Source organism: Trachurus japonicus, chromosome 4 (genome assembly GCF_045865225.1).
Source record: "Trachurus japonicus isolate A0001 chromosome 4, Traja_1.0".
Taxonomy (NCBI): Eukaryota; Metazoa; Chordata; class Actinopteri; order Carangiformes; family Carangidae; genus Trachurus; species Trachurus japonicus.
Window position 1 is genome coordinate 7,496,902 of NC_140910.1, and position 423,620 is coordinate 7,920,521.

The following is a 423,620-nucleotide window of genomic DNA, read 5'->3' on the forward strand; positions in this document are numbered from 1 at the left end:
TGAGTATAATTATTTTTGTTTGGTTTCCATGGATCATATTTGTAGCTTTAATCATTTCATTATTCAGATGTCATTACTTTATATTAGCTGCAGGTGAACTCACATTGTGACGCTGAACGCTTCAAAGACGTCATTTCACAAATCATTAAAAATAATGAAGGACTTTATAAGATGTAATAATTGTGTTCACATGATGCCCTGTGCAAGTCCCATCATGTTTAAACTTTAATGGGGCTCAAACCTTCGTTTTTCTCTTTTGTTATCTGTCAGCCTTTATTTTGTAACCGTTCAGAGCATCACTTCACTTGGCTGATGTCTAGATGTGATGTGACTTGCTCTTAATGCCAGGCTGTAGTATAAATATGGGCCAGTGTGTGTGTGTGTGTGCATATGTGCATGCAGGAGGGACTGAATCAAAGCTGTGGATGGATGCACACTGTAGCCTACTGTGCTCCACAGTGAGCTGAGCAGATCCTGGCAGTTTAATATTAATAATTTATTCAGAGATGTGACCAGATTTGTTGTGACCAGGGGTTTGATCCAAGGACGCACCATTTATGTTGGGAGTTGTGAACCAGTTACAAAAACATTTTACAACAACACAGAAGTCTGAAATCTACCCCTCATTGTATTGCCATTAGAGATCGACCGATACAGGTTTTTTAGGGCCGATGCCGATACCGATTTTTCTCCATCGCTCTTAGCCGATGACCGATTATGGACTGCTGATTTTCTTGGGGCGATTTTTGGGGCCGATACTGCTTTTGCTCCCTCAATTTACATTAAAAAAATGACACAATGATAACAGGTCTCAAGTCTAAACAAAGATTTATTGAACAGTAAAATTTAAGCTTAAGCTATGACACACTTACTGTAGCCTTCCCTGAAGTGGGCTCACTAAAACATTGCCACGCTTGCGTTCAGCCATCTGTATGAAGAATAAATAAAAACACAGATTAGTATCAATCAGTATTTGCCATCATGGGAAACTACCATGTTTACTATGATGGTGATACTGTCTATAAAGACACAGTTTTGTATCATTGGAAAACAGCATGACTCAAAAGTGATACATTTGTTGTGGCATTAAAGCAGCAGTACTTGCCTTATAATGAAGTTATCAAGTTGCACATGCACATGCAGCAGATGTGGCAATATCAGCATAAAGCTGGTGTGTGTTTCAGTATAACAACTGATCAGTGCAGTTTTACAATTGATGATAAACTTTTCTCATTATACAGTACGAGGATGAGGTTTTGCAATGAAGCAAAGCATGAGAATGACGTGACTTTTTAAAATACAGAATGACTACTTAGAATTCTCCCTAATCACTGATTCGTGGCCCACTTAACCAACAGTATATTTTATGTATCATCATTATACAGGTTATGTGAGAGTGTGATGCATTTTTATTTATGAATCTGGTGTTCTTCATCACATTTTACTGCTTTGTCAAGGAGAAGCACACAAGATAAATGACTTTCAAAGCTAATGATTGCATTCCTTTCTGGAAAGGTAAGTTAGTCCCCCGGGCTAGATAATACAGCTTGTACTTCACGCCGATTATTTTCCACTGGTAGAACATCAAACTAATCAACTGGCTGCCTGCCACTCTCCACTGACGTTAGAACTCACGTTATACAGAGACTGTCTGTTTGGTTTTGGCAGGTCCAAAGAGAGGGTAGATATTATAAAATAACTCTGTTGAATCCTGTTGTTTGGTATTATTAGATTGCTCACTCTGAACACACGTGAGGCACGGTGTTTATGAAAACGGTATTAAATTAGCAATTAACAAATTAGCTAGTTTACATGAGACCAACTGTACTGGAGGGATGACACTTGAGGTGGTTTTGTTGGTGGTCAAGGTCACGTGAGGTCACAGGAAGTCTGCATGTCTGTCCTGACAGGTCCAAGTGCTTATTTTGTTTGATTGTGATGTGGGATGATTTTTTCCCCACTGCCCTGAAGTGGAATGTGATCAGGAAAGTGAGAGGTTTAAAAACTGCCCATCAGTGCCCGTGACCCTGGATGGCCCCGGCTAACAACCAGAGCTGCTTGGGATGCTTGGGGGCAAGTAACATAAGACAAATTCTGCGAGACACTCTTGCAATCCTGGTGTGGCACGCAGTCTTCTCATCTCTCTGAAATACCTTCAAAGCCCTCGTAGATATGCCAGCTTGGATACCAGGCTTCGTTTCGCAGGTCATGCAACCTCAAGTCACCATTTTCATTTCTGTGACATCCGTGTTGCTTGTTTGTTTGGTAAACATGTTACACCTGTCAGAGGAATGCTGGTTGCTAACGGGCCAAGTCCAACAGCATTTATTATGTTCTGTGGCGCTTTCCCCTTCTTCTCACCTCTCCTGATCTTCCATCTGTTGCCCTCGCAGCAGCGACTACAGTAAGTGTGAAGGAGCGAATGTGCAAGGAAAAGCGTGCGCGTGTGTTTGTTCACGCATGTCCTGTATGTGGTTGTGTTGGCCCACGCGCGTCGCGTACACAGGGGCTACTGGGTTGTTGTCTGGATTGTTGTCTTGTAATGGAGCTAGAGACACTGTTTTTATTTATCCCTGCCTCAGCTGTCACTGTTGTGTCTGGAGTGAGTTCGCTGAACTCAGGGCTATGGGACACTTGGAGATCTGTCAAATCCACTAACCCTCCCAACTATGCAGAATGTTACAGCCCAGAACACACCCCGGATTCTTGTGATGGACAACAAAGCTGAGAGGGACATTCAAGAAATGTGCAACTAAATATCCTTTCATATTTCTGTGAGCAGGGCAGCAGTACATTTCAAAAATTATTATTTTTATTACTATTTTCATTTTTGATTTGTTAAGTGTAGATTGAATCTTCTATCTCCTCCTGAAGAGAAACAATAACTGTTTTTTGTTTTTAAATAAACTTAAAAACTTTAAACTTTCTAAGACTAAGACTATCTGAAATGTCTTGGAATAATTAAATAACTAAATATTTTTATAAGAAGATATTGTAAAATGTAGGAGTTTTACGTCTTCTGCAGGCTTCTCTCTGGTGCTCTAGTAACACATCAGTGTCGGCCAATCACAAGAGAGGTTTGAGGCCTCTCTTCTGATTGGCTGACTGTTTTGTGCGCGATCCAATAAAAATAGAGCAAATTTCACACTCAGAAAACTCAACCCCTGTAAGGTTGGATGGTGTGCCCAGGTGAGCTGAGGGTGGTGACTGCTTTGTTGTGACATCACAAAGTCACAGGAAGTCCTGCTGCTTTTAAAGCTCCATTTCTGAACACAGGCTTTGTGCGATTCTTCACCTAGACCTGTTTCACAATCAAAAATCATACAGACGTCCACCTTTGTACTATATGAAGCTTTCACATACATTGACAAAACCGACACACTTGTGCTTTAAAATCTCTGAAGGAAGAGAGTGTGATATTTTTGTCGCTCTTCTCACTATTCTAGAGAATGAAGATACCTTGCTAAGACACAAATGTTTCATATGACAGGTGGTCATGCTTTTCCACTGGTGAGAGGACTAATTTGACAGCTCTTTTGCAAACATAGGGGTGTTGGTATAAGTCGGCCTGTGTTTACAGTAACTTCTCACTGGAAACCGATCAAACATGAGAGAAAACAATGTGTTTCATCCTTGTGTAAATGATGAATGCTGTCAATAGTCATATTCTTGTATGCATGCTGAGTGCGTGTTCATTCTGTTATCTTTCCATGAATAAATGTGATTATGTTATAGATGCTGAGTGCAGTGTGCTGCCTGAGCTGCAGGCCAGGTCCAGTCTGTACATGCAGCCTGTGCAACCGAAGAAAATCACCACACTGGCACGTATTCAACATCAGATGAGCGCTGTTCACCGGGTCGATGATGATTGCCTTCTCTGTCACATTCTGCGTGTCAGCCAGTATGTGAGAGTGAGGCTGTGTTGCCATGTCAGTCATCCAGCTCCTTGTTTTAGGATGCCCCCATTAGACGCAGAGCAGACGGTCAGCGGGCCGGAGACTAAGCACCGATGACAAGCTGCTGGAAAGGCTGCAGTGGAGGAGAATGAGCAGAGTCTGCATGGGGACTGGCCTGGGCCTCAGACACGTACACACACACACTGAACCCACATTCAGATCAAAATCCTAATACGCATACACATCATCGTTGTCTGCAATCTGATGCCCCGTGATAGTATTTTATGGCTGTTGTGGAAAACTCTTGATTTATGTTGTAGCGGTTTACACTGGTTGATCTTTAGCTTAAAGTTGAATTCCCTTTTGTTGTGTTTTGAGTTTAGCATTTAACATTCACCTTCTTGCCAACAGGGGGAAACAGCTGTCTGCCTTCCTCTGCACAGAGCAAGCATAGCAAAAGCACTATTGCAGCATGGCATATTAGTAGAAAGCTTTAAGCACAAATGGCCTAATCGGTATTTGTTGTCTCATGTTGTTGGCTGCCTTAGCAGTGGCTTGGTTATAAAATTTAAGTTTAATCATGTGCCATTACTCTTGATATATATATATATTTTTTTTATCAATAATTAAACCTGAGACCCATCAGATGATTTTAAGTTTTACAGCTGTGTCCCACACCCTGCCAGATCCACCAGTGGGGCCATGTTTATGACCTCCTGCTGTGCCGCCAGGCTTATTCAAACCACAAACCTTCATTTGAAGTGATGGTGGTGAAGGTTCAGACCAAGATGTCAGACACTTCAGAAAAGAAAAAGAGTCAGCAAAAGACATTTAGTATTAGGACAGAATTAAAATGCCCATGTGACTAGGACATGGAAACTCAATGTCCCCCAGTGGGAACATTGAGTTTTAATGCTCACATGAAACTGTCATGTCGTCAGAATACGTTTGTTTTGTTTTTGGTTTTTTGGTTTTTAAAATCATTTAACATCTTCAATCATACTGTAAAATATAGATAATGTAGCATCTTATCATTATATATTCTTCTGATTAAGAAAAACAGTTAAGAGACTTTAGAAAAATGTTAGGTGATTTCTGTTCATCCAAGGCCATGTAAAAAAACAAAAAAAAAACAAAGTCAGGTTGCAATGTTTTTAGTAGTGGCGCATAATTATTCACATCACTGATCCCCCCGCCCCCTTTTTTTTTGCTTTCTTAAAGTTCCACCTTCTCAAAAAAAAGCACCTATATTTTTTTTTACTTTTTTTTTTTTTACTTTGTTTGCTGAATGAATTTGGGTTTTAAACTTGCAATCTGATGGCAACACTCTGTCCTTACTCACTTTATGAAGGACTTTTTTTGAATCAATTGAGGAGGCACCAAGCATACTAACTGGTAAAGACACAATATATAGCCTAATGATCTTATAAAAAAGGCATTGTTATAGATTAAAATAGCCAGAGTTGTTAAAATTAGCCCAATCATCAAGTACTGCTCACATGTTTACACGTCAACAGTAATGATGCACTCATACAGTAGCATAGCAGCTATTTGCATAGTGACTCATTTCCTTTGAAACATTTTTACATTCTTTTTATTTTATTAACACTGCTAATTTTTTTTATGAAAAAAACAACAACAACTCAGAAATACAAATGCATGCCAATACTCAGCGCATCAGTGTGAAAACATATGAGCTGTGTGTCAGCATCATGTTATTATCCTTTAAGAATGTTAATCACACCGGTCCCAGCAGTGGCCGTTTCTGCCTCAAGGGCCTGTTTCCTCAGCAAGTGGTGCAGTTTATGAGTGAGGTTAAGATGTCAGACTGAGCCCTGGTTAGACAGCCCTCCTTTAACTGTCCCCCAGCCTGACCTCCAGCACAGGAGGGAAGAATGTGATGGCTTGACGCTAAGTGAGTGCCCCGGCTCTCCCTTCCCTCTGACCCCCTCAACCCGGCCACAGCAGCAGCAGCAGCAGCAGCAGTGGCCCCTGGGCTACTCGTGTCAGCCACTGTGTCCCCAGCAACCTCCTCACAGTTTGCAAATACAGTGCGTCCTTGATATGGCTGGCATGTCGTACGCAGATGTCCCAGTGGTGGGAGATAAATTTGAGAGCAAGGAGATGTCAGGCTGGCGACAGCTGTAGGCTACAATTTCACCAGATGTCTGCCGTTGCTAACCTTCAGTAGACATGAGCTGGCCACCCCCTGGACGTACTTTACATGCACAGTAAATATTTTCTCAACTTGGAGCTCATAGGAGGCGCAAACCAGAATTCATTTGTTACGGCTCACATGACCACGGCCTTCAGGGAGCGTGGTTTTTAAGATCTGGAGACACGTACTGATGAGATGCAGCCTGTGTTTTACATAAAGAGAATCACAGCTGGAGCTGTGACAGACACTCACAGAGGGGAATAACTGTATGCCTACGTGCTCTCAGTAATGATTGGATGGTCCTGGAGATGAAGTTCCTGCTGAAGAGGGATTCTGAGGATTTTTTTTTTTGTCCTTTTGTCCCTGAACCTGCTGGTGGCACTGTGATGCCTTCCTGCTGGTCAGAGAACCAGTGGTGGAAGAAGTCGCAACACCACAGTGAAGAAAATACTCATGAACCCAAACTGTTACTTGAGTCAAAGTAAAAACATTTTAGCCCCAAAAAAAAGAAAGAGAAAAAAAAGGTTTTACAATAACAATGTATCAGATGAAGAATGAAGGGATCTATTGGAGAGATGAACCTAGATTTGTCACCTGAATCTGCAGCTTGTCTTGGTTTTACAGTGATTTGTAGTGAGTTTCAGCTCATTGATTCATTTGTTAGAGCTCCAACCTTCACTCTCTTCTCTCCAGCTCTTTCTCAGTAGCTGATGAACATAGTGGAGCATTTAGTTAAAGAGCCAGATATTTTGGAGGTATTTTGAGTGGGTATGACCAACACAGAGCTAAAAGAGGGACCTATAGTCAGCAACATAAAACTCAGTTTGCTTCATATGGGCTGTAGACGTCAATAGGCATCTGTTTGCTAACAATTTTCTAAGGTATGATGATTATCAGTGTTGCATTCACAGGTTGTTTGTACTTTAAAATTACAGGTCTTGAATACTAAAATTAAGAGTGCTGAATATGCAGAATGGCCCATTTCAGAATAATATAAGTTAATTACAAATGCAATGTACACGTTAATGTTGCAGGTCATTCGGACCACCTCATGTTGCTCGGTAGTTTAATCTACAATGTTATATAAAAAACTTGCTTGGGAAATTTATTTTTTAATTAAAATTCTGAATATGCAGTTTGTTGTTTTATTATTATTAACTACTTTCTTATCTTTCTCATTTCTTATTGTCATGAGTTAATGAGTTATCATTACCTGGGGTCGTGAGGTCTTTTGAACACCACACCGCAGACAGTACTGACGGGTGTGATGACGCGTGTGGACAGGGTTTACATTTCAGCCGTCTTCCAACAACATGGTTGCGGAATTTCCATTTGTGCCGCAGTGTACACACTCCTGACTCTGGCACAGGGTGCAGATAGGTCACAGACGCTCCCCTGTCCTTTCAGCCTGAATTGAACCAAGCCTGAAATTACTTAGATTTCATTTCTGCACTTCCTGGCATTGCTGAAATCTATTCAACCCCTTTTAAAATTGTTTTGATAACTGGGATAGTGTGGTGTTTTGAAAGGCCTCACATGGTGAAAGATAAGCTTCTTTTCTTTGTGCGATGGTTCCCTCTGACTAATACTGACAGAAGCAGGAGAGGTGTGATGACGCCTCTGTGAGTGTGTGTGTGTGTGTGTGTGTGTGTGTGTGTGTGTGCGCGCGTGTGTGCGGCATTCTACGGCCATGCCTTCACAGAATCACCTTACAGTAAGTTTGGCACTTGAACTATTTGTCCGAGTTCACCCCACGGTTGAGCTCTCCTATCCTTCACTATCAGCACAGTCCACCTGAGGGTATTGGAGCAGCTTGTGTAAGTGTGTGTGTGTGTGCGTGCGTGTGTATTGCAACTGAGCATGATTACTTGGCTGTGTTGGCTTGGGGTGGGGCTGAAGAAGCTGTAGCTGTTCCAGAACATGGAAAAGTTGGCTGATGACATGTTCATCACATTTTCCACTCTTCCACTCTTTTCTTTCCCAAACAAAACCTGCAGGAATAAAGGAAGTTAAAACCCAACAATGCGTATCGTGCAGCACCTAGTAAGAAGCACTGGACTTTTTTTTTTTTTTTTACTTACCGTCAACATGATGTGTTTGCTTTAAGAGTGAGAGTTCAGAGATTTGTCATCGGGGAGGGTTTTTTCAGACTCGGAGCTGCTATGTGAGCATGGCATGGATCTTTTGGGATCATTTACCATAGCTGTATATGAGTGTCTGTCAGGATTACACATATTGCAGATGGGTTGTGTGCCTTATGTAGAAGTAACAGGCTGTACTGTAGGGGCAGAGTGAGGAGAGACCGAGTGCAGACGCTGAATAGGATCCACAGGCCCCTGAGGCTCAACAAACCTGTCCTGCAACCTTCTCAGCCAGCCTGCTGAAGTCTTAAAAACAGATTTGTTTTTCAGACCTGTTATTTTCCTGCTTGGTTAATACTGACTTCTTGTATTACAAAGCAAAAACAAACACAGTAAGGTAACTACAGTATATCTCATAAAGGCATAGCAACACAGTTGGAGCTTAGTACTCTCACTTAAACTTGTACACATTGATTGGTTGTGCTTGTGTAATGTGTGGTTATTATTTCTGGCAAAGAAAAATGTGATTACACACATTTTTCTGTCTTCTGCTCTGCCTGCCTTTGTGGATTGAAGAAGATTTACAGTTGTTGCTGTTGCTCCATAGGGTACAGCAGCCTTTAGCGTTTTTTCTTTCTTTTTTTCCGCTCTGTTTCACGTGGGTGCAGTAACTATCAGCAAATAAAATCACTGATTCATCAACTTGCTTTCACAGTGACTTTCATTATGGGATTTTATGGGATTTTATGAGCCATCCTTCCACAGAATCGGCCGTCAACCCAGCTGTCATCTATACGCCATGTAACTGCCTGTGTTAAAAACGTGTGGTGTGTTCATCTTACCAGTGCCTCAGTGTTGACATATATACTGTACATGGTAAAACACTGTAAAATTAAACACATACTGTGATGAGCAAAGAAAAAAAAGTTGAGGCCCCCTTCAAACATTCATCCCCACCTCTTTCGCCGGCGGATCAGAGGCATGACATGTAACACAGCGGTACCGGTGTCCGTCCCGCCATCATGCCTGCTCTCCCTTCATATGCCGATCCAGCGCTGTGGCTCCCTCCTTATGAGGTGGAACAACAATGGCTGCAGCCTTTTCTGTGTTTGAACCTTTTATACAGAACGGCGAAGCAGACTAGAGGTGCAACGTTCCCACCATCTTGAACAGGATTTGCGAAAGGTATCGCTATCAGAGCTGTGATTCCAGCGCGGTTAGTGCGGCAGAACAAAAAGGGTTAATGACTACAAGGTGTCTGAACTCGGTGCTGAGCCAGGTGTCACTCACAGGAGTCTGCCAAGTGACTCAGACTCCAATTTCGTGATGTGATGTGAAGTTAGAGGTTGTCAGTTAACACATGTCACCTACAAACTTATCGGTTGCGCTGGTCTGTTCTCCACGATCAGCATCTGTATCCTGAAAAACACCACATCAGCTGCTGAGAAGACTTTTCACAGCATTGCCATGATTTGGCAGCAGATAGAGACATCATATACGGCTATAGTAAGAGTAAGACGAGAAGAGTGGAAGTGGCCTTCATCGTGTTGCCATGTCCGTTTCACACAAGTCCCCCCCCCCCACGGCGCTTATGTACAATCACAAAACCTCTCGCTAACGGAGATTGACGTGTGATGTTATCCTGCTGGAATCTGGTCTACCTGACACTGCAAACATTCTCATCTCGCTGCCTCCCGCTGCCCGGGATCGACTTTCACATGTGGTCATAGAAATGTAAATTCTCTCAGCCTATCAATTAGCGAAAAGGATTACACAGGCCGCCACTTGTGCTATAACGCAGCCGCGGGGTCGCCACGATAAAAGAAAACTCAAGGTCACTGCCGAATGATGAGGGTCATTGTGCTGTTTTCCCGACTGTGACTCATGATAGGAATATAACAATGAAATCAGCACCAATAAAACCCAGCCCACACCAAAGGCTCTCAAGAATTGCGCCATAGGTGAAGCTGAGATGAATTCAGCATGAGACAATGTCCCAGTTTCGTGGTATTCAGACATTATTCTCTGGCATGTTGATGCACACGACGTGAAGCGTGTTGAACTTGTAATTGTTTGATGGCTTTGGTATTTTAAAGGAGGACTATATCTATCTACTCATCAAAGACTGCCTCAAAGAAATGCCACTGAAATATCCACTTTCATTCAAGCGTCCCAGAACATCTACAGCGTGTTTTATTTTTAAAGCGTATCCAGTGACAAAGGACACTTCAACCCCTCACTTAGATTACATGTGGACGGGTGTAAGCTCATGGATGGAGGGTAATGTGTCTTTGAGCTGCCCCCAGGCATCATTATGTTCTACGTGTACATGCTTTTTAATAGGTTGAGGGGCAGACCAATCACACTTGTCAACCTGTTGCCAGGATACCAGTGGTGTGGTTGCTAAACACCGGTCCACAACTTTTACATCATGGACTATATTTCTGAAAGTTAGAATATGAAAGATTATATTACCTCACAGAAGTGCTGAAGCAGGTCCCAGGAACACCTGCTCTTTCAGTGTAAAATATCATCACCCTGCTCCTGAGTCTGTGCAATTTCCTGCTCCCCACTGAGGAGATGATCCATCTAATCCTAATAAACCATCTACAAGAAATGATTAGAAAGGCAGTGGAGCATGTGTTAAGATCAGAATTAATCGCTCTTAATAATAAAAATTTAGTTTGCTATAATCTAGATTTAGCAGTGATCTGAAACACACATTCACTTGTATAAACACAGAAGGTGCTTATTGTATGTAATTATGCAGTAATAAGCTCCTGTTTCTGGTGGCACAGCCCATGTTTCAGTTCATTTCCCCAGTTGGATGTGAAACTAGTACACTGCACTGAGCTAACACACCGCCATGAGTGATGTTGACTGACATCAAAAGACAGGTTTAATATTGGATTAGCTGTGATTGATGGTCTGTGGTTCACTGATTGCCTGCTTCTCAGATGTGAGACTGGAGGAAGACTTTGAAAAATCCTCCACTCCAGCCCGTGAAGGGATTCTGACCCCTTGGCAAGAAAAACAAAGCAATCCAGTAGTACTTGTTTGAACCGGGGCAGCTTTTACCCTCCAGTTTCATGTTTTTGTTTAGTCTGGACTCCATCATGGCCTGCTGGTTATCTGAATCTATGAACTATATGGAAGCTTGTAGAGTCACAGTCTATAGTGTTGTTGTCTGATAATGCTCTATTTCACATGTTTAAAGAGCCATTTATAACATACCAACTTTCAGCTTAGGTGCCATAATAGTGACATTTTTTAACATCAAAGGTGAATTTAAAACTAATCAGGATTTTAATAGACAATAGATTATAGATTATATATGATGTATAGCCTATGGACTGAAAACTGTGATTTAATAAGATGCAAAAATGTTAAACATCCCTGGTTTCAGCTACTTTGTCATATAGGCTACTGAAGATCTGTGTAATTGGACTGTTGGTTGGATGAAACAAACAATTTGAAAACACCACCAATTTGCAGTAAAAAAAAGAAAGTCATCTGTGAGATTTTTCAGCCTGTTTTAGCTCACGGTTGCGTTTTTAAGTTGGTAATCTTTGGTGTCTTTGAGAAATCTCTAATAACTCAACTGGTTCCAACTAAAGCTAGTTCTACTGGCTGGATGATACAACTCTGGCTCACTGCCTATTTGTTGCCGCAGGCAAGATTCATTTTCCCAACGTGACAACAACCTGATCTCAGGTATAAAAGTCACTGTGACAAAAGACACACAAAAAAAGTTGAATCATGTCGTGGGAAAACATCAATAATTGCCTGGGAGTCTGAATATTACCGCAAGTAATGATTCAGTTCATTGAAATACAGGTTTTGCCAGTCGCATATGGAGAACTTATTCTGTACAGGTCTTCGCTGTCTTGGATGTGCAGGACTGGTTGTACAGAATGAGGGAGAAATATTCCATGCTCTAGGAACTGAATTTACATGTTTCAACTACTAAACCTTAAAATTCATTGTTTTATAGATGCAGTGGGTTCATGCTCTTGTTCTCTCCACTTAATGGTCCCTTGAACTTCCCCCAATAAATTGTCAGTTAAAATAGAGGTTCCCCTATAGGGCTGTTATGAACAATGCCAAGTTGCTGGGCAGTTTAGTGCATAGGCTGTAAATTATCACCTCTCAGACACTGCACCGGACACTGGTAGTTTTGACTCATCTGGATTTCCCCTGCATTAGTCACCAACTGGAATATACACACAGACGCACACAAGTATGCCCACATAACCCCCGCACAGTGTGAGAGTGATTGGCCACAGTGTGGTGTATGTGACTGACACTGATAATACATGTCTCCATAGTGCAGCAAACGCTGAAGCTACTTCATCAGCTGCTCCACCAACTGCTCTTTGGCATCTCGTATGTAAACTCTTGACATTAATAAAGTTGTGTGAATGGGGCCTCATAATGCCTTCAGGACAATGAACACACAAAAATGACTCAAGAAGATATAATTCTATACAGTCACGCATGCTGGTTTCCATCTATGTTTTTTCACTGCAGATATAATTGCAGATTAAAGCGAGCTTAACACTCCCTAATCAGGGCCTTGTGAGAATAATAACCACATAAGACGTATGTGCAGCCCCTCTGATGACAGTACCAGAGATGTCACTGACGTAGCTGCCAACTCATAAACACACACATACATCTCAAATGAAGTAATAGGGGTTCGGTGACTGGGTCCCAACTCCTGAGCCTTAGAGTAATTAATGATGTAATGGTTTCAGATGTCATTGTAAATATCAAATTTAATGACATCTTGAGGTCAGTTTGTCCTTGTTATGTTGAGAGGTGGACATGGTCAAAGCAACAGCGCATGCAAAGGCTTTATTAGAGGGAATTTGTCTTATAAATAACATAATAATCACCCAGGGCTTTTACTAGTGTTTGGTTAATTTGTTTTTACTATAGTTGTGATAAGCTGGGTGGAGTTAGATCTTTATTTTTCCACTGGAAAACTCTATCTAACTGAACCATCTGATTAACAACGACAGGTATTTACAACAGTGACCCTGGGGAATGGCTGTGACTCTACTGTTTTGATGCAGTCCCTCCACTGTCACAGTGATGTTTCCAGCCACAGCTGTCGTTAGCGAAAAAGGTCTGAAACACCGTTGCACAGTATCTTTTCAAATCGAAAGGGCAAATAGGCACAGCAGCAAAAGAGACAGATATTTCCCTCAGGAGATATAAAACAGAGCTAATTATTGGACTTAGACTCATGAGGTGTTTAGAGACAGGACTCTACATGCTCTGTAACTGCTGGATGTATGAATAAGTAAATGTTTCCTACCAAGTTCACTGTATCAACTATTATGCTGTGTTCACATCTGGTTTCTGCTGATCTAGTGTGACAAAAAAAATCAATACACTCATTTGCAGGTTTAATGTTTAGACATTCACTCAAAGCACAACGTGGCTTTGTCTTGTTCTGTACATTAAAATATAAATAGAACAATATGATTTTACCTCACAAATGAGAAATTGTATTTACCTAATCATCAAAAATAATATATAAGAAAATGTAGGCTATGTCTGATAACAAGCCTGTTTATTATGTAATTGGCTCGGTGTAGCATTTCTAATGTAAAACCCTGTCTGACAGCAAATAATTGCATTTATGTAAAGGATATGTTTAAGATAGCAGCTGTGTGACCACAGCGTCACGTCACCAGGTTGGCACACTGAATGCATGTGTGCTGTATCAGTGCTGCCTCACATAGGTACACAAGAGGCAGCCAGAGGGGGAGAGAGAGGGGCTCTATGTCTTTATCAAAAGTACAAGAGAGCAGCTTAGAGGTTTGTGTTCCCTGGATACACCACATCTATTTATTATCATTCCCCCCGCTGTGACCCCACCCTTTATTTTAGCATGCTGATTCATCTGCTGTTCATCTCTGAAAACCACACAGGACCTCTAGGTTTACAGTGTCATAGTACTTGGGTGAGAGGAAGAGTTTGATATTGAATTGGAAGTATGTGCAAGTATGGGAGTTTGTGTAAGCTACTGTAAAACTCCATTAATTTTGTATAAAAGACTGTCTTTTTTTCTTTCTTGTTTGCAGCTAATGGACACCTGACAAAACATCTGATATCTCGGCCTGAGAATGTTTCACTTCCTCAAAATCGGGTTTTGTTTCCGTGGCTGAACCCTTGTGATTTTGCTGAATCGGCGCAGGATAAACAATCGCTGCCTTTTAGAATGTATTTATGGCAGTATTAAGCATGCCTGAAGCCTCCTGGGCCCGAGTGAGAAGAGTGACGCAACGCACATGTCCTCATAACCACAAAACCACCTGGGAATCTGGGTGGAAATATCAGAAGTGGTCAGAGAAACACATGCTGGAGGGTAGGGGTTAGCTTTTCAGGACAGTGGCTAGCTCTCTCTCTATGTGTGTGTGTGTGTGTGTGTGTGTGTGTGTTGGTGGGGGCAGGGGTGCAGGGTCAAATGTAGTTGCTTGATATCTATATCCTAGCAACTGCCAGTGAGTGATATCTTGTACAACTGTAGCTGGGGATTGGTCAGAGAACTGGCACAAGCCCCGCCTATTTGTAGGGTCGCCTAAGAAAAAATACCTAAATTCAAAACATCTCTCAAACTTTCTCCACTCTGCACTGTACCCTCCGGCACTTTAATCCAGGCCTGTTTGTTTATTTATTTCTATGTATACAGTATATATATATTTTATTGTTTTTTTTTGTTTTTTTCATTGATTGTATTTATTCTGGTAGCTTATGTACAGTCACTGATACATGTGCCTTTATAACAAGCTGAGCATTTTGAAGATTTCAGCTTAAGTGAAGTTTGGCATGACATCATGAATTCACCTTACACAGCTGTGCAGTATTGCCCAGAGTTCCCCTTTCATCGGTAAGTACATACATATTGTTTAAACTGATTACTTCGTTTGCTGGTTTGCTATCAAAAATTTGACACCATGTGATTTGTTTTATTATTATACTAAACCTAAAGCAGTTCAAGTGTCATATACTGGATTGACATGTGGTTTTCATTATTACTCTTTACTAAAGGAGCTCTGAACAGCAAAAATTCAGATTATGTAAAGACCTATTGAAGTGGCTGGGAATCTCCCTACGCTTTGTTTGACCTGCACTGCCATTCAGGCTGATACTGTCTGGAGGTCCAAAGTGACCTGAGAACAGTTGTGTCTGCCTGGATCCTCAGCTGCTGCTCTGTCCTGATATATTTATAAGTGTGGCATACTTATGGCAACAATGCACGTGTAAAGGGCCATCGGAGCTGAAGGGGCAAACAGATTACATGACATCTGAGGGTCTTCTTCTTCTTCTGATCCGTACTGAGGAGAAGTTTTGGTCATTTCGGTGGAAACACATGCTGTGATTTAAATGTCCAGCGTGACAGGTGACAGAGCTCTACCAGTACTACCAGACACAGTTCCTTCAGCTGCAGTGGAACACTTTATTTTGCTGTTCTTCATCCAGAAATATCCTCGACATAAATGTTGAATCCACACCTCTGCATCACGTCCTTATCAACTTCATGCATATCAAATAATCGCTGAAATCACTACTGTCAATTAAAATGTCTTTTGTCCTGATAGCTTAGTGCCATAATAATAATAATAATAATAATAATAATTCACCATTTTAGGTAACACTTTACAATAAGGGTCCCTCAATTAATGTTAGTTAGTACATTATTAAGCATTAATTAACTGTTTACAGATATATTAACAATCATTATTATGTATTACTTAGGATTAGGAAGCACATTAATTAATGTAGCCTATTAGTAAGCAGTTAATTAATGTTTACTACTCAAAGTTAGTTAAGTAATAATAAAAGTTGAATAATGTAATTAGTTATCATTATGTATGCATTACTCAGCATTAATTAACGCATTAGTTTATATATTAATGCTTAATAATGTACTAACTAATGTTAATTAAGGGACCCTAATTGTAAAGTGTTACCCCATTTTACAATTAAATCTAAGGCTTTCAAAGAGATGTAAAATGCGACATACAAAAAGAATTAATTAGGTGTATAGACAATACCGACTAATTTTAAGAGATATAATAACACTTCAAGGTAAAGTAAAACTATGACATGTATAATCATATGTTTTAAGGAGAGACTTAAATAAGGTGACAGATTTAGTCGACCTGATTTCCTCAGGCAGATCAGTCTAGATCCTCGGGGCCTCGCAGCCGGCCGGGCCTCTGGAACAGATGTAAAACCTTTACAAGAGCAGACTGGTGTGTACAGGACTTAGTGGTCAGAGTTATAGCAGGGACACTCAGAGTTTTTGTAGTAATAAATTAAATCTTAAAATCTATTTTTAAAATGTACTTGGAGCTGATATAAAATGCTAAAACAGCAGTCATGTGATCATATCTCTTGGTTCTGGTTTAGCGCCTGGCAGCAGAGTTCTGTATAATCAGGAAGCCATCAATAGATTTTTTGTTGTAATTCTGTAACAAACTGTGGTTTGTTGACTGTGTTAATCTGGTCTGTTTGAGCAGGACTAGTATGTTCATGTTTCACAGGTTAATAAACAATAAAACATGCAGGCACTGTGTAATATGTGTGCCTAAGGACATCTGGGTGTAATCTAGTTTTTGTGTGCAGAGTCATTACATTGTGTGTTTCTTTGTGCATGTTTTATGTTCTTCTAGTTGTGTTTGACTGTGATGTATTTTTAAGTCATTAGTGTGCTTCGGGTTTGCACACAAGTGCTTTCATTAATCAGGTAATTTAGCCCCAAGTTCGTCAGAATGTGATGATACAGGTTTGAAACTTGAATGATGCTTTCCAGTAAAGCCCTGTACCAGAGTGCTTTCATCTATTTTTGATCAGGGAAGGTTTTAGTAAAATGAATTTTTTGTGGCGTTGTTAATATTTTATCCAGCTGTGAAACATCACTGTGTTTGTTTTTGGTCCTCTGATTGTCTCCCCCTTTGTTGCCTTCATTGCATTCCAAAACGTGGAAGAATTTGTGTCCTTTTGCCCCAGAGGATTTGAGTTCAGACTGTTTCACGTCTATAAAAGTAAGGGGATAAGAGGAGGAGAAACTCTGCTGCTTTCTATTGTTTTGGAGTCATGTCCCTCTTCCAGCCAGGGCTGACAGATGTGGGGGTGAAGGTCTTAGGCCTTTGAACAAGTGATTAATAAGGACACTGGAGAAGGGCCCCGATCGGCTGGGCTGTTTGTTTTGATTGCATTTTCATCGGTCGGTGTGCCCAACCTGCCAAGAGACAATGGCCATCCCTGTTTAGTGCTGACCTCTGCCCCAGTCTCGTCTGGAGGCGCTGCAGTGTCTTTAAGTGGATGCTGAACAGCCTTCGCCTCGGGCTAACTGAAAAACTCTCTGAGTAACCAGACACCCAAGAGCAGACAAACAACCACCAGAGCAGAGATAAACTCATCTATCTGAATGGCGTCGAATTTACAAATTCATGCTTTTTTAGTGCAGGTCTGATTTTTTACTTTTGCACATTTGTGTTCCTGTTTCTCAGCTACTGAACTCTCAAAATGTAGATCGAGGTGAAATTGAGGTCCAATCAAGTATTATTTAGTTGTTCTGATTTATGCTTTTATATAAAACAGTTTTAAGCGCTTTTGAGAACAATGCACAAAGGTGTGGAGGACAAGTGGTGTACACTAGTTTTAGTATAACAAAAGTGAAATGTATTTATAGGCCTAAACTGCTGTACGTGTTGAACCTGGTGTGCAACTTTTTAACAACTTTGGCAAGAGACAATGCTGCAAAGTTCAAAAGTCTTTAAGACTAATTAATACAATGACAGTTGAGCAAGTTCTGCCTTTAAGTTTGTTTTGGAGGGAAATTAAAAGCCAAAATCAAACAGAGATCAACAAAGGCAGAGCTACCAGAACCACACCTAATATCCCTCTGTCTGACACCACACCTGTTCTGCCTGCAGTCTATAAGTTACCTATAGGTAGAGCACACCATTATGATGAGCTCATCCTCTGCTCAGCTTATTTTGATTCATACTGTAGATGTGTTCCTACTGTAATCTCATCTCGAAAACGTTTGTGTCACGGCAAATCTTCAAATGATCACTGTAATTAGGCTACTATACTGTGATTAAAAAATGTCTTTTGTTTTTATATTTAGATGGTTAGCTTATATTGAAGTGTAATAATATGCTAATAATAATATTAATATTAATAATAGTAATAAGACTATATTTACATTTTGATTATCAGATTTTGGAAATTCATGGGAATACCAAAAAATTTGGTTACCATGACAACTAATAAGAGCCTTAAGGAGCAACGAACCAAACCAGTCAATTAGCAACAGTCTGTACAGTCGAGGTAATAACAAATGTTAGTTTACAGCTCTATAGGGGTTAATTATGTTAAATAAACCCCAGCAGGCTCAGCTAGCCAGCTCAGTTGAAGGCTGTGGAGTTAAAAGTACAAACTGTTGTGGTAGTTAGCTTTGTAATGAAATTAAAAGATGTAAACGCAGTAATATATGAATATATTTTTCCTTGTGGCTCAAAAATGACTCCTGACCAGCTGCTACTGTTACTACCACTACAGTGGGTAATATTGACCCTTTAACCAGCACCTGTTTGCCCTTTTCTGTCATAGTTAATAAAATTAGTGGAAATACAAACTGTTTGTGCTCTTGGGTTTGTTTGAGTATTTAGCCTGATAAGATTCTGTGTAGTTCACTCTCTTCAGTAATTACAAATTAGTACATTCACCAATGTGCTTGAGAAATTTGTCACAAATGATTTTGCTAAAAATAATTCACATGTCCAGTTCCTCCCGGTAGCTGTGAATTGCTCCTTTTGCACAGTCACAGCTTTAACAAGGTGATAATGTTACAAAAGCTACTAAATTACAGTTTAATTAGGCTCCAACATTCACATCCTTTGTGTTTTCATAGATATTGCAAAAGTCAACTCAGCACTCCCTCATGTGTAACTCCTACATAATTTAAATTATTCACTTCATTAGATATGCCTGTGTTTGTAAGTCAGGTATTAATATCATTCATCACGCAGTGTTGGGGAATTCCAAAACCTAAAATAGTGCCAGCTTCAGATTATGGACCCCCCCCTCCCCTCCCAGCCACCCCCCATCCACCCAAACCACGTCCAGCTGTACACATACCAGAAGTTGCAGCAGTGCTATCATATAGACTGTGGGGGGAATTCCGCCTGCCTCAGACTGCAGCGTGCGCCACTTCAGCAGGAACAATGGCACGCTGAGCTCTGAAGCAGGTGTAATGTTTCAGGGGAGCAGGTCAAAGTGCCTCTGTCTGAATGGTGCATAATCACCATTATGTGTAGTACAAATATTCCTGTATTATGCTGGGTGACTTCTTCACAATGGAACAGCTCTTCACGAATGGCTGCCAGCGGGACTCCTCCTCCTCCTCCTCCTCCTCCTCTTCTCCTCTGCTGGCTGGGTGGCCAAGCCTCAGCCATGCACATCAACTTTTATGTTGAATGTTTGCTGACACTACAATTTTTTAAAACTACCATTTAAAAACCGTGATGCCCTTTTAAAATGTCAACTTTAAGTATTGCTTGATGAATGTAAAATGATCTCGGCTGATTCTGTCTCTTTGCAGACTCAGGGACCCTCCGCCCCGCTTGTCCTGGAGAGAGAGCTCCTTCCTCACCACCATGTCCCAGAATCAGTCGGCTCAGACCACTGACCTCTTCAGCCAAGATGTATTCAACCAGCTGTTTGACATGCTAGACCAGTAAGTGAATGTAGGACACAAAAGCAAGCGTTACACTGTAAAACTGCCAAAACACATGCAGGCTTCAGTGTAATCATATTCATTTTGTTACAGATCTGCCATTCATTCAGTCCAACCCATTGAGCTGAACTTCACAGACAGTCCAACAGATGGGTCTGCAGGAAACACCATTCAGATCAGTATGGACTGCATCACCATGCATGAGCCAGACGAGACACTTTCTGTAAGTACATAGGTTTTCTGGGCAAGCAAACTGCCTATTTTTATATTTTATTGTTTTTAACATGTAGCTTTAAATCCCTCAGACCCACCACAACAATAGTCAAAAAAAATATATATACTTTTTTTTTTCATTTTAACCTGCAGCTATACAGCCAGTTTTAAGTTCTTAAGTTACGTTTCTGACTCTGACAACACAGAATTCCACCTGGATAGTGCTGAGTCAGTACTTCTCAAAGAAACAACATAGATGTCTTACCATTATTTCAGTTTTTCCAAGCTGTCCTCTTGTATGCATTGTGGGACCTTTTTTTACTGTAACAAGTTCATTCCAATACACAAATGATACAGTACAGAATTATTAATAAATACGAGATGACTTTCATTCTGAGTTGATGGGACTCACAGTGGTAAATTCCATTAGTTGTTGAATAGAAATGTGCAAAAAACTACTTTCTATTTCATATTAAAAGTGGAATTTCCCCACTGACAGTTGTGAAAATGTGTTGCAGTGCAGGTCTACAGCCAGTGAATAAGGCTGGTTTATCTGTCTTCGTCTGAGATGTTGTCTGTTAGGTGGTGATATTATCTCCTGTAGCCTGAGTTGTGGTGGACTAGGGTGGCCCCTCTGAGACAGCCAGCTCTTAGAGTCTGTTTAGGGTAGAATGTGCATTTAGACAGTCACATGCTTGATGATGTGTTTTAAGTGGTGAAATTTGAGTTTCCTGTGTTTTAAAAAAAACTTTGTATAGCCAAATAGAGTCAAAGCCTGGGATGTGAATTTGCCTCTTGCAAGAACACAAAACAATATTCAACAAACTTTCACTGTGCAGTTAAATAACACATAGTGAAAAGTGCATTCTGTTTTTAGATGTTTATAAATTGATGCACTGGATGACCATCCATCTGTTTGACCTGCGATGAGGATCATATCCTTGTCAGTTCTGCTACTGAGAGATGATGTGCATGTTCCCCTCCCAGTGAAGGAATGCTGTTGTCCAGCCAGCACGGAAAAAAAATAGCAAATAAAAAATTTTGTTCAAGGAGCTGAGTAATGTTACCCTGCGCATCCCCCAAGGGGGCCTGTGCTCTCTTGAACTGGTGATTAATGACCCCACCCACACCGCCCACTTTCCTCTTCACCAAAGAGGGGCGTGGTGCGGTGATTGGCACGCCAGCAACTCAGGCAGCATCCGTGTGGGGGCTGAGAGTTTGCTGCCATGGCGGCTTGCCAATCACCAAGCCCCAGTCGTTATTACCAAGTCGAGGATGAAAAGCCGTGGTGGGCAAGCCCATCTTCACCCAACCCCCACCCCTCATCCTCTCCCAGCCACGAGGAGGTGTGCCTCTTTGGTGAGTCATTAGAATGCAGCTCACTGTTTAGTGCCCTGGGGGACTTATTTGTATTGTGAAGGGTTTATGTTTAATCTGAAATTCCTTTTTCTTCTGGATTTTTTTCTGTAGCTGCAGGGCAACAATTTAACGCAGCACCTGCCTCTCTTGCAGAGGTCCCACCTCTCATCTATCAGTATGTGTCTTCTCTATGTAAAGGTGAGGGCTGGCATTTGGGGAAGGGAAGGGGGGGAGCAAGGAGAAGGTAGAATAACATGGAGGAATGTAGCAGATATAGTGGCAGGAGAAACGTTATATCCTACCCCAAACAGCTGATTTTACACCCAGATAAAGCTCTGATCAGCTGTGCGTGGAGGACGCAGCGTCGAGCGCAGGGACAGAGGTCCTTCTCTGACAGAGGTTAAACATCTTTACAGCAGAGTAGCTCCATCGACACATGGCTTCTCTGAGATCTAATTACATGTTTGTGTTTGGATTCGTACTTTTTCGCCACTCCTCCTTTGTGTGGGACGGCTGTTAGTGTTGAGGTTCTGATAGCTCCTGGTCCAGAGTCTGAGCAGCTAAACGGTTCCTCCTTCATTAGTTTATTGTGGTGCACACGACAGAGTTAGATGTTTCATCCTTGTCTGTTTTAAAGCAGCAGCACTGACTGCACAGACAGTTTAGATAGTTTCACCTTCCAATCAGTAGTTAAAGATTTTTCTATAAGATTTAAGCAACATCCAGCACAACTTTAAGCTTAACTTGGATTGGTCAAAGGTTCAGTCAGGCTCTTGCTGTATTTAATCCATTAAATACCCAACCACAATAAGCTCTTTTCTTTCATTTTGAAGTGCTCCACCAGTTTGCCTCCAGCACATTAAGAAGTGTTTTTAAGGAATAGCATCATGCTGAGTGTTTTTTATGGTCCAATAACTGTTGAGTCAGTGAGTCAGTATGAGACTCGGTCTGACTGAGAATATTAGGGTGATACAGCGTCTACTACCCATTTATCTTGTATTTCTTTTACATCTTCTTAGACGAGGCTTAACTTTACTCCGCAGTATGATGTCATGCTAGGTGCAGCGGAAAAACTAGTAAGTCACACCCTTTTATGGAGAACACATGAATAAATCCTTAACTACTAATCCTTTCAACGACTTTTGTTAAACACTTTTTTATTCCACACTATTCCACATCCAGTTGAAAATCCATTTTCCAAGTAGGACTATGAAGATTACAGGTCGTTTCTGATGAAAATCAAAGGTTTTTTTTTTTTACCTTGTTAATATCTCCATGTTCATAAGGTGTTTTTTTTATATACCACAAGACATGACTGCATATTTCCACCTTGGAGCTGCAGTGAGCCAATGGCAGTCATAAAAAAAGAGATTCAGGCAGCCAGGGATTCAGGGATTCAGGGATTCAGGGATTCATGCGTCACATAGCCTTGACAACCAGTCCCATCAACTAATAAACCTGTAACGTTGACAGCTCCGAGAGTTGGAGTGAACATTAGCACAACCTCTAACACTGTGTTGTCCGCTGCCAATTAAACACTACCAAACAACATAAACACATTAAAGATGCCAACTATGCCAACCGTTCTGATCATGAGTCACTGAAGTTTCCTTCCTCTTTTGCCAAACAAAGTAGCCTAATAATCATAGTATTTTAGTTTAGTTTAGTTTAGTTTAGTTTAGTTTTTTCACAGTTTAAAACATGGCTGGTGGAAAACCTGGGGGAAAACACTTCATTAGAATGAATGCATTTAATTGCTATCTTTATTTTATATTTGAAGTAATGCAAAGGATTAAGTATTTTCAAAATATTTCTTTCTTTCAAACAATGAAAAATCTTATAAAGTTACATAATAGATTAGATTCCGTTCAGGTATGTTTTATGTGTCAGTGTTTCCATTGTCATTGCACCTGAAGAGCCATGGCAATTTGGCAAATTTGAAGATAACACATGAAAAAAAGATTGTTTTATTCAAGATGTTATTTATATGTGTAGCAAAACAAGAGTTGCTGTCTTCTCTGAAGTTTGCTGTGGCGTGACTGTGATATTGGAAAGGAGACGTGCAGAGAGATAGAAATTGCCTTGAAGGGAAGACACCAGTTTCCTGAGAAGTAGTGATTTCATTTTTAACTTAAGGCTCTAAAACAGAAAACAAGAGGTTGTGTTTAATTTCTCTGTCTTTCTTGTATGTTAATGCTAGAACTTTCCAAAAAAGGGAAATATCAAACATCAACAAACCTTTAGTCCTGATGCTGATTCCAGCTACAACCAGTGTTTTCCTTCAGTCTTTACAAATACTGGGCTTGTCTCTGACCACTCAATCATATTTTAACACTTCAAACTTCGTGTAATTATTCGGTTATTGCACAACTGAAGCTATAACTTCAGTCACCAGAAATGTTCCTGCGGCTACGCCAGTTACTGACTAATTAAATGTATTTGACAAGAGTGGCTGTATGGAAATGGGAGTGGATTTATGAACGATTATGAAGTTGTTGTTCACTCCTGTTTTGCATGTTGATGTTGTATTACACAGCTCCTCTGCAGATGCAGTGATGATGTTATATCACGTTGCTACAGAACTCATATATTCTGCTGTTGTAGGCTGCTACACAAATATTTCTAATCCTTTCACGAGGGCAGTTCTGTGTATGTGCCACATCACCTAATTTCAGTAAAAACATCTGCTGGACCTTAATTGTAGATCAAAATGAGAGTGTGTCTGATAATTACTTATTGTTGATGTAATATATTATCAAATCTTCAGTTTTAAAAAATAGCATATAAAAGTATATCTGAGCAGCCACTTCATTTCACAGCTTGATCTGCTATATACTAAATAATCATAAAATTGTTGTTGCTACATCTCAGTTCCTCTTGTCCACCTGCATTTATTGGTTTCCCCTTTTTAATGACTCTGGTTGTTTCCCAGTGGGTACATTAAGTTGGCCAAAAGCTACTCAGGCTTGGTTCTTTTAAACAAAAGTATTTCAGGATTTGGTGACTGTGGGGGTTTTTAGGATTTGCCACCCAAGTGATGCTCTGTGTCTCTCCATTGACTTCCTGAGTCTGTCGGTGTGGACGGGAGCTCACGCTGCTTTCAGGGCAGGTGCCTGTGTCTTCCCAGCCACTGCAGCCTGACATCTGATACTAAACTAATCTAGCCGACTTAAGGAACAGACTCTTTAAAGGGAAAAACTTCAGCAAAGCCTCTTTTGTCTGAGCCCCTGGATCTGCAGTTCTTTAGCTGCTACTCTCCTCTTTTTCTCAGCACTGCAGCATTTAAGATGATGTAGTTAATAGAGATGTGCCGACACTCTGTGAGTATATAGGTCAGAGTGGTGAAACAGTATGTTATCAACAAGTTGGTTGTCAGTGTCTTAAATTTTAAACCACTTACTAAAGCCTTGGTGTCGACGGTTTTGTGTCATGTTAAGTTTAATTTTAGTATTTATTCGTTATTGTCATTTTTAATTATTTAAGAGAAGCGTGTAATTTAGAAAGCATAAAATTGGTGATGATGTACAACTAGTTCATTGCAGCCTAGATCCCAACTGTACAACACAATGAGTAATAGCGTCAGCAGTCTTTACAGCAGTCTTGCTGTAAATCCAACTTTTGAGAGGATTGTGATCGGTTTGTTTTGAAACTGTCAGTCAGGTATTGCAGTGTGTTTGTGTTGGACATATTTTGCCTTCCCTCACTGATATAAATGGGATGGAGAACATAATGGAAAGACTTATAACAAAAACACTTCTCTGTATAATACAATACAATTTTACAGCAACACCAAACTGCAGCTTCCTAAGTAACAGTTGAATCAACACTTCTCCAGACAACATGTCAACCTTCTTGAAGGAAGATGTATTGAAGGACCATGGGATAAGACTTCCTTAGTATTAGCTTGGTGTTCTTGCTGGACTGACAACTGTGTGTATGTGGCCAATATATTATTATATGTGACCCCTGCCCTCCTTTATTACAGCTACTGTTCTATAGTTTACTACAACCTCGCCCAGACATTGAGTGCTCTAACTTCTTTTCAGATGCCAATGTTGTTTTAACATAATTAGAAGTTTGTTTTGCTTGACTAATTATCACTCTCAAAAAAAGGCTGGCAAGGCCTTGACTGAAGCCGGGGGGACGTTGGGGGTGGGGGCACTGGATTGGGCCCTTTAAAGTGTTGATTTGCCTTTTGTAACAGGTTGACCTGTAGGCCTTCGGCCCTGGGGCCTGAGCAGGGTGTGGCTGGTGATTGGAGACACTGCCTTCGGTTCATAGCTGTGCTTAAGTTTTCAGACAGCTTTCAAATCACTCTGACCGCTGGCCAAGAGTTTAAGCCGTGTGGCTCTGCAGTAATAGAAATGACTTGCACCCTGCTGACCAGTGACCTCCCTTGTCATCAAGCAGTGCAGCCAGGACTGATGTTTACATTTGCATCTTTACTCCACTCCATATGCCTCTGGCTAAAGAAAATTAGATTTTTTTTATTTTCTTGATACTCAGCCATGCATGTATATTTTTACCTTTTAAGCAAATAGTTCTTTAATGCAGACCATTTAAAGTAAAAACATGTTGGTACAACATGCACTAATTTAATAGTGCTTTTTGCACAAAATTGTTGGGCCTAGATGTAATAATGTAAAAAAAAAAAAAAAATCTTTAATTCATCAGGCCATTTTTGTTGAAGCCTTTATTATGCAAAGTTCTGGTGGTCAATGCTAGCACCATTAAGATATCTGAGACACAGTGCATGTTTCCAAAACAGATCTACATCAGTCATCTCTGATCGGTACAAGCCATCTACAGGAGTCACATTGTTTTTCTGGGGGGCTCTGCATTAAGATTAGTTAACAGATGAAGAGGGAGCCATTCTTATGCTAACTAGCTACTGCAGGTATAGCCGACACTCTCCCAACAACTACTAGAGTTCTCACGCTGGGGCTCACTGGTCCTGTATTCATTCATTATAGTTTGTTCATCTCTCTTCTTAATTGATGAATTGAAAATTTTAACTTAAATTGTTATCATTTACCAGTAAGTATACACATTTAATATATTTAATGGCGTAATTCAGATTCAAAAGTAGAAAGAAAGTTTGAATTATGAAAAAAAATTGCAAGTTTAGTGTTTAGTGTAGTTTTCTCTATTTTCTGTTACCTCAGCTGGGTTATTGTATGTATGTTTGCACCGTTTGGAAACATTGAGCAAAATTTAAAAAAAAAAAAGCAAAAGTGCAAGAATATGACAAAAGCATTTCCATTTTTTAAAAATTGAGGCTTATATTAAGAATCGCTATGTCGATAACGTAATGTGCAAATTAGGTTTTACTTTTGAGGAGCTCTGCACCGCTTTAGGAAGGAAGAGTTCTTCTGGAGATGGGTGTGGACTCAGGTATTGGACAGGTAGCTCCTTAGACCCTCCCCTCTCTTCCAGGTATATATGACCTCCCCATAGATTCCTATAGAAGCTTCTTCTTGTCCACTTTGCATCTGTAGTTCACATCACTCCTTTAGAGTGAGGAAAAGAGATTTGTGGAATCCTGGAGCCAGTGGAGCAAACAGCAGCAGCTCTGCTCAATCTCAGCGCCAACATGTTGTACCTGGAGACGGGGACCACGACATCTTACAGCGAGGTAAGACTGGCAGAGGAGCTGTGAAGGGCCAGCAGAGCTCCTGGGCTGAATGACAAATCACATAGAAGAAAAAGGCCTTGTTCTTCTTGAAGATAAATATTTTATCTCAGTGTCCCACATGAATCGTGGATTCATGAGAAAAAGTTGTCATTTGACTCAGGAAACTTTGGTGGTAACCGAAGAATGTGATCCCAATGAAGTCAAAGATAATATGTAGATAAACTAAAAATACAAAAAGCCCATTTAAAGAATAACTTAAAAGTAACTGAACGCAGTGAAAAAGATTTTGCATTGTGTATGTGTGTGTGTGTGTTTGCGTGCACATTTGTGCGTGTGTCTCAGAGAGCTGGGGAATGTAAACACCTGGAAAACCTTTGAATGTGTCCTTTTTGTAAAATGGCTGCTGTCTGACTGGAAAATGAATTAGTCAGTTACTTTGAGTCTGGTTGTTGTTGATGTTTTGAAGCGTTTTCAGATAAAAGATATATACAGTATATTAAAAAAATCAGACTTCCAAAAGGTTTTGGAGGGTTTTGATTTCCGCTGTGATGAATTATTAGTTATCAGTGAGGAATGTTTTATGCAAAAGCTCTGGAAAATATAAAGAACAGAAAAGGAAACAGAAAATAGCATCATGTACTGCATGTTACCTTAAAGATAATATTCCTATGTATTCTTACTCTAATGCACATTCCCATTAACAGCTTTGAGAAAAAGATACTGCAGGATCAGTGGTGTCAACTACTGTATGTGTCTGATATTTACATGAAATGTTCTTCTAGTCTTACACAAGCAAAACAAAGAGGCATTTTTAATGCATCAATCAGCATACAAATTTCTTTAAAAAACTAAACAAAACAGCGGCCCCATTCCGTTTTTTTTTTTTACTTTGAAAGTGCAAGCATCGAGGCTGATGGATCTATGTTTGCAGAACTTGATGTCTGGACAAGAAAGTTAAATATGAAAGGAGTTTGAACTGAAATTACTTTTATATCTTAAATTGCAAACAAGAATTGCTTGACTATGGAAACTATACAGTTTTACAACATTAAAATGTAATGTTACATTTTCCAGCAGAGTAATCGGTCCTTTTAGGTTCAGACCAGAATCGTTTACTAAACAACTGAACTGTTGCTTGTCAGAAATCAAGTCTGCATGAAATGCAGCTTTAGTTTGAGACTTGTTAGTATTAGCTCTTGGCTGTGGCTCTCATTTTCCTTTGTTATTGTATGTTTCAATGAACTGCAGGACTGTGCTTTTTGTGTTACCAACCAAATCCTTTAGGAAAGCCTAATGCCGAGCAAGTGAGCGGCGACAGATTCTCAGATTGCAGGTTGCAGATAGCAGGTGTGTCAGGTCACTGTCTTTTAAGTTGTTGAGCAGGGGGTCTTTAAGTGGTGTCCAGCTCAATCCCTCCAGTGTGTGAGGTATCGGGTTCCCCCCGTCCCCAGCCTCCTGGGAGCCGCCGCGGCCATTAGAATGCGGCCGGCCAGGCGTTGCTGTTTAGTCCAGGATCGTAATTGCTTTAATGGTGTGTTGATGTAGATACAATCACCTTCTCTGCCCACCCCAGCAGGTATAAGGTGTAGATAGACCCCCACCCAGCCCCACCTCAACCCCCAACTCTGGTTAGCCTTAAATGCCTCCCTCCCCTGTGGTCACTCATCACAGTCCCCTCTTACTCTTATGTGCTGGCCCAAGGTGCTTGGGTGGGGGTGGTGGTTGTGGTGGGTGGGGGGGTCACCAGAGAGCTTGGAATGGGAGCTATTCCCCCCTCAGGCCAGGTCTGCTCTGGTTCCTGTCATCTATTGGTCGTTCAAACTTTATCTGTGCTTACATTTTGTGACCACAGGAGCAGCAACTGGAGACAGTGTTGTGTTTTCTGTTCAGATGTAAATCATTTTTGGTTTAGTTTTATCTTTTCCAGTTCCCCTGTGAAAAGTGCATTTCCAGTATATGTAACTGTTTGGTTTCCATGGTGACGTAACCCTGTTATGTCTGCAGACAGACAGTATTTTGTGGTTGCAACGTTCACAGAGAGAGAATCAGAGAATCTTTCTGATTCCTGACACTGTTGATTTAAACAACCTCAAATCATAATCAGGACTTTTTAGAGACCAATCATTCAGAAGCACAGAAAATCTAAAGCTGAAGAGATCTGTACCTTTTGTCAAATGAGAAATACACTTTAGATTACTTTCTAGGGCACTCATTTTGTCATTGCTGAAGCAATAAATACAAGACAAGGAATAAACTGAATGTGTTAATATGCCATACCAAATGCCACTGTGTTGGCATTAGCAGTAACTTTTAAATTAGCACTGCCATGTGTATTCAAAATATGTCTGATATGTGTTCTGGATAATTCAGATTCCTACATTGTAATCAACAGGCCGTCACCCTGAAGGTCAACAGGCTCCTTTTCCTATTGGTCTGAAAAGCTTAGCGCAGGATTTATCTCAAACAAAGAAATGAGCTTGAAAGCCCCGAACAGACACCACAACCTTTCAAAAAACGTTATTAAAGGCTGCTGAGGATGTCAAGGACACTGATTTATCGCGCCTCTGCTCAGCAGCCTGACCTAAAGGCCTAAACACAGTGTCGGCTATAAACAGAAGGAATTTTTAAGAGCAGCTAAAGTGATTATTAAATGGTGGCTGCATTATGGTGGAATAAGATCTGATTAAAGGAAACGGAGAGAAAGGAAACTGCTTCACACAACCTGTTTAAAAGCTTATATCTCACTTCCAGTCAATTAAACATTATAACATGATGAGTTAAGGTGAGACTCTCAGGGCCTCACTATCTGGTCAATTATGGCTTTATCCTCACTGCTTATCTTTGATCCTTATATTCATTTTAGACCATGAGACGCATTATCCAGGGCCCTGTATTTAATTTTAAGTATTCTGTGTCACGGACTCTGCTTTATGTCCCTGCTTTAATCTCCTTGGTCTCTGGCCAGCATCAACCTTTACTTTAGAATAATAATTTGACATAGATAATTGGTGCCTGTCACAATGACCTTTGCAGCTGCCAGCATCAGGTGCTGAGGGGTGTGTGTGTGGGGGGGTGGGCTTGGCTGTGTCTTCTCTGAACAACTGAATGCCTCAGTGCAACTGGGGTGAATTGCGCCATAATTCAGAAGAATCATTGATGCCATATATCATAAACACTAACTCCCTACATACGGGAAAACACTGCATTAACAGGAAATTGTGTCATCGGGTTATTTCCCATGCACCACCAGGAATATGTCCCTGCTTTTCATTCACGTTGGCTTAAAACAATAAATACAATTCTTGGGTAACTGATAAGCTTCTGTTATTGTTACTCTTAGCAATCTGCTCCATGCCCTCTTCTTCTTTTGTGATATCAGATACACAGGGCCAGTCTTCAGCCCATTGAGTTTAACCCTTTCTAATACATGTGTGTAATTAGCCCATTGTGAGGGAGCGTGTGTTGGGGGGGGAGCTTCTCCCTGCCACAGGCTGGAGGGGTTTCCACCACATAGGAGTTCTCCTTCCTTCTCAGTGCATATGTGTGTGTGTGTGTGTGTGTGTGTGTGTGTGTGTGTGTGTGTGTGTGTGTGTGTGTGTGTGTGTGCTCCATTCACAAAACACTTGTCTCCTAACACCTGCATGCCCAGCGTAATTGTTCCCCAGACAAGCTCCTATAAGCCCTGGTGTCATTGTTTGCAGGGGGTTAAGCAGCCTTGCGCCGCACACACAGCGACCCTCATTCAAACAGGCAGCTCCCCTCTGGCGCTGCTGCACAAGTATGCTGAGGTTGACTTGAATGACCCCTCTCAGGTGTGTCTGTTAGACTATATATGAGTCTGTCTGTGCCTGTGGACCTTTAGATGAAAAAGTGGTAAGATTGTTTCATACAGTCACTTTCTTGATTGATAGCGGAACAGCCTACCTTGTCTGTATTTTGTTGGTCATCTGGCGCACCAATAACACCTGGCAGTGCAATGGGTGTGAGCTGGACAGCTGTGGTGAGCCGTGCTTGAAATAAACAAGAGGCCCTGGAGAGATTAATGGCTGTCTAAAGAGTGAGAGCCATGGCACCTCGTCCAGGAATGTGCCATTTATAAATGGAAAGGAATGGGGTGAATGGCAAGCAGAGCAAGCAGGAAGGGACTGGCTTTGACCCAGGCGTACTCTCCATCCTGTTTAAAGGCAGATATTTTAATTCCATTCCTCCCGTCTGAATAGTTTTGACTGGGGAAAAGGGAATCAGGAGGCAAGGTGGTGCAGGTTGTGGCAGGACATTGATCAAAAACAAACATTGGGCTTGGTGGGTGATTTGAGTGAGTTATCAAATCAGATTTTGTCTTTTTGACATTTGACATTTCTTTGGCCAATTATGGCAGAAGTGTTAGCATGTTGGTTTAGGCAGCAGTTGGACTGTAAACACTGCAAGTGGAAAGACAGTTTATGTTACACTGCTTTATCATGAATCTTCACTTTCTTCTTTTAAAACAAGACTTCCTCTTCCTGAAGTGTCACATTTCACCAGCTTGACTCAGTGTTTATTTGATCACTTCATTGTATTCTTTACTCAACAGTTAACACACTTGCGTGTTCATGGTAATAAATTTGACCTTAAAAGGTTTCTTTTTAGAGTCAGTCATCATCTTACCTGAAAGCGTGTGCTGTTATTGGTGCGATATAACACTTGTTACTGAAAGTCCATTTCAATATCTGAAATCCTTCAAATTCACCTGTAATAACTGAAAACATGTGTTGTTTCTCCCTCGCCCCTTCCCCCCCTGTCCCCTCCACTTTCCTCCAGTCACAGTATACCAACCTGGGGCTCCTGAACAGCATGGATCAGAACATCCAGAACGGTGGCTCCACCTCCACCAGCCCCTACAACAACGACCATGCACAGAACAACGTGACGGCCCCGTCACCCTACGCCCAGCCCAGCTCCACCTTCGATGCCCTCTCCCCCTCACCGGCCATCCCATCCAACACAGACTATGCTGGACCTCACACTTTTGATGTGTCCTTCCAGCAGTCTAGCACAGCAAAGTCTGCCACCTGGACGGTAAGACGATCAATACGCACCTATCAGTCCATCAGTGATTAGACATGTAGCTGTTGTTAATGTAAAGGCTGGGAAGGCAGCCTGGCTGAACCCACCTACCATCTCAAAAGTTCATGAATTAACACGTGATAGCTTCATCTATTGGATCTGTAAAACAAATTAACTGAAGAGTAAAAGACAATTTCACTGTTGACTGCTGATAACTGTTACCAGGCAACCAGCAGACATGACAAATTGTTGTTCTTACACCTTATCTCAGCCTTTTGCCTTATTTCATGTGCCTAAAGTTTCAACATATTCCTTTAAATAAGTTTAAAAAAAAAAAATCATTTTCCATGAGTTGCTTCATTATGATTCATGTGCACACTGTCAAGCCTCTGTAGGCCAAATCCAGACAGAACCAGGTAAGTTGTCGACCACAGTGTGTTGGACTTTCACAAGTATTGACTTCTTTTGTTGAACTGAGTTCTTCATTGTATGATTTAACTCTTTAAGACTATAGGTCATAAACCAAAACGTTCTTTGGCATATGTCTAAAATGCAGTTTTTCATACATAGTAAAGTGCCCGCCGACATCATGAAGCAGTGATGTTTCAGACTAGTGGTTAAAGAGACACTCTTACTCATGAACTCCTTATCTGACGATCTGTGCCCTAGGCCTTGGGTGCACATTGTTTCAAAGTTCTGCGTTACACAACTACTGTACATCTGGCAAGCAAGAATGCCACTTGAAATGTGTAGCTTCAAATCACGACTGAACCCCAGGTATTTATTGCAAAAGACTCAGACATCAGACTTCAGTTACTGGAAGAGAAGAACTGAGCGTGCAAACTCAGTGGATAGGCTGTCACGATGAAAGAGGCACATCAAGCATCAAGTTTATCTCGTCTTATTAAGCTTTTTAATGTCATCTTTACTTAATTAATAATTAGAATGCACGTCAAAAACGACCATATATTAACTATGCCGTTATCCAGTTTGCAAACAACTTGGCCAACATTTACTGGGACGCTGCTGATGACAGAGGTAAACAGACTTCACAGTTGGTCCAGGTGTGGTGATGCCCTTTGCAGCTAGATGTCACCATGTGTAAACCCACACAACCAGCTCCTCCTGCTCTGTCATTACACATGACAAAGCTGAGGGACAGCTGTTGCAGTGGAGCCCCACCTGCTTGGTTGTTTATGTGTGTAATCTGTGTTACTCTGCAGACACTGTAGCAGCGCTGCATGTTGTATTAATGCACCCTAGCGGACAGCATAGGTGACAGGTTTTCGTCACCGTGTGTGTGACGTTTGTTGTGTGTTTCTGTCGACAGTGGGCACTGACTGAATCAGAATGACAGAGTTTAAAATATTGGGCATCTTGGACTTTTGTGTGACATTTCAATAATTGCATAACGGACACATTTGCAGGGCCTGCTAATTATTTTTAAGCGGTCGCTTTGGATGAGATGTTTCCTCATAAAAATCCTCATAAAAATGTCTGTTGATGGATATATATAAAAAATCATCATGTCAAATGTGTCCAATGGGACTATTGAAAAACCTGCTTAGCCTAACACGCTGACTTTAATGCAGCGTGTCTTCCAACAAAACCGGCTGAACACAGGGAGTGCTCGGCGATCTCACCTTCTTCCTTGGCCACGTCGAGTGTGGGATTGTGACATTTACCCAATTCCCAGACTGCCTCACTCATCCCTCTTATTTTCACAGCCCAAAAAACAAAAGTGTTTGTCTGCTGTGGAACTGCAAGGCTGTTAAGAGTGTTGTTTGCAAGAGACACGCCCCAAAGCTCTGAGCCGCACTGGTTTAGGTCACATCCCCATCACAGACACTGTTAGTGCAACAGACTGTGTGTCCCACAGTCATAATAACATGTGATGCAAGACTGGTTTGATTGGTGTGGTGTCATGTAGAAAAGTTGTGATTTGTTATCATTGCACAGGGTGAAATGAAACCGAAAAAAAGAGGAAACCTGTTTGTACTAAAATTATTTAAAAAAAAACAAACAAAAAAAAACTGAGAAAATATCTGTTAACTATGATAAATAGCGTCATTTTCCTGACTGGCTCCTGATTTCTGAGGCTATTAAATCATCTAAAGGCAGTTCATTGTCCCAACATGGTTATGAAATTAAGTTAATCCACATCTGAATACCCTGAAAACCCTGTGTTTACTGGTTTCTATATCTCCTTTGTTCATGTTTACGAAACAAGGTTAATCTAAAAACAGTGAAACAGAATCGATAGAATCATTAACGTCCACCAGTGACGCTCTACGTCACAGAGAAAGAAATGCTGTCACCAACAAGTATTTGTCAGGATTTTGCCTCGCTGGGTGTTGTTTTCTTACACCGATGATTTTCCACAATAGAGAGTCATTTTCTCTGTGGTCTGAAGCAGCTACTCTGATGAACTGTGATTACAGTCTTGGTTCCCATCATGGAGGAGGCTCCCTCATCTGATCTCAGGAGATCTTTCACAAAGCTCTCATAATCTCAGGCCGATAGCTCCACTGCTGGACTGATGGACTGATGGCAGAGAGCCACCGAAGATGTCACCACCGCAGCTTTGCTCTGTGTAAAGATCTGCTAATGCTCCCCCTTTTTGAAGGCCTGTGGGATCTTCCATGGGACTTAGTGGACTGTGTACTGTGCTTTTTGATGACTGTTCTTATGGAGACACACCTAATCCTTAACCCACACCTTAACTTCTTCCTGTCTAGGATGACTGTGACACATACACACACACAGGGGTGCAACACGTCAACATTTCCCATAACTGCTGCTCCACTGTTTCCCTGTTGGCACTCCTGCAGTCTCCATGGTGCTCCCTCCTTTATTGGTTAGTCGGAGAAAACAATCAGCCAGGTCAAATGAGCACGTAGCGGACAGATGTTTTGTCTTCTTTGCTTTACTAAATTAATGGAGTGTCGCAGATGAGGCAGCCATTGTTGGCAATTGATGCAACTATTGTGAAGCAAAAGATTGGTTGTGTTTGCCATGCGTATTAACTGCCACCCCATATAGTAGTCAAAGGAGAGGAATGTCATGGTTTGGGCTATCAGTGGGACGCTATAGAGCTCGGGGGATTACAGTAATGGATTGAGGGCCTGTAGATAATACTTGTGTAAATACTGTGTGCCTCTTTCCTGAACCCTGTGCTCTTGGAGTGGGCTCTGTCTTTTTGAGAGAGTTAAGCTTGATGGTTGCATCTCACATTGCGCCGGAGGAGGAGGAGAGCCCTTGAATGCTCAAAGAGAAGAGTGTTCTAGCGAAAGGCGGCAAGACACAGCTTGCCCCTGGAACATCTGCGGGCCCGTCCCACGCCTCACGAGATGGGGCTGAGACTTGTTTGTGTCAGGAAGCTTGTCACGACTCGCCCATCACAGAGAGACAAGCCCTGAAAGCTACAGATGGGAAAAGGTAGAAGGGAATTTTTTTTTAAAAGACAGCGTCAAAGGGTTTTTATGATATGGGCTATGGGATTTCTTCTATAATTGTTGTGGAAAAGCCCATTCTCTTAGTTTGGATCACAAGATATTTTTTTTTTTACCCCTATCAAAGAGCTTCGTACAGATACCTGCAGCAGTGATTTAACACTACAGAAAATAGGATCATACTGTTGTTACAGAAATACAAAAAAACAAGGTATTCAGTCACGACTCAGGAGATGAGCCTTCGCTCTCAGATCCAAATCCTAACTGAGTTTGCAGAAGTCATTGTTGTGTGATAACTGTACTTTAGAACAACACAAACCTGTTTGCAGCTCTAACACTTCCTTGAAGCAGATCAAACAGTGTTTGACATTATGTGAGTGACTAAGATGCCATTTTTAACAATACGACACTATTATCCTTGCCTTTTTCTGCATTTAAAATTATGGAGGGAAGAGTGAGGATTTTTTTCTTTAGATCTTTCCATCTTTTATTTTCAGTTTCAAATCCAGTGACTCAACTATAGTTATTCAGAGCTGTGGTGAAGACAAGCATTTGATTTGGTAATCCTGAGAATGACAGATTCATATTTGATGCTAGCATCATAAACATGATTCTACATGTCAGTCTAGAGGTTTTTCCTTGGGGCAGGTGTCACTGAGATTGGGTGGTCATAATTGGAGCTGATGACTACAATATAACATTTATCTTTTTTAGGGAGAGCAGATTATCGTCTAAAACTTTTAATTCACCACATATGCATTTTCCTCTGAGAAGTAGGTGTTTTACTCGTGTTCCCAGAGAAAACGGGAGGAGAGAGAAAAAAAACCTCCTTTGCATTATTGTTGAATTAAACAGGTTTGGGAGAAGCTCTAGGCATGACATGACTTGTCAGGTATGAAGAAGACAAGACCAGAGGCGCCAAACAGTGCTTGTTTAAGGCCCGATGTTTGTCAGGACTTGACTTCTGCATGCGCCCGCAGCGCCTGTCAGGGAGAAAAGAACGCCACAGCTGTGGGCCTGCCTCAACCTGCGCTGCACGGGAAGTGTGTGTTTGTGTGTTCAAGTGGTGCATGTGTTAGAAAGTAATTGCACAGATGCCCCACTGTACAAGCATCAGAACAAATTGTATGTTTTTGCAGTCAGATTATTTCAAGATCATATTTTCATTATTATTATAGCACTGCAGAAGTGATCAACCTCTGTCCGTCATTGGTGCACAGCAGCGGTTTGGGCTGGGTAGTGTTTGCAAATCCAGCTTCTGCAGGTCGTTCATTATTATTTTTTTCACGGCTCGCTGCCTCATGAGCCAGTCGAACAATGTGTCACATGCGATTCCTGCAAACTCTAAAACAAATGTTCTTTTCAAAACGATTGTGATTAAGCAGCTCCGTATTGTGCACCGTGTGTGCCCTGGCTGTGTAATACACTTTGTGACCAATGAAAAGGCTCATAATTACATGTTAACACCTGAACGCCGCGCCCTGTGTGAGACACTGAATCCCATCAGTCAACCGGTGTCCTCCACCCTGAACGCTGTTAGCATTAGCAAGGCACTGCTTTCAACAATCAGCAGCAGCTCCTGCTCTCACTGCTGCTCACTGAGCAAACACGGCACCAGCAGCACATAGTTGTGTGCTCAAAGTTTGTAGCTTCAGGGCTGGGATGGTTCTGTGTGTGTGTGTGTGCGTGCGTGAGTGTGTGTTAGACAGTAGGATATGATCTACACAAACTTTGGTTTTCTGCCTCTAACATCTCTGATTAGATCTCGGTGTTTGGAGTTTGTTGTTTTTTTTGCCTTCAGCTACACAAAACCAGCACCCTGTAATTATTCAGAAGACTACATGCTGACCCTTTACGCTGCACTTCACTCTTTCTCTTTGCCTCATAATCGTCTGCTCTCTCTTTCTCTTTTGCTCTTTCCCCACATCTCTGCTTGGCCTCTCCACCTCATTTAGCTGATTGACAGAGGCGTACGGGGAGTATCAGGTTAGGAGCAAGGGGACAACTACAAACATTCATCCTGGGCTTTTTTTTTTAAGAAGACCTTTTTGGAAGCTGCTTTGATTTTGAGGAAGACTCCCTTCAGTCGCTATGTTGACATACATGTCCCAGAGCTTGAACTGTGCTCCTCAGTCGGTTTATCAAGTCAGCTAGCCTTCCTGTATTTATGCACAAATTGTCAAAGTCAAAAAACTCTATGCAGATTTTATTTTTTACAAGTTTACCATTTGATATGATCATAACTTTCCATCAGTAGCAGCAGAGTAGCGTTGTCAGGTCATCTTGTCCATGCACAGTTTGTAATGAGGTCACTTGAGGAAAGGAACGAAGCTGAGAATTTGGGTTGTTATTATTAACCCGCCTGTATTAGCGGGTCCCATCCTTGCATAGCAGTAATGTGTGCAGTTTGCGAGCAGGTTAATAGCAAGCAGAGATGAGAAGGTGCTGTTTTGGCTTTGTCCTGATGAAAGGAAAGGTTGCGCCTGGGGAGCAGAGTAGAAATGTCGGTGCCAAGCTTGTGTAATATTTAAAGTCAGCACAGACAGGTACTGGAATGAGCGCTGCTTTTCTTTGGAACCAAACTTAATAGAGGTGGAATTTTGTCTTGCATTGTTCTCCAACACAACCCCAAGCGCTTTTCACAATATTCACTTTTCTTCTCTCAGAAATGAACCTGACAGGAAAATTTTCCCCTCCATCGTCCACCCCCACCCACTGTCTTCTGCACACAGAGGATTTAAGGCTCTGCTTACACAGCAGTGATTTGAATGGTTTGTTTACACAGTTGGGTTCTGCCTATTAGTAACAATTCAGTCTTTCTGATGGCTTACTGGTTATCAATTCGAACTGTGCCAGGGATCAACATACATCCATTATTCATGACTCTTGGCTTACAAACTTGAATGTGTGCCAGTGGGTGCAGAGCAACCATCACATTTTGGCACCAGATGGATCATCAGACTCCTGTGATTTGTCCTTCACTCCTCTACTCTAAAAGCTAAAACTGAGCCATTTCCATCCAATCCCATGAGCAGAATTGCACTCCACCTTGGGTAGCGTTAGTCTGCCATCGTCCTAAGTCCTTGTTCTGTATGATGAGTGGCCATCAGATGCTTTAGCGGAGAACTCCTCCCTTGAAGATGAAAGCCAGGCCCAGTTTAATTGCTGCTGGAGGGGTCCATTTTATGGCACTACTCGGAAGTCCCAGAGGCTGTCCATGAGACATCTTTGAGGTTGTCCAATACACACTCTTAGAACCAAAATGTGTGTGTGTGTGTGTGTGTGTGTGTGTGTGTGTGTGTGTGTTTATTTAAGTAGGTCATAATCACAGTCTTGTCTTAAACCCCCTTTGCTTCGGGGGAAACCAGAAGTGCACGGTTCAGGCAACAGGTGTTACACAGATCAATCTGTGCTTCTGAGATTCAGGCCTCATGAACAATATTTACATGCAAGTATCCTTTCCCGCTTTCAGTTTGCCCGCACAGATTTCTCTAAACGTTTTGTCCCGTTTCTTCTGTTTTCCAGTACTCGACAGACCTGAAGAAGTTATACTGCCAGATTGCCAAGACGTGTCCCATTCAGATCAAAGTCCTGACCACCCCCCCACAGGGCGCCGTTATCAGAGCCATGCCTGTTTACAAGAAGGCCGAACACGTGACCGAAGTGGTGAAACGCTGCCCCAACCACGAGCTCAGCCGCGAGTTCAATGACGGTCAGTTCAGTTTGATTTATTGAGAAAAAAAAATTCATTCTCACTCATATTTCACTTGAGGAATCATTGTATACTGTAGACATTTAATGACATGACTGACATTGTTTACAGGTCAGATCGCTCCTCCCAGCCATCTGATCCGCGTGGAGGGGAACAACCATGCCCAGTATGTGGAGGACACCATCACTGGGAGACAGAGCGTATTAGTGCCTTACGAACCTCCCCAGGTGAGCTGTCTGTCATCCCTGCCCCGTCACTGACACCTCACCACCTCGCCATGACTCTGACTGATAGTGCAGTGACAGACTCTCATGTCCAGCTGCTCAGTCCTGACACGCTGCAACTGCTGCCCCCAAAGCCCCTAAAGCCCCGTCTCCACGCTGGCCACAGTTTAACACTGTCTTATTCTACTGCTGCTATTTAATAATTGTTTTTGCTATTTTAAACCTATCCTGATCATATGGAAAGTTATGACATAAAATTACAATTCGTGTTTTATGATCCCATGTATCCTTTAAAGATGTAATTCCCCTTCAGAGGGCAGAGTAAACTGTGACAGGAAGGCCCCTGAACACCTGTAATCATATGCTTGTATTTAAGTAGGTTTTGTAGAATATATAATATACGGTTCAATAAAGGTTTTATATAATATATAAAACCTTTATATAATATATAAAACCTACTTTAATAGGTGTATTACTGTTACATATTATGTAATAGTAAGAAATGAGCCATAAAGTGAAAGATGATTTCAGCCATTTGAATGTATTCTTACTTCATTTGAGGTGTTGACCTCTGTAATTGAGAGACACTAGATTAACAAGGAGCTTTTTTTATTGAAAATCAAACCTAATGAAGCTTTCATAAGCCAGGTCTTTTCCTCTGTCTACTTGCCACTCACCTTCATCCATCCTCTTCCTCAGGTGGGGACAGAATTCACCACAATTTTGTACAACTTCATGTGCAACTCGAGCTGCGTGGGCGGAATGAACAGGCGCCCGATTCTCATCATTGTCACCCTGGAAACCAGAGAGTAAGACATGCTTTCATCATCATCTTCCTCATCCTCCTCCGGTCGAGTGGTGGTGGATTGATTGTGACTGAGGTTGTGTCTTCTCCCAGTGGTCAGGTATTAGGCCGCCGGTGCTTCGAGGCCAGGATCTGCGCCTGCCCGGGCCGAGACAGGAAGGCAGACGAGGACAGCATCCGCAAGCAGCACGTAACAGACGCCACAAAAGGCAGTGATGGTACGAAGCGCCGTAAGTAGTGCTGGGGCTGGTGACGGGCTAACGATGCTTTTGGAGGAAACCTAAACCTGCTGCACGCGCCACTAACACTCACTGCTCACTGAACGCTTCCTGCTGCTGTCCCTCGCTCATTTCCCCTCCTGCTCTGGCTTCATAGGCTCAACGTTTTCATCACATCTCACAGCTGTATTCACATCATCCTCTCCTCTCTCCAGCCTTCCGCCAGGTTTCCCACGGCATCCAGATGTCCGCTATCAAGAAGAGAAGATCTACAGATGAGGAGGTTTTTTGTTTGCCTGTAAGTGTCTGAGTTGCTTAAAAACATTGTCCTGACTGAGTGAGCCTGCCTGACCTGTTGACTGACCGCCGTCATTTATTGTTTTTCTTCACAGATTAAAGGGCGTGAAATTTATGAGATTTTGGTAAAAATCAAAGAGTCTCTGGAACTCATGCAGTTTCTTCCACAACATACCATAGAGTCATACCGGCAGCAGCAGCAAAATCTACTTCAAAAACAGTGAGTACCAGTAGATTTTTGAGAAAGCTAATGCTCTTTTGTTCTCAGGCACAACATGACAGACAGACTTCTGTTACTTGCAAGGTTCACCCTTATATTTAACTGGACTTGTTCCCCTAAGATGTGACTACATTGCTTGTTTGTTTGCACATAGGCTTTTCTTTTTTTTTTTCGAATAAAAATCGTTTATTTCTTTGGAATAGACTTTAACTGACTAACCACGACTGGCTTGTAGCTGCAAAAGTGGATTGCACTGATAAAGGCTATGCATGAGATTTTCTTGATTCTATTTATTGCTCTCACTGGGGCATCGCAGCTATCAAGTAAAAGCTGATAATAGTTGTTTTAAAATGGATGTTGTTCTGTGTTTCCCAGCAGCTGAGAATTTACTCAGTTTTTTCAGTGTTAGCGACTTTAGAGGGTGAGCCTTGCATCAAGCAGATTTGTTTTTTCCCTTTCTGCTCTCTCATGGGATATGAGCCAAAACTGATGAATCGTGACAAATGTACCTGGCTATGCTTTGTTACGGAGAAGCTTCCAAAGATTCGTGGTAACGCCTTTGGGTGCTCTGCCAGGTTTTTGCACAACAGCACCCAACAAAATCCGTACTTTAACCTCATCTATTCACTTCAGCATAATTAAAACTTTCTCAGACTCCAACTTTTTCTCGCCCACGCCCATTTCTCTATAAGCTAAAAAAAAAAAAAAAAAAAGAGTGGTTGTAAATGATAGTTTGACAGCCCTGTGATGATAATTACTGCTTATATTATAGTTTCCCATTAAGTGACTGGCAGACAGCCGCGCAGTGAGACGGTGTGAGCATTTGTTGTTGTTTTTTTGCTGTGTTACTGGCTTTATGGCACTACAGCATTAGTAGTCCGGTTAGTATTATCAATAATCAATAAACAGACGTTTTACTAAATGAAGGTTTTTTTCAGATTTTAGTGGTTTAGTGTGTAGATATTTGTTTTGGGGTATTTGGCATGTTTTCCCTGTTTGTCTTTGTAAGCTCCTCTCAGCCGACAGTGCCTGTTACTCTCTCCTGTAATTTCTAACTCCTCCGATGTTTCCCTCTCAGCTTCTGAAATAAAAGGTTCTGTCAACAGCCAATGTTTCAGACCTTTTCTTTCCTCCCACTGCTAAAATAATATCACTGCACATTCCACTACTGAACTGCCCTGATCTGTGTCTGCACACTGCCATCTTATGGACAGTGGTAATAGTGCAGAACATGTAGCGTTCACTTTCAGCTGTTAGTCACACAAAACTTTTCAGTTCCTCTTGTGTGTATCTGTCTCCAGCAAGTCTTGTTTTTTTTTCTTTTCTTGCAGTAACATTATAAAGTAGCTTTTCTCTACCTCTGGGCCTCTCTGGGGTCACTCACTCCTCTCTCCTCCTCCATCAGTGAGCCCTTATTTCTCCTCTCTCTCTTCTTTCTGGTTCCTCCCCTACAGTCTGATAAAAACCCGTCTTGGTAGCCAGCTCCTGGAACCTGCAGGAGAGCAGAGGCGGCGCTGCAGCTCCTCCTGAAACTCTGCCCCACATTCCTCCTCCTCCTCCTCCTCCTCCTCCTCCTCCCCTGATACACGGACCTCCTCTCTGTCTCCTGTTGTTCAACTTTGATTTTCCTGATCTCCTAACTTTCTGCCTTTCCTGGGATTCTGCACTGAGGATGTGACTCTGAAACTTTCTGTTTCTACGATCTTTTGCTGCTGCTGCTGCGAGATCATGGAGAAGCTCTTCTCCTTGTCAGAGACTGTGCAACTACAGACAGCGTGTAGGTTGTAGCCCTACACGCTGGTCAGTGTTATTCTTTGTCTATCTACTCTTAACCACTGGCTCTTCTGATGTTTTTCTTGAGATTCATAGAGTATCATTTTTGCATGCTTTATTTTGTTTATTAAAATGACATTTTTACGGCGGCCTATTGTTCAGGTCATCCGTGTTTATCATGTATGTGCAGCATAGAGTCTGTTTGTGAAACGTTGATCCTTATTCAGCCTTTTCTACTGGCTGACGTTGGCCAGGTACCAAGCTTAAATCTTTGTTTTTCTATCTGAGCTTGTTCAACTCAATGTGTTTTGCCTTTGCATCATCATGAGAGCTGGACTCACAAAATCTATCTTGTGGGGCTTTAGGGGGTGGGAGGGGACTTTATTACAGAGAGATCTTTTTGCTAATGCTGGTCATGTTTTATAAAGTCGCTGCAGGACAGTTTGTGTGTTTGTTTTTAACTTTCCTCAATAAAATGTCTTTTAATAGAAACTGCAGGTGTTCACTTTGTTTTGCACAGAGCGAATGTGAACATTTGACTCTGTGACCATTCTGTTTGAAACAGATCATTTTGTTATTTTTGTGGCTGCTGCACTTTTGTCTGTCAGAGTTAATAAATGGCTTCTTTCTTTTGCTTGAACTCTTTTCCTTCTTTTTACTGCTCCGTTCCCTCAATAAAGAAACACCCAGACCTGACATTTAATCACTAGTTATGTTTAGAGCCACCGACTTTTTCATGAAAGTCTCTAGTTATCGTTTCCATTTTAAGGCCAACTCAGACCAGGCCGCTTTACAGAGCTGAGCGTTGTTGAAAGATGATGATAGTAATGACCTGTAACCCCGTCTCTCTCCTGCCCCAGGACCTCCATGCCATCTCAGCCCTCCTTTGGCTCCAGCTCCCCAACTCACGGAAAAATCAACAAGCTGCCCTCTGTCAGCCAGCTCATCAACCCCCAGCAGCGTAACACACTCACCCCATCCAGCATGTCTGGAGGCCTGACTGACAGTAAGTGTGGCCCTTTGTTTCTCTTCCTGTCTGTCCCAGGCAGTTCCCCTCTTACCCCCTTCCCTGTCGTCCTGTCCCTCGTGGACATATTGTATCCGTATAAGAACAGCATGTCCGGGCAGGCAGGAGGGGATCTGAACAAACCCCTCACACACACACGCGCACATACGCACACACACACACACAGCCCATCAGAAAGCCTCCCCTCAAAAAGAATGCGATCCCTGCTAGCCTCTCCTGCAGGACCTGTTGTGATGCACTATGTGTCATGTCGACAGTAACCTCTGCATGCGCCCCCTCCCCTCCCCCCCTCCCCAAAAAACAAAACAAAACATATGTTAACGTTACATAATCTTGAAATCCCAGAGGAGTATAAGAAAGCTCACTGTAGTTCCTTTTGTCTCTGCAGTGACTCCTATGATGGGCACTCACATCCCCATGAACGACATGAGTTCACTGAGCCCCACACATGCACTGCAGCCACAGCTACCCCTGGTGCCTTCCTCCCACTGTACTCCCCCCCCTCCATACCCCATGGACTGCAGCATCTCCAGGTACTTCACCAAACCACAGTGGAAAACATCAGTTTATGTCTTTCTGTTTTGAAAATTGAAGATTTACCCTCAAATAATGCCCAATGTGTTCCATATTAAATAAATTTAGTAAAATGAGTAAAATAGTCAAATAATTTTAAAAAAGTAAAAAAAAAAAAAAAAGTTTTTATTTCATAATGGCATTTATCCTGGCAGTGGTGTTTTCAGCACCATTTCCTGTCTTTTCACCCTCTAATGCCCTCAGCCATTTTTAGCAATCTCAACAACTGCTGCCAAATTTAGCCAGTGAGCTCCAGTTAGCTCCTATTAGCTGTAGTAACAACGTCAAACAAACGAGAAGCTGCTGCTGTAAATACAAAACAGAGACATACACTGTCGCTATCCTGTCCTTTAATTTAGCTGAACGAGGCTGCATGCTACCCAAACTACCAGAGGCCCAGTCCCAGTGGAAACTTTATTCTCCACAGTCTTTAGGCCGATGTGGCCAACAGGAGCTCCACAGTGAGCCGGCAGTTGTTGAGCTTGCTGACAGAGAGGGCGCTAAAAGGAAAAATCTATCAATAAATTGGTGAAAAAATGCCATTATGAAATAAAAACAAACCCTGAAAAGGTTTAACTTATTGAAAAAACTACTACATGACATTAGTTTGAATAGTGCCATAACTTGTTCTATACTTTGACTTTTATTCAATCATGGTTGTTGCATATCTCATCCATTTCTTTAACACCGAACGTTCAAAACGTTATTAATTAATTCACCAAATATGTGTCTAATCTTTGCCTCAACTTGAAGAACACACTCAGAGTCAGCCTTAGGTCCCATGTTATACTCAAAAGTGACTTTGTTCATGACAGAAAGCTGAAATCTGTAATAACTCGTATACCAAATGTGCTGAATACTGAGAGATAAATAAGCATAGATGCTCAGTGTCAGTTTGCTGTGAAATCAATGCCATGCAGATGAATGAAGTATAAATCTTCCTCCTCCTCCTCCTCCCTCCACAGCTTCCTTATACGGCTGGGCTGCTCAGGCTGCTTGGACTACTTCACAGCACAGGGCCTAACCAACATCTACCAGATTGAGAACTATAACATGGAGGTGAGCCCTTGCCTATCCAACTCCAGTCATATGATGGGTTAGAGAGAAGAGTGGCTCCCCCTGCGCATACTAACGCTCCCCCTGTGTAATGACCAATAGGACCTGTCCAGGCTGAAGATTCCTGCAGAGTTCCAGCACATCATCTGGAAGGGCATCATGGAGCACCGACAGGCCGCGGATTTTTCCCCTCCTCCCCACATAGTGCGCACCACCAGCGGGGCCTCCACTGTCAGCGTGGGCGCCAGTGAGGCGCGAGGCGAGCGCGTCATTGACGCTGTGCGCTTCACCCTGCGCCAGACCATCTCCTTCCCACCACGCGATGAGTGGTCCGACTTTTCCTTTGACCTGGATTCTCGCCGTAACAAACAGCAGCGCATTAAGGAGGAGGGAGAGTAAAAAAAAACCCATCATCTTCCTCTCACTGTTGCCATGTCCCATTTCACGCCCGCCATAAGAACATTTCATTTGAAAAACCTGGTATTACTGTCGATACTGCTGAGAACAAAGTACATATTTACATAGAAATGCACTTATTTTCATTGTTGTCTGGTTCTCATTACTGCAGAGAAATGAATGGTGTTGGGCAAAGGTGCATTTTATTATGTTCTAATTTCTTGAGAGCACTTAAGAAATGCTGACGATTTCAAGATTGCTTTGAGGTTTTGTTATGTGTTCATGATTCATTCCCATTTTAAAGCATGACTGGAAACAAAACTTGCATTAAAGGGCTTATTAGGGCTTGTATTTCTACTATGGGCCATAGCAAAACATGTATTTTAGTTTGTAATACTTCATTAAGGTTTCATGTGTGGCGTAAGTCAGCATTGATTGTATACATTTCAAACATTTCCTGTCAGAAGTATTATGTCAGTTGATGGGCAATTTGTTTTCTGCTGTAACTTCTATATTTTTGCTTTTTCTGTCTGTTGTGAGACCAATTCATCACCTTTTTGTGTCAGGTTGTGAAGTATGTGTGCTTAAGTGACAAGTCACTCCTTCAGTGTAGCCATATATAGGCGTAATGCTCTTGACTCAGTGTTTTTCAGCACAGATTATCATGACTGATATTTTGTTTGTTCTCTTTTTACTTCTGTGCAAAAGCAGTTGATTGCATTATAAGAGCAGGCTTTAGCTCACGCAGTGGATGCCCAGCACAATTTTTTTTTTATTCATGAACCATGTTTTGGTAGAGGTTTATTACATCTGATAAGTGGTTAAAACCTTTGATATAAATGTATATAAATTTGTATAGTTGTTTTTTGTGTGTTTTTTTTAAAGTCTCCCTAAAGAAAATGCATGATTTCCATCCTGGAACAAAGCGTACTGATGTGAATATTGGCCGGTGCTTTACCAGAGGGAATGTTGTTTGTATTAATTCAGACGAGACAAACAGTATGTGTGTATCCTGCATTAGCCCGTAGCCTACTTTCAACATTGTTTTCAAGTAGACAGCATTGTTAGAAAGTTGAACATTTGCATTTTCATATTTTTGTACAATGTGTTGTAAATATGTCCTATGCAACATACCAAGGATATTTTGATATAAATTTGAAATAAATATCCATACTTGCTATATTGCATGTTAATGCTCCTTTGCGTCCAGTTATTACGAGTGTGGTTTGATTGAAACATTAACACCTCACAAACACAAAGGTCAAAGTGGTGAAGACAGCCGCAGACAACAGCTCATGTGCAGTTCATTAGAGACATGACCGTGAGACTCACCAGTGTGTGTATGAAGTTAACACAGTGTCAGTTTGAGATGACGACTCACTTGTGAGTTGATTGTGACACATTCACATTGACTCAGTCAGCAGACAGAGCTGTCATCCAGGGCGTCAACACTACAGCTCCAGTGCAGTAGTACACTGTTGTGACTAAGGCACTGGGTCATCTAGTGAAGTGAAGATAAGAACGAAGAGTGTTCTCATCAGTTTCTATTTCACATCCGAGTTGAAATAATCTAAATGTTCAATGTTCTGTTGATTTGTAAAACTTTATTATTCATGAATGCCTATCTATCTATATCAGTACCATTAAATAAATGTTCCTGCACATATAGCTCAGTGTCAACAGCTGAACACTTTTATTTGACCAGACATCCTTCAAGCCGACACCAGGGGGAGTACAAGAGCCCGCAGCCATGACGACTGAGGCTCTTTATTGACTGGAAACATGTGATGTCTTACTTCTACATTTATTTCTCCTGAGCGTCAAATCCCATTGTAACGTGTAACTCACTGATTTCATCTTGTTACGTCTTGTAGGCTCCTATATCTAGTTATTTACACACAACATACAAATGTGAGTGCGTGCACAAACACACAGTTCCGGCCCAAACAAATACTTCACTCATTCTTCACTTACATTATGTACATTATCAGAAAATAAGCATCTTTTTACATTCTGTTACATTTTATACAGACTGTGAGAAACCATTAAGATCAGTCTGTGTGGGTGAATCCGTTCCCGGCTTATTCCACTTCGGCTACGTGAGCCACCTCCACCTCCATGGTCTGGATCACCTCGGGCGCTTCCTCCAGTTTGCCCCCGGTGAGCGCCTGCTGGGCCAGGACGTAGTTCACCACCTGCATGATGCCCTGGTCCGACAGCGTGGACACGGAGCCGTCGCTGGCGGCCTGAGCGGCCTGCACGGCCTCCACCGCCTCCACCGTCTCCTCGGTGATCAGCACCGTCTCTATCTCCTCGGCGGGCTGCTGCTGGGCGGGGCGCAGCTCGGGGGGCAGGTCGGAGGCCAGGATGCTGACGGCGTGCTCCACCTGCGTGCCCTGGTTGTGGAACTGGAGCGTGTCTTTCTCCAGCATGATCTTGCCAGGGAGGTTGTCGCTGTGGTACTTGGACATGTGTTTGCGTAGCGTGCGGGCGTCGATGTGCGCCTCCTGGCACATGGGGCACACGTACGGCCGCTCTCCCGTGTGCGTGCGGACGTGGCGCTTCAGAGAGCGGGCGTCGGCCCACGCCACGCCGCAGGTCAGACATTCGAATGGCTTCACTCCTGAGGAGGAGACGGAGAAAGGATCAGCTGTGTAAAAACGAAAAACCACGCACACCGACGATGTCACGTGACGTGGGACTCACCCTGATGGTTGTTGACGTGGCGTCGGTACTCTCTGAGCTGAGTGAACTTCCTCCCACACTGCTCACACTCCCTCTCCAGGTTCTGCTTGACTCGGCCCTTCTTCCCGTGCGTGGCCTTCTTCACGTGTCTCCTGAACAGAGCCTTCTCAAAGAACTCCTTCCCACACACGTTACACCTGCACACACACAAACATGTTTTATTAAATTGCTATATTGAATGGATGCGTTTGCAAATGAGCAATAATTGTTTGTGATGTACTGATTAGGCATGTGCACAGTTATCTGCTAATCAGTCACGAATTATTACCTGGTTCCTAGGATTTAAAAAAATGGCATGTTAGAGCACAGTCTAGCGTCAGCTCAAACTACATAATCATGCCATGGTTCAGGTTTTTCGTAGTGTTTAACAGTTTTGGATCTAACAACATGGTTTTTTGCTGTGTAAAAGCATTTTTGGATCGAGCCTCGAACTTTCAAACCTTAAATCTGTGGTCGTTCCCTTGGGGTAAGCCTTATGGAGGGAGACGATAGGTATCATCAAGTCTGTCAGCCTACAGACATTCTGAAATACTTCAGAGTTATTTCCTGAGACGATGTGAGGCAGAGAGGAGCGTAGTCGCCAAAATACAGTGTGGACGAATAAATAAGCACCATTAATGACTGAAAAAAACTCTACTCTTATTAACCACCAGATATGCACTCTGTCTAACGGACAGATGCAGTTAAGAGCCATTCTATTTCTATTGAAGTAATCGGTTACTTGAGTAAGATACTCTGTTAGAAAATTACTAGAAATGCCCATGCCTAGTACTGATATGCTTACTAAATATAATATTACATTGTGTCAGATCCACTCAGTGGACCAGGCTGGATGCTTTCGGTTTCATTGCTGCATCACTGAGCTGTTACAGTATGAAACTTCAGTTTCACAGTGAACACAACTTGGAGTCAGTGGTCCTACACCTTTCATCTCATCTCTCTTTACTTATTTTCTGTCTTTTCTCAGATCGCTCCACAGAACTCTGACGATGCCGTTTGTCAGTAATAAAAGTCCACGTGTAACACAAGCGGTGTGTGCCGTATATTGCGAGTGTAATTAATTAAACAAAGCTTCCATTCAGAAAAATTGCCTCGATAATGTTTTGTAAAGGCATTATTCAAATTACTTGAGTAATTATCTGTGATACTCACTTGAAGGGCTCGGCCACGCTGTGGGACTTGACGTGGGAGTACCAGTCCTTCTTCCAGCTGTAGCACTTGCCACACACCTGGCACTGGAACGGCTTCAGGCCCATGTGCTTATTCATGTGCTGCTGCAGGTCTTTGGTTTCATAGAACCTCTTATCACAGCTGCAGGAGGAGAGAAGTGGGGTGAGGGCGACACATTTAAAACCTCGTCTCAGTTCATGCAGCTGCTAAACAGATCTGACGACCCAACGTGTGACTCACTGAGCACAAGCGTACGGACGGACGTCGGGTTTGGGCTGGTGCTTCTTCAGGTGTTTGCTCAGAGCTGAGGCTCGATGGAAGGTCGCTCCACACGTGTTGCACAGGTACTTTGACTCACCTGTGGACGTAGTTTATAAACAGGGAAACATTTGAGACATTTGGAGAGAATTTAAGGAACAGTTCATAAAAATAAAAAAAGAGTTTGTTGCAAATTCAACCTCTTGCCTTCAAAGCGCCACCAGGAGAGGGGCAGAGGACATTTAAACAAAGTAATCCTATGTCAAGGTTCATATCATCTCAGTGTTGAGAGTCATGTTCCATGAAATCAAAGTGAACTGATGCAGATGGAGAAATGCAGGGTGGTTATACGAGTCAGTAAAAGTAGGGATGCACATGATTACCCGCTTAACCGTTAACCCATAACAAGAACTTTGACCGATTAATACTATCGATTAATTTCTTTTATTTATCAGCTCCTTATGTCGTCAACTCATGGGGGCGTGTCGACACGTGCAGACTTCCACGTGTCTTCAGTCATATTTCCCAGCAAAAAGTTACACGGGAGGACTGACAGTAGCCATGCAGTCCCCGTGAAAGAAGATCAGACACCAAATGTAGCTACACAGACATAGATCACCTGTAACAACAGCGCTGCGCAAAAAAAGAGAGGACGTCGCTGCTCTCCAGCCGGTTCACCTGCAGCTCCACAGAGGAGATCTGCTGTTCCTCTCTCTTCAGCCTGGTGTTTGGCTGCACTTTGTATAAAATAGTTCAACATTGGACAATCTAACCTCCATATGAGCGCGATCAGCTGAGACAGAGCACAATGGATGTGGCGCTGATCAGCTGTTGCAGCGCACATGTGTATTTAACGACAAAAAAAAAGTGATCGCCCCCACGAGCGTTTAAATCTTATCGGTTAACTGTTAATAATCGGTTAACAAGCGCCAGTTATCGGTCAGAAACAAAATTCAAAATGTGCATCCCTAAGTAAAAGCAAAAGAAAACTGACTCCACAGCTTTGATATTTCACATCTCTTTCCAGAAGCTGTTGGTCCAGACAAACTGACAGCACAACACCAGCTGAAGACGTCATTTCATTCAGCTGATGTGCAAGTACCACAAACCTGTCCCATTCATGTTCATTGTACTGAAGCGACAGAGATCAGGTCAGACCCTCTAGAAATAAAACCAAACTATCAATATGTTACAAAAACTGAAAAAGTGTGTGGAACAGTAACACTTGGATTCAGGTCTTTCTTTGACTCTAAATCTGATGTTTAAGAGTTAATTAAATTGTAGCAACAGCATCCAAATTTCTATTAAACTTGACTCATGAGAACGGAGCCATGGCATGACCGTATTAAACCTCCGCCTGCCTGCCAATCAGGAACTAGCACCTCCACTGGCCCTGGTGTCACGCTCTGTTGATCTGGGGGAGGGAAACCTCAGCCACTGACCTGTGTGGAGGCTGGTGTGCTCCTCCATGCTCCTCTTGCTCACAAAGGCCTTCTTACAGAACTCGCACTGGAACTGTTTGGTGACGTCGTGCAGCGCTCGGTGCATCTTCAGGCTGTGCTTGTGGGCGAACGTCTTGCCGCAGACCTTGCAGGAGTGAGGCCGCACGCCCGTGTGATTCAGCATGTGGATCCTCAGAGAGTACAGCTTCGGCAACGTCTTCCCGCAGATGTCGCACACAAATTCTCTCTTGGTGTGAGGCAGCGGCGTCTTGTCGTCCAGGCTGCTGTGCACCTTCCCCTCGGGGCTGTGCTCCACCGGGGGGGGCTTGGGGATGGGCGCTCTCTGGCTGCTCTGCTGCTTGTGTCGGGCCAGGTGGGCGCGGAGCGAGGTGGCGTACTGGAACTCTTTACTACACAGCTGCAAGGACACGGGAGCATCATGGTGAGAAACTGCTGAGAGCGTTATTACTTCAAGGTCCAGTGTGTAATATTTGGCAAGGTTTATTGGCAAAATCTGAATATAATAGTACTTAAAATGATACCCTAATCAAATTCATACATTGGATTGTTTTCAAGATATGACCATTTGAATTATGGTCTTCCACTCTCTTTTTCCGATTGAAAATCTGAGATAATTGCATTTAAACAACATAAAACGTCTCTGGTTTAAAGGCCTGGCGTCTGTTCTAGGGCTGAAATGATTAATCGAGTTACTCGATTACAAAAAATAGCTTGAGGCAAAAACTCTGCCTCGAAGCTTCGTTATATTCCTATGACGCGCAGGGATATTGTTCCACACGGACCGTTGTTAAGGAAACACACCACTAGCGCGCGATGGCGGAGAGTCGGGATGTCCGTAAACGGCAGAGATAATCTAAAGTTTGGGATCATTACATACTCAAAAAGGAAGAGAACAAGGTGCAGTGTGTCTACTGCAGCGGCGCCGGCACCTGTAACCCCCCCCCCCTCCGCTTCCCCCCGCTCCATAGCGTCTCCCAGACCGTCATATGTAAACCTACCGTAACTTCTCAAAAAAAGAAGAAAAAAACTCTGGTCTTCTGTGCTGGACAGGTTCCTTTGAATACGTCTCTTAAAGCCCGTTTGAGCAGTTTCTAAGATGCTACGGTTCTCAGAAGACACGACCCGGTCCAATCCGCAGGTGTTGAAGCCTGGACCTGATGCAGCTGCACTCACAAGCATTAATTCTCGGCTGGACCACGGCAAAATAAATAAATAAATAAAGAAGCCCGTGGTCCGACCTGACCCAATTTTTAATCAGAATTTTAATAGAAAACATAATTTGTTTTTTATGCCAAGTCTTGACTTATAATTGTATTATTTACATTTATTTTATATATATATATATATATATATATATACATTTTATATTGTTAACCTGTTTGGCTTGATGTTTTATATTCTTTGGTCTCAGGTAATTTTCAGAGGGAGCAAATGTGCAATCCTTATTTATAATGTTGTATGTTTAAATTTACAGTATTAAGTGTTGTTACCTACTTATTGCACTTGCAATAAATGGGCTTTTTGGAGCCAATAAAAAAGCCAAATGCTTGATCATTCGAAGCCACATCATTTTTGTTGTTTTGGTTGTTTAAAAACGCAAAAAAAAAAAATCATCAGATTAATCGATTAATCGATTGATAAAGTGCTAGATTAATCGATTACAAAAAGAATCGATAGCTGCAGCCCTAGACTCTGTTCCTGTAGCACGTGATTACACACGCCCTACACCACACGGTCCTTGTTGTCATGGAGGCACCATTCAATGAGCCTTGGAAAGCAGAGAATCTAATGATTCAGATGCTGTTTACATTCTCTATCATAAAGGGTTCAGAAGTTATAGTGTTTTGTTGATGTTTTGTAAAACATGTGCAAGCATTACGTCTGTGCTACGCTCTGTTTACCCAAAGTCCTTATAGGCTAAATAGAACGTCTCTGGTTTAGCGTCTGTTTCCGCACTACGTGATTACATGGACACGGGGTCCTTCTTGTCATAGAGGCACCATTCAAGGACCCTTGGAAAGCGGGGAATCCCACGATTCAGATGCTGTTTACAGCTCGTCTCTATCATAAATGGTTCAGAAGTTATTTAATGTTGTGCTCGTCTTTAGAGGGTTAAAAGTTGCAACTTTAACCGTCATTTACGTGCCTTTTCTCAATTATCTGGACTATGAAACTTTGGGAGATTGCTAAAAAAAAAGTATTGGTTTTCCATGTTATCAGCTGATTATCTAAAAATAGAGTGTTGCGACTTCCGACTCATTTCGCCAGAGCAGGTATAAAAAAAATTGTTTGGTATTCGTAGCCTTATAATTATTCTTTTATATAGGAGAGTGAAATACTCCCAGTCGTCCCCATTTCACACACTGGACCTTTAAAGTGACATGCTGACCAACACTGGTACTTACACTGCACTTGTATCCACGAGCCTTCTCGTGTTTTAATGTGTGCATGATCAGAGAGTAGCGTCTCTGGAAGGACATGCCGCACTCAGAGCACGTGTGTTCTCCGTCCACGGCGCTCTCCGCTGCAGGTGTGTCCTGACTGGGTCCGGTCTCTGGCTCCACCTCCTTCACCGCCGCCTCCTCCTCTGTGTCCAGCTCTCCGGCGGTCTCTCCCTCCGCAGCTCCGGCCTCGGCTTCAGCTCCAGGTTCGGGCGCCGACGGTTCTTCGGCTTGATTCTCCACCAACTGCTTTGGCGGTCTTCCTCTCTTCCCAGGCCTCGGACCCACCTGAAAAAAGATTCAATTCAGTTCAATTAAACTTTATATATCCCCTAGGGGCAATTAAAAAACACACACGGGCAGTTATTCACCTGGACATCAGGGTTAGTGAGTGGTGGTGAGTGTGAGAAATAGAGATAAATAAATAAAAACAGTACAAACGATAGGCAACAAAAAGATGACAGACTGTGTGAGGTAGCAGATTTCAAATCAATGTATAGGTGTGTGTTTGTGTGTGTCCGTGCGTGTATGTGCATGTACTTCTGTTATTCTTTACTCTTAATAACATGCAATGCCCCCCTCCTCAATCCCCCAGCAGGGTTTCCCGCAGCGCTTTCCTGTTAAGGCGGCCACCTTAACAACAAAGAGCTGCCGCCTAAACTAACATTTAAAAAAAAAATTAAAATGTAGCGATATTTGGAACACTGCCCAGTCATGTCTTCCTTTCTTTTCTTCTCCTAGCAGTGGGTGGGAAGGGATAATGGGTAACTATGGTTCATTCCTAGAAGTTTGTTGTCACTTTTTCAACACTGTGTAAGACAAACTTCCTGCTACATTTCAACAAGATTATCTGGATACATTGTATGTGTCAAGTATTACTGTATTTCAATTTATTTAGGATAGCCCCTTGAGATGCAGCATCTCGTTCTTGAGGGGGTCATGTGAATGATGTGAATGAAGAATCGAATAAAAAGATTTATAAAAAAAAAAAAAAACATGTGATGGAAAAATATGATTCCAAAATATGGCTGTACCTTAGGGGTGGTGGTGGCACGAGGTGGGGTTAAACTCTTCTTCCCCTCCTCTTCCCCCTCCAGCCCCATATGAAGCCGAGCGTAGCCGCCCTCAGCGATGGAGCGCTGCCGGAGGCGTCTTCTGTTGGGCTCATCCGACATCATCTCCTGCCTGTCTGCTGGGCCTTCGTCAGCAGAAGGATCCTCCTCCTCCAGGGGCAGATACTCCTCCACCTCCACCTCCTTCTTCACCTTGGCTGGACGCCCTCGTTTGCGTTTCTGGGGTGTGGATACTGTTTCCATCTTCTCCTGAGGCACAGCTGCAACAGCCGCTACAGCCGCTACGGCTGCTGCTGCCGTTTCAGCCACCGCCACAGATGCCAGTTTGACGACCTCTGACGACGTCACTTTTTCGGGGTCCACGTTTATAACAAAGGCTGCTGCTTCGGCCTCCTGTGGCTGCTCCATGGCGAGGCAGGCCGACACCACGGCCAGGGACTCGCTGGCCCCGGCCTGTCCGCTGTGGGTGACCACCGTCATCGTCTCCCCGTCCATTCCCTCTGCGCTGTGCGAGATGAGAGTGACGGTCTCTCCTGGCTCGGCCTGTCCGGTGTGAGCGATCAGCGCCACCGTTTCACCCTGACCAGGCTCCCCATCGTGCACTTTGTCTCCCTCGACGGTTTCGGCAACAACCGTCATGGGCTCCTGGATGAAGGCCTCTTTGGAAGGCGCGACAAAAGCCAGAGGCTCGTCCGTCACAGCCACAGCGCTCTGGGTGACCACCGCGCTGCCGTCACTCTCTATCGTCACCATGTAGCCAGCGGAATCGTCCTTTAAACCGTCCTGAACCGTCGACTGACTTGACACCACGGTGTGCACGTCTCCTCTTTGATACACCGTCAGCTTCTGCTCCTCCACCTGCTTGTGCACCGACTCACAGATCTGCAGCACCTCCGTCATCAGCAAGTGGCGGGCGAGGTTGGCGATATCTGCCATTATGCTGAAGTTAAACGTAAGCATGGAGGTGTAGGCGAAGTCCAGCAGCGGGAGGAAGCTGGCTTTGGTGAAACCTGCAGAGTGAAGACCGAAGGTTAAAAAAACGGAGCCCACGAGCAGAACACGCAGCAGCACAGAGACGAACAGACTGAGGCTCACCAGAGAGGTCAACCACGGCCTCGTGCGTGGACACAGCCCCCTTCTCGAAGAAGAGCTCGTTGAAGTATTCGCTGCACGCTGCCAACACGGCCTTGTGCGCTCGGTACTCCTCTCCTTCGATCAGCAGCGTGATGTCACAGAAGTGATTGCTGAGACGCTGCTGGTTGAGTTTGTTCAACATGGTTTGACTGTGTTTGGGCAGGAACTGGTTCACCTCCCCCTTGCTGTCCACCTGGAAAGAGCGAACACACACACACACACACACACACACAAACCTCCGTCAACAAAAGACTCGGCTGTGGGACTGTGTCACATGGTTTTAGTAATTAGGATGGAGATATTATTTGTGAAACTCACAAAGACCAGTTCATGCTTGGGCGTCGACTTGGCCAACTTGGACCTCAGATGAGAGGCCGAGTCAGTGAACAGACCGTCGTCTCCCTCCTCCTCTTCTTCCTCCTCCTCGTCCTCATCATTCACACTGGCAGCTGCCTTGCGTCTTCCTGGCCGGGAAAGCAGTCGAGGAGAGTCATCGGCGCTGCGTCGGCTCTGGCACTGAGCACACTCTCTGATGTGGTCTTTCACGTTCTTCAGGATACCTGAGGAGACACATCACTGACAGGTGAACATCAGCTACAGTGTGTTCTCTTTATTAATTGTATTACTATAGTACTACTATACTGTTGATTTTTTATTATTATTTATTCTATATTTTTTTTAACATTATTAAATTACAACATATTATTTTTATTTAGAAAATATCAGTAGGGGTGGACTAAACCTTGGTGGGGCTTTGACTAGCAATTACTTCCTTTTTATTTATTCAACAATTATTTTCTAGTTATTTGTAACCCATAACAAGAAAAAAATATGTCTAGATAATAATAATAATAATGATCAAATAAAAAATAATTATATAATTATGTATGTATTCTTCGTGTCAATTTCTTGCCTCGTCACGACATCCTAACACCCTTACTCATGATGAATTTTGCATACTGACGGGCTTAAAAACAAACCCCACTGACAGACGCAGCACTTGAACGCAACACTAGATGGAGACAGGGAGGCTCGGTACGGTGGCGGAGACGGGTGGCGTACGTCTTAATTAATAGCGGGCTGGTGTTTACATCTGTCCCCGGCTGTTTCGCCGCCTCACGGCGCCGCCCTGCGGCCCTGCGGCCCCGAGCCCCGGTGTCTCACCTCTCCACCAGTATTTCTGAGAGATGAACTCCCAGGTGAGTTGCTGGTTGAGGTGCTCCCCTCCCTCCATGATGTGCGCCTCGCTGATGAGTTCCTTCCTGCGGCCGTCCTGCAGCACCACCTCCAGCTCCGTGAAGTTGTTCTGGCCCTTCAGCCGCCGCTGGTAAAACAACGTCCCGTTCCGGACCACGTAGCAGGTGGCCGCTTTCCGTATCTTCCTCTTGGTGTTGCCGGGCGTCCCCTTCGCGTACGGCTCCCGTTCATCGGTCAGATAGCGGATGATGGCCAAGTAGCTTTCTTCACACGACATGTCTCAGCCGAGCCGCGGGTTTTCTCTAGTGTGGCTGTGTCTGGAGGAGCAGCGTCCTCATCTGACGTTTAAAATACAGATACCGATTTTTTTACGGCGGCGGGGTGAACGATAACATGAACTAGAAATGAAAGAACAACATTTCAAAATGTTTCCAAAGGTGGAACTGCAGTTCACAGCCGTCAGGGGAGACTTGCCCGAACAGACAAAATGGCTGCTACACAACCGGATCTTACGTAGGCAGAGGCGGAAGTACACAGTGCCGCGTGCTCACCACAAGAGGGCGCGAGGCCCACACTTATAACTCCACAGTTAACTTATTGTAGTTTCATTTATTGATTTATTGAATCGTTTTTTATTTAATTATATTAAACAGTTATACTTATCGTATCTACTCTTATTAATCCAGATACTGAAATACGTTTTAGTGCCAGGTTATTGTTTTTTTTTTTTTTTTTTTTTTTATAAAAATAAACAGAGAAAAGATTGTATTGTTCCTGATACGGATCTAGCCCATACTACATTGGTTGAGTAAAAGTGCACACATATTCAGAAACATGAAATCTGTGTAACTTTTCACTTTCACTGAATTGTGCAGATCGTTTATTCCAGAAATGTGTCACTTCAGTCCAAACTACAGCAGCTGTGTTGTTTCTGAACAGTGAACAAAAATTGTTTTTGTCATTTGTCTGATGTGATATTTTGTTTGATGTTATATTGTGTTATATTTTTTAATGTTTCTTTGTTACAAGGAACAAGTGTCTTGGACGCAACAAACATTTCAGAAGTGATTCTGACAATAAAAGGTAGGCTACTCAACTCAACTCACACTAACTGCATGGACACACATGGTAGTAGTTAGGAGTCAGATGTGTTTAGCTGCTCGACATCCTGTCAATAAGTCATAAAAAATGTTGTAAGCCTACTTTGGGCTTCGCTACAATGTCAAACCCAAATTGTTCCCTCTGAGTAGAAAGGCAAGCAGAGCAAGATAGACACAACATAGCTGCTGTGCAACCTTTTAGTTCAAGTTCATGTTCTCCTGAGTTTTAAAGCAGCAGTTTACATTTCTGGCCTCCTCAGCCTGTAATCCATCACATGGACCGTCAAATCCTTCGCTCAGATTCTCCTTTTTGTTGTCCAAGTTTGAAATCCAAGGATGATGGAACATTTTCCATTGTAGGCCCCCAGCTGTGGAACAGGGTTTTCTCATTTAAATCCTGTCTCACAATCCATTCATATAGCTCCTCAGTCCTAGGTTCCCTAGTGAATAGTGAGATGAGTTTTTGTATCACTTCCAGTGACCGTACTCTCTCTTCTTTTTTTATTTTCTTTTTTTTTGCAGTTTTGTGTAATTTGTCACCATGGAAGCAGAAACACCCTTCAAATGCCCTTCAGACTTTCCACAAGTCCACGTATTGTTATGTCCTTAAACACATAAAATAAGCTTCTCGGCATGAAGGTCTGACATACTTAGACTTTTAGACTGTCTTTATTGTCATTGCACAAGAAACACAACAGTGATTTTTGGCAACAAAATGTCGTTGCTTGGCTTCCAGAAGGACACAGAAATAAACAATATTAAATAGATCTGTAAACAATGCAAACACACCAGAGATAGCCATACTTTCAGATAATCAACTTTGACAGAAATGTAGATACAGTAACTTTCTCAGCGGTAGCCTAGAGATAAGTCATTTATCTGTAGGCTACACATTTTTTCACAATAGCTCCATTTATGGGATAAGCAAGTGTCAGCTAGTAACTCATGTCATAGATAAAAGTCTTTCCAACCGGTCAGAGACAGAGATTAGAAGAGACATGAAGTTTTTAAAAGCAGGTCACAGCTGAGTAGTATTTGCATACCTACATCTGATGCAATAGTGCTGATACTTGACTTCATTGACACCTAAGGGGGAAATCTTTTTGTTTTCACCCACATTAACTTCTGCAAAGTCAGAGGGCAGAGCTGAAAACGATAGCTTTGCAGGAAACGATAGCTTTGCAGGTGGTGGGGATTTTCCAAAACAATGACATAAAATCAGGGTCTTTAATAGAGGGTCCACACATGTGAGGTGAGCACCAACAGAGCAGCATTTCTCTGAGTTGTTAGTCAATGTGACCAAGTTTTTCTTATCAATGTCTTGTTTTTTCATCCTCCACAAGGCTCTACCAGCTAATTTCATAATCTCCTGACAGTCAGCAAATCAGTGTTTTAAATCTTGATTGATTTACTGATTACTTTTTCAATTAGGTGATTAATCGTTTAATAACAGGACAGGTCTGCAGCCATGCTAGCAGCTTTGTGAGGCTCCACACAACAGTGCTTTGAGCTATAGGTGCTAACTGTAACATGCTTACATGCTCAAAATGACTGACACGCAGACGTTAAGCTGTGTGATATTGCTCACCATCTCAGTTTAGCATGAACATGCCAACATTTACTACGTATTCTCAAATATAAAGCACAGTTGTGATTAAGGAGCACAGGCATTAGGTTTGAAATCTAAGCAGAGGAGAGGTGGCCTACAATTAATATGGCACAAAGAGTTCAGAGAAAAATCCATTAATCAACTTCTTGTTTTAGTGCTGACACCCAACAATTCACCTAAACTTACTGGAAACAGGTTAGGCAGCTCAGACACCTTCATTCTTTCACATAAAAACAGTTTCAAGTTCCCTTTTCCTCCATCAACAAACCAAGGGAGGGAGCATGAATCAACGCAACACTTCTTCCATCTATTAGTCACACACAGATGCTACAGATGAGCTGAAAACGTGTATAGCATACCAACTGCACTGTTTTTACTGAAACTTACAGGAATAATGCGTCTGTGGGTGGCGCTACAGAGGTAGTTTCAAAATTGTTTGTTTTTGCAAGATGGAATGATTCATTTCACCTCCTCACCCTGGTGTCACATTTTCACAGAATTACTCTGATCTGGGGTGGGGAGGGGCGATACATAATTTGTTGCTCATCCATGTGTCACATACCAAACTAGCCATCAAATACCAGTCAGTAACCACTGCATCCCAGCTTTTAGAGCTGCACCGACTCTCTGAATAATTTATAACGCATAACACATTTGTCAGGATTGACCTCATTAATAAAAAGGCCTGATCATTTTTGGAGAGAATGAGTTCACTAACTGTTGCTGGGGATTGAGGCGAATAACCCAAATATTCAGACAGCTCTGGATTATGTGGAAGTAGCCACACTTATGCAATCGCTGCTCTGTACACTGTCTCAGTATCAGACTGATTTCCACCTGTTCTCATGTCTTGTCAGCCAAAGACTTCAAGCTGCTCGTCAGCTGCTTCAGAATCTGCCTTTTGTGGCCTGAACTAAACTCCGGACCTCAAATCTCTGACTCACTGAGTAAACCGGTGGCTCAACATAGCACTCAGCTCACCAAGAAGTCACCACAAACCTAAGTTTGAACCTCCTGCCTGCAAATGCAAAGAAAAGTGAGTTGGACTATTTGCTTATTTCAGGTCTTTGGTCATTCCTGTCTTGTTTAACTTCCCATACAGAGCTGGTTCCTCCTCCTATGAGGCAGAGATTTAATATGTTTATTCTCAGTTGCTGTTGGCAGGCACCTCAACACATGTTGCTGAGTGTTAACATGGACGTTGGGAAAGAAGTTATTTGCATTCTGTGTCAGAAGGATCCAGGATTCAGCCCATCGCTTTAACTTCACTAGCACGTCGCAAATTACTTGAAGGTTGAACCTGTGGTCCACATTTCACATTCAAACAAGCTGCCTCTGTTTAGGCCCTCAGTCACCATGCAGGCTGAAAGCTGCTCTGCACACTTTGTCACTTCCTCTTGCTGAGGTATTTAGTACAGTGTTCATTTCCCCCTCTCTTGAGGTATTGTTTGGTTTTATCCATCTGCTGGTACAAAGACAAAAGCACTCGTGACTCAAAACAGGAGGCTTTGGTGTATGTTTCAGAAAGGTGAAAAAAAAAAATCAACACTCTCTTTTGAGTCAATGGTCTCAGGCATATGCAAATAAGAGGGAAATTCAACGCCCACAGACTTCAGCTCTGCTAAAATCTTAAAGGAACAGTCTGACCTTTTTGGAAATATGCTAAATCACTTAATCATGAGAAGGTTGATCATCGTGAGCTTAGCGCTGCATCCAGACTTTGACCACGGGAGGGACTAGGTATACTCACAGGTACACATAAAACCTTTGAAATAAATGTTATGTGATTCTATGAGGGGATGAGAGGAGCGGTGGAGATGTCAGGCTGAGGAATGGAGTCTGGCAGGTGCAGGGATAGAGGGTGTTTAGAGGAGGTGTGGAAAGTGATGGCTTGTTAGGAGGAGGTAACAAGGTTTTCAGGAAAAACGAAGAAGCATTCTTGGAAAACAACTTAATGTAGTTGGTCAGAAGAGTGAAGCTACCACGCAGCAATCGAGTCGAGTTGTTTTTTGTTAACATGTTTTGTTTCTGCTCTAGAGTTGGACATCTTAACATAAAGGTCTATGGCGATTGACATGATGGGCAGTATTGGGTTGCCTCACTTTTGAATTCAGCCCATAAGTACAACATGTTAGACTTTTTACACTTACTACTGTACAAATGAAACAATAGTCAAAAAAAACCCACCAACCCCAAAGGTGCTGCTAAATGTGAATGTGTTTTGTTTTCTTTAAATCAGACTAACCATTTTCTTGCTAAGGTAGCTACTGCCTCCTGGCTAAAGCTATATAATCAACAGACAGCCACCAGTGGTTTTAATCATCTCTCCTAGGGCTGTTATGAAATTATTTTCATTATCTAGTAATGACAATGAGTCATTTCTTTGATGAATCAATTATGTGTGTGTGCATGGAGCCCAAGGTGATGTTCTCAAATTATTATTCTGCCAATTGTCCAAAATAAAATAAAAAAATATTCAAATCATTGCATGTCAAAACAGGAAATGTGTTTTCCCCAAAACTGTTCCCCAGCAGAGGGTCTCAAACACCCACAGACATGACCTGTGTTTGAAAAGATTAAATAATCACTTGTTACCCTTCACTGCACACAATCTATGAATACCTCAGGTTTCCCGCCCCCATAATGACTGTTATACTTGACCTACATCAGGTCAGTGTTGAAGTGTTTATTGTGAAAAAGTTAATATTTGCTTTTGTGATGTGTCCACTTGCTACATGATGTTATGTTGATGACGTACTGTGTCTAATGTCTCTGTTTTCATCACAGGTACATTTTGTATTGTTGGTGGCAACAGCAGTGAGGAATGGCCTGTCCTGTGTGCTCAACAGCTTTAGGTAGCTATACTAATCTCTCAGATTTTTATCGGTGTCATGCCACCTCTAAAAGTTTAAACAAGTGTGTTTGATCACTGGATCTGGAGCTGTGACAGTGTTTTGTCTATTTTATGTTGTCTTTTTTAAAATCCTATGTCCATTTGTTCTTACATAGCTGCCATTACTCTACAATTGCTTCATGTGCTGCCCTGTTTCTCTGTTTATTGTCCACTTCAGTGCCCTCACCACTCACTTCACCATATTGACTCATAAGAGACAAACTTTGGCCATAAAAACTTGTGGTTTATATAACATCTTACCACAGTTTTCCATTCTGAGGTAAAAGCCTGCAAGTGCAGTGACAGCTCCCACTATTAGGCCTATATACTATCACTTGTTTTGTGATTTGATTGCATCCACAGTAGATGTGTTGTAACAAAGATGCATGTTAATGCACTCATTCAACCATATCCATCATGTTAAGTATGTTTTTATGTGACACACAGACAAACACCAGACAGAAAGGTTCACACTTACGTTCTCCTCGTTCTCTAACCTTGAAACGAGTGAGTAAATACAGCCCCAGGCGTTTTAGAGTAGAGAAATAGCACTGATCAGTGCCCCCATTACCCGCATGGTTGGCCATTTGGCGTTTCGTCGTATATTTGCTGTTGAATCTTTTTCCACTCTCAGTTGAAGCAAGCCAGTGTTGACTGTACACAAAAGATCTTGCAAGAACAAAGGTTTAGAAAAAGAAGAGTTCCCGCACACATGGCCAACTTGCAGATAGAACAAAGGTTTCAAATTCTTTGCTGATCATCCTTATGATAAAATTTTGACCTTGCTATAAAATTATCCAGACTTGTCTGGCATTGTGAATTTGTGGTCACATTAGCTGTCCTTGAATTATTATGATCTATTTCTTCATGTATTATTTATCAGAGTTGACAATGTTTTCTCACAGACTTTCTCAAACAAATGTGGGATGATTATATTTCTCTTGTATTACATACTTCCATCTACACCAAAAATTCTAAAATGACAAACTTGTAGGCTACTGATTTCTGTATGGTCAATATGTAATCTGTTTGTAAAAAAAAAAAAAAAAAGTCAGCTCATAACTTAGTCTTTCTGGAAAAAGAAAATTCCCTTGATGGACAAAGGTACCCCACAGGGATTATTACGCTGTTGACCTTATGCTTTAGAAATGTCATTATCATATTTAAGCTGAGTACTGCAATGTCTGTTTTTATGCTGATGATACTGTCAACTGCAAACTAGGTTTTCTTTAGGTGTCAGTGTGCTTTCACTGGCCGCAAAACCCCACATTTCATATTTCATCTCCCCAATCTAAGATATTTAGGAATTTCATTAACTTAAACTTTTCTTTCCTCAAAACCTAAACAAACTGACCTTGCTCTAAAGCTAGAATGTAAGTGACCCTGACCCTTATATCAGAGGTGAGCCAATTTTTCCATTTCAGAACAGAAAAACATTGCCCCATCCACTGTAATATCTAATTAACTCATGGAGATCAGTATGCTGTAATAGATGTTAGGCCCAGCAGCTGGACTTATTTCCTCAGAGAGTGGGAGTGTGTGTGTGTGTGTGTGTGTGTGTGTGTGTGTGTGTGTGTGTGTGTGTGTGTGTGTGTGTGTGTGTGTGTGTGTGTGTGTGTGTGTGTGTGTGTGTGTGTGTGTGTGTGTGTGTGTGTGTGTGTGTGTGTGTGTGTGTGTGTGTGTGTGCTCGAGTAGGTTAAAGTGAATCCAGACTTATACCACAGTGACAGGCACACAAAGAGGGCCCATGATAAGCCCACTAGCCACTCTGACTTTGTGTTCACATACAGTCTATCTATGCATTACCACAGATGGGGTAATCACGGGCCACACTTTAATCAACAAATTCCACAAGATTCCCAGTCATTGTATTGGATGGAAACCCTATCTACATGCCCAAGTTGATGCATCTAACCTTAAACCACTGAGCACTTACCACAGCGCCACTCAATTCATTATTCGAGACAGCCATCACACTCATTGACATCCTGGAGTCTCTTCTGGTTGCTGGGTGACTGCTCAGAGCCAGGAAACAGCCAGGCACACAACAACAGTTGAACTGCACTTAACTCGTTTTTTACTTCTTTTATAATTCAGATCATGTGTGGATAAAACTAACAAAGTGATTAAAAGGTGGAAGCTATAGCCTACTTTGTTGCCGTTGACAAGAGCTAGGCTAGCTGCTATCAGTGCTTCCTGTCTTTGTGCTGAGCTTGAGCTAATGGGCTGCTAGTTGTAGCTTTAAATTTTACATGCTACCATGGCCGAGAGATATCAATGTTTTCCAAATTATTCAACCACCCTCACATAGCACATAGCTTTATCCATATGGAGGAGTGGGGGAAGCAATACGATGTTATGGGTCTGAGGTCTGCAGTAAAGCTGTGATCGTGATTTGCTACTGATTTGTAATCTACTATCTGTCCTGTAACAGTAATGGGCTCTGAGCTGGAGCTTAAAGGCAGTCAGAAAGATCTTGTGTCTTGACCCAGACTCTTCTGTGAGATAAAGGTGTCTCTGTGTGTAAGGACAAACCCAGCTGGAGAACTGAGCAAGTGGAGACTGTCTTATCTTTCATTGTCTTGCTCTTGCTGTGCCCAAGGCCAGACATAGTGATAGAAAGCTTGCTATGGCTCTTCTGGCGCTGGAGTACTTTTCCATTACACACACACTGCCTGAGGAGAATCTAGGTGCCAGCTGTAAACATGCCAGGGAAAAGCAGGGGAAGTGGCGACACACCTGTAGATTAAAATTTGGTTCAGTAATAGACGTGAGTGAAAGGTTTGTGTTTCAGTTCAATGCTCTCTCAAAAATCCTTCTCAGTGATGCTGAACATGGGGTAAAAGTCCAATGCGGAGGATGGCCACTGGCAATCTGCACAGTTTGTCAAGGAAACCAAACATGGCCACACAGAGGCCATGAATGGATGATGATGATGTAAGAGCTCACAATCACAGCTCTACTTATGTCACCACTTAAGCTTATCCTTCAGGGCTTTGTCGTCTGGCTGGCTGAGAGAAACTAACATTTTAGGGGTATTTACAGCAAATTAGCTGTAATATGGTCAGCAAACTTGCTTCTCAACAAGGCCACCAACACGCCCTGTGCTCTTTGGGTGCTGAGGGAACACAACAACTCATGATCATTGAGGTGGAGAACAGAGTTTTAGTCAAACCCCAACAGGGACATTAGCCTACATGTTACAATTTAGCTACATGTTCATCAAACATAATGTGTAACGAGTCAAAAGAACTCATTCAAGTAGATTTAAAGCTTGCTTAACAAGACAAAACAAAAGGCAAAATGCTAAAACATAGGCCTAATGAAGTGTCTACTGTTTGCCAACATTATCTGACATAATCCATATAATCTACTGGTTAAACTATACAAAGTAAGGCTGAGGCAGAGCCGCCTCAATGAAGGCCTGCAGAGGCAATACTGCATTTCATCAATTATGAAATCAACTTTTAAATCAGTATTATTAGGCTACATCTTTCGAAAATGGCTGTGAATACACTCTTGCTGAAGAGTGAAAATAAGTTTGAAAATACAAAAAATAAACATGTCTTTATTTCTGTCCAGGCAATCATCTTCCTAAAATAAAAATAAAAAATCATTATATAGTCATAATATAGGCTAGTCTTTCTGGAAAAAAAATTATGGACAAAGGTTCTCTAAGGTGTTGTGGTAAAAGAGCACATGAAACAGAAAACTGACAGTTTCCATGTCAGTTTGTATTTATTTACCAAACAAATTAGACGTGACCGAAAGCAACAACACAATGGAATTCAAGCAATAAGGTGTGAATTTCATCATGATACAATAGCATCTGTTTTAAATGAACAGTTGTGTGCATGTTTTTGCATGTCTGTTAAATATGGAGGCAACTTGTGCGAACTTAGCCGGAAACAGTCTAACAGCATCTCTAATATTTCACACATCTTGCTTATTTAGTCTATTACAAGAAATTTTTTGCTGTAACCTTTTTAACGTACAACAACTTGTCACTGCTGATCACCCAGAAATAAGATCTATTGGATTGTGTTTATTATAGTATAGATCAAACTATCAGTTTCCCCCCTGCTTTATGCTAAGCTAAGTTAATCAGCTATCATATCCTACTCTTCTCATAATGCAGCTTAATAACTTCTGTCCCTGTAAAGTTGCATGTCTCTGACCCAGTGAGCCCAGTTGGTAACACTCTCCATAACAGGGTTTTTAAATCAGTGATAGCTCGCCCTTCAAGTTTTTCGTCAGACATTAGGTCATTCAAATACCTCCTCTCATTTTCATCTTACATTGACAGACAATGTAAGTGTAAGTAACAGGAAGTTAATGGAAAAAATGCTGTCAATAGTGTCAACAGGTGTCCTGAGAGCATTGTTCTGTACCTTGTGATGTATTTTCTATATCCTGAGAAACCGCAGGAGAGTATCTAAACCCCGGATCATGGTTGGGTTCCACACAACTAAGACACAAGCACGTGCTCGATGGTGTGAGAAGGGCCTGTTTTGTGTAACACAATACTGTTAGAGTCCTGCTCTTCTCTCTGCCTGGGCTCCTGGCCAACAGACAGATTAACACGCTGACAAGACTCAGTACATCTTTTACACTCACAGCCTTGAACTTTCACCTGCAGGGACACCCTGTAATAATGCAGAACAGTGTCTGCTGTCTTTTAAAAACAAAGACTCTCTGCGTCACCACTTGTTTCATTGTCACAGCTCCCGGAAATGCAGCCACATGGCTCATCATGGCTAATGAGAGACACTGCCATTGGAAATATTGTGGTGTAACATTTCCTGTTAAGGGTCTGAATGAGTGGAAACACCCGATGCTGGCTCACTTGTCTTGGACCCATTCAACTCGCTCCATCACAGCCCATAAAGCATCTCATTTATTCTGTGCCGTTTCACTACCAAGAATTCACCAGTGAAGAATCCAAGAGCAATAATGATGCTTTTGTCTGGAGGTGCGCTGCAAGCACAGAAAGTGAGAAAGCCAAAGGGAAGGCTGGGAACCAGTAGGTCACTGAGCTCACCTTACACCTCTTGTTCCCACAATGCTTTGGCTGCCTTCCCAAATCACAAACGTTTTGCTCCATAGACCCAGAGGGGAAAAAGTGAGTAAGCTGTTATTCTTAACTTTAAATCTCAACCAGCTTCTATTATCTGACACCATAACTTTGCTATCCCAGGACGAGCACAAGTTGACTGTGTAAACACAAGGGCAGAGCTCCCTCCCGAGTCCTCAATGCAAAGAATCTTTCCCAGAACTGTAACACTCGGGAAGTGCAGGATTCCCATCAGCCTTTGGTTCATGTGTATTCCTGTGGTATCATTGTTTATAGACCATTTTGGTGGAATAATCACTCCGTTGCAGTTTGTAGTACATTGAAGTGGACTAAATGGTTTATGGAGTGAGATTAAATGTGTTTAAACTATTGGAAATCCCAGGGTACTGCTTGTCAGGGATCTCAGGTGAGCACTCCAACTCATTTGTGATTAAATGTGACCCTACATGAGCAGAATAATGGCAGAGAGGACGCACCCATGCACACTATATCAACCTGTGCCGTGCCCCACAAGCTGCAGGTTTACACACGCTTCTGTTTGTCTTTAACCCTCCCATGGACAGAAACGTTGTATTTGTTGATTCCACGGCACCAAACAAGAGGTCTATACTGTACAGAGTGTACTGTGCAGGTTACTACAAGTGGGCCATCATGTCACACTGAGATTGGCTGTCAGAGTATAGTATTCCGGATTCAGAGGAAAGTGCATGTTGGTGGTCACCGGTAACCCTGAGGGAGCAGTTACAGCGACATGATTAAAGACAGCCTCAGACGTCCCCTTACAGATGTAAAGCTTAATTAATTAGAATTAAAAAACATTCTAGCTCAGTTCAACGCACCCAGGGGTTTTGTAACAACAGAGAAATTTGGCCTGTTATGACCATTATCAGCCGTAACTGAAAAGATGGTCATTGCCTTCACACGCTAAAAGGACAAAGAGGTGGAGCATGTGAGGAGGCAACTCTTCAGTGGGTGTCGGTTTGTGTCAAACATATGCTCACCCACATGACACTTATAACCACACCCTTAATTAACCCTTAATAAAATGTAAACAGATGAGTTATATAGATATATTTACCCCATTTACAGTCATTATGAAGAAGGAGTTAAGCTGTAGAGATCAAAACGACTTGTTGTACCATGCTGTGAGCATGTTTGTTTCTGCTTTGCAGTTGGACATCTTAACATGGGAGGTTTGACTGTTGGAGCCAGATTCACATTGTCATTTGAGGAACTGCAGACTCTGACTTCATTGTTGGCCTCGTTTTTGAGATCCTGAGGTTTTGACTTGGTATTATCTCATGGTGGCCAGTGTTTGATCATTGTGAAGCTAAAATTACAACTAAGATGTAAACACACTGTAGTCTCACTGGATGACAAGTTTGATGTTTCTGTCTTGTGTTCCCACTCTATTTTCTCTCTGTCAGGTCCCTTAATAATGATGTCTGGTGTAAAACATCTGACTCAGGAGAATTTGGGGAAATGAAGGGAAATTCATTGTGCCAATATCCTGTGGCTTGTTTTTCAGAAAAACATCCACAGTCTCACTTTAATTTGAACAAAACCAATTAAATCCAATTCAGAAGACCCTTTGAGGGGTTGGTTAACCAAAAAATACAAAAAACACATGTTCCTCCATAGCTGTAGTGGTATCTAGTCATGCAGACTTAGTAGTTATGGTCAAAAGTGAATTCCACTGAAGCAGCAATCCCTATTAAAATTCCAAGGGACGGAGTCTGAGGAATATTCAGAGTAATAAAGACATTGTTTCTGGAGAGAGAGAAGTCGCTGTTAAATTCTTCAAATGTCTTTTTTTCCCCTACAAACCACACACATGAGATTTCATTCACCTCAATTGTAACAGCATGGAGGCAGATCTCTTTAAATAGCTTGCACCAGATTGCTCTACTGTGTGTGCGTATTCTATGAATTCACACTGCTTTACCCTATGTATTCTCAGAAAACCAGCACATTTCTGTCGTACCGGCTCAAACTGAGTTCTGGTGGGTCTACCCTGCACTGCGCCCCTTGTTGTCAGACATGAAAAGAGGCAGCTGTTTTTGTCCTCAAGTGAGATCAGTGAGAGCGGGCAGAGGCTCCCTAAAATAAACAGGCTATCTGTGCAGCCCTGGGGCTGGGTCAGGGTCACACTCCATGGTGCTCACTCACTTGGGTTCTCCCTGCCCGCGTCCAAACACAGGCCCTGACTTCTCCACTGACTGAGAACAGAATCTGTTCAGTTTCTCTCAGTGTGCTTCTCCATTTAAACAGTGATCAGCCCCAAAGTTAGAAAAGTTAGAAAAGTTAATGTGCCTGACTTGGCGCATTTGAGAGTGTCACAATTTGCTGGAAATAACTCAGTTACACTAATTGTATCTCACTTCACTGTCAGCTAATTGGTTCTGGAGGTAGATAATATAATATTATATCAGTATAATTTCATATATGCACTGCAGGCTATGTAACTGTCAAGAGTAATTAAAAAACATATACAATGTTATATTGAAAGCTAAAGGCTTTTTATAGCACAGTATATTCAACCATGAAGTAATGTTTTTATCTTCACCACAGAACTGTGATCTAAACAAGGTATTATCGACAGAAAAGCCACAACCAACATAAAAATGTGGCAGCACATTATTATGAGCTGATTTTAAGCTCTGTTTGAAAGACTTTTACTCTACTGTTATTACAGACACGTCTGAACAAGTGTAATGACGTGCCAGCTCACTAATGTACTCATGGGAAATAAATCCACTAAAAAGAAAAAGTATGACAATTATGTCTTTGTTGAAATATTATAATCTTATCTAAACATGTGAAGTGAACTATAATATATAGAAATAGGATTCATATTAGTTGTAATATCAATAGTTTTGAATGTTTTGTCTTGTTTCAGCAACACATGTTTCACTTTTTAGTGAAAATTGGACCAAGTTTGCTCCAAAAGTGGTGGAGGGACAATCATTGAACATTGCCGCTGCATTCCAGAGAGAGGCACAGTAATAACATTTAAATGCTCAAGGGGGGTGGATTGTCATGAACGGTCATTGTGATGGCTGGGAAAACGCACAAACAGCTAGTAACACTAACCATGGCTTTGTTTCAACTTCTAATCAATATAATTTCTGAAAGATATGTAGAAAATGCATTTCTATGAAGTAATGTGAGATACAGAAAAGATTATTATGTTAGTGTTGTACAGAAATACACATGTTGTTTTGGCCACAGAATTTTGTGTCATGCAGTGAGATCTGAGTGTTGACCAAACTTTTTTTTTTTTCAGAGTGCTAAAATAGATTACAGAAAGTGTTTTCAGTGAGAATGTCGTGGCCTCTCATTCAGAGAAGTTGTTTTTTGTCTCGTTCTTAGCCCTGACTGCACAGAAGCTTCACTGGATCACAGCTAATGAACTCAGGCATTTACTGCTCCAGCTGGCCTCAAGTTCTGAGTAGAGAGAAGGACGTACTCAGGGATTGGCTGTGAGTACAAAAGCATCACATGCTTTCTTTTTTTATTTGGTGATAATTTATGTTTGATTAAAGAGGAATTATGAAGTATTCAGAGGTTTTCTCATACCTTTCCTCTCTAAGTTCTATAATTGACAACATTACATTAACAAGAGCTGTTGTGTCTCATCAGTTATAGTGGTTCTCTCTCGTGTATTCTGTCTGATAAATACCTGAAAAGATTTTGCAATGCAGACCCGATTGTTATAAATAGAAATATTTTACTGTTACAAGAGTCTTTACTTAAGAAATATCACATCACTAAATCCCTACTTTCCCGTTGTACAATATCATTTAAGACTCAGTCTACTATTTTAGCTCAGACTGAAATATCACACAGCTACTGGATAGAATAGAAATACTTTATTGATGGATGGATTGCTAGGAATATTTTGCTGGCATTCAACATGCCAACAGGGTTTGTCCCAATGACCTCCATGACCCTCACACTCTTCCCTCAGTGCCACCACAAGGTTCATGTTTGTGGTTTTGGGTTACATGCTGCCTCAAAGTTGGATGGTTTATCAATCATGCTCCACTCAGGATGAACTGGAATAACTTTCATGATTCTCTATCCTTTAAACTAGAATTAAGCCAAAAACTGCCTGGTTTATGAGCAAATTATTTTGTGTTTGTTGCTAATTAGAAAATGTTGGTATGACATAAACAGACAAATGTTTCATGTATATAGCATAGGCTATGTTGCAATATGTAATGTATAACTCAATATCTGCATAGTAGGTCAGTCAGGTCTGGGCCCCCTATAAGAATACTGAAGTGGGCCCCTGCCGCTTTTAAACTGGGGGGTTTTGTGGGCCCTACTGGGCTGTGGGCCCCTCAAACTGTCACCACCTTTGTCCCCTATGCAACGCCCCTTGGTATAGTGATCACAAACATATCACCATATAAGACAGTTTTACAGCCTAACCAAGGTGTTACCGTTTCTGAAGACTCTGCATTGTCCCAACTCATTATCCATTGTAAGTCACAAAAATGAAAATAAGTATGCATTATCTAAATGTTATTCATTGAGGCATTGCTCAGTGCATTCTGCTAAAAACAGGAGCAGGTTTTCATCAAAACTCAAATCCCTTTTTTCTATGAGGCTTTGTTGTCATAAATGTATACTTAGCTCTTAATTATACGGTGGCTAACTGCAGATTCCAAATGTGATTGCAGTAAGGAGACTTTAATAGCTCTGTGGCTCCTCCTATAAACTCTAATTACAGCCAGTGTGAATATTGTTTTGAAAGGATCATTTTTCATCCTGCTGTAATGAAAATGTGTTGGAGGGTAAAGCGGATAGAGCAGGACAATCTATCCCCCTCTTTTCCAGCCCAGGAAGGAGGCTTCCACCACATGGACAGTAGATCTGTATGGGCTGGAGGCCTCTACAGGCGTGTGGCTCGCCACCAGCCACTGGCTCAGGGGACAGCTGTGTCACGCTGTGGTGTTTGGCCCTGTGCCCCGAGACAGCAGTTGCCGTAAACAAACAGTGCTGAAAGCTTCTGGCCCGGTCCCCAGCTCTTTTCAAGACGGCGCAGCGCGCTTGCTGACCCTCAACCAGTCCACTCCATTAACTTTCAATAGATTTTAACAGCACTTTGAAGCTGGTAAAGAAATGGTGCTTGTCCAGTAGAAAATCAGTAGAATGAAGAGAAGTGCAAAGTGGCTGCTAGACACTTTATTTTTCCGTATTTGTTTTGTGACTGCCTATCCTAAATTGACACACTCTCTGATGTAGTAGGAAAGAGACACTTATTAAATTTCTTAGGGAAACCACAGCCAATAATTTAATGAAGCTCTAAACAAAATGAGATAAAATGTTTAATGCCAGTCAAATTAAAAGAAAACCGTAAGGAAAATGTTCTACATGTTCTACAAAACATGCAGTCCTTACTTGTGCCCAGGTTGAAAATTAACAAGCTCCTATTTCCAAAATCAAAAAGAAACTTTGATGCAACAATACAAACCTGTGTTTCTCACTTGTTGTTAACCATCAAGTAACCATGAAGTCTAAAACTTCATTGGAGAAATAGTTCAACATTTTGGGAAAATCAGATCACTTTCATGTTGAAAGTTAGATGTGAAAGTTAAAACCATTATTCTGTCAGTGAAGAAAAAATCCATGAATCTATCTATCCATTATCTCCTTCTTATCCAGAGTTGGGTCTTAGTAGCAAAAGGCTAAGCAGGAGGTTCTAGACACTCCCCTCTCTGGCAATGCTTTCCAGAGCCTCCTGGGGATCCAAGGCGTTCCCAGTCCAGATGGGATATGTAATCCCTCCAGCGATTTCTGGGTCTGCCCCGGGGTCTCCTCCCAGCTGGACATGACGGCAAATCTCCAAAAAGAGGTGCCCAGGAGGCAGCCTTATCAGATGCCTGAACCACTTCAACTGGTCATTAAGGAAACGACTGAAACTATTAGATAGTTAATTTAATAGAGCATAAATACAGAACGCAGTGGAAAACAGCTCTGTGTTGAGATAAAAACAAAAAAACAAAACAGTTGCCTTATCGCTTGGTAAGTTTAAAGAGTTTAAGTTTCAAGAGATGCTAACTTGCTGCGATTCTAGCCTTGTGTTCAGCAGACAACTATTAGAGTCAGTCTTTTCCTCAACCTGTTTTCAATGTATTTAGCAGTGTATTTTTGGGGACAGTTGAACTATTCCTTTATAATAATTACTTTGACGACACAAGATTTCCCCCCTGACTGCTGTTGATATGGTAATCCCTGATTTCAGGCCCTTCTACAGCATGTGAGCATACAAACATACTCTTTCTTCCAGCTTTGTGTTGTGGCAATATACTGTAAAGTAGTGTTGATATTACCTTCAGCCAAGTTGAGCCCCAAGGAGCTGCTGATATCATGGCTGAGTTCATCCTCTCTGTGCTGTTGGAAGGCTTAAACTCTCTACAACCTTTCCCAAGAGAACGTCAGGGAAGTATTGAGTTGCTTAATACTTCAATGCTTTGCTTACATTTCATTTTAAATATCATGTAGGCCTACTCTGTTATTTGATCTTACATAATGCAAAATGCTTTTTGGCAACATGTCAACAAACTAAAACAAAAAAATCCAGAATGAATGAACACACCAAAAAAAACGTAATTTTAAATCACCTGAAGTTCACTTCAGTATACTGCTGTAGTTGCCGGACTGAACAAGACACTTTAAGAAAGGAGAGTTGTGAAGTCAAGTGAAAGCAGGTGGAGTACATTACATTTCCTGCTAAAGCTCCTGTTGCCATTGATTCTCAAAGAGCCTCTCATCTCTTCCAACACATACGCAATTGTTCCAAGTGTTTTTTCCAACACATCGTCATAATCAGTCACACCCTGCAACTCACTGAAGCACAAAGCGATGTGAACCTTGTTTTTTGGCAATCAAAGTCATGTGACCCCAAAGAAATTGTGGTCGCGTGTTGCCAAAGGACTTCCAGTTCCTCTTTCTACTATGAAAACACTTGAGCCGTCTGGTGGAGCCCAGATCCCCTGTGGACTTTGTGTGTTGATGTTTAGTTTGACAGTTTCCTTTACATGATGCTATACTTAAAAAATTAAAAATTAAAAACAGCGATGCTTGTGGTTTATTCATTTATTAAAAGAAAATACATGAATGAAAATAGTCACCATGTCAGTTCTGTATAATGTCAGTGTCGTGTTTTTGTTTAAATGTAAGAGTAAATGTGTATTTCAGTTAGAACTGTTTATGAATTGGTTAAAAAAAATGCTGCGTGCATATCTATAAATTCTCAAAGTCACAGTCAAAGTCTGTCATTCTGCACAGGATGTACTTCCACTGCCGATCTCTGAAACAGAGACAAAGTCTTGTCAGTTCATACAATTATAAATGACCAAATTCTACTGATTCTTTGTTCTTCGTATGGTCTGCCTATAAATTCTGGTCCCATTGGCCTCACTTGAAAGACCTTTTCTCCCAACTTGGCCATGAGAAAATCCCAACATTTATGGTTTGATTTTTAGATCCAAACCACTGCCACATGGGATCAGAACTTATTCAGAAAAGAAAAAAGAAAAAAAAAACACAGATATTTTGAACAAACCTTAGCACCCCACTGAAGGTGGTCTGGGCCCCCCGGATGAAGTAGCCATAACTAGGGATCACCAGCTCTGCCTCTTCTCTGTGGTGTTCAGGAATGTCATTGGTCTTCCTGTAAGAAGTAACAAGAGTTTGAGGAAAAACGTTTTTGGCAAGTCTCCTAAAGAGTATTTTGAGCTTTTAGGAAGCAGACTTAGAGAATTAGATGAAAAGATTGATAGCACCCTCATTACATGTCTGTATGCTGAACATGAAGCTACAGTCAGGAAAAGGATAGCTCAGCTCATCTTAGCACAAAAAGATGAACACAGCTAACTGCCTGTTTACCAACACCTCTTGTAATGTCATCACTACAGAAAGTGAAGTGTTTTACAGGTGTTGGATTATTTGATTAGGTGGTCATGTTTATGTTCTCTTGCTGGCTCTTTTCTGTGTCACCAAGCTAAGTCAACAGTCTCCTGATCCCCACAGATCGATCAATCTTTTCATCCAACTCTGAGTGAGTAAATGTATCTCCCACTATGTCAAACTGTTGATGATTGAACATATTTATGTTTCTGTGAGAACATACATGCAGGAGTAGGGACAGCGGCGTTTGTAGTAGCAGCAGTAGAACTGCCATTCCCGGTCAAGGACAGACTCAAAGTACTTGCTTTGCACACCTGCCACCAAACCGTTGCGGGTACAAGTTGAAGTCCTGCAAAGACACAAGAAGCATTATGTTACAATCACTGATAATTCATGATGAAGGAAACATGTAAAATGAAATCATTTATGCTTCCATTCCAATCCTCTGCCTAAGTATAAACAAAAGTATAAAAATAAAGTTTGAAGGGTTTTTGGGAGGTTAAATGTTTGAAAAAACCTTTTTAGACAAGGAGAAAATGTTGACCATTTGAAGTAAATACTGGCGTGTTGACTGCGCAGGTTGTTTACGGCCCATACACTTTGCTGTCACCACAACACATTCAAGAATACCAGGTCCAAGCAGCAGGGGCTGCAGCATGCATAGACATCTGTCATGGCAACACGGGCACAGCCTTCAGCCATTCAGCCAATGGTGGTAGTTACCCTGCAGAGTAATGTCCTAGCCGGTATAATTCAAACAGACAGCTGTGTTAAAGGGAGGCAGGCGTGGCAGCGGCATAGTGTTGACAGTGTTTGTCTTTGAATCAGTGAGCAGGGTGCAGCCAAGCTCAACTAGGAATAAATCTGGAGAGCTCAAACGTGTTCTGCTCTCCAACCTGGAGAAAGTCATCTGAAGCAGAAAATACACAGAGTGAGCTGAGTTAGTCGTATGATTCAAGCTGTTGTATACTTAAAGATGGCAGGCCGCTATTCTCCCTCTAAACAGGATCTCTAAAGGTTGATCCCAGTCCTTTAATTAGATCAACATTTCAGTTAGTCAAACATATTATATGTGAGGTTGTGGTGTAAAATGAAAAGATTACCTGGCAGTGTAAGGGAAGCTGATCATAAGAAGGAAGTAAAAGATAACCTTGACAACATTCCTCATTTTTTCCTCTTCTCTTGCGTAATCTGAGTGACGTGTTGCAACACTTCAGGAAATGCTGTAGTTTATGTGGCCTGTAAAGTACAATGTGATAACTGTAGGACCACTGACACAACCTGTTCGATTCATCTTGTGAAAGTTTGCTGGAGGAAAACCTGTTTCATATATTGTCAGTGAAATGATTCATACAGGCTCACCCAGGGCCTGGCACTGTTCCTGAATGAGAAAACAGGGGTCACAATTCATTTTTTACATCTGGAAAATCTGAGCAAAAAAAAAAAAACCTTGTTTAAGTGCATTAGCATGAACAAACTAGTACGTAGCTTATTTTACTATCTAGTCTCACACTCATTGTTTGCAGGTTTGCAGGTTAAATTTTAGGAATTATTTTTGGATGCATCCATGGACAATTATTTGTTTCAGAACTCGGGTCATTCATATAGGGAGGGGAGGGAGCATGCTAAGATGTAGGCCTAATCGCCATGTTCTTGGCTCAAACTGTGTTCAAAAAATCATATGGTCATAACATATTACCTTACCTCGAAGTAGCTACACAGATCATGTTAGCAAGCTCGTCAGTTAAGCTAGGTAGCGTTAACACATGGAAGTTGCTGGATGCCATATGGTAGCCTACTGTAGCTATAAGCTACTCTGCATAAATCTCCACTTCATAAGGCCTTTTACACAACAGAGATGCAGCATCCTTCAAAAGATTTGGTTTACAAAGCAGGAAGGTTAAATCAAAATGAGACAGAGGATTTATAATTATCCTATCGGCTGCTGTTTTATTTGTTGAGTTTGACCTATTCTTGTTTTAAAAGGGGATCCCATAGTGATTCACCATGAGCGAGCCGAGACACAACAGGCAATAACAGCTTGGGGCCCCAGTTATGATGAGGGGTGGCCCCAAGGGCTGACAAACGTGAAGACACTGCAATATCTCAAACTGCCGCTGTCTCCCCCTTACAATACCAATGGACAATTTGCAATGACACCTCAGTGGGAAGCCTATCTTAAGGGGCCCCATTAACAATGTGAATCAGTGATTGGATATAAGTTCGCCCATTCTTTGTCTAGATGATGCTGGTTGACTTAACACTGTCAGACAGGAGAGCCACATCTAAGCTTATCACTGACAATTTGTTTCCAGCTGCTTAGATGATGAAGGATTTCAAAAACGCCGCTCAATAGGAAGCCCTTTACCTACATTACATTTACAATGTGAATTGTTTAGTAATATAGGTTTATGCTCTCCTTCATAATCTACATTTTGAAAATTGACAAGGTTATCAAGTTCTTTATATTCATCACCATTATACATGATGATGATAAACCCGGATTGGATTTTAATGGAACAGTTTTGTTGCACTTGCACCACAGTGATGTAAATGTTCTTCAGATGCATATTAAAAATGCATACATGTGCCATGTTTATTTATTATTTTTTTTTACGTCTGTATAGTATTTGACATTTTGTAGACCAAATGGATTTTCAAATAGGCTTTGGCAATCTTGCAGAAAATAAGACAAACAAAACTTACTGCAATACTTGTTCGTTTTTGTTCAGGGGTTGTAACTATAGTGCTGTTTGTGGGTAATGTGGTCTTCAACTGACCGATTACATCCACTGGTTCCAGCTGTATTTATGTTTATGTGTTCTGCATGAGGTCAGGAGGTCACCCAGTCACCTCGGTGTGTTGTTCATACAACAATTTCCACAGAAAAAGCCACACAGACCTTGTATGTTGTCAGTCGATGTTGACCTTTATGAGCCTGTGTTGTTGGACAAAGTATGTACCAGAGTGATGGAATAAGTTAAAGGCATTTTGTCTGTCATCTACTTCTTCCTATTGGTTGGAACAGGAAATAGTCTAAGTGTGCGTCATTAGGATGTGTCTGTCATAAATGTCCTCCCTAAATGTAGTTTTGCATCCTTAATAAGACAATCAACAATCAACACATGCTCACAGCTACTGTGCAGAGTAAAAAAAGTCTGAGTGTTATTTCTGGCCCTACTGCACACGAGTAATATGACTCAGACATTCCCAGATGACTGATTTATTGATCTCTTTTGTTTGAACTGTTGTTTATCATTCTGTGTCATTCATTGGCATCTTCAGCGGTTAAATCCTAATTGGCCGTGACAGGCTGTAATGCTATAAGTCGTGGGACCATTAACTGAAGAAAAAAACAACAGTCACAAATTACAGTCCATCAAAGAGGGTTGTTTGCATCCATCCCACAATGCCCCACCCTGTCTCATGCTGACAGCTCCTGAGATTGGACCTGCTTGGCCCGTTAAAAATTGAATTAATTGAGCTTAAAGGTTGCATAAAACCCTTGTACTGTCTGGTTAATGTAAATGCAGGCCACACTCCCTGGTTTCACTCTAAACCCTGAACAGATGTGCCTCCTGCAGCGAACGCCGGCTCACAGCTGTAAATGTCAGATAAAGTAGACAACAGGTGCTGACATAAGCCAGAAGACCCACCACTCCAATCCAGCGCGGCTGATGTCGTCCCACCAGCAGTCGCTGGGCTCCCCCATGTTCTCAGGTGTGGGCTGGCACTCAAACGACCACAGTCGGTCCGAGCCCTCCGCCTCGCTGAAGTAGCTCCTGATGGCCACGAGGACCTCTCCATGGGGACACTGGAAGTTGAAGCTCTGGCGGTAGCCGTTGACCCATCCCATGTCGTGATGGTCGTGAGACTGAGCTGCCACCGTGGCCAGCAGCGCCAACACCAGCAGAGCAGGATTCATGTTGAAGGAATCAGTCTGTCTGCTGCACTCCCTCACAGCTGCCTCACTTTAAACTCCTCTGAGCCTGTTGTTGTCCAGATGTTTTGTATCCAGGAGAGATGTGTAATTTCTCACAGGACAAATCCAAAATGACTGGACATTTTAAGGTGGACTCTGAGACAGAGCGTTGTCAAAGTCTCATCGGAGAGAAGGGTGTACCTTAAAAGACAGCACTTACAGAGCACATGCAGTTCTGATATTTACTTTACGCCTTATTTGACTCTAGAGAATGCAGTCATCTGTTATACATCTAATTGTTCAGCTTGTAAACTTTGCATTGTGATCATCTGATTTATCGCTTTTTCAGGACAAATGATCATGAGTCAACACACCACGGGACCCTTAAGATTTTTACCAGACTGATAAACAATAATAATACAACATAAAAAATGACTGTTTTGTTGTATTTGTTGGGAAAGTGCATGGGTGAATCTGACACAACTGAATCAAGATTTTATTTAGCAATGTTTCTTTGGGGTTTGAGTATTTGTTGTCTCAGGCAAATGTTATCGACATGAAGATGAGTAGACAGCCATAACATAAGCTGCAGCTAAGAGCAAAAAGGCTTAATGCGCTCAGAAAAGAGTCTAAAGCTTAGTTAATAAGGCTGAAAATCCTATTTCATGAGAGGTAGGGAATTCAAAATGCTCTTATGTTTGAGTCAAGAGTAAAATGAGTAACCAAAGCAGCTGAATTCTATCAAATTACCCATAATTAAAATACAGTGTGTTTTCAGTTTTCTCAACACTGTCATCTGCAGCTCTCTCCCATGTGACAGATTTTAACCACAGGGATTGGATGTCTCTTGCTGAAATGCATGATGGGAATTGTAGTTGATGCACTTCACACACATTTACCTGTGACTTTTTTTTTATTATCAAAAAACAGAGTTTGGTGGTGATCTAAATGGTAGAAATGCTATTACAATGTCCAATCCAGATGAGGCACATGCCAGCATGTCTGGCTGACCAGTCTATAGTAATTCTTGGATGGCTTATTTTATTTTATTTTAGCACATAAAAAGCCCTGTTCTTGATTAGCACATCTACTTACCTGTCGGTGCTTTAGGTTAACATTAGCAACTCTGTCCTTGTGTGGAAATTTGCACCATCAACCTCAGCCAAATGTGTGATTACAAAAAAATGACAAGACATGACATGAAAACACCATCAAGCATCATTTTTTACTCTCTTACATCATCTCTTACATCATCTTACAACATCTCTTACTTGTTTAAGTGTTAGCTAAGCTGAGCAGTAAACAGCAAAGTAACAGTCAGATCTTACATTTTTCCTGTTCAATAATTCATCCACACCACAATACAAAAAAACCTTGTGGAAACTCATGGAGCTAACATTTAGAGAAAAAAAAAGGAGTGGTAATTTTCCATCATTGTACAGTGTGCAGTCAGACGACATTGTAAAGCAACAGTCAAGAAACTTAAAATGGGCATCAGTGACCTGCAGTGCTGCACTGGTGATGTATTCACTCATTATACAATAAACATGGGACTCTGTTGTTTCTCAAGTCACATACTCCCTCCTGTGCTGTAAATACTGCCAAAATGTCAAACGTCTGTTAAACCACAAAGGAAAATAGACCAAAACCTGCTGTGCTCAGCTGAGGGAAATTGCTGTTTTTGTAGTAGGTTAGTGTATATTTGCCACCTGATTTCCATCGTAGGAAATTACATAACAACAGCCATATCCTCCAAAAAGAAAGGGCCTTGCTACTTCCAGCATCCATTACTAAAAATAATTCTCATAGCTTGTACTTAATGCATACGATACAGATCACTGAGTGCTAAATTGATTCAGTGAAACACAAACTTGATCAGTGCAGACTCATTGATCCATTTTCTTCCCTGCATCAGAAAATAACAGCCTCCCCTGTTCTTGTAAGTGTTCTTGTGAAAGCTGGCGAGCAGGCAATTAGGCTCTGTCAGATGAGCTCATATTATTAATAGGGTGTGGTGGTGAATAATTTGTGCAGGTGTTGCTTTTGGTCATGCTTGCATGTTTTATGTCCAATTAAAATATTGAGCTTGACCAGAGTTTAGAAAGGTCCAGTGGAACATTTTAACATTGAAGTTTAAATTGTTCAGGACTTATGTGTCATGTGAAGTGAACAATTCAGCTGAGGCCAAGATGTGAGACTGAAAGAAACAACAATGATGTCACATTGATGGTTTGAGTATTCAAATGTTTTATTTGTCACATGTCAATATCAGTGCAGTGTAGCGTAGAAGCCTCTCCCTAAATAGAATAAAAGGTTGGGCGCCAGACAGCAGAATAGTAAATTCAAACTGTTACTTTTATATTATGATTTCTATGTTACGTAAAAGATTAATTCATAAGGGAGAGAAAACCCAGCAGCTCGCTTCCCTGCTACACAAGTCACATCACATAATCAACCAAAATCAAACACATCAAACTCAAGGAGGTTAAGGATGGTAAAGTAAAGATTCTTATTTTCAATCAGAAAGCCATCAATATCATCATCATCATCATCATCATCATCATCATCATCATCATCATCATCATCATCATCATCATCATCATCATCATCATCAAAACAGCATCAACGAATTAATCAGATCAAGCAGGATAAATCAGGAGGTAAAACAGTCAATTCACAGAACTTAAATTAAACGTAAATATGCAGATTGTTTCCTTAAATAAAGTCTCTGCTTAAAGTGTGGGAGTGAATGCAATTCAGTTCAGTTGAGTTCATAGGAGTGTGCATGTAGGTGTGTGGGGGAGGGAGAGGGGAAGAGAATCCAGTTCTGGGCAGGTAGGAGATGGGGTATGGGGTATGTGTGTTTCAGGAAGGGGAGAGAGAGGGAGAGAGGTAGGTCGCTACAGCAGGGTGGCATACTGTAGTTTTATGATGACGATATTTGTGCAACACATCAGGCACTGTGTATTAGCACTACGTTAAGTTGAATAACACTGTCGATCCCCCCGTTGTCCACTTTGGAAATGGAAATGAAAAAAGATTGCTATGGGAAGGGAATTATCTCCAAACTATATAACATGTTAGCAGAGGGATCCTCTGAGTCTTCTTTAAGGAAACTTGATGCCTGGAGGGAAGATTTAAAGGAGGACTTGCCCTCCGAGGACTGGGAAAAAGTGTGTGCTGAAGCACAAACACAAACTACCAATACTCGTCTCAAAGTACTCCAATATAATTGGCTAATGAGGACATATGTGACACCAGAAAAGCTTAGTAAGTATAACGATACTATCCCAGACCCGTGTATCAGGTGTGGAGAGGAGAAGGGGACGTTCTTTCACAGTTTTGAGATGGAGACTATAGGTATAAAATTAGTTCTTGACCCTAAACTATTTATTCTAGGGTTATATCCTGATAGACATCACATGTCTAGAAAAATAATCACTTTCCTGGATTTATGTTTACTGCTTGCAAAAAGAGTCATAGCACTCTCATGGAGGAGTACCAGTAAACCAAAACTCATCAACTGGGTTAAGGAAATATCCACAACTTTACCTATGGAGAAGATAACTTACATTATAAAAGGAAAACTACCACTATTTCAAAACATTTGGGGTCATCTTATGGAATATATGGGGAGTGTGGATTTAAGTAATGTGGGGAATCAAGCTGACGAGGCGTAGGTGTCGGTAGTCCTTTGCAGTGATCCAAAATAATTTATTTTCTTTTGATATTTGATTTCTTTATTCTGTGTGAATTGTACATCTAAATTGTATTTTTGATCCACGCACAATAGTGAAATAACCTGGGCTAACTCCTGATAAGGCAGAGAAACCTTTATTGTTCAGGTTTTTTTTTTCTTTTTTTTCTTTTTAATACTTATACTCTCACCTAAGTGTTGCTCTATGTTATCTCATAAATACCTGACTTGCAAGGAAGAACAATTTAAATGCTGGACAATAATTTAGTTATCCCTGATGTCTTCCTTGATGTGAGAGCACTCTTATTTCTGTACATTTATGTATTTTGGAAACATTGTGAAAACTCAATAAAGATAATGTTGGGGAAAAAGTTGAATAACACAAACTATAAGTATGTTATCAGTACAATGCAAAAGTGTAGACTGTTGTAGGTTCAGGTATATCTGTCAAATAACAATAAATATTGGTATAATCTGTCAGAATGTCCGCATTTATGTTTTTGTATATAAAATAATGTTTTTATACCTGCGCCACCAGAAAAACCTTCTGAATAAACCTAGAGAAGGTCTTGTTTAACTTAATGTAGTTAGACCATGTATGTATTCAGTCAGACCACATCTACATGATGCACCTTGAGTGTTGTAAAATGTGTTCAGACGACTAAAACAACCCAACGGGATCTTTTCTGTGGGTTTGTTTATCGAGACGAGAATGTGATCACTGTGTGCCTGAGAATCTGATCCCATGCGAGAGATCATCCTCAAAGCATCTAAAAATAAATAACAGCACATGTTCAGGAATGGTGTGTGAGTCACTGCATGAGGAGTTCCACAAGAGTCAAAATGGAGCAGAACTAGGAAGTATTTATAGACACTATTGTCTATTTAAAAATCTCTATTTAGAGCAGCGGTGCTGTTGGCACTTAGGGAATGTAGAGCTTCATTCACAATGCGTCGACCTGTCTGTGACATACACGCTGCGCTGTGCCGAACATCACACCCTGGAGGCAGACGGGCTCACACTCCGTCCAGATCAACCAGCCAAGATCTGAACTGCTCATGTATCATCTGGATTCAGATGCTGATCTTGAAAAGGAAATGTGAATCTCTTGAACCTTTAATCACTGACCAATAACAATGATTTTCTTAATCATGTTTGAAGCAACTGGTGTGAATGCACAAATCCCAGTTAAACGGAAACTTGCGATGTTGTTATTTATTTACAGTGATGAGTGGGTAACTAAAAGCCATCATAATAACGCCTGTATGTCACGTTTGCACAAATTAATACCAGTCTATTCTAAAGTAAATATTTGGGAACTACAGTGCACATCTGCTTTTCATTGCATGCAACTGAGGTTTTCATACACTCCACTCTAATGCTTGGAGGACATCACTGCTTCTACAGTCTTCTTTTAAAGCCACTCGGTGCTTGTTGCAACTGTTGCTGTGTGCTTTCCTGCAGCAAATTGCGGGTTTGCAATGATAATATAAATTATTCACCAGAGAGAGCAGAGAATCAGAATTGCAAATGTTTTGCAAACTTTGATACAGCACCACTTGAACAAAAGGGCAAGAAAGAGGGCAGCAAGCATCACTCTCACCAAAGTTGTCAATGAACATGCTGGATGATGTTATCTATTCTACTGGACACTCCTGTAAAACTGATGATTAATTGCTGCTACAACGGTAAAATGCCGGTTATGTTCAGAGCATGGTTGTGATCTGATAACACAACAGGAGTGTAGTGATACATCAGTTTTTATATTCCTGTTTGCTGTGTGCCATTGTTTGTACTGACAACTATCATTATTCTCTGGTTTCTAATCAGATTGTGTGTACGTGCGTTCAGGTTTAACTGAATCATGACATGGCTGATGTGAGTTTCAGACAACAGTGTTCCTGTAGGATATGAGGCAAGGAGGTGACGGCAGGATTGACAGCTTGAGCGGCAATGGCCACATCCATTCTTCCAGCCTCCTGGGTCAGACCACCACACCCATAAAAACGGCCACACCAGTTAAAGCAGAAGTAAGCGGAATAAAGTCTTAAATAGTTATATCTTCCGACAGCAATCACTTACATAGAGTGTTTGGTCTGAAACACGGGTCTGTCAGTCACTCTGCTCTGCTGTAAGCCCAGGAGAAAACTTTCCTTGTATCCTACAACCTTTATCCAATGAGGAGAGAGAACAGCATAAAGGGGCGGTCCTCTCTGTGTGTGCAGCCAAGGGATGCGCGTGCATGTGGTGACGTAGGGACGAGGGCGGGGACTGCTAACTCCATCTGCTGACAGGAAGTTAGCCAAAACGACCGGATCACTTACTTCTGCTTTAAGTTTCATAGCTGCGAAAAAAAAGTCTGTCAACAAAACCAAGATGGATCTTCTAATAGCCACACTGTTGCAGCTGGTATAAAAAGCCATTAGGATTTACTGTCAGGGCAACATGACTGCAAAGTAATATTCTATTAGTTGGTGGGTATTTCATTCTGGAGAAAACCAACTGATCAATATCTCTAAACCACATCATTACCATATGCTTCCCGAAACAGTGACAGAAATTATGAGGGCAGATTAACACTGTAGTTGACATGCAGTGGTAGAAATGGGCATAGGGGAGAGTGGGGTAAAATGAGCCAGTGGGTAAGTTGACCCACCCCTTGTTTCTAGGAAACTATAGGAAAAAGTTAGCATGTGACCAAATATTTGGGAGGCAGGCATCATTTCATGGAGTCTGTGAAGATTAGAACCACGTGAGTAAAGTGGTTTAACATTTATGACCAAAAAAATCATTTTTCACTCTCAAGAGTGAATTTTGTCGATCATAAGTTTCATGAGAATTGTGTTTAGACCAAAAGAGATGATTGCAAATGTGTTTTATACATGGGTTGTGGTATCTACTGTATGAGCTACAACATGAGGTAGTAAACCTAGCATGAAACTGCACCATTTTAGCTGTGAGAGCAATAAACCCAAGCTAAGGTAGCTGTGGGGTAAGTTGATCCATTTGGCCAGGGGTAAGTTGAGCCACCTATCCTATACACTTAATGAATGTATTTTGGCTGTATGTGTCCAAATGATTAAATCAAGATTCTGTATGTTTGTGATTACAGTAAGTATGTTCCTATAAACAGGACAAGTTGTTTATAGTGTGCCAAACTTTACTTTCAAAGAAAAATCTCTGGGATTCTTCCCAAGATGCCACGTAATTGCAAAACTCCCCAAATCTCAGTGAGTTGGTGGCTCAGCAGGAAGTCCCTGCAGTTTGTGTTCACCTGTAACCTGGACGGGTGAAATATTAAGTAAAGGGGGAGGTAGGAGATGGATGGAAGGAAAGAAGGTGGTTGATCAATTTACCCCACTCCTATGGTCAACTTACCCCATTCATGGGGTAAGTTGAGTCACAAGACCACTTTTTTTTAACATGCTATATTTTAAAAACAGTTATATTTACACTCATTCTGTTAATTTGTAGAGATGCAAAACATCCTGAAATATATGCAGATGTGTTAGTTAGCAACAAAACTATAATTGTCTTGATGTAGTGATCCTCAATACAAAAAGTGGCTCAACTTACCCCACTCTCCCCTACTGTATGTCACAAGTAAAGCTAAAGTTACATGTATGGATGGTTTGAGTCCGTTTAAAAGTGATTTTACTCTTTAAATACAGGGACATCTGTTAATATTAATGTCATTAGCTGTTGTCGAGATTAAACTGGTCTTTCACTGTCAGGTGACAGTCTCCTAACTACAGTTCAATAAGGACAGACTAATAAGGAAGAAGAGAGTCAGACTGGAAAGTGAAATGACATTTATTGTGCACAAAAATAGACTTTGGCACTTAGACGCCGGGGAGTAGATCAGCGTGGTGTCATGATCTATGGGTGAGAGCTTGCATCTGAAGAAGATACCCCCCCCCCCCCCCCCCGGGCCTAGACACTGGTGGTGGTAGAGAGCAAGAGAGCATGGGGCCGCCCATCGAGGAGACTTCTGGTTGAAGAGTCCGATGAAGATGGTCAGCGTCTAGGTGGAGGTGATGGAGGGGTGGAGGTGGGCTGAGAGTTCAAATTTGACGCTAGTGGCTGATTGGTAAGAGAGAGAGGAGATGGCAGGCTGTGATTGGATGAATTAGGTGAAGAGGGCGGAGCGAGAAGATAGTGGGAGAATAGGGAGGCATGGAGGTGTGCTTAAGAGATAGTCTTCCTGTCTGAACTTTCGCTTAGCTCCATTTAAATACAGCCAATAATGGGACGTCTATGATAAAGGAGTTCCACTGCCGCATTGTCCATTGACTGTCACAACGAAAACGCCCTCTGTTAATAATGAAGGTCCAATACAAACATCCAGATTATTACACAGCAGCAAACACAGAGATGCTGATTGTCACTCTTCTCTCTCACACAGAGCTTGTTAGAACAGCTCTGGGCATTTGTGTTGAAACCAGGCATCATGAGCAGCTGTCAAGTAGATAGTAACCCATTCAGAAATGTTTTGACAAAGATGACATCTTGAGACTGTCTGTGCATGAGCAGAACAACCTGTCATGTTTCCTATTGTGTGCATGTTTAAAGCAAACAAAAGACGTTATGCACAAGTTACAGATTATACTACCATTTTTTAGAAAAGGAAATAATCATACCCTGACCCTCATTATTAATTTGGTGGGTGAAAAGGTCCTCTCTTATCAATTATTTGTATTATAATGGAGTGCAATGTTTTGCACCAACAAAGAGAGAAGCATGGGAATTTGATACCTGTTGGACAAACTCAAAATATAAGTCCACTTCTGTCAACATTCAATCAAACATAACAACACATGTGGAGTCAGTGTGCCTTTTGTGTATTACATAGTAACGGGAGAATATTATGTTGATTATGATCCATGTTCTGATCAGACACATGACCTTTAAGACCAATTAATATCCCTTTGTTTCCTGCAGGGCTAGCCCTCCTACTTGAGCTGCATGAAACTTCATGAGCTCTGTCATTGGCTGGAGAGAAAACACGACTCTCCACCCAGAAGCGTCCCCATGCACAACAAAACAAACTGAACACCGCCCCGTCCAGCATTTATTTTTTTAGCAAAAACCTCCAGACTCTACCTTTAAGACTTGTTCTTATTTTGACCATTATACTAGTTATACACATGGGGATCAGTTTTCTAACAGACAAAGCTGTTTCGTTCACTCTAACCATGTTGTTACCATTCCATCTACGAAAACAAAGTAGTTGCTTTAAATCTAACCACAATGTCCCCACAGTTTTGGCTCATAGGGGCATTGGCTCAGAAACACCTGCGTGTGTTGTTCTGCAGGGCAGCGACAAAACAGCATATTTTGTCGTTGGAGAACTTGTCACAACAGGTTTGCAATCTCAGCGTTGCCTTGATTTTGTAGCCTGTATTTGAAACTGGGGGTGTGGTGTTTGAATGACATTGGCATTTGCCCGGCAAGGAGGGTCCCATAAGAGATACTATCAGGCATCTTGTGAGCCAGGGGGGGGTTTAAGTTGCCCAACCTGAACCACATCAGCCCAGATGATCTTTCTCTTCCCTCATTTCCTGGCATCTCCCTTCTGTTGATTTCAAATAAAGGTATGAACCAACCGTGCAGAATCAAACTGTTTAGGAACTTGAGCCAGACCAGAAACGCAGTCGCTGGTGTAACCCTGAACATTTTAACGACCAAAACAGTTGACTGTCAACTTAGCATCAAAAAGCCAAGGACTTGACTCGGAGTTGGAGGAGTGTCAAAGGTCATGCAGATATCAACCATGTAGGTTCAAACACTAAGAAAATGGATCTGATGATACAATATAATATTTCTTTTTTTTTTTCATTTAACCTTTATTTAGATCTCAAAAGCCATTGAGGTTTATAAAATGATAAAGTGATTATGGTAAGCGATTGGTTCTGTTTTCAGAAACCAACCTTTGTTAAACACTGTCTTGTATTTTAAAGAGGAACTATGCAATTTTTTTTTACCTTTATTAAACAGCCTCAGAGTAATTGTGATGGTTAAATTACTTGTTACAGTGAGAATGGAGGCTCTCTACCTTCCCCTAGGGGCTCTGGGCCGAAAAACCAACCTTGCAAGATCAGCTCCTCCGATCCGGTGTCCCAGCCCTGTCTCTCAACTTTCTGAAGTGAGCCACGGCATGAAACTCCAGGGCTGAAAATGACTCCCTCCGGCTCTGCTTCTCGTCAGCTTACTTGAAAACAAATGCACATGGAGGAAGGAAGGAGGGTGAGCAAAACAGCAAATTGACTATGGGCTGTCCGGGATTTTAAGTCTGTGTTTTTCTATATTAAAGTTATTAAAAATTTTAAATATATTATTAAACTATATATATTCAGTGTCACTCTCAAGATGAATTAAACATCACACAAACGACACACACATGAGACTTGTTTGGACAGTGCAAGATTTGGACTTTTGGACTTGTTTGTGCATGTGTTTGTGTGTATGTTCTCGGGAATGTTTTGTGTAGCTATCTAAACTTTGCTACAAACAAAACTTAGGCAATAGTTTCATTCCTTTTCTGACCAACAGCTGTCCTCGGAGGTGGAAATGCGTATATCCATATAATGCGAGTCTATCGGGCACCGGAATGCAGCCTCCAAATAACACATTATCTGCCACAAAACTCGTTCATTTCATCAATTTTTTGCTATGATACACTAGTGCCATTCCCCTCTGAGTCCGGGGTTATCTGTTATCAACATCGGGGGTCTGTAGGTTGACCTATACTGACCTCTGACCTGGATGATGTCATCTCTGAGCGCAGCGCGGCTTGTTTACCTGAAAGTTGCTACTGTTAAAACTATGGTTAGTTTCTGCGTGTTTCCGACTTATCAGAACAAAATGAGCAGCTGGATGAAGTTCAGCTTCCACAGGCTTCCTCTCCGCAACCTGGACTTACTAAAGCTCTGGCTAGTTGCACTAAAAACGGACCCGAATGCTGAAGTGGAATTATTATTATCAGAATAAGCCGGGCAGCACTCAGAGATGATATCATCCAGGTTAGTCAACCCAGGTAGGATAACAGGTAACCCCAGACTCAGCACTAATATTGGTGAAATGACCGAGTTTTGCGGCAGATGTGTTATTTAGAGGCTGCATTCCGGTGCCCGATAGACTCGCATTATATGGATATACTTGGCTCTCGGCTGGATCTAATTTCGTCGGAATTACTTGTAATGACACCAAAGTTATCTGGGTGAGTAAATGAAGACGCTAGAAATAAGGTCCAGATTGTAAAAAACGGCAATTCCCCTTTAACATTGGCAATTGACTTTATTATAATTAACAAAGGTAGAGCTTATTTCACTAATTGCGATCTTCAATGTTTCTGCTTCATGAGTTCCTTGTACAGCTTGTAGCACTTCGAGGCATTGAAGAATCGTCGAGGTAATCATTTTTGAAATTATGAATGAAAAACACCTGTTTTATCAAAACACACCATCAAAACTAATTCAATCTCAACATCTGACGCTCTAATTATAAATGAATAGCGCGATACTTCACTTCTAAAAACACAACTATCTCTGGTATGCAGGGTTATGCAACTACCACTGTGAGCATGTCAAAAGGTCCCTCAGCATGGTCCGTTCTCCTATAAGACCTTTGCTGTTTAATAGTGCTTCAATGATGAAATTAAGGGGCCAGCCAAAAGGCCACCATAATAATGTCTACAAAACAAATCACTTTGCTTCAGGCTGTAACCTCATTAGAACAATGCGTCGTAGTTGCTTAGAGGATGTGTCTGAGCCATGACTGGTGAAGCAGGCAGCCAGAGATAAGCCTCACTGACAGTAGTGATAATGGGAGAGCAGGAATGATTGCCTGGAAAATAATCACGCCCCAAGTATTTCAGGCGCATGATGCCTTGTTCCCATTTATTTGGCTATATCAATGCCTCAACTATCCCCCTTGGGCTTCAAGGTTATCTTAGAGATGCAACGGTCAAAATAATATAAAAATCGGACTCGGGCAAGGCACAATACAATATTCCAGTGTCATTAAATCAACAGAAATGTTGCACAAACACCACAGACCGACCTTGTTTTGCTATCATGTTGCTGCAATGTATAACTCTACATATCTGTGTCTCCTATTTTGACAATGTCACACAAATTTAGTGAATGTATTAGTTCTGCTTGGAAAACCAGTGCAGTTCAATAACTCTAATATCACATTTCATCTCCTCTGACGGATCCTGGGAAGGCGGGCGCCCAGACCAAGAGCAAACTAATTTCTAGGGGCTCAACGCTACTCCAGTGATCTCAGTGATTATTGTTCAGGTCAAACTGCTCAAACTGAAATTGAAGAGTTCATTTGCAAAAGCAGATAACTCCGTTTTAAAAAAATTCTAGAATCTTCATTTTTTATTTCTCATTTACATAAGGTGATATCAGTCAAACCAAAGTTGAGTGACTTTGAGATGTAACAAAACAGACATATCTCAAAAAAAATAAAGTGTTATTGAAAACAACAGTATGCAAAGAATAATTACAAAGCCTCAGCTCATTTTTTTCCAAAATGGCACTTATCTGCTTTTGCAAATTAACTCTTCACTTTTTGTATAGGGAATTATAAACCATAATATGTTCTGCAGCTAACAGACAGTTTCTTGGCATATTATACCACACAGACGCTTAGATGTAGGCCGCTGGGATTTGTTTCCCTAACTGACATCTGACTGACATCTGAAAGCCAGTTATGTCAGTAGACAGACACACTGCTAATTATAGTGTAAGTATTGCTGTGTTGTACATCACTCTTAACTCTGTTTCAGTGACATAAATTACAGTTATTCATGAGGTGTGCTACTGACTAGAAAAAGTCATAGCCCTGCACATCCAGACAACAAGGTGGCAAATTCAGTATTGTGTTTTGCATTCTGTCTTTTCTCTGAACTCTCATCAAGAATAAAAGTGAGTCATGATTTAGACTTTACACTTTATGAAGCTTAACCCTTGTCTGGTCCTTTGCTCTACTCTCTCTTCCTCCAACAGCATCTCTTTTGGTCTCTTCAGTGCCTCTGCTATGAAGAACTGAGAATAGTGCGTTACCTAGGCTCTTATACCAATGGTGCTGGGCAGGCAACAAAAGTTACATAGTGCAATCCCAGGCCAACCAGGCATTAAGTATTACTGGCAGGGGGCATTCTATCTGTTACAGGTCAATGAAATATCAAACATAATTTTGAACTAAGGTGAAATTATGTTGCCTTGAGGGAACACACTGTTAACTTGCCCAAGGACATCATGCTGTGGAGACACTTTCCTCGTTCCACTTTTTAACCAGCCCACACAGTGCTGGTCTGTGTGGTTGGTGATTTTAAAAGTCAGGGAGGAGCTGGGGCGGTGTTTAGCTCAGTTGGTAGAGCACCCGCCCCATGTGTTGAGGCTGTAGTCCTCGCTGCAAGCGGCCCCGGTTCGAGTCCCGCGTCGGACGGCCCTGTCCTGCGTGTCGTTCCCCCGCTCTCTGCCTCCCATTTCCTGTCACACTCTCAACTGTCCTATCTAATAAAGGCATGAAAAGCCAAAAAATATACTTAAAAAAAAAAAAAAAAAAAGTCAGGGAGGACCAACATGCTGTGACCTCTGTTTTTCACTCAAAGTCAAAGCTAGAAAAGCCATGCTATATACCTCACAAAGTCAGAACTGACTCACGGTGCGTTCCATTAACTTTGGAAGTTAGAGCTCAGAATGACCTCACTTCTGAGTTGAGCACTGAAAAACAAACATAGAAGTCGTAAAAATTGATTATTTTGATAACACTCTTGGCGGTTTTTATACAGTGTAGGAAAATGTCCAGGGATAAGAATTGAACAGTTCTATGACTACGTATATGACTCACTTTGATTGTAAAACAATTACGAGATAAATAAAAGAAACAGTAAAACAGTAAAAGTGTTCACTGTTTACACAAGTAGCAGACATCTCTACTTTCCAAGGGGGATATCCAACTTCAGTGGATGTTCCAGTTTAAAACTCAAACTCAGAGTTTGGATATTCAGACTTCCGAGTACAACTGGAATGCACCATCACTCTGACTGCTACTTGCACTGTATTAACTTGTGCTCAGTGCTGTGTTCGTCCTTCATTGTATGTTGGGGTTTAGCTTGTGTCTCCTGTATAAGCTCAGTTACAAGGATGGCGGCATGGCAAGAATCATAGATCCCCAGCTTGTTGGACTCTATTTATAGTGCCTGTCCTCACATATCAAGCCAATCAAGTTACACTGCTGACATCATCAGTGTGGTACAATATGGCCAGTAGCCTAGTATACAATTTGACTTACTTGATAAACTTTTTTTGAAATGGCTTAAAAAGTTCACTTTTATTACGTAATGTCTTTTTGTTGAGTATTCTGTTCAGTGTTTGCTAAAATTAAATCATCTTCCTTTCATTTAATGGAATATCCACAAACAGGCATGACATTTGTAATCTAATCCACAGCAGAGAGCAGTGGGTTGTGAGAGATGATGAATTAAACAGTGGGCTGGAAATTGCACAAAGTGGCACTAAGTCTGCTAATGGTGCATTGTTTTTCAGGTTCTGATCACTGAGGAAATTAGAAGGCAGAAGCTACTCTACTAATCAGCGTATACTTTCTCTCCACGGCAGAACTTATATTTGAAATTCTAAACTCAAAAACACTGTGATGTTGGGTGTCAGAGGCTACAGTCCTCGCTGCAGTTGGCCCCGGTTCAAATCCCGCATTGGGTGGCCATTTACTGCAAGTCATTCCCCCTCTCTCTGCCTCCGCATTTCCTATCTCTCTCAATTGTGCTATTGATTAAAGGCAAAAGCGCAAAAAATGTACTTAGAAAAACCCACTGTGATGTTAGCTTCAAAGGTGAACTATGCCCAAGGTCAGTTTCCATCCACGTTAATTACTGTCTGGTATGCCCATGGTGGGTAAGACTTGTGTACCATCTCACTTTTGAAAAAATTAAATGTCTTTGCTCAAAATTCTGCACAATTTCTTCAGAGCTGGTTTCTAGTTCTCTGGTTCTCCATCGATTTAAATTGGGGGGTATTTCCATTTCCAAATTACACACCTATGCTGCACATTATATCTCCACAGGGTTTGGAAAACTGGGTCATGCAGAACTGACAGAGGCTGGGATATGGAGCTGCATGTCAACACAGCCACTACATTCTACTTCTGAAGAAAAATACCATCAAATCACCACTGTTTTGATAAAATTGTGCCTTATATAGTCACAAGATAGTGATTTATTCTATTTATTTATTTAGGATCATTTCAGTAATAATTCTCATATGAGTTATTCCTTCCAGTGGTTTTTCAAGAGATGATCGTAAACAGTATGGGAGGATATGTGAATGTTCAATGTTGGGACAGAACAGCAATACCGCCAGTTTGGAATAATCAAATCAAATAATCAGATGCATGTAGAATCAATAGCTATTTAGACATATTGTCAAGTCTAGACTTCACAGTGACAGACAAAATTGGTGGACTGTTCTTTTTTACAGTTTATATCTCATAAATTGGGTGGTAACAATTTAAGATGCAGTTTATCTTTTTGGGAAAATACAACTATTCACTGATAACTATTCTGCTTTGTTTGTCAGTTTGAATCCATAAAACGGAAGCAGCAGCATTTCCTATGATCTATAAAGGTTGTTGACATATTTGTAGTAATAAAAACAGAATTGTTGCACTTAACCCATTATAAGCGTTACAGTGTATGTTGTAGATCAGCTTTTGCTGTGGTCACAGTATGGAAAATAATGTGACGTGCTGTTTATTGATTTAGCCATGTAACTCAGACAATCGCTTCCACATTCACCCTGCAGGGCGTACTCTCCATCAGCACACATCCCCTACTTCCTACTCTGCCTCTGTCTCTCTGTAATTGAATAGTGAGAGTCTCTGTAGAAAATGCTCAGGTCCCTGCTGATCAAATGACAAGTGCTTTTCAGAAATAAGGCACACATTTTTTTTTTGACTGTACTATAACAAGCAGCAGCAAATATCCCCCAAGATTCATACTGTAGAATTTGTGTTTATTCCTAATCATCCAGTGGATTAAGCTACACCAGCTATTTAAAGCAGAAGTAAGCGATGTTTTTGTGTTAATATAAGTCTTAAATAGTTATATCTTCCGACAGCAATCACTTACATAGAGTGTTTGGACCGAAACACGGGTCTGTCAGTCACTCTGCTCTGCTCTGAGCCGAGGAGAAAACTTTTCTCCTACAAGTTTTATCCAATGAGGAGAGAGAACGGCATAAAGGGGCGGTCCTCTCTGTGTGTGCAGCCAAGGGATGCGCCTGAATGTGGTGACGTAGGGACGAGGACCAATAGATCCATGACGAGGGCGGGGGCTGCTAACTCCATCGGCTGACAAGAAGGGTCGGAAGTTACGAGTGGCCGTAATAGTGCAATTTCACAGGCAACAGGTCGGAAAAACACGAGTTACAGGTTGCCTGGAACGCTACAAAGTCGTAAGTCGTGACTTGAAGCCGTAACTTACGGTTTCAAAAGCCTGCCTGGAACGCAGCATTAGCCAAAACGACCCGATCGCTTCCTTCTGCTTTAACTTCTAGCCACTCACATCTGTAGAATATGACTGGAATCTTCAGTATTTTGCTGATCATCTTGTGCACAGTGTGGTAGCTCGGTGGGGCCTGCTTATTCACATGTGCCCCGGCATCACGGGCAGGACAGCCCACAGGGAGAGGGCGGCCCCACATATGTAAAGGTCACACCATGTGGCCACAGAAGGCCCATGCTCTGTTTAGGAAGTTAAAGAAAGGGTGTGCATGCTCCTCCTGGAATAACGGTTGGAATTAGAAGTTCACATCAACTTTTCCAACACGACCACAAGCTATTAGGTTTGTGACAAAGACACGTTTGTAATACGACACAGGAACAGGGACATCATCACCAACCCAAGTTAAGAAGCACAAAGCCACTTTTCTTCTACAAACTTGTTGAAAACTGTTCAAACCCCCTCCGTATATTTCAGGGAAGACTGTGTTGAATACACTACTCTGCCTTTAATAGGAATTGTTGTCACATTAAAATCAACATTTGTCATATTATTGTTATTCAATATCTTGATGGCACTGTGTGAGCAGTGAGTGAGTGAACAAGGACAATAATTGTACAGTGTGGAGTAGCTATCTTAAGTACAGCTGCCACAGCTGATGGTACAGTCAGTTAAGTGCTGTGAATCCTGCATACCAACACTCATAACATTAGCATTGACATGACAACATTTTTTTAAGGTCACCATCTTGCACACCTGCTGTGTATGAGCACTGCTATCGTTTTCAGTCAGGTCTCTTTGAGGTGTGGAGAGTGTAATAAACACCAGCGCTGCAGCTCCTTAGACAAAATCACAGCCCAATCTAAAAACGACTTTTCTTTCACACCTTCAACATCTGAAAGCCTATTTATTTTCTCTCTTCAAACTAATGTAGCAAATCTAAGAAATTATAGAGGAGGACAGAGAGGATGATGTAAGCTGGGTGATGGATTTACATTTTGACTTGGTAAATGTGCACTGAAGAAGTCGTTCGTTCTAGTGTGACCAATTCTTTCATATTGGAAAGGAGAATAACTATTATGAAGATGAATCTGAATCTGTTTTAGTGAACGAACGACTGAAAAGAGTTCAGTATTTAAAGTCCATCCTCAGGCCTCTACTGTCTCAGATGACTGTAGAAGATTATTAACTGAGGTGTCTGGCTCTAGGTTGGTGTGTATCCATTGCACTGCACAGAGAGAGCCAGTCCACCAGGCCATGGTCCCGCCAGCCTGCTGCATAGACACGCTTTTGTAGAGGAGCTCAAGTGTAGCTCACACGTCGCATACCAGATTCCATCCACAACCTATCTCAGAATGCTGCACCTACTGGTAATCTTGGCAAACCCTTGATCTGTGTAAACTGTGGGCTGCTCAATAGTCTGAAAAAGGAATGTACTACATTGTTTTAATGCTGTGAAAACCAGCAGAGACCTGTTTTGCACATCCAAACAGAATTTTCTAGCTACTCAATTGGAATAAGTTGTGGTTGACACAATTTTGATTTGCATCCTATTTGAGGAATTTAGGGGCGTTCTCTTTACGTAGTAGACAGAGAAGTCTGGTTTATATCAGTTAATTTTAGCTTGCTCTCAATATCTGTCTTCTAATTTCCTAAACACAATTTCCTGAAACTTTCTGTCTTGTGTTAAAACGTCTCTTTACTTGTCATTGAAAGGGCTATAACAGTAAATTCTCTGGCATTTGCTTCCCGGAATCAACATGCAGTCATCAGTGTTGTCACACCTTTCTGATGACTTTCTACTTCTGGAATTGGTAAATTTGTAAGTGTTGTTTTTGTCTCGCAGTGGCAATGGGTGCTCTGATGACAGCTGGTACTTTTAGATAAGCAAGCAAAGTACTGTAGCTTTCATTTCTGTAGCTTACAGAAACATAAGTGACTTCCTGAGAGCCAGAGCATGCATAGGTTAGTCTTTGTGACAAATATAGAAGCCTCTACAAGATATATGTTCAGTGAAAGCTGTGCTGTGTATTAACAAATGAAATTACAGCATAACAAAGCATTCATACATGCATAACTTAAAAGACTGACAGTTGTTTATAGTTTGATGGCAGAGAGCAGGCTCAGTGCTAGAGATAGGCTATGTGCTTACAATGCAAAACAATGTTTTTCAGCTACATTATTTATAGCCTACCTGTAAGTTTAGGACTAGCAGACCATTATCACAGTGAATGGTTAGCACAGAAGCATTCTTGTTCCAGTTCTTCTGTGCTTCATTTGAGGCAACTTCCCCCTCCCTCCATTCCTCTGATAAAGTTACAGGATAGACTTGTTTGTTTGACTGACTGTCTATGTGAGTTTGTTTGTGAAAATATTGAATAGCTATAACTGAGATAAGTCTTATTTAATTCGATTCAATCCTCTGTGATTCGTTTAATCTTACACAAGTATTCCCTAATGAACACAGTCTGGAGAGGTAAAAAACAAAACAAAAACACACGCACACACACACAAAAAACAAAAACAAAACACACACAGACAGCCACACAATAATGAAGTCATCCTCTGATTTCTCAGCACAGTATCCTCATTGTGACTCATGACCAAGTGACACTGAGTCTGAGCACATGGGTGGGTTTTAAATCATCAAATTTTTGTATTCAGCTAAAATAATCTATCTACCAAAAATAAATGGTAGGCTATTTTTAAAATAAATATGTTTTTCCATCCATCGGAGAACATATAGCCTAGCCTAACTAGAAAAAACCCTTGAAAGTCAAAGTTTAAACTTGAGATGAGTTGGCTAATGTTTAGGCTACACTACACACTACTATTTTTCCTGTTCCAGTAGCCTACCTGTCTACTCATTGTTCTTCATAACACTCAACCCAACAAGATGACTCTCCTGTAGTAGCCTAGTCTTCAAACTACTATACAACTTTATAGCTAAAGAGTTCTGGCCATGGCTCTGGTTCTGGTTCTGGTTCTGGTTCTAGCGTTATCAGCCGCCATATTGGATGTGAACGACACATCGGTTGCTCGGTTACTATGACACCTGCATCATTTGAAACGACCGTGTGTCAACTGGAGGAGGGTCTGGCAGGCGAGACTAACTGTTAGTAGACATTTTCTGTGAAGCCTTTCACGCTCTCCGTACGTTGACTACAGTGTTGTGTGTGCCGCCCTCGCCCCCGCCCCCAGCCCTTCAGCCGACGTCCTCCGCCCTTTTCTTTTGCCTCTTACGCAAAAAGCAGCGGAAGATTGTGATTTGCTGGAGTCCCCCCCTCCCACTCGGGGGGTAACTTATTACGGGAGTTAGCAGGCGGAGCCGGTTTCCCTGAGAGATAAATTGTGAGTGGTACAATTGGAGGAGTCGGGTACGAAACTGTCCTTTTGCATTTCCTGTGAGGGACGGGTAACAGTCAGTCAGGGCTGAAAGTAAACCCGGGCATCACGGTTAAATCAGACAAACCGTCAGGAAAAAAGAGGAGGATACTACCGGGGAAGCAACATGTCGGGAAATAAAGACAGCGACGGTGGATGGAAAAATTTTTTGTGGAATTCAGAGAAGGGGGAGTTTCTTGGACGTACAGGGATCAGCTGGTGTAAGTATTTTTTTTTAAATTTCACTGAACTAACGAGCACAGCTGTTGTTCATACACGACGACGGAGAGTCAAATAACCAGTGATGTACTGGAGTGGAGAGTGACTGTTGGAGATGGGCTTTTTTCTTCTCTTTTTCCCTCTCCGTGTCCTGGTCGTGTAGACAGACAGACACACAGACACAGACAGACAGACAGCACCTGTTAGAGCCCAGTGACTGTGACATGCTGCGTCGTGACTTCGGTTTTTTAATGGAGGCTGTAGGTAGAAGTTGGCCCCGAAAAATCTGAATAAACTCCTCTGTGAAACGGCTGACCTCTCAAAGTTAGCCTGCTAGACATGCTACAGGTTGGATATAGTCGCAATTAAGACCAATTAATACATATGTGTTTTATAAATCTGGAAACTCGCACTTAAAATGAATGACCCCCCCCTCCCTCCCCCTATCACACGCGTTTGCACTGACTGTGTGGTGTCATAAATTATGTAGACAAGATTTAGGCTACAATGGTCAAATGGTTTTCTGGTGAATAACGTTACATTGTAATAGGAAATGGTCGCCCGAGGCGTTGACCCCATCGGGCCATTCATTAATAAACGTCCTTTATGAAAAGGTCATCTTGAAGGACAGTGTGGTGGTGGGCCAGGACTTTTTTTTCACTGAGCCAAATGGTGAAAGTTGGGGCCGCTCGTTGTCTGCTTGAGTGGACCACCCTTTTTGAATTCAGTCTTTTTGAAGAAAAAACAGAGGGCATTTTATTTCCACCATTAATAAGCTTGGATAGCTAATCTCTGGCTGCTGTGCACAGGCCTGGTTGTTCTTCCCTCCCTTTCACTCAAACCCGAGCTTAATGGATTCAGCTCTAATCGTTTTACCAATGTTTCCAATACTTTTAAGACGAGAGCAGGCTCGCCTAATACTCCCAGCAGCGCTTGTTGATTTGATAGGATGACTGCTCTCTGTTAAATAGTGCTCTTTAAGCTCACTAAGGCGGTTTTTACGAATTCTTCAGTCTTCTTCCTTGGCTGAAACAGCCAGATTCGTCCAGACACCACTTGGTAACATGGTGCCGGGGAGCAGATCACGACTCACATGTCTCAAGGGCCGCCCCTCTCCTTCAACCACTTATTTATTTATTTTTATTTATTTCCTGGAAGATAGGAGCTGTTGCTCGGCATGTTTTCTCCAGTTTCCTCTCACTCAAACCCTCACGTTGTTTTTTCTTAGCGAAAAAGAAAAAGGGGGAAAAAAACACGGTAATCCAGCTGTAACATCGCCCTCATGGCTGCTCTGTAGTCTATAGCGAGTTTATAACGAATTTGCCGAAGCCGCTCCAGAGATGACGTTTTAAATCACCACTCGCTAACATGGTAGTCATGTTTCAGTCAGGTAGTCACGGTGTCGGCGGCATCAGTCACAGGCTCAGCGCTGCGGTGCTGTTTGTTGTCAGGCAGAGTAATGTCGCACCATGAAAGTCAGCGGTGTTGCTCTAAAAGCAACAGGTATGTCTGTGCCCTTGAGTTGCTGAACCGACCACAGCCCCTTTTTGTGGGAAAATGTCCATTACTTGGGTTAACACGACATTTGGAGCCAGTCGTTAGCGTTCGTGTTGTTTTTCTTTTAATGTGTGGAAATATGTTGAGGAAACGACGAGTAGTCAGCAGCGTGAGACAGGAGGGCGCTCATTTCTTCACCGCCCAGTGCTTCTGTGTGCTCGTGTCGTCGTGTTGCTCAGCTCTGAGCTCGTGAAGCGTGGAGGGAGGGGGGGCTCACCAGAAACCAACAGTAAAGTCTGTAGACATCAGTGTGGTGTGAATGTGCCGATGGCCCCCTTCACAAGACGCTGCAGCAGTCTGGTGGGGGAGGCGCTCTCCATTCAAACTCTTCTTGCCTTTCAACACTACCAGGCCCAGTTTCTGAGCGCAGTTCAGTGTGAATATCTGGCCTTTCTGACGACAAAATGGTGTTCACAATCACACACACATGTTCTGACACACAATTGATCTCCTGGTAGTAAAAAGCCTAATGCAGGGCCTGTGTTGATTTTAATGGGTTTAGCAACAGTCAACTGAAATGAATAGTAACTGGGGGCAAAAACACCGTCCTGTAGCCTGGCAGGCCGGTTCACCTGATTTTCACATGCACTCACGAGACGACGTGTAATTTGTTTTGCAAATACAACTTGACCATAGAACAGGTGATGATTCTTAACAAATAGCCTGTAATTCAACAGAGGGGACAAAAGACAATTAGTTTTACACACAGAAATCTTGCCACCATAGCTGCAAAAAAAAAAGCAAACCATGCTTAAACATTGGAAGCAGGTGCTGTCTGGTAGTCATGTCAACGCAAAATCAAGGGTGTCTGTCTTCGCTGTAGACATTTTGATATTGACTCTTTGCTGTTTTGCTGTCTGACACATTTCCCTGTGTCTACTGGGAGCTTTTTTTTTGGTAGTTGTGGTACGGGTCAGCATTTGACCATCGGGGACTTGTTCCTGATCTCGTGTGCTGAAACACATCGGCTCACATCTCACGTGTCTAGGAGGCGAGAGTGAGACAAATGAATCAACTCTCCATTGACAACAGTCTGTGGCAGCTGATCAAGTTGTGGCGGGGAAACCTCCGAACAAACCCGCCAAACTGGTTTCACCGTGGCTGCTACGCAAATCTAACAACAGGCAAAAGTCAGTTTGTCGAGGTGCAACTAAACAGAAAACATATCAGTCTCTGGATCCATGGTGAACTAGCAAAACCTCGTCTGTGGATGTTCTGTGATCAAATGTTGAATGAAGTTTTTGTTGAACGATTTGAGATAGGAAGGCAGGTTAAAGAGTTCATTATTAGGAGCTTTGAATGGCCACATTCCTTTTACAGAAACTAAATTAATGAACGCAACAGCCAAACCCAATACAAGAGACGCATGTGCAGTCAGGTAAACCTGTCATTGCAGTATAAGGAAATAAAAGTGAATTGCTTTAAAATGATGCTCTAGGATCAGACTAGAAAGTAACAAAGCCCGAGTCATACACTGTTCTGGAGATTCTCAGATCTGTGATAATCTCAAATAACATTTTTACCACCCCATCATTACATCACAGAGTTTTAGCATAGATGTTGTATTTTATAGTTGGAGATCAAGGACAAAATGTGATCAAAACCTAATTACTGACACACAACACAAAGGCCACAGAGAGTACAAACTCAAGTTTTCCTCCACCACCGAAATTCACTTGAAGTAGCCAAACGAGAAATGCCAAATTCAAGTTTCCCTCTCCAACAATGGCAGGAATTAAAAACCAGAGAAAGAAACAATGGGCTTGTTTTGTTCACGTAAAAGTGAGGACAGTGTTTTTCTCTGCCCAACCTGTAGTAAGTGGCGACACAGCGGGGGAAGGGGTCGGCTGTGACAGGAACCACCAGTGACTCATCTTGTTCTACTGGTATTGCAGCCCTCCCGCTGTTGCATAATTGGGTGAAATTTTGAATTGGGTAGGAAAAAGAAAACCTGTCTTTGTTCTAAAAAGGGCTTCAGTGATGGGGAAAGAAAGGGGTCACACTGAGCGGACACAGTTTTTGGGAGGATCTATTTAACACGATTCTCGAGGTTTTTGCTTTTTCGCCAGGAGGTTTTGTCCAAATGTTGATCTTTAATGCTTACAGTTCCCTTGACAATAAACTAAGTTGTTCTCCATGAAAATAAAAGCCTCCCTTGTTAAATTTAACGTCATCCGGTTCAGTTCATTAAAAAGCTGGTCTCATGATGTTTAGTAAAAGATCATAAAATAGTTATAAAGCATTGTTTTTAGTGACCAACAACAGACATTTATTTACAATGAAATAAAACAGCAAATTATCAGGTTGACATCAGACTGTTGTACTTTTGAATCTGCTTCTCATTTGGTTTATTTTTGCATTGATATTGATGATATCTCCTCTTCCCCCTACAGTTAAGATCTTCCTGTTCTACGTGATATTCTATGGATGCTTGGCTGGGATTTTCATTGGGACCATTCAGGCCATGCTGCTTACATTAAGCAACTACAAACCCACCTATCAGGACAGAGTTGCTCCCCCGGGTAAATATGTTCTTTATGTTTACTTGAACCTTACTCGGTGATCTGCTGGATGTGTCATCAGCTCAAAAAACGAAACAGATGAAGAAGGAAAGCAGTGATCAGAAAAGTTTTTGGCTGAGTGTGTGAGATAATGTGGCCGTGTGCCTGTCTCGTGTGATTATAAATAACTGTTGGGGTGTGCCTGTGAGCCGTTACTCTATCAGGAGTCTTTCTGACCTTAGATAGGTTCAGCCATTTTGTCCTTCACTCCTCTCAGCCAGTCAATGTTTCTCCCCTCAGGCTACAGGGGAACTGGTGAAGCTTACACCCATTGTGGCTGAAACAATTCATGTATGCCACGGTTTTGCGTCACAGCCTCGCGTGTTTGTATATGTATCAGTGGCCGCCAGAGTCTCCAGTTTATTCTTAATAACAGAAAAAGATTTAGTTGTGTCTCAGCTCAGAGGCCTCTAAGCCTGTTTTGCTGCAGAAAAAATTCTAATCTGTAATCTTTCGGGAACAACACCATTGAACACTGCCACACTCTCACTATGAGCGTTTCGAAATTTCCTGTAAGCTTGGAGTCAGTGTAGGTTTTTTTTTTTTTTCAAGTGCCCAACCTCGACTTGTTTGCACAGCACATGCTCTCTCTACCCTTGGCGGTATTTTTAGCAGCCAGTGTAAATGAGTGGCTGCATGCACACGGGTTAGTTCTGCCGTTTTGTCCGTCAGCCGTCCACGGCTGTTGACAATGACAGAGAAGCCCGGCAAAGCAACAAAGTGAGTGTGTGGAGCCGAGCGCTCTGAGCTCAAGTGAGTTTCCAGTAGTGGCACGATAAAGGAAGCAGAGAGTGGTTAGGTTTTTTTTGTTTTTTTTCTCTCTCTCTCTTTTTAGAGCCCGCCTCTCACTCTGAGGCTAAAAGTTTCCATTGTGAGAGAGACACACGTGAGAGTGGATGGGTGGGGACGAGGGATTGGTGAACTTTCACAAGGCACCACTGAAATTCTAATGACTAAACGCTGGTTCCCTCTCTCCCCGCTGCACGCACGACTCCGGGCTCGCTCATAACTACGGCAACAAATAAACAAATCCACCAGTGAACCTGGAAAAAAGGTTCACAAACGTCTCCTTTCCTCACGCTCCCTTGCCCATCTCATTCTCCTCATGCCACGCCTCACTGAGGCCTTGTGCACAAGGTCTGTGGAAAATTACTGCTATAAAGAGCTGACAGAGACCATCTGAGGAAATCCCCAAGACCCTACATTGTGTTGTCCTAAGATAATAGACAGGGACTCTCTGGGGCCCACAAAGAATAGCTTGCACGAGACACAGTGTGGCTTCTGTCAGGAAATTCACTTCTTTCCACAAACAAAAGGAGTTTTATACTGGTTCAAACTGTTGTATTTAATTCTCTTTAAAGTCAATACATTGCCCTTAAAGTTTGTAGTATTTTAATCAAACAACTTTCTGTTTTTCAGGTCTGTCACACACCCCACGCTCAGAAAAACATGAGATTGTTTACAACAGGACTGATGCAAGTTCATATAAGAAGTACACCGACAGCATGGATAAGTTGCTTGAAAATTATGAAGAAGCTAACCAGACTGATCAAAAGAAATATGAAAACTGTGGAGGCAAGTATAAGCCAATCATCAATCAGGGACTGTCATACTCTCTGGCTGATCCCTGATGGGTATGTAACAATCACCAATCAAGATTTGTTACTCATACGTACAGCCCATTAACTTGATTCTCATAAAAAACAGCACCTTCATGTTTGGGAAATGTCATCTTAATTTCTTTATACAAATAAGCGTGTGTTTGATCGTCTTGAATGTTTCTAATGTGTCTTTTTTTAAAAAAAAAATTTTTTTAACCTTTGTAGAGGTACCCAAGACTTACATTGATCGTGGACCTCTGGAAAGTGGCGAGGGACAGAGGTCAGCCTGTCGTTTCAAGAGGACCTTGCTTGGGGACTGCTCAGGATTGGTTGATAAATCGTACGGCTTTGCGGCTGGAAAGCCCTGCCTCATTGTCAAGCTCAACAAGATCGTCAACTTCAGACCACGGGTAGGTGATTTCAGCATTCACACTGATAAATTTGACACTTCACAAACTGCACATATTGGTAAAAATACACATACAACAACAACAGAGATACACATTATATGTCATATGCTAATTGTAATTTTTTTAAAGAACATTTCTTTCTGAATATCAGTCAGATGTTGAATTTCTCTTTGAGCCTGCCTATTTTCAACTCATTTTACACACAAAGTGCAATGCCTCTACTGTTATATCAAATTATATAGAACCTTTGGTGGCCCGGTCTGGGGTCGAATGCTAAGGGATCTTAAGCTGTGGCATCAGGAGCATCTGGACTTTCATGTCAACCTCCTATTTAAACAAGATCCTTCTCACTTACTTACCTAGTGAAAAAAAGCAACAGACACGTCAACAAACCACTGGCAGAATGCTCCAACACCGGCGATAGTACACTGTTCAGCTAATTTTACAGGATCTTATTTCACTCGCTCGTGAACCTGGCCTGACACTATGAAAGCTGGTCGTCTGACCTCGCTGGAGTAGAGCATGAACGCTCCAAAGTTGTAAGACGGGATAGGCGACTAAACTGTCAGCAGGTAGAGCTGCACAATGAGATTTTTTAAGAGAAACGTTCAGAACAAAGAAGAGTCCTCGTTACGCCGCCTTTGCTTGTTTACACTGACCCAAACAAAGTGATTTTTAGATAGCTGGTCCAGGATCAGCAACCAGAGGTGTCACGTGTAACACGACGGTGCTGGCATCCCACCCGCCCACTCACCCTCTCATAGAGATGTTGGTCCGGCTCTGCAACCCCCCACCCCAACACACGCACACACACACACACACTCCACGGTCCTAGTTTTTACACAGAAGGAGGAGGAATAACAACCCGCTTTAAAGTTTCACTGCTTTAAAAGTCTTTTACACGGTTTAAATAAATAAACTAAATTCATACTAATTGGTGTGAACCACTTTTAGCAGCATCAGGTTGTGTTGGTGATCAAACCTAACTTTACAGCCCACTCATCAACCATTCTCTTTTGTCAGGCTCCCGCTAGCAACGATTCACTCCCAGAGGCTCTGCAGGGCAAAAGCCTGGATAACCTGATCCCCATCCACTGCAAAAATAAGGTATGTTCAAAGATGACAGCATCCGCCCACCATGTACTGGCACTTATATACTGGGATGGAAAGGTTTAGATTTTCAATCTAATGTCATCTTATCATGTTTGCAGAGAGAAGAGGATGAAGGCATGGTCGGAGAGGTCAAGTACTTTGGCATCGGCGGCGGTTTCCCCCTCCAGTATTACCCATACTACGGCAAGCAGCTGCAGCCTCAGTACCTGCAGCCTCTGGTGGCCATTCAGTTCGCCAACCTCACCGTGACCAAGGAGATCCGCATCGAGTGCAGAGCATACGGAGCAAACATCAACTACAGCGAGAAAGACCGCTATCAAGGACGTTTCGATGTTAAGATCACCATCAGCTCATGACCTCAGCCATGACACGCACTCTCATTTTAAAAACAAATAAAATGTAGAGAAAATTAAAGAGTTCAGATAAAACACCACTAGTCTTTGAACATTCATAATATACAGGACCTACGCTTAATCCGTGTGCTTTACACTAGCTTTTCTGTGTGTTTGTCGAGGGTTAGTATGTAAAATACAAGAGTAGCAATAGCAAATATTTATTCTACTGTAAATGAAAATATTCCTTGAGCCATGGGATGTGTTCATCTATTACTGTAAAACCGCAATTCCACTACTGATGTGTTTCTGTCCCCAAAGTATTTCATCCTAATGTGGTTTCTATATATTTTTGGAGTGTCCAGTGCTGTAGTCTAGTCCTGTTGTAATCTCTTCGTCTTATGTCAGCTTTAGTGGTCCAAGGTGTGTGCGTGTGCGCGTGCGCTCGTGTCTGTGTGCAGGTGTCTTAGTTTATGTGAGTGTGTGAAGTGCGTGTTAATGTGCTCTGATTAACTGAAATACTAGCATGGTACTCTGAACCTTTAAGGCCCATGTATGAGTAAATGACTGCGCTCCATGGAATCTCTTCTTTCTTCTTTTTTTGATTGTTTCTTTATTCAAGTTGTTAAAAGTTGACTGTGGAAGGATACATTTGTACACCTTTTCTTTGTTGCTCACCTTAGCTGTAGGATATGGTTTGATGACATTTCTGTTTGATATTCTTACATCTTGTTCATTCTTAATTCATAGTGTAGAGCTTTGTGGGTCCAGCCTAGAAGACTGTCACCTCCATGGAAACAGTGGCAACTCAGTGCTTTGAAATCTGTTTTGCTGGAGACATCACATGACGTGATGCTACTTACTATTGAATGTTTTAGCCATTTTCATGGTGGAAGAATTTTATATTTATGCAGTTGTACATTTTTTTCAAAGTGTAATGTATGAATCCAATACCAAAGTCGCTGGTCATAAAGTTAGAGAATATCAGAGGCAATGCAGTATCCCGTGTAATAAGATGTTTAGTTGGTGTGAAATACTTAATTCAGTGTTGAAGATCAAAACACTTGTCAGGAGTCTGCTCTTGTCACTTTATTTAATCTGCATAAGGCTGAAACAATAAAGAGAAAAATGAGACAACTGTGAAGTCTTTGAGTCCGGAGTAAACATGTTTTTCTTGTTCGCATTCACCCATCCAAGATCTTGAAGAAATACTGCACCTGGAAGAGGAAATGAAAATTAATTACCCGGCCTTCAGAATCAAAACAAAACATCAAAGTATCAGCCTCTGTTCTCTCTGTCATAACACAACAGTCGGAGTGAACTCGCCTCCGTACAAGCCTTTCTTGGTCACTATGTCCCCGTCTTGGGAAAATGGCTGCTCAGTCAGTCACAGGCTAATGTTTAACAAGGAGGCATTTGTCCAGGCCACAGATCAGGAGTTTTTCCTGAACAATGACGCTCAATGGGTCAGACCCACTCCCTGTTAAACAATGGTTTTGTTTCAAATTCCTCTTGCCATTCTTGTTCTCCTCAAAACCAGTGTGATCTAAGGTTGCCCCGAGCCCACAGAGCAGAGTCATGAGACTCGGCTTCACACTGTCGAGGGGGTTTTGTTCTTGGCTAAACACAAGGTAGTTATGCATGGACTGGAAGACAATGAGGAAACCATTTGCGGGATCAGAGGCACTTCACAGATGAAATAACGTGGGTGCTCTCTCTAGTACATGGACAGCACAAGCATGTGTGTGTGTGTATGTCACTGAAATGCCACCCACCTCCAGAACACCATCCTCAGGGAGGTCTGTGCAGTGGACTGCGTTTTTCACTTTGTCTTTACCGTAGAGAGCACGCAATGTGGTTGGACGAAGATGTCGTGCAATTTCCTGTTGGGTAAAATAAAAAACATCTGGATTGTGATTCCTTTACTAATAAAACACTGAAAAAATCATTTTTTTTAGGAGCGTTCAGCTTGAAGAGCACAGACGACACAGATGAAGACAAGGGCAACATGTTTCATTGCAAATATCAAATTAACACAATAGTGACTTCTGAGACAGAACATCCTGTACTGTGGTGTGTGAGCAGAGTGATTACTCAGCGGCTCAACATGTGATACTGGACAGGAAATGACAAAACTCTGACACTCAGCAAACTTCTCACACACTGACAGTCAGGAGACAGATTAGCACAACCTCCACTTTACAACTCATGATGTAAGAAATGTTGGGCCGAGCCCGAGCACTGTCTGAGGAAATAATACTACAACAGGTAGTGATGTATTACCTACGGTCCTACTAGGATTACTAGATCATTACCATGTTGTTATTATACCACATTTCAGATTAGATTTTTATTAGTACATAATGATTAAGTTCAAACGACACCTCTACAGCTCCATATAACTCCACTCCGCCTTGGGTGACAGTCATCATTTCCATACATTTTCAGATGCACTCATAACGACACACCCAAAATAAGGTGTCTTACATCTCAGCACGCCTCTGAACTTCTGCTTTCCGTTGCTCATGAAGAGTTAGTTAGTTAGTTAGCACTTCTTCTTCGGGCGGCAGCTTGGTCTGGAGCGCCTGTCTATTTCCTTTCAACATCAGACACTCCCAAGGTCAAAGCTGGGCTCTCTTGCCCTTTGCTACTCTGTGCCGGGAAACACAACCCTCCCACAGGGTCCACCATCAGGGGAGGAACACTATGGGAATAATTCATTCTCTGAAATGACTATTAACTCAGAAAGGAGTGCAAAGGTTATGTAACATATAGTACTTGTTTAATGTTTGATACATTGGGAAAAATGAGTCATGTGAGATTTTGCTGTTTTGAAAAAAAAGTTTTATCTTTAATGAGCAGTAAGGCCAACATCAAAGAAAATACTCTCCCACTGCCCCGCTTTGATTTAAAAATACATTTGTATATCCCCCCCACCCAAAAGAAAAAAAAAGGTTGGTTTTGTCTTTGTTTCGTGAACTATAGAAAGTGGCAGTGGTGTTGCGGCACTGGGATATTTCCTGTGACAAGTTCTTTATCCTGCGGTGGTTTATGGAGGACGCATACAAAAGGCAGGAGTGAGTTTCAAGGTCGTAAATCAACTTGGCCTTCCCCTCAACGCGACTCAAAGCTAAAAACTCATGAACAGCAAGCCTCCTGCTTTAAATGACTATAATATGCAACACTTAACTGACTGTGAAAGAAAAATATTCCACAGTTCAAGGATCATGGGAACTGTAGATCACCAGGGAACTGTGGCTCAACTCGGTTCTATTACAGCGTTTTTCCAAAGCATGTAGCATTGTGTATATGCTATCTTATGATGTTCAATTAGGAAAATCATTATGGAGCATTTGACTATTACAGTGCCAAGAATGTACAAAACCCGACACTTACATCGGATTTAATGTTTGTTTTTTTTCCCCCAAATATGTGCAACTCTGAAAATGTCTGACTGACTCTGTGTGAGTGTTGAAAAAGAAAAAAATCTTAGTAAAACTTTCAGTAATAGCTGCTTCTGATTGGATAGACAATAATCAGGAAACAATAAAACAAACTGTGAAAAAGGAAAATATCATGCACAAGCATTTTTGATTGGTAAATGGCAGCCATGTTTTCAACTGGTCAGACTGTCATGATCTTCAGAAGATGAATCCTGCTCACTGACTTGTCATCAGTGCAGCGTTTTTATGACTTCACTTCATAGTTTATGACTCCTTTGGTAATTGGCAACTGTTCTATTCTATCTAAGATGGTTATCGTAGTAAACACAGTAGCTTCTTGGCATGAGCATTTTAGCACTGTCACTGTCAGCTCACTGAAGATGGCTTTTAACTCAAAAGGACGACTGTGTCTTCATACATCCTCTGTGAGCTGATAGCATGGCTGTTGGTGTTGTTCTATCAGTTGAGCGTCATTATCAACGGTGAAGGGCGGAGACCAAACAATGTGGTATTTCAAATATCTTGCTAAATAAATAAATCTTGGTATTGCCGTCCTATGGTGTTAGTAATCCAAGCAGTTACAGCAGCAGAACTCCTGTTGTGGCTGCTCATCTCAGAATCTCAGAATAAAGGATACAATCCTGTACGACCTCAGTGTGTGTCCCTGGAGGCTAAATACAGCATCCTGTGCGGAACTATCTACAAAATGGATCTGACCAGGTAGCTGCATGTCATTTATGTGCCACATGACACATCAGACTTAAGCCAAGGATGGCAAAGGGGAAATTAAGGGGGGGATCTACCTAGAGATAAAAGAATTCTTTGCAAAGCACTGTTCTCGGTAATTGCATTAGTTACCCATGAGTGACCTGCTGTCAGTGTTTAATTTGATTTTAATGGATCCCATAGTGTGCCGGACTGATGATCACGTAACAACTTCAGCCTTTTGTGGACAGAAACGGCCATGGAGGAGTGACCTGCTGGTTACATGACTGTCCCAGAAATCAAAAAGTCTCACGTCTTGATCCTTCATGCACTGCTGACTATGCAACTTTTCTTTTTTTTTTTCCAAACCCACACTTCACTCCGGACCGTGCATCCACACATACATACAGAGCTTCTAGTTAGAGTGACCAACTGCTGGGGGGGATTTAAGAACGACTTACAACTTTGACACAATGAAAGAGACAAAGATTTCTGTACACAACAGACACAAAACTGTGTATATGTAGATATGAATACATGTAAAACGGTAACACTTTATAATAAGTACACACTATTAAGCATTAGATAAGCATTAATAAATACTGAATTCTTCATTTATAACTAATAACGCATGGATACTCATTAGAATGTAGTTTATAAATGCAGTTAGAGCTTATCAGTGATGAGTAAAACACTTTTAACTGTGTTTATAAACTACATACATATGAGTATTCATGTGTTACAAATGATGAATTCAGTATTTAATGGAGGATTATTATTCATAAGTCTTCTTTTTATTTGACCATAAATGTTTAATGTGGCTCTGATGACCATCTTCTATTCCTCTTGCCTTAATTACCTCGTACTGTTTTTATCCTTTTACGACCATCACTACAACAGCTAAGACTACTGTCACACCTCTTGATTTTTATTGCACATAATGACCGACCAGATAAAGAATCTACGCCTTTGAACAAAATGTCACATGTACACACACACACACACATGCAACATACTCTTAAAGGGACAACGAGGAGTTTCTATTCGGTTATAAAAAAGTCTCACGTTAATGTGGATGAATCTCCACTACCCACACTTGTTAATGGCTCCATTTTCGATAAATATATCGTTTTGTCTCTATCGTTATTTTGTTATTATTAGTGGTGGCGGAAATGCTGGTCGAGCCAAGCAGCGTTTCCTTCGTGGCGAGTCATGAGAATAACGCAGCCGAATCGCCGTTTATGGTCGAAACTACGACGGTATGTGAACCTCTTTGAACCTCTGACTTTAATTCTTGATGAATGAAAACATGAGTCCGTCTTGCGCCGGTCAAAGAATTTTACGGTGCGCGCATAGGCTCATAAATGTAGTGTGAAAACGCTTCACTTTTCCAAAACTCCTCGTTGTCCCTTTAAATCTCAGTGGAAGCTTTTCACAGTTCCTTCTACAGTAGTTGTATTTTCTCTTAAACAGCAACATGCTTTTGTTTTAATCTGAGTCAGTCAAGGTACATTTGAGTTCTTCTTAGATGCATCTCATGACAGTAATGTAGTGCGCTAAATTTAGCACAGTGGCCACCAGCGGTAGCTAATATCCTTTTTCCACAAACGCATTACATAGATACGTTGAAAATCAATACGTAAAGCATGTTTTGTCTAAGCCTCGTGTAACAGGAAACTCAGGCCTATTTGATCAAATCTTACATTCATCATCTGCTGTGAGACAAAGTGAAGCAACACTGCACTACCTGCCTGTAGTTACGGTTTTATTACATTTAGAGTAAACTTAAATAAATAGATGAACAAATAAGTAAAGAAAACAGTACACAAGAGGGTAGAGAGTCCAGGCTGGGCCAGGGCTGGCTCACAGAGGACCGTTGTGTCTGTCCACTCTGATATCAGGACACATCACAAGACAGAGCGCAATCTCATGACCGGGTGAATGAAAGGCAAGGCAGCTCAGGGTGTGGAGGTGTGAATACATTAGGGTCCTTGTGAGATATAAACGGTCTAGTTGAAGACTTAACATATCTACAGTCTTATACTTTGATGTTTCTGGTCTCTTCACAATTAAAATCGACTCAGACACGATAAACTGTGGGGTTTGAGGTTCATTAATCCAGCCATCCAGCTGCACAGTCACGTGCTCATTCACACAAGACCTGTGTTGTTTATAGATTAGTCTTTAGTCAACTGGAATTAATCAATAGCCTATTCTTATCACAAACAACTGACCCTTAACTATTAATACACAGTCTGACCTGTACATACAGACTGAGAGTGCAGTGATTGTCCTGTCCAATCTGTCGGCCTGATAATGATGGGTGGAATGTATCTGAAAAGAAAATGTGCTGTACTTTGGTACTATCTTGTCAGAACAATGTAACATGGAGCCACACATGCCCTGTTGGTGACCTCATCAGATGGCCTCCAACACACTGGTCTAGTTTACGATTTCTCTCCTCTGAGATTTCAGGGTGCTGCTGTGACTCTCCACTTATCTCATGTATGAAATGTCTGAGCTCCACTGAACAGGGAGGAGTGCTAATGTTTAGATTCTTTGTCAGATACCACTGAGGTGAGTCTGAGGTCACAGAGTGATGAAACTCCTCAACCTCCCACTAAGTCAGTAAAGTCTGAGGCAATCAAAGAGGTCACAGAAGATGAAAACAAGATAAAGCAGCTGAGAGAGAAAACAAACAGTTCCAATTTCAACATTAAAATGTTTAGAGCTGCAATTATAATGCCACAACCCAAATCTTGTGCTTCACTGTGTTTTTGATGGACAGAAATGTATTCAGTCATAAAGCTACATGAAGTCAAAGGGCCTTCCAGTAAGTATTAACTGGTAAGGAACCAAACCACAGCCAGCACTGAAGAGGGTAGCTAATAAAATAACAGAGGGCGGTAGCAAAGGTTTAATTATTTTGGCATCAGTGAGCTGTGGTGTAGTGTCATGTGACCTGGAAATCATTAGCTAATTAACAAAGGCTTCTCCTGCTCTGTGGCTGCAATGCCAGTAACATTTTGACTGTGGCCCGGGAGGAGTGATGATTAAGCACAGAACATATAATAAACACAGTACTTGATTAAAAAAAAAACACAAACAGAGGAAAGGCTGAGTCACGGACAAATGCTGAACTTGTGGAGGAATTGTGCCTGTGTGTGTGTGTTGTACCTCTTTTTCATGGTAACAACCCAGTGATTGGAGGCAAAGCCTCTTATCATTAGATTTCACATCACGCACTAACGCAGCCCTACAGCGCTGGTTACACTGTGCCCAGGAACATGCACGCACGTGTTCACACACAAACACCAGCAAATCTTCAAAATGTAGACTAAACAGGGACCTATGGGTCTGACTGGGGTGGATGACTGTATCCCAGATTCTACAATGAAATCTGAGCTCTGAAGATGTGACTGGGCTTAAACAGGGCTACAAGACAGAGGGACTGCCACATAATAACCTGTACTGGCTCCTTCTACACTCACAAATGAAAATATTCTCTGAAAGACTAAAACAAGACAGTAAAAAACAATGACTCCTAATTGCTTGAGCTTCCACAGGAAAAGAAATAGCTTCTTTTTTTAGGAGAACTTGACTACAAGATTGTTTCATTAGTTTTAGCAACATACTGTATATATATGCACCAAATAAACTAGCATTTAATGAGAACATGTTTTCTGCTGCCTCTCTCTGACTCTGGCATTTGGAAAACTCCAACAGGATGATGGGTGAATAATCAGTTGCAAATGATACATTGATTTTGACCAATTTTAACACATGACCTTTTACTTGTAGTGCAGAATCTAGAGAGGAAATAGGAGAGGATGTTTTGACTCACTGGATCGGCGGGCCCACAGAATTGCCTGAATGTCTGTGGCGCGTCTGTGCCGTTGATCTCTAGGACCATGCAGGGGCCAGAACACAGCTCGGTCACCATGCTCTGCAGGGAAGTGAAATACAGTCAAATGTGTTGAAACTTTAATAAATGAAGATTAACTGAATACTGATAATGATAATATGCAATGACAATACTCGATTTGGCTATATTACAAACTCTCACACTCATCTGATCCTGTCAAAGGATTACGTATTGTATGTATTTCTATTGTTATCTAAAGTAACAATTTACAGAACCATAATGCAGGTACTTAACATGATGGCACAACAACGCAGTGTTTATACTCACGGGATAATCTGCAACAACACCTTTGTAGACTTCAAAGAACTCCTCAGCATTTGCCTGGTCCACATTGAACTGTGAAAAAAGAAGATATTTATCTAATTGAATTTTTTTTTTAAAAAAGGGCACTTTGAGGGATTTTTTCTTGTAATTTCATTATAGACCTTTTGTAATTTTACATTGAATAAATCCAAACTAATATATCAAAAATACGAGCTCATATTCTTTTATTTTATTCCTTTTAGTGCCCAACACGCTCTGCATGATAAATCCCTGATTGATTTATTTTTGTCCTACGGCCCAGACTGTGCATCACATCTGATTTGGCGAAACAAATGGACTGTGAGAGGTCACTGTTTGCAGCAGTGACGCTGACTTCAATTATGAGGTCAGGCTGGAGCAGAGTAAATCAATGGAGTACACATATTGGTTACATGAGTATAGTTAAGATATATGAGTGTAGGAGCAAATTACATTTACTTTAAAAACTGATTTACATGAACACCGTCAAATGATGTAATGCTTAGAAAATGCATGATGGGTCTGCAAGAGCAAAACACAAGAACATGAGAATTATGTGTTAAACATTTACCATCTGAAGGGCTGAGATTTCAAACCCAGCTGCAGATATGGAGTTGAGGATCTTGCCAGTCAGACCTGTGAACACATCAAAGCTGTAACTATTTATGGTCTTTTATGAGTTTACATAAACCGTCAATTCAGGTGCTTAGTGCTGCAATAAACAGTTCGATGCGGTGCTTTGGCAATAATCCAAGTTATTATTTCATTTTTGTCAAGGAGCTACTGCAATCCTACTGTTCAAATAAAAACCTTATCATATGTTGCAATGACCTAAGACCACAGTGTCTCCTTTGCGCAAAAGCACAGTGAGATTGTCTTACGGATGTCCTGACTGTTAGAGGACGAGATATATTATTTTTGTCCCCACTTCACAGAGACAGCGTCGCACATCTTGTCGCTGTGGCTGTGCATTAATGTAAAAAATGGTGCGGTGGCAGGGACAGAGGAGCAGCGGTGACAGTGAAGGTCAGACGGCTGCAGACGCACATAAATGACAGAGGGCGCCAGTCTCATAATCTCAGTCTAACATCCTGATAAAAAGGTGGCCTGTGCACTCGTCAGCCAAGTGTCTACATTTTTTCCATTAATATTAAAGGCTGGCGTGTGGAGTCACGCCTCTCTGTTTGGGACCGGGTGTAGACTAGTTTGTCTCATTGGGGTAATTAGTTGGTCCGGTTACATGTTTATCAGGTGAGTAACCACCTCCTGAGTCCTCCGTGCCCTCTCCAGACAGACTAGGATAGGCACACTCTCAACGCAGCTCCCAAAAGCAGCTGGTGCTGTTGCTAGGTGATCCTATTCTGGGTGCCTGGCAACAGAAGCTTCTCTATTCCAGTCATGTCTGATTGCATTTTCAGTCACAACTTCCTTTGTCGCGGCTGTGATTGGCTGCAGCCCCCGTACACATAGTGTATGTTAACCTCTTAAATGATCCTCCAGGGAAATCAAAGCAAGCTTTTTTGTTTCTATTCGTCTTTGAACCGACTTAAAGCCTCAGCTTGAGGTCAGCTCGCTTAAACCCCACAGACTGAGTTTCTATTTTTGTCTCAGACCGCAGGTGTCAGATCATGACTGATGGTAAACACACTGCATGGTCACATTAAAATTTATGGCCTTCCAGTGATGTAACTCCGACCCAAGAATCAGATAATGTGAATGTAACCTCTCGCAAAGCCGAAATGTTTACATGGGCTTAGTTTGTGCGTGGTGCTGTGATACCTGGAGACTCTGCAAAAGCTGAGTGTGGAAGACAGAAGCCAGATCAAGCAATACATTATGTAAATTCAGTGTACAACACCTTTTTCATCTCAGGAATTGTGTCTGGATGTTTTTTTTTGGTAGTACAGCAGGACTTTAATTACTGTTTCATCCACAATGTTTTTGCAACATGAATGTCAAAAGACAAATGGCAATGCAGCAAGTGTGTGTGTGTGTGTGTGTGTGTGTGTATGAATGGGTCATAACCATGTCGTTGTAAAAGAGGGACTGTCAGTTATAGTGTAAACAGTACAGCCCACTTGAGGTGATGCAATCCAAATACCTACCAGGCTGGCAGCACAAAGGAAGATTGTGTTTACTTTGTAAGCTTACATAAATGCCTCCTATGACAAAAGCCTACAGTGGAAATATTCAAATAAAATGTACTTGAATGTTAAAAAATAAAACATGTCTTTAACAGCAAACTGCTGAAAGCATCGGGCTGAATGAACAGCTGTTAATATTTTCTAAAACAAAACTGAATGACTAGGGAAGGGAACTTTTGACAGTTACAGCACCGATACTAATAAATGGGAGTTATCATTTATAACCACTAGCACACCTGTGTACTCCCCGTTTTGTAGGAATTTAAAACTGTTGCTGGTTTTGAGTTTAGCAGTTGCTCAATTATAACCTGCAAAAACAAGCCTGTCCATACTTGTGTGGGTCTTTAATAGGTCTATTCTCATCGAGCTTTCTCACAGCAGACTCTTTAACTTGCCATAGCAGGAAAGTGAACAACAGCAATAAGATCAATTATGACACCATTCCATGTAGGTGCGGCAGAGAGCGGTGCCAGTGAGCAGCATGCAGAGAACCACGGTGTTGGCAAACCTAGTTATCATGCTGGCACAATGAGGATTAAAGATTGAAATTAAAAATTGAGAGCTCTTAACTCAGCAACATTAATATGGTGTCAATTCTGCTTGGTCCCTTTTATCATAGTTTTCCGCTCAGATGTTCCTATTGAATAAATATTAAAAAATAATAAAGGCCTCTCCAAACAGCATGTCCTTTCATCTTACAATGTTAATTGATTTTTCAAAAGAAGGGTTCACATAGTGTAGACAAGTGTTTTTGGAACACAGAGAAGCACAAAGAGGAAGCACAATGCCTGTATATACTTTTGAGACTAAATGTAAAGCTAGTTCAAATCACATGCCATAATATTACCACTAAGAATAGGTACTGGAGTTCAAATCAGGAGGACCATAGATCAGATTATGTTACATGGCAGCATGGTTCATTTTAATGCACTGCGTTCGGTCTTATATGTCCTGAACCAGTCCAGTCAACAATTTTTTGTGTGCATACTTCGGCTCCGTGCAGAGAATTGCAAATTTCACAGGTCAGAGCTCTAGTGGCATGCTCCATGAACAGGGATCAAGGCAGGGATTTGGAAAAATCCAAAGCCAAATTTGGTCACCATGTAGTGCCTTTGTGGGACCGAAAACACGTTAACAGCCATAGGTGGAAGGGCTTATACAAGCCAGTACTTTTCACACTGCAGCTGGTTGAATTACAGATCAACAGACAGATAGAAGTAAATGCATGTGTACTATGGATGTAAATAATCTTGAGATGCAGATACCGTTGAGTAGACTTGTGCTCCTTACCTTCTGATATGGCATGAGGTTTGATGATGCAGCATGTGCAGTCTGTATAGATAGCTGTATTTGAGGGACCGTGCCCAATTGTGGATGGGAAAAAATATTCAAGCTCCTAATAAAACAAAGAAACAGGAAAAAAAAACTCATAAGGTCACAATATGTGGCATTCGTTGGAGCATGGGCTACGACGGCCATGTGAACATGAATAGAGGCTTAATGTCATTACTCTTGCTGCTGCGGTAAGTGAGTCAGAGCCATGTCCAACATTTTTGATGCCATCTGTTCCAAACTGGGCACGGACACTCTGCGGGGCCTCCCTCCGTGCCACAGCAGAGTCTGCAGGTCCCAGGAGCCTCCTCCAGACAGACACAGCCTCATCACCCATCAGCTCCATGGCAACCACAGGCCCAGAGGACAAAAACTGCACAAGGTTACTGTAAAATGGAGCATTCGTTTAACCGCAGTACTTACCAGCTGTACCAGGTCAGCTGCATTAAATGTGTCTACATGTCACTACAGGATCACTGTCACAGGTTCAGTTTATCACACTGACCAGTCACTGAAAAACCCTCATGTATGTTCATCTCTGCTCAAAACTGAAAAAATCATTTACACAGACACTCACTTGAAGAAAGGCTTTGACTGATGCTCCACATAAAAGTCTGTCGCTTGGCTCCTATAAGAAAACCATAAACCATGCAGTTATTGGCTGTCCAAGGTAGCTTATGGTATCGACTGTGTACCAAACCAACAAAAACATTTACACAGGTCAGTAATATTTTACAATTACATTAACAGAACTGGTTCCTACTTAGTGTGTGAGATCTTACCTTCTTAACCATTTGGTAAAAGACAATGATTCTGAGATGATATTAAAATAAATCCCCGCCAATGATAACTTCAGATTTATGAGGGAAAATTACGGGGCTTCAGCAGCCTTGGGGGATAGGTCTCGTATTTTTAGACCCACTGTTTTTCCCACCAGAATTTAATTCCTGACAGTGTGGAGAGGGCTTAGAGACTATTATGTTAGCTGACAGAAACGGCAGCACAATTTCCTAGTAATTCTGCATTAAGTTTTTGTTTCATAGCAAAAACACACAATAAACTTACCGGTAGTTGGTTGTATTATGGTCACAAAAGTTAGTAATTTAAGAGAAATAAAAATAAAAAACTCTATTTAGACGCAGGTTGATTTTTTAGTACAATGTTGCACAGTTATGTGAATAAATAAAATATAAAATGAAATAGGGCCTGGGCACGTTTTTTTTTTTGTGTGTGTGTGTAATTATATTCTAGTCTGACTTGTTTGATAATTATTATTATTACAGCATGAATGAACACCTAATAAAACAGTCAGCAAGTAATTAAAAGCAAACCTTGTCTGGGCTGTGGAATACCATATGTTCCTAATGTGTGTGTGACAGCAGAGCCATCCATCTGTTTGTGTGAGGATACCCACACCAAACAGCCTGTCTGCTTCTTTGACAAGAGGTTCTCTGATATATTACCAGACTGCGACTTGGAGTATTATTAGACGGTGGCCAGTGAGGTGTTTGACCTTACCATGTAAGCTTTGTCATTTTGGCTTTGGTCACAATCAAGTTGGAGGAGTATATCAGTTCAAGGGCATCTCCGATCTTGGTAACAACATCTGGCTTTATCAAAGCAAGAGTTCTTGAACAATGAAGAGAGGACAAAACAAAGAACATAAAGAGGAGAAATGCATCAGTATCTGAGAGAACAATATCTGACATTACAGACAACAGGAGACATGACATCTCACACCATAGAGAAACACTTCTGCATTACAGGAAAGTAAATTTATGTAAATTCGCAAAGTGTTTTAGATAGGGTCCTGTATTATAGCTGAATATGCATTAGATAAAAGGGAAATTGTGGTTTACCAAATGCTGACAACTAGTTCTAAGTTGTTGGCCAGTTCTGCAGTTTTTTTTATCAAACAAGCAAAAAGGAATGTATTATGAATTATAGTAAAAAGTAAATCTTATATTATATTGTGTGTTTGATCAGAACAGATCTGTTATTTGGCAGATGGAGGTTGATGAGGATGAAGCATACTCATAATACTGTATCTAACGACAGAAAATAACTTTTCATCAAATGATGAAAATAAATGTAGTTAATTGCAGCTTACACAAAACATGTTACAGGAAATCAAGAAATACAATGACTTTTATTTAATCAATTTAATTAACAATTTAACCACCATCTTCACCGCTCTGGAGACTGAGTTTTTTTTTGTGGCAGCGAATATGGTTTATGAGTATTTTTTGCATAAAGATGGATTTAGGTTAAAATATATAGATACATAAATAAAGATCACATTTGGATTTAAATTACAAACAAACCTGTGAGGCATATAACTGGTGAGGATAATACAAATTTATAACAGCCAAAACAATCATACCTTTCATTTTTGCTGCCAAGTTTGTTTGCCGTGTACTGGTCCCCATATTCAATCAAACTAAGCTGCCGTGAGAAAACATTCACTCGATTCCCAACAAACAGGTCCTCTTGGTGGACGTCCTCACATTTGGTCCTTCTCAAAAATATCCGCTGGTTCTTAACATCAAACTGCAAATAAAAATAAACATTTCAGTTATTTTTCTTAAATGAATGTGATAAATACTATACCATATTCTGGCATTTATACAAATGTCAAGTACTCACAAACTCAGCAATTAAATCACATACACTCCAAGGCTGTCAATGTCGTGTACATTTTTTTGATGGAAAGAATAAATCTGCATCTTACCCTACCAGTCTCTTTAAATCAAACATTCTGATTTAAATGCTAAAAGGCTTTATACAACTGTCTTGTTTTTCTAAGTAGTAGTAGTAGTTTTCTAAATGAATTATTTATCAATTGAAATATTAAATGTCTACCATTTCCACTGAGCTATCTTTGGGGTAGTAGAACAGTTGGTAGCGACGCTGGAGAGCTGCAATAGGGTCATACCACTCAGCAAGAAAGGCGTAGCGTTCCTCCTGAAAAAGACAAAGGATGGCTCAAATCAGATGAATATGGAGGCACAAATTAACTCATCAGACTGGTTTGTAAACATGAAAGAGGTATCAAAATGCTGATTGAAACCATGAGGCTCAGATACTAAATTAAAACTTTTATGTGAAATTGATTTGTTTAGTCCTCAGTCTAAATTACTGTCACCCAAAAGGTTTCATAATTACTCTCCCTAGGAACAAGGAAAAACAGAGTCCAAACAATTTAACTTTGCACCAGAAACTATAGTCTGTGTCAGTGGGCCTTTTTCTTTTGCCATGTTTTAGTCAATGTACTACAACTCATGTACTTTACATTATAGGTAATTATTTTCAATGAGTGCTTTTATGTTTCAGGTTTTTCAGTGTATCTTTACAAACTTCTAGCTTACTTCCAGCTCATTTGTTAGCACTGTCACATCGCAGCAACAGAGGTCTGTGTTTGGCTTCCTGCACCCTCTGTGCAGACAATCACCATGGCAGCTCTAATTTCCTCCCACAGTCCAAAGTCATGCGGACAAGGTGAACAGAAGACTTTATTCTGACTCTGGTCTGAGTGGGTTTGAATGTGTTAAAGGACAGCATGTTCAAGATGCTTTCTAGTCTTCAGCTTATTGTTATATGAGAATGTTTTAGCTCCTGGAGTTGGTAAATAAAATAAGCAATCCTCTCATCTGCTCTACAAAATAGTAGGGTTGATGTAAACTCCATAAACATGTTTTCATTGATGGATGAAAGTGTTTTATCAGACCAATCATCCAGGAATCAGCTACTGTGTCAGATTCACAACATATGGAATACATAATGTATGGTCCCTTTTAGCTTACCCACTGCCACAGGAAAGTCAAAGTTCATAAACACTGACCAGTAGGGCTATAACGTTAGTACCTTTGAGTGCTGCTGGTCACCCCTTCACAGTTACAACCAACCTACTGACCCCCCAAATTAGATGATCTTTACACGCATTAGTGTATATTTTAGCTGAATTAAAAACCCCTTTCCCCAACTTTATGTTCTTTAGTTAAAGTAAGGCACCAACATGCTGAATTAAAGTTAGCGAGATTTTAGCTACCGGATAACTTAAACATCTTCTTAATTTAGTAGTAGCTGATAACATTAGCTCGTTTGTTGTTATTTATTGTAACAAATGTGCATATAAATAATCGGTTGCTTCATTTGGTTTCACAGAAGTGCCTACATAACTTAAACAACACGCCAAGGAGTAACGTTAGTTTAGTAAGAAGAGTTAACATGCTAACAAACTGATAACATTAGCGTAAATGCTACGGTTGTTATGCTAACGCTAGCAAACAATTGTCGGCTTGGTGCGTTCAGGGGTACCGAGGTTCGCTACTGTTGTCGGTACTTAACTCATAACTGAACAGGACACATTAATAACTTACCATATCTACAAACTAATAAATATACACACGACCCACTACTGTCGGTGGGTTGTAGACGTTAGCTGCCCGGGCTAAGCTTCGTTTCTATAGTAACTGTAGTGACAAGCCAAGGTGCATTCATGGAACGCTGTGACGGTAACTTCTTACAAGTTTTGAAAATGCAACTTGCGGAATTTAACCAGTCATTAGGAGGTTGATGTTGGTGTTCATTCATGTATGAGGAGGGGTAATATGTACTAAAAAAAGAAACCATTTGGGTAGTTCACATGGCTAAATCACATCTGGAAAATGTCACATCTGCATGGTGGTGCTGCAGGGTGAAATGACGTTCAACCTGCCCACTGCTGGAACCAGAGGTCTCAATGGAGATCAAATCTGCACAAATTGGATTAAAAAAAGATGTTCAATGTTTTCTTTTTTCTTTTGTTTTGTTGCTTCTTTTATTATTAGTACACATGTTCAGGACATTGAAATAACATGGTCTAGCCCTGAGTCATTGTAGTCATGTTTGTAGCCATTGTGTAATGCGCCATCTAGTGGCGGCATATTAATTCTGAAGATGAGAATCACTGTGTTTTTAAAGTTTCGAGCGGCATTAAACGCAACATTTGCGCCGTCCCCATTACCCGGAACAACAACAACAGTCTGAAGTATTCCGTGTAGGCTACCATTCACAGGTACTGTCGTACTTTATTGGAAATAACGTCAGTGCTTCTTAATTAAAGTCTTCCTCCATGGGTTCTCGTCTAAGACCTTACATGAGAGATGATGGGCCTTTAATCCTGGATGGTGGACTTGCTACTGAACTAGAAGCACAAGGAGCTAAATTACAGGTGAAGCACAAGAAATGAATTAAGTGTTATCATGCAATTATAGAGATTCTTAGTTTACACATGCGATTCAAATGCAGACACTTAAATACTGGGCTCGTAACTTTATCTAAATTTACTTGGTGGACTCTCACTGAAACTACTTTAAACTAACTGACCACAATTAGACAGCTGTTAAATTTGAAAGTGTGGTATTAGTTTAGTCTGTAGACTGTGCTTCCAGCCAAACCTGAGTTGGGATTTGTGCTAATATGAAAAACAATGAGAATGGAAGTGGTGCATCTATTCAACTCGCCTTTCAGTGTCAGTCTTGTAGTCTTGTTCAAATAAAACTGATATAACTCAACTTATATTCAGTTGGGTGCTTTGATGTACCAAAACTACAGCTGTCATGTGGAGAAAATGTATCATGATAATGAAAATACTCAAGTACAATTCTAAACTAGGGTAATTACAGTACTTTGGGAAGAGTTGTATCCCTCTGCTGCTGGTGCAGTTTGGAGGCTCTGGGTGGAGCCAGAGGCCATGACTGTGAATGTCAGTTTGTACCTGTTATTCCTCAGTGTTAGGGTTGAAATGCCTCATGCAGCGTACACACCATCTGGTATGTGAGCATCGAATACTCTAGTTTTATATGAGTAAACTTACTGCCATCATTATATGAATACACAACATATGTTCTATGTGAACATATTGAGAAGTAATCTACATATTGTTTACACACAAAACTTAATCAACATGCTTGTGCCTTGTGGTGAACTGTTAACTGATTATTTTTAAGACATTTAATGAGTGTTCGATAGAGACAAATAGGATAAATATTTTCATATCAAATACATTATTTTGAAAAGTAGAGTGAAATGTCTGTGTTTGTTTTGTGTGTCTCACACAACCAGGGAGATCCACTGTGGAGTGCCAGGCTTTTGCACACTTCTCCCCAGGCCATAGGCGATGCTCATTACAGGTCAGCCCATGTAGATATGTACATATCACAGTCTGGTTGTGGAGAAATTATAATCAAATGTAGGAGCCAAAATCTGAATATCTGCCGCAGGTTCCTCCTCAGTGGAGCTGATGTTGTCACTACGGCTACATACCAGGCAAGTATCCCAGGATTCATCTCTCACCTGGACATGAGTCCTGACGGCGCCAGAGAGCTGCTGATGTCTGGAGTTCAACTGGCCAAAGAGTCAGTGAAGAGATTTGTGTCTGACAGTCATCCAACAGGTACAGAGCTGCTCACTGATGTTTTCTGAGCTGAGCCGTCTCTGTGCACTGTGAAGCTGTTTCACTGTGTTTTGATTTTGATTATTTCAGGGCAGAGACATCCTCTGGTGGCCGGCTCTGTTGGTCCGTACGGTGCTTTTCTGCACAACGGCTCAGAGTACACTGGGGCTTATGCAGAGGAGATGAGTATACAGGTGAGTGGCTCTCAACATTATAATAATAATAATAATAGAGACGCCTTTCATGACACTCAAGGTCACCTGACAGAAACAATTTAAAAAAGACAATGTAAAAGGACACTTCAACAATAAAACTAATCTGAAATAAGACAATCTAATGAAGCAACTAGTTTTGCAGTAGACAAGGACATAGAAATGACGCAAACCCTGTAACAGACACATACAATAGCACAAACCACAGTATCATCAACACAGGAATGGTAATCCATCATGCACAACCACAAATCAACAATAGAAAGATAAATGACAGTAGTACAGTAGAATCAATACCTATATACTGTAAATATAAAGTGCAAAAACACGGCATATGTAAAAGTAAGGTAGTAAGCAGAACTGAAGTAAAACAAAATCAGAAATCTGCAGCAGCAAAGGTCAACAATGAGAATGAGAATGCAGAGGGTGAACAATGAGAGTTAGAGAGAGGCCTGTTTTAAAAGGTTAGGTTTCAGACGGGATTTCAAAGCAGAAAATGAGTCCGTGTTCCTGGTGTTGGGGGGAGGGAGTTCCAGAGACGGGGGGCAGAGCGGCTTAAGGCTCTGGCCCCCATGGTGGACAGACGGGCAGGAGGCACTATGAGGCTGATAGGTTCCACACCGAAGTCACTATGTATTGTCAGTCACCAGACTGTCGATCTGTTTTTGACATGTTTGTTGATGTGTTAGACTTTGATCTGTAATCACATGATTACCAAGGTCTCGGGTGTCTTTGTTTTTCTTTTCTAAGGAGTTTAAAGTTTGGCATCGGCCTCAGGTTGATTGCCTAACAGCAGCAGGAGCCGATCTTATTGCTTTTGAGACAATCCCAAGTCTCAAAGAGGCGGAGGCCCTGGTGGAGCTGCTGCGAGAGTTCCCCAGCTCTAAAGCCTGGCTCTCCTTCTCCTGTAAGGTAACCACTGAATACAAAGGGTGCAATTAGTGAAGATGCACTATAGTGTATCAATGTAACTCTACTCAACTTTGTCAGGATGGGAGGTGCATATCAGACGGCAGCCCCCTCACAGATGCGGTGCAGATGGCCAACAGATGCACACAGCTGGTGGCTGTAGGAGTGAACTGCTGTTCTCCGGCCGTGGTGGAGCCGCTGCTGGACTCTGCTGCGTCCCTGCTGAGCCCAGACCTGAGCTGGGTGGTGTACCCCAACAGTGGAGAGGACTGGGACACTGAGAGAGGGTGAGTGGATGCTCGGGAATAAAGTCACAACTTCAATAGCTGCTGTGCTCACTTCCTCTCCGTCGCCATGCCAACGTAACCTCTTAAAGAGATGTTGCTTAACACTTTGCAAATCTGCTGTGTAACAGGACAGTGTGAGCCCTTGAATTCAGCATCCAGATCTTGTGTTTGGTATTGTTATGTTATGGTATAACTTAAAGGGATAGTTCAACATTTTGGCAAATTGGCCCATTGCCATAATCCCTATAGCTTTAGCAGTAGGTTCATTACCTTTAATTGTCAGTGCAAGCTATTTTTAGAACGGTGGAGCAGAGCCGCGAGCTGCTCAGAGCTACGCTACGGCGGCTCATGGGATTTCTTGGTTTCCCTCATCAAACTCATCAAATACACGCTATGAGATAATAACGGAACGTTATGAGGCCGAGTTGTTTTCAAGGCAAATACAGAGACTGCTTGCCCAAAACCCCCCCCGACGGGAACGTGCATCAGCTGTTTTGCATGAATTTACCTCAAAACAACTCTGACTCGTATCGTTCTGTTATTATCTCATAGCGTGGTGAATGTGCAGGTCACAACTTGTCCACCAGAGCGTTTTGGAGTTGTTGGATTGTGTATTTGATGAGTTTGATGTGGGAAACCAAGAAATCCCATTAGCCTCCATAGCGTAGCTCTGAGCAGCTTGCGGCTCTGCTCCGCCGTTCTAAAAATAGCTTGCACAGGCAATTAAAGGTAACAAACCTACTCCTAAAACTATAGGGATTATGGCAATGGGCTAATTTGCCAAAATGGTAAACTATCCCTTTAATTGCTGAAGGAACATTTTACTTCCACATCTACTGTGCATTTTCAGTTATTGAGGTCCTGTTACAAAGATCCAGTGTGACAAATTAACAATGAGGTTGAGCTGTGATTTCTTCTCCAAAAATGACGATGTGAAAAAAAAGATTTATGAATTTTTTTTTTACATCAGGAGCAATGTGGGGAATTAGCTTCTTCTCACTTCTAACTCAAGTGATACATGATTTGTAAGAGACTTAACACAACTAACTCTTCCTGTTTTCATACAAAGGTGGTTAACATCAGGCAAAACATCAGCGTCAATACCTGAACTCAGTCGTACGTGGATGAAGCAAGGTGCTGCTTTGATAGGTAAAAATGAACTCCTCTCCCTTCTGTCTTCATTTGTTGGTCATCACTCTCTGTGACGAGTCTCTGTGTCCATCAGGAGGTTGCTGCCGCGTTGGTCCTGCAGACATAACCGAGCTACGACAGCAGCTGAAAGGAAGCAGCGCGTCTCCAGGCTCCGCAGTGTGACCGGACTGAAGATGTAACTGTGACTGTTGTAAAGAAAGACGCCTGTTCCATCATCAGCTTATAAAAATCTTAATTTATTGTAAAATAAATAAATAAAACCACTACATCAAATCCACATGGGTACACAATGACATCTGTGTCGGATCAGAGACAAATGGCAGCACAAAGGTGCAAACAAAAGTGTGAGAACGAGTCACGTTTGTACCTAAAACATGAAACTAAACCATGCAGTCTTCACTTTCTGTGGTTCACATTTTGTTTTCTGGGTGAATGGGGGGGTTCCATGGTCACTTCTGTACAGCTGCTGTCTTTGTTAAAAAACTGGGATCATCTAGACAACGGTCTCACTGTAGGTTTCACGAAGCACAACAAAAAGTCAGCTGCTTTCACAACACTTTGGACTGGACGGTTATTTCCACTGAACTAACCACTGTACGTCAGGTGCAAACACAAGCCCACTTACTGTACCTGTACAATGAAGTATGGAGGTTGAATGTCGTCGAACACGATTTACAGCAAATGTGTCATTGTCGTGTGTTTCCTAGTAGACAGCAGTAGGTGAAGGTAATGAGCAGCACTCGCACACACTGTCACCGCAGTGACCTAAAGACAATGTGACAGAGACGTAATGAAATTCAGAGAGACATGTTTGTGATGAGTATTACAATGACATGGAATTAATCCTGCGGTATTCTGGGACATGTAGGAACACCTAATCGCCCACTTTTGGTTTAAATACATGGGTGGACAAAATAAAATTAACACCTTATAGTGCGGTGGCCCTTTGAAGCTCATGTCGCCAAAAGCTGTGTAAGTTTTGATTCGCGCAACGTCACGTCTTGAGGCCACGGCTGGACGTCCGCTGTTCCTCTTTGTGAGTGAAGTTTTCTTCCGTCCTCCAATATGTCATCATGATTTTTAACACTTAACTGTTTGAAACTGATGCTCAAGCAAATCCAGGCAGCAACCGTCTGCCCTCTGTGGTTTGTCAACATCGCTGCCTCGGAGGCGGACTCACAAAATCAGTAATGGTCGGATGACTAATAAATCTGTCGCTCGCTGCTAAATTATAACCAATCTTGATATGGCTCACTTGCGTAGCTGCCGCTGTGTGTTTGTGCTGGTGCATCAGTCGCAGTCTATAGGCTTCGTCCAGTGACATAAACGTGGCAAAACTGAAATCTTTCAAATGTGATGAGGACAAAGGGGAACAGCGGACGGACCCTCGCCGCAAGCCTCTCAGTGACGGATGGGTTGAATCTAAATCTGGCGTTAATTCAGCAACATTAAAGGAGAAGTCTGGTGATATTCTATATTTTTCTTGTCATTAACAAATCCCATGAAAATGCCACAACCAGCGATGAATGCATCTTAAAAGCATTACATGTGAGTCCAGAGCCTGGTGTTTCTACGTCTAATGCCCTAATATATTAAACACAGATCAGTGAGCCATACTGTCGCACACTGTTTTTGAGATAATCCCACTAATATCATTATTATGTTGCAGGAAATCCTTGCTATAGCACTACTGTAACTGTGTATTTATCCACCGTAGAAAATAGTCCCAAACAAATAGTTCACCATTTACTCCTCTTTCAATATTGTTTTACTAAAAGCTACAGCAGCTTGTGTTAGGACTTTATTTAGCATAGTTTTAAATTAAACTACATATGTAATGTACTTTTTAAGATTTACGTGGTCAGTAGGAACTAGTGGGTCTGGAGTTAGGTGTAACAGACAGGGTGGAGGTGTCAGAGTACTGACTGGTTTGACGTTTGTTTAGAGTAAAATACAGAACAATACCAGACTTGTTCTTTAAATGTATCTTAAGGCTACTGTACTGAGTTATTTTGTCCTCCCACTGTATGTGCTGATGAAGCTCCTCAGTCTGTGATGTCTTCTTCCAGGTCGCTGTCCGGGGAGCTCTTCTGTCTGTACTCCGCGGTGTTGGACAGGCGTTTCCAGCTGGTGTCTTTCTGGCTTCCCATACTGTGTGAGCGTCCCAGGTGGGCCAGGCGCTTGCTCGACGTCCTCTCCTCCGTGTCCTCCGAGACGCGTCCGTGGGCCCGCTCGGCGCCGGAGTGGTGGAAGTCGTGGCGCAAGTTCTCCAGATTCAGAGCCCAGGGCCCGAGCTTCTGCCAGTTCACCCTCTGGAAGGCCATGATGCAGTGCAGATTGCCGCCCACCTGTGAACCAAGGGGACGTGTTTTTAGTGTTTTAGTACTGTCCTGTGTCTTCAAACACCAACTTTTAAATGGTCGGATGTGAGAGGAGGAAACCTTTTTGGTTTTGCGGCGTTGAATCCCTCTCTCTGTGTGTCGGATGTCCAGGTATTCTGGATTTTGCGTGTTGAGGTCAGTCACTATGTCCAGCCATCTAAAAAGAGGCTTCATGTTATTCAACTGAACAAACAGTGCTGATTAAAGAAAGAGACCGCACAGAAACTGAACTTACTTTTTACAGTGAATAGCTGGGTGTTTCCTGCTGGGCTCCCCGATGAGGATCCAATGCTCCATTTCATTTGTAGGTAGAGGGCCCCTTTGAAAGAACAACACTCATCACTTTACAAGCTCCCAAACAAGTCCATTAACCAATTTTTTTTATCAACAGAAAATTATTCAGCAGCAGCTACAGTATTTTGTTAAGAGGTTAATCCCGTTTCCCATTTTCAAGCAAATACGGGTGGCAAACGTGTTCCTGTGTCTCTTATGTCATGAATGAATGAACGAATTTATTTTCGAACATGTATAAAAAAATATATGTAACTATTTGTACATACAAAAGAAAGAAAAGAAATTTAAAAAAATAAAAATAGAGCCAAGACATAACAAAACACTGCACATTGCTCGAAAAGGAGTAGGAAGAAGTTTTAATTAATTTCCCACCCCTTTTTAACTATTCTTCAGTTGTAACTACTACATAATACATAATACCTATATAAATATATAACTCCAAAAATAAAAATATACTACATACATATCCTTATAAATATGAATATATATATATATATATATATATATATATATATAAACTATCCCCATAATTAAATATATACCATATATACCCTACACTAAGTTAGTTACAATATAACAATCAACACTATTCTATTTATAGATTTATCCCTCATCATCCTCCGTTAACATACTTCCTCTTCCATATACTTGTTTAGAAATAATTTTTTGTACCTTTTTTTTAAAACAGATTTATATTTGTACTTTGTTTTATCAAATGACAATTCTCCTTTCAAATCATTGTAAATTGAATATCTGTGAATTTTAAAGTGATAGTTGAACAAAACAACAACAAGAGTGATCACGATGTCCCTCGCTGCACATAAACACTGCTTAGAAATCTCAATAGAGTCTGATGTCATGTAATTCTAATAATATCTTTCCTTCAGTGTGGTAAAGCCTTGTGTGTGTAAAATGTTCAGCTAATTTACAAAGCCCAATGTGATGATACAGGAAGTTATTCTGTTCCACAGTAAACACTGTTCCCTGAAGGGAGTGTGTAATATACATCACTTTGTAACACATTCACAGATATTATACCATCCTACAGGCTGGTCTCGCTCGCACACCCTCAAACTAAGCTGGCTTGAGCAGAGAATAGGAGTGTGGTTAGTTTTAACACTTTGCAACTGTGTCAAATGTGCTGAAATATGAACAGAAAGAAGCAAAATAAAAAAAAATAAAAAAACAACAGGAATCAATCAGAAAAAATGACTGGAACTAAAAATTGGAGCATGATTACCTAACAAATACAACGTAAGAAAGGTGTTTTGAGGGTGGAGTTATCTCGAATAACCCATTGTTAACAATAATAAAAACTGCAGTGATGTGACCTACCTATAAGCCTTTGCTGCTTTGAGCGGGGTGGCTTCAAAGCCCACTGGGCAGAAGTAGTGATTCTGGCAGTGGTAGATGTAGGCCATGGACTCATCCTTCAGCCCTTGTGTCAGCTTCATCAGCGCTCCTTCAGCTAAATAGATCAGAGCAGACATCACTTTTAAGCCTGGGCTCTTACGGAGCAGGCGAACAGGCGAGGGCCGACAGCTGAGGGACTCACCTGTTTCTCCTGCTGTCTTGTGTTTTCCATGTGGTTTGTAGAGGATGTAGGAGCAGCCTCGCACTCTGAAGTTGTCATTGATTTGTCTGAACCACCTGTAAGAGAGATGTACTGATTGCACTCAGCTGCATAAACCTCCTGAAGCAGAGGGATCATTCACGCAGGGCTAAGGGAGCAGTTTGTTTTACCGCATCAGAGTGGCGTTCCCAGTGAAAGGACCGAACTTGATTTCTTCAAACGGCGGCTGAAACCCCAGAATATGCAGAGCCTCCTCCTGAGAGATGGGTGGAAGACTAGCAACACAAATAAATGCAGACTTACTAGAAAGTGATAGCAGATGGAGAAGAGCTCGCTCACAGATCATCCACTTTTATATTTCTTGCCTGACAGACTGCAGAGCGTTTATCTAGAGCTGTAACGGGGACAGTCTAACCTCCAGGGTGCATCTCATCGCCTTTATTTTTTATCACGCTGACTGACGGCTGCAGAGTCTGTGAGGACAGAAGCTACCTTGTCAAATCCTGAGATGACACTGCTGCCTCTCATCCAGAATCCAGACCAGCACCATGGTGGCTGGGCTCTTCCCACTTTTGTAAAGTGGTGCAATGGCAATTATTTAAACTGTGCGTATCAAGAACAAAGATGTATTTATGATTAAACTTAATAACTTGCTGGTCTGACAATGAAAGACAGAAACCACCTCCACACGAATGTTCACGTGTGAAAACTGCTTAAAGATGTAACAGCAGGTGAGTTCTCACTGCTGCTTCCAACACCTCACACCCACTGGGACTGGGCCGACTTCAACTGAGTGGCCATGTCGTCACTGTCTCATGAGCGTGCACATGAAATCTGACAGCAGACACCATGAGCTGCTCACCTTCCTGCACCCAGAGTGCTGTACAAGAAGTTCCAGCAGGACACCAGAGATGAGATCCCACAGGAAGTCTTGTACTGAGGCCGACTGATGCAATACCTGAGACATGATGAAATACACAAATTCACAGATTTAAATATATTGACATTCATTATGTCATGTTGTCATTTCCAGTATTTTAAAGTGTACACTGATTACACACAACATACATAATGTAACACCTCTTATTTTTACCCAAGAGTGCCAGAAAATCACACTCTCTTTTCTAACTTAAAAAACAAAACAAAAGTATGAGCATTTTCATGTAAAGCCCCTGTACGGAGCTTTTAACTGGATACGCAAAAGTCTCTGGTTTCTGCTGATGTGTCTCTGTTACCTAAAACAGCAAATGAGCCCATCAGTGTGAAGATACGCTATTTCTAAGTAGTCTAATTCTATACCTCTGGAAGGCATGGTCGGGTCGGACCACTGACGAAACGATTATGCTGCTAAAAAAAAGCAAGTCCCATCTTCTTTCCGACGTTTCCAAAACAAATCTACACGCGCCGGCCAGACAAACGTCTTCATGACAGTGGGAAATGCAGTCTTCATTCTGCCGCTTTCATCCACAGGGGCCGCCAAAATCAACACTAAATGAAAAGTCTGTACAGGGGCTTTAACGGAATGGTTCAACATTTTGGCAAACTGGCCCATTGGCATAATCCCTATAGTTTCAGGAGTAGGTTTGTTACCTTTAATTGTCGGTGCAAGCTATTTTTAGAACGGCGGAGCAGAGCTGCAAGCTGCTCAGAGCTACACTATGGAGGCTGATGGGATTTCTTGGTTTCCCTCATCAAACTCATAAAATACACAATCCAACAACTCCAAAACGCTCTGGTGAACAAGTTGTGACCTGCACATTCACCACGCTATGAGATAATAATGGAACGTTACGAGACGGAGTTGTTTTCAAGGCAAATGCAGAGACTGCTTGCCGAAAAACTGCCCTCGACAGGAACGCACATCAGCGGTTTTGCATGAATTTACTCGCACCGACAATTAAAGGTAACAAACCTGCTCCTACAACTATAGGGATTATGGCAATGGGCCAATTTGCCAAAATGTTGAACTATCCCTTTAAGATTTCCTACTCCCACTATGTGCCACAGTGAGCCTCTTCATTTATCTATGCATTATTATTGTGTAGTGAAAATGTTAGAGAGCAAAGAGCACTGCCACAGGTGCAGGTAAGATGCTGCGTATGTTCTTTAAAACTGCTGAGGGACTAAATGTGACATTACCATCTCCTGAGGTCCAGCACTTTTCTCTGCTTGATCTCCTCCAGTGAGGCATGAGGGGGCACATCTTGCAGATTTCTGCTTGGTCTGTCTGATGACTTCATCTTCTTGGTGCTGCATTTCTTCACATTGCCTGAAACACAGTGTTAGTCACTATGGGATACGCCAGGATTTAAAGTGACCAGCAATAAAAAAGGCATACACTACTCACAAAAAGGTAGGGATGTTTGGCTTTTGGATTAAATTTCAGAATGCACCTAAAATGCACTATAACCTTTACAGTTGAAGTTAATTTAACCTTCTCTAAACTTTTGAATGCACACATCCAATTGTTCAATGTTTCAGTACTTATTGAATAACATGCTGTTCTCTAACAAGGTGATTAACCACAAAAATCACAAGCAACGTCTGATTTAGTGGTTCAATTGTCATTTGAGACATTGAGATTTTTGTTGTGCTATAGCCACTACTGTTATAAGCTTTTGTTTGAGTTAAAGAAATGACCATTGCATCTTTCTACTTAAAAGGCTTTCATGATAGAATATCACTGTAGCAAGAACTTTTTATAGGAATATTCTTGTCAAATATCCCTAACTTTTTGTGAGTAGTGTATGGTCCAATGCTTTCATATTTTAAAGCTAAATTATTGCTCATGACCAAACCATCAGCATAATTTTCTGACAATAAATGTTTAAGTCCACACCAAAGGCTGACTGACTGTTTACTCACTTGTTCTTGTTTTTCTAGTCAACACAGCATCAAAGTCTGCTGTATCAATCTCCCAGGCCAGAATGGGCTTAGTGTTTGCAGAGGACACCTCCTCCATGTCACAGTCCCCGTCCGATCCCACATGGGCCCCTCCAGTTTGACCGATGCTGAAGTCAGCTGAAGATTTGGGCTTCACCAGCGGGTGCCCATCGTCCTGCTTCCTCTGGCCCACGTCCCTGGCCGTGTTGGGGGGACAGTACACCGAAGCAGCCTGGTTCAGGAGAGCGTAGTCAGAGCAGACGGTGTAGAACTTCTCCCGGGAGTGTGTGACGGGGCAGGTCCAGGGCAGGTGCAGCTCGGCGCTGGAAGCCCTCCTCACCCTGGCAGCATCCCGGGCCAGGGAGCTGAGCAGACCGTGGTCCTCCTCCCCATCGGTGGTCCTCTGAAGCCCTGATGGCTCTGCTGGCCCTGACTGCTTTGTTGCACCTTGACCCTCTGATGTGTTAGGCATTGAACAGCCAATTGTATCTGACGGGTGAGAGAACTGGCTGGGTGTGCAGGTGATGGCCGTCTCTTCTGGGACTGAAAGGACAGACATTTTTAGAAACAGAACAGGAAGATGTTTGGGGGGTTGGGGGGAAGGGGGGGGGGACTGAGAGTCCCAACACTGTGGACTCACATAAACAATCTTTGGACAAGGGTTTTCAAAGTCACAGCCCTCAGTGTTGTTGGTTAAACCACCCACGACATTAAAGAGCACCAGACAACATTACTTTTGACCTGTGGTGAGTCACCCATTACAAGTGTACTCTTATTTCTGAACATTAACTATCATTTCACCTGTGAAGCCGCTCTGGTCCAGATGAACACAGCTACATCAGGGCTGCACTGTAGTTAGCCGATGTCAACACGCCCCGCTGTTACGTTAATATTCCCATCATACCGTGCGCAATGTCGCGGGACAAAACGGCGGAGAGGGTTGGCGAAACCTAACACTACTAAAACACCATTACACCTCGGTGTTCATTAGCCTGGGACCTGTTAAAAATGAACCACAAAGGTCCCGTTACGTCGTCCTCCTGACCCGTATCTTCTTCCTGTGTGCGGGTTAGACGCCGGACTGTACCACGCTGAGTAGCACACGGGGGTGGCCACTAAATAATAATAATAATAATAAAAACCTTGATAATTTCATAGAAAACAGTCAAATAAACAGCAGTATCAAAACTAACATTATCGGATATGTTCAAAATGGATTTTACAGGATTATTTTTATAAACAGATTTCACTTTCTTAGTGGCTGCACACCCCTCTAGGAAACAGAATCCAGTTTCCATTCAAACCAACCAGAGCAGTCGCTGCTGTTGCGTCCTGGGTAAGTGTGGCCACTTCACTCATTTCGAAACTAAAAACCATAACTTGTCTAATGTATATCATTATACCCCGACTATTTAAAGATATGCCAACGATTCGGAAATGTTGATTCAGACTGACCTGAAGTAATGTTACCCTCGAAATGGTCAGGTGACGTACTTTTTGTGTTTGTTTTTGCGGTCAGTGCAGTGTTGCAGTTGTGCAAGGTTGTTTTGTCCAGTGGGTTTTCTCACCTGACCAAGAGGACTTGGTTCGATTGGGCAGCTGAAAGTTGTAACATTGTTGCATTTATCACTTTATCACGGTTTTGCTTTCAAATTTTCTGAATAACGTCACACAGCGTTTCACGATGAAATAGCCATCTCAATAAAGGTTTCCCCAGTCTTTTTTTGCATGAGGAAAGCCTTGCTCCTTTTCTTCCTGCCTGTTAACCCAACAGGCCAAATTTTATATGTGTGTTTTGTTTTTTGTTTTTTTACAGCAGACCATGGCAAAGAAACTGGTGATCATCGACACAGACTGCGGCATCGATGATGCTCAGGCCATCATGATGGCGCTGGCAGCGCCTCACCTTCACATCCTGGCTGTCACCTGTGTGTTTGGTAACGCGGCCGTCGAGAGTGTGTGTCAGAACGTTTTGAGGGTGCTCTCTGTCTGTGAGCGTGAGGGGGTGAGTTCACTACACTGTGCTCAATGCAGATGATCCTGTGCCTAAAAAGAATAAAAATCTTACAGCTTAATTATCTTGTTTTAAAGTTATCTACTAGTTTCCATCTTTGAATCAGGGTGCATTCTCAAATTGATCATGAATGCATCTTTTACACTCATTTATTCAGGAATAGATTTTCTAAATTTGACCTTTTTGCACCTTCTATTGTTATAACAGGGCTTTGACCATTTCCTTACACAGGGTCTGCCTGTGTTTTCTGATGACGGTTCTAGAAATGCACCACATCTGTATTTCATTTAGGCACAAATGTGGCTGTAGTCAACGATAGTGTTCACTGTTTGAACCAGTGTTGACAGGATAGGTAATAATCAACAGTCTTCACTTTGCTGACCTCTGACCCTGAGGATGCTTAGGTGTGAGGCCGGTGTTTAATCACATATTATCTTAACAAGGTTGTCAGAGTCAGATTTCTGCTCAATCATTAACAACTCACTGCATCTGTGGTAGATTTACAGCCATGGGAATACACAACCACTTAGAGAAGTGGAAGCAGCCCAGTGCCCACAGTTCAGCCTTCTGCTTTACTGTTTCTGGCCTTTTTGTCGTTCTGTTGCCATCTGCTGGTCTGGATCAGTGGATCAGCAGTTGATGCTAATAACACTAAGGAAGTGATCATGGAGAGTGTGTCCTATGTTAACAGGAAGAATTACATGACTGCCCTTTTTTTTTTTTTTTACAACACAAATATTAGATCCATTATATGAAGTCTTGTTTGACTTATGTATCCTATTGTTTTATTGGTCATTCACTCACACATCAGTCAGTTCAAGAGGAAGCTAATTTTCAATATTGCATGCTTGGAACATGGCCTATAGGAAAGAAAATGCAAAATACACACTTATTGTTATTATTATTATTAGCTATACAGATTATTTTATACTGTACAGCTCTATTTAAAGTTATATTGATGTGTCATTTTCTCATTTCAATAATGTCATTCTGATATAAACAATTTTTTAAGCTGTAAAGCCAGTGAGTGGCTTTACAGTGCCCTCTATGAACGCCCACTACTGATCCCATGCTACTGGTATTAGCAAGATGATGCTTACAGAAACTGTAAACATAGATTTTTATTTAAAGAAACCCCTAATGACAATCCAACAATAACACAACTGCACAGTCACACACACAGTACCACAGCTCCATACTAAACATAACAGCTTGGGAACAGGAAGTCAAATTTAAGGCACAGTGACGTTGTGGGTCACTTCTGTGAGATAGCAGAGTGGTTTTCCAGATCTACCATGTTTGGCATTATTATATTTGCTCATTTTCCTAACGTTAGACGTTGGGGTCATGATGAGAGTTTATGGTGGAGTAATATTGACTGAAATGACCCAGGGCGTCCAAAAACTAAAATGTGACAGAAAACTAATTGTTTATACAACATGGACCATGTTACATATTAAATTAAACTTATTAAAAGATAAATTAAATTCGTAACAAAGTAAATATATAACCTATAAAGCAATAAATGGTTATATTTAGTAATAAGGATAGATGAGCAGTAGGGTTTATACTTTGGTATTCTGCAGCAGAGGGTGAGTTAATTATACTTAACTGTCAACAAATCCCACTGACTTTTTTTTTTTTTTTTCCAGATTCCAGTTTTTCGAGGTTGTGCTGGTCCTCTGGTTGGAGACTGTACAGACTCATGTAGTGACCACTTTGGAGGAGATGGGCTTGGAGATGTGATTAAAGACAAAGATCCACAGTGGCAGGAGAAAATCCAGAGGGAGCATGCGGCCAATGCGATGATTAGACTGGTGTCTGAAAACCAGAACCAGGTGAGAAAGAAACCTGTCTGTGGTCTGTCTCTGCTCCCTCTGCTGCTGCTGTGCTACTAAAACGTGCCTCCTCCTCCCGCAGGTCTCCCTGGTGGCCCTCGGCCCGCTTACTAATCTGGCGCTGGCGGTCAGATTGGATCCACACTTTCCCCAAAAGCTCAAAGATCTGTACATCATGGGTGGAAACATGGAAGGTAAACCACGGCATGACTGCAGAGTGTGTGTTATGTGAGACACTGAGGTGTGTGTAACTATAACTTGTTCTGTCTTTGTAGGAAAAGGGAACTTGACGCCATGTGCAGAGTTTAACTTTGCAATGGACCCAGAAGCTGCCTACGTTGTTCTTGAGGAGTTCCTGTGCACCACACACATTGCATCGTGGGAATACGCGTGCAGAAACCCACTGACATGGGTAAGATGAATAGAGCTGCAGAGCTGCATCATGACCCTGCCTCTCTTTGCTCTGATCTCATTGATCCCACCTGTACAGGAGTTCTTTGAGGAGCTGATGAATCAGGATGCGCCTGCTGCACGCTTCATGAAGACCATAACGTCTAACTGCTGGGCCTACTCCAAAGAGGCCATGAAGACCAGGAGGGATGTGTACTTTGGGCCCGGCTTCGTCTCTTATGACGCCTATGCGATGGCGGCCTGCATCGACGGCAGCGTGGTGACGGAGAGCATCGAGTGTCCCGTTCGCGTGGAGCTGCAGGGTTCCATGTGTCGCGGCATGATGGTGCTGGATCGCACAAAGAAGTTGAACAAGAGTCACAATGTGTTTGTTATGTCTAAATGTGATGTTGCCAAGTTTAGTCAGCTGCTGATGGAGTCTCTAAGACAACCACGTCATAAATAACTTTTGGTGTTTTCATGGAAAATACATGTCGGGAGAAACAACAGGTGAAGACACAATGTTCACTACACTACTTTTATGATGTGAATCACACTGTGGCCTTCAGCCACCAGGGCCCAGCTGTTCAAAAGGTGTAATCTGGATCAAAATGATCCAGATTTTGAAATCCCTTGTTTTGCAATCCAGGATCATGTATCCGTCCTACTTTTATCATAGTTGTTCAAAGCAAAGTTGGATTGGATCAGTCTGATCTAGGTACAAACTTTTCAAGATTACCAAATCCGGATAATAAAACGCATGTCACACTGAAGGCTGATAGGTCTGTAAAAGAAAACCAGGCAGAACAGCAGCATGTATTGTTTTCTGTGGTGTTTTTCGTTTCTTCAGTGTCTTTTAAATGGCCAGACCCCATCTGGTCTGGCCATTTAAATAATAATGAAAATAAGCAAATATACAGTACATTAGTCAAATACATGGTGAAGATTTTCCATGTGATTCAAATTCAAACTTCAGATTTAATTTAATTATCCAGTAGTTGGAGAAAAGTTCTTAATTTGTGGAATAATCAAACGTTTACTTTATTAACTTATCAATGTAATGATTTGAAAATCAGGTGCGAAATGTAGATCAAATGTAGTATAAATGTTTGTTTATTTGACCAGATTGAATTTAATTTAAATCAAGTTTTGTTCCTGAAACCCATCAAACTGCTGGGATCAGAATAATCCAGATTTTTTTGGCTCAAAGTTATCCCAATCCTACTAAAAAGTTTTGAACACAAACTGAGGGTTTGATCCAGATTAAAACCAAGACTGGATAACGTGATCTAATCTGAGCTCGGAATCCGTTTTTAGTTTTGAACAAGAACAACCCATTTTCAAGATTTCATCCAATCCATTATCCAAAATCTGATCAGATTACTTTTGAACAACTGGGCCCAGGTATCAACTCAAACTACTGAATCATGCTCTTTAAGGAACAAATGAGGGAATAATTATCAGTGTCCATCCTCCTCCAGTGGAAACTCCAGACTAAGGAGCAGAGGCTTTTATTAATGTTTTCTCTTTTCTTCCTGTGATCCTTCGTAAAAAATATACTCCAGTTTTTTTTGTTGCCAAATCAGTGTTTCAATATTAAACAGAATAAGTTCAAAGATTTAGCTGTATTGGCTTAAGTCTGTTGACAAATTACATCAATACAAACCTCAGACTTAAAGCAGAAGTAAGTGATATATTTGTGTTAATATAAGTCTTAAATAGTTATATCTTCCGACAGCAATCACTTACATAGAGTGTTTGGACCGAAACACGGGTCTCTCAGTCACTCTGCTCTGCTCTGAGCCGAGGAGAAAACATTTATCGTATCCTACAGTTTTTATCCAATGAGGAAAGAGAACGGCATGCAGGGCTGTGTGTGCAGCCAAGGGACGCCGTGAATGTGGCGACGTAGGGACGAGGACTGTTATGGTGCGTTCAAGGAAACTCGTATTTTTCCAACCGTGAAGTGGTACCAGTTCGATCTGGTACGAGTTCACGGGTCAGAAGTTACGAGTGGCCGTTATAGTGACTTTCACCGGTAAAACAGGTCGGAAAAACACGAGTGGGTTGCCTGGAACGCTACAAAGTCGTAAGTTGTGACTTGAAGCTGTAATTTACGATTTCAAAAGCCTGCCTGGAATGCAGCATTAGCGAAAACGACCGGACCACTTACTTCTGCTTTAAGTTTTCCTGCACAAATGTATCCTCACACAAGGTTTTCATGTACATCTTGTCTACCAGCCTGTCATCAACAGGACAGATCCATTCATCCTCGGAACAACTATGTCAACAGTGTTGATTGTTCAAATGGAGTAAAAGAACAACGATGAGATCGATGAGATGTTTTGCAGAAATCCTTTATTTAAATTTGCTGACAAAAAAGGGATACCATACAAACCTCAAACTTAAGTATTTCTTAATTACTTGACCAATTTTTACTCACAGAAGGCTTTGATAGTTTCAGGGCAGAGCCCACATTTAATATGGGGAACACAACTGTTCATGAAGCTTTCTGGGCCAATGGTGTTGTCAAGAATCACGTGTCAAGATTACGAAAGATCTCTGCTGCCAAATAAAAGTGTAGCGCAATAATTTAAATCCAAATTCATCTAAATTTGACTTTTCAAACCAAGTTTATAAGAAACCAATACGATGCAAAATGATTGTGAACACAGGATATGGCTTAAAACAAGATGTCTGTTTCAACATTAATACTGATCTGATTCTGCGCCATGTCAATCTTTGAGAGGGAATGCAGCATCACCAGCCTTTCTATATCAGCAAAATGTCTGCAATGGCATTAGCATACCATGCTATCAACATTTTTTAAAGTAGGGGCACATGTTAAAACAAATCCAAATAAAAGTTAGCATTTCTGGCCCCATGAATAAAAAGCTGCAGAGAACTATATTGCAGGGTTGGTAACCTACAGCACTGGGCTACCAAACGTCTCCGGTGACGTCGCTTTCTGTTGGGATTCTCTGATTTTAAAAAAAGAATTTGATTCAGCGCACAGATTACATCAAATCCTTGACATGTCTCTGTTAAGTGCCATCGGGTGCCGTTTTAACTGCCGTTGTCGGGGGAGCTCGGCCAGGGCTCGGAGCTACGCCTGCTCAGGGTGGGGCGCCACATGTTCCACGGGTTGTAGGTCCGACTCATCTCGGTGGAAGCCGGTGGCGTCGGGGCGGAGCTGCTTACCAGGTCGGTCAGAGTCGTCGCGCTGGTCGTCGGGGCAAAAGGGTGTAAGGCTGAATCAGCGCTTGTCGACCAAATGGAGCTGCCGAAGGGTGTGGCTGTAGACCAGGGGTTGCGGGTGTTTCCCAGGAGTGACTGAAAATTAAAAAACAAACAGAAGAGAAGCGTCACAATAGTGTCGTGAACGGGACGGGAGCTGCATCGACAGCAGAGCAGAGATCTTACTGCAGTGGGGGCGGTGGGCGAGCCGGAGCTGCTGGGCCACGGGCGCAGAGAGTCACTGTTGGGTATGTCCCAGATGGAGGAGGGGGGGACAGTGGTGAACTCGGGCCAGCTCTGCTGAGGCTCGGACGACTTCATTCCGCTGAAAACTAAAACCAACACAAACGCACTTTAGCCAGTCAACCATTAACTGTCCCACCAGTTGCTCTACATTCCTGTGTGTGTGTGTTTGTTTGTGACCAGCCAGTTTACCTCCTGTCAGGTTGAAGGAGTTGTTGGGCCCAAAAGCAGAGAAGGAGTTGTCGTTGTGGTAGTTTGGACTGGTCGTGTCGATGGGACTCCACAATCCAGAGCTGTGTGAGGAGGAAAAAAAAAAGACATTAAACTGGATCACGTCTTGATGTCCAGTCTGGATGGACGTTCAGTCTTTCTCTCACGTTACCTGTCTGAGCTGTCACTCTCCACTGATGTCATGTGTGCCAGAATCTTCCCTTGGCTGTCAGTTTTACCTGGACCAGAGCCGCCTGGTGAGACATACGCAACATTAGTGTAAACAAATCACCATGACGACAGTGTGCACAGTTTGAGGGTTGGGGGGGGTCAGTGTTGGTGGTTTCATGTTTACCTGGGCTTTTGTCATAACCTGCAGCTACAGCAGCAAAAGTGGGGTTTCCATTTTTGCCTGGAAGTGGAGTGGCTGCAGACAGTTTATTCCCCGGGGCCTTCTTCTGGTGTCCCTCGCTGCAGGACACGTGACAACAACACAAAGAGTCTGGATTAGGTTCAGGTGGGGTTAAAGTACAGTTTAACAAAACTGGTGGTCTGTATAACGGTGGTATTGAACCCTGCGTTTGCAGATAATGTGACCTCGAATGTGGCATGGGAATGGGAGAACAGTGGGTCCTGGTCTGAGCACAGCAGGTGTCACCAGGGATTTCAACCAGTCGACAGCAGCAGCAGCAGCTCGCAAGAGGAATCCAATAAAATTACAGGATCAGTTTGTCCTTTTTTTTTTTTAATGACAACTTTTCTGTTCACTGATTTAAAGACAAAACCTGGACGTGTGAAAGTGTCACTCATTTCATTACACACTGGTCCAAACACCTTGTACAAACGATTGAAGCATTTAACTGCTGTCGGACCTTTTTTTCCCTCTAAATATCGTTGTGCATGAAAGGACCCGACACGAATACTGTCAGCAGTCTGCTGGATTGCTATTACCTTATTATTTACACAACATTTGTACTGGATTGATTCTATCCCAAACTTATACTTTGTTGTTGAAAAAGCCTACAATTCTGGAGAGGGTTTTAATTTACTGTTGTGCGAAGGATTGATAACAGAATTTATAGTTTTAAAAGGAACTTTGTGTTGTGACAGTTTCTGACAATGATGCTGGAGAACTGGAGCTGAGCTCTTTGATCGCATTCTGGTTAAGTGGACAATGTGCAAAATGTTTCATCAGCCCCAAAAAGTAATTAGTGATAAGGGCACTTTCCCCAAAACGTAACTGAATTCAAAGGAACTAATTACCAGGAAAAGTAATTACTGCGCTACTTTTTAGTTCCAGATTAACAGCTTTTTTCTGACTAGTTGATGGACTGGAAAAAAAAGTGTCTTTACCACGTAACCGTTAACGGGTGTATTATTTCGTGACAGGACTTCTTGAGTCAAGTAACTTTTTTGATTTCTCATTACTGAACAAAGTAGATCCATTAGTGACGTCGTTATTTTATAAGTGACACGAATTTGTGCACTGGAGCAGGTGAGTACCTGTTACTGTTGAGCACGCTGCTGTAGGTGCCTCGGGACAGTAAGCTGGGGGAGGTGGGTGGAGGGGAGCCGGTCCCGGCTGTGGCAGATCTCTTCAGGAAGGGGTCTGCGTTTATGGTCTGGAGGGAGATCTGCTGGAGACTATCTGCCTCTGCTTGAAGAGAGGAGGAGAGAGCAGAGTGAACATCTAAAACAGGCGCGAGGGGGACAGTCTCCAGACAGGATGGGACGGTGTCGGGTCTCCACTTACGTATGCTGTTTTTGGAAAGAGGGACGTCCCACTCTGGAGAAGCAAAGTCCTTCTCTCCCTCAGAGCTGCTGCTGTGTCCCGGCTCAGGCACCGAGCTGCTGGGCAAGAGCTTGAAGAGAGAGGGACGCCCGTCCTCCAGAGTCCCATCTACTGCCAAAACAAATGCGTCAAACACACCTGCTATTGAAAACCAGAGGCAAAGTGACAGAGTGAAGGAGAACAAAACTCACATCTTTGCTTCTGCAGGGGTTTTGTCTTTGGGATGGTGGCGAGAGGGTGGAGATTTTTGGATGTGAAGCTCTTGCGCTGTTTGTTCTCCAGTGGCGTCACATACGGCAGCTCCAAGGAACTGAGGACAAGAGATGTTTGTCAAAGGGAGGATCGCTGCACACCAGTCAGAAAAAAGGATGAGCTGTGATTTTTAATTCAGAACTAACCTGGACTTTTCTACTTGAGTCTCTTTTTTTGTGGTTCCTTGTTTCTTGGTTTTGGGTTTGATTGAGAAATTTGAGGTTTCTTCTTTCACATTTCCAGAGGCCACTGTCCTTCCTTTCTTTTTCACTGGTTCCTGGAGGTCATGGAGGAAACACATGGTAAGAAAATTCACATTTTTCACAGACGCAAACATAAAGAGAGTTGATGTGAGACGGATGACATGACGACGGTGTTATTTACCTCTCTGATGTTTGTCTCCACATCTGGGTTGGAGGTCTCTGTCGTGGTGGAGGAGCTGTCGTCGTTGTCGGCCAGGTTATCTTTCAGCTCGTCTCCCTGAGTCTTTCCTGTTGATTTTTTCTCTTTCTCTTCCTTCTTCCTCTGAGCTTTTGTTTTACCGCGCAGCTTCCCTTTGGATTCCAACACTGTAAACAATACAGACATAAGGGTTTATTAATTTATTTATTTTTGTTTGTTTGTGAATACAATACTATAAAGTACAGAAATGAGAATAAAAATGACCTCTGAAGACAAGAACTATGATATAATGTGTTGTATTATTAATACAGGTTTGCAACGTTTGATTCTTGACCCTACTATCATCTCTACAGGCTCCTGCTTGGTTCAGTTACAGCGAAGCATAATATGTCATTCCACTGCTTTATTTGCCAGTGGGCCCAACAGGAAGTGAGGCACATAGAGGTGTAATTAATGCTATTGCCGACATTAAGCAGTAGTTGTAATCCAACTTTTTACATCTTAATGAAGACAAGACAGAATGTATTATATTTGGGAATACAGAAATGTCTGGTATCACTACAATAAAGCTCAGTCCAATGGTCATAAAGCGATTTAAAATTTCACTAACAAACTGACACGGTGGTTAAAGCGAGCTTCTTTCAGTTGCGTCTTCTAACCAAGGTGAAGCCCTTTTCTTAATCCTGCTGACCTAGAAAAAGCTTTTCATGCTTTTATCAGTTAAAGGGGAATTGCCGTTTTAGACTAGATTGATAAAAACTGAATGACCATAGGAAAGGTCAGGTGGCCATGTTTTAATGCTAAATGTTCATCAGCAACCAACCTGAGTGACAGCGCACACGTAAAAATTTGAACAGGAAAATGTGACTAAAACAATTCAGGTTTTTGTTAGAAGATGGGTGTGAGTACTGTACGTTCAGAGAGGCCCTCAGTGCTGTGAGAAGCGGTGTGTGTGAGTGTGTGTGTACCTTTGTTTTGAATGGACTGAGAGCTCTGCTCCTGTAGAGTCTCGGCGCTGAGCGAGTCTGGACGGTCGAGGTCGTTGTCCATGGCTCCTATCAGGTTGGCGTATTCTGCATCGTCAGGGCAGAGGCCTCTGTGAGGCAGCGTCGCCCCGGCTAAAGTGGGACTCTGGAGGTCCAGCTGTTTGCTGCTCCGAGCCTTGCGGTTGGTTAGCTGGCAGCCGGCTGGAGGACCGTCTTGGCCTGAGGTTGCACTTCCCTTGTTCAGCTGGGAGGAAGTAGCTTGCATAGGTGCACGGCTGAAGCCCATCCTGGACCTCTTATCTTGACTGTCTGAGTCTGACAGGGTGCGGCCGGCCTGGCGGCCTCCGGCCCGCGCTGCTCCGTTGCTGGACGCATATAATCCTCTGGAGCTCTGGGGTGAGTCGCTGTAACGATGACAGAAAAGTCTGTTAAAGCTGGGGTAGGCAGGTACAGCTCCCGGTATCTTTGATCAGTTAAATCTATTCTGGTCCTGATTGGTTGAAGGACCGGCCCTACTCTGTCTAAAACATAGATTTGATTGTTCAAAGATACTGGGAGCTGTAGGCATTTCAGGCTGCTGCATACAGAGACGCCCCAAACACACAGACATTTCCTTGTTGATAGCTGAATGGGAAACACAATTTTCTTTAAAAAAGTTAATATTTTGTTTTCAAAACAAATCCTGCCCCAGCTTTAAATTTTACTGCACGTTTTGACACTTGGATGAATTTTATTTGAATCCATTCACTACTATATCATATGCTATTCACATTTTTCTGTCCTCCATTTCCTCTCTATCTCCTAGAAGTGATTGAATTTAATCTGTACCGAAGTGTATTGTGACATGAGTGAAATTAAACACTTGTAGTAAATGCTAAAACATCCATGATGATGCCCTGACACACTGAGCCTGACCTCACAATATCTTGTATTACTTGTCACAGTCTCGTGTAAATGTAAAAAAAAACAAAAAACAAACTTGTATCCAGACACTGAATTCATGATCCAAGCTACAAAGACACATAGAGTTGCAATGAAGTTGATTCATTGATTTAATTGACTGAAAATAAGTAGTTACGTCAATAATTGATTAATCAATGAAGTCAGTCTTTTAAGCTAAGACTCTAAACATGTGATGACTGCTGCTTTTCCTCATCTTATTACATTAAACTGAAGATCTTTGTGCTGTGATCACTTCAGACAAATACCTCTGTGAACATCACCTTGGGCTCTCTGAATACAAACTGAGAACGTCTGTTAAAAGGCTTTAAACTGCAGTTTTACCCAGAAGCACACCACCCTATTCAGATGTAGGGAGAGGCTGCTCCTAATGGGTGAAATCACTAATTTGCCTGTCAGATGGCTCTCTCCCTGCCGGTGACACATTAAACTAACAAAGCAGCTGATGGGGGGTAATTAGTGGTTTGCAGCACAGGACATGGAAACAACTGTGGCCTGTGGTTACCCACACACACTTCACTATTGGCATGTTTCCTTAGTGACCCCATCACAAACGGTCAGCTGAGAGCGCGTCAGTCGACACCCGTTTTAAAATGCGTCTCACCACATGTGGGCCAGAGCGGCTCTGAGAGAGTGGATCTCAGATGCGTCTCTGGTGGACTCACACGCACGTGAACTCAGAGCTGACCACTTGTGATCCTGCGGCCCCTCCAAAGTGTAAATTAAATGTTCACGTGGTGCTCCAAAATCCAAGTGTCACTGACCTGACCTAATCTATTTAACAATGTGTGACTCTTCGTTGTAAGAAAGATTCGACTCACCCTTTTCCATGTTTCACTTACTTTGAATCACTGTGGATTTGCACAATGTCCCTGAGATTAAATGGTCTTCCAGTCTCCAAGGTGGAGTTGGACTCTACAGACACACGTCTCTTGAACGGCTCCCAGATGCTCTGAGCCTCCAGGTAGGCCGTGGCAATCACCAACAGAAACATGGAACTGCAGAGACACACACAAAAAAAACACAATCAACGACTGTTAGTTTGTTTTTTTTCCACAATGTAACATGATCATGTTTTAGTGCTGCAGTGCTGCATAGGCCAACACTTACCTCATAATGAGAGATACTATGATGTAGAGCTCCACCTCCCAGCTCGGTCTGGGCAGAGTCTCTGCACATGAAGCTAACATGTGGTAGGGCAGGGAGGCGTTCAGGACAAACACAAACTCAGAGCCTCCACATGTCACTAATTTCAGCTCCCGGATCACTCGAGATGAAGTGAAGTCGGGTGTAAACCTGTGAGGGAGAGGAGACGCATGTCTGTTTAATCAGAAACCTGAGACCGACCTGTTGTCTGTTCATGTAGCCATAAAAAGATGAGGGAATCACAACCAGAGGTCAGAGGACACAAGTGAAGGTTGACTGGGAGACCTGGGAGGAGTCTGTGAACCTACATCTACATCTACATCTACATCTCTTTTTGTCCAGTCACTCTGCTGTTGAAACGAGGCGAGGCGTGCAGCAATACCAGTTCGAGGAAGCTGCTTCACTCTCCCATGGAAAACACTGCATGTTTTACCGTATGCGGCAGTAAGCACCAACTCACAACTTTTATTTTCTAACCAAGGGATTCTGATGCTGAGCAGAGTTAAGTTCAAGCAGGTGTCTGAACACCGTTTTACACTTGTTTTATCTGGAAGAAACAGATATCCTCTATCTGCTAACAGACAGGCAGCTGTGGCAGTGGAGGTAATGAAAAAGCACAGGTCGATATCATTGGTGATCGCTGCATTCCACTTCTGTTAAGTCAGTATCAGGCTCTGCTATTGTGCTTATTATCCAACAGGCATGCTTGGATATCTGGGTCACTCGAATAGAACAAAGCATCAGAAGCAGGTGTCATTATTGGCTCCACCTGTGCTTTTCCTGCTATGATGACTCACAGTATCTGCTGTGAGAAAAAAGTCTGTGGCACAATGCAACTCGGTGGAAAAGCTGAGTCCACCACCTTGTTTGCAGATGTCAGTATCAATCACTGTATTGGTGCTACAGTAGGGTTTTTAATTCAGTGCAATGTTGAATGTTGAGCTGCCATCAGATTCAAAACGCATCTAGTGACTTGTGTTTACAAGGAGGCGGGACAGGAAAGAGCCTGGGAGGGTTGTAAAGAGAGCACACAGCTATAAATTATATTATACAGTGTTTTATCAGACATTTTAATGTCATTTAAGCAGTCATATCATTACTCTTACTACACACTAACAACATATCGCTTTTTTGCTGCAGTCATAAAACAGGAATGTCGAGAAACAATATTCACTGAATAGGTGGAGTCCTACCCTGTCTTTCTGATTGGCTGATGATTAGACTGATGATTAAGTGATTTGTCCAAGAAGTGGTCTGACTGCAGCAGTACTTACACGACACGCCTCTAACCAGCTGTTTCCTCTTAAACTACCTGGATCGCTGGTAGTTTTATACAAAAATACTGAGTACGGCATGAAGCTGTTGCACAATCCACCGAGGAGGCAGAAGTGCTGCTTTGATAAATCTGATTATCAAAACCTGCTGCCGTCATGTGGCTTTTGCAAAGCGACAAGCAAAAAAAAAAAAAAAAAAAAAAAAGAGGGCAAGCTGCCAGCATGTCCTAAGTTTATAATAGGTAGTGAGTCCAAGTGTGCAGAGCTATCAGAGCAGTTGGCGTGGCTTTATGTTTGATACATTGTACGGTCTGCGAACAAAAATGCACTTCATATCGGCACACGTGTACAATGGCGCTGGCTGATTATCTGCTCAGGTTGAAGATGAGCAGAGCTCCGTTTGGGGTCGGCTTCATCGCAGCTGACTTTATGCATTTGACTAACTCGGCTTAGTGTGGCACTAAGCTCTGATAGTGAACCAACATTCACAAAGCCGGGACCCAGAGGCTGAGGCCGTTATGAGGAACTCAGATTCGTCATTTGATTATGTACACTAGAGCTTTTCCTGCTGCCAGATGTCAGACAGTCTTCTGTGGAAAAGCCCTGTTCTCCATCAGTAAGAAAGATAAAGATGGAAATTGTGACAGTTGCAAGTTAATTATGTTTTCATACCCACAGAGGTGACATTTAACCTAGTTGCACTCAATGTGCAAATACCTACAGATGGGTTGTGGTCTTGTATTTTTTTTTTTTTTTAAATGATGCCGTTGACACCAGCTCTTATAGGAAGTGAGCAGGCAACAGTTTTAACACCAGTGGCAGGGGACAAAGGGCAGGGGAAGTTCTTACTACGCAGATGTCAGACATTAACTTAGTTTTTACAGTGCCTCCTATTCATCATGACACTATTCCTCATAATGAAAGAGGAACTTGGGGCAAACTTTTTTTGGACAAATAACATCTGAAACCAAGCCAGTGCACGCCCCCGCCCCCTGAGCTGCTGCCACTGACTTCTTCAGTAACATGTCCCGACCTGAATATCTGTGGAAAACAGGAAAGTGTTTCCTATTTAACATAAATGGATAACAAGTGATGATAAAAAAAATAAGAGCTGAGGAGAGCAAGCAGCGGCAGCAGAGAGACAGAGAGCCAATTCATCCTCTTACTGAAGGCTTACTCAGCCAGAGAGGCTGAGGACAAGTATTAATAGAGCTTGTGGTTGATGAGGAGAGCACACACACAAACACACACGGAGGAAATACTCATGGTCTGAGGGAACATGCAGCAGTTTGTTCACTTACAGTATGATGAGGTCTTTTGAAGCATTTGGCTTAAGTGCAAATTCTTGACAATTGAGAACTTTGAATCCGTATCCTTCACAGGCATGTCCGTTGATTTCTGCTGATCTGATGGTGATGGGGAGCAGGCCCGTGTTCTCCACTCTGAACGTTCTTTTGAGGGTGAAGTTTGGCTCTTTGACTTTTGTCTCTGAAATAATTAAAGGGATAGTAATTAGTGGAATAATGGTTTCTCCTTTGAGATGGTGAGTTGATGCAAAATGTAAAGAACCAAACAGAAGTAAATCACATTAATGTTGGACACTCAGCACTGATCCTGTGTCTTCAGTCAATGGATCTGTACCAGACTTGTCACATGCACAAGTCCTTTTAATTACATGAGATTCCAGCAGTGAAGAGACTGATTTTATTTTCTCACTCTGACTATGCAGTAGTGTGCATCCTGTTGTGCAAGCCACTCAGACTTCCTGTACGATTTTTATATTTCATCATTGTGGATAGAATATATTTTTAAAAGTAAATATGCACCTATACAGAACTGACAGGGTTTCTATATGAGGGAATGTGCTGTGGTCTAACAGTCAGGAAGTATACTATATCTATTCTATTTTTGTTTTTCTTCGTTCTGTATGTTTCACACTTATGATTGGTTTCCTGTTTTTTTTCTGTCAGTGCTCACAGTTGTCTTTAAGAAAATGGAGACATCACAGGGAGGCAGAATTTGCCCTGAAAAGGAGAATCATTGCTGTAATGTCTCACAGATGCTCATGCAGTATAAACACACAACCACCACAACCACCCAACTGGAGGGGGGATGGACGTCGAATTACAATGTCAGAGGGACTTTCAGTTTACATGATGTGGCTTCTGGATGTACAAAGTGTTCAGGTTATTAAATAGGCTGATCCTGATTACAGATAAAAGGCATCAGAATGCTATCTGTTGAGGTTATGAAAAAAAAAATCATCAAGATAGCAAGAAGTCACGATGTGCAATGAACATATTCTGAGAATGCACCGATACTGTACATGTGCTGTATCTGCTTAGACTCCGTGGCACTGATAGATTCTGTCCCAAGTCAAACAGACTCCATATATCCACATTGACCTGGGCCTCAGCAACACACACTCACTCTCTGTGCAGTCTTTGAGAAGGGCCTCAGTCATCTTAAACCTCAGCGAGCTGCCTTGTCCTGGAGGCTTCCCTGCAACTTTCAGGCTCTCTGTCGTCCCTCGTCCGTGGAGCACGATTGTGTCGATCACGGTCAGATTGTTCCTGAACAGATTCCCAGTGAAGGACACAATGTAAGACCAGGACGTGAAAACACTAAAAGGGGGCCGTTGTTTTGTAGTGTAGATGAAAACCTGACATTACCTGACAATGAGGAGGGAGGAGACACTGTGGTTGCTGACGGGAGTGAACCTCACGCTGAATGACTTGACTTCACCAGGCAGCAGGAGGAGGTTGTACACAAAGGGTCTGGTTGAGCCCTCTACAAACCCAGTACTGGTCTTCATTAGGGATGTCTGCCAAACAAACAGAGAGCCTGTTAGAGTCAAACAGCTTCCACATGCTGCCTCAGGACCAGAGGAATGTGATTATTTCAACCAGCTGATTCTCTAAATTCTTTGACTGACGCTGGAGTCGGTCGTCACTCCTGCAGCACTTACTTGATTTCTGTGAACCTGGAACTCAAAGGTGTTCGTGTCGATGTTGATGTTGGACAAATTTCCCAATGGAAACCTGGGACATGAGGTTTGACAAGATTACTGTTAGTGGTACGATATGGGAATGAGGAACAATAACGTGCAGGGTTTTGTGGAGACTCTTTCACCTGTCGGCCAGTTTCCCGGAGAACACCGAGGGGTTTGGTAACAGGGCCAAAGGGAGAACCTGGACATAGACGGGGACGTCGGCAGGATTCTGCAAAATCACCTCCTCTTCCTACAGAGAAAACAAAAAGATTTCTCACCCGAATCTCCAAAACACAACTTTGAAACCGCCTTAAAACATCCCGCATGTGTTATTGGACATGTAGGAAAACAAGAGGGGATTGTTTCTACTCACAGAGGAGCTGTTTGTGTTGGTCAGAGGGAACGTAATTCGTTGTGACGAGTTGACCAGTGAGGGCCAGGTCAAGTGCGCTGTTATTTTAGCTTGCACGTTTTTCTGCAGGTCTGTGTTCACTTCAAACACGGCCTCAATCCTTTAACAAGGAAAGAACCATTGTTAGTTATACTCTTTAAATAGTTCGCCAATGAGGACAAAGTAATTAGTAAAATTTGATAACCAAAGCCCAAGATCACTGAATCCCTAAGTGTTTACTTGTGTCCTGCACGCTCTTTCAGCTCTTTCCATCGCCTGAGAAGTTTCTGATGAAGATCCACATCAGCATCCCAGATATCCTCCTGCAACGCCAGCCCATGAGGCTTGGATTCAGCTGTGGAAGAAAAAACATTAACCACTTAAATTTTGAACCGGGATCCCATTCAGATGGGATCAGCGTTACAGAGGGAGGTGGGGAATAAAATATTCACTGCGCTCCTCAGTAATTTAACTCAAAAGTTCTAGGCAGCATTTAAAACTCTGCAGAATGGGCACTTAGGTCTGGAGGGAGGGGGCTCTGTCAGATGAATTTGAGTCAAAAATTGTAAAAATGTCCAGAATGTGCTGCCTCAACAATTTTAGTTACACTGAAAATAGGATCTGTCAATAGCTAATTGAGTGTGCTTTTATGCAGTAATCATTTGCTAAATAGTGAATAAAAGCTAAAACTCAGGGCTTGCAGCTGAATACCACTGCCTGTAGCTAACTTTACAAGAGCAAATATGATCCCTCTTAACAGGCATTTTTCCACTTCTCATAGTTTTATTTATTTTTTAATTAGTTAGTGTTGGCTTGTTTCCATCTCTCTGATCGTCAAAAACGTTTTGGTTTCCTTCAATTTCACATAGGGCTGATGAAAAAAAAAACAAAAAGGAGAAGCTGCTCTTCTCCAGAATAGAAACTCAATGATCCACTGTAAGTTGCTCCAGACAGGAACCTACTCACATGGGGAAAAGTCATTTTTCCAAAACACTGTATTGGCTGTATTTATTACCAGGTTGTGAACAAAAGAAATCCTACAACTTAACACTGACCAGGACAGGTGATGGTAAACCACCCTGTCCTCCTAAAGCACTAAATCCAGTCTGACTGGAGCTTTCATTTGCATTTTGAGATTAAAAATGTCACACACACACATACTCCACAAAAACAAACCAAAACATAACAAAAACAGAAAAAAAAACTTACATTTAAGCACAAATGGCAGCCCCACATAACAGTGATCACCACACTGCAAGCTGGCATCAAAATAAATATTTGCCACCTGAAAAAGATGGAGAAAATAAATAAGTTCATGTCTATAAGGGGGAATGTGTCTCACTGAGTTAGCCGCTTTAGGCGATTCTCTACCTTCGATTTACGTCTGGGCTCCAGCTCGTCTTTGTTGCTGCGGAGCCGTTTGTAATAAAAACGGATATCTTCTGTCAGGGAGCGGATCTGCTGCAGCCTCACTTTCTGTGTGAAAGAGCTCTGTATGCTGAAGCTTTGATGAACAACTTTCCCCTATAGGGAAAAAAAAACATATATATACACAGGTCAGGACTTGCAACACCTTGAGCGTTCAACAGGAAGGTATGTTGACACTTTATCTCAGCTTCAGTCTGTTGTCAGCGCAGGGCAGTGAAGTCTTACTTACCGGAAATGAGGGTTGTAAAACGATGTGTTTGGGAGAACTGTTTAACGTGCCCACTGCGATGAGGGCTTTCACTGGGATAGTTAATATCTGAGGGAAGAGAAGAGTTCTCATCAGCTTCAGACTGAGAACTGGTGGCGTTTTCCTTGAAAACAACAGCATTAAAATCACGTTGACTGACGTCCTCCTACCTCATAATCTGTGGTTATGTGAACGGCTCCATCGTACATGCCCTCCAGTGCCTTGGTCACCAGTGTCACTCTGAATGCTGCGTAATAGCCAGATGCCAATATCACCTTTGCAGAGAGGAAAAAAAATAGCATTAGATTAGAGTCTCGACATCAGAAAGTTGTTTTTTCCATTCCTCTTTAATTTCGTGACTTTGGAATAAGAACACCGTATCTACAATCTGATCGGGTTTCAGATACTGTGGGTTAAAGATTTCATATCTGAAATGAAGAAACCACCTCGCACGACAGGGAAGTGAGTCAAAGTAGCAGGTGTCCTTATAATACTCTAAATATGTTAACTACACTTCTTTAAAAGAAAGTCACTGTTGTATCTGAAAATAACTGAAAAAGGTTTTTTAATCAAACTCCCCCATCACTCCTGTTCTGCCATTTGTTTTTCTTTTGATTCCCACCTCATTTCTACTATTTTGTCTGATCAAGATGGACACTGACATCACTGTGTGCTTATCTGCTGCAGTGCTTGAGTCGCAAACAGACTAGAAGCCCTAGTTTAACATTAGTTTAACTAGTCTAGCACAATAGCTGGTAGTCAGTCAAAAAGCAGCTTAGGAGAGACATTGAGGGTCTTACTGTTTTGTGATGGGAGGCTGAGGTGTTCTGCAGCTCTCTGTGGCGACTCAGGGCCACTGTTGTGTTTCCTTTCTCGGTCTTAAGCAGCTCCATGGAAAGACTGTCCCCTGTGACCAGCCAGGACTTGATCTCCAGCTAAAGGACAGAGCGGATAGATATTGGTATGAAAAGACCAGGACATAATATCATGTCTATTGTACTGTGACTTCTTTTGTCCTTTTGGACAATGTGTGACTGAACTCTAGACTCTAGAAACACTATCGACTACCAAATAATTATATTATCATAAACTATGTTGCAACGTGATAAAGTTTTAGTCAGCGTATTGTAAAGATTGTGCAAACATGCCTTACCCAACTGGCAGGAGGGTATATTAGTCAATGAACAGGAAATACAGTTACTAAGCTGTGGTTCAGACTAAGGAAGCTCTGCCCTTCATGCTGCCTAGAAAACCTCTGAGAATCATTTCACAATCAGCTGCTGCAGGTTTTTACCTCTATAGGATTACTGTTGACCACCACGAATATGATGCTGCTGGTGTCTGTTGCGCTGCGGACGCCAAAGTCCAGGAGGTTCTCCGTCAGACTGGGAGGGAGCACCAGGGGCTGTTCACACAACAAGGCCACAAAGAACAAACACCACGTTATACAGACACATGTCGTCCCCAAAGATCATGATGCAAAAGCAAAACGACATGTTGACTTCTCCTTTTTTGAATTTGCAGTTACGACAAAACAGCAAGTTATGCCAGCTCCACAGCTAAATCAATAGTGCTACATCAAGTAAGGGTTAGCTTGGGAGAACGTCAGTCATATATAAAGCCAAGACTTATTTCACCTATTAACTTTAGTTTGTAATAATATTTAGAAGATGGTCATTTCTATAAGATATGGACAGGCAGAACAGCAAGGCAGAGAGCAGTATCTGTTTTTGATTTGGTATCATGTAGTTGGCAGGGTAACAATTTTTGAAGGAAAATAAATCCATTAAATGACGTTAACACAACTTTTCTGCTATCTGCTTTGGAGTTTGTCCGTTGACCTGCAAACTGAGAAGCCATTTCTGTGAATACTACTGCTTCAGCGGGTTGTGTGTTGTTGCGTACCTCCAAGAAGCCTGTGTAGGCGCGGACCGGCAGGTGGAACTTGGATGCATTTGTAACCAGCAGGATGTTGCTGTCTATGTGAATGGATGGTCGGACTGGCCGGAACAGGAGTGAGAAGATGTAACGTGACGAGTGTGGGGGGATGAGAATAGGTGCACTGAAGTTCTGCACCTAAAATAGAAAGAGAAGAAAAAAGTGATGAAAGTGATCCTGCATGTGTATAGCACATATCTTTCTTCACAATCAGAATGACTGGAGGCACTCACATTAAACATGGTTTTGGCCTCTTCAGGCAGGGACACGTTATGTATCCGGATTGCAAAGTTAAAGGCATTTGTGAGGAAGATGGGTCGGTCCACTGGGTCTACAGGACTGTCCCTGATGTGAAACAATGTAGCTGTGTGGTCAAAGCCCAAGTAGCTGAAAGAACAAATGACAAACCAGTCAAGCCACGGCAGAGTTTTTTTCCCCCTTTATCTAGTACATAAAGCCGCCCACTCGCCCACTCGCCCACATGCACCGACAGGATAACTCACCCTTCTAAAACCTCTGCCTGGTATGGGATTTCAAGCTTGGAGTAGCTCTTTTCTTTTGCTTTAACAGTTATTTTACCAGTGAATTGATATGGTCTTCTCGCTTTTGAGGCTGCAATGAGAAAACAAGATAAAGAGTGTAGATAAGTGCACTGCAAAAGGATACAAGGCCCCTGCAAGAGGAAATTGTGTAACATTTCAACCAAGACGTGTTAAAAAAAACAAAACTGCTGGAGTGAGAACATGATGTAAAATTTTTAAAGCTGAAGATGACTGCCTCGACCATGAACAAAAATTGGTCTATTACTGCACTTCCTCAAGACATTTTTAAATAATATGTGTCATTGATATGCATCATATTCCATAGAAGTGGGTGATGATGGAGCAAGCGTTTGGTGGTAGCACATGCAAACAAATAAGTTATAAAACTGGTTGTTTAATCTATATTAAAGCAACACTATGTAGTTTTTCAACCTTGAAATATTTTTTTCCAAACTCACTGAAGTGGTAGAAAAATGGTTAATAGGATGAATGGTGCCGCCGCTGCAGCCTGAGAAGGGTTGCGTCGGCTGAAACCGCCCTATTTAACTTCCCTGCGCGGGTAGGAACACCGCGGTGAGCCTGGTCTCCCTGCTCCTCTCACATACACACCAGCGCCCTGTGCCTGTGCTGGGCCAATCGGCCGACCAGCCTCCTTCGGGCCCTGGCAACAGCAGCGACACCGGCAACAAATTCACATAGGCTACTGTGCTTCTCTGGGAAAGACACAGTAGGTAGCAGACAGTTGTTCTTCTCAACCAGTGTACCAGTAGCTACCACAAATCCTACATAGTGTTGCTTTAAGAAATCTGGCCATTATTAAAAATGTCTATTATTACGATACTGAAAAGAACAACTTACGATCAAAAGTAATTCTTGCAACATTGGTATATCTGCTCTCTCCAGCTTTTAGCGTGACTGCTTTGAAATCTACTGTGACGGCTTCATTTGATGGGGTTGTGCGTACACTCTGTAAATCATAAATAAAAGAGAAGGTTACATAAGATGCAGGATAACCATTTAAGTATATAGATTAAAGAGGGCTACTCAAGATACTCACTGTAATCGGAACGTCTTTTGTTCCTGAATTTAAAAGGTGTACGTTCAGCAGTTTTGGACGATCTGCGAGACAAAGTAGTTGGGAAACACAGAATGAAAATGAGCAACGGAGAATAACAGTATGTGATTAAAGTAGTTTTGTTTGTGGGATGAATTACCTTGTGAACGCAGCGTACCAAAATCAAGCATCTCTGTGGAGGAGTAAATACCAGGGGCTGTGCAGAGAAAACAAAAAATGTGAAATCTGAAAACACTGTGTACAACTGAATTGTCACAGCGGAGGTCTTGTGGGAAATAAACGGCACCTGATGTGACCTCCACCTCTACAGGGAGGATGATGAACTGGTCCTCATTGGGGGCGTTGGTTTTGATTCTGATGAAAGCCGTGTGGTTGTCCACATCTCTGGACGAGAAGCTGGCTCTCATCACCCCCTTTGTCTCAAACGGAGGAATCTCCTGTAGTGACGATGCAACGGTTGAGGGACTGGGACTCAACTCTCACTGCCATCATCATTGGTTTTCAAATTAAAATCAGAGTCGATACAGAAAAGAAAGGAATATAAAACTCACCCATAATTTCCCAGTGCCTCCTTGTTGACCTGTGGGAAGCTCTAGATGTAGATCCCCACCACTGGAGTACATCTCAACAACCTGAGGAGGAGGAACAAGAGGAACAGCAACACTTGAATATCATGACAGAAATTGACCAGTGTATAGAAATAAGTCAGTCACAGGCACTTTTTGCCATCATGGAGTCTCACGTCTCTGATTACCTGCAGTGGTTCACTGTATGGGTTGTGGATGTTTATTAGTGGTGAGAAGCTGCTGTTTACTGGGACTCGAGCCCCTATGAAGGGTCGCAGTCTGTAGGGGTTTGGGATGCCGACCCCAAAAACCTTCAGGACAAAGAGAAAGAAATATTGGTGAAACCTCTGAAAGCATAAAACCAAGTTTGAAAAGAGGTTTTGTTTATTCAAGTCTGTACCTGGTATGTAAACACTCCATGATGTGAGGTGTTAATAAATAAAGTGTTTTCTACATTCCCAACTACTCGTGCAAGAAACACCACATCAAATGATGTGTTCCCTCCTGGTGGAATAATCTGAAGAAAGAACAGATGACATATGACTTAAACAGAGCAGATGACGGCCTCCCACAGTTATTTACACATGTGCTGACAAGTGGGACAGCCTGGCTGATAACCGCAAAGATGTTACCACCGGCGACCACCACATCTGACCTGAAAAGTCCACTGCTATGAAAACATAACAGCTAAACTCAACTTCTGTGCAGATGAGCCTGAATTCTGTTTCCTGCCAGTTTATAGTAACAATGTTGTTTGAATGTGATTTTTAATTTATCAAAACACATGCAGATGCTCTTATTAAGGTGTAGGTATTTCCTTATTGGACCCGTCCTACGTCAACAACCTGCACCAACAAGGTGGGGCAACTATGACAGTTGAGACCCAGGGCAAAAAGATAAAGTAAAAGTACCCGCTGCCCCACTTTCTGCTGTTCCTTAAGACTCGTGTTTGCATTGCAGGGTAATAACCAAAGGCAAATCAGATAAACAGTGTTTTTATTACCTCCTCTCTGGTCTGGGCTGCTGAGAGTGGTGAGTTATACAAAAATACATTTCTCTAATTATGAAAGTCAGGGGGACTAACATAGGATTTTGAAAAAGAGGGGTAGATGCCCCCCTCATGATTAGTGGAAATTATACCCTTGCCCTTTACTGCTGGTAATCCTTAAAGGCAGAGACTTGAAGTAATGACACATGATATAGACGTGTTTTAGTCCAAAGGCCAAGTTTAGTTCATCCATTCTTTTATTCTATAGTATGAAATACTGTATATATTTTCGAGTATTTGCACATAGGATTTATTGGAACACAGATAATAAATCACTGGGAAAGTACTGACACAAAACATGTGCTACAGATCATGTGACCACAGCAAAGTGAGATTGTAGTCTGAAACTGTATTTGGGACTGAAAGAATGCTGGTATATATAATCACATTATACCAGTCAGTGAATAACACAAACAGTCATATCACCAGGTATATCTGGTAAATGTAGTCATGAATTAACTCCGGATGTAGCTTCAGGCACTCAAATTCACGTCCCTCCATACATCTATAGCCCTACCTGTAGCTGTTAGTAATTAGCCTGTGTAAGTAAATGTATTGACCAATCTCGCAAAAACTCATCTTAATGGATCCTAAATTGGTGTGATCATAAACCTTTTATAATCAAGCTCAACCCTAACCCAGATGCCATTAATCTGCTGCCCCAAGAGACACACTGTGAAACACTCCCACATAGTGTAGATAATAGAGGCCTGAGGCTGGTGAAGGACCTTGGCAGATAGAAAATACAGGACACCCTGCTCTCCAAACTAAAAACCATGTTTTCCCTCTTTATTTGTAGTGAGCCAATAAGATTCCCACACATCCCTTTGAGCACAGGGCCGAACAAGGAGAAAGTTCAACTCTGCAAATGTGTGAAAATGTACAGTATTATATATCACATTATGCAAGATACATACACAAATGATTCCCCTGTTCTTCTAAAGTGACTGGGCTTCAATAAAAGACATCCTGAGGCTCCACAGATCTATTCACTAAGACTTCAAACCTTGAGGATACTTAATTTATTCAGGAAAAGTACCAATGGATAAAATATCCCCCGTGGATGAGACCAAAATAAAGCTCTTTGACATGTTTGTTTATGAAGTTAAACTGTCTGAACACGCTGGAGCAAGAAGAAATTTAGCCCTTGCAGAATAGGAATGGATACCAAACATGATGACACTATGAAGTACAACCAACTTGTAAACTAATAAAAGAATTTATCCAAAACTGCCCATCGTACATTCCGTCATCACTCAAACAATCTCTAAAAAGGATTCCCCTAAAGATGTTAAGTTGTCTACTCTAATGTGCAAAGCCTTTATACAAACACACCCCATGACAGAAGACCAGAGGCCTTTGGTTGTTATCTTCACAACCACACAGACCTCCCTCCCAGTGAACTTCTTTGTGAGCCAGACTCTCGTGTCCTGCAGATGAATTTATTTTTACACTTACTGCATTACCACATTAATGCACCAGACCTTCATGATCTCTTTATGGACACTCTGCACTAAACTGTAGCTTCACAAGAAGATATGACAGAAAACACTTGCAAAAGTGAAAACATTGAACTGATTTTCCCTAGTGTACGATCTGCTCTCTCTTTAGTCCAAACTGAGCAAAACGCATTTCACTGCCTGTTGACAAAAACTGCAGAAGTCCTATTTTTATCCAAATGAAAACTATGAGAAGCAACTGTGAAAAAAGAAAGCCCTTTACCTAGAGTCCTGTCTAACCACAACTCAGACACACGCTAAAACACGCAAACAACAAACATCCTTGTTAGACAACCTAACTTACAGTGTATAATCAATGTCTCAGGACAGCGTATTGGTCAAAACATTCTTCAAGCACTTGTTTAATACTTGTTAAGCCACACTTTAACAAATATATGTCTGTTGCAGCTGTGGTTGGAGTAACAGAACAGGTCTTTCCTGTAAAGGGCGTCTCTGCATGCAGCACAAAAACATGAGTTATGGCCATGTAAGAAAATATATGTATGTTAGAAAACATTTCCAGGACAATACGGATTGACTGCAGTCATCTGTTACGAAGCGCAGAATGTGTTTATCGCCCTCTTGGAGTTATTTTGGACTCATGCTCTTGGGAAACTGCATCCTGTGGTTGAATGGCAACTTTTAGTGCTTTTTCTTTATTAAAACACCACTAACAAGATGTGTCATTTTTAGACTGTGTACACCAGATAACTTGATACTGTGGCATTTCTTTCCCAGTTTTATTTGCTGTTGGGTTCTGTTGTTGACTGGCCCTTTGTTCACTGCAACTCATCTATATCTCTAAACAGTTAGAGACTTCAGTGCCCAGAGTGGTCACATGTTCAAGCTGCACATGTGACTTGCATCAGGACTTCCCACATTATTGTTGCCGTCTGAATGTTGCTGTTTACTCGTTTGACGCGCTTGTCGACGGCTCGTGTTTGAGTTTAAAGCAAAAACAATCATCTGTGTCTTGATAGTGTCCGAGTGTCACACTTAATTAATTACACCAGTTAAAAACTGCCTCATGATGAGCATGATGATGAAATGATGAAACGCGGTGCAATCAGCAAAGCCATGGGACTACAGATCAGGGGACTCTTTAAAAAAAAACAAAAAACAAGACAGTTCTACATTTTCAGAAACAAATGAACAAAGCGATGCGTACTTACCCTATTCTGGAAAAAGGATGCGTGAAAATGTGCTGTTGTTGCTGATATTGATATCAAACTAATTTCTTCTGAGCTAGGATTATGTAAATAAACTTTCTCCATTTTTGGCATTCCCACAGGCCTGAGGAGGAAGAGGAAAAAAACATTTGTACAAGTAAGTAAACAACCACATATTTAAAAGACATTAGAGGGTAATTATAAAAAGCACCACACTGGGGATATGAACAAAAACTCCAATAGAGATGTCATGATAACACAAAATTAACACCAAAGTCTGAACTGATTGAGATCAGTTAAACGTGAGTAGTAGTTCACCTGTTAAACAGAAAAACAAAGACAAAGAAAAGTAATGGAAAAAAGGAAGAAAAGAAGAAAGAAAAGAAACATGAAGAAGGTTTGGAGAGTAATAAAACCTCTTTTTCGAGGCATAATGACAGACATAACCTCACTGTGGAGCCACCCACTAAAGTGATTCATGATGGACTTGACATTCCTTTGGGCTACCATCTTCAGATTTGATTTGAAGGGCCACACCAGTGGTTTTGCATGTTATAGCCCATTAACTACACACACTGTACTTCAACCTCCGAGGCCCTGCATATATCTTTGATTTCCTACAGCCTGTGGTTTCTTTCATTTCAATGTGGTATGAAAATCAACTTGTGCAGACTTGAGACTTGGGAGAGGTTTTTTTGATTTCACCTGCCGCAAATGCGCAGTCAGGCACGATGGCAGGGTCGATTGGAAGTGCTTATCAGCTTTTATTCTTTTCAATCGTTTTGAATGAAGCCGCTCATTCAAATCCTGCCATTGTTCCACATGTGTCAGAGACAGAGAGAGTAAGAACCTCTCAAGGTCTCATTTTCATGCCCTCCGAAAACATTCACAGCCGATAAGTGGATTATTTGTTGTTGTAGTGGGGGGGGGGCTGAGGCAGCTGGGCTCCTTACTGGGGTCCAAGCTTTTTTTACAGCGCTACTGAATGATTTGCACTCTGTACCCTGTGAGTGCGCTGTTGGCTGCACTTGGAGCTGGGTCATACCGCATGGGTGTGCACCTACTGTCAGACTGGAATGTGACAGAATATGTCAGGCCCTGGGTGAAGCTAGGTGCTGGACTTTAAAAAATGTGTGGTTTTGTTAAGTGCATTCCACAGATATGTCATCAGCCCATTTACTGTGGACAGGTTGAGGTCGGTCGTGTAGGTTTGTAAGTAACATGCACAAAAAACAATACTTGTAAGGAAAAGTAACAAGATGAGAGATGTAGTAAAAGCATGGAGCGCACAGTAACAAAACAGTAGAACATATGAGACACTCACTGTTCATGGAAGTCCAACATTGGAGGTTCAAATCGTATAGGTCGGCAGTTCCCACGGTGCGGGGATGTGCTGTGAGAGAGAGGGACACGTGACAACAGCAGCAGCAGGCTGGGAAAAATAGTATCCATGTTGGTGTGCATTTCAAACAAATGAGCACAGACACTGTAGTCCGTGTTTAGGTGCTTAACAATGCATCACGCTCCCACTCCCATCTGCACTATTTTCATATGTAAAATATCTATGAAAATCCATAGCTGGAAACCCCCCCCCCACCCTCCCAAAAATATAATTAAAAGTGGAAGAAAAGAAGAAAAGAAGCGAAGAGAGTGGTGGTTACTCTCTCACATGACGGAAACAGCTTGCACTTTGCCTCGTTGTAGAACACGGGCATAACTCACCAAACCTGTTCAACAACAGGTGTAGCCAACAATGGCCAAGGCCGTCCCTAAAGAGAGACACCTCTTCCTTGGTAGAGCACAACTATGTGCTGGGAGGCGTTATGAAAATCTCATGGAAAAGAGAAGTTCAGCAGTGCTGCAGCCAGGTGTGGTTCAGGCCTCAAGTCACTTAAAGGAATAGTTCGCCTTCATCATTGACTCACACTCATGCTGTACTATGACCGACACAAAAATGTCCATAAAACTACACAAAACACATTTAATATTCTTCCTTACTGCTCGTCCACTGCAATCCAACTGCCCTGAAGGGATATAGTCCAGAGTTTACTCGAAACAACGTCATTTAGGACATTTTTACAGCCTAAACAGTCCTGTATTGAATTTGCCTGGGGCGCGCTCTCTCTGGACTATATCCCTTCAGGACACTTGGATTGCAGTTAACGAGCAGTAAGGAGGAATATTAAATGTTTTTGTGTAGTTTTATGGACGTTTTTGTGTTGGGCGCTATTGACTCTCATATAAAGTTTTCGTTGGACTACGAACCGCCGGCCTCCTGGGTCTCCAGATGCACTAATGACTGAATTTCATTTTTTGGTGAACTATTCCTTTAATGGCTGGAAGGCAAACACCTAGAAGTTATATTCTCTACTCAGAATATACAGACTAGCCAATCATGGAAAAGATGCAAAAAGGTTTGTTCACCGATTCTTTTGCATCGGACATAACACTTTTTCCTGATACTTCACTCTAATGTAATTACTCTAACATCACCCTAGAGTCGTACAATTTACCAGAGATCAATTTCGCCCATTTACTACCAGGCCAGCGTGTACAGGAGCAGACAATGGTCCGAGCTCCCTACAGACGGGATGGATTTCCATCCCTTGAGACCCACAGCGATCCACGCAGACACGCAAACCGTGCAGTCTTCCACTGGGATGATCTGTCATCTACAGCCTGTCCCTCACTCCACTCATTAATATACGGTAACAACTACTGACAAAATTCTTGCGGGATTAAGGATTCACATGTATCCTGGCTGTGAATTCTCTGCGGCCTTTCGCTCGCTGCTTCAGAGCCAATGTGTTGAATGCCAGTGTGTAATTGGAGGAGCTGGGGAGATCATGGGGAGGGGCTGGGTATGTCCAGTGTCAGACTAACCTGTACATAAAAATTTTAAAAAATAAAAACTGTGAAAAGCAGAGACTAGCATATTCAAAGCTTTCTTCATAAAAAATGAGCAGTCTGAGTGATACAAAAGAGATAATTATCAGCAAAGTCAAAGAGATTCACCCAAACTGCCCAAACAATACTAGAAAGAGGAAGCTCTGCTTTTAAAAAACTCTTAAACAACATAGTCAAACGTCAAAATACCTTCCCCCCTGGTTGAGGGAGTGGTCACGCTATGCCAGAACAAGATAACCTTTTTATGGATTAGAACGTACTGTACAAATAGTAAAGGCTCTCTGTATGTTTTCCCCAGACAAAACACGAATGCCAAAACTGAGCACAGGGGACTGATGTTATGTGGAGAATTAAATACAAAAGCACGATGTTGAAAAAGTGACTTTTATACGTTTCCTGACTTTTAAAACAGTGTTTACTCTCTCTAAGCACTCGATTTCACACAGCAGATTTCAGCCACTGAGCGGTATCCAAACATTTTTAGAGGACTCGCTATACAGTTCTCAGACAGACACTATGGTTCTCACGGTGCTGGGATTTAATAGTCTGATGTTTATCCGAGATTGACACAAGAAAGCCAACTGGAACATCCCCCAAAGCAGTGTGCAGTCACTTTTCTGTTTGTGTCTGCGCTCGGAGCGTTTGAGCAATCCTGACTCTGAGGCAACGTGACCCAACCATGGACACTTGTTTAGTATCAGAGGTGAGGCAGTACTCCAAAAAACACAACCATCTGCCTGCCCGCCTGCCTGCCCCGCTCCGCCTCATCGGCGCGGGCACAAACTCTCCGACTCGCCTCGTTGCGCCTTCGCTCTTTGACTCAACTCTTCCGAGCAGCTACGGCAGGACAGAGGCCGGCCGGGCCCAACAACAGGTGCCACAGGCCGAGCAGTTTCCCTGACGACTGATGTCACCAACAGCACATGTTTCAGAGAGATGAGGGGGGTGGTGGGGCAATGAATGCATATGGGTGTAACCTCAGGGAAGAAAAAAAAAGCTGCTCTTTCTTCCTGTAACGGACTTCATGCTTATTACCAAGTGTGTGTTGGCTTCAAGTGGCTGTCTTGCCTCAAGGCATTGGCAGCTTGTGATTATGCTTCTCCAGCTTTTTATTTTGGGGAGTTAACTGACACTACATAACCGGCCGAGAGGTAATAAAAGTCCTCTGCAGGTTTGTTAGCCTTGACAAAACAACCTTTTGTATCTGCTTGTTCTCATGTTCACGGAAACTGATAAACACATTAGTACAATTTCAGCTCATCTTTGTTGCGTGCTACTTCTCTTTGGGAATGTTGGTTGTGTTGAATGAGGGAGAACAATAATTTGTGCGTGCCACTGTCGGCCCAGTCCGACAGCTCTCTTCCTACACTTGCACTTTCCACTATACAGTGGCGCTTTACAATAGCATGCAAATGAGGAACAGCATAGATGTAAATGTGCCTGACTAGTCTAGCACATCACCAATGTGGTGGCATTTAAATGCATAAATATCTTTAGATCACAAGAGGGGGAGAATATTTTGAAAGTGAATAAATAAAAACGTACCTTTGTTGATGATATAAACTAAAATCAATGTCAGATTCCGCCTGCAGGAAAACAGAGATACAGTAAGTCATCATTAAAAAGGTGACTCTGACTGTGACTGTGACTGTGAGGGTGGAGGGGCAGGGGGATCAAATTGCAAGTTGTAAACCAAGTAGCCAACATGCATTTGTGTTTGTTTGTAAATGTTAGTCATCATAATGAAAAGGCAACAAATTATATTAAAAAACAAAAAAAAAGGGTAAAACGTACCTGTAAGAGGCTTCCTTCGCCAAAATGTAGAACCTCTAGAATTGTGTCTGACTGAATGAATGCTGTAAAAAAGTAAGAGGAAGACAATGTGAGTGTTATCACAACCACTACTGTTTCTAATTTTAGTTTTCAACACTTTACATGGCAAACTCATAAAGCCTGGCAGGTGAAAGACGTAAAAGAAATGACACAACGCACAGAGACATTCTAAGTGTTGATACGTTTCACCCGTTTTGCATGGCAAAGCACCGTATACAGAGGCCTCGCGAAGGCACAGCTGATTTTACATGATGCAGCATCGGAGCTGTTGGGTAGCAGCAGCAGCCAATGTTACACCATTTCAGAGGAAGTGTGGTGAAATCATAAGAAAAGCTATAGCCAGAGAGAGATAATTAAAAATAGCTCTCTGCTGGACCCCCCCTCCCCCCCAAATGTCCAATGCAAAAGTCATCTGTAAGCAGTCATATCTTCCTGAACCACAAAGCAGTATACTGGTAAAGATAACTTCTCTCTACTTGAACTTTAATCTCTTGAACAAGTCTAGAAGCTGCTTCACTTGGTGTTGAAGTTTGGTGTCCAACCCCCCCCCCCCATCGTGCCGAGAAGAAACACTTACATGTGCCACTGTCAAGACACAACACACGCACACACACACATCTATTTCCGGAGGTTACAAGGTGTCAGGCCACTGGGCCGTTTGGTGTAAAACAACTTTGCTCATATTCTGTCCTAGACAAAAAGGAACTTCAGTCAGCAGCACAGCCTGTCTGATATACTTGAGCTGTGTGTTTGTAATCACATTACTATCAACTGGATTCACACGGGACGTCTCTCCTATTCCCTGGCATATGACTCACTCAAAGTATGAATCTACGAGCTTAGAGAGTCTAAAACTCAACTCACTACTCAGCATTTTTTATGCGTTCACTCTACTGAGAAGCGTTTCACCTGACACCATCTACATCCCACAGCTTGTGCTGTCAGACCAACCTTTCCAGATCATATTCACAGCACACTTCATTAGGTTTTAGACAGAAAAAAAAAAGCCAACTAGATTGAGGTGATCTAATCACTTGGTGCAACAATTGACAGTTTTAGTTCCTCCTTAGGTTTCACTTCCGCCATGACACAAGTACATCTTGCAGATCAAACTTAGCCAGCCGTCTGTGGATGAGCATCTGCTCAGAGTTTTTCCAAGTTCATGATTTACCTTTTATATAAAAGTATCTAGAGGTACAAAACAATGTGTCTTGCTATACCATAGTTGTATAAGCAGGCAAAAATATGACTAGACCTAGTGAAAGTGAGAGCAGCGAGGCACTGAATGAAAAGTGAAACATATTCAAATTCAAAATGTCCCATAACAAATACAGTCTTCGGTGCCTCAGTTTGTCTTTTACATGCTTCAGCTTTGGGCCTAATGGTCACAGCTGTTGGCCAAGTACAACTGTAGGTTTCTGGGCAAATGCCAAAATGAAAGGGAGCAGTTTCTCTTAATTAAACATCATATTACCTCTCCTGGCATAGACCTGTGTAAATCTGTACAGGTAGATAAAATAGTGCAGCCTGACTATTGTCGATCTAGATAAAGTGACCAAGTTTGCTGCGCCTTGGCGTTGGTAACAGCATGACAAAGTGAATTCACAGTATTTGCCAAATAAGCCATGTATTGCTGCTTTATCAGTCACTGGCGTGTGTCTCCATTGTTTGAGCTGCACATGTCAGGGAACCAATGTAAACGATTTAAAGGCACCAGGCACGTTTCAGAGTTGGCACAGCTCGTCTGGTACATGAACTGCAGCTGTCCACTTACGACCGGTGGGACTTATCGCTGTGTCCTGACATGATCAGTAGATCTGACAGCCGGACACTTCAGTCCGCTGGATAAACAACATGCGGCTGTCATTTCATTTGGCCCCGCACACTGGTCGGTGCCAAGCAGGAGCCCACCGAGGGGTCAAATCAAAACGCTCAGCCACGTTTACAAATAACTTGTCATCTGACTGACACCCGCATTTCCTCTGCCTGGGCCCCAGTATGAGGAAGTAGAGCTCGGTAACCTGCCCGAGACAGAGGGCTGCCAATAATGTCGCTGCTCTGTCATCTCTTCACTAAGATCACTCAAAGTGGCCGATGCGAGCTAACATTTGGACTAGCCACGGTGCTAACACGGGGCTGCTAACTGTTACCCCCGTTTCTGCTGCCGTGTAACAGTTTTCAGTGTTTGCTGAGTACAGTGTTGGCCCAACTCAGCCTTATAAGGCAGCAGGGATGACAACATGACAACAAGCTACAGACGGAGCTAACCTGCACTGAGGCCACACACAGCTAACTAACTCACAACTCACTGACTAACGGCCACCCGTTGTGAGCTGGGCTCAGCGAGTCAAACACTGCGGCTCCTCGGAAATGTTCGTTGGTGTCAAAGAAGAACCGACAACAGTTTGTGTCGCTGTCGGAGAAGTAACTGTGTTAGCGCTGTAGCGGGCTAGCCGAGATAAAGTTGGCCCGCAGAGGTAACCTCCTCCACCGACACTTGGTGGAAATGCCTGCGGAAGTTAGCGCGGGCTAACGCGGACGTCGCCAGCTCAGTTACAAACCTTGTTTATTCGCCCGCGTCGTGTGAATAAAAGCAATAAATAATATCCTCAGGAATCCGATACACGGCGCTCTTGTTCTTGTGTTAGAGTGGCGACAACTCTTGACTCTTTCTTGACTCGCCATGCTGCAAATCTCGCTGTTACGATAACAACCGAGCGGGTTCGCGGACGTGCCCGTGTAAACCTCCGCTGACTCTGTCAATCATCGCCGTGAAAACACTGGAGCTCCACCGAGCAGCGGCAGCAGCAGCTAACTACTGAGCAGCGGCGGCGGCAGCAGGAGGCTGGACGGACGGCCTACTTCTTCTGCTCAGCTTCCTCTTCCGCTCCACGTGTGACGCGGCACGGCGGAGGCGGCTGCTGCTGCTGCTGCGGCGGAGTGAGAGAGAGGGGCCCCTGCTGCCAGAGGGGCCCTGGCACATCCAGGGGCCCTGCACACACATAGACATGATATAGGCTACTGTCATGATATGGATTATATCTCTGCACACATACAGGGGTCCCTGAGAGCCCGGCGCACCTCAAACCTATGCCTCAAACTAAGAAAACAGCTGCAAATTCAGACTACATCTTTGAGGACTGATGTGATTACCGGTATGAGGGCCAAATCAGGCCCCAGAGTGTTAGAAACACCCAGAACATGTGCTGCTGAAAATTTCAACAGAAAACTGTTAAAAAAAAAAAAGAAAGAAAAAAAAAAAGTATTTACACTGCAAAAACTCTCAACATGATTATGCTGTAAATTCAGAAAACATCTCCATCACTCTGACAACACATGCACTGCAAGAACTCCCAACATCTGCCTAAAAACTCACAACAAAAAGGTTGTGTTTCTTTGGACTCAAAAAAGTGACGGACTGTACGGGCGCACATTCATTCAACTTTTATACATGTTACTAATAGGCTACCTTGCTGGTGTAAGTGAAGTTTACACCAGCTCTAAGAATAATAATCTGCTGACACATAAAACATAAATATTCAGGAATTAGCCTAACTAGCCATTTTAAAACTTTATTGTATTTTTAAGGAAATACTCGAATACTTCAGTGGAGAATGTGTTACTTTTAAGTGAAATCTATACCCACAATTAGCTTTGATGTTTTGTTTATTTAATTGGATCTTCATGCCTTTGATCCAGATACTAAGATAACATGAAGCTGATGACTACATCAACAAATCTGTAGAATGTATTTAGCTATAAAGGTGGGAGAGATAATCTTAATGATACAACACGTGGCTGCTGTAGGATAATGAAGTAATGGTTAAAGGTTGCCAGTGATAAAGCCTGATGATTGTTGACAAGTGAAGTTTAGGGACGAAAGTGGGAATAAACCAAGGTAAGAGGAGATCAGCCTGTAGCACATAAGCAGCTGCTTTTCTGGATGTGTGGAGCAGCTGCCTCTGAAAGCTGAATCTATGGTGCTTGTCAGGTACAGTTAGATTGTCTTGCTCCTTTACATGGACCCATCTTGGGTGAGAGGAAATTTTTTTGTAAACCATGACCAGTAGACCATATAACTAAAGAGCACTCACAGCAAGATAACACTATTAAACACATGACTTGTTTTATTATTGCAAGGGAAACAAAGGTTAGCTATTTTCTGCTGTGTGCAACATCTCATCTTATTACTAACCCCTTCTAGGAAACGTGATTCCTATAGTTATCTTCTGTGGTTTGAGGAATTGATACAATGACTGTCCCAATTTATGATCACAGTTTGGGCGTTTTGGGTGCACAACACAATATTGTAAATCATGCTGCCTTGCTCACTTTGTATTCACATATTTATGAGTCAAATGAGTAGAGCTGAATAAATAATATATCACTGAAATCTTAATGTCACTATCACCATTTGGTTTCGCTTTTCTGCAACATTTTCTTCTTGATTTTATTATTGCAATAAATAGCAATAGGGTTTTTTGAATACCCTTCAGGTAATAAAAACTGGATATTTTTCATGTACGTACTGTATGTTTGGATTAGGCAAATCCCTTTTAAAGCATAAAAAAGTATAACTCCCTGTGTGGCATGTCAATCCCTTACAAATACATTATTTATAATCAAAAGCATAACTTGGGCTCAGACCAAGGAAAGTAATCAGTGGAAAATGTTATGTTTTAATCACATTGTAGTATACGAGAGAAATATGAGTCACTTAAAAGGATCAGCCCAGCCGTCAGTCATTAGTAGTAGTTCATATCTATGTCAGATAATGAGATCACAGTATTGACATGGTTGTAGTGGAAAGTCACTGACTGGACTGGACAACTGTCAAGTCTCAAGGGAGTTTGAGGAAACGACTGATGCAATAGCCTCTCATCTCTTGTTTATATGATTACATTTTGTTAATCATTTTCCAGGCACAATGCAGTGGTAGAGGATTACTAATCAGTATTAAATGTAAACAGAGAAAAATGCCTGTCAACTTTTAGTCCAAGCTAATATGTTATCCTCAAAACCTGAGGATGTTAAGTTGATTTGTCATAAGGACCGATGGTAGTTCTTATGAGTCTAGGAGAATGATGAAATATATATTTATAGTGAGACACTCATCAACATCAACATGTTTTTGCCCTTTGACCCCTGTAATGTTAGCACAGCAGTAAGACAGTGCTTGGACTTTAGGTCTGTTGCTGTTGTCTGTAACATACAACACGGTGAAACAAGAAACTGGAGAGCAAGATTTCTTAGCCAGAGGGCTGTAAACCAGAGAGATACACACATAACCCCCATGTAAAGGTTGACATTAAAGCCAGCACATATCGCATGTCAATGTTCACATTCAAGTTTAGGTGAAGCGAACAGCGAGACGTGCAAGCTCATCAGGTTAAACCACATCTAAAAGACCTATTAGAAATGAGAAGAACATATGTCCCGTCACGTCAACACTACTGTATGTTTTTGTGTGTCAAGAATTACACAACATGACATGGCATGACAATATGACAGTTCTAGGGTAATGCTGTTTTGCATTCTAGGTTACTGACACACTAACATAAAGTCAAAGAGTCATTGTTAAGGTCCAGTGTTTGCTGTTTACCTTTCCTACTGTGAGTGGCTCAAATGTCTGCTGTGAAAAAGGCCCAAAGACAGTCACTGAACCAGCTCCAGGGCCTTGTTGCTGAACTGATGAGTGTCATTTCTGAAACTTCCTGCAGATGGCAGAGATGTGATAACGTGCATCATCTGGGAGCAGCTCACACAGTTGGTCCACATTTCCATCATTGGCGGTAATCATTTGGGACATGACTCTTTGCCATGTCTAGAACAATAAAAGTCATCAGCAAAGCCTCATAAGTAGTCTTATTATGCAATTCAGGTTAGACACATGAGTGCGTGGCAATATACCTGGGTCAAAACAGCACATAATTTAGTGTTACATTGGTAGTATGTTAATGCAGCCCGAGTTCAGTAGGATACATGGATTTTTTAGTGCATGGTTTTTAGCTCTAGTAAGTGGTCAAAGACGTATTTTAGGCCTTTACCATGAGTAAGTAAAGATATAGATAGATAGATAGATAGATAGATAGATAGATAGATAGATAGATAGATAGATAGATAGATAGATAGATAGATAGATAGATAGATAGATAGATAGATAGATAGATAGATAGATAGATCTAGGTCAACAGAGGAGCCAATCAGTAAATCACAAACTGGAAAATGTATGTAATACACATGTGATTGTAAAGGAGAAGGGGTAATTGAAAGGTAAGCACGCACAAAAACACTCATGCAGTGAACTGATTGTGAGGAGGACCAGCAGAAGTGATTACAGCTGAAATGATGGCACTATTAGAGGATTATGAAACAAACAAAAATCAAGTCAACACACAGCCTCATAACATAGTGACTACAGACAATAGCCTAGTTTCAGATTTTTCTTCATATTGTGTTGACCTGGCAAAGAGCCACATCAATGGCCCTTGAGGTTGTTATGGCAACCCAGTAAAAGTGTTTGGCGAAGGATAACTCATTCTCGATGTCTGGGATAAAACAATGACAAGGTACAGCTAATCATCCTCAGCATCTGATGAGCACGGTCCAATCATCAGACAAGAGGACTCACAGCACTGCCACAGCCACTCACCCTGGCTGCCAAGACACATCTGAGGACCTGCTTATTATGCATCTTATCCCTTCACTTAACATTACAGATATGTATAGAAGAGCTTGTTCGCTTCCTATATGTAGGGAAAAATATAGAATCATGATGTGCTTTTTCTGGTTTAATGCTCTTTAGTCTATATATCAGTTGTTTTTATTATTTGTGACTGACTCAGTTCTGTGGTAACAGAATTACAAAGAAAAAAGATCTGCACCAAGAAACAAACACTACCAACACATTTCAATCTGCTTAGCAACAGAGGAAAGTTTGTTCCCAGCTTCATGGGACACACCCAGACAGTCTGATTTGCTGGTGTGGTGAAGCAAAAATGTACCACACAATTTGATGGCATGTTCCTACCCGTCAAAAGTTTTAAAACACTGTTTTTTTAAGTATATTTCTTGGGCATTTTTTTTGCCTTTATTCAATAGCACAGTTGAGAGAGACAGGAGATGGAGGCAGAAGGGGGAATGAAATGCAGTAAAAGGCCGCCTGGTGCGGGATTTGAACCAGGGCTGACTGCAGTGAGGACTATAGCCTCTGCATATGGGTGCTTGCTCAATCCACTGTGCCACACGGTGCCCCAATTTTTTTCCCTTTTTAACTGAAAATTTGAGCGGTTCAATCACCTTGAATAGTCCAAAGGTAAGTGGTAAACTGACAAGGTTTAAGAAAATAACAAAACAAAATAAATCATGAAAAATAATTTATAGAAGACATGGTGAAGGAGGGGAAAAAAAAGCAACAAAAGAGGAGGACAGACTGGTTGATAATGATCCAAAACATTAGGAGAACAGAGCCAAAGTCTACATGATTCAAACTTATCATGTCCAACATCCTCCTCAGAGCCTCATCTATTGGATCGGACTCATCACTTGCATGGCTGAGTGTTACTTGTGAAGAGGATGCAGAGTCTGACTGACTTGGAAATTGCACAGAGAAGCCATCATGTATAGACAATGTTGCACGGTGTCATGGTGCTCTCTGGAATAAACCAGGGTTTAGGATGCAGTAATTACCCTGTGCCTTCTGGCAGAGATGTAAAGAGGCTTTCAATAGATCTCTGTGCACCTGGACACAGTCCTAAACCTAATGAGGTTTGGAGAAAGGGAGAGTGATTGGTCAACCGCTGCGTGATTTTCTCCCACAACAGCATTCAATAAAATCATGTTAGTGCTTTTAATGCCTCGTGGCTAAGAGCAGTGTATATGCCAAGTCTGTTACAACTAGCATCGACCCCACAACTAAAAGGTGCATTAGATCCAACAATAGCTCTGACAGGTCGTACTGTCATTTGAACTTGTATTTAAAGCAGACGCAGTATTTAGAGAAGCGTAAAGAAATGTTATTTCTGGCTGTTAGTGTCCATTGACTCTCAGTATACAGTGTAAGCCCCTTCTCCGTATATCCACTACAGTTTCTATTAATGGATTGCTCTAAAGCCATTCTCAGTGAGGACAATCCCAAAGTCTATTATACTGCTAATTCCCTTCAGTTTGAAGTGACCACAGACACACAAACATAAAAACAAATGTAACCGTGTCTCACAGCAGCATCGCTCTCATATGAATCACAAGGAAGATTTTTGGATCATATGTATAGTTTGTCACTTATAAGCAGTTCAACAGCATATTATAAGGTAATGAGCATGGACCATATAAGTGAAGGCAGCTAATGTCCAACTGTTTATGACTTTATGGAAATATTCACTCATAATATGAAATGTTGCACAAACATTGCTTCAAGCGAAGGGCCATTAAGTGGCTGAAATAGGTACTGAAGTCTAAGCTGGGATTAGCAGTGCAGCTCCATATACTGCCAAAGGATTTCTCTTTTAACCTTATGCCATAGGGTGATGTCAAGGGGGTGGGGGTGGGGCAGGTGCGGGGGCGGGGTGATGTTGTGGTAGTGGGCTGACAGGAGAGACACTGTGATGGAGGACCTCGGCCTGACGACGCCGAGTCATTTGCTTCCAGTTCATTCTGCACTTCACACAGTTTATCCAAAAGCATCATGATGGGAGGATGTGTGTTTCCACAGAGCTGATGCTGCTGATGGACAGCAGGATCCAGTTTTGCAAGCGCACCAGACCTCATGAAAGTGTGGTTACATTTGTACAATAACACAACATCCTGTTTTTCTACTCAAAAGAGCAGAACGTGATGCCTTTAGGTAAATCAGTGCAATTCGACATAACACAGATCTGCAACCGTCAGAACTGTTAATTTTGCACACGTTTATCAATGAAGTTAGTGGTGTTGTTGCAATGGGCTACATCATGTTTAAATGGTTTTTTTAAAATGTGCTTCCCCCTCATGTTGTACTGGACCCACGTCATCAAAGAGTTGCTTTCATCTTGAAGAAGCTCTTAAGTTATAGATGCATGACAGTGGTGGGAGAAGTAGACAAACTACAATACGTTTAGAAATGTAGGTGAAAGCAAGAAAACACACCAAAAAAACACCCAACAACAACAAAAAAGAGAAACAGAATCAGTGTTGTGTTATTGTATTGTCTACATATCACTTTTGATTTATAATTAGGCTATTGGTTTACAACATGCAAGTGTCAAGCAGCATTTGAATGTTGTAGCTAAGCTGGTGGAGGTGAAGCTACCTTATGTAGCTTTTCTGTTATTGGTGAGTTGATTTTGTAAACATGAATCATAGGCCTATATTATGAGCTATTTGCACAGTTTAGATGCACAGTGTGAATGTGAATAAAAACTGCCGTCCACTCAACAGAAAATGTACTTTGACATGTAGTTGCAAGTGCAGTAATTTATTACGTTCTCTCAACTCTGTCCCTTTTTGGCCTTACTGAAATAAATAAATAACTTGCTTCCTCATTGTGTTTTTATTCTGTCAATGCATTAAATGTCTCCAAATGAATAACCCCGGTCAGATTAGTCCAGATTGTGATATAAGTAGTATGTAGTTTTTAATTGTACAGATAAATTAATGAAGAAGATAAACTAATGAATAATGAAGACAGCCTGTTATCCCTTCATTAATATGCGCGCGCGTGTGTGTCTTGTGAGTGTGTGCCACAGTGATGGCAGCCACAGTGATGGACAGGGCTCCTCCCCTTGTCTGATCTGGGACCTGTCAGCTCAGTCTCTCCTCTCCTCATCCCACAGAGCCGCTCGTACTAACCATGGACAGCCAACATCGATATTTTCGGTCACATTGAGCTCGGGCGAAGCGATCTTGGATTAATTCACTGGAAGAAACATTATCAGCTGTTTGTTCTGAAGATGGAAATATCAAGAAACGACCAGAGAGGAGCTGCTTGCTCAGAAAACTCAGCGTGAAAAAGCTTCAGACAGGTGAGTGCAGGTGATCTGCCTGCAAGTTCCTGTTGTTTCACCTCAAGTTTGCTATACGACCACTATCGTTGTCCATGTTGGCCATGTTGAAAGCTGCATTTCTCTGTCGCCACTATAAGTAAACATAAGAGGATGCTAAATGAAATTCCCACAAAATATGTTAAAGCTTTACGATTTTTCATTTTATCTCAACTTATGATTCATTCAAAAGCCTGGAAAATGAGGAGTTGTAGCGAGCACGCGCCGACAGGGAAGGTCAATCAATGCTGATAAATAGCCTATAATCAGATGCCACACGGTGCATGGCTGAGCTTGTTGATCACGTGTAGCCTTGTAGTTTTTGTAAGTGATTATGAAGGCAACTGGACTAGAGGTTTCTGAAGAAATTAGCCTCGAGTCTCCATCATCTCCATGTCCGGCAGGTTTCAGTTAGTGAGGAAAACACATAGTCCTATACATCAGGGAAGGAAATGTCCTGCTGAATACACAACCTTGCCACAAACCACAAGCTTCTTAGTGGGTCTTGACCCATGGGTGCTGCAGGACAACTAATCTCCAGAGCAAAAACAGCAGAAGAGTTAAATATTGATTTTCATGAGAAAGAGTCCTTTATAAGTTAACACAAGTAGAGAGGACACACAGTCTAACAATTACTAAGGACATCACAGACCCAGTGTACCAATTCTCTATATATTGATTTATTTTAGATATAATTATTGACAGTATTATTATTGACAGTCTCATCAGAAACAAATAATTAAGAGACTATTTGGAAATATTGGCATCAGCCTTTCCATGTTCTGTTTTTCTACACTATAACCAAAAATACTAAGAAAATCTCTGAAATAGCAGATGTTTCTCCAACAGTATATGAGCAGGCATGAATTTCAGCTCTCAAAACAACACCACTGTCCTCTGCTCTGTAACTGGATTCAGATGGTGGTGTTACCATGATTAAAAGCAACACAATATAGGTCCTATGTAAAATGTAAAAAACAACAACAAAAAAACAAAAAAAGAAAACACTGACGTAAATCAAATATCACATATGATTTCTAATAGGTTTCACTTGCAGTGTGTTATAGGAGTGTGTTTTATGGATCATAAAAGTGCTGTGTGGTTCGGTGATGACAATGATGTAACCAACTCATGTTCAGTGTGCAGACACACATGGGCTTTACCTTTCATCACCCTTTCAGCACAGCTTTTCAGTGACTGTCCGTGTGATTTAATTTAGTGGGGGTTGGTTAACTCCTTGGTATTAGCACTAATCTACATGTGCGCACGTGTTACAACAATTGATGTTCCCCAGAGATCAGTGACTCATTATTTACCAGCAAACAGAAAGTCTGTTTTTGACAAAAAAACAAAAAACAAAAGAAAACAGACAACACAATTATACCTTACTTAGCATGTTACACTTTCAGAGGTATTAAAGCAGTGGTTCCCAACCTTTTTTGACTTGTGACCCCATTTAGGCATCACAAATTTCTGGCGAACCCACGATCACGTGGCAGTCGTCAATCAAGATGCGCCAACTCAGATATTTTTATATGCTGCATTTTATTTGAACTCGAAAAATATTCAAGAAAGTGAAAGTATATAATACAGTTGTTTAAGATTGTGTGTGGTATTTTTAATCATCATTTTAAAAAGAATAATAATTAGTTTAAAAAATATATTTTTATCAGTATTTTTTTTTTTTTTAAATCAATTACTCGATATTTCAGGTGACCCCATTTGAATTCCAGGCGACCTCACGTGGGGTCCCAACCCCAAGGTTGAAAAACACTGTATTAAAGAATCTGAAATCAAGCTGAAACTTATGAAAAGATGAAAAATGTATTTGTCTTGAATGCAGTTATTGGGGATATTACAGCAGGTGACATTGCTGATCTGGATGTTTCTCCTGGCTGTATCCAGTAGTAAATAGTTGCTGCCCTCCACCACACACAGTTGTACCTGGTCTTTAAGTGGTGCCCTAATAGACTTAACCTGCTGTATACACGACCCAACATAGCAACGCCAGTCCACCTGTAAGCCATAGCTTAGTTATTTTAAAAAGCAGCTGATCGTTCACACAGAGAGAGAGAGAGAGAGCACTGATCCTGTTTAGTGTTAAGGACATAATGACCATGTATTTTTAGGTGCTAGTCTCAGACGGACAGTGAAGAGTGGTATTCAGCAGCATCAACAGCAGCTGTCACGGTGGTGATGGGTCATTTCTGGCATGTACAGTCTTACGTGTGAGCAACGTTAGTGTGTCAGTCTTACAATGTGTTTTTCTGTGTGTCTGTGTTCTGCAGGTTAGCACAGCCAGACACGACAACATGGCAGAGAAGACCTTTTCAGCCAGACAGCGGTTGTCCACCAACACACAGGATGATGAGCTGGCAGTCATTGAAAATGGCGACAGCAGGTCAGATGTCATCCCAAAAATTGTTAAGATTCAATCAACATTCATTAAGGCTCATTTTCAGGTCATATCGAAGAAGAAGAACTAACCCATAAACTGCTTTTGTATTGTTGTCCATGCTCTTTAACCTTTCTTGCAACTGACAACAAATGTCAGACTATAATTACGCACTTAGAAGTTGCTTCATGTGGTTTGCACAGCATGAGCTTTTCTCCAACCTGTTGTCTTCCAGAGCTCACTCTCTTCGTGAAGACCACTCTGAAACGGCGCTGTCTTCACACTCCCACAGGGACTCATTCACAGGTGCTGGGGCAATGGCCAGGTAAAGATCTGTAGTTGTGTACTAATCCTCTAGTATGGATTCAAAGTTAGTTATATTGCTGAATATATTTAGATACCATTCCTGAACTGTATTTTGTTTCCCTAGATTTTAGAAGTATTTCAAATTTTTTACAAAAATCCCTTTTGCCTCTCACCCATTACAAAAAACTGCTGAGCTTGTTTCATTTAGTAATTAATTTTTCAAAGTACAAAGAGGTAAAATCTGTTGTATCTGCAGAAAAGTCCAAAGTAAAATGAATCAATAAAAACATAAGAAATTGACCTCCAAGATTTATATTTTGACCTTCTGGACAGAACTGACCCCTCAGTTGGGAACCCACTGGAACAAACTAGGCCTATCTAACCATATAACCTTGAGCAAATATTATTATTACTAGCAGTACTCTTATCAATTTATCACATCAGAAGTACATTTTAGTTTTTATGTTATGCTACTTTTACCTTTCCTCGAGTACAGGATCTGAAGACTGTGTCCATACTCTGGGAGATGGGATAATGTAGGTAGTTCCTAGCCTAGTTCCTAGTCACTTTGTCCCCTCTTACCTCCTGCTGACCCTCTAGGCTCTCTTACTTCTTCTTCATGCTGCGAAACTGGGCATCTCACAGAATGAAGCCTGAAACAGAGAGGCATGACTCTTTCCTGGAGCGCTTCAGAGGCCCTGAGCTCAAAGACGTTCCCAGTCGAGAGAGCAATGCCCAGTCTGTGGGCCCCAACGACACACTCCGTAAGAGAAGGTAAGTAGCCTACTGAGCTTAGGAACAGCACTGGTGAAAGTCAGTGTGAAAGTTTACATTTCTGGACTCATGATAAAAACGCATCTACATTACATGAGAAACAATTTAATGCTTTAGGTGCAAACTGGGCAGAATGGAACTAGAAAGTGACAATGAAACAGAAATTAGCAGTAATGTAACCGGTATTTCACCTCCACACACCTCCCTCTCCAGTGTTACTAGATGATGATGAGGAGGATATGGGTGAAACAAATGAGTTAGTCGTCAACAGCATTCTTTGGAAATGCATGTTTTTTTCCAACTAAGATCATTGTCACTCCCTCTGTGATATTTCCCTGCTGAGCTGACCACAAGCTAATGGTCAAACGCAGTAAAATGATAGGGTTTATATTACATTTGATTGCTAATGTCCCATGAGTCATCGAAGATATGTTAGAGGTTGAGAAAATTGTTGATTTTAATTTCTACATTTAGCACATGACACAAGAGAGACCTGAGAGTTCGCGGTTCAAAGATTGTGTCCTTTATTTCTTTCCAGTAAGTGGCCACTAGCTACTTACAACATGAATAACTGCAACAACACAGATGAGTAAGTGTTTCCAAGTCTCAGTCCGACAGTAGAGGTAGAACCTCAGAAAAATGAGTCATAAATCCTGCTGGACAGTAGTGGTAGTGTTTTGTTTTGTAGCTATCTTGCAGTAGCACAACTGATAGCATAGAAATCCTTGAAACCATGTCCTCCTGTACTATATCGACATCATTTTGACTTCTTCCTGCTTTAGACAGAAAAAAACCCTGTCCTTTTGCTGGGTTGAGTGATTTTGTTGTTAAGTCACAAGTTATGATTGGTTATAAAGAAAAATACTAAAAGTAAATAACTTTATACCTGAAAACACATTAAGATATGATGTGTCCTGGCATTTTAGTCAATTATTAGCACAATAGGATCCGAAACAAGATGTTGAAACTTGCCTGTGTTATGCTGCCATCTGCTGGAAAAGTCTATGACCTGCACCAGATCTTCCAACAAAGTCCTGAACCCAAAACCGTGGAACCTCCAGTAGCGTCCCTTCCTGTTAGTCTGGTAGACGGTCCCTCAGAGAGATCCTGTGTCCCCTTTTTTCACATGAAAATCAAACTTGTGATCCATAGCAAAAAAGAGGACAAAAAAGACGAGATTAAAAAAGAGGAGAAAAAAGAGGAGGAGAAAAAAGATGAGAAGAAAGACGGTGACAAAAAGGAGGAGGAAAAGAAGGACGAGAAGAAAGATGAGAAAAAAGATGAGAAGAAAGACGAGAAGAAGGATGATAAGAAGGATGATAAAAAGAAAGAGGAGCCCCCGTAAGTAGACCAGTAGAACGTGGACGTCTCTTTAGACTGGAAAAATTAACTACCGGAAACACCACTGTTTGATATTTTTTGCAAAAATATATGTTCTTTTGACATCAGTTAATTCTGATTTGTTTTGTAGGAAAGAAATCTGGATTATGGATCCAGCAGCAGACCAATACTACAAATGGCTGACCGTCATCGCAGGCCCAGTATTTTATAACCTGATGATGATTGTAACAAGGTATTGTTCTTTTAACAGACATTAACATTCCTACTCAACAAACAAAAAAGACTTGACAACCACTCTTCTTGTCTTCTAGAGCCTGTTTTAATGAACTCCAGGACACGTATACAAAGCTCTGGATATTATTGGACTACACCGCAGACGCCATCTACTTTGCTGACACATTTGTCAGGGCAAGAACAGGTTGGATTCTTGAAAGACGGAACATATGTTTATAAATGATTAGTGTCCATGAGTTTGTAAATTTGGCTCCTAATTTCACATTTGTCCCACAGGTTACTTGGAGCAAGGACTGCTGGTGAAAGATTCCAAGAAACTGAGAGATAATTATAAAAAAACACCTCAGTTCAAATATGATATGATTTCAATGATCCCCACTGATCTGCTGTTTTTAAGGTTTGGATTCAACAACCCAGAGTTTAGATTCAACCGCCTTTGCAAAATGCCAAGGCTTTTTGAGTTCTTTGAGCGGACTGAAACCAGAACCAGCTTCCCGAACATGTTTCGAATCAGCAATCTCGTACTTTATATCCTCGTTATTATCCACTGGAATGCCTGTGTATTCTTTGCCATTTCGAAAACCATTGGTTTTGGAAGCGACACTTGGGTTTATCCCAATATCAGCCACCCAGAGCACGGCCGCTTGGCCAGAAAGTACATCTACTCCCTCTACTGGTCCACACTGACCCTCACCACCATCGGAGAGACCCCTCCGCCTGTCAAGGATGTTGAATACGTCTTTGTCATCGCTGACTTCCTCACTGGTGTCTTGATTTTTGCTAGTATCGTCGGTAACGTTGGTGCCATGATCTCGAACATGAACGCCTCTCGTGCTGAGTTCCAGGCGAAGATCGACTCTATAAAGCAGTACATGCAGTTCCGAAAGGTCACCAAAGACCTGGAGGCCAGGGTCATCAAGTGGTTTGACTACCTCTGGACTGAGAAAAAGACCTGCGACGAGAAGGAAGTGTTGAAGAACCTCCCCGACAAACTCAAGGCTGAGATTGCCATCAATGTCCATTTGGATACACTGAAAAAAGTGCGTATTTTCCAGGATTGTGAAGCCGGTCTCCTGATCGAATTGGTGCTGAAACTGCAGCCACAGGTGTTCAGCCCTGGAGATTACATCTGTAAAAAGGGAGATATCGGCAGGGAGATGTACATCATCAAGGAAGGGAAGTTAGCTGTGGTGGCTGATGATGGAGTAACTCAGTTTGTGGTGCTCAGCGATGGGGCATACTTTGGGGAAATTAGTATCTTGGGAATCAAAGGCAGTAAGGCAGGCAACAGGAGAACGGCCAACATTCGAAGTGTAGGTTATTCAGATCTCTTTGCCCTATCCAAAGATGACTTGATGGAAGCGCTCACTGAGTATCCAGAGGCCAAGAAGGCGCTGGAGGAGAAGGGGAAAGCCATTCTGATGAAAGACAACCTGATCGATGAGGCGATTGCCAACGCCGGTGCTGACCCCAAAGACTTGGAGGAAAAGGTTGAGAAACTGCAGGGCAACCTGGACACAATGCAGACCAAGTTTGCCCAGTTGATGGCACAGTTCACCTCCAGCCAGACAAGGATGAAGCAGAGAGTCACCGACATGGAGGCTAAAGTGAAATCCATACAACCAGAGGACTTGTCTGAAGTGATGGCCGACAAAGACAAAAAAGTCCAGTAATGTGAGAGACACCCGAGGACTTTACTGTAAATGAAAGGACTTTTCATTTAGAGCAGTACAGCGACACTTTTTAACGGCCCATGTTTCTATCTATTTATACATCACGTTCATTATCATCCTTGTGTCAAATTGTGTACAGTGTATGCAGCAAATATATATTTTGTGTGCATGCTATGCTTGACAGCTAATTTCATGTTGTCATGAAACTACTTGAGTATGTTGATTACTTGTGTATGCAAAACATGACTTTTTATAGCCTTAGATTAATGAGGAAGGTCAGAACAATATTGACATTCCCCCCAGACTCAAACTCATGTTGCACTGTTGCAGTTAAAATGTACATTTGATTGACTGTATATAAATGTACAAAAGAACTCATATCCCAGTTATGTTTTTAAGTTATTGTCAGCATACACTATCAGTTGTAAATCTGAAATGTTAAATGTGAATAAACATTAAAATAATAATGTGACCTGTCCGACTTACAGTAGGCTTTTATGTTGTCACTTTGCAGGTTAAAGAAAATGCTATTTTCCGAAGATGTGAGAGCATTAAGACATTTTGTTTTCCAGTAAGAAAAAATAAATATACAGGATAAAGCAACAAAGCAAGCAACCAACAAGTAAAGCTGAATTATGATTAGTTTTAAAATGTTTATTTGGTGCTTTGTTTGCTTCATCAGGGTTGTGTGGTTGTGGTTTGATCAGATTTGATTGACAGCGGCAGCAGCAAATGAGGCCTATGAACCTGCAATCACTGATTTTTGGGGGGCTACAGCAGAAACAAGCTGGAAACAACTCTGACGGATTATTGCCTTCATGGTAAACTTATATTATTTATACATTCAGCAGACGTGAAGCATCAGAGACATGTTTCTGGTCACCTGCTGAATACAAGTGATATTCTGAGGGAACTTTTAGGCTCTTTCATGCTCCACTGTGTTCACTAGGTAGCTGAGCAGGAAGTCTACACTGGGTTTGAATGAATCTCACTGTTAAGTGTTGAGCCAGAAAATAATATTAAAGGTTTAAAAGCTCTGTAGAGTGAGGGGGAACTGAGGAACGGAGTCCAGGATCAGTTCTCTGAGGGTTTGTCAATATGATCAAACCCTCTCTCATTACATGTCATCATGTGATGCATGCAAAAACACTGACTGCAGAAGCTTTGAGTCGCCCATATTAGATGTTGTTTGTAGGATTTCCTTGAAATCTCAGACAAAAACTGGATATTTTTCACCTTTATTCACTTTGCATAATTGTTGCTTTACAGAGGAGTTTCACATTATCTGCACATTCTGAATGTACCTGAGATATTTGGCCAAATAAAACATTTCATGTGACTCTTTTCCTCTCACAGGCATTGCACATATGGGGACCACACTTACTAATGTGCAGTCAGCAACACTTTACAGCAAACAAAACCAAGAAAAGAAAAGAAAACGTTTTTCAGGATGTGAAAATCTGAACCGAGCAGTCAGTAAACACATTCTGAGACACCGCAAGCTATCGAAAACCACGCCATGTGCTCAGGGGTCACCGTTTCACAACAACACACAGTATTCATTTTAAATGTAACACAAGAGGCACGACACAGAAACACTTTAAAATAACCTTTAGGTTAGAGGTGAGTTTGTTCTTGCACCGACAGGAGAGTTCAAATATAAGCTTGTCGGCGAGGCTGTGTGGATTAGTATAGGTTGCACCTCATTACGTCACGATGACAATCATAACCAAGAAGCACCGTTAGGCCCAGTCCACACAGTTGTAAAAAGTTGGCCTGAGGACTGATGACTGCTACTTTATGAAGAACTGCAAATATAAGTCAAACTAAAACAACAAAACTAATGCATGTGCTGGCGTTCACTAAAATCCTGTGTATAAGTACACTTTCACAGTTTCACAAATTAAATCTTTTTTTTGTTCGCTCAGAAACAAAACACACGTGAAAAAAAATACAAACTTAGTGTAGTGCCATGTTAAACTCTTTGGGAAAGCTAACGTATATGAAGCTGACTCTCAGAGGAAGTGAGGCCTCGGTGAAAGGCTGACAGTGGAGTCTGACTGGTAGAGGCTGGTTAGGCACCGGGTTACTGCAGCATTTTGTTTCATGGCATTTCCCTCTGCATTTTATGCCGTACTCCCTTTTTGTTGTTGTTAAAAGTCAGAAAACTTTTCCTCGTGGATCTGTCACAGCATCCCAAATCCTTTGGCGTAAGTGATGGCCTTGAGGAGTCTCTCTTTCAGCTTCTCTTTGGAGGAGTACTCTGGGAGCAGCAGAGCATTAAAGCAGGTGTGAGAGGTTGGCAGCCTGGAAGAAAGGATCAAAGTGAAAAACCTGCTCTGCTTGATGGTAAATGGCAGCAATTATGAAATGCTTTCATCCAAAGTTCTTTACAGTTTGTCCCTCATACACCAGCTTGATATTTGATAATACTCAGTGAACAGAGCTGTATTTCCCCCATGTGGGATACTTTCTATGATATTCATTTTTTCCATTCTTGCAGTCTGCTCTGCTGCCAAGTCCGACTCTCATTCTGCTTTTTTTTTAGAGGAGTACAAACCAAGGTTTTGAATTCACAGTTCTGTATATTTACAGTGGAAATAAAGATGTGAATACTGAATAACATGACACTGCTTTTCATTTTATATGAATTAAAGATTTTTAACACATTACTTGTGAACCTTTAAAGGGACTACGAGGAGTTTCGGAAAGCGAAGTGTTTTAACACTACATTTCCCATGAGCCTCCGCGCGCGTGGTGAAATTCTTGGACCGGTGCAAGATGGACGAAAGCGAAAACGTTTGTCAAGACTGTTTTCATTCATCAAGAATGATGATCCGGCGGCGTTATTCCCATGATCCACCAGGCAGCGTCCGGGAAACCAAAACTAGGAAATGCTGGGCGAGTCAACCACTAAAAAATAATATCCAAATAACTATAAAGACAAAAAGATATATTTATCGAAAATGAACCCATTAACAAGTGTAGGTAATGTAGATTCATCCACATTAATATGAGGCTCTTCTTTAACCAAAAGCAAACTCCTCAGGGTCTCTTTAACCCAGAGATAAACTGGCTAAGTAGAGGACTTTGTGTTTCTTAACCACAAGAGTCAAATCTACTAACAACACTTTGTGTTTCAAAAAGTTCTCAATAAGAAGTAGATAAATCATATAACAACAAAATAAAGTTATATTAAATGCAGCATTCAGAAAATTATTGATACAATAGTTCTCTTGAAAGTATCAATGATCTATAAAGGCCTCACTGATGCGTGGACTGACTACAGCTTTATGTTGTACTGAATGGCACGACACACATACATGTACGGTTACATCTCTGATGTGTATTGTTACACTGGACTGAACTATATTGTGATATTAAATGTGTGTTGCTGGCCAAATTGATGTCAGCAACTTGTAATTATGCAGTTAATTTATTGTGTTATGGTCAGATGGTGAATTGTAGTACTGCAATGTAAACAGGAAGAACAATAGATGAGAGTTTCAGATGATGAGGGATGTGTTATCAGTCTGTTCCTCTGTGCTGCTCTGTTCTTTGCCAGAGCACCATGCTTTGTATAAACTTTACTATCAAGACACGAACACAAAGGTGTAGCAAACACAACACAGGTCTGTTTTCAGATGAGTTGGATGATACAAATGTCAAACTAAAGCTGACCGTCCCCTACTTTTATATTTTTAGAACCAAAAGAATAAATCAAAAAAAGGAAGACAAACTGGTACCTGTCTGTGTCTGATCCGTTCTTGGCGATGATCATTTTTAATTTCCCTAACCCGCCCACAGGTGCTCTGTCTGTGCCGGTGGTGAACTGAAGAAACAGCCTCTTCTGCTCCTCTCCAAAGGAGTGAATTGTTTCCCAGAAATCTCTGCGAGAAGAAAATAAAACAAACTTTACGCTGCACTGATCCGACTGATTTTTACAGATGAGCTGCTGCTTTAAACAACCCGCTGTCAGATTCTAATCAGATAAAGACAATGAGCAATGTATGTATGTGGAAGAAAATGGAATTACCAAACTTACTTAATAATTTGACTGTCTTTGCTGTAGCCTCCATCGTACTCTGTCGTCTTTTCAAGTGCTTCAAAGTCAAGTTTCTGTGAAATTACCAGATATTTATCTTTAGGTCATAAAAACACTGGTTCCAATAAAAGCAACAAAAATCAAAATGAGTGTTGGCTTCCTCACCCTGCTTCCGCAGATAAGCAGCTCCACTTCCTCTGGTCTAAACAAGTATTTCAGTGGGGACTCATTTGTGACCATCAGGAAACCTTTCTTGAAGGCTCTGAACTGTCTGTCCACACTCTTGTTCAGGATGTACTCAGCGTACACATCCACAAACTCCTGTGAATCACAGATGTATGGAAAAACACTTTAAATGCACAGACGCATTTGGTCATCATTGATTTTTTTGTTTTTGTTTACAGTGTCAGTCTATTCTACCTGTTCTTAGGTGAGAAAAGAAGATTTAAAGGTTCATCCAATGAAATGACAGTTGTAAAACATGAATTTCAGCTCTTATATAATTAAAAGTTGTTTCCATCAGCAACAGAAAGAAAAAATAAAGATACATGCTGGTGTTGCTGCTCAGCCTTAGTTAAACCAATAGCTTGTGTTTAACTTGGTTGATATCTTTAGCCAGACATAGCTCTAATATGCACTTTATTTATTACTGCCATGTGCTACTGTTATCACAGGAACAGCTGTGTTGCTGCTGCTGCCAGCTCTTCTTTCCATTGTCGATTAATTTCTGAATTTGCAGAGAAAGTCACTAAAGTACCCCTGTCACCACATGAAAAATTAGATTCAGTCTAAATACTTAAAGTAAAAACTGCCAGTTCTATGTAATGTTGCTGGTATGTTGCCAATGTGACATGAATAGGTCTGTTCTCTGTCTGTTTTTGCTGAGAATTGTGCATCACGTGATAAATAGGCAAGACAGTGAAAGCTGTGCCACACTAAATTATTAATTTATTCCAATAACTTGTAACTGTCACCTTTGCTGAGACCTGGCTGTGTCATCAAAAACAGACTAACTTTAAACACAACAATGGATTCACCTGTCTGTTCTCCTTGGTAACAGGGATCTGCTCCCCCTCCTCCTTCAGGTCATGTGACATCGGGTTTCCAAACAGGTCTCTGTGTGATATCTGGAAGGTGAGCGACATGTCCTCCTCCACGTTGCCCGTATATTCAAGCAATCCCTTCAGACTTTGGTAGAGGGCCTGCAATGGGGCAAAGACTTGCTGTCAAGTGACAATACAGGAATGGAAGATTTATGATTGTAATTTCCTTCCACTAAACATTGCTGTCATTGTACCCTCAAAATAAAAAAATGGAAATACAGGACTGGTGTGTATTATAGTCTTTCACTGTGTATTAACTTGGGAGAAAGTTACTATACTGGATGAGAGTCTGACAGGTCCAAGTAGGTCCCTTTCTTCCCCAGGAGTTTCCTGTAGACAACCATGGGGAAGTGGACGTCCAGGATGCAGTTGTTGTAAATGGCGAGGCCGAGGACGATTCCAATGAGGGTGTACTGAGCTTCGTTCTCCAGTGAGGACGAATTAAACCAGAATAGTTTTGTGTCGTCGTCGTATGTGAACATTCCTGTTCGGAAAATCAAAGAGAAAGAGAAAAAATTTACAGTTTAATGTTATGTGAAGTACAGCTTGTGAGCAGACCGAGGCTACTCCTAGATCTGAACGCTGCACCTGGAGATGGAGCAAGAAGACAGTTAGTATTAAAACAGGAAATGTGGAAAGAGATGAACATGTTATATCCAGACCTCTCTCCTCGGCTTCATGAGGATGAAAACTGTCAATGTTTCTAAAACTGCATCTTTATTTGTTAATGGTTTAAAGGTCAATGGGAGTGTTGACAAAACCTTGAAACCCCTCAATTTAAAAGTGCGTAATTCAACATCTGAACAGGTTACAATACTCTTGTATTTGGATTTTCTGACATGTGTCACATAAATGGAAAAGCAGTTGGTTATGAGTAGAAGTCAGTTGTCTGGTTGTGAAAAAGAAAAAAAAAGGGTGCCACAACAATAAATCTAATTAACTTTTCACAGGAGCTGTTTGGAAACTAAGGATGAGTTTCAGAGGTAATCCTCATCACCTCACGTACAGCTGGTCTGAGCTGCCGTCTGTGTTGTTGAATTAAAACGATGATCATGAAACACTTAATCTGCTTATTCTGCATTTAACTCAACAAACATCTGTCTGCTAAACCGCAAAACTCTGAATATCCCTAGGTGCACTGGGTTGGTGCAAACTGCAAGTCGGATGGCAACACGGACAGTTCAGGAGCAATTCTGTAAAATAAATGAATAAGGAGACTGCACTGTTTAAGATGACAATCTTTTAGTGGCACACTGCAGTGGACTGTACCAGTCTACTGTTACTGTACTGATTATATCTTGTGATGATGCAGAAAATACTAGTACCTCCTGAAACCAGGAACTGTCGTTATTTAGTTGTACAGACATTAGGTGATGGTAGGTAGATTCTGATACGATCAAAAATAGCCTTGTAGGCCATTTCCACCAGTTTTAGTATTTGGGATGAGCTGAGTTAAAGGGATAGTTCAACAATTTGGCAAATTGGCCCATTGCCATAATCCCTATAGTCATAGCAGTAGGTTCATTACCTTTATTTGTTGGTGCAAGCTATTTGTAGAATTGCGGAGCAGAGCTGCAAGCTGCTCAGAGCTACGATTTGGAGGCTAATGGGATTTCTTGGTTTCCCTCATCAAATTCATCAAATACAGAATCCAACAACTCTCAAACGCTCTAATGGACAAGTTGTGACCTGCACATTCACCACGCTATGAGATAATAACGGAACGTTATGAGACAGAGTTGTTTTCGAGGCAAATGCAGAGAATTTACATCTAAACGATCCGAGAGCATTTGGGAGTTGTTTGATTGTGTATTTGATGAGTTTGATGAGGGAAACCAAGAAATCCCATTAGCCTCTGTAGCGTACAGTAACTGCGTAACTCTGAGCAGCTTGCGGCTCTGCTCCCCCGTTTTAAAAATAGCTCGTACCGACAATTAAAGGTAATGAACCTACTCCTAACACAATAGGAATTATGGCAATGGGCCAATTTGCCAAAATGTTGAACTATCTCTTTAACTGTCTCCAGGCACTTATAATATTAAAAGGTACAAATCTTTCCTGAATGTTAAACTGCCTCTTGAATATATATTTCATGTAAAGACTAAAACCGTCTCACCTATGTCGAGGTTGAAAATTTCCTCCAGCACCAGCTGAAAAAACTCCTTGGACACCCCTCCTTCGTCCACGCCTTGTTCCCCCTCGAACTCAACAAACAGCTGCTTCTTCAGGTCAGACGGGTTCTCCATGGAGATCATCTCCAGCTGCAACACACAGGGGGGCGAAATTAACTGACAAACGCACAAGGTCTGAATGACTTCAAGTCAATGCAATGCACTCTGCCACCACTCACCCTGACGAGGGCGTCATCGATGATGTGATCTCTCCGAACTTTGAGCTTGAGGTACGGGTTGGGCTGCTGGCCCTGCACCATGCTGTACAGCGCGGTGAGGCGTCGCTCGCTGTACATCCGGATCCTGTTGTCGTAGTAAAGTCCTTGGTTCTTGGTGATGACGCTGAGGATGAAGGGGCAGCTTTGAAAAGAAAACTTTGTTTCGGCGTTGACCTTGAAGAAGGTGAAGTCTTTGTCCATCTCCACCACGTCGTTCAGCGACTCGTTTATAAAGTCCTCGAAGGGGATGAGGGGTTTCCTGCAATCTAAGGGCCGAACTCCCAGTTCTTTCTCCAGGGGGTCGACGCGGGGACCCTTCTTATACAGGCGCTCCTCGCCCAGCAGCTCGTGCAGGGTGAGCTCTTCAGAATCGGAGTCATCGTCGTCTTCCTCGTTGTGCTCCACGTCCACCTCGCCACCCTGGATGCTCGCGTAGAAGACGACTTTCAAACACTGGGTCGCGGCCACCACCGTCTCGTCATCGTTTACCAGATTTTCTCCGTCGTATTCGTTGCTGATGACGGTGAAGGTGATGAGCTGCTGGAACGTCTCCATCATGCGGCGGACGTGCCGGAGTTCGTACGACGACCAGAGCTTCGACAGTCGTGCGAGCGCGCTCACCGGCAGTTTGCTCATGGCCTTGCAGAACTGCGGCATCGCCACCTCGAGGTACTCCGGACTGTGAAGGTTACTGTTCTCCATCACGATGATGAAAATGTTCAGGTAATCTGGGTTCGTTTCGTACACGTCAAGGTAGTCCAAGTCCAGCTCCATGTTCGGGGTGAGGTACACCAGCGCGTTGACAAGAGCCGCCTCCACCTCGTCGATGGCTAGAAGTTTGTCGTAGACTCTCCTCACAGCGTCGACGTCCACGCTGACCTCGCACGAGTCGGCGGGAGACTCGTCCGGCGAAGAAGCCGCAGAGGAAGCGCCCGACTTCTCCGAGGGTTTTTCGCTGTGCTTGTCATGTTTGTTCGCATCTGGGGGTGCGTGAGAGTCTGGGTTTTCTGTACCGTTTGGTTCATCTTTCCTAAAACTCTTCACCAGGGCTTCCGCGTTGGAGAATATCCGGCCGATGACACGGATGAGAGCGGAGTAGTCGCCTTCCTCCTCGCAGAAACTCAGGATCATACACACAGAGTTCTCTGTGAGGTAATGAACATCTGCAACAAAACAGTGAATGGAGACCCGAATTAAGAGAGAGGACTAAACCACAGCCAGTGAGCATAGGAATGAATGAGTTTTACAGTACCTGAGAAGTTCTCCTTGTTGGCACCCAGGTCCGTATCACTCATCTTACTGTCCAGGTGAGTGTTTTCCTCAGCGCTGGTGCCTGGATGGGAAGTGTCAGATTCTTTCTTGGAGGGGTGAGGACAGAGTTTGGCGTTAATCTTAAACAGCTCAAGCGCTTTGGCAGCCGCCGAATTGTTATCCAAAGGTTGAAAATCACAGCATGATGCGCAAAACTCATTCGTGCAGTTGCCATTTCCACAGCCTTCAGTTAACTGCTGAAAGTAGCGCTCAATTAGATGCTTTGCAGTCGCCCTGTTCCTGCATGAGACATTCAAACAGGAAGTGAGATTGATGATTCTGTGTCATCAAAGTTTGGCAAAAAAGCATAAACAGACATTTGCAATGCAAGTAATACAAAGTGTCTTGTACGTTTAAAAAAAAAAAAAACCTGAACAACCCTGAACACTGAACAAGCACATGTGTGTATTCTGCTACTGTACATAATGACAGAGACAAGAATGACAGATTAACAACATCAAAGGCTGCCACTCCTCAGAATAAAATATTAGTTTAACTAAATTAGTTTAGCCACTAGCCTAACTATGGAGTGCAAGTCCTAAGAGAGTGGCTTACATTCGGATGGATTCAGGGGTCCTCCTGTAGGCCCAAAGGACGGTCCTCTGAAAGGAGAAAAAGAAACTCTTAACTCGTGTCCTGCCTTTAGAGTCTCAGAAACAAAGACAGTTTCAGAGTAACATTGGTGATGAACTATCGAATTGATTACAACTGGAGGCTGGGCCTGAAATTTAAGTCATCTCATATATATACAACAAAAACAAACGTTTAACTTTTTTTACACTCTGACCAAGATGTGAACTGAGTTTGATGCTTTAGTTATATTTAACTAAATAGTATATGGATTATGGAGTATAATTAACAACATCCTTGTTAACTAATACTCCAAGTACACTGAGATGATTTGCTGCTGGTTTATTGAAGCCTTTGTCAGTTGCAGCCTAAAGCTGTGTAACACACTACAGAGAAAGTGTTTTTTTATTTTTATTAAAGTAGCTCTTAAAGTTTGCACTTTGCTCTTCAAATACTCAGTTTATCTTTGAAATGCTGTTATATGGGATTTTGGGAACATGTTTTTATGTTTATTATGTTATATAATTTATTGCTGTGAGGCACTTACTGAAAGTAACCTTTGTAATTTATCTTACTTCCTGGGTGACACACACAGTCAATAATCATACTGTACTATGCTATAATAACAGCCAGTGCTGTAACAGTCCCAGCTGGTTTCTCTGCTCTGGGGCTGTGTGGTTGTAATAAGCTCTGTATCCTCCTCTATGAGGATTTTCATCCACAGAGGGACAGAGAAACTATTTAACAGATGTTTCACTACCACAACACATCTGTTAGTCCATGAGGTGAAGGTAAACACATCTGTCACTCTGCAGACATGACGGAGCACATGAGAGGAGGTAACTCTGCACAGTCAGTAGTCACTAAAAACACACACACACAAACAAAGCATGGACTCGTTTAACAAAACATTAGCAGGCATGGTGCAGACAGCAGGTAATGATCAGTGTATTAGCCCTGGTTACATTACACCAAATAGCACACAGAGATTTCACCACCACCAACATGAATGATACAGCAGAAAGCAGTCAGCTGACCACGACCTGTCACACTCGCTACTGGTTTTAATGGTTTCAGCTTCTCCAGCTACTTTAACCGCCTCTAGCTGCTTTATTAAAACACAAGCTGAGGGACATGAAGCGGTGCAGGCCGACGGTAACTCCAGCCACCTCGTGTAGCTACTGACCTGTGATTTGAAGGATAGTCCCGTGTCTGTGTCTGTCTGTCAGTGACTGTGCAAAAATCTCCTCGGTCAGCGCGACAGCGGCGGTTTGAGCGTCCTGCGGTCCACCGAGCCTCCGTAGCTGCTTCCCGAGCCGCCAGCTGCTGCTTCACACAGAAATAAACACGACGTGACGCGACGTTAGCGGCTCATGCGACTTTATGTTGTGACTCTGAGAGAAATCTGTTCTTCTACCATCTTGTAAACAAGAGCGCCATGTATCCCGGCATGCAGCGCGCCGCGAGAATGTCAAACATCACTTCGCCCCTCCGCGAGCCACCGAGACACAGGCACGCGCCACTGACAGTAGGCTACAACACAATGGTTTCAGCAGGACGTTGTTTTGTATCACTTAATGATTTTGATCATTGGGATACTGAACGTAAAGCCATATATTGCGATGTTTTTATTCTCCAAAAGGCACAAAGTTGAAAACACAAAAAAATGAAATGTATTTTTATGCATTCAGACTTAGCTGTTTGTATTCACACTTCTAAACATAAATAGGCTACTTTTTGTGTATGAAAAAAGGCTCAAATACAACAGAAAACCTAATTCACCATGTAAACTATAACTATTATAAAATAGCCTATAATATAAATAATATCAATACAGAGATACAGAGAATCAATAGCCTTCAGTATCACATCATGAAATATCAGGATATATTTGTATAATTTCTTACACCCCTCATTTGGTCAAAGAACTGACAGATATAATCCCCATATTTCATAAGTAATATTACTTTTTGTATTTAACCCTTTCAGGTGCACCTTTTAGTTTAACAGATGTCTTATTTGCTCTGCTTTTTGAATAATACTGTGATGGCCACAGCTGTGGCCACACAGCCATGACAACGGTAGCCCACTGCACCTGCATTCACATTATACACTATACTATTTTGTTTCTATATTTATGTTAACCATATTTTGTTTATACATTCTATAAGTTGGTTTAGCACTTAAGTATTGAAATAACTCACACAGGTTTGGTTGCATGCAACATACTTTATTATTTGGCAATACATTAGTTTTATTTGAGCACATATATTTAGTTAGCTTTTGTTGTTTCTAATCTCTCTCTGTTCTTTGAGTTACCGGTGCTGTTGGTGCTGCTGGTGCTGTTGGTGTTGCTGGGATCCTCCTGATAAAAGGATCCGCCCCCACACGCTCGGCCATTTTATAGGAGGCGGCACTAATTGGGCCAACCCAAGGGCTGGTGCACCATGGGGGGAAGTTTAGTGTTTTAGTTATGTTTATTATTTTCCTTAGACCATTAGTAATTTCAGTTTGTTTGGTTATGCATAGATTGTGTTTATTTTAATACGTTACCTTTCCTAAGTTGTTTGTTTGTGAATTAGCTGTGGTCTTTTGTGTTTAGGGTTTAAGTTAACCCCTCTTTTGTTAGTATGGGCTGACCACCCAGTATATAAGTTCTCCCTTGTGTTCATTAGTGAGGTCTGTTTAATTCTGTTCTGTTTTGTCTTCTGTTAGTTTATTCAGTTGACTTTTGCACAGGTTTGTTAATTTGACCTCTTTTATGGGCCCAGACCTTATGTTCATTTGAGTAATTTTGTTTCTGTATATTTTGGGTAAATAAAACCCCTTTTTTTGAAGTTACTATCTGTTGTCCTCATTGCAACCGACTCGGTCCCTCACAAATACCAAGAATACAAATTTCTATGGGGCACATTGATGATTTAGTGGATGATGTTGGAAATACCTGACCTTAGCAAGGTCATAATTAAATGGCATCAAATTGTGTATTTAAGGAGAAATTACAGTAATACCTGAACCCACATCTGGCTACTGGGGTAAATTGTTATTGGTGCTACTGACTGACTGACTGACTGACTGACTGATCAAGTGTTCAAGTTGCATGGATGTGACTCACATCCATGCAACTTGAACACTTTAACACTTGATCACTCACATCATGTGAGATCAACAGTTCGAAGTACTGAGCAATATTGCTCAACACTTCTCAGCATTTCTCTCTCTATATATAGAGAAATGTAGGCCAGCAACAGTAAAATTTGTGAAGCTGTCACATCCCAGCCTACAATATTTCACAAAAACAGAGGAGATAAATCCACCACAACGCAAAAACAAATAAGGAAGAAGACAACAGATCTTAACGCAGTTAGTTGTATTAAGTCAGGTGCTCATTTTGTGAATATAGGCTACAATATTAGTCTGTGTGTAGCTACTGAGGTGAATTTAGTTACACTGCACCACTAATTATGTGCACGTGTACCAGGAATACACACACTGACTATCATCTAATCAGATTATTTCGTTATATATTGTATATAATGTATTGCCAAATCCCCTCTGTTACAGCAAATCCCTGCTGTAATAAATAGCTTTGTTAAATAAGTTTCATGCACACAAGTCTCAAAGGTCAAAGCACAGCATGAAAACCACAAATCATGTATGCTGGCTGCGCTGATGGAGGCCAACACAGTGCAATCTCATTCATAAGCTCTAAATCATATTCATAAACCATAAATCAAAACTGGCGGATGTAGCAGGTAGTCAAACCTCTGCCATCTCATTCTGAAATAGGGTCTTGTAAATTATGCATTATCTAATCCACGTGCATTACTCTCATGGTGCTGTCAGCGTTCCAGCCCGACACACAGTGTTACACTCAGTGTGACATTTAGTTTCTCCAACAATCAGTGTGTCACACTGCAGACTGACAAGGCTTCATGTTTAACCATGAGGTGTAGCACAGGGGAAAGTAAACACAGTGGAGTAATGAGAATGACTGAGCAGAAGCAAAAATGGAAATGGATTCATATCCTTAGAATAACTGGGTGCCTCATGTTATTAGCAACATGCTTCTTAAAGCTGTCAAGTTTCTTATCAGTAATCTACAGTTAGATGTGTTGCTAAAATTAGTTCACTTTATGAATAAAGGAGAGTCCAAATGAATAAGTCATGTTTAATAAAAGTGATGCACAGTGTTAATTACAATCGTTTTGTCTCTGGTGTTACTGCAGAGCATGGCTGCAGTAACACACATGGACACTGGGAGACACTGTAAGTACACAAAGCATCAGGAATCAGTCTTTCTTTCTTTCTTTCTTTCTTTCTTTCTTTCTTTCTCTTTGACCCATTGTTCTGTGGGAGAAAAAAAAAAAAAAAGCAGTCGTAGGGTTAAAATAAGCAGTTTCACATGGTTTTGGACAGAGCCGTGTCTCATGACACCTCATCACAGGTTGTATTAGATTGTGAGCAGTTCAACCTTGGACCTTGGCTTTTCAGGTACTTGCCCTTAAATGCTCCAGTAATACAACAGTAACAACTAATATACAGTTAATGAAAATCAAAGCAGTTGCTCTCATCCTGCTCTTTCCGGCTTGTGACTCAACTTAAATCATTTCTGGGGACCTCTACGCCTCAAATGGTTTTGTTTGAAAAAAATGTTTGATGCCCAAAGAGGGTAAATAATTCAATATTTCCTTTTCAAATTAATATTTATACTGTGTAGGTGGTCAAGAGATCTAATATACATATTTATGCATTTGGAAATCAATTGTACAATTATGTAACACTACTGTAGATACAACATTCCCTGTGCTCAGAAGACCTTTGTCTATAATGAGAAAAAATCACAGGATAGGCATTTGAGAAAATACTTATATTGAAGAATTCATCACAATTTAATTATACCAATGGTGAAACACACAATGCCTCTGTCCATGTGAATTGTAGATGATGATTGTCTTTGCCCTTTTTTTTACTCAATGAATTGACACTATAACCTGATCTTTACACTGCAGCAACACCCAGAAACTATATACGTAACCTTTGTGATGAGGTTATGATGTAAATTGTTTCAGATGGAGGAAATTAAAGGTTTATTATCATGTGATTAAGGTAAAGATCCAACACTGAACATTAGCTGATTCTAGTGGTCATTGCTTTCTACTGTATCTGTAATAATCTGTGGATAGATCATTGTCCTCCCAGCCATTTGATATGGATTAAGAGTGTCTAAAATTGACATCATCACCATCATCATCGCACGTCTCTTTTCCTGGAACATATCAATTTGAGCTTAATTGAACTGGTGGCAGTCTGGGAATGTGACTGCAGGGTGGTAGAGAGTTCAGGAGAGGACGCTGAAGGTTGCATGTAGGACAGCTCTGTGGTGAGGAGTGTGGGATTATTTCATCATGGTTGTTAAGTGTTTCCTGGAAGTGTGCCATGCAAGTGAGAGAGACAGGGGTCGCCGAGGCAATCAAGACAGAGCCGATGTCTTCTGTGGTCAGGACACGTGTCTTACAGAGATATGGAGGCCACATCTCTGATCAGCCTTCACACCTCGGCCTCATAATCCAAACTCATAAACCTGGGCTGGGGATTTTCATCACTTCAGCAGAATGTGAGTGTTGACGTCATCACAACACGGGGGCAAATGGTCATCGCCAATGTTTATGAGGCAGAAATGAGGATTTTGCTTGTATTGTGATTTATACCTCACACAGTTTTTACAGCTTGAAGGTCACTGGTTAAAAACACTGTCCTGCTCTTTTTCTATATGTAGCTGTAGCTGTAGTGGGTGTGTGGCTCCTACAGGACAGTGGGCTTAGGGCATTTTGTACAGACATTTGTGGTCCCCAGAGGATGTTTCCTGGTGACTTTGGTGATTTATTGACTTGACAACACGATTTGATTAAAGGTCATGGACAGGACAGCTATGGATTGCTGTGAACTTCTGAAGTTGGTACCCAGTTGATCAACCTAGTGAATCCCATGTCTTTTCACTCAGGGTCCCCAGCATTTGATCAGATACTGTCTAATCATACTGACTTTAATTATCCCTGTGGTCCACATTTATGATTTTTTGTTATCGACATCTGTAGGGTTGGGGTTCTCTAACTGGTCTCTAACTCTTCTTTGGTGACTCAGATCTGGATTTGAGCACTGGGCACTGGGAACCTACAATAGACTCAGACATGAGGTTTAGGTACTCACTGCCAACACCAACCAGAGGAAATCAGGAATGGTTTTGATCATTTAAATAACTTCATTCCGTTCGGTTCCCAGATTTGTTGGTGAGTGTGTGGTATATTGATGTGTTGATGAAAAGAAGGGATCACGGCCGACACGTCTTCACTTGCATTCAAAAAGGAGTTTATTACAAGAAGAAGAACAGTGTCAAAAGAATGCTGAATCGTGGAGCATCTCTGGTGCCAATGTGAGATCTCTCTCTCTTGGCCCCAAGTTCTAACCTTATATACGTTTTCTAATTCTCCAACTTCTCCCAATATAAGGATATGTCTGACCAAGATGGTCAGACAAAGACAGGATCTAAAAACAGAATCTAACCTATACCTTCTGACATTTAACCTCTTGACCAGGCTAACTTAAACATAGATACAGTGTCAAGTATCCCCAAAAACTATGACCCACAGAAATGGGTAGATGACAAGAAACACATTTCTCAGGGTACATTCCATACTACTACTAGACACCTAATCTAAACATATGCTGTAAATGTATGCGTGTGCCTTTCTCTCTTATATGATCTACATTTATTTATATTTATTCTATTTGAATATAAACTGTTACTCATCACAAATAAAGTTCCTATCCAAATGGTGAATAACCTCTGACCTATACCCATAGTGCGAAATACGGGGGGGTTTGGGGGGGTCGGACCCCCCTGATTAACCCCTTGAGACCCCCTGAAAGACTCAAAAGCAAAATCTGAGGGGGGTCTCAATCTTGTCAAAAAATAAATAATATAATATAATATAATAATTTTATTGTGGTCAATTAAATGTGTTTAAGATCACCATGTCCAGTATTCATAATTCAAAACATTTATTCGTTTAACGTTAAACTGAACCGTGTCACCTGCGCATTATGCAAATTAGCCATGTGCGCCAGCCCAGCGCAGGAGTCGAGCCCACTCGCTATCAGAACAGAGGATCCCGTTCCTCTCCCACCCTCTGCCGAAGAAAGTGAAGTTGAGGCCGAGTGCTCTGAAGACGTAGCCGCAGCCCCTGCTGCTAGCACTGGTGATTGGCCGCTTTTCTTTTTCTTTTTTTTTTTTTTACACCTAAGCAGGTGAGGTAATGGAAATACCGCAACCCTTGGTTTGACATTAAGGCAGGAAAATAACTTAAGGTAAGAGGCTAGCCTGCTTCAGCATACTATGGCCTGAACCCCCAGTGGTGTTGTTTGGCCAGGCGCCTGTTGTGAGCTATTTGTCTGTGCTTTTTCAATTTTCATGATGGCCCGTTATACGAATGTGATTTGTGGATGTGTTCAATGCTGTGTTTAAACGTATTTGCTAGATGGATGGTTAGATAAGGCTACATGATGGTCATAGTTGCAGGCTGAGGATCTCGTGCACATAATTGCACGTCAGTCTCCGATCTCCAGATTTATACAGTTGGTTGTTATTCGAGTGCACGAGTTTGGTGTCTTTCATTCATTTTAATTATTGTATTTTATTTATTGTCTATTCGTTTCTGCATTGCCCTGATCGCGCGCCAGTCTCCTATACCTGGCATTTATTCATTGTTCAAGTGCGCCAGTGTGGTGCCAATTATTGTCTTTTATTTATTGAATTATCGTCTATTTATTGTCAATTACTTTCTGCATTGTAGTGCACAACTTTGCCTCTCCTTTTTAGGCTATATGCTAATTTTCTTGGCTTATTGTAATGTTATAGTCCTACTTTATAAAAAGAAAAAAAAAATAACGGTATTGCGCAACAATCGCGAGTTAGGGACCCCCCCGAATATTGATGGGTATTTCGCACACTGCCTATACCCCTTAACTTTTAGGTTAAGAAAACACCATGAAAAACACAAGATAATTCAAGATATTCGAACAAAAAAGTTCAGGTGGATATTACACTACAAGTGTGTTGTTAGCTTACAGCACTCAGTGAGGACTGTCTTGTGGTTGTAGGGTCAGTAAAATAGTGTTTTTAAAGAACAAACTGCAGACCTCATGTGTTTATAAAGAGGAACTTGCTTTTGCTGACTCCCTTTGGTTTGACTTTTCATCTTCATGATGCTCAGGTGTGTCTCAGGACATCAGGAGTGATAGTGCTGGTTATGGTTGCAACATTTGTGAAAGGAGGATATACTATAATTACATGAGAGAGGGCAGCAAAACACTGCTTGAGTTCCTCTTAAAATGATCATATGCATAATGAGTATAATTCATATCATTAGTCTTGTTTTTTTTCTTCCTGGGAAACAGGAGCCCTCTCCACCCACAGAGAGACAGGTCAGAGGAAGTGGAAATGCTAAATTACTGTAGGTGTTTGTCTGTCTCTGTGTGTCCCTGCCATTTGTGTTGGATGAAGTCCCATATCAGTGGGAAGTTTTACTGAAAAAGAGCAATAATGCTTTGGCTAAGCCGCTCCTACGTGATGGTGGAAAATGAAGCCTTACAATTCTTCCACCAACTGGAAGACAGATGGCCCTGGTTCACAGAGAGCCTCCATTTGTTATTTGGAAGCAGAAGCGATGCAGTGCATAACTGTACTGGTGTAAATGAACAAGTCTTCATGTCCTCTCAGCAAAACTCTCTACTTGGAAGAGAGGAGGGAGGAGAGAGAGGGGAGGCTGTGAGGCCTTTAAAACATAAATGATTCCCATAATCCAGTTCTCTGACGGCTTCATTGGACCAAGTTATTTACAAGGCAGCTTCGGAAATTGAAAATGTTCTGATTTAAGCTTGTTAAAACAATGGGTCATGAAGCGGGTCGAGGCCACAATAAAGACCAGAATGAATGAAGCTGCTATGATAAAATGCAAATCAAACTCCATTAGCCTCTGCAGAATTAGTCCCCTGTCTGTCTGCACACTCCAGGTCATCAAAAAAAGTAATTAGAGAAAATGAAAGAAGACTGTGAGGAATCCATTTCAAAGAGGAGCCTGTTTAATTACATTATCAATCTTTCACACGAGTTCTCATAACACGATACGGCACGTGTGACAAAAATCCATTTCACTGCATGTGCAGCCTACTTGTATTTAACGCTAATGGCAGCAGATGAACCACAAATATTGTCGTGTGAACATAAAAGCTTTGCACAGTGGCACAAAAGTTTCACTGTTACACACACAGCACGCAGAAAAAAACAGCTGATCAGTTTGACCGCTTTACACTCGGGCTTTGAAAGAGATGGAGAGAGCAACGCTGCGAGGCTGGAGGAGTCATCATTATCTCCGTGTTTAGACCAGGAACCTGCTCTTGTAAGGTGCAGCGGCGGTCAGTAATTGCAGAGCCTCAGTAAAGGCAGCATCAGCAGAGCCCCCCTCTGTCCCTTTCCCCCCCATCGTGCCTTAAAAGAAACATTAATAACATCCACCACAGCACAGATGTTATGCGCACCAGGCAAAGGCAAACCGCTGCAACACCAGGCCAAAGATCATCCATCTTCTGAAGGACTCTCATCTCACACCGGAGATGTGTAGATGAGAACAGAGGGAGACCCAGGACAGAATATACACCACACATGCACATACAGTGCACTGTAGGCTATATTATTAAGACACACAACTAACAGCTCCTTCAGAAACTGGAGCCTCTTTGAAAAGCAAGTGGGGTCAAAGGTCAAGCTATGAGTCAGCATGTCAAATAAGTCAATAGTTGAGTCAATTTGCATTTGCAGACTGGTGTTTGTTGGAGGCACACTGAAACATTAGGAGGTAAACTCTTCAGCCCCCAGCCTGGGCTTCACTGAACTGCAACACTGACTTTCATACTAATCTGAAGGTGTCATTTTCTGTTATTCTATTGACAAAGCCTTTAATATTCAATACTGTACAGACTCAAAAACGTATGTTGACAGGGTCAAACACTTAGGAGATAAGCAATAACCTGTCAATCTCTGTCTCTCAGAGGCTGCTCCATTGACCTTAAATGGAAACTTTGAAATAAGAACAACTCAACCGTCAACAGTGAGCACTCACTGCAGCTTTATGCGGCAGTTACAATGTAATATGACATTGCCTACATTTCCCAAGGTTCCTCTTAAAGTAGTTGCTTTACAGCTGCTTCAGTCGGCTCTTATTTCTTATCAAGAAAATTAAAAAAGACAATGTGTAATACAAAAGGAAGTACTGTATTAACAGTGACACACTTGGAGAACTATCATCTGACCCTGTTGTTCCCTTCATATCAACATTGCAGCATTGATTTAGCCACAAGTTGAAATATGCTTATCTGAGGAACTTATAAGAAGCATTTAGCAGTTCATGTCCACAGGAGCTGGAGGAGACAGAAAGGAGGAAATATTGTGTTTTAGTTATGTGGCCAGAAACATGATGCATCTGTAGCAACAGAAAGGTAACACATGAACCTTTTATTTACTGCCCCCAAGTGGCCAAAAAATAAGATAAGCAGCTCATTAAGATAAGATAAGATGTGTATGTTTTGGAAAAAGATCTGTTTGTTTTGACATAATGTAGCAGAAGCACAAGTTGACAAGAGCCAGGAAATCGCACACTATCAAACTTGGTCACAATAGTTAATGTACAATCAGCCACTGCTCATACTGGACCATGGAGCTGTAGCAAAAAAAAAAAGAAAAAAGACCTCTTTGAAATAAATAGTCCATAGATTATGGATATCCATAATTTCTCATGAATTCATTGTTGGGATGTTGTTCTTTCAAAAGTTATTGGTTATTTATAGACATCATTCCTTCTTTTTCAGTTATTAAACAAACAAGAGCGAAGCCCTCTGAATGTTATTAGTGACACCTGCGCTTTCACAACAATGACAGATCAAAAAAAAAAAAAAAATTAAATTAACAACACCACAATAAATAATTTTTCGATGACCATCCTTCAAGATGGCCCTTTATCTGAATCTTGTTGAACTTATTTTTATCTTTCCTGCATGTGATCTCAGCTGCACAGGCACATTGACGGAGCTGACCTCAGCAACTGCAAGTTTACTGTGATAAGATTTATTTTCACTCTTGAGCCAAAAGGTCTTAAGTCAAATTCACTCATCTATTCATATTGTTGTTAAACTAATAAACAATATAAAAATAATTGAGGAGATTTTCCTGAAACGACACATGGGGAGCAAAGATTTAATACTTTATTATTGTTTTTATTTTGTTCACAAGTAGCCATGAAACAAGTAATTTCCAATTACTCAAAGGACAGGGTAGAAAAAAAAACAAAAAAAACAACAACTTTTATCTGAACAGAACTTGACTGTAGTTGACGTGTGAGGTGATGAAGTGTAGGCTGCTGCTGAGGCTGAAACTCTGCAGCTTTTCCAGTTCAGTACAAACAATTACTCTATTAATGTAGGGAGACTAAACCGAACCAGAACTGTAACGATCTCATGTCTAATGAGATATACTGTACAGATTAATACCTTGAATGATGAACGAAAGAATCAACAGCAGAAAATCCCTCCCTCACCCCGCCCCTCAAATGTGAAACTTAGACCTACCATGTAACCAAAATACAAATAAAAAGCAAGAGTTCAGATATGTCCACGGCCGTGTGCACTGAGAGCGAACGTTCCTGTGAGGAATCTGTGGATAATGCAGCGGGGGAACATGCTTGAGCTTCCTTCTGGCTTGAATGCGTCAACAAAACTGATGCCAAAAGCACAGAACAGACAGAACCTATACAACAAAGTGGACAGACTGCAGAGTCAGAAATCTGAACGACATGCCAGAGGAAGGCACCGTGTGCAAAAAAAAAAGAAAAAAGACAGCTCGAGGGAGAGAAGCCACATGGCAAGTGGCCTCATAAATATCATTTACATAAATGACATAAATGCTCCTCATTAAACCAAGATGCACCGTCATATTCAGACCAATACAACTTCAGCATCATAAGCAAAGTCTTCGATTTGTAATTTCTTATCCAGTGTTAATGCACATTATTATTGCTTAGAAAATAAAGAAATATAAATGATATTTGGTAAATGATACACTTAACAAAAATGTACTGCAATGAGATACAACAATCATAAAATATTAAAGGTGCTGCTGCTTTAAATGCTAAACAATTAAACAAACTGTAGCATCTTTGAAATTTTCCATAATTTTATAGTTTGTTAACGATGACAAACACATCATGATATTTATAGCTATTTATGAGCAAGTAAACCTCGTCATCCTCGTCTTACTTTATCTGAGCACTGGACATGTCAACAGCACCAACAACACTCATTGGTACTTTGGAAAAAAATGTTTTCAAAGTGCAATTTTAAATCTTAAAGCCACGTGTTTTGCATTTGGAAAGATCATCTTTCACCATTGAACTTTTGGTTTACAGCTGACCACCAGTAAAAAAAAAAAAAAAAAGATTACACCGGGTTAGAATAAAGTCAACACATTGAAACAAATTAAAAAACAAGGACCTTCAAGTAAACGGCTTTGCAAAAATGTGATGGTAGCTTGTTGTTAACCTACTGTACAGTGCTTAAAGGAATAACTTGACATTTTGGGAATACGCTTATTTTCTTTCATACTGAATTAGATGAGAAGATTGATACCACTATCACACCTGTAGATACGAAGGTGCAGCTGGCTACACAGTTGCTTTAGCTTAGCTTTAAGACTAGATTTAGTTAGCTTTGAACTGAGCTGCTGCCCAAGCTAGCAGTTTCCATTGTTTCTAGTCTTTATCCAAAGCTAAGATAACCACAAGGTTAATGCAGCTTTGTGGCTTAAGCCCATTTTCATGTTTGTATGTTAAATATCAAGTTAAGGCCAGAAAATAGCTAGCTTAGCCTAGCAGGAGGACTGAAAGTAGGAGAAACAGTTAGCCTGGCTAACGGACAGAGATTAGATAGTTGTGAGCTGCTGGTATTGATCTTCTCATCCAACTCTGCATTTTTCCAAGTTGTCAAGCTTTTCTTTTAAAGTGAAACTGGCTGGCACTGTTAAAACAGATCCAAAGAGTCAATGGACACACACACACAGACACACACACAGACACACAGAACCACACACACACAAAAAGAGAGCATCATTTCTGGTAGCGTTTCTCTGTATACTGGAGACATAAGACTGAATTTCTTGGTGTATGCTCCAGACATCGTGATTATGGTCAAAGCCTACAGCCCTCAATGTTTCAGTGGAATGTAAATGTACGACACAAAGTTATAAACAAACTTTTCAGCATTTTAAAATTTAGCAAAAAATCCAGCAACAAGATAAATATGAACTGAACAAATGCCACTCTTTGCTGATGTATGTAAAAATATATCTCTTATTTGCATGGAAACTGTCATATCCAACATTAAAATGTGTTTCTGTTGGGACTTAAAACCTATAAAACTTCTCAGCTCAATAATACCAACACTGATTTAAGGCCACACTGGTGACTGACCCGGGTCTTAAAGCATTTACAGGCCGAAGAGGGTACCATATCAGAGACAACAACAAACTCCCAAATAACTCCAGAGTGGAAAGTCTCTACTCGGCTCCTCTTTGAATTAAAACCTGATCAAGTACTGAGATGCGTCTTTGTGAAAACATAGTTTCCCAGGATAAAAGAAAAAAAACAAACAAACCAAAAAGCAACTGAAAACACAAGAACAGGAGATATTCCAGTTCTTCCAACTCCCAAACCTCTGAAATATCTTTAGCATTAAACATCCAAAATATAAAGTACCTATTTCTATCTCTTATAAAAGGATCTCCTTGAAAAATACAATAAAATTAGATTTCAAAAAACTATCGTGCAAACTGGAGTCTGAGTTGACATACTTAAGACTAGAAGACATCACAAGATGGTGTGCAGCGACTGCTCTGCCACCTGCTCCGTCCTGTGTGCTGGATGATGAAGACTGTGGTCAGACTTGAGTCTTTCCTCTGAGTTCCTCATGTATTTGACGCACCGCGAGTCTCCGTCAGGGGGCAGGGTCAGCTGGACGCTGTCAGTCTGTGGGAGCAGAGGCGTGGAGGTGATCCAGCTGGACAGACTCTGATCCGACACCTCGAAAGTCTGATCCAGGAGCTCCGAGTCTTTGGTGGGCGGAGCCAGCTGCTGTTCCCCCGAGGGCGGAGGAGCATCTTTGGTGTAAGGAAGAGTGTCTATTTCTGTAGGAGCTATTGTGTAGGGACCCGAGAGGCCCTTCTCACTGTCTGTGGGCCCCGGCGGCCTTCTGTGGCCCCTCTCTTCATCCGCCTGTAAGACGGGCCCCTTTTTGGTCTTGGAGCTGGGGAAGCTCCTCTGGTCCTTTTTATTGCAACCTTCAGGGGAGGGCTTGGTGAGGGACAGGAAGGGAGGCCTGGGGCTGAGCGGCGACCCCACCTTGACCCTGCTCAGACTGAGGATGTTCTTGCGGGTTTCAGCGGGGAGTTTATCCAACTGCCTTCCAACTTGGACCGGGCTGGGAAACAGTGTGCCTTGACACGCCCTGTACAAATATCTGGAAAGAAAAGCAAAAGCAGATATCAGGACATTTTCTGCGCTATTCCAGACGCTCTTGGACTAAACATGAAAGGCATCTGGAATTAATAACTGATATAATTCATGGCACAGGATGGAAGAATGTGAAAAATGGGCCTGTGCGTTCACTCATCCACAAATAGCAGCAGCGTACCGAGGCAGCAGCGCCGCTACGGGGGTGATGACACAGAGCAGGTAGAAGAGGGGGTCCTGCAGCAGCCTCTGCATGGTCCAGTAGGGGTTGGAGGGGGAGTAGCAGGTGGGACAGGAGGCGTTGTAGCACAGAGCCACGGTGAAGAACAGGGCTATGCTGAAGGCGATAGACAGCCAGTTCATCCAGGTCTACACAGGAAGCAGACAAGGAGAAACATTTTATAACAGTTTGTTTTGTTTAGTTTTCTAAAACCTGAACATTCAAATCCCAAAATACATACATAGAAAGTTTTTTCCATGTGGCATTATCTACAAACTTACTTTATAGTTATTAAGAATACCATAATAGTTATTACTGTAATAAAAACATGATACATACTACATGAACCTGATATCCAACAGTCTTGACAACCTGTCCACCCTCATCAAACCCCATATCAAGAACCTCGGTGTCACCTTCTATTCAGCACTCAAACTTGATCAACAGGTCAACTCAGTAGTCAAAGCTTTTTCCAACTTTGCACCATTTCAAAAATCAAACCATTCCTCACTCGCCTGGACTACTGCAACTCTCTCTACACTGGGATCTATCAATCATCTCTCTCCTGTCTACAATTAATACACAACGCTGCAGCCAGACTCCTGACAGGGTCTGGACAGAGGGACCACATCACCCCTGTCCGAGCCTCTCTCCACTGGCTGCCAGTTAAATACTGCATTGATTTTAAACTTCTTTTATTTGTATATACAGTAAAGCCCTGAACGGAGCGGCCCCCTCCTACCTGTCAGTACTTTTAACCCCTTACTCCCCCTCCACACCCCTCAGGTCGGCTGATGGGGGGTATTAACAGTTCCACGGTCTCATCACAAACTCAGGGGAGACCGTGCCTTCGCGGTCGCTGCCCCCAGACTCTGGAACCCCCGCCTCCCCCTGTCGGACCCACTCCATCGAAATCCAGGCTAAAAACATAACTTTTAGCTTTTAAAGTCCTCTTGATCTTTGTTTTGTTGCTTTGATCTTTTGTTGGTTGCTGTTTTTGTTCTGTTTATCACTTCTTTGTATTATTTCTTTCATTTTTAACTGTACAGCACTTTGGTCAACTTGGGTTTAAACTTGATTGATTGATACAAAGTGGTGAGGACCAATATAAGGAAGGAAAAGGAATCCTTAATCAATTCAAGGCTTCAATCAAAAACAAAAAAAACGAACAACTTAACACTGCACACACTGAACCAGTCACCACCAAATGCATTGTGGGTAAATCACATGCACACCACAGGTCAACCAACCAGAGAAAACACTGGTCAAGACGTGTTTTTAAGCATATTTTAAAAATCAGAAACAGTGAAACATGAAAATGCAGAGTCAGAGACGAGGACCAGAGGTAAAGCTGAACTCAACGTGTCAGGAAGAGGTGGCAGAGCTGCCAGGTACAATAAATAAAAGGTTTGTTTCATCACGTTGGCACAGCTCAGCCAAGAGACAGGAGAGAGCGAGAGAGAGAGAGAGAGACAGCACGCGAGGGCGGGACAGACAGATGCCGATAATGGAGATGAGTGGGGAGAGGATACAGGAAATGAGCCAGGTCCAGGAGACAGGTCCCTTTTTACGCAGCCTGTTCAAGGCGGGAACGTTGTGACCTGCAGACAGACGATGACGCTGGTATGTCACACGCCACGCCTCTGATTCCTGGACGCTGGCGTGACGTTCTCTCTCAAGAATCACAAAGCAGCATCACGCCAGCTTTGTCTTTGTCTTCTGACTGGTAAGAGAAGCAGCTACAGACAGAGCAGGCGCTCGGGCAGGACTCCTGATCTGAAAACCAGTGAGTGAAGAGCTATCAAACCACCATGACTTTTTCTTTTGTTTTTCTTTGTGTTTTTGTCCTACTTTTTGTTTATTTTGCATGTACAATAGTTGCATGTTTGTTTACACAATTATGAATTTGTATCTTTGATTTAGATTTTTGTGAAATAAATAAGTTAAAAAAAGAGACAAACAAACAAAAAAAAGAGGAAGGAAAAGAACAAGGTCAAATGTCTGTGTATCAGAAAGGTCAGGGAGAGAGACTTCCTGTCACAAATCACAACTTCCCTCATCAACTGACAAAAATGACAAAACCTGAGCACCACCGAGTACCTACTCACCACACGCAGTGATAGTTTGAGTTTGCAAAGATTTATTTTTTGAAAACACTTGATATCACATGATAAATTTGCAAAGGTCTGCAGCGGTTGATCAGTCCAGTAATCTAGGATTTGTCCCCAACAAGCCGTTCAGAGGAAACATCCGCCCGGGAGAACTAATCCCAGAGGACAACACACACTGGATCAGAGATCACACTCAGTCTTAAATCCCACTACTGCAGGGAAGACACAGCGAGGCGGCACACTGAGGATAATCTGAATGTAACAAAGACATAAAGTATATTCAACACCAAATTCAGTTTAGATGGATCAAAGCAGCGTGAGCATGTGGAACAAAGAAATCCACCCGTCGCCACGAATCAGAAAGACGCCAGACACCAGAACATAAAGAACATGACAGAGCCGAGAAGAGCACATGGGAGAGAGGCCTCGTACAAAACAAAACAAAGTCTCTTTTGATCTTGAAAGTATCTGTTCTCTCCTTCGCACATGTTGGTGCTGGACTCTGACACATGTGGAGGGCAGAGCAGGAATGCTGCTTTTAGAGCCACGTGTCTCCGAGCAGTAAAAAAACTTGCCAATTTCCATTATTGACCATAAATTTGTGGAGTCTGGACTCCACCCAGCCGGGAGGAACGTGACAGTGTCCGGAGGGAAACTGAACACCACGCAACTGGAAAGGTGGCAAAGGAAGAACACAACACGCCATCCAAGGTGACTGAGCTCAGTTCCAGCGAGCTCCTGGACCTGGAGTCGGTCCTTCTCACAACACGTGCTCCAAGACAAAAGCAAAGACGGTGGGTGGAATGCGACGATCGAACGGCTGCACGACATGAACGAGGATCCAAAAGGAGCTCGATTTAAATACGGACTGTCCAACCAAACATTTAGAAAGCTTCAAGCAGGAGACCAGAGGTTCATAAGGAGCTGACTGAACTGTGGACTCACAATGTGCTTGTTTCATAGGATATCGGTTGATTAATCAGCAATTCTTTCTTTTTTCTTTTTTTGATGTATTTTTGTTTGTTTGTTTTATATGTATATACTTAACGATTTTAGACATGTGTTTTTTTTAGGTAGTATTGGGTAAATTGTATATTAAGTAATACTGTTGTGTTGTTTTATAGGCTGGCAATTAAAGAGATAGTAGCATTTTTTTAAAGTACAAATAGCCCCTAAGTACTTTAATTGAAGTAGAAGACTCTCTGCACTCCTCCCGTTAGCAATGCCAGCCCATAGCCCTGCCCAGAGATTTACAACATACAGTGTTGTGAACAGACCCAAAGAAACGGCCTATTTTCACGGCCTAAAAGAGGTTTTACCAGAGCGATAGATATAACATATGATATATATATATTTATATCTATCGCTCTGGGTTTTACCTGAAAAAAAAATACACAGTTCCATTGTTCACTATAATATAATTTTTTCCAGCCCTTCAAAGTGCAGGAAAAACACAGTTTTTAATTGGACCTAACCAACTCACGTATCCCTCTCCGCCCAGGGTTAGCGCCCGCCGATCAGCAGTTGGTTAGGTCCAAATAAAAACTGTGTTTTTCCTGCACTTTGAGGGGCTGGAAAAAATTATATTATAGCGAATAATGGAACTGTGTATTTTTTTTCAGGTAAAACCTCTTTTAGGCCACGAAAATAGGCCGTTTCTTTGGGTCTGTTCACAACAATGTATGTTGTAAATCTCTGGGCAGGGCTATAGGCTGGCGTTGCTAAAGGGAGGAGTGTAGAGAGTCTTCTACTGCAATTAAAGTACTTAGGGGCTATTTGTAGATCATACAACCCCACTTTTAAAAAATGCTACTATCCCTTTAACATCTTGTGCAGGGAATGCAGTTGAAAATTAACCACTTCGCTAACAACGGCACATTTACAGTAGTGTCGATTAATGTGCACTGTCCATGTAAAAAAAAAAAAAAAAATCAGCAATTGGCTTAAAAACCATCATCAATTTAACGGCTTTAAAAAATCCACTGTGGGTCGACCTCTGAGTGAACCCTGAAAACACACGTCCTGCAGACAATGATGAAATGTGAAAACATAAAGAATCCTTCACTCCTCTGTGGATGTCCACCAGGCTTTACAAGCAGCCAGTCGGGGCAGCCTACCATCTCATTTCCAAATGCAACAGACCCTCTCGTGGTCTCTGTGAAATGCATGTTTTGTTATGTAGCAACAAATTGAAGATTAATCTACAACAAACAAAACCACAGTTGGCAGCAGTGTGAGCTCCGGCCCCCGACGATCCCCATATACGGTCCTTTCGTTATAGCTGAACTGGTCAAACATTTCCTTATTGGTTTTCATCTTGGCTAAAACATTACATTGGAGTAATTGAACAGCATTTGTTAATGCTTCACACTGGAGCACACTGTCTACTGTTTTGTTCTTCATATCATGTCCTCTTGTGTTTTTCTTGTCAGGGAAAATGTTTCTGGCTGAAAGACATTTGACAGAGTGAATGCTACACAATGGTTCACTGTGGTGTTGTCCTCCCTGCCACGCTCACAAGTACATAATTAATTACAGTCTTACAGCTACTGTATGGGGTGTAGGAGAACGAGAGCTGCCCGCCGTCACCCCCGGTACCTTTAATTAGCTTTCTCTGTCGTTTACCAATCATGAAAGCATTATGTCCCCGTGCAGCCGCAGGATGAAGTACCTGCCAGCTGAGCACTTGGAGATGTTTACCTAGGGTTCGATGCTGAACACCACTGTACAAACGCTCCCCTGCACGAGGGGGCCGTCATGTCCAGGAAAGGTAGTTAGCGGAAAGGACATTTCTCATGTACAAAACTTGTCAGGCCAAATTTACAGCCTGGGCATAATGGAAAAGACTCTGATTCAACGCAGGGTCGTAAATTTAAAATGGCTTGTGACCAAGAACACCGGGCCGTTTACGAGAAGCGTGTGGGATACCTGCGAAAAAACATCCAGGAGGGGGAAGGGGGAGGAAATACACAGGTGTTCTGGAGTGGAGGGGCAGTGTGAGGAGGTGGGGTGCTGTTTCTGTGGTTTAGACAGTTTGCAGTTTTCCTGGACGGAGACAGACACTCTGTCAAGCTGATATATAGGCCTCCGATGCTGCAGAGCCTTCTGGTTCAATGTAATCAGCCAGAGTTAAGTATCCATGTGCCTGTCGGCCTCCACACCAGCGCTCTCACAAAGCCAACATGCTGATACTAGAGAGGAGAAATCAGCACTGAGGGAGAGAGGAAGTCTGCCGTCAATGAGTTTAAAATGTATTTATTTACCCAGGTTTTGGTCTCAATGCCCAAGTGCAGCAGAATGGTGAATAAAGCGATGCTGGTGATGGGAGTTCCCCATGTAAACAGGTCCACATCAGAGTCAGCGTAGGCCTGGGGAGGAGAGGAGGGAGAGTGGGAGGAGTCAGGGAGGAAAGAGGAGAAAAGATGATCAGTGAGTAAGACGAACAAACTGAATAATGAACAGTTGATGGAAATGAAAACCAGACTCACGAAGTAAGGAATGAAGAAGCAGACCAGACTTTGGTAGAAAGCGTCGATCATGTTCATCCAGAACATATATGGCTTATATTCCTGCAAGACAAAAACCAGAGAGTTACAGTCACTGAGCAGAGGAAGACACTGAGGAGCAGCTTAAAGGAATAGTTCAACGTGTTGGCAAATTGGCCCATTGCCATAATCCCTATAGTTTTAGGAGTAGGTTCGTTACCTTTAATTGTCGGCTCAGAGGCTCACTATGGAGACTAATGGGATTTCTTGGTTTCCCTCATCAAACTCATCAAATACACAATCCAACAACTCCAAAACGCTCACGTGGACAAGTTGTGACCTGCACATTCACCACGCTATGAGATAATAACGGAACGTTACGAGACAGAGTTGTTGTTGTTTTTGAGGTAAATTCGTGCAAAACTGGGGGCAGTTTTTCGGCAAGCAGTCTCTGCATTTGCCTCGAAAACAACTCTGTCTCATAACGTTCCGTTATTATTGAATGTGCAGGTCACAACTTGTCCACCAGAGCGTTTTGGAGTTGTTGGATTGTGTATTTGATGAGTTTGATGAGGGAAACCGAGAAATCCCATTAGCCTCTGTAGTGTAGCTCTGAGCAGCTCGCGGCTCTGCTCTGCTGTTCTAGAAACAGTTTGCACTGACAATTAAAGGTAACGAACCTACTCCTAAACTATAGGGATTATGGCAATGGGCCAATTTGTCAAAATGTTGAACTATCCCTTTAATGTAAAAAAAATATTGTCAGCCATCATCAAGATAGAGCTGAGCTATTTCTCCTCTATATACATTAGTAAACTAGGTGCAAACTTTAATCCATCTACATGCACTAAACTGTACTGCACTGTACAAACATGGTCCATTTGCTGATTTTCACCAGCATGTGGTGAAAAAAAAAAAGAGTTATGCCTTAAATTCCTGTGAAAAAAAGTATGTCTTCAAATTGCTTAACCTATCCAATGTACAGACCTCCAGTCGGTTTGTTGGATATGTCTGTACAGGTCTCTGTAGAGCAGGTTTGAAGCTCAGAACTAATTATTCTGGGGAAAGACGTGGGGCCCGTGTGGAGCACAGACTTCGAGCCTCATCAAACTTTAAACAGATAAGTTATATGAACATTCAGTTGTCATGAAGTCATACAGCCATACGGACCAAAAGCATTTTTGTACCAGGGTGTAAACATGTAAACATGTAAACTCTCTAGTGGTCTTCCCAGTGACTGCAGTTATGAAAGAAGCAAGACTGATAATGATAACCACACAATTTAGCACTGGTTTTTCTGTAATGTGAAGCGTCAGTTTAGTTTCCAGCCGAGGGCAGATGTGGCTTCTCTAAACATATCTATTAACATCTCAAATTTTCCAGGCTCATATTCTCACTCCGTTGTTGGTTAGAGACAGAAAATGTGACTGGACCTCTGAGTTCTGGCCGGTCACGTAGAGCTGAGGTAGTTGCTGGAGAGTCTCTGCTGACACGTCTTTGTCCAGAGTGCCAATGATGAGTTGTGGGAAGGCAGAGAACATCAGGTTGAAGAAGATAAGATACCACTGGTCAATCATGGCTGAACCTGAGAATCCACAGTAGAACTGATACCAGAAGATGAGTGCTACAAACATCTGTGGGAACAACAACAACAACATAGAGTGTGGATCAACATGAGGAGGCAGAACAGAGGACAAGAGGACACACACACTACTTTGTAGAAGACATTTCACATTCTTTAAAGGGGACCTATTATGCTAATTTCAGGGGCCACTATTGAAAGTTTGGATCGATAAAAAACTCCATACTTATCACATACAAGCTGTCTGTGTACTCTTCCATTCTGGCTCTTTCCTGTTTCGCTCTCAAGCGCTCAGATTAAACATATTTATAAGTCCAAAAAGCCAGAAAAGCATAATAGGTCCCCTTTAAATAATCCAAATGATTTAAGTGACTGGTACACACAGTATGGTAAAAGATGCTTACAGCATTTTTGTAGAAGAAGTAGAGAATCATGTTCGCCAGTCGGGAGTAGCACCAGTGTCCGTGGACCAGCAGAAGTTTCTGGAGATACCGGAAACGTGGGAGAGCAAAGTCACTCGCCATCACCGCCTGCAAAACAGCAGGAGGACCAGACAGTCAATCTCATCCATCCTCTGTGCTCTCGCCCTCCCTCACACCATCCACACACAGACAAACGACCTGTGCAGCTATTAGGGAAAATAACTGTTGGAAGTGTTTGGCCCGCTTCACTCGCCTGCCTCGCTTTAATGAATCTTTAGCGGGTGTAATCTTTCTAAAGCAATAAGCCTTAAACGAGTTGTCCACCTTTTGGGATTCATTGTTACAGCGGCGAGAATCTGCCAGTCTCATCTATCAACATCTGAAACAAAACCCTCCCTGTGGTCGGAGCCTGGTTCATAACTTACGTTTTAAACAACGGCGCTAACTCTTTATGACACCCCTCAACTGTCAACAGCATCAGTCAACAAGAAAAATAACAGCAGATGCCTCATTGTGCAGCAATTTACTTTCTGCTGCGCTCTAATAACAGCCTCGTAACGAGCGTGTGGGGAGTGCGCTCCTGGTAGAAGAAAGGTGTGTTAATCATAATGCAGCGTGCGTGCTGGCCCGGGTGCAGAAATGTGCGTCTCAGCACACCATGGAATCCCAAGGAGTGACTGCTGTGTCATTAAAAGCAAATTTGATTAACAATGATTAATCTAGCGGCTCAGTTAAGGACAGGATACCAAGACTTTAACAGATGTGCTACACAGCAGCGTGTCTGTGAAGCCTCCCCTGGAAGTTAATTGGGAATCTCCATCATTGCTATGCAAGATCACCTTCCTGGAACAGGGTGCTACAATAAAATCTGCGAGAGGTGGGGGTGTGGGTCATCTGTTTTTTTTTTTCTCTTCCTCCTGCAGCAGTTATTCACCGATGCCGCCTTCGCTGTGGCATTGGCTATGACCTTAGAAGACGAAGAGGAGCTGGTGTGGATGGAGCCGAGACTGAAGCACCCATTAAGTGCGCTGATTCTCTGCAGGAAGCGGGAGAAGCTACCTGAGTCAGCAACAAACAGGCAATCCCATTTACAGGAAGGGTATGGATGTGGGCTAAAACACACACTTAAGAGTAATGAAAAACCATCAACTATGCTAAAGAAGTGTCTGCGCATGTTCGACGAGCTTCTCCCCCCCCCCCCGTGCATTCTCTTGTTTATTTTTCATTTTTCGAAAACCCCCACAGCTTCATCACCTCCCTCTCCTCTCCATCACTCCCTTCATTCATCTCCTCCCTTTCTCCAAACGGTTGGTTGGGCCCGGGTTTCTCGTTACCTGCATTCCCTCCTGTCCTGAGATTCCCACGCCCACATCTGCCACCTGGATCATGCTGACATCATTGGCGCCATCACCTGTAAATGTAAAGAACAAACATTAAAGCAGAAGTAAGCGATCCGGTCGTTCTTGTCAGCCGATAGAGTTAGCAGCGCCCGCCCTCGTCATGGATCTATTGGTCCTCGTCCCTACGTCACCATATTCACACACAGCCCTTCATGCCGTTCTCTCCTCATTGGATAAAACTTGTAGGATACAAGGAAATATACAAGACGTTTTCTCCTCGGCTTACAGCAGAGCAGAGTGACTGACAGACCCGTGTTTCAGACCAAACACTCTACGTAAGTGATTGCTGTCGGAAGATATAACTATTTAAGACTTATATTAACACAAATATTGCGCTTACTTCTGCTTTAAAGGGACAACGAGGAGTTTCTATTTGGTTATAAAAAAGTCTCACATTAATGTGGATGAATCTCCGCTACCCACACTTGTTAATGGGCCCATTTTCGATAAATATATCGTTTTGTCTCTATGGTTATTTTGTTATTATTAGTGGTGGTAGAAATGCTGGGCGAGCCGACCAGGGTTTCCTTACTTTCGGTTTCGTGGCGAGTCATGAGAATAACGTCGCTGAATCGCCGTTTATGGTCGGAACTACGACGGTATGTGATCATCTTCAAACCTCTGACTTTAATTACTGATGAATGAAAACATGAGTCCGTCTTGCGCCGGTCAAAGAATTTTACGGTGCGCGCAGAGGGTCATAAATGTAGTGTGAAAACGCTTCGCTTTTTCAAAACTCCTCGTTGTCCCTTTAACTGTGATCACAAAATCAACAGGCTGTCAGTTTGCCAGTCGCCCGGAAGCTGAATTAAGTTTCTGTAGCGAGGTGTTTTATAGGTGGGGGGAACATCAAGCTTTCACAGACCTGTCATCTCCTTCAGCTGTTATATTAAAGTAGCTGCGTGTGTGTGTGTGTGTCCTTCACCAGCTCCAGTGGCACCCTGCTGTGAGGTATTGTTTTTTTACTCCACTTTGAGGGCTGCAGATATTTTTTGACACCACAGGTGGGTGAGTGGGAGATGAAGTGTCGTGGGCAGGTGGGCAGTTATTGTCACAGTAATAAACAACGCTCGAGTGGCAGCACAGGCTGAATATGAAAGCTGTGGTGCTGATTGCTCACACAGAGGTTACCAGTGTCAGTCAGCTAGCAGAGCACGTCAACACTAATGATTTCAAACTAGACTCACATGTCGGCAGAGCTACACGACAACATCCACCATGTCCCTCGATTTGTCACAGACGGTTTCATAAAACTCCCTCTGGATGAAAACTGATTACTGATAACAGTGATTGTAATGCTGAGTTGATCAGCTGACATTGCAGTCTGCTCATGCTAAAGGAGATATTTGTTTGTTCAGCTGCTGACTGAGGTTACCTGAGGAGAGCAGGTGGTGGTGACAGTGGGTTGTCTTTATAATGCTAGAGATGTTAAAGCCCCTACAAAGAACTTTTAACTGGAAAAAAGTCACAAAAGTCTCTTGTTTCTGCTGATGTCTCTGTATAACCTACAACAGCAAATGAGGCCATCAGTGGGAAGATGAATTTCTTAAGTGTACTCTATACCTTTAGGAGGCAGTGGTCAGGTTGGTCCACGGGACGAATCGATTTACGGCACTCGGACCGGAGACGGCATGGAAGTCAGATAAGCGTCTTTATGACAACACGCGCGAGAGCTTATGGGAAATCTTCATTATGGCAAAACACTACCGCTTTTGTCCACAGGGGTCGCCAAAATCAACACAAAATGAAAGTTCTTTGCAGATGCTTTAATACGCCCTCTGAGTGGTGCTGAGTTATGAGAAGGTAAAAAAGACAGGCTGATATGTGCTGGAGCTAGCTGGTTAGCATGCTAATGTCAGTAGTTAGACGACACGCTAGAAGCAAAATATGACTTTGGCGTTGCTTTCCAACTCTGGAGACAGCTGTTGGTGAGTAATGTAATGAAGTTTGACAGTGAACTAACAACATCTCCTCCAGACTGACGAGTAAACAGACAGTTCATCCTAACATTGGTCATGTAGCATAGCATACTCTTACAAACAGCTCATTTAATGCTCTGTCAAGCTCAAAATCAAGCTGGTTAGCCTTGTTAAGCTAAGGAGAAGTTAGTTATTGTAGAACTGTGTATTTACAGCAGCTTGAGACTGGCTGATGTCAAATTGCTATTTATTTTCACTCTTTCGAACAACAGGTAATTAGCAGTGGAGGTTAATGTTGACAACTTATACAGCAAAAGAGTGAGTGTGAAAAAGAAATTATACTTTTTAAAAGGACATTTCGAATTTAAAAGTAATCACGTTTATATTACGGTTATAAAAATCTTTCTTTCTTTCTTCTCTTTTCTTTCCAGGGTGTTGGTGATCTTATAGGACCATTTATTTCACATCTTTTTTTTCATGTATTTAATATTGAACACTTTAATGTTCCATATTGGACTAAAACTTCGGATCTATAATCAGCCCAGCCTAGGGGATTGATTCATTTTGAATTTAGCTGTTGGTAAATAAAAGTTTTAACATTAACATCAAATTATTATTCTATTCCCTCAAGACTCAAGACCCAGCTAACATTTTACAGCAGTGTGCAAGGTGTGTCTAAATCAAATTCAGTTTTTGCGTCCTTTTTTTTTGCTTACTGTTGGCAATTTAAATTGCTGTACCAGCAGGAAAACAAATGACACACCGAGATGTTATGTGAGGTAAAATATAATTAACATATAGATGACAGTAGGCGGAGGCTCCGTTCTTGTTAGTGTCTGAAAGGTCTGAAAACGATGAAAATAATAAGATCAGAGTGCTGATAGATGTTAGAGGTGCACCATCATCTGCTGTTCGCAGCTGCAGTGTTTTCCTCCACATTACTGCAAACATAGCAGTGACAGAAAAGAGCTTGTCTGGCAAAGTCAGGATCCTGAGTGCAGCAGAAACAAATAAAATGGAAACAGGGGAAAGACGGTCATAAGTCACACTGACATCTTTGTGTCACCTCTATTATGCTATAATTGTATAATTACTAGAGGTTTCTTAAAATAACATTGTGTCAACGCAGTAGTTGCAGCAGTGCTGCAGAAAGTGTGTATGCATGATGAGTGAGCACTTCTCCCCGACATAAACTTTAGCTTTAGCTCATACTGACGCCACAGCAGGAAGAAGACGGTCACAGCTAGTCTGCCACACTGATAGTCATCACACAAAGTCATTTTTTCATTTAATAAGAAAAGATGTTTTACTCTATTTACATGATGCTTAAAGAAAAACCTTTCCTCGTATATAAGTGATACACTGCTACACTATTATCTGACAGTAAGGGGCAGTAGAAACTATTTGAATCACAAATATTTAGTTTGCTGAACTGGCCAAAAATAATTTACACTTTTGCCTCGGCCAACAACTCACCTAAAAGTACCTGAGTGCATTTCCTAAGTTTCAGTTTCTGTGAAGGTATATACAGTAAATATTTTTGTTTGTGTCTCTCGGACCTCATGTGAAATTGTGAGTTTTTACACAGTGGCTACAGGTCAGACCAGACTTCACTCAGGTTTGCCAGTTTCGTAGTGTGAGCTTTCATTGCGTCCTTGTTAAATATTTCTAAACCTTATCTGTAAAATAATCTGTAATGATCCCTCCAGAGCCACAAAGACATTATACAACTGTTTTCACAGGAAAAACAAGACAATGTTGTTTCATTGGTCCAAATCCCACTCACATCGCAGTGGTTTCATTAAATTCTTATTAGGATCAGATGCAGGTCCTTTCTACTCCTCATAGACCTGGGAAATAACCTGGAACAAGGACTGGACAGAGAACATGCTTCACCAGATTCAGAAACACTTAGCGTTAGTTTGATTTGTGGTCTGACCCTCGAGTTACTATTTTGGAGAGGCAGCACACTTTTCAAGAAGTCACAGGTTTTGGGTTCACAGATCAACATATAGTATTGGAAACAATGTGAAGGTACAGTAGGATGAGGGTAAGGTCATATTTAATAACTTATTAGTATTTTACTCTTTCAGCAGCCGTGTTCAGGGGCTCTGGTGTGTTTTAATCTGTCTGAACGCTGCTGGATTGCACAACCTCATGAGAACATGAAGGGTCAAGACTCCTTACTCATAATTTAATCAGTGTAGAGATAAGGAATGTTTATGTCCCCAAAGAAGCCCCACCAATGTAAGTATGTTATTAAATATTCAATTTAACCAGGATAGGAAATGATTTCAATTTTTGGAGAGGTTTTTTCTTCTTTTTCTTTTTTTGGAGCCACTGCTATCAGTATTCATATCAACTGCGGGGACTGTGATCTTACGAGAAAGGGTATATTACACTGTATGAATGTTTGTAATAGTGTCTTGTTGACCTGGTACTTACCTATGGCCAGAGTCATGACCTTCAGCTTGTTCCGCACCAGTTTGACCACCATGCTCTTCTGCAGCGGCGTTGAGCGGCAGCAGAGAACTGAACGACAGCTCCGAGCTACCGCCAGAAACTTATCCTCCAAACTCTTATCCAAGGCGTAGGCCAGGGTCCGCCCATCAATTACCAGGCCCAACCGGTGCACCATGAAGGGAACGGTGTGGGAGGATGAGGAGGATGGAGACGAAGGGGGATAGATGTCAAAGGCTGGAATGTTAGTGTGGAAGGCCTTGGCGGCTTGGTCTGCAGAGCTGCAGAGGAATTTGGCCTGGATGTAGTGTAAACTCTCCTCCAGCAACAACGCACATGCCTCCTGGTTCAGAGACGGGCAGAGAGTGGGCCGGGCTTTAGGATCAGGACACTGAATTGTTTAATATCAACCTGCCTGCCCTGCTTCACATCTGGCGACCAAATGCTTCAACAGCACAGAGTTAAACATCATGATGACTGTCAGACCAGATTTTCGATACTGGAAGTTGCACAACAGATAAAAAAAAAAGACAAACAGATCTATTACATAAAAAAAACATCATGGAAAATATGCTCATTCACTTTCCTCTACATTGCTACCACTGTATACGATCAACGATAAATCACAGGCAGCAGACAGTTGGCTTGGTTTAGCCTGAAGACTGAAACATGATGAGGATGTAGGAGGAGCACTGAGCGGAGAAAAACAGCACTTGGTTTCATGAACTTGCTTATAGTAGCTTCTATCAGCCAATTAATTGGTCTCTTGATTAATCATTTATCAATCATTAATAAATTGCAAACCCTGGAAATAGTTGATTAAATTACTCCTTTAGTCCAAACCTAAATGTGTTCAGGCTACAGTCATAAGATTTCCAAAACCAGCAAAAATCTGACAAAAAAATGAATCTTGTAAATAATTAATTTTACCGGTTGATTGAGTAACTCATTGTTTCAACTTTACACTTTCCATCTGTTTTATCAAATTTAATTTCATTAAATCATGAACTTGAATTTGAATATGTCGACTCTTTGATGTGGTGAGGTGGGGTTAATGAAATCCCGGCTGGTGTCGCTCACCTGAGAATCAGCATTCAGTGTCAGGATCTCCTCCTCTGGGTCCAGCAGCTTGCAGGCATACGCTATGTTCACTGCCGTTTCCTGTTTGTCGCCCGTCAACACCCATATCTGCAGGCCAGCCTTCCGCAGAGAAGCTATAGTTTCGGGCACACCGTCCTGCAGACGGTCCTCGATGCCCGTCGCTCCTGCGGGTGAAGACGCACGACTGTGACAAACTCCAACGACGACATTACATACTATACTATTATGTACTTAAAGGTAAAGTTCAACATTTTGGCAAAATTCTCCTATTGCCTTAATCCCTCTAGTCATAGGGGTTCATTACCTTTAATTATCGGTGCATGTTGTTTTGAGATCCGCGGAGGAGATGCGAGCTGCTCAGCGAACACAATGGAGGTGAATGGTACAGGTCCCCTGTCCCTCAAAACTCATCAAATACACAATCCAAAAACTCCAAAACACAGAAGTTGTGACCTGCAGATTCACCACGCTATGAAATAATCATGTATAATTATGTAACAATACGACACATGAAGCAAATACTCAAAACTACTTTCTTGAGTAAACGGGAGGAGCCGCACTAAACGTGCGCTTTTGAAATCACTCCGCCAGCAGCCGTGTCTGGAATGTAGTTCCGGCTGCATTTGCCTCGAAAAACAACTCTCGTCTCATAATGTTACATGATTATTTCATAGTGTGGTGAATCTGCAGGTCACAACTTTGGAGTTGTTGGATTGTGCATTTGATGAATTTTGAGGGACTGGGGAAAATGTACCGTTCACCTCCATTGTGTTCACTGAGCAGCTTGCGTCTCTGCCCCGCAGATCTCAAAACAACATGCACCGATAAAAGGTAATGAACCTACTCCTGTGACTATAAGGATTATGGCAATAGGCGAATTTGCCAAAATGTTGTTGAACTATTTCTTTAAAATGAGAATTGTGAACATGACTTTGTTTGAGGAGCATCAATTACCCAACAGCTGGAGGTTTGTCTCCAGTCGCAGGGCCGACTCAAAAAGCAGCTCCTCTCTTCCCTGAATGGCCGTCTCAGCCTCCAGGTGACGCTGCAGCCAGCAGGCATACTCTTCCTTGCTCATGGTCTGTCACATAAACATAGACATTAATACACACACACATACACACACCATTATCTGTAAAAAAGTAGCCAAGGAAAATTTAACAGTGGAGCAGCTTCTCTTCCTTTGCCTACATAGCAGAGGAGGATCCACAGGAAAATGTGAGACCTTGAGAGGGTGTTTTATCACATCGCTCTGGTGACGGGCTTTGCACAAGCAGGGATATAATGAGCCCAGCTTGTGAGAGCATAAATTAACAGCCTGGGAAAGTGGCACAGATTGCAGCTGAGTCACGAAGAATGTCACTTTAGGAAGCGCCGGTCTATGTGATCATCTGTGCTGGGCTACAAACACAACCTGCCGAACAGCCTCCGAGACACATCATCTGCACCTTCTAAGGCAGTTTAATTAGAGAGGGCCTTTGTTCAGCACTTCTTTAGAGGTTTGTGAATCCCTGTTACCTTTTTTGCAATGCACAGTGTGCGAAGGCCATCTGCGGCGTACAGATTCAGGTAGTTCTGCGTCCTGTAGATGATCTTTTTTTGTCGTTTCCCTTTGGAGTTACCTTTAAAACAAAACACAAACACAAAAATGACACGAGAACCGAGATGGAACATTTGTGTTTTTTGGGGAATTTGTGTAAGTGGTTGAGCGCTTTGGATCGAGACTGCCAAGGGCTTCTTCCAAGAGGCACATGAAAGCCATCTGCCTTCACACCTAAACTAACCATCTCCACTGCGCCTCAGTACATTTCACATTTTCAAGTCTTCACATCCCTCATCAAGCAAAACGTGATAACAGCATACAGACATAATTTATCCGCTTCAATTAATTCACTGAATGATTATCAATGCGACTGAATATCACATGTCATTCTAGGTGTTTTGAAGTATCAGGTTTTGTACTTGAGTCTTGCTAAAGTGTCTCTGTGGCACAGCGTGCTGGCCGTCTTTCTGGCACAGGGACGGCGTACAAACAGATTGGCTTCATCAGACACAGATGCACCAGCCAACCCTCTGACTGCCAGCCATGTAAGCTCACTAATAACACAACAGCTTTGCTACACATGCACTGCCACACAAAATTATTTTTACCGAGAGGAATAAATCAACACACAACTTTCAGCGACTCCAAACACAAAATGGACTATTTTTTTGCCATGATAAAAGACACAATCAAGACGTTTTCATTCCCAACTAAAGCAGACTGATGCTTGTAAAAGTAATGTAGCAGTTTCATCACTTCACTTATATTCTTGTTATTTGTCACAAAAACTCTTTTCTGTCTTATGGGGAGAAAAAAAAACATTTCCAAGGACAGCAGGAGTGTTTTGTTTTTGACAAATAGCTGCTAGGCCCAGACTGCAGGTGGAACTGCACATAATGTTTATTTTTCTTTCTCCTGAAGATGGGAAAATCCACCTAAAACAGGATGTGCTGTTCGTGTTAAAGGCTGACGAATGTGGGTGCAGCATTCGCTCTCTGTCAGCTCTTCACTCTGGTCTCTGGTTCTTTCGCTGCTCAATGCCCCACTGTGTTCACCAGTCAGGTGCTAACTTCGTCTGTCTGACATTTGGTGCTTGGCAGCCAGGTTACATACAGCGGGGCTGCGGCTTTTTCACCTTTTTGAGAGCAGTGAGTGTGAATCAAAACATCGAGGTTGTGGCCCATCAAACCAAAACAATGAGCTGAAAGATGCTCTGGAAGACTCTGCAGAGCTGAGAAAACCCACTTAGCAACTAAAAACACAAAGTGTGAGTAGGAAATTATAGGCCCCCTCTGATGACAATCTGGTCTTTAAAGGGATAGTTGGCCCATTGCCATAATCCCTATAGTTCCCTTTCCCTTTAATTGTCCGTGCAAGCTATTTTTAGAATGGCAGAGCAGAGCCGCAAGCTGCTCAGAGGTACGCTACGGAGGCTAATGGGATTTTGCGCATCAGCGCTTTTGCAAGAATTTACCTCTAAAACAACTCTGTCTCGTAACGTTCCGTTATTATCTCATAGCGTGGTGAATGTGCAGGTCACAACTTGCACCGACAATTAACACTATAGGGATTATGGCAATGGGCCAATTTGCCCCTTTAACCTTTAACCTTATTAACACGTGAGTATGATGTTTTTATATAATACAAAGAAATATGATGAGTAATATCATCAGTCAACACCATGACTGAGTTTTTACACCTTGAACTTCACTGAACCAATCAGGGTTTCATATGTGACCTCTTGTGAACTAAGGACAGTGGGCGGGGCTAAACAACCCTGAAAACCTTGTCATTACAGAGAATGAGAGATAGCATTAGCAATAACACAGTGTCAACCAGTTACAAATTAATAAATGACAAAGGATGTTAAGTATGCAAACTGTTCTCATCCATCTGTGGTTCTGGTCTCGACCTCCTCCTCCCTCCTCCCTCCTCCTCCTCCTCCTCCTCCTCCGGTTCTGACCGAGGCTCAAACATGTGGCCAAGTCTCTCTGATGTTTCCTCCTCTCAACATCTTGATGCTCTCTGCTCTTTCACCTGGTGAGCCGGACCAGGTGGGTGGTCCCAGTTCTTGATTCATTTTTTGTTTCTTGTGCGGGAAATCCATGTGAAACAAAATGTTATTTATAGCAGAGTACACAGTGTAAAACGTGTCTGGAGAGGAACTCTAAGAAAAATACTAATTCTGTTTTGAGGTGGAATTTGCAGCAGGAGGAGGAACAACGCCAGAGTGACTTCATCGCACTCACACACACACACACACACCAGCCTTTAAGCCCCAGGGTGTAGAGTCTACCTCCAGCACCTCCACATACACTGTTATTAGAGTGACACTGAACAACTCCCTCACTGCCTGAATGGAGCCATTATGGAAGTCTGTGTTATGAGGAGGCTCAACTCACGCTGTGCTCTAATTGGCTGCTTTGACCCAATGGTAAAACAAAGAAGTGAGTTGTCCGAGTAAGGACACACCCTGTCGGCCATTAAAGGTGCTGAACTGAGACACGTGGTGGAGGAGTGTGTGTGTGTGTGTGTGTGTGTGTGTGTGTGTGTGTGTGTGTGTGTGGACTGTCCCAAGTCTCCTCTAGTGAGCAGCAGCGCTCTGTGAATTTTAAGTAAGTGAAAAACTTGTTTGGCAGCTCAGACGTTGTTCTATGGAGGGCATTAGAAATGATGACCAATCAGCACGCACAGCCCTGTAGCTAAACGCAAAGGGACCAGCGTGGCCCTTTTAATGGAAAATCAATACAATAAATCATAATGGAATTCAGAATTCCTCCACAGGAGTGCGCTGACTCCACCTCCGCTGGAAAACATGCCAAAACAAGATGGGAGTGCTTTCCTCCACTGACGTGCCACAGTTAACAAGTCTCCATTCGGCTTAGGAGGATCATTTAGTTGGAGAGCATTTCTCTGAACAACTGAGATGAACTGCCCTCCTCTAATGAACAGGAGGGAGCCACTAACCAGCCATGTGAAATAAATGAATTACCCACGAACATGACGGTATGCTTTTACTGAAGGCAGAGCCCAGACAGATTGCTGCAGAGGTCGATCCAGTTCAACCCATCAAAATATAAATCTGTGGAATATATACAGCTCATTGGGCTTTTACACGCAACATCACATCCTGAGGAGAAAACCACAACTTAATAAATCACGGCGAAGAAAAGACAAACACACATATATCTCAAAGAGGAGATCAACTTCCATTAAGTTCATCTTGTTTTTGGTCTTTTCTGCCGTAACATTACGGGGAGTCCTGGTGGGGGTCCCTCGAGAAAGAGTAAGAATGAAGATAAAGTATTTTTATTTTGGTCACATCTAAATGAAAAAAAAAAAAACATCAGATGAAGGAGCACGCGACAAAATCGTATCAAATCGAGGGTATGTGGTCTAACTTCCTTGACATGAAAAAGTTAGAAATTCACTGGTTTAGTCCACACATTAAGGTCAAGTGAGCCCTTTCACACCAGACTGAACAAACCACAACTCAAAAAGGTGAATGCAGAGACTGCTCACCGAAAAACTGCCCCCGACGGCAACGCGCATCAGCGCTTTTGCATGAATTTACCTAGAAAACAACTCTGTCTCGTAACGTTCTGTTATTATCTCATAGCATGGTGAATGTGCAGGTCACAACTTGTCCACCAGAGCGTTTTGGAGTTGTTTGATTGTGTATTTGATGAGTTTGATGAGGGAAACCAAGAAATCCCATTAGCCTCCGTAGCGTAGCTCTGAGCAGCTCCGTCGTTCTAAAAACAGCTTGCACTGACAGTTAAAGGTAACGAACCTACTCCTAAAACTATAGGGATTATGGCAGTGGGCCAATTTGCCAAAATGTTGAACTATCCCTTTAAGATAACCTTGATGGGATCTAGAGAGTTGGGGCACAGACTGTTCAGAGCTCCAGAGCCAAAGATGAGATAACACTATATTGTATTGCTCATCACATGTAAACTGATCACAAACTGCTGCTTAAACGTGTGAGTATCATTGCTGTCAGACTGTTCTGGATGATAAAAATTAGCCAACATAAAGTTATTTATCAAACAAAAGTGCTCAACATTTACTTGTTTCACCTTCTCGGATGCCAGTATTTGTGAATATTTTTCTGTCTACGGTAATATCATTTCAACAAACAAATATTTTGAGCTGTGTGAGAAAAATAGGAATCCCAAAGATATGAACTTGGCCCCTGGAGAATTATTATAATAAGAATTTTTCACTGTTTTCTGACATTTTACAGCCTATAAATCATAAATTCATTAAAACATAACATACAAGTAAAATAATCCTCAACTGCAGCCTGAAAAACTGTGTTGTGTGAAGCCTTCAATCTGTGGGCTGAAACAGTCCTTGCTAAGCACTCTGAGACAGATGTCTGGTGACTGTGTACGAAGCATTAGTGAAAAGTGCCTGTGTGGCTCTTTGTGTGCCTGGAATATTAACAACCTGCTACACCTCTGCCATTAGGATGTTAAAGAAGGTGTAGAGTAGCAGGGAACAGAGGAAAAAAACACACAAAGCAGCCCGGAAGTGTTGTTTTTTTTCGGGGGGGGGAAAGGGGAAACCAATCAACGCAAGTGTTGAGTTTTGCAGCAGCGACTTGCTCCAAAAATACAAGTTCTTACATAACATGTCACCTTATACGTTTACATCAGGTTTGGGGCAGAGGGGGTGAAACCATGAGGGCTGTGTGAAGAAGACAAAGACCACCACCCTCAGCAGGCATGTTAGTCCACAGACAGCGCTCAGTGTAAGTACTATTTTTTCAAATTGTTTTTATATCAAACCTGAAGCAGCTACAACTGAAAACAATCCATCACTCTGGACAGAGCAGAGTTCAAAGAAAATATCCTGGAGAACCAGGTGAAGACCCACACAGGGTTGCGGAAGGGGATCGGAGCTAATCCCAGCTAACAGGGTGAGGATGGGGTATGAGTGAATGAATGAATCTTATTTCAAACATGCAAAATAGGTAATCAAGTAAACAGGAAATGAAAACAGTGAGCAAGTAGCTGCACTTTGCAAACTCTTTTTTTTGTTTTCTCATGTCCGAAAAGGAGTGGGCTGAAGTTAAAAACGTATGTGGTCCCACCCTTCTCCATAACTCTCCCACAATTAATTAATCGTCTGGCTTCGTTCAAATGCTCTGTCATTAATTCATAATACACCCGGGTACACCCCTGACAGGTCACCAGTCAATCACATGTAGAGACAAACAATTCACACACACTCACCTTCACATCTATGGGCAATTTAGAGTCACCAATCAACCTACTGTGAATGTGTTTGGACTGTGGGAAGAAGAATAGTGTTGAATCGAACCCCGTTCAACACTATTCTGTCCTCACCAAGGGTGTAGAGCGCAAGTGTAGCCATAGTGACGAGTGCTTTCCTACCTGTGTTGGGAGGAGTGATGAGGTCCATGATGACAGAGTCGGCACCTTTGGTGTACACGGTGATCTGGTCCGTCAGAGGATGTCTCACCACCACAGACATGCGCTTCCTGGTGGAGTCGAAGCCCAGCGTGTGCAGCAGCTCAAAGCTCAGCTTGCCCAGGTGCGGCAGCTCCACGGTCACCTGATCAGGGAGGCGTCCAACGAGGGAGCACTTGTAGGCCCGGGCGGCGTAGACGAGAGCGGCCTCGTCGGGCGACTCCGCCTCGTAGCGCAGCTCGCCCTCCTCCGCGCCCCGCGCCTTCCCGTCGTAGCTGGGCGGGACGGGGCTGAAGGCCTGGTCCAGGCCCCGGTGCGGCTGCTCCTCATCCAGCTTGGTCAGCGTGCTCTCTGCCGAGGGGGACGACAGCATGCTGGAGCATCCCTTGTTGGAGGAGCGGTTTGTGATGAGGCTGGAGGAGCTGCTGCTGTTGGAGCCGGAGGTCAGCCTGCTGGGGGTGAAGCGCTTGATGAAGTCCTCGATGGTCTTGACCGGAGACTTGAGCTCAAACCTCATGCGGACCTGGAGGACAAGGAAACTTGAGTCAAACACCTGAAGCAGCAAGAAACAGAGCCTGTTCTGAAAAATATACACCTGTGGAGCTTAATGTTCAGTCAGTTTAAGAAGGTCACTCCTCTATGCTCCAGTCAGACATTAAAGGGATAGTTCAACATTTTGGCAAATTGGCCCATTGCCATAATACCTATAGTTTTAGCAGTAGGTTTGTTACCTTTAATTGTCGGTGCAAGCTGTTTTTAGAACGGCAGAGCAGAGCCGCGAGCTGCTCAAAACTATGCTACAGAGGCTAATGGGAACAAACCCGTACAATAGCTCTGAGTAGCTCGCAGCTCTGCTCCGCCCTTCTAAAAATAGCTTGCACCAACAATTAAAGGTAACAAACCTACTCCTAAAACTATAGGGATTATGACAATGGGGCAATTTGCCAAAATGTTGAACTATCCCTTTAAGGTCCCTGATGATCCAACGTTCGCTCCGACCTCATGCGGTGACTAATCAGCTGTGTGGATGAGAGAGTTCATAGTGCATTTCAGACACATCAAGCTGCAGTTAAAAATCCTTTCCTGTAAAACTGGTACAAATAAGAATAAGAAACATTTTTAAAATATCCACTAAGCTTCACCTCTCTCCATCAAAGTACAAACAGCCATCACTGTGATTATTTGTTGAGTTCACTGCTCATTTCTTGGATGTTAGTCTTATTTCCTTATCTCATTTTACATTACCATCACTTATATGAGAGCAGGATCATGAGGATCAACTTTGACTAAACTTCAGTTCCAGTCGCTCCTGGCTGCTCATTAATCTCTGACCATTTCTAATGTTATTTATCTGATCTAGTAAAGTCACTCTCCCATTAAAATAATACAGATTATTGCACTGTTGATTGTTTTTTTCCCTGCACCTGTGTTTCTTTATATCATTGTTATTTTTCTGATATGTGTAGTTTGCCTTACAAGGGTATGTTCTTTATTGTGCTTTTGTGTGTGTGTGTGTTTTTTATGTCCCCTTTGAATTTCCCCCTGGGGACAAATTAGGTTTATTGAATTGCATTGAACTCAATTCAACTGAAAGGAATGTTTTCCTTCTAGTGTCCAGAGTTACAGTGCTTTCAGGAAACACATCTAAAGCTTATGAGGTTTGTAGGTTGGGGGTTGACGGTCGTCATAACAATAATAATAACTTTATTTAGAAAAAAATACACATAAAAAGGGTCAAAGAGCTTGAGCGTAGTGAAGAAAATAAAAGCAGAGTGAGTAAAAACTGTAAAGACTGAAAGAAAAGAGATGTGTTTAAGATGAAGAAGTTAAATGAGTGAGTGGCGCTAACTTTGAAGTTGAGGATGCTATCGCAGACAATGCCACAGTTCTTTGGTGGGTTCAGGCTGCATCTATGCCTAAAACTGTTGCAGGTGATTGTATTTGTGAAGCCATGCTCAGCTATGGTGGCACATGCAGAAGACTTGATGAACATGCAGACTCTAGCCATAATCCTTTGGCCAATGCTTTATCCCAAGGTGGTGCAGTACAACAGCAGAGTGCGAGTGACTCACTGAGGTCTCCTGGCAGCAGGAGCCACAGTTCTCACATTTATAAATATAAATCATTCAGGTGCTGAGTGAGCCATGAGGGCATCATAATAAAATGTGAACAATTACACTAAAACAAAGGACAAAAAAAAAAAAGTACAAACAATAAAAAAAGAATGAAGGAAAACCGGAAGGCTATTATATCCAAGTGTTTCTGTGCAGATTACCATTTCCTTCCATCTTATCAGATAACCTCCAAACAGAAACACGGGGTACATAAATAATGTATCACGTTGTAAAGCTTAATCTCCACAGATTTGTACCTCTGAGCAGCAGGACAGCGCGTCGGGGCACAGAGCGAGCGGCGTGCGGAGGATATCACCTCTGAACAGGACGACCACACCCAGGCTCGCACCAAAACAAAACAAAACACGGATACACAACCGCGACTGGACTCAGCACATCAAAGATACAGGCAGCAAAACAGCCAATGTTACGTGCAACAGGACACTTTGAGCACTTTGGACGGTTTTTGTGCTTTTGTTTTTATAGTTAAAGCAGAGCAGAATAACGTGCAACGATTTGTCAAATGATGGAAGCTACTCCCACGTTGTTCAAAAAAAGAAAAACAAAATAATTAGACATTAGAGAGCCTCTTGTGTTCAGGCTTTGGAAGCATATCAGTAGAACTAGTCCCTGCTGGAGCTCCTGCTGACGCTTTAAATACTCCCCAGCTTTCTAGATATTAATCTTGCTTACAGCTTCTCTCCGGAGCGTGCGGACCAGGCGAGAGTGGTTCAAAGCTTAAAAAACAAACAGGAGACATTGCTGTGGCTTTTGGTGATGGTGCATCAAGACAATGCCTCTGTGGGGATCTTCATTTTCAAAACTGCCTACTCCCTCTAATCCCAATAGTTCATCCATCCGTTTAGCCACCTGTATTTGTATGTTCTGCTTGTTTGCTATTTGCATATTTATTATTTGTATATTTTGCTACTGTTATAATGTTTTCTGTTATCTATTTGTAAGGCGAGTCGACTTTGAGTGTCTTGAAAGGCGCCAACAAATAAAATGTATTATTTTATTATTTTAATCATTCATTTTCCCTACAAAATCTCATAGTCAGTCCATCCAATGGTTTTTGAGCAGACCAGTTGACAGTGTCATGCAGCAAGCATGGCTCCAGTGATGGCACTCGCAACACTCCTGACAGGCTAACTAAAGTTATTGCCTTCAGCAGGCAAGGAAAAGGCACTTATAAATGAAATGTGAGAGTTGTTATACCTTCTATGGCTTGAACTCAATGCTTTTGTAACCTACAGGTTTCCAGATACATTCTTATTTGCCATGTCTCTATTAGGGCTGAACTATTAATCTACTGAAATCACAATAAGCGTGATATATCTAAGTCTGCAATAGAGGTGTAGTGTCTCAACATAATACTATATATGAAGCATTGTGGTGCTATAGACTTGCATCAGTCTATTAACAATATTGTACACACATAAAGCGGACAAGGAGAAATGGGAACTCATTTGGTACAGATCCTCAGCAAAAACCTCATCATAATCTTTATTCTTTTTTAGTCAAAATTAAATTCCAATATTTACTATTCCTATTGAAATCGTGACTCATGTCACTACTGAATATGTCTGATATATATATATATTTTGCATATCTTTCAGCCCTAGTCCCTCATGACATGTCACCCCCTACGTCTCCTATTATCCTGTCACATTCCTTCTGTCTACAATCCAATAAATTGGTCCAAAAATACTTCAGAAAGATTGGGTATATTTTCAGAAGAGGGCTGTCTGACACCTTTTCTAGGACAGGATGAAGAGGAAAAAAACTGCTCCTTCTAAATTAATTATTTCCCAGTAAAGTCAGGATGCGATTTGCAGTCGTAACTTTTAACTAGAGTAAACTCTGGACGGGCGGATGAGGAGAGCGAGTTTCATCCTGTTGACTCTGGCAAGAGAAACTCATTCTAATAATATCTACATGTGCACTATGTTACATTTTTAGTTTAGTTAGTTAGTTAGTTAGATAGTTGTAGAGACCAGTCACAAAGTCTGTTTTACCTGCTGGTTAGGACACTTACATACACATACACACCCTGCAGATATGGTAACACGGACATCAATGTGATGAAGACAAACTGTCTGGGCGAGTCAAAAGGTAATCCTTCATTAACCGGCTGAAGACCTGTGACAGCAGAGGTGAGTTTTACCTTCTGTCTGGGCTGGTTGGGGGAGGACACCACCACCGTGTTGCAGATGGTGAGAGCGATGAAGAAATCGATGATGTCAGAGAGGTCGGAGGGCAGCTGGGACATGGGCTGGCTGTGGAAGCGCATGAAGTCCATCTGACTGCTGCATTCGTTGACCTTGTCTAGGAGCTGAGGGTCGGGGGTGATATCTTTCTCCTGCAGGACAGAGTTGGAAGAGGGAGGGAGGGAGAGGGGGGAGAGAGAGGGGGGGTGTTATCAGTGGAGAGTAGACAGCACAGAGGACGAGGACGGCGACGACTGCGATGCGGACTGACCATGGGGCTGCTGAAGGCCGTGTGCTTGGAGAGGATGCTGGCGCGCTTGGCCTCGGCTCTGCTCCCCGTCCTGCGGTGGGACTTGGTGCTCTGCGAGCGCAGCACCACCACCGGGGCGCTCTGGTGGCTGGACACGCTGTCCCGCCTGGGCAGGGTGCCACCATGAGACGTACAGTCCTCTTCCTCTGAATCCATCTCCTGGTACATAGCAAGTCTTCTAGCTGAATAACACACACACACACACAACATTTAGAGCAGGTGTGTCAACCTCATTTTAGTTCAGGGGCCACATACATCGTAATTTGATCTCCAGTGGGCCGAACCAGTAAAATGACAGCATTATAACCTATAAATAACAATAACTCTAAACTTTCCCTTTGTTTTGGTGCAAAGAAGTACATTATGAAGATGTTTACATTTAATTAACTATCCTTTTACAAAACATTTTAAACAACCTGAAATTTCTCAAGAAAAATACATGCAATTTCAAAATATTATGCCTCTTCTATGTCATTTTCACACTTGGCAAATTCATCTCACGGGCCGGAGTGGACCATCTGGTGGACCGGTTTTGGCCCACGGGCCGTACATTTGACACCCTTGATTTAGAGTGACTCAAGAAAGTGAGCTCTGCTTACTGTTTCTGTAATGGAGAGTGTGTGTGTGTGTTTACTGGCTTGTCTTACCATTGGCATCATGGGAGTACTCCACCCCTGCCACAGTGCAGCGGCGAAACACCATCTTGTTCTCCGTCAGAGTGCCTGTCTTGTCAGAGAAGATGTATTGCATCTGGCCGAGATCCTCAGTGATATTAAGAGCTCTGCACTGCAGGTGAGTGTCTGTCTCCTCGTCGTACAGATCCAGGTCCTGATGGATGAAGTACACTTGGCAGATCTTGACAATCTCAATCGACACAAAGAGGGAGATGGGTATCAGCACCTAGGGGAGCAGAGAGAGAGAGAGATAGAGGGTTTATTACAAAGAGGCAGAGCTGGTACTCTGCTTTTTCCTGGCACCTTTTACAACACATTTACAGCATATATATATATATATATATATATATATATATATATATATGATTTAGAGCGCTGATTCCCAACCAGCGGTCCTTGCACCCAGCGGGGTGCTTCTGCAGATCGCTTTAATTGTGTAAAAAATGTTGGTGTGACGTTTCCAGGCGCCACCTTTGGAGCGTAGTTCTGGAGAAATGAGTCACAGCTTTTTGGGAATGAGGGCAGCGCAGCCTGCACACTGTGTGGACGCCAACAGAGTCATGTGTTTATTTAAGTGTATCACGCAGTGTCTGGTGATACTGGTAGCAGGTCTCTAACCTCAAACTGTTGCCGTGCACGGAGCGTAGCCAAACCTGCTATCTCCACTGACCTCTCATTCAGTTTGAAACCTATCTGCAACATCTGACATGGGACAAGGTGACTTTTTTTTTCATGAGAGCAAAAAAAAAAAGGGGGGAAAAAAATCAATAGCTGTCGGGTGGCACTTTTTCCTATTTTGCTCCTGTATCACAAAGATTATTTGGCTGCATGGACCGTGTGCTCTCTCACTGCTTTTCCAGACTTAATGTGGAGATAGAGATCTAGAGGTTACACACATCTTAGGGGGCTGAAATAGCCAATACTTTGATTTATGTGCAGAGGCATTAAACATTTCAAACTTGTATGTCTTGTTTTGTTTCTATCTTTATCTGTGCCTCTGTTTCAGTGTTTCCTACCTGAAAGACGATGATCATGGTGAGGAAGAGATAAATGGCCGACATGATGGGTGATAAGTCTGTCCCCTCTGGACTGAGAACGTCAAACACAGGCCTCTTATCTCTGTACTGAAACATCCAGAGCCCGTGACCTGGAACGGCAACATTACAAGGTCAACTCATACAAACACAGGAATGAAAAGATATATATAATATACTGTATAAAAGCACAGTAAACACTGTCTTATAAAACAAGTCTTTCTTTATCAATCTTTTTTTTATTATAAATCCAAATAAATGAAGCTTTTTAACAGACATCTCTGAACCAGACTAGGTGTTAAAGCACTACACACCCACAGCAGCAAACAGGCACATGACCAGCAGGATGATGACACACCAGAACACATCTACATTCATCTGTCTCTCCAGTTTACTGCGCTTGTAGCGCGGGCCGTTGTTGTTCAGCATGGCTTTGGTCTCGTGACCTGAGGAGACACATACCATGTTAGCAGCAGCTGGTCCCAAGTCAGATATGGAGCGTGACAGCTTGCAGCATCATTATTTTTTTGGGGCGGCTAACCTGCGTATATGACTATTCCCACAGCCTCCTCTGTGTTACGGATGGTGCAGCCGCGCAGCAGCAGGTTTTCTTTGTAAAGTGCATCTCTTCTGCCACTTCGATGGATTCTGTGGAGGCAGAAAATGATTTTAAGTATCCGTCTAAGGTTTTATCCAACAAAAGGTGACCAAAAATGACCAAAATAATGTCTTTACACTCAGGGAAAAAAAACAGCGTAAGGAGAGGTGGAGTATCTCTCTATAGCAGAACCCCTCAAGACAACATCAGTTTATTCTGCTGAGCACCTCAATCGATCATGCTCCGAAGCATCGTGGTCTTTCCTCAGCCCAGAGCCCTTATCTCAGCACAAAATCCCTCTGATATAGAAGCACTGGCCGTGCCGCCGCTCCACAGAAACCCCCCCGGGCTTAGACTCAATCAGGCAATTCACTGCTTCATCGCTGACCCTAAGATCTCACTTCAGACGCTTCCGTTTAAAGCTCGTCAGGCTCATTGAGAACCTCGGCGGCACAGAAATAGTGAAGTCGGCTCTCGGCCGTCCCACCAAAGGAGTTTTTTTTTTTTCGCTTAAAGAAATATGGATGTATTAAACAGGGGGGGCAAATGCGCTTGTAGAGGGGGAGAGCAGAGTTTTTGATGTCAGCTTTAATCCCATTACTAAATCAAAGGATTACAATGGTTTTAGTTAAACAACCTTTAACTGGGGGCAGCGTTTAATCGTCTCTGTTGTAGCTTCTTTCGAAGTCATGCAACTGTCAGCATGTTTACCAACAGGAATGCTCATCCTTTGGCCTCTGACAGCCGGCCGCCTGACACGTCACCACCGTTATGGATTGATAGCAGCGTCCCTGAGCTCCGAGCAGCCGTAGTTCACACACACACTCGTCCCCAGTTCATAGCTCACACTGTTGGAGAATTGATAACACTTTGAGACGCAGAGTGCTTTCTCTCCCAGAAAGGTAGCAAGATTAGACTCAGTGCCAGTGGCCGTAATGTAATAAAACAGTGCTGAGACAAGACCCCCCCCCCGCTCCCTCCCCACCTTAGCTCTTCCGCTGCCGTGCCCTGTTCTCCACTGTAGCCTGGCAACTGAATACCTCCAGCATCTGGTCTCCTTTTGAGCAAAGCATACATGTCATAATCATGTGAGTCCACCGCCGGTTTACTGTCAACTCAGAGGATGTTTCTCATCTCCTCTGCCTCCAACACGTCTCAGGGTGGAGGCAACATGAAACGACCACCTGGGTACACCCGGCATGAATTCTCTGAAAATCATGTAAACAAGCTCCATCTCAATGATAAACATGGCTTTGACTTTTAAAGGAGTGGCTCAGTAAATAAAGTTCAGCCAGCAGCTGCAGTGGCGAGACTGGTAGAGAACAGCTGCTAATAAACACCAGGCTACCAGCACCTCAGCTCACTGATTAAGACTTTATGTATTGTTTGTTTAGTCTGTGCAACAACTGAAAATTGGGCTTTAATGGGGGTTACAGCCTACGCTTAACTTTGATGCCGGGGACCGACTTACTTCCTGGAGTCTAGTTGTCATAGTGTGGTATCCAGGCAACCAGTTGACACTTTTAATGGTTAGTATTAATTAAATAATGCTACTGTAAACCAATAAAGATCGAAGTAATATTGTTTTCTATTGAAAGTAAATCTTGAATGCATAAATTACATTGAAGACTGAACACACGTCACACATCAATTATGGATAGTAACATTAGTGACACTGCTCACGCACCAGTTTTAAAGGGGAACTCCACAAACTCCTGAGATAATGTAACTGTCCTGTCCTTACATGTAGATAAAAAAAAACCCTGGATACATTTTTTCCCTTCATGCAACTTGATGATCTTTTATCACTCTGATTGTCCCTCACTGCTCAAATAAAAAGAAGATATCTTTCTCCCTCTGACTCCCTCTCACTAATACCAAGATAACCCTGATGACATCATTACATCTTACTTTAAGACCTCAATCATGGGACTCGGCTCTTTGACGTCATCTGTTGCTACTGCAGCTGCTGTTTCATGGTTGTTATCGACTCCTGTCTATCATCAAGTCTTCAGATATGATAAAGTATCATTTTGTAGTAATATATACATTGATGAAAGGCTCCACATCTTGAATACTTTCATCCATCAGAGCCAGTTTTGCAGGATATTAGCAGAGAGTAGAGCACTGCTCGATGCGCTGTCAGCCTCTCTTCTTCAGGAATCTGCAGCACATATTGCCTTCCCTCTCTTGGTATTTCCAATGGCCCAAACAATCATGAAAAGACATCCTGAGAATTAATAACACCTTGAAACCTTGAGAATTTCTAGAGAAAGGAAGTAAGGTGTAACACAGGAAACCAGCTGAGTGAGAGCAATATTGTTGCTGCTACATCATGTTGCAGGGAGCAGCTGATGATTCATTTTACTGTAGTTATTATGAAGGAAGCACACGCGGCTTCAAATGTGCACGGTCAAACAGGCAAAACCCTACAACCACATCCCAGGAGGCAAACTCTAATCTTGACTTGGAAAAACTGTTTAAGTCATAATTCTAAGTTGGAAACTCCGGGCTTGTCAACAAACCACACTTTCACATTATTTCCATTTTAAAGCACAATGTTACTCAGAATGTCGCTGCATTAATTTACAGTGAGATGAAAATGAAACTTGAAACCTGAATGTGAGCTCACAAATTAGAAAGCTGAGCATCCTGGGTTAGAGGATAGTTTACAAAGTGAGCACCACACAGTGGGCAGCCAGCAGCCACACACAGACTCAACAGGGACACACTCACATGTAGCCTCGGAATCTGTTCAGGTCGTTGTTGGGCTTTTCACATTCAATTACGCTGTTGTACTTCAATGGGTCGAAATCACAATCCTGCAAACAGAAGACAACAGACAAAGCATACTTTTAATTGCCTTATTATTACAGACGATGTGCATACAATACTACAAACACACTTGAATATCACGACTTTGCTAAATGTATGATTAATTGCAGTCGTGCTGCAGATAAACCTTTGTGTGGCTAAGTATATTTTGTCACATACATGCAACAATGGTAAAAAGGTGCAGCTTGTGTCTGTGACTGACTGGTGTGTTTCATTATGTTGATGACCTAAGGTACAGTTAGCCACAGGTGCTTGTTTTTGTCGGGGCGTTTACAGCGTTAAAGGCTGAGAAGCATTTTAAAAATGCTCTTTAACGTATTATTAAAATATTTTCCCTGGCTTTTCTCAAAACCATCAGTTATCGCCTTTGATGTTTTCCCCAAATGTAATTTTGACATTTTAAATGACCTTTCTGGGTTTCCTTATGACTGTACGGACCCTGCATTTTCTGTATAAAACATCCAAACATTCTGATTAATTGTTATAAACAACTGATTATCAACTAATCATTTCACTGATACCTATGATGAATAAGGGGAAACACAAAAACTGAGAGCAACAACAACAACAACAGGTAACAACACAACTTTAAAATCTAAAATTTTAAAACTCAAACTGATGCTTAAAGGGATAGTTCAACATTTCGGCAAATTGGCCCATTGCCTTTATCCCTATAGTTTTAGGAGTAAGTTTGTTACCTTTAATTGTTAGTGCAAGCTATTTGTAGAACGGCGGAGCAGAGCCACGAGCTGCTCAGAGCTACACTACGGAGGCTCATGGGATTTCTTGATTTCCCTCATCAAACTCATCAAATACACAATCCAACAACTCCAAAACGCTCTCGTGGTCAAGTTGTGACCTGCACATTCACCATGCTATGAGATTATATCCGAACGTTACGAGACAGCATTGTTTTCAAGGCAAATGCCCCAGACGGGAATGTGCATCAGCGGTTTTGCATGAATTTACCTCAAAAACAACTCTGTCTCGTAACGTTCTGTTATTATCTCATAGCGTGGTGAATGTGCAGGTCACAACTTGTCCACGAGAGCATTTTGGAGTTGTTGGATTGTGTATTTGATGAGTTTGATGAGGGAAACCAAGAAATCCAATGAGCCTCCGTAGCGTAGCTCTGAGCAGCTTGCGGCTCTGCTCCGCCGTTCTAAAAATAGCTTGCACCGACAACTCAAGGAAATGAACCTACTCCTAAAACTATAGGGATTATGGCAATGGGCCAATTTGTCAAAATGTTAAACTATCCCTTTAAGCTTCTTCCTGTTGATGAATTCTCATTTCTGATTTGGCTGGAGGGTACCAGCTAAAAACTCCAGCAGTTTGACTCAGATTATAACACTTTCTGAATTCATAACCAACCCAGGAAACTTTCCAACAAACCAGAATAAACTAAGCAATGGCAAACACATGAAACCTTCAAAGTGTTAAGAACAGTGAACCTTTGCTTCCACCAGGGCGTCTAACACAAGACCCACTGTGTGTGTCTTGTCTCACGGAAACAAGAAGTGATGTGCCGTCCGTCTCACCAGGTCAAAGAAGCTGCGGACGACCTGCCTCTGCTTGAGGTTGGTCTCTCCGTCCAGTGTGGCGGTCTCGATGTGGCACAGGCGGTCCGGGTCACTGGAGCTCAGCAGCAGGACGTCGGCCGGGAGGATCTCGTTACATCGCAGCCTGATGAAGTCTCCCACGCGCACCTCCTTCCAGTACTTCTCCACATAGCGTCTCTCCGCTCTGCCAGAACATCCAGAGAGGGCGAATGGTTGGATGAGAGATGTAGAGCTATTGTTTTCTATAATTGGTGGTTCTATAAACAGAAACTTCAGCTCCACTTTCATAAATCTGTGCGGGACAGCAAATATGTCATGCATGACAGAGGACAGCCTGTTTGTTGACGTTGCCACCAGCTTTTCAAATTCCTCTTTGCCTCTCAGCTACTTCTCCAATATGTCCATCAAAACACACAATGTAGCTTAGCATGAATACAACCGTGCATCTTCAAAAGGGCTGTGAACATACTTAAGATGCAGGTGGACGAGTAAAAACTTTCTTTGATGTTTCAACAAACACTTTTCCCCTATTGAAGAGGAAGGATCCACTCATGTGACACAATGTTGTCAAAAAGTGACAGCAAATATGTTAAATAAATGCACATCTTCGAGCTTTAAACAAGAGCACAGAAAATAAAGGAGAGAAACACTCAGTTAATGACTCACATCCGAGAATATAAAAACATTGTGTTCCTTTACTTTGTCGCTGCAGCGCACGTGGCGGTGGCATGGAAATCGGACTTGTTGCATGCACAGACAGATGGTGAAAGGAACAATAACAAAGCGGAACAAATGGAGAACATTGGACATTATACAATGATTGCCATGACTGTTAGTAACATGTGCTGCTTTTAGATCAATATCCTGAGAGCAAATAATAGTTTCAGGCCCAGACTTGTTCAAAAAGCAACGTATGTTGGTGACACAGTGATGTTTAATAATCAGTCAACAGATGCCCTCAAGTAGTTGATCTTATCTGACTGGGATTTTGTTTTCCATGCACAACAGAGCTAATGATAGCTGATTGGCTGAAATTTTGTCAATACATTATCCTTATGACTGATTGATCCAAGTTAAAAAGCCACACATTCACCGGCTACAGCCTCTCCAACGTGACAATATCTTGTTTTACCAATCCACAACAATGCTAAGACACATTTTACCTTTACCAAAAAGAATTTGCAGCTGATTCCTATATTACACCCACAAACACATCATGATGTGGATCATATTTTGTTTAACTCTGCAGCACTAGTTGATGCCCATAAGACAATGTATTTGTAGACGGGAGGACCTGGGCCACTCTTCTGACTTTTTCAGTGATCTTAAATGAACTCAGAAACCAAAACCCTGTGAGACTGGATTGTTGGTCCAGGTGAGCAGGGCTTGGGCTGAGAGCAGCGAATGCTTTGTTTAATATAGTATTAATATAGAACCTCGACCTGCTTTATAGTGAAAAAGTCACTGTAATACAGTATGTGTACACAATATCCTGACCTTAAAGAAAACACTTCATATACAGAAGGAACACAACCATAAAACTGTTGCAGAAACGTATATTAACCTAAACATGCTGACTCCTTTCTGGATAAACTGTCGTTTTATGTGCATGGATACAGTGAGCACATGGTTTGTGTTATCTTTCACTTCACACCGTATTAAACATACACAACCAACTGTAGCCATAACATACCAAGAAAGCACATCAATGAATGAATACTATGTTTGTTGGAAATACCCCTGAGCCATCTTCTACTGCTGATCTTTGTTTTAAAAAGGTCTCTTCTATTGCTAACATGTTACTGTTCAGTTCAATGGAAGAAAGTGACAGCGATCCTGCTCTTATTCTGGTATTGGAGATTTCTACGTAAGCATTTCATTATTTTAGATTTAGCTTAAAAGCTACCTTCAAAATTGTTCTCCACATCCACAACAAACAGTAAAACAAAGACAGTCTGTCTGATGAAAATCCATTATTTCTGCAGTCTGGTGGTTGTCAAACAGTCTGTTCTGCAGTGTTGATTAAATGTGAAATTTATCTTTTATTATTTGTGCATGACCACAGAATAATTGCTAGCCACATGCCACTAATTAATTATCAAGTTATGAAAGAATATTTCAGCTCAGTTAGTCAACTGTGGTGACCTGACGTCCAGAAAGTTTCTGGACAGCATCAGCGGCAGATGTTGTTGGTTTTCTGGAAAAACAGATTAAGAGCAAACTATTTACACTCCAGCGAACTGCATTTATTAGCACAAATGTGTGGTTTCAGTGAGCATGTCTTTGTAGTTGTTCCAAAATCTACATTTCGGGAGGAATCTCCTGTCAATGGTTGTTTCTATCATTCAGACTTTGTAAATATTAGGATTTTAGATAAAACTGGAATTTCCTTCCTCATAAATAACAGACTCCCTCCGCTTTGCCACGGGAAAGATGGCATTTATCTAGGTCTGAGTTCACCTGCAGGTACAAGTTCTTCAGCTCGGGGAGAGTCAAACTCAGTGTGAGCGACTTTGTGTGCAACCTTGGGGGAAAATGACATGCGGCTGCCGTGAAGGTTTAGTCCAGTCAGCTGTTGTCAGGTTGAGAAAGGAGATGTTTTGCACAATATCGCCACAGCAAAAGAAAATTCAATTATGTCCAACCTTGACAGAACAACTCGGGTCAAGACTTAGCTAAAACTGTGGAGCTACTAAACACTGAGCCTTTTGATTACCATGAATTATGCTCTGTACATGGACGACAGTGCCGCTTTTCATTAGCAAAAGACACTGCACACAGGGACTCGGGGAGGGAAATAGTAGTCAAGGAAGCCGAGAGGTGAAACAGGTTGTCAGGTTGCATGTTGACTCAACATCTGTATTATCAGGAAAAGAATAAAAAATACTTTGACCCCTCTGTGACAGATAGGTAAGCGGGAAACTGGGAGGGGGGCTAGACACTTTGGGTTACATGTGTGATATGTTCCTGTTGTGTTGGCCTGGTTTTAGCTCTGATGCCATCTGACTGACAGCTGGGCTCAGTGTGCAGGAAGGCCAGTGTGACAGGAGAGTGGAGAAGATGTGTTTTGGTTGTGTGTGTGCTTTTTTCAATCAGGAGCAATGTGCCTACATTAGCTGCAGCAGGGAAGGACAGTTTGTGCTGGCAAAGTGAACAAACACACACACAGGGGTTAGAGAGCTGCAACAGCTGGACACAGCTGGCTTTCCTGGCTTTTTAGGCCCAGACTTACCTGCTGTAGACCAGACAGTCCATGTGGTTGATTTCTTTATCCGACCTGTGCCTCCTGTAGTCCTCCCACAGGTCTTTGATGGCAGTGACAGACAAAATGAAAACTACTGGAGCCAGAGCGAGTTCTGGCTGAAACGCATTGACAACTGGGACAAAATTGAGCAAAGCGATGAACACAAAGTAAACATTGGCGAACCTATGAAACTGCTCAAAAAGATTCTTTGGCAGGAAAGACAGCACAGTGTACTTGGTCGTCTTAATCTTGTTGTTTGCATAGTGTCGGTTTGGGTTTTCCTCCCCTTTGGCGTAGTCATAGAGTATGTTAGCGTGGACAGTCCTGGTTTTGTTCTCCTTGGTCTTCTTCTTCCTCTGCCTCTTCACTTTTGAAGCTTTTGAGGCCATCCCGGCGTCTTCGCCCTCCCGCGCCATAGCCAGCAGTCTGTGCCTCAAACTTTCCCACAGTTTAGGTTTTCGTGTCCTCCTCTACATACAAACGCAAACAAAGTGCCTCCTATGTTATCATTCTCCCACCGTGCCGAGTTGGTTTTCGTCAAGTCTTTCTCGTCCCGTCACACAAACTGCTCCTTTTCATCCATGTCGACTCCTCTTTTCGCGACTCAGAGGAAAACTTTTGCTTGTTTGGCTTCTCCTTTTTTTCCTACTGCTGGGAAGGATGCTCAGATAGTAGGGAGGCACAACTCGGGACTTCCCCCGGCTCAGCGCCTGCTTTCTACATCATGTGGATGGGCCTCTGCCTGTGCTCGCGCGCCGCCGGAGCGTGTGCAGAGCGGCGAACGAGCGCAGGCCGCGCACAGTTAGGACGTTCGTCAGCGGCTCAGAGGTCTCACTCCGCTGGAAATCTGACCCGCAGGCCCCTCCTCGATCCATCCTGAGTTTTTTTTTGTTTCTCCAAGTGCCACGCGGTATTATTGGAGTTTATGCTGGCCCACAGGAAGGAGCCAAATATCCCAACTCTACAGGCTGCTGTTTCTTATACATGTAAAACAACTGGTAAAATATGGGTTAATAAAATAAAAATAAAATAATATTTAAAAAAAAAAAACGTTTTAAAGCATTGTCTGTCCGTGATGTAGACTCCATTGCAGAATTGAGTATTACTGCTACACTAATAATAACGACAATATTAATAATCATAACACTGGATTGATAACCTGTGGGTGAAGTTCAACAGCCAAATAACAATTGGCAAAATAATACTAAGAAGCAGATAAAAGTGAATAATAAAAATATAAAGCAAGGACTAGAATGTCTATACAAAAAAAGCAATCATTTAAACGAATTTGATTTTTTTTTTTTTTTTTTTTTTACCATACATTATATTAATTAATTAACTTTTTTTTTTTAAGTAACGAATTGTAGGTTTGCATTTAATTGTAAATGTGTGCTATCCAAGCAAAAAAATTATCAGATGTGTTTTTCTTGGTGGTAAATATCAGAAAGTCTTGTGTGCTTGTTGTTTGTTGTTTCTTTACTGCAACTTTCTCTAGACCTTGAAATCAATTATGTTTCCCATGACCTTTAGCTTGGTATTAGTATGTAACTGAACATAACAGCCGCAATCAACAACATATGAAAGCGAAAAAACATGAGACATGGCGGATCTGTTTTACCATTTTGTGCGTGGTGGCTAGCAGCTCACTCTCTACCCACTACTCTTTCAAAAGTTGGATTTGTTTTTTTCTTTGAGAGGCAGGCAACCTCAGTCTGAAAAAGGAAGCCACCACAGAAGTGCCAAAAACACTTGTAGCTACCTGAATCTGCAGGCTATGATCACTTGCACAAGGTGGTAGTGCGTATTTAGTATGTTGGTCAAAAAATCTTAAAAACACAAAGACTCTCATGACTCGATGAAGTTATCAACAAAAAGCAACTGGTGTGAGTTAATATTCCTGCTTTCTTTGCATAATTTAGCCTACATCCTTGCACACTTTTATTGCACTGTATTCAATCAAGACTTTTGTCATGAACAATTTAAACCCATTGTTGAAAAAAATTTTGTTTCTAGACAGTCTGACACGCCTTCTTAGATAACAGCACTGGTAAAAATCTCCCACTTGGGGGCTTTAAAGTTTGTTGCAGGGAGCCAGTGAAACGTGCTGGACAGTATTGTGAGAAGATATTCCTAAAGCAAACGTGGACTCATGAGCCCTGTAGCACACTGAGCAAACATGAGACTAAGAGCTCTGAAATATTAGTACCTCCTGAGACTGTCTGTTCACTCGGCCTGCAGGTTTCCCAGAGGAGATAAATCAAAGACCTTTCTCGGAGCAGTCTGCAACAATTTGCTATGGGAGCATCCAGCTGTTGGGCAAAAAAAACCCCAAAAACTAATGGCTGATTCCACAGTCTGGCATCTTGGCATGGAGAACAATTCAATTTCCAAATGATGAATGACCAGAGTGAGGTGAACCTGAGACAACAGTCCCACTCTGGCCTCAAAAAGCTACATATTACACTGGAGAAACAATAACAGCAAAACTAAATCAGGTTGTGCGGCTCAGCGGAAAATAAAATCATCCCATGGTTTTGATTCTATTTGGGAAATAAGGTTTTTGCTTTCCAGAGGGTCAAACATGACAACGTCTCCTGACTGTGGTTAGCTGGTGTTAGGACAGTGGCAGTGACAGAGGAAGAGCTGTCCTGGAGACATGGATCCACCACAGAGGCAGTTTTCAATACTTCAGCAGCTGTTTATATCTGTGGAAAAATTTCAGCGTCACAGCTGTGGAAGATACAGTCTCCAAACCTCACAGGTGTAGCTGAGATCAAAATCTATTGTAGTATGTAGTATGACCAATACTTGCCGAGTACCTGGAGTAATAAAGTAGTAATAGTGTAGTAATAACTACTGTGGGTGAGAAAGCATCAAACAATGATGGGTATTGCTGTTGAAATGATCTTATCACAATATGGTCTTGGTTCTTTTCTCTTCTCCACCCACACGTGCAGCTAATGAGTTAAAACAGCTTGTAAAGTGTTGGTTATGTGACGTGTTGGTCACTCTGTCACTGCTGATCTTAGATTCATATTGTCTGCTGGATTTGGCCTTGGATCACAGATTCAAAGCTGTAAAAATGCTCTAAAATACTAAAGCTGACTGGGAACATGGAGTCAAAATATTCAACAAATGCAAGTGACAGCCTATTTAAACAAAATTGTTGGTACACAGAATTCAAGGCCCCGTGGATTTGAAATTTCACTTCTTCTTCCTCTGTGTCTCCATGGCAACATGAGATGAAGTGATGAAACACTGTCACTCTTCTTTTTCTGTATCAATACCGGCTCACTCTCCTTCTGTGTTATTTCAATCATTGTAACATCTGAGACAACACCACCTGGACTCAAAGTGAAGTCACATTCTGCCGCTAAACATGAACTCACTGCACGATCCTGCCACGCTCATACCTCACAGATGTTTGAACCTTAACAAGACTTTTTTGTGTGGCCAAAAATGTAATGTATTCTACTATTGTATAAACATAGGGGGGGAAGTGTGTGATTTCTCTTTGAAACGTGGATTAGCTGTATACAGTAGATCTAAACAGTAGAATGAGATGCTTTAGTAAAGTACAAATACGTCAATTTTATAGTTTCACACAATGGTTTGGAAAATGTACTTTTCTTGTTCTGAGTGGTGCTGCAGCGTTTGGAGGTGGTCTGTCAAATAATAGATGAACAACCCCCCCCCCCCACACACACACAGAGGAATTAAAAACACTCACAGGACTGAAAAATGAAACATGAAGTGTGTAAGAGATAACATGAGAGAGCAGAATGGAGGTGAACAGAGACACAGCTGCAGTTCATCCTGTCACCAACGGCAAGCAACCTGCCAGAAGAGGGCATGATACTCCAGTCAGTACAGTGCCTCGCTGCTCCCAGTGTAATGTGCAAACTATAGTGTGTGTGTGTGTGTGTGTGTGTGTGCTTCACGAGTGGGTGCAGACAAGGGAATGTTATAAACGGGCACACTGTAGGTGTTTTATGACAAATGTAATGTCTTCCATCAGTTTTTCTTTGGTTGTCTGTCTTCTCTCTCCCAGATTGCATCACATCAGACCTGGACAGACACACGGTCAGTGAGAAGAGGTTGTTGTGGCGGCCGTACTGCCATGATCAACTAATGCCTGACTGTGGATTGGAATAAGTTGGGTTGTTTCCTCGAACGGTTGACCTTGACAGATGAATCATGTGACAGGGAGGTGTGTGAAAATCAGACAATGTCTAAATTGAACCGCAAACTTCTGTTGCCTGGAGACAGTGAGATGTTTGGCACCTCTGAAATGATATGTAGGTGTTGAGAAAATCACAAGGAAGCCATAAATGTAAATCACAAGACAGAAACAGGATTAGTTCCAACTTCTTTTATGTCTGATGATAACGGAGTATACAAGAATATTGGAGTAAATGTGCAAACAAAATCTCATCTCCATAGTTAGGAGGAAATGCTCCCTGGTCACCAAATATACCTTCCATTTTTATTTCGGCCTTTTTAAAAATGCATCTGAAAATATTAAGTCCAGCTAAAAATATAGGTCACTGTAACTGATGAGGACGGACACTGGTGTGACAAGGTGTGAATAATCCGTCTCACTGACTCTAAATCGCCTCATTCACCTTTTTTAATGAATCTGCGGGATGGATATTACGTTTGTCACACAGATAAGCAATAAGTGCCGAGCCCACTGATTCCCTGGTGAGCCGGGGAGTAAACCTGCTGATTCGGTTGAAGTTACAGATCAATCTGTTGGAATGATGTAAAGTGGCTTCAAGCTGTTTTAACAAAGGTATTGAGTTACTGCAGATGGCATCTATAACCAAGAAAAGATACACTCCTGCTGCAGCAGAGGAATGATTAAAATCCTGCACCTCTTTAACTTCCTCATGCCTTAAAACATCAACGGGGTAATGATGTACAGTAAGTAAGTAAGTAAGTACATTTTTATTTATACAGCACCCTTTGTAGTATGAGCACATATACAGAGTGCTTCACAGTAGCTATACCAATAATTCAATCAACACGAACATTAAACGACAATAGAAAGCATAAAGGAACTTATGCATAGATAAAATGCAATAACAACCACGTAACAGAAGAGTAATGTACTCTTACGTAAGTGTAAATTCATGGTGGTTAATATATGATGCAGATTTAGATTTTACTCCATCTGCCTCAGGAAGATGTTCTATACTTTTTTTCCAAGAAATGTAGACTTGGTCCAACAGTCATCACACAAGGATGAGAGGTGGTCAGAGTACAGAGAGGCCTGAGGCCTGTGGGTTCAGTGGCAATCCCTCAGTCAGTCAAAGTCTGGATGATAATGGGGAGACTGACCGACATTGATGTCCACAGAGCCGTGCTGCTACCATGACTAAAAATAAAACACACTCACCATTGTTATTCATTTATTACATAGTGTATACAGATGTAAATATAGGTGATACAGGTGAAGACAGAATATCAATACAAAGTCAAGTGTTTGATGTTCTCTGGAATCTGTTTGACGTGTTTATGAGTTGCAATGAAGTCTCATTTGAATAGTGATTAAATCTGGAAAGAGAGGACAATGTCACCTCGTATAAGGACATGAATTTGGACAGAAAATTCTAATTTTAGTCACTTGTCAGAGTCCCTCATCTGGACACCAGATCAACACTGGCAGCGCCGGCGGAGAGACATCATAAACCTGTAGCAGAGGTCAGCACCCTTCCTGACCATCACCTTTACCAGCTCCAACTCCAGTCTCTCATCACCATCAGCAAACTATATATCAATAGGAAGCTGTGAAAGTGAAAGAACAGATTTGACAGTGTGGCGCTGGGACATGATGAGAGTGTCCGGACATGTCCTCCACATGACCGCTGACTGAGAGCAACAAGACAGCGAGCAGCGACCTACAACCACGGTTGGCTGGGTGCAAAGTGAATTTAAAGGTGAATGATTTTATTCAATGCAAATATTTAGACAGGAGAGGTGCCAATGCCTCTCATATGCACAACACAGGAACTGGTATCAGTGTCCACATAAATGATCAGGTGCATTTGGCAGATGTCCACATTTGGTAAGGACTTCATTTTTAAAAAAAATATTTTTTTATGAGAACTCCAAAAGTCAGAGGTGTTCATACCACTTTAAATTGTGTTCAGCTCCTCTAACCTAAATGCTTAGACCCCGTTTAGAGAGTTTAAATTAGGCCAACACTAAGCAATCTAGTTCACACGAGCTGCTTGTCCTCCTGTTCCACAGACAACATGACTTCCACACCAGGATCTCATCTGTATCTGCTTGTGTTTGACACAGTGATCACTGACATGGACTTGTAGGTTTACTGTAGCTGTATATTATGTTGAATGAAATTCAGAAACATTTTCCTCTAATGTTTTTGCTGCGATAGCTACAAATACAAAACGACACCAAGCACCTTGTTTCACATGTTTGTTTCATTTCCTGTTTTATTTTGATACTCACCTCTCCTCTTGTGTCAGTTCCCACTTCCTGTCTGCTGGTGCCCTCGTGCACTCTTGTGATTGTCTGCCTCCCTGATTTCTTCCACCCGTGTCCTGTCATTCCTGTCTTCCTTGTGTATATAGTCTGTGTACTCCCAGTCTCCTCTCCCAGTTGGTGTTTGTACTCTGTGTCTAGTGTTCCAGCTGTTTTCCTAGTGTGTTGTTGGTGTTTCTGGTTTTGATCTCTGCTCGGCCTTTTGGACCCTGGACCCTGTCTTTGTCTGCTCCCTGTTGGATTTGTTTGTTTGTTGCACTTTGGATTGATTACCTGTACCCAGCTTTTGCCAGTAAAGACATTTTACCTCACTACTGTCTCTGAGTTGTGCTGTTGAGTCCATCCACTGTGAACCAGCTTTGTCACAACTAACACAGTTCACTATATCGTGGTGGTAAAATATATGAAATACTCACAGTCAGTCATAATATATATATAAATTCAGATGTATTAAAACAACATATTCTCATTTCTGGGAAAGTTGTCAGGCTTTAGGATGGGTACATACGTAGTACCATGCATATTTGTATGAGCTATATATGTCAAAATATGAAATGCCTTGATTTCTAATGGTTTCTTTTTTCATACATGTCATTGTTTTGTATATCCACGTAACTGGAAAATCAAGATATAAAATATGTATTATGTTTGTATGATGATCCTCTAGTTGGCTATCAAGATTCCCACAAAACTGGGAGACAGGTAGATCACTTCATCAGCTCTTATTGGTTTCATTTGTTCATTTGGATCACATGAGTATCAACAAAACCGATTCCAAAATGTTAACAGTTTGTTTATGTATTTAGTTAATACAATTTAAGCATCATATGGCCTATGCTGTAACATATAGGGATAGGGACATACAGCATGTGCAGTGACTGCACAGACTAGTTCTGGTCCTGTCCCACACATGAAATTAAGGTTTTTTCTGTCTTATTACCCATGACCACAACCTTACAGTACCTTAACCCTAACCCACTATTTAGTTGGCTAACCAAAAGTATGATCTAATACTAACCTTAACCACACTGAAGTTGCTGTAAGATTTTTAAAACTGTTATGTTCAATGAGAGAAAACAAATGTCTGTCAGTGGTGTTGCAGCCCTTTACTTTCATGCTGCCTACTCTAGAAGTTTTCCTCTGAGCTTGTCAGGGCGGGGCTGACCAAGCTGGAGAATATATTCTCTTAAGTCCTGGTTTGCTTAGGGTTTCCTCTTAGCTGGTGGTTTGAGAGCAAAGTGGTGGTCTATGCACATCAATGAAAATATACCCCACAGATCCTTTTTGTTTCTCAGCCTGGTTACATGGCCACTCTGTATCCTCTATTATATCGTCAGCCTCTCTCATTCATTGAGTCACTGTGTTTCACCACTTTAACTTAAAGTTGGTGCACTAAAAGACAGTATTGTCACACAAATACTGTATTTCTATACTTTACATGCTTATCAATTAGGAAACCGTTATTTCCAACCATTCATTATTTTTAACCTTTTATTGTGAAAAAGATTCCAGGCAATGGAGAAGCCCACATGACATCCCTGAGCCTTTGGCCTTCGATCCATGCCTGGTATGACAAAATAACATAATGGCTGCAAAGACATGGTGGCTCTGGATTGGTGGATTCATTTGTGGATACACATCAGTTTAGCTATCAGGTTTGTCTGAACCCCCATCTCCACTTCAGGTTCATCACGTATAGAACGTTTTTCTCCATCAAGAGTAGAGTCAGGCTGAGATAGAGACCAGGACAAATACCTGAACATTATTATCTTGGTCTGGATTATATTCTGTGTCCTCCTCCTCTTCTTCTGACTCTTCCTCATCTATTTTACCTGCACTGTCGGTCCCATCCTGTCGTCCTCATCTTCCCAAACTCTAATTTTGACTGAAGAATCATCCATTAATTAATAACCTGCGTAGTTGTTTTGACTATGAACACCACAGGTTCAGTTGAGTATTTGTAAAACTGTCAAATGACCAGAAGACAACAGAAAGCGTTGGCAAGAAGGTGCTGGTGGAAAAGCCTGATTACCAGGGCGACATTAACCACAATGAAGCCAAACAGCTGTAGTAGCACTCTTCTATTAGTGAAGTGCAACAGCATTAAATGAAAGCCTGTGTGCAAAGAACTCAGGGTCTGATTGGTGTTTAATGAGAATGCTCATTAAATGAACATTTCTCCTGAGAGTTCATGAAGAGGATGCTGGTCCGCTTAATTAAAGAAACATGTTGCCATTTTGATGAAGCTGAGTTTAAAATTAGTGTCTTCCTCCGCTGCGACTGGGAATCGTAATTTTGAGTTGTGCATCTTGGAGAACGTGGGCTGCTGTGACACAAACAGGGCAGCAGAGCTGGGAATGGGCAGCAACAATTTTCTCAGATGAAATTAAGCAAGGAGAAGATGACTAATGGAGGAGAGACTGACTGAGGATGGAGATTAATGAATCAAACAACAAACTATTATGATGTAGTTACTAAAACTAGGCTACTAATGCTATAAGTAAACACTTGCGAGTGGAGGATTTCTGCATCGTTGACATTTAGTAGCTACAGCCTCACAGTAGCAGCTCTGTGAGGCTCATGACTGAAGAATCTTAGTTTTGTTCTCACAAATGTTTGCTAATTAATCACAGCGTTTCTGTGTGGTTGTTTCTATTGATCCATATAGCATTCGAAAAAACACCCATCACTCTCCCCTGTGCGTCCATGATTTGGTTATCAAAGGGTTTATAGCTGGCTGCCTCTTGAACGTGTAATGCATTCAGAAGTTCACTGTGCAGAGTCCCAAATAAATCAAAGTAATTAACTCAATAATTGATTTGATGAATGGAGACATTTGCAAAATGGAGACATTTTTGCTATATCGGCAGAAATGTGCAGCTGGTGGGGCTTGGGGAAATCACAGAGCGCGCGAGAGAGAAAGGTAGAGATAGATCCTGCATAAACAATCGGCAAATTGTGCCAGAGGGTAAAGCACTTTTAATTACAGGACACTGGAATCAACAGCCACAATATGACTTTTTAATCAGTGACTGAGTGGTGGATACCTGCCAGTCAGGTGTGAAATGTAGAGCAGCGAATGAACAGTGCCTCATGCCAGGCTGATAACAGTCTTTCTCACTCATCACTGTACATCACTGTACATAATAAAGTTTCAATATTTCAAGTGCATCTTAAAAAACACTTAAAATAACCACTAGAATCCATCTGTTTAGGTTTTTTTTCCTTTTGATTTCTCAAGTCTAACTCATTTTAGACCGGGCAAGTGACTGTTTTTGGACACTTCCGCACATGTTATATTTCCGCCCCGTGCTCCCCGTCAGTAAGAGCAAGAAACATGTGGTCTTCACCAAGCCAATCAGCAAAGACCAGGCTACATTACGGTATACGTCATCATAGCCTTTGACCAATCAGCAGAGACCAGGAATGCCGCTAACTTTCTCTTTTTTTCGACCGCGGAAAAAGACGCTCAGTCGGCTCGGCGCGCGGTAGTAATTAGATCGATACATCACAACTAATCAAGCTAAGTTGATGACACTCACACATTTTACAGTTGATTAGTTGTGCTAAGTCATGACATAAGTATTATTTGTGGAGATGTTAGTGAAATGAGTGAAAATACACCATGAAAAATGCAGTGACCTTATTTGATCATACGCCCGTTTATGGTAAACACTGAAGTGTCCGTTTTTGGACATATGCCCTATTCAGGTAACAAACCATATAAGTGCATTTCCCTCACAAATAAGGCAATAAAACTTAGGAAATTGTGTTTTAATGTTGCCTAATGTTTTTATATAACTTAACAGTGATTTAGAGATAATTTTAGACATTTTGAAGCTATAAATAGTGAATATGAGTGATTTTTCTCAGTTTATGACTTATAAGCAGTCGTGTAAAATTCTTTAGATTAATTAATGTTGTCTAAGGTTTTTATATAGCCATACAGTAATTCAGAGAGAATTTTAACTAATTTCAAGACATTTTGAAGCTATAAATAGTGAATATGAGTGACTTTATAATCGTATAAAATACGATATACATATTATATATACAAATGCCTATATACATAGGCCTATATATTATTATTATTACAATAATATTATAATAATTGCAATTTATAAGCCATACATGTTCTAAAACTTAATAATTTTTGCACTTTATGTGTTTTCCTTATATTTTCTACACATACACTTATTGGAATTTTTCTTTACCACAAACGGGCAAGGAACCAAAAATGGTCACTTCGTTGACCTTCAATTTCTACATGAAAATGAAAAATTTTGAAAAATGTCAAAATTGTAATTAAGTCTTGTTATGTCCTAGAATAACAATCTAAGGTTGGAATTTTGAATTTCAAAGTATTTCAATGAGTGCCCTATAAAGGGTTGACTTATACTGTAGAGCCAGGAAGTGTTGTGAAGCTGATAAAGGGCAGAGAGAAGTAAAGTGCTGTTTGAAAAGGTATATCAGGTATAGATGGGTCACTGTGTTCTGTATCTCTTCACTGACTTGAGCACTCAGTCACATCCACAAACATGAAGCTCATAGCGGCAGGAGAGGAAAAACCACTGGCTTCCTCTCCTCACAGACTCTGGAGATGAGGAATGCTTCTGCAAAATGTCATTGATATCCACCCAGTATGTTTCAGTCTGTACCACAGTGGTTGAGCAGCAGACTGACACTGCCGTACCCTGAGCCACTCATGAGGCGAAAAACCACCCGGCGAACAGCGGCCCTTTACGCCGTATACTACACGTAATGAATAAACATAGCACAGTGATGAATTGAGACGTTACTTTAAAGCAAATTACTGTTTTCAGATGAAAAATAGCAGAGGCACTGTTGATTCCCATGACTTTGTTGAGTGATTTAAATCAATATTTAATTCCAAATTAACAGCAGTTTATTCATGGACAGGTATTGATCCCACAGACCTGAGGAAGAGTTATTGTGCACAAATCATTAAAAAATTATTCTGAAATTCCTACTGTGCTGAGCCACTGGGGAGGGTAATTAAGACAGTGGATTTTAGTATGTGTTTCAAGACAGCGAGGGACCAGAACAGGAATATTCGACCCTGAGAGTAGAAACAACTGAGGCATTTATAACCAACAATATGGTGACAAAATTCATCGCTCATAATGATTTTTTGTTTGTTTTAAATTTTAAAGGTCCCATATTATGCTGTTTTTCGACCATTTCACATGGGTCTAGGTTGTCCAACCACATTGTATTCCTAGTCAAGTGTATTGTCCTCAAATCAATCTGCAGCTCTAAATCTCAGCAATCTAAAAGTGGCTCTCCAGAGCTCTCCTGAGAATGAGCCGTTTCTGTGTCTGCACCTTGAAATGCAAATAAGATGTGTAAACCACGTCCACTCCACAGCCGTCATGGGGATACTGTGTGGTCTTCGCTACATGTGCCAATGTTGACATTGGGGATAGGGTCGGCATTGATTGGGAGTGAGTGAGTGAGTGAGTGACTGACGCTGTTCCGGAAAAGTGTCAGTGGGTGGAGCTCACGTTTATCTAGACTGGCCCAGGGGGAGTATGAGGAAGCACCGGGAGGAGTTTGCTGCTCCTGACGTACAACAGCACTTCCAATTTGTTTGGAGACACGATCTCAAAAAAGTGTAGCAATCAATTAAGGGAGTGAACAGACCTTTTTCACCTCCAGGAGTCATAGAAAGGCCACAGGAACACATAGGACCACTGCAAAACCAGTATATAGTGGATTTTGCATAATATGAGCCCTTTAAATCTTTAGTTGTTCATGTACAAATAGAATTTCATCATCATCATCATCATCATCATCATCATCATCATCATCATCATCATCATCATCATCATCATAACTCAGAGATATATTGAAGAGTAACCTCATTTACAATATAGCCGAGATGAAACACAAAACATATAAAGACAGAACACAAAAGCACAAGTTTGAAACAGAATACTGGAAGTTAAAGGTGACAAGGATAAATTGAAACATAAGTGTAGTTAAAAGCAGGAGCAGTTAGAGGTAAAATAAGAATTGTCCTATTGATAAAAGTGAGGTAATTTTCAGATGATGATTTTTGCAGTGTTCCAGGTTGTAGGTGCACAGTAAGAGAAACTGGTCTTTCCAAGTTTGGTGTTAACAGAGGGAACCTGCAGTGTGAGCCAGTCTTTTGAGCGTGTGCGATAGAGACCTGCATTAAAAGATACTTTGCGATAATTTGCACCACTTAAAGCAGCTACTGTAAAGTCATTAGTTAGTTAGTTAGTTAGTTAGTTTCATTTCTTGTCCACAATGTGGAAATATGTGCTGTAAGAATGAAAACAACATCAGTCAGTAGAAAATCTAAAGTATGTGGTGTGTCCCATGTAATAATCAGTGTTATATAAAGTGGGGAGCATTTGCAGACTAATGTAAGGCTCAGTAATTACTTTGTCTTTCTGGTCATCAGTCTTTGGCCTTAATGTCATTCTCACTTAATGACATTTTATATGTCATTATGGTTAATCTAACATAAAATTGCAGAGTCTCCCTATAAGTCACACGGATGATGGAAGCTTTCCATTTTGAATGTCGGTGTAATGAGTGGAAAATCCATGCTTGTGGTCAGGGATAGCAGCTATGACAGGGGACTGAGGCCATAAATCATTGGCCTCGTGCACAACATGGTAATAACACATACATCCCTGCACTCCGTCAAAGTCTCTATAAAACCTGCAGTAGCTGCAGTGTGCTTGACTGTCATAGTTTTTATCATGCATTAGGCCTATAGTGGGAAATCACAAGGATTCATAGTTTTTGGTGGGGGATGTTATAGAGGTGCGTATCTGTGATGTTAAGGTGCATATCATTTATCTTGAAAGTTATGCCCCCAAAACTATTAATTAATAAACAATATGCCAACTCAGAGTAACAGAATCTGGTTTCATCACTGGTACAACCAGCATTTTACTGTAATTAGGCTTCTGCCAAATCTGCAGTTACTAGAACCACCAGACGTGGTAGATCAGTAATAAATCATGGTGTCATACAGTTCACTTGTGTGTTCCCTATCCACCGTCAGCACATCTCTAACACCACTGATCTGCTCTCCATCTGCCGTCCCTGAACTACAGTATAGCAGCTACAGTCTTAGGCTTTTTACTGTAACACATCACAGATAGATAGATAGATAGATAGATAGATAGATAGATAGATAGATAGATAGATAGATAGATAGATAGATAGATAGATAGATAGATAGATAGATAGATAGATAGATAGATAGATAGATAGATAGATAGATAGATAGATAGATAGATAGATAGATGGATCACCCTGGTTGCCTTGAAAAACACCAAAATGTAATCAGGCTCTGAATTTACTGCGCATACGACCTCAACTTTAGTTTAACACTAGCATCTTCTACAAAAAAGAACCTAAGAAGTTAAAGATTGTAAAAAGTGTATAAACACAAGGATGTCATCACTGACTGAGTTTTGTCTTTGGTGTGATGACTTTCAATGTCCCCGACAACATCTGGAGCTCCTTTAGCCACTTGTTAGCAACTAACTTTTTTTTTACGAGACTTAACAATGGCTGGGAATTTTAATGACATTTTTGATGTTATGCATGATGATGATGTTATAGAATAAAACATCTGAAAAAAAGTATCTTGAGCTTGAAAGTTAATGCTGATATACTGGCTTTCAGGACATTGTTCATCGCTAAAAATATAACAACATGAAGCAAATTCCATTCATAGCAAAACTCCCTTAAAGTGTAAAGTGTCCATTGTTCCAGTGATTCAATCAGATAGTCTTCACCTGGGGCTAATGTTAATGCTCTCTTTGAACATCCTCTTTGCAGGGACACTCTCTGAATAACAATCACTGAAAGTACAAAAGACAACCATAGATTCAGAATACTGTTCAGAAGTAAGCACACAGAGGCCTACGTGATCTAGTAAAATTATAATAAAACTCATTTTACATGACATTTATTGGCACAAAATCATTAATTAACGTTTCATTTATTAGCCAAGGGGCATATCCTGCATTAGTTCTCCTATTCCCCATGTGCTCTCCTTTCCTTGATCGCTCTCCTCTCTTCTATCAACTTATTTAATGTTCGGTGAGGTGAGGTGGCAAAGACACTATTTTACTTTTTGGTATTATTAGTGGGAAAAATGAATTGTGAATGAATTTCTCTGTGCCGCGTTGTGTCTTGTTATGTGGAGCGCTCGCACACACTAAAGCATGGCTGACTGAGTAAGGATATTGAGGGTAAAATGTCACACTGTCATCCCCTCAGGGAGTCTGGTTAGAGTGCGTTCCAGGAGGCCGACTCACATGCAGTGATTGGAGACAGTTAAACATGTTTCAACATGCTCAGCACAAAGGATTCCAGCATATTTCTGTAGTGTATCAATGTTTTATCCTCAGATAATAAATAGAATAATATTTAGAAAAACGTTTTTTTTTTTTAGATTCACATATCATTTCTGGACAGGGATGCTGATGGTTTATTTATGAAAGTCTGCTGAGGTTCTCCTCTGGAGGGGTCACAGAGACAGAGGGTTTTGCCTCAGGGGGATGCCGCTGAGTACTACTGCAACTCCTTAGGGTCACAGTCACAGTACATGTGATGCAGAATGAGGGAAATATGTTGAAAAACAGCATTGATGACTTTCTTTTTATCCCCGTTAGAGACCTGAGTGAGAGCTCCCTCACACCTCTTTCATCTCCGTCTGACTCCGAGTTTGTGCCGCCTCAGAGGGAGCGCTGCTGTCTAACCTCTGTGAGGAGTGGGTTCGACTTGGACACATCTCAAAGGAGAAGGGAAGGAGAAGAGAAGCTCTGCCAGTACCAGACCTCTCTGCTTACAATAAGTTCTCATAAACAAGTGGTAATTTCATCAAAAGCTTTTGTCTTTGTCAAATTCAGCTGATCAGGCGCCTTTTCAGCTCTGGTGGCACCAATGTCCTTCCAAAAACCAGAAGGACCTGTGTATGAACTGGAGTCTTGAGTTGGGATGTAGGTCTACAGCGGTAATTCTCAACCTTTTGTTCTTGTGACCCTCTAAAATTAAGTTATAAGCACTTACACCCTTCATGTTGCATATGTATGTAGGTCATGAACAGTTCAACCACTTACTGTGTCTTACTCCTAAAATGCATATACTCAAATAACTTGAAAAGGTTATGTGGCTATTATTTAGTAGTAGATGTAGCAGATTTTTTTTTTGCAAAAGAGTGTTTCAAATTTAATTTTATGCCTTTTGGAGATCATTTAATCTTCCCCTTGCTTAACTGTTCGCATTAACAGAAGTTTTGACCAGGGGGGCCCAAACGTTTGCATGCCACTGTACAGGTATTTACATCCAAGATTTTCTGTCCAGGTTCCTTTGCATTCAAAATCTGTGAGTGGTGCCACATTATTGGGTGGTAGTGCAGAAGAAACAAAGAAACAAACAAGAAATGTAGTTGATATTAGCAAACAGTTGCTATAGGTTTATCAGATAAGGCATAACTGTTGATTAATATGGATTTGTGACAAATTCAAATCCATCATTCATTCACATCTTTTTAGCTCAGCATTGGTCTCCACCATCTGCTTAAAGGATGTATGTGTCTTGAATGTCTAATGATCCACCTCATGATGCTAACATCTGAAACATCTGCATCTGGAAACAAGGCTGACAAGAGCAGAGAGAGGTAAACGGTAAAGTTGTGAGCTGCAAAACCAAAATCACTGAGGCCTTGAAACTCTCTGTAGAACTGAGGAGAACTGAACTGGGTGATAATTTACCTTGGGTTTTGACAATGAGCAATACCTTACACATTATTCAGAGTTTTTTTTGATCTATTGTTAATATGAACAGTTTGATTACAGCAGCTTCAAACTTACACTTTATCTCTCAGTTATCAGACAGTCAGTCTCATTGCTGGTTTACTTTATGGTCAGGTGTTTTGCTGTAAAAAGACACACTCACCCCTGTGTAATTACATAAATCAGGTGTCGACAAAATGACAGAAAACATATCTCTATAGAAGTATCATATTATCCAACTCCTTCCATCCCTGTTCTACATGCAGGTCTCAACCTGATAACTGTCGTGTAAATTCTCATTTTAGATTTCTGCAAACACAGCATACAGTATGCACAGTTATCTCGTTAATTTAAAGGGTTTCTGGGCAACCTGCCAGCTCCACTGGAGTATGCCAAGGTAGTAGAGCATCACAGAGCTAATATTATTTAGAGATATTACAATGATCTACAATATGCTTCATTACATGCAGGGTTAAGGGTGGGTGTTGTACAGGGATGACTTTGCTCAGCTGGTTGATTTTTGAACGCTGACACTGGACAGTATAGGATACTTACAAGGGTTTAAAATCATCCTGTTACCTGGTGTTGTAGGACAACAACCCTTTGATCTGTGATGGTCTGAGGAGTGTTTGTTTTCTGTATCAGACGGGGTAAAGATGGAAAGTCCTATCCCAGGGTAGGTCCAAGCCTCAGCTGAGCATTCATTTAAAGCAGAAGTAAGTGATATATTTGTGTTAATATAAGTCTTAAATAGTTATATCTTCCGACAGCAATCACTTACATAGAGTGTTTGGACTGAAACACGGGTCTGTCAGTCCCTCTGCTCTGCTCTGAGCCGAAGAGAAAACATTTATCGTATCCTACAGTTTTTATCCAATGAGGAGAGAGAACGGCATGCAGGGCTGTGTGTGCAGCCAAGGGACGCCGTGAATGTGGTGACGTAGGGACGAGGACTGTTATGGTGCGTTCAAGAAAACTCGTATTTTTCCGACCGTGAAGTGGTACCAGTTCGATCTGGTACGAGTTCACGGGTCGGAAGTTACGAGTGGCCGTTATAGTGACTTTCAACGGTAAAACAGGTCGGAAAAACACGAGTGGGTTGCCTGGAACGCTACAAAGTCGTAAGTTGTGACTTGAAGCTGTAATTTACGATTTCAAAAGCCTGCCTGGAACGCAGCATTAGCGAAAACGACCGGACCACTTACTTCTGCTTTAAGTGGAGTCTGATTTCTGTTGAATCAAATACTTATTAAAGGGACAACGAGGACTTTCTATTTGGTTATAAAAAAGTCTCACATTAATGTGGATGAATCTACGCTACCCACACTTGTTAATGGGCCCTTTTTCGATAAATATATCGTTTTGTCTCTATCGTTATTTTGTTATTATTAGTGGTGGTGGAAATGCTGGGCGAGCCGACCAGCGTTTCCTTACTTTCGGTTTTGTGGCGAGTCATGGGAATAACGCAGCCGAATCGCCGTTTATGGTCGGGACTACGACGGTATGTGATCGTCTTCGAACCTGTGACTTTAATTATTGATGAATGAAAACATGAGTCCGTCTTGCGCCGGTCAAAGAATTTCACGGTGCACGCGGAGGCTCATAAATGTAGCATGAAAACGCTTCGCTTTTCCAAAATCTAAAAATCTATTTTTATTATCTTTTATTTTATTTCTTATTATCATGACCCATCTGGTCTTCCATAGAGAGCCATGTCTTTAGTGGATTAAGGCTCTTACTCTGACAGTGACTCAGCAGCCTTTGCCTCTTCCGTCTCTGTTTGAACACCACCCACACCACAGCCTCAGATCATAGAGAGCAGGACATACACAGGGCACACAGGTAAAGTAACATTTATTTACATCTATCCACCAGATTATTTTTCATATATAAAGGTATTTTCAGATTTCACAGCATTTTCACGATGTTACATTCGTTATGACATCCTGTACAGTATATTCTGCTGCTAATAGTGGTGCTAAAATGCAGAACCGTTCACTCATAAAAGTATATTTTCATTTAGGTGTCTCTAGTTTGACCATCACTTGCACTGTTACAGCTGTTCCTCCCAAATGTAAAGCTTTTCATTCGAGAAGGCAGAAAATAATGATGTCACTGTTTGGGCGTGTTCACAGTTTCACTTTAGGAAAAGCCACATATCTATCGAATAGCCGGATTATATATTTTAATCAATCTACCCAGTCAATCTCATTAACACTATTTTTTACCTTTTATTCTCTCACTCCAATATGGTGAATACCATATTTAATAATCAGTTATTCTTCTGTCGTTCTGGTAAAATGCATATAACCAAAGGGCAAAAACTAACAAAAATGAAATTAAGAATTTAATGGCAGGGACAATTCGGCAAAGAGCACTGGCGCATTAGTAAAAGGGAAGCATGAAGGCCATCAGGAAAAACTACAGATCCACAGGATAACATGATGACAACAGAGCAAAGACAGACTTAATTACACTTGGGAGGAAAGGGTCATTGAACACAGATGGAACACATAAAGCCATGGCGGCACATGCCAAAGACAGTAACACAAGAAATAACAGAAAATAAAATCCAAAACAAACATCAAGTACAAACATAATAAAAAAAGTCCAAACACAAAGAGTGCTTAATGCAAACCATGACAGCATCCATCTCCCAGTTGTGTTGTTGTGTGTACAGTACAATATGAGAAACAGCAGACCTTACAGCTCTCACCTCAACTACACAGCAATATCTTTGGGAATATGGCAGTGCATCTTGTCTTTGCAGACTAAAAAGGCACAACTGATAAACTGGCTGTTTATCAAAGCCTGAGAATAAATTAACTGATCAAATATTTAATGTTGTTTATATGATGTTTTTCTAACCAGGTGAACATGTCTTCAGATACGATGGAAGTGTCTGCCCTGGGTCGACCTTTCACCTTAGGAATGCTTTATGATGCTTTTCATCATAAACTAATCCCAGGTAAGTATTTGTGTCAGTTCTGTGAAAGTAACACAACACCATTAACTTTATTAACTCATTGACTGAGAATGATTCATTTGAAATCTATTTCATACAGGCACAGTGATCATACAGTATAAGGCATTAGATGGTCAGTTGCTTGGTTTACAAACCTTATGACGTCACCAATGTCAAGTTTGAATGAGTTGCTGCATTTTACTTTGTTAAGAAAGTATATCAATATGACTTTGTTGGAACTATTTCTTTGATTATGAATTTATTGGTTTACAACCGATGTCAAGAGTGTTATAAATGAGGTGAGAACACAGCCTTTCACATTATATAATAAAAGTGACACATTTTGGGAGATTAAAAAATTCATTCGCATAAAGTTATATCTAAACCACCTTTATGTCTGTATGGTAAATTTGAAGCCAGCAGGAGCACAGGGAGCAGCATCAGACAGTTAGCATGGCCTTGCCTAAAGGTAAGAAAATCAGCCTGACAGTAATTGGCAGTCACTTCATATCTAGTGTAGGAATATGAAAGTGGTGTCCGTCCTGTCAGTTAATTTTTTGCAAGAAAGTGAATAAGCAAATTCTCCACATTGGGTTTGCAATATTGCATAATCTGGAATCGATCCAATACCAAGGGCCAGTATCCCAACACTAATGCTAATACTTTTTTCTTTGTGTAGTGAAAGAGTAGTGTGTCATGATTCTTGAGGTGAATGATATAGGCCTGACCTCTGTAATTAGGACATGGACCCCTCCAAAAGGGATTGACATACTCATATTATCATTATGTTATTGTAAATGTACAGTAATATAGTATTCCCCTTGCCAGTAACAATCTAATGTCAGAAATGCAGTTACGATACTGCATAATTATAGTCATGTACTTTTCTATGAAATTAACACTAAAGTAACATTTTGCAAATAGTTAAAGTAAATTTCACAGAGTTATGAATAGTTTTTTTTAGTGCAGATGACTGGGTCACCTATCTATTGCAGCCAGAGTCAGAGCAAGTTGCCTGAACCAATATGGCCGCCTGTGAGTTACGTCTGCACGTATAGTCAGATCCAGCCCTTTGGCTAACGACACAGAAACTGAAACTGACACTAGTTTGTCTGCCTGAAGGATTGTTCAATTGTATTAGGCTGTTGCTTCACTGTCGATAACAACAGAAAGAACAAAAACAAAAACATGCTACTGTGTGCAGTCTGAGGCCAGGTCTTTTAAGTCTCTCTTGCTTTTACATAAGCACATTGAAGGGGTGACAAGCTGTTTTCCCATTTCATCTATTCCTCCCATGGGAATGTGCCTGTAGGATACACCTCTGATTAAGTGAAATAAATTACTGGATGTTGTGTCCATAGTAGAAGCTTGAGTGGAGTGGAATGAACTCCCTTGTTTTGCTGCCATCTGTGAGCTCTTTATTTGCCTACCATTTTAACAAAATTAGTAAAATAACTTTTTCCCCTATCCGCAGGTGTTACATTTTGGGATGAAAGCACTCTTACAAAGCACACAGTCGAGAACCCTAAACACAGCAGTGGATTTAAAATTCTGACCTCAGATACGATTGAGGACAAGTCCAAAGTGTTGGATGTTAGTGCGTCTCTGAAGCTCAGTTTCCTGAGCGGAGCGGTCGAGGTCGAGGGGTCAGCAAAGTTTTTGAGTGATAAGAAGAAATTCCACCGTCAGAGCAGAGTGACACTGCAGTACAAGGCTACCACTGCTTTCAAACAGCTCTCAATGGCTAATCTTGGAAACATCGATATACAACAAACGGAAGTCGTTGAGATGGGCTTGGCGACACATGTGGTCACAGGCATCCTTTATGGGGCCAACGCTTTCTTTGTGTTTGACAGTGAAAAAGTAGAGGACAACAGCTCTCTGGACATCCAGGGTGACATGAAAGCTGTGATCGAGAAGATTCCTGACTTCGATATCGGCGGTGATGGGAAAATCGATATCAAGTTGAACAACAAAGAAAAATCCCTTGCAGATAAATTTTCCTGCAAGTTCTTCGGAGACTTCCTTCTAGAAAGCAACCCTGCAACATTCGAGAAGGTAGTGGAGACTTGCATGAAACTTCCCACGCTACTGGGAGAGAAGAAGGAAAACGTAGTTCCACTGAAGGTCTGGCTGTTGCCGTTGAGGTATCTGAACTTCAAATCTCCTCAGCTGAGGTTCGAGATCAGTGTTGGCCTGGTAAGAAAGGTCCAGAACACTCTGGAAGACTTACACCAACTGGAAAAAAGATGCAATGACCTACTGGAATATGAAGCCGTGAAACATTTTCCGAAGATTTATGAGAAGTTGAGCAGTTTCCAGAATCTCTGTTCCTTTTACGCAACCACACTCCAGGAAACGGCTGCAAAGAAGCTGCCCCTCATCAGGAAGGGAGAAGATGACGAGAGCGAGCTAGAAAAAGTCTTTAAAAACAGAGACAAGTCGCCGTTCAATCAAGACAGATTGAGTAAGTGGTTAGACGACAAAGAGAGAGAAATCAACGTCATTGGCTCGTGTGTAGATATGATGAAGGGAATAGGCACTAAGATTGTCCCGGGTCAGTCAGAGGTGGACAGAGAAGCTCTCGCTCCAGGTGTGGATCACGCTCTGTGCTTCGTCTTCACCTCACTGGAAACTGCTGAGCCCTTCCTTCAGGAGTTGGCTGACTACGTGGATTCACTGAAGTTACAGGGCAATGTGGGAGTCACAACACCTGCACAAGACAGCTGGTGTTTCTCAGACGAAGTGATAGCCAACATGCGGGAAAAAGCCAAAGATTTCCGTGACCTTGCCGAAGCCTTAAAGAACGGTGGAAAACTCAGGTTCCTCACAGCAGCTATAGCAAATAAGAAATATATAGGTGCAACCATCTACCACTACCAAAATGGCATTCTGATCAGTGAAGACTTTTCAAGGCCCGTCCTTCCTCCGGTGGATGTGATCAAAGACAGGAATGCTCTAATTTGGTGTGAGTCATTTTTCCTACATTTTTCCCACTTCTATTTGAGGAATGACAATGATTTCTCCACTGCAGAAACTGTGCCTTTAAAACAAGTTTTCATTTGACTTGAGTTTACAGTCTGTAAATTTGTAGAACTATGCAGAGTACAGAGAGAAGTGATTTAAAAGTCACCATCATAATACTACTAATAAAAAGATATGTAGGATAAAGGTTAGGAAATAAGTTAACGTCCAATATGGAATTCAAATAAATGGAAGAGTTCTCCATTACAGAGCAATAACACAACATTTAATCCATTCTGGCCCGATAAAAGTAATCAAACATGTTATATACCACACTCAGGCTTACTATGCTATGTTCAGGGACACAATTGCCAAACTAAAGCCTTTATTATCTATTCTAGATGTTGTCCTTGCCAGATCCATGAAGTCTGTCCCACAGTTTTATCTTGTACTAGAAATAGCTGTGTTCCCTCCAGTCCAAAGGGCCTCTCAAAAAACAAGCATCTTTTGAATGTAATGATTTCAGATCCATTAGCATACATGTTTGTTTGTTTTTTATCAAAACATGCCCCCCCATTTTTTTTTTTTACAATAGTGTTTATCTAATTCCACTCATATCATTATACAGCAACAGCGGTCATAATAGTTAGCACTGATCCTTCACTTTGATTTTACTGTTTCTTGATCACAGTTCAACCTTTGACACTAGTGATCATCACCATCGACGACCACCTTGAAAATGAGGTTTGGATGAGTGATACTAGACTCTAAACCCCCTACTGTTCCCTCAGACTCCATCTCTGGCCTCCTACTTTTCTACAAAGATACACAAGAACATATCAATCATAAACCCCAAGTTGTCCACTTGTTTTGCAGATGACATGAACATAGTCTGATAAGTGAAGTGGCCAAACACGGGTCTGTCAGTCACTCTGCTCTGCTCTGAGCCGAGGAGAAAACTTTTCTCGTATCCTACAAGTTTTATCCAATGAGGAGAGAGAACGGCATGAAGGGCTGTGTGTGCAGCCAAGGGATGCGCCTGAATGTGGTGACGTAGGGACGAGGACCAATAGATCCATGACGAGGGCGGGGGCTGCTAACTCCATCGGCTGACAAGACGTTATGGTGCGTTCAAGGCAACCCGTAACTCGTGTTTTTCCGACCTGTGAAGTTGTACCAGTTCGATCTGGTACGAGTTCACGGGTCGGAAGTTACGAGTGGCCGTTATAGTGACTTTCACAGGTAAAACAGGTCGGAAAAACACGAGTGGGTTGCCTGGAACGCTACAAAGTCGTAAGTCGTGACTTGAAGCTGTAATTTACGGTTTCAAAAGCCTGCCTCGAACGCAGCATTAGCCAAAACGTCCGGATCGCTTACTTCTGCTTTAAGAAGGTCATACACACTTTTGTGTTGACTTTGTTTTAGAGTAATGTTTCAGGGCTGTGTTGTATAAATGATCACATGCCTTCAGCTTGTCTAAAAGGCTGATGCTTGGCTTTTAACAAATACTACAAGGTGAGATCATATCAGCCCTGTGGAAGTCTCTCCTCACTGGTCACCAATCTGTTTTAGAAATGGTTGCTATTAAGATTTTACAGAATGCCTTTAAAGCACTTCATGGTTTATCTCGCAGCTGCATTGCTGAGTTATTGCTCCCTTACAAGCCACAGTGCAGCCTCAGATCCTCAGACAGGATGTTTGTGGTTGTTCAAAGTCAAGACTGAGGTAGACCGGGCTTTTGCAGTCAGGTCCTCTCAGTGATGGAGCTTCAGGCTTCACGATCAGAGACTTAAAGGATCAGTGACATCTGTTCGATCGCTTCTCAAAACAGAGTTCTATAAAGAAAGACACTAATTTCATCAACAAATGTATAGTTCTTAATTCTACAAACCATTTAAAGCACCTTTTACCTTTGTTTTGAAATGTGCCATTTTAGACACATTTTAGTATCAGTGAATTGATAACTAAATGTCATGTGTTCTGTGTATTCAGTAAATACTGGTTTATTTAAAAACGACTTACTGTGATATGAAGTCAACCATCTCCAAACACAGGCTTGTTGCACCCTTGTTTACCTTCTACATACACTGTAGGTCCCACTGAGTATTTCCATCATGTTTTGTGCTTTGTGGTAATATTGACACTCTAACATGCAGGCTGTAATCCAAAGTGTTCACAGAAATACTGCTTACTCACTTCCAATGTCTCCATGATTTGTGAAATCAGCCAATTGCTATGATTTAAAGGGATAGTTCAACATTTGGGCAAATTGGCCCATTGCCATAATCGCTATAGTCATAGCAGTAGGTTCGGTACCTTTATTTGTCGGTGTAAGCTATTTTTAGAATGGCGGAGCGAAGCAGCAGGCTGCTCAGAGCTACGCTATGGAGGCTAAGGGAATTTCTTGGTTTCCCCCATCAAACTCATCAAATACAAAATCCCAAAACTCCAAACGGAGCCGTTTTCAAGTTAAATACGGGGTAAATACAGAGTCTGCTTGCTGAAAAACTGTCCCTGAACGCAACGTGCATCAGCGGTTTTGCACGAATTTACCTCTAAAATGGCTCCGTCTCGTAACGTTCTGTTATTATCTCATAGCGTGGTGAATGTGCAGCTCACAACTTGTCCACGACAGCGTTTTGGAGTTGTTGGATTGTGTATTTGATGAGTTTGATGAGGGAAACCAAGAAATTCCCTTAGCCTCCATAGCGTAGCTCTGAGCAGCCTGCTGCTTCGCTCCGCCGTTCTAAAAATAGCTTACACTGACAATTAAAGGTAACGAACCTACTGCTATGACTATAACGATTATGGCAATGGGCCAATTTGCCAAAATGTTGAACTATCCCTTTAAGTATGAACAGTAGTTCTGATGAGTGCTAACACATCGTTGTGATTTCTCCATCAGATGCCTGCGTTCTCAGCCTGGATCCAGACACAGCAAACAGCAAACTGACTCTCTCTGAGGGGAACACAAAGGCGACACATGGAGTGCAGCAGTCGTGTCCTGATCTACCAGAGAGATTTGATGTTTTTTCTCAGGTTCTGTGCAGAGAGGGGCTGACAGGGCGCTGTTACTGGGAAGTCGAGTGGAGCACCGGTCACAGTGAGGATGTTGGTCTAGGTGTCAGCTACAAGGGAATATCTAGGAAGGGGAAAAGTGAGTTGTGTAGAATCGGGTGGAACGCCATGTCCTGGTGTTTCGGCCACAGGTGGTCTCCACCTGCAGCTACACTCTACGTAGAGCACAGTAATGACAGAGAGTTTTACCCTTGTCCAGCGACTGGGTGCACCAGGCTTGGAGTGTTTCTGGACTGGGCTGGTGGCACCCTGTCCTACTACAAAGTCTCATCCAACACACTGAGTCACCTCCACACCTTCTACACTAAGTTCATGGAGCCCGTTCACCCAGCTTTCATCATTTGGCGTGAAGGCAACTATGTGCAACTGAAAATGGTCATGGCTGTAAAATGATGCGCCCCATGGACCCGGTGGGATGTAGGAGTGTTGCTTGGTATCACATGATTCAAGTTCAGTTCACCACCATTGAAGTGATAGTTTGAGTTATTTGACATTGGGTTGTGTGATGTACTTGTGTTACCTGCAGTAGGTTCAGATCAGCCAGTAGCCTACGTTTACATGACAGTTAAAAAAACAAAACAAATTATTGCCTTAATCCAACTATAACTGGACAACTGAAGTGCATGTAAACGCGTTAGTCCCCAAATCCAACTAAAACACCCAGATAATGCAATTGGAAATCGATTTATAAGCCTTAATCGGACTGAAACTGGACAATGCATGTGCATGACCAGCACAAAAGCTGAGGAACAAGCTGCTGAGGACAGAGCCTCTTTTAATGCCCAGTGAAAAATTTAATAAAATCACTTCATTTTGAATGTTTTTGCCACTTACCTGCTGTCAAACAGATTGGAACCACAGTTTGAGAACCACTGAACAAATATATCACTCAACACACAGCTTCTGTGCTGGTGCTCCTGCTGCTGAAGGCAACACACTTCTGCTTCACACAACCCCACACAAAATAACACAAGCACAATCACTTTAAGATACATTTATATTCAGTATTTTATGTCAGATCTTACTTTTCGATTTCCCAACATTCTACTACTATATAACCACATTCACATTAATTAATATAGTAATATTCATGGCCTTTGGCCTGATGAGTTTACTGCTGTTTTGATTTATCATTAACATATATGCCACCTACATGCATGCTATGGATATATTAACAAATCAATGTTTCTCAAAAATATCAACATTCAAAAACTTTCCTTAAAGGAATAGTTCACCAAAAAATGAAAGGTAAATAAAGGACCTGTATTTTAAAATGTTGGGATTGTTTCATTGTCTGTTAAAGGATGATCTGTTAAGGCATGTTGTAACCTGTGTCTGTATTAGGTAGGATGACTCATTAAGATTATACAGAACAATCTGAAAAAGTTGATATCACTTACCGTTCCATAAAGACAAATTAATGTTTTTTTTTCTCAATATGCAGAGTCACATGTCAAGTCGGCGTGATCTGCAGTGAACTTGTCGCAAACAATACACATAGATGTCTTTCATATTTATTTAATTCTTGCATTATTCCCCTGTAATGTGTCTATAAATGTTCAGAGAGGAGCAAACTTTGTCTGTCTTTCAGCATATATTCAGTAAACTGTAATACACTACAGGCCCCAGTATAACATTAATTGCCCCATTGATGAAATATGTATCTGTACTTACACTAAAACTCTAAACATCTGGACCAACATCTGGGAGGAGAATAAACGCTGCTTAGTCAACCCATTTACAGATGTTTCCTGTAGGCTTCTGAATATTGTCCTGTCAACTTCATCATAAAAAAATGATTAATGTATAGCGTAAGCATTACATTTATAGCATATTTATTTATATAGCACTAGGTATGGTGTTGCAGTGGTTAGCACTGGGGCCTGAGGCCTTTCTGGGTGGAGTTTGAATGTTCTCGCGGGTTCCTCCCACAGTCCAAAAATATGCACACTAGGTTGATTGGCTACTCCGAATTGCCTGTTGTGTATGAATGTGAGTGTGTGTGAGTTGTTAGTCTAAATATGTGATCCTGTGATAGACTGACAACCTGTCCAGGGTGTATCCCACCCTAACCCTGTATCAGCTGGGATTAGCTCCAGCCCCCATGCGACCCTGAATGGATGAGCACTATGAATGTACAGCAATACAGAAGTCACATGTAGAATTTAAATATCCTAAAATTAGCATGATTGATTCATTGTGGTCTGGCTGTATGTACTGTAAGACGTGTTAATTTGTTATCAGCTCATACTGTACACAACCACACATAACTGAAGTCGGTGCAGACCGTAGGTGTGTGTCTGGCTGCATGATTTATTCAACTCATCACATTCACTTTACCTCCTGCCAGAATCAAATGCACCATCACAAACACAAACGTCTTGGCAAAGCAGAGTCAAAGACCAGGACATTACTGCTGATTGTAAAAATGACTTTACGTGAGAGAGAGACAAAGGCAATAGACAGAGTGCAGAGAAAAGCTGAGACGTTGTGTTCTCCGGAGACTGCTGACAAGTCCAAGAGGGTTGCACTGTGAGATATCTAATCAATTGTAAAAGGAAAAGGGGGGAATACATCACAGTGGTTGTCTGTTTGGGATTTAATGGCTCTTATAGAAACATTATCTCACATGTACCTCTTTGAAACTTCACAAGAACACCACACTACTTTCTTCTTATGTATTATAAACCAATTTAGATTCTACAATGAATGATCATCACTCATGTTTCCCCATCACTGACTTGTGCGAAATTCATTTAAAATATCTGCTATCATAGTCCACTCTAGGTTGGCCACTGACCTTGAACTAATGGTGAGTTTTCTGGAGCGCACCAACTGCTTACCAAGCTTTTTCCAACTCCATGCTTATAACTGACGGGAACCATGGATATTTTTTTGTGCCCACAAACACACACACACACACACACGACAAAAAACACTTTTGCTGCATTGCACAGTTGCTTTTTAATTCCACATGATTTCTCTTCAGCTTCAATTTTTCAGTATAATGAGCATGTTTTTCACTGTGGGCTGATAAAACAACTGCCGCAGCACGCGACAGTCCCAATCTTAGGAACAACAAACAAACAGCATCACACTGTGAAAGAACCAAGAACCACAACTCAAGGAACATAAAAGGGAAAATTATCAGACACACATAGAGTCAAACTAAACAACTGGTCCTTGAACACTACAGACAAATATCCATCCATCCAACCATCATCAATACCACTTATCCATACAGGGTCGCGGGGGGTTGCTGGAGCCAATTCAGCTGACATACTGTAGGACGAGGGCAGTATACACTCTGGACAGGTCACCACTCAATCACAGGGCTGATATTTAGAGATAAACAACACAACACGCAACATAGCAACAACGGAAAATGCACAACAAGAAGTACGGGCAATTTAAGGTTGTCAGTCAACCTAAACTGGAGAACCTGGAGAGAACCCAAACTTCTCCCAAAAAAGGCCCCAAGCAAAAATCGAATGAAATTGAACAGGGAACCATCTTGATGCCCAGTGATAAAGATCTGACTCTACATCTGCATCGATGCAGTGATGTGTATGTGAAGGCCACAAAGCTACGATTCTACGTAAGTCCTCTGTAATTATTTCCAAAGGATAAGTCGTGAATGACCTCACCTCAAACAGACTCTCGACTGTTTTAATGCAGACAAAATTGCATTTTGGATTGAACTACCTGAGAAAATGGGACTGTTCTTTGTGTGTTTTTTCATTTGTGTTTCACCTGAGAGTTCCTTATTTTTTCCCATAGTTCTTGAACTTACCAAGTTGAAAACAAAACAACAACTAAAAAACACACCACACTTCCCATTTTATCAGGTAGCCTACTGTGTGAAGAGTGAGAGAGTCCCATAGCAACAGTAATAGTGGTTTTACTGTGTTCCCTACCCCTTCCACTGAGACTCATGGTGTCATTGCATCTCTGAGTGTGCGTGTGAGTCGGACTGGAATTGGGGCCATGTTCAGTAGTTGTTGAGGTGGTTTAGTTTGGCCCAGTATCATTCCACTTAACTTGTGTGTTTGCTGTACTTGTACTTCTTTTCAGATTGGGCTTTTATTTATTAATTATTGCTGAAGTGATTTAGATTCTTCTGCTCTGAACAGCATTCACTATTTATAGACACAGAGATGTTTTAAGTGCAGGTGATTGTGAGTACTTAGAACCCCCCAACTAATAATTAACAAGTGAACATATCCGCCCCACTCAGGATGGATTCTCAACTGTACGTACTGTGTTTAAACAATTTCAAGCTTCTTCTGAAACCAAAGCAGCTGCAGGCCTGGGCTGAGACTTCAAACCTTTACGAATCATGGTGAGGGATAAGCTGTTTGATCATGTTTTATCAGTGACATTGCTAAGGTGTGCCCTTTGACCCCATCAATTATCCGGCTCATTGATTGTTCAGATTCCAGCCATCTTCCATTTCCACCTGATGTCCACTGCAGGTCGGCTGCTAGGTCAGTCTCCTGCTTTCACTGACAACATACACATTTTTACTGTAATAAAGATCTGTTATTTGATTGTTTGTTTTTTTTTGTTTTTTTGAGAATTAGAGAAACATCAGCACTTCAAGAGGCCAAGAACCCTTTTTCAGTAATTAAAGTTAATTTCTAAGATAACGGTGTTTGCGAAAACAGCAATGGAAGAGAATCTCCTGCAGATCTGTCATCGTAACTTGATTGGTTTAATACATGAGCAGTGAGCAATTAACCAATAACAGCAATTATGTTGTATTCATAAAGCATTTTGGGTAATTTAGAGAAAAACAAAAAATGTTTTGCATTGTATCATTGTGCAAACTGATGACAGATTGATCAGAATAATGTCTCATGATTATAAAGTACTACTGTATCTGAGTGCAAATGTAGCAGAACCATCTGGACACAGTACGTATAACCCAGCTGGTGAGCAGCTGCGCTCCAACAGCCGGCTGAGGTGTGCTAATAGAAGTGATGAGTTCAGGGGGTTAGCTGTAACCACTGACACTGATGCTGGGAATCTTCTGCACATTTGTCTGAATTGTTTATTGTCATGTCACCTTGATGGTGGCCATGGTAATGAGAGGGCAGGAATGCATCATGGGTGTGTGTTTTTTTGTTTTTTTTTTAGCATATTGGACCTTGTTTGAATAGTTTTTCTCTTCACTACTACACATTACAGGACATGTTGTGTATCGTTCTCAGTATACAATCATGATATGAATTTTGATTATTTGAGCAAGTTAGAAAGTATCTAATATTAAAGCAAATATTCTGTAAAAACATCAAATGACCAAAAATAGAGTTTAAGTTGCTTCAAACAGTTTCATTCATGGAGCTGCTGTGAGCGGTGTGTGTTTGAAGCACAGCGCTCTGGGCTGCCACTGAGCGTTATCTATGTATGTCTGATGTCTGTCCTGTGTCTGTGTTGGACAGGAGACACAGACTCTGGATGAAGTCAACATTGTGAATGATCTGTTTCTGCTCTGATGGCAATTACCACAACTGTTGCACATTGACATATGTAAAAAAAAAAAAAAAAGAGTAAGGTCATAGGATTTGTGTTATTACATTATCCTTACTGTTTCCAACAATTCTCAAACCTTTAAATCTGTGATTTTGACCACAGTTATAGTTTGTTTACCTGTCCTTGATGTCACAGGCAACTGAGCTTCCAGCAGAGACCCCCTGTCCTCCGTCTGTTGCGGAGCATCAATGAATTGCTGATTTTAAAACTGAAAGGACTTTATTCATTCACCACTTTTCTTCCTACAGCTAAATTGTCCACTCCTCTGTGGACAATTCAGTTGCCAGTGAAAACCTCCTGCTTCATAAGTTATCAGAGCAACAATCAGAAAAAAGGAATCTCAACTCCCTGCGCTCCTCTCTCAGACAGCATCGGTGAAACACTGACTTTAAATGTGAAAGTTCTTTCATACGTTATAATCACTGGGTCCGTTTGATGTCCTGAACCACTGAAGAGGCTTGCATTGATGGTGGACAACAACTCTCAGGACGCAGTTGGGTTTCTGACACTGTGGCGTCACAAATCTCTAAGGAACAGTAGATAGTCTAATATATCTAATGATTTTTGGGACAGTTGGAGTGTGTGCACAACACTGTTTCAACAGGAAACAGCCATGCATAAAAGGAACCATCAAAGCCGCTCCCTTTGGATATAAATGTCCTTTCCCCATGATGGAGGAGTTTCAGCTTCCTCCTGAGATAAACAGAACGGTGGGTTTGAACTATTGGGAAGCATTTTCCACCATGTGCTTGGAGTTTCACACAGGGCAGATTTTCTGAAAACGCTCCCCAATGTATCACGGGACGTGCAGGATGAGGCTGCCTGTGATGATATCAGCATCATACATCTTCTTTGTGGAGAGCTCACACTCTGCTGGTGATGAAGAGCTTCCTTGATGAACCTCGAGATCCAATTTGTGTCGGCAACCTTGGCTCCTGGTTATTGGTCCACCTGCTCTGGGATTACTCACACTGCAGCTGCTGTTGTTGCTCCTGCCTCCAGTTTTAATATCACTCGTTTGGATTAATTATCTCTCCTGAACCTACAGATATTCAAACCGTCTCATCACATCTAGAAATGTATTATTGCCTCAGTCTAATTATCTTCCTCTAAGTTTCCCAAAGAAGCCCAATTTAGTCCCTGATTTGTTTCCTATATTGCTCTCATTGCACTTGCGCACACACACTGAGGATCATTGTCTGAAGACATGAAGAATCATAACTTCTTTTCATACCAAGAGTATAATTAACTTATTCCATAGTGTGATGTTCTTATTTGAAAACATCATCTCATTTGCTTCACCATCCTCCTTTAAGATTCCCTTAAGGGAGCACTCTCTTTTACTAGTCTTGTACCATCTGATCCCTGATTTACATGCCAATTACTGAACAAATCTGTAATGCCTGATGATTTTTTTTTTATGAGTGACACTCTCTCACCCACCCATCTGTCAGTTTCCCTGTAAAAACCCTAATTATACAGTCAAATCCTCAAAGCAGCATTTTTCGAGGAAGGTTTACTGTCCAGCATCCTCAGGGGGTTTCATCAGACAGGAAGCCTTTTGTTTCTCTGAAACTTGTCATGTCTGAATATACTGCACGCCTGCTTTGATGTGGCAACTTTATTGCAGTTTCATTGTCATCCTGCTGTAATTGGTTGACATTTTTCAAGGCTTGTTTTTATGCTTAAATCATAGTTTGCACCAAGAGGTTTGATGATGTGTTTGGCAGCATCTCTTTGGTAATGATGCACACTACATTTTGGAAATGAGAGAGTGGCCTCTTTTTGGACATTATCTCCTCTCCATCAGCTCATGATGTTTGTTTGTCGAGGCTGTGCAAGAGTCCTGGAAATAACCATTTAACTCTGTACTATAGACAAAATAGAGCAGCGGTTCCCAGTCGTCTGGCCCACATTAAATAAATAATGCCTTCTTATGCCAGGATCAGACTACATGAATTCAGGCCAATTTTCACACGATTTTGTCGTGGCCGACACATTTCCAATGTTAGCCCGGTTATGAACGTTGGGAACAACGAATGGATGTGTAGTGTTACATAACTGAAGACCATTTCGCATCTAGGACGCTCTACAATGCCCCGACGGAAGGTCTAAGCTTTTGTATTTATTATTAACATATCAAAAATAAAACAGGAACTAAACAGGTGACGTGAGACACAAACCAAGACACCAACAACTGATCAGTCCCCAAACAAAGCCAGGCATGGGGGAAGAGGTCGTATAAGAGAGTAAAACCAAAAACTATAGGATAGAGAAGAGGGAGTGGGGTGGGTGAGGCCAGGGGCAAGTGGAAGACGGGGAAGGCAAACAGGACAGGAGACGATAGTGGATTTACAATGAACCAGTGGAGAGTGGAGGGAGAGAGTCTTTAAACTGCAGGTGGTGGGAGTGGCAAGTAGCGATGATCAGCTGCAGGTGTGTCAGGACTCGGAGGAGCTGGTGGGGGATGAACAGTGAACAGCTGTACCCAGCAATACAATAAGCATAACACATTATAGAGAATTTTATAATGGCTTATAAGGTCAAGTATTATAATAGAGTTATAATGCTTTATAATGTGTTATTATGCTTATAAGCCAATTATATATACTATATTATACAATTATAACATATCATAATATCTGACCTTATAAGTCATGATAAAATGCTTTATAGTGTGTTATGATTATTGTTATTATGGCATTATGATCATTTACAGTGCTATTGTAGCAGTTGTGAAATGGTTGCTTATAGGCTGAAGGATGACAACACCATGGATCGGAGTTTGTTCATTTATTCTGCAAAGGCAGCACAGGGGCAGAGTCAGGAAACATACAGTTGCAGGTAGGAACAGTCTGCCTCCACAACAAGAGCAGCCATAGTTTTGCCAGGAGTTTGATCCGACGTCACCCACGTACCCCTTTGTGTGTTACCCCAATATCGCTCCCCCTTGCTACATAATACATAACAGGTGAACCCGGAACTTAGAAATAGAACTGATATAAAACAATGCAGGAAATTCAAACTTTTTCTTAGATAGCATTAGCATTGACCAGGTTTTGAGAATGTTCACCATAATTAATTAGGAAAATAAATAATGACAATAATGGATGATCAGATAAATAAAACAAAGTAAACATTGACCCAGCTACACTATAACTGCATTATAACTCATTATAAGTATGGTTATAATGCGTTATAGAGATAGGCGTCAAATAAAGCGTTACCTGTTATTTTAATTATTGTCTGTCTATTGCTGCTGTGATGTCATAATGTCCCCCATATATCATATGATGATAATAATAATTATTTTTTGACCCATTGTGAGCAGTGCTGTGTGTGGGCTACAGCACTGCTCACAAAGCAGCGTTTCTGTATAGCCCTCAATCAGGCTAGACAAAGAGTTAAAACAAAACAAAAGATGCAACAGTGAAGTGACTAAGTAGTTGTTTTTTATATCATAATTGCCTTTCTTCCTCTTGCAGGCTGTCAGGAGGAGAAATCCGACTACTCTGATGTTATTGTTCTGTTACTTCTCTTTTCTGTGTTGGAGTTCTTACATTACTTGAATCGTGTCTCTTTGTTATACTGTATACACACACACACACACGAAAGTAGGTATAGCTATTTTTGAATATCAGTATAGTTTTTCACATTGGATCAAATATTTGCAGTCTGAAAGGTCCAACCTGAATAAATAAAGACTGTAGTCAACAAAGCCTTTCTGCGGAATGGCCAGGCGCTACACCTTTGATTCATTCAAACACTGCCTTGTGGGCATTTTCGATTGAATGCCGATGTCTCTGCGATATATTGCCGAGCGGCCAAGCAAATGCTCTCCATGCTACATTTTGCCGATGCAACTTTATATATGGAGTAGACACAGGCGAGACGTATGTGTGCTGTCTGTAGCAAGCCGTTTGATTAATTTCATCTGTCACCAGAACAAAGACATTTAATCAGAGCACAGAGGACTGGAGGTTGGAGGATTCAGATTTCGTGCTAATGGCAGAGAAAGAGAAGGGTCCTAGAATGTGGCGCTCGTGTGGCGCTGTTCATTTATCTGGAGTGCAGCGCTATAAATCAGCTGTAATTTGCAGATTGAATTATTGCAGCTCCTACATATCACGCCGCTAAATTCTCTGATCCATTCATCCCGCACCACACCAAACACAACATTAACACGAGAGCGAACAAACAGGCGCAGTGACAGAAATGAGATTGGGGTTGTGATGTCACTTCATTTCTGCTCAGTTGATTGAGGAGAACAGAGGAATCATTGATACATATGTCATATTGGTCATAAGACTTAAGGCATGCATTTATCAATACAGACTTGTTTACAGCTACATCTGGCACTTGTTTACAGCTTCATCCGGAGGAATGGATATATGGAGGATTACAAAACTCCATCGCAATCTGCTCTTATTGATCAAATGAGATCAATAGTAAAACACCTCTCATATACTCAGTTAAACAGGGACTGTCCTGGACTTGACTGAACTGCACTTCATGCATTTACAGTTATAGACTTTACAATGAATTAAAATATTGGTGAGGATTCTAGGAAAATATACTGTATAGTGTATGTAAAACAAATGTTATCACACACACTGGCTTATAATGAGAAGCACATTTCATGAGATGAACATCATCTCTCTATACAGTATTCACCATTATGATCCACAAGTTCCAGCTTAGAGGCAAACCCTATGAGGAAATAAGAAACACCTGAAACAGCACTGTAGTGCTAAAGGAGTTCACAATGGAGTTCACAAATCACATGCACCACTTCCACAAGTCAAAAACCTCACTCCTGCAGATGAAAGGTAAAAAAAAAACAAAAAAAAAACAAGATACCTGTACTAACTAAAGTTAAAGCAGAAGTAAGTGATATATTTGTGTTAATATAAGTCTTAAATAGTTATATCTTCCGACAGCAATCACTTACATAGAGTGTTTGGTCTGAAACACGGGTCTGTCAGTCCCTCTGCTCTGCTCTGAGCCGAAGAGAAAACATTTATCGTATCCTACAGTTTTTATCCAATGAGGAGAGAGAACGGCATGAAGGGCTGTGTGTGCAGCCAAGGAACGCCGTGAATGTGGCGACGTAGGGACGAGGACTGTTATGGTGCGTTCAATGAAACTCGTATTTTTCCGACCGTGAAGTGGTACCAGTTCGATCTGGTACGAGTTCACCGGTCGGAAGTTACGAGTGGCCGTTATAGTGACTTTCACCGGTAAAACAGGTCGGAAAAACATGAGTGGGTTGCCTGAAACGCTACAAAGTCGTAAGTTGTGACTTGAAGCTGTAATTTACGATTTCAAAAGCCTGCCTGGAAGCAGCATTAGCGAAAACGACCGGACCACTTACTTCTGCTTTAAAGTTATCCCTGTACTAACGTTTCATGCACTCCCCACTAGCCTGGATGTTAACAATCCGTCAACCCCAAAATACAAAGTAAAGAAATAATTTCAGAGGAAATAGTTGGTCAGAATTCCCAGTAAACAAGCACATGTAATCACTACCGATCACTTCTCAGCACACATCAGGCCTGTTTCTTACATTCAGAGTTGCATCAGGATGATGACTCAGCAGAAGACCTTCCCAGAGGACCTTCCCTCTTGGTGAATCCAGGGCTTCTGATGCTCCAATGTCCCGAAAAGCTGCTGTTTGTGACGCAATTATTTTTTTTATCCCCAGCCTCCCTATTAGTGTTCACAAGTGGCTGTGTGTGTGGTTTTACATCCTGTGTTTCTACAGCTATCATTTGACTTAATCCTTTCACTCCATTATTTGCATCCTACACTCATGCGAAGCACTGAATGAACTCAGGAAGTGTCTCCTTGTGTTCCTGAATGGAGTGAACCACCATTAAAAAAAATCAGAAGCACCCCAGCCTGCACACTTCCAGCATAGTTCACCCACCATTATTTTTGCAGGACTTAAAGCAGAAGTAAGCAGAATGTTTGTGTTACAGTAATATAAGTCTTAAATAGTTATAGCCTATCTTCCGACAGCAATCACTTACATAGAGTGTTTGGTCCGAAACACGGGTCTGTCAGTCACTCTGCTCTGCTCTGAGCCGAGGAGAAAACTTTCCTTGTATCCTACAACCTTTATCCAATGAGGAGAGAGAACGGCATAAAGGGGCGGTCCTCTCTGTGTGAGCAGCCAAGGGATGCACGTGAATGTGGTGACGTAGGGACGAGGGCGGGGACTGCTAACTCCATCTGCTGACAGGAAGTTAGCCAAAACGACCGGATCGCTTACTTCTGCTTGAAGAATGTCTCGTCAGTGTGTAATGACATGGATGCAATACCACATCCACACCTAATAAACAAGGACTGAATGCTTCGGTGCAAGTGTGTGTGTGTATGTGTGTGTGTTCACCTTCACCATCTACTGAGATGGTCTGTCTGTGTGAGACCCCTCCCCTCTGAATCTGGTCCGTCTCGTCAGCGTCAGTCAGTCCTGTCTGCTGGTTCAGTGTCATGCTGCCTCTCTGTCATTGCTATAACTAACCCTAGTGCTATCTGCATGTTTATCTTTGGTCTTTCCCTTGTCTACTCACTCTCTGATCCTCCCACTGCTTCTCACTTGACTAATGGCTGCAGCCGCTCATAGGAAAAAATTGTCACTGGTCTATCTCACATGTTGTGGAGCTTTGTCAGTCACATTAGTAGCTTGTAATTAAAGTACAGTTTGGAACAGCCTTATTGTTCCCAAATGTACTGACATCGACATGTCAACCAGCTAACAACATTGCTTTCACAGCTCCTGTAATGTTCAAGCTCTAGTTTTCAGCTGACACACACATCCACACTTGCATGCATTCTCTCATGTATCCAAAGTCCCAAGTCACATTCCCATCACTGGGATAAACATGGCTAACATCTCTGCTTCAAGTGACCCCTCATGCGCCGCATGCCTTCATCATGCAAAAGAGAAGAAAGAGGAAACACATATTTCCATCTTCTCACTCTACCAGCCGGCACTTGTGGGGAAAATATCACTTGTGCATATGTGGCGGGTAGGACTATGTGAGAGAGGAGGGGCTGTGTGAGCATGTGTGGGTAGTTTTGACAACATGATCATAAGAGCCAGGTTGACCTTTATTTTGGTGAATACTCAATTTGATTTAAATTCCCCCTTTAATTGTCACTCTGGACGGGTTGATACCAATTAGAAAGTGAGGATGACATGCAGCGAGGGGCCACGAGTCAGACTTGGAACCGTCTGTATGGTATGTGTTTCATGGCGTGAGCCACCGGAGTGCATCAAAGTCTCCACACTTTGTTTCACATCAGTGATTGGTTTGAAGCCTGAGACTTCCAGGAGGTATTTTTACCTTGTGTCCACACTCTTTCTATCCATCGGCACCCAAGCCTCCAGGAACCAAAGATCCAACAGAGCCTTTATTGTTCCCACTGGAAACAGAGCAGGTGATCCCCTATCTTGTTTTAAATGGAGTAGGTCTGTTTACTGCTCCACTGTACTCTGGGCTTGGGGGTAATGTGCACGAGCTTGGGTAGGGTCGGGCTGGATTTTGGGGGCCTGACCTGAGCTCTGATGATCATTTTGAGTTGTAAAGTGTCACAGTTTCATCATGCTGACAATGATGGTCCATCTACCATTTTTCTACACCCTAACCCTTAATATGGTGTCTTAAGTCAAAGTTAAACAGTCAACCCTCAGAAATTCATGGTGCTTAACTGATGAAACCTGATGGGTTTACTGGCCTGTAAAAGCCATAAAATTCCTGTCAGCCTCAATCTATCTAATTAAGACACAACTGGTTCGGATGGTCTTGGTTTAGTTGAGATGTTAGTTTTACTGTCACTGTTTCACTGTTTATTGTTTCACTGTTATATCACCATTAGATTTGTGATCTGTTCTTTAAAGGTTCATTGTGTCCCTTCAAGGGAAATAGGATTTTATTTGTGAATGCGCAGGCTGGTTGTAACCTTTCTGAGTCAGAGGTTTGCTGAGCGGGAAACAGCTGAGCTCTTCCATTTTTGTGGTCACTGAGCAGGTTAATACCATATTCAGTATTATTCATTATTATTTAACAAGACTGTTTTTGTCCTGTGCATTTCATTTCCTAAACCAGCAAAGCTTTGGCCCAAATGCACATTTAATTTTCTATGTATGAAATCCTGTATATTGTAGGCCACATATTATATTTGTGTATGGGATGTCACACACACACACACACACATACTGTAAGACTGTATATTGCTGTGTTTTTTTGATTTGACAACAACTGTAATTCTTGTGAAGGAACCACCAGGACTGATGTGTCATGAATTAATCGATAGGTTAATTAGTGATTGATAGACTGACATTATGGGATGCTCTGGGAGCTCAACTCACAGCAACTTATGAAAACATATGAAAATACACAAACAGAATTCAGAAAACATCATTTTCAATTTGACAACACGTGGGTTTTGGGGGTGGGGAGTTACCTTGAAGGTATAACTGGAATGGCCTCAGTTCAAGTCCAACCCATGACCCTTTGTGTGATATCACTCCTCCTCTGTCTCTCCCTCTCTTTGTCTCCATCAGAATGAAAAATAAATAAATAACTGAAAAAGAAAAAAAGTGATGAACTGGTGAGGCACAGTTGTTATTTAATCATTTTAACTCCAGAAGTCACAATTGTGCAGTGAACTATACAACCTAACCAGCACTTTTAAATGTCCCCAAGAAACACTGCCGTTGTGTTGTGTGAAACTGTAGCATGTGATGAAAATGTTTTCTGAGTTTGCATGTTTTTTCTTAAGCTGCAGTGTGCTGAGCTCTCAGAGCCGCCATACGTATACTGTATCATAATATATGATTAGAACAATGCTATTGTGACATGAGCCTCCGTGATCTCTGGCTAATCTAGACGCATTTCTCTAACAAAAGACATCTTAAAACTTAAATGGATAGTTTAACATTTTGGCAAACTGCCCCATTGCCATAATTCCTTTTAGGAGTAGATTCATTACCTTTAATTGTCGGTGCAAGCTATTTTTAGAACGGCGGAGCAGAGCCGCGAGCTGCTCATACGCTATGGAGGCTCATGGGATTTCTTGGTTTCCCTCATCAAACTCATCAAATACACAATCCAACAACTTGTTGTTGAGTTGTTTTGGAGGTAAATTAATGCAAAACTGCTGATGCGCGCTCTCGTCGGAGTCAGTTTTTCGGCAAGCAGTCTCTGCATTTGCCTCGAAAACAACTCTGTCTCATAATGTTACGTTATTATCTCATAGTGTGGTGAATGTGCAGGTCACAACTTGTCCACAACAGCGTTTTGGAGTTGTTGGATTGTGTATTTGATAAGTTTGATGAGGGAAACCAAGCTATCCCATTAGCCTCCATAGTGTAGCTCTGAAGAGCTCGCGGCTCTGCTCCGCCGTTCTAAAAATAGCTTGCACGAACAATTAAAGGTAATGAACCTACTCCTAAAACTATAGGGATTATGGCAATGGACCAATTTGCCAAAATGTTGAACTATCCCTTTAAAAATGTGAAAAACTACAATGTCTACAAATAGTGAATAGAGGGAGTTTAAGACTAACTAACTTAGCTTGTCAAGTCAGTATTTGTTATACATGCAGTAATATGTACCTGCAGAGTCATTAAGCCAAATAAAAATAGCATAAGTCAAAACAAATACCTACTGGTAAAAAAATAAAGTCACATGAGAAGTGGTTGCTTTTGATGACAAACTGAACAACAAATTCAAAGGAACATGGTGTCGATTCAAGTGTAGTTAATATTTCAAGCCTTCACACTCGTTCGGAGGCTGAGTAGCGCTGGTACATTAATAGTGTGTTTTTTTTGTTTGATTTGTTACGGGATGTTGGGCTCTGTCAGGCGGCTGCGTGCGTGTGTCTCTAAGCTGACTGGACTCCTGACAGGTGGTGTCACTCCTACGCGCTGCAAGTCGCTCAACCAAGTGGTGCAGATGGTTCACTGTGAGCCGCGTGTGCCAACACACCATACATAGACACCCCCATTCCCCCCCATTCTCTCTTCACTTGTGGTATTTCACTTGATCTACTTTCTCCTTCAGGAAAGAATGGAAATGATCACAAGCTGTGACATTGTGTTTTATATTCACAACACAAATAGGAAATGATAATGTTGTGTAAAGACTAACAAAACAAAACAGCAAGGCCGGAAATCACTGAGCAAAAACATTGTTGACAACAAAGCCATGTAATTAATGTGAGCTGAAAGAAAAAGTGCAGTTACAGTATGTACATCAGATTTCAGGAAGGTTCAAGAACGAGAAAAAACTGACATGAGATTTGCAACAGTGTTTCTGCGCTCATTCCCAAATACAACATGCAGTCCGGACGCAAAAAACAAGTCGCCATGTGAATTATGCTGTATCGAATAAATCCATAAAATATCATTACAGCAGTCTTGAAAAAATAATGACCAAAATAAACAAATAAATAAATGTTTACTACAAAACCCTGGGAAGCTTTTTTTCCCTACTGTCATGTGATATAATGTCTAGTTGTTTCTTATTGAATACTGAAAAACAATAGCAAACTGATAAATGTTGAAGAAGTGGTTTGATATGGAAAAACTCAGTCACGCTGTTACTGAGATAAGATGAGAAGATTGACACCATACACATTATTGTACATTAAATATGAAGTCATAGTCAGCAGCCGGGTTAGCCTAGCTTAGCATTGTCGGCTAGCCTGTCCAAGAGTAACAAAATCCAGCAACAAGATCACCCTAAAGTTCAATAATTAACACATACAATCAAATAGGTTTAATCCACACATATTGAAAACTGCAAAGATGACCAGTTAGTCCCACTGCCAACTGTAAAAACAAAGCAAACTTCTGTTTCTCACATCTGTTTGTCTACTAAATAAATAAATGTAAAACTAGGCACCTTTTGCAATGGATTTATACCAGCTGCAGTGTGTTTCAACATACTGACATTCATGGGTACTCTGGCCTTTATTTTGATGTAAACTGTAAAACAACTATAAAAAGTATTGTGAATGTATCGTCCACAGCTGTGCTGCTAGTGAACAGACAGACAGACATGTAAACACCTGCCAATGTCCTCCAAAACACCTACAGAAGTTCTTGCCACACACGCACACACACCCATACACACACACACGCACACACACACACACAGCCCTGCCGTTGTCTCCTGCCTTTAGCTTCATATTGAGCAGACAGATGTGTGATTGGTGTCAGTTTTCTCTCAGCGCTCAACATCAAAATGAATGTTTCCCAAAGTGTTCAAATACTCCTTGACGAGAGGCAGTGAATGGCAGAATAATGGTTTTTACAAAATGCTGGTACTGTATGGATCCATCAGCCTGTCTTTTGTTAATCAAAACTGGGCTCTGAAACCAGTGACTTTTGACATCCTGACACAGTGTTTTAGACGATGTTAATCACAGGGCAAAGGTCACAGCAGCCCCACAGCAGGATCAACTCCAAGGCAAATTAAAAACATTTTTGGAAATATTCTTGGCTGTTTCCGTCTGCTTCCTATTCCTGCCTGCTTGTATCTGCTGTACAGACATGAGTGTGGTGTCTATCATCTCATCTCACTTCTGGCAAAAAAATAAAAAATCATTTAACAAAATGTTGAACTACTCCTTCATCTTTCTTCATCTAGTGCCAGTACAAATTGTTTCCAGATCAAAAACTGAGTTTCCTGTGTCATATCTGTCCACAGTAACTTGGGAATAATGGAATGTAATAATACTGGTAACATCTGTCAGTCGTCAAATGTAATACATTATAACAACCACATTTTATATTCAAATCATGGGTACAGTTGTAATAACTGACCTACAGCAGTGTAAATAATCGTTCAGTCTGCGCTTCAACCCATGAGGTTCTGTCCAGGGCCCCAGGTCTCCACATGAGTCAGCACCGAGTCATCAAAGTCTCTGTAAAACATGTGTTCTGTAGATAAACCCTTGTGAGTGTGCACGTACGGACGCACGCTGTCTGAGAGACAGGTCTCTCATCAGTCTGCATCTGCTACAATAAAAAAAAAGTTTATTATGGTTGTGCCATCTTGTCTCCTCTCACTCAAAAACAAGAATGAGACAGACACAGGTTTAAAAAAAACATCAGTGCATCAGTTGACATAATAAAGCCAGTAGACGAGGTTGAAGAAGGAGAAGGTGCAGGGGAATATTATCCGTGACCATCTGTCGATGGCGTTCACATCGGTGAGGTCCGGGATTTTTATTTTGAGCTGCGAGGACCGTCTCCTCAGACGTGTCTTCTTTGGATGTGCGTTCCTGTCCAGGCTGAGGCGGCCCGGCTCCTGCGGTACGCTCGGCTTCCTGTACTGGATGCCCGAGTTGTCGAACACCATGGAGGAAGAGTTGTGGCTCTCGCTCACGGTGGTTGTGATCTCGTTCCCTCCCACTTCGTTGTGGATCTCCAAGGTTGTCAGCAAAATGTTCCCCTGGGAGTCGACCTAGGCACAACAGACAGGGGTGGTGTTAAAAATGGGGCTGTGAGCTGAGGCTTCGGTGACTGATGACACATGTGCGGCACGCGTCAGGCCCCGGGGCCGACATCGTCTTGCAGGCTGACGGATTACAGCCCGGGAAATGGAGAGCGGCCTTCAAAAGCAGGTTTCCTGTCCCAAAGTTAAATCACTTCTCACAAATCAGCTCAAGGTTGAACTGGATGGCTCTAATACTAATGTCATGACAGCTGTTTCTTCCCACACAAAAACAAATAAATCATTCAGGCCCGTGTGGCAAAAACCAGAGGTACAGGATGTACACAGTAATATAACAACGAGGAACTGACAAGGTGAATATTTGTTTTCCTGCTCTATCGACTTTGCTGCATTTTGCCGTAAACTATCTCTCATGTAAACATGTGACCTTTTATCATCGAGACAACTGACCTTCCCTGTTCTCAATTATTTAGGTATTTTCCAAATAAGACACCTGATTCACTTCAATTTATGTCTTGGTCTAATTGTTGCCTGAAACAAGGTGGAACATAAAAGGAATAATTTGATGGACACTGCAGGGTTGTAACAAGCCACAAATTGGACATACCTCTGTCTGTTACCCTGCACTCAGCTTATAAACTCCTAATGGAGAAGTCTGTGTCACTCCAGCAAATTTTGTATTGATCTTAATGCTTGACAAGACTTATTATCACATGATATGACATACAAATGGCGTTTCTTTTAATGAAATTTACCTGTGACTTTTTAATTTTTAGTGAATGAATGACGTTAAATCTTGACATTTTTTTGCTCAATGTCATTGTCATTGTCATTATATGTTTATGTGTGTGTGTGAATAAGTTTGAATTCAGTGGAGATGTTATTACTAGGGCCGGGACTCGATTAAAAAAATTAATCGAATTAATTAGAGGCTTTGTAATTAATTAATCGCAATTAATCGCATTTTAATCGCATATAAATATTTGACCTGAGAACAGTGAGAAGCATTTTTTTTTCACATGGATTTTAGTATAGTTGAATGACTGAATACATAACCTTAAGCATTCAAGGTACTTAACCAAGACCAAAAGACTAGGGATGCAAATTATCGATTAATTCATTAATGGATATTTGATACATACAGATTAAATGGTCTTTCCTTCCAATACACTATGATGATTACTGTAGTATTTAACTAGGCTACTTAAATCACAGTAGCATAAACTGATTTGTTGAACTCAGCCTGATGTAAACATTAATAAAACTCAGTAACCAATCACACAGGCAGCTCCATGTTGTCCCTGTGTGATGTTCAGGGACAGGTCAGGACAGTCTGAAGACAGAGCTCTGAGGGTGAAGTCCTATCATAATGAGATGAGATGCACCTGTGACAGTGACAGGTCATAGATATAGCGCTGCAGCTGAGCAGTTAGCGCTATATAGCGCATTTAGCGTGCGCCCGTGTCTGTGTATCTATGTGCAGGCAGAGATCAGAGATGGTGTTTTAAATAACCATACTAGCGTTTCACCAGCTCTCATCTCTGCCAGTCAGCCTCTCAAACTGCCGCCTCTCTCGCGTGCAGGCGCACCGCACGTAGACACACGTGAGAAAAAAATTGAAAAAAAAAAAAAAAAAATTGAATTTTTTTTTTTAAATACGTGCGATTAAAATGCGTTAATTTTTTTTAACGCGTTAATTTTTGTGTAATTAATTAATCGTAATTAATGCGTTAAAGTCCCGGCCCTAGTTATTACCTAATATGCTACACTAGGATAAAAAAAAAAAATTAAAAAATCAAATCCCTCAGTGTTTTTTTTTTCACTGGTATAAATTGGATTGTGTAGATTAGTTATATGGGGTGTGAAATACTACACATTCTTCACAACTTCACATTTCAGAGAAAATGGTTAGTAAGTCAGCAAGTAGATGCATTGATCCAACAGGCATGTTGGTCTGAGTGATTAAAACCCACAAACATATACTTTACAGTAGAGACAGTAAAACACCACAGAGGGAAAGGTGATGTCAAGAGGAAAATGCTGCTAGTGCATGTGATGGTGATGCTGGTAGAAATGGGATAGAGATGCTGCGATGAAGCATGTTTCTTTGTTAAATGAGGAAGTCAAACTTTGCCCTGCAGCAGCAAAGTTTCAGTCAAGGTTTCACAGATGTGACACAACAGGTAGTGACAGACACTCACCCGTCGTGAGTGACGACGCCCGTGTACCTGATTGGACTGTTTAAGAGACGAAGACTTGCAATTGCCTCCTTCCAGAATGGACTAGCCAGGAGAGACACACAAACACAAACCCCTTTGTCTGAGCTTCATTCAGGAGTTAGACACGTTCAGGAGGAGGAGGAGGAGGAGGAGGAGAAACAGTGGCAGGTGTGTCTCAGGAAGGAAGCACCAAGGACAATCACTTTGAAATTACCTCATCAAATTTACATTCCTTTATGCCCGAGCTGTGCATGAAAAAGCTAAAATATCTTCATTTTCATTTCCATGTTCAACCATCATTCATTTTTGTTGACATCATCATCAAAACTTACTGCACTGGTTGACAGTATAAGTTTCAATATATTACGTATAATCCTGCCATCTTCAAAAATAAAAATACATGTGTATTAGCTTTTTGAAAGGTAAAACGTGGCTTTGTTTAAATAGGAATGGCAATTGTCATTGCAACATTATTGATCGATGTGCACATTTGTATTGTATTATATTTACTGTAGGCTATATTTTCCATTATTGTGTTTAGTTTTCACTAAAATCACAATATGTCAAAATCACAACAAATATATCCTATTTTTAGGAGCTCTAGTCTGGCTGTTTCATGACGGAGCACATTGCAAATGTACCACTAGAGCCTTAACAACATCATGCACATCACACAAATGAGAAACATCAGTCTAATTCATGTTTGCAGCTGCGAAAAATACTCATCAATTAGTATTTAATAGAGTTGATAAAAGAAGTGCCAACACATTTCAAATTAAAAGGAGGATTGAGCCAAAACATTAATGACCAAGACTCGCCTGCTGTTTATATGTATTTGTTGTTTGTTAAGCTGCTGTGTTACAGTAGAAAACAGTTTCTTAAAATATTAAGAAGCTGAAAAAAAGCTTAAATTCATCTAACACTGTTGTCATCATCATCATCATCATCATCACCATCATCATCATCATCATCATCATCATCATCATCATCATCATCATCATCATCATCATCATCATCATCATCATCATCATCATCATCTTATGAATTTCAGCCTTGAAATCCGGCCCTGTGAGTATTAATTACATTTTCCTGACGTTGCCCATAGACCTTAACAAGACCTCTGTTCCTCCCTGCTGACCTGTGTGAATTGATGAGTGTAACTGGATTCACATGTCGGTGGTGGGTGGCAGTAATTCTCACCTTGGGCCTGTCAAATTTCTCCCGCTCATTATTTGCCTTCAGTGCCTTCTCAGCCAGCTTCTTCTGCATCTGAGGACCTCTTCCAAAGAAGATGTAGTTGACGAAGGCATATTCCAGCAGAGCCAGGAAGACAAACACGAAGCATCCCATCAGGTACATGTCAATAGCTTTGACATAGGGGATTTTAGGCAGAGTCTCTCTCAAATGGGTATTAATGGTTGTCATGGTCAGGACAGTGGTGATCCCTGAAAGCAGAAAATGCATTAGAGTCATCATGTTGAACATTATGAAAGCACAAGTAACCTGAATATGAACTACAGAGTCATGAGGCACAGATAATGTCTTCCAGTTTGACCTTAGAGCGGTTAATGGCATTACATTTTGCTCGAGGTTTTTTCTTCTGTTTTAGGCATAAATCACGAACATGAATCAGTTTTTTCAACATGTAATGTCAAACTATTATTTCTGCTAGAGTTTGTAACATGAAGTTCTCTGGAACCTGTGCTTCATCAGTCCACTGACCTTTTCTGTATCAGCCACCTTTACATGCAAAAAGGATTTTGCCCTTAGCTGACGTTGCTGACGTAACACTCTGTGGGTAAATTTATGTAAATGTCATAACATAAATTTAAAAAAAGAATGACCTGGTTAAACTTTGTTACCACCATTTTCAAAAGTTGTTCTCCCATGTTTAGTTTTAGCTTTTTGCTGAGTATTGTCCTGCAGTTCAAGCTAAGCTTAAAGGACAAACTGTAAAAAAAAAAAAAAAAAAATTATAATAATAATAATAATGAAAGGTTATAACAGGGTCAATTTTCCTCCCAGAATCTCTAGAGCCAGTAGATGACATAAGCAACTGATAAATATAATATAAATGACATATATACATCTGATCTCCACTGTATGCCCCTTTAGTACTGGAATCACGATCATATGTGAAAGACAAACTAGCATCAATAAAGTAGACTTGTAGTATTATTCCAGTTGTATGACAAATTTGAATCAGTTTTATATCAATACCATGTCAGTCAGAGTGAAGTGGACTCCATTCACCCCAGCAGCTATGGTGTGAATTCTAATTATTTGCTGAAACCAGTCAGTAATACCACTGACTCAAGGTCTGCAATGAGTGGATGTGGATGAATAAAAAGGTCACATAACAAGTTCTGGTTGCTAGACTAACAAAACAAGCTCTTTTCAGTTTCTGTAATTGCATCTTTAAATAAAATTTATTTGCAAAACAATCTAAATTATAGGGGTAGAATAGTTCATCATGACCCAAAATGTGATCTCCAAAATGAAGGTATACACTTAATAAGAATGGTATTAGCTCATGAAGAGAAAACACTGCATCTTTCTGTCAAGGTCTAAACATGAGTCATCTTCATCAGCTGCAGATCCATTTCCCCCCAAATCTGATTATAATATTATAATAAATTATGTGATACAGCTCACGAAGCAAACAAAGCAAATGCAGCAGTTAAATAAACTACAGTGCCTTAATCCTCTTGATAATAGATCATCAACAATATATGTGTCTGTGTTGTTTTTGTGTCTCCTGCATGGCTCACCAGCCTGGACAGTGTGTCTATTTCTGTCCATTCAGCCTTACATAATTAAAGCAAAAATGTTCCACTGTACAGTACGTGTGAGGGTGTCAAGAGCGCTGTGGGTACATGGCATTGATTTCTGCATAACAAAGGGAGGAACAAGAATCTAAACTCTCTCCGAGCCCAGAAGAGAGGGTTATTCAACAAACCGCAGAAATATTTTCGCTGCAGTGCTGCGGGCTCAAAGTTGTCTCTGACATCAGTAAAACATATTGACAGACAGATTAAGAAGTGATTACGATGGCCTTTTAGCAGTTGAGCTAAAATGTCAAAGTGCTGCAAGAGGGTGCTGTGCATTTACTGTTGTAAGAGTGTTGTGTTAGCCTTCCCACGCCAAAAAACATTAGGCCAAAAGAGGAACGTATACTTCAAAATGGCCACTTGAAAAGCAAACCTCATTCATTGGAGGTGTTCGAGCGAGGTTATATTTAAAAAAAAAAGGGCACTTTCACAGCTAGCATCTAGGCTTCAGTAATTCCACCGAGCTGGCTGCGATGCTAGTGCCCGTCCAGCTTTTATTGTGAAATAGTTTCACAATAAAAGCAGGACGAGCTATGAAAATAAATGAAATACCAACAAGAATTTAACATGAAGAGCCACAACAGGGCTGCGTTGGAGCACAATAACTGACTGTTTTATCAGATAAGTGAACAGATCATCATGAGCTCATGAGGGTGCTAACTTTTTAGCCTGGATGCAGCTTCAGTGTTTTATCATCATGTGCATACTTAAGTATATTTACAGGTTCTTAATTTAAAATAAAGGAGACTGAAACATTATACAATGCTTCTTTCAGAAAGTGTTTTCAACAAGCTGATGTTAGCTGATGTTAATTAGCTAGCTGCAATAAATCTGCCAGTGGTTGTTCTAGTCAGCAACATAAATATTTAATGAGAGGGTGTTTACCAAATAGTCAATTACTTGATATAAAACTGTGCAATAGCGAGATTTATTTTGGGGCATTTTGCTTTCGTTCACTTGGACAGTGGAGATAGACAGGGGGAGAGTGGGTGAGGGTGTTCCCAGCCAGGCCACTGCAGCGAGGAAACACTTAACCCTTATGTGGTGTTCGGGTCAAATTGACCCGTTTCAAATTTTTACTGAAAGAAAAAATATACAAGGATACGACTTTTCGACCTGAAAATCCATGGCCTTGGCTTATTTTATGTGAAGAACGTGTGAAAGAAAAAAAAAATATTGACATGATATGCTACAATACCCCTACGCATTTATGTCCTTCATAGGATGTTCGGGTCAATTTGACCCGGATGAAATACATTGACTGACAGACAGGCAGATACACACACACACACACACTTACATGGACGCAGACACACACAAACACACACACATATACAAACACACACACGCACACACAAACACACAGAGACACACACACACTTACATGGACGCAGACACACACAAACACACACACATATACAAACACACACACGCACACACAAACACACAGAGACACACACACACTTACATGGACACAGACACACAAACACATGCAAGCACACACAGAGACACACACACACTTACATGGACACAGACACACACAAACACATGGACACACACGCACAGACACACAGAGACACACACACACTTACATGGACACAGACACACAAACACACACAGAGACACACACACACACACACACACACATGGACACACACACATGCACAGAGACACACACACACTTACATGGACACAGACACACACGCACGCACACACAAACGCACGCACACACACTTACATGGACACAGACACACACAAACACGCACACACAAACACACAGAGACACACACACACGCACACACAGAGACATGGACACAGACACACAAACACGCACACACAGAGACACACACATGGACACAGACACACACACACTTATATGGACACAGACACACACACAGACACACAAACACACACACACAGAGACACACACATGGACAGTGGACACAGACACACACACGCACAGACACATTATTTTTCATAGATAAACATGATTTATGCTATCCAAGGCTTTACTATAGTGGATTTTTTACATACATTATAACTTTATCACAAAAAACGAATGACACTTCCATTGTTAAATGTGATCTAGCAGAGATTAATTGCAAACATGATTCATGTATGTTATCTATATTGTTTGGAACTGAGATAAAGAAAATATATGTTGGAGTTTTTTTATGTAAATATTTAGTTCTATATTTATTTTAAAACCAACAATAATGTTCCGGGTCAATTTGACCCGAACAGTTCCAAAGGGTCCAAAATGTGAACATAACACAAGGGTTAACCAGGTGAGATACAGTACCACTGCACCTTAGTGATATTTTAAGTAAACACACAGAATGATCTCATGATGTCCCCCTTCAAACGTAATTTTTCCACTGCTTATATAAGAGGCTTGGCAGATAAGCTATCCCTTCAAATTTAGTTTTGCTCAGGATATTCACCATAATGGCAGACCGAATGGAAACCTAGAGTGAATCATCACGTAACTGAATTTGAATAAGTGTAAATGGTTCCTAAATTGCATCGATCCTCTCGTGTCTCAGACAGTGGTCTTCTGAGGATAGTGTTCCCTGAACAGGTCTGAACCCGGGGAGATGCCTCCAGATCCAGCTGATGACCCAGGCCCAGCTGAGATGCACCACATCCATCTCATCACTGTCCATTCACTACTGGTGTCTAATGAATGCTGCAGGACGGCACGCCTTCTTACACAATGCTTGAGTGCACTGATGCTGAATGAGGATTTCCATTAAGGCAAATATTCTAGCAGAGATCAATGCAATTAGGGGAGGTGGGGTGTTTTTCAGTGATGAACTGAAGCTGGTGTTTGTTTCAGTCCCAGAGGCCGGTGGAAAGTGTGAGTCGCAGATCTAATTCAGTCTCCTATTGCAGCACAGAGCAGCTGCCTCAACAGACTTAACGGGACACACAGATGTGATAATACGTTTCTGCCATGTCCACAAACCTAAAGCTGAAACACAACCTTGGCTTTAGCAACAATAGGTGACACTTTTTGGTTTTTTTTTTTTCTACCTTTAAACAGACAGGTGCAGTGAGCCACCAGGGTGCAAACTACTTACATTAACAACTTTCTACGTTCCCCCCTCAATGAAATAAACCAAACTTTTAATATCTCGAGCTGTAGGAATGAACCAGAGCAAAAACAGCTACTATAGATCCTGTGACACCAAAACAAAGAGCTGAAGGAGGCTAAAAATCACCACACAGGAGACCGCAAACTCAGCTGATGATTCCCTGTGGATTTCACTTCTGCTGCACCTACTTTCACATTATGCATAATCATGATATACCCTGTTTCACCTCCCTCTTTCTAAATGTTTTAACAACCGAGGAACATATTGGAGAGATTACAGCCTGTTTATGTCCTGTGCTGGCCAACAGTACCCAACCTTCTCATCTTCTCAGGTCACAGTGTGGTAAATTTCATGATCTTGACATAATCTCACAGCGAACACTTTCTCTACAGTATAACGACTCTGTGTGGGAAGAGTGGCCATCAATCATAAACATATCCTGTATAACAACACACTCACATTTTCTACTGCGAAGCCATCAATTCAGAACATCCTCATTACCTCCCTCTTCAGTGCCATTTCTTGCTTTTCTTTCCTGTTTTTTATACTACCTGAGTGAGTAAGAGAGTTTACAACTGCAGCAAAGCACCATCATACTGGTGCTTAGCAAATGACCGAGAGGAAAGTGAAAGGAGAGATTTGCAAATCGCATTCTGAGGAGAAATGTGGAGTTGGAGCAGTGAAAATGAGCCTCCTTTGGGGGGAAAGAGTTATTTTTCATCTACATAACACAAAAGTTGCGAAGTGTTGTTGTCAATGTTTATATCAAAGCAATCTTTCACTGTTGTCTCTGTTTGGTGTAATGGTTCTTCGTTTGACACTTGATGGTAAGTATTCACCTTTTCCCTGCTCCATGTGCCTTATTTCTATCACAGCATTAGATTTGATTTACTTCTAACTTGATTCTACCCATTAGTTGGAAACAGACAGGACAGAGGCAATCAGTGAAGCTGCACACAGGGGAAGGTGTTCACTGAAACCTTTGTGGACAGAGCACATACCCTGGTATGTCATGGAAAAAGGGCAAGTAGTATAAGACCCCAGGAAGTGACAACTGCCATTTTAGCAATAGTTCTATCTCACCTTGTGCATGTCCACAGTGTTTCATATTTAATGCTACATGACTGTGGTGTGCAATTTGCTTTTTACACTATGTTTGCACCATACATTTAACTTGACATAATGTTGAACTGCCTGAAGGAAGTTATTTAACATACAAACATAACAACTTAAATAAAGCTACAATAATATGGAACTAGTTCATGCTGAGTCATACTGGATAGTCTGTGTTTATACTGATATAAACTGCTGCTTTTCTGGGTTTGTGGTTGGAGAATATGTAGGAAGCCAAATATGTGTGCAGTCGCAGGATGTGCACACTCAGGTATATCCACATGCACATGTCAGACATGTAATCTACAGGTACTTGAATTGAAGTTATAAATACTAGTGAGATGTCATCTAACAATGTATTTTCGACTAATAAATATGTCTGATGGAGTCATTTGCTTAAAGAAGATCATTTTGTGTGTGGCGATATCCTGGTTCCTGTCAGGATCGTGGCTTTGGGATGGAAGTTGTTCACAACCTTACAGGCTCAACCCATAAAACACAAAAGACATCTATCTGAAGGTGAAACTACAGACCTGAGGTCAATCTATTGCATGGGACACATCATACCTAATGCAACTCTGGCAGCTGAGGCATCATAATTTATCCAGAATGACACCCAAGATAGGATGGTGATGAGGATGGAGGGCATGTATGTCTGCAGGATGAAGTATCCGATGTTTCTCTTCAGCTTGAAGCTCAGAGACAGTCGAGGATAGGCACCTGCAGCAACAAGAAGAAGGAAAAAAGAAAGAGAAAGGGAAATAGTCCTCTTTAATTCAAGAGGAACACTGGGATGTCTTGCATTTTGTTTTGGTTCCTATGGCAATGGGCTCATGAACTGGTTTCATCACCATGGAAACAGGCAAGTGTGGTTTAAATTGCAAATCATCTGATAAAATTTAGCCTTGAGATTATCTGTGAGCAAGCAACCGCGATGCAGAGCAAATAGAAAACATAATGAAATAGACACACACACACACACACAGACACACACACACAATGATAATAATAAATGGACAGTTTGATATTTTGGGAAATTATTTTCTTACCAGACTGAGGTTCACTCTTTGCCCCTGTGCCAAGTCTAAGCTAAACCGCTAAGTATATAGCTGTAAAATAATTAGAGTATTTCTAAAACAACTCAGACTATTTCTTTAACAATTTCTTTAGATAAATATTAACAGTTTGACAGCTCTAACTGGGGCTGCTCTGAGTGCTATGTGAGTTTTATGTGGGTAATATCATATTGCAAGGGTCTTCAACATTTTTCAGGCCAAGGACCCCAAACTGATGGAGAAATGGAGCAGGGACCCCTACTATATTGAAAAAAATGTTTATTACATTAAACTGGGCCCAGTGCCATGTATAAACATAACTTGTTATTGTGCATTCAATACTAAGCTATTCAAATAATATCCAGGTTCATATATTCATGTTTTTTTTATTTTAAACGTGCAAGGTACAGTGAGTAGTGGGTGACCATGACTCTGCCATTTATAAACACACCTTGTTAACTGATACCAATGCTGATCAACTATGCTTGTCAATTGCATGATAATCATGCAGAGGAGCTTCAAAGTAACCTTTTTGAAACTAAAAGATATAAAACATTGTCTACTCAACCAAAAAATCCACGACCCCCCCTGCAGACCCCCTGTTGAAGACCTCTGTCATATTGTGTTATATTATCTAAAATTTGTGTTGAGAGTTCTTAAACTGTCAGACTGTCTATGTGTGTTTTCTATATGTGCACACAAATAAGTGCAATTTAAAAAATATATATATATACTGTATGACATTAGCTAACAAATTTAGGTTTATGTGTCTGTGCTGAAATGAACAAAAGTCACATCTAAAACTTTTAACAAACAGTGGTCTGTGATCTGGTTTGTGTCAGTCCTGGGGTTCTTAATGTGAAAACATTTTAGTACCACTGGTCTAGCCAGAAAACCAACACAGCTTATTGACTGTTAATTATTGCAGCCTTGTTGGACTGATAAAGTTTTATTTTCTTGCTTTACACCTGAACAGGGACGAGACCGAGAGTGTTGAGAGTCTCTGGTGACATCAAGTCTATGCAAACACTAAATGGCCTTGTTGCCCTATAATGGCTATTTCTGCCATCTGAATGAGTGACTATATACACCTTGTGTATGCCAGACATTACTGTATGTGAGACATAAACAGTAGCTGCAGATGCACCTGGGAGCCTATTTGTATCAAGATTTGAACCTGACTGTAATTAGCTCTAATACCCCTCACGGTATTATCTCTCAGAGATGTTCGGACAGTCTCCATCCTACTTGACACTGATTCAGCAGTGGAAATAATCATTTTGGTGCCTCTGAGGTTTTGTATCATAAGAGAATAATTCATGCTCTTGGCGCTCTGCCTCATGAATACATTATTGTGCTGTAAGCACAGGCATCATTCTTTTATCAAGAGCTTGAAGAAATGAAGGGATAATTGTCTTTCTATTATTATTCCTGGTTCTGGTGTTCTGCTGAGAGAGGTCATGGTTATTGTAAGTAATTGTAATTAAGAGTCTTATGTGAACCATTTAAGGCCCTAAAACTGATCTTTTCAATCAGCTCTTTATGATGAGTGATGGCAATATTAAAAAGAAAACAGTAGTTTCTGTCCACATTGGAACTGTTTTTATTTATTTTGCCTCTGTGCCAGCGACAGCCAGGGCTGGAGGCCTTGTGTTTAAGATTTTGTGAACCTTTAATCTCACTGATTAGACTTCAGTGCTCAAAGGTCAAAGGTCATGGTCATGTTACTACACATAACACTTTTAAGCCATGGCTAAAATTACTTACACAGTATAATTACTTTGCACAGCAATTATAACAAAAATCTGACAGGAATGTAACCTGAAACTAGTAATCAAGGTAGTAATTCTAGTTTCACATGGAAAATAAATGAATAAATAAAAATAGAAAATAAAAACTTCTTTGCACCAATCAGGATTAAAGCAGAAGTAAGTGATATATTTGTGTTAATATAAGTCTTAAATAGTTATATCTTCCGACAGCAATCACTTACATAGAGTGTTTGGTCTGAAACACGGGTCTGTCAGTCCCTCTGCTCTGCTCTGAGCCGAGGAGAAAACATTTATCGTATCCTACAGTTTTTATCCAATGAGGAGAGAGAACGGCATGCAGGGCTGTGTGTGCAGCCAAGGGACGCCGTGAATGTGGTGACGTAGGGACGAGGACTGTTATGGTGCGTTCAAGGCAGCTCGTAACTCGTGTTTTTCCGACCTGTGAAGTCATACCGGTTCGATCTGGTACGAGTTCACGGGTCGGAAGTTACGAGTGGCCGTTATAGTGACTTTCACAGGTAAAACAGGTCGGAAAAACACGAGTGGGTTGCCTGGAACGCCCCAAAGTCGTAAGTTGTGACTTGAAGCTGTAATTTACGGTTTCAAAAGCCTGCCTGGAACGCAGCATTAGCCAAAACGACCGGATCGCTTACTTCTGCTTTAAGTAAGTTTCCGTTCCAATTCTGGGTGGTTTGATCACTGTCAATCAAATCTGATAAACCTGATTTCAGTCAGTCAGTTTTGGAGTGTTAAACTCTGATAAATAATACCTTTTATGTGTAATGAGGTGGTTAAAGGACTCTTTGGGAGGTTATTTAAGTGGATCCAATAAGAAATCTAAGTACTTATGAATTGCTTGAACAGCATTACTGTGACTGCCACTCACCTGTGGAAAAGACCACGTTCCTGGAGACCAGTTTGTAGTCGACTATGGAGAACTGAGGGAGCTCGATGCGTGTCACCCCTGTCACTGCAGTGTCTCCTCCTTTCCAGTAGAACTCTATATCATCTGTTGTGTAACCATCTGCGAAAGGAGACGTAGAAAAGAAGGAAAGGTGTGATTTCTTATGAGTGGAACTGCACCGAAAATGCAGTCGTCTCATTTTGTTGCAGGGCCAAACTCAATCATGCCTTTTTATTTGTTTCACAAGTGAAATCTGTGTGTCTAAAAGCCACAGTTGATTTACAGTAAATGCTATGAATCACATAGACTCGTCTGGCTGCAAGGTGCTGATTGCGTGAGATGTAAATCTTCACAGGGATGTGTGTCACTGCAGGCGCACACACACTTACACCACACGCATGGGCTCCATGACTGTCAGTATTTTACGGCAGCACAGATAGCCAAATACATCATCAAGATGTATGACTCTGAACTAATTATCACCATGCTCTACCGTGGAAATCACTGCCTGCTTAAAACCTTTCTGCACCGGTGAAGTAGGTCTAACTGGAGAAGTTGAAGCAAGCAATCCCGTTGAGATACGACAGCGTCATAAATCGAAAGAGATTCAGCAGTCAGTGCAGTTTCTGTCTTCATGAGATGAGGGGTGTGAGAACTTTTTTTATGAGAATTACAGTGCTGTTCATAAAAGTGACGAGAAAGTAGAGCTGTCCACTGTATTTCTTTCCTCCAGGACGTAAAGCTTAAACTTACAACTCTCAATTTCCAGAGTGCAGTTCTGCTCGTCCAGGGGGTATCTCCTCAGATCCATCATACAGGCTGCTGTTGTTGTGATTCTGAGTTAAAACAAAAACAAGAGAGAAATGTACATCACTTAGGGGGGCCTTGCTTTCAATGGTGTGGTTCATTTGTAAAGACGCATTATCGAAACACAGTAGTAGAAGATGCAGTTGCAAATGCATGGAGATGTGCTTGCTTTCTAGAAACAAGATACAACTACTTTCAAATTGCACAAATGATTAGTGAGACACACACATCCTGGTAATGCAATGACGTTCATTATTATTTGGTTGGGAGTAAAATGTGCTGCTAATGGCACTTCCAGGCTTTTGAGGTGCAGTTCAAATAAACATGAGCTGAGTCACAAGATATGAGTTGATATTAAGACCTGCTGTGCAACCATTTCGTTGGAATTGCAGTTTAAATGGCTGCAAGAAAACAAATAAAACATTTAGCAACTCCAAGCGCCTTGTGTAGATTAAATAGATATGTGATAGTGTATGAGCCAAGATTAAATATGACCAATGAGCATTAGAGATGCAATGCTAGCTAATCACTGAAACCATCTTGAGAGGTGGTGTGGAGTGCTAAAATGTATAAATACATTGGTTTCTCTAAGATGCATACTTAATCTTTATTGCTGCCAATGCTTTCTGACGTGAGTGTGTCAAGCCAGAGGAAAGCTGTTATCTGGCTAATGGAGATGCATGTACACAATCTGTAAGTGTTAATAAAAGCTGATCATGTGCGGATATCCTAATGAAATCCAGATTTTTGTGGATGTGCCTTTAATCAGTGCTTAAACAATGTGTGTTCAAATGGTTTCTCAGTGGTTTCTGCCCAGTAGAAATGGGTATCAATTGTAAATTCTCAAGTTAGTTAAAGGTCCCATGTGTTATAAACGGAGTCTTCAATTTCTTCTCTGTTTATAGATCAGGTCTAGGTTCTATATTACAGTTTTTCTACAAAATTGTTACACTTCTCTTTGACCACAGAAACATGGAAGTGTCTCTTTTGATTGGCTGACTGTTTTCACTGACGTTATAGAGCTCCAGAGAAGAAGCTCCAGAGAGATGTAAAACTACACTGAGATGGATTTTGGTTCTTAAAACTACAAATATGTCTACTTATGGACCAACGCTTCAAATAAGAGATGGGAAAAGTGTAAAATATGGGACCTGTAAAGTATTCAGACAATTACAGTAATGGCACCCAACTGGAAAATTAGCAGCAGCAGCCATTTATCAACTTCACATGTTGGTAGGGGGACCGGGTTATACTTTGCCTGACATGTGGATGGAAACCTACTCTCGCTATTGTTGTTTCCTCTCTGTTTCCTCTTTGTCATACTTCTCGATGTGAAGCTGCTGTCAACAAAACTCAACATTTCCTGACATTATTTTTCAAACTAAAAGCCTAGATATAAAAGAACGGAGGGAAAACTCATGTTAAAATCTACGGAGGATTACAGAGGCAAGGAAGCTTTTCATCACAGTAAACAGGAAACAGGGGGCCTGTCTCAGATAAAGGCCACGATCTGTTTGCTACTGGGGTTACAGTAAAACAATACGAAAAGAAACAGCCAATATTTGAGAATTTATTTTAACAATGTGGCTTACCTGAGGCCATAAAGGACAGTGCCGTCTGGGTGGAGTCGAATCATACGGTTCTTGACGGTGACACCGTGCACAAAGGACTTCTTGTCATTGAGGAAATAGGTGTCAGGGACCCAGAGCTGGTCTGCTACTCTGTTGTCCAGTGTCAGGTTGAGAGGGATTCCTGCATAGGCCAGCCTCTTATCTCTCCAATACTGCTGGAAGTACATAGTCAGCGTGTAGTCCTGTGGGAAGTCAAAACAGTACGGTCATGTCGCTGTACGTGACAATAGAAATTAGTCAGAGAGGTGCAAGGGCAAGGTATGAATAATGTAATTTAGTTTCAGTCATTTGCAATTTCTTGAGGCCAGTGAAGGCACCACGGCCTAAACTGAAGTCAGAGTCTCCTCTCCTACAAGGTTACCAAGTTGATAGACAGATGGACAGACGGATAGATAGATACATAGATAGATTCCTTGATATATTAGCAGCAATACATGCTTTGACACGAAGCTATTTCAATTATTTACAAGTGGATCCATCAAACACAAAAGCTTTTCCGGGCCTTTAATGGAGCTCTTTACTAGCTCACTTGGCTTTGTTCTGCTGACTAATGTTCTCTTAAATAAATAAGAAGGTCTCAGGAAATAAACAAAAACTGGGCTGTGCTGAAAATGCCTACATTTCAATCCTCTGGTGCGACGGCATATTCATAATAAAGTGTTAGGAAACGCCTGGATTTTTCTTTGGTCATAAAGGTCCATAGTCTCTTTTCAACACGGAGCTGATTCACCAATGAACTAATGGTCGCTCTGTGCGGTTCTTTACCTTTACCTCAGAAACTGCTGACCTGATTCTGACAGGGGAAAAAAAGAAAGAAAGAAAGAAAAAACAAGAATTGCACTGCTTTTGTTGATTCCCTCATTACTCTATACACAACACACGCTGGTGCAAAGGGACAGCTGCATCATGCATGGCTGACAAACAGTGGGTTTGTTTTATGTTTGGAATGAATTACACAGATATGACAGTGTAATATAAAATAATATTGACTCCTATGAATAATTCAGTGTGTTTGTAGCCTCAGCATCTGTATTTGTTCTCTTAGCCTGTATTAAAAAAATTACCTCTGAGCTGTGTGGGTTTCATCTTTCTGCTGTAGAAACTATTCCATCAATTCAAAAAAAAAAAAAAAAAATGGAATGATGAAAAAATTATACTCCTGACTCATTTCTCCAGAAGGCCACAGACACACTGTCAGTTCTTCAGAGTAGGTTCAGCTTGTGTAGTAACTAATATACTGAGTATCTTTCCAGAAAATCCCTGGCTTGAGACTGGGCTGTTTTATTCTCTGTGTCTCTATTGAAATGCCTTCACTCTCCCAGTTCTCTTTCACCCCCTGTGAACAGAAGATGCCCTCATTACGCTCCCTCCCACATACAGCAGAGGTGTGGGCCGCTTGAATCAGCTTTACACAACATCTCTTATACTACAGAGATGGAGCCCATCCAGAGAACCAGCCCTCTCACTCGGTGTCTGGACCGCAACTATTTTAGTCAGTTTCAGATCTTCAGATCCCGCCTCAGCAGTTGTCCTTGACTGCCTTAAACACAGCTTTAGCATCTCACAAACAATGCTTTGCTCAGTGTACACGCTGTACAGTACGCCCTCCTGTTCCCAGGACCATGTGCTACCTGCAGGGTCCCACAGGGCTCAGGCCTGTAGCTTATTCCCCACGGAGGGCTTTGTCTTTGTGTTGCTGTGCAGGGAAATTCCCTCTGACAGACACAAGGGAGGTCACTTTTATTGAAAGACACAAACATAGCTCAAGTGTCTGTGTCACACACCAATTTATTTGTGTAAAACAAAAGACAAAAAGAAAAGAAATTTAAATTTGAAAACAACCTCCAGTCAGATGACCATTTTAGCTCAACATCAGAAATAATCTCCATCCACACTTACAAACAAGAACAACAGCAATGCTGAGAGCTGCAATGCTAGAGACACAAAGGGCTTTGACCAATAAATGCTATGCCAGTGTGTTCATAAGCTCACAGTGACAAAGCTAAAATGACATTGTTTAGGATATACTATATTATTATACCATTCACTATCATAAGTAAAGTGTCATAAATTGTCAAATTTTCCCTCTATCTTTGAGAGCTTGAAATTAGCCTTCAACTTTCCACATTATCTGGATGAACAGGTCAAACTAAACTTGTTTGGAAATGGTTGTTTGGTGAAACAGCTGAGATTTATATTTTGAAATGCAAAATCACTTAAAGTAATTTGCCACCCATCCGTGTGAAGGAATGCAGAAAAACACAGGAACTTGGAAGATGGTAACATTTGATTATGTTGTATGTTGAAATATGACCCAAATGATCCTTTGATACAAAGGGCATTATGTCAGTTACGTTACTAATAGCTACATCTGATAACAACTGCTGTCACACCCCATATGTTGGTATCATACCTTTAAATTTGACAGTTTTTGGTGCTCTGTGTCTGGCACTCAGGAGTGCTGTTGTTTGTTGTCAGATATTTAAACCACAAGAGACAGAAAGAGGTTTGTTCTGAGCACCAGTGAGTAAATGAGGCCCAGTGGGAGGATGACACTGTCGTGTCATCTTCAGCTCGGAGAGTTCACAGTCTCATACATGGTTACTGTGTGCCAGTCAAATATCGTCTACGTCAAGTTAACACCATGATATCTGCTGGGAATACAGGAATAGCACTAAGAGATGTCTACCCCCTGCAGGAGGGGGTTTTTATCACTCCAGAAGACAGCTGAGTGTTCCCAGTAGGATTGCAAAGTGTATGTATGTATTTTAAAAACAATGCATTTAATAGTTTCAGTCTCTGCATCCTCCCACATGGCATTTAACAAAGCTTTCATTAAATGATTTTATTCCCTTAAAGCAGGCTACAAGTGAGAGGCAGGTGAGCTATTTTTGTGGAGTAGAGAGATCAAGAGAAAACTTTCTTCTCTCTGTTTCATTGTTAGAACTTTTCAGTCTGAAATGATTCTCTACGCAGACATCCTGAGTTCTGTGACAAAACTAAACAGCAGAATCTGACAGAGATCACGCCGGACCGTGGATGAGCTGAGAGACGATGTGGCTATCTGTATTCAGTTCCTCAAGTTCCACCAGGAAAAACAGAATTGCATGCCATTGTTTGAAATCCATCCAACCAGTCTTGTGTGATTGATGTATTTATGGTGCATGGTTACCTACACTGAAAACTAAAAGCTATGACAGAAACCTCATGATAAATCAGGAACTGAGAAGTATTTATCAGCGAGAGACAACAGAAGACAACACACAACACCAACATCCTGTGTCTCCAAACTGACTATGGAAAATCACAACGCTGGAATGAATAATGATGTTTTTTTTTTACACGTATATTGATTTAATTAGCTCCATTTAAATTTACACAGTTTGGCTTTTTATAATTTGCATTGTCCAGAGTGTATCCCGTCTCTCGCCAGCTGCAGGCTCCAGCTCACCCATGACCCTAGTGTAGGATAAGCAGAATAGAAAATGAATGAATGAGGATTTGAAAATACGGAGCAGTGATCAAATAACAGTTTGCCCAGTAGTCTAGCCCGAGCACTAGATAAAGCTGCAGGGCTCATCTTAAGGCCACACTGTTTACTGGCACCAGGTATGCAATGGGACTGGCAACAAATCTGATGAGAGTGGTGACACTAAACCATAATACTATACTGTACAACCAAAACAACAGTGGGCTGACAAATGCAGAAATGTTTACTAGAGCAAAGTAGAGTCTGGTGCTAATCTTAAAGTCACTTTTCACATTATATGTGGTAAATTGATGTTTTGGAAAAGAAAAGAACAAGATTATCTGGCTGATATTGAAATTGCACAATGAGTCACAGTTTAATCTGCAATGATTTTCAATTATTCATGAAAAGAATATAAAAATGATGATGATGATGTGAATTTTGCTCCGGCACATCTTTTTGGACATCAGTGCTAACAATGCTATGGATATATCACATATATTAATAGTGCAACCAATTACATTAACTGGTGAGTGAAGCGTTTACATAAACAGTACAAACTGCGATGGATGAAAAATGTTTGATGTCCTCAAACCATGGATGAGCTGTTTGCTAGCTAGGCATCGTGTCCATTTATCCAAGACACTCATAGCATTTCCTCTCAATGCACTAAAACTAAAATGCGACTAAATAGATGGAGAGTCCATCCACCATAATTAGTCTCAATTGGTCCTGCCAAATAACGGTCCATTTTTATTTGAAGCACCCTGTTAGAGTGATGAGTACAATGGTGCTGCTGCTCAGAGGATTTATACTCCTGAAGGGTCACACTACAAGGGTTACTGCTATTGTGTAACAGTAAATGCAGCATTGTTCCGGCCCAGTGTTTAACTCAGCATGCTGTATTTATGGAACAACATAAGCATTTCTAGCTGAGCTCTCCTTACCTTTAGAGGACCTGCAGCCTAAGACTTCCTTTATGTGGCTCACAAGCCCCTCCATATAAATCTGAGCGAACATCTGCACTATGAGATTTTTAAGGGTTCCTTCTTCCGGGCAGAAGGAGGATAATGTTAAAGTGTCAAAAGGGATGGGTCTTAAAGGACATGATGGATTTGTCTTCCAGCTGACTCATAGTGTGGCTGCTGAATAAATGTGTAACAACAACACGGGGAGGATCTGCTTTACAGCTTAAGGTACTTCAAAATGCCTGAACAGGTGCATCTCTGCAAGCTATACAAACTACAGGGTCACGCCTCAGGGAGTGATTCCTCATAAATACACAAATATTGCATTTTGTTCCCTGAGTGCACTTGTGCAGCATGAACGCCTGGTTACCGAGGATTATTAAAAATAACAACAGAATGGAGAAAGACATAGAGCAGTCTTAATATTCAAGCTAAAAATAAAGGAGTGGAGCGAGTAAAGTCAGAAATATATTAATAATCTCATCTCCTAGACAACAAGCTCTGCAGCTCGCCCACACAGGCTATAATGGGCCAATACCTTGTGTGACTCTGGCTCCTTAAACGGATGCCACCAACACCTTTACGCTCTCCAAGTCTCTGAGGGAGAAAACAAGTTCTTCTTTGGTCTGCACAGTAAAACTGCGATGACCGAGGAGCCATTAACCTCATTTACACATGACCTTTCACTCAAATAGCTCTTAATCCTACAGTTACCTACTATGTGTTACTATTTTTGAACATTAGGCTGCAACTGTTCATGTTAGGGCTGTCACAATCAGGACATTTTAGTTGATGATTAATTGCCATACCAATAATTGCGATTTACAATTTTTTTATTCCACTATTAGTGTATAAGCCTAAACTTTAGACTTTTTTTTTGTTTTTTTAGACTTTATTTATTTGCATATAAAAAATAAAACAAAACATTTACTTATGTCTCTTACTTTTAAGAAAGATACAAAAAAGAAATGTGCAGGTGAGGTCTGAAACCCGAAAGGCTTATAATATGACCTCACCTTGATCTAACAAATAATTGAAGCACAGTCAAGAAATAATAATCACATACCTTGTGCAAGGTATAGAAATAACAAAATTTTAAAAAAAGAAAGGAAAAAAATGAAAAAAACGGGGAAGATCTTGGTAGTAAAAATAAAAGTAGCAGTAATGATAACAACACTAAATAAATAAATAAACGAAAAGAGGTGAGAAAAGAAAGCGAGACAAAGGAAGAGAACTGGTACAGATGAATTAAGTTCAAGTAAACACTAAAAAGGGAAAAGAAAAGTAGTTTAAAGCAGAAGTAAGTGATATATTTGTGTTAATATAAGTCTTAAATAGTTATATCTTCCGACAGCAATCACTTACATAGAGTGTTTGGTCTGAAACACGGGTCTGTCAGTCACTCTGCTCTGCTCTGAGCCGAAGAGAAAACATTTATCGTATCCTACAGTTTTTATCCAATGAGGAGAGAGAACGGCATGCAGGGCTGTGTGTGCAACCAAGGAACGCCGTGAATGTGGCGACGTAGGGACGAGGACTGTTATGGTGCGTTCAAGGAAACTCGTATTTTTCCGACCGTGAAGTCGTACCAGTTCAATCTGGTACGAGTTCACCGGTCGGAAGTTACGAGTGGCCGTTATAGTGACTTTCACCGGTAAAACAGGTCGGAAAAACACGAGTGGGTTGCCTGGAACGCTACAAAGTCGTAAGTTGTGACTTGAAGCTGTAATTTACGATTTCAAAAGCCTGCCTGGAACACAGCATTAGCGAAAACGACCGGACCACTTACTTCTGCTTTAATAAAACACATACATTCTTCATTAAGAAGAAGAGCCATTTGTTGGCATTGAACATTGGAAATAAAAACTACATATCTGTTTGACTTTAGGCTTTGCAACCAAATCCATGATGCTAATGTCAATAGATGCTCATCAAATGTGGTTGTTGAATTTTCGAAATTAAGCTCCTCAAGGTAAACAGTTTATGATGCTCCACTCATGTGCCATTAAACCGCAGCAGAAGAAAGGGGGCACATGACATGACCATGTAAAATAATTGTGCTCAGCCCAAATAATTGTGATCAGGCGATTATGTAATAATTGTGACAGACCTATGTCAACATTAGACCTGATAGAGGCAGATATGTCCACTGATATTATCTTACTGCAGACACACATATTTGAGTTATTAATGTCAACCACAAAGTTACAAGAAATTGCAAATACAAAAGCCAGAACTGGTGTCTGCAAAATTTTACTCAACCAATATACTGGAATCCGAGATTTAACTGTGTCGAATATCTGGCTATTCTCAGCATTTGTAAACACACTTTAGAGGATTGATGCCGCCGCTCTGAGTCGTTAGCTTAGCTAAACATAGATGGAGAGAGTGGATATGAGTGAGATCAGCTAACACCTCTGCAGCCAAGTGAAGCTCAGCAGAGGTTCAGTCATCATGCTCTCCTCGTTCATGCCTTTTCAGTCACAATCACTGTTTCCCATCAACTGAGTCATCCAATCACAACCTCTCGTCTTCCATCCTCAGTCAAACCCTCTGTTACTTCTATTTACAATAAATTCAACTTTACTTCATGTTTCTCACACACTTTTGTTCCTCTCATTAGACTCTCCTGATCAAACTAATTCACATCTGTCCAGTGTCCTATCTTATATCAGTGTCTGTTCTTCCTTCTAAGTCAGGCATGGGCAACTCATTCTACAAAGGGCCAGTGTGGCTGCAGGTTTTTGTTCCAAAAGCACACAGTTTGACCAATCAACCATCTGAAGACTGAGATCGGTTGATTAAATGAGTCAAGTCTGGTGAGCTGCTGCTTGGTTGGAAATAAAAACCTGCAGCCACACCGGATCTTTGTGGAATAGGTTGCACATGCCTGATCTAAGTCAAGGAAAGTACAGTAACATGTTTCACCAAAATGATGAACTAGTCTTCCAAATTCATTTATTAAAAAAACATAGAAATTACCTCAAGAAGTCTGACAGGTAGAGGAAGCTCTTAATATGGAGGTCTAAGGGACTAAAAAAATGACTTCCTCTTAAATCGACTTCTGGTAATGTCAAACAATCCCCAAGGGGAGAAAACTTCAGATGAGTAAAAGATGGTCTTGTTCAGTGTGGGTTATTTGGAACAGAGCTGAAAAGCATCCAGCTATTTCTAAAAGTAAGGGAGATGAACTTGATCTTGGGCCAACTTTGCTCCTTTCTTCTCTGACTTTACAACCTGCCTGTGTCGGTGAATAACACGGGGTTAACGTTGTTTGAGACTGCAGCATGACAACACAGATCTTCACATGGTGATTTTCTCGTTTTGTAAATTTTGCAAAAAGACTATTTTTATAAAAATCCTTTCTATGAAACACCTTTCTGTCCTTTTCATTGATCTGTCGTTTAAATGAGATTGTCTTGACGTTGTTGTGACAGTGTCAGTGAGTGACTGTCTACAGCTGTAATGTCACATTTTGAGAAGAAGAGAGGAGCTAGTCGAATGGCTACGACCCAAGAAACACTGGTGATCATCAGTTAATAATCGCAGCTAAGGGCGGGAAAAGTGCGACTGAACTGCAGATAATTTGGAAAGACGTGACACTGTTTTTCTTCTGGACTCCAGGTGAAGAAAGAAAAGACATACAAGCAACAGAAGAGCTTAATGATGAAGCAATGAAAACAGACAGACACACACTGCATTGCAGATCTAATCTGTCTGTTTCCCTCTTCTCTTCTCTTACAGCACGACTCTAAACTCAGCACCAACAACTGACACTGATTTACTAAATGTGGTCTTCCATCCTATTAACAGATTAAAAGTTACTGCAAATAACACACATGCACTCACACACTGTAAAAACAGCCAGTCAACTCAATTATAGCTAAAGACGTTGAAGTGAGATGACATATTTTCTTTTCTTTTTTTTCTCCTTCTCAACAACATTAACCAATAAACAAGGGATAATTTTAACATTCAGACAGATGACATTGTACTTAGTTTATCTTTGTGTTTTTGAATGTCGGCGCAAAGTTGTGTGCCCTCTCGCTGTCATCTGGCGAGTAGAGGCTCAATAAAGACATGCACAGGGCAGAGCTCTCTGTCTCTTCAGTCAGGCTGCACAATACATGACTGACAGATCTCATTTTCACTCAGACATCATTGTGAAGGTTTCCATGATCTGACTGGACACCATCCGTGATCTCACTGGGCTGTCATTAGTGTTTGCTTCAGATCTTTAAACTGGAAAGATACGGCAGCTATTCTGGAAATGTCAAACTTCTACCACCAACCAGCCTTCTGAATAAATCTTTAAAAAAGAAAAAATGGCATACAGCTGTAGAATCATAGAAATATTTGACCAAAGATTTCAAAACATCTGAAGCGTTTTGAGTTCAAACATTTTCCACACATTTTTCATTTGAATTAGCCGAGTACAGAGATTTGAATAAAGCCCTGCTCAGTTTTTTTTTTTTTTATCAGCTATGAACTATTGACTTGTAAAGAGAACAACAAACATGTTTTTGGCATTTAACATCATTTCAGTGCTTCTGCCTATGTGATTCTCAAAGTCTCCTAATACATTTGAATATTAAAGGATTACACTGCATTTATGATGAGGTATGTTATGTTAGATATTATGTGGGAGGTTAACCTACTGTACAGCTGTGTAAGTGCTTTTTTTTTTTTTTTTTACATATCTGTAGGTGTGAAATACGAAATAATGTGAGGTAACTTAGACTGACCAGTAGATACCAGAGGAGAATATTCAGTGCAGCCATAAACAGTAGTAGTTAACACTGTATTACTCACTGCATTTGTATATACTATACAGTAACTTCCACAGTGATATGTTTGGAAGAGATTGATCAATAAAGTTTTGAGAGGATATAGGCCTACACTTTATCTGTCAAGAATAAATCACATTGTTACAATCATTTCATGAGAATAGGTAAAAAAAAAAAATCCAACTTTATGGGCAACTGTGTAGATAGTATTAGTATTAGTATTAGTTTTTAACCGGGTGTTTCTCAAACTGTGAGCTAGTCACCTCAAAGCCTGTCTTGTTTTCAATATTGAATTAACACAACTCACACGCAAGTGAAGAGACAGCCCATCGTATTCTCTGTCAGATACGTCTCCATTTGTATAGATCTTGCTATAGTGCAGACATTTCATGTGCAGAGTCTTTTTCAACCCATGTCATTTTGGATATCTTAGATCTCCCTTAGTTCAGCTAGCCTATACGCCTCTTATTGGACATATCACAGCAGTGATGGGTCATCTGCAGATGTTGAATTAATAGATAGGAATGATTTGATCCCTCCCTGTGAAGTAGGATGTGCATTTCTGATCTGTCAGGATGGAAGTGTTAAACCTCCACTGTCTAGTCCGAGTTTCAAGTTTCCTGCAGGTTACATTGGATGAAGACAGCAGGATGGGCTGACACACCTCGGTTTCCAATGGAGCTGGAAGTAACTGATTATAGCAAAATGTTTGGCACAAAGAAGTAGTGTATCCTTGTACAGTATTATAGAGAAAACAGATACTCCTTATACCAAACACTGAGACCTCCATACAACCACACAATAATTAACTCATAGGTGAATTTAAACATTATTATTGTTGAGTAGGAGTTCAGTGGGCTGGACACGTCTGAGAAACACTGCTTTAAAGAGGAACTATGCAAGCCCGGTCGCTTTTCCGCTGTTTTGCTAACCCTCCTCTCGGCCATGTGCATTTGTTTACAATGAAGCCGGCGAGAAATCAATCAATAGAGCGGTGGATAACGTTATATGTACATCATATATGTTTCAGGACGTGTATATTTGTGTAGTTTAATTTGTCATAAGCAAGAGATTACTTAGCCTACTGGTTTTCAGCAAAGAGGCGCAATAAGTGACACGCATGTGAAAGGCAGATAGCCTCCATGCTCCTTCTTAACAAGTTAAGCCATACGTATTACTAAACCTTCACAATTACTCCAAAGCTGTTTATTTAAGGTAAAAATGTATCATATTAAGCTACTAATCCTGTTTGATATAGTAGGATCTTTACATCCTCTTCTTCTGCTGAGATATTATGTAGAAATATCCCTTGAGTAACTTAGTAAAGAACACAGGAGTGGACATTACATCTGAATCACACACTGTTGTAAATTCACTTCAGCAGCCTGCCCAGATATAATCAATACATGGAAATCCTGTAGTGACATCAGAGTAAATGCTTCAAGTAACATCACAGAACATGATCCTTTAAAAGATTCAAATGCTGGTTTGAATGTGGTGACAGGAATACAGCTAAGACGGAGGAGACAGGAACAAATTAATGTTGTTCAGCCACTGCTCCCACAATAAACATGAAAACTTGTGATATATGGCTCCTGGCATTAAAAATACATGGAAGAAATGATTTGAGGTCATTTTGGTTCCTGGGTTTGGCAAGTGATCCTATTGGTTCTCATGTGTTTGATACAAAGCTGGATATTTCTGGGTATCTGACAAAACGAAACAAGTGACTTTTTATAGTGCCTGGTGGACGGGATGCAATCAGCTCTGGGTGCCCTGTCATTCGTATTGTGAGTAAATCATTTTTAGAGGTCCTATTCCTGCAGCATGCGGAGCAGCTGTATTTCCTCTGTCCCATCTGCATGCCTCCAACCATTAACACAGTCTGATACTATCGCCACCGAGGAGGCCAAATGCTTTCACATACTGTAGCATGGTTACGCAGACATCAACTCTCAAGTTAAAAGCAGGTGTGGTCTCTAATCCGGAAATTAAGTTTGGCCCATTAAGTGCTGATATTTGCTTAACTGATGATAGATTTCCATGTGTATTTCCTGCAATTATGTGTTGGTTTCTCCATTTAACTAGCAGTGGAATTTGAAGTTATGACAAAAATAGCTGCGGCTTGTATGATTAAATTGGTGCATTGTTCATGTGCTGTGTGAGATGCTGGTTAACAGACACTATTCATCCTACAAGTAAGTAAATTTGGGGATTTTTAAAGACACAGTAGACAAACAAAGTTTAGAAAAATCTAAATAGGCAGCTCCTCCTCGACAGCTCTCTTTTATACTCTTTAAGCTCTGGAGGTTTGAGGAGCATCTTTTACTCTATTGTATGACTTCAGAGTGGAGTTGTGAATGTTTGTGTGCAAAGAACAGTGGAGGTGTAGGTGTAAATCACACTGAATCTAGAAATATGTGTTGCGTTGTGTGTTTGTGTCTCTTCAACTGAGTTATGACTTTGAGAACCAAAATGTACTTTAATGCGAGCTCCGTCCTCTGCTGAATTGTGTTTTTTACAACCTTCAGATTTTTGTCGTTTAAGAAATTTACTTACAACAGTTAAACTGTACAGAAAATGAAAAGCTCTTAACTTTCATCTGTCTGCAACAATGATCATTTTTTAATACAACCACAATATTGAACCTGACAATTAAACTAACTCAACGGTCTATCTCACTTTCAAATCTCAGTTGTCACCAGAGGCAAGTGCTTAGCTTCTCTGTGGTTCTCACTGTCCCTGCCGTTGTGTAGAGACGCATTAAAATGCACCATGGGTACATTTCATCACACACACTTGTCAGGACAGCATGTCAGGGGCTATTTCCTCTTGCACCACGTGATCAAGTATCAAGCTCTGTCAGCAGTTCACACCAATGATAGATGGCATACAGGCATTAAACTGTAGAACGAATAGTGTGCCAAGCCCACTACACACACACATGGCACACACACACACACACCTCCCTCTGAAGGTCTGGCTTGTTTTTTTATGGTGAGACAACATGACAACAGGACTAAGTGACCTTATCTTCTCACAGGACCATTAGGGCATCACTGCTGGTCTCACAGCCAGTGAACCAGGATGTAAAATAATACAAGTCTCATACAGCAGAAACTGAAAGTACAAACCACTCTAACAGAGCCTCTAAACTGATTTTATGTCGGGAGGTTGTGTAGATAGATGTTATTTTAGGTCCAGATTAGTTTCTTGTGTTTACATGTAAATGAAAATGGCTTTATAAAAATGCAATACATCATTTACTACTGATTTACAGATCAGTAGTAATTCACAAGATTCGCAAGAAAAGCTTTTGGCAAATGCTTATTTTCTAACAAAGCACAATTTATAGAGGGTTTTTTTTTTAGATGTAACAGATTTATTAATACCTAATTAATAACTTAAATGAGAACAATTAAAGTGATATGCTACCATATAACTGCTGATGTTAGAAACCCATGCTTTATTTCTGGGTTGCTGTCATTTTGCCAAATAAGATAAGAGGACACTAAAAAAAGGTTCTTAGCAATGCAAATAACTTAAGTACGGAGAAATATTAATCAATCACCAATATAGTAAAAACACAAAGTATAAACTAACCACACTTAATTTGTTAACAGCAGTATAGAAGTCCATCAATACATCACGTTACAGGACAAATTATAAATGAATGAATGATAACTTACCATGTTGACTTCTGACACCATGTCTATACTGGCCACATCTATACTCATGCCAACAGCAACCGGTGGACCTTGAAATACACACAATAAAGTTAGACACGGAGTGGTAGGGCAGCTACGGGGATGTGTAAGTGCAGCACCTGACATGAGGGGCCCCAGACATTAGACATACCTCCAAAGTCTGGCCGGAGACGAATATCATATCCTTTCAACAGTTTATCCACAGTCTCTTTGACAAAAGACATGTTCCCCGGCTCGTTGACGCTGAAACAGAGACAAACAAGGATGGTAACTCTGTGTGAAGGCGGACACGCACACTCGTGTCCGGCTCAGTCCCCCGGACACTGACTCACCTCTGAGCACAGCACATCACTGCCACGACCAGCGGCAGAGACAGGATGTCAAAGAGCCCTGTTCCCTGGGATCCCCACATCCCAGCGGTGCGTGCTGTCCAGCGGCCAACAAATGACTAAATGAAGCCGCCACGGTGCTCACACTGGCGCTCCCACGGAATCAGGTGAGACTACTTCCACATTGTGTGTGTACTGTCTCTACCCCCCCCATGCTATAACATGCTTCATGAGGCAGAGGCAGAGGCGCGCTGACTTGACTGTCAGTTGTGTTCATCCTGTGGTGCGGCAGCGGAGCCGTAAAGACTCAGCCAGGCTGCTCCACGTCTCCATCCTCCCAGTCCCTTCACTGGATATCTACAGTACCACAACAATAGATCCACAGGTCCGCGGTCCACGCGTGAGGATCAGAGTAAGCTGCCGCCCGGCTTCACAGTAAACTGTCCCTATGACAAACTCCGAGTTTGGAAATGACTCCTACTGTAGGTGTTGTGCGCGAGGCTGCCCTGGTAATGATGAGAGGGCACGTGACAGTCTACATATAGGAGCTTATTTAAACGGCTGCCCTGACCTGAGACACGTTGAGCAAGAGTTCAGTGTAGAGGTGAGAGGCAGAGGCAGAGCCACAGGGGGAGGGGGGGAGGGGGTACAGACTGACTGGCTCTGTGAATTTCTTAAAGCAAGACTTTTTAACTGTTGAACGGAAAATAAAACACTTTCTTCCAACCAAAGTTACAGTAAAGCTGTAGTGCGTAACTTTTACATGCCCATTAAAGGGATAGTTCAACATTTTTGGCAAATTCGCCAACTGCCATAATACATGAAGTCATAGGGGTAGGTTTATTACCTTTAATTTTCAGTGCATGTTGTTTTGAGATCCGCGGGGCAGAGATGTGAGCTGCTCAGTGAACACAATGGAGGTGAATGGTAGGAAGGTCCTCTGTCCCTCAAAACTCATCATATACACAATCCAACAACAATTATTTCAAAGCGTGGCGAATGTGCAGGTCACAACTTCTCCACGAGAGTGTTTTGGCATTGTTGGATTGTGTATTTGATGGGCTTTGAGGGACAGGGGACCTGTACCGTTCACCTCCACTGTGTTCGCTGAGCAGAAGTTAGTTACACACTACAGCTTTAAATCCAAGAGCAAGAACATACGCAGTTCTCTGAATCAGTACATCTGCTCCTACAGCCTGACCATGGTGATCTTTAGGATATTATGGTGTAAGCTAGCCTCTTTATAGGTGACATTACTGAGCTATAGTTTGTTGACTGACTCTCGTCTGTGACTGTCTGCAAATATTATCTGTGCTTTAGCATTAATCAATGGCCTAATTGATTTTATAATTTGCTACTTCCTTGTTTTTATTCAAGTATCCAGATGAAGACACACTGTAGTTTTAACTATGTCAAAGTAATGTTACTGATTGGCTGACTGTTTCCTGGGTGACAGGTAACACACTGTAGCATATACTGTAGCTTCCTACAACTATGGCAATAATCAAAGAACATTGATAAAACATGTATTTCAGACAAATTAAAGTTTAGCCCCTAATCTTTCATAACACTGTTGTTAAGGAGGCTCTGTAATGACTTATCAGTTGGTGTGGTGTTATACATATAGTTTAAAAAAATACAATAAACGAAAGGGTTAGCTGTTGGGTCAGGCGTGGCTAAGGTAATAGTATAATTTTGACATCACAAAGTTATAGAGGTCCTGACAAATCAAGGCAACATTTCTGTAAACAGGTTGAGGGTATTTCTATTTGGATGTGTGATGCTTCCACAGTATCAGTAATGCAAGAAATGGAGACTGGTCTGCAGCTGTATTTCAGAATTAACCGGCTTCTACTATTCACTCGGCTGCTTTGACAAGTTTTCATTTTTAATATCTTCCAGAAAACAACATTTAGTGAGTGAATCTTACCTTGTATCATAGATGGCGTACAACTTCTTGTTCCCATCAACAGCATTCCTGTAAATAGAAAAAAGCAAGGCATTACTTTCTGTGTCATTACAGTGTTGACTTTGACTGTCTGACCCTGACTTTCCCTGCGTCCCTGCTGGGGATTTGTTCCAGTTTTAAGTACCCAAATAACATGAATGTTACAGTTTCACAAACACCTTATGTTTCATATCCACCTCTATTAGAGTCAATTATAAACAAGTTGACCAAAGACAGAATGATGAAATACACTCTAGAGTTATACAGTATGTGTGCTCCTGGTAGAGGTGTGCAAGATATTGTCTCCTCCTGTGATCTGGACCATTAACCACAAAAAAACAGGGCTGTATTTTTTTTCAGGTTTGTGTCCCACTTAAGTCAGGGCTACACTCGGTTGACCTATCAAGAGAAAAAAGTGCATGTGACAGAAAAATAAAACAGGTGACTAGTGATATTCAGCTTTCTCCTCTGATATTACATTTAAATATATTTAGGCAACAAATACACAGTTTTTTTCACAGTTAAACCACCTTTTTTTATTTTTATTTTCTGCAAATCATGGACAGTTTAGGAAATTGTATTGTTACATTGTGAACTTACAGAGGAGCTCTATCTTTACCATATCACGATCTCAACCTGATAACACCTTCAACTCTAATAGATCCCTAATGGATGTACATTAACGAACAGTTTGTGTAAATACAAGATAAGACCTTTATTAGTTCTACAGTGGGGAAATTTGCAGTATTGGAGTAGCAAAGTGGATAACAAAAAAACACAAAATTGAAAATCTAAAACACTGAAAAGAATAAATAAATAAATTAGTAAAAGTAGAATATTTAAAACAAGATACTATATTTCAAATAGCAGCATAGGCATGAGGAATGTTTACAGTTGATTATTGTAGATGGTGAGTTTGCCAGTTTGAGGTGTGTGTGGTCCACTGAGTGAAGTATTTGTTATACAGTGAGGGGTCCCTACTACAATAAATAATGTAGAGCACAACGGAACACTATTCAGCATAACAGGGATCGGTCACACACCCAGTCTGGACATATTGGTCTGAACCCGATCCAACCAGATGAGATCAGTGATCCCAACTCTCCACACAATGGCAGTGAATGATGTAAAATGGCCCAGTTTTAACCAGCTGACACAGCAAATTGTATGGCATCCAAAGCAGTACTGATATTTAAAAAATGATTTATCACTATAACATTTCTGTTGTTGGGTTGTTGTCTACCCACCACCAAGTTTGTTGCTACACAACACCCACACGCTGCTATTTCTGCAGAGATACTGAGTCTGATCACAAACCATCTCTCGAGGTTTTAAGAGGTTTATGTGGACGTGAAGATCCCTCTAATGGTTATCACTGTTACTACTGATACTTTATCATTTTTTCCTCCTCTCCCCTCTTCTTCCTCCCTGCTCTGTCTCGCCATCTCTCCTCCTCATCTCTCCTCCACTCACTGGCCAGATATCCTCCTGCTCCTCTGCTGGCCACACTCGCACGCTCGTCTCTTCAATTCACATCAACGTTGCATTTGCATTGCACTTTGCCTTTGGATACAGTATTGGATTTTTTGCAGCGCTTGCTGTGTGCTCGCGGTTCCTCGGAGACCAAAGTAAAGGATGGTCAGTCAGCAGAAGTATTGGGAAGCCTTTATTTTTTCGCTGCCAACCTTTTAATCGCTCTGGGGCGAAATAAACCTCGCTGACACTGAAATTAGTCCACGTCTCTCTCTCTCCTTTTTCCTCCTTTTTCCTTCCCTCATTTTCTTTTTCCAATATGCAATTATTGTGCGCGGATGGAGGCGACTTCCTTCAGAATTGATGCCAATTACTGAAAAGTGCAATCTGCGTGTGAGGTTATCTGCGGAGCGGGAAGAAGTTTGACTGCGCAGCGTCTTGTGTGGTAAGCTTTGGCAACTGCGGCTCAGCGCCTGTGCAGCAGAGCGTTGTTATAGGCCAGTGTAATGTGTGAGATGTAGTAGGACGTGTGGGCATTGGTGGAGAATAGGCTAGTGTGTGTGCCCGAGGTCTGCTGCTGCTGCTGCCGCTGCCGCTGCTGCCGCTGCTGCTGCTGTTGTGTGGAGAAGACCTGCACCGGCTAGAGAGTCTCAGAGAACCGCGGGCGGTGGTGATGAAAGTCAGAGGAACAGAGGTATTCACACTCTCCATCCCACTGGAGGAGATCAGGCGGCTTGTGTAGGGATGAGAGTGAGAGCACGAGTGAGTCGTGAATGAGGGGGATGCAGTGCGGGGTTGCGTTCAGATTTTTTTTTTACTGTATGTTAAGAGTCCAGCTGCGGTGCAGAAAGGATTGCGGGTTTACAGTTGTGCTGTAGATGATGTACAGTAGGCGATATAGGCACAGCACAGGTATACTATGTCACGTTCAGCCTATTCAGTGGTGGGGAAATGGAGCAGAGCTCAGCTTTGTGTCGGTGTCAGAAGTGATCAACTTACTGGGGAGGTTCATTAGTGAAATTGAAGAGAGGGGGTCTTGCAGTGAGATGGGTGGGCTATAGGAGGGAGTCCAACAAAGAGAGGGGGGACATACTGCGAGTGTGATCAAAGAGGTGGGAACTTAGCACTTTGCATCATCAGCTCTTTTTTCCCCCAACATCTGCAGATCCCATACAGATGTTGCTCAGTTATTGTGATTAAGCAAGGAAATTGCAACTCTGCACACATTTGTGTCCATGGCTGCATTTTTGTGACTGAGACAGTCCCCTTTTTTTGATTTAGTAAGAAAAAACATTTATGTACCTGATCCAAATGTATTGCTTTCAGCTGATTACATTATCCCTATACAATACTGTGTTATGATGACAAATAGCCTACAGCATGTGTTACTTGATATTTAGTTTGCACATTGTGACTGCTGGGACAGTAAGAAATAATTCTAAAAACAAAAGTGCTTTCTTTTGAGTCAGCAGTGCTTGTGTGACAGTTAATGTAGTTTTAAGAGCGAGGGTATTGTGTTTCAGGAATGGGCGATGGAATGTGCTACAGCTTTGCAATGAGACGTCTGTGGGTCTGTATCTTGCTTGTGAGCATCACCTGCCGTCTGAGGTAAGGAACTGACTCCTGTGACTTTCCAGTCCATTATTATAGAGACACATTTTGAATAATTCACCTCTTAGTGAATAGATTTTTTGCTGGAATGATCAGAATTTAAACTCTGAATAAGATATGATGGAAATAAGCCAGGTTGACCTTGGTGGTGTTAGGTCAACACTTATTTTTGAGAGTTTTGTCTGTTTCTAATTTCTTTAAAATGCTTCTATATCCAGTCTCTCTCAGGACGTAACTGGAACTCCCAAAGAGGCCGAATTAAATGACAACATCACCATCTTCACACGCATCCTGGATGGACTGCTGGATGGTTATGACAACAGACTCCGCCCTGGACTGGGAGGTAAGCCCACTGAGTATAGAAACTTCAACACTCCTGTCACTGAGGTAATTAATGCAGTTACACATATGCAAGGTGAGAACTGATTATGCCGTTATGAAATGTCTTGGGGGATTTCTCTTTGCTAACTGATACAGAACGCTCTGCCCTTAAACGAAAGAAAAATGTATTGTTTAGCGTCTGTATTGATATCTCTGCGTGAACGATTACAACCTCTCGGTCCACACTGAGAACAAAGCTCTGCACTGCAACATTCATTCCCCACAATGTGTCTGTGTTCATGTGTTCATGGTTTTCAGACCTCCACTAAATATGATTTAATGGAACTATGAACACACGCTGAAGCTCATAGGTGTGACCTTGAGAAAGCCTTTATTGCTTTCATCTAACAGCAGCTCCATTGTTCTCAGTGGACAAAGGCCAATGTAGACGAGAACTGAAAACTTCACAGCATAAAAAAGAAATGTAAAGATATGAATCTGCTCAATACAATAAGAGAATAAAATGTACATTTTACATTATGCTCTGTAATTTTGGTCTTACGTGTGAAAAAGACATGGGTAGATAAACATTTTTTTGAATTATGCTGCATATCTTTCAGATACATATGCATAATTCAACATTACAAACTCAATTTATACATATATATGTGTGTGTAATGCAACCTTTAGTTAGGTTGTAGGCAGGTACTTAGTACAAAGTAAGTACTTCATGTATTGAGTATCATTAACTAATATTCAATACTCCTTTGACGGACCACTAGAGGTCACCACAGTCAATTCTTTACAAATTATATACAGCACAGGGGTTTCAATATTATACTGAATAATTTCACTGCTTGACCAGAATTAGTGATTTGTTTTCTTCATCCATCCATATCTGTCATGGCTGGATGAGAAACACGCTGTGGGAAGTAAACTGTGGTCAGAAATTAGAGCAGGAATGTTTATTAACAGAATTTCTCTGTTTTATATCTGGATATATATCAACCCAGCAGTTACTCTAACTGAGATTTTCACTTTTAAAATCTGAATGAGGAGAATGCTTCTTATCTTCTTGATAGTTTCAGATACCTCATTATTTCTTTGTATTTTTTAAAAAGCTGATTCATCTGTAAACATTTGAATATTTAAATGTTAAATTCTTGAAATACAATTTTATTTTTTTAAATAAACTTAATCAAAGACTAATAATACAGAAGTAGCAGTAGTAGTACAATAATATGGAGCTTCAACAAAGGAAAGACTGCATCAGCAGCGTGTACCATGAGGCTGATGCAGTGTCAGTGGTAACAAAGTGCAGAGCTTGGTGCGGCTTCCAGATAGTGTTTAATGAAAGGATTAAAGTATTGAAATCTGAACCTGGAAGTCGTATTGTGTTAAACATTGCAGCTTTCACATTTCTAACAATCAGGTTCTTAAAGGTAGGGGAGGAGATCTTTTTCTGGAGCATTTTTTTAATGTATAACTTGAAGTCCTCTTCACACCCCGATTGCATCCAATTAATTAAATGCTTTCTCACAAAAATTAAAAATGTCAGTCACCTGTGTGGTACGGACAATCCTGTAACTGCCATCTGCCCCTCCCTCTGAGCATACCCCTCTTTGTGCTCTAATTCTCTGTATTTTTTTTTCTTTCCCCTTGTTCTTCTTTCTGTATGAAAAGCGTCTTTGGGTCTTTGAAAAGCGCTATATAAAATAAATGAATTATTATTATTAATTGCGTGCTTGCTCAGAGTCTCCAATAATTTACAATATGGAAAAGATGACGCCTGAGCGACGCCTAGCTTGCTAAATTCAGCAAGACAGTTGTAGCAACGTTATGGCAGAAAAGAACAAGCATTGCTTGACGTGATACATGGATTATGTCAGTGTGGTACAATGTGTGTGTAACCCCCTTCAGTGGTCTGTGTTGTAATTTTGTGTGATGTCATAGGAAGCATGAGACCTGCAAGTCAAAATAAAAAGCTATGATAAAGGCTCACTGTGCTTCCTCTCTCACTTTGTCTTCACAGAAAAGGTGACAGAGATTAAAACCAACATCTTTGTCACAAGTTTTGGTCCAGTGTCTGACACTGAAATGGTGAGAAAAGTCTTCTGTTCTTTCTTTTTTTTTCAATATATACTAAAATAGATCAAATCATTTGATATCATTTTAAATATTTCATCAAAATCCCCCTGCTGACGTTGTGTGATTTTACGCTACAGGAATACACCATTGATGTGTTCTTCCGCCAAAGTTGGAAAGATGAGCGACTTTGCTTCAAAGGCCCGATGGAGATGCTTCCCCTGAATAATCTCCTGGCCAGTAACATCTGGACCCCCGACACCTTCTTCCTCAACGGGAAGAAATCCATTGCCCACAATATGACTACACCTAACAAGCTGCTGCGGCTAAAAGATGATGGGACTCTTCTCTATACCATGAGGTAAGCTCCCCTAAAGTTGACCTTTAATCCTGCCTCAGCCTACAGTAGGCTAAACGCTTCTGCTCCAATCAGCTTTTCAGATAAAACATTGAGTCATCAGACCTGGCCACTGCTGTTTATAAATGTTGTATAATCCAATTAGAGCTGGAGAGATGACTAAGACCTCCATCAGTCTGTAATAGTTCTTTTTGAAAAGACCCCTACTGCACTAATACAGCCCACACACTCATACTACAGTACATGTCTCAGTGGTGCATTGATGCGTCATCATGTTGTCCTCACACTGTATACTGGAGGTCAGCGGAACTTGAAATGTTTGCTTTGACCCAGCGCTCTGACACAGGGAACTGAAGGTTTCACTCCTCCTCCTCCTCCTCACGCTGCAATCCTCTGCCATTGACCATGTCACCACAATCGCAGAAACCTTTGCTTTGACAGGAAAACAGCGTAACCTAACAGTATTCTGCTCACCGCCGCTCCAGCACTCAGTCACAGTCCCATTTCACATTTTGTGACCTTTTTAAATGAAATATAATCATATGAGCTGCTATGGACCAATGTAAAGTGCATATTGTCTGCAGGATCTGTAACTTGAAGTCATTTATTTTCTTGCAGTTAAAGCGTCATTGTTAGTGTTTGTATGGTTTATGGATGCTTCAATACTATAGAGAAAAATATGATATTCTAGATAGAATCATCATCTCATTTACATCCACTCAGTTCAGTGCTGTGTCATCATCTTATGAGGAGAATAAATCCCCCAAATCAAATATTAACAAAGGAAGTCAGAGGAAATGGGCATGGCTGCATGTCAAAGAATGACTATTGATCCACTGACTTTACAACTGCTACAGATCTACAGTACATTTGTGAACACTACAAGCCATTACAAATGGCTCCACGATGGGCTGCGTTAATGCGTTTGTGTTCTGGGAACGAGGTTATTAGAGAAACATTTTATGCATGCATTACTCCTCTACATTGTTGGTTGTTCACAGAACGAGTAGAGCGCCGTGCCCGAGTTAGTGTACCATGAAAATATCTCTCTGAGGAAACTCTGAGTTTTGAGCCAAGCAGTGCAGGCCTCATACAGTAGTATATGTTAGACTCTTAGAGCGCTGCACAACAGATGACAGTCATGTCCTCTTCATCTGAAGCATTTACATGGACGGTTGTGATTTGCTTTGTTTGTGCCATAGGGTAATTCATTTGCCTGCATTGCCTGCACTTATTGGTCATTATTATTAAAGGGATAGTTCAACATTTTGGCAAATTGGCCCATTGCCATAATCGCTATAGTCATAGCAGTAGGTTCATTACCTTTAATTGTCGGTGCAAGCTATTTTTAGAACGGCAGAGCAGAGCTGCAAGCTGCTCAGGGCTATGCTACGGAGGCTAAGGGAATTTCTTGGTTTCCCTCATCAAACTCATCAAATTACACAACCCAACAACTCAAAAACGCTCTCATGGACAAGTTGTGAGCTGCACAATCACCACGCTATGAGATAATAACGGAACATTACGAGACAGAGTTGTTTTAGAGGTAAATTCATGCAAAACCACTGATGCGCGTTGCGTTCAGGGACAGTTTTTCAGCAAGCAGACTCTGTATTTACCCTGTATTTACCTCGAAAATGGCTCAGTTTCATAATGTTCCATTATTATCTCATAGCGTGGTGATTGTGCAGGTCACAACTCCAACTCCAAAACAAGAGCGTTTTGGAGTTTTGGGATTTTGGGATTTTGTATTTGATGAGTTTGATGAGGGAAACCAAGAAATTCCCTTAGCCTCCATACCGTAGCTCTGAGCAGCCTGTTGCTGCACTCCGCCGTTCTAAAAACAGCTTACACCGACAAATGAAACGAACCTACTGCTATGACGAGCGATTATGGCAATAGGCCAATTTGCCAAAATGTTGAACTATCCCTTTAAGAATTAGTGAACTGTAATGATAATACATTTTGTAATCTTATCCCAAACTTTGATAAATAGATATTTTTTTCTGCATAAGATGACAGAAAGTGAAAACCTCCTGTAATTTCCCATGGCTAAACAGATTTAGTTCAGATTGCTCATTTTGTTTAATCAGCAATTCAAAACATAATTGCTCTTAGTTGACAATGATGTGAAGCTGAGAAAAGCAGCAAATTCTTACTGTACATTTAGGGACAAATGAACTGATCAATAGTCAAGTAGTTTTTGCAGCTCTAATGCAGGCGAGACATCAATCATGTTCATGTTTAAAGAATCTGGATAAATATCAGCAGGACACCTGGTTTGCAGTAAAGAGTAGAAAGACAGTGCATTTTCCCTTTTAAGCTTTATAAAATAGTCCACAAGGGGGCGATGTGTGACATAAAACAGACCCATCACATCAGCCAGCCAGCAAAGACTGTAATGTCTTGTACTAACACATTCAGTCGAGACTCATGAGTCTATTCTATTCTAGTTTGTACTCCCAAATGAATCTCACTTGTGTGGTTGTGGCGTAGTTGATGACCAAAGCAGCTGAATGTATTTGCATTGTATCACTATAATGTAGTTGTATAAGTTCTTAAAAGCACAAGATCTAAGTAAGTGATCATTGAGAAGCCTTTTTAGCTTCTTTGTTCACACTTCGTTCACATATAAGCTAGTTCTAGTTCCTTGTTGAAACTCTTTGATATTTATTCTGAGTAAGATATTGAAACCAAATAGTTTTTTATGGTAGCACTATTTTAATAAAGCAACATTTCATTCCATTTTCTCTCATAATGAAACAATGAGTATTCTCTGATCCAAGCTCCTCAAATGATGACAATTACCTGCTGTTCTTTCTTACACATCACCAGACACAAAATAATTTTTAGTATTTGTTTGAAAACAAGATACTGATTACACTAAGTGATGGGCATTTTTCTTTTACAGGTTTTCAACATTTAAAAAACAAAGGACTCATTGAGAAAAACAATCAGTATATTAATCAATAATAGAAACATGAATCAGTTGCAGCCCTGATCCTGGATTCAGCCTGACATGTTTGGTACCCTGGGACCCTGAATAAAATCTGAAATAAAGATCCATTGTTTTGAATTTGAACTTGAATTTGGCTGAACAGCTTGAACTTAGAATAACTGAGCCATGCGCCGGCTTGTGCTGATGCCAAGGTGTTTGTAATCTCCAACAATGCACCATGCACCATTCTGTATGACAATCAACAGCATATACTTTCTCTCCCCATCTGCCTTTGTCTACACATTCATCTGTTATGTGCCGTGAGATAACATGTGGTATAATTCGATGCCAAACTAATAAAATGCAAGTGAATTGAACTTGTGTGCTGAATACAAATCTGCATATTACTTGGAAATAAGATGTCAGATAAATACAGTGGACTAAAATGTAGAATGTTTGTAGTGGGAGTACAATTAGACAATAGCAGAATATTGAAACGATCAATAACAGTCAACATACTGAGTTAGTATTACTTAGTGTTTTGATGTGATATTGTGGAGTAGACAATGTCATGTTCCCATTTTGCAGTGGATAATTGTGTTGATTTTCATGGCAATTATGACAGCACTAACTATTACAAGTGTGGCCAGCAGAGGGCAGCATTAGATCAGGTTCACTGTCTCAGTAGGCAGTGGCTCACACTTAAACCCAAAACATGGGTATATATTTTCCGTTTAATTTCCAATAGAGCTTCATTCATTCTTCATTGTAACTCCAAATGCAGGTGTCAGCCACGCTGCACAGAATTATCTTCAGTTTTCTCTTCTTCTTTTTTTTTACACGAAATGACATCATTTCTTCCCAGATAGGCACCATCATAGGTCCCTCTGGTGGCTCAATTGATTATTGCTATGTGCTGGGAAAAGATACATTTCACTGAGCGATCAATAATCTTAAGAGTCACTAATGAAGACAAACTGTGATTTTCATTGGTTAATGGTTTTATACAGAATTTAGCAGCGCCAAAGTGAAACATATTATTTATCATTAAGGATTGTGTTAATTTGCAAAAATGGTGATGATGATGATGATGATCACACAGTCAATTTATTTCCTGACTCTGGATTCTTTCAGACTGACTATATCAGCAGAGTGCCCGATGCAACTGGAGGATTTCCCCATGGACGCCCATGCTTGTCCCCTTAAATTTGGAAGCTGTGAGTAAAAGTGCCTCTAAGCAAAATGCACACAGTGAATAATGAGATTAAATAATGCAGGAAAAGTTATAGTGTAAATATTTAATGTCTGCAACCTTGACATCAGTGACATATGAACGAAACCTGAACATGTCTGAGGTCACCAGTGAGGAAAGCAGCATGCGGGTTTGACACAGCTGCAGTCTCAGTGTCTTTCTAAATGCTGGGGACACAGGGATGGATGTACCTCAGTGTGTTTGACAGCGCATGTCCCTCAGGTGCAAAGCTATTGTTGTGGCAGTGCAGGAGATAGCCATGTAGACACTGACACACTGCTCCTGATTAAGCCATTAATCATCATGTCAGGGCTGCTCCCCTGCATCCTTCACTGCCTCTGCTACATTTAATGGGAAATATTTGAAACAGCTACAGTATGAACACACACATACACACACAGAGACACTCCAACCTTGCATGAACCACCAAGGTAAATCCAGCAACTCACACAGCTAAACCACTGCGCCCAGCCTTCCCCGTGCCTTACTTACTTATTTACTTACTTACTGTGTAAGCTAGTTAGGCTGCCTCACACAGCTTCAGTGGTACACAAATATCTTGGGAGCTCCTGTCTTGTAATCTTAAGATTAGCGTTTGAGGTCTTCCCTGCTGCTGACGTATGAAGGGTTAGCTCAGGCCGGTCTCAGAGGCAGAGCAGGCTGCGTGCCCTGTGTCATGGCATTTAGCCGCTCCCACACCTGCTTCGGTCACCTCAACCCCCAAGCTGAGACTTGTGTGGATGGGGATAATCAGAACAACCACCCATGGCAACATTGTACTTGACACCACGCTAACTGTGTCAATTGACTTGTCTGGGAGCCCAGAAAGTCAAAACCTGCTTGAAATAATTAAATAAGCAAAGTTTAGTTACAGAAGTCTTTTCCTGGTATCCTGTAGATTCAGGGACTACAGACTACAGCCGGCTGAGATACTTGAATTCAATGCAACGTGATTTATTCCTACAAAGGCAATTGTATGCAACAAAACATCCCGGGGAGGAAACAAAAAACTCTGAATGTATTTTCATCTATCAAGTTTTCAGTTTATAAAACAACCAAAGCATCGAAATGCATCCCTTAAAACATAACATCCTCTCTCGCTCTTTCTCTCTTTCACTTGTTATTTGATGCTTTTAACTTCAATTGGGCATTGAACAACAAGTCTCAGTCAGGTTCATCACTTTTTTGTTTCTCCTGGAAGCACATCTGTCATGCTGTGTGAATTTGCAGCACAAGTGAAATTGTTGAAGATGTTTTCTGACTTCCCTGCACGTTTGTGTTTTTGCACGTGTCTTCTTAAGGTGCAGTGCATTGAGCTGTCATGGTCACTGTAAAATCCTGTTCAAATTCATTCAGCACGTGAATAGAAACATCATCCTGCAAGTTTTAGAACACCTCATTATTTCCCATTGTCATTCACATGTCCATGACTCAATGTCTCTGCGTCTCTGAGTAAAAAGGGATCATTGAATCTTTTGAACCAAATTTAAACTAAATGTTTGACTCATGCTGCAGCCAAACACACTTGTGAAAGGGAACCAAATTTTGTTCAGAAAGTTCCTCCTACACTGTTGCAGACATTCACACAAATGCGATGCATGCGCAGCTTGTTTTGCTTTCACCTTCTGTCCACTTTAATTCCAGAGCAGCTCCTCAGGGTTTAAACCAGGAGACTGTGCTGCTATTCATCATGTGAAGTCAGTGTCGGGTTCTGTTCCTCTAATGTTTTGGCTTATTATCTTGCTGTAGCCTTTTTCTCACCACACTGACAACAAAATCGAGTGCTACTTACTGCATCATCGTATGTCCTAATGCGAAATGCAACCTTTTTCTTTCTTACAGTGGCCAAATTAATTTTCACTTTTCATTTCATTTCTTTTTTTAATTTTTGATTTTTGAATATTGTAGTGTTATTTGGTACATTTGATGATATAATATAGAAATGTAAATATCAAAAATATAATATCAACAATTAAAAACAATAATAATCTAGCCGCAGAAAAAGCAAGAATATGACTAGAATATTATATTCATGTATCTCATACAAAAGGGAGCCGATAAACTGTGTGAGAAGATTATCTTATATTTCCATTGAAAATGGAGGTGATATGTTGGTCAATGTAGAATAAAAAGTACTTTAAAACAACTTTGAAAACCATATATGACAGTAAACATACCGCCCATGGATGGTTATAAGCTGTAAAAGTTACAGTGGTACAGTATATCCTGTTTTCCCCGACTCCATTAACCCTAGATAATCCTTTGACCTAATGGACAGCACTCACCCTGGGGCTCAAGGCTTTCAAAGCTCCAGCAGACCTGCCCTTTGCCATTGTGTTAATCACCTCTCAAGGACTGAAACCCACTATCTGTCTCGCTCTTTGCCTTATGATTCTTCTACTGCAGCTCAAAACAGGCTGTAATATAATTGCCCTACAATTCAAACATGACATGACATAGTTATGGGCTGCTACTGTCACGACACATATTTAGGTCTGAGTAGGTCTTGAGATTGGAGGATTTTCAAATTTCAACTTTTTTAGATTTTAAAAATGTGGAAAATTACAAACTGTGACTGATTTACTGAGTCAAGATACAAAAGCACACAGTTGGCGTTCATGATAAATGATTTCAGATTGGGGGTTCTACAGACTTAAAGTGGTGAGTCTGATCAAAAGCCTGTTCAGTTACCCTATGGGACCAGCACTGTGCAGGTGTTTCATGTAGTCGTACTTTGACGTGACATTTTGGTTGACACTGTACATGTTTGTTCACTTAATGGTTTTCATCAACTGTCTCTTTAGTTGTGCATGCTGTTTCCAACCTTGCAGCCACTTAATCCCTATAAGCCTCTTCATTTTGATTGCCTATACATTTTTTCTCATTACCAAATTCACTTTATCAATTATTTTCTTTCTTGCCAAGTATTACACGAAAAGGTCAATCTCATGTCCCAGGACACTTAGCTTAGCAGAGGGAAGTTAGCTTGGCTCTGTTCAAAGGTAACTGAATCTGCCTATTAGTGTCTGTAAAGTTCATTAATTAACTGATAGGTTGTTAAATCCACTCAAAAGCAGATGTTTAGCCAACTGTTTCCCCTGCCTCCACTCTTTCACCTGTAGCTAACATTACCCTTCTGTTGGAGTGTCATACTATACTGTATGGGCCATTTGTAGGAAGGTTTCTTTTGCTGTTCTGTTCTTGCTTTTGTTTCAAACAAAACTACAACAACAAATCCTGATGCTGCATTCCTGCAGGGCTCAATTCCTAGCTGAAAATAATAGCTTGCATCTCACAAATGGAGAGCAGAAGCCCGCCCCACACATCTGCAAATGACCTGAAATACAAACAGACAGCAGAATGAGACCGACGATTGTCTCCCTTTCAACCAGTCTGTTGACTTCTTTTTTTTTTGCCAATCACAGCTTGGTGCTTATTAAAGTGTGTCCCATGTTCACATTTGTGCAAGTAACCCACTGTTTTTGTTCTCTTATGCCAAAGTCTTATTTTTCACTTATTGATGGACAGAAAAAATGGGCAGGGATGTAAGGCATGTGTCATCATTCTCAACAGCTGGAGTAAAGGCAGCTTTAACTACAATATAGTCACTGAGAAGTAGGCTATTGTTAAATGTCCTGTGGTGGAAAAGGAGAAAGGGCACACAGCAGGAGAAACACTTGAAATAAAACTGAGAGCTGACAAACGTCTGTGTCTGCAAATTCACAAGTGCCCGTAAATCACTAGGATCGGATATTTTAACACCCTTCATCCTCCTGAATATCAAGAAGTGATATCTGTATTTATCAACATAGACATCACCAACCCCCTCATTTTCACATTTACATTTGCTTTGAATTAGCATCAACTTATAGCAATCAATACACTAACTACACACCAAGTAAAAGGTCACATGAATATAAACTTATTTGTCTGAAAACTATTGTATCCTCATTTTTTGTTTACTTTAGGAGTTTTGAAAAAGTTACAATGGACATTGATAGTGAGTTAGTGACTACAAGAACTGATCAAATATTCATTCAACTGTAACATAAATTGAAGCTGTCTATAAAAATTGTTCAAGTTTACTGTAAAAATCAAAGAGAGGTCTCATAAACAAAGGCATTTCTCAGAAAGTGATGATACTAGAGAGATTAATGACTCCATTTGCATTAACAACATTCATTTCCCTGTACATATTCATCTACTACCATAAATAATTGTTAAAAGTAACACAAGATTCATATCATTCTCATGCCTGTGCTCTAATCATGAAGTGAGAGCCATCATCTTAGCTGCTCAGAAATTACAGTATGTCACCTATAAGCATAAAGACTACAAATGGGGCTTTAATTAATGTACTTGATTTCCTTTACTTAGGTAATCATTATTTTATATTGATAATTTGACTTAAGTTAAAAACACAAAATTGCAAAATGTCCAGAATGCAGCATTTACACATACTATAACATGGAAACCTCAGTGTTCGATTACATGAGCTTAAAGTTCATTTTTTAATATGTTACTTTTAAAGCAATGAATAGCTAAGCCATTACATAATGTGTCTTTTATCTTCCTATGTACAAAGTGCAGCTTTCTGAAGCATCCAATGTACACAAAATCAGTGAATTAATTTCAAGTGAAGGAATAAATTATAAGTGATATTTACTATTCTGTGTATTCTGTGCTCCATAACAAATTGAACTGCTCTTGTAACACCGTTGTACAAAGACATGTTTGAGACAATGTGGAGTGTCTTTGAGACGATAATCCATAGACTGGTTGACTGGGTCAATCTAAATTGCTTTGAAGTCTTCTAACACCACAGTTGCTGGATTAATGCAATACTGTCAGATTGGACGCTGCACTGCAGTACAATTGACAGAGAGAAATGCACACACACACACACACACACACATACACAGATTTAGTTCAGTAGAGTGAGTGAGTGAGTGAGTGAGTGAGTGAGTGAGTGAGTGAGTGAGTGAGTGAGTGAGTGAGTGTATTTGGATTTTGCAGGACCTTCTGGTTTCCTATTGAGCGTGTTTGTAATACATCGGCACATGACAAACAGAATCACAGCTGTGAACTGGCAGCTAGAATACGACCTATACAAAGCTAACTAGCTAAACCCTGTGAGCAAACATAGGATGTGTCAAACTGTGCCAACCTTCACACATAAAATCATACCATTAGTAACATCTGTGTATTGTGATACACTCAAACTGATTACATCAGTTCCAAACACGAGCTCTTAACAGTGACACCAAGTTAATCTCTGTGTAATGAAGCAAAGTGGGTGAAAGGTCAAGTGTTGTATTACAGCCTGTCCACATTTCTTAGCTAGCAACATCTGAAAACATGTGGAAGAGGATGAATAACAACAACATGGAAACAGTATCTGTGTCGCTTGGCAAATTCTGCTGTAATGGGACAATTTCTAATCAAATTGAGTGATTTGGTTTCTGAGAAGACATTTACTGTAATGTCCATCTGAGTGGAGTTTAACATCTCCTCTCTCAGATGCTCTCTGGAGCTCTGACAACATGTCAGTAAGTCAGATTCAAGCAGATTTCAGATAAACACTCAGAGAAACCAAATTCTTGAAGACTTGGTGTGGGTGGGCGGAGCTTAAGACATGGCTGAGAGCAATGACTGCTTTGTTGTGACATCACAAAGTTACAGAAGTCCTGACTGCTGGTTTTAGGGCTCAGTTTCTGAATACAGACTGTGTGCATTTCTCTATGGACTGAGGCTTTGATGCTTTTGCAGTACTAATATTGAACCAAGATATGATCTCTGATCAAATAATACATGGACATCTACTTACCAACTGTAATGACCTTTAATATATATTGTGTTGGCAAGGCTGAAAGTACTGTACATATATCAGTTACAGAATAGAGGTTGTAGCTATCAGCTTCAGTACCTTCTACTGTTTGGTCAACAAATGAACTGACCATACATACAAATGTTGCAACATCTGATACAGCTGATAATGCCATATAGTGTAGTTTATGTTGAACCCATGCTGGGCTGCATTTCTGGTCTCTGTGTCAGTTCTGTGTGGCCAGTGAGCTCTCTCAGCTTTACAGGTTCTCTTTTATATTTTTCCAATGTGGGCAAAGAAGAACACAGTGCCATGATAATTGATTTTGAATCTTTTATGATATCAAAGTTTAGAGGGGGAGACAACCTTCACCTGTAAACTAATCACTAATCACAGCAAATGCAACTCTGACATGATTGCATTCACATAACATGATTTTTTATCAAACTCATCTTTGTCTGAGAGGAAGCGGCAACAAAAGCTCACAGTGAACATGAAAATAATACACTGAACATGCACTAAGGCTGCAGGGCATTAACTTTGACATCCAATATTCCCCTCAAATCAGAAGCAATCTGTATTTTACTTTAGTTGATGCAAAACACAGATAAAGGAAAAAATGTAAATATTAATTTCCTGCCCCTCAATTAATCATCAAATTGATTCATCAGTCTGGTAAATCAGTAAAACATGGCTAATTTTATATATTTATCTATGGGATTGGTGCATCCCTCATCTTATTTTAAATCTGTATTTTGTACTTTTTAACACCTGCTTTGCCCAAAAATTTTGATCTTTAAATCTGTATCTGGTTCTCTCGCTGTCAAACCCATTGTGTCTGACTGTAGCCTAAATCAGATGTTAACATAGGATTAACAAAGGTGTAACTCTGCACCCCTTTCAGACACCCCCTGAGGTCATGAGATAAATTAAAGACTGAAATCAAAATGTAAACAAATTGTGTTATTGTCTGATTTTATCTTCTCTCGTATCTCTCTGTCTTGTTTACTTAGATGCGTATCCAGTCTCAGAAGTTGTCTACACGTGGACTCAGGGAGCAGCCAAGTCAGTGGTGGTGGCAGAGGAAGGCTCCCGGCTAAACCAATACCATCTGATTGGTCAGACTGCAGGAACAGAGGACATCTACACCAGCCGAGGTACGGTGAAGAGGGAGTGAACTGCCTTCAGACTCCGGATGACCAGGCCTGGGATTACAGATGACTTATCTCTCCGTATCATACGCACGGCCATTTACATCTCAGCAGGAGTTTATGTTCCTGTGCCCTGACATCCTCCTACACTACAACACCGGTCACATAGGCTACAGTACAGTAGCTCCAGGCGCCATCGCGGATGTTAAGCCCCGGCCTCCACCCTATTGTTCAGCCTGGTGTTATTACAGCGTGCACCATCAAAAGATGTTGTGAGAAGAAAATGTTTTCAAATCAAGCTGGATAGAGACAATGAATGAATCACAAGGATTTGAGAATGCCTCCCACACATAGCCAGCTGTCTCTGGGGCTGCCAAGAGAGGATAGCTGGGGGTGGGGGGGAGAAAGGGGGGCAAAAAAAAATCACTTATCCATGGTCTGAGCCATTGGGTCTGTAGGGTTAATCCGTGCGCAGGCCCATCAGTTGTGCTTTTACTGAGTGACGTCACAGATCAGGGATTGGCTGCTGCAGCGACGACACGTGGTGGGGTGTATGTGGGGGGGCGCAAGTGGCATCTGCTTAATTCTGTTATGTAAAGAAGTATGATAATACATTTCTATGCTTGAGTTTTAGGGAAGGTATTCCTATAGCTGCACTGTATGGATGCCGACAGTGGCTTTAGCTGGATAATGTATTGTTTACTGTTCAGTCGATGCAGCTGGAGAAAAGCCAACCATGCCCATGCTGGTGGGACACTGACTCCAAACGCTTAACAAGTTCAGATTAACACACAGGTTGCTGCGTTTTTTTTTCTGTAACTCTTTCCCCACCCCGCAGCGCTCAGACCAGTTGAAGAGGGACGGCACACAGAGCCGGCATGGCTTTAATTAGCATTGCTAATCTGAGGTACAAACCCTCTTTAACAAGCCAAGAATAGCTCAGCAAAGTGCTCACACTGGTAGGAGGTGACCTTTGACCTGACAGGTTAAGCCGAAGAGGATGAAAATATAGACACGCAAATTGAATTGATGAAAGGCAAACCTTGTAATTTCATTGCACTACACGCGCCAGCGCTTTCAGATCAAAATAGAAAGAGGCGAAGCTCAACAGATGGTTTCAATCTGTACTTACCAGTTGACCAACATAGCTGCATTGTTGTCCGCTATGAATGGCAGTTCCCCATAGGCACTCCAAAAACCAATCAATAAAATCCACCACAACCGCATTTTTTTACACCTTGGAGATTCCCATCCACTTCCAAGTTCCGGCAGGCGGTCAGATCAGAGTGAGGTTCGCCCGGTCGTGCCACCACAGAGCAGGGCTGCTGGCTGCTAGTCCTCGGAGCAAAGGCAACACAGGTGTCCTTTTCTTTAAGGACATGTTGCTTGTCGCCACATCGCACAGACAGTCCAAACTTTTCCTCCGGTCCCTCTCAACCGCCCTCCGCTTCAGTCATCTGTGCACCTGCTGTAATCACCACTGATCCAGGTCTGTGTTAGTGCTGGAGCTCAGGCAAGTCAAGGATGTATGTCCCCAATCAAGTGTGGCCCGGCCTGGCAGAATGGGATGGACTGTCTATTGCAAACACACACACACACGCACATACAGATACACACACACACACACTCTCACACACATAGAAAGAGAGAGAGGGAGAGACAGTGGGAGAGTGAGGGAGAGCGAGAGAGATATACAGGATGCAGATTGTGACAAGGGATTAGTGAGACAGAAAAATCCGATTTTGCCAGGAGAAAGCAGCAGTCATCTGTGGATTTTCTATAGTTTATCAGACTCCATGGCTCGACAGGATTTTTGAGAAAAAAAAAAAATCCTTCAAATGCAATCTTCAGTTGGTTAGTAGGATATGATGATTTCCCCACCAGCCTGTTTTTCAATAATTTAGCTCACACTTTCACATTTTGAGCCCCAGTCTGGCCCGGAGGTTGTCGAGCTAAGTTTATTTGTAGAACCTTTAATCACAGCTACAGTCTGGAAGGACCATGCACACCACAACACACCCGCTGACTGATGGAAAAGAAAATAACATGTTCATAAAAAGAGATTTTGAATGGCGACAAGCACAAGACACATTATTAAAAAAAGGATTGTGACGACTGTGAGACGTCTCAGAGAGGAATCCCTCTGTTAAAATGCCAAGAAGATAACTGGGTTACTATCAAGTCATGTCAGTGTTGGTCATAGAGAGGGATACTGCCATCAGTCGCACCCCAACATGAGAAAACATTCAAGAAACTGTGACGTTAGGTGTTGTTTTGTAAGTGATGAGTTATGTCTGAATATTACACAGGTGAATTAGAGATACCAGTACCAAACTGAGAACTTTAGGTTGTTTTTCTAACTTTTTTTTAATCTTAGATAAATATCTAGCTTTGTCTTCTTTCTTTCTTTTTGAGGATTTTTCAGCTCAGAAACACAGAAAAATTAAAGAAAGAAAGAAAACTAAAACCTACTATCTGGCCAACATCAACCAGACTCTGCTGGTGAACACAGTGGAGCATTTATCTGCTGAGGAGTCAGGTGTTGTCCTCAGAGCCTGGCACAGAGCTGAAACAAGAGTGAATATTAGATTTGGATTTATTATCAGGACAGAAATATATCTCCAAATGAACACTAATATTTCTCTGTATCTGCTGGATGTGTAAATAAGCAGCTGTCTGCTAACATGTTATCCATGCCTGAATAAAGGTGATGTTGGTGTGGTGTTCACAGTGTGTTGCGCTGCCCCAAGTGGCCAAGATTTAATGCAGGTTCAAGTAGAAGCATGTTATTCAAGCAGGAGTTAGTTAGCCCTGGGTCAACACGAGTGTGATGCTGTGTGGTTGATATGATTTCAGGATTCAATTTGTTTAAATTTATTGAAAAACCTTTTTTTTATATATTCACTACATTATAATTACTTTTCCTATAGATTACTGAGTTGACAGCTGAGTAAAATCAAATCTATCAGTGATTGTTTGATTGTATTTGCTATGGCAATATTGTTTCTAAATGAAAATGTTTTTCATCAGATAATTTTTCTTCTAGTTTTACTGTATATTACAATTTAGGAAAATTAAATCTAAGACACCCCTCGTTCCCTCTGCTCTGCTGCTTTCTCCAGGTCAATACACCGTGATGATGGCTCACTTTTACCTGAAGAGGAAGATCGGCTACTTTGTCATCCAGACCTACATGCCATGCTTCATGACTGTGATTCTGTCCCAGGTTTCTTTTTGGCTCAACAGGGAGTCTGTGCCAGCGCGGACTGTGTTTGGTGAGTTTGGAAAGACACAGCGACCAGTGAAAGTACTTCAGATTTGGTGTATGATTTTACATCTCATTGGTACAGCAGTATTTGTGAGTCTGTGTAAGAATATGCCTGATTTCTTAAACATATTTAAACATCAGTTAGCCCACTTGTATGCATGCATAAAACAGAGAAGCCAAGAAGCCACTGCAGCAGGCATGCATAACCTGATGTGCTTTGAAACGTGCCCTACTTTTACTACAATTTAATCGATCAGAATAACAACAGATTCCTGAGTCTGGTTAGTATAACTGACCCAGTTTGCTCAACCCCCAGGTGTGACCACAGTGCTCACCATGACCACTCTCAGCATCAGTGCCCGAAACTCGTTGCCTAAGGTGGCTTATGCTACGGCCATGGACTGGTTCATCGCAGTCTGCTACGCCTTCGTCTTCTCTGCCCTCATTGAATTTGCTACAGTCAATTATTTCACCAAGAGGAGCTGGGCCTGGGATGGAAAAAAAGCAATGGAGGCCCAACAACCCAAGGTATGTACTGTATATGTACCGAAAGGCAGGTCTCTTCATTCTCTTGAGGTCATCACATTGATGGTTGGCAATTGCATTTGTGTAGCTGCATTTTCACAGTTTGCACTAAACATCCCTCATTAAAGTTAGAAAGCATCAGCCGTAGTCGTCTTAGGGAGTGCCAAACTGTGGTTTTAAAATGTGTCTACTATTTACAGTATCTTTGGAGCAGGCCAGAAATTAAACCACTTTCATTTCAACCACAGTTGACATATTATGGCCCTTTAAGGATGATATGACTCACACGTTTGCAAAGTTATTTATACATAACATTGATGTTTTATTTTGGAGTTGTGTGGCATGATCTAGAGATTGCATTGCAAAGCAGAAATAGACGGATGAAAAACCTGTTGATGTCATATTCACATCATACCAACAACATTATGTAACACTGACACCTGGATCTCAATATAATTCATATAGGCTATGAATTTGTTTTTTAAATCATTTTAGCATATGCATATGGAGACAAAGGCATAAAACAGAACTTGATAAGTCTATGATAGAGATAGAGTACTTACACAGAGTACATCGCAGTGCTTGTGCAATAGAGTGGGGGTATCTGGCAAAACTTCACCACCAAACTTGAAAGACTTGCAAGTAAGAAAAACAACTTCACCGACGTCAGGGCCTCACTCACGCCACACATCCAGGCTGTTACCTGCATAAGAACCATATCACCCTCCTTTTGGCTCCTGGTATGCCCCACTATAATAACCAGCTGCTCTTGTCTCTGAACTGCTGCAGACATGTGAATAGTGAGTTTACCATCCTGATGAGAACCATCAGAGTAAAGAAAACAAAAAAAGTTGAAATGTTTCACTACTGTATGTTCATGAGCTGGTTACTGCTGAGGAGCTAGAGATTCTTTGTGGACCCTAACCCTAACCCTAACCTTGAGGCACTCCGAAGTGTAAAGGAGAAGCCAAGGAGGAGTAGCTGGACTGAGAAACTTCGGTTTGAGAGATAAGAGTGAAACCATTTCAGAACAGCTTCCCACACAATATTCTAAGCATGCCAATAGGATACTGTGGTCCGCCGTAACAAATGCTGCGGTCAGCCACAAAGTCTGTAAATTCCTGGTTAAATTCCTGGTTAAATTCCTTGTTAAATTGTGGGGGGTAATAGATCAATGTGCACAGGATGGCGTATTAAAGTTAACCTTGAAACTCTGCAATTCAAAGCTGGAGAAGGATGACAGGGAACACAAACAACATTGGTAGATGGACTTAAAAACAGATGCTATTCCACCATCGCGGCCAGAGAGCTAAAATACATACAATCAGGAGGGAGCAGCTCACAGAACTGGAATGACTCACCAGCTCGAACCCACGTCTCTGTCAGAAATAAAAAGTCCAATTCCCATGACCTAAAGTCATTTAGTATAAAAGTTTTGTTCGCTAAGGATCTACAGTTTAAAAGAGCCAAGCGAAAGGTCATCTTCTCAGGAGTCTGTATGGAGTGGGGACGAAGCTGCCGGAGATTCCCAAGCTCTACCCCGAGGTTGAAATGTTAATATCAACCGTCAGGACTTCCTGTACCTTTGTGATGTCACAACAAAGCAGTTACCACCTGCACCAACCATTCAACATTGCAGGATTTTATTTCTCTGAGTGTTTTACCCGAAATCTGCTCTTTTATTGGATCACAGAAAACAGTAAGCCAATCAGGAGACCCTCCGTTAACAGCCTGATAACAAATCCACTCCACATGCCTGTTTTTCCTCCTCCACTCTATCACTCTCTCCTCTGTGCTGCTTTGTTCTAATGAAAGAGTGGTGGTGTGGGAAGTAAGGGAAAGAGTAATGGAGTGAAAAAGTCCATGTAACACATAACAATGAAGTAAGACACAAATTAGTCGAGACGTAGAAGTTAAAAAATGGTGGATCAATAAATTCATGGCTCAGGCTGCCAGTGCTGTGGCACAGTGCCAGTTCATTATTTCCCAAGGACATTGATCCTCGTTTTCAACCTTCAATGACCATCTCGTTTTGTTCTCTTTGTGTTTTTATGTGTGGTGTGTGTGTTAACGAATGTTCAGTGAATATTCAGCCCCATTTTTTGGCCAGAGTTGTGTATACGCATGCCTAATCGATGCATTCTTTTTCTTCTCTGCAGAAAAAAGACCCTTTGGCTCTGTCTAAAAAGCCAAACAACACCTGTTCAGCCGGTGTCAATTACACAACCAACCTTACAAAGGACACATCTATCTCCACCATTTCAAATAGCACAGCTGTTCAGCTCAAACCATCTGAAACCAAGGCCCCAGACCCCAAAAAGACTTACAACAGCGTGAGCAAGATTGATAAGATGTCCCGGATAGTGTTCCCAGTGCTGTTTGGGACCTTCAACCTGGTGTACTGGGCCACGTATCTCAATAGGGAACCAGTGATCAAAGGAGCTGTGTAAAGCTCTGTGATGAGGGTTCATCCTCCTGGCAACAACTTCAGGATTTGATAACTGGAACGCAATCAAAAACAATGCCAAGCACTTAGTCCTTGTATCATAAATGTGTTTTTTTAGGTCACTGGGTTACATTGCATGTCTATCGCTTCAGGAAAATGTTGCCATGTTTGCCTTGAGTTTGTACAGTACATGTAGGATTAACAACTTTAGGTTACAATTTAACCTAAACTTCAACTAGTCCTTTAACCAGAACTTCACCAGAACTTAGCCACTTATTCATTTCTTTTTTGAAATTTTGAAATGTTAGCATTTGGCATTCACATTTTCTCCTTGGGTTCCACAGTAGGTGATGGTAAAACAAGGCCAAATGCTATGCAAAAACAACATTTTTACTGTGTTACTACTCAAAACCGGCTTTTATCTTTGTATTACTTTGTACAAAATGGGCTGGAAGTCCAGGTATGTGAAGCTGGGCCCTGGCACATGGAACTTTGCTTCCTTGTTAAAAGCAGATGAATAGCCATGCTTAATGTGTTGCCTTCAGAGTGTGATAACTCATTATGAATGCACTGATATCTCATGCAATTACTTTTTCAGAGGCCAGTGTGAACTTTCATTCAACTGTCAACTCTTGTTGTTCACTGTTTGCTATTTTTCTGGATTCAGAACAGCCAGTTTCCCATTAATGCTGTTTTTTTTCTGTTTGTGAAGAGATTAAACAGGGACAGATTTCAAGTGAAAGTGACAGCGGCAGCTTCTGTTCACCATGTTAAGGAATCCTGTATGTATGTATGTATGGCCATAGTTGAAAAAACATGTATATATGCCCTGCTTTTAGAAAAGCACCACTAAGCCAGTAAGGTTAGCTTCTATGTTATGCAGCAACACAGTGTTACTCTAGTCTAGTGCTTCATTGACTGGATATTGAAAAAAATGAGCAGAATAGCTTGAGCTTTGGCATTTTTCAATATAGTATAATGCTTTTTAAAAACATTTTCTTTTTTAAGATATGTTTGTTGTTTTCATGAGCTTTGATGATAACTTGATAAATATGTGGATGTTTTTGATCAGGATCACTATTTTTTATCATATTTAACTTAGTTAATAAACTGACTTGATCTTATTGGGTTATCAGGCGTATCAGAGACAGAGTCACAAGGCCGTTGAGCATTTTGGGCATCATCATTTTAAATCTTGTCACATTTGCTATTTCTAGATTTTCAGGCAAAAGTGTCAGATCAGGTATTGATATGAATTTGTTATTAAATAGTGGAGTCCTACCTTAAAATAATAGTTTGACATTATGAGAAAAATGCTTATTATGCCACTGAAGAAGATTGATACCACTCACATGTCTGTTTAGTATGTATGAAGCTATTAATTAGCTTATAGCTAAGCCTAAAGAGGGGTAGTCATCAATTAAAGGAATGCTGCTACTGTTTGGGAAATATGCTTATTTGCTTGTCTTAGAAGATCGCTAACACTATTAAAAATAAGAGGCTATATAGCAAGACAACAGTTAGCTTAGCTTTGACTATGGAAGAGAAAACAGCTGACCTGACTACTCACAAACTGTGCAAGGTTCAAAACAAAGGTGTAGAGAAGTTACAAAATCATTTGATCTTGGATTCAACTAAGAAAATGATGCATCTTTAATCATAACATCCATTTTGTGTGAATTGGGGTTATTTTTTTTACAGGTTAGCTTTTGATGATTGAGTCGTAATCATGTTGTTAGGTGTTTTAAGAGAGCCAGCTGTTTTCTCCTGCTAACTACATAAGAAGCTAACTGTTGTTGGACTATAGCTTCCTACTTGCTTCATACATGTACAAACATGAGAATGGAGAGCATTTCTTTAATGGATCCCACTTTAAAATACTTTGAAGGTCACCATAAGACCACACAAAGTCAAGCTTTTTGCATGATTTCCACTGCAAAAGGCTGCATGCATTACTGTACGTCCAGGTGAGCAGAGCCACATCTGCAGTCTTGTGGGATCACCCAGAATTACACTTTAAGTCTCTCTGAACAGTTTAAATATGAGCGCGATCTACTCATGTGACTTCATGCCTTCTGTGTGGCCTGCCATTATTTATTATGTTTATGGAGCACACCAGTTGTATTGCATTATTACTACATTTAAGTGAATTTTAGGTACAGGCTGTTCTTTAAATGCAAATATCTGAAGCAATAAATTATGCTCATATGAATAATATTTATGGTAATATGGTTGAATCATTTGACCTTAATTTTGTTGATGTCTTTTTATCCAGATATTATCCTTTGGGCAATAGTCTTTTTCTAATTGCTTATACTCTGGTTCATTTTAGCTCCGCCCTCCTCTCTTTGGAAGCACAGTGCTCTCTGACTACATTTAATTATTTATGCATTTTATCCTATTTAATTTTGTCTTTCTATGTAATAGGCCTGCAACTGACCAATGTAAGGGTCTAGGCCACTACACCTTTTTTTTTCTTTCTTAATTGTTATGCATACCTGATTCCAAATAAAACTTCACTGACTCCATCTGTCGACTGTTGATGATCAAAAAGCTCAGTGATGCTGAAACATGAAAAGCCCTCATCATGCCAGTTGTAGCATGACCTGAATGACATGAACTTGCAGGGTATAAACTTCAGGTCACAATTGACACCGATCAGGGATTTTCATGTTTCATCACGCCAGATAGATATACAAGGAGAGCCAGAATGGGATTCAGTGGATACGTATAGCGCATGAATTCATACTTAGATACATTTACGCAGGCGATGTGATAAAACCACTGGCTTAATCTTGCTTGATGGAACAACGGTCTGCACGTGCTGTTTCTCCTTTGATTATACACATGCACATCCAGATCATACTGCCTGTACAGTTGGTGGACTGTTAAATCCATCTTGGGAGTCTCTGTAGCGGTAACATCTGGCTCACATCTGTTTGTCAAGGATTTAGCTCCATTTAAGTTGCTTTTTCCATTCAGCATGCCTATACTCTATGCCAAATTAAGCTGTCACTGATGGCACCAAATGACATCAATCATAGTATATACTGTAGCTTGAGAAGTAAAGATGGGCTGCAGTATGTGCTGGTGCAGCGGACCATCTCCTCTGGTCCGGCACCACACCAGGATGCCCCCCTCCTCCCTTTTGTTGACCTTTGTACACACACTGTACACAACACATTGATCCAGCCAAGAAAAAAGTGTCCACTGTGTTATTTTTTGAGACAGGTTGATGTTGTAATGGGTTAAAAAGACTAGAAGCATACATATATATATATTGTTTTTAATGTTTGTTTTCGAATCCACCACTGTATGTGTAGATTTTTTTATTATCAAATCATTTTGAGTAATTGACTTCTAATAAAGTTTTGGAAATGAGTCCAAAAAGCACAATATCATTATTGTGTTACAGTAATGTGTTGACATGGAAGCTTAACTTATTCTGATCCATCATCTATTTTGCAGACAGGATGACTTTTCCATGGTATTAGGGGACTCTTTTAATCATTTAAATGGTAAAGAAAAAAACTTGGACATGTTATCAGTGCCATGAAAGAATAGCTTCTAAGGGAAATATCCTTGTAAGCTTTTCTGCCAAGGATTATCAGAAGGCACTCTCGTGTCAGATAGCCTATCCTTCTGTAACAAGCAGACTGGAAACAGAGGGAAACTGCTGCCTTGCTCTGTCCAAATGTAACAAAACACAACAAGCTGTATGTGTCATACTCATAGATAGATTGATTTTAATTAATAATAGATCTGGATGTGATGGTGAGCTGGGTCTGACTGGACAACACCACTGGAGATGAAATATAGGGGAGTTACAGCAAATGCAATGAAATGACAGCAGATAATAGGAGAGGAGAGAGGAGAACAGATTGTATGACAGGGACAGTGTGATTGGCTGGTTAAGATTGGGGTGAGATCTGATTGGTCGCTGACATCAGCTGATTACAACAGGAGGGAGAAAAGCAGAGAATTGTGAATGAAAGCAGAATCGATAGTCTTCCTGACTTAACTTGGGCTACACAAAGCTTCATGAGAATAATATCAGCTTTATTATGTAACCCTCAGCAAAGTGTTTCCCCAAAAGGCTGCTCCTGCAGTAAGGGCTTCTAATGTTTTCAGGGGAGAGAGATGGTTGTGGAGCAAATGCACCACAGAGAGAAGAGCTATCACAAGAGGTGTGTGATGTCTGTGGCTCAGGTTCAGCTGGGAAAGTTTCCAGAATCAAAAAATAAAATAAAAAACTTGTGGGATAGGAAAATCTAATATAGGGCTCTATTCATTATGGGACTATCTATGAAATGTCTTTGAAACTGCTTAGTCAGGGGGGATGTAAGGACGCTCACTGTACCTTATGTTCACACACACACACACACACACACACACACACACACACACACACACACACAACTGCAGCTGCTTTATCAGCGAACAAAATGTCTGTAGCCCATGCATGTGCTGTATAGCTCACTGATGTAATTTGATTTCTGGGTTGCTGAACAAGCACTTCCAGAAACAGATTCAAGTGTGAGTTTTCCCTTCCTCTGCAGTGGCACAGGGACTGTACCACTCTAAAGTTGTTTTTGTATTGAGCTGACCTTTTCTTTTCATTAGCCGCTTGCAAAATACTGCACTACTTCAACATACAAGGATTGTATAATTGCATTGACTGTATTGAGACACCCTCTTATTTTCATGGAACATCCTCGTGTCATTTGTTCAGAAAATCAGAAAAAGATTGAAGAGGATTTCAATTTAAAAAAGAAAACATTAGTGACCTTGATTTCCAGCCTGCAGTTGTGTGCAGACCTTTCAAAAGCCTTTCAAAGCTTAAACAGCACATTGGAAGCACAAGATGCAAAGTGACAGACAAAGGATCAAAACAAAAACTTGGCAGCAAAGTAATAAGACCAGTAAGAGATACAAAAATATTTAACAAAGGAGAGCATGAGGTCAAGAAAAATAAGACACATATCACAAAAACAAGACAATGAAAAAGAAGTTGAAACAAATCAGTCAGTGTCATCTTCTTCAGCAAAAGCAAAGTCATCTTCACTTCCTGTTTTTGAATGTGCAAAACACTGAAAACCTCACATGGAGGGAAAAATGTGCACGTGTTGGACTGCTGAAAAACAGTGTATTTGAAGTTGATGGTTGGATCATGTAAGCACAGTGTTGTAGTATATGTTTATAGGCAATAACTTTAAAAAAGTAAAACTGTAAATTATTCATGAAACATGTAGAGTGCAGGTTTGTAATCTTAGTGCACTGATGCATAGTCCATAAAGAACAACCTGACGCACTGAAAGGTCAAAAGAAAATATGCATACTGTAGGCTAAGTTAAACATTTTAGTTGATAAAGTCTATAAATTTTAAATGGTGCTTTGACAACAAATGTTATACAGCTTGAAAAGACCAATAATGTACAGTATTTCACATTTATAATAAATCTCACATGGAATGAAAACATCTGCAGTGGAGCTTAACAACATTGTGGAGTTTTATGAATTCCAATCATTCAAATATGAAATTACAGACACTGTTAATTAAAAATAACCACAAAATCATTTTTATATTTTATAGTTCCATCTTACTGTGCCCACTGCATCAACAGAACTGATATGTATATTTGTAATGTAAAGTTAAAGTAATGGAATATGATTAATGATTTGTGGTGAAATAATATAAACACCTTTTTTATTCAACTTTAATTGGGGTTTTTTAATATTATAAAATATAATTTTTATTTTGTTTTTGTTTTTTACAATAGGCAGTACATGACTCGGTATCTGTTAGAGCATGTAGGTCCCTCCAATTCATGTGGATGACACATGACACAGCCATGTTTGTATCAGCCCCTGTGGCTCTGTTCCCTCACTATATGGTTAACATCCTGATGACACAGTAGCATCACCGGCCACTCTCTACAGGCTGCATTTCTCTTTTTAACCAGCAGAGAATGATAGTAGTCAGCTCCAGCAGCAGCACTGCAGACGGGATCGATGTCCGCTTCACCACACTGTCTGTTAAACACCACACCGGAGCTGCTGCCTGTAGCTGTGTGCAGACAGAAAAGTGTCTTGCTGCTGCTGCTGCTGCTGCTGCTGCCACTCTGGCTGTGCCCTCTCTCTCCAGGTCTGCTCTTGTGTCAGGAGAAACTGCTATTAGTCTCACTTTGATGCCGTAAAGACACACATTGTCTGGTGCTATCAGTACAAGATGAAACTTATATTGTTGAGATGTGCTGTTATCTAAGTCTTCAAAGGATTATTTATCTCAGTGGTTAATTTCCACCCTTCAAGAATCCCCTGCACTTGGCAGTGAGTGAACACAAGGTGTCGACAGAGGGAGAAATAGCTGTTTTTCATTCTTGTTGCGCAAGTGCTCCACTCACACTCAGCCACAGTCCATTCATTTCAAATGCTGGCCAAGAGTAGGTCAGGGGGCAGTCGTATTACTGTGTGGAGAGAAGTCTCTGATTGTCCCTTCACAGCGACTGCTGAGAGAAACCATCTCCTAACACTGACAGATACACCATGTGGTCAGCTGTGTGGTTTGCTCTGAAGGACATTGTGACGTTTAGTCAAGAGGACAAACCTGTCAAATAACCCTGGTGATGTCATTAAGGTTAACTAATGATGTAATGTTTTGTTTTAAAAGATATTTTTGGGCATTTTTGCCATTAATTGACAAGACAGTGGAGAGAGACAGGAAACAGGAAAGTGGGAAGAGAGACTAGGGGATTGCCATGCAGTACAGATCGGCACAGTAGGGAATCGATCTGGCGATCACAGCTTTGGGCTACGCCAACATTGGGCGTGCTCTTAACCACTCGATGACCTAGCACCCCTGATGATGTCATCTTAACTTTAAAAAAGTCTGTGACAAACTCATGGTGTGAGGGTTTACAGGAAATGGGGATTTGGGTGGCAAGCAAGGTGCAATGACAGATATTGCCCAGTTGCATTGTGGGAAATGTACGCCTCAGTTTACAGTGGCCAAAAGTCATCATACCCCAGCTTGTACTGCTAAGATTTTGATTTGTTTGTTTTAATAAATCTGTATCTCTCGAGTCTCTCAATCTTTATTAAAATGTGATACTAAATGACTGTGGTGTTATAACTATTGATTATACACAAAGCAAGGGCCCTCGATTACAATTACACACACTGCTACAGAGATGGCTTTATAATGTGTTAGGCTGCATGCCAATGAGTCGCATTTGGCAGCTGGAGAGGAGGCTCTTGCAGCACATTGTTATTCAAGCTTTCACATAAGTATAATGAGGCAGCCACATCACCTGTACTCTCATTGCAGGTGCAACGGAAATACAAATATGAGTAATAATATTTATAAAAAGAAGGGGGAAACAAATACTTCTTTCGTTTGCAATGTAACTGTAATGTAGATAATTAACATATATCGAATCTGTTTTATGGTTAAAGCTTATCACATTTATATTAAAATATTCTCCCAAAGTCTTTCTTTCTTTCTTTCTTTCTTTCTTTCTTTCTTTCTTCAGGTTGAGTCAGGTCAAGTATCAAAGACATAATCAAGTGGACAGAAATTTAAATGTCTGGACTTCAGTCATACCTCCAGTACATATGATGATCTTCCTAGATGAACCTGTTTACTCAATCCAATCATGTCACTCATGGATTTTCCTTTTGTTCACATTGATAATGCTGAGCCAAACATTTTGTTTGACCAATAGAAAAAGCCAAAGGTCAAGCCAAACAGTATAGTCACCCTTGATCCTGCTGAAGTTACTGTCAGAGGTAACTCACCCTCAAGGAATGTAGCAATGACCCTGATGTGAATTGTTTATTGGACATAAAAAAAAAACCATTCTGTCTGATTGCAGCTGTCTCTTAGAAGAGGACTTTAATTATATCAGTGATCAACTTATTCCTGCATAATGAATGCTCGTAGAAGCAGAAAAAAGAAACTTATTTCTTTCTTTCTTTCTTTCTTGCTCTCTTTCTTTCTTTCAAACCCAGTTAATTGGAGCTATACAGTGTTTTGTCACTGATGCAAGATGCACCACACACAGAGAGAGAAAATGGGAAAATTGTTTGGTAAAAAGTGTTTTCCTGCTGGGGTAAGAGCTCCAAGGGGAGCTTTAAAGTAGTCCAGCATAAAGTGGAGTGACGCACACTTACCCATAGAGGAGTTTTTGATGAATTACAGGCTTTCAGTGGATGCACTGGGAGAGTGCGCACCTGCGTACGTACCAGCAGTGTCCGCAATCGAAGATCCAACTGCAACCTCTCCAAGTGAGAAGCTGCTGCCTCGTCCGAAAGCGACCGTGAGGAGGGTTGGGTGAAAATATTGGAAACGCCTGAATTGAACAATGAGTGAAATTTGTGCTGGATTACAAACTATGAGGCGCTTCTCCCTCGCTCTCTCCTCCCAGCAGCTGTGACCATCGTGTCCAGACACCGATACGCACCGTCCTCCGCTCTGACACCGCTCCACTTGTTGTCACCCCGCGAGAAACATGCCACCCAAATTTCTGTCCTGTGTCTTACTTCTGTCAGTCATCAGCACCTGGTAAGTGGCGCACTTTTCAGTTGAACACATGTGCACATTGTGGATGGAATGAATGGAGGTTGGTGTTGCACTGTAGTCGTGTTTGCCTAGAAACTTTATGCCTGGCCCCAAGTTTTTTTAATCCATACCAGTGGCACATGCTTGTTATTTACATGCACGCATCAGTCTGCACAATCCGCCGCTTGTTTGAACCCTGTGTCAGTGACTGTGCTGTTTTCACTTTACCTCCAAAGCTCTCTCGCACTGGAGTACGAAGGTGACTACGAGGATGTCACTGTCAACCAAATGCTGGCTCCCAGATCCCATGAAACCGACGCCACGGAAATACTCAACAATTTACTGAAAGAATATGATAGGAAGCTGCGGCCAGATATTGGAGGTGAGTGTCACCTTTGTCCCTGTCAATATGTCTTCACCTAAGTGGCTGCTGACTTTAAAGCCACAACAGTTACTGAGATATTGATCAAAGAGTGAATTTGCACTGATAACTTCTTCAACGTTGAGCTCAGAATGCCTGAAAAGCTGCAGATTCATTAGGTTTGATAATCTGTTAAATGGGCAGATAAGTGGTGTCTGTCACTTATAATTAAACTAGCACTAATACCTGATTATTAACTTGGTAGAAATGCTGCTTTTATAATAAGATCTACGAGCATAAATGGTGTAGTGATGTGATAAATGAGATGCTGGAAGTCATCTGTCTCTATTGAGTTTGGTTGTGATGTGGGTGACATCATTGAGCTTATTAGAATGTGGTTTTGACAGTGTGGTCTGTAACAAAGTTAACCCATGGATGTGCGGGTCAGCAGCCATCAGTATCAGAAGGTTTTGTTCACAGTATAACTTTATTAATCTTGCAGCTTGTCTCTCATGCTGGAGCTGCTCCTTCTAGATGTGTGATGTTTTACACAGACGTTGTATTTCAGACTGGCTCCAGTCAGCCCCGCTGCACTGCTACAGTATGTTGCATGTTTCACAATTCCATCATGGTGTCTGATAAATCTGACACTCATTTCATCTGACCCCTTTGCTTCTTTTGCTTTCTTGCCTTTGGCACCTCACACCTCCCCACTGCTTCAGTGAACTGGGTTGGTGGGTTTTTGTTGTTTTTTTTTTTGGGGGGGGGGGGCCCTCAGCTCCTCATATGATCTGACGTGCTCCTTAGTAAAGCTGCAGAGGAGATACTGTAATCGCTTGGTGATGGTCTGTTGTCTTGTCTGAGATCCACCCAGCCTCTGTGAGACAGTTTCAGTTGTAGCCTCTCATGTCCTCACTGTAACTACTGACATCGATGGCACAGTCATGAACTCACATTATGCAGTAATATACTTTAGATGTATAAACCCATTTGTAACATTGAGAACATTAGGTCTTGTAGCAAGTACTAGATAACTGTATAAGGCACAATGATAGTTGATATGACAGTGAGAGTCTCTATCTAAACATGTACATATCAGTTATATTTTCAATACATCCACAAGTAGAAGGTTACTCAGCCTAGCAAAAACATCCACCAAGGCCAAACAAGATCCTACACATGAGTCCAGAATAAAACAAACATAAAGAACATAAAAGGTTTATAGGTCTTACAATTCAATAAATGGTTGACACTAAAGGCAATGTCACATATATACTATATAATTTTCAGTACATAAATCTGCTCAATAGACACACGTGGCTCTACACCACACTGTATCATAGACCTCAATACCATAAATACTGTATGGCCAAAATAGTTAAATATGACCAGAATATTTTACATCAGGATCCATTCATTAAGGTGGATCTGGCCCACAGCAGACAGCAGATGGACAATATCCACCTGATAGTAATAACTAGTAAGGAATAGTCCCATTGGTACATTTTCATAGGAAGCGATTATAAATCATTTTTAGTTAATTAGGTCAATGAGGCAGAAATGACTTCAAAAGTAAAAGAGAAGAATAAAACTAAATCAGTGGGGTGCTTCTGTATCAAAAACAATATTTTTGATTAACACAACATGATGTGGTCAGTACTGACTCACTTAGACTTTTCTGAGACTGAATGACTGCATCATTTTCCGTCTTTGATTTCTGCCTTCAATCAAAGAGGAAACGTCTCTACTTTCCAGATGTTTGTCACTTACACCGACCTACAGTAACAAAGGTCTGGATGCACATTGCTCATCAGCATAGCTCCATGAATATAAATTACATTTTGAGATTGAAACTTTGAGTGGAGGGGAGAGATGTGAGCAGCTCTTTGATATAATCTGACAACACTCGTGCTTTTTGTATTTTCATACATAAGATGATCAGACCCCATGTGTTTGGTTCTGATGAGCTCCTCTTACTAGGCTGATTCTACCCTTTAATGTCTGCCTTCCTCACTTGACCTCTGTTGTCTGCACTCATATCCTGTTACATGGTAAATGATACAAAGTGGTAGTTTGGCTTTATATCAAATATAAGATATTTCTACATCTTGTTTCTTTCCAGATAGATGTATCATCTAGCTTTGTAGACGGTACCAAGTTTTGTACTATTTTGTAAATATCTAACTGCACAAGCACAAATTGGTTTCCAGACCAAAGCAACCAGAGCTCAGTGGAGCTGGAGGTCAGGTTTTCATCCACCTGAGGAACTCAAGTGTAACAGCACACACATCGGCAGGTGATTGTGAGAATCTGTCCAGCTGATGCTTACACTGTGTAGTTATACAGTCACAGTCCTGACATGATGCAAAGCCTCAGATATGGTTGTCACCCTGTGACCATGACTCTTTGTCTCTGGCAGCTGTTGTCATGGTCGTCATGTCTGTGTTACATTTTGCAATTTTGCCGTATCCATCCACAGATGAAGTGGTAGAGTTGCCGCTATCTATCTATCTATCTATCTATCTATCTATCTATCTATCTATCTATCTATCTATCTATCTATCTATCTATCTATCTATCTATCTATCTATCTATCTATCTATCTATCTATCTATCTATCTATCTATCTATCTATCTACTAAACAGTCTAAACTCCACAGACTGTGTCTTTCTTTTGTCTTGTGTTCTGTCCTGATCACTATTCAGCATCCATAAGTATAGTTCATTTTGACTGACATGACATAAGAAAATGATAATGTTATAAAACAGCAGAGAATTGTGAGAGCAACTGATACATGTCCGGCATTTGCAAATTTATTCAAAGGAATGAGAAATTGCTACTGTGATGTGCACAAATGACTAAATGTTGTGGAGGTTGAACTTATATTTATGAAAATTTTACTTTATGTGCTACACAAACACATAGTGCACTAAATGAGACAAACTAAGGATGTGGCCCTCAATTCAGGGCCACATCCTTTGAAGGACATCAGCACAACGGTGAACCACGATGAAGCAGCAGCCTATGTTCCACAGAGCATTTGCTTTATTTTTTATTATTTGTATATTTGTATTCTCTGTATTAAACATCACCAGCACGCAATGAATCATGGGATAGGTTGGGTTGGGAGACTGTCACATTAAAGGAGTGTTTTTGGAGTCTCCTCCATTGAGCCGTCGAATGGTGCATCCTCTGACTTAGTAAGACACAGCTGGTGACTTCCTGGAGTTACCGCTCGTTGCCTGGTAACAGCAGAGTGACTCTAAAACTCCCAGTAAAACCACAATTTATCATCTTTGCATTACTGGTGTATGCATTAAATAAATAAAATATAACGGGATGATGATAAGAGAAGATTAAAGGTTCATTCACACTAAGCTAACAGACTGCCTGCTCCAGTTTCACTACTCTACACACATTCAGAGTGTATCTCTGTCCTCTCATCATTTCTATTCAGAAATGTCAGAGAGTTGGCCGGACTCTCAACTCCTGATGTAAAATGTCTGAAACAGTTGTAAGAGTAATGTTACCAGAGTGACAGAAAGTTGTGGTGGAGAGCTCTGCAACCTTCAGCATCAGATTTTATCCTGCAGGGTCGGTTCTTTTCATTTAGTGTTTTAGCATCTTTATCTGCAGCAGCTATAGGTCAGGTTGGGAACGGCTGACATAGAGTGTATTGAGACCTGGCTTATTTGGAGCAGTTGTCCCAAAACAGGGAGTTTTTAACCCCAAAATTGTTCCATTTGGGCATATGTGAACACAGCAATTGGGCTTGTATAGAACAAATGGGCCGAGATCGTTACTGTATGCAGCAGTCCCTGTGAAGGAAGGTCAGACAACATGTGCGTTACCTGTAAGGACGGTGCCGCAAAAAAAAAAAAGGGACGGTGTTGCACTCTCCATCTGATTCACCTGTAATTCACCTTGAGCTGACCAAGCTGTCAGAGGAGCTCTGCTGTTCTGCTCTTCAGCCTGGTGTTTGGCTGCACTTTGTACAAAAGAGTTCAATATGTGAAGATCTAACCTCCATCTGAGCAATGATCAGCTGAGCCAGAGCTCAATGGATGTGGCGCTGCACAGCTTCACAACGGCAAGGAAAAAAACACATTGTCGATCGTCCTCTCAGGATGGAGGAAAGGGCTGGCGATCGGCACAAGCCAAGAAAAATAATGATTGTTCACGAGTCCCAAAACACGAGTCCAAGTCAAGTCTGAGAGTCTCTGTGTGTGCAACTCCAGTCCCCATCTCTGCAACACGTGGCACGCTGCTGATGTTTCATGGTTCTAAACGGGCCTGGCCAGGCCAGTCTGACCGGACACACTGATTCGGAAAAATACAATTGACTCGGAATATGTTGGGTCCATGCTTTAACCATGGTCCAGGCCGGGTCTGGTTTTAATTTTTTGGGCCTGTTGAGACCTCTATTCCATGGTTTCTGTTTTTCTCAGGTAACCACCTCATCCCCGTCCCTCCGGGTAAGATTTTTTGACCAATGAGAGAACAGTTGGTTCGCACATGGCAGTTGTATTGTTTTAGCCCCTGAATCGGAACAAAGCAAATGAAACACGGGCCTGAATCCATCCTTAGACTCCAATAACTCCTTATGCTTCATGACACATCTGGGCCCATACTCATAAGGCTAAAGGCTGCATCGCTCCTAACCGGCTGATCGAGGAGATGAAAACAATGTGTGTGACAGTCTTACTTTAGCACTATTGTTTTTGTCTAAATGCAATTGGCAAACCCTTGTAGTGCTAATAGTAATACCTCAGTCTGGGGAAAATTTGAGTAGACAAAGGGCTGCCGTCATTGGATGTCACAGTGTTTTGGAAACTTTAAATGATGCTGCAGGGCTGCTGTGGTGAGTGAGTGGTTAGAGAGCACATCCCATATTGTCTCTGGCCCTTGTGCTGGAGATCGACAGTTGTTCATTTACCTCATTTCTGTTCCCCCCATTTCCTATCAAACCACTGTCAACTCCACTGTCCTATCTAATAAAGGCAAAAATGCCTGAAAAAAGTATGCTCTTTGGCAACAGGGAAAATGCAACTTTGCAGTGCGGACAACTTGGAGATGTCCCATGTGGTTGTTGGAACAGAGGACAAGTTGCATGAGCCGCGTTTCCACTGCAGGAGTTCCTGGTAAAAGGAGGGGGTAGGAACTTCTACAGGAACCGTCCTCTCACTCGGCCCTCTCGGTGGCCGTGTCTCCACTGCAGACAGGACCCACCGGGCTCTTATGGCGACGTGCAACAGTTTCGATCATTGCGTGGTTGTTGTGCAGCGTTTTTTTTTACTGCTCTTGTTGTTGTTTTTTTCTGTCAGTATAGACGCTTTCTTAAAAAAAAATGCCGTCTCGATCGTCACGTAATCCCGTGATCGCCTATTTACCACTCTTTTTTTTTACCAGGCCTACTGCTACTCTCGTCTTTTACTGAGTTATTCTTCTTCAGGGCTGATCTGAGTACCTACCCCCAGGCAGGGACTTCGTTCAGCCCCGTAAAAGTGGCGAGAATTTTAAACCTAATAATGGTAAAACGGTAGAGTTAGACCAAAAAACGTGATGGCACCAGGGTTTGATCATGTTTGTTGAGGATGTAAAATCGGCGATTTTAACATGGGGGTCTATGGAGAATGACACCAGCCCCCAGCCCCCAGAGGAAGCCGAGGGGATTGCACTTTTTGAACGCAGAAGTGAGCTTCACTTCTCAGACCGACAACTGCCCCCTTGGAAACAAGAGACTACGAGTTACGTGGAAGTCAGAGAGCCTCCATTCTCACTTGTAACAACTTAACCATCATAGTTATTCTGTTGAGCTGTTTAATTAAGGTAAAAAAAAAAAAAAAATAGCTCCTTCTTACTGTAATTTCTTCTCCACACCAACCTTATTATATGCATTCTGGATAATGCATTACTTTTTATAAACAGTATATCCAAATTAATTTGTATCTGTTTATTTGTCTGTGTTTTTTAATATTACTGTGGGACGTTGTACATTCATTTACAATCCAGACAAGGAAAATGCTGCGGTACCTGAAAACAAGTTCATCCATCACAGTAGACATCCGCCATAGGAACGAAGTCACTCTATTTAGGAGTTTTCACTTTCCCTCCATAAAGATTGGCCTCAGCAGCTTTTGTGAAGAGTACAAAGGAGGAAAAAGATTTTACTTAGAAACCTAGTGTGAGTCAGGGTGGTACTTGGTGAATACGAGGCCTGATGTCTTTTGGACTTCCTCTCACCCTGTGGCCTTTTATTTACCTCACTCTACGCTCTAAATCCTCTCCTGTCTCTTCTGACACAAACAAAGATAATTCAGTGTAATAAGTTAAAGATTTCCTAACAACATCTGGTGACATATGGCCAGTGCACCACCCAAGCATTTATGTTGATGAATCCATCGGTAGCCTCCTCAGAAAAGACTCCCATCCCTCCACAGCAATGGCCTCTATTGGCTAAACACACAAACAAAAAAAACAATACTCAGTCACAACCTCTACATTCACTTCTAAATAAATCATTTAGATCATGCAAATTATTTTATTTTCTCCATCTTCTGGACTTTTAACCCTGTGCTTTCCAATGAAAAAGAGCAAGTGAACACAAGGGATGTACTAATATCTTTAGAGTTGTACTAATATCTACATATCATAACACATTTCTATGTAGTTTGTAGTGTCTTAAAAATGTACTCTGTCAAAACAGTATTAACAGTTTCTCATCGATCATCGAAGTTCCCTGGAAGCAGCATCTGACAAGATAAACAGCCCTAAAAAAGAAGACACGATACTGGTATAACTTCATTTGGGAGGTAGTCAGTGTGGCAGTAACATGATGTGGCCCACGAGAAAGAAGAAGTCTCTCTGTACACTCTGTGCTTGTACAGTGTTGTTACAGAGTGAAGCTTCTTCCCTTACAAACAATCTCTGACAAGTGTGAACAAATGTTAACGGGGAGCAAACAGACACAAAGCCAAACTTAATTTAGGCCTGACATCAAGTTTCTGACTGAATTAACATTAATCGGTGACAGACATGATTTTTTATCACTGTTGACGTTTGATAACTGCAGCACCAGCTGAGATCTGAAGCTGCAGCTGAATGTTTTCCACATTGTCTCACATTGTGTTGAGATAGTGAATGTTTCTCTGGCTTAGTAACTCACTCACACGCCCATCTACACAGAAATGATTATTCTGTCGTGTATCTCAGATCAGGTTTTCTCCCTGGTTATCCTGCCAAAGTGGACTAAATTAACTAGTGTGGATCATTTCAAAGAAGCCTGACCGCAAACTACAGTTAAGTAAATTAGAAAGTCATTTGTTGGGATTCTGGCCCATTGATGGCAGATGGTGCGCTTAAGTCATTTGACCTTGTCCCACTGAACATTAATGAATGTGACTTTTTAAAGCTTGTAATGACCCATGTTGAAGCAACAAGGGGCACATCCACCATGTGGCATGAATGTAAAATGATGTTGAGAAACCGCATGTATGTCTCTCATCTTCCTGAATCAAAATGGTGTTTGACTGAATGAAAATCTAACATTATCTCAGTAACTGCAGTACCATGACTAAATGTGTAGCTCTCAAACAGACTTTGACTGAATCCCTCTGTAATTGCCATCTGTGTTGTTTTTATCTATTGTACATAATGTCAAGACACAAACAGTGTAGAGTTGACACTATCAAAGTAATATAATAGAATTTCAAAGTGGAAGAATAATGAACAACAAAAAATTACAAAAGTAGAAGGAAGTACAAAGGAACATGTTGTTTGAACCGTAACCTTTAGTTTTAACTTTTATTCAGAGCTTCTCTGACTAACTACATTATTTATAAAAGATGCTGTCAGGATGTGTCAGGATGAGCTCAGAAAACAGTGATTGATTGATGTGTGTTTAAGTTCACTCTAATTAATCAGAGCTGCATGTCAGGGAAAAACAACACAAAGCAACATGTAGGAGACAAACAGCTCCGTCTTTCACCATCAGGTGTGTAAGGACTATGTAAGGACTGAGGAACAATTCATGCTCAGCTTTGTTTACCTCTTAGCCATAGTTACAGTGATAATTTGGTTTATTTAGCATTACCTATGCATATGTGCTAGTTAAGAAAATGTTCCAAAGGACGAGGCAGATGGCAAGATACAATTATGAACATTTTCTAGGATCATATCGATTTTTATTTATTGCATTTTTATTTATTCATTTATTTTTATATTCACTAAAAGTTGTTTTGTGCCCTACATGTATCCACGGGAACACATCACTCAGCTTCTAAGGGCCCATACTCTGCTGTTGCACTGCAGGAACTAAACTACACGGTTACCCATAAAGTTGGAATAAAATATATATTTTTTTTACATCTTCTCATGAAATGATTGTGATAATGTGATCTACGCTTAATAGATAAAGTGTACATCTTCCCAAAACTTTATTTATCAGTCTCTTCCAAATATATCACTTTGAAAATTAAACCATGCTTAACCTTTATATTAGAAACAAAAAAGAGGAATGTGTTTGGAATCAAAATTATTCCACATTAAGGTGATAAATTCCTGCCTTCTCATTTGTGCTTCTCTTTGTCCACATGCTTCTGTCCCATCTTAATGTCAAATGAAGGTGAAATGTTTTTTTAATGTTTTTTTTCAACCCTTGCATACTGTTCAGGTCAAATTTGACCCATTTTAACATTTGGCAGCAGTACAAAATACATTAAATGTAATTTTTCAGACTGGAATTTAATGATTATAGTGAACCAAAAATAGTTTTAAAGTTTTTTTGTTTTTTTTCTGAGGCTGCTCCAGGTCAGATTGACATACAGTACATCTATTGAGATTAATTTTAGATCCAGCAGTGTGTCTCAAATCAAAGAAAACTGCGGTGTTAGTGGAAGGGAAACTGATATGGCAGTGAGGTACAGTAATGATTATGATTATACTGTATATTGTTATTCATGGCTATATAATAAATCCTGACATTTCCAGAATGTTCTTGCCATTTCCACTTTCAATAAAATATATTGCAGTCATTATGGCTGCCATGTTTTCAGCAGTAGATGAAAACTGACAGGACTCTGCACTGACTATGAGGGAATTCCTGGCCCAAGTCAAAATTTACTCAAACTATACTGAGAAGGCCAGAAATATGAGCAGGGGGATGGAAATCTGTGAAACATTTGGGCTCAAAGTAGAAAGCCCTCAGTGCAGATACAATGTGTTTTTTATAATAAAATGTTTGGAGAATGGTAGATCTCCACATGGTCCCAGGAATAAAACCAAAGAGTGATGAACATCACTGAGCATTGCAATAATAAGATAATAATTATAATAATAATTTAAAAAATAGTATGACACATTCTCCATTTATACTTGTAAATAGACTCACATGAAAAATACAAAATAAACACTTTGAATAACAGTCCCAGCGGACTGAACTCCTGTCTTAGTTGTAGCCATAGTGCAGTTATTTTCCCACACACTCATTTAACTAGCTCTTGGTGTCTTCCTACTCTCTAGATGACAGATGATGGTCTGTGGTAGGATTAGCCGGAGGGAGGTGATCTGTCCTGCTTTTTCAATATTTCAGAGTCCGTGGCATTTCCTGTAGTAACGAACCTGGACAGTCAGAGAAGTTAGTCTGTAATCCATCAGTCCCCATGCTGCAGCTCAGAGTGTGTAGAGCACGGTGCCACTCTCCCACATGGACCTGGGAGTTCCTGCTTATGTGATTAATGAGCAGACAAAGATGTGACAGGAAACAAGGCCTATGTCTGAGACAGTGATAAAACTGTTTTACTTTAGGAGAATAAAAGTAACATCATTGTTCTTTTATGTACAAAACTGAAGTTCTGTTCTGCCACAATAATAATAGTAATAATAATAATAATACTTTATTTGGATAGGGACAGTGCATATTGATGAACAATAGTTAAAAAAAAGAAAAAAAAAACACATATATATATATATATGCCGGATTATAACAGAGCTGCTATTTTGCATCCGCAGAAGACCTGCTGATGTAGATGTAATGTAATGTAAAGACACGACTTATGCAGTCAATATTATGACTAAGTCAGAAGACATGTATATTTCATAATAACAATCAGAAACGGTGTGTTTATTAAAAAAAACTTGGACTCAAGAGGTCCAAGAAATGTTGAATTGTAATGTTATATGATCTTGACTTGAAGGCAGTATTACTTAGACTCTTAGAGCCAGCATAGTGACATACAGTATTCCCCCCAAAATATCAGACCTTTGTGATGAGGGAGCGTTTCCCTGGACACAGACAGTGACTCTGCATCTGTAATGCTCTTCACATAGAGGTTGGATAAGATAAAGATGTGGTGAATATTTTCAGTGGGTCACATTGTTAATTTCTGTTCATTCCTTTTGCTCTAACTTGGTTCGTTGGAATAACACTGGCAGGCCAATGTGGTCTGACAAAGCCATTTCTAATTCTGTCTTAACATAAAAATGTGGTCACATGCTCTTGTTTTCCATAAATATCACCATCAGAATGTCAAACACAGAGGAGCGTCTGCAGTTTGTCTTCGCTCTTCACCAGCAGCTTATGTACATCCATTCATCAGACAGGGCCAGACTGCAGAGCAAAACCTGGAGAGAGATTAGCTAATGTCTCCGTGGACCTGTTCATCATCCTCTGCCCACCCTAATGACAAATAAATCTCACAAGAGGTTATGGCTTCCCTCTCCCCCAGCTCACCAGATGATTTTATACATGTCTCTGAGTGCTCGTTCACCACTGTGGAGCAGATCATGGCGTCCCCTGAGAGAGCTCATTCTCCGTTATTCTCTGGTCTCTGTGTTGTTATTTAAAAAATGGCCATTTTCACAAGACTCAACATACTTTTATTGTGTCTGTATCGTGAACAGTATGGTGTATTTAGTACATGGCCAGCCACAACGATGCACCAATGGGTGCACTGATAAATAACCCACACACAACTGCTAATTAATTTCTAGTTCATCTATTTCCTCAAACGTAATGAGCTGTCCCCATTTACTGAATGACTAGTCGCAGCCTAACTGCTGCTAAGTGGCACTGTAGGCAGGTGGAGAATTATAGCCTCCAACACAATTAGCATTGTATAATGAAGAAATAATGTAATGCAGCTTCATTGCCAAGGGTGCAAATCTTCAAAGGGACATAATTAACAACTGAAATACCTGTTTAGTCTTTCACAGCCTACACTTTAGGGTTTATTTTCAAAGCCTGACACGAGCAGTGGAACCTGTGACACTTAAACACAAAAGAAACGTCTCTAAGCCCCCTGTAGTTATCGCTGCTACACCTATCACACTCTCCAGTCCGCAAAATGAAGTGCGTCACGTCATCTGAGGCCGATTAAATGACAATTTGAGCATATTTCCTCCAGCTCCTGTATAGCTAAGTAACTTAAAGAAAGAAAGAAAGAAAGAAAGAAAGAAAGAAAGAAAGAAAGAAAGAAAGAAAGAAAGAAAGAAAGAAAGAAGGCAGTCGATCTTACCCGATGAATAACATGGTTAGCTAATGATACTCTCACTGGATCAGATATAATGTTATTTTACTACTGTAGGTAGGAACCTGCTTGGTGAGAAAACACATGAGCTTTGAACTCCCCTCGCCCATCTATGAGTCAGCCATTGTAATGCTGTTGAAACTTTCAGCTGTAAACTGTATCCACTATATACTGTAGTGCACAATTAAATAGTTTTGACGTATGCCAGAATTAAGTCTACAAAGGTTGTACACAATATCAATCCAGCTAGACCACGGCAGCTTTTCTGGAGAAAGTCCTGCAGAAGGATTTAAAAAATGACAGACACCTACAAAAAATACTGAAAAATGCCTGCGAGCAACCACTGAACAATGTGGATCATTAAAATCCAACCATTAGACACATCGAAAGAAAAAACAATAACATGACTGTACTTCTCACTTTGAACATACAGTAAATTCAACCTTGAAAAGTCTCCTGAATGAAAAACACATTATTTTCCTGCTTGAAGAGAGCCGCTCTACACTCTAACCCCACACTGTTATTTCATGAGGTCTCACTGATATTGGCTCAGCCTTTAAAAATATATGAGACAAATATAGCTGAATAGAGAATAAACAATAAGCAATCACCACCATTTATATTCCACCTCACCTTGGATGACCAAGGTGAATATAAATGATGGTTCCACTTGGCACACTGGGTTGATATGACTGAACTCACCACTGATTCAAATGAAGATATGAAGGCATCCTGTTGAGACTCTGTACAGTCAGCGTACAGCTTTTCCAGCTTGTGTAGAGCTGCACTCATAATGTTTGAGTGGTCTAAAAAGAGACACAGTGTAAGGACTGTACACAAAAGTCAATCTAAATGTAATCTGTGCATGAAAGAAGAAGATGAATTTGCTCCTGTTCTCTTCACCAGCCTCCATATTTTTACTTAAGAACATCACCTACTTCCGAAAATGAATATTAAAGCAACAAGTTGCGTATCAGCCCAATTCACAGTCACACTGTACTGTAGTGTATCTCTGCAGACTGAAGCCTGTGGTGAACTTGTGCTGTTATATTAAACTTTCTCACTACAGGTGATACTCTCTTTTTGAAACGTTGTAATGAACAATGAACCCGTTTATCTTTCCAATGGGATCACAGAAATATTGCATCTTATTTTTCTCTTCTTCCCTTTGTCTGTTTTTTCCTCTTTCTCTTCCCATAATGAAACTCTGACTGATTGTAAGATCTTATTAGAAGCAGAAAAGTTTTGGGTAGTGACCTGATGAAACCTCTTAGAGATTCCTGTGGCCATTATTGATCTGTGTTAATTAAAGCATGGGCTGCAGCAGCGGGCTGTCTGCATATGAACGCTCCCTGTTTGGGAGAGAGGACCAGGTCAGAGGAGGAGAGCAGCAGTGTGCTGAGGGCCAACCAGCAGGGTTGATTGTCTCCAATTAATTTCTCGTCTTGGTGGCTGCACCGCGGGTCAAAATACATTCCGCTGCAGGAGCTGACATTGTTACTCGACAGCTTACACACAAAATGAGAAGTTAACTCACTCGTTAGGAGTGTGTACGAAGTGTTTGTAGTCTCTTCCATCTGGTGGTTATAAGCGGGCACTGATTAGGGCAGGATTTACAGCATAGAGATGTACAAATGAGTTATCAAAAAAGGTTTTGGAGTGTTTCTGTCAGATCTCACTCTGTAGCTGCCTTCCTTGTTGTTTTTTCAGTGACTTAAACAGTAGATCTATTCATTTTGCTCACCAGGTGTTGTGCGCTTATGAATGCAGGGCTTTTGAGAATCAGCCTCAGCAGGGACCCTGCACAAGTGTTCTCCAGCGTGCCATCTGTCAGCACGTGAGCTGAACGCTGTGAAGGAGACTGTCAGGTGGAAAAATCCTCGCTGTGGATTTAATTGGCTGAGACGCAAACACTCCAAAGACAGGTAAAATGATGGAGGAGTTATTTGCTGCTAATGTGAACGCTCACGGCAGCAGGGTCACACCTGTCACTTACCCAGTGTCAGAGATCAAGCTTTAAATGACACTTCTACACCGAGCAGAGTTTGGGGAAGCCAGGGGTGTTCCACCATGAGTGAAGCTGCCTGGACCACACTGTCCACCACACAACCACACAGTCAAAGTGTAGCACTGATGATTAAATAGAGGGGTAAAATACTTTTTTTTTTTCTTTCTCCCAGAAGGAGAAATTTTCTTAAAAAAAAAATTAAGAAATGAAACTCAAAGTATTATGTGCTTAACTTAGGGAGAGATTTCCATTCAAAAAATAAGGTAAATAATGTAAATAAATAAGATTTTGTTAAGTGTATAAAGGGATAGTTCAACATTTTGGCAAATTGGCCCATTGCCATGATCCCTATAGTCATAGCAGTAGGTTTGTTACCTTTAATTGTTGGTGCAAGCTATTCTTAGAATGGCGAAGCAGAGCCACAAGCCGCTCTTGTGGACAAGTTGACCTGCACATTCACCACGCTATGAGATAATAACAGAACGTAACGAGAGTTGTTTTGGAGGCAAGTGCAGAGACTGCTTGCAGGAAAAACTGCCCCCGATGAGAATGTGCATCAGCGGTTTTGCATGAATTTACCTCGAAAACAACTCCAAATATGTCTGTTAGCTGTATATATACTGTATGTAATGTTATCATAAGAAAATATAACTTCACTTTTATCCATCCACACACACATTCACAACACGAGGTGGGGTACAGGTGACTATGCCCACTTAGGAGACAGGAACTGTACCATTTCATATCATTGCTGCAGCTTGTAATGAGCCATCTTGTCATAGTAGAGTATCTTTGGTTTAACTGGGTAAACAGATAGTAAGTTAGTGTCACCTGTAGTGATTGGATGAAGTTTGAGAGCAAAGGTCAGAGAGAAGGAAAGAAACCATAGGCAAAAAGTGGTGTGCGTTGTTCGCTGTGGGCCCATTAGTTATTGGTGGTGCCTAAATATTGACTGTTCAATATAAAGGTCCAATGGAGTTGTAGAGAAGTATATATTTTCAAGTCACTTCCAAAGGTCCAATAAGATATAATTCTTTATTATCACAAGAATTATAATTTGTTTGTGAGTGATAAATTACATTACTGTTTACTTTTATTAAAGGGGTAAATTTATAGAGTAAATTTATATAAAAGGATAAACAAAACTAGTAAATTCATCCTTGCCCTTTATTATGTTGTCTGGGGTCCATTGATCAAAATATAGTAATTGGATGAGTATTGATTAGTAAACCTTTGTGGTAGCTTCCTGATCATAACGTATGGTACATACTGAGTGATGGGGTGCTACACAAAATAGATACATCTCTTCTTACAACATGGTGTGTATGACCTGAGCTGTGTGTGCCGGTGTGTGTTTCTGGGGTGATGCAGCCTGTGAAATCTAGATGAAAGACTGTGAGGCAGATCGCCCTACTCTGTCTGCCATGCAGGACCTTTCTGTATTGTCTGAGTGTGGCATCATGGCTCCTCTGGCACCTCCCAACAATAGTCTTGTTAAAGGGAAAGGATTCGCTTTGAATAAACTGTTGTCTGTTGCCTCTGTAATGCTGATAGTTAGGACAGTAAATCCCTGTTTTGTTTTAAAGTTGCACTAATTAATATTATCATATAATTTGCAGCAGTTAAATTCACTCTACACTGATGATAATGGATCCTGCTGGTTCAGTCTAACACAGGGATAACTCCTAGTTTGACACTGACTGTGGCAAAAGTTAGTGAAGATGAAGTTATCAACATTAAGATGGTGTCAGTCCCAGGTCTTAGAGGAATTTTATTCAGACTGAGTGAAACCTGATCGATCTCGACAAGTCAGTTCTTTTATACATTGTATGGCAACTAACACAGACGACCCATTACAGCTAAGCTCTTCACCATCTGAGCTGATTCTGCAGCTGAGAAACTAAAACTAAAAGGCCTCTGTGTTGTTAACATAGACAATTATCTCTCACCTTCAGATTATGTGGAAGACACTGGATTTAGAGGGAGGATGTAAACCACCACAGAGCTTCATCTGGGTCCAATCAGGGATAGAGGCACCGCTGGTTTATCAGTTAATTACATTCATGCAGCCTCCCAGGTGGAGTTCAGTCCATGATTGGCTGGCTGGATAAAAAAAACCAGCAGGGAGAGGTGGGATTAAGAACCAGTGGTCTGCTCTGAGCCTCCCCCTCCTCTACATGGAGTTGTCAGACATCTTTTCTTCTGACGTGAAGTTACAACAGTGTGTTGTGCTCTGGTGTCTTGTGTGGCCTGCTGCTCGGTCTCTTTGTGAAAGCACATAGATGCAAATTGCGGCGTTCAAGAGAACACTTTCATTACTCCTGTTTATGTGATGAAGACTAATGTGTGATCATTACTAACAACTACAACTCCCCGAGGACTGCTTCCCTCTGCCGCCACTCGCTCTTCAAAGGACTCGGTACAATAAAGTGGCATTGATCCAGCTTCACTTTGTCTCTTTGATTTTTAGAAACAGCAGATGCAGTGCCTGAATCAAAAGTCCTGATCAGTAATTATGTCACTCTTTTTTTCCAGTCAAACCAACTGTCATAGATGTGGACATATTTGTGAACAGCATCGGACCAGTGTCTTCAATAAATATGGTGAGTCAGTCCATTTCACTTCTGGTGTGTTCAGTCTATTTGTGTCCACACCGTGATGTGGTCCTGTGTGGTCCTGTGATTGAACTATGTGTTGCCTGTGATTTCAACACGAGTAGCAGTCGTGGTGCAAAGGTGGGAGACAAGCTGCAACACAGTCAGAGGCAATGTGCCATGTCGGAGAAAACTGTGTCTTAGATATGTGAGAAAGACGTTTTCTTACAGAGGCATCACTCAATTGATGATTTAGTGATTTTATCAAAACAATATGTGTCATAGAAATGCACAGGTAATATAAAGTATAATGCTAATATAAAAACTTCAGATCAGTTGACTCTTTCACTAAAAGATTAAAAAAATTGTTTTATAGTAGCAAAAAATGTACAATATGTTTTCTCATTCACATTCATGTTGGCAGAGATTGTTGATGATTGAGACTATAGCTGTGTCACCATTCAGGGATGCCGCTGACTGTTAAGGCTCAAGTGAAATGAGCTGGTCTGAACCCCCAGAGGATTTTCACTCGGTGTCACACACTGTGCTTTAAGGCCTTCGGTTTAAACAGGTGAACAGTTACAGCTGAGCTGAAATACTTTCATCTAACAGTGTAATCCCTAGGCTCACTGTCAGTGTCATTTCCAGTCATTTTCATTACCAGCAGCATGCAGTGAATCTTGGAATGGGTTGGACCACACCTGCTGGAGCCTGTTTTGCTCTGAAGGAACCGTCAAAATGGGACAGTTACAACACCATCAGGCTTCAAATGTAGCGTCTGGAGAATGTAGCCCCTGAATTGGGACACTGATATCAAGTGTGGGGTTTCACCCTTACATACAATACAGGATCATCCCAGAGAATACATATTGTTTCCTTCACCTAGCTGGAGCCACATGATCATCATGAGTGGTTACTGTGCATGCAGATCCTCACTTGAAGTCCTCAGTTGTTGTTTTTTTCACTTTTATCTTAACAAATCTCTTTCACTGTACTGTACTCTGTCTGAGTTTAGGCCTACTCTATCCGTATAGCCTATTTGATGATTGAATTAACTATGTAAGGGATAATGTATAGTTCGGAGGTTGTTATGGAGAAATAAACCCCGACAGATTGTATGGTTTCATTCAACCTGAAGGGGTTTATTTCTCCATAACAACCGACCAACTATACATTATCCCGCTTAGAACACGGCCTACAACTAAATCATTCAATAATGTAACACAAAATAATGAAAAAAGAGATTTTATTCATGTAAAATTAGACCGTTGCTCGGGACGCCGCTCTGACCAGCGCAGCACAGAAAAGAGAAAGTATGCAGGATATTTACTTTATGTTTCATTTTTACCGTCATTAAACAGCTTCGGACTAATAGTGATGTTAGATAAACGACTTGTAACCTGTTACAGGGAGAGTGGAGGCTCCTAAGTTATTTCCACATCGTGGCTGAAAAGTAAACTTGCATCAGAACCTCTGACCGTGTCACAGCTCCTCTCCTCTCTGTAGCTCCGCGACACAAACGCACCCCATAATCTCTTGTTTATGACAGATAGGACTACACAAAATACATGGTAACGTGTATGGTAATCCATCGATCCACTGATTGATTATCAAAGGCTTCAAATGCACGAACGGGAGGAGGCTCAGCAAAACAGCGGCCGTGACCGGACATGCAGAGTCGGCCGTTGCTATGGAGTCCCTAGCAACGGTCCGCTCAGCGGTGGTCTATCGAGAAATAAACACCGCAGAATATTGGTGATTGACCAATCAGAATCGAGTATTCAAGAGAGCCGTGTTCTAAATATATATATATGTGTGTGTGTGTGTGTGTGTGTGTGTGTGTGGGCTATAGAGTGGGCCCAAACTCAGACTAAAGTAGTATAAGACAGAGTACAGTACAGTGAATTCTGGGTAACAGACTTGTTAAAAAAGTGAAAAAAAAAAAACTGAAGACTTCAACTGAGGATCTGCACCACTCATCTGTCTTTTCGAAGAGTAACAAGGACGTTTCAGTTGAGAAATTCAGCAAAGAGTGAAACAATATGACGAAAAATCTGTTTTGGTCAGCGCAGTTCATTGATTGTTACCATGGTAGCATCGGCCTTAGACCTGACTTAGCTTGGTGTTGAGGTGTCTAATGTTTCTGGCTTAAAAGGGGTCAGTCTTTATTTTTGAGGAACAGTCTGAGTGCCATTAGACTGCCCACTGTGCCCAAAGAATGGACCAACACCACCGACCACCCTGATATATCTGAGTGAAACTGGCCTTGGTTTGAACAACCTGTTTGAGTTCACTGAACAATGGCTCTAGGTTGTACAGTATCACTCTGACAATCTGAAACTGAGAGACATCATCCTCATGACACATGTTTAATAAGCTGTTAAAAACTCACCTGTAACGGAAGTACTACTGTACTGTACTACATATTTGCACTCTGCAGCACTTTATCTCCTAGAGGTGTGATTTCATACTCGTCTAAATGACAGCTCACAAGACTCTAGAAGTGAGGCCACAGTGGATATAGACAGAAGTGGGTTAGAGGATGGAGATTGTAGGATAGCTGGATTTGAGGATGGTTAATGTATTTGAGAAGTGATAAATGAAGGAGAAGGATTCAGAGCACATGGATGGTCAGAGGGACAGGAGGTGAAAGCCATAGTTGAAAGGAAAGCAGAAGAAACTGAGTGGACACTGGGTGGAGATTTTTTTTAATAACTAGACTCAAATCACTTGTGTCACAGTTCTGGTCTAATTATTATCTGCTGATAAGTTCTCAAGAGGCTGAGCAGGCATACGAACTAGAAGATACTACATGTTGTAAAATATTACCCTTTTAAACTGGCTAAGACTCTGAAAAACTATTTCTCATTACTAAGATACATTAAGCAATGAAACAATTAATTTTTAGTTGATCAACAGAAAATGTATTGCTTATTATATTGCCACATTGATATTCGGGCATTGTTCAAGGAAGATGTATTTGGACATTTTGTTCTGTAGCTGAAGATTCTCCAGCAAGTTCTTCTTGTGAAAAAGAAAAGCTTAAATTGGTTTGGCATTTTGGGAATTACAGTGCTTTGCTCTCTTGGTGAGTGATGGATGATAAAACGCAGGTTGCAAAACACTCGACACAACAGAAAAATAAAACATGTAAGTCATAATTAAAACAAACGATCAGAAATACAGTTAAAATTCTCTCTCACGTCTCTCAATAAAAGGAGAAATGGAAAAACTCTACAATAAAAGTGTTTTAGAGAGATTTAAGAGGTCATTGACACCCCCAACCTGAGTTCCTCAGGCAGCTCATTCCACAGTTTCATGGCTCCGATTGTAAAGGCTTTGTCACCTCTGGTTTTAGCTTTGCCTTGAGACACACACATCAGGCTATATATGCCATATGCTGTTAAACAGTCATAGCATGGAGCTTAAGAGTAGGATCTTCTACAACATACTGGTCCAGTGCAAAGAAGCTGAAACTGGAGTAATGTGGTCACTTCTCCTAGATCCTGTGGAAAGTCTTGGTTCTGCACAGGCCGGAGCCTGTTTGTAGATGTTTGTTTGACGCAGGTGAAGAAGCTGCTGCAGCAGGGAAGGAATGAGGAGGTAAAAGCACCTCTGTGTCTCTAAAAGATCTATCATTGGATGGGTCAGATTAACAAACTGATCAGTACTAAATAAGGAGGTCTGAGGTCATGATGATGGGCAGCAACGAGCACAGATGAGTATTAAGCTCTAGTGTTTTAACCATATCATTGGACTGGAGTAATAATTCCTTAATGGTGTTTGCAGAATAAAAAGTTAGAGTCTGCAGGAGTTAGAAACATCCTGGTTTTAGTGCTAATCAGTTAAAATAAGTGGACACACCTGACTGGGAGCTCTAAGCTTCTTGTAATTAATGCCACCTGAGTTATTTATGTTTTTACAGTATTTGCTTTCTGAGACTAAAGTTTTTCTACTTGAGCCAAGAAGTGAGGAGTGAGTTTTTTTTTTTTTTTACCATTTCAGAGAGATGAAACCGAGTTAAATGTCTCTCTGATCACAGGGGAGACATATTTCCTGTGTGCCATAGATAAAACAGTCCCTGCATTATTTGACATTTACATTATTTGTCACGCCAACCTTACAGTACATGAAACATGTATCCACATAGCAAAACAAAGTCCCAGGCTTTATGATGACATTTATGAAATATTTATCCTACAGTACATGCATACATAACAGCTATTGTTACTGAATCTTTCCTGCTATATTCAGTGCCCTCAAGCACCCTTTCTTTTTTTATGTGGCAAGCTAATTTAAAGCCCCTTTTTCACAGAAGAATTCATATACTGTACAGTCATATCAGTTGTCAAACTTGTATTGTTTCTAATTACAATGCAGTGTAGCCATAATTCAGGGTGTCATGGCTTCTCCAAGAGACAGACGGTAATTAATTATCTTCCCTTTGGAGGAAATGAGGCCATTTTCACATCAAAATCACAATCAAAGAGAAAACTCTTTTCCACACATATGGAGAAGAGTCCATTTAAAATCCAAAAGAAGTGAATTTAATAATGTTCATTAGTCACCTTAAGTATTCTACCAGGATCTATCACATCAGGGTGGGACTGCCTACGTACGTACAACGCATGAATGATTTTGAAAGCAGCTGCAGCTGCAGGTGACTACTTGATTCATACTGAGTCACTGATTTGTACTGCTCTTTAGCCTGAGTGGCTAAAAACAGGAAGTGAGCCATCAACCCAACAACTAATTTTTTCTTTCATGTAATCTTTCTAGTTTATTTTGGCTCTTGACCAAAGTCCTCAGTTGGCAGTGCCTTGAATATCTGCATTCCGAGTCGTCTGAAAGGCGCTGTCACACCATCAACTGGATCTGTCGGATGTCTGAGCTCCTGCATATAAACATTTTCTGTTAATAAATTAAAGTTTTTTTCGTCTTTTAGAATTTCTAAGTGCAGTATACCAATAACAAACCCATTCATTTTGAGTTATTTTCAGAATTAAGAGCTGCAGAGGAGAAAATAACTTAAGTAAATTGTGTTTTCTCCCTTTTATGGTCGTGCAAAAGATTAGATGAGGTGGTCACATATCCACATGGAATTAATAAAGATGCAAATAAAGTAATCTTCGCTGCTATTTCTAAAAAAAAGTAACAAGACATCTATTGTCTCATAAAATCGGACGCTTCACTGGATTTATGTGTTTTTTTGTGTGATTTCCTTATTGTGTTCTGTAGTGAGGTGACAGGCTAAGACAGGCATATGATAAAAAAGCTTTTAAAATGCCACGGTTGCATTCATCTTATATTGTATTTGTCTTGTCTTCCGGTCTATCTTTCCTTTTCTCTTCATTGGGCATGGTGACAGTGAAGCAAACCATAAGTGCCCCATTCAGAAGAAACAATAAGAAGAGCTGCTGTGTTTTCAATAAGCAGTTAACATTATGCTAAACTGGAGAGGAAAGCATCTTTGTAATTATGAAGAAGCTATTTTTATACTTGTGGGTCACGCAGTGTCCAAGGCAACCTCGGATAATCCAGGAATTCCTGCCAAAACAAAAGCCGGTGCCAGTGGGGTCCCTGATGCTATTCTCACCATGTGGAGAGAGCTTCCCACTCACTCACACTCTGGATGCCCAGAGAAATGCAGGATCCATGCCAGTTCATTTCCCACTGTATAAGTGAACTGCTGGTGTGACAAATGCAACATCCTTTGGTACTGTGCTTTTCTTGAGCTCCAAGCACATTATTAATTTTTAATGTCCCTGCAATTTGCAGCCCACTGTATTTGTTTGGCTCATACCTGCTGTGATTTTAAATGGCCGTGATAATTTGTTATCCACATCATAAAATCCTTTCTTCAACACACTGGTCAGATGGTTCAACTTAGCCACTGGATGACTCACATCCACAAATTGAGTTTTCACTTCATCAGCCAGTGGTGCATCTAATTTTTTCATTTTTTCTGGCTGGAAGATTTAGGTAATGAAGTCATCAGCACGAGGATCGTATAATGAGGCTCTTGGTAACGCCACAAAGAGAACAGATCTCAGTGGAATGTTAATGTGCTGCGAGTGTGGCTCCATCAGTAATAAACTGACAAAAATATCTTTCCTGTTTTACCTACAGTATGTGATGATACAGTCTATGGTGATGATACTGTACCTGTGTGGCCGCACCACAGAGCAGCCTCTGTGTCCTCAGTGGTGCAACAACACAACTCTGGACTCTGGCACTGAACTGTTGTGATTCCCATCAAGACCTGAGAGCAGAGCGGTCGGACTTCACTGCTGCTGCTGCTGCTGCTGCTGCTGCTGCTCTGCAACCTGCAATCAAAGCCCTTGGAGATTATCAGAGACAGTAATAATTTCGCCAGTACTTCACATCCTGTGCTGTATGTAGGAACAGTAAGAAAAGGAAATTCACAGGACAGAGTCAGTTGGATTCAGCAGTTTTCAATTAACTGGATGTAGGGCGACGACACCGTCAATTCAGATGTTCTTCTCAACATTAAATATCGATAACTTTTGTGCCACCTGTGTTCTTTCAATAGATTTACTGTAGACAAATGTGTGTAAGGTGTAGAGATCCTGTTCTTTGTTGGACCACTCATCTGGGAAGTAGACCTTGCAAGGCAGCTGGATCTCCATCCTGTCTGGATCCAAGCTATTGGCTGTTCTGTTGGCTTGAACAGTCTTTTGAGGGAATTTATGAGGGAGGAGCTGCTGGCAGGTTAGAAAATGTTGTTGCGGAATTTTTTAGGGCTGTGTGCAGAAAGTAGCCTCACAGGCATTTGTCCATCCATGCTGCAGGAGCCGACTACCGCTGGGTCTGCTGCAGAGTTCTGGGGTCAGGTGTCGATGATGATAATGTTGATGATTACGATGGCGAGCTACCAGATGGTCCTTGACTTAAGATTTACACCGATCCCCCAATTCATTCCACTCCTGGATGGACTATGTCGGTTTGGGACGCAGGGCTGAAATCAGAAGAATAAAGTCTTGGATATGAACTGTGAACACTGAACTGAGGGTACCGGGTATTAACCCATTGTGCCAGGGAACTTGGTGGGTTATTCTTTTGAATTATTTTCTTTCTTTTGCAAATCAAATAATTGAATAATTTACTTTTATTTATTCTTTAAATATTTTCTTTAAGTTAATTTATGCCTAAAGAAATTTAAATCAAAAGCAACTGGACTTGGTTATTTGTCCAGTTGCTTTTGATTTAAATTTCTTTAGGGATCACGATGACCTGGACAAATGAGAATATTCACAGGCTTAAGTTAATTTATGCCAACTTTGGTTGTGTAATTGGTTGTTTTTTTCAATACATGGTGCCTGCTCAAAACCCAGTCTGCCTCTGTGTGCTTGTTCCAATCCTCCATCTCCTCCCTGACTTGAGTCTAGAGTCTTCTGTCCCAATTAGCCTGGCCACTTCATATAATCCACCGCATTCATATATGCTGCAGCTGCCTGTGGAGGGTCAAAACAAGACCAATGAAATAACATGCGCAATGATTTATTCTCTATAGAGAGGGACACAACACAGAACCACACAGCAGTCCAGCAGCTCAGCTCCATCTTATGCCTCTGGTCATCTCATTCCCACTAGTAAGATGAGCTCTCCTATGCAATAAAACAATCAAGGTGCAATAATCAACGGATGTGTGTCCCATAGGTGATGTTATGGGGATCACAGTTGTTGCTTTAACTACAGGAATTTACAACAGTTTAGTCTCAAAAAGGTTACACTGAGTTCATCCTGCTGTCCTTGCTCACCCCAAGGTTTAATGCAGTCAGGGTTCAATTGGTTACCTCTAATAGACTTCAACAGGTTACTACAAGGCTAAAACTACAGAGACTTGGACTACTCCAAAGAATAATAACAATAAAATGTCCACCACAGTGTCTTAGTTGTGACTACAGAAAGAGACATGGTGGCTCTGGCAGAGTTTAGTATAGTTGCTGGTGTAGCATCAGAACTGGAGCGTACTGAAAGAACAAACTGAGAACAGAACTGAAGGATTTTCTCAAAGGAAAATATGTTTTCACACTTCTCCTGCTGGCTTCAGGAAAACCAATCTGATTGGTTGTTGAAGATGGGGATAGACAGATGGTTCATCCAATCACCTGGCAAGTTCTTTTTACAAGCATCCATCCTTCACCAAACAGTTTCCAATCTTCCAACAGAGCCTTGTTTCCAGATGGTGTTTAACAAACCATCTGCTGCACCACGTTCCTCAGAATTTAAACTAATTGCTACACAAACAAAGCAAATAAATCTTCCAATACCTCTAAGCACAACACATTCACATTGTAGTGCTGCTGGATGTAGTGCTCAGCACATGCATTGGCAGATGTTAGCTTATTATTCCAGGTATACTATGCGGACAACTAGAAATAGCAGTACAGTGTAGACATAATACATGATTGAGGTCATGCATACAACTATATCCTTTGTCTCCATTACAGAGCATCATTTTCCCAACAGAGAGCACCGAGAAGTTCATTTTACAGCTGAAAACATCTAACAAGACTTTTCTTCATATATCTTATTGCATGTTGTTGCAGCAGTTGAATCAAAATTTAATTTCTTCTCGCCAACATGAAATGCCAGCAAATTTTTCAACAAGGGCGCTGCTGTTTCCTGCAGGACAGATTGTAGAACATGGACTTTTCATCTCCGAGATGCCCATTCAGAAATGTGGATTTGGTATCTTTCTCCCTGACATATTGGCAGTTGGTAAAACTATGAAATCTGTATTAAAGCAAAAGGGTGATTGGCTCAGTAGAAAAGAGTCGGTGTTTCAGAAAAAAAACAAACTATGTTGGACAGCTCTGTTGGGGTTGATCAAATGAACTGGATTGTAAAACATGAATAATACACAACAATAAGTGTTTCATGTGTGGCATTAAACTGCCTTGAGAGCAGTGCAGCATGTTCAACAAATTCTAATCTCCATCCACTATAACCACTGCTACTCGGTTGGGTTGCAGGTGGCGAGAGCTTTTCCTTACAGCTTTTGGTGAGATGTAGGCAGCTCCTTAAGGATATTTTAGAGTTTGCAGTTTTACCAGCAATGCACGCTGTAAGACTTATCAAAGGGAGGTCATACAGAAATGTCCCTAATTTTGGATGTTGATGTTTCGACACAACGGTGGGCTACATGCATATATAAGCTATACAAGTTGTTTCTTACAAATATAATAAAGCCAAAGTGAAGCAAGTTTATGGGTGTTGTTGCATCGCAGCAAACTGCATTGGATCCCCAGTCCTAACACAGTAAATCTGTGCAGCTGAAAATGCTCTGAGCAGCAGGTCACAAGTTTTGTCCCAGTCCATGTGACCTTTAGCTTCCTCTAACGAGGACATCAGAGAGAGAGCAATGCAAGAACACTGTGTGTCTGTGGAAATCCACAAAGCTTCACAGACTACAGTACTGTACAGCTTAGTAGACTTGTGCACTTTCAACGTCTTGGTGAAGGCTGCTTATTATCCTCCATTAAGAAAGTCTGTTAGTCCGGTTTGACACAATAAACTCCAGTGTCTCTGCCAGCACCCCAAAATGGCAAATCCTCTCAAACAGTGACTGCACTGCTACCTTCTTTAAATATTTGAGATATGTTGGATCACATTATACATCCTTATCCACTCAGTGTCATATCCACCCATCCTGGATTCTTTCTGTTCTGTGTCCATGGATGATGTTTCAACCTTCATAGAATAAATAAATCATTGTTAACCAAATCAAACCTGGATTCCTCCTTGTCAACAAATTACAGGTCTGTTTCCAAATTGCAACTTCTCCAAATACTGGAATTGCACTGACTTTCTGACAGTAGTCTGGATTTTGTAAAATTGAAACATCCCTCCTAAGAGGCAGGTGATTGTAGAGCTTTGGTTTTACCTGATCTTAGCACAGCATTTGACATGGTATTTTATTCCACAGGTTCAGATCCCCTCTTAAGTTGCACAGGGAAGTTTTCTGCTGCTATGTTTAGTATAAAGCACTGGGATGTATTTATACTGCTCCTTTTTTCAGAGACACATAGCTTTGTGCAGTCCTGCAAGAAAGGAGGAAACTAGTAATGGGATGGTATTTTGCTTGGATTCTTGCACTCTGCATATACCAAATACAGTATGTTGATTAGGGCCATCCTACACAGCTCAGACAACAGAGTGGACCATGGTTCATCTATAAAATTCTTTGCATCTCAAAATGATCATTAGTGTCTTATTTGCATTAAGGGCCAGGAAGGTCAGTGGAATATGCCTCCACTCTCTCACAGAAATGAAATGCTGCACCAAACCAGGCGACACAGGGCAGTGGTGTCATCGTGGTAGGGGGCTTCTGTCACTTCATGCCACACTGAGTCATTAGTCAGCCCAGTCTCTGTCTGATTTGTATTCTGGTCATTTTAAGCACTGGGTAAACTGTGTCGGAATAATTCCTCACATATCAGTTGACATTAACCACGTGTAGGTTTCAATTATGAATAGTAATGCAATTTGTCTTCATGATTTAAAGGGTGACAGGGATTTTTTTCTTTTTCTTTTTTTTTGGCATAATCCAAAAGTACATCTGTTCAGCTTGACCCATATTAACATCTTTTAGTGAGAATTAATGGACATAATTATTAATGGTTGAATTAAATATTTCACTTTGTCTCATGTCATAAAGAGGAAATCCACACTAGACCACACCCACAGAGGGCAACAGAGACAACTTTATACTGACAATTGAGGAAAAAAACTGCTGTGAAATTAGTGAAAGTTTCAATCCAAGAAAAAACAGAACATCCATGTTCTGTTGAAACTCACAATACCTTTGACATTTGCAACAAAGCCAGTGACTAATGATTAAGTGTAATGATTAAATGGACTGCATTTACTGTATGTGGAGCTTGTCTTAACAACCACTCAATACACTTCACACCACTAGTCACATTCACACACAGTTTTATGCAGCACTTTTATCTTCATATTGCATTTTTTTCTACCACATGTTCACCGATGACACGTTGGGGGCTATTTTGGGTTTAGTATCTTGCCCATTGCCCAATGACACTTTGACATGTGGAGCGGAGGGGTCAGTGATCAAACCACCGATCTTCTACCAACCCGCTCTACCTCCTGAGAAATATGCACAGCCTATATTAAGAAACTGAGCCTTAAAATATGCTAGAACATCTGTAACTTTGTGATGTTGCAACAAACTGTGATGTAAAAACTAATTGAATAACTTAGAGCCTCCTCTCTTCTGATTGGTTTACTGTTGTTACTCCAGGTCCAGAGAGAAATCTGTTAAACTACACTGTGATTGTTTTTAGTTCTCACAAAACAAATATATCCAAAAATAAAACACTGGAAAAATGTAAAATATGCAACTTTTAAATAAGTGTTGAGTGTTGGAATTTCAATGGGCTGAGACAAATTTTCCTTAAAGGACAATAACTAATATCACCTTATGTGATGCATCAGCCCCCTTCATTCTTTTACAGTAGTTATATTAATCAAACAAATGCTGAATGAGAGACTACGCTGAGTAAAAGCAGCGGGTGGAACAGAGGTTAGCCAGTGGCGTAGATGACGTAGGGTTGGTGGGTTTTGTAAACCCATGGGCCCTCTTGTGGTGAAATCCTGCGGCCCCCCCACACACTGCCGAGGATTTTAATTTTTTTTAAATTTTTTTGGTTTAAATCAGGGGCGGGCTGGTCATAGGGAGGTTCGGGACGCGGTTGACCGCGGCTGCCTTCCGTCGCAGCGGCAGGTAGCACAGAGTGTAACATCAGACTGGGTCACTGCATTATGTTGCATATTAAGGGGGGATACGAGCGGGCGCGGCCCCTCCCAATTTGAGCTGATCCATGCGTCTATTACATCAAATTAAACAACAGAAGCTGGTCTACAACGTGTAAAAACCATGTTTTTATAACCCAAACACACAGCAAACACTACTCAAATAAACAACTAAACATCAAACTTCATGAAGCACCTGTGTGTGGACCCAGTCGCCACATTTCTGGCTCGTACACTACTGTGCATTATGCAAAACAGTACACAGCTACCGCTCATATGAAAGGGCTACAAAGATTGGAACGTTACATAGCAGCCGCGGCTGCGCAGCAGCAGGCAGAGAGAAGACAACAACCAGCAAAGTCCAGCACACACAGACACTGCTTGACCAAAACATGGTTGTACATTTCCTCTTACCTTTGCTGTTTTGCCGTGAAAAGTTTGTTTTATGGGTAAATCCCATAGACCAGGGGTGCTCATTACGATTGGGTCGATCGCGTGATGAAGAACAAAAAAAAAAGTATATTTAAAAAAACACAGTTGTCTGGACAGCAGGCATTTTTCTCACAACCGACCTCAAAAGCGAGGGCAGGCCAGGTCCGCCGAAGCATCATTCCGGGTGAATCAGCTCTCCGCCCGTTGTGTTTGTTGTTACTCCGCTCCACAGAGCGCACATGGCTACTTAATTATGCACGTGCTGACCATATGGTTGTGCTGAGGCATTCTGGGGGAGTATGAGGTGTTCATGTCTGCACCATTCTTGGGTCCGGTGTGATTTATCAATGGAATATTGCGGAGAGGTGTGCGTATGCACAGCTTGATCAGTGTTTCCCACTAACAGAAAAAAAAAAAAAAAATAAGTGTTTTTTTTTTCCTCACGTGTGTTTACGCACACGAGAGAGGCGGCAGGTTGAGAGGCTGACTGGCGGAGATGAGAGATAGTGAAACGCTAGCATGATTATTAAAAAAAACACCATCTCTCATCTCTGTCCGCACATAGACAGACACAGGTTCACATACAGACAGGGGCCACGGTAAATGCAGCTGCAGCGCTATTAACCCCCCGCATAGTCCGACAAACGACTGGATGACCAAAAATGTATGGACATTTATTGTGCCATATGGATTCATGCAGTTATGAAAGGTAGGCTACACCAACATATTGTATATTAAGTGTTATATACTAGACTATATAAATAAACGTGAATCATTAATAATGTTGGTAGATCATTTTGACTTGGTCACTTGAAAAGTAGCTCTCAGGCTGAAAAAGTGTGAGCACCCCTGCCATAGACTGTAAGGTAAATCCACAATATTTGAACAGAACTTTGACAGGTGTTAGCTACATCTAAATCGGTCCGGACGGGCTTTAGGAGCGGCCGAACCTTTGTTGTTTATTTATTTATTTATTTATTTTTTCAACTTTATTTAAAGTTGTAGCAACAACAACATTTCAGTCTTTCCAGCTCACATTCGTTACAACAGTAACAGCACACTTTATCAGAATCAACCACTGCAGAGATAATGTTCATACATTGTACAATCATTTGATAGAGGTTTTGAGCTTTAGCAGCATCATTCTGAAGGACACATCTAAAATATGATAAAAAACTTTTTTTTTTTTGGGGGGGGGGTTCTGTCCTCTATTTGTGTGTGCAATGTGGCCCGCTGCGCACGCGGGCCCCTTGGACCTCAAAACCCATGTGGAATACAGCCCAGCTACGCCACTGCATGACATCATGGTGCAGCATCTCTTTTCTGGAGCACTTAGCCCTGGACCATTCACTAAGTGTCACAGCGAGGTCCACCCACATCTTTTAACAAAGAAAGTGAAGCTTGGTGACATAATAACGACTTGCAATGGCCACAGGGAGAATTTTTTCAGAAGGCTAACTAATGGCTAGCATGCTAGCCAGCCAGAAACATGAGTAAATGGGACAACGGCGGCAACGACCGGAGGAGAACCGTAAGTTTCGCTTTTACCCACCACGTCTCTCCCTCGACGCAGAGGGGAGGGGGGAGGAGGGGGGGCAGTGTTTCGTACCCGTGCAGGGAAGTTACATAGTGCAGTTTCAGCCGACGCGACCCCGCTCAGGCTGCGGCGGCAGCACCATTCATCCTATTAACCATTTTTCTACCATTGCAATGAGTCTGGAAACATTATTTTAAGGCCGAAAAACTCCGCAATGTTACTTTAAGCAAGTGAACTGAGATTGAGTAGGTAGGACGTTGCTGCTTGGTTATGACACAACTAACAACAGTTACTCAGTTTTCAAATCTCAATCTCTCACAGGTCACTAAGTTGGTTTCACCAGTTTTTGTAATGGAATAATGTAAAGCAGCAAGATTTACTTTAAAATACTGAAATACAAAAGTCTCAAGCAATACAGTACATTCCCCATTGTTAGATACATTTTTAAGAACACTACTGTCAAAAAAATAAAAAACAAAACAAAAAACTAGGTGTAGTTTTGAAAGGATACCCAGAGCTGATTTCAAATTTCCAATCAAGACTGAACTCCGTTGCAATACCATCAGCAATACCCAGCTTCTTAAACACCAAATATGAGAAACAGTTTTCTTATTGGCCTGGCTTTGTGCATGGGGACACTGAGTAGGCAGCTAAGATTTCATCACAACCTGGTAATCGTCATACATTCACAATGGATAAGGCCAAGCTTACTACACCCTTAATAGTGTTGAGGAATTAGGCTGTACCGGTTTTGTGGCTGTTAGGGAACTCACTCAGCTGGTCCATGAGTTTTATTTTCATGGTGCAGTGGTCCTTTGTCTGAAAGTGGTTGAGAAAAATTATTCCAAAGTAGTGTAACATCCAATTTCTTCTTAAATGGAGCTATGAGGCCAAGCCTGGAAGAAACAGCCCCAGACCTTCCAGTACTAAAACAAGTTTCACTTCAACAGTGCAGGTGGTATTTCCATGCAGCACCTGTCAGATCTGCATGTCTCAAGAGGAAAAAATATTCTATACTCCACTTATATCATTTAGGGTCCATTTCTACTGAACAGCAGTATCTTTCATTTGACTGTGAGCGCATACAATACCTCTACATCAGCAGCCTTAATATAGCAGCGCCTCTCAGGCGTTTCAGGTGAAAGACCCATTTTCTTCACAGCAATGTCTGCTGGGGTGGCTCAAAGCAGCTGCAAGCAGCGGGGAGGGGGAGCGAGGTCGATACTCTTCCAGCATAGTTAAAATCATTTCTTTTTATCAAATTTAACAAGAGATCAGATGTAGAAATTTAGGTGTGTTTGTTATTTGAGGTTTGCCTCGCATCCTCCTTCTGTAGCTCTATTTATTTGATTTGCAGCTCCTGTTCCTCCACTGGTCATTAAATCTTACATTATGTTCTTTTTTTTTTTTTTCAAATCCACTGAGCTCCACACAATTAAAGGTCATGAGCACCCAGTAGTTCTCTTGATTATAGACTTCATCCTAATTGGCGAGTTATTCAAACTGGTGCAGAGACTGGGTAAAAGGTCAAATGCATTTCAGGCGGTGGCAGCAGTATGAAAAGATGTGGGTTGGAGGAGGAGGGCAGACTATTTCCAATTTCATTACACTCCACATCTTCATGTGCATTGTTGCTAAAGAGGATGCTGAGAACCCAGCTGCAGCTGCGACCCTCTGAGTGCATAACAACACCTCTGTCAGAAAAGTTAGAAAATGGGGGCTAGTCATCCTTACAGTATTTGCATAATTTTTAAAATGTTGTTGGTGCAAAATAGACATTATTTACATTACCACTTATACAACTGTAAGTATAGCCATGTACTGTATCTTCTTATTCACAATTAATGGAGCAGCTGTTCCCCTCACTGAATTGCATCTACTGTGCAATTATTGTGAAGCAGCAGTCAGTGGTTCTTTTAATCACAACCCTGGTACAAATTAAAGAGCTGCAGATGTTTTACAGGGAAACTTACTGCTCTGTGAATGTGCACAATTAGTGTGTTTTCACTATTTTTCTATTATTTACTCCTCTCGATGCTTAATCTTTTTTACATACGGTTAGTCAGGTAAGTCATTGAATGTTTGCACATGTAGCCTACTCGCGGGGAATGGTTTAAAAAACATCAAGTGATTAGTGTTTCACACCTGAAGGTGCTAAAATTGCTACAGTTACTGTGCCAGTTAGCTATACTAACACATCTGTGGGTAAAGCAGCTGTATATGGTGGATCAGTGTTTCATGTAGACAATGCACCATCAGCCTGAATATCTTAAGTCAGCAGCAGTAGGGGAAAGTATTGCTCTAGCTGTATAAATTAGATGCTGTACATTAAAACAGTGGATACACATTATATTTCTGTTATTATATTAGTTAATATTCATGCAGATTATCCATGGGTTATTCAAATGAGACAGTTCATTTTGGAGCTTTAGTGGTGCTGGTAGGCTGACTCCTCACCTTCGCTAGCTGTTTCTCACTTCCAGACTTCATGATAGGCTAAGCTAACTGACTGCTAAATTCACACATACATTTTCTTGGCAGATATTCTTATGACTTCATCTAACTAAAACTAAACTGACTAAAAAAGTCAAACTCCACCTTTAATTGAGTGTGAAACATGGTCGGTTTTCATCAAGGATTTTTACTGTCAACTGTTTATTCTCCATGGCTGCAGTGCAACTTGGCATGAAAACTCACCTCACATTAACTTGATATTTTCGGTTACATGCTGTCATTCACCACCACTCCGACATACCGCTATTCCGACGAGGCTTTCAATGTAAGGAAATGTGCGTTACTCAACAGGTGACTCCCTCCTACTTAACTGGACTCTCTACATCTGCACTCTCTCTATCTATCTGGCCTGTCTAGACTCTACCTGGTCTTTTTACTAAACTTAACCAACTCCATCATTGCCTAAACCCAACCAGTGCAAAAATCTTTTGGGGAAAAAATACGCTATTAAAGTAATTGTCGGAAAGGCAGGATGTTTAAAAAAAGAAAAAATTAGAGGCCTATGTCGGACTGGAGGGATGCCGGAATGGCGGTTGCCCCCCCCCCCCATATTTTCATATTCATGTTTTTCAATCATCATTTGAACCCTAGTAAGTTTTTGGACGAGTTATTTCTATAAAAGTTGGCGTTGAGGCACTGACAGGAGCTTAAAACACACCATGCAGCTTGGAGAGTTTGCCTGCAGCACAGTGGTGAGAGCAGCAGACCACTGAGAGGTGCCAGGTCACATCCAGTCCACACACAGCCAGTGACAAGGAAAATGCTCTTGCTGGTGAAATAGATGAATGAGAGATGGTATATTCATTGTCACTGAAAGAGAAAATCAAATGCTCTTATAAAGAGGGTGAAGTTCTCCCTTTCTTTTCAGAGCAGCATTTGTGACACCATTAGAAACTAGAAAAAGCATTTCCAAGAATGGAAATGGTGTGACTGCTGATAGCAACTGAACGCTGTTGCAGAATTAGCAAATAGTGCAAGCTGTGATCACCATACAAATGTTCGACCAAGGTCAGAATCGAACCCACATCCTCATGGTCATTAGACTTCCACTCTGCCTCTAGGCCACAGTGCACACACAGTTGCAGAGACTGTTGTCTGTTAATGATCTGCACACTGTCAACATCAAGAAAGCTTGAGAGTCAAGCTTGAATGACTTAGAATGAAAATGTCTGTGAATTTCAGGCTGAGCACTAACCATATGGCCACAGAGAACCTGAGTTACAATGAGCTTTATACTATGAGGAATCAAAGACTGTCCAATGACAGCTGAATAATTGGAATCAAAAGTCAAGCAATGAAGTGAAAAGACTGAGGCAGGAATCGAACCCATGACCATATGATCACTAAACCTTTACTCTGCCACTCGGCTACAGAGAGCACACTGCTTTCAAAACTGTTGTCATTCATTGTAATGTGATGATGTGCTGCAAACTGGTATGAGTAATCAAGGAGATAACAAACACCTGTAACCAATTGAAGGCGGGGGAGGAGAGCAGAATTCAACATAACATAACAAGAGTTCTTCCCTTGGATTCGAACCAGTGACCTTAGGGTTGGCAAGCAGTTACCCTACCCCCTACACTACAGTGGAGTTGAGAAGAAGAGAGGTTGAGACTTTTATGAATGTGAGATTTTTTGTGAAAAAGTTAAATATTTTAAAAAGTATAAATAGTTAAAAAGAGAAAAGTAATGCCGATAAAGTTCAAAAAAAGCTGCACATTTTGATATATGAATTGTTGAAATAGCACAAAGTATGAAGGACTAGAAGAAGACCGTAAAAAGGCGGAAGAAAATGGCCAAACAGAAGAACAATAGTGTGACTGCTTCAGCAGTCACACTAATGACACGGCTCCAAATGATCCTGCTGTATATCCACTGACATGTCTTGTGGTCTTCTCTTGACAGGAATACCAAATCGACATCATCTTTGCCCAGACGTGGACAGACAGCCGTCTCAGATACAACAGCACAATAAAAATACTGACTCTAAACAGCAATATGGTCGGACTTATTTGGCTACCAGACACCATCTTCAGAAACTCCAAGAGGGCCGATTCACACTGGATTACAGTGCCCAACCAGCTGCTCCGGATATGGAATGATGGGAAGATACTTTACACCCTGAGGTAAACACAGAAGTCTATCTATCTATCTATCTATCTATCTATCTATCTATCTATCTATCTATCTATCTATCTATCTATCTATCTATCTATCTATCTATCTATCTATCTATCTATCTATCATGTTTGTACATTATATTAATAGTCTAGAGTCTGCTGTTGGCACTTCTGAGTTGTAAGAACTTGACTTGAAATAATTACCATGATAAATAGGATTTGCTCTAGTATAACCATACGGAGTGATTTTAATACATGGCACTGTCTAATTTATTGGATAGTACGCAGCCTATTATCTGATAGCTGCGTTCTCAACATGTTTCTGTAATTACTTCCCCAAGTCCCTATATTTCCTGTGCAGTGTGACCACTGAAACATTCCCTTGGGAACCAATACGTTTTATCTATCAATCAATCCATTTGTATTGTCTGAGACACAAACACTGTCTTATTCACTGAGACATTTATGTAAGACAATCTATGATGTAAACACTCCTCAAAAGGAGCACCACAAAGCAATTAGCCCTTGTTATTATCAATTCTAAGTGCAAACTGCCTGCTTAAGCTTCAAGACCAATTTACCAAGGCAGCCACCCACGTGCCCTGAAGCACTCTTTGTAATTGGAGCACTCCACATTAATATAAAGTGCTCCTTCAGTAATAAGCATCTTTCCCATGTCCTTGTTAGTCCTTATGTTTAAATGTTAATATTTCCAGGTGTGATACCTATACAGTTTGTTTTGACTTTCCTGTATTTTAGGAGAATAACACTGCCGATCCATATTACACAGTCACAGTAAGGCAGTGCATTCCTGCTACAAGAAAAAAGTAAAATCATGTCTATGAGTGAGTCAGGTCACAAAGAAAGTCCAGGCAGATCCTCCCTCACACACTTCTCCTAATATTGACTAATCAGGAGCACGCAAACTTAGGAGTAATATCCGTTGATGGCATGAGAGAAAGAGAATGAAATGTCATTTGGCATTAATTTTTCATTGGCTTGGCTGGAGTAAACAGAGATGACATTTTGTGATATCTGTGCCTCACCCACGTGCATAGCATTGTCCAAATTCCATGTTTTAATGAGGTTCAAAGATCGCTCCAGAAGCCCAAAGATTTATTTCCCTCTCTTTTCTTATTCTTTTTTTTATCTGTGTCAGATCCTGAAATATTACATCATTTTTAATTTAATTTCCTCTGAGTTGTCGATGGGACTCGTGTCTTGCACTCTGTGTGGCTGGATGGACAGAGAGATGGCACATCTGTGGTGCTGCGGTGTTTTGAGCTAAATGCTAACGTTAGCAGCAGTCTAACATTCACTACAACATTTACTATACTCACCATCTTAGTTCGACATGTTACTGTAGCATCCTAATGACTGCTGACCAGCACAAAACAAAAAAGAGAAAGTCATTGATTTGTGATGCTTTTCACATATTCTTTCTCTAATGATTTCCACTGTAGCTTCACAACTGTAGAACACAAACTCTGTTCATCTGATAGGTGGAACAGTCGACTTATTTCATCACGTGTAGTGTGGTAACATTTCCCGCGGCTTCTTTTCCCCTCAGATACTTGTTTCCTTGGCTGGTTTATAACTGACAATCTGCAACACATCATTGCATCTGCAGCTTTGTGTGGTCCTGGTACCTTTTAGCTACATCACAGAACCTACATGTGATATTTACATTGATATGATATATTTTTAAAGAAGATTGTGTGAATGTTTGTGAACACATCATCAACATCACAGAAACACACACAATACTACACTTTTACAATGCTGTGATAAAAAATAATTGCAGGGTAAAGTGTCTCTGTAATGTTTATTGACTAGAAATGGCCTTGAGGGGAACCCAAGGGGTAATCCATGTATTAAGAGATAGACTTCTTCCCAACTCCTGTGTGTGAGACTAATGCATGATTAGGTGACACTTTAAAAGTCCCAAGAAAATGAAATGAACTCTTTTACAGTAAATGACTGACTGTATTATGATTATCACACTTGCTCTTCTTTGCAGACTGACGATAAATGCAGAATGTCAGCTGCAGCTGCACAACTTTCCAATGGACGAACACTCCTGTCCGCTCATCTTCTCCAGTTGTGAGTATACGCCTCCCACAACACATTGTTGCTTTACAATCTATACAATATATACCTGTGGTGCAGTGGCCAGTACTCACTGCACAAGTGCATCAAGTTTGCTCTGTTTATTTGCAGCAGGGTTGTGTATTTAATTGTCTGCACCTTACTACCTTACCTGCTATTCATTGATATAACTTCCTACATTACTCTATCACACTTAACTAACTAATGGTTATTATAACATAGCAAAAAGCAAAGCTTAAGACCCACTTGTATGTAAGATAGAGTCTTACTGTAGGTGTAGGTTTGCCTTTCTCTTCTTTTTTGCGTATTATCTTTGCTGTGTATGTTTTTAAATTGTTTTTTGTTTTTTAACTTGTACAGCACTTTCATGAAAAGAGCTCTAGAAATGAAATTATCGTTATTATTATAGCTTTTATTGCCAAGATAGATTCAGGGATTTAAATGTGAGTTTACTTATAATATAAATACACCCTACTTTTTGTGTCAACAGAGCTAAGGGAACTATAGAAACAATAAGCATGTACTGAAGTACTTCATTACATTAACACTATATTGAGGACAAAGCATAGTGCATAATACAATAACATATTATGGAGTAGTTTATTTCCATTAAACTTGTTTGGCAAATACCCCATTATCCTTTGGCCCGTGCTCACTTCATGACACCTCTAATAGGTGAATTTTGTTTAATCTAGCCAAGAGAAGCTGCACAGTATAATTCATGTTGTTGTATTTTCCCATTGTTTGGTATTTGGATGTGACATTTAAGGGGAGTCGGTCCATATGGAGGACGTTCACTTAAGCCTGGTGTCAGTCTGAGCCTCAGAGCAGTGTGGTGAAAATAAAGCTTGCAGCAGAGGTGATGTGATGTTGTGTGGATCTACAGCAGCCTCTTCAATCTATCATCAAGACCACAGTGAGATTTAATATGAGAAGACCTTGCACCTTGTGAAGCATATTACAGCTTCAAACCTGCACACTGCACTGCGCTGCCCTCCACTACCATGCCTGTGGACCCATCCTGCTGTGATCTATTACACCCATTTCCTTACCTAAGGAAACCACCAGGCATTACATTTGGTTTCCATGACAACATCTCTGTTTTCTGATTAAGTCAGATTTGTTCCTCTTTAGAGCCACCGTGCTCTAGGGGTTTGAAATAATCAGCTGAGTATAATGCAGAAATGCAGCATGATTAAACAGACAGACGTAAGGGAGCACAGTATATGCTCTGTAGATGCTACAGCATGTCAAGCTTGTCAGGTTTTATAAGATAGAAGTAATATTTATAGTTGGTTTTACAGTGGTCGGCTTCTTCTGAGGTGAATGTTTGATCACAATTCATAATTCATGCACTTACAATGTGACATACTGTAAAGGAGGGCAGACAGGTTTTTCCTGCTCTGTTATCCTTGGATTTGTTTTATAAGATTGGACATTGGGTTTTAGAAAATTCTCCATTGTATCCAACATTTGTATTAACCTGTTTAATTCAAATATTTTGAAGTCATAACTAAATGCATTATCGCATAACCAGAGCTGTTTACTTCCTGGTAGCACCATGAAATGATGGTGGATTGAGCAAAGTTCCCAGACACAGTATACGGAAGACAGACATAGGGCAAAGACTTCCAGGACACACCATCTTTAAAGTGTCTTATCCTGATATCACTTGAAGTATGTGAATGGTTTTGCTTTTACTCATGTTCTGGACAGGACTCTTGTTAACCTTTTTTCCAGCCACAGCAGGCAGCCACTGAAATGTTGTGATAAACCAACTGCATGCCACCTCCCAGGATCAAACAGCACACTGGCACAGTTATCAAAAAAACAGAGTTAAACGTTGTGAACCACACCGTGTACAACACGTGAAAGGTTTTATAGCCATGAAGCCATTGCAAACCCAAGTTACCTACAGTAGCACAGTGGACTTGGTTGGATGCACAATTCAAAAGACCATGCCAGGTAAAGGTACCTTGGTTAGCTACAACCTCGTCCTCTCACAGTCGTTCCAGAAGGACGATCTAAACATCAAACTAATCAATTCTCAGCTGTGGTTTGGATGTTGTTTATTGATAATAATAACTTTCTGGGTTCGGCCACTGTATATCTGCCTCAACTGTGTCTTTCAATAAATTTGGGAGGCGTAGCTTCTGAGGGAACATTAACCTTCCTCTTGTGTTCGGGTCACCAGTGACCCGTTTTCAGGTTTTAAATGCATAAAAGTACCACATAAATTTGTTTATAGCATCAAGGCTTTTTGACTTTGTCAGGAACCTCTATTTAAACAAAATAAAACAAAATTCTAAAATGCTCTGGTTAAAAATATGACATTTGTGGTGTTAGGGTCAATTTTTGAGTTAAAACTGAAGTCATAAGTGAAAAAACATGAATAAGGAAGCCTAACAACGTAACCAAGAGAGAAAAAAACATGGATGAAAAAAAATGTTTTTAGTTTACAGCTGTTTTAAAACACGGGTCAAAACTGACCCTAACACCTAGATGGTAGCAGAAAGCTAACACAAGACGAAGGTTAAAGTGGCAGGTGTATTTGTTTTGCTGTCTCTCTCCAGAATCACTCCACCTGTTATAGCAGTTTAGAAATTATCTCACTGCCTTTTAAGACAAAGGAAACTTTGACTGACCTTATTATTCCTGCCACAAGATGGGTGCAGGTTACTGTACCATGTTACATGTGCCATGATGAAAACACTCACCAAATGATTACCTTATTCAGCTGGTGGAGGCTGTGGTTAAGTGGAGGATGGGTTGTAAGCTGAAAGCCATCCTGGGTGACCCCCAACACCCTCTGCACAGGACTCTCACAGGTCAGAGGAGCAGCCGCAGTAACAGGCTCATCTCCCTGACCTGCAGAATAGAAAGATTCAGGAAATCCTTCATTCCTGCCCCCATCAAAATGCACAATGCCATTTGTTAGGCTATACACTTTTATTTTGTATTTATATCATTTTAGGTTATTTATGTGTTTTTTTTTTTTGCATGTGTCTTGTAAGCTGCTGGACGACTTGAATTTCCGTCCAGGGGGATGAATAAAGTATTTTCTATTCTATTCTATTCTATTCTATTCTATTCTATTCTAGACATGCAAAAAAAAAATAACAAAAAAAACAACACTTCGACATGCATCATAGTACGTTTTGAAGTGGAACATCATAACTCTCATTAACGTAAGACTGTTTACCTGTTTTTGGACAGTTGGACCTTTTCATTTCCTGGTCATTACAGAGAGCTTTTGCAATTTCCTGCTGTTGTAAATTAATCTCTCTATTGTACAGTATAGTCGTGATAATCCCTTTTCCATGGGATTCTGCTGAAATTGTCACACTGAGACACTGGCCTATTTTTCTTCAGAAACAGATGACTGACCAAACATGCAGATGATTAAAGTGCAGTTACTGAAACTACAGCACCACTGACAAAACAGATGACAAATGCATCATGTGTCAGTGCCAGATAACCACAGTCTGATATAGATCAGTTTTTCACAAGTTCAGAGTCAATCAGATGTTGAATTTCTTAAGTGTCCATATGAATGCTGTATTGCAGTTGTCCCTCGTGTCCTTATGGACATTAATAGATCCACTGCTACAGTACAGTATTTCATAGCACTGGTTAGCAGTCTGATCTCAGAAATAAGAATAAAAACTTCCACGAATCAGATATTGTGGCCTTCACAGTCACCAAATCTCAACCCAGCTGATGCAACTGTAAGATAATTTGGTCCAATACTGTATGTTAGACAGTGTGTTTTCCATTCAAATCATCAAGTGAGGGAGTATCTTTTGGAAAAATGGTGTTCGTCACTCTAGTACAGTTCAGAGACTTATTGAATCAATACCAGGGTGCGTTGAAGCTGTTCTGGCGGCACCTTACCAATTTGTCAACCCACTGTGAGTGCTTTGTAAGTTGTTTTAATAGTGCGGAAATCCCTCTTTGGGAAACTATTTTCTACTTTGGCTCAGCACCAACACACTGCATAGGGAAACACAAAACCGGAGTTTCTTCCCAACAGACTAATTTTGAAACATATTTGTTTTTTACTAACTTTGACTGTTCTCACATGAGAGAGGTATTTCCATTGAAATATTCAGGTGTTTGGGACAGGAAGGCATAAAGTAAGAATATATGTAGCAGTGCTCGTACAGTATGTGCAACTGACAGACCTGACAAATTGTGCTCTATTCTCTTAAGATGCTTAATATTAATAAATCATCTTTAAAATGTGTATTATTACTGTGGGATATCAATATATCTGTGTAATATTTTTTCTTTTCTGAAAACCAAACTGAGAAATCAGTTACACGTGATGTAATTCAAATGTTAGTTGGTAGCTAGTTTAGTTAATAATGTCTTAATGTCTTACAACAGCATTACACAACACTAGCCAAATCTGACCAGAGATATTAAGATATTGTTGATATTAGTTGGCTAATGTTTGTTACGTTTTTTTCATACTGTAATCATGAATTGTGCCATGAGCCCATCACTAATGTTTTATGCAAATGTTGTACAGAGCATTGACCATGCAACTGCTGCCATTCATAAAGGTTTGCTCAGTTAAAGAGCTTTGTTTAACAGTAAACTATTATTTTCCAAGCATTTTAAATCAGAGTAGCAAATCTGCTGCTGAATCTTTAATGACGCCATTAATGGTAAACGAGAGAATTGTGGCAAATGTTGATGAACTACATTCATCAAGCATGTTTGAAAACAATTAGTAGTTTGAGTAACATTTTCCCTCACAGTTAATGATTTTCTTAATTGAACGCCTATTACATCAAATTGCTATCAGCCAATTATCATAATTTTGTTAGCTTTTCCAATGGAAATGACTATGTGTCTCTTTAAGACAGGAAAGATTCAAGCTGGTGTGACACCAAAGCAGAAATTGAATCATTAACCCATCATTAACCTCACATGATCGATTGTAAAAGCACTCCCAGGCTCCATGCACATCATGTGAAGGTCAGACCCAACATCAAGATGGATTCAGTACATTATTGAACCAAAGCTTTCATTTAATCTACTTTCCTTTTGCCTCTGTCTTCATTCCAGACTGTCTTTTCATTAGCCAGCCTCCAGCACAAGACAAATGTTGCTCTAGGTGGCCCTAGGTCTGTCTGTACAGAGTATCCATCATTAGGATGTGCCATGCAGCGCCAGGGGTCACACTCACACATGCTCTGTGTAATTGCAGATGGATACCCACAAGATGAGATGATTTACAAGTGGAGGAAGAACTCTGTGGAGGCGGCTGACCAGAAGTCCTGGCGTCTCTACCAGTTTGACTTTATGGGTCTGAGAAACACTACAGACATAATAAAGACTACAGCAGGTAAGAAACAGAAGCATTCAAAAATAAACAGTTGCGTTGACGAGCTGGAAACTTATCGATATTTAGCGTCAGCACAGATAACACACTTGTTTGATATATTTTACAGCAGAATCAGTTTCAGTTCATTATATTTTTTTCCTCCTTCCACACTTTGTTGTTCAGTTTCAAGTTTTTTCCTTGGTGGGTCCTCCATAGAGAATTCTTTAACCAGACCGCCTGCTGTCGTATCATCACTTACACAACTACACTTGCCCAAAAAAATCTGAAGGAACAAGTTTCCGAAACAGAGCTCTATCTCTCCACTCTTCAGTCAATCACATTCATTGTTTGACACTGATTTCTTTTGTCGACTGTTTCTCAGGTGTCCAGCTGAGTAAATTGTTCTTATTAAGATATCATCGTCACCAGATCCAGCAAGTTGTTCACTAATGTCCTTTACAGACAAATGATAAGCTCTCATATTGTCAGTGACAGAATTTGAAGTTATCATCCTCAAGAGTCAGTCATGGTTGATCTGGCAACACCGCTGGTTACTGTGGTAACAAAAACAGCATTGTGATAGTCTTCCACATCAAAAGCCACCCTGTGGTTCACCAGTTGAGTGCTGTAAATGTGAAGCAGCAGCAGCAGCAAATGACCGCAAGAGTCGACTCTACAGATTCCCATTTTAAAATGTCCAACTTTACAGCCAGATGCAGAAAACCACTTATAGTTTTATAGCTTTGGTCTAAAAGCTTTGCCAAAATGTTGGTGAAGTGACATTGCTATCTTGGCAGTCAGGCACTGCCAAGAAAACCATGAATACACATCATACAGTAAGTGTGGAGTGAACTTTGTGTGGGCAGGAAAATGACCACACGAAGAACTATTGTGTGTCACCATAATGGTTCACTGTTAATTGATAATACAACAAATAATAATTTAGAATGCAGTACAATTTCCCTAAAAGTAATAACTGAAATCAGCTGAAGAAAGAAAAATGTGCTATAAAAGAGGAAGCTGGATGTGATCTGCATAGAGCTGACGATGCGCTTTTATTTTTAGAACTGTTATCCATCATTTGCATACAGGATTTCTCATGAGTCTGAATCTTAACAGGACGCCCCTGGAAACAAGTCTAAACATAATGCAAAACTGTGCTTCAACCCAGTGGGGCCATTTACCACTTTTAGTCAGTAAACACAGTTATAGGCCTACTGCAAGTTAGTGCATAACAACAATGCAACATTTTATTTAAAAAAATATACATAACTACTAACACAACTGTAATTTAAAAAAACCTCAATGTTAACTTACTTTTTTTTTTTATCTTGTGGCTAATTAACCCTACTGTATATTAATTAGTCTAGCACAATGAACAGCTGTCTCTGCTGTCTTGTGTTGTCTTTCATTTCCATAGGGGACTATGTGGTGATGACAGTGTACTTTGACCTAAGTAGGAGAATGGGCTATTTCACCATCCAGACCTACATCCCCTGCATCCTCACCGTGGTCCTCTCCTGGGTGTCGTTCTGGATCAAGAAAGACGCCACACCAGCCAGAACGGCTTTAGGTACTGTGACTTCCAGCAGCTCTGCCTCCGAACAAAGTGTGTGTATGTGTGTGAAAATCCAACATTTCCGTTCGCATTCTCACTTTTCAATTTTGTTTTGCTTTCAGTATGCTCCAGTCTTTATGTGCTGTTTTCTGTCACACATGGAAATTTGTTTGCCTCTTAACTTGAGTCAAGCCATGTGCTTCTTCTGTTTTGTTGTGCTTTTTCCCTTTCTTACACATGATTTTTGTTGTTGCAGTCCTGTGGAGCATTTTGGTGAAGGTAAATAATTTCAGTCATTTTATCCCATTTTTTCCATTTCAACATTTTATTCATTATTCACGTTTGAATGAAACTGTGATTGCCCAGGCCTTCAATTGGGGAATATGGGAAAATGCTACTCTAAGTAAGTTTTCAGCTATTTCAAAATTTTAGACCGAAAAAAAACTGAAAAAGTGTTTGACTTTTTTTTACTTTGGGATAATTTGTATGAATGCATGTTGTTCATTCGGCTTTTGATGAAAACACATGTGTGGCAGCCTCTCTCAGTGCTGAAGAACTGTCAGCTAAGTGTGACACTGTTGTATTATTGTCCACTCAATACTGTACATTCACCACTGATTAGAGGGACAAACGTACTAAATAAAGCTAGAGTGACATTAATCAGTTAACCTTTTTTAAAAACATCCAGATCAATTGCATGCAGACCTGGGGAAAGAATGCAGATAATGAATGGATCCTAGATGTGCTAATGTAATTGTAAAGGTGTAGGGATAAGAGTGGGAGTAAAGATAAAGCACTTCAGCTGTACAAAGAGACTGGGTGAGTCAACACAGGGCAGCAAAACGTTCACTTCAGGTAACAAATAGTTATAGTACTAACTTCGCCCTGTATCAAGTTATCACACAGTTTACCAGCTCCCCCCCCCCCCCCCCCCCCCCAACACTTACATTTGGTTTCAAACTCTCTGCAGTATGTTTTTCACACATTCAATGCCAAACCTCACAATTTCCTCCACATTAAGCTGTCAGTGAAGATAAATGCATTTCGAGTTTCTCCTCCACAAACCTGCTCGCTCTATTGTTGAGAGCAAAAACTACATAATCTGTGCCACAGCATCAGCAGAAGGAAGGTGAGGGTAATCACTGTGGCAAGCAGAGGCCAAAGGAAAAGTGTGTGATGTCCGCCTGAAATGAGACCAGCTTGTTACCATGGGAACCTTGGTGAAACAGTCGCAGATGTTTTGTTTTTTTCTTATCTCTATAATGCTGATGGAGGAGTGAGAGGGGGGATTAAATTATACAGGGGTGCTTGCTTTTTTCTTGTCCATCAATCTGAGTGACATCAACATCTGCTGTTAGTCAGAATCAAAACATTAGCTTAGGGATTTTGAAGTTGTCATTATCTTTTTTTTTAAGTAAACACTGTATCATATAGTTCCTCTAAAGTACAGAGGACTATGTTTGATATACACAGTAATAAAGGACTGTGGAGCATTTTAGCCTCTCTGAGCACATAGTTTTGGTTTTGTGACCTGACATTTAGTTACCTCCACTGCTCCCATCAGTGTCTCAGACACAGCACACAACTGTCTTCTGCAAAATAGCTCTGATAAAGCCAGTGCAGCCCACCTGCCAGACAGCAAACTGACAAAGTTAACGAACTGAACAGCTAGAGAGACAGATATTTCCCTCAGGAGTTGGTGGAGCCGAAAAAAGAAAGAGTGGATATTGGGCTTAAATTTGTCAGATAGCCAGGCACATAGGTCATGTGCTAATAAGAAAAAAGGGCATTTCCACCATAACAACTTAGAATGGCAACTCAATAGTTTCTATGTGGCTACAATTTAACACAGAAGCTTTTAAAGCTGAAAATTATCATGCTCACAATGACATTGCTAACTAATACCCCTTACCCACTGGTCAAAAAACCAGTTTAAACCCGCTAACAATCAGCTTTTGGTAGCAGTGGGAAAGGCGCACTGAGCCGCGTCGACCCGCGTCAAACGACTCGGCGAGCGACGCGGGTTAAAATCGCCTTTAATCGGCTCGGCTCCGATCGGCTTGCAGTGGGAACGCCAGACCCGGGTCAACCCGCTAATTTACATGATGGCGCTGAGCATTACGTGACGCCACGTCATCGTGCCGGTCGCGTCTCATATCACGTACCAAAACAAAGCTCTGCACTCATTCGAGACTGGGATCAAAAGATCAAACAACACTGACCAAAAACGATTGAGACTCGACTCGACTCTGCCTTTTTGCGTTTCCATTACTTGGAATCTGGTACCCGGTAGGCTTCTATTTTTTTTGTACCTGCTCGGCTGCGGTTCCAAAACGGGTGAAGCGGTACTAAAATGTGACATGTAAACATTGCGGACCGCTGATTGGTCAGAGAGTGGTCAGAGAGTCGTCACCAGCGGCCGCTGGTTTCATTTTATTTTGTTAAGCACCGCCCGTTGCTATGACAACCGGCTACTCTAAAGCCGGTACTATCCTGTAATGGAAACGCTCTCTAGAATAGTACCTGGTACAAGAGCCGAGTACCATGTAGTGGAAACGTGGCTTTAGATTTAGTCTTTGTCTTTATAGTCAATTTTAGTCATTTCTACTGTATATATGTGATAGTTTTAGTCGATGAAAATTCAAAAAGGTTTTAGTCAGTTTTATTAAAAAAATAGTCTTTTAAAGGGACAACAAGGAGTTTCTATTTGGTTATAAAAAAGTCTCACGTTAATGTGGATGAATCTACGCTACCCACTAGGGGTGGGTATTGCCAAGGACCTCACGATACGATACGCATCACGATACTTGAGTCACGATACGATATTGCGATATCCCAATTTTGCGATATATTGCGATATTCTACGATATTCTACATAGTTCACTGAAAAATGTAAAAGGCATTATGCATCTTAAAATCCGAGTTGTATGTACATCAGATGATAGTGATAATTTATGGGACAAACTGAGTCAAAACAATGTAATTCAAATTATCCATGCCATTTTATACAAGTGCAAGTTACAACAACATATTTGCATGTACAACACACTGTCTGAGGCAGCAGTACAGTGACACCTCGCGGAGCAGAGGTGCGGAAGTCGTACTGGATTTACGTCTGAAACATGATTTATTATTTGAAAAAAAAAATTGTTTTTTTGTTTGGAAAAAAAAATCGATATTTAAATATTGAATATCGATATCGTATCACGATATAAAGTATCGCGATATATTGCCATATCGATATTTTTGCCCACCCCTACTACCCACACTTGTTAATGGGCCCATTTTGCGAAAAAGGCAGATCTGGCGGAGGGCCGCTGTCGTAGTTACACTGTCCAATGCCACCCCAATTAAGGATGTGGTCTGAGATTGCACCAGGCAACTCTTCTCCATATTCACCCTGAGTCCGAGGCGAGCCACGTGGGACAGGAGACGCCCTGTATCTTGGGACACCTGGGCCTGGGATGGCGCACAGAGAAGCCAGTCGTCCAGGTATGGGAGAACCTTCAGGGCTGCGGCCACACACCTCGTGAACAACTTTGGGGAGAGGTAGAGCCCGAACGTTAGCACTCACGTCAGAACAGCTAGTGGCGGCCTCGACAGGCAAAGCAAAGAAACTGCCGGTGTCGCTGAGCGATGGGGACATGAAAGTAAGCATCCTTGAGGTCAATGGACGTAAACCATTCTCCATAGGTGCGTTTCCACTGCAGGAACTTTGGGGTAATTTTACGGGCTGGCCCCGTTGGTGCGTGTCTCCACTGCAGGAACCTCCCCCACAGGGCCGCTTACAGGAACCTTTACAGGGCCGAACGGAGTCCCTGGTACTCAGATCGGCCCTGGAAAAGTCCCGGTGGGACTTGAGATTTACTCTGTGCTGATTGGTCAGACTCAAAGTAGGATGTGACGCCAAGAGAAAGCGGCATTTTTAAAACCCAACGTTACTAAAGACGCAAGATGGCTGGAAAAAAGTGAGAGTAAGTCAGTAAAAGACGAGAGTAGCAGTAGGCCTGGTAAAAAAAAAAGGAGGAGAAAAAAGTGTGACAAATATGCAATCGCGGGATTGCGTGACAATCGAGACGGCAATCTTTTTCCTTTTTTCTTTTTAGAAAGCGTCTATGCTGCCGGAAAAAACAACAACAAGAGCAGAAGAAAAAAAAACCCATGTGTATGTACACAATATGTACACAATGTGTACATATAGGTTTTCCTAGGTGATTTAAAGCAGAAGTAAGCGATCCGGTCGTTTTGGCTAACTTCTTGTCAGCCGATGGAGTTAGCAGTCCCCGCCCTCGTCATGGATCTATTGGTCCTCGTCCCTACGTCACCACATTCACGCGCATCCCTTGGCTGCACACACAGAGAGGACCGCCCCTTTATGCCGTTCTCTCTCCTCATTGGATAAAGGTTGTAGGATACAAGGAAAGTTTTCTCCTCGGCTTACAGCAGAGCAGAGTGACTGACAGACCCGTGTTTCAGACCAAACACTCTATATAAGTGATTCCCGTCGGAAGATATAACTATTTAAGACTTATATTAACACAAACATTCCGCTTACTTCTGCTTTAAGTTATAGTCAAATAAAAACCACACATAATTTAAAACCAACTTCATGGAGCTTGCAAAAATTATAACCATTATAGATTATAGAACAATTTTACATTTCATGAACAGACATAAATGATTGCGTTTGATTGCTTAAAGTTTCTTTAGCATCATATCTTATTATTTATGAGGCACTTGGTAAACTGTTACTAATCTCAAGTCTGGTAACCTTGAAAGCCTCTAGTCCCAATAAATGAAGCTCAGAGTCAAACAGGACGTTATAGTGGGAGTGACTGGAATATAGTAAATTGATACATATTTGTGCCTTGAAACATGCTCTGTCTTCTTCTTTGTGCCTGACAAACACACTGTGTTTTCACACAAACTGATTAATGAGGGGATTTCTCAGTCAGTGAGATCTATAAAGTGGATCCATCCACGTAGTTTTATCATTCAGACCAAAATAATGTGTTTGCATTTCTTGTTGTGCGCACACACACACACAGTCATGAATTGTATCTTGCATCTGTTTGGTGTCTGTCTCTGTGGAGTTTTCCTGTTTTGTTTCTGACATTTGACACATTTTCTACTTTGCACATTTAAAATTAGAATGACATTCAGTAGAGGGCGTTCATCCTCCAAGGCCCAACAATCCCACAAATATTATCTATGTATTTATTGTCTTTAATAATTGCACACCACAGCTGTATGGCTGTATAACTTGTCGTGTGCCCAATGATTATGAATGACATTGAGGTAAACAGACACATATCTGTCAATGCTTGACTGTTCAGGATCTACTAAATTAATCATCATCCAGCTCATCTTCTTCAGAACAATTGCATTTTAAACACTCAGTCAAGTTTGATTATGCCTTCAAATGAGTGACAGTATTTTATTTTGTGTGTTCTTTTTGCAACATTTCTTGAGGTTTAAAGAAGTAAGCGATATTTTTGTGTTAATATAAGTCTTAAATAGTTCTATCTTCCGACAGCAATCACTTACATAGAGAGTTTGGACCGAAACACGGGTCTGTCAGTCACTCTGCTCTGCTCTGAGCCGAGGAGAAAACTTTTCTCGTATCCTACAAGTTTTATCCAATGAGGAGAGAGAACGGCATAAAGGGGCGGTCCTCTCTGTGTGTGCAGCCAAGGGATGCGCGTGAATGTGGTGACGTAGGGACGAGGAACAATAGATCCATGACGAGGGCGGGGGCTGCTAACTCCATCGGCTGACAAGACGTTATGGTGCGTTCAGGGCAACCCGTAACTCGTGTATTTCCGACCTGTGAAGTCGTACCAGTTCGATCTGGTACGAGTTCACGGGTCGGAAGTTACGAGTGGCTGTTATAGTGACTTTCACAGGTAAAACAGGTTGGAAAAACACGAGTGGGTTGCCTGCCATGTCAAAACCAAACTGAAAATAGATCCAATACAAAGCCCTCCATCACATCAGTTTGTCCTTCCTCTGACCTTCAGGTATAACCACAGTACTGACCATGACAACTCTCAGTACGGTGGCCAGGACGTCATTACCCCGCGTGTCTTACGTCACTGCCATGGACCTTTTCGTCACCGTCTGCTTCCTGTTTGTCTTCGCTGCTCTGATGGAGTATGCAACATTAAATTACTACTCCTACAGCACCAGACGACCCAGCTGCATGGAACATAAAAGACCTGTAAGTTGGCCTCAAGTCTATTCAATGCTCCCACAGCAGTGACCCCCCCCCCCAGTGATAAGACAATGATCAAATGTAGATTGAGTCGATGTCCTTATGTACAGGATTACTGTCACTTGTTACAAAGACAGATTTCTCTGTTATCATCAGACAGAAGTGAGAAAACCTTTCAGGGTTGAGATGATGTGATGTTGCCCTTTTTAAGCTCCTCTGATAAGACTGTTACTATTTTAGGGGACACTGCATCAGTCTGACACGACAAACAGGCCATCTCCACCCGTCAACAACTGAGGAAAGGGAGCAGAGACAGTCACCTCATGTTCTGTGCATAAAAACCATTGTTCATCTGTAGTTTTAGGTGCATTATAATGAATGCACTGCAGAATAAATTGTGACTAATATTCATATAAAATTTACTTGTTTAGCTTGTTTTAATTGTATTCAAAATTAAATATGGTATATAGCAGTTAGTTTTACAGTCATAAATCATCAGTGTTTGGTTCCTATTTACAGTAGTTTAATAATCAATGCAGGTTTTATGCCTGAATGACAAATCAACAGACCTACTTTGTCCTTCTGTTTGCACTTTTGGAAGAGTGTTTGCAAATGACTGTCATTTCTCAGATTGGTTTTAATATCTAAAAACACTTTATTTTCATGCAGCTGATGCATTATTATTGCAAAAAATTACACAAGATGACAAATTAGGGAAACATCTTGACCAAGACTAAGAGTTGACAGTTTAAACATTTGGTTAATCAATTTAGTTTAACATTGTTTCAATCACAGAATATCAGGTAGTGTAGTGTTTCCTATTTAGTATTACTGTGCAGGACTAGATAAGCAGATGAAACACATGACTGTTTCAGTGCAGCCATGTAGATCTGCACAGTCAAACACAAAGGTGAAGCTTGAAATGCAGATCTGCCAGAGGCAGCCCAGAGAGCACCTTGACACCGAAACAAGCTTTCTCATCACACGTCAAGGACAGGATGAAGGATGCAGATTAGATGCGAGGTAGATCATGAATATTTGCAGGACAGAAGTGAAATTTAAATGATCATTCTTTTTACAGTCTCTTTTTCGTAAGTCAGTGTTACAGAAGGGATCAGATTGCTGATGTACACATTTCATTTTTAGGTGTTGTGTATGGTGATTGAAAAATAGACAAGTAAAACCCGTTACAATTCAATTACTGCAGCTTCTATTCCAGTTCCCCCTAAAAAAAACTCATTAACCCTCTCGTCTGCACCAGGGGGAAACCCCACTCATGTGATCACCATGATTTAAACTCAGATCATTTTGCTTCTGTCTCTCCTCAGAACTACTCTGTCCTGGATGTACGACCCCCACACACCGTCATCGCTTTGAACAACTCACTGTACTGGCAGGACTTTGAAGACGCTTGTGTCTACGACTGTCTGGATGGAAAAGACTGCCAGAGCTTCTTCTGCTGCTTTGAGGAGTGTAAAGACGGCGCGTGGAGAAAAGGACGCGTCCACATAGATCTGCTCGAACTGGACGCGTACTCTCGCGTCTTTTTTCCCACCTCCTTCTTACTGTTCAACATCGTCTACTGGGTGGGCTATCTCTACCTTTAGCACACTGCAGGAGGTTTTCAAAAGGAGGACAGCACAATTACACAGAAGAAATTTAAGTCTTAATAAAAAAAAAAAAAGGTAACACCAAATAAACTCTCTCACCTGAAGCAGTTACCTGGAGATGAATTCATAGTGTGTCTGCAGGCCTGTGCAGAGCAGGGAGGACAGGATGGACTGTGTGCTATAGTGACAATACATACACAAAGATGTGTATGTGCTGTGTACTGTTACCCCTAAACTTCTAAATCAGGAGGCTGACTTGCAAGCAAGGGAACGCACAGGCACGTTATTATCCAGCCATCAGTCAAATCCAGTTGATGAAAATCCAAGGACATTCAAACCATTCATAGTGCCTTCCTCTGGAGGGGTAGATAGTATCTGCTACAATAATCAGGGAAAAATGATTTATAAAAAAAAAAAAAAAAAAGATACAAGAGCCTGGCTTTGACTGATTATGGCTGCTCTCATTTAGAGCGTTGAGTTACATTTATAAAAACAGGCATTTGTTGTTAACACCCAAATCAAGAAGCATTAGGTCCTTCACTTTACACTGACTTTCAGCCATTAGGGCACGACTCGCAACGCCAGTGCCCCTGTAAGTTTTAATAAAGAAATGGGTACCCAGGGAAGAGGAAGAGCTGATTTTCCTTAAAGCAGAAGTAATAGTTTGTGCTTTATTTGCATTTAAAATATTTTAGGGCATTAAATCATTTATTTTAGAGTTTCATTGAATTATGATGATAATGGATTTATTCATATACAAACAAATTTGGGGCTCAAGAGGGAATAAAAATATTATTTGGAAGCCCATTCAATAACTGACCAACTTTTTTTTTCATAACTTTCCTACTCTGAAAACATTATGATTAATACTGATGTGTGTTTGCTTAATACAAAAGGCTAAAGCCAGAAACTCGTTATCTTAGCTTAGCAAGACTCAAAATTTGTGTGAAAGCATTTGGGTTTTTCTAAAGGCTCCCAAGGAGTCGGCCGTACTGTGAGCGGTGCAGATCCCGCGCCCACTGTCTGTGGACGTTGGACGTTAGTCGAGTAAGTCATATCAGCTCGGTGTCACATTTAAAACAGGTCATGTGAAAACTCTATTGTGTGACACTGAGTACACATATGCGGAGTCGGTGCGGTCTAAAAAATGACGTGTCCAGCGGATGTCCGCATTGAGTCCGCGTGGACGTTCGTGGTGTCCGCTCCGCCCGACTGTGTAGGGGCCTTTAAGAAATAAGCTATATGTGTTTAGTAAGTGAACTTTACTTTTACTTGATTTGCCCTTATTCCATGGCTTTATGCTAAACTAACCAGCTTCTTATTGCAGATGTTCTTGTCTAAGTCAAAAAAGCAAATAATTGTATTTTTTTGAAATATAGTAAATTATCAAATATTACAGAGGATTCACAACAGTTTTCAACCACTGCATCTCACTTATTGAGCAGGGCCTTTGTGTACCTCACCAGCAGTGGGTAACAGGCCTTTATTTCTATTTGGCAGACTGATAGTTTAGTTTGTTGTGTCGGGTTGATCTGTTGATCTGCATCTGTTTGCCGTGTCAAAGTTCTACCGTTTAAGGGGACAGAAATCCTTTATTTTATGATGTAACAGGACTTTAATGTCTGGGTTAACATAATGCAATAAGTAGCTGTGTCTCAGTTCAGGGGCCACATCCTTGACATGTGGCCCTTTGTAGGCATCATTGACCACAAAGGCTGCGCAACAATGAGATGGTCGGATTATGGTTGCGTCACAAAGTGCAGCTCCTGTTGCCTAGCAACCTTGATGAAACTTTTTTTTTCAAAAAACTTTGTGTAAGATGTAACCCCCCGGCTCTCTGTTGGTATCATTTCCTGCCATGTTCATTACCAACATGCAATGAATCTTGCAATAGGTCGGACCACGAAGGATCCACTTGTTGCCTAAAGAAAACAAACCATTTCTCTGCCACATTCAAAGGAGCCTTTGAAATGGGACGTCCTGGTGGAACTGCTGTGACACAGTCGGTCTTCAGATGCAGCCCCTGAAGGATGTAGACACAGTCATCGTCTCATCTCCACCTACCGATGTTTCAGATTTGAACAGGATTTTGTTGTGGTGCTTTGTGCGGCCAGTCTGACTATGGAACAGTCTATCGTGCAAACAACAATAAAATAGGAATTTTTATTGTCCACGTTGACGCTGGCACAATAGCACGTGTGAAGATAAGTTGACAGCACACTGTGCTACAGTATTTGAATTTTGGGGTTATAGGTGTTTTGGGATGGCTGTGCAGGGATACTGAAAGGCTCGTAAATTGCATTTATATTTTTATTTTGTTTTTGATTTTTGATTGTATCAGCCATGTGTCTAAGCAAAGGACAAGGCACATGGTGGGTTGAGGGTCTGGACTTTACGACCTCACTGATATGATTCTGTCACAATTTGCACCCTGCACACACCAATATGGTCCAGCCACATCGCAGGTTTATCCCTAGTCTTGTTCTCTGTACAGGAATGCTTACGTTTTTAGGGGTTAAATAAAGTTGCAGACAGTAAATATAACAAAGCCGTATAGAATTACTGGTTTGTTACAGATTGGGGCCCTTAACAGAAGGTGCATATAAACGTCATTTCCTGGATGTTACACACACTCACAACATGTATCGATGTTGCACAGCAGCCACTTCTTGCCAGAGCTCTCGGCACACAACATATAAGATGAATAACAAAAGAATAGTATTTTATTTCATTAACTAATAACAACCCTGCAGTTCTTTTCCTAACACAGGTGGAGAATGTGAAGCCCACATTGAACATAATGGGCTTTATTTGTACATTACTTAAGGCACAAATATAATAATCCACTCATAGGTTCACTCTCACAATCTCTGTTTGGCCGTTGACGCTTGTTTGCATGCAATAGACAGTTAACATCACTTGAAGAAGTTATAATACATTGGGAACTAGAATTATAGTTTTAATATGAACTGTATCATAATTTGATTTCCCTGTGTTTAAACTTGGCATTAGCAACCGTTGAATTGCCTTAGTGTAGCCCTCCCAGAGCTGAGCTGAACAACAGAAACACGTATTTACCTCAGCATGGTGTATCAAAGGCGACTTCAATGCCTTGGGCAGTATACTTAAGTGGGACTTTTTATATCCCTTTTCTGAGCTGTTTTCTTTTTATTATATTTGCAATATATGTGCCAAATATTTCACATATGTGCCCAGTCATTCATGTTTTTAGGCAAGTTTTAACAACTCTAAGCTATATTAATATGTTTTGATACTGCACACACAGCATAGTATGGGGGTAGAAACCTTAAGAAGTAAAATAAATAAACTATATACTATATATATATATGTAGATAACGTTGGGTTTTGAAATGTGGAGTATTTAGTGACTGTCGGGGTTGATGCTGCATTCACACTGTGGCAGTCTGCATTTGGTGAAACTCAACAGTCATTATTTCTACTAGGAGAAAAACAGTAAACTCCGCCAGCACTGGTTTAAAGTGCCACCTACTGTGCCTGCAAATAAGACAAACAAGATGCTGAATGAAAATGGATGCAGCCACATATGTTGTGCACACACTCATCATGTCTCACGGATGGCAGCCCCCTCTGACTGTGTCTTTGGTTCCTCTGTTTGGCATTTTCACCAGTAACCATACTTGATGATAGTTAAACTGCCACATGTGATATTTTGTTCGGCCACAGTGTGAATGCAAACCTGTTGTTTTATAACATTTTTGCAGTGCTTGTTGATTCAGTACTATGTTGAGCCCAGATGTTAGTGTTGTGACTCCCTTCTGCTAACAGATGAAGGGCAATGCAATAAGGTATTCTGAGTGGTGCTATACTTTAATAACTCTTGCATTTCCATGTTGGTGTGGGAAAAAAAAGATTTAAGTTTTAAGAACACACACATTTATGTGGAGGCAAACTGGGATCTCATGCTGGATCATCACCAGCTGCATCACATTGCATTCATTTGTAAGTTTGTATTCAGCCCAGTGGGCCATGACTATTGAAATCATACTGACAACTAAACAGAGCCCAAAACACACAACAGAAACAGAGACAAAACAATGTTTTTGCAGCACTTAACTAAATGAAACAGAGGTGTAAAGGGTCAGGAGTTATTGTGAACATGGCTCCATGAAAGGTCATTATCAAATTTTCATTGTCTAATGTGGTTAAAGCTATTTGTTGTGTGATCATTACATATGTTAGCATCAATAGCTCTTTACTCACTACTTTATGAATAATATTGCGAGTTCAGCACCAAATTCCATTCTTTTACACCAAAACCTGTCCTAACTCTCTGCTCAGAGGACATATTATGACCTAATATTTTGTAATAAAATGGTTGACGCTCTTGGCAAGAGCTGTTAATGCTAACATTAGCTATAGCAACAGCAAAAATTGAGTGCAGGTGCATGTAAGGGATTTACATAGACCATTTGTAAGTAATTTGATTGTGCATTGTGTTTCATTTTGACAAAATGAAGTGGATGTGCCTGTAATGTGTTAAACTACTGACACATCAGATTTTACATTGGTTTTCACCACCATTCCCAACAGGAAGTCTAAGTTTTTAAAAAGTATAATTCCCTCCCTTTTTACTATATTTTTGTATTGCTTTTTAGAAACATGTTTTTCCAACTGGGAAATTCAAATTTTTCTGTATTACACTGGGGCATCAAAGAGGATAAAAACACAGGGAGAGATTCAGGGCTGGGATTTGATCCCAGACTAGTGTGGGCATGTGTTTGGCTCCAGACTGAACGAGTGAACCAGCTCTGGGCACCGTGTCATCTGTGCCAAGGATCAGCAGGACTTATGCTGATGGGGCATGGGGCAGATGGGTGGGGAGTTGAACATGAAACTTATCTGTCTGTCACGAATGTGCTATGTGAACCCCTCGCATTGGAAATTTTGTATTCCATGAATTTGAAAGTTTTGTCACTTAAACTAAAAGCTATCAGAGTATTAGTGCATTTTTGGTGACTTGAAGTACAATAAACCCACTTCACTGAGACTGCACAGATTCAAAGCCACATCCAGTTAATATTGTCAATAAGCCAAAGACATTCCTGTTTCAGTTTGATGTTTGAACTCATGTTTGAGGAAAATGTTGTGTTTTGTTTGTTTTTTAAAGAGTACGGCTTCAGTTTTCATGTATTCAGTGCAGTACTGTGAAGTGCCATTTAAATGGAAGAAATAATTAGACTAGAAGTGTTTAAAGATGGTAAATGTCATTTGTGCTGAAGACTGACGTGTGTCTCTGCAGCTCTACACAAAGTGTGATTCTACCACAAGCTTTCATCCTGTAGCCAGACTTCAGCAATCTGCATTGTGTTTCAGCAGTGTCTCACATTTCTGTTGACATGTATTATCTCCTATCTAACTTACTGTGTACACAATACTCAACTGTACTTTTTTCTGCTTTGTGTTTGTCATATTTTTAGCTTCAGTGTGGCATACAGTAGATATCACATGGTACAGTCAAGTGCAAGTGTTGAGATTGTACTCAACTCAACAGCATGGTGTCCTGTCAGTGAGGATGACTTGATGACATGGCTCCTTCAGCTGTAGTATACAGCCCATTTCAAGTGGCCATGTTATTTTCATACCTGTGGTTCTTTTTATATCTGAAATGTGAGTTACAACCAAGGACCAGAAAATGTCTAATAAAATAAAGTTGTTTCTTTTTTAATAAATGTACATCAGTCGAATCAATAAATCACCCATCCAAATGCAATTTCATTCATTGAAATTCAAATTTTGGTGACTGCAGTAGAGGACCAAATGATTTCATTAGAAATATGGGCCTGCTGATAGACAATATTGCCTCAGCTCCTCTTTGTACTTTGTACTGTTCTTGGGCATGTTACAGAACTACTCACTTCACCCTGCAAAACTGAAAAATTAATTTGTTTCAAGTGATTTCAGTCATGCTACAAGAGAAAAGGAACCGGATAGTTTTATTTTAAACCAAAAAATCAAAGCAAATTGAACTAGAGTCTGTTTTCAAATTCAATTGTACAAATCTCAAATTCAATGAAGCTCTTAAACCTGCAAGAGCAGACATGTAACAAGATCGGGCCCCTGAAACACTGTTCACACACACCCAAATAAATGATGGGATTTCGTTTTCGCCTTCACCACAGAGGCAAAGTATGAGGCTCTATATGAAACGTCAACAAAAGGTCCCCCAAATGGTTAAGTATTAAAAGGCCTGTTTACCTAAATCACATTTAATAAGTAAGTTGCGTGGAGGCTCAGATACTACAGTAACACACCAAATACAGCATGTCTAAATGAGGCACCAGTGATAGATCTCACCATGATGATGACAGTCAGAATCAACAACACGCCAAAGTCAGAGATGGAGCAGCTCTGGTGGAAGGTATCAGCTGTCCTCATGAATGCAAAAGCATTGCCCTCTAAACACACCACCCAAGAAATGAAGGATGGTAACTGGAACAGTGGTGTTTAACATAGACTACTGCACCAAGGTAACCAGTCTACTCAAGCCCCCATATGAGAGACTGAGGTGAGATCGTAGCAGCAGCTGTAAATGTACGTAGCCTACAACATCTGGTAAAAGGCCAGCAAAAAGTAGAGGGAAGCTGCTGAATGACCACTACAACAGTGACCAGGCCCAGAGAAAACCACCTGATGTTTTATATATGGACTCTAAAACAGACATGAAAGGAGCCCTGCTCAGACCCATCATCAGGAGCATCAACTCAATTAGCCACAACATCACCACCAACCACCTAGCCACAGTTCTTGCTATTCTGGTCTGTAACAATCATCACAACATCAAAAACTCCCCTGGATTTGGAAAACTGAAACTGGACAAAACCAGGACATCCTGTGATGTATCCTTTAATGACTCTCTCTCTCTCGCTGCACTCCAGCCAATAGAACCACAGATGTCAGAGAAAATAGTGGGACTTTCTTGGACTGTATGGTGCACATTGGAGATGAGTAAACACTAAACTATATAGCAAACCCACATACACAGATCAATATCTACCCTTTGATTCTCTCCACCCATTGGAGCACAGGCAGGAGGTTATCAGAACCCTAGGGAAGGAGGAGCAAGTCAGGGACCAAGGACCAGATGCTTTGTAGAGCCGCTGGTTATTATTTGTCCGTCTTCTTTTTTTCTGTTTGTGTGTGTGTGTTTTTTTTAAATTATATTTTAGCACTTCCATGCATCTCCTATGATAACCCCGTGTTTAACATTCACTCATATCACAGCCATGAAGAACTCTTTCAGACAAAATTTTAAGAAAGTCAAACTTGCGTATAAAGTGCATGCAAAATGTCTCACAAAATCATTGGCTCTAAAACTTTATGGGCGTGAACATGTCTGTATGTGGACACTGGGATTTGGCCCATGGCTCATATGGACTAAACACTCACAAGATGGCTCAATAACTGTCACATGTTAATGAGCTCACAGGAGATAAAAGGCCTTGGACTCCTGACCATGTAGTTAGAACAGAAGACAGCACCTTTCCCAGTAGCTCGCCAAAGGTTTAATGAATCATACTTAAATTTGAAAACTTGAGGGTGAGCGAGTGTGCATGCATGGGGCTGTTCAGAATGATATTACAGTAACATGTAGACGCGCGTCATGTGCTCACAACCAAAGCTAAGTCGTAGCGGTGCGCAGACGGTGCGTCACGCCTGTTACTTCATGCATGTCCGTGGCGCACAGAGGAAAAATCCCAACTTTTTGGGAGGCAGCAAGCACACTGCATGTCATGTGATAAGAACTACGGACCTGCTTCTCCTACCAGCGACTGCTACCCAGCTCTCAGTGCTTGGCAGTGCTGTCCAGCTGTTTCTCCACTACTGTTTCCCACAGAGCTCTGCCCCGACATGTAGGCTAGGTGGTGTATTATAGAAGTGAAACACACATTTCAGAACCACTGTCATCAGAACAGACCTGTGATTTTCCTCCTTTCATATTTAATAGAGGAGGGACAAAATAATTTCAGTTATCAGTATGATAGAGGCTATAAACATACTATTTTCATGAAGAGTGGGAAACACAGTTTTGTTTTACGAATATAAAGAATTAATGTTACAAAATATGAGTAGCGCTCAGCCATTTTCATTTTGTAAAAGTAGCTCTCAAAGGAAAAAAGGCTGGAGACCCCTGCTGTACAGTACATTATACTGTTATTACTGTATACAAATTGCAATTAGAGCATCTAAGATGTACATCTCAGACAAAAACATACATCTCAGACAAGAACTGATAAGAGTAGTGTGGGTGGAAAAGGATAGCAGGTGTTGGGGCAGCACGAGCACCTCGGAGGCACGGTCAGTGGCTCTAAGGGTCACACCTAGAGAAGAGGCCAGTCTCTGCCATCGCAGGGGTCAAGGTGAAGATCAAGCAAAAACGTCAGCAAGACGGCAGCATGTGGTGTGGTGGGAAGCACTGGCAGGAACAGAATGATCTGGAGCAGTGATCAATTCCACAGTGATTAATTCAGCACTGCATCTCTCTCTGTGTATATGACCAGGGGGCTGGGGCTAAAAGATGTTTTCGACTGACCTGTTGTGTAAGATGAGTCTTATTTCTGATTTGTTACCATGGTAATAATCAATGATTGTAGTGACCAACAGCACCCAACAAGAAAAAAAAACTGTTTCTCAACACACATTTACATTTAGATACATGTCTGATACTGAATGACCTCAAGAGACATTTGCCATGAATTTATCTCCACATCTTTACAACTGTGTGAACTTTTATTCACCTATTTGTAAATGCGGTATGAGAAGACTGATTCCAACCTGGTTTTTCTATTAAAAGAAGATGCTCCTCATAGCACATTATCTTAGGTTAGCACAGCAGTTGCCCAGCTCTGTCCACAGGTGGAAAATCCATTTACAAAAACTGCATCTCTGTTGTTTGGGGTTAGGGTGATTTACAGTATACTGGTTTCAATGTCTGTGTAATTGGCAGCCAACAGATTTTGAAATGAAAAAACAAAAATCATAAAATCAAATCAATCAGCTCAGCTGGAGAGTGACACCATAGCAGCGACATATATGATGCTGGATCTATAGTTAGCCTACTGTATGTCCATAGAAAATGGTTCATGCCACTGGATCAGTATAAAATGATATAATGCCATTTAGACAGTTCTTTGAGTCTGAATAAACCGACCATGAACAACACAGTAATGGTGGTAATGCTTGTCCTCAACATCCTCAGTGACCATCACAGTTTAAACAACCTTTCAGCACAATCAGCAGCTGTTGCTCCGAGAGGAGGAAGCTGTGTGGTTAACTAGAGTGACTGCACATCGTATCCTTGGGTTCATCCAGCTGGGAGCAGGTGTAGAGGAGGAGGGGAAAGCTGTAGGATGTAGACACTCATCCGCTGGAATAATCTTTCCCTCGCCTCACACTTTCCCAGTGTGACTGCACATAGACTGAAAGCTTTTACATGGATATTTCCAAGAAGCAGGTAGCACATACTATCTAAGTGTGAAATATTATAACTTTTCTTTCACCGACTGTGGCTGCCACAGCCAAGCTCTTATTATTTGTTAGGACAAACAACAAAGTGTCAGAATCAAGTTGAGGGCAAACAGAGGGTCCTCTAAAGTTACAGCCAGTGGGTGTTAGTAGGACTGGAATCAGCCTGGCACCGACCGGAGGCAACGAAAATTCACCAACCAGCACCCAAAATAGAAAAAATATAAATGAAAGATGAAAAAAGGAAAAAAGAACGAAACCCAAATGAGAAGAACAGAAAACCAGATTTAGCGCTCACACATTGTTCAAACATGATTACCCCCTCTACCAGCCGTGTGACACCACTTAATTAACCTACATCAGCTGCTTCTGTTTGCTGCATATTTTAGCATTAATTTGTCATTAACAAATGAAAACCAACCCAAACTGTACACAGCTCCTATTTAATTAGCTTAATTGATTATATTAGTGTGTGTCTTAATATTACAGTTTTATTCTGCTAGCAGTGCTGACTATGCATTGTACAGCTTCACTTGACTCCTATTTATGGTTTAAATGACATGACAGAAATGCAGCATACGGGATCACTTTTTGTGATGACATGGCAGTCTTACAGGGAATGCCGGTATATTTTTTTATATATATATATATCAGTCTTACAGGGAATGCCGGTATATTTTTTTATATATATATATATATATATATACACGTATATCTTAATTATTAAACCATGTCACAGTAAACAGGCAAAACTGCAACTTTAAAGGCTCTAATGTTTCCTTCCTAAGCTTAGCAAGCAGTCTCTTTGGTTCATATTCAATAGATGAGTGTGAACCTACAGCAGAGACATCTTCCCTTTAAAGGAAGTAAATATGTTTGTTTCATATATAAAAGTTTAAAATCCACTTTCACACTAACCCAGTGAAAAATAATGCTGCAAAAATACAGTAAAATGCTGCAACCTGGATTGGACAGGTGATGCCAGCAGCATCAGTGGTTTCCAGTGTGTGTGGTTGCTGGTTCAAGGAAAAAACTGAGGTTATCAAGATATGAGGCTTGGAGACTATTATACAGCCCATATTATCATAGCATTAGTTCGCAGTAGCTATAGGCAATGATTAGCAAACTGATCATACCAATATTCCATCGCTTCACAACAGATTTAGGGCTGATGGTTAAGATTGTTTTTTGGATTCATTAATATAATTGAAAGTCTAATGAATAGGAAAATGTGTAGTTTAAAACATCTACATGAATAACCTGATCTGTCTAAAATCTATGCAAAAAAAATCAAACTTTCATCTTAAATCCTTTTTTCTTCTTTCTCTTTGTGTGTGTTGTGTGTTTCTCTGTGTGTGTGTGTGTGTGTGTGTGTGTGTGTGTGTGTGTGTGTGTGTGTGTGTGTGTGTGTGTGTGTGTGTCTGTGTATTTATATTTGTCACACACTTGTAGATACAGATTTGATTGTTTGAATAAGCACAGACCACAAAGTTTGACCAGAGCAGTTGGTGGGAGTTGAACCCTGCATGGATCGTGACTTCAACACTTACACCCATCGTCTGTTTGTTCGTGCACACAATGCCCCGATAAGAAATCTAATTAAGTCGATGCTACGCAGCCCTATTCCACATTTCTGCAATTATCTCGTACAAGTCTATAAACAATAAGCCATTGAGAGCATAATGCATTTTTGCCATAGATATGCAAATGAACTATTATTAGGGAAAGGAAGAGTAACAAGGCGAGCGAGTTGTGATCACAACTGGGGGCCAACAGGAAGACACACTGCAGCTTTTACTCGGAAACCTCTTGTCTGTCAGTTTGAAAGGAAAATAACAGGCTTTAAATGACTGCTGTTTGAATGGTCTGTGCTGTGACAGATAATTATCACAACTAACTTCAACACAGTGGGAGTGGAGCAGTTGAGTCTGCATGAGGAGGATGAAGCCTTGTGCCTCAGAGGCCTGAGTGTGCTTCACCTGGTGATCTGTCTCATTGCTTCTTCCTGTCTGGCCAGACTTGCTAATCAGTGACAGCAGCTGCTTTTAACATCTGAATGGAGGAATACCTGCAGTGTCTTGACCCTCCGTTACAGTCGGCTTCACACTGTGCTCAATCACTGCGCCCAGGAAGTCTTGCCCTGTAACTGCTCCTGCAACCAAGGTCCTAACATTTTTATGTCTAACCACATTACATAAACAATGTGTCTAGACAGCTGTGCCATTTTCAATATTTAATTTCATATGGAGCTAGGCTAAAATGCACAGGCAGACAGAGAGGAATGTAAAGTCTGTCTTTTTCATTTGATTTAGATGGAAAACAAGAGCATTCAACCAAATGTCAGATGGTTTCATTAAACCGCTTTTAATGACTGAGGAGGAAACACTGGTCCAAGGTTAGGTTCCTTAAAGGACATATACCAGGACTGCGGTCCTAGATGATTCATGTGACATTAAGCTGCTCCCGCATCGCTACGGCAGCAATGAATGGGAGTGGATGGAAGTTCCACTGCTTAGCCTGTTTACATCCCTCAAAGCTGCAATGTTTTCCCACAGACAGCATCACATACTCAAACGTGCACCGAGAAGTTTATTTACTTCAAGCAAGCCAACATGTTTGTAAAACTAGATCTAATTCCAAGTGTTGCGGAGTCTCACGCGAGACCCAAGTTGACGCGTTTGTGTCATAAACACAGGAATATCAACCTTGGTGTCAGATGGCTACTCAAATATGCACCGAGAAGTATTTTTACTTATGTTAGGAAAATACAGCCCCAAATTGAATTTGCCCGAAAACAAATATTCCTACAATATTCCTGAATTTTATACACAAGTGCTTATTAGAATGTTAGAATAGACCAAGTCACTCTGAACAGATGTGAATGTTAGCATACTGTAGCTGAAAGTAACACTGCAAGTCAGTTCAACCAGACACTACCATGACTGTAGGCCGTTTAATTTAAAAACATGAACAAGCTGAGCATTTTGTTTAAAAGACCTGTTAATCCAGTTTTACATACAACCACGGAATAAGACATAAAGATCTCTTATTAACGTCACTGAACTAAAATGTTCTTTTAAAATGTTCCACTTAAGTCCTGCAACACATATATTTAAACTATTACTAATTGCTGACGCCTCCTTCAGCACAGCATCATGAATCACTGTTGTTCTAAGTATAGCTCACTGACAATCATCACACCATGTTTCAACTCTAAAGGTCTTTCTTCTGTTTTTCTCTGCAGAAAATGATATTGCACATGTCGTTTTCTCCATATGGTATTTCATTATGCACTGTGTAATTTTACCTTTCAGACTAATTAAAGACAAAGCCCCTTTATGAGACAAGTCCTCAAAGTTGCAGTGATCAAAGAAGAAAATGTTTATTTCAGCCCATATTGTAAAATAACCTTTAAAGTGAATCCTCTTAAGCTCCTTCTCTCCACTTCTTAATTACAGAGGGCAGAACACATTTAATCCCTTCTTGATGAATAAGAGCATTAGTCATGGATAGAGGAGGCTTCTTAGAGGAAATCAAATGAATTCTTATTAAAATGGTGTAATTAATTAGTTCCTATGGTCGGAGGAAGACATGTGACATTTTTTCACAAAGTCACAATTGTGGCTTTTTTTCCCTCTGAATTCTGAGAAGGAAATCGCATGTGGCTCTAATCCTCCCACAGAGGAACAACAGTGTCACAAGCAACCAAAATACATGCTCAGCTAAATACATGTCAGACACCCCTGCCTGACCTAATTCCATGCATGACCACTTCCTATTCATTATGCTAATAATTACAACCTCATCTGGAGCATTACCAGCAGTCAGTGCGAGTTGTTTTTATTGTGCACATGTCAATAAATAAAGAAACCATGTCCTAAGCACCAGAAAAATAATCCTCGCTGTTTTCTGTGTATTTTTAATACAGTAGGTTATGTCATGGTTTCATAAGATTCATGACAGACTTGTGACTATTTTTGTCACAAAGAAGTGCTGCTGCAATCATCTGTCCCATCAAAAGAAGAGTGCAGCTACATTTGCCCTGCAACTACAGTAGCCTACACAGTTTTGATGTCAATACATCCTGCAGAAGAAGCTTTCTTTGCGAAGTTAGAGTGTAGCGTATGCAAACTCTAACTGCAATTGTCTGAGAGCCGAACGTGAACTGCTGAATACTGATTATACAGATTACACTGCTTTCCTCCGATCAGATGATCAGACAGGAAAAGGCATAATTAGAGCTGTTATGATCCATATGAACAATGGATCAAATGACTTGGTGTTATCTGTGGAGAAAGTGACAAAAACAAGTCCACAGAGAATAATCACCCCATCTGCAGTCGCCCCTCTCGCTGTGCTCCGATGTTCAAACTCAGTGTGAGCTTTATTGCTCTTGTTATACAACAAAAGGTTGGAGCTTTGAGTCGTGGGTGGGTGCTCATGGTTTGTCTTTACCAGCAGGATGCAAGATCCAAGGTGACAAGCAGAACCTCTAAATGGAGTGTGGGTATAATTCCACAGGACCTTTCCCACAGAGACTTGTCATAGTAGGAAAAGCAAAGTGGGAAGTAATAGCATTAATGACGGCTCCTGAGGTGAACCTAGCAGGTTCTGCTATTAAGTCCAGGAAGTGAACCATTGTGCCAGCAGGAGCAGCGGGGCCCTGCAGCTGGCATTAATGTTGTCACTGACACCTGTGACTGACAGTCGTTAGTTCTGTGGTGAAAACAGAGGACAAAGGACAGCAGGGCCGGTTCTAGGCAGGCATATGAGGGGGCAGTCAGAAATGTGAAGGGGGCATCATGTGAACACATCATGCTCCAGCACCTTTTTTTCTCTGTGCTTACAGTAACTTCATTGAATTGGGTTGTTGGCTATGTGTCCAACGCCAACCTGGAGAAGAGGATTGCACTTTGTCAGGCCTCTACCTTCAGACCTGTCCAACTAGGGGCCGGGGTGGCCAACCAGGGTCTTAGAGCCCAAATTTTTTACTGTCGTAATGCAAAGAGCCACATTATATGGGGGAGGGGGGGGGGTGCATATACCTGAAGATGCATTGCAAACCCAGAGGGGTGAAAAAGGTGAGTAGCTGATGTGAGTGAAGCATTCTGGTGTACTCTGAGAAGAGGAGGTCACTATGGTCAAGATTTACAAAACTGAAAGGTAGTCTTATGAATACTAAAAAAAAGAAAAAGGAACAGAACATTTTAGAAAAGAACACTGTCCCAACACGTGTCGTGTGTTTGGAGCTGACGAGAGAATAAAGAGTGAGACAACGCGGCCTTGAGGAGGAACTGTGAAGGACTCAGCTGTTATGGAAAATGACCTAAACCGAGTCCAGTAGAGCTGTAACTGTGTAGTGGAAAGGCGTTCAAAGTAATGGTAACTATCATCTTGCTTTACATTGTTTTAACATAGGTAAAAGAAAAAAAAAAGATTTTCTGGGATAAAGGGGCAGATTACATAAGATTCTTTTGTTGAGATTTGGGAGGTTTTTGTTTTTATTGTAGCTTTGTTAAAATGCAAGATCATTTTTCTGACTGATTTATTGCCCGATGCCGTGTAGCTATCTCGCTTTCTTTCCCCCGCCCTCCGCCCGTTGTCACTTTGTTGTCGCTCCACAGAGCGCACATGGCTAATTAATATGCACGTGCTGACCATATATGGTTGTGTCTAGACGTTCTGGGGACGGAGGTGTGTTCACGTGCACTGGGCACCATTCTTGGATCCACTTTGATTTATCAAAGAGAAATTGCGGAGAGTTGTGCACGCACAGTTTGATAGATCTGAAAAAGGTGTAAATATTTTGGGTGTTTTTTCTCCGTAGGCCTAAGCAAAACATTTAGTAGCAGCAGTTTTACACTGCTTACTTACAGTTTTGATAAATGAGGCCCCAGGCCCTGAGCCCAGAGCCCAGAGCCCAGACGCTCACAGCTGCAGCTTCTCCGCGGCTCATCCGCCGCGCTGTCCGTGGTGCTGAAGGTGACAGGTTAACTTGACAAACAAACTGCAGCATAGTTCTCTTTGTTTATCATGTGTGTCAGTTTTGTTTGTGACTTGATAGTTTAGTTGTTGAGATTAAGAACATCACTCCCTCATCAAACCGGTGATAGGCATGCTGAAAAGAAAAGAGAGAGAGAGACGCGCCTGGGTATCGCAGCTGTAAAAAAAAAAAAGAAAAAAAGAAAAGAAAAAAAAGACGACGTGTCAGAATAGCGGTATAAAAAAGTGTCGGACTACCGGCATGTCTAGATAGAGGGATGTCTGAATAGCGGGCGGACCCCCAACTTAACTTCTTTCTCTTACACATTTTTTGAGTATATTAAAATGTGCTTTCTCAACTTCTAAAATTTGGATTTGAGGGGGCAAGACATTTATTTGAGGGGGCACTGCCCCCTCTTGCCCCTGCGTAGAGCCGGCCCCGAAGGACAGGAGGATGTCTGTGGATGCTGTGATGGACTGCTGGTGCTATCTCAGCCTTGCTAAAATTAGCTTTGCACAAATAGAAAACTATATAAAACAATCGATAACCTTAGGAGATAATAACACACCTGTCAATCACTGTAATCAAAGCACCTGCAAGTGGAGGTGTTAATTAGAGTTAATTAGACACACCTTGCTTGAGTCACAGTAGATCCACCTGGTCAGATAACAGGAGGACTTGTGAAAATAGGAGAGCTGATTCTAAAAATAAATACTTAAAGCAGAAGTAAGTGATATATTTGTGTTAATATAAGTCTTAAATAGTTATATCTTCCGACAGCAATCACTTACATAGAGTGTTTGGTCTGAAACACGGGTCTGTCAGTCACTCTGCTCTGCTCTGAGCCGAAGAGAAAACATTTATTGTATCCTACAGTTTTTATCCAATGAGGAGAGAGAACGGCATGCAGGGCTGTGTGTGCAGCCAAGGGACGCCGTGAATGTGGCGACGTAGGGACGAGGACTGTTATGGTGCGTTCAAGGAAACTCGTATTTTTCCGACCGTGAAGTCGTACCAGTTCGATCTGGTACGAGTTCACAGGTCGGAAGTTACGAGTGGGTTGCCTGGAACGCTACAAAGTCGTAAGTTGTGACTTGAAGCTGTAATTTACGATTTCAAAAGCCTGCCTGGAACGCAGCATTAGCGAAAACGACCGGACCACTTCTGCTTTAAGTATTCACATGTTGTTCCTTTAGTGGAAATGTGTTTTCTGTCAGTATACTTTGTTGTATTGTTCCAGAACCTAATGACTGTGAAACCCACTGAAGCACTGACTTTTTGCAGAATCTTTGCAGAATTTTGCAGATTTGTCCAACCACAGTATAAAGCAGCCACAACTACAAGCTATCTGTTTAAATAGTTATCTAGAATCAAACACATGTGGTAGCACCCCAGCAGTAGGCCCTACGCTACAGTTAGCCTACAAGCTTCTACATCTGTGTGAACTTTACAGTCAAACAATCCATTTTTAGGCACTCACCTTAATTAATAGGGCCCGCCCACAGACACTCATTCCTGGACACATTGACTACTCACCAACTGAGACACCGATGGAGGCAGGCCTGTGTGATGCTCGGGTGAGTCGGCGATAAAATCCTCTTCTGTGTTGAAGGACAGGTGAGACTAGACTCCGCTCCGTGAAGACAGCAGCAGCAGCTGCAGCAGCTCTCCGTCGGCAGGTGAGCCAGCTAGTCCTTTCACTTCTCACATTAACTCTTCACTAACTCATACACACAACACTCGTCCCAATAAATTCAGCGTGAAACGTGACGTTTCGTTTCGTGGTTACCTTTTTCACAATTCAGTCACTCGTTGAGCAAACCAATTTGTGCACCACTTTCTACTTCCGGTTTGTCTCCTCTCTGACCTTTACTCCAGAACTTCTGCCGACTCACTGCAGGTGACACTACAGTATGACTAAATCTGTTTACCCAATTAAACGACAGAACAAAACAAAATGGGATTATTGTCGGTATTTTCGCGACATTTAATTTTATTTAGTAAACAAAATATTTATATCCATATACATATCCATAACATATAGCCTAGGCTACATAACATAGGCTATCCATATTTTTTAATCCATAAATCTATAACTAGGCCTACTTTCAGCTTCAATTCTTATTCTTTTTTAAGAGAATATTAATATCTACAGAAAGAAAGAAAAAATCTGTTGCTGTATTATTAGGGCTTCAATTGTGTTTTCGAAATGGGCAGCAAAAAATTTTTTGAACTTTAAAATATTAAAATTGCAGTTAGCCTATAATTGCTTTTTTTAATTTCATCCACGGACTTCAGAACAGACCATGGTGTTGTCATCTCTGGTGAGGAATTTTCTGCTTCATCTTTTTCTAACAGCATCAGCAGGACACCGGCAGGTTCAAACACAACCAGTGGAAAAGTTGATAGATGGGCACACAACCAGATTCCTACAGCCACCACTACAAGTGTGCTGTTAGTGTTAATGATAATACCAAAGGCCTTAGGAGCATGCTTATTGTGGTCACTGCTCCAGATGCCTCTCTGATGACAGTTCACTGAATCTTTCATTCCAGGAATCAACAAAGACTCAGATCAACAAGAGGAACCAGTTTTTTTTCTTTTCTTTTCTTTTTTTTTCAAAAACTGGAAATAGAGTTGTTGTTTTTTCTCTCATTGAAGGTTGTAACATGAGTCATGTTATTGAGAGCTTTGGATTACTGATCCACTCAGCCGTCAGTCTTATTCCTGTCTCTTTTTCCATTTCCATTTCTTTACCATATTACTTTGTAAAATATAATATGATGCACAAACCTTCTTTTGACTGAACCCCTAACAGCGACTTACTTACTAACTTACTGACTTGATCAAGTTGCTCCAGTTTCCCAGCTGCTCTGTACCTGCAGGTAAGAGGGGTAGCACAAGACCACAGAGCCTCACCTCTGTTAAGTCTGTTTCCAAACTGTAACAGATCACCCACGGAGGCTGAGCTCTGGATGAGACCAAATAAGATATATGGCCATGTATGTCTTTGTCTACAGGGCAGGGGCCCTGGTGGCTCTCCTAGTGCAGTGCATGACATTTGGGCTTTCTCTCTGTGTGACTGTAATAAAGGCAAAAGCCAGAAACATACTCGGTCTCTTCTAACCATTGTTTAGAATATAGCCCAAATCGCAGCTCAGTCTTTGTTGACAGTGCTGTTATAAAATCAGGAGGCGACCAGGGGCAGTCAGATATATAATAAGTTTTGACCTGTATGTTGTTTTTAAACTCACTCATTGCTATTCCCTATTCACTCATTTTGTTTTTGAGCTGATATTAATCTTAATATCAGCTCAAAAACAAAACAAAACAATTTCAAACACGATTCCAGTCATCTTCTCCACACCAACTTTCTGTCTTTCAGCAGTAGCGTGATGCATTTTGTTATATTGTTTGGTTAGTGTGACACTACTTTTCACAAAGCATCATGGGATACTATATAGAGTATAATGATCTCTCACTATACATTCAGACAGCAGTACAAAATGGAAAACTTACTCAGTCTTTCTATACTGTAGAGAAGTGTCGTGTCTTTGACGTTTGACTAGACGTCTCTTCAGGCTGAGTGGGTCCAGTCATCTCTCCACCAAAACAGGTGTATTCAGTTTTTTTTCCTGATGACACCTCTTCTTCTCACTGGAGGGCATGTGGCTACATACTGGCTGACTGACAGCTTCCTCAATATTGTGTCAGGTCTGAAGCATCAGTTAGGATGCAGTCACATCAGTCTTATTATTATCTCTAGAATCTCTCCACCCAGCTCAGGACTAAAATCCCCTGTGGCTCTTCAGTGCCCACCTGGCAAACTACACAGATGAGCAGATGCACCACAAATCCCAAATAAATCAATGTGATCTTGCTGGTTGGGCAGTGTCCTCACCATGACACATGCCACTTGTGCCCTGCCAGACTAAATGAGCAGCTTGGGCAGGAAAAAATAACAAAGCAGCCTCCACCAGTCACATAGTACACACACACAGTGTCTGTGACATGGGGAAGTCAGGGAAATAAGAGTGAATCTGCCAACATTTGCAAGTTATCCAAAGATGATTTTCAAGGTCAGTCTACTACAGCTCCTGCTGCTGTTTGGTTTCACCATAACAGGATGGATTTACTTACTGCCACAAGCTGATCCTGTCTCATTCAGTCAAAGTACAACCTGCCAAAGACTCACAATCTGTCCAGACCATTTTCCACACGACAGTATTGTGTTGGTCACACAAGCTTCTTCCAGTCACAGTAGCTCACAGTTTTTGTTCTCTCCTTCTTCATGCTTTGTGTTTACATCCCCTGTGTAGTGAGGCGGGAAAATAAAGCTCCTGGTGAAGGGTTTAGGGTTGATGAACAGTTTAAACCACATATCACTGCATTTCTTACTGTATTTTATCCCTCACACCGAGTTCAGCCTCTGTTTCTGATCTACAATAGTTTTGTTTTTATTCTGGAGCAACATCCTTGGTTTGATATAGTTTTGGTTAGGACAAAGCCACATTACCAATCACTTCTCTCTCCCCTGCTCTCTCTACACGTATATCTCATGTTAAGTGATTCCTCTGGCTCCTTCAGTAATTAGGATACATGTAATAATAAAAGTAGCTTGGCTCAGTGTATTGGACGCACTCCCCTGCTTCTCTGCTTTCCTGAGCATTGACTCCATTAATGATATAGAGTTCTCTGAGGGTGTTACTGTCTTTAATTAATTAGAATCTAATTAATGCTGTGACTCACTGTGTGGCTGTGTAATAGCAACAAAGTGGACACACAAACAGATGCCAATGACTGCGACAAACTGGGGTGTTCCACTCTTCAAGCTGTGGTGCTCCCTGGGGTTTTAATGTGAAACACCATAGTCCTGGAGGAGCTATTTACATTGATCCGTGTACTTGGGTTTTAGTTGGCTTGGAGCCTGACTCATTAAAAGCAACACATAGGTCAGTCTAACTCTCAGACGATGCCAATAAACAGAGTTGGAGTAGAGCTGCGCAGGTGAACACGGTGAAACTTAAGAGAAAACACTAAAAATACAGAGAAATGAGAAATCCACCCTCAAGTTACTTTATCTTACTGTTACAGCGACCTCTGTGCAGCCTCCGTCATTGGAGGATCATTCTGAAGACGCTGAGAGCACCCATAGCTTGAGTGGGAAAGTGTGGGTGGACAGGGCAATAATGATAGTGTCTGCAAAGTAGAGGCTAGAAAATAAATTGTTCTCATGTCAAACTGAGTAAACAAGTGAGCGTCCCAGCCTTCAGTCAAAACATGCAGGCTTCTGTCAGACTAAATAAGTTTATTGTTTTTCCAGCTATTTGTCACATTATAACTCTGTGATATGAATATTTCAACCTGATAACTCATTATCCATTAGTCACTTAATCACAGCAGAAAGTGCTCCACAATGATGTAAAGATAAAAGAAAAAAACACGTGACAGCTGCTGCCTGCCAGCTTGTTTTGTTGTGCAGATACTTGGCGTTAGATGGTGAGTGGTGGTCTCCTCCACCTGCTGAGCTGGGCAGGGCCTCCACCAATCAGGACGGACAGGTCTTCCTGTCTCACTCTCTCTCCTCCAGCCTTCCTGAGTCAACACGCATCACGACATATCTCTTTTACGGTACGCTGTTTAGCGTTTTTGCATTGAATACATTCATTTGATATGTGTGTGTGTGTCCTCCCTTATTGTTGCCTGCTCGTACTCAGGTGGTAACAAGGACTCGTCCTTGAAACTGTGGAGAGTCTTTTGGGTCTTTTGTTTTGGGTTCAAGCAAGTTTGCAGCTCTACAGATTTTAGTCTGATGATTTTAATTTGAAATACCCTGAAATACAAAACCATGACACAGAAACGTATGGGTGATGTCATGGTGGCTACTGTACTGTATGTCCATCTTAGACTGAACCATTAGTCCTGACAGCTATGCCCAATGAGA

General features: G+C 41.3%; 16 protein-coding genes across 40 annotated transcripts; 8 read left to right on the forward strand and 8 right to left on the reverse strand.

Annotated features, from left to right (window-relative positions):
- The first annotated feature begins 14,770 nt into the window (after positions 1-14,770).
- tp63 (tumor protein p63) lies at positions 14,771-47,098 on the forward strand. Of its 4 annotated transcripts, none has more exons than XM_085773652.1 (14): positions 14,771-15,036; positions 19,765-19,899; positions 19,993-20,122; positions 31,907-32,164; positions 39,130-39,316; positions 39,428-39,543; positions 40,240-40,349; positions 40,439-40,575; positions 40,779-40,861; positions 40,956-41,080; positions 43,714-43,859; positions 44,269-44,413; positions 45,419-45,512; positions 45,612-47,098. In XM_085773652.1, exons 1-14 carry the CDS (start codon positions 14,984-14,986, stop codon positions 45,906-45,908), a joined length of 2,016 nt encoding a protein of 671 aa, XP_085629778.1. In that variant the 5' UTR covers positions 14,771-14,983; the 3' UTR covers positions 45,909-47,098. The 4 variants fall into 4 exon arrangements, with proteins under 4 accessions (XP_085629778.1, XP_085629779.1, XP_085629780.1 ...); XM_085773653.1 differs by having other exon boundaries at positions 40,439-40,563; XM_085773654.1 differs by lacking the exons at positions 14,771-15,036; positions 19,765-19,899; positions 19,993-20,122 and adding an exon at positions 26,938-27,106.
- Positions 47,099-47,465: 367 nt separating this feature from the next.
- zbtb11 (zinc finger and BTB domain containing 11) lies at positions 47,466-57,870 on the reverse strand. Its single transcript, XM_085773651.1, has 10 exons — positions 57,354-57,870; positions 56,508-56,749; positions 56,151-56,382; positions 55,017-56,065; positions 53,947-54,270; positions 51,521-51,938; positions 50,061-50,178; positions 49,803-49,961; positions 48,612-48,787; positions 47,466-48,528 (listed from the first exon to the last, which is right to left on the reverse strand). The coding sequence occupies exons 1-10, from the start codon at positions 57,661-57,663 to the stop codon at positions 47,987-47,989; spliced, it is 3,570 nt and encodes a 1,189-aa protein (XP_085629777.1). The 5' UTR covers positions 57,664-57,870; the 3' UTR covers positions 47,466-47,986.
- A 17,284-nt stretch (positions 57,871-75,154) lies between these two features.
- On the reverse strand, positions 75,155-80,037 carry dpt (dermatopontin). Its single transcript, XM_085773656.1, has 4 exons — positions 79,639-80,037; positions 76,206-76,331; positions 75,639-75,746; positions 75,155-75,383 (listed from the first exon to the last, which is right to left on the reverse strand). Exons 1-4 carry the CDS (start codon positions 79,905-79,907, stop codon positions 75,317-75,319), a joined length of 570 nt encoding a protein of 189 aa, XP_085629782.1. The 5' UTR covers positions 79,908-80,037; the 3' UTR covers positions 75,155-75,316.
- Positions 80,038-99,509: 19,472 nt separating this feature from the next.
- On the forward strand, positions 99,510-108,455 carry atp1b1a (ATPase Na+/K+ transporting subunit beta 1a). The gene is made up of 6 exons (XM_085773658.1): positions 99,510-99,739; positions 103,688-103,816; positions 105,275-105,430; positions 105,682-105,866; positions 106,890-106,973; positions 107,078-108,455. Exons 1-6 carry the CDS (start codon positions 99,646-99,648, stop codon positions 107,333-107,335), a joined length of 906 nt encoding a protein of 301 aa, XP_085629784.1. The 5' UTR covers positions 99,510-99,645; the 3' UTR covers positions 107,336-108,455.
- On the reverse strand, positions 107,898-123,680 carry nme7 (NME/NM23 family member 7). Its single transcript, XM_085773657.1, has 12 exons — positions 123,522-123,680; positions 122,005-122,106; positions 121,526-121,692; positions 120,661-120,771; positions 119,720-119,770; positions 119,321-119,528; positions 119,101-119,206; positions 116,238-116,302; positions 115,652-115,720; positions 115,304-115,405; positions 109,087-109,194; positions 107,898-108,528 (listed from the first exon to the last, which is right to left on the reverse strand). Exons 1-12 carry the CDS (start codon positions 123,522-123,524, stop codon positions 108,496-108,498), a joined length of 1,125 nt encoding a protein of 374 aa, XP_085629783.1. The 5' UTR covers positions 123,525-123,680; the 3' UTR covers positions 107,898-108,495.
- A 466-nt stretch (positions 123,681-124,146) lies between these two features.
- LOC146988383 (uncharacterized) lies at positions 124,147-129,073 on the forward strand. The gene is made up of 8 exons (XM_085773662.1): positions 124,147-124,354; positions 125,248-125,315; positions 125,406-125,578; positions 125,669-125,772; positions 126,541-126,702; positions 126,781-126,986; positions 128,056-128,135; positions 128,212-129,073. Exons 1-8 carry the CDS (start codon positions 124,256-124,258, stop codon positions 128,298-128,300), a joined length of 981 nt encoding a protein of 326 aa, XP_085629788.1. The 5' UTR covers positions 124,147-124,255; the 3' UTR covers positions 128,301-129,073.
- On the reverse strand, positions 128,359-136,332 carry LOC146988384 (basic immunoglobulin-like variable motif-containing protein). 2 transcript variants are annotated; one of them, XM_085773660.1, is made up of 10 exons: positions 136,071-136,332; positions 135,252-135,806; positions 134,526-134,655; positions 133,249-133,344; positions 132,557-132,661; positions 132,369-132,463; positions 132,149-132,281; positions 130,755-130,838; positions 130,580-130,676; positions 128,359-130,486 (listed from the first exon to the last, which is right to left on the reverse strand). In XM_085773660.1, exons 2-10 carry the CDS (start codon positions 135,739-135,741, stop codon positions 130,184-130,186), a joined length of 1,533 nt encoding a protein of 510 aa, XP_085629786.1. In that variant the 5' UTR covers positions 135,742-135,806; positions 136,071-136,332; the 3' UTR covers positions 128,359-130,183. The 2 variants fall into 2 exon arrangements, with proteins under 2 accessions (XP_085629786.1, XP_085629785.1); XM_085773659.1 differs by having other exon boundaries at positions 129,982-130,486; positions 135,252-135,812; positions 136,071-136,304.
- A 739-nt stretch (positions 136,333-137,071) lies between these two features.
- Positions 137,072-140,089, forward strand: LOC146988385 (inosine-uridine preferring nucleoside hydrolase). Its single transcript, XM_085773672.1, has 5 exons — positions 137,072-137,274; positions 138,936-139,121; positions 139,204-139,315; positions 139,397-139,533; positions 139,612-140,089. Exons 1-5 carry the CDS (start codon positions 137,092-137,094, stop codon positions 139,975-139,977), a joined length of 984 nt encoding a protein of 327 aa, XP_085629798.1. The 5' UTR covers positions 137,072-137,091; the 3' UTR covers positions 139,978-140,089.
- A 1,763-nt stretch (positions 140,090-141,852) lies between these two features.
- Positions 141,853-170,426, reverse strand: tmem131 (transmembrane protein 131). Of its 8 annotated transcripts, none has more exons than XM_085773670.1 (41): positions 170,210-170,426; positions 167,610-167,671; positions 167,361-167,401; positions 164,233-164,301; positions 162,912-163,032; positions 159,593-159,709; positions 159,381-159,503; positions 159,178-159,258; positions 158,913-159,063; positions 158,766-158,822; positions 158,609-158,670; positions 158,410-158,518; positions 157,513-157,621; positions 157,243-157,396; positions 156,977-157,147; positions 156,366-156,476; positions 155,872-156,006; positions 155,242-155,346; positions 155,054-155,140; positions 154,768-154,920; positions 154,606-154,681; positions 153,637-153,751; positions 153,379-153,517; positions 153,146-153,255; positions 152,982-153,054; positions 152,686-152,837; positions 152,444-152,586; positions 151,315-151,501; positions 148,704-148,889; positions 148,436-148,591; positions 146,616-147,037; positions 145,630-145,814; positions 145,392-145,522; positions 145,185-145,303; positions 144,955-145,101; positions 144,705-144,855; positions 143,557-143,672; positions 143,374-143,455; positions 143,184-143,284; positions 142,935-143,080; positions 141,853-142,844 (listed from the first exon to the last, which is right to left on the reverse strand). In XM_085773670.1, the coding sequence occupies exons 1-41, from the start codon at positions 170,331-170,333 to the stop codon at positions 142,578-142,580; spliced, it is 5,346 nt and encodes a 1,781-aa protein (XP_085629796.1). In that variant the 5' UTR covers positions 170,334-170,426; the 3' UTR covers positions 141,853-142,577. The 8 variants fall into 8 exon arrangements, with proteins under 8 accessions (XP_085629796.1, XP_085629794.1, XP_085629795.1 ...); XM_085773668.1 differs by having other exon boundaries at positions 144,705-144,858; XM_085773669.1 differs by having other exon boundaries at positions 144,955-145,104.
- Positions 170,427-177,439: 7,013 nt separating this feature from the next.
- Positions 177,440-184,706, forward strand: cnga3a (cyclic nucleotide gated channel subunit alpha 3a). 6 transcript variants are annotated; one of them, XM_085773673.1, is made up of 9 exons: positions 177,440-177,646; positions 179,953-180,065; positions 180,295-180,384; positions 180,966-181,139; positions 181,678-181,728; positions 182,292-182,480; positions 182,611-182,712; positions 182,792-182,898; positions 182,991-184,706. In XM_085773673.1, the coding sequence occupies exons 2-9, from the start codon at positions 179,977-179,979 to the stop codon at positions 184,385-184,387; spliced, it is 2,199 nt and encodes a 732-aa protein (XP_085629799.1). In that variant the 5' UTR covers positions 177,440-177,646; positions 179,953-179,976; the 3' UTR covers positions 184,388-184,706. The 6 variants fall into 6 exon arrangements, with proteins under 6 accessions (XP_085629799.1, XP_085629800.1, XP_085629801.1 ...); XM_085773674.1 differs by having other exon boundaries at positions 181,011-181,139; XM_085773675.1 differs by lacking the exon at positions 181,678-181,728.
- A 903-nt stretch (positions 184,707-185,609) lies between these two features.
- Positions 185,610-195,252, reverse strand: ube3a (ubiquitin protein ligase E3A). 2 transcript variants are annotated; one of them, XM_085773680.1, is made up of 11 exons: positions 194,992-195,252; positions 193,791-193,837; positions 193,177-193,282; positions 191,886-193,087; positions 191,652-191,796; positions 189,814-190,019; positions 189,470-189,634; positions 188,598-188,753; positions 188,433-188,506; positions 188,134-188,277; positions 185,610-186,694 (listed from the first exon to the last, which is right to left on the reverse strand). In XM_085773680.1, the coding sequence occupies exons 3-11, from the start codon at positions 193,217-193,219 to the stop codon at positions 186,574-186,576; spliced, it is 2,256 nt and encodes a 751-aa protein (XP_085629806.1). In that variant the 5' UTR covers positions 193,220-193,282; positions 193,791-193,837; positions 194,992-195,252; the 3' UTR covers positions 185,610-186,573. The 2 variants fall into 2 exon arrangements, with proteins under 2 accessions (XP_085629806.1, XP_085629805.1); XM_085773679.1 differs by having other exon boundaries at positions 193,177-193,475.
- An 11,861-nt stretch (positions 195,253-207,113) lies between these two features.
- atp10a (ATPase phospholipid transporting 10A) lies at positions 207,114-245,425 on the reverse strand. Of its 2 annotated transcripts, XM_085773681.1 has the most exons (21): positions 244,671-245,425; positions 241,418-241,622; positions 239,778-239,863; positions 236,985-237,091; positions 236,758-236,889; positions 236,426-236,556; positions 235,383-235,635; positions 234,697-234,917; positions 234,383-234,577; positions 230,066-230,624; positions 224,636-224,739; positions 224,072-224,198; positions 223,097-223,281; positions 222,002-222,359; positions 217,572-217,648; positions 216,220-216,345; positions 215,667-215,867; positions 214,237-214,317; positions 214,012-214,116; positions 208,599-208,786; positions 207,114-208,424 (listed from the first exon to the last, which is right to left on the reverse strand). In XM_085773681.1, exons 1-21 carry the CDS (start codon positions 245,096-245,098, stop codon positions 207,776-207,778), a joined length of 4,518 nt encoding a protein of 1,505 aa, XP_085629807.1. In that variant the 5' UTR covers positions 245,099-245,425; the 3' UTR covers positions 207,114-207,775. The 2 variants fall into 2 exon arrangements, with proteins under 2 accessions (XP_085629807.1, XP_085629808.1); XM_085773682.1 differs by lacking the exon at positions 214,012-214,116 and having other exon boundaries at positions 207,694-208,424.
- Positions 245,426-263,893: 18,468 nt separating this feature from the next.
- On the forward strand, positions 263,894-270,401 carry LOC146988390 (stonustoxin subunit alpha-like). Its single transcript, XM_085775318.1, has 3 exons — positions 263,894-263,969; positions 265,441-266,934; positions 269,836-270,401. The coding sequence occupies exons 1-3, from the start codon at positions 263,894-263,896 to the stop codon at positions 270,399-270,401; spliced, it is 2,136 nt and encodes a 711-aa protein (XP_085631444.1).
- A 17,037-nt stretch (positions 270,402-287,438) lies between these two features.
- gabrb3 (gamma-aminobutyric acid type A receptor subunit beta3) lies at positions 287,439-337,138 on the reverse strand. 4 transcript variants are annotated; one of them, XM_085773691.1, is made up of 11 exons: positions 336,803-337,138; positions 318,637-318,684; positions 316,529-316,620; positions 316,360-316,427; positions 303,408-303,628; positions 301,762-301,844; positions 300,991-301,128; positions 297,845-297,997; positions 291,436-291,680; positions 290,218-290,298; positions 287,439-288,025 (listed from the first exon to the last, which is right to left on the reverse strand). In XM_085773691.1, exons 1-11 carry the CDS (start codon positions 336,895-336,897, stop codon positions 287,678-287,680), a joined length of 1,572 nt encoding a protein of 523 aa, XP_085629817.1. In that variant the 5' UTR covers positions 336,898-337,138; the 3' UTR covers positions 287,439-287,677. The 4 variants fall into 4 exon arrangements, with proteins under 4 accessions (XP_085629817.1, XP_085629819.1, XP_085629818.1 ...); XM_085773693.1 differs by lacking the exon at positions 290,218-290,298; XM_085773692.1 differs by lacking the exons at positions 318,637-318,684; positions 336,803-337,138 and adding an exon at positions 316,710-316,793.
- On the forward strand, positions 319,990-344,124 carry gabra5 (gamma-aminobutyric acid type A receptor subunit alpha5). Of its 4 annotated transcripts, none has more exons than XM_085773695.1 (10): positions 319,990-320,572; positions 321,651-321,735; positions 321,957-322,081; positions 324,092-324,159; positions 324,285-324,505; positions 328,575-328,657; positions 335,533-335,676; positions 338,793-338,945; positions 339,255-339,466; positions 341,623-344,124. In XM_085773695.1, the coding sequence occupies exons 2-10, from the start codon at positions 321,653-321,655 to the stop codon at positions 341,911-341,913; spliced, it is 1,380 nt and encodes a 459-aa protein (XP_085629821.1). In that variant the 5' UTR covers positions 319,990-320,572; positions 321,651-321,652; the 3' UTR covers positions 341,914-344,124. The 4 variants fall into 4 exon arrangements, with proteins under 4 accessions (XP_085629821.1, XP_085629822.1, XP_085629824.1 ...); XM_085773696.1 differs by having other exon boundaries at positions 320,135-320,821; XM_085773698.1 differs by having other exon boundaries at positions 320,140-320,292.
- A 6,116-nt stretch (positions 344,125-350,240) lies between these two features.
- Positions 350,241-402,560, forward strand: gabrg3 (gamma-aminobutyric acid type A receptor subunit gamma3). The gene is made up of 9 exons (XM_085773683.1): positions 350,241-350,472; positions 350,706-350,851; positions 366,900-366,967; positions 385,149-385,369; positions 387,384-387,466; positions 392,691-392,828; positions 394,228-394,380; positions 400,386-400,585; positions 401,908-402,560. The coding sequence occupies exons 1-9, from the start codon at positions 350,420-350,422 to the stop codon at positions 402,184-402,186; spliced, it is 1,341 nt and encodes a 446-aa protein (XP_085629809.1). The 5' UTR covers positions 350,241-350,419; the 3' UTR covers positions 402,187-402,560.
- The last annotated feature ends 21,060 nt before the right edge of the window (positions 402,561-423,620 follow it).

Coding starts and splice junctions, on each gene's coding strand:
- tp63 (XM_085773652.1), top strand. CDS start 14,984: ATGAATTCACCTTACACAGCTGTGCAGTATTGCCCAGAGTTCCCCTTT. Junction 40,576..40,778: donor CAGTGATGGTACGAAGCGCC/GTAAGTAGTGCT, acceptor TCCTCTCTCCAG/CCTTCCGCCAGGTTTCCCAC. Junction 41,081..43,713: donor CAAAATCTACTTCAAAAACA/GTGAGTACCAGT, acceptor CTCCTGCCCCAG/GACCTCCATGCCATCTCAGC.
- zbtb11 (XM_085773651.1), bottom strand. CDS start 57,663: ATGTCGTGTGAAGAAAGCTACTTGGCCATCATCCGCTATCTGACCGAT. Junction 56,383..56,507: donor CCAAGCATGAACTGGTCTTT/GTGAGTTTCACA, acceptor CGCTCTTTCCAG/GTGGACAGCAAGGGGGAGGT. Junction 49,962..50,060: donor CGTCCGTACGCTTGTGCTCA/GTGAGTCACACG, acceptor CTCCTCCTGCAG/CTGTGATAAGAGGTTCTATG.
- dpt (XM_085773656.1), bottom strand. CDS start 79,907: ATGAATCCTGCTCTGCTGGTGTTGGCGCTGCTGGCCACGGTGGCAGCT. Junction 76,332..79,638: donor AGCCGCGCTGGATTGGAGTG/GTGGGTCTTCTG, acceptor GTGTCTTTGCAG/GACTTCAACTTGTACCCGCA. Junction 75,747..76,205: donor CGCTGTCCCTACTCCTGCAT/GTATGTTCTCAC, acceptor TACTTCTTACAG/GAAGACCAATGACATTCCTG.
- atp1b1a (XM_085773658.1), top strand. CDS start 99,646: ATGTCGGGAAATAAAGACAGCGACGGTGGATGGAAAAATTTTTTGTGG. Junction 99,740..103,687: donor ACGTACAGGGATCAGCTGGT/GTAAGTATTTTT, acceptor TTCCCCCTACAG/TTAAGATCTTCCTGTTCTAC. Junction 105,867..106,889: donor TCGTCAACTTCAGACCACGG/GTAGGTGATTTC, acceptor CTCTTTTGTCAG/GCTCCCGCTAGCAACGATTC.
- nme7 (XM_085773657.1), bottom strand. Junction 119,529..119,719: donor CAGTCAAAGCCTTTCTTCAA/GTGAGTGTCTGT, acceptor TCCATTTTACAG/TAACCTTGTGCAGTTTTTGT. Junction 115,721..116,237: donor AAATCTCAGCCCTTCAGATG/GTAAATGTTTAA, acceptor CTTTTTTCACAG/TTCAATGTGGACCAGGCAAA.
- LOC146988383 (XM_085773662.1), top strand. CDS start 124,256: ATGGGTTCTCGTCTAAGACCTTACATGAGAGATGATGGGCCTTTAATC. Junction 126,703..126,780: donor GGCTCTCCTTCTCCTGTAAG/GTAACCACTGAA, acceptor CAACTTTGTCAG/GATGGGAGGTGCATATCAGA. Junction 126,987..128,055: donor GACTGGGACACTGAGAGAGG/GTGAGTGGATGC, acceptor TTTCATACAAAG/GTGGTTAACATCAGGCAAAA.
- LOC146988384 (XM_085773660.1), bottom strand. CDS start 135,741: ATGCCTAACACATCAGAGGGTCAAGGTGCAACAAAGCAGTCAGGGCCA. Junction 133,345..134,525: donor GTGCTGGACCTCAGGAGATG/GTAATGTCACAT, acceptor ATCATGTCTCAG/GTATTGCATCAGTCGGCCTC. Junction 132,662..133,248: donor AGCACTCTGGGTGCAGGAAG/GTGAGCAGCTCA, acceptor TTGTGTTGCTAG/TCTTCCACCCATCTCTCAGG.
- LOC146988385 (XM_085773672.1), top strand. CDS start 137,092: ATGGCAAAGAAACTGGTGATCATCGACACAGACTGCGGCATCGATGAT. Junction 137,275..138,935: donor CTGTCTGTGAGCGTGAGGGG/GTGAGTTCACTA, acceptor TTTTTTTTCCAG/ATTCCAGTTTTTCGAGGTTG. Junction 139,534..139,611: donor GCAGAAACCCACTGACATGG/GTAAGATGAATA, acceptor CCACCTGTACAG/GAGTTCTTTGAGGAGCTGAT.
- tmem131 (XM_085773663.1), bottom strand. CDS start 170,333: ATGGCGAGTCAAGAAAGAGTCAAGAGTTGTCGCCACTCTAACACAAGA. Junction 167,402..167,609: donor GCGAAGGAAGCCTCTTACAG/GTACGTTTTACC, acceptor GTTTTCCTGCAG/GCGGAATCTGACATTGATTT. Junction 158,823..158,912: donor AGAGGTGGAGGTCACATCAG/GTGCCGTTTATT, acceptor TTCTCTGCACAG/CCCCTGGTATTTACTCCTCC.
- cnga3a (XM_085773673.1), top strand. CDS start 179,977: ATGGCAGAGAAGACCTTTTCAGCCAGACAGCGGTTGTCCACCAACACA. Junction 180,066..180,294: donor ATTGAAAATGGCGACAGCAG/GTCAGATGTCAT, acceptor GTTGTCTTCCAG/AGCTCACTCTCTTCGTGAAG. Junction 182,713..182,791: donor CTGATGATGATTGTAACAAG/GTATTGTTCTTT, acceptor CTTGTCTTCTAG/AGCCTGTTTTAATGAACTCC.
- ube3a (XM_085773679.1), bottom strand. Junction 193,088..193,176: donor CAACAAGGAGAACTTCTCAG/GTACTGTAAAAC, acceptor GTTTTGTTGCAG/ATGTTCATTACCTCACAGAG. Junction 191,797..191,885: donor TCGATGACGCCCTCGTCAGG/GTGAGTGGTGGC, acceptor TGTGTGTTGCAG/CTGGAGATGATCTCCATGGA.
- atp10a (XM_085773681.1), bottom strand. CDS start 245,098: ATGGCGCGGGAGGGCGAAGACGCCGGGATGGCCTCAAAAGCTTCAAAA. Junction 239,864..241,417: donor TCCGCAGCTTCTTTGACCTG/GTGAGACGGACG, acceptor TTCTGTTTGCAG/GATTGTGATTTCGACCCATT. Junction 230,625..234,382: donor CCAACCAGCCCAGACAGAAG/GTAAAACTCACC, acceptor CTTGTCCTCCAG/GTCCGCATGAGGTTTGAGCT.
- LOC146988390 (XM_085775318.1), top strand. CDS start 263,894: ATGGAAGTGTCTGCCCTGGGTCGACCTTTCACCTTAGGAATGCTTTAT. Junction 263,970..265,440: donor TCATCATAAACTAATCCCAG/GTAAGTATTTGT, acceptor CCCTATCCGCAG/GTGTTACATTTTGGGATGAA. Junction 266,935..269,835: donor CAGGAATGCTCTAATTTGGT/GTGAGTCATTTT, acceptor TTTCTCCATCAG/ATGCCTGCGTTCTCAGCCTG.
- gabra5 (XM_085773695.1), top strand. CDS start 321,653: ATGGGCGATGGAATGTGCTACAGCTTTGCAATGAGACGTCTGTGGGTC. Junction 321,736..321,956: donor AGCATCACCTGCCGTCTGAG/GTAAGGAACTGA, acceptor TTCTATATCCAG/TCTCTCTCAGGACGTAACTG. Junction 339,467..341,622: donor TGGAGGCCCAACAACCCAAG/GTATGTACTGTA, acceptor TCTTCTCTGCAG/AAAAAAGACCCTTTGGCTCT.
- gabrb3 (XM_085773691.1), bottom strand. CDS start 336,897: ATGCGGTTGTGGTGGATTTTATTGATTGGTTTTTGGAGTGCCTATGGG. Junction 318,685..336,802: donor GCAGCTATGTTGGTCAACTG/GTAAGTACAGAT, acceptor TTCTATTTACAG/GAATGCTGTTGATGGGAACA. Junction 303,629..316,359: donor TGGTGTCAGAAGTCAACATG/GTAAGTTATCAT, acceptor GACTTCCCACAG/GACTACACGCTGACTATGTA.
- gabrg3 (XM_085773683.1), top strand. CDS start 350,420: ATGCCACCCAAATTTCTGTCCTGTGTCTTACTTCTGTCAGTCATCAGC. Junction 387,467..392,690: donor TCCGCTCATCTTCTCCAGTT/GTGAGTATACGC, acceptor GTGTAATTGCAG/ATGGATACCCACAAGATGAG. Junction 394,381..400,385: donor ACCAGCCAGAACGGCTTTAG/GTACTGTGACTT, acceptor TCTGACCTTCAG/GTATAACCACAGTACTGACC.